Source organism: Delphinapterus leucas, chromosome 16, assembly GCF_059928025.1.
Source record: "Delphinapterus leucas isolate spDelLeu-1000000601 "Yukka" chromosome 16, BTC_Dleu_Yukka2, whole genome shotgun sequence".
In the NCBI taxonomy this organism is placed as follows: Eukaryota; Metazoa; Chordata; class Mammalia; order Artiodactyla; family Monodontidae; genus Delphinapterus; species Delphinapterus leucas.
This window is the reverse complement of record NC_143144.1, coordinates 40,434,867-41,011,582: the sequence shown is the minus strand read 5'-3', so window position 1 is coordinate 41,011,582 and position 576,716 is coordinate 40,434,867. Positions and strand designations below refer to the sequence as shown.

The 576,716-nt window shown below is 46.2% G+C and overlaps 5 protein-coding genes across 17 annotated transcripts; 4 read left to right on the top strand and 1 right to left on the bottom strand.

Moving 5' to 3' along the window:
• Window positions 1-129,924: 129,924 nt before the first annotated feature.
• TMEM273 (transmembrane protein 273) lies at window positions 129,925-133,277 on the top strand. Its single transcript, XM_089897350.1, is given in 5 exon segments — window positions 129,925-130,027; window positions 130,677-130,730; window positions 131,596-131,603; window positions 131,605-131,737; window positions 132,978-133,277. Coding segments are annotated over 5 exon segments (333 nt in total). The 3' UTR covers window positions 133,013-133,277.
• Window positions 133,278-158,517: 25,240 nt separating this feature from the next.
• On the top strand, window positions 158,518-162,701 carry FAM170B (family with sequence similarity 170 member B). The gene is made up of 2 exons (XM_022564485.2): window positions 158,518-160,096; window positions 161,440-162,701. Exons 1-2 carry the CDS (start codon window positions 159,880-159,882, stop codon window positions 162,195-162,197), a joined length of 975 nt encoding a protein of 324 aa, XP_022420193.2. The 5' UTR covers window positions 158,518-159,879; the 3' UTR covers window positions 162,198-162,701.
• A 13,574-nt stretch (window positions 162,702-176,275) lies between these two features.
• Window positions 176,276-263,803, top strand: VSTM4 (V-set and transmembrane domain containing 4). Of its 2 annotated transcripts, XM_022564492.3 has the most exons (8): window positions 176,276-176,367; window positions 184,243-184,641; window positions 198,875-198,943; window positions 206,320-206,427; window positions 216,412-216,445; window positions 236,501-236,607; window positions 237,996-238,057; window positions 261,208-263,803. In XM_022564492.3, the coding sequence occupies exons 1-8, from the start codon at window positions 176,313-176,315 to the stop codon at window positions 261,331-261,333; spliced, it is 960 nt and encodes a 319-aa protein (XP_022420200.1). In that variant the 5' UTR covers window positions 176,276-176,312; the 3' UTR covers window positions 261,334-263,803. The 2 variants fall into 2 exon arrangements, with proteins under 2 accessions (XP_022420200.1, XP_089753936.1); XM_089897810.1 differs by lacking the exon at window positions 176,276-176,367 and having other exon boundaries at window positions 182,342-184,641.
• An 18,129-nt stretch (window positions 263,804-281,932) lies between these two features.
• WDFY4 (WDFY family member 4) lies at window positions 281,933-560,432 on the bottom strand. 5 transcript variants are annotated; one of them, XM_089897805.1, is made up of 62 exons: window positions 560,307-560,431; window positions 540,952-541,202; window positions 532,013-532,127; window positions 531,122-531,234; window positions 528,860-528,994; window positions 527,072-527,261; window positions 524,978-525,167; window positions 523,884-524,041; window positions 521,826-522,278; window positions 520,816-520,920; window positions 518,968-519,158; window positions 511,715-512,295; window positions 489,281-489,374; window positions 475,509-475,723; window positions 474,239-474,333; window positions 473,070-473,295; window positions 472,571-472,647; window positions 471,297-471,518; window positions 470,477-470,655; window positions 465,289-465,520; window positions 464,084-464,229; window positions 462,925-463,036; window positions 462,024-462,214; window positions 455,440-455,592; window positions 451,247-451,320; window positions 449,067-449,228; window positions 448,364-448,455; window positions 446,467-446,566; window positions 444,343-444,548; window positions 443,367-443,536; window positions 441,104-441,229; window positions 428,601-428,765; window positions 425,722-425,925; window positions 424,900-425,014; window positions 423,480-423,637; window positions 420,377-420,615; window positions 418,384-418,502; window positions 416,669-416,854; window positions 415,803-415,939; window positions 387,740-387,817; window positions 381,666-381,872; window positions 380,208-380,259; window positions 377,122-377,285; window positions 365,243-365,391; window positions 359,425-359,545; window positions 356,242-356,327; window positions 354,709-354,771; window positions 319,945-319,987; window positions 318,458-318,577; window positions 316,410-316,527; window positions 314,196-314,305; window positions 305,462-305,615; window positions 302,991-303,082; window positions 300,681-300,893; window positions 298,217-298,364; window positions 296,938-297,101; window positions 296,007-296,165; window positions 291,847-292,026; window positions 289,737-289,919; window positions 287,638-287,722; window positions 283,885-283,996; window positions 281,933-282,662 (listed from the first exon to the last, which is right to left on the bottom strand). In XM_089897805.1, exons 2-62 carry the CDS (start codon window positions 541,183-541,185, stop codon window positions 282,596-282,598), a joined length of 9,528 nt encoding a protein of 3,175 aa, XP_089753931.1. In that variant the 5' UTR covers window positions 541,186-541,202; window positions 560,307-560,431; the 3' UTR covers window positions 281,933-282,595. The 5 variants fall into 5 exon arrangements, with proteins under 5 accessions (XP_089753931.1, XP_022420230.1, XP_089753932.1 ...); XM_022564522.3 differs by having other exon boundaries at window positions 281,934-282,662; window positions 296,938-297,122; XM_089897806.1 differs by lacking the exons at window positions 281,933-282,662; window positions 283,885-283,996; window positions 287,638-287,722; window positions 289,737-289,919 and adding an exon at window positions 289,926-291,483 and having other exon boundaries at window positions 296,938-297,122.
• On the top strand, window positions 311,280-354,474 carry LRRC18 (leucine rich repeat containing 18). Of its 8 annotated transcripts, XM_089897813.1 has the most exons (3): window positions 311,280-311,443; window positions 314,829-315,241; window positions 321,926-354,474. In XM_089897813.1, the coding sequence occupies exon 3, from the start codon at window positions 345,003-345,005 to the stop codon at window positions 345,768-345,770; it is 768 nt and encodes a 255-aa protein (XP_089753939.1). In that variant the 5' UTR covers window positions 311,280-311,443; window positions 314,829-315,241; window positions 321,926-345,002; the 3' UTR covers window positions 345,771-354,474. The 8 variants fall into 8 exon arrangements, with proteins under 8 accessions (XP_089753939.1, XP_089753943.1, XP_089753938.1 ...); XM_089897817.1 differs by lacking the exon at window positions 314,829-315,241; XM_089897812.1 differs by lacking the exon at window positions 311,280-311,443 and having other exon boundaries at window positions 314,104-315,241.
• Window positions 560,433-576,716: the final 16,284 nt, after the last annotated feature.

The following is a 576,716-nucleotide window of genomic DNA, read 5'->3' as shown; positions in this document are numbered from 1 at the left end:
TGGGCCTCATCCACAAGGCTGAGATCCCCCGAGCAAGAGGCAATTCTACCTCCAGTCTTTGTACTGGAGCTGCAACTTCAACTCCGCCTTGTGTGTCCAGCCTGCTGGCCTGCCCTGAAGATATTAGACTTGCCAGTCCCACTGTTACATGAGCCAGTTCCTTACAATAAATCTCCTTCTTCCTCCGTGTATATGTACATGCATCCTATTGGTTCTGTTCCTCTGGACAACCCTGACTAATACAGTGCCTAAGGTCCAGACGTGTCATTTTTGCAGAGTGAACTTCCCTGGCATTCCACAGGGTGTTCCCTCCTCACTCTCTCTCACAGGGCCTGGTTTATTTTCTTTGGGGTACTGAGCACAATCTAAAACTAAATGTACTTCTTTGTTGCTTATCCCCTCCTTAGGCTGTAAGAACCCGGAGCTCAGGAGCCACTAGGCTGTCTGCTTGCTGACTGCCCTTGTCCCAGAGCCACCCCAAGAGGGCACAGTCCCCCAGAGCCTGCCTCACCAGGGATCCTTCACTCTCTAACTTGCCCTTGGGTGTGGCCAGTGGGAGGTGCTGGTGGGAGCTTGGATCAAGGGGGAGCCAGCCTTCCTGGCATTTCTGTCCCCCCACTTCCCGCTTCTGGCTGTGGAGTGGGGTCCTGGCAACACTACAGCCCTCTCTAACTACAGCCCCTCCCCTGGGCTCTGACTCTCACTGGGCCCTGCAACACTGCTGCCCTTGTCCCCTGGGGCTGCCGGAAGAGTGGCTGTCACTTCCTCAGTGACTCCACATCCTGGGGTCTCCCTAATTCTGCCTACACCTCTGTGATAGTCCCTTCATTGCATTCTTTTCTTCTTCTTTTTTTAAATTGTGGTGAAATACACATGACATAAAATGTGCTATCTTAACCATTTTACGTGTACAGTTCAGTAGTATTAAGTGCATTCATCTTGCAAAACTGAACTCTGTATCCATTAAACAACAACTCCCCATTCTCTGCTCCTCAAGCCCCTAGAAATCACCATTCTACCTTCTGCCTCTATGAATTTGACTATTCTAGGTACCTCATATGAGGGGAATCAGTGTTTGTCTTTTTGTGGCTGGTTTATTCACTTAGCACCATGTCCTCAAGGATCATCCATGCTGCAACATGTGTCAGAATTTCCCTCCTTTTTAAGGCTAAACAGTATTGCATCGTATGTATAGACCATATTTTGTTTACTCATTCATCTGTCAGTGGACACTTCGGCTGCTTCTACCCTCTGGCTATTGTGAATAATGCTGCTGTGAGCATGGGTGTCCAAATATCTGTTCAAGACCCTGCTTTCAATTCTTTTGGGCACATACCCAGAGGTGGAAGTGCTGGATCATATGGTTCTGTTTTTAATTTTTTGAGGAGTTGCCACAGTGTTTTCTTCATTGCCTGTTCCATTTTACACACCTGCCAACCACGCACAGAATTCCAGTTTCTGCTTTTTTTGTTTTGTTAGTAGCCATCCTAATAGGTATGAGGTGGTTCATTGCATTCCCTTCTGGATTCTGTCTAAGGATGTTACTTCCTGCTGGGACCCTGATTACTACCACTGGGTACACGCCTCCAGTGCCTAGAACAGGCCTGGCCAGGGCAGGGGATGAACACATGAGTACATGAAAAGTTAGATAAAAGAGCAAGTATAGACCCTAGAGTGGGCTCAAGTTGGGGGCGTTTGGCACAGTGAACATTCTAGCAGCTGACAGATGCAACACTGTCACACAGTGGCCCCATTCAGGCACATCAGCTGAGGAAACTGGCAAGCCCGCACGCTCCCCTCCTTGCCTGGCTGGCCTGAGCAGTAAGCTTAGGGGCCTGAACAAGGCTGTAAGGGATGGAAGATGAAGACGTGCCACCAGCGTGGTAGGGCCTGCACGGCAGGGGTCCTGATCCTATCCTGGCTCCTCATAGAGGGTCGCCCACCAGGTGTCCCACAGGGCCTGATGCCACTGTGCTAGCACTGCTGTGTTTTGGTCCTGGAGGCCAGACTTCCTTGGGATTTTCTGTTTCCTGTCTCTTGACCACAGCACTCCGGTGGGTTTCTGATGCTGATTCATTGGGAGGCTGACTCATTTTTATGAATGAAAGGGCTGAGCTGGGGCTGCCAGAGAAAGTAAAGGACCCCAAGTTCTAATAAACTGGATGAGCTGCTGAGACACCACTGACGGCCCTGGGAAAGACTGTATTTACATACTCCTCAGCCCTGCCTTGAAAATCGGGCCACTTGCTCCCCAGAAAGCACAGTAGGTGCCTTTTAGAAGGCACCTGAAAGGGGAGAGCATCAGCCCTGCCTCTGCACCTGGCCAGCCTCTCCCCTGTCCCCACCCACTTCTCTCTCTTCTACTTCCTCTCAAAAAACTGCAGAAGCTAAATGCTCATGGTCTTAGACTCCCACACAGCTAGTTCTGGCCACAGGGGTGGAAGCATTCTGACGTCTGGGAAAACTCTTGCCTTTCTGATCAAGGGAATGATCCCCATTGTCTCCATTCTCTTGGTGCCCTTTTTCTCACTTTAGTACAGACCGTGGAGCCTGAAACTGTATTTGTTTGCTAGTGCTGTTGTAACAAAGTACCACAGACTGATGGCTTAAACTACAGAAATTCATTATCTTACAGTTCTGGAGGCTGGGGGGTCCCAGATCAAAGTGTGGGCAGGGTTGGTTCTTTCTGAGGACAGAGGCAGACCCTCCTCGGCTTGCAGGTGGCTGCCTTCTTCCCGTGTATCTTCATGTTGCCTTTCCTCTGTGTATTAGGACACCAGCCCTATTGGGTTAGAACTCACTCTAATGACTTTATCTTAACTACTTAAATCTGCAATGACTCTGTTTCCAAATAAATCACATTCTGAGGTCATGAGGGGTTAGGACTTCGATATATGAATTTGGATGGGATACAATTCAACTCATAACACTGAGGCATCCACTTTGCAACTCTGAGGGACAAACAATGATGACTCAAGGCCAATTTGCTGAGGATGGCCTGGTGGACAGAGGAACATTCCTGAGTCCTTGTGGCCGCGCTGGGCTGTGAGCCTGGGCCAGAATCATCCCCCGTCTGGAATCTGTGTTATTGGGCTGAATTGGGGGCCCTCCGTGACTCTGGACATTTTAAGTCAAGTTTTCTGTTCTTGAGGTCTTACCGATACAGTCAGGGAGTCTTCTGACTCCCTGGTGTCCCGAATGCTGGGGTTTTGACCTCGGCAACGACTGAACTCAGTAACACTGGGGTTTCTCTACTTCCACATTAAGATGGAAATAGCATCCTTAGAGAAATAATTAGAATCTTAGAGTTAAGTAAACATCCCCAGTCAATTAAATACCACCTACTATTAGCAGATGTTTGTTAGTTTTTAAACACTCTGCTTCCATCCCTTCCTTCAAGTAAGAACACTTGGTACCTTTTGGGGAATTTCCTCTCCCCTTGGCGTTCAGTCTTGGTGGGGCTGAAAGTCAAGGAGCCTGCATAGACCTCTCAGGGCCAAGTGCAGACGTGAGACCCAGGCCAGCCCACTGGACTGTTTCTCTTGGAGTGACGCAAGGAGGGAGTCTGCTTTCCAGCAGCAGGAGGCACCCTGTTTGTCCTTTCCCAGCCTGGAGCTTCAGCCCTCACCTTGAGTCCACGAAGGTTCCCCTTTCCTCGTAATACGTATCCTTTTCTGCTTCACTTGTCCAGTTTTTGTTTCTGTTGCGTGTGACCAAAAAACCCAACCTGATCTTGGGCTCGTGTCATACTTCCAAACAGTAACAAAAGATGGTCACTGATGTTTGGAGTATTCAGAAGATAGCCACATTGCTTCTGCCTCAGGAAAAAGAGAGACCTCCCTCTTGCTAACTTCATTCAGATAATTTCTTCCATTCTGACTTGATTTACCTGGGTTCAGATGGGACGATATAAAGTTGGCTTCATCCTCCCACTCCCATCCCTTAGTCTCCTGATACCCAATGGAAGCTTCAGCAGTGTAGTCCAAACCGAAGGTTTTTCCAGGGGCTGACTCTTGAGTTGATACATACCTGTTACAGGAGTGGGGGTAGTGGGTGCCTGCCTTCCTGGGTTTTAGGATCTGTAGTTTTAAAACTTCTTGTCATGATTACATTCGCTGTCATTGCTGCCCATCTAGAAAGAAGAAGAAAAATAATTTCATTAAAACCCTAAGGACCAAAAAGCCAAGCACGAGTTCAGTACAAAAGCTATCTTTAAATGTCAGGAATACAATTGGCTTTCAAATTTTCTTTTTTTTGGCTCTCATACTTGAACTCAACAAAATTCCAAATGCAGGCATTTTGGGGGAAACCAAGGTAGATTTATATCCCTTCCAATATTCATCAATTTTTCTCTGGTCCAAGAAATCTTTAGGAACCTGTTTTAAGCCTTTGGGATTTCTAATATGAATGGCCCAGCTGTGAATCATTTTTTGCTAGTCAAATTGGACCAAAGGCCCTTTTCCCATGTGAATTAATAATGCAGGTTTTGCAGCAAAGAGAACTAGAGTGGGCTGAACTTGAATCCACTCGGCAGGCAGTACTGTTCAATTTACTGTTGGCAGGAGGTTTGAGCATCTATTTTGACAGCTAAAAGAACCAAAAAGCTGCCCAAGAGAATTTTAAGAGTGCTCAGAATGAAATGTGAAGTAATTAAAATAAATCCACTATGCAAATTATAAATGCAGACCATTGGGGTTTCCCAAAGACTGTCCTCATGTTGTAACTCCTGGATATTAATCCAGTCCATGGTGGTTTATTAGTAATATTAACAATCATAATAACACAGATTTGTGGAGTGCAACTTTGTGTTGCTCGCTATCCGGTTAGCCCCGTCCCTGGCCCTCGAGTCTGTCCTTTGTGTCCCCACCGCACGCTGGGTTCACCTTTTCCATAGCTCATGCCGTATTGCCACACATTATAACCCATGTGTCTCAGGAATTGATGATTGCTTCATTCTCTCCTCAATTAGAAAGAAAATTCCATGAGTCCAGGAAGGGAGTCTTATTTGCCCTTGTGTACTGAACACAACAACACAGAAGCCAAATAAACGTTCGTGGCAATGCTCTGAATTGGGTGTCTTCATCCAGAATTTTAATGGAGGGCAGACAGGCACAGAAAAGAAGGAGCAAGAAAGATGGAGAAGTTCTACTGAGAAGGACCCCTGGTCTTGGGTTTTAAGACGATCTGGGAAATTCAGATTTGTGTCACCAACTAGAGAGCCCATTGCAGCACCACCGGGGTACCATTTAGGGATGAGGATGAAATCACTTCATGTCACACGTGGATGAGACAGAGATGCAGAAGGACATGGTGCATTTACTTCGTGGACATTTAGGGAGCCCATCAGTCTGTGCTGGGGGTCACAGACTCACTGTCATTGCTGCTGAAACACGTTCTCCAGAGGCCAGCACAAACCACCCTGCTCCCTCCCTGCTTTGGGCTGTTTGACGGAAGCCAACCCAAATTGCTGAAAAGTCTGGCTCACAAGAGCACTTTTCAGGTGAAAGGGTGCAGTTCCCCTCGGGTAACATGAGTGAGGGAGAATGGCATATCGTTGAATCGTGCTATAAAAAAGGTCTTGGAATCTGCCCTGATGAATATATAGAAATGAGAATGAATATTTATTCATGGCACGGTAAGATCCTATTTATGTCCATGGCCTTCAGAATCAGTTTGCTCTCTTAAATGCTTCCTGACTCCTCACGCCCATTATTTCCTTGACTCATTTACTCTGCCTTTAGTTTCCCCTCCCCCAGTGGATCGCCTAACGGGTAAGGTTGTTTCTCATCTGACTTAACTTCTAAGCTGCAATCAAGACCGTTTGACCACTGTCTTCCTGGGAAGCTCTCCCACCTTGATTTGTGGGACTCACACACCTTCCATCTCCCTGCCCGGCCTAACGGTTCATCTCTTATCTTCCTCTCCTGGATGGTTGGATTTCCTCTGCGCCAGGCCCTGGGGCTTCTTCTCTTCTCCCTTGTTAGTCTCGCTGGGCGATCTTACCCACACCCAGCGTCGCCAGGAGCAGACACACACTGACGGCATGTCCAGGCCAGGCAGCTTGTCTGGGCTCCAGCCTCTGTTTCCATCTGCCCCCGGACAGCTCCACAAAACCACACATTTAAAATGGAATCCGTGACCTTTCCACAAGCCAGTTCTTCCTCTGAGGATCCCAGAAATCTGAGTCACCTGTGACCGCTGCCTCTCCCTCCTCCATGCCTCCCCTAAACTGATCCATGTCCACGTCCCACGAGTCTCATCTTTGAAAGGTCTCTTGCCCCCCCGCACATTGATCTTAATCTCCACGGCCACTGCGTGGCCCCAGCCGCTGTCATGTCTACCTCCGGCTACCGCAGGAGCCCATAGTCATTCTCTGCACTATACCCAGAAGCAGCTTTTAAAAACCAAATCTGTTCATGTCAACCTCTTGCTTAGAATCCCTCAATGGCTTTCCAGTTTGAAAGAATGACAATCAATCTCTCTTAACAAAGCCTCCCTTTTCATCCTCATCTTGGACTATTTTTCCCCTCATGCTTGGCTTTCCAGCTACCCTGGACTTTTACCAGCTTCTTCAATATGCCGTGCTACCTTCTGCCTCAGGGCTTTTGCACATATTTTTCTCTCTGCCTGGAGTTCTTTAATTCTACCTTTCTCCTGTTACCTGCTTAACTCCTATGTATACTTCAGAACCCACTTCATATGCCCCTTCAATAAGGCGGCTTCCTCAGGTTGTTTTAAATCTCTCTGCTACCTGCTTTTACAGCCCACTATACTCCTCTCCTTTGAAGTACTTATTATAATTGTAATTAAGTATTTAACTGGGTGATTATTGTTGAATTCTTATCTCTCCTGACAGCCTGGGTGCTTCACTGTGGCAGGGTCCGTGTCTGTCTGGCTCTCCAGGCTATCTCCTCTTGTGGCATAGTGCACAGCACAAGAAATATCTGTTAAAAAGTGAGCAAATCCCTCCACCTCTGTCATGATATTATTCACACTATTGACTGGCTTAGTGGGACTGAACTGAAAGTCAGTTATAATCCAGTAGTTCCAGAATTATCATACATTTCAAATTAGTGAATTTGAATCCAGGTGGATTTAATTTCCTTTTTGATTCCTAGCCCTAAAACATATAAAATCTGCCTGTGATGGGAGGAGGAAGCAGGCAGAGCAGTTATCCTTAGAGCCAGCTCACAGGATGGCGGAAGGTGTTCACTCACACCATGGCGTGTGCCAGTTAAGTTAGGGTTGAGTTTCAGGGTGAATATAGGCTAGCATCTACATCAGGGAGAAATACGTGACTTCATGACTTTGCCATTTTCCTGTTTGTCTCTCTAATGGCACTCAGTGTTCCAAGCTGGGGAACGATTTTGAATCTCTCTGGAGGGCTAGCGTCCAGCAAATAATTGTTGTGTACGTTAACTGGGGTGTTGGTTACAGCCACATTGCAAATGGCCATTAACTGATACGATACCTAAATTATAGGTGTCAGCAGGTGAAGTGTTGGCACCTGCTCTGTGTTGTACAGGCAACCCTGGAGGCTCAACAGCCCCTCTGAGAACTGGTCTTTCAACACTCCATCCACAGATGCTGGATGCTGGGCACAGGTTCTGCAAAGCACCAGAGCGCACAAGGGGAATTGGGGTCCCCAACAGGAATGAATGGACAAGGTTTTCCAGTTCAGCCATCAGGGAGGGGCCAAAGGCTCTGGTGGCACAACCATAGTGAAGACATGCTCGGGGAAAACTGGGGGCGTGTATGTGCCCCAGTAGCCAGAGGCTGGGAGAATTACCCTTGAGGATGTGTTTTGCCTTCTCCTCATTGCCAGGGTCATCTTTTTGATTTAGAATATGTCAAACAAACCAAATCTCAGGGAGCATCCCCATGAGTCAGTCTTTTGTCACCATGAGAAATGAAATAGCCTTTGCACGGTCATTACTAGATTCGGACTCTTCCAAAACGTTTTCTCACATGGTGCTTTTTTCCATGTCATCCTGCACAATGCTGTTGAATTATCATGGACTGGAATAGGCTGCTTTGTGTAGATTCAGTTTTTTCTCTCTCTTCTGATCCCTTGCGTATGGCTGTGCATGACCCTCAAGGCTCTCTCGGCGGGGAAGCTGGAAGTCTCCCCATACCCCGCTCCCGCCAGGCGTGCGGTGCCCTGGATGAGGGACCTGCAGGCCAAGGCGGGCCCTGGCTTGCCTCCTTGGAGCGGCAGTCTCTCTGCGTGGAATGTTTCTCTTTGTTCCCAGGTCACCAGCTTCTGACCACTTCCTCCTCTGTTCTCCTATTCCTTATAGAGTTCTAAAAAAATCACTTGCGCTGCTTTATTCCACTTTATCTGCTATGAATCCATCTTTCCAAGAAGGCTTTGAGCTCCTTGGGGGTGAGGTTGCCGGCCTGGTTTGTCTCTGACTGACAGGATGCCTGGGGCATGGTGGCCACTGGTCAAAGCTTTCAGCTGCCATTGCTGAGTACTCTTCTTGGGCCACAGGGATGTGATGACAGAGGTTTGCTGCGAGTGTGTGGTGTGGGAATGCAGGACCAAAAGTTCTGCTGCCTCACGTTCTCCTTGTCTCCCACGGGACTCCTGGCTGGCAGCCAGCCCAGGCCCGACAGGTCAAGCAACACAACCTTTGCTGGCCTGCCCCAGGCTGTGAGGACCGGAAGTGGCCAGGGGACCCTGATCCAGATTGCCACACACAGCTACTCATCTGAGCCCCGGGGCTGAGGAAGTGTGATGGGCCCACAGAGCCAGAGCCCTGACTGGTGCCCCAGGCAGGCCCCAGCTCCTTATTCCTCTATGCAGCTGTGCACCATCAGCTTCGGTTCTGAGACAAGATAATGGAGCCTCAGAATGTTTCATGTCACACAGCTGCTGAGTGACAGAGCTGGGCTGGGGACCCCGGCCCGGGTGGTCCTGGAGTCAGGACGCAGTAAGGGACGTAGCAGTTGGTGGTCTGGCATGGCCGGGTTGCCAGATTGAGTAAATTAAAAAACAGGACACTTTGGGAAATATGAGTTTCAGATAGAACAATGAACATTGTTTTAGTATACGTATGTCCCATATTTGGGCTATACTTTGTATTAGTCAAATTTCTCTATCAAATTAATCATCCCATACTTATACTAAAAATAGGTACTCACTGTTTATCTGAACTTCAAATTGCACTGGAAATCTTGTTTTTCATCCGGCAAGCTGAGGTCCTCACCAAATTTTAGGACCCAAAGTGGATCACAGTCAGAGGAAGCCAATCCAGCAAGTCCATCCTGGGATGACTCATATCTGCATGTTACCCTGCGGTTCAAGACACACGCTGGGATCCATTATCTTGTTTGATTCTCATGACCCTTATGGGATGGGTTCAACAGGTCTTATTGTCACCATTTTCTAGGTGGAGAAAAAAAGGCACAGAGAGGCGCAGAACATTGCTCAGTGTCACACAGCATGTAGAAAAGAGAACTGGGGCTGGGATTCAGCTCGGGTTCACCGCTTGACCACCCCACACTCTCTCCAGGATGAAACCCTCACCCCTCTGGTCCTTGGGTTCAAGCACAGAAGGGTGTGTCCTGGGCTCCTGGGCTGGAGTTCAAGGGAGAATTGACGATTGACGGAGAAAAGGAGGGTTTATCATTCTATTCACCTCCCAAGAATCTTCTCAGCTCAGCTTTTTCATGACAACCAGAGGAGTAGAACTAACAATGCAACCGGGCAACACAGGGTCCCTCCCGTCTGGGGAGGCTCAGGTGGCCGGTCCTTGCTCAGCTGGGAGGGATGCTCTCCGGCTGCTAAGCAGGCCCCTCCTTTCTCCTCGCATCCCTGCCCGTCTTTGCACAGGAAGCTGTTGAGATTTGCTTTGTTGCCGGGTTTGACCACTTGCCTGTAGTGTGGTTTTTGAGCTCTAGCTCTTTGGGTAGATTTAATTACCTTAATTGAATGGTGTTTTCACTTTTCAGTAAAGGCTAAGCAGGAAGCTGGTGGAGATGACAGGGGTTGGCTTTATCACACCCAGAAGGCCCTGACAAATTGGAACTGATTCTTCCCCTCCTCTTTCTGGGTGTTTTTTTGAGACATTGACTTGAGGTTGCCTTGAGGAGCAGTTTGGTGCAGTGAAACCAAACACAGCCGGCTTGTTCCAGCCTGTGAACGCATACACGTTGTACGCACAGCTTCTGCCACCCACCCCACACCGGGCAGGTGCCTTGCTCTGGACGTGTGCCCTGCTGGTCCGTCTTGGGCCAAGCTCTTGAGCTCTTTGTGCAATTCCCAACAGCCTTCCCGCTTGCTGTTTCAGAGGGAACGTCTTTGTCTATGTCCTACATTTTACATGGCAAAATCAACTTCCTCAGTTGGAGACGGGCGCAGACTCGTGTCAAGTGTCCAGGGCCACTGCTGCATGTGCCTGTCCTCATTCATTCCTTGCTAACACTTAACACCTTATGGCTGGGAAACTGGAGCTACCTGGGCAGCTTGTCCCTTATAGAGTGCTGGAGCTGGGATCACACCTGCCCTTGGCCCCAGGACCCCACTGTCCGGCCCGTGATGATTCCTTCCCAGCTCTCTCCCAACGCGATGATCGCTCTGTCCTTGTAACTCCTTTGGACTTTTGGAAATCAGAAATTTCAAGTTCATTTATATTCTAATAGAGGTAAACATGGGCTCTCAGAAGCCACGCTTGAAGCTCTTTTATGCATCCATCCACTCAACAACTGTTCACTACTACGTGCCATCCCGTTCTAGTGCTGGAGATACAGCCGAGGCAGGGCTGACCTGGGCCTTCTCCCTGTGGAACTGGAATGAACTGAGGGATGGCATTGGGCCACACTCATATTGCCTTAGACAGGTTTCCACTGTCTAAGTGGTAGTGCCTCTTACACACGTAAAACGCACCTTTGTGCACAGGTCATCACACACCTGGTTTGGCCATTTTGGTTCCACGGGTCTGGTTCTTGGCACCCCAGGGTGGGGAGTTCTGCTTGCATCCTGGCTTGGTTTCCCTTAAATGGCCCCAACCTATGGGCTAGACTGGGCAAGGCAAGGGTTCTCAGATGGACCCCGAGGCTTCCATGCACTGGGAGAGCACAAGGCCGCCTTCATCCAACCCCAGGAACATGGTTGGTTAGCACTAGGGGCCCCAGCAGCAGCGCTGGCTTGGCATGTGTCTGAATCCCCCCTGAACCACATCATGTGTACAGGGGGCCTCAAAACCCTGCAGCGTGTAGGAGTCCAGGACATCCCAGGGATGTGGCTGAAGAAATCAGCTTGCCTGGGCTTGCCAGGCTCACAGAGCTGGCTGTGAGCTGTGGCTACAGCTGCTGTTGGTGTTCTGCTGCCCTTGGGAGAGAGCTCGGGGGCAGAGATGCTTTCTCTCTGGAGCTCAGCCCAGCCTGACTCCCACTTCCTGCCTGGGTCCCCAGTCCACTGTGTCTGGATGGGATGTTTCCTCACGAGCCTCTGAGCATTGCCCAGACCTGGGGCTGTGTCTGGAATTAGAGGCCAGGGAGCCTGGCACAAGGAAGGTTGGACCTAACCCAAGCAGCGCTCCCCAGGACAGGAAGATGCCAGCACCTGGCATCACATACTCGGGGGGGACCTAGTTGCGGGAGGAAAGCAGAGAAGCAAGGCATGGAGGCAAGGAGAGGAGGAGAGGGATGAAGAGATGGGCTGGGCTCCAGGACCCAGCAACCTGCTTCTTCTGGGTCCCATCCCTATTTCATAATTGTGTGACCAGGGGGCAGAACAGTGTTTTGCTCTCTGGGACCAAAGCCCTGCTTTGTAGCACTGACCGATTTCCATGGCTGATTTCTGTTATGACCCGGCGTCCGAAGCAGTGTTGGGATGAGGCATGTGCATGAGCTCCTGGAGCCTCAGAATCCTGCAGGCTCCCATCGAATTTGCAGTTGCTTCTCTAAGGATCCTTGGGCAAGGGTCTCACTCCACAAAAGCTAACAGCAGCACTGTTTCTGACCATTTCTGATGGCTGGGCATTGCTGAGGATCACTCCTTAAAGTCCTGGTGGCCAGACGGGCTGGACTTGGTCAATGCCGTCTCTGGACGCTCCTTCCACCGGAAGGAGCTCAGGCCCAACACTGCCCAGCTTCTTAGCACTGCTCCACTGGGAGCTCTCTGTAGATGCTGGGGGACCAGCCTCAGGGACCAGATGCCCCCCTGGACAAGGGGCACCGGATCCTCTTGTGGGCTTAGAGGTGCCCCGATTTACTTTTATAAGAGCATCTATGCTGCCATCAAAGGTAAAATTGGAGCAGAAGAGATCTGACCACCAACAGCTCTGCCCTCGCCTCCCTCGTGCCTTCCTGGAGCTGGGGTGAGTGCCGGTCATAGCGAAGTTGACGGAGAGGTGAAAGGCTGGGAAATGAGAAGGGGCCAAACTGGAAGAAATGGTTTCGATGCTCAGCCCTATGACCTTTCGGCCTCCTTGTTAGACACAACCCAAAGTCCACACCACTGCCAGGCCAGGCCAGGGCAGCCGCCAGAGGGGGACATGCAGCTCTTTCAGGAACACAGGGGCCATTGGAATGATGAGTGCGCTGGGATCTGGGCCAGGTCCCAGTGCTACACTGCATTCGCTGAGTACAGACTTGGCTAACTTACAGCAAGTCTGTGAGCCTCAGTTTTCTCATCTGTAAAATGGAGCTAAAGATCTGCTCCTGTGTATTAATGACAGGGCTTCTCAACCTCGGCACCGCTGACTTTGCCATGGCCCCCAGTGCAAAGTCACCCCTGGCTGAGAACTGCTTTACAGAAGCAAGGAGAGAGTCTCTGGAGCATCCTTTGTTTGTTCATTCACTCATTCATTCATCCCTTCCACCTTTCCCAGGAACATCCTGCCCTGGATTCTGGAAACAGTAGGAACTGACATGAGATAGGAACCAACCAGGGAGTTCTGGGCAGTAGAAAGAGCTGGAGACCTGGGTGAAGTCCTGTTCCAAGGCAGTGTCATTTTGGGCAAGTCGCTTCACCTCTACCTACACCTGTGAAACTGGGACAATAAAAATCAACTCCAGTTCTGCCACCCCAGCCACCTGGGGCTGCTCCCCATGCTGGAGCAGGCTAAGCAAAGGAATGGTCATGAAACTGGTCCCCGAGGCAGCCACTGCTTGAAAGTCTCCAGATGCTTGGAGCCATTGGACTCACCAGGTCCTGGGCTCTTCCCCAGCCAGGGGGCCACCTGCACCAGAAGGAGGCCCAGCGAGCCCAGCGAGCCCTGGCCATCCTGACCCTGAATTTTACCCACACGCAGGCCCCTGGGCAGCAAGGGAATTATGTGCACGCTCTTTCTCTACATATCTCACAGGAGCAGAGGTTCCACACTTGTTTTCCCCTCAACACACAGTAAGAAATACATCTACATCACAGCATACAACGAGCTCAGAGACATATATTTATATAAAACAAGGAAAATTCACGAAGCAAAACTTTGCTTAAATGTACCACTCTGATATTTTCATCTTATTCTGTTGTAGTCTTTCATTTAAAAAAAAAAAAGCATTTGCAATGTAGTAAGTGATTTCAGGACCCAATAATGAGTTGGGGTCTGCAGTGTGGTTCTTCTTCTTTTAAACTGTCCTAGACCAGAATCTCCAGGCATTCCTGACTAGGCTCTGTTTGCTGCTGCCCTATTTTTAGTGATACTGGGCTCTCATCTGGATGGAGAAATGGAGACCCAAGGCCCAAACGCAGTGGCTGGCGGGGTCTGACCAGATTCACGTTGTGGGGAAGGGAGGAGACCGCCCGGGTGGTGGGTCCATGGGCCAGGCCTTTCCTTTCTGCTTCAGTGCCGTGTCCCCAGTCCCCGTACAGTACCTGGGCCTCACAGAGGGCCATTCATTTGTTGAATGAATGAGTAAAAGAAATCCCTTTTTAGGAGCACCTGGCATAAGGGGCACTTTATAGACTCCAGTATTACTGATTCCTATGTTTTATTATGTAATCAGTACTCGAAACAACCTTGTGAGGTAGAAATCACTCTTGCTCTTTACAGAGGAAGACCTCGAGTCCAGAGGTGTTTAATTTAATACTTGGCGATGTAGGGCTTGAACCTGAGGCTGCTGCAGAGGGAGAGTGTCCCTGCGACCTGCATTTAAAGAGTTGCCTCCAGGAGCTTCTGAAATGCCTGCTGCAGGCTGAGAACCTCTGCTCGGCATCACCCCACCCCTGGGCGCCCTGGAGGCCCCCTCACTCCTGGCTCTCACCCTCAGGGCTCTCCGGCACTCATTTTAAGACCCATGGCTACAGGGGGTCTTCTATCCCATGCATCCCATTCCACCCGGGAGTCCACTTTTGATGGGCCAAGCCCTTGAAAGCCTGCCCTGCCCCTCACTGATGGACACCTGACTCTCCATTTAAGAGCTGTGGGATCAGTTGGACTTCGGGCAAATCACACAATCCATCTGAGCCTCAGTCTTGTTTTTGTAACCTGGGGCTGATAGGAAGGCATATCCAGCAGCCTGGTCCTCGAGGAAGCCCCTATGGATTATGAAGTGGGTGTTGCAGGGACAATTGTAACCGATGGCCCAGACACTGCTTTGGAGAGCCTTGTCCAGAGAGGATGCTTCAGAGGCTCCCAGAGGCACTTGGGTTTGCTGGGAGTGGGGTGTCCCTTAATAACCACCCTTTCTCTAGCCCCTGGGAGGAGAGCCAGGCCATATGGGAAGGGGCACCCCTGCAAAGCAGCCCTGGGGTGTCCCAGGCTTGGGCAGATAGAGGAGGTTCCAGGGAAGGCTCCCAGAACCACGAGAAGGCAGAGGGGCTGCAGAGCTCCCTCGCCATCTACGGACCCCATTTCCCCATCTGTAAACTGGCACCACAGGGCTGGTGGCAAAGGGGTAGAAGCAGAGCTGGAAGAGCCAGCACTGTTTACCCAGCTCCTGCTAACTGCCATGAACTTCACACGTGCGATCTCGCTCAGTGGTCACAACCACTGCGCAAGTTAGATAGGGCCCGTGCCAAAGGAATCTGAGGTGGAGAAATTGAGGGGCAGAGAGGCTGAGGAACTTGCTCAAGGTCACGCAGCCAGGGAGTGGCAGAGCCGGGATTCAGACCCAAATGTCTGTGCCAAACGGTTTTGCCCTCCTTGTGCAGCCAAAGTAGAGAGAGTTACGGGGCGGGCGTTTCCCTGTGCCATGGTGTCCCCGCAGGGTAAGCAGGGGTGGAGACCTCTCTCCTCGCACCTTCTCTTCCATCTCCCACACCCTCCTCTTCCCACCAAGGAGCATTTGCTTTAGTAAAGCTAGAGAAGGCAAACTGCTGGAAGTGGCCACGTCCCGTGGGAGCATCCAGCAGGGTGCCGTCTTCCCTGTCCCTGGACTACCAGGAAGGCATGTGTATCTGGGCTGGAGGAGGAGCCTCCCATGGAGCCACTGGGAATCTCTAACACCACCCCGAACCCACATACACAGCAGAGCACTGCTCTCCCTGGCCTTCTCCTCACTTCCTGCTGGAGGCTGGGACGTAGAAGGGAGACGGCTGGTTGGTAGATGACAGCTGCCCTTTCTCCAACCCATGTGGCAGCTGTGAGCCCAACTCTTCCAGGGAAGGAAAGAGAGAACTTCCCTGCTTTGGGGACACAGCCATGGAACTGACAAACACCCCTCGTTCTTCATGAATTCCTCATGGAGTGCTTACAGCAGCAAGAAAAAGAATTCAGACATGGCCATCCAGGCTATCCTTCTAAAAATTAAAACTGAAAAATGCTCTTTCAACAAGCAATGTTATTTAAAACAATGGCTTCAACAATGAGTTGAAGTGGAAAAATTATCAGCTTCTTGGAGCACCTTCTACTGTGTTTGAGGACAAGAAATCTTGTCTCCCCTTTCTTTCCTAAGTCAGTGGTCCTTGCTTCTCACAGTGCCTTGGAGGGCTTGTTAAACAGAGTTCTGGGCCACCCCAGAGGTGTTCACTCAGGAAATCGGGGCTGGGCCACAGCATCTTGGGATACAGGTGCTGCTGGTCTTGGGGCCACACACTTGGAGCACCGCTGCCCTAGGTTTTGAGCAATTGAAGGTTGGACCCCTTTCCGGGAGTTTGTACTGACAAGTCATAGGCACTTGGGCCACTTGGGGCTCATCGTTGTCAACGACGGTGGTTTGGGCTGTGCCTGCCTGGCTCTAGGCCTGGCTCTGGGCAGGACGTGCATGTGTGGGGTGCAGAGATCAATCAGGAATGTGCCCTCTCCAAGGGACAGTCATCTGTGAGGGGATAACAGGCAGAGGTCAGTGCGAGCTGCAGGGTCCAGGAGGCGAGAAGAGCGTGATCTCACCGGCAGGGCTTGCTTGAAGTCAGCTGGGAGGGAGTTTGCTGCCAGTCTGTGCACAGGCACCCAGCTGGCTCCAGCCTGGGCACCAAGCAGAGGGGAGTGGAAAGTTTAGAGTCAGACCATCCTCCCGTTTCCTAGCCCTGTGCAACCTGGGCAAGTTCCCTCACCTCTCTGAGCCTCCCTTCCCTCATCTGTAACTATCCCTACCTCTCTGGGTGGTTGTGAAGGGTAGAGGTAAAAAATATCAAGAGCCCAGAAGAGACACAGAGTAAGGACTCAATAAACAGAAGCGTCCACTGCTAGAGACCTTGAGTTTTTGAAACAGACCATGCTGGGAAGGAATTCCATATCTACCGCTGTGGTACTAACACCGGCCAACAGAATTGCAGAGCAAGCTCATGTATGTAAAGCATATAGTAGGTGCTCACTAAATGTCGCTTGCCTCATTTCTAATCCCCAGACGGGGGCGCTATAACATAGTGGGAAATGCCTGGACTGAGGCCAGACCTCCTTGGGTGTTGTTCTTTGCTGTACCGGCTGTGAGCGGGGCCCCGGCCAATTACAAAACCTCTCTGTGCTTCGGCTTCCTCACCTGTAAAATGAGGCTAAAGTAGTACCTGCCTCCTGGTGTCCTTGGGAGGACTCAGTGAATTCGTGTCTGTGAGGTGACTGACACCTAGCAACTGTCGACGTGTGGTTACCATCCCCACCACGCAACCTGCTCAAGCCAGGGCCAGGGCATGGGGTCACAAGGACGACTGCCTTTCCCCAACATAAAAGAGAGAGAGAGAAGCGAGGCAGCAGCTACCCAGAACCCCTGAGGCTTCCCTGTCCTCGGAACCACCTTGTACCTTTGCCCTCTCCGTCTGGTTTCTGTGCCTGAGCAAACCGCTCAGTCCCCTCATTCTGAATGGGTATCAGCTGACCTTTAGCAGCCTCGGTGTTTGTATGGCGGGCATTCCCCTCGAAAACCGTGCCTGCATCTCCTAGGCCATCACTGGAACTAATCTGGGGAAACCTTGCATGCTGGATGTGAGAATAAAACCAGAGATCTACGTAAGTGTTTTGTATACAGGAGTAACGCAGCCAGATTGCCGTGGTGAACTTGGTGGGACACTAAGGGTGAGAAATGGCTCTGAACCCATGGGTTTAGCCCAGTGGGTCTGAATTTTGACCTCTTGATTGCTGCAGCCTTTGGGGCTAACCTGCTTCAGAGAGGGGCAGACAGGGCCAGGGCAAGGGACGAGCTGGTGGTGCTACATGTGGCCAGGCTGCCCCAAGCCAGGGTAAGCCAAGGGGCAGCTCCAGTATGACTTGTCCATCGCAGGCAGGGCTCAGAGGCTTGAAACCAGCCTCTAGACTGGGCAGGGAGTAGGGAAAGCTCTGGGTAGCTCAAGCAAATCTCACTTTCCTCTCTCCCCTTGCCTTCCTTAAGCTTCAGGTGAAGGCTTTAAGATGGGACATGGCTGAAATGAAATCCCTCTCTTAGCTCAGCCTTGAAGTTCCTCAGCAGCTCGAGCCCACCTGGGAAGGGGCCATTCAGGGACAAAAGGGACCCACTGAGGCCAGGGAACAACATCCAGGGTGCAGAGGCCCAAAGGAACCAAGGACTCCCACTGACAGCTGGAGCTTGCATCTCCGTAGGCTCGGAAGCCCTTTGCTGTGCAGTCCTCAGGGAGGGCCAAGCCCGGAGCCTCCAGGGAGCGCCAAGCAGAGCATGGAGGACATAGGGAAGGCCTTCTCCCCACTTTCATGGGCTGTGGTCCAGAAGGGTCCCTTTCCCCTTCCTATGAGAAAGAGAGGTGTATCAAGTCCTGGGGAGAAAGCCATTCATGGTCCATTGACTCTTTGGCCCCTCTTGCACTCAGATTCCCAAACACTCTGACGTCCGAAGCTCGGAAGGGAAAACGCTTCGCACCAAGCCTCCTTCTGCCCTCAGCCTAGGGACCTAGGCCAGCTGTGAACACACTCTGTCTCAACCTTGACATCCGCTGTCACGTAGTACTCGCAGGTGCAGCCCCCTCCAGCGAATGTTCCAGAATGATAGCGATGACTTACGTTGGGGGTGACACATCTCAGCTGTGCTCCACATGTTCCATTTTGGGGCCTTGATGCAAGGCTTTGAATGATCCCTTGTCCTCCCCCTCCCCCTGCACCCCCAGCTCAGGTCCTGCAACCCCTGGGATCAAGTAGAAACTAAGAGGTGTTTTGGGTTTTCCCAACTAATGAAATGAGACATAAGATTGAGTTATAGGGCTCTGGATTGGCTGGATCTGGTGAAATGTGGTTTGAACCGTCAGATGGAGATAAAACCAAGACCACTGCAGCCTGTTGGGAAATGTCAGCACTGTGTGTCTCCACAAGGCAGCCTTCTCTGAAAGCCCTTTTCGTCTCTCCAGTAATCCCGGGCAGGCGGAGTGAAGGCCTGAAAGCCAAGGAGGACGATGGCCCAGGCCTGGCTCCACTGGCCAGCGGGTTTCAGTTACTGAGATTTCTGGCATAGCCTGGAGGAATAGGGCTAATTCTAGATGTGGAGCTTCCCCTTTCTGTAAGGGTCTCCGGGGCTTCCTTAGGGTCAGGAGCAAAAAGCAGAAAACACCAGGTCACTCTCTGGAGTCCCAGTGAAAAGACATCGGGGTGGACATACTCCTCCTAGGAGGACTCGGGGCCATCGGGCCTTCCCTACCTCCTCCACACACCTCTGTCTCCTGGGTTCCCAGGGGATCCAAGTCCCTCTGTTTCCAGGACACAGCATTCGGCTTTCCTCCCAGCGGGCACAGGTGCTCCCATCCCAACGAGCTTCTGGTCACCAGTGAGCAGGCACAATAATTCCCCTCCCGAAGACCAAGGGGCAGACGCATGCTGGACTTGGGTCACCCGGAGACATCTATTTATAAACCATCCCGATAAGCGCAATCTGCCCTGCTCAGCCCAGGCCACACTCCACAGCAAAGCTAATCCTCCCAGGGGCAAACTGAATATTTCCTGTACCAGCTAGACTGGAAAAACCGGCCCAGCGAAGGGGCAGGGAGCTCCAGAGCCAGCCACGGGTCCTGAAGGGTCCAGCTCACAGGCTGCTATACAAGCTAGAACGTTCATTGCTGTTTGTGTGTGCACCAAATTGACCCATCTCAAGGAGTGTTCGTGTACAACACGGGTCAGCAAACATTTTCTGTAAAGGGCTGCATAGTAAATGTTTTGCTTTTGCCGGCCACACAGCCTGGACAGTTGTGTGAAAGCCAGCATAGACATTATGTAAATGAACGAGCGTGGCCGTGTGCCAATAAAACTTTATTTACAAAACCAGGACCCCAGCCCACGGGCCTGGTTTACCAACAACTGTAGTAAAGGGAATGCAAATGCAGGAAAATCAGACTTCATTTAATGTGAACATTTGCTTAATCTACTCTCCAGGACTCCTATAATTTTGGGTTTTAAAAATATTACTTCAAATATTGTTTGTTATAATTGGGTTAGATATGTTCAAAGAAATGATCCATAAATTTAGGTTTTTTTTTTTTTTTTTAAAATAACCTTTATTTTCTAGAGCAGTTTTAGCTTTGCAGCGAAATTGGGCAATTGAGTAAAAGTTGCGGAGATTTCCCATATTGTCCCTGCCCCTGTCCCCCGAATGCATAGCCTCCTCCATTATCAATATCCATGAGGGTGTTATAAAGTCCTAAATAATAATTTTTTAAAGGCTATTTAGATTTCCACACATATTCAATATTGCTCTTCTCAATGACCAGTTCTCCTCCACGAGGAAAAGAAGACATGATTTTAGATTTGGCTAAGCCCACCCTGCAGGAGTCTGGTTGGGGACCCCCGGGATGTGGGAGAACACACAGTCTGTGGGCGGGTTCCCTGTTGAGGTCACATATGTTCTCAGAGTCCACGGGCCAGAATGTCCTGATGACCAATTGTCCTCTTTGTTACAGCTGGTAGGATCCTGCCTGGCGCAGCACTGGGGGACACAAGAGAGCCAGTCTCCTGCCGTAGGACCTGTGGGGTTGCCCCCATTTGACAACACGGTGCCCTGGGCACACCCAAGGCTTGTACCCACTCAGCCATGTGGGAGCAGAGCGCCCTGACAGATGCATGGAAGGACAAGGTCACACACGTCTATACCATGTACTCTGTTCCCACATAGTCCACACGGCAATCCAGCACCACGGCACACCCAGCACTGAAGAAACTCAGCCCCCGACATGCCCCTGGCCACTCACACCGCCCTGCACAGCGCCCTGGCACAGAGCAACATCCCAACCCCGCCGGTGCCGAGTGCACATCCCTGTGGGCCGGCCGGAGCTTGAGCCTCCCAGCCTGCACGAGGGAACCAGACAAGCATCTGACCCTACCTTCCGCTCTCCGCTAGTCCCGGCGGCTTGCTCTTCAGGCCTCCCAGGAACCGGACAGAACCCTAACTCTTCCAGCAGCCCGGCTCTGCCCAGCAGCCAAAATTTCTTCCCTTGTCAGCCAGACGGCCCAAAGATAGAGGGGAACGGATTCAAGACCCAGACCTCTTATTGTCCACAAACCTGCCCACCTGAGGAAAATCAGTGACCAGAAGCTGGCCAAACACTGGAAGTTCGGGAAGCGCACCTAAATAGAGACCCAGCCGGGGGAAACCAAATGGTGTTCTTGGTGGGGAAGAGGCAAACAATCCCCACTGCAACACCCGCGTGGTGTCAAGTAACAGTCAGATTAAACAAACAGCCTCAGCAGCTATTTTTACATCCAGATCGGCCACGGGTAATAGATAACTTGGGGAGTGCGAAATTGCTTGCCTCTTAGCCAGACCCTAACCACGATTCCAGCTTCAATCCAGAATGGTTTTTAAAACTATTCCAGCACTGAGATTCAAATAAAAATGTCCCGAGTTGCGAAGGAAAGCATTTGTTTAGGGAAACATTAAAAACATGAAATTGTGTGCATTGGAGCCAGCGCCTGGAGGCCTGCTGATGCCCCGGGGCAGAAATAGCCCGTTTCATCATTGGCTCGGAGGACCGCAGCCTGCATTCCTCGAGTAAGGAGCCGTACTGGGCTGTGCTTTTGGAGCAAAATAACACGCCCAGCTGCAGGCTGGGGGAAGGCCAGCCTGGGGTTTCAGGGTGACAGTTGCAGAAGCATATGAAATAATCAGAGAAGAGGCAAGGTAAGTGCCCACTTGATGAGCCTGGCCATGGCAGGTCTGGTTGTTTGCAAGGTCCAAGTGCCAGTGGACCCACCCCTTTCTGCCAGGTTAGAGTTCTCCTCTCCATCTCTGGGAGGGGCTGGTCCCTCCACAGCTTCAAGGTGGGCTTACATCGGCCTTCCCAATGGCCACTTCCTTTCTTGGCCTGGGGTCACCTGCTCTCCAAACTGCCTGCAGACCCCCAGACATTTGCCAACCCCTTTGCCTTTGCTCATGCCGGGCCAGCTCCTGGATGCCGTCTTTACCCTCTCCGAGTCGACCCCGGAAGAGTCCACTCATTACCAAGAGCACAAGAGTTTTAATGCAAGAGGTTTTGTTTGTTTGTTTTCTTTCTTTTCAAGATCCTTTCTCATGCTCCCCTGCCCCATGGCCTGGGAAGGCAGAGGTGCCCAGTCCCAGACAGGTGCTCCGCTCTTCGAGATGCCCAAAGCCCTTGGAAGTCTGTATCGCACTGAACCTCCATATCTATTTGTGGACTGCCCTGCCTACCCGCAGGGGCTCCTCACAGCCAGCAACCTCAGTTCTAGCCCCAACGCAAGGCCTGGCACCACCTCCAGCCTTGAACCCACCAGTGGCCAGGGTCCCAGGGAGCTGGGTCTATGCACTTCAGTTCAAACAAGTTAGAAAGAACAGCTCCTTGTTGCCCTGTAGATGGAGGGTTCAGACCTCCAACCAGCAAGAGCAGCCGGCCCCTCCTCCTCCTGGAAGCCTCAAAACTTACCTTTTGCCCTAAGAACTTAGGACCTGGCTGTGGGGACACCTGCTCACTGATCAGCACTCAGAGGTGGTTTGAGGGAGACCCAAAGTGAACCCCTTGATTCTACCCACCCCACCTACCCCCCCTGCTTGTCAAAATCAACACTAGCCAAACTGGTAGATCAATCTGAGAGATGAGCCAGCATTAAACAAAACAAACAAAACAAAAGCAAAACATAGAATTTGGAGCCCAGGCCCCTTGTATTTTCTAGCTATTTGACACCAGCCAAATCACTTAACCTCTCTGTGCCTCAGTTTACTCGTCTCTAAGATGGACAGATTGCCTGTGTTCTGTGGGGTTGAAGATCAAATGAGCTCATGTACACAGATATGCTTCTATATTGCAAAGCTTCTCAAATGGTAGTTATTTACTTGGTATTTTTTTCATGACTTTTGCCACATCTTCAACCATCTGTACTATTGTTTACTTATCTTTCTATAAAGAGAATTTAAATTGACTTACTTTTTAAAAAAACAGAGCTTTTCGGTCAACAGCAATACCTAAGAAATCATGGATTTAATGCTCTAATTTTTTTCCCGATTACATGTTGAAATAAATTTATAGCCAGTTCGTATGTTATCTGCTTTGACCCAAATCATTTTGTTCCAGATTTTAGGAACAGTTGCATTACTAGATCCCATTTTATGGAGGAGTTTGCCTTGGGGCACAGGTAACCTGAGCTGAAATGATTCAGCAGGGCCCCTGATTTTCCTCACTTCCTTTCCTCCCGCTCCTCACAGCATTTCTTCCCCAGCTTACTTTTAATTCTTCACAGGTGGAGAACATGACCTCATGTCTGGCTTAGGATCCTAGAAGCGGTGAGCTTTGCTGTGTGTCAGGCGCTGATGGTGTTTGCTTGAAGTGACTGATTGAGACAAGAAAACCGTAAGGATGGTCCAGAGAACGTTCAGGGGGCAGGGCTGCGGCTGGCAGCTTTGTCAACGACGTCAGCAGGAGGGGTCGGGAGAGAACAGTAAAACACAGTTGACCTGGCAAGAGGCTGTCCTGGGAGCAGCCTCAGAGCTTAGCCCAAGACTATCCACCTAGCCTGACCACAGCTGACCGTGGCAGAATCTGATTTCTCCCAGAATGTGCCTCCACCTGCCCCGTGCCACGGACACCCCGTGTGGCTCGCTCCTGGTGGGGCACTGGCATGGACCACCTCAGGCACAAAACACAGCCAGCGAACTCAGCCCAAACTCCACCAGGAGCTCAGGGTCTGCATGAGCCAGAGCTGGCATCTTTCCGGGGGATGGGCCCAGGCAAAGTGACCACTCTCTTCCAGTCCAGGAGCTGTGAGCTGCACGGAAAGAATGTGAATGAAGACACAATTCTAAATGTAGAATCACGAACGCTATGTGAGCCGGCTCCCTCACCGTCCAGAAAAACAAGACCCGCTTGTACATTCTGCAAGAGCATAAATAAAGCTGTCCTCAGGCGGCGTGCTACAGTGTCCCCGCCTTGCAGTGACTTCCCTGGTTCTGACTCTCCGCAGAACCTCTGGAGCATCGTGGGAGCTGCCCAGCTGCCTGACGGCGTGGGTGAAAATGGCCTCGCTCTCGCCTGGACATGCGTGATGGTGGCTAATTTAATTCTGTGGCAGATCTGCTCTGTTCTGCCTCTGTACTAATTAGAAACATTCAAAAGCTGGAAAGGAGGGCAAGGTAGAATGGGTCCTTCAGGCCAGTTTCTGGTGCTGGGTGTTTGAAGTTCACATCCCTGCAAATAACATGAGGCAACTCCTCTGATTCTTCCACGCTTGCAACGTGGTTTTGTTGAGCTGCTTCTCAGAGGTCTCTTCACCACTGCTCGGCCTTCTTTAGGAGTTGTTTCCATAAACGTCTTCAGGAGGTTGGTGCATTTCCCAGGCTTACTAATAATAATAACAACAAAATAGTCATGCCGGTAAACACATACAAAACCTTTACTCTGTGCCCTACTCTGTTCTGAGTCCTTACGTAAGTTAACCTACACACTGTACACTCTATCTTAGGGGCCAGTACCATTTTGCTCTAACCCCATGAATTGCTTCCCGTCGGGGAGCTAGGGAAAGATAAGATAGGGGAACCGATATTTCCTGAGCATATTTTATTATGTTGCCAGGCTCTGTCTGATTTCTTTTCTCGCTATCTGTGATGACTGTTCATGCCCCCTCTTTCCAGATGAGAAAACGGAGGTTTGCAGACGTTCTGGATGTCACGCAGCTCATGTTGGCACTGAGGATACAGATGAGGGTTTGCTCTCCAGCCTGTCTGGACTATACAACTCTGTTTCACCCTCCCTAACAAAACACTCTCCCACACTAGGTCCAAGGAACATGGCCTCTTTCCATCCACCTGTCCTCCTGTGTCTCTCTGGGGAGAGAGTAAAGTCTGGCCAGGGCACCTCTTTAGCTACTGCTTTGCTATGGGAACTGAGGAGATTCTGTACCTGTCAGCACAGTAAAAGGCTGTCCTCAGGGCTGATGGCAGAACGGGGTGTCACTGCAGGACAACACTTCTCACCTGCTGAGGGGCCTGATTAATCGGACCCCTCCTTCAGATGGATCCCCTTACCAGGAGCTCTGAGTTAGTGCCTTTGTGAAGGGATGTGCATGATAACGCACATCCAGTGCCTAGCTCAGAGGGGCTGGATTTATTTGGGGCGCCCTGTTTGCAACTCACAGCTAGAAAACAGCCCACTGGCCCAGGTCACTGAGGCCCCTTCCTTAGGGCTGCTGCTCAACCCATCTGACCAACCTGGTGCCAGATTGGTGGCTGTCAAAGTCAACTGAGGGCTACGCAGTCTGGAGGCTCTCCTTGAAGCCTTTCCTTCAGGACTCCTGGCTTAGGGCTTTATAATGACAGATTTAAATGAAAGAAACAGAACCTGTGCTGGGAAATGAAGTAAATCCACCTTATTAAAATACTCCCAAACACCAACAAAGTCACTGTGACCAGCTGGGACGATGGCCACCAGTGCATCTGGAGTGTCCGTGAGTCATCTCTTCCCACGGAGGGATCTGGAAATGAGTCAGGAGGGGCTGGGGGAGGTGTGTTCTACTCCCTGCAGCACGGGCCAGGAAACTTTTTCTGTAAAAGGCTAGAGAGTACATGTTTTTAGCTTCGTGGGTCAGATTGTCTTTGTCAGGACTGCTCCACTCAGCTGTGAAAAGCAGTCAGAGATGCTCTGTAGATGAAGAGGTGGGGCTGTGTTCCAATCAAACCTTACTTATGGACACAGAGATTTGAATATCGTATCATTTTCACATATCACAAAATGTTCTGGTTTTGATTCTCCCCCACCCCCAACTATTTAAATATGCAAAGACCATTCTTAGCTCCCATGGCTGTACAAAGTCAGGGGCGGGACGGATTTGGCTCAGGGACCTCGTGTGCAGACCCCTGAGCCACTCTGTCCACTTCCATCACCACCAACCACGTGTGGCTAATGAGCGCTGGAAACCTAGCTGGTCTGAACTGAGACGTGCTGTAAGTGTAAAATACACGCTGGATTTCAAAGACTTAGTAGAAAAAGAAAAAGAATATAAAATATTTTCTTCGTCATATTCTGTATTGAGTATTGTATTGAATCTGTGTTGAAATGGTAACACATTGAATATTTCGGCTTTAATAAAATATACTGTTAAGATCGTTTTCGCGAGTTGCTTGTTACATTTTTCATGTGGCTACCGGCAAATTTTAAATGACACATGTATTCCTCTAGGACAGTGCTGGGCTAGCTCTTCTCCTGGTCACGGGCCCTCTCCCTCACTGCCATGAGGCCTCAGTGCCCCGTGAGGCCAGTCCGTTCCTGGGGTCAGGGCTGATGTGCTCGTGGTGGAAACGTCTCAGCTTCTCCATTATCAACTGCTCTGAGTTCAGACAGGAACTTTGTATTCTTAGATCACTAGTATTGTCGTTCCTACTTGCTTCTACCATTATCTGTAAAATACTGGATCTGAAGAAATTAAACTTTCTGCTAATGAAGAAGAAAATGGTGTTAGCTTCTCTTTTTCAAGCACCCACTGGATTCTGGGCTAGCTGTCTTGTACACTGTGTGTATTTTGATCCCTACAACCATCCTGGGAGGAAGCCATGCCCATCTCTATTTCCAGATGCAGAACAAGGTCAAAGAGGTGAAATCCCTTGCCCAAAATTATGTAATTGGTTGCAGAGCTGGTCTCAAAGTCCGGTGTCCCAGTCTCCCCAGACTGCGTTTTTTCTTCCCCTGGTGCCATAATCATTAAAATGCCATGGAAACAGGGCCTTCCTGGAAGAACTGCTTCTCCCTACGGTGCAGAGAGGTAATGGAGGGATCACACAGAGCAGCCTGGCTCTGGGGGAGGAGGATCTTGAGGCAGCGCTGGGGTCCAAAGCCCACTCAAGTGAGCCCACTTGCTGTTCTGCACACCCAGGCATTGCCTGCTCCCTTCCCCCCAGCAGCACCTGGGGAAGAAGGTTCTTGTCTGTCCTGCCTTTGCTTCTGGCACAGGGGTAGTGTGACTGTTCTGACCTCAGAAAATGAACAAGGTAAGAATCACTACTTACACTGGCTCCAGCCACACTTGCCTCCTAGCTCCTCTTCATGTATGCAGCTCTGTCCTGCCCCAGGGCCTTTGCAGCTGCTGACCCTGTGTTTGGAGCGCTCTGCCCCTATCTTTACACGCTGCTTCCTTCTCCCCATTCAAACGGCAGCTCAGGGGTCACTTCCTCAGAGAGAGCTGACCATCCCATCTAAAGACCCTCAGCCTGTGTCATGCCACCTTGTTTATATCCTTCATGGCACTGATCATTAACAGAAACCATCTCAGTTCTTTGGTCCTGGGTTTATGCTCTGTCTACATCTTCCCCAGAATGCAAACTGCAGTAAGACTTCCAAACTTTACCTTCCTTGTTCTCCTCTGCACCCACTATGTGCTAGTGAATGAAGGGGGTAACTCTGGAGGTTAGGTTCCTTACTGCCTCACCCCTCTCCCTGTCATTATGGACTCAGGTTGCTGGGCCTTTCTCTGAGCGGTGGTCCTTGAATCACCTGGAGGTCTGGTGAAAACACAGATTGCTGGGGCCTTCCCTCAGAATGTGCATTTCTAGCAAGTTTCCAGATGATGCTTATGTTGCTGGTCCAAGGACCACACTTGGAGAAGAAAACACACCTGCTGTGGATGAGCTGGGTTGGCTCTGCCCTTCCAGTGTTGCTATAGATGATTCCCTGGGAGCGGCTGCTCAAGAGCTGCTTCCTATTCAAGTTGATTCAACAAATATCTACTGAGCGCTCACTGTGCCGCAGGCACTGCTGGGTGTCTTCTCACTCATCCTCCCCCTTCATCCTCATTGCATCTCTGAGTTAGCTTTACAGGTAAGAGAGCTGTGCCACAAGGAGGTAAATAAATGGCCCAAGGTCACGGAACCAGGAGAAGGTAAGGCTGGGGCTTGGATTCAGGGATTCGTTCAGCTCAAGCAGGCTCCCATCCTGTCCTTCTGCCTCTCTGAGGTCTTGCCTCCCAGAAGAGTTTGGTGTGGGTCACAGATGCCAGGTAGATCCATTTCTGCTCCTTCTCTGTTTGGTGCTTGGCAGAGCCACACAGAACTTCTGGAGGCACAGCCAGGAGGGTCTGAGAAGCGAAACAGCCAAGAATGTAGATTTTGGCCTCAGGGATGTAAGGGTTCTGTTCCCAGATCAGCAGCTGTGTGACCTTGGGCATGTGATTTGATTTCTTCTAACTTGCATTTGCTACTTACTTCAGATGACTGCTGCAAATGTTAAAGGGGATGAGGCAAGTGCCTAGCACAGGGAGCTACACATGAATGGGTACAACAGGCCGATGAAGCTATTCTGTTATAATTCTGATTGCCTTGCCTATATCAGGGTTGGTAGGTGGGCAAGAGCAGGTCCGCAGTGATTGTAAAATCTGGGAGCTTGGGGCTGAGGAGGTGGTGAGGGGAGACACCCCAGTGGAGTACTACGTGGCTGTAGAAAGGGACAAAGGGCATCTCTCCATGCTTGTAAGGAGCAATTCCCAGGGCAAGAGGGAGAAACATGGTATCTCATGTACGTTACCATTTACTCAAGCAGTAGAAGATACAAATGTGTGTGCATTTATGTGTATTTTCTTATATTAAAGGAAAACAATAAGAGAATAAACCCCAAACTGAAATAGTTACCTCTGGGGACAGGAGGGCACAGGTGTGGGAATGGGAGTAAGAGCTAGACTTCTCAGGGTCTGCCTTGTTTGGTAGATTTGACGTGGAGCCATGTCAGCCCCTTACCTAATTATCAAACTAAACCAAACCAAAAGTTAAAAAAAAGCAGGCCCTAAAAATTGACAGCGAAATGAGACAAGTGAACCTAATATGTAGGGGGCATAATTTCACAAAGGGGAATTATTTCAAATGATTTAAAAATACATTAGTTTGTCTTAACATTCATAAGTAGGATATACCTGAACATAAAATTAACTGTACAGTAAAATCTTAAGTCGTTCTCAGAAATGTAGATAGATATAGATAAAGTGAACTAGGAAGTATGTTAATGTCATAAGAAAGCAAGATTTTTTTTAGTGTTAGAGAAAAGAGCTGCAGATATAAAATCAAAATGGTAAGTAAAATTCAGTACCTGTATATTTGATATCAATATAAAGTAAAGAGATTGTATAAAATCAAATATACAAAAGTGTAAAATCAAATATACAAAATTGTAAAATCAAGACATACTTTCTTTTAAAAAAAGAAAAGTATTTCCTACTGAAAAGACCTAAAAAGAGTAACATCATAACGATGACTCTCCTTTGTACCAAGATTTTTGTCTCTGAATATGAACTCTCATTAAAAAGAACAAACATTCTCTTATCTGGAGCAGAAAATGTATAAGAAGAGTCTGAAACCTCTTGTCACACCAAAGGCAGGCAGCCTAAGTAAGATGGCTGGGTTGATATCAAAACAACTAAGGAGCTGACTTTGAAGAGTTTCCACCAGCAACAGATGGAGCAGTTTACATCAGTACAAATAAAATCCACAATAGATTGAAACACTGAATATATTTGAACTCATGAGTTCATAATGATTCTGAAACAAAACAAAACAAAACAACTTAAACAACCCTCTGTGGTCTCCTTGGAGGATGTAGGGAGCAGCTTCATCCTTCTGAAAAGTTGAACAGGGTCAAGTACTTCACCTGACTTTCCTGTATGAACTATACCAAATAGTCCAAAGAGCCAAGTGATGAACGAAGGAGAGTTTCTCTAATAAAAAGGAAGGGTAGAACTAGGACATTATCATTTTTCAAACCCCTGACAAATAATGACCAAGACAATGATCCCCAAGGGGCCTCCTGTAAAAACACACAACACCCATGAAGTGTTCTTACAGAAAACCAAACCTAAATCAGAACAAGCCTCTAACTCTGGATTTAACTACCAGATTATAGGAATAAAAGGGACAGAGGAAACTGTTAAATGACACCATGAGGAAGCAATCAGCAAAATTTGGGGTGTGGAAAACTCTATAGGACAAGTGACCAATCTCTTTAACAAATAAGCCATTGAAATCAAAGTAGGTGGGACCGATTGATTAAAAGACACTAAAGAGACACAGTGATTAAATGCCCTACACAGACCCTCATTCGATCTTAATTCCAGCAAACCATCCATAGCCAACATTTATAAGACAACTTGGCCAATATGAATGCTGCCTGGGTATTTGATGACATTCAGGGATTACTGCTAATGTTTTAGATGTGATAATGGTATTTGAAAAAAGCAGCTTTATTATTTAGCAAGACCTACACTAATATTTATGAATGAAATATGACATCTGGGACTTATTTCTGAGTAATGCAGTATATGGGGAAATGGATTGGAGTATATGAAACAAGATTTTTGAAGCTAGGCATTTGTTACACTATCTTCTGAACGTTTGTAGACATTTGAAATGTTCCATAATTTAAAAAAATAGAAAATTCCCTGCAGTAGGAAGGAGAGAATGAGGGTCAGAGCGAGCTGATGGGGATATGGGAGCTCCCGGGAAGGAGAGAGACTCAGCAGGGAGCCAGAGGACACTGGCAGGCTCTGCTGGAGCCAGGGCGAGACCTGAGACTGTCCCTAGGGACACATGGCCGAGGAGGTGGCACCTGGGCCTGCCTGGCCCATCCCTCAGACTCCAGTCTGTCTCGTAACCTGACTTAGGGTTATCTGATATAAAGTGGCTTCAGAGAGGCCAACAACTCCACAAATATTGGCAGGTACACAAAGCATCAGAAACAAACGTCCAATTTTAGAGTTTGGTTGACTAAGGCTACACTTAAAAATTAAGACATTAAAATAGAAGAAATATTGATGGAAGAGTGTTAAGTAACCAAGTAAAAAATGGAGTTTATATATTAATGTAAAAATGTGTACATAGTCATGGAAAAGTTTTTTTAAAACTGTAAAAATGTAGTGGTGGGAAAAAAAAGTTCTCAAATAATATATCACCAAGCATTAGGTAAAAGGATACCTAAAACCAACAAATATTGTTTCATAAGCAGAATACATGCATGTGTTGATTTTTTCTTTTTTTTTTTAATGATAGTGCATTTTTCATGGAGATGATTTGCATCAGGGTGAAGAAACCTGTTTCTACTTTTGACAAGAGATTATCGTTGGACCAACTTGCAGGGAAACCTGAGTCCAGAGTTTTAGTGAGACACTTTCCGTTCCCTCGCCCCACACACCCTGCTGGAGCCACCTTCACCTGGCCGAGGTGGGTGGTTAATTTCACCAGTGATGTTAACACCCCTGGAATGGATGTATGGGATAGGGGATGTATGGGATGGGGGCAGGGGAAGTTTCTCTAGAAAGCCTGGAGCTGTCTACTCTCTCCCAAGGGCTGGGGAGTCACTCTCCAGTGGCCACTGCTGTGACGTGATGACCGTGTCTGGGACAAAAGCTGCTTCTTGGACCCTTGCACGTGTGAAGGTCCCTTTATAGGCATTGATTTTGCTGCAGAGGGTCACCTCGGGCCTCCAGAGGGAGGGGGGAGGAGGGTGAACTCACAACCACGGGTAGGGGGTGCTGCCCAGCTCATGTACCTTCAATCCCATCAGAGCTCTGGCTTCCTTAGGGGGAATGGAGGGTGTCAAGACCCCTCCCCGCCCCTTGGCTCCATCAGAGGAGGTTCTTTTGCATTCTCCTGTCTGGTTTTAGAGCACAGAGCAGGAAGCAGATACCCACAGTGGGACCGGGACTGGCTCAGGAGGCTTGGGAGGCTGGGACAGAGCCAGACTGTACACTCTGAGATGAGCAGCTCTGCAAGTCACCATCTCCCCTCCAGGTTCACTATCTGACGTTTGGGTTCCAACTCCCCAAGACTAGCTCTGCTTCCAGAAGCTTCCAGAGGCTTCCAGAAACCCAGATGCATAGAGCTGTGAGGCTTTTGCACAACTTCATGGGCATCTACTAGTTGGAGTTCTGTTGGCATGAATGGTACCGCCTGGCATGCAGAGAGCTCGCCACCCCTTTATGGGGCGTTGGCTCTCCATGCAGCCCTCCGAGGAGGGTTCAGCAGGCTTGTCATCCTCCACTTTCCTGCAGAGGGAGTGGGGTCTTGGCGACTTATGGAAGGCACATGGTGAGTCCAGCAGATAACAGAGCTGGTGTCAGACCTGGGGTGCCCAACAATTCCACCAGGGGCTTTCTGGCTCTTCCCTGGCTTTCTTGGAGGAACCAGCACACTCCCTTCCTTGAACATCCCTTGCTCTCAGCTCCAGAGCCCAGTCACCTAGTGCCGTCTGTAGTCTGATGGGACCCAAAAGGCTGCAGGAGGCTTTTGCTCTAAAAGAATTTGGATTGGTTAGCAGGCTTTAAAATTTGGGAGATTTGGGGGTGACAATGGCATTTCTGGCTCTTTTTAATGGAAGGTCGGGCACCACTGGGTTGCAGGAGCTGGGGCCGAGCAGGGCTGCCCCTTCAGACAAGGGCACACGCCATCCTGCTGGCCACCAGCCAACTTTATCATTTACATAACCTGTCAGGACTGTTTGCAACTCCATTCTGAGCAGGGGATGGCTTAGGCTGTGTTGGAGAGGGATAGCTGACGCGTCTCAACATCTCCCCTAAAGCCAGCTGGGGTGCCGGACCCCAAACACTCTGGCCACCACCCTCCTTGCCACCAGACACCAGAACTGGGTGCCACGTTGAGTTGAATTAAACCTTGAAGAGCACATAAACTAGGAAACCAGGAAGTGTTCTGCCAGCATTAATACTAAATAAGGCTTATCTTCAGAAACATTTACCTGCTGTGAGCAGATATGTCTTCATGAAATATGAAATCCACCCAAATTTATTAAAACCGCCTGCATAGAAGTGGGAACTCAAACTGAGCAGCCCTCTGTTAGAGCCTCATTATATTATTATGGCATTATTTATTTATATCCTACCTTAAGACAGACATGATGTAATCCAGTAATTAAGGTTATTATGATTGAATATTTATTAAGCACCTACAGTAAGCCAGTCACTGATCCACATAAAATGAGTCTCTACCCTCCAGAGCTGCCATCTTGCTGCCATGGGGAGCTCAGTGCTTCTCATAGGGGAGCAGGCGGGAGTTGAACGGATTTTGTCTTCCCTGAGAGCAAGCCTGAGAGAAATGATGCTGATCAGAAATTGGGCTCAGTTTAGTCTCGCAGTTCAGTCAGAATGAAATGAAAGCCATCCATCGCTGGCTTAGAAGAGAGATGGGACTGCAGATGGGCTGTCCACCCCAAATGCCTCCTCCTAGGAGTGAGGCATCTCAGAACCCAGTGGTGGGCAGGGCTGTGGCCTCCTCTGGGCCCCCTAGGGCAGTAGGTGTGGACAGCTTCCTCTGCATTTGTAACTCACTCACATTTGTAACTCAAGCCCAGACTGTGCTGCTCTTTTGTACTTCCTGCAAAAGTAGCCCCTACTCTGACATGTCACAGGGCAACTTAGGCTGGGTCTCTGTGCCAGCGCAGGGGCTGCAGAGGGAAGCAGACACAGCCTCAGGCTTCCTGGAAGCCAGTCCCTAGACAAGGTCCCGCAGGGAGCTTCCTCCCTCTGCCCCATCCCAAAACAGCCTGTGGAAGGTCTGGGCCTCTCCTCTCCCTAGTTCCCCCTTCCCATCTTCTTCTGTCTTACCCCACACTGGGCTGCTTCTCCCTAAAAGGACCACCTGGGTTGGGAGCTTGCCAAGGTAGAGCCTGTAGGTTGGGCTCTCAGGTTTCTCCCTGCCCCCCCACCCCGTGGCTGGGTGCCATTTATACAGTGAAAGAGAAAATGAATGAATGAAAGCACTAAGGGGTCGATGAATGCGACACCACTGTAAACGTGTACCCAGCATTGATACATGAACTTCTGTGACCAACGTTCTTCACTTACATGTTCTCCCTAGCAGGTTATTTCTGTGTTTGGGAAGGGAGTGGTATGTTCCTTGGGTTCTCTGGTGCCTTTGGTAGGAGATGTTTTGAAAACTGACACATGCCTGTCCTGCTTCCCTTAGCAAGAGCCCTGACTCTTACCTTTGGTTCAGAAACAATCTACTTTATTGTGGAGGAGACCCTACTTGTTTCTACAAAATGGTGGTCGTTTTTTTTTAATGTTGTGATTTTTAAAAGTTGTAAGTGTATTGGTAAGTGTACAATTCTGTGGCATTAAGTACATTCGCATTGTTGTGTAACTGTCACCACTATCCATCTCCAGAACATTTTCAACATCCCAAACTGAAACTCTGTACTTATTAAATAATATCCCATTCCCTTTGCCCCAGCCCCTGGCAACCACCATTCTACTTTTTGTCTCTATGAATTTGTCCACTCTAGGTACCTCATGTAAGTGGAATCATCCAGTCTTTTTGTGATTGGCTTATTTCACTTAGCATCATGTCCTCGAGGTTCATCCATGTTGGAGCATGTATCAGAATTTCCTTCCTTTTTAAGGCTGAATATGATTCCATTTTATCACATTTTATTTATCCATTCATCCTTCAGCGTACACTTGGGTTGTTTCTACCTTTTGGCTATTGTGAATAGTGCTGCTGTAAACATGGATGTCCAACTACCTGTTCAAGATCCTGGGAAGGTGTGCAAACTGTGGTGGTGTCTTCCCTTTAATACAGTGGCAGCTGTGCACTGTGATAATCTGTGGAACATTAAACATAGCGAGGCTGCATCCTACCCCGCACACTTCTGAGTTAATTGGTCTGGGGCAAAGCTCAGCCATACATAGAGGAGGGTTACAAAGCTTCCCATGTAATTCTGATGTGCAACCAGGCTGGGAACCACTACTTCAAGTTGTGCTATTGTTTCCTTGGTACGGGATCCTTAGGGGCCAGAGATGGGACATAGCTGCCTGCATAGAAGTGGATGAGTGCCTTGCTTTGGGCAGGTTTCTCCTGGTGCTGGTGATGAGGACCACACTGAAGTCCACTTCAGGTCTTCTTTGTCACTTGCCCTGTTGCCATCAGAAACCCCTGAAGTTTGGTTTCCAGATAGTACAGCGTATTCATTGCTAGGCTCGGGGATACCTCTTCCTTGTGGAAAAGAACCTGTCACTGATTATCCACATCTCCATTTGGGGGGGACATGGGCCATTTGCCTTCACATAACATTTTTGCAATCTGGAACTAGCTGCAGTGTTTCCCAATCACCTCTGATGGTAAGACCAGCATGGAGGCTGGTTCCAACACAGATTACCAGGCCTCTCGCTTGGAACTTCTAATTCGGTAAGTCTGGGTTGGGGGCCAAAGCATCTGTTTTGTTTTGAAACAAGCAACCCCAGATGATCTTTATCTGGAGTTAGGAAAAACACTGCCATGTAGTGTAGCGTGCAGAGTGGTGGTGAGGGGAGCAGCTTCCCTCGGTTGTAGACCCCTGTCTGGCATCACGATAACGTGCTTCTCACTGCACACCCCTTTACTCTCAGCCAGACGTTCTCCAAGTGTGGACCCAGGGCCAGCAGCAGCGGCATCTCAGAGCTTGTGGGAAATGCAGATTTTCAGGCTATAATGAATCAGAGACTCTTAGAGGTGGGCCCAGATAGGTCTGTTTTTACAAGTCCTCTAAGGGATTCTCCTGCAACCGTGGGTCTTAACAAAGCATTTTTACACACTACCTCATTCAGCCCCATGTTTGACAGTTGGGAAGCCAGGGCCCAGAGGGACAGCATGACTTGTCCAATATCTGTCAGTGAAACGAGGGCTAGGACTGGAACTCAGGACCAGTGTTCCAGACTCTGGATCCAGGTACCCCTGTCTATAAACACGGACCCCAGAGTAGCGGGAGCTCAGAAGTTTCTTACGCTGGATTCTCACTTTACTGCAAGGGATGTTGAGAGCCAAGAATGGAAGGAGTGAAATATGTACCACCCAGACATGACTTTCATCTAAATTAGAGTATATTTGGCCAATAAACACACAAATCATCCCTCAACTAAAGATAGCCCTCCCCACTCCCTAAACAAAATGCTCCACCAATTAGATTCTAGGATTCTGAATTACACTGAAGAGGAAGAACTCTTTAAACAAAGGATTGCATAAGTAGGCAAGTCTGACATGAAAATGATGTCACCACCCAGGGCATCAGGGAGAACCATGGGCGCCATGAAGTGGGATTGCCACTAACCATAGATTTAATTTGGAGTGAGATCAAACCACCAGACGCAGGCCACGCCCTTCAGGAACCACTTTGAAAGAGATTGCTGTCGAAATGCCAGGTCAGCCCAGAATGGTGAGGAAACCTCCAGAGTGGCTGGTCTTGAAAGAGGAGCGAGACTTCAAGGCAGAGCTATGACCTCAGGGAATGTTTTCCACCTCCTCCAAGGAATGTTGGCCATCCCTGTACACCCCTCCCAACCTTCCACATGAAAGGGGACTGCGAGGCAGTCAAAGAAGGGAAAACACCTGGCATCTGGCTTTAGAGTCCAGCTGGGCCTCTTATGAGATCTGTGGGTGTGGGCATGTTATTGCTCCACCCTCTGCCTCAGTGTTCTTCTCTATAAAGTGGGTTTCATGATATTGACCTGGCAGTTTTTGTACAGATTAAGTGAAACAATACATACTCAATCCTTGGTTCCATACTTTTTTTTTTAAACGTCTTTATTGAAGTATAATTGCTTTACAATGGTGTGTTAGTTTCTGCCGTATAACAAAGTGAATCAGTTATATGTACACATATATCCCCATATCCCCTCCCTCTTGTGTCTCCCTGCTACACTCCCTATATCACCCCTCTAGGTGGTCACAGAATACCCAGCTGATCTCCCTGTGTTATGTGGCTGCTTCCCACTTGCGATCGATTTTACATTTCGTAGTGCATATAAGTCCATACCACTCTCTCACTTCGTCCCAGCTTACCCTTGCCACTCCCCGTGTCCTCAAGTCCATTCTCTACGTCTGCATCTTTATTCCTGTCCTGCCCCTAGGTTCTTCAGAACCATTATTTTTCCTTTAGATTCTTTTTTTTTTCTTTCTTTCTTTCTTTTCGCGTACGCGGGCCTCTCACTGTTGTGGCCTCTCCCATTGCGGAGCACAGGCTCCGGACGCGCAGGCTCAGCGGCCATGGCTCACGGGCCCAGCCACTCCACGGCATGTGGGATCTTCCTGGACCGGGGCACGAACTCGTGTCCCCTGCATCGGCAGGCGGACACTCAACCACTGCGCCACCAGGGAAGCCCTCCTTTAGATTCTTTAGCATACGGTATTTGCCCTTTCTCTTTCTGACTTATTTCACTCTGTATGACAGACTCTAGGTCCATTCACCTCACTATAAATAACTCAATTTTGTTTCTGTTTATGGCTGAGTAATATTCCATTGTATGTATGTGCCAGATCTTCTTTATCCATTCATCTGTTGATGGACACCTAGATTGCTTCCATGTCCTGGCTATTGTAAATAGGGCTGCAATGAACACTGTGGTACATGTCTCTTTTTTATTTTATTTTATTTTTTTTAACATCTTTATTGGGGTATAATTGCTTTACAATGGTGTGTTAGTTTCTGCTTTACAACAAAGTGAATCAGTTATATATATACATATGTTCCCATATCTCTTCCCTCTTGCATCTCCCTCCCTCCCACCCTCCCTATCCCACCCCTCCAGGCGGTCACAAAGCACCGAGCTGATATCCCTGTGCTATGCGGCTGCCTCCCACTAGCTGTCTAACTTACATTTGTTAGTGTGTATATGTCCATGCCTCTCTTGCGCTTTGTCACAGCTCACCCTTCCCCCTCCCCATATCCTCAAGTCCGTTCTCCAGTAGGTGTGTGTCTTCATTCCTGTCTTACCCCTAGGTTCTTCATGACATTATTTTTTCTTAAATTCCATATATATGTGTTAGCATACGGTATTTGTCTTTCTCTTTCTGACTTACTTCACTCTGCATGACAGACTCTAGGTCTATCCACCTCATTACAAATAGCTCAATTTCGTTTCTTTTTATGGCTGAGTAATATTCCATTGTATATATGTGCCACATCTTCTTTATCCATTCATCCGATGATGGGCTCTTAGGTTGTTTCCATCTCCGGGCTATTGTAAATAGAGCTGCAATGAATATTTTGGTACATGACTCTTTTTGAATTTTGGTTTTCTCAGGGTATATGCCCAGTAGTGGGATTGCTGGGTCATACGGTAGTTCTATTTGTAGTTTTTTAAGGAACCTCCATAGTGGCTGTATCAATTTACATTCCCATCAACAGTGTAAGAGGCTTCCCTTTTCTCCACACCCTCTCCAGCATTTATGGCTTGTAGATTTTTTGATGATGGCCATTCTGACTGGTGTGAGGTGATACCTCATTGTAGTTTTGATTTGCATTTCTCTAATGATTAGTGATGTTGAACATCCTTTCATGTGTTTGTAGGCAAACTGTATGTCTTCTTTGGAGAAATGTCTATTTAGATCTTCTGCCCATTTTTGGATTGGGTTGTTTGTTTTTTTGATATTGAGCTGCATGAGCTGCCTGTATATTTTGGAGATTAATCCTTTGTCAGTTGCTTCATTTGCAAACATTTTCTCCCATTCTGAGGGTGGTCTTTTCGTCTTGTTTATGGTTTCCTTTTCTGTGCACAAGCTTTTAAGTTTCATTAGGTCCCATTTGTTTATTTTTGTTTTTATTTCCATTTCTCTAGGGGAAAAAGGATCTTGCTGTGATTTATGTCAGAGTGTTCTTCCTATGTTTTCCTCAAAGAGTTTTATAGTGTCTGGCTTTACATTTAGGTCTTTAATCCATTTTGAGTTTATTTTTGTATATGGTGTTAGGAAGTGTTCTAATTTCACATGTAGCTGTCCAGTTTTCCCAGCATCACTTATTGAAGAGGCTGTCTTTTCTCCATTGTATATTCTTGCCTCCTTTATCAAAGATAATGTGACCATATGTGTGTGGGTTTATCTCTGGGCTTTCTATCCTGTTCCATTGATCTATGTTTCTGTTTTTGTTCCAGTATCATGCTGTCTTGATTACTGTAGCTTTGTAGTATAGTCTGAAATCAGGGAGCCTGATTCCTCCAGTTCCATTTTTCTTTCTCAAGATTGCTTTTGTTGTTCGGGGTTTTTTTTGTTTTTCCATACAAATTGTGAAATTTTTTGTTCTAGTTCTGTGAAAAATGCCATTGGTAGTTTGATAGGGATTGCATTGAATCTGTAGATTGCTTTGGGTAGTATAGTCATTTTCACAATGTTGATTCTTCCAACCCAAGAACATGGTATATCTCTCCATCTGTTTATACCATCTTTAATTTCTTTCATCAGCGTCTTATAGTTTTCTGCATACAGGTCTTTTGTCTCTTTTACCAAATTCATTGATTAGCTCTAGTAGTTTTCTGGTAGCATCTTTAGGATTCTCTATGTATAGCATCATGTTATCTGCAAACAGTGACAGCTCTACTTCTTCTTTTCTGATTTGGATTCCTTTTATTTCTTTTTCTTCTCTGATTGCTGTGGCTAAAACTTCCAAAACTATGTTGAATAATAGTGGTGAGAGTGGGCATCCTTGTCTTGTTACTGATTTTAGAGGAAATGGTTTCAGATTTTCACCATTAAGAATGATGTTGGCTGTGTGTTTGTCATATATAGCCTTTATTATTTTGAGGTAAGTTCTCTCTATGTCTACTTTCTGGAGAGCTGTTATCATAAATTGGTGTTGAATTATGTTGAAACCTTTTTTTTGCATCTATTGAGATTATCATATGGTTTTCATCCTTCAGTTTGTTAATATGTTGTATCACATTAATTGATTTGCATATATTGAAGTATCCTTGCATTCCTGGGATAAACCCCACTTGATCATGGTGTATGATCCTTTTAATGTGCTGTTGGATTCTGTTTGCTAGTATTTTGTTGAGGATTTTTGCATCTATGTTCATCAGTGATATTGGTCTGTAGTTTTCTTTTTTTGTGACATCTTTGCCTGGTTTTTGTGTCAGGGTGATGGTGACCTCACCCTGATACCAAGAATGAGAATGAGTAGAATGAGTTTGGGAGTGTTCCTCCTTCTGTTATATTTTGGAAGAGCTTGAGAAGGATAGGTGTTAGCTCTTCTCTAAATGTTTGATAGAATTCGCCTGTGAAGCCATCTGGTCCTGGGCTTTTGTTTGTTGGAAGATTTTTAATCACAATTTCGATTTCAGTGCTTGTGATTTGTCTGTTTATATTTTCTATTTCTTCCTGGTTTGGTCTTGGAAGGTTGTGCTTTTCTAAGAATTTGTCCATTTCTTCCAGGTTGTCCATTTTATTGGCATATAGTTGCTTATAGTAATCCCTTATGATTCTTTGTATTTCTGCAAGGTCAGTTGTTACTTCTCCTTTTTCATTTCTAATTCTGTTGATTTGAGTCTTCTCCCTTTTTTCTTGACTAGTCTGGCTAGTGGTTTATAAATTTTTTTTTATCTTCTTAAAGAACTAACTTTTAATTTTATTGATCTTTGTTATTGTTTCCTTCATTTCTTTTTCATTTATTTCTGATCTGATCATTTTGATTTGTTTCTTTCTGTTAACTCTGGGGTTTTTTTTGTTCTTCTTTGTCTAATTGCTTTAGGTGTAAGGTTAGGTTTTTCATTTGAGATTTTTATTGTTTCTTGCAGTAGGATTGTATTGCTATAAACTTCCCTCTTAGAACTGCTTTTGCTGTATCCCATAAGTTTTGGGTCATCGTGTTTTCATTGTCATTTGTTTCTAGGTATTTTTCGATTTCCTCTTTGATTTCTTTAGTGATCTCTTGGATATTTAGTAGCATATTGTTTAGCCTCCATGTGTTTGTATTTTTTACAGATCTTTTCCTGTAATTGATATCTAGTCTCATAGCGTTGTGGTCAGAAAAGATACTTGATATGATTTCAATTTTCTTAAATTTACCAAGGCTTGATTTGTGACCCAAGATATGATCTATCCTGGAGAATGTTCCATAAGCACTTGAGAAGAAAGTGTATTCTGTTGTTTTTGGATGGAATGTCCTATAAATATCAATTAAGTCCCTCTTGTTTAATGCATCATTTAAAGCTTCTGTTTCCTTATTTAGTTTCATTTTGGATGATCTGTCCATTGGTGAAAGTGGGGTGTTAAAGTCCCCTACTTTGATTGTGTTACTATTGATTTCCCCTTTTATGGCTGTTAGCATTTGCCTTATGTATTGAGGTGCTCCTATGTTGGGAGCACCAACACAGATGCACCTCAATACATAAGGTCCTCCTATATAACATTTATAATGTTATATCTTATTCTTGGATTGATTTCTTGATCATTATGTAGTGTCCTTCTTTGTCTTTTGTAACAGTCTTTATTTTAAAGTATATTTTGCCTGATAAGAGAATTGCTACTTCAGCTTTCTTTTGATTTCCATTTGCATGGAATATCTTTTTCCATCCCCTCACTTTCAGTCTGTATGTGTCCCTAGGTCTGAAGTGAGTCTCTTGTAGACAGCATATGTATGGGTCTTGGTTTTGTATCCATTCAGCAAGTCTATGTTATTTGGTTGGAGCATTTAATCCATTTACATTTAAGGTAATTATTGATTATGTTCCTATTAGCATTTTCTTAATTGTTTTGGGTTTGTTTTTGTGGGTCTTTTCCTTCTCTTGTGTTTCCTGCCTAGAGAAGTTTCTTTAGCATTTGTGGTAAAGCTGGTTTGGTGGTGCTGAACTCTCTCAGCTTTTGCTTGTCTGTAAAGGTTTTAATTTCTCCATTGAATCTGAATGAGATCCTTGCTGGGTAGAGTAATCTTGGTTGTAGGTTTTTCCCTTTCATCACTTTAAATATGTCCTGCCGCTCCCTTCTGGCTTGCAGAGTTTCTGCTGAAAGATCAGCTGTTAACCTTATGGGGATTCCCTTGTGTGTTATTTGTGCCTCTTCCCTTGATGCTTTTAATATTTTTTCTTTGTATTTAATTTTTGATAGTTTGATAAATATGTGTCTTGGCATGTTTCTCCTTGGATTTATCCTGTATGGGACTCTCTGCTCTTCCTGGACTTGATTGACTATTTCCTTTCCCATGTTAGGGAAGTTTTCAACTATAATCTCTTCAAATATTTTCTCAGACCCTTTCTTTTTCTCTTCTTCTTCTGGGACTCCTATAATTTGAATGTTGGTGCATTTAATATTGTCCCAGAGGTCTCTGAGACTGTCCTCAATTCTTTTCATTCTTTTTTCTTTATTCTGCTCTGCAGTAGTTATTTCCACTGTTTTATCTTCCAGGTCACTTATCCGTTTTTCTGCCTCAGTTATTATGCTATTGATTCCTTCTAGAGAATTTTTAATTTCATTTATTTTGTCGTTCATCATTGTTTGTTTTCTCTTTAGTTCTTCTAGGTCCTTGTTAAACGTTTTTGTATTTTCTCCATTCTATTTCCAAGATTTTGGATCATATTTACTACCATTATTCTGAACTCTTTTTCAGGTAGACTGCCTATTTCCTCTTCATTTGTTAGGTCTGGTGGGGTTTTATCTTGCTCCTTCATCTGCTGCATATTTCTCTGTCTTCTCTTTTTGCTTAACTTTCTGTGTTTGGGATCTCCTTTTCGCGGGCTGCATGTTAGTTGTTCCCGCTGTTTTTGGTGTCTGCCCCCAGTGGGTGAGGTTGGTTCAGTGGCTTGTGTAGGCTACCTGGTGGAGGGGACTGGTGCCTGTGTTTTGGTGGGTGGGGCTGGATCTTTGTTTGTTTGTTCTGGGGGCTGGATCTTGTCTTTGTGGTGGGTAGGGCTGCATCCAGTGGTGTGTTTTAGGGTGCCTGTGAACTTAGTATGATCTTAGGCAGCCTCTCTGCTAATGGGTGGGGTTGTGTTCCTGTCTTGCTAGTTGCTTGGCACGGGGCATCCAGCACTGGAGCTTGCTGGCCTTTGGATGGAGCTGGGTCTTAGAATTGAGATGGAGATCTCTGGGAGAGCTCCTGCCGATTGATATTACGTTGGGCCGGAAGGTCTCTGGAGGACCAATGTCCTGAACTCAGCTCTCCCACCTCAGAGGCTTAGGCCTGACACCAGGCCAGAGCACCAAGGCCCTGTCAGCCACACAGATGGGGCAGCTGTCCTGTCACAGAGTCACCTGAGGGCCGGGCATCCTGTTGGGGGTTCCTCTCCTTGAGTCCTGGAGATGCCTGAGGGGCGGCCTCCTGTCAGGGGCTTCCTGGTCAGGTGCAGTTACCTGAGGGCTGGGTGTAGGGTCTGAGTCATGCGGGGTGCTGGGCACTCGCCTTCTCTGCTCTGGAGCTCAGTGTCGGGGGGTTCGGCCGGCATCTGAGCTGGTTCCATACTTAATCCCAGGCTGGCACTCAGTGAGAAGCAGTTCAGACTCTGAGAGTGCTCTGTTATTTGCGGTCCTAGAAAGAGGCCGCCTGGGCAGACCTTGCCTCTTTTTTTGGCGAGGCCACCTGTTTAAGCAACAGAAAGCAGTGCCCAGATGCCTCGTTGCTGTTAGTAATTGTACTGGGGAAAAAGTCAATCCTCTCACCCCTCAGTTCTTCCCTCCCCAGAAAGACAACAATAGCCAGTCCTTCCTCTATTTTAAGTCCCAATCGAGAGCTTATTGCCTCCATTTCCCTGGTGTCATTTCCTCCTAATTCACATCCAGGTTGCATCCTTTGCTTTTGAAGTTCCATTGGGTGGTGCCATTCCTAGAAATTTTCTGTGTGTACTTACCACACAGTCATTTGGGGGCTGATGGTGATGATGGGAAATGTGTATGAGTGTGTGTGTGTATGTGTGAATATGTGTGTGTGAGTGCATGGCTAGGTGTGTGTGTGTGAGGTGGGTGCAGACAATTTTGTGGATCAGACTCTGTATTACCATCTTACCAAAAAGAGAACAAGAAACTGATTTCTATTGTTTTGGGGTCAAATTTTCTAAGAATCTCACCTTGAATTCTTTGTAGATGTTATTATGTATGACATAAAAAATAAAATATATCCCTGAAATGTCTCATGTTTTGGAAATGCTTCAATAGGAAGAATTTGTTATATAGTCAAGCAATCCTTAATGGGGTCATAGCACAGCATCATGGGAAGGCCCTGGAGGGCATCCCACCTCTTCATCCTATAACTGGGGAAACAAGGCCCCTAGGGGGAAAGGAGCCTTGTGGTGTGTGGATGGCAATCCCCAGTCCTGGCTTCTTTCCTCTGACACACAAGTGGGTGGAAATGGCCCTTAGTATGACCTATTAGAGACCAAAGCAGGCTAGATATTAACCATTCTTCCTGTGGGGTGATCTAATGCATGTAAACTCCACCATCACTGCCCAGAAAAACCCATTCCCAATTTAAAGTTCCAAAGAGTGCCAAAAAACGGGTTGCTGAAGCATCCACTCATTCATTCAACGTGCCTGTGCCTCTCTGGTTCTGGGTACTGGGGACCCTGAGGTGCACACGCAGTGCTGGCCCCCACCCACTCTGCCCCCTGCTGGCCGGAGGCCCGCATTGCAGGTCATATTTTCCCCATCACCACAGAGGCATGTGTGAGTGTGCGTGTGTGTTTGTGTGTGTGTGTGTGTGTGTGTGTGTGTGTGTGTGTGGTAAAGCCAGAGAATCTGCCCAGGCTCCAAGGCTGCAGGTTAGGGGGTGCTCAACATCGATAGGAAAACTTGTCTAAGGTACAGGGAGGCGCAGAGTGAGCTAAAGAGGCTTCCCTCAAAGGCCGGCTTGAATTTGGTGTTTGAGGGATGATTTTAGGGTTAAGAAAGCATTAAGATTGCCTTTCCTCCCTGAGAGAAAGTATGTGGACGTGGGAAATGATGTCACAAACTTTAAATTGTGAGGAATTCCAACAGCTGGTGAAATAAAAAGGTGTATCGGAAATTGAAAGGGCTAAGAACCTGTTTGTGTTCTCCCTTCGGGATGAGGGCTCCCTCTTCTTGCCTTTCCTCTTACCTTTCCTCCCCCTCCCCCACCCCACTTCCTCCCATCTTTCCTTCCTCCCTAAAAAAATTTATTTTTCTCATTATAGACAATTTGACAATTTGGGGAGGGTGAAAGAAAGTAGGAAAAAAAACCCGCCCAGGGAGGTTGACATGGAGGAGGCTATGCTTGTGTGGGGTAGGGGTATATAGGAGATCTCTGGACTTTCTACTCGATCTTGATGTGAACCTAAAACTGCTATAAAAAATAAAGTCTGTAAATTAAAAACAAAAACAAACCTCCACCCATAAGTCCCACGTGCAATTTATTCATTCACTCTTTTTTTTTTTAACATAGTTGTGTTCACACCATCTGGACAATTTCATAACTTTCTTTTGCCATTAACCTTTATAACGAAAGCATTTCCATGTTATTATGAATTTTTCTGAAACTTTTTTTTTATTGAAGTATAGTTGATTTACAATATTGTGTTCGATTCTGGTGTACAGCAAAGTGATTCAGTTATACATATATATTCTTTTTCATTGTAGTTTATTACAAGATATTGAATATAGTTCTCTGTGCTATACTGTAGGACCTTGTTGTTTATATATTTTACAAATAGTAGTTTGTATCTGCTAATCCCAAACTCCTAATTTATCCCTCTCCCCCTTTCCCCTTTGGTAACCATAAGTTTGTTTTCTATGTCTGTGAGTCTGTTTCTGTTTTGTAAATAACTCCATTTGTATCATATTTTAGATTCCACTTATAAGTGATGTCATATGGTATTTGTCTTTCAGTGTCTGTTTCACTTAGTATGATAATCTCTAGGTCCATCCATGTTGCTGCAAATGGCATTATTTCATTCTTTTTTATGGCTGAGTAGGATTCCATTGTATTATGTACCACATCTTCTTTATCCATTTATCTGTCGATGGACGTTTAGGTTGCTTACATGTCTTGGCTATTGTAAATAGTGCTACTATGAACAATGGGATGCATGTATCTTTTCAAATTAGTGTTTTCTCCAGATGTAAGCCCAGGAGTGGGATTGCTGGATCATATGGTAACTCTATTTTTAGTTTTTTAAGGAAACGTACCGTTTTCCATAGTGGCTGCACCAATTTACATTCCCACGAACAGTGTAGGGGAGGGGCTCCCTTTTCTCCACACCCTCTCCAGCATTTATTGTTTGTGGACTTTTTAATGATTGCCATTCTGACTGGTGTGAGGTGGTACCTCACTGTAGTTTTGATTTGCATTTTTCTAATAATTAGTGATGTTGAGCATCTTTTCATGTGCCTGTTTGCCATCTGTATGTCTTCTTTCGAGAAATGTCTATTTACGTCTTCTGCCCACTTTTTGATTTGGGTTGTTTTGTTTGTTTTTGTTTGTTATTGAGTTGTATGACTCTTTGTGTATTTTGGAAATTAAGCTCTTGCAGGTCACATCATTTGAAAATATTTTCTCTCAGTTCGTAGGTTGTCTTTTCATTTTGTTTATGGTTTCCTTTGCTGTGCAAAAGCTTATAAGTTTGATAAGGTCCCATTTGTTTATTTTTGCTTTTATTTCTATTGTCTTGGGAGACTGACGTAAGAAAGCATTGCTATGATTTATGTCAGAGATGTTTGCTTATGTTCCCTTCTAGGAGTTTTATGGTGTCCAGTCTTATCTTTGTCTTTAAGCGATTTTGAGTTTATTTTTGTGTTTGGTGTGAGGGTGTGTTCTAACTTCATTGATTTACATGCAGCTGTCCAGCATTCCCAACACCACTTGCTGAAGATACTGTCTTTTCTCCATTGTATATTCTTGCTTCCTTTGTTGAAGACTAATTTACCATAGGTGTGTGGGTTTATTTCTGGGCTCTCTATTCTGCTCCATTGAGCCATATGTCTGCTTTTGTGCTAATACCATGCTGTTTTGATTACTGTAGCTTTGTAGTATTGTCTGAAATCTGGGAGGATTATGCTTCCTGCTTTGTCCTTTTTCCTCAGGATTGCTTTGGCAATTCTGGGTCTTTTGTGACTCTATATACATTTTGTGATTATTTGTTCTAGTTATATGAAAAATGTAATGGGTAATTTGATAGGGATTGCATTAAATCTATAGATTGCTTTGGGTTCTATAGCCATTTTAACAATATTAATTCTTCCAATCCAAGATCAAACATTATTTTTAATGGCTTAATATTCCACATTATAGAATTTCAATGTATTTGGCTCCTTAGGAAATGCTACGATGAAGATGTTGATAGGTAAGATTTTTTTATTTGGACTTATTGCCTTAAGATATATTTGCAATGTTCTTGGATTGGAAGAATCAACATTGTGAAAATGACCTTACTACCCAAAGCAATCTACAGATTCAATGCAATCCCTATCAAACTACCATTGGCATTTTTCACAGAACTAGAGCAAAAAATTTCACAATTTGTATGGAAACACAAAAGACCCCAAATAGCCAAAGCAATCGTGAGAAAGAAAAATGGAGCTGGAGGAATCAGCCTCCCTGACTTCAGACCATACTACAAAGCTACAGTCAAGACAGCATGATACTGGAACAAAAACAGAAATGTAGATCAATGGAACAGGATAGAAAGCCCAGAGATAAACCCACGCACATATGATCACCTTATCTTTGATAAAGGAGGCAAGAATATAAAATGGAGAAAAGACAGCCTCTTCAATAAGTGGTGCTGGGAAAACTGGAAAGCTACATGTAAAATAATGAAGTTAGAACACTTCCTAACACCATATACAAAAATAAACTCAAAATGGATTAAAGACCTAAATGTAAAGCCAGACACTATAAAACTCTTTGAGGAAAACATAGGAAGAACACTCTTTGACATAAATCACAGCAAGATCCTTTTTGACCCACCTCCTAGAGAAATGGAAATAAAAACAAATATAAACGAATGAGACCTAATGAAGCTTAAAAGCTTGTGCACAGCAAAGGAAACCATAAAGAAGATGAAAAGACCACCCTCAGAATGGGAGAAAATATTTGCAAACGAAGCAACTGACAAAGGATTAATCTCCAAAATATACAGGCAGCTCATGCAGCTCAATATCAATAAAACAAACAACCCAATCCAAAAATGGGCAGAAGACCTAAATAGACATTTCTCCAAAGAAGATATACAGATTGCCTACAAACACAGGAAAGAATGCTCAACATCACTAATCATTAGAGAAATGCAAATCAAAACTACAATGAGGTATCACTTCACACCGGTCAGAATGGCCATCATCAAAAAATCTACAAGCAATAAATGCTGGAGCGGGTGTGGAGAAAAGGGAAGCCTCTTACACTGTTGATGGGAATGTAAATTGATACAGCCACTATGGAGAACAGTATGGAGGTTCCTTAAAAAACTAAAAATTGAACTACCATATGACCCAGCAATCCTTCTACTGGGCATATACCCTGAGAAAACCATAATTCAGAAAGAGTCAGATATCACAATGTTCACTTTAGCTCTATTTACAATAGCTAGGACATGGAAGCAACCTAAGTGTCCACTGACAGATGAATGGATAAAGAAGATGTGGCACATGTATACAATGGAATATTACTCAGCCATAAAAGAAATGAAATTGAGTTATTTGTAGTGAGGTGGTTGGACCTAGAGACTGTCATACAGAGTGAAGTAAGTCAGAAAGAGAAAAACAAATACCATATGCTAACACATATATATGGAATCTAAAAACAAAAAATGGATCTGATGAACCTAGAGGCAGGACAGGAATAAAGACGGAGACGTAGAGAATGGACTTGAGGACATGGGGAGGGGGACAGGTAAGCTGGGACAAAGTGAGAGTGTAGCATTGACATATATACACTACCAAATGTAAAATAGATAGCTAGCGGGAAGCAGGTGCATCACAGGGGGAGATCAGCTCAGTGCTTTGTGACCACCTAGAGGGGTGGGATAGGGAGGGTGGGAGGGAGATGCAAGAGGGAGGGAATATGGGGATATATGTATACATACAGCTGATTCACTTTGTTATACAGCAGAAACTAACACACTATTGTAAAGCAATTATACTCAAATAAAGATGTTAAAAAAAAGATATATTTGCATATGTGTGATTAGTGGATCAAAGAGATTCACATTATCAAGCCTTGTATGCATACATCTTGCCAAATTGCTTTCCACTGCCACCAGCAATGAGTAAGCCTGCCTGTTTGACCACATCTTTGGCAGCACTGGGTATTTCCTTTTTATGGCTCCTTGCTACTATGAGCTCTTAGAGACAGCCCTGGTTATGACTGAGACCAGGTGTGGAGTGCCCTTGGGGTGACACGGTTACAGGACAAATGGGGGCAGGAGTCTTCAGCCATGCCCAGGGTGGGGCACCGTTCCTGTCACCCACTGTGAGGCCAGAGGGAGCAAGCCCAGGTGAACACAAGCCCCTAGCTACTCATAAAGGCAGCCCAGGGATGCTACAGGGCAGCATGATGTAATGCAGTGTGCTGTTTAGGGCTCTGCCTGGGTTTGAGTCATTTTTTGCTAAACTCCTCGCTGTGTAGTTTGGGGCAGGAAGTTATCTCCCGAGGAGTCTCTGTTTCCTTTAATATACCTTGAGGCTAAAGTGCTCGCAGGAAGAGCTGTTCTGGGAAATGAAAGGGATGACCTCCCCACAGCAGGATTTCAAATCAGCCTAGTTCTTTTCTTCCTTTCGCTTCATTCCCAAATCCCCCAGGAGCCAGGTCACGGCCAGATGCAGGCCAGAGCAGCATCTCCATCGGAGCTGGAAAGGATATAGTCTACCTCCATGGCGAGCACTACTTGCTGCCCTACAGCTCTGGCCGCCGCAGCCCAAGCGTGCCTGGTACATCCCACACCCGAGTGAGGCCAGGCCATTCAGTGTTCTGCGGTGTGAGCATCTGGAGGCCAGCCTTCCATCATTTTTCTTCCTTGTCTTTGGGATGAGATCATGAGAGGCAGGCTGGTAATTGCTCAGGAAAATAAGGCTCCTTTTTGATCAGGTGCTAAAAGTGCTTTCAGCAGCCTAGTGCAGCGCTGCTGACGGGAGCAGTCTCCAGCCCATTTCGTGACACTTCAAAGAGCAGAGGTCAGATTGCTTCTGGGAAATTAGCACCATCACCCCTACCCCCAACCTTGATTTTCTTGGACCATTGAACACACATGTCAAACACAGAGATGGGAAATATTGATGTATCTGCAGCACAACCCCTGTTGAGAATTTACGGAAATCACCTTCTCTGAATGTTGCATTCAGTTTCTTGATCTGTAGAATGGGGATAAATTGGCTAAATCCTACCTCATCGGGTTATGAGGATCTAGGGAAGAGGAGAGAAAGGCACGGTGTTTATTGTGCTGCATACTTTTCATGTTATGCTTCATTAGATCTTTTCAAAAACTCCACGAGGTGGGGAGCATCATTACCTGGGATGTGGATCCACCTCTTTACAGCCCAGGTCCCCTCCCCAGCGCCCATGCGCTGCTTGCACAGACTCCCTCCTATCATTGCGAGCACCCAGGGGTGCGGAAGGAAAGCTTGGCTTTGTGACCCACAGCCAGCATGCTTCTTAACTCCCTTGTGCTGAAATTCTTCCTGCTGCAAACAGAGCTGGTTGGTTTTGTCCTCTACCTCCAGGTCGAAAGCACTGAAGCTCCCTAACATTGGGAAAAAAAGATGTGGTCAGAAAGTGGAAATTTTCCGGAGCAGTTCCTCAAGGCTGCACGGCTTGGGGGGCACAGGGTGGAGGTTCTCTCTGCCATCTCCCTTCAGCTCCCCAACCTTTTGGTTCTGCTCTCGATAACATGATAGGTCAAGCATGTTGCTAAATATAGCCGCCCTCCCAGATGGGCTGTCATCTGGATTGTCAGCAGTGTGTCCCAGGTTTTCAGACTGGGACTTGACAGTTAAGCTCAGTTATGGGACAAGGATTTTGTTTTCAGAAGTCCCACCTTCCTCCCCTCGAACTGTAGGCCCAGGGACAGACCCCACAGAGCCAGGTGGAAGGCAGGTGGGAAGTAGGGTGGGGCTGGAGAGAGCCTGGACCTGCAGACCTGAGCATGACAGTGAGCTGAGTCCTCAAGATCAAAGTCTCTGACTCCTATGCCCTATGGCCTTGGGAACACGGCTACCTCACAGGAGCTGTAGGGTCCATCCGTAGGGCCAGGGTAAGCCACTGTCTCACCACCAGCAGTGTGGGAACTCGGGCAACCATTGAAATTCTGAGCCACAGTGGCCCCATGTGCAAGAAGGCGTCATGGTAACTTCATGCTCACCATTACAGCGAATAAAGGAAAGCAAGGATGTGCTGACTTTGGGTCCTGTTGAAGCTCCTCACACTGGTGGAACTGGAGTCTGCCAGGTGGTATGGACTTTGCCATCTTTCCATCAGCCCTGCCATGCAGGTGTCTGGTTCAGCCCAGCCAAAATGTTCTGAACATCTCTGTGTGCTGGGAGCTTGAGGCTCAGAAAAACGATGAGTTCAAGGGCACGCAGACAGGAAGCAGAAGAGACAGGGTGATACCCATCTGATACTCCATCCTCCCTCTTCACCCAGTGGTGATCATTTGTATTGTTCTCTGGTTTATCGGTCTGAGAATTCTTAAGGAGGAAGCCAGTTGAGGACAGAGGGGCACAGCTGGGTCTGGGCATGGCTGAGGGAGGGGACTCAAGGGGGCTCACCCCCGATGGAGCAGGTTGGGGGTCCAAGGCTGCTGTACTGACCCATCTGAAAACTCTAGGGGCATTGTTCTATGTCAGTGTCATCCCTGGATTTGTGCAGCCCATAGTCTGTGCAGCTGAATGCAGTGGTCCCTCTAGGGCCACTTTCCCCCAAAGCCATCTTGGCACATTGGAGATACAGGCTGGGTACAAACTTTTTCCTCAGCCCTCTGAGCCCCACAGGCTCCCAGTTTAGGAGGAGGGATTGAAATTTGCTTAGCTGAAAGGATTTATTTTCCTTATTGTCTATTCCCCTGTCCAGTGGTACAATGCAGTATAATTAGTTTGTCTGGCTTTGAATCCTCTGTTGATTCTAGAAGCATTTGTTTTGTAAATACCACGGGCCAGGCAATGGAATACAGCCATGAACAAGACAGGCAGAGTCACTGCTTTCATGGAACTTTGGGGTTTGGGGGTGGGAGTTTCAAGATGAGAGCAGAGAGCAGACAGGACCAGGCCATGTAGCGCCTTGGTGGCCAGGCCATCGAGTTTACATTTTATTCAGTGTTATAGGAAGCCAATGGTGGGCTTAGTCACAGGGCCAATAGGATCTGATGAACATTTAAAAAAGATTTCATAGCAGCATATTTATAATTGCCAATATATGGAAGCAAGCTAAGTGCCCAACAAGAGATGAATGGATAAAGAAGATGTGGTATATATACTACAATGGAATATTACTCAGCCATAAAAAGAAAGACCTTTTGCCATTTGCAGCAATATGGATGCCGTATTATGCTAAGTGAAGTAAGTCAGACAGAGAAAGACAAATGCTGCATGGTATCACTTATATGTGGAATCTAAAAAATATAACAAACTAGTGAATATAACAAAATAAGAAGCAAACTCACAGATGTAGAGAATAAACTAGTGGTTACCAATGGGAAGAGGGAAGGGAGGAGGGGCAATATAGGGGTAGGGGATTAAGAGGTACAAACTGTTAGGTATAAAATATGCTACAATGGACCTCCCTGGTGGCGCAGTGGTTGAGAGTCCACCTGCCGATGCAGGGGACACGGGTTCGTGCCCCGGTCCGGGAAGATCCCACATGTGGCGGAGCGGCTGGGCCCGTGAGCCATGGCTGCTGAGGCTGCGCGTCCAGAGCCTGTGCTCCACAACGGGAGAGGCCACAACAGTGAGAGGCCCGCATACCGCAAAAAAAAAAAAAAAAAAAAAAAAAAAGCTACAAGGATATATTATACAACATGCGGAAATATAGCCAGTATTTTATAATAACTATAAATGGGGTATAACCTTTAAAAATTGTGAATTACTATATTGTACACCTGTAACGTATATAATGTTATATATCAACTATATTTCAATAAAAAAATAAAGATCTCTCTGGCTGCTGCATGGAAAATAGAATGTTGTAGGATGAGATGGGGGGCAGGGCCAGTCAGAAGGACTTTGTAGGGGTTCAGGGGAGACAGCCGGTGGCCCAGAGGCTCAGGGAGGGGAGGGGGAGGTCATCTGGGATTGAATTTGGCTCTGGAGGCTTGGGTGTGATGGACGAGGAAGAGGAGAGCCAAGCAGGACTCCCAGCACTGAGTACATGCTCACACTGTCTGCCACAAGCGGGTCGCTTCAGTTTTAGGAAACAACCGTGCAGTTGGCTGGTTTCCACAGCTAACAGGTAGCGAGTGCATCTGTGTGACTGATCGCCATTATTGATTCATTTTAATCATCACAACAGTCTTGCAAGAAAGCTGCTATTGTTCTCTAAATAATTTGCTCAAGTCACTTGTCTGGTTACCCAAGCATCCAGAAAGTTAGTCTCAGCAGTAGGTGTAGCCTCTCCCTCGGGCCACCAGCTCTGGGTATCAGAGGGAGCTTGGTTCATGCCCATTGCTAAGGGATCAGGTCCACATTTGAGAATTTCACGTTGGCCTTCCCTTCCAGACATAGGTTTGCAATTATTCTCCTTATAAGTTTGCTGAAAGCTAAATGAACTATCCCAGCTCTCTGTCCCTGAAACAGACGAGCCTTACCCTGTAGAGGACATAGGGCTGCCTTGAACCTCCCAGAGGGCTGGGCGCCCTGCTGAGGGCCCCATGGAAAGACCTGAAGTCCCTGACCCCAGAGACCCCAGCAGTGTCTTTGAGCCCATTTGGAAGTTCCTGCAGAACACGAGGGCTCTCATTCAAGTAGCCCCATCCAGATGCTCACATGAAGTGGCTGTTCCGAGTGCCAGCAGGGAGGACCCCTGAGGTCAGCTGACAGTAACACACAGTCTCCCTGTTGGCATCACATGGCCACGAGAGAGAAGAGAAGTGTACAAGATGATGAACACGGGCCTAGAAGCCCCCAGACCCCTGTCCTTTATCTTGCTTTGAAACTTTGCCCCAGTATATCTTTGCACGGATCATTGGGCAGTTCCCTGCTCATAAAGGGCTGCTCTTCAAAGTACAATGGGATGTGCCTGCCCAAAGGCTTAAGATAAATTGCCCCATGTGTGAGCCTGTGCACACATGCTAAGCACTGGTATGCGTGTGGAAGCATTCACAGCTCTCCTGTGGACCACGAGAGAATCAGAATAAAGAGAGTGGCATTTGGGGCATTCTTGGCAGAGAATGAGATGGTGGTGCAGCTGGAGGTCCAGGTACGGATCCGAACCTGGCACCTTGCACCTGTTAATGAGGTACCATAATCTCCACTTTCCAGAGGAAGAAACTGGGAATCTGGCTCACGGTAGCACTCCATGGCAGAGCCAGCTGTGCACCCCATCCTCGTGGCCTACCCCTCAATATGCCCCTCTGGCTCCCGCATTGCCATCCATTGTGTTAAATGAGCGCTTCGACAACATCTGAAGGCCAGGTTTGGTGCTTGAATGTATTGCCACATTAATAGCTTCAGAACATTTCAGGCAGCATCAAAATAGTAAATTAGGACATGACAGACCATATATTCAGGGCAGAGAGCTGAAGTACCATTTTATTACATGTGCCATGGAATTAAAGGCTTAATTTTCTTTTAAAAGATGGTGATGCGTCATTTCCTGCAGCCAGATAAAAACAGTTAGCAGAAATGATTTATTTTTCATTCCATTTAAAAATAGGAAACCAGAATCCCAGGATCTACCTCTCTGTTATTTATTTCTGCCTGGAGGGCACTTGAGGCTTTGATCAGTCATTCTGACTCGAAGGACAGGCCAAGTCCTGGGCGTGGTCAGGAGAGGGAGGTGAGGACAGAGCGGTGGCTGTGTCTCTATGGGTCAGGGGAGCGTGGCTTCCCACGCAAGGCTCAGAAGGCAGGCAGGCTGAGTTCCTTTCCCATCCTTGGCCACAGGCTGGCTCTGTGGTCACCATTTACCTCTTGAAGCATGATTTTCTCACCTACAAAATGGAATCACAGCTGAGCTTCTGGTGGGACTATTGTCAGGATATCATGAGATTATATGTGGAAAGAAAGTGGGCCCCCAGTGGCTCTTGCACAATTATGTGATACGGTAGGCTGAAAATTTTAGAACAGCTCTTTTATTTTCTGATAATAAAAGTTATACTCATTGAGAGGAAATTTGGAAAATATAGAAAATAGCAAAGAAGCAAATAAAGAACATGGTATCATATGGCCCGGAGATGGTCAAAGTTATTTTTTCCCTTTTTCTTGGCATACTTATAAAACCAAAATTAGATTCATATACATTTACAAATGAATATTCTGGTACTCTGTTTTTCCGGCTTGATATTATAATGTGAATACCTGCCTCATCATTAATGACTGTCCATGAACTTCTTTGCACGGCTGCGTACTATTCTTTTGTAGAAATGCAAGTGACCTGTAATGATCCCTTCTCGTTGGATCTTTATATTCTTTCTTTTATGAACGCTTCCTGTGGTTGCTATAACATGTTAGTGCTGACAGAGGGGTTTAAAACAACAGACATTTATTCTCTCACAGTTCTGGAGGCCAGGAATCTGAGATCAAGGTGTGGGCAGGGCCGAGCTGCCTTTGAGTGCTGGTCCAGCCTCTGGTGGCACCAGGTGCTTCTGGGCTTGTGGCCACATCACTCCAGTCTCTGCTTCCATTTTTTTTTTTTTTTTTTGCGGTACACGGGCCTCTCACTATTGTGGCCTCTCCCATTTGCGGAGCACAGACTCAGGACGCGCAGGCTCAGCAGCCATGGCTCACGGGCCCAGCCGCTCCGCGCCATGCGGGATCCTCCCAGACCAGGGCACGAACCCGTGTCCCCTGCATCGGCAGGCGGAGTCTCAACCACTGCGCCACCAGGGAAGCCCACATGGCCTTCTTTTTTTCTGTAAGTCTCTCTCCTCCAAGTGCTTCTAAAAGGAGACTTTGTCACTGGATTTAGGGCTCACCTGGATAATTAAGCTGATCTCCTCATCTCTAGATCCTTAATTATATTTGCAGAGACTCTTCCCAAATAAGGTCACATTCACAAGTTCTGGGGGTTAGGATGTTGACATATCTTTTGGGGGCCACCATTCAGCCCACTGCAACCAGGGAACCAGGGCTTAAAGAAGTCCAGCTCTTTGCCCAGTGTCACAAGCTTTCAGGTAGTAGAGCTGGGATTCTATCCCAGGCATCTGGCCTAAATACATTTAATTTGTCTGAACATCTTTTTATCTACATGGGAGTCATCTTTTAAACTTTTTGTTTTAATGACCTCTTTGTGTCTGATGACAATGGCACTCTCCTGTCTGTTCTTCCCAGGCCCAGTCACCCTCACAGACAGGCCCCCAAGACCCTATCCTCATATCTGTCCCTACCAGTTGGGTGAGAGGGAAGGGAGCCAACACTCACAGTATGGCAGGTGTGAGCCCTCTGCCCCCGGGGATTCCTGCTGTCTGAACCCACTGTCCCCTCCATCAGATGCCACAGGTATCAACAGCACCAGCTGAATCCAGACCACTGTCCCCAGCTTCTCTCCTTTCCCCAGGAGACCCCCGAGCAGGTCTGCCCTACCCCTTCACTGACGTCTGTGGGACAAAACCCTCTGCAGCACCCTTGACCTCTCCTTGTGGCCAGAGCCACAGTGAGGGTCCTGAGTGATGTTGCCCCATCCAGTGCTTTGTAAATCTGATTAATACATGAGAACAGTTTGTGGGTTTCCCGGGGATGGATGTGCACCATCTGAGGGATGTGCACCAGAGAAGGCACCTCTGAGGGGGGCCTGGCTAGCTGACTTGTCTCCATTTCCTGCTGTAAGCCTGAGTGTTCGCCCTTGTAACCGCCCTTTTGGGGGTGAGACCCCTCTGGTGAGCCCCTGCTGGGACTGTCAGCACCCAAGAAGGGGACGTAGCACCCCGCATGCTTCCTCAGGTCTCCTGGGTCTTGGGCCCGCCCTGAATCAGCTTGCTCCTGTGTCAGGGGCCTGAGCCACACCGCTGTATTCATGCAAAGTGGGGCTCGGGGCAAGACAAGGGGGAGCACCTAATACATGGCAGGGGCCAGGCCAGGTGATTAATGATCGACCTACAGTCACTCTAAGACTGAGATAAAATTATACCCATTTTAAAGGTGAAGAAACTAAACAGAAAAAATGACTTGCCCAAGGCCATATAAGCAGCAGGGAGCAGCGCCCCTTGGCTCCATAGCGGAGGTGCTAAGTCCTTTTCCATAGACGATCCCTACCATTGCAGATTCTGTTTCTACTTCAATATAGGCTTAACCCTGAGAAGGTCATAGCCAGGCTTCTCCAGGAAAGACAGGGCTTGACAAGTGAGTGATAAAGATACAGGTTTGCTTTCAGGCTTGGAATCTGGGTCTTCTGATCATGAGCAGCTGGGCCAGAGCCCAGAGTCAGGGGAGGAGGTTGGAGGAGGGGTCTGTGGGCTACAGGTACCTGAGCCCTGTAAGTCCCATGTGGATTGCATGAATGTCCCCATGACAGCACAGGGCTATGCTGAGCGTTCCATGTGACCAGGTGCCTGACCGGGATGGATGGGACCTCTGCAGCTCCAGCAGACTTTCTCAAGGAAAAAGGTTAAACAGAAAAGAAGTTGTCCAAAGACCAGGGAAATGAACCCAGGTTCTATGGATGGAGATTGGAGCTTTAGTTACACATACTGTCTCATCTAACCTCCCCAGCAGCTCAGCAAGTAGGCCGTATTATCCCCTATTACAGACTGGGAAATGAGGCTCAGAGAGGTTAAGTGACTTGTGCAGGGTCACACAGCAAGAAGGAGATGGAGCTGAGATTCAACGCTTACTGAAGCTTGTGCCTCTGAACCCAAGCAGGTGAAAAATTTGCCCCCATTCTTCTTCCTGCTGTAGCTACTCAGTCAGAAATTTACTCTTGCAGGGAGAAGTGCTTAAAGACATACAAGATTCAGAGACATGATATGGTCACAGATGTGACTGAGGTAGGCCTCTTAGCTGGGTCAGAAGCTGCTCCTGTGGTGGAGGACAGCCTTCTGCTAGCTCCTAAGACCCCTGGTGCAGGAGAGCCGGGCATCTCCCAGGCACAGGCCTGCTGGAAGGGCTGGGTAAGGCAGCCTGTATGCTGTGACTTCCTCTGAACAGCGGTGCCCAGCACCAGCCGTGCTGGGAGTAGACCCTGGTCTCCCTCAGCCACTAATCAGCGTCCCTTCCATCTACATCCTTGGCACTGCCGCCCAGCTTCCCGCCCTCCATGAGACAAGCTGGGGCTGAAATATCACCCAGCAAGTCCCTCCAACCTGGCCCTGCCGAGAAAGCGGTCTTTACAGTGAGAAATGAGGGGAGCACAGAGGCTCACTCACCATGGCAGTGTTCCCCTCGAGCAGCAGCAGCGTGAAGGGCACAAGATGGACACGGGCTGCATGCAGGGCTCCTGCCCTGGGCACTCACACTTCCTTTCTCGGAGAGACAATGAGGCAGTGGGAAAGAATCCGCTCCCACCCAGCTGGGCCTGCCCTTCGCCTGAGACACCAGATCTGACTTGGAAGCCAGCTGGACATTCCTGCGTTAGGCTGCTCAGAAATGGACCATGGCCCCACCGCTCAGAGAAGCCCAAGTGCTCTGGCTCCCTGCTTCCTTTGGAGCCTGGCCCTTCTCTGCAACGCCCCCATCGCAAGGGACTGGATCTCTGACCTTGGTGAAGCCCTCGGCCGACCCCGCACCCGCCCTCTGGCTCTGTTCGTTTATAAATAGGCCCATTTCTCATCCTGCTCCAGCCCAGAGCTCCACACCCAAGAAGCAGATGCAACCTCGGGATTCCCTTTCCAGCCAAGGGCAGAGCAGGACCCGACGGGCTCGTGGGCCTGAGGGATGAGATCACAAATTCTCCTGCAAATAGCAACTCATGCTGGACAGTCAGAAGCACAAGTCTGCCTGTGGGCTACTTTCCTGCGGCTTTCCTAACAAATGACCACACACAGCACGGCTTAAACAACAGACGTTTATTGTCTCACTGTTCTGGAGGCCAGAAGTCTGAAATCAAGGGGTCGACAGGGTTGCTCTAGGGGAGGTTCCTTCCTTGTCTCTTCCAGCTTCTTGAGGCCCCATTCATTCCTTGGTTTGTGGAAACATCACTCCAACCCATATGGTCACATGGCTTCCTTCTCTTCTCTTTGTCTCAAATGTTCTTATAACAGGCCACCTGCCATTGGATTTAAGGACACCAGGATAATCCAGGACTCATCACACCATCCTTAAGTCTATCTGCAGAGACCATTCTTTTCACATAAGGTCACATTCATAGGTCCCAGGAATTAAGACACAGACATATATTTCGGGGGCCAGCATTCAGCCACTGCAGCTCCTTGTTATGAATGAAATTTACTCAGGTGGCCATTGACAGGAGGGTCAAATGAGGAAGCCTGAGAAAAGGGATTTGTAACAGAGAGATGCAAGCATTTGGGGTGCCTGATGTTTGCGCTCCCGGGGCCAGGTAAATCCTGCTACTTCTGAAGGAGACTCTTTAATGGTGGACTGTCCCTGGCAAAGCCGAGGGCTCGGGAACAGGCTGTGTGTCATCTCCGGCTTGGCTGAGTTTGTGGGTCAGTGCCCAGCTATTGGATGGATTAGTGAATCGTCAATAGATCCGGCTGAGCTGAGACATCTGGAGTAAGCAGACCACAGATAGGCACTTGTGATTTTGGCTTTCGTGGTGATGTTTTGTGATTTGTAGCTTGGCTCACGGCCACTATGACACTCACAGAGCCTGGTCAGCTGTCACAGTGTCATGCTCTTTGCCGAGTGAAATGACCTGAGTGTAATTTCATGGCTCATGGAAAGAACATGGGCTCTGGAGTCACACAGACCCCGCGGGTCTGTCCCTGCCATCGCTCGCTGCCCACGGGAAATTCTCGAGGCTTCCTCTTAGTAAAATGAGGGGAGACAAACCCATCTGGAGGCATTGCTGTAATTACGAAGCTAGATTCTATCTCAAGGGCCTGGTCCAGGGCCTGGCAGGTAGTAGGCACTCATTAAATGGCTGTTTCGATTTGGGAGTGGGAAGGCCACCATCCACCATCCGCAGAAGCCTGGACCTTTCCACTGCCTCCTTCCTCCCCTCTCCCTCTCTCTGAGTCCTACCATGTCTTGAACTCTCCCTCGTGTCCCCTGGTTTGGGCCATGCATTTGCTCCCCCGGGTCCCTGCAGCAGTTTCCCGACCACTCTCACTGCCTCAGGCTCCCTGCTCTAGGCCTGCTTCACACAGCAGCCAACGCCAGGGACAGCTCTGGTTTTGTCACATTCTCTGCCTCTGTGTGTTGATGATTTCTCACCCCTGCTGGATCCTGGATCAGAGCCCCTCCGAATCAGCCCTGCCCACGTGGCAGCCGCAGGGATCGCTGCTCTTCTTTCACGCCCTGCGTTCCAGCGCCTGTGAGCCCTGCTCCAGCAGCTTCTCCTCCCGCCTGCTCTCACTCAGCCCTGCCTGCTTCCCTCATCCCTCCTCCTCCCACATCTCTCTCGTCTCTCTCTCCTTTCCTCTCCCTCCCTCCTCTTTTCTCTCCCTCTCTCCCTCTTCTCTTTTTCTCTCCCCTCCTTCCCGCTCTCCCCATGGCCCCCATTGCCCTTCTCTGTGTTCCTATAGCACCTTGAGCTTCCCATAAGCACACCACACTGCACTGAGCCTCTTCTGGAACCTTGCAGTGTACACAGCACCCCCAGACTGCTCTCGCAGGGGATGGGGAGGGTCATGGTCCAGAGCCCAAGCTCTGGAGCCAGGGTCTGGGACTGAGCTGCCTGTGTGCCCTTGGGCAAATCACTTCACTTCTCTGGGCCTTGTTTTCCTCAGCTGTGAAGCTTCTGTGAGTGACTCCTTGCCCTCACAGAAGGGCTCCCACTTAGACTAGCACACACTCACCACCGAGGATGGTGGTGTGTACTAGCCTAAGTGGGAGCCCTTTCTGTCATGGAGTTGACAGCCTGGGGGATATCAGAAAAGATAAGCAATCATGATGCCGTGTGATAGGGGAAGTGTGGTGTAATCAAAGGACAGGAGGGGTTCCTCACCCGCTAGAGACACAGATGTGGCTAGGGCCTCCCTCCAGAGGCCTCGAGGTGCGCAAGGACGGGGAGGACTATGTCATGGTTGTCGATACGTTCCAGGGCCTGGCACTTCCACCTTCCATGCTGTTACACACCTTCTGAGCACCATGCCAATCTGTCTGTCCACCACTCTCATTCTAGTTACTGCTGCCTCCACCTGCAACAAACGAGCCCGGCAGCAAACCCCCCACCCCGCCCCTTCTCCTGGACTCCACACCACGTGCCTCTCACTTCTTGTCTCAGACTTCCCGAGGCCAGGACATGTGGCAATGCCTGTGGGGACCCACTGAGCACTCACACAGGTATGGTCCCAAAGTGCAGGGCTCTGTGTACCGGGCCCACTCTTGACCTGTGGAGGTGGACAGCCAAATGATGAGCTGCTCTCCACCCAAGTCCCAGGAGGACAATTCTGAAAGGCATTTCAAAAAGTCCTTCAGAAGTTTCTGGTCAGGTGGAGTACTAGTCCCCCTTAGCAGTGGGTAGCCCATAATGCATCTTCCAGTTACCTCTCATGTTTTCTCTGCTCACTTCCCTGGTCCTACACTCCATATCCCTGGGATGCTTCCCAAATACAACTATCTACATCAGCCCTTCATCTTGGTCTCTATAGGGACTGCTTAACATAAGATCCCTAACAAGGGTTTAACTTGAGCTGACTGAATACCTCAGCCAGAGAAGGCTGCCACATCCTCCAATGCTTCTTAGTAGGTGAGTCCCCTTTACAGCAATGGTGCCAAAGTAAAGAAACAGGGATGGAGCAGATCAGGCAGTGAGAGAGAGAGAGACCAGGCACGGGGGCCAACTAAGGTGGATCTGAGGCTAGAATCCAGGTCACTGTGTTGAGCCTTCCAACCCATAAACATAGTATGTCACCCTTATTTAGGTCTTCTCTGATTTCTTCCCTCAGCAGTTTATAATTTTTGGTATACAGATCCTGTACATGCTTTGTCAAGTTTATACCTAAGTGTTTCATTTTCTTTGGAGCAATAATCAATGGTATTGCATTTTAAATTTTGGTTTCAAGGTGTTCATTTGTGCATGTAGAAATGCAGTGTACTTTTGTGTGTTGACCTTATATTCTTGCTGAACTCACTTATTAGTTCTAATTTATGTGTGTGTGTGTGTGTGTGTGTGTGTGTATTTCTTGGGATTTTCTATGTAGACAATCATGTCATATGCAAATAAGGACAGTTTTATTTCTTCACTTTCAATCTGTAGGCCTTTTGTTTCTTTTTCTTACCTTATTGCAGTGGCTAGAACTTCAATTATGTTGAAGAGGAGTGACGAGAGCAGATATTCTTCCCTTGTTCAATTTTTCACTATTAAGTATGTTGTAGTCATAGGCTTTTTGTAAATGCTCTTTATCGTGTGAAGTGGTTCCCCTCTATTCCTAGCTTGCTGGGAGGTTTTTCTTTTTTTAATTATCATACATGGGTGTTGGATTTTGTCAAATGTTTTTCCTGTGTCAATTGGTATGACCATATGATTTTTCTTCTTTAGCCTATTGATGGATTACATTGATTGATTTTCGAATGTTGAATAAGCATACTTGGAATAAATTCCACTTGGCTATGGTGTGTAATCCTATTTATATCATCACTGAATTAGATTTTCTAGCACTTTGCTGAGGGCTTTTACCTCTAAGTTCATGAAAGATATTGGTCTGTAGCTTTCTTTTCTTGTGATATCTTTGTCTGGTTTGGTATCAAGGTAATACTGGTCTCATAAAATGAGTTGAGAATTGTTCTTTCTTTTACTTTTTTGCTGACATTACATAAACTTCATGTAATTTTTAAGTATTTGGCAAAATTTTGTGGTAAATCTATTGGACCTGGAGATTTATTCTGAGGGAACTTTTTAATTGCACATTTTTATAGGACTATTCAGGCTATCTATTTCTTCTTGGTTGAGTTTTATAGTTGTAGTTTTTGAGGACTTGGTTCATTTCTTCTGTTATCAAATTCATGAGTGTAAAGTTGTTTGTAGCCTTCCCTTCTTATCTTTTTAATGGCTGCAAGGTAGGTCTGTGGTGAAATCTCCTGTTTCCTTCCTGATATTGGTGATTTGTGTCTTCTCTCTTTTTTATCTTTGTCAGTCTTGATAGAGGTTTACCAGTTTTATTGATTTTTTTAAGAAGTAGCTGTTTGATTTCATTGATTTTCTCTATTGATTTCCTGTTTCAAATTCTTTGATTCTCTTGTTTTTATAGTTCCTTGCTTCTACCTGCTTTGGATTTATTTTGTTTTTATTTTTCTAACTTCCTGAGATAGGACTTAGATTATTGATTTGAGACTGTTCCTCTTTTCTAATGTAAGTATTTAGTGCTATGAATTTTCCTGAAGGATAGTTTCATTGGATGTAGAATTCAAGGTTGACAGCCCTTTTCTTTAACTGCATGAAAAATGGCATGCCACTTCCTCCTGGACTCTATATCTTCATTAGAGAAATTGGCTGTCACTCGAATTGGTGTTTTGTTAAAAGAAAAGTATCACTTCTTTTGGGCTGCTTTTAAGATTTTTTCTTTGTCTTTAATTTTCAGAAGTTTACTTACAATGTATGTTGGTGTGGATCTCTTTTGGTTTTTCCTGTTTGGGACATGCTCAGCTATTTGAGTCTCTCAGTTTATGTTTTTCACTATATTTAAGAAGTTTTTAGCTATTATTTCTCTGAAAACTTTTCAGCCCACATTCTTTCTCTCCTTCTGAGACTATACTGATGCAAATGTTAGATCTTTTGTTGTTGTCCAACAGGTCCCTGAGGCCTGTTGGTTGATTCCCCTGTTTGGCTGGAGTGCATTCTCAAGTAACACATAAGAGTGTGAGGCAAATCTTGGCATCTGTAAAAAATGTCTTTATTCTCTCACACTTCACTGTTAGAATTTCAGGTTGAAAATTAATTTTCTATCAGAATTCTTGTTTTTTAAATAAATTTATTTATTTATTTTTATTTTTGGCTGTAATGGGTCTGTTGCTGCACGGGGGCTTTCTCTGGTTGCGGTGAGCAGGGGTTACTCTCTGTTGCGGTGTGTGGGCTCCTCATTGCGGTGGCTTCTCTTGTTGCAGAGCACAGGCTCTAGGCGCACGGGCTTCAGTAGTTGTGGCTCATGGGCTCCAGAGCGCAGGCTCAGTAGTTGTGACACATGGGCTCAGTTGCTCCGTGGCATGTGGGATCTTCCCAGACCAGGGCTCGAACCCGTGTCCCCTGCACTGGCAGGTGGATTCTTAACCACTGTGCCACCAGGGAAGCCCTCTATCAGAATTCTTAAGGCATTGCTTCATAATCTTTTAGCACCCAGTGTGGTTGATGCACAGTCAGAAGCATGGATGGTTTTCCTTCCTTTGTAGGCAACTCAATTTTATTTTTTCTTTCTGAAAACTTTAAGGTACTCTTATTTATCTTGATGCCAAAACCACACAGTATTGATTACTATAGCTTCATAATAAGTTTTGAAATCTGGTAGTGTAAGGCCTTAAACTTTGTTCTTTTTCTTCGAAGATTGACCTGGCTACTCCAGGTCTTTGCATTTCTATGTAAATTTAGAATCATTTGTCAATTTCCACAAAAATAAAACCTCCTGGGATTTTACCTGGGATTGAAATAAATATATAGATCAATTTGGAGAGAATTGATGTGTTAAAATGATTAAGACTTTCCTTCCAGTAAAAAGGTATATTCCTTTATTTCTCAGGTTGTTCTTTCTTCCTTCATTAATATTTAATAGTTTAAAAAAATAGAGATCTTACACATTTCATGTTCAGGTTATTTATAAACATTTTATAGCTGTGGTTGTGCATGGGGCTTTTTATCCTTTTCCATTTTCTGACTGGTTACTGAGATCTCACAAGGGCATTAGGGGCTCTGCGACCCCTTTGAAGTCCTGGACAGTGAAATAGACAGGTCTTATGAGGACCTCTGGGACCTGGGTTCCCTTCACTCAAAGTAGCTGACAGCACTTATGAATTTTGAGAGGTTGTGAGCAGGAAAGAGACATTGTCCAATCTAAGTTTAATGAAGGGTCTTCTGGATGTAGTGTGTGTGTGTGCAGGGACCTGGGGGAATGGGACCACGCCAGAGGCAAGGACACTGGTTTGGAGAGCGTTGTCACAGGAGGGGTTCCAGCCTGGCTGACTCTGTAGTGGGGGTAGGTGCCTCTCCCTAAGGGGGCTAGGCCAGTGACCCTGACTGAAGCTGTTCCCCCAGCTATGGGCACTAAAGGCCTTCACTGTCTAAGTGCTGGAAGAACAGGCAGAGCTCCTTCCCCACTAGAGAACAGAATATAGAATCCTTTGCTTTCTATCCCCAGTGTGAACTCCATGACTGTTGCCTTTTCTTGCTCCATCTCTCTGGCCAGTTTACCTCCCTGTTCCTGGTTCCTTCCCTGATGTCTGCTGCAACCAAGTCACACTGGCTGTATCTCTGAGCTTGGACCCTCACCACAAGCTCAGCACTGCTGCCCCGCATAGCATGGCCATTGGGTGCTGGTGCTGGCTGAGCTGAACTTGAGTTCATTGTGTGTCCTTGGACTTACAGCACAGGCTGCTGGCCTTTCTTTGGAGAAGCCCACTGGGGGACTTAACTCAGTTTCTATCAGTCATCACCCAGCAGTTCCACCCAAATCCAAGTCTCTGGCTGGAAGGACACTGTACAAAAAAATCCAGTGGATTCTCTTATAAATCCAGATCAGTTTCCATTAAGGCTGGGCTAGAGAATTTCTGGAAGCAGGCGGGACATAGTTCCATCACATGTCAGTTTGCTGTTGCTTCTCTCTTGCTTTGGAAAGGCAGAGAAAATAGAACCATTGGAATCCACCAGCAAATGTCTCATTGCTCAGCCATGCGGTCTCAGACCTGTCCTCAACACAAACCAATATGAACGGGTAGCAATGTTTAATCATTTTTCATAGTCACTAATGAAAACAGTGCTGCTTCTGGCTGGGTAGTTCAAAGTGCCCAACAAATGAATTCTGAGTCCCAGGCAAGAACTCCAGAACTAGAAGGTGTTGGATCAACTAATGACATACCTTGTGCAAATTTTAAACCTCCCAGTAATGTCCGTGACTGTGGCCTAATGGTACGATAGAGACTTTAGGATTTGTACATATATTCGTCACAGTAATTAAAATCCTGGAGTTCTATTATATGTTATTTGTATGGCAGTTTGCGATGTGTTTAATGCTCCCAGTTTCAAAATTATTAAAGCTACTGTCCCTGGACTGGTCAACGTGACAAGGAAAGTAAGATTGTGATCATATTCCTTCTTGATGGGGCAGGAGGGGAGGAGGATGCGTGTGGGATTTTCTTGTAAAGAGAACAAATGCCAAATAAAAGAATTCCAGCTGTGCAACAGGAAAGTTGAAATGGTTTGTTAGGATCGTTAATATTGCAATGAAAACTAATTAAACCTGGAGCTAGGAGGAGTTCATTAGTGGTTTGGAGCTGAGGATTCTGCTTCTACAGAGGCGGCTATAGCACTGGGGAACTTGGAAAATTGTCAGCTGGGCTTGGGGTCAGGCGGCTCTCTCCTCTGTGTGGCTTCTGGAATTGGGCTTCGCTAATGATAGGCACTTGGCAGACATGAATCAAGAGATCTCCTTGGAATACCTGAACTACCCCCAGTCCCTGCCTCCAGAGGGGACCTGGATGATGTCACACATGTCTGGGTGGGTGACCCCTTGCAGGCTACTGAGAATGAGCCTTTGAAGATGGGGAAGCGGGGTGGAATTGGCAGATTTTCTTTCCAATAAATGAGAGAGGTTTTCACACTGCAACTCAGCTCACTTCAAGCTACGGAAAAGAAAAGAAACCCACAGCTTCGACGGTAGTTTTGGGCTACTAAAGTGCTTTCACACACATCGCGTTTGCTTTTCTCAACAGTCCTCATAAAATCACTTTATCATTTCTTTCTCCAAGTTGGTTGCCTGAGAGAAGGGAAGTTGTTTTTTTGCAGGTTGGGTTTGCCGAGCTGCAGACTCTGAAATGGGGTTTAGCTGACAGGATGCCCATTAAAGGAGGGGTCTTGGGACCAACCCTGTTAGAGGGAAGGGCTAGCAGCAGATGTGGGTGGAGGGAGAATCAAGCTTTGATCTTGTCTGACACCTCTGGGAGTTTTGGGACTGGAGTGGCCCTTCAGAGGTGTCCCGAGGTGGGTTGAGATGGCCAGGTCTTCATCCTTTGGCTTCGGTCAGTCATTGGATGGCAGCCACCCTGGGAAAGGCGGGACCTAGTGCTGGCTGGCTCTGTGCTGACACGAAGGGACCCCTGCCCACAGCACTCCCAGCAGCTGGGGCAGCAAGTCTGCCTTCACTGGGGGTTCTGAGCAGCACATGGCAACATCCTCTGCTGTTTTGTTCATCATACTCTCCCCTGAACTGAGCACAGTTCCCAGCACGTGATAGGTTTAGTAATGTATTCAATAGGTCCCTTTCACACAGAAAAAACGAAGGCTTTGGAAAGTGAAATAAACGGTGTGACTAAAGTTAGAAGGAAGGTCCCTAACTCCAGAATCCCAGCCCTGGCCACCCTCTCTTACCTCTACTCGTGAACGATGGAGTACACGAAGGGGGGTCATCGGGAGATGGTCATCTGGCCCCAGGCACAAAAAATACAAGTTACTCTTTCAACATCCAAAGAAGATAGCTAGGTTTTCTCTCTTTTGAGGTCTTTTCCTAGGCCTGCCTTTGGGTGGAGGATTGCCACTGGTCTCAAGAGGAAGGACAAGGGCTCTTACAGCAGGCCAGACTAACTTGGCCTCGAGTCTGAGGACTGCCAGAATGAAAGGTGGGCCCTGCTGTCCACCCTATGACTTGGCAGCTTTGGCCAGCCCAAGGGGCTGCCTGGTTCTGGGGTCCAGGCAAAGAGAACAGAGCCTGTGGACACATAGGCTGAGAGTTCCAAGCAAACTGCCCTGAAATAGCCTTGGATATTTTGTTACAAGGTCTCAGCCCCTGTGTTTGCATTGTAGGCAAAACCAAAGCAAAACGTAAATCTCATAACCAGACAAATATGGCAAAAAGATTTACTTTTCTTGATTTTCTGGTTCTTGAGTTCAGCACTTCTAGTGTGCCATGAGTGGGTTACAGAAGTGCCAACGTTTTTTTCCCCTTGGCCCTGGGGGCAGCGGGCAGGCATGAGGAGGGGCAGCTGGTCACCTCCAACCACAAGCAGCCTCTTCTGTTTATTCACATGTGCCGTAATCTAGAGGAGGCTGAGACGTGCCATTGAAACCACTTTGCTATAGGGAGCTTGTTTTGAATGTTGGAAGCCAAAAGTGGTCTGCATGGTAGTAAAGACCTTTCGCAGTTTTCCAAGTCAAATCCCATGACCCAAAGGAAACGGCCTGCTCTCTCCCAGGGCCCAGGACAGTCACGCTTCAGCTGTCAGCTCCATGAGGTCCAAAGGCTCCTGAGAGCATCTCGTTCAGGCCCCTCGTCTCATAGATGAGGATACTGAGGTCCAGGAAGGTAAACGCCTGGGCAACGGGCATAGAAACGAGGTGGGTTTAATTTGACAAAATTATTAACCCTGCTCATTATCCTGGAATGAGAGCTCATGAAAAATGGTAATTATTTAATTGCATACTTTATCTACATAGTATATTTTATGCATTGTATAATTATCACCATCATAATGAATGGTGGTGAATTCTTCCGTAGCTGATAGCAGTCTGCTGAAGGGGGTATTTAAATATCTTTTTTTTTTTTTCATGTCAAGGTTAAGCCTAGGCAGACTTTTGCCTTTTGTTTAATCCCAGGCAGCAGAGAGAGGTGATGAAGAGACACGTTTGTGGGAGACCATGCACCAACCCCAACTCTTGATGGTCAGCCATCATTTCCCACAGTGCGGGGCAAGAGCACATCTCCAGGACACCCCACGGTATCCACAGTGCTGGAAAGTTTGACCTGACTTTACTAGAGGCCCCCAAATGCCCTGATTTCACAGGAGTAAAAATTTAGCAGTCAACTCTGAACCTTCCTAGTCTACCTTTCAGAATCATTCAGGTAATTCATAATGTTTTGGGTTAAGTTAAAATGCAATCGAGTAGAGAAATTAAAAATCTTGGTGGTTTACAAAAGCCTGGAGCCAGGCCACCCAGCGTTAGAAAGGCAATCCCATGACTACCCATGGTGGAGAAGGAAGCAGGATCCCCTCTTTCTTCTTCACACCCTGGTGTGTAGCTTTCATCCTCAAGGTCACCTCATGGTCCAGGCTGGTTGAAAAGTTCCAGCCATCATGTCAGTATTCCAGGCTGGCAGGCAGAAGGAAGGTGGCGACGGGGGGTGGGGGGAGGGAGACTTGAGACTGTTCCTCCCAGTTGAATAGATTTTCTAGCATTCCCATAGAGGAGCTCATTTCCATTCCGTTGGCCAGAATCAGTCAGACTACCTTTAACTGCAAGGGAGGAAGGTAAATAAAGATTTTAGCTGGTATATCTTCTCCTAGCTAAAAAAACAGGGCTCTTTAACTAGGGAAGAAAGGAGGATCATGGTTGGTGTAGACAATCACTCTCTCTGCCATGAGATTCCAGGAGATAACAGGGGCCAAGTCTTTAGCACAGCGCCTGGCACATGGTTCAGTTCTTGTTTATTTAGCAATCATTTATGCAGCGCCTCCACCTCTTAGGGCAGAGGCTGCCCCTACTCTCAGGGAATTCTCCATCTAGGGCTCGGCTAGCACACGGAGGCACGGGCATTCTCCAAGGAGACAAAGTCTCTTTGACTGATCTGCTCCACATTGATGGCTTCTTTGTGGTTTTCAAAGCAGGGGGCTGCAGAGTCATTCAGCCAGGGTTGGGGGGTGCCTATGGGTCCTATTGCCATAAGAATGTTTTGGGTGCTGCTTAAAGAGGCTGTTCATGCTGGGCAGCATGTTTTGCTGGGAATGGTACAGGTTGGGAGCCAGAGAGTCCCGGCCTCTTATCCCACAGTGATGCTGAGGCTAGCCCTCAGCGTGGCAAGCCTCAGGTTCCTGGTCTGCCAAATGAGTATACTGCCCCTTACTTGGCAGGGCCATCGTGAGAATAGCGCCCAGCCCAGCTCTTGTCAAGATGTGGCTGCTGCTATTATATATGTCCGGGCCACTCTGAGAGACCCTGGTTTAGGGAAAGTATGTAACTTCATAGTAAATCCCACTTTCCTCATCTATAAAGTGGGAACACAATCCCCACATTTTGGGTTGCTGTACAGATTGAATGAGACAATGTGTGAAGAGCGCCTTCATGTAACAGATGATCCATACTCAGTCCCCTATTCTAAGCTCCGACCTAATGCAAGGATGCATTATTTGACATCCCCAAAGCATGGCTTACATCCTCTGCTTAAACAATTCTTAGGTCACTGTCTCCAGGGACAGACCTTGAGGGTTTGTTAAGGAAGTGTTCCTAAGGAGAAACTGGTAAGGGGCGGGGGTGGGGGCTGGGGAAGGGCAGGGAAAGGGAGGAGGCCAGCCAGTGTGTGATTTCAAGCAAAATCCCGCAGAGGTGAGCCTCAGCCTGATTCCAGAGGGCTCTGGGGGTCAGTTCCATCTCAGAGTTGTTCCAACCCAAGGCCCTGGGGCTGGGCTTCCAGACTCTTGAACCCAGCTCTCAGCTGAGGGGCACTTCTGACACTCCGCGTGTGCTGGCAAAGGAGCTCCAGCAGCCTGAGGGCAGTCCTCCTTCAAAGAGGAGGGGAAAGCATGACTGAGCTGGGAGAGTGAGCAGAGATACAGTCAAAAATATCCCAGGGGATCTGGGCAGGGCCCCAACATGTCTACTACGGGAGTTAAATCCACTTTTCTGTTTGGGTCTCACACTAGACCACAAAGACAAAAACAGAGATGTGAAGTGCACACGTATCCTAAAATGAGATTCTAGACCTATCCTCACAGAATTTGCCCTGACCAGCCACAGTGAGTCCTGGTACCTTTAGCCAATTATCAACCTCTAGTGTATGTTCAGGCTGGGAATGGCTCAGTGTAAAGATATGGAGGGTTGTAAGGTTGCCCCTCCCAGAGTGGGGTATTTTCCTGGCTCAAGACAACTGAAGCGTGCTTGGGGAAATCTCTCATGCAGGGAGTGTGTGCTTGAAGGGAAACTGATGTCTCCTCCCCTCCCACTGATCTGAGTACTTCCTAACCTTAGAAACTCCTGTCCCTGCTATTGGGAAAGAGCTAGGGGAAGAGTTTTTAGAAGAGCTTGGCCTGAGCATCCTGAGGCCCTGGGGGTAGGCCACACAGAGAACAGCAGGAGGAGGAAGGGGGAGAGGAGTAGAAAGAGAAAGGGGTAGGAAAGGGGAGAGGGGGCCAGAGAGGTGGAGAATTCATCCTGCACAGCTGACAGGAGGGGAGGGTGTCAAGAGATTGCAGGGACCCCACAGTAGTGGGAGGGCACCCTGTTCTTCTCCAGCCGCCCACCCAGCCCTGAAGGATGCAGAAGTGGCAGAATGCAGAGGGAGTGGTGTGGGAGCTTGGGCAAGGAAGGCTGCATCATGCCCCACTTCCCACTGGGAAGAAGGGAGAAGATTTTAAATGGATGAGAAATGGAGCTTTTGATTTCAATTAGATGAGACTTTTTTTTTTTGCGGTACGCGGGCCTCTCACTGTTGTGGCCTCTCCCGTTGCGGAGCACAGGCTCCGGACGCGCAGGCTCAGCGGTCATGGCTCACGGGCCCAGCCGCTCCGCGGCATGTGGGATCTTCCCGGACTGGGGCACGAACCCGTGTCCCCTGCATCAGCAGGCGGACTCTCAACCACTGCGCCACCAGGGAAGCCCGAGACTTTTTAATACCCGAAAAACATTATTAAAAGCCGGCAAGTGACTGAAAGGCTAAGGGCTACACCCACTGTATCCTACACTTGCCCTACACTCCAGGGCAAGCTGGGGTGATCAGACATTCCCTTCCTAAACAGTGTTGAGGGAAAAAATCATTTTCTACTTGTACCTTTGAGTCTAGCTCGTTGAATATACTAATTATACATAATTTTTTATGACACTGGAATATTCAATTTGCCATTATTTATTTCCCTATTGTTGAACATTTCTCTAAGTTGTTTTTATTTTATATTTTCTTGTTTTAAGAATAATACTGCAAAACCTGTACATAAATGTTCATAGCAGCCAAAAGCTGGAAACAATTCAAATGTTCCATAGCAGGTGAACAGTTAAACAAAACTGCGGTCCATCTGTACCATGAATCCTACTCAGCGACAAAAAGGAACAAAATATTAACACATGCAATAACTTGGATGATAAGGGAATTATGCTGAGTGGAAAAAAAAGCCAATCCCTAAGCGTTTCATACTTTCTGATTCCATTTATATAACATTCTTGCAATGAAAAAAATGATAACAGTTGGAGGTCACTGTAGGGGTTAGGGGCTGTGAGGGTAAGGAGGTGGGTGTGGCTATAAAAACACAGGGGATCCTGGCGGTCACAGAACTGTTTATATCTTTGCTGTGGTCGTGGTCCCACTGGTCTACACATGTGATGAAATTGCATAGAATTATATACATGCAAATGAGCGAGTACAGCGGGGAAGTATGAATAGTGATGTTGTGTCTATGTCAGTTCCCTGGTTGTGATATTGGGCTAGAGTTATACAGTGTTTCTATTGGAGGAAGCTGGGTGAAGGGTGTGCTGGATCTCTCTGTATATCTTCTTTCTTATAACTGCATGTGAATCTCAATGATCTCAAAATAGAAATTTTTTAAAAAATAAAATTTTCTAATTAGAAAATGTGAATAAATGTAAATAATTAAAGGCAAAGGTATTTGGAAAAATGGTATTGATTATTCCTGTACTTATATCTTTTGGTGCCTCTCTGATTATTTTTTCCCAGGAAAGATTTGTAGAAATGGAATTATTGAATCAAAAGGTAAGACGTTTCTAAGGCTTCTTATACACGTTATCAAATTTTGTCCAGAAAATATGTACAATTTATGCACCCGCTGGAGTTAGTTTTATGCTGCCCACAGCAGTATTAATCATCTTTCAATGTTAAAAACAAGAACAAAATCAACTCCCTTCCTTGTTGCCATTTCTATATGCACTAGACAATATCTCATTGTCTTAATTCCCCTCCCATTGACTACTAGTGAGGCTGAACATGTTTTCATATGGTATATGTATTATTGGCCACTTGCCTTCATACTTAGCTCCTATTTCTATTGGGATATTGATAAGTTTTTAATTTCTGATTTGTAAGAGTTCCTTAAATTATAAGAATATTAACCCCTTGGTCATATTTGTTGAAAATACTTTTTTAGTTTGTCTTGTCCTTTTATTTTTTAAATATGGCATTTTTGACATAACCTGTATATGATATACATACATAGATTATGCAGCTTAATTGATCGATATTTTCCTCTGTGATATTTTTTTATTGCTGATCTTAGAAGTGCCTCCACCCTCCTGATGTCAGTAATTATTGACATATATTTACTTCTATTTTCTAAGGTTTCATTGTAAGTAAAAATTCCATTTGATGACTAATCCATTTCTTTCCTCTTGGGTGTGATGGTCCCTTTATCATCTTCTCATTTCTTATATATTTTGGAGATTTCTTTCTGTGCTTACTTAGTCTCTTCCATTGATCTGTTTGCAAATTCTTCTGCCAATAAAACACTTAATTGTTGGAACTTTAGTACACACTTTAAAATTTGGCAGAACAATTCCCCCTGCTTTTTAAAAATGCTTCCAACCTTTCTCACTTGTTTATTTTTTTAGATAATGTTTAGAATTATTTTGTAAATATTTGTTTCATTAAAAAATTCCACCACCATATTGATAGTAATTGTCGTAACTATTTAATTTGAAAGCAATTAACTTTATCTATTTATTTATTTATTCCTGCCTATTTACGGGACCCTATGGCAACTTTGCAATATACTTGCAATATTTTTCTCCATTTATTAAAATATTACTTTATATGTTTCAGTAAGCTCTCATGTTGACTACATATGTATTGTAATAATTGCTCGTGGTTATGTTACTCTTTACAAAATTGTTATGAAGTTAGGGTTAGGGTTAGTAATTATCACTGGTATTTAGTGATGATCTTGATTTAAGTTTATTTATCCTGCATCTGCCCAACAATCTAACTGATGTAAACAGATTTTTTGGTCAGTCCTCCTCAGCCTTCTTAGTTTTTAATCATATTGTCTGTAGATAATGTAACACTGCACTTTCCTTTCCTGGAGCCCTTCCACTTCTCAGTCTTCATGCCTATTGCACCTGCCAGAACGTTCCAATCAGGGTTCAGTAGTGCTGGGGTAGCAGGCTTCTTTTTATGGACTTCATTTCAAAGGTAATAAAACTGTGTATTAATGAATTAAGTATTACTTTGGCTTAAGGGTGGCTTTTACCATTCAAAAATATATCATTCAAGTTTTAAAATTATGAGTCATCTTCATGTTAGGTTTCATCAAATGTCTTTTCAGTATCTGTTAACACCATCATTTTATAATACATCTCATAGTATATTAGTAGACTTCCTAATATTTAATCTTCCTTGCATCCTCAGGTAAAATCACCTTGATCAAGGTAGAGGTTATTTTATTGTAGTGTCATATTTGATTTGCTGATATTTCTGTCAGGACTGGATACATAATTTGCAGGGCCCAGCGTAAAGAGCAAATGTAGGGTCCCTTGATGGAAAATTATTAAGAATTTCAAGCTTGTGACAGAGAGCATTAAACGAAGCATGGGGCTCTTCCGAGCACAAGGCCCTGTGTTGTACATAGGTCACAAGTCCATGAAGCTGGCCCTGATTTTTGCTTTTATATTTACACATGAAGTTGAAATTGGTCCATAGCTTTGTTTTTTCAGTCAAGTTTTGACATCAGGTTTGTATTAATTTCAGAAAACCAGTATGGTAGCTCACCATATTTTGTGCTCTCTGATAGAGTTTACATAGCACAGGGATTAACTGTTCCTCGAAAATGTGAAGGGGACACCTAGAAATGGTTATTTGGCCAGGGGGCATTCTTGAGGAGTTATTTTGAAATATTAAAAAACATTTCACCATGAATATATATATATATATATATATATATATTTTTTTTTTATTTGCAGTACGTGGGCCTCTCACTGTTGTGGCCTCTCCCGTTGTGGAGCACAGGCTCCGGACGCACGGGCTCAGCGGTCATGGCTCATGGGTCCAGCCGCTCCGCAGCATGTGGGATCTTCCCGGACCAAGGCACGAACCCGTGTCCCCTGCATCGGCAGGTGGACTCTCAACCACTGTGCCACCAGGGAAGCCCTCACCATGAATATTATTCCCCACAGGATTCCTAATTTTCTAAAGCCAATTTTAATCATTTGCTTGTTCCAGAAAATTGACTAACTTAATCTGGAAGTCCGTAATTTTTGGAGTAAATTTCAATGTAAGATTTCATAATAATTTTTGTAATTTCCTTACCTTTGTTACATCTCATTTCACATAACTGATTATATTTGTCTATCTCTCTTTTTGTGATTAGATATACCAGAGATTTCTCTATGTTATAGTGATTATCACCCCCCCCCCCAAAGACCCAGTTTGAGGAGGATTTATTAATTACCTCCTCTTAGGATGGGAGACTTTTCTGCTTATTTGTTTTCTTTGCTGCACTGATTTCTGCTTTTATCTCTATTGTTTCCATCTCCCTGTTCTACTGAGGGTTGTTTATTTTCTGCTAACTTCTCATGTTCTTGATTAATCTTCATTTATATATATATATATATATATATATATATATATATATATGAAATGAAAGCACTTAAGATTATAAACTTGTTTCTACTTCCACGTTGGGCCACACTCCATATTCTTTGAAATTCATTGTTTTGGTTTTTTTGTTTTTTTTTTTCTGCAAGAAACTGTAATTGCAAATGTAACTTCTTTGATTCAAGTTAGTTAAGTGGTCCCTCTCTCTCTTTTTAAAAAATTTCCATGGGGATAAATTTCATTTGTTTGTTTAAACTTTGTTATCAACTTCTAGTTTTGCTGTTTGTTTTAGATTGCTGTATGTATAATTTCTGCTGTTTAGGTTTTGTGTCTCCTTTTATAGATGTCCCAGGATACCTGATAAGTAGGTATATTCCCTGGAAGGCACAACATCTAAATTCTACTTGTTAATCCAATCTTATTCATTATAATTCTCATTTATACGTCCCTTGTTTTTAACTACTTGGTTTGTTGGAGGTTAAAAGATGTATGTTAAGATCTATCACAATGATTTTTCCTTCTAGTCTCTTATTTCCATAGTCCTTTCAGTGCTTCGTATCTACTGAAGCTGTATTATTCTGAAGGTGAAGTTCCATGGGTGTTACATATTTACTCTGAATGGTTTCTTTTGTTGCCTTCAACGTTCCCTTTGAAAGTGGCTTCCTCTGAGGTGTGCATCCCCTGTTGTCTGTGGAACACTCCTCACCGCTTATCATCCATTCACTGGTTCCTGGTTTCCTTCTTCCATGTCCATCACCCCCTTTGTTCCTCACAAGTCCTGAGATCTGGGCCTGCCCTGCAGTTTGCCACTTCCTCCCAGTGCCCACCACAGTCTCTGGCACATGCAAAACACTTGATAAACAGGTGGTCAAGGAATGGAAAACACGTGACCCTCTTTGACATATTAAACGGTTTTTTTAACCTTGATTTTTATTTTGTCTGAAAATAATCTGATTACTCCTGCTCTTCTTTCCTCTCTCTCCTTGGTTCCTGGCGGGAGAGTGGGCTCGTCTGGCTGCCCCTTGTGGCCGTGTCCTGCAGGAGAAGCCTGCTTTCCAGTCCCCCTTCCTCCTCCTGGCCTGTGTGCTCCATCGCTGCCTCGCAGGGCCCGGAGGGCAGAGGGCACAGCATAGCTCGGCTTGGAATCGGTGCTCAGGTCATAAACCTGGCCTGACCAGTGGAGAGACCTTGAGGACATGGTTTAACTCTTCCGGACCTCAGGTTGCTCATCTGCTGTGGGGATAAGTAAGATGATGTCGTAGGGCGCTGACCCCACACGATGTTGTAGCTCCGCTCGCCGCCTTCCAGTCCCACCCTGCAGGGGAAAACAACAATCAAAACGTCACATGCCAGAAGGTCGCTGCTAACTAACCTGTGGGTGGGCTGACGTCTTAGAACTGTTGACTGTTAGATGTGCCAAGTGCTGTCGCCGGACCTGGAGAAGAGGGACATTAATGCTGTCGTAGCACCAGGGAGCGACCCGATTAATAATGGAGCATCTGCTCTCCACATGAGAGGGCGGAGTGATCTGTGATGGTTATCCGCATTTTATCGTTGGGAATGGGGTTAAGCGGTTTGTCCTGTGTCACACAGCGAGAGGTAGGGAGCTGGGGTTATTAGTATCTTCAGTTAATTCAGGGCCGTACACTGGAGAAGCTCAGAGGCCTCTGGTCTTGCCTAAGAGTTCGTACTTGCATCTGCGGCATCCCCAGAGGTGCAGGGACCTTCGGTCGTGTCTGCCACTCACACTTCCTGGGGAGATGATGGTCAGGCCTTTCGATCTCCTTTCTAAGGGTGAAGAGACCCAGGCAGGGTCCTTGACCTCTCTGGGATCTCAGAGGAGGGAGACAGTGTCAGAACTGACATGCAGAGACTTGGGGTCTCAATTCCGGGGGCCCCTCCCCAGGCTCCCCTAGAGTAAGGAGTGTTCTAACACCTACCCTCTCCGGGCCTGACCACCCCTGTCCCGTTATCCCAACCTCAGGCCCCTGGACCTGAGCCCCATGCTGTAGCCCTCTGAACGGTGGGCTCCTGCCCTGATACCAGGGAAGTTAGGCCCCTCCTGTTTCTCCAAGTTCTGCCTTGCTGGCCAAGGTCAGGTTATGACTCCTGACTGAGGAGGACTCCGGACCGTCAGTGAGGTGGGGGAGTTCCTGGACCTTAAGTGGTGGCTGAATTCAATGTTCCCTTGCTCCAGTCACTCTGCACTGTACTGTCTCCTCCTTGGCTGCTTCCCTAGCCAAGGCCCGGGAAGTGTCCATCCTACTCAAAGGCCAAGTGCCTTATCAACAAGAAGCCGCTGTGTGTTTTCTACTTCCAGCTATGTTTATTCATCTTCCCGTGCCTCTCACCCTTCCAAGCCACGGCCTTGAGCTCCGGAACCTGACAGACAAAGGCCTGACCAGAGCCCTTGGGGGCACAGCTTGCTCTCAGCTCGGAGCAGCTGGGCCCAGCCTGGCCCGACGCAGAGGGCCACGGAGACCCAAACTTGGCTTTGCAAGGACTCCTGGCTGAGCAGCCCCAACAAATGTTGGATCTCAATTCCTCTAAAGTAAGAGGAATCCTTTCTCGCTTCCCTGGGGTGCCCTGAGAATGAATTATTTACTATTTGTAAAGCACTTTGTAGGGTTCAGTATCATTACACAGGGACCACAGGGCTCAAAAGCAACCCTGGATGCCTGACAGGGTGGTTGTTACTATTAAGCATTTATATAGCACTTTACATTGGCCAAGTGCTTCCCAATCATTTATTAGTTAATTCTCTCAGCACTCCAGAGCTGTCAGTGGACTCCGGTTGCCATGTTCTCCCACCTGGAGGTGAGGTTGCTGAGGTCAGGAGAGGTTGGCCACCTTGTCCAGGGTTACCCAGTGCGGGTGGCTTGAGTCACTGCCTTTGATCCTCGGGCTACCTGCAGGTTTCATTCTTACAACCTTGTCATCAATCCACCCCAATCCTCCAGTGAGGCATCCTGCAAAGAATGGCTGTAATTTATGACCTCGGTGACACTCTGGGGAATGCTCTCAGATTTACAACCTACTGTATCGTGAAGGAATGACCACTGGCTTTAGAGTCAAAATCTGGTGGTACAGTTTATAAGAAGTGCAACCTAGAACACATTTCTTAACGCTCCTGAAACTCGGGGGCCTTGATTATCACATAAGAATAGAAAAACCAAGGAGGCTGTTCTGAGGATCAGAAGTATTAAATAGAGAGAACACGGCATAAGACAAAGGCTTAATACTTGTTAGCTCTAAGCCTCTAATTACTGTCATGGCACAGCCTTCAGCTTCAAAGATGACACAGGCAAGCCTTTGGGAAATGTTATAAAGGAAAGCTTTGGATCCAAGAAACCCACTGGGACTCTATCAAATTCTTGCCTTTAGCTTGGGAACCTAAGAGTAGAAAGGTAAGAAAAAGGGGGAAAGCTGTAGCTACTACGCTTTCCATTATTCATTAATAAATCATGCTAGTTAGAAGCCACACTGCTTTTCAATACGTCTTTTTTTCATTAACTAACAAATATTTACTAAGCACCTACTCTAAGCCAGGCACAGTTTTAAGAGCGAAGCATTTGGTGGTGAACAAGGGAGACAAAGAATGAAGGAACACTGATCAGGGAGTGAGTAGGGGATTGTGTAGGAGAGGGAGGGGATGGTATGTGCAAATGTCCTGGGGAAGGGAAGACTTCAGAATGCCCAAGTAGCAGAGAGAAGAGCACTATGGCTGGGTAAGGGAGGGAATGTGAGGTGAGCTGAGTGAAGATAGCAGAAGCAGCTCCCGTGGAGCCCCGAACCCCAGGGTGAGGGGTGGGATTTTATTCCCCATGCAACACCTCCGAGAGGCTCCAAGCAAGAGGGTGATGCGATCCTTCAGGTTGCTGTGTACATCATCACATTTTCAGCAGACAGGAATCTGAGCACCCATCTCTGTCAGATTGTTAATCTCTCAGCTCCAGGAATTCCAAAGTGTGTTTTCCTAGTGACAGAGACTGAATGTTTGTGTACCCACCAAATTCATACATTGAAACGTCATCCCCATTGTGATGAAGTCTGAATGTGGGGCCTTTGGGAGTTGATTAGGTCATGAGGGTGAAGCCCTCATGAATGGGATTAGTGTCCTTATAAAAGAGACCCCAGGGGGCTTCCCTGGTGGCGCAGTGGTTGAGAGTCCGCCTGCCGATGCAGGGGATGTGGGTTCGTGCCCCGGTCCGGGAGGATCCCACATGCCGCGGAGCGGCTGGGCCCGTGAGCCATGGCCGCTGAGCCTGCGCGTCCGGAGCCTGTGCTCCGCAAACGGGAGAGGCCACAACAGTGAGAGGCCCGCATACCGCAAAAAAGGAAAAAAAAACAAAAAACAAAAGAGACCCCAGGGAACTCCCTCGCCCCTTCTGTCACGTGTGGACGCAGTGAGAACTCGACTGTGAACCAGGAAGCAGGCCTTCATCAGACATTAAATCTGTGGATGCCTTGATCTTGGACTTCCTAGCCTTCAGAACTGTGAGAAATACATGTTTGTTGTTTCTAAACCACGCAGTCTGAATGGACTGAGCCACTTAGAGCATGTCTGAAACACAGCCCGGTGAGGGAAGCCCAACAATAACCATCACTTCAGGGATGGCCTTTGCAAAGCCCTCACATGCGTGATCGCCTGTGAATTCTCACAAAAATCCGACAGGCTCGCTGAGATGAAGTAAGCCACATGGCTCCACAGTTCCCAAGCGCTGGTGCCAGGGCTGACTGAGATGCTTCTCCCCACTGTGCTCAGCGTCCTTTCCTGCCTCCCTTTGTGAGATTTGTCCACGGACTGGCTGTGGAGGGCTAGTCCATCATCTCTTCCTGGTGGTCTGGGGAAAACTGCTACCCACCAAAGTACTCCCTCATCTCACAGTTCAGACAGATGCCTGTGGGTCCCAAATCCCCTTCCTGGGGCGCTGGCATAGTCTCTGCTTGTCATGTAGGGCAATCTGTGTGGGAATCATGGAGCTTTCTAAGAAGGGTGTCCTGGCCAGCGAGAAGCTTGCAGTCTGTTGGAGAAACAAGATCTCAGTGCCTCAGAAATTGTATTTATGGAGTTGTAAAGTGCTGTGGCTGGAAAGAACCTGAACATCTGGTTGCTCAAGATAAAGGCTGTAATTACCAGGTCATACTTAATTAATTACTGAGTACATCATCCTGACAATGTGTGGCTAGGAATCTGTGCTCAGCCTAATGGTGAGTTTCCTTGAAACCTTAGTAGTAGGGGAACCCATAGTTGAGAAGCTTTTCAGAAAAATAGGGCTGAGGACTGAGGCCGTATACATCTATACATCTATATATTTTTTAACCTTCAGTACATAAAACAAAGGCAGCATAGTAAATAAAGGCAAAAGCATTGGCCTCTTACACATCATACGTTTGTAATAGCAGGAAGTTTATAATTAATTTCCATTTACCGTTCCTTCCTCCCTAGAATCTTTAGATATCTCTTCCTCACAATTTCAGCAAGATGCTTATAAATTCACTTGGCTTGCATTCAGAGAACGTGTTTAAAGGGGATAATATTTTTGAAGTATTTTCATATCCAGTAACTCTTCATGCCCTGGGCTCCCCACCTGTGTTGGACAGAGTTCTTACCAGGAGAAAACAATATCTGTACTAGTTAGTTTAATCAGAAAGGGGATTTAAAAATCATATTTGTTTGCTTACAGGATCTCCCGGGAAACCAGGGAATGATCTTGGCTACCACTCAGGCAGGAAAATTGCCCAAGCACACACAGGACTGTTCAAATAAAATACCACAGACCCTGCCACCCCCTGCCACCCCCTGCTTGACACCTATGACACCAGGCTCTCAAAATCTCATTTCAGCTGCTGAGAAGAGTCATTTGCTTCTGCAATCAGACTTCTGGAAGATTCCATGTCCTGCTGTGTGGCCAGAGTCACTGTTGCTCACTTCATTTTCCAAGTCGGTATGCCAGCTTGGCGGATGCTAGGTGGTACGTGGAGCTCTCTCTGGAAATGCAGTGTCTAGCCCCCAGTCTCTACATGTCTAGTGAGAAGGGAGTTAGCTTTCGGGGGGCCAGCTTACAGGATCGGCCAACCCCCTCCATGGTAGCAATAGTTTTCAGGCAGAAGGCAGATATTAGCTAGAACACCATGTCATTACTCAGCTCTGACTTTTCAAATTAAATGTTTTTTTGAGTCTCTAACAGGACAGTGGTCTTAAGAGCCAGGATTTGTAGGGAGAGAAAGCTTCTTACAAATTCTTGACGCTCCCATGAATATGTTCGGGGCCAACATGAACATCAATGCTACAATAACACATGGGGTAGAGAAACTCAGGGTATAATACAATCATAGACCCTGATACACAGGAAAAGGAAGCAAAAAGCTCACCCCTTCCACTCTGGTGGGCTGTAGAAGGAGAAGAGAGGAAGATCAGGACAAATTGGTCAAACGCAGAATCTTCATCTTGCCCACCTTGTTGATACAACTTGGTGGAGTTAGGGGTGCTAGAAACATTGCTATACTCCTCAAATATCAAAAATCTCTAGCTCACTTCCTGCATGTTTTCCTGGGAGACTATGGGCCTCGGGAGAAGACAGGTGACAATTCATCACCGTAACTGACCTGCGGTGGAAACAATCAGAGGGCGGGTGCCTGGGCAGGGGCCCAAGCTCTTCCATCTGGTGGCTCTGTTGCCCCCTTAGCTTTCAGTTCTCTGCTACATCCTCTCTATATGACCAGCCAAAACAAGCAAGTAAAAAGAGGAAGGGAAGTCCATGGAGGATGGCAAAGGAGACTACAGGGGTTTGGCCAGCAAGCAGTGTGTACCACTTCCATCCACATCTTTGACCAGAACTAAATCACATGACTCCCCTAACTGTAGGGGAGGCTGGACAATGTAGTTTGGCTGTGTACCTAGAAGGAAAAGGAATGCATAACAGGGTTTCTGTCCCATACTAGGGACATTGTGTGCTTGGTGAGAGGACACAGTTGTAGCACAGGCTGGAGGAGTTCTAAGAGATGTCACGTGCAGGCACTCCATGGCCAGGTGGAAATGGTGGAATCCAGAGCTCAGCCCTGGGTGCCACAGCATGTCTTGGGGTCAAGTGCAGTGAAAGGCTGTCTGATGGACAGCAGTCCCAGGTGGAAACCTGACCAGCAAGGCTGCGGCAGAGGGGGTTGAGGACGCAGCCTGCATCTGAGGGCCCCTCTCTCCTGCTGCCATGAGGCCGTGTGCGCCCACCACATGCCCAGGTTCCATCTTGGTGTGAGGGAATGGTCTGCTGTCTTTCACCCCTCCTCTCCCGCCCTCTTTTGGTTCTACTTCTTTTAGGACTCGGGCGAGGAGGGCTGCTTAGGAGAAATGGTAGAGCCTTTCTATGTAAGTGACAGGCAGTGTGCCCTCTGTTGGGCATTGCTCTTGCTTCTCTGGTTAGTGTTGAATCACCGTTGATGCAACTGGTGTGATAGATGTCCACACCCTGGCATGTGTGCGTGCTTTTGGGGGCCTCTCTGCAGGGCCTTTCCTGAGATGGGAAACCCGGCTCTGGCACAACCTCCTTCACTCCTCTCCTCCTTCAGCTCCCACAGCTATGCTTTCCTCCACTGCCCCCAATGGTCTCTGGCTGCTGGCATCCCACCTTGTGGGGGCCAGGCTCATGGGTGGGGTATCAGCAAGACAGCTCAAACTGAGCCAACTTTGGGGGCATGGCTTGACCACAGAACACTCATATGGTTTTGATACTCAGATGACAGTAGTGTGGGCTGTTTGGCTGTCACACTCTTCCTTCCTTTCCGTTTTCTCTGGCTCAGGGAGGTGTAAGGGAGGTGAACAAGCCTACGGAGATGTACAACCAAGAGATTAGAGGCCAATTTCCTCTTTTGTTGGCACCTAAATCCCTAGGGGAGCCCCTCACCCACTTGGTTTAGGGGACAGGGGAGGGAAACTCCCCCCAGGATGGGGGAGGGGGAGATTCCTCCAGAGACCAGTGGTACATGTCCACCTCCTCCCTAGTCCTGGTCTTGGGCTTATATAGACTTTACACACACACACACATGCACACACACACACACACACACATTTATTTATTGATTATAAGAGATTGGCTCATATGATTATAGAGGCTGGCAAGTCGAAAACCTACAGGAGTGGGCTGACAGGCTAGAGACCCAGGAAAGAGTTGATACTGCAGTTCAAGTCTGAAGGTCATCTGCTTCAGAATTCCCTCTTGCTCAGGGGACATCAGTCTTTTGTTCTATTCAGGCCTTCAACTGATTGGATGAGGCCCACCCACTTTATGGAGGGCAATCTGCCTTACTCAAAGTTCACTGATTTAAATGTAAATCTCATCCAAAACCACCTCACAGAAACATCCAGAATAATGTTTAACCAAATATCTGGGCACTGTGGCCCAGCCATATCGACATATAAAATTAACCATCACAGTTGGGGTAATTGGGTGTGTTTGCTCCATTTAAATACCTCTGAAGAAGCTGTCTGTTCCCAATTGCTAGCCACTCTTTTGAAAGTCCTTGGTGACTTTTCAGAATGTGGGACCCTTAACACCTCTCATCCCCAGCTTTTGCCCACAGTTACAAATTTGGGGGCAACAAAACAAGTTAAAGTGAAAATGAGACTAACACCCTTCCTATATGATTGACATATTCCCTCTTTCTCTGTCTCTCCCCTCCTGATAACATCTATATCTCTGTCTGTCTATATCTACTTTTTGTTTAACAGCTTTATTAAATATAATTCACATGCCATACAATTCACCCACTTAAAGTGTATATTCACAGTTATGTGCAACCATCACCACAGTCAATTTTAGAACACTTTCATTATCTCAAAAAGAAACCCACACTCTGTCATTCTCCTATTCCTCATCTCCATTATCTACCCTAAGCAAACACTAATCTACTTTATATCTTGATAGATTTCCCTATTCTGGACTTTCACATAAATGGTGTTTTGTGACTGGCTTCCTTCAGTTAGCATGATGTTTTCAAGGTTCATCCATGTTGTACCTTATGTCAATATTTCATTCAGTTTTATGGCTGAATAATATTCTGTTGTATGAATATACCATTTTTTATTCATTCATTTGTCAGCTGGTGGACATTTAAGTTGTTTCCATTTTTTGGGTGTCATGAATACTGCCACTATGAACATTTGTATGCAAATTTTTGTGTGGACATATGTTTTCTTTCTCTCGGATAAATACCTAGGAGTGGAATTGCTGTGTCCTATGGTAACTCTGTATTTAATCATCTGGGGAACTGCCTGTCTGTTTCTGAAGGGGTTGCATCATTTTACATTTCCCCCTAGCAGTGTACGAGGATTCAATTTCCTCTACATCCTTGACAATGATTGTTGTTATCTGACTTTTTGTTTCTAGCCATCCTAATGGGGATGAAGTGGTATCTCACTGTGGTTTTGATTTCCATGATGACTAATGATTATATTTTCATGTTTATTACTGATAAAATCTGGGTTGGGGTATTTGGCTGCAGCCAAATTCTACTCAGCTCTGGTAGAACAGTCAAGTGTACAGGTAGTGCCTGAGGTTGAAAGTCAGGTTCAAGTGTCAGAGACAACTTTTCCCTTCATTGTCTTTCCCATAGCCATAATTCGTCTAGAACCTTGACTGACCTGGCTAGGTGGAGCTGGAATCCCCCAAATTTGCCATGGGCCAGCCAACAAGCTCTCTCCTCTAGTTCACTCTTTCACCTGCTTTAGGCTTTTTCTTCTCCTGCACTCCAGCCTGGCCTCTCTAGACCTGCTTCGATGCCTCAGGATGGCCAGAGGCCACTGGCTGATGTCAGAATGGTTGAGAAGAGTTCAGTGATCTCATTCCACTGTGTTAGGCTATGAAGGTCATTCCAGCAAGGTCTGAGTGTGCCTGTAAACAGATTATATGTGATAATGTATGTTGCAGCAAATCTAAGGGTTCTTTTCTCATATACACCCCCTTACTGCCTTCTAAGAAACATGAGTGTGCTAACTGGAAGTTTTTTGTTTGCTGATTGCAAAGTTATCATGCTCTATGTAATGGCTTCCATAGGCTTGAATACAGTATTGATTTGGGTGTGTAAGTTTAAAGGCAGAAACCAGAAAATTGTAAATTGCCCTCCTTAATAAGAAAGGAGTGGCAAATTTAGTGGTCTCGGGAAAAATCTAGGACTGAGAGGGAGTAATAGAGGGGATTTAGAGCAGAGTTTCCCACACTTTTTCTTAAAGGCCAGGTAGTAAATATTTTACACTTTGTGGTCCATTCAGTTTGTCCTGGCTACTCAACTCTGTAGCTGTAGCACAACAGCAAGTCTTAGATGAAACCTAAATGGGTGGGCTGTTCCAATAAAGCAGGTGGCTGTAGTTTGGTAACCCCTGGGAAGGTTGAAGGGATAGGATGAGAGAGAGAGAGACGGAAACTGAGACATCGTGACTAGCAGCTGAAATGTGACACTTGGGAAACGAGACATAATTAACAGAAAATTTCCAACTGTGGCTCCACTCACCCCACCTTTGGTGTGGACAGATTCTTTACGATAAATGCAAGAAAGTGCTGAGCATTGCCTCATGGCTGGTGAGGGGTGAACACAGCTGTATCTGGGGCAGCCAACATAAGGGTCACCAGCAGAAAGGGGTGTCCAGCCCAGCTCCTGGTGCCCGGGAAACTCTTAGTATAATGTTCAGGTGACTCTAACCAGAACCAACACTGTGATCCAAATGGCAGAAGTCTGACGCTGTCTCTGGAAGACCCTGCTGTTGGTGGAGAAGTTGTTTGATTTACAAGCCCCCTCATCTGCCTGTTGCCAGACCCCATCAGGGACACCCTTTCAGATGAAAACTCTGCTTTCCCCATCAGCACTAACTCTGTCACACTTTAGTACACGATTGCTTAGTAAGTATTGGAGAGATGAGAAATGGGGAAGAAGAGGCAAGACCGAGGCAGATGGCCTCTGGAATGGGAGATCTAGGTGCCCGGGGAGGGAGGGCCACCCAATGAATGGCAGTGTGGCCTAACCACACCTCACCTTGTTGATGAGCATGGATTGCTTATTGGGACAATGTGGGTGTCAGACCCTGGCACACTTTTCTATCATAGTTTCAGGTTAATTTATTTAGAAATCTGTTCTTGGAGAAATAGATCTACATTTTTTTCCCCTGTGGAAATAGAAGTTATGTCACCTTTTTTCTATGGATTACCTTTATTTGGCTGCCATAATGTCCTACTTTTCTAGTCATGAGACTGTTGAGTTGGTTGTTAAGAAAACAGTACAAAGACCACATCAGTCTTTTTTTTTTTTTTTTTTTTGCTGTACACACGCCTGTCACTGTTGTGGCCTCTCCCGTTGCGGAGCACAGGCTCTGGACACGCAGGCTCAGTGGCCATGGCTCACGGGCCCAGCTGCTCCGCGGCATGTGGCTTCCTGGACCAGGGCACAAACCCGTGTCCCCTGCATCGGCAGGCGGACTCTCAACCACTGCACCACCAGGGAAACCCTCACATCAGTCATCTTTAAAGCTAGTTATTTTGGTCGTGAAGACATAGCCAGGATCTTTGGTCTATTTTGTAGTCTTTGGCAAATTATCCCGAGGCAATCTTTTCATAATATTTTATGTTTTAGATAAATATAAATATTTTGTTTTCTAAACAACTGATTGCATCACCAGGACATGGAGTTCTTCTTAGAATGTGAGAGGTAGCAGGTGTACTGGTTGTCTGGTTACTAAGACATTGCTACAGATTCTCCTTCATTTAAAGTGAGCTTTCCAGGAAAGACATTTGAGGCAAACATGATATGAAGGGTAATATCTTTATTACTCAAAGAGCTCATGCAAATTCTGAAGAACATTAAGACCCCAACAGAGGCATGGAGACAGAACGACTCACAAAAGAGAAATCAGAAAGATGCAATTAACACAACCCCAGCACCAGCTAAAAAATTAATGCTAACTCCCTACGGTTAGTCTCATATGGTGTAAACTGGTACTCCTTTTTGGAAAGCAATCTGCCAAACTGTTTCAAGATTCATAAACATGATCATGTCTATGACCCAGACATCTCACTTCTGGAAATCTTTCCTAAGGAAAGATCCCAGATAAGAAAAAACACTATGTATTTGAGTGCACTGTATAAGCAAACTACAAGTTCAACATTACTGAAATGATTTAGTATATTATCTGACTGATGAGCAAATATGCAAGCCATCCAAGAGTTAATTATGAACTTTGATAACGTGAAAAGTAAAATGGGTAGAATTTAAGTGGTATGTACCACAAAATACATGCATCACTCCAAAGACTAGAGAGAATATACAAAAATAGTATTCCTTTCCAGTCTTTGGAATGATGTGGAATTAAGAGTAACTTTTTTAAAAAAGAGCTTTTCATTATAAAAAATTTCAAACATACACGGAGGGAGAGAAGGTAAAAAACCTCTCATAAACCCATCACCTAGGATTCACAATTAGTACCCTTTTGCAATATTTCCTTCATATAAATTACAAAATCTCTAATAGATAATAATTTTAAAAAAATGCATAACCCACAAGTCATCATCACAACCAGAGAAGTAAATAATTTCTTTCATTGTGTGTGTCTTTTAAAAAAATTGGACATAAATTTAGACTTAAAGAAAAGTTGGAAGAATAGTAGAAAGAATTTCTGCATACTCTTATTCTAGAATCTCCAAATGTTAATGATATATCTCAGTTGCTCTATTCATCTTCCCCTCCCCATAACCACACACACATTATTATTTTTTTAAACAATTTGTCTTAGTCTGTTCCAGATGCTATACCTAAAATACCATACCGAGTAGCTTAAATAACAATTATTTATCATAGCTCTGGATGCTACGAAGTCCAAGAACAAGGCCCTGGCAAATTCAGTGTCTGGCAAGAGCCCACTTCCCGGTTCATAGGATGACATGTTCTTGCTGTGCCCTCACATGTGGAAGGGGCAAGGGCGCTCCCTGGAGTGTCTTTTATAAGAAAACTAATCTCATTCATGAGGGCTTCACTCTTATGACATAATCACACCCAAAGGCCTTACTTCTAAATACCATCACATTGGGAATGAGGTTTTAACATATGAATTTTGGGGGCACAAACATTCACTCCATAGCACCAGGTGAGAATAAGTTGCAGACATGATGCCCTTTTATCCCTAAATACCATAGACTGTACTTCCTAAAAACAAAGACAAGTTCATGCATAACTGGAATCCAATGATTACAACCAGGAAATAAACATACCGTTGTGGGCATGTGACCTTTGCAATGATTGTCATGTGATAACTTCTCTAATTTCAAAATTTCTTCTACATCTGTTAGTTGGCTTTCTGTTGTAAGGAAGAGCTTTTCCTTCCTGTTGACTGATTGTTTGATTGACAACAGCATGAACTCATAGATTCTTAATTTATTCGAGAGGTTATTTTCCATTATTTATTTTGATGCTCTAATTGTCCCAGATTTGGCCACTGAAAGCCCTTCATGCTGAATTCTGTGTCCTTTTGACATGTCTCCATAATATTTTGAGCCTTTCTAACTTTCCAGCACAATAAGATATTCCAGTTTCATCTTGTACTTTCTGTACTCCAGCCCTGGAATCAGCCATTTTACCAAGGAGAGCCAGCTTCTTTTATTAGAAATGGTATTTAGAAGCCAAGAGCTGAGAGCCAGGTGAGCTCAGTTTTTTGAGTGTATCATTGCTTCTTGGCTCTCCAGTACACCATGCTAAGAAATATATGTATGTACAGACACCCACATCCACAATACACCCCTCTGCCCCATGCATATCTATATATCTTCCTAGCTGTTGTACACACACACACACACACACACACACACACAAAGTATACATAAAATTTTCATAAATTTACACTGAAGCCTCTAATTCCAATCCCGCAACACAGATTTTACTTATCCTTTTCACTTCCCATATTTGTAACTCCTGTATTTAATAATAAATTTAGCTCTCATTATCCACAATATATTTGTTTATTTATCCAACCAAGTAATTTGAAGTTTGAACATTTTCTGTCCTCTAATTATGTGGAGAGTATGAGTTTTGTATAGTTTTATCCTTCCTTCCTCCCTCCCTCCCTTCCTTCCTCCCTTCCTTCCTTCCTTCCTCCCAGAGGTTATGTGGGAAGATTTGGGTTTAGTCATTACCATCATCTTGGTTACCAAGATGTATGATGAATTTAACATTATCTAATATCCTGTCTGTGTCCAATTCTTCCTGATTTTCTATAAAGTTTCTTTTTACAGTTAGTTTGTTCTAATCAGGATCCCAACAAATTTCACACTTTTCATTTGGTGATAAGTCTCTTAAAGCTATTTAATAGCTATAATAGCGCACCTTTTTCATGTCATTTATTTCTGGAAGAACTGATCATCGATCCTGTGGATCTTTCACACTTTGGGTTTGGCTGATTTTCTCCTAAAAGTGTCATTGATTGTGCCAGATTTCCTTTAACCAGCAATCAGACCCAGTTACTTGCTCATGTTCAGGTTCAGTTTTGTTTCATTCTGAAAGGAAACCTTACTAGAGGGTGTTGTGTTCTTCCTATTGCATCATATCATAAGGAGCATGGTGTCTGGTGAAACCACTCTGAGTGATTATTGATCAGTGTCCACTGACAGTTAATGTCAGTTGCTGTTATTGTGAAGTCCTTGTCTACATTTCACCTAATGGACCTTCAGCCATTGATGAATATTGTCTAGATTCATTGCCTTGAGATGGCAAAACTGTGATTTTCAAATTCCCTGGGAATGGCCTTTTATCCGCTCCCACATTTTATGTAATGTTATAAGATACTTGTAATTAAAAATATAAATACATAAGAATGAAAGTTTATGTCAGTATCAGTAGTAAGCTGAGGCCAAAAGGCATTATCCACATGAAAGATCTGCAGCCTAGTTTCCCAGATAGCCTCGTTACCATGCCTCTTGAGAGCGCACTGAAGTTTCCAAAGGCTGAGGGGTTTATTTTGGGAATACGTGTGCCCAGTTAAATCCCTTCATAGAAAAAGAGGGAATTAAAATATACACACTCTATCACTCAACAATTCTACGTTGGTATTAGCCCCAGTGAAATCATTATCTTTCTCAGGGTAGTGGCTTTTATAACCTTAAGACAGAAGTGATTTGGTGTGCCAGTTTAAAGGTAGAAACCAGGAAAGATGTACCAGGAATTTCATTATAGCAATATTTGCAATAATAACAAGAGTAACAACCTAAATGTGAATGGAGGAAGGAATAAATTAAAGGTAACCCATGCAAACATAAGAATAAAGTACACCAGGCAAAAGGCATTTGAGCTATCTAAATCAATAGGGATAAATCTCAAAAACTCAATGTCGAGTGAAAAAAACCAAGGTACAGAAAAATCCATATTTTGTCAGTTATGAAAATAGAAACACACCAAGTGATATTATTTATTTTTTTATGGATAGATATGTATCTATGTATATAAGACTATAAAACATGGGTTGAAGGTGATGTGAAACTCATAATAGAGGTAGCCACTGGGTTGAGGGGAGGGTAGAGGACCTTAAATTTAGCTGACATGTTCTAACACTGGTTAAAAAAAAGAATATAATACTTGTGTGATTTTTTATAAAGAGCATATAAGCACAGAAAAAGATGAAGAGGAAATATACCAAAATATCACAATGTTTAATTGTCTGAGATATGAGTCATTGGTTTTTATCCCCATTGTATTTTTCTGTAATTTTAATTTCCAAAAATTATAAAAGAAGGGCAGAACCTTGTTCAGCAGCAGCAATAACTCGTCCAAAAAGACACGCGTGGCAGGTCCCTGGAGGGACAACTCTCACTGCGGCGTGATGGCTCTGTCTGGACTGGCAGGTCTCAGTGGGGTGGGTACCAGTCCAGGAAGGTGGTGTCTCCCAGGGATCTGATAGGACCTTGCAAGGCCATCTGGAAGCCATGTCTCGTGATACAAACCTGTCTTCCTTTTCCCAGTGGCAAAACCCTGGGTCCTCTGGCTTCTTTCTTCTTCTCCCTCCCTCTCCACAGGCAGACAGTCCCCGGGTGCTGAGGTCGCACTTTGCTCACCGTTGCCCCCCACACCACTACCACTGTTTCTCTCTCTCTCCAGTCCCTCTTATGTAAGATTCCAGACTGGCCTTCTTAAATCCCGCAGCACATCTGTCTCTCCCAGGTGTAAAGATCCTCGGCATCCCCTTATTGAGGGTGGGACAAAATCTAAATAGCTTAGCCTAACATTTGTGGTCCTCTCTTCAATCTGAGTCTGGCTTTCATGCCTTTGCTGCCTCTGCATCCTTCTCCTTCCCTTCCTCTACCCCCTCCTTGACTCCATTCTGTGAACAAGAGCCTCTCACTAGAACTCCAAGAAGAGTTCAACACTCCAACAAGAACCACTAGAGTTTTAGCTCCACTAGAACTCCAACAAGAACCTCTCAAATAGTCCACACAGTGTTTCTCAAACCTATGACATACCTTCCCGTCGCTGGCCTGGAATGTCTTCCCCTCCTGCGTGTCTCTCATAGGCTCCTCTGTGAGCCTCCCCTGCTCTCAGTAATCTGTCTCCCCTCTTAGTTCCCTCATCATGTATTATCCATGCCCCACACATTTCTTCCATACCTATTATAAAATAATAATAAAGTAATAGCTATTGCTTATTGAGTACCTCCATGTCAGGTGCAGACAGAGTTATTAACCAGAGCCATTAGTTTGGTGGAGGGCCAGGGTGATGAGAGTCCAGGAAAGGGTTGGCAGCGTCCCAGCCCTCAGGCCGTGGCTGAAGATGGGCTTTCTCAGTCTAGAGAATTCCTTGGGCACAAGAGAGTCAAACACAAGAGGGCCTACTTGAGGTCATTTGGGGAGCTGAGATGGTCAATATGGGAAGGGGTCATTTTCCGATGTCTAGAAGGGGTCAGGTTTGGGATATGCCCAGAGGCTGTCATAACTACCCCCCTTGAGGACCACTTCCATGCTGACCCACAGAGGGTCTAGGACCCCAGCCACAGGGAGAAGGGAGCAGATGCCAGCAACACCCCAACTCTCTTCCCTTGGCTCCACTCCCCTGCCTGTAGGGCAGACTCTAAAAGGCAAAGAGCCCTGGAGCACGGCTGCCTCACTGTGGCCCCTCCTGCCCCAGCTCAGGCTCTGCCTATCCCTGCAGTTTCCTGTTCTGCAGGCACACTGCTCCTTAGCCTTTTGTTCCAAGCTAGGACGGTGAGTTCCCCAGCTGTCCAGGCTCCGAGATTCTCTTCCTACAGCCTGCAGCCCATGTTCTGCCTCCAGCCTCTAGTCATCTCTAGTCCTTTTCTCAAAATGGTCACTGTGTTTCTTGTCTCAGGGCCCCAGGTTCTCAGCAGCTTGAAGGGACAGGGTAGAGGCACGGGCCCTGGGCTGGAGACCTGAGCAAGCTCTCATTTAGGGCTTTGCCTATGTGTCCAGGTGGCCTATATGTCCCTCAAGACAGGCCCTGAGTCCTCATCCCCAAACATCCTCAGAGAACAAAGCAACAGCCTAATTCCCCGATAGAGCCAGAGGAAGTTTTCCATGCATAAGCCGAGGGCCAAAACCAGAGACGTTCAAGGAGGCTGTAGGGGCATGTCTTGGAGGCAGAGGACGCCTAAAGTTCAGGCTCCTGGCCTCAGTGTGGATGTGGCCCCTTTCAAATGCCCAGCCTCCTGCCAGCTGCCGGTGACATCTGCCACTTACCAGGAAGCTTTGGGAGAGGCAGTGCATTTGTGGGAGCGCACGGAATGCCATCAGCTTCCAGAATGGATAACGTGGATTTGCACATGGCCGTTTTATTTCTACTCCACGTTTCTGGAGAAAGCCTAAGCCTAATGGCTTCGAGCGCTCCTCTCTGCTCGTGAAATTTAAAAGGGGGAACAAGAGAGCACATAATTATAATCCCACAGCAGGGCAATTGGCTTGCCTCTGACTATTAGGTCCCATTAAAGATGTAATATCTGTGGTGTCTCAGGAGAAATTCCTACTTATTTATGCTTAGTATTAGGGCAAATATTAGTTAGCATCAAAACAGGATGCAGTTAAGTCTAATCTGATGTCACCAGCAGAGCTTGCCTTATAAACAAAAGAAGTGGCAGTTACTTTCAAGCTGAACTAATAATTTTTTCAAGTGATTCCATTTGGTGTTCATCAGAAATGTTCACCGAAGGAAGGTGTGTTCCAGGCAAATGTGCAGGGTGTGCTTTTTAATCTCACTTTATTTAAATGTACAAATGAAGGCGGCAGGGCTGGCTTCTCTCTCCTTCTCCCTAGGTTTTCCTTTGGGACAGTAATTAGGAAATATGACCCAATATAGGAAATGAGCATTGCTGCTTTTATGGGGATTTTAAACCAAGTGACTGCTCCTGTAACTGAAGGAGCTGCTCCCCCGGAAGCCTAGTAGGCTGTTCCAGGCTGCCTGTACTTCAGGCCTTTTGGAAGATTGTTCCTTAGCCTCCTGCAAAGGCCTTTTGTGTGAGAAAGGAGGGAAGGCCTGGGAGGGAGCCTGGGGGCGGGACCGTGGGTGAGGAGCGGGTCCAGCGCTCAGCCTGGCTGCACGTGACCAGACTGGCTCTCCAGGTGGCAGTTTAAGGGCAAATCCCCTCCCTTCGCTTCTGCAGTGTGGTCTTCCTGACAGCCAATGACTGCACTCTCTACTTTATTTCAGTCTTTAGCACCTGGACCGTCAGCACATTCTCCTGAAGCAGAGGGTCCTTAGCCCAGAACTTCCTCAGGTTGCTAATGCTGCCCCCACCCAGGACCCTCTGTGCCTTTTTTTTTTTTTTTTTTTTTTTTTTTGCGTTACGCGGGCCACCCACTGCTGTGGCCTCTCCCGCTGCAGAGCACAGGCTCCGGACGCGCAGGCCCAGCGGCCATGGCCCACAAGCCCAGCCGCTCCGCAGCACGTGGGATCCTCGCGGACCGGGGCACGAACCCGTGTCCCCCGCATCGGCAGGCAGACTCCCAACCACTGCACCACCAGGGAAGCCCCTCTGTGCCTTTTTGAATGTGCCCCTGTAGTCTGAGCACACAGCCCCCAGAGAGACGGGCCTGTGGGGCTCCCAGAGGGCTGCACCCAGGCCCCAGGTGGTAGATGGGACCATCCAACCCTCTGTCCTTCTGGAAGGGGCAGCTGCTCTGACTGTTGTCCCACTCATGGGCATTTTCTCTGCACTGGAGAGATGGCCCCAGCCCCTACACTGGCAGGCACTTGGGGGCCATGCACAGAGCCATGCGTCTAAGTCTATGTGAGTTGAGCACCCATCTCCCATGGGACCGTGGTTCCCAGCACCGGCCAGGGCTGGCCCAGGCCACGGGAAATTCTACAAGGACTTCAGATTCACTTCCCCTCCCAGGCCCCATCCTTTCTCCACGTACCTCTGTCCCAGTACGCAAACACTGGGCACTCTCTGTGGATCGGGCCTGGTGAGGCCCAGTGGCAGATTTAGAGAAGAATGAAGCCCAGATTCTGCCTACACAGAACCTGCACTTCTAGTTGAGAGAGATGGTAACAGATAATTAACCTAAATTCACCAGGCTGAGATGAGTGCTGCGTGGTAGGTAGAAGGTGGTGTAGGGAGGCATCATATCCATTTGGGAAGATGAGGAAAACCTTCAGGAAGGAGGCCGCATTTGAGACCTTAAAGGTCGGACACAATCCCCTACGAGGAGTTGGCTTCCGGGGATGATATTCCAAGCAGAGGGAGCTGCTGGAGGAAAGGCATGGAGCTGGGAAGTGAGGGGACTTGGACAAGGCCAGGTTGGTGGCTAAATTAGTTACATTTCTTTTATTCAAGCGACAGAGACCCAGTCCGGTTGTGGAGGTTAGTGACACAGATTAACATACCAGCCATCGTGGGCAAAGGGTTGGGGTAGAGTAACATAGGTGTCAGGGTAGGACGGAGGTCTGGGGCAGAGGTCAGACCCTCCGGGGCACTGCTGGGAGTGCCTCTGACCTGTCAGGTGACCAGTCGTGAGCACATTAGCATGTCAAGTCCCTCCCCTGCCAAACCCACCAATGGCTCCTCACTGTGCCCAGGAAAAGTCCAAATGCCTCTGCTTAGCATGCCCTGAAAGTCCCAGAGCCGCCCTTCTTCCCTTCCACTTGCTATTACCCTTTAGAAATTATTTCATCTGACTCTAGTAGACGCTTCTCGGGGGTTGAGGTAGACAGGCCGACTGAGCTCCCTACAACTGCCACCCCTCTCCAGGAGCACAGAGCTGATACCCCAGGGCAACCCTGCCTCCGAGGTCCGTGGGTAGGAACCTGACTGAATGTGCCCAACCACACCTGTTCTAGGAACTCGGAGAAGGGCAGAGGCTGGCGCTGGTCCCACCGCAGGGCTGGGCAGGGGCGGCAAGGTCTGGCTGAGGTCACAGATGCTGTCACTGTACAGTTTCCGGCTTCCTGCTTCTTGGTTGTTCACGTCTTTCTCAGATTCCCTGAGATATGTGCAGATACAGATATAGATTACTTGAAAATAAGTATTTAAATGCTAATCAGTTCACCCTAAATGCTCTGCAAGGTATCTTCTAAGAAGGAGCCTAGGACAGTCTCGGGGAGTGGAGAAGGCTGGGGCTGTTGTAACAGGCCTGAGCCACGGCTGGTCTGAGCCATGGCTGCCCTGAGCCATGGCTGCCCTGGGCCAGTCGCTGAGCCCCTGCTTACTTGCCTGGGAAGTGGGCTCCCTACGTCTCCCCTGACCCACAGAGTGCCACGGGACTCCATTGTTAATCTCACTCATCCACAGGAGCTGGCCACACCAGAGCCACTGGCTGCCTGGTCCAAGCCCCACCCAACTTTCTCCTGCAGCCCAGAGGTGGGAGGCAGAATGTCACCAAGAGGGCAAGGTCTAGTACTAACAGAGAAAGGGGGCAGCCTTGTCAGGTTAACAAACATGTGCAGAAAAAAACCTGGTAAGAAGTTCTATATATGGCACAAATGTTTGAAACATTTTGCATGCCACGCTGGGTTGGTAGAAATAGAATGTAACGAAAGAGCAGAAATCAATGGATCTTCACCAACACATCACAGTCAGCAGGAAGAATGTGTCTTGGTCAGCAAGACAGCAGGAGATGCGGGGCTGATAAAGATGAAGGGACTCTACAGAGCGGATGTTCTCCCAACCTCCAGAGGGAGGCCCTGGCTGCGCCTGGCCACCGCGTGTTTGTCAGTCGGCAGTGTGAGTGCACGCTGCCTGCACTGCATGGAGGGAGCAGTGGGCGGAGCTGGCAGCGTTCCTTTCCCGTGGCTGCTCTGAGCTGTCTGCCACGCCGGCGACAAGGGCAGCCTGCTGCCTCAACTGCTTCTCTCTGACCCTCACAGCGCAGAGCCTTTCCCCAGAAAGAGAGCAGGATACAGAAGAAGCCCCCCAGGGTCAGGTCACATCACTCTCTTTACCCTTTGCCTTAAAACATTTGAGGGTCCCACCATCCACCTGACAACTATTTTAAGAGCCATGGGGTGTTATCAGAGAGCAACAGTAACATAGCGGGCTGCCTGGAATTTTTCCCTGGCGTCTATCTGGGAGCCGACCTAGGAAGCATTCCAACGGGCTGCCTCCCTGGGAGAAGGTCATACCCCACAGGCAACAGCTTTAGGTCTGCTGGCAAAGCTCTTTGACTAGAAGAATGGAAGCATTACATTTTCAAAGTAATATTTCAGTGGTCACTTAATCTTATGACTGGAAGGGCCTCCTTTTAGAAATCACCTAATCATAAAGGGGCTCAGCGAGGGACATCAACCTGCCTGGAGCTGCTCAGCAGGCAGTGGGGACTGGGATTCTGATCTGTGGCTGCTGTGCCATGGAGGCAGGCATAAATGAAAAGAGATGGCCGGGTGTCTCAGGGGAGGGCTGAGGACCGATGACCTTATGGTTCACCCCAGGCTGCAGGATGCTGCTGAAGATTCTAGAAGCTAATGCTATGGGATAGGAAATCTTGACCCACTGAGCTTCTGGTTGCGGCCTCCTTACTCTGATGGGGATGGGTGAGTATATGGGAGCTGCAGCCCATCTGAACTGAACCCCTAGGCTGGCTGAACCCCTCTCCCATAATATTGGCCAGAGACGGTCTCATGCACCAGTCCCTCTGCCCGCCTGACACCACCCTTTCTTACTCCCAGGCAGCAAATCTTGTTGCTTTTCAGGTTCCAGAGCTGTGTGTGTGTATGGGGGCAGGATAATGGCATGACTCTTAGTGTGGGTTATAGCATCACATAGACCTGGGTTCAGATCCGGGCCCCACTGTGCAGCTCTGTTGGACTTAGACAACAACCAGAAGCCCTAACCCTTGGTACCCCTGTGTGGAAATGGTGATCGTTATAGTACGTTCCACACAGGGCTGTCATGGGGACTAAATGGGGTGATGAATGTGCAGCCTGGGGCACAGCGCCTGCTACACAGTATGGAGCCCCGTGACTGCAGCAGTTTCCACCACTGGCTTCAGACCCTCGCAGTCTTGTGGAGAAGGGCAAAGAGGCTTTAGGAGTCCAGAGGACCCGAGGTTGTGTCCCAGCTCTTCCAACATGTCCTTGGGCAAGTCACTTCCCCTCCCAGCCTCAACTTGCCAACGCGTACTGGCGTTTAATAGTTGCGCAACAGATACCTTCCCTGCTACTTAGGAGAAAATTTGAGGGTCAGCGTGAATATAGTTTAAAACACCTCTTTTATCTTTGATTTTGTGACACTTGATGCCAACGTTAGTATTCGGTAAGGTTTGGCTGACTGAAATCGACATGAAAAACTGACAGCATTTGCCCCGTGTATTTGAAGTTACTCATTCAGGCTCATCCATGAAGTTTTCTGAATTCAGATTCATTATGATATGTTCGGTGTATTTATTTGTTTGTTTGCTTATTTTTGGTTCCTGAGACACGCAATAAAGTAGGAGTTTACGTACCATAAAGAAGACTTGGCATAAGGTTGAGGTAATCTTTTTGCAATATATACGTGTGTCAAACTACCATGTTGTACACCTTAAACTTACACAATGTTATATGTCAAGTATATACCAGATAAAGCTGGAAAAATCAAGTATGAGTTTTATACTAAGAGTAGATACTGTTAAAGTGTTTTCCGTGGGAAGTAACATGGGCCATTTTATGTTTTTGGTGTGTTTTTATGTCACTGTGGTTGCTGGGTGGGGAAGAGATGGAGCTGGGAGGACAGTTGAGGGTATTGAAAGAGTCCCAGCAAGAGGCGGTGGTGACTTGGACCAGGTTGCTCACAGCGGGGGAGAGCAGTGATGGCTGCGGGATTTGCTGTGATGCTTGGACATGGTATGTCAAGGAGCGGGAATCAATATGTGCACCTCCCATGTTAAGCGATGGAGAAACTGAGCCGGTGAGCGAGACCAAGAGACAGTCTGTAGGGAAGGGCGAGCCAGGAGTTCTGTTTCCATCCTGGTGAATTTCAGATGCCAGCTGGAAATGCAAATGGAGAGGCCAGGAAGGCAGTTGGATAGGGGGAGTCTGCAGGTTGGGAGGGAGGTTTGGTTGGAGAGTAAACATGAGAAACATTAGCATTAGGAGGAGAGTGTAGATGAGGCCCAGAGAAGAAAGACAAGAAAGGTCCTAAGGGGTTAACGTCCATAGAGTTGGTATGACTAAAGGAGCAGTCAATGAGCCAGAGAAGGAGAGCTACCTGGGAGAGCAGGAGAGCAAGGAGAGTGTGGGCACAGGAGCCAAAAAAGGCACTGTGCCAAGAAAGAGGAGTGGCCCACTGTGCTGTTGAGAGGTCAGTAAGAGGAGGGGAAAGACGTCATCTTGGTATTCAACTCTGGGCGGATCTTTGGTAACCTTGACAAGAGCCAGTTCCAATAAAGCAATGAGGACGGATGCTTTGGAGTGAGTTGAAGAGTCCAGAGCAGGTGAGAAGAGTAGAGAGCTAGTGTCGATGGCCTTATGACTGTATGCTGGGAACGCTCCACCCTCTGCATCCTCCCGAGAAAGTTTGGGATCAGAGAATAGAGAGGATTTACATTGTACTTGCAATCTCCCAGGAGTGAGCTAGTGAAATCGCTGTCCTGGGGCAACAGAGGAAAAGCGTGGGTATGGCATATCAAATATAAGAGGGCCAGGGATAGTTCCCTTTTCCCCAGTATGTTCTCTGGCTTCCCAAGGCTCAGTATAGTGTCTCAGTTTTTTCCTGGTGGGACATGGGAGTTAAGCAGAGACATAGCCAGCCTGTGGTGGGTCTATACAGAATTTAATCACTGAGATGGGGGAATGCACATAGAATAATACAGCTGGGAAAATCCCCTCTGGGATACTGGCTGGAGATACGGCTATGTGTCAGCAGTCTGACAGCTCGAGGGAGCTGCATGGCCATTGAGTCAGTGCCCGGAGACCAGGCAAGCCATCACCGAGAGAGCATTATACACTGGTTATGCTGTGGACCAAGTGGGATGAGTCCTGTTGAAAGCAAGAGGCTGAGTAAGACCTAGTAGAAATTCACACCAAGAAGAGGTCACCTTCATCCCTTTTCCTCCTTTGCCTGGTAAACCCCAAAGTTCAGCATCAACCCCTGAAGCAATGACAAATCACGAAAGAGGGAGAAATCCTGAAAAAGGAAAAATCCCTATATGGCTGAATTTTAACCCTTAAGTGACGAGAAATTACATGTATTTTGAGTTTAAAGGAAAACAGATAGGTTGTCTGTAAAAGACAGAATAGGGGTAGGGAGACAAACATTAAATTGAGTTGTAGAAAGCAACTCATTTTTGCACATTTGTGCTGGGTATCTTTCTTTTGCCTCCATCCCCCAGATACACAGCCCATAATTCTCCACCCACTCTCTGTCCAGGAAGGCTGATCTGTAGGGACCACATCAATGGTTTTCAATTGTGCTTGGCCACTGGGGAATGCTGGAAGGAGATCAGAGGGGTCAGAGGGAAGAGGGTGAGATCAGGGTGTTTCTTACCCCAGATTCCTCCTTGCAGCTACCCTGGCCTTTGTTTCTTGATGAAGGTCACAGCTCCTCTGTCAAGGTGACCCTCTCTTAAGGTGACCCTCTCCACATGACTCTCTCCTTCTGAAGTCTATGGTGGTAACAGCCTAGAAATACTGGGTGCCATATTCTATATTAGCCAGTTGGGTCATACTTTTTATCTGCTGTTCAATATTCTTTTTCTGTTTATTTTGAGTTTTATTATCTGTTCGTTTTGTCAGTTGCTGAGGGAGATGTCTTAAAATCTCCCACTATGATTGTGGATTTGCCTATTTCCATTTTAGTTCTAGAGATTCTTCTTGTATATATTTTGAGGCTATGTTGTTAGATGCAAAATTTTACGATTATTATATCTTCCTGGTGAAGCTTTTTTATCATGAAGTGTTCTTTATTTCCAATAACAATTCTTGCCTCAAAAACTGGTATTAATATAGCTACCTCAGCTATCTTTTGGTTAGTGTTTGCATGACATATTATTTTCCATCCTTTTAACTGTTCTATATCATATAAAGTGTGTATTTTGTAGGCAGTGTAGTCTTTTTCTCCAGTCTGTGGTCTATGTCTTTTAATTGAAATACTTCTTCCATTTACACTTAATGTATTTACTGATATATTTAGGTTTATAACTACCTTTTCCACTCTCTTCTATTGGTCCTGCCTGGTCCATGTTCCTTTTCCTCTCCTTTCTTGCCTTCTTTTGGATTGAGAATTTTTTCATTATTCTATTCTTTCCCCTATATTAGAAAGTTTCTTAAATGCTAGTTTACTAATTTTGATGGTTACCTAGAGATTGCAACATGCATCACTGACTTACTAATGTCTAATATAGATTCATACCTTTACCATTTCCCATACAATGTAAGAATGTTATTCTTTAATTCCATGTATCCTTCCTACCTTATGTGCTTTGTTGTCATGCATTTCAATTCTATACCTTACTTAAATCCCACAAGACACTGTTATTATTGCTTTACACAGTCAAGAGTCATTTATGTTTACTCATATATGTTCTCTTTCTTTTGCTCTTCGTTTTTTGTTTTTTTTTTTTTCTCTTGCATCTCTTTGCTTCTGTTTAGAATCATTTCCTCTGGCAATAGGAAACCTTTCAGTATTTCATTTAGTGGCCAGTCTGCTGGTGGTATATTCTCTGTTTTTGTTTGCTTGAAAATATCTTTATTTTGCTTTTATTTTTGAAGGATATTTTTGCTGGCTATAGAATTCAAGGTCCACAGTTGATTTCAGAACTTTGAAGACAGAATTCCATTATCCTTTGTTTCCCATCATTCCTATTGAGAAATCAGTGTTTGGTCTTACTGTTGTACCCCTGAAGGTAATGTGTCTTTCTTCTCCCACTTGTTCTTTAAATATTTTCTATTTATTTTTGATTTACTGTTTACTTTGATATGTGTAAGTGTGGGTTTCTTGGTATTTATCCTACTTGAATTAACCCCCCTTTTGTATCCATCCTTATTGTTCTACTCTAAGTTTGGAAAATTGAGTCAGAGCAAGGATGAAGGATGGTTGATGGTAACCTAGATCTCTGGATCTTTTGGATCAGTATTAACCAGCCCCTCACTGGCAGCATCACACCCTTCTCCATGCCCCCTGATGAACTTCAATCTCACCTAACTCCACTATCTTCTCTCTTATTCCAGGGGTATTTTTAGTCAAAAATGTAAGCAATTTATCAGATCAGGAATAGTTTGAGCTGAGAAATATTCTTCCAGGTCATCACCATGCTCAGGTTGGTATGCTACATCAGACACCTCCAGCCATTTATTGATACCCCTTTTTAGAGATAGTCTAGAATAGCGGTAAAGATCCAGCTTCTAGATCAGATCTGCTGGGTTAACATCCCAGTTCTGCCACTCCTTCCCCCATCGTGTGACCTTAGGAAGGTAACCTCTCTATCCCTCAGTATCTAATGTGTGAAACAGAGGACAATAATAGTGGCAGCTCAGAGTGGCACTACATCATGTTTCTTTTCCCCTTGAAGAAGCAAGGTAGTTAATACCAAAAAAGTCATTAGGACAGTGTCTAGAATAAAACTTTACATAGTTGTTACTTATTGTGTTTATTATGTGCAAGAGCTCATCCCTGCCTTCAGGGTACACTGTTTTGGGGGCTGGTGACCACGTATAATGACAGACAATGCTACAATACAGGGAAACTGAATGACAAATGTTCAAGGTGAAGCATCCCTAGACTCACTGTAACCTGAGTCCAGCAGAGTGGTCTGTCCCGCCAGCATATGGGTGCGGTATGTGTGGAAAGCCAGGCCACTAAGCCAGCTTGTCAGGCATGTTGGTGACACACTTCCAAGGAAGGAGAATTCTGTTTTGTCCAAACGAGATCACGGGACCAGAGGTGTGAGCTGCTCAGTGTCTCTGTCCTAATAGAGTCTCAATAGCCATTTGGCTTCATTTCTCCATTTACCAGACACTACAACTCTCATTTTCCCTTCCAGCAATTAATAGAGGAGACATCTAGAGCTATTTTATGAGCATGAGGAGCCACTCAAAGTGGCCAAATTGTTAGCAGCTGTGCTTGGAAATACGACATAGACATAAGGCTTCATTCCAGGGCAGTACATCACGTGTGTGTGTATGTTTTTTCCCCCTTGAAGAAGCAAATCAGTTTTACCGAAAAAGTCATTAGAACAGTGTCTGGAATAAAGCCCTCTATAGTTGTTACATATTGTGCTTATCATGCGCAAGAGTTTGTCCCTGCCTTCAGGGTCACAGGGGCCAGTGAACACACAGGAAACAGACGCTATCCTCAGGTTAACCCTTTCGCTGACTTTATCAGCAATGCTTTTCCTTTGGCCCATCAGGTATTGTGAAAGGCACAGGTTTTGGAGACAGACATGCCCAGGTTTGGATTCTGGTTCCCCCCTGTGTTAACCTTGAAAAATGCCCCAGCTTTCTCCACCCCACCTGTGATATCTTCAATTTGTGCTTCCCAGCCCTATTGGAATGACTTCAGCTGGGCTGTGTGGGGGAAAAGGAGCTCATTGCCCCTCAAGCTCTGGGCAGGATGGCTCATCCCCCAATCCCACCTACCAAGAAAGCCTTGCACGATTCCGGATTCCACCTTCCCATGGCCTTGCATCTTCTTGACCACTTTGCCTGGAGACCTTGACCTCCTTGGGATGGGAGTCTTTCCAAGCCTAATACTGATGCAGGGGTGAGACTCATCCCTGAACTGAGCTCCAGAGAATCCACTCACACACACTGTTGAGACAGAACAGGGGAGACTCACACAGAACACCACTGTTTGCAAACATCTGAAATCACTTATTGATTCTTCTTTTTTCAGAAGTTCCCTCCAGATGCCTTCCACTCAGCCCATCTGTTGGCCTCTCCCTCAAGGGCCCCCACTGGCTTCTCATTCTTCCTTCGCTGCTGCACCTCCCTCCTCCCGTCTGCACCAGATAACACAGGAACACCAAATCCTCTCCCCAGAGTCACGTCTAAGTCACTTGAGTGCTCAGCAAGCAAAACGGCTTTTATTAAACAGCATTCACCTTTGCGAGAATAATTGCAAAGTTCTTCATTCCGTTTGTTTTTTTTTTTTTTTGAGATGCTTTTGTTTGTGTTTTTCCCCAAGCAGAACCTGAGACAAATCCTTGGGTGCAAAGAACCCATTTGGGAGGTGAAGCCAGAGAGCAGGAAGGAGGGAGTAAGGAGGATGAGACTGGGAAAAGCTCATAAAATGTGTATAGCAAGGTGATTTCTATAGACAGCAGAGGCTGAACTCTGCAGGAATCTCTGAGAAGCCTACCCCAGCCAGAATTGTCTGTTTAAAACCGAAGAGGCTGTAGCACGCGAGCTCCCATCCCCCATTATTTGAGTTGCCCAGGAAGCAGTAACTCCCCCGTATTTCCAGACTGCCTGTGAGCTGAGTAGGATGCCATGTCTTCAAAGAAAGCTCAGAAGCAGAGGCAAAGAGAAACAAGGCTCAGGCTGGAGTTGGGACGCGTGCTTGGAACTGTCCACTCGCTGTGGCTGAAAGTGGAGGTGGCCAAGTCGGCGTGGAGCAGGACACTGCCTCATACTGGAGCACGTGGAGGTGCCTAGCACAGTGCTGGTCCTCAGCAAGAGCTCAGCAGCCCTTCCTCTCCTCTCGCTCCCATCCTCTGACCCTTCCTACTGTTGGCTCGCCATGAGACGTAGACCATGCCTGGACTCCAGCCGGGTCTGTCTCTAATCCTGGGATTCCACCTCCCTTCCTGGCTGGGTGCCTGAATATACAGAACACGGTAGAGTGCCTGCGCGTGTGCCGTGGCCCCGGGTGTGCCCTGGGCTGACACCAGCAGTAAAGTTGGATGAGATGGAGGCGACCTTCAGATTTCGGGAGGGAGGAGAGGAAGGGCCAGTGAGGGACTGTGCGTCTGTGCAGCCTGGGGGTGGTTGGTAGCCAAGGAGAGCCAGCTGCAAGCCTCTTGTGCTGCTGAGACTTAAGGACCCCCAGGGTGCGAGGCGAGGTGAGCGAGAATGTGGAGTAGTTGGGCCTCAAGGTGTCTTTGTCACAAGCGTTGGCTGTCTCTGTCTGGAGAGAAGGCCGCTGGTGGCAAGGTTGAGCCAGCCCCGGTGCAGGGTGTCCGTGAACCCCTTGTTTCTGGCCATCGAGGGGTGTAGGTGGAGGGCAGATGAGGGCCAGGCCAGGGAGCTTCCCAGCTCGGAAAAGCAGGAGCACAACCCAGGCACAGATGGATGTGCGGCCAGAAGGAGCAAGGAAGACAGATGGACAGATGTGTTCTCCTTCTGAGGCAGCCGGGAAGTCGGTGAGGACTGAAGTCAGGTGGAATCAGCGTGAGGCGTTCCTTCTGTGTCAGACGCCACACTGAATCAGTGAGGGAGCATCAGTATGGGCAGGTGTGCTCCTCATGGCCTCAGTGCATCAGCTCTCTCAGTGCCAGGCAGGTCTTACTGTGATCATCTTCCTGATCTGACAGATGAAGAAACTGTGGTCCAGGGAGGTCATGTGACTTGCTTAGGTGACACTAAGCATAACTGGGGACGTGGACACTGGGACCCAGGCAGCCTGGGTCCAGGGTGGACCCCTAACCACACATGACCCTCCCTCCCTTCTTGGTCTGGTACTGCTGTATGACAACCCTGTGGGACAACTATGGCTCATCCTGCTTCCCTGTGAGCCCTGCTCCTAGATACAGCCGGTAAGGTACAGAGCCAGGACTCAAAGCCAGCACTTACTGCTCCAAAGCTCAGAATCTCTGTGTAGGCCTCAAGAATGCCTGGACCCCCAGGGTCTCCGCTCCAGATGCTTAGGACATGGCTCAGTTTTCTGTTTTTTGTTTTTTTTTTTCCAGAGAGCTGTTTCTCCAGCCCAACACTGCTCACGTCTTCCTGCCTGTCTGTTTTTGATCTTGGGCTCTGCATGCTCTCCTAGTATCCCCCCAAATCCCAACTTTAATTAGAGCGCACGATCGACTCACAATCTTGTTCCTTGCATTGGCTCCCCTGGCGCTGCCTGCACTTGTCTCTCGGCTCTTCCCGGAGAGAATGATCCGGGGAGCTGAGGGATGGCTTAGAGCTCAGGTAATCAGCGGGATGGACCCCCAAGGAGAGCAGGAGATAATGCTTCCCCCAGAACCACAAAATCTGCACTAGAAGATGACGTTTGACACTGGAGAAAGCTCTTCCCAACTGCTCCGAAGCAGGCAAGTCTCAGACCGGGACGTGATGAGATCACTAAATTCCAGTGGAAATGACAGAAGGATGCAGATAAACGGTAGATAATTGTCCCAGCTGAGACCTAAGGCAGAAGTTTGACACAGATGGTGCCTCGGTGACTTGCATAAAATAAAATGGAATGAAATCTTGAAAGCAAGGAAAAAATACATAAAGCTTAGCTCAGTTCCATGACTTAGAGCTGCTGTACATTTTCAGAAAGGTTGGATTTAGGGTCTTGTGAGCAGAAGTCACCAGGGGGTTGAACACAGGAGATGGTTTTCCCGTGAAAATCTCCCCAGAAAATCTCCTGGAAAAGATTCACCACAAAGCCCACTTGCCAGTCCGGCCGTGGTTGGCGGGCGTTTGGTGGTGACTCAGATGGTTTGGGCTGAGGGCTCTTTTAGAAGTGAGACCGCTGCTGTGGCATCAATAAAAGTTTGGAAAACACAGAAAAGTTGAATGGAGGAGACATTGATTTTCCCATAGGCTAATAGCCCAAACACAGCTATTTTTGTCATTTTGGTGTTTCGTTACCATTTTTTTCCCCATGCATTTTTGTGATCATGCTGTGTAAACAGATCTTGTATATAGTTTTCTCCTCAAATGGGCTTCTCCATGTTATCCCTTTGTAAAAATTATCGTTATTAGTTGCACTATATCACATCAAGTGTGTGCATCCTGATTTGGTGTGTTCCTCTTTGAACGTTTAGGTTATTTCTAATTTTTCATTGTTATAGGTATATTTGTGCATTGGGCTATTTTCCATCTTTGAGGTTATTTCCTTGGAAAAGATCCCCAGTAGTACAATTCACACGTTGAAGAGCACCAGCCATTTTGAAAGCTTTTGTTAAAAATTACCAACCGACCTTCTCAAGGAGGCCCTCGTTTAGTTACATCCCTGGGCAAACAGGAAGCCACTGTCAGGTCCCACCTTATGGCAGAGGCATTGGCTTCTCTTTGCTGTTTTCTGGCCCTATTCATTCATTCAACATTTATTGAACTCCTGCTGTATAACAGGAATTGCTGTGTGTGTAGTGGAAACGAAAATGAATCTGACACATCTGTGTTGCTCAGAGAACTCACAGTGTAGAAGAGAAGGCAGACAGTGGGCCAGCATGAATGGGTGGTCGGTGGCGGTGGAGCCAGGTGCCATGTTTCCTGTGTCTGCCACTGCCCAGCGTCCAGCACAGAGCTGGACAGCCCTTGTTGAGACATTTGCAGCTCTGCTCCCACCAGGCTCAGGGAGCTCTTCCCAGGCTCTTCCTTTCCCCAGATTCTCTCTCCTCCCACCTCCTTCCCAATGCCTCTTGGACACTTGTATTCAACTCTCAGACACTTGTATTGAACTCTCAGATCTCCTGAGTCCATAATGTGTTTTCAGCTTTCTACCCAAACCATCCTACCTTCTTCAGAATGACCAGGTAGTCAGATTGTCTAATTCATTTTATCTCCTGGGGCTTCTGAATTTTTCCTCTGCAGCCCAGGGACTTTTTCATGGGCTCCCAGAGCCTCTGGGCTGTTTTCTCTATACATCTTAGTCTGTCCTGATTTTCTCAGTCCCCAGCCTGGGATACAGAGAGGATATTTGGGTAGAGGCAGCAGCAGCGCTGCAGAGATATATGGAAACCCCTTAGAGCATTTCCACAAACACAATGCTTCCTGGATGGCCTCTGGGAAAAGACGTGGGCAATGGTCTTTCAGAGAATTAAACAAATCAGGGTATTTGGGGGAAAAGAAGATTGTTTCCTTGCAGCTTCGTTAAGTGCAAGCTGTTGGCCTGGAGTTTTAATGCTCTTTTCAGTTTTTCTGTGTCATAACCTGTTTTGAGGTAAGAACTGTTCATTTAATTTGATTCCTTTTTTTTTTTTTGCCAGCTCTTGCACAGAGGCAAAGTTGATAAGAAGGAAGTAGTTTCTCCCCAGTCCCGGAGGACTGTAACAGCAACACTTTAGCTTGTCTCTAATTATAGCCACCATGACAGTTCGTATGTTGTAGCAATAAAAATAACCATAAACCTTACATAATCATTAAAGTTAAGCAAACAGCCCCTCACTGCATCATAATGTACAGGTAGTTGCTAATAATCCAGGAACAGCATTGGGGCATTCAAGAAACATCTTTCCTATCTCCACAGTTTCTTAAACAACTTTAGAGATATATTTTTATTAAGTATATGCAAGGCAGATGATCTTAAACCTCAAGAAGGGTGTGCATAATAATTGTGTACCTTTCTAATGCTCTCCAAAGACCTATTCAGAGTCCATTCTGAAAGACAATAATATATCAAGAAGTTCTGCAAACTTCCTCCTAATGAAGACATGCCAATTTGAGACCAAGAATGTGGCCTCAAAGGACAAAATAACCACCGCTCCCAGTCTCTTGGTGTTTTGATACTTTATTTCAGAGTGATTCAAAATCTAATTAAATTTCTAGACTCTAATGAAATTACAAGAAAAATCATTTAGGGTTATATTATGTACAATTACTCATTACTGAAAATTACAGTTACTCTCTTTCACCAGGATGGAGTCTCCTGGGAAAACCCTTGTTATTTATCCACCATATAAATCTGACACTTCTCCCACTATTTACAGGTTGGAGGTAAAGCTGAATTAATTAAATGTATATATCCTGAGCTGAAACAGATAGGTGGGGAGGGGGTCAAGAAGAGGAAGATATGGGCTGAGATTTCCTTACATAAGAAAGGCTGGGATTGAGTGAGTAACGACTGACACTAGATTCTGTCTAAAAAGGAGGATGCTCAGAGTCTGGGATCTCTTGGGAGCAGAAGCATTGCAAAGATTTAGATGATGAGCTTAGGTTGTGGGATGTCATTCAAGTTACGTTTGGCTTTGAGAATATTAGCTTATTTTTTGTAGGTAAGTGAAGACCTTGCTACTAGAAGTTTGCTTAGGGATGGTGGCTTGAATTTCCATTTTAAAAGGGCTCAATAATGTTATCCATCCATGCTAATATCACTAACCAGATGCTTTTGAGTCTTTAGCAGCCGGTTAGCAATTTCGTGAAATTCATCTGCTCAAAGTCTTTAATTTCTGTGAATTGAGAGCTTTGAAGTTACCTCCATAGACACAAGTATTGTCTTGTATTGCAATGAGTTGGGCTATGGGGGACTTGGATTTCCAGGAATATAGACTAAATAATTTGGCTCTTTCCTCTTACTAAGAATGACTGGAAAGGCTAGACAAAATATATATTTTAAAACATCTGTTTACAATTGTCAGAGAGCTAACAGGCAATGAAGAAATATGAGAATAAAATCTGGGAGAAGAAACTCCAAATGAGCCTGGAACTTGAAAATTTTTTCTCCCAGAGGCATCTTTCAATCCTAGAAGAGGTAGCTGAGAGGCTGAGAATTGAAGAGAGCTGTCAATAGATTTGAGGGGATAGAACTCAGAATCTGCTAAGGAAGAGGAACGCTGGAAAGCCTCCCAGCTGGGGGTCAGGATGCTAAAGGGCTAATCCTTAGGAGAAATGGTGAACCAGAAATAAACTGGCCCTCAGAAGACGTGAAGTACAGCTTTTATTTATTTTAGTCTCTGGCATTGTATTTAGTGCTGCTGTTTTTGCCAGTGAAACCTAGGAGACTGTCAAAAGCAATATAAATCTATTTGGAGGAATATAACATCATCCTAGGCTTAAAATTATTTTATTTCTCTAGTTTTTCATATACAATATCAGGGATTTGATAATAAAACCAGGCATATGAAAAGATAATAAAGCATACTGGAAAGAAAAAAAACAAAAACAATAGACAAAAGAAACAGACACATAGTTGATCCAGGAAATGGAAGTATCAGAAAATACACTTTGAAAGAACTATACTTACCCTTTTCAAAGAAATAAAAGATGAGACTGTGAATTGGGCAGAGATTTGAAAAGAATAAAAAAGTATCAAATGAAAATTCTGGAACTGAAAGTTACAATAACCAAAATCAACTCAGTAGATGGTTAAACATCAGATTACATGCAGCTGAAGAGAGAATTAGTGAACTGGAAGATGGTTTCGAATAAAATACCTATGTTGACACATGGGAAGACAAAAAGATAAAAATGCAGAAGATATTATAACAGACATAGGGAATACAGTGAGAAAGTCTAAAGTATGTGTAATTAGAGTACCAGAAGGAGAGGATAGAGAGAATAAAACAAAAACAATATTTGAAGAGATAATGGCTGAGGATTTTCTAAAACTAATAAAATACATCAAGCCACATATTTAAGAAGTCCTAAAAACTCTAAACAGAATAAATCAAAAGAAAACCACACTTAGACACATCAGAGTAAAACTAACAGAAATGAAAGATAAAGGAAAATCTTATTAGCAGCAAGAAAAAGAAGAAAAATTATCTTTGAAAGAACAACAATAAGATAGATTGCCAGAGGGACTTCCCTGGTGGCACAGTGGTTAAGAATCCGCCTGCCAATGCAGGGGACACAGATTCGAGCCCTGGTCCGGAAAGATCCCACATGCCACGGTGCAACTAAGCCTGTGTGCCACAACTACTGAGCCTGCGCTCTAGAGCCCACGAGCCACAACTACTGAGCCCATGTGCCACAACTACTGAAGCTCGTGCACCTAGAGCCCATGCTCTGCAACAAGAGAAGCCACGGCAATGAGAAGCCCGCGCACAGCAACAAAGAGTAGCTCCCGCTCGCCGCAATAGAGAAAGCCTGCGTGCAGCAACAAAGACCCAATGCAGCCAAAAATAAATAAACAAATAAATATATATATGAAAAAAGATAGACTGCCAGAGATGGATTTCTGTGACACCAATGAAGCTTAAACTTCAGGGTCCCTCAATTACATGGTGTCCTTCTGAGGCATCTGTTTACATGGCCATAGTTTTTTTTAATATATAAAACATGCCATTAAGATATTTTAACTTTAATTGATTAAGACTACTCTTTTTCACTCTGATTTCCTTCTATACGCTAGCCACCATGATGGATGTGTTACAATATTTTCAGGATTTAGGGGGACCAGGCCAACAGGAAGTTGATTTAGGGATTCATCTAGTTTGGTTTAGTAGAATATAATTATGTGGCTCTTGGTTACTTTCACATATATTGGTATGGTATAGAAACAGTTTTCAGTAATACTCTTCTTTTGCCTAGCATGATGACTTACCATGACAAAGGTATAGTGTTAAGTGTTACACCTTAGTATGAGCATCCTTATGGTGACAGCACTAGAAGTATGTGTGTAGTGGAGAAAAACAAGCAAGTAAGCAAACAAACAAAAGATGGAAAATATACAGAAGCTAATCTATAGAAAATTCTTCCAAATTTTATAGTTTGCATATGAAATAAACTTGATATGGGTTTTCCCAATTTTGACAATAATCATTAACCTTTTTTACTGCATTACCAAAAGAGTGATGCTAAAGAAATTTTTATAATCAATCAGCAAGAAAAAATAAATTTCAAACATGCTAGGGGAGTCTTTCCCTATTTTCTTAAAAAATTGTCAAATGAAGTGACATCAAAGAATATACAGCAGAAAAATGGAGGAGAAAAGTATTATAGTTTTGTCAGGCAGTTAATTATTAAAAAATATTTTGTTTTTCTAGATTTTTGATGTTTATAGTATATTTAGCTTTTTATAAACTTATAATTTTCTGTGATTTCTTCTCTCTTACTAAATAAATATTCGCTATTGAACCTAATTTTGTATTTATAGTTTTGTATTCTCTTTTTTTTAAATAAGTGCTCCTGAATTTTATAAGCTTCAGACTACATAAAACCTGGATCTTCTGTTATTGATAGCTGACTTGTAAACAAAAATAATAAACGTCAATGGAATATTTTTAAGTAGTACAAAAAATTATTACTTACCTTAAACTCCAGAAATATCCAGAAAAATATCCTATATAAATGAATGTGAATATGACATTCTTCTTTTTAGTTGAATTTGACTTGCTAATACTTTATGTAGAATCCAGCTGTGACATCTGTCACCCTATTGATCACCAGGGTTGATTTGGCTGATCAGGCTCGCTAGGTGGGTGTCCCCTTCCTCCCTCACCACTCAATGCCTGTCCCTCCCAAAGCTGTGCACTCGGATGAAGGGAATGACCTTCCCTGTTAGAGGAGGACCATTCTTCGGCCAAGTGTATACCATTAGCTGCGCTTCCCTGCCAGAACCTCCAAACAAGCTCTCAAGGTCCACTGTAGGAGAACATAGGGTAGTCAAGCTTCCAAGACTCCAGATACATCCAAATGAGGCGTTGCATATGGCAGTCTGCCTTACTTAAAATAACTACTTTATGTAGAAATTTTACATCTATATTCATATGTGAATGTCTGTTTTTATACTGCCCTTATCAGGTTTTAGTATCATTAATATGAACTTTTATTAAAATGAGCAGGACAGATTTTACTCAATTTTTTCTGTAAAAGTTTCTGTAAGAATTATTTGCTCCTCTAGAATTTGGGAGAACTCACTTATAAGCTCATGTAAACATGGGCTTTTTAAAGGAAGAATGTCTTTGATTGCCTTTTTAATTATTTGGATGGTATTGGTATCTTTGTCTACTTTTTTCTTTTTCTTTTTTTTTAACATCTTTATTGGAGTATAATTGCTTTACAATGGTCTGTTAGTTTCTGCTTTATAACAAAGTGAATCAGTTATACATATACATATGTTCCCATATCTCTTCCCTCTTGCATCTCCCTCCCTCCCACCCTCCTTATCCCACCCCTCTAGGTGGTCACAAAGCACCGAGCTGATCTCCCTGTGCTATGCAGCTGCTTCCCACTAGCTATCTATTTTACGTTTGTTAGTGTATATATGTCCATGCCACTCTCTCACTTTGTCACAGCTTACCCTTCCCCGTCCCCGTATCCTCAAGTCCATTCTCTAGTAGGTCTGTGTCTTTATTCCCATCTTACCCCTAGGTTCTTCATGACCTTTTTTTTTTTTTCTTAGGTTCCATATATATGTGTGAACATACGGTATTTGTTTTCTCTCTCTGACTTACTTCACTCTGTATGACAGAATCTAGGTCCATCCACCTCACTACAAATAACTCAATTTCATTTCTTTTTATGGCTGCCACTATGGAGAACAGTATGGAGGTTCCTTAAAAAACTAAAAATAGAATTACCATTCGACCCAGCAATCCCACTACTGGGCATATACCCTAAGAAAACCATAATTCAAAAAGAGTCATGTACCAAAATGTTCATTGCAGCTCTATTTACAATAGTCAGGACATGGAAGCAACCCAAGTGTCCACCAACAGATGAATGGATAAAGAAGATGTGGCACATATACACAATGGAATATTACTCTACTTTTTTCTTGTGCTAATTTTGGCATTTTATATTTTTGCCAATTTTTGTCTGTTTTTTGAGGTTTTTAATTTGCTCATGTAGATCTTTATAAAAATTTTAAAAACTCTCAATTATGTCGTAGTATATTATTTTTTTAATGTTATCTCTCTTTTCCCCTCTGAACAGTCTTGCTAGAGGTCTATTGTATTAGTATTTGTAAAGAATCAGTGTTTTGTTACTCATTTGTATTGTGTGGGGCTTTTTCCTCCCGTTTTACCTTAGTAATAAATCCCTCAATTTTATGCAGGGCACATAGATGAAAAACTTTATTTCCCAGCCTCTTTGCAGTTAAGTCTGGTCAAATGAATAATTTCTTGCCAATGAGATGTAAGAGGAAATGTGCTACAAAATTTGTATTCCTTCTTTATTGAGTATAAATGTATTACTATGAGCTTATTTATATGTTATTCAAACAGTTTACTTCTTGCTTACTTTTGTCTACTTGAAATCTCAGTTTCTAAAATAGAGGTGACATTCTTCAACTATAATTGTTTATTTCTGCCTGTAATTCTTTCAGTTGTTTCTTTATTTATTTTGAGATTATATTTTTGGTGCCTACCTATGCGTGATTATTATCCTTCCTTCCTTCCTTCCTTCCTCTCTCTCTTTCTTTCTCTCTTTCTCCTTCCTTCTTTCCTCCCTCCCTCCCTTTCTTTCTTTCCCTTCCTTTCTTCCTTCATTTTTCTACCAGTATGTATATCTTTCTCCTCGTGTTAATTTGCACCTTAAATTCTGTTTTATTCAATATTAAAATCGCTACCCTGTTTTTTGTCTTTGCTCTATTTTTTGTTTATTTTCAACTTTTATGAATTTATTTCTAAAGTATGTATTTGTTCAACAACATATGGACAATGTATGGCAGAATTTTAAAATATTCAGTATTAGTTATTATCTTATATTAATTATCCCTATTACATATTTACATTTTTATTGAAGTTCAATATGCATACAGAAAATGTATATAAAATTTAGAGCTAAAAGGACTTTTAAAAAGCATGGCTCATCCCCAAAACTGTTTCTCCTTCTAAAAATCTTTGCCTTTTTCCCCATGTCAAGTCTTACTGTTTAGTAAGAAATATTCTGGCAGGAATATTACCTGTGTAGTTAGATCTTTGGGTTCGCGTAGGAAAGGAGATATTCCATTTATATGATGACATTTGTTAACACAAAGAAAATTGGTGTTTATCCTAAGCTCCTGTGATTCCAGGGCAGTATGTTAGCTGCAAATTGAGAATTTGTAGATAACTTGCAACTTACTTCCTAGGCAGAGAAGCCAAGAAAGATTTTAATTCCTCCTGAGAAAATAAGGTGGAATGTGAGACTCCCAATGTTTGCTAGTGTTCTCTAAGCTTCTTGCATCACCTAAGATGCCCGGATAGCAGACAATCTTTTACTCAAGATTGAAATAAAGAAACAGGCATCTGGGTTGTTTGCAGTTTTTCTGGTCTTCAAATTTAATAAATGCCAACTTCTGCAACCTTCTAAGATATACGGGCTGAGAATGAAGTTCTTTTTAATAGTGAGGGAAATACTGCATACACCATAGTTTCCTAATTCTCACACAGCATGCAGATGGCCAAGTATGGATGGAATTGGATGCCTAGCCTGAGAAAGATGCTCTGTCCCATGCCTCCCTTTGAACTGGGCTCTTAGCAAGCCAGGCCTAGGTTTCTTTGGCCAGGAGCCCCTGAGCCAAGGGGGCTTTGTGTTGTTGAACATGGCGTCCATGGCTTCTCCAAAGTCTCACCAGTGGCTGCCCAGTTCCTTGGCTTCCCTAGGGCACTGGAAAAAATTTGAGAGTGAACGTTGCTTTTCGGTTTTGGTGGTTTCATTATTTCAAGATTGATTACTTTAATAATGAATTTTGCATTAGTACCTTCAAGGTACTTTATCCTTTTTATCATGACCTGGCTATATTTGAGAAAATTTAGAATCACAGTATTATTCTTGGGTCATCAGCAGAACTGCCTACAGCCATATGTATGTTAAGGCATAAATATAATTTTTATAATCAGGAAATAGTATTGAAACAACACCACATATATATTTATTTATGGTAAGATTTATGGATCACATTTATGTATAAGATTCCCTGTGGCTCATCCCCAAATGCATACTTTACTCTACCTTATTACTTCTGCTTACCACAGTCCAAGGTTGCACCATTCTTTAATTGAAAAAGATTTTGGACCAGAAGACTATATCACTGACCATGTTTGCCTACAACTTTTACCTTTTTTCTTTTCCTGGAAACAGGTATCTCCACCAATTTCCTTGTTGAAACTCAAGTGAGATGATGAAAGTAAAGGCACACATTTACTGGTATACACCCTCCTGTCTGCTTACTATTTCATTAAAGACATGGGCCAACTTAGGTTGGTTCCTGTCTTTTGCTTGTCATTCTGATTTTTAATTTTCAATAATTGTGTGGTGAGCATCCTTATATACACATCCTTGTACCTTTGTTCAATTATTTCCTAAGAAACTATGTTTCTTAAAGTGGGATTAATGGGTCAAAGCTTGACCTTTTAAAGCTGTGAATACTTAGGACTAGAATGGTTGTAAGAATCTAAATTTCAATACAACCATGTTAGTATTCACATTTATTTAAATTACATTCTAATTATGTAGCCTTTAATAAATATCAAATTCTCCTTAACATATGTGGATTATGAATAAGGAGACTATATAATTATGATCCAGATCTTTTGGCCTCTGTCAAACTTTTGGGAGTGAAAGGGATGCTATTATAATTACACAAAGATAATGGAAATAAACCAGGACTTACCTTGGAAAAACTCAGACTATGATTTTCCTACAAATACCCATGTGCCCAACCGAAATTAAAGTGCTAGAACATTACCACTACTGCCTACCTGTGAATTCCTTCCCTTACGCCTCCCTCCTAAATTTCGTGTTTATCATTCTAATGATTTTTTAAAATATTATTCAGTGAAAAATATATGTGTTTTCTAGAATTTTTATTGTTTAGTTTTGCTTGTTTCTGTGCTTCATGAAAATAACATCATTCTGCTTGTCATCTTTTGCAATTTGACTTTTCACACACTATGTTTCTGAGGTTTATCCAAGTTGTCTCTGTTGCTGTAGTCCATTCATTAATAGTTATATAATATTCCATTGTAAAATTCATCATGAATTATTTATCCATTTTTCTGTTGATGGATTTTGTGGTTCTTTCAAGATCTTTTTTGCTACTACAAATCAGGCTCTATGAATATTTTTTCCTGTGTCTCTGTACAGGTGTAAGAGTGTCTCTGGTTATATCTCCAGGAGTAGAATTGTTGGATCACATGATAACCAAATCTTCAACTTTACCAGAGAACAAAAAATTGTTTTCAAAGATGTTATACCATATTTTTTCACAGTCTTAAATTAACTTTAGCATTACCCAAGATTTCCTCCCCCCATCTTCTTTGAGGTATTAATCGACAAATAAAAATTTGATACATTTAAGGTGTACAACCTGGTGTTCTGATATATGTATAAATTGTCCTTCATTGCTTTATCTGTGTCCTTCAAATTTTGACAGGCATGTTTTCATTTTCATTTCGTTAATAAAATTTTTAGCTCCCTTGGAACTTCCTTTTGGACCCATGAGTTATTTAGAAGTATTGTTAGTTTCCAAGTGTTTGGAAAATTTCCTGTTATCTTTCTATTATTGATTTTTAGTTGAGTCCATTGTGATCAGAGAACACACTCTGTATGATTTAAATTCTTCTAAATTTGTTGAGGTTTGACCCAGACTATAGTCCATCTTGGTACATTGTATATGAGTGCTTGAGAAAATGCATATTCTGCTGGTGTTGAGTCCTGTTCTTTACAGTATGATTGAATTTTTAAATATTATTACTGATTTTCTGTATAGTTGTTCTATCAATTGTTGAGAGAGGGTTGTTGAAGCCTTCAACTATAATTGTGCGTGTCTATTTTTCCTTTCAGTTTTATCTTTTCTTAAAATTATTATTTTGCAGCTGTTGTTTGACGTATAGGCATTTAGAATTACTCTGTCTATTTGGTAGATTGACTTTTTATCATTATGTAATGTAATATCTCTGGCCCTGATAATTTTCTTTGCTCTGAAATTTATCTGATATTAAAGTAACCTCTTCTTCCTTTTTATTAATGTTTGCATGGCATTTCTTTTTCTATCCTTTACTTTCAACCTACCTATATAGTATTTGGAGTAAGTGTCTTGTAGACAGCATATAGCTCAGTCATTTTTAAAACTGACTTTAAAAATCTGTTTTTTAATTGGCAAATTTAGGCAATTTACACTTAACGTTATTATTGATATATTAGAGCTTTCAGTCTGACATTTCATATTTTTATTTCTGATCGTTCTCTGTTTTTCATTTCTCTTTTTCCTACCTTCCAGTGTGTTACTAGAACTTTTTTTAGAATTCCATTTTGATTTGTCTGTAGTGTTTCTGAGTATATTGCTTTTCATAGCATTTTGAGTGGTTGCTCTCGGTATTACATTATAAACATAATGTATCACAATCTACTGGTGTTAACATTTAAGTTTACATGAAATGTAGAAATTGTGCCTCTGTGTCCCTTTACTCTCTTAAATATTTCTTCTACATATATTGAGAACTGTATCAGACATGTTATAATTTTTTAGCTTTAGCTGTTAAACAATTTAGAAATCTTAGAGGAGAATGAATATCTGTTTTATTGACACATATTTTTATGAGTTGTGACAGACACCAATGACTCAGCCACACCTGACCTCAGGCCACATGCTGCTTCCAGGGGGAACCCCAAGGCCCGCAGCCAGTTTGCTTTCCTCTCTCTACCTTTCAGGATCTTCTTATGTGAGTTTTTAATATAATATCTTGTGCGTTTTGCTATACTTAGTGAGCAATAGAGAAAAGTAAGCCTATCCCATCTTTCCAGAACGGAAGTCTGAAATGAGTTTTTAAGAGCCTGGGGGAATGGGTGACTTGGAGGAATGCTTTTTGGAGAGGGGCTCTGGGCTACCTAACATCTGTCAGACATACATCCCTGATCCTAGAGACTCCTGAAGGAGAGAAATGCCCTGTGAGGTGAAGGGAGGAGGTGCGACCTCAGCAGAGTGTCTGTCTGTGGGGAAATCCTCCTGGTCCTTGCACACTGGGTGGGAGCTACAGTCAAGCGGCTCAGAGCCGGAGATGACCTGGCTGAACCACGAATCAGCAGACTTCTTCTTCTTCTTTTTTTATTTTTTATTTTTTAACATCTTTATTGGAGTATAACTGCTTTACAATGGTGTGCTAGTTTCTGCTGTACAACAAAGTGAATCAGCTATATGTATACATATATCCCCATATCCCCTCCCTCTTGCATCTCCCTCCCACCCTCCCTATCCCACGCCTCTAGGTGGTCACAAAGCACCGAGCTGATCTCCCTGTGCTATGCGGCTGCTTCCCACTAGCTATTTATTTTACATTTGGTAACAGATATATGTCAGTGACACTCTCTCACTTCGTCCCAGCTTACCTGTCCCCCTCCCCATGTCCTCAAGTCCATTCTCTATGTCTGCATCTTTATTCCTGCCCTGCCCCTAGGTTCATCAGAACCATTTTTTTTTTTAGATTCCATATGTATGTGTTAGCATATTGTATTTGTGTTTCTCTTTCTGACTTACTTCACTCTGTATGACAGACTCTAGGTCCATCCACCTCACTACAAATAGCTCAATTTCGTTTCTTTTTATGGCTGAGTAATATTCCATTGTATATATGTGCCACATCTTCTTTATCCATTCATCTGTCTATGGACACTTAGGTTGCTTCCATGTCCTGGCTCTTGTAAATAGAGCTGCAGTGAACATTGTGGTACATGACTCTTTTTGAATTATGGTTTTCTCAGGGTATATGCCCAGTAGTGGGATTGCTGGGTCACTCACTCCTAAATTAAACCCCTCGTGCTTCCTCTTTAAAGTCACGTAAGCATCTCTGTCACACCCAGATCCTCATTTATCTGCCAGAATTGCTTGAACTGCTCCTTTTATTAAATTTGATTCCATTAAATAACCGGTTAATGGTTCTCAGTAAGATGAACTGGGCTCACCCTCTCCCTCTTGTCTGAATGAAACAGATGAGCAGCTGGGGAATTTCTGCCTGGAACCTGGCTGCACCCACCGCAGAGGCCTGTGCAAACCCTTGGGCCACATCATCAAAGAGTTGATGTCCAGGGATCGAGGTGAAGGACTGGAGCTGGGCCCATGGGCTATACCACATGGACATCAGGGCTTTCTCTTATGTTAAGGAAACAATGTTTCTCACCAGACTCTGCTGGGACACAAAATAAGTGAGTCAGGCCCCAACCTGAAGGCGTTGACAGTCTATGGAGAGGACAGTTGTAATGTGGTGGGTTAAGTGCTGAGATGAAGGAACATGGAGAGAAGAGAGGAAGAGCCCTTGATCCAAACTAGGGTATCCAGGAGGGCTTCCTGGAAGAGGAGTTTTTCTGAGAGCAAATTGCTTATGCCTCTGCCTGGCTGAAATCCTTCAGCAGCTTCCCACTGCTGCAAGGCCAGACAGGCGTTTATGTTGCCAAAGGGCATCCCTAGCCCTGTCATGTGGCCCATCCCAGGGCTCCTGCTCCCCAACCCCACGAATATCCATCAAGTTCCAGTCCAGTCTCCAGACCTCCTCAGGTACTGTCTCTGTTGTGTGGGGTGTGTGCCCTCCCCACCCCAGGACCCCAGAGATGCTCTCTCCCAGTTCTAACAGCATTCCTGTTTCCATGTGTGTCTGTCTGGGTCTCATTCCATCCTGCACTGTCACCTCGGTCAGGGCAGGGATCCAGTCTTGCAGGCCACCGCTCAGCTCAGGCCCAGTAACTGCACTTGTTTGAGTTGATTAGTGCATGAAGTAGAGGCTCAGATTCTAGGAGCCAGTCTGCAGGAACTGTGAGCAGGGAAGGGTCTGGCTGGCCCAGGAGGGCTGTGGGGAGGGCAGTGCGGGCTGGAGAGGGGTGTGAGGTGAGGCTGGGAGGTGAGCGGAGGAGGGCTGGGTGAGCCTCAGGAGGAAGCTGCTCTTACCCTGAGGGTGTTTTAAGCAGCCCTGGAGGGAGAGACCCCTGGCCGGTGTAGCAGGCAGGCTGGCGGTAGGGAGACTTCCTAGGAGAGAGAAGACAGGCTGGATGTGTCTAGGGCCTCACCAGCAGGGTCCACGCTGGCTTCTGAGGCCGTATTACAGACTCACGCCGGCTTCCCCACTGGAAGCAGCGTGTGGCCTGAGGTTGGGGAGTGGCCGAGGTGCCATGTCTGTCACAGCTTGTGCCACAGAAGACAGTGTTGGACGGGCAGGCCTGCGGCTGTGAGACAACAGCCCAGGACAGCTAAGCTGACCCAGGGAAAGCTCTGCAGAAGCTCAGAGAGGGTCCATGAGGCAAACCTGTGGTATGAAGAACAGAGCCCCTTCCTACAGAGCTGTAGATGAGCCCTAGTCACTGAGCCACAAGACACATTGTTAAGAAGCTTTAGTCAACCTGGAGCCACTGTGACCCTATGTGCTGGCCTGAGACTCTTCTGAGGAGCCTGGCCGGCCCAGGTTCAAACCCCAGAACACTGCTATTCAGGTGTGTGACCCAACAGGACACGTCACCTGCTGAGGCTTCCCTGTGAAAGGAGAACTGTGGTCCCCAAGAGAGGCCCCTGCCCCTACCCGGCTTTAGAGGGCCCCCATATCACACACCCATATCCAAATGCAAGAATTTTTTTTTTTTTTGAGTCTTGTCAGAAAGTCCTTGAAAGTTCTGGAACTGGGCCAGCACACGGATGTAAGGGAGAGGGACTTGTCCGTGTGCTGGGCAGCTGAGAATGAGGGGACAGCAACCGCAGCTTGGCGGGGGCTGGAAACTGGAGAGCAAGCCAGGGGCTGCTTTTAGTTCAATGACCAAGGGCATTCCTACGCAGACCCGGCTCCCAGATAGCTGCGCTTCCTCCGTCCACTTGGTGCTCTAGTTTGGGAAGATGTCTTAACACTGCCCAGGAGTTCAGTGGGGAAAGCAAAGTGTTGGTTAGTGGGAGGCCCCTTGGGGTGTCAGACTGAGCCAGGCTCCATCCCAAATCCTGGAGGGTCTGGTCTTTCCAGGAAGCCCAGGCCAAGCCCGACTTCTGCCTGCTCTGTTCAGAAGACCTTGGCAGCTCTTGGGGCCATAGGCAGGGCTGAGTTTCCCTCTCCAGGAGGTGACCCCTGGGGAGTGGACTGCAGGGCCTGCCAGGAGGTGGCAGGGGGAAGTGTGTTGGGCCCTGTGTGTAGCTTGATCTCTAACCTTTAAATATTTAGATTTGTGGCATGCCCTGGGTTCTGCAAATGTTGGAAGTGGCCTTTAAAAAGATAATTATGGTGGAGATGCCCAACACAGACCTTGGCATACAGGAGGGCCGGATGATGGCAGCAGATGGCTCGGTGTTGCCAAGCTCCCCCGGCTCTCATTGACTGGCTGTGGCTTTCCTCTGCAGCATCATGGCCCCTTCCCCGAGGGCCAGGCCACCTGTCATCCCACAGCCCCACCCCCTGGACACATACCCCCTCCGCCAAGTCCCCGAGGACTCCTGAGCGAAGCTTCCCAGAGGCTGAAGGGCACAGTACGAATACGCATGAATAATAATAACCCACCACTTAGCGGTTATGAAACACTTTCCTCTTCCACGATGCTTTACCATCATTAATTAGTTATTCTGCTCTGTTTCCAGCCTCCCCTGCTCTCTCTGCAAAGGTGGGCCCTGAGACTCGCTCCTGAAGACAGGCCTTCTCGGGTCCGAAGCGCCTATGTTGAGTGGGTGGGCTGTCCCCTAGATGGAATACCACAGCCTTCTAGAGGCAACAGCAGAGAGCTGGGACCATCTCCTTTCTGACCTGAGCGCCCCTCCAGAGCAGCCTCCTGGTATGCTCTGCCCCTGTCTGTCCCTGGTCCCCTGGAAAGCCGAAGACCCCGTGTCAATCGGTGGCTGAGTGCTCGTGGAAGACGGTTCCTGCCCTCACTTCAGTCTGTGCTCCCCCCAATCTGTGAGGGGATCCTCGCAGCCACGCTCCGTGTGTGGCCAGGCAGGCCTCCCATGGGCACCCCCGTTGCTGAGAGGCCAGCGAGCTGGGAGCCATGAGGGGTTCCAAGTATCATTCCTTCCCACCCACCATGGGGGCAGAGGTAAGTTTCATGCCCTCCCCAGAGACATTCAAAGATGGAGCGAATCCCTCCAATGGTGAGTGTAGAGTTGGCTGGGTGTTCCAGCTGTGGGACCTCTGACCCCAGCCTCCCTGGACATCACCGCCCACCCCACCAGGGCAGCCCCAAGCACCTCTGACTCCCTCGAGGCTTCAGCAGCTCGCCTGCCAGGTGTGATAGCATTTACATGTCACCCCTCCTGGCCAGCATGGACCTGGGGCTCCGTAGGGGCCCTGCCCCTTTGGGAGCACTCCCTAGGCCTAGAGCACCCTTGGTTCTACCTTGGGCCAGAGCTGGCTCCCTGCCTCCAGCCCCTCCATTAGCCTGGAAGGGTATTGCTCAGTTTGGCTTCTGTAGCTGAGTGTTTTAATCCCAGTGTGTGAATCTTTAAGAATTAATTAGCAAAGATTGCTCAGGAAAATCAAAGTGGGCATAAGTTTTGATACCGTCTGGTCACCCACCATTATTGTTTTCCTCTTAATTATGAGGTTATTTCTAGAAGCTGGAGTCATTTTCCCTTGTATTTTGTTGCCTTGAGTGGGCTCCTCCATCTTTCTGGTGGCCCTCTGTGGCCTCCTGCTTCCAGCTCCTGCCTAGGGCAGCCGTGTCCGGGCTGCCTGTCCCGTTCCCATCCTCTGGAAAACCTGGAGAGCCTCAGTTTACCTGTGCCCCCTCGCTGCTCTGACCCACTGAGCCAGCTTCTTTATTCCCAAGCCCCTGCACCCCCTTGGGCCTCCTGGCCTTCGCTGACACCTCTTTCTCTGCTGGGGCACCTTCCCTACCTGCCTCCATTCCCCTCTCCCCCACCATCTTCACTAGCTCCTACTTGTCCTTTTGTTTTTAACTTAAATAGTGCTCACTCCAGGGGACCTTCTTGACGCCCCCAGGCTGGGTTAGGTGCCCCTTTGGTCCCCCTGGACACTAACAGCTGTGTGCTTCCGTGTGTTAGCAGGGACCCCCTGCCTAGAATTCCTTACCCACTGCCCATCTTCCAGGAGCCAGGGCCCACTGCAGGCCGGGACCTGGGCCGTCCTGAGCTAGGTTTGGGAGCGAGTGCGCTGGCTGGCTCAGCGTGCTCTCTTGCCTGGATGGGGATCCATGGAAACCAAGGCGCTATTCCCAAGCTCCCAGGCCCATCGTGGAGCCGTCTTTGCTTTGTTCTCCTGGATCTTCTGATTTCCTTCTGCTTTCCATCTCTCAGACCCGTGCGGCTCTGCAAGTTTGGGTTCTGCCCCAAGTCTAGGTGCTTTCACAGGAAGAGAGGAACGCCAACAGCTGTGGGAGAGGAGTGGCAACGTCCTGTTTACTTCAAGTTTGGTAGTTGCAGCTTCTTTACTGAGACCGGAAGAGGGTATTGAGGAAACGCAATTTCAAGGTGGTTTCGAGGCTTGTGAGCAGGGAGCCTGATGTTCCTGCAAGTCACAGCCATGTCAGAGGAAGACTCTAGGCCCCAGCGCAAACCCAGCAGCTGCTGGGAGCAGGGCTGCTGCATAACCCAGGCCAACTCAGAGGCTGGCATCCTGCTCAGGATAGGACAGGAGCCTCCATTCTGTATTTGGGCCTAGTGTGCCTAATTTCCAGCACCAAACAGCCCCAGGGTGGGGCAAAAGGACCAGGTGCACCGACCTTGTTTTCCTGAGAAGCAGACCCATCGTGAGCTCTGAAGAGGGAAGGGGTGGCCAGCACCCACAGCCCCCAAACTAGCCCAATTAGAGAAGCGTGCCCTGGGTTCCACTGGGAACCCAAGATCAGCTTCCATTGCAAGGAGGCTTCGGGACAAACAGGCAAAAGAAAGAGCTGTCTGGGTGAGTCCCTTCTATGTGTCAGGGGCTGAAGGCCCCATTTTCAGGTGAGAAGAGTGAGGGCCAGGCTCAGACCACGGTGTGGAGCATAATTGGGCCAGGCCCTTTCGCTCTTCACTTCCAATCCCCTTTCTAATCCTCCCTCCCAGTGGGATCTGGCTGTGTGGTACTTGGACCCGGGGCCTCAGGTGCATCCACACAGATGGCAGCCCCATGTCCCATCTGTGTTGCACACGTGTTCCACGAGTGTTCCTGGTCTCAGAATCTTAGGAGCAATGCTGTCACTAGATTTGTGTCTCTGTGGCTGAACTTTACTTCCTCCTGAGCCCTGTTATCACTACAAAATTGATTTTATCACTGCAAACTACTTCTGGTTTAACAGTAATTTGGGGGTAACTTTCCCATCAGTTCACGATTCTCCCCTTTTACCTTCTGCTTGCATCTCCCAGGAGGAGAAACTAAGTTCCAAGGAGTCTCACATGTCATCCTGGTCCTGGGGAGAAACGGCTCACTTGGGCTATCTGAAGTGTGTCCTTCATGCCACAGAACACCCTTCGGGGGCAAGGGCAGGGGTGTGACAAGGTTGCAGGGGGATCCTGAGCTGACAGAGAGGAGGGGACCTCCAGAGGAAGTGGCTTTGTGCTATGTCTTGGAGGATAAGAGCTTTCCATAGGGACAAAAAAGGTATTGCATCAAAAAGCAGCATGTGCAAAGGCCCAGAGGCGCACAGCCTTGCTTAACTTGCAGATCCCAGTTGGGTTTATTTGAGGCTGTGCTGTAAGCTCCTCGTTCACAGCCAGCACCCTCTGCTCTGTGAAGGACCTGCTACCTAAGTCATTAGGATGTTTCTGATTGCAGGTGATATTTACGTAGCTCAGATAAGACTATAAGATAAAGAAGGTGTTTCCTTATTGAGGGGGCTGAGAATTCAAGAAGAGGTGCTTCAGGCACAGCTGGATCCAGGGGCTCAAAAGCCATCTTGAACTTGGTCTCAGCCTGACCCTTTTCTGTGGAGGCTTCAGTCTCAGCAGGTTCCCTCCACCCCATGGGCCTCCTTCCACCCCTCAGTTACCAATTCCAGAAGGCACTCCGCTTTCTTAATATTTTCCCCCAAAGTCCCAGAGTTGAGTCTCACTGGACTGAGTTGGATCACCCCTTGACCAGTCCCTGCTGACAAGAAGAAGTAATACCTGATTCATCAGGGATGGTTCACAGGTCCGTCCTGGAACTGGCCTCGAGGGAATCACAAAGAAGTGGTTCCCCACAGGAAAGCCAAGGTGCTGCCTGCAGCCGAGGGGCCAGGAAAGGTGGGCAGGCAAGTGTGGCAAGGTCAGCCCACACACCCCCGTTCAGACTTTCTCCAACTCCTGGAGGCTGAGGTTTGCAGGAAGATGCCGGACATCACCCACGACACTCTGATCCTTTCTTCAGTGTAAATCTTGTCTCCCCGTCACTCTGCAAGCTCCTTCATGGGGGACCGGGGTCTTGGGTTGCTCTTGGATCCCCCTGGTCACCAGGGCCACGTGGAGCACAGTGGCAGGTACTTCATTCCTATGTGTGGATTCTGTTAGGGGAGGACGGATGTCTTTTCTAGACATCTGAAACCCCTTCCTCGAGTTGAGGACATTGGAATTTATACGATCTAAACTTAGGAGCCATTCTGCAATATTTAAGTTTCAAGATGAAAATGGCCAGGCATCAATGGACAAACACTTAGGGCAGCCTCTCCCTATTTTTAGGTCGGATACTTATAGAACGACATCTGCGTGCATGCACGCCCACTGCCCCACAACTGGAAACACACAGCCTGGTTCTGCCCAAATAAGGGTGTCGAAGAGGGCCAGCTCCCATGGAGGGTGGACCCAACAGGTGTGGACAGCACGGGAGGTCTGAATGGCAGGGATGGGCTCTCAGCGGGTCAGATTCCAACTGAGATTGGGCAGGCCACCCTGCACCTTCCGCTCGCTCTCTGGAGCAGCGCTGCTGCTGTCTTCCTCTGAAGGCTGCCCCCCCAGTACTCGGGGGGAGGGGGACGGAGGGAGCCTCCAGGCCTCAGGACTGTTCAGCTTGCAGGAGATTCCTTCCTGTTGTGAAACCACTTGCAGAGAGCAGGCTGTGCTCTGCAGGACTGAGGTGGGAGGGGCTGTAGAGAGGGGGGTGGGACACTGTTTTGCAGGGAGGGGTGGAGTGTCAGGTCTCTGTCAGCAGCATGTCCAAACGGGGCCTGAGATGGAAGGTCGACTCTAGACTCAGAGCCGGAATAGTGGCTTTGTGCCTCTTAGCAAAAGGCACCATCCTCTGCTCTGGTCAGGGGTAGCCTCAGGTGTGTGGTTTGGTGAGAGCTCCTGGGTCCGATGTGGCACACATGGGGACAATGTGGGTGGAGGCCCTGGAACCTCAGCGGGCCCATCTAGAGGCAATCCCCCTGCTCTCTGCTCTAGGAAGCAGCAAAGGCCATGCCCTAAGACCGTGGCTTCTGCCACCTGGTTCAGTGTGGACGGTCCTAGCCAGGAGTGCCGGTGGTCAAGCCAGATTTGGGCAGCACTGTGCCTACCACAGCCCTGTGAATCTACCAGTCAGCGGGTCCCTGCCTGCCCCCCAGGAACCAGCCTTGGTACTGCCAGCCCCTGCTCAGCCCCCCTGGACTGTCCCTTGGGTTTGAGAGACTGTCTTCTGGATGCTAAGCTCCCAAATCATGTTTGCACGAGAGAACCCAGAGAATTTCAGCAAAGAAAGTGCGGCGTGGCTTCCTCATGGGTCTCTCACAGACCTGAACGCAGAAGCAGTCAGGAGGCTTCTGGCTGTGCTTGCAGACCAGCCCTGCTAGGGCCATCCATCCTCCAGCTACTTTGCGGTGCCAGGGGAAATCAGCGCTGGGGACTCGTATGGGTCTACAGCCCAGGAGGGACTCCCCCAGCTGATGACCCTGGCGGGAGGCAGGGGTGTGGGCAGCTGGACACAGTGTGCTTCTGAGAGATCCTCATCCAGGGGCTCTGAGAGCACAGGGCGGAGCTCGGGAGGAGGGCGGCATGGAGGATTTCCCTCCCCGAGGAGGGGAAAGGCTGCCGCCGAGTGGCTGTCTGGCTGGCTAGCAGGAATTACGGGGATGGGCTGTGGCTGGTGGAGTGCACAGTGTGGCCCACTGCAGCAGTCAGGGCAGCAGCCCCATGGAGGGCACTCACTCAGTCTCTGACCTTGGACCCGAGGCCCCGGAGCCTGTTTGGGACCAGGGACTAGGGGCAGCCTCCCACCTTGGGGCGGACCCAGGATGGAGCGTGGAGGGAGGTGTCTATGACCCTGTTGGGAGTGAGAGTGGGTGCTGAGCTGAGCCTAGGACCCCTGCCAGGGAGGGCCAGAAAGAGCAGGGCATTCAGGACGATGCATTCGGTCGGCAAGGTTGATGAAAGATGCTGGGCAGCTTGGTGAGGACTGGGGCCTGGCGCTGTCGCTGAGGCCGGGGCCACGCTTCTCTGGACGCCAGTTGTTCTTTCTCCCCTTTCCTTCTCAGCCCACCTGTCAGTGGTCTGGGCTTCTCCGGTAGAGCTTACGTGTGTGTCCCACTGTCCCCATGTCTCCTTGTATCTCTCTGGCTCTCTGACTCTTTCCATCTCGCTTTTTCTGATCTGTGTCCTTTCTTCTTTCTCTGTTCAAGTTTCATCTTGAACTTATACAAAGTTTTTATGCTGCATGATGGTCAGAGCGATGGTCACCAGGGGAAGACCCCCAAGGGAGGACCCAGGAGAGATGTCTGTGTGTGAGGTGGGCAGGGGAGAGGCTGTCCCTTAGTGGGCCTGGCCTCACGCACTTGCGCCTGCCCTGCCCCGTCCCCTGTCTTCTGCCCAGTAAACGCAGTGCAGAGCAGACTGGTGTCAGAAAGGCCCCAGCGTGAGCACACAGCACACACAGCTCTGTGTTCCTGGTATCAGGCCGGAAGTCGGTTCCATTTGGTGGTTTTAGCAGCCCAGCCCTACCATGTGTGAAACACAGGGCTTTGTCCCATCCCTGGAAATGTTTACAACGTGACTGGAGCGGCAGGATTAAGGTGAAGAATTAATGTAAAGAGACAATGAAGCTCAATGGGGGCTTCAAAGAACTGACGAAACCAGGGTCATATTGTGTTGCGAGGTGTGGGTGAGTGGATGGGCCCCACGTGGGCCCATCAATGACAGAAGTCACCAGATTTCCAAGAAAACTTGTGATTAGAGCAAGGCTGTGTATTTTTGCTTCAGAATCCTCCAGCTTTTTCACCACCAAGTGAGGCCACCAGAAAAACCCTAAACTCCATTACGATGGTCCCTTCCCCACCAATGCACTCAGAGTGAAGATGTCCTCTGTGGAGTGTCAACCCGACCCCTGGGCAGCACTGAACATGGTCAGCAGACGTGGCTGTGTGACATCTTGCTGCTTTGGTGAGCAAGTGCTCCAGTCACCATTGACCTCCAGGAGGTCAGGACTCAAGAGGCGGACCTCTCCTGGAGCTAAGCTGGGGGACATGTCATCCCTCTCAATGAAGTCACTTGTTCTCTTTTAGGAGAAACAGGGATGTTTTTGCTGCTTCTGCCTTTGCCTGGAAGCTTGAACCCGAGATTCAGGTTTGGGCCTCACCGTCTACCTGCCCCTGCCTCAGCCCTCCAGCCCTTGGCCTTGATGGTTTTTGCATCATTCTATTAGTTAGCCGCCTGGGATTTGAGTTTGCAGGGCGTCACGGGGCTCTGGGTACGGGTGGCAGGGCTGCCACTTTCCACTTCTCTTGACCCTTGGACGCATCATCAAGTCCTCAATGCCCGTGTTCCTCACTCATCGAACGGCAGTGATGACTATGCCTGTCTCACAGAGCTGTTGCTGTCAGTATTAAATGTATTAATGCAAGTTCTGCCCCCTCAGAGTAAGTGGCCAGTTAATGTACACTTCCCTCTCCAAAGCCCATGGCTCTGCCTTAGCTTTTCTAGGGCCCATCTTCAGGGATCAAGGTCCAGCTTGTGAGCCACGACTCCTGTCTTAAGCTTTCCAGCCCAGGCTAGAAGACTGAGACGCCCCTTGCAGCATGCTCTATTACCATCGTCCAGTCATTCGCCAAATGTCTATTAACACGTGCCACATCTTTTTTATCCATTCATCTGTCGATGGACATTTAGGTTGGTTCCATGTTCTAGAGGGGTGGGATAGGGAGGGTGGGAGGGAGGCTCAAGAGGGAGGGGATATGGGGTATATGTATGCATAGGGCTGATTCACTTTGCTGTACAGCAGAAACTAACATAGTATCGTGAAGCAATTATACTCCAGTAAAGAACTATCTTAAAAAATGTCTATTAATACCTCCTGTGTGCCAGGCACTGTGTCAAGTGCTGGAGGTAGAACATGCCACAGGGCACTATACAGCTCCGTGGGGAGACCAGCCAGGAGACGCATCAGTGGGCTAACAGCTGAGAAGCTCTGAGGACAGTGCCTGGCACACAGAAGTGCCCTGTAATGTTCTTAAATAAATGGTGTGGTCACTTACGATGGGTAAGTATAGCCGCTGTGGAGCACCCAGAGGGGCAGCTAAGCCAGGTGTGGGGCGTCAGGAGGAAGTGACACAGAACTAAGGTGAGATGGAGGATAAGAGGGGAGAAGACGGGGCTGGGCAGAGGGCGTGGCCCAAGGGCAGCCGGAACCGCCTGAGTGGGGAGCTGGAATCAGTGCAATCTGGCTGCAGTGAGAGGGTTCCTGGCAATGAGGAGGAGCTGGAAGAGGCAGGCAGCTCGGGGCTTTGTGACCACCTAGAGGGGTGGCCTAGGGAGGGTGGGACGGAGGGAGACGCAAGAGGAAGAGATGTGGGGATAGATATATACATATAGCTGATTCACTTTGTTATAAAGCAGAAACTAACACACCATTGTAAAGCAATTATACTCCAATAAAGATGTTAAAAAAAAAAAAAAGAGGCAGGCAGGGGTCACAGTGTGGGTCTTAGAAACCGTGTTAAAGAGCTGCTTTCACTTTAACTGCACCTCAAAAAAATTGTTAACCTAAAAAAAAAGTCACTTGTAAAACGAGTGAAATAAAAAGCAGTCTTCTAATAGGACAAAAAGAAGGATCGGGTTTAACTGAACTCAGCGGAACCTCACTCCTGGTTTTGCAGGGGACTCTAATGTCCCAGCAAGGCTCCCAGACACTCCATGGCGACCAGATGCCAATTCTGTGCTCCTCAGGGTGGTATCCCAGGGGGAGGGCTTCCTGTGCTAGGCTTTCCCAGACCTGCGGGCGTGGGTTGTTGGGGGCAGGGGTTGCACCCATACCTCTCTGGCCTGATCTTGGCCAGAAGTTCTGTTCTAACCAGACTATGGGTTTTCTGTCTTCACAGATGTTGGAGCAGCTCAAGTGTTAGCAACGGGCCAGCCTGCTGGGGCCGAAATTGGTAGGTGGCTGCCCAGCTGATTCTGGGTGCAGGGTGGAGGGGCAGGAGGAGGTACCCTGAAAGGCCCGGGCAGGTGGGGTGTCCTGGTAGGGTTTCCTGCCGGTCGTCATGGAACTGGGGCAGTGTTCACCCCCAAGCCTGCCTGAGTGGCTAACACAGCTTCATCCCGGGGGTGTGGTGCTGCAGGAGAGCCTGTCCTCGAAGGGGACGTGAGTCGTCAGGGTCACCTCCATCCACTCTCGGTGGCTGCGGCCACGAGCCCGGGACAGCAGGTGGCTTCCGTGGCCTGGCCGGTGTCTCTCTGCACACGCATGGTCCCAGCCTCTCTCCACCTCAGGGCCCCGCTCACCAGGCACAGTGCCGCTTGCATGTCACCTCCTCTGGAAAGGCTCTCGGCTCCCAAACTGGCCCGCCCCAGTCTCCTGGCATTCATGTGAGCTCTCGTCTTCCGCTGCTGACCACAGGCTCTTCAAGGTGGTGTCAGGGACTCATTCATTTGCCTTCAGCGCTCAGCAGAGCAGACAATCAGCACATACTCCACAAGTGAACTGATGAAAGAATAAGTGAGGAAGGCTACAGGAGGCCAGAGAAACGAGCCATCAGCCACTTGGGAATGATTTCCACAGCTGAAGGGACCATGGATGGAGTTCCAGGAAGAGGAGTTGGGGTGTGGGTGGAGGTTGAGGGAGGGGATGTGCTCCCAGGAGAGTGGAAAATCAGGCCGGCCTCAGTGAATTGGACTGTGGAACGTTAAGGACCAAGTGAATGACTTTGAACTTCATCCTGATGTAAAGGGAGCTGTGAAAGACCTTTGCCGTGTGGTGACTGATTGAAGCTCCTTGTTCAATTCCTCCCTGCCCTTCAGATATCAAATAACGCCATCATTGGGATTGCTGTGGGCTTCACCACATCGGCCAGCTTCCTGGCCCTGAAGATCTGCATGATCAGGAAGCACTTGTTTGATAATGACTCCTCCGAACAGAGAAGCACTAACGTGGGCTTCAATGGTAAGGAAATGATGCTCAGCCCCATCTCTGCCTTTGCCTGAGAGAAGACGTGACCTGGCCAGTCACCTGGCGTGAGGTTCTGAGGGCAACACTGGCTGGAGAGAGAATAAAAAACATGGGTTGAAAAGAAATGCAGCGACCTCTCTGTGTCTCTGTCTCTGTCTGTCTCTCTCTGCTTCTCTCTCTCTCTCTGTACTTTTCCATTTAGTCATTCTTGAGATTCCTAAGAATCAGCTTTCGTGCAGTAAAGGTGGGAAAGGGGGCTGACTGGCTTCAGACAGTAATTTCTGTTCTCTTACTCGATCACATAGTGCGATCACATAGTGCGATCAGATGAGACCGATCCCGGGAGGTGATGAGGCTGCTGCTGGCATGGGTGGGTGGTGGGAAGTGTGGCTGGCCCTGCCTACCTGGGCCAAGTTGCACTTTTTTTCATAAATTGGGCAAGTCCTGCACTGAGGAGCGCTGAGCGTATCCTCATGAGCCAAACAGAGCTGGGCTTACGTGAACGCAGCGTGGCTCCCCACAGGCCGTGGCAGAGGTGCATCCCATGCAGATGTTTTGACAGCAAAATGTAACATTGATTCGCACCCCTTTTCTCTCAGGGTGGGACCTGCAAACTCCATTCCCCGTAGAAGACTGCTTGATGGGATGGTGATGCGGTTTTTCAGAGGATGAGGAGGAAGGACCCTCACCATGTATCTGGAAAATATGATTATTACCTGTGAAGATGTGCAGAGGGGGGCAGAGGGAGGAGGAGGCAGCACTCAGGAGATTCCAGCGTGTCCAACTGCACAAGAAACTTCGTTGGTCATAGGACTTCACTTGCCGTTGATTTTGTATCACTAGGAATATGAGGGGAGATAAAAGGCTCTTCCTCACACAGCAGGAGATGTTCTAGATCTCCTAAGGGCAAGAGGGCCCAGGATCTGCAAGGAGGGGGGAGGAGAGAAGCCACTGGTGGGGGTGGGTGGGCGGTGTCTCTGGGGAAGCCTCAGTTTTACCCGTGTGCTGAGCTAGAGGGCTCAGTGAGGGACCAGATGGAGAGGCTACGACCGTGCCAAAGGGGAGGGGCAGAGCACTCAGCCCAAGACCACCTCCCCTCCAGTGACCCCAACCCAGGGAGCCTCTCAGCAGTGCCCAAGTCAGGTGGCTCCGACCCCTCCTGCTGGCCTGGCACTGAGTGAGCCGCATCACCATCGCAGGGCCCCCTTCCTAATGCCCTGCTTTCTCTGTTTAGACAGCATCGAGCTAAAGAAGAGAACTCCAAGGTAAGGTCGCTGCCAACTTGTGACTGGTATTTTCCCTCCTGTTTTATCCATCCTGCTCCATCGCCTGACATCTTAGCTCCTTTCTCCAGTTTGAAACTCTTCCTAGGGATCTAAGATGCACCACACAGCCCCCTCTTCTCGATCTCCCCTCCTTTGGGCAGTGGGCAGGTGTCATCTGAGTGGGGAGCCCACAGGGTATGGTAGCCAAAGGGAGCTTGGGCTCCCTTCTCCACACTGTGGGTTAGATTTTGCCCTACCTCTTGCTCAGAGTCATCCCAGTGTATCCCCCGCTCTCAGGATCATGTCCCGAGCTCCTGCCATGTCCCAGTTGGGAAACCACATGTGTTCTGCCCCCAGCTACCTGGCTTCCCTGCTACCACCCAGCCACATTACTCTTCTGCATAGAGCCTATGTGCTCCAAGGACAATCCTACCTCAGGACCTTTGCACTTGCTCTTTTGTATCATATGGAGTACTCTGCACCCAGAGAGCTGCAAGCTACTGCAAAGGCCTCTGGAGCAAGGATCTGAGTGATACCAATGAGGCAGCCAGCCCTGGGGGCTGAGTGAAGGTGCAGGTAAATCCAGAACAGCCGGCGTTTGTCGGGGTGGGGAGGTCCTAGCTGGGGGATGCCCTCTGGGAAGTAGGTGGTAGAGCAGGTGTGGGCAGTGGGCTGGGGGTGTGTGTCTTGGTGACTACCTTTTTTGAACATGGTAAGTCTGAGGCTTCTGGAGACTTCCAAGTAGAGGAGATGTTCAGTGAGTGTCTGGCATTCAGGACAGATGTCTGGGCTGAGACAGGGTGGTGGGCTTTTAGAGGGATGCAAAGCACGATCTCCCCCTCCAGTGCTTCCCTGGGACCTGGGGCTTGGTAAGTACAAAGTAGCATCTCTTGAAGAAATGGGTGGATCTGTGGATGGAGAAGAGATGGATGTGTGGTATGCGGCCGTCAGGGGGATGCCCTATGGATGAGCTGGAAATGGATTTTTTCAAGACTTTCACTTTCTGAAGGATCTGCCCTCCTTCAGACTTTCCAGTTTCTGGCACTGATTTCTGAGCGTGACGCCCTAAAGCATGTTTCATCAGCTCTATCTCCAAGCATTGCCTCTCTCTGTTTCTGATGCTCATTGTTTCTCTGTCTCTTTCTGTCCCGTCTCCAGTCTTCCCCCTCTACTGTCTGTTTGGCCACCCCACAGGGGGCTGGACTGGGGGCAACAGGTGTGATTAGGGTGACCATTTATCTCATCATCAAATCAGGACTTTTTGAGAGTGGAGAAGAGACATTACTGTACTAATAATAGTGTCAGGATGATAGGCGTAAACCCACGTTGTCCTAGGAAAATCAGCAAGTGGTTGTCCTAGGTTTGGGAGGCCTGGGAGGCATGGTCTCCAGGTCCTGGGGTGGCCACACAGCTGTCCTCTCACTGGCAGTGTTACCTCCTCTTGCACCCAGGGTTCTCACAGAGGGGTTAGGTACCCAGCTCCGGGGGATCTTGGAAATGTGTGGTGGAATTGGGGGCTTTTGGGGCTGGGGTAACCACAGATGCCATGTGTCCCATCTCATACGCACACATTCACACACACACCCAGACCCACACTGGCTAAGTTGTCCCATTTCTCTCTTTCCAGAAGAAACACGCTGAGCGGCTCCCAACTGTCACCAAATCCATGACCCACTCAGGCAGGAAAGTAGAATTCCAAGTCAGCCAATGCCCCTCCCTTGCCCCGCCCTAAGGGCCCTTCTCCCTGGGCAGCTCTACCTTCTTCCAGCCCTTGGGGGATTGGTGTAACGACAGGTTCCCCTGAGCGTGCAGCTGCCACCACTCGCCAGGAGGGCATCCTCGTTCCAGCTCACCCAGGGCAGCACTCGGACTGCTCTCCCACTATAGAATCAGGGCAGACCGGCCTTTACCAGGGGTTCTAACAGGGCTTTGGCAGTCTGGGTCAGGGGAGGCAATAGACTAAGTCTGCAAGGATGAGGAGGATTAGCTCTTGATGGTAGGGGTGAAGGGACCTGGGAATGCATAGATGAGCCCCAGGCTCAGGACCTGCATCACCTTTGGGGGTCTTTGGGGGTCTCTGGAGTGGGGAATGTAGGATAGGGGTCAGTTTGGGATGGATGTGGGCGGAGACTCTGCCCACAGCATGGTCTCAGGGGCCCTCTGCTGGGTGACTGAGGCACCCTGGCGTGCGGCTGCGGGCTACTGTGGCCAGCTCTGGTCCTGTGTCAGAACAATCGAGTGGACAGGCAGAGATTCTGGCAGAGTGATCTCACCACCCACGGTGAGCGATGCTGTCTTGACCCTCCAAGCCACCCACACGCATCAGAGGACACTTTGGGTTAAGGCATCGTGCTTTGGAAGCTCCAGTGCCCCTGATAGTTTCCAGAACTGTTGCAAACCCTGATTCAGGGACATCTTAGTCATGGAATTCACAAAATTGAAAGATTTCACAATGCCTAATGCTTAATCCTGGCCCATGCGTACATGCATATGTGCGTGCTAGTGGAGGCGATTATGTGATGACTCAAAATGAAGGCCTGACACGCACATGTCTGTGTGTGTGAAGATTCTGCTGTGAACAATACAAAGCAAACCAATTCAAAAGCATTGTTGAATGAACAGTCACTGTGCTTTTACGTTCCTACATATGATCGTGTTAGAGAGCAGCTCCGCTCTGTATGTTTGGATGTTCTGAATTATTTTGATACATTGGAGCTGTAGGAGATTTCCACAGTCTAGGCAAGGTGGCTGCCGTAGTCATTCAACAGTAAGCACTGCAAGAGTGAAGTACAGGAAAGGGAACGTGAAGGGTGCAGGGGGAAGGCAGGGTGAGGAGGAAGGGAAGGAACGGATGAAGGATGGGGAGAGGCGGGTGGCTGGGAGTTAATGGCTGGACGGGAGTCCCACCCCCATCTATTCCCCCACCATGTGCAGCGGACCGTTCTCAGCATGTATCACATCAGAGCTTCTCTGCACAGAAGGGAGCACAATTCAAGTTTCCAAAACTGACACTAGATGGAGTCAGGCTGAGTCGGGCAGAAGTTAGACCCGAAAGAAAAAGCAAAGGACAAGCAAGCCCTTCTCCTGTAGCAGAACTTTGCCGGTGCTTTCCGTCACCTAGGAATAATTTAGTGAACATGCTGCCCTTCTGTTTTGCATGTTAAACCTCGACTTCTCTGAAAGGTGAGTTGTAAGAGTGATGGACCGCTCTTACTGAAAGGAGGAAAGGCAGTCCCTCTCTTGTCCTGCGCTGGCTGGTGGCTCTCCTGCACGCCCCCCACAGGACGGGAGGGGGATTGCTAGCCATGGGCCAGAAGTCCTGTTGCCAGGGTGGCTGTGAGACCAGGAATCAGCGTCTCTTTGGGACAGCTAATATGGGGGTATTTTGGCAAGATTTTAAATGAAGCTGCGGGCTGTTTGCCTGATTAGATCTGAGAAAAGTGGGTTTTAACAGCAAGATAAATTTTATCTTATTTGATTTGATTTTCCAAGACCTTCTCTTTGACAGAGGCCAATCAACCGTTAGCCAGCTCAGTCCATTTGAAGACAAAAAAATTCCAAAACTTTTCTTTGTGTCATCAAGCTATCAGTTTGGCAGAAGTGTCTGCCTTTCAACGCAGCTGTGGGGTCTCAGAGTGGACAAGCCTGAGTGTGCAGGGCAGCCTTCATGAAGGGGAACAGGATCCTAGGCTGCTGGCTGAAGGAGCCCTGCCCCCAGGAAAGGAGGCACCTCCTCCAGGTTTATCTGAATGGTTGGTTCACAACTCACTTCCCCTAGTCCTGTTTTCCTGCACCTCATCACCACCCATGTGCTCTCACAGTCCTTCTTTCTGAAAAATCTTCAAAGCCACAGAAGAGTTGAAAGAAGAGTGCAATAAAAACATCTCACCTTTCACCTAGATCCATAAATTAACATTTTGCCCTACTTGCTTTATCTCTGTGTACATAACTGTTTTCTGATTCATTTAAATACTAATATAAATATCATGATATTTCACCCTTAAATACACCATGTATCTCCCACATAATCACAGTACAACAACATGAACAGTAAGAAATGAATGGAAATGGGTGGTAATTTGATAGCATCATCTATTACACAGCCTGTATTCAAATGTTTCCCAAGTATCTCTTATATTTCTATTTTTCCAAGCCAGGAGCCACTGTATTGGATTTTGTCCCTTTTTAGTCTCTCTCTCGATGTTGCCTTCTCTCTGCATGGCACTGTCAGTTTTGAAGTACGTAAGCCATTCGTCTTTCATGATGTCCCATTTTCTGGATTTATCTGACCGTTTCCTCTTGAGCAGATGCAAATTGAGAATTTTGTCAGGATTGCCTCAGAGGTAACGTTGCGTGTGTATCTTTCAGTGCAGTGCACCAGGAGGCACATGACCCCGGTCTCTCTCAAGGTTGGTGTCGCTGCTTTTGATCACTTGGTTAAGGAAGCAACAGCTAGATCTCTGCACTGTAGAGAGAAAGCCCTGCCTTTGTAATTAGTAAATAATAGAAGGGGTGGGACTTTGAGATGGTGGGAACACCCTGACCCCAATAATTCTTCACCCAGTGATTTTTCTTTTTTTTTTTTTTTTTTTGCGGTACGCGGGCCTCTCACTGTTGTGGCCTCTCCCGTTGCGGAGCACAGGCTCCGGACGCGCAGGCTCAGCGGCCATGGCTCACGGGCCTAGTCGCTCCGCGGCATGTGGGATCTGCCTGGACCGGGGCATGAACCTGTGTCCCCTGCATCGGCAGGCAGCCTCTCAACCACTGCGCCACCAGGGAAGCCCCATCCAATGATTTTATATTTGTTCATAATCCATGTTTGAATCAGTTATTGCATTGGGGGTTACAAAGTACTGAGTTTCTAGTTCCAGAATTCCTTCTACATTTAATAGCTGCATTCTTCTAGAAAAAGACTGTCTTCTTCCCCTTTTCTCTTTCTCTTTCTTTTTGAACATTATTCCTATGGACTTCAATGCACTATAATTCATCACCATCATGAATCTTTTTCATGCTCAAATTGTCACAAGTTATCAGTACAAGTCACTTCTTGGTGGGTTTAGACAGGACCCCAGTAGTCATTGAGCATTTCCTAGACTTCTGACACAACACAGTGTCCCAGGCTCACCTTGTACTGTTCCTGCTCAGACCTGGAATCACCCATTTCCCCTCGACCCATGTTTTTCTCCTTCTCCTCCTCCTCCTCTTTCTTTTTGATGTGGAATAGTTTTTGGAAACCAAGATCTGGGCACAATGTGTGCTCATGGCTGTTGAAGCACCATCGCTTGTAGGCCCTCTCAATGGACAGTCAGCAAATGTATATTTAAATCAAAAACTCAATACCATAAGGTTCTTCTTGAGATTTCCTCATTCCATATTTCTATTTTACCTCCTCTAAAGTGAAAATCTTGTTCCCCAACCATATAAATATTTTTACCCATTTGCTCTACCCTATAATACACACAAAATATGTACTTCCAGAATTACAACACTGTACAACTATAAATTCGCTTCAAAATTTCTTTGCAGGGGCTTCCCTGATGGCACAGTGGTTAAGAATCCACCTGCCAATGCAGGGGACACGGGTTCGAGCCCTGGTCTGGGAAGATCCCACATGCCGTGGAGCAACTAAGCTCGTGAGCCACAACTACTGAGCCTGCGCTCTAGAGCTCGAGAGCCACAACTGCTGAGCCCATGTGCCACAACTACTGAAGCCCGTATGCCTAGAGTCCATGCTCCACAACTAGAGAAGCCACTGCAATGAGAAGCCCAAGCACCTCAACAAAGAGTAGCCCCCTGCTTGCTGCAACTAGACAAAGCCTGCGTGCAGCAACGAAGACCCAACGCAGCCAAAAATAAATAAACAAATAAATTTATTAAAAAAAGAAAGAAATATGCAGGAAGGGCAAATGTCTAGATACAGAAAGGTAAGTGGTTTCCTGGGGCTATATGTGAGAAGTGGATTGAAAGCGAATGGACATGAGGGAATTTTTTGAGGTAACAGAAGTGTTCTAAAACAGGATTATGGGGATGGTTGTACAACTCTATAAACTGCGGAAAATCACTGAATTATAAATTTACAATGGATTAATTTATGGAATGTAAATTATGCCTCAATAAAGTTTTGAAAAACAAAAACAAAAGAAAGAATCTGCCTGCCAGTGCAGGGGACACGGATTTGATCCCTGGTCCAGGAAGATCCCACATGCCGCGGAGCAACCAAGCCCATGCACCACAACTACTAAGCCTGCACTCTAGAGCCCGTGAGCCACAACTACTGAAGCCTGTGCGCCTAGAGCCCATGCTCTGCAACAAGAGCAGCCACTGCAGTAAGAAGCCCATGCGCCGCAAGGAAGAGTAGCCCCCTCTCACCACAACTAGAGAAAGCCTGCACACAGCAACGAAGACCCAAAGCAGCCAAAAATAAATAAATAAATTTAAAAAAAAAAATTCTTTGCAGTTCTTTGTTCTTAAAATTTAGTCCTCCATGTGTACAGAGTATTGTGTTCAAAAAGAATTAACTATTTTCTCAATGTGGTTTCGCTATCAATTTGATACAGTGTTAGAGACATTTGTTTCAGTGTATATGCTGGTTTTAGTTTCCTATCTTAATCCTTTTAGTTTAATTTTATTTTTTGAGTATGTGAAACATGCGTATGGTTCAAAACTAAAAACATGTAAACAGGTAAACTCAGAGACGTCTTGCTCTCATCCTGTCCACTCCACCCTGTTCCCACCCACTGCTTTGAGGTAATCAATCTCAATAGTTCCCATTTTATTCCTCCTGTGTTCCTTTTACAAAAATGTATTTAATTAAAATTTTTTTACATATGTACAATGTTTATAAAATTAGATAAATGTTTATACATGTACATATATGTATGTATATATAAATATATATTATTCTGGTTCTTATATGGGTTTATTTTTATTTGGATCTCTGATTCATTTGGTATAGTATGTGGTATGAGATATAGTTCCAATTTTATCTTTTTCCCAAATAAAAATCCAGTTATTTCAATATCATTTTTCAAAACCACCCTATTTTCCCCAGTGTTTTACTTGCCACCTTTATAATGTTCTATGTTTCCGCATATGTTTGGATACTTCTAGACTTCATGGTATTCTCCAATGGTATTTGTGGTTATTCATGTGCTTTTACCACACTCTTTCTTTTGGTGGCTTCATGTATGCTCTATTACTTGGCGGGGCTGGTTCCTGCACACCCTGCTTTTCTGTTTTAGCTATTCCTGTGCATTTGTTTTTCCATATAAACTTTACAGTCAACTTCAGAATCTAGCTACAGAAGCAAACATCTTGGTATTTTTATTGGAGTTGCATTATGTTCACATATTAAATTGAAGACAATTGACTTCTTTATGATATTATCCTTCACTGACAAGAAATATATTTTTTACAAGTCTGTTTTTTTGCTTGTCTCAGGAGAGTTTTCAGATTTTACTCTTATGGATTTTTCACATTTCTTGTTAAGTTTACTTCTAAATATTTTATGTTTTTGTTGCTTTTGTAAATGGAATTTCCCATTATGTCTCCTACTTGTTCATTGATTGCTTATGGATTTTATTTTTTTTGGTGTGTTAACATGACAGCAGCTACCTTATTGAATGCTTTTATTGTTTTGTTCATTTTCTTCTTGATCTCCTTGAGTTTTCATCATATTATGTCATCTGCAAAATTGTAGATCTTCTCTCCCAATTCTTAAGCCTCTAATTGTTTTCTCTTCTCTGATTGCATTGGCTAAAACCACCAATGTTAAATAATAGTGGAAACAGTGAGTATACTTGTCTTGTGCCTGATCTTGGTGGAAAATCCTCTAGTGGTTTTCATTAAGTAAAGTGTTAGCTTTAGGGCAAAAGTACACATGTTTTATCATGTTACGGGAACACCCATCAATTCCGATTTTACTGAGTTTTTCAGAAATGTGTGTGGGATTTGGTCAAAAGGCTTTTCAGCATTAGCAGGCATTAACTTATCCTCAGCATTTATACCCTGGGATAGTTCCAGGCAAACCAGGACATATAGGCACCTTGTTACTAGTTTAGTTTTTTCCTTTTGTCCTTTTTGGTCTGCATGATTTTTGGAGGATGTGGTGGAAGATTTGTGTTTAGGCCGCCACTATGATCTTAGAGTCTCTAAAAGTCTCTTTCTCTTCCTCCTGATGCCCAGTCCATGTCTGCAGCCTGATTCACTTACTAGTCCAGCCAGCAGATGCTATCCCAGGCTCTGCCCAGCTTATCTTTTCCTGCAGGTTATGTCTGGATCTCTAGGGGCTGGTGGCACACCTGTTTGTAGAGGAATCCCTTTCTTGTCAGAGAAGAGTTCCTCAATGTGGTAACTCACGGTTGCCACTTCCCCAGCTCAGGGACATTGGGGGTGGGAGGAGACTGCTCTCCTGGTCTGCCCATCTTCTCTGGGCATCGGTATCTCAAGTGCAAATGATGACTAGGTCCAGCCACTTTTGATCCTCTCCTTAGCGACACCTGAAGGGGTCCTTTCAACTCAGGAATTCTTTAAGATAATAAGAGGGATAAACTTTCTGTTAAGCCCCTGGACCTCTAGACCAGACAAGTCAAACTCTTTGTTCCTCTGGACCCGCCATCCTTTAAAGGAGAAGCACAACAACCTGACAGCATTTGAGGCTTTCTCTTGGAATCCCTTCTTCCTCTTCTCTCTCTCACTATCCTTGCTTGTTTCCAACTTGCTTGTCTTCCATGTAGGCTCTGATGCCATCAAGCTTTGTAACCCTGACCTCGACCTGTGCCCTTGGTCCTCCACACATGGGGTAGTTAGGTATATGCTGTCTTTTTTACGGATGTGGACTTGGCTTGCCCCATTGAGGCTTCATTCTGCCCTGTCTTTCCGCTATTTCTGCCCCTTCTCTCATGGGCAGATGCTAGACTCAAGATATTAGGACTGAATATGCACAATGGAATGGAATAAACAAGTATACAATGTAAGCATAAGTATGTCATGCTGTTATAACTATGGGTAATGTTTATGTGAAACTACAGTGAAGTTTTGGTGGGAATTTGGCCTCAACGTGGAAGTGTGGGTGAGACCCTTAGCCAAGAGTGGCTGCAGCAGGGTCTCTGCCATACTTTCAGCCCAAGCTCTACCATATTGGGGTCTGGTTCAGTGACCATCTTTTCTTCCATGTTCCTAGCTTTTAATATATATCTTTACTGCCATTCCCTCATGCCAAAGCTGATACACTAAGTGTGGAGAAGTCTCACCGTCTGTAAGAGTGTATAGTTCAGACTCGAAGGTATCAGTTTCTAGTTACATTCCCATCGGCCTGTCTACCTTGCAGCACCTGCTCAGGTCATTGCAAACTCTTCGAATACAGAAAGTGGCACTTTCCCCTCGATATGCTTATTAACCTTGGGGAATGACTTCTTCCCTTTTTGTCACCAAAGTGGATGAGGTTTTGTGGCCTTGGTTTGGCAGGCAGAAAACAACCTCTAGGTTGAGCTCTATCTGAAAAACTCTCCCCTTTATCTAGAGCCACTGGTCTTCAGGTCCCTTTCTATGTCACACAAGGAAATGCCCCACCTTGCTAAGATTTGCTGATGAACTCTTTCACACCTGTTTAATTGTGTGGGGTGCATTAGCATATGCCATGATTAGTTAGAGCATAGTCACTCTTGTCAGTAAATCTTCCAGATGGTTCTTTTTCTTTCCAGAAATGCACTCTTGTCAGTAAATCTTCCAGATGGTTCTTTTTCTTTCCAGAAATGCACTCTTGTCAGTAAATCTTCCAGATGGTTCTTTTTCTTTCCAGAAATGCACAAGTGATTGAAAGCAGCCTCTTCAGAAGGGGTTTGGCACTCTGGACAGCTGCCCAAGGTTGCAGTCTTGTAGATAGCTTAAGTTTGAGCAAACAAAGCTGGTGATGGACCTTCACACAGAACTCAAAATCCAGGGCAAATAATAGAACTTAGAGAATCTAAAGTGCCTCTGTCCTGAAGGAAAATATTGCTTCTCTTCTGCAAGAAGCTGACTTCATAGAGGGAAGTATGAGCCCTCTTTCCAGTAGTGAGAAAGTTTGGAAGCCAATAAATGCTCACTGGCTATCCTGGTTCCCCAGTCGGAGCTGGTCATGCTTCAGGATGGCATTGTGTCCATGTCAGTGGATCTTACTGGCAGCAAATGGCTCATGGAATGAGACCCAGCCTCAAGACACAGCCTCTCCAGCACCACCATCTTACCAAGAGGTGAGCAGCATTTTCTAGACAGTAGGCCTCACCTCAGCTGCCAAAAGAAAACCCAAGAAAACCCTTGTCAACATTCAGGGGCCCTGAAACATGGAAACTATGGGGCAGTCTCCACTCCTATAAATGAGAGACAGACCTTCCAAAGGATGAAATGGCAGGCTGGGCTGGAGTGGGAGAAAGGGGTCTGATGGCCGTGGAATGGGCCTGCAGCTCTGTAGCTCTTCAAATGGTGGAGCCAACAAAGGATTAAATGAGAAAGCAGCTGCCATGCCTTGTAGAGAGCTATACAAATGCAAGCAACTATTGTTATGCTTATATAATTATTTTGTGGTGACTGTGACAATGTCCATACTTTATCATGGAGGACACAGCTGGCAGAGGCTTAGGAAACCCACGTCTTTGATTATTGCCGTAAACGTAAGCCTCCGTGGCACAGGCCCCATTCACATTTCTCTCCCCTGTAATGTTAATCCTTTATTTCCAGGCTGCATTAAGGAATACTCTTTGCCTTTTCATTCAACAGAAATCTCGGTGGCTCTATGGACTGGTTCACTCCTTAGATAAGGTTACCCTCCTTGTGTGTGATGAAAGATGAGCTATATTTCAAAACAAAGTGCTGTGTTGTAATAATTTGCCTGGATTCCCAGGGCATCTTTTATCTGACTTGATAACAATGTAGCTCGTTAGCAGACTTGGTAAACTGATAACCTAAAGCGGTAATGTGATATTCATAAGCAATTTTCTGTGTGTAAGATAGAATAAACCATCTTGTAAGGTATCTGTTAATTGATTTGCTTCTTTTAGCAGCATTTTAATTAAGACAGCTGGTTGTGAACTGAAGGGAATGCATCTGGATTCTCAGTAATCGTTTTAATTTCTGTAAACTCAATAGAATGTGGGATCCTCTCCACCATCCCACTTCATGACATATTTTCCCAGCACCACTCCCGGGTTCTGGTTTTGTTTGCGCCCTACACAAGGTCTCCTGTGTGAAGAACACAGAGTAGTATGCTGAAGACCAGTGCTTTCTCCTTGGCTTATAAAGGCAGACATGCACTGGGAGCAGCTCCTGGGGATAAAGGTGCCAATGGGCAGGAGCCCTCGGACATGTTTTTGAAGCAACTGCAAGAAGTCATTGTGTCTGTAGGTGCGATGTCTTGAGCGAGGGCCGTTCCTCCTGCCCCACCCTGTGGTTTGGGAGGATGCTAGCAGAGGCCTTCCCAGCCCAGGGGCCCCCAGAACACATGCAGATCCCAGACAGCCCATCTCAGCGGGCAGAACATCCTGCCCAAAGGGGAAGGGACGGATGGTACTCAAATACCAGGAGAAAGAGTTAGCCCTACACAGGGGGAGTGAGCCACAGATGGCAGCAGCCAGCCAGGATCTAAAGGCATGGCTGTGGTTTGCTGCCTCCAGGGCTCAGTACCTGGAGGAGAAGGTAAGATGGGATCGGGTTATCTGGCAAGATCAACAAATTACACATATTATCAATCTCTATGTCTTTAAGTTAAAAATATATTTGACATGGAATCTATAAATCAACACATAAAAATTAAATAAATATGTGTATATACTCTTCTATTTGTGTTAAAAGTATACATACTGTGGAATTCTAATATATTCCATCATAGACTATATGGGGGTTTGAATAAGTAGATGGATAACAGCTCTTTTTATCTTCCAGGTTTGGAAATAGCTGAGAGGCAGACAAACAACTTAGGCAGATGGAGATGAAAGTATCAGTTATTCTGATTTTTGAATGAGTCATGACATGTCAATATCACTCTGCAGGCCCTAGAGTCCAGATTGGTCCTTGCCCCAGTCCAAGCAAGAGGTGAGCATGGCTGGGGTTGGAGTGCCGGCAGCAAAGATGCAGAGGATGGATGGGTTTGGGATGGGGTTTAGAGGTGGAGATGCCAGGGCTTGCTGACATAGATTTGGGGGTGAGGGAAAGAGTGACTCAGCCTCAGTCCTAGGGTTTGGTGCCATTTATGAGGATGTGAAAGACCCGGAGAGTGCTAGTCTTGGGAAGGGTCTGCAGCTGATCTCAGGTCTCTTGAATCAGCTCTTAGGGAGCCAAAGGATGGGCTGCACTTGGAGAGAGAGCGAACCCCGCGTTCCTACAGGAGTTCAAGCTTGTGAACTGGGGTTAAAAACACACATGTCGGAGATTGTTCTAGAATGTGCTCTGAGATCCATGAAAAAAGCAGGGGAGAATCGGCCTGGAGGAGCCATAAGGCTCTTTTACGGTGAGATGGAGTGTGCAGAGGGGTTGCTTAGGCAGAGGGAAGCTGAGCTGAGCTGAAGATGCAAGCAAAGCGGGTGGTGCCTGTGACATGAAGCCTAGAAGGGCCAGGGCCAGGCTGCGCTCGGGGCTCCTCCCACTGACTGATTCTTTCTCTTCCGAGTCATTTGTCATAATCCCAGACTTGTCAGATAAATTAAGCATCCTTCAAAGAATATGATTTTTCACGTGGACATTATCATTGGATGACAAAGAAGTCTCCCAGGCTGTGTATGCAGACTGCGGCGATGTCATTCAGGCCTTGACGTGAGGAGTTTATGAGTCACGGAGGAAGGCAGAGCATTCTGGAACCTGGTGTGCCAATACCCAGGAGTATAAAAGACCACGGCAAAGCTAAGAAAGGGCAAAACAATCACCGTGCCCAGGCTTAGGCTGCGTGGGAGGAGGGTCAGGAAGTCTGTGATACACGGTGTCCTGCCATTCGGTTGTCTGGATTTGTGAAGTCTGTTTTCTCTTTCATGAAAGTAGTTGCAGAAAGACGGTAAGCGATTATGTGAAATAGAAGTTCAGAGTCATGAAGGAAAGATCCAGAAGTCCTACTCATTTACGAGGTGTTCTGGAAGGGAAGAGCAAACAGAACAAAAACAGGGACATATCAAAAGAGAGAGAATAAAATTGACCAAAGTTGCAGAAAGATACTAGAACACAGCTTAAAAGGAAGAATGCAGCGAGACAAATGCAAAACCAACTATATACAGCAAAATCAAAGTAAAATTTGAGAGTACCAAGAACAAAGAAAAGCAAATGACCTATGAAAAATGGGACTTTGACCAAAATTAGACTTCTCATTGGCAGAACTGAATGAAAGAAGATAAAGAAGCAATATTTTCAAAATTCTCAGGGGATATGATTATGCACCATAGTATTCTCTTCCCAAACAAACTATCATTCAAGTGAAAAGGAAAAAAAAACTCAAAAACTCAGAAAATTTACTACCCCAAAATTCTTTCTGAAAAAAATGACTGGAAGATGAACTTCAGCAAAATGAAAAATGAATTTAAGAGGAATGTGTGAGATAAAAGAAGTAGCAGTGAGTAAAGAAACCGGTAAAATTTATATATAAATTTAAATAAGTCAGGATTATTTTAAAAATTACTATACATTGCCATTCGTGTACATTGAAATCCCACACGATCTCAATATGGGAGGTTGTATGGGAGACAGATATAAAAGCATTATATTGTTCAGGGACATAATATATCAATAGAATATTGATTAATTCTCAGCAATGATAGAAAAGTATAGTACTGAATTTGTGTAATGTAAATTCAGGAAGAGCTCCTAGAATAAAAAACATGGTGGGGGGCTTCCCTGGTGGTGCAGTTGTTGAGAGTCCGCCTGCCGATGCAGGGGACACAGGTTCGTGCCCCGGTCCGGGAAGATCCCACATGCCGCGGAGCGGCTAGGCCCGTGAGCCATGGCTGCTGGGCCTGTGCGTCCAGAGCCTGTGCTCCGCAACGGGAGAGGCCACAACAGTGAGAGGTCCGCATACCGCAAAAAAAGAAAAAAAGGTGGGATGGAAAACGTCAAAGCAATTACAAGCATTTAGGGGAAAAGAAAAAGGAGAAAGAGAGGAAGAATTTGGAGGAGGAGGAGGAGGAGGGGAAGAGGAAGAATGAAAATTCTTGTGTATATTCTTTTGGCACAGACATGAGAATTTCTCTAGGGCAGATACAATTTTTATTCCTAAAAATGTAGCGTACGTGTGGCATGGCCAGTGTGAGATGATCTGAGCGGCAGTACTGTGTATAATGGTATCATCCCTTAGTATTTTGGGGAGCCTGGTCTCCAAGGCTGCTGGACCCAGATATCGCAATGGAAGCACATCCCTCTCTGACCTCTGTCCTCGTTTGCACCTCAGACTTGGCTCCAATGCCAGACTGCCCTGGGAGAGAGTAAGAGAAATAAATGCTGTTTCTGCCAGCCTGAGAGGGTGGCCTCCAGTGGCCTTGGCCAAGAGAGTCCTCGGGTAGGGGAGCAGACAGAATGAACTGTGAAACCACTTTGGCAGCAAGGGCAGCAACATGGTAAAAATAAGAGTAGGGGACAGGACAGCCCAGTGCCTGGTGAGGCTGGTGAGGCAGAGGGTGGGGATGCTGTGAGGACAGCTGTGGGTATGGGCTGAGTCAGGCTGAGGGGGACCTGTGGGTGTCAGGAGAGGTAGAATAAGCAGGAGGAGGGGCAGGGCTACACTGATGTCTCTTCTCCGGTTTGGGAGGAGTAGCTAGCGTAGAGATGATGGCTGTTATTTCCATCAGTTGGATGGACTCATATGGAACAGGCCTTCAGTATAGGAATCTCTGAAGTGACGGAAGGCACAGAACCCAGACCTTCTCAACTTGTCATGGTGGCCGTGCATTTATTAATGGCTCATCCCTAAAAGAACCATCAGTGTTGTAGAGGACCATGTGGAGGGTTTTTGTGCACCTGAATTGCGGGTGCCTCCCCTGGTCCCCAAGAAATTCCAGGCAGAGGGGTGGACTCCACTTCCCCAGAGAGGGAGGTGGGCAGATGAGAAGAATGGTGGGAAGGGAGTTTGCCCTCAAAGAAAGAGAGTTTTTTCCAAGCAAATGAAAGCTTTTCAGAGGAAATAATATCTAAAGAAGCTTTATCAGAAGTTGAGCCATGTAAAACCCTTGATGTACAGATAAAGAAAAATGAGTGCCAGCCAAGATGGGCACGACTTGGCCTCAAGCAGGCTAAAATCATCTCCTTTCATCAACTTCTTAAATGAGGATGGCAATGACTCACCCAGATGAGGCAAGAGGGGTGAGAAGGGGGACGAGGAATGGGCACAATCCCAGGGTGGTGACAGGAGCTGACTGAGCCCTGCAGCTGGGGGCCGGTCATGCTCTTAGACATCACCTGGTCCTGAGGGAGCCCCTCCACCTCCTCCCCCATTCTGAGTGGGGATCCTATGTCTGAGCTCTGAAAGCAATGAGTGGGAGGAACAAAAGGTCAGATTTAGGCCAAGGACAAGAGAAAACTTAAGTGTAGTGTAACTTCTAAGCTTCAGCTACTGTTCATGAAATCAGCTAGGCATTTTGTCTCTCAAAGGGAAACATCTCTTCAAATTAATGATAATTTACAACATGTCTTAGCATTTGCCTGGCACAATTGAAAATAAACATTGTAAAGCTGCCTTAGCCTTTGCAAGATGGAAATGATGCCAAGGCTGAGGCTCACACTAGCTCTTTAAGGGGCTCAGTTGCTCAGGACTGGTGGATGGCAGGTGGGTGGAGGAACTGTGGGCAGGGGCAGGTGTCCAGAGGGGGTGGGAAGGGAGATGGGGAAGGCACTGGCAGGACTCTGGTGGTCGCCAATGACAACCCGGCTTTCTGTGATAGGGCAAGCCTGTGCTCTGCCGATGTGCCCGGGTCCTAGTTTGGACACCTGGTTCACAGCTCAGCAGCTACTTGACCTTGGGCAAGTTAGACAGGCAAATTGTCAGGAGTGGAAGGGCCTGGGGGTTCTCCGGGACCATCATAAGGATTAAAAGACATGATGAAATGCCTTCCTCTGTGCCGGGCACATGGTTGGTGTAGATAGATGCTGATTCTTTTCTGTTTATGAACTTGGGGATGAGAAGACAGAATTTGGGTGATCCTTCCTCCCATCCAAGTGACTGGAACAGCTAATTCAGGTCTCAAAATGCCTGAAGCCCAGTCATACGCAATTTCCCCTCTCTCGCCCCCTCAGGCGATGCGTGGCTAGAGAGGCTGCCCGGCCCTGCTCCCAGGCCCGACCCCGCCCCGCCAGCCCCCAGCCCGCCTACAGCTGCCCTCTTCCCTGAAGTCGGGGCCTGCTTGCCCAGCTGGCTTTGATCAGTCTCTCACTGAGCCACTTTTCTGTTTTCATTCGTCCTTGTTTATGTTTCCTTGCAAACAAATGTCATGTCTTTCCCACGGGCTTCTCTGTAGCCAGTTTATTTTATCCTTGTGTAGATAGGGCCAGGTTTCTGCCCTTTGCCCCAGCCACATTTCCTGCGCCCAGTGAGCCAAACGCTGCTGCCTTCTGACACCTGTCCCGAGGTCCTGGAGTGAGGGACGTGCCCACGGGACCTGGTATGGAGCATCCTGGGGATGGATGGGCAGGAAGTGTGGAGTTTCGCAAAATCTTACTTGTGAGCATATGTGTGTGTATATATACATATATATATTATATATATATAAATATTTTTTTAATTTAGTATTTTTTAAAAAATCATTAATATTTAAATAAAACTAGAAGTAATTTATTGCTTATTTTCTTACATGTTTATTGTACAAAAATTAGAAAATAAGGGTAAGCAAAAGGATGGGAGAACCCCTTTTCCAAAGATAAATGTTCCTCACTTTTTGGTATGTATCATTTCAGACTTTACATATGTGAGCGTGCATATATATACATATACTAGGTTTCCATAACTGGGATCGTATGGTACATTGGACCCTTGAACAACACGGGTTTGAATCATGCAAGTCCACTTATACGTGGATTTTTTCCAATAGTAAGTACTGCAGTAGGTTGAATCCGTGGATGAGGAACCTCGGATATGGAGGGCTGACCTATTTTTAACTTGTGGAGGATGGGTGCCGCCAACCCCCCCCATGTGTTCAAGGGTCAATTGTATATGGTTGTACTTCCTATATTGGGAACATATTTTCCTGAGCTCTTCATGAACTGCATTGCATCCCTTTTTTGGTTGTCCCATATTTTATTCTCAAACTCTAGCAGGCATCTGAATCAATCACACAGAGGGCTTATTTAAACCCAAATGGCTGGAGGTACTGGGGCGGAACCCAAGAATCTGCATTTCTAACAAATTCCCAGGTGAGGCTGATGTAACCCAATCAATTGAACCTCCTTGCTTGAGACACTGGTTGCTTCTGAGTTTGTGCGTATAAATAACACCGTATTGAAAATAGGCCAGAGAAATCTTGGCATACTGTTAACTTCCTCAAAGATAAAGTTCTAGAAGTGAGATTGCTGAGACTGAGGGTATCACAGGTTTAAAGTTGTTGCTACATATTGGCAGAACATTTGTTTCAACTACTATTTCTAACCAGTATACCGGTTCTGGACCTTGTGTTTATTTAATTCTTTTTTTTAAAGCTAAAATGTGTCCATCTGATCTAGCTAATCTAGCTAAGGAAGCTGAATTCCCCTCCCACAGGCTGTGTGACCCCAGGAAACCGCACCCACTGCTCCACGGCTGTTTCTTCATGTTGATAGGGAAAGGATACTCCTTTGCCCACATGTCTAGGTTGCTGTGAGAATCATAAAATGATGGTGGGAGTAAGTTTTTTTCCTACACTGTGACCCACATGCAGGTGGGAGGGTCTGAGCACTTCCCTGAAGGATTAAGAAACAGCCTCTATTGTGGAAACTCCCAGAAAGTTAGAATTACTGGGGGAAATTTGCCTAAAGGGCTTGTTTTCCCAGCCAGAACTGTGGGCTCCACTAACTGAATGTAGGAGCCTCCAGTGGTGCAACGGTAAATGTTTAACAACCTGCTCCCTCCCTGGGGCGGTGGTGGGGTCCGGGGTGGGGGTAGGGGTGGTAGGAAAGGCCTTGACTGTAGCCTTTGCCAATTACCATGGTGTAAATCCACCCTCCAAGCCCTCTTACAAGCTGCCAGTGTGTCATGAAATGTAGTAAAATAGTTAGGAATTGATGAGTTCTGAATATTTATTACTTTTGTGTATAATATAATCTATTTAATTGGAAGTTTATAAAATTTTAATTGCGATAATGGCTATGTTTCACAATTGGCTTGCAAAAATTTTTGAAAGATTTATTAATTGGCTTTCCTTAGCCAGTCCTAGGTGGCCCCAGCACACCACTGGATGCCCCTCTTGGCTGGGAACTCATTAAAAATGCAAGTCACTTTTCCATCTTTCTGGAGGAATAATGCCTGGTTATGCTGACTTCAGTTTTTACATTTGGCTGTGGGCAACAAACTGGCAATCTGAATTATTTAAGGTTCCAAAGGTTTGGCATTTATATATTAAAATAGTCCAACATTAGGCTGTGCAAGGACTGAGGTCTGGGGTCCTGCTAAGACGTTTGGCTCTCATGCAGGGCTGCCAAGCTCCTCCGGCATACGTCTGGTGCAGAGAGAAACCCAGCAATGTGGGAGAAGCAGGCTTTGTTTCCAGAACCTCATCACTGATGTCTTGAGAGATCCGTTTTCAGTTGCTGCCATTCTTGCCTTTTAATTATCTTTGTTTGGGTTTATTGTGATCAATTTAATTTGTTGTGTGTTGGGTGGTGGATCCTACAGTGTGACTGCTTCTTCTCACATTACTAGTGTTCGTGGCCCGTCATTTTCCAAAAAGCCGACTTGAATTTGTGTATACATTGTGGTCCAAATACGAGCTAGTCATACTTCTTTCACAAAGGCAGGTAAATAATATGAAACGTTATTTTGGGGTCTCTACAACGCTATTTCACTGTCATGCAACACTGCCTGTGAATTTGTGCTATGTCAATAGTCTATTATGTGTTGTAGCTAACAAAGTAATAATATATTTGCTGGGTTATCTTCAAGTTTTAGGGAATCATTTAAAACTATAACTCAGGGCTTCCCTGGTGGCGCAGTGGTTGAGGGTCCGCCTGCTGATGCAGGGGACACGGGTTCGTGCCCCGGTCCGGGAAGATCCCACATGCCGTGGAGCGGCTGGGCCTGTGAGCCATGGCCGCTGAGCCTGCGCGTCCGGAGCCTGTGCTCCGCAACGGGAGAGGCCACAGCAGTGAGAGGCCCGCATACCACAAAAAAAACCCCCAAAAAACCTATAACTCAAAATTTAAATAATATGCAGATCCTTTTAGTCTTCTCTTGTAAATAATAAAAAATTCATGTATGCTCCCCTCCGATCTTTATCATATTTGTTGAATTTCTGACAGCCAGAGTGGACTTGGGATGGCATCTGAGGAGAGCTGTCTGTCCCCTTGTGAAGTGAATCAGCGCTGACCTCCTTCTCACCAACACTGGCGGGGCTTCTCTTTCCTCCCCAGGATTGGTGCTCATAGCGCCAAGGATGCTGGCTGGTTCAGGTGACAGGTAGGAGGCGCACTGATCTCGCTGTTTTCTGCCCATTCCCTGTGCACTTGTGGGCGTGCTAGAGCCCGGTCCTGCCTCCTTGACCCTGAGATCCTCCACTTCACCCACCTGGACATGCTGATCACATGAAGCAGCCTGCCTACCGCAGCAAAGCCAAATGGGATTTAACCTGGGAAGGCAAGGGTGGTTCAACATTTGAAAAATCAAGCAGTGTAATGCATCACATAAATAGAATGAAGGGACATAATCATGTCAATTGATGCAGAAAAAGCAATCCACAAAAATCAACATCCTTTCATGATAAAAGCACTCAGTAAACTAGGATTAGAAGGGAGCTTCCACAACATGAAAAAGGCCCTATACAAAGCCAGCGATGTTCTCGACGGTAAAAGGCTGAACGCTTTCCCCAAAGATAAGGAATAAGACAAGGATGCCAGCTTTCAATTCAACAGAATACTCAAGTTCTTGCTAGAGCAGTTAGGCAAGGAAAAGCAATAAAATGTGTCCAAATTGAAAAAGAAGAAGTAAAACTAGCTCTATTTGCAGATGACATGATCTTACGTATCAAAAACCCTAAAGAATCCACACACCCCAAAAAAACCTGTTTGAATTAATATGCAAATTCAACAAAATTGAATTTTAAAAAGTCATATTTCTGTACAACAGTAATGAACAATCTGAAAAAGACATTAAGAAAACATCCTTTTACACAGCATCCAAAAGAATAAAATACTTAGGAATCAATTTTAATCAAGGAAGGCAGGGTTTGTACACTGAAAACACACAGACACAAACCCCACTGTGGAGGGGGAGCTGGAACCAGTCTCACCACACTGCGGGGGTCAGCCAGCAGCAACGGGTGTGGCTCAATGGGCTGCCTCACGTGGCGGCCCCTAAGTCTCGGCCTTGGGTTCCTTTCTTGGGAACTTTCCTGTGGTAATTTCACGCAGCCTGATCCAGCCTTTCCAGAAATCCCCCACCTTACCGCCACTGCATTCCCGGAAGAAGGCATGGGATCAGCTGCAAGGCTTTGGGTGGTAGGTTGGGGAGAGACAGTGGCTGGTTTCCCCTGGGACACCTCTACCATCCAATAAGCAACTGTATCATCTTACAAAAGAGCCACTTTCTCTGAAGGACTGGGATAGGAAAAGCCAGTCTTAAGGCAAGAGTCTGCAATAGCCATTCTGATTATGGGGATAAAAATAAATCATCCTAGTTCTGCTCTGGTGATCCGTGAGCTGCTTTTCAGCAGGCGCGCAAATACCTTGGATGTTGGCTGAAGGCTGCATGGGGGTAAGCCCAGCACGTTTAGAAACTGTGCTGACTCACTGTTGGTCTTTAGGGTCCTGGGATCTCCCCCTCCAGGTGGGAGCCATGCTTCCAGAAGGTTCACTCAGTACGAGGTAGCAGCTCATGTCCTCAGAGCTGGGTCCAGGGTGACCTATGGCCAGCACATTTTGGACATAGAGAGAAGGAAGACTCAGCCCTTTCCCCAGAGCTCTCCGCGTGGCTCTCTAAGAACATTCAAGGGGGAGAGACCAGCAGCTGCGATCCTAGAGCTCCTGGGTCACATGCGTGGCCTTCAGCTGGGATGTCCTTCCTCTCAGCTGAGGTCACCTTTCCAAGGAAACACAAGTTGGAATAAGACACTTCTGAATCCAAAAATCTCCTTGAACCTTTGCAGTTCCATGGATAGCCAGAGCTGGGGTGGAGGGGCTCTGGGCCAGGTTGGGGCTCTGGGGCCTGGAGCACAGCCAAGGACATGCCTGAGGGCCCTGCACAGGTGTCCCTCACCCTGCTCCCTGATGACAGAGAAGTCCTAGGCTATTTGTGCGGGCGTCCTGAGGTTAAGGTCAAAACCCTGAGGCAGTTCCAAACAAACCACAGAGAAGCAGCAGCCTGTTATTAAGTCTGAAGGAAAACAAAAGCAAAACTCCCTTCCCCCTTTGCTTGGGGAGACTGAGGGAGAACTCTTCCTATTATATTTCTCTGTGGCTGGGTTTTCCCTCATGTGGTCCACTGACTCACTTCTTTTTAAATAGTGACAAGAAGCAACAGAAAATGAACTCGAAAGATGATACTTCCCTACTCTGATCCTCAACTTATCTTCTGGCACTTCCTCTGCAGAGTTAGCACAGGCTGAGGCCGTCAATAATTCCTGGGAATAGGCTTTCAGTGGGACGGACTCCCAGGCTGGAGGTCGCCCTATATCTGGCCCGCAGCATCTAAGGCAACTCACCACTTCCCCACCTCCCTCGGTGTTAAGTCTGATAATAGGAGTTTTTTGAGAGAGGCAGTGACAAGGTGGCTGGTGTCCCCTCAGGGGGCCCTATTTTCTAGTGTGAAGAGAGGAGTGCTGCCCACTTTAAACACTTTACACAGCGGCTCAGCCGTAGAAATGCTGCGACCGGTGCACCACCCCAGGTAACATCAGGCTCCTTGGCCAAGTGGACAGGCTATTTCTGGAGGCTCATCGGCTCTGGGATGAATGATCTGATTCTCCCTGTAGCCTAGATTGTGGCACAAGCCCATCTCTGCAGTTAGAAGTGAAGGGAAGCAAGAGGTGGCATCTCTGCTTCCTGCTGGGGCTGTGGCTGGTTCATTTCCTGTTAGCTTCTTCTCAGCTAAGAAAAAAATAAGTGGGGGGGTGGTGCTGAGAAGAGGAGGTTTTGGAAGAAAAGTGGAGACTGGAAAATCCTCCAGGCCTTCTTGATGAGGTTTAAGACTCACATGTGATGTGTGAGATGAGTTGGCCAGGAGTCAGAGCTCCGAGAAAGTGCTGCGTTGGTCCTTTTGGGGTTTTGCACACCAACCCTGCCGGCTTCAGCAGTGGAGCATGAAGTTCTTGGCGAGGCTGGAGACCCAGCTGGAAAACTGAGGGGGCTGGGACGTAGGGGGCTGGGTGGGTCTGGGCCATAACACCCCCACCCCTGCTCTTCCCCAGGGAGGGCAGAAACCCTGTATGGGTGGCCTTGGCTAAACGTCTGCTTGGAGCAGGAAGCAGGGCTGGGACAGAGGACCTTCTTGTGGCTGGAAGCAGCCCAGAGCCCACATGAAAGTGAAGGACAGTGGCACACTCCGGTGGGGCTTTGCTCTAAGCCGCCCCTGCGCAGCAGCCAGGGGGGGACAGCATCGGACAGTCTGACAAAGCAGCCCTGCCTCTGGGGTGAGGGGTCAGCACCCCACCCTCCTATCTCCCGCCTGTACTCCATCTAACCCCTTGGTGTCTCTACCTCCCTCTGAATATGTGGTTAATTGTGTCTCCCTGGTGGGATTGTTGAGAGGGTTAGAAGGAACATGTGCACATTCTGGGGCAAAAAGGAACTGACCCAAGTAACTTTGGAAAATGGTGTTTTCAACTAGAAACTGTAAGGCTAAAGGCAAAAGGAACTGTGTGTAAACACTGTACTCTAGTTGGTAAAGTAGTTTCCCAAGGGCTAACAACTTTGAAGCTGTTATACCTGCATACTGGGGTTGAACAAGTGGGTAAATGGACAGTGGGTGGTGGGAGCCTTCCTCCCAAGTAGTGCTGGGGGAGCCACAGCGCTCAGCTGGGCCAGGATGGTGCACTGCAGTCCAGACGCTGGTCGGTGAGCTGTCTCACTAGAACATACTTAAACATTGCATTGAAAATCAAAGTCTGCTGAATTACTATGGCTGAGTAACAGATTGCCCCCAAATCAGTGTGTGAATCTATGCTCACAGTTTCTGAGGGTCAGGAATTCAGGCAGGAGATGGCTGAATTCAGAGGTGGTGGCTTACCTCTGCCCTGAGATGCCTGGGGCCCCAGCTGGCAGATTCAAAGGCTGCAAGTTGGAATCATCTGAAGACTGGTTCATTCACATGTCTGATGGCTGGCTAGGACCTTTGCCGGAACTGTTGGCTGGAACACCTCTATGTGGCCTGGGCTTCCTTACAATGTGGTGGCTGAGTCCAAAGGAGAGTGGAGAGAGAGAGAGAGACAGAGAAGGAACCCAGAGGAAGTCATATTGTCTTTTATGACCTAGCATTGAAAGTCTCCAAGCCTCACTCCTCTACATTCTGTTGGGGGAGGTAGTTAAAAAGTCCACTCTGGTTCAGGAAGAGGGACCCTGTCTCTTGATGGAGGACTGTCAACTTCACACTGTAAGAAGATCACATGGGATGGGAGCATTGGTGTGGCCATTTTTGGAAAATACCTACAATCTCCCATAGCCCCTCCTAATTTTTTTCCCTTTCCCTGAGATCACCACTGTTCCCAGTGAGTTGTGATTATCTCCTCTGTGCCTTTGCATTCATAGACAGTATAGACTTGATTTAGGGCTTTTGGGGGAGGGGATACATATTTAGTTTTTATATAAGTGGAATTCCCTTACATCTTGTTTTTTTCACTTAACATGGATTTACTTATTAGTACACGTAGATCTCTTTGTTGCAGTATAGTATTCCACAGTTTGGTTATGTTGTAATTTATTTAACTACTTCTTTATTTTGATGGATCTTTGAAAAGTTTCCTTTTATTTTCTAGTATGGTTAATACTGTAATAAATATTTCTTGATGTGCTATTTCACCCACATACACAAAATGTGAACGTTTCCCAGGAAGGAGGTGTTAAGTAAATTGCTGAGTTGAAAGAGCCCACTTTTTTAAAAAAAATATTTATTTATTATCATTTTTATTTGGCTGAATTGGGCCTTCATTGCTGCACCGCAGGCTTTCTCTAGTTGCAGAAAGAAGAGGCTACTGTTCGTTGGTGCACGGGCTTCTCATTGCATTGGCTTCTCTTGTTGTGGAGCACGGGCTCTAGGCACACAGGCTCAGTAGTTGTGGCTCGTGGGCTCTAAAGCGCACGCTCAGTAGTAGTGGGGCATGAGCTTAGTTGCTTCGTGGCATGTGGCAACTTTCCAGACCACGGCTCGAACCTGTATCGCTTGCACTGGCAGGTGGATTCTTAACCACTACACCACCAGGGAAGCCCTAAAAGAGCCCATTTTGAATTATAATGGGTGCGACCAAATTTCCTTTGAGAGAGGCAAGTCATGCACTTACCAGTAGAGTGTAAATGTGTTCATTTCCTTTTGTTCTCACCAGCACTTAGCAACCGTCAATCTTTTAAATTCTTGCTTGCCTTGTGGGTGAAAACAATATACTATATAGCATGTGTTTTTAATTTGTAGTTTCCTTCCTAGAGTTAGGTTGAACATCTTCTCATATGCTTATCAGCCATCTGCCCTTGTTCTCCTGGGAATTGCCTGTTCATTTCCTTTACTGAACTGTTCATTTCAGTTTTACTGAAAAGCAGAGAAATGCAAATGTAAACAGTGAGATGTTTTTTTTTGGCAATGAAATTAAAAAACATTGACATGTATACGCTGATGTGTATAAAATTGATGACTAATAAGAACCTGCTGTATAAATAAATAAATAAAATAAAATTTAAAACATAATAAAAAAGATGACAAAGATTCTCAGTGCTTGTGATTGATACATTTAAGTTTAGAAAAGCCACCCTATAATTACAAATGTTAACTTATATTTTCTTTCTAAACATTTTAAATTAAAAAGCAACCCCAGAGCCATAAAAAATAGTCTTAGTTGTCTTATATGAGGTGATACCAAAGTTGATTTTTTTAAAAGTGAATAAAAGTTTTCAGCATCATTTTTTTTTTCTCCCAGACTTTTGTTATTTACTTTATCTCTTAAATTCAAATACGTCATGTGATCTTTTTCTGGACTATCTTTGTTTTCCATTGATTTAATTTTTGTGCTAGTACCCCTCGTGTAAAGGCAAGTCTCTTAATTTATTAGGCAAGAAAGAATACATTTGCAGTGTTTCCTCTTCCTGCCAGGGAACATTGTCTCTTTGTAGGTGCAAGTGTGACTTTCCATTGCTCAGTAAAGCTCTGTGGTATTTTGCTTTACATAGTGGCTTCTAGTTCTGGAGAGGAGTATATTCCTAGATGCTGGCTGTGCCGGTGGTGTTGGTGTTGCTTTCAGGATATTGGGATTGTTTTCAATCTATCACCTTTTGAGCTGTTGAGAATTTGAGATCCAGAGGAATCGAGTTGGTGAGACTGAGCAGGGGTTGGGGGAATATGGGGAGAAGTGTTTTGGAGGAAGTGTCTTCAAATCCTAAGACATCCTGGAGCAGAGAGAGACGGCAAGCTGGAAGATGTGCCAGAGTGATTGTGTGTGGAGTAAGGTTTGTGCAGGTGGAGAAGCAGGAGGGGACTCTGAGTTGTGGGGTAAGAACCAGCCTGCCTTGGGGCTACAGGGATCTGAGGGGTAGAAAGAAGGCAGCTCCCCTAGGCAGGCAGGCCCCTGTCAGCTCATCCAAATACTGTCCAACGTGTTCATCATTTATTTATTCATTAATCTGACAATTATCTCTAGAATGCTTGTTAATGTGTCAGTGTATTCCAGATGCTAGGGATATAGAGGAGGAAATGAATGACGTCTCTCTCCTCTGGAGCTGACATTTAGGAAGAAGCAGATGAATGCAGGGAAGTTGTTATGTATATACATGCATATGTTATAGAGTCTGAGGGTGATGGATGCTAGGTGGCTCTGATAGGTGCTGTTTCAGCAGAGATTGCAGTGACAGAGTGAGCCATGCGGGCCCTAGGGGAGGGCACCCCTGGCAGAAGGTAGGGCAAATGCAAAGCCCAGAGGCAGGAGCATCCCTGGTATGTTTGAGTCGCTGGAGCTGAGCGAGGGTGAGCACAGAGAGGGGAGACTTGAGGAGGTGCCTGGGGACGCAGGCCACGGAGCTCCAAGAGCCCTAATGAGGCAGCAGTGGCGACTCTGGAGTAGTGGGGGGGAGGCAAGATTTCAGGTCACCTGCTGCTGCCACAGTTCAAGGTAGGCCCACTTTGATGTTGGGCGATGATAGTATGTGTGTGAGCATGTATGTGGTTAAGTGAATATGGTCTGAATTTGTATGTGTGTGTATATGTTTCTGCATGTTTAAATGTGTGTTTATGTATGTTTGAGTGTATGTGTGCCTGAGTGATTATGTGTGTGTCGGTATGAGTATACATGTGTTCACATGTGTGTAAGTGTCTATGTGTGTGTGTTTAGGTGTTTGTGTCTATTTGTGTGTACATGTGTTTATACGTGTGTGTGTCTGTGCTTTATGTTTGAGTCCCTGACAATACACAAAGCAGGAAAGGTCCCGACAGGGAATGAGATCCTGGTGGGGAGCCTCTCTTGGCATCCTGGCTGGGTCTTCGTCCTTGCCATGGGTCACAGAACAGACCAGTGTCACTGATGAGGTCACAGAATAAAGCCAGGAGCCTAGTGACCATGGATGCCTAGAGGCCACTCGCCTGGGGCCAGCGGAGGGCTTCAGCACTGCCCGAGCCAACTCTCACCCAACAGCTGGAGCTCTGAGTCCCTGGGCGCTGGTGTCATCATGAAGCGTCACTTCACGGACCATAGGGGAGGACAGTCACCAACGGACGGGACCATCCTCAGCCTGGCCAGCCCAGGGTCCGTGGAGGAGAGCGTGGAAGTGCACTGGTCATGTAGGTCGAAAGAAGGGGTGTGGCTGATGTGTCCCTGAGAGGTGGTCCTGGAGGGGATGGGGAGGGGAGGGCACCAGATTGCCCCTTGGTGCTGTCACCAAAGTGCTTTGTTGACCATAAAAATGGACATGGGTCTGACTGAGGCCGCTGTTGTGAGCACATGAGGTGATTTCAGAAGGTATGAGGATGAAATCCTAAAATGTTAGTCATGTATTTTAATGTGCTTTGAAAAAAACAGAATTGACACGTCAGTTCTGTGATTTCAGCAGTGATGTAAAAAATTCCTTTATAATAAATAGATTAAAGTTAATCTAGAACATCAATTTGAAATGACCATGGGCAGCACCTAAGGGTCACACCGGCTCTTGGGACTGAGTGACTGGCACCAGCTCTGGCTCCATCAGTCATTTCAATGCTCTGTGCCTCAGTTTCTTAATTTGTCAAAAATCATAACAATGGAATTTCTTAGGTTTTTTTTTTTTAATATTAAATGAGTTAAAATGTGGCAAGCACTTAGCACTTATACGGTGACGGGATCCAATGGATGTTCAAGGAAAGGGTGAGATGCCCCTGGGGGAAGACGAGACATGTTACAAATGCCAAGGGGAAGGTTGGGCTGAGTGGCCTGGCCAAAGCACTTCCCAAGTCTGGCTTCCTAAACTGGCTTTATTGAGCTGTGATTTAAATACACAAACCTCACCGATTTTGTGTACAGTTTGAAGAATTCTGACTTGTACACATTTGTTTAACCACCACAAAGGTCATGATGCAGAATATTTTCATCACCCTCTAAAAGTTCTTAGTGACCCTTTGCAGTCAGTTCCCCTGCCGCCCTTAGCGTCAGGTAACCCCTGTTCTGTTCTCTCTCCCTACAGTTTTGCCTTTTCTAGAATGTCATCTAAATGGAATCAAATACTCTATGACCTTTTTACCCTGAGTTCTTTCATTTAGCAGAAGGCATTAGAGACTCATCCATGTTTTGCATGTAACAGTAGTCTATTCCTTCTTATCAACAAAGAGGATTGCCCTGTGTGGGGTGTCCCACAGTCTGTATTCAGCAGTTGATGGCCTTTTCGGGTTTAGTCAAGTGCTTGGATGTTACATTCATACATTATTTGATCCCCGTCATCACATCCATAACTTTAAGATATATCTGTTTATACATTTGATCTTTATCCTCGTCCCAAGAGAAAGGCATTTCATCCCCACTTTATGGGGAAACAGGCACAGGGAGCAGAAAGTACCTGCCCAGGGGCCCCTGGAGCCTGCATCCTTTCAGAGACCTGAGGTGGGTTGTGGCACGGATTCCTCAGCACCGATGCAAATGTCCTTCCACCTCCCAGGGACCTCTAAGAGAGAGGAGCCGTCTCCGCGGCCCGGCCTGGCCGTTCCCCACGAGGAGGACATCTACTTCTCAGGCAAGGGTCGGGGCATGCTGGGCTGGAGCAGCTCGCCATCGTCCCGGCCCTCCTCCGAGTACCAGTCCTACTCCCAGTACCAGTCATGCTCTTCCAGCACGTGTGGTGGCGAGGACACTGCCCGGCAAAGCATGTGCGCCTTCTACACCCATGTGAAGACGGTGCAGGGTGTGGCCGTGGCCTGGGAGACCGACTGTGGCTTTGAGCCGGTCAGTCGGCAGCCCCGCATCCATGAAGCAGAGTTCATCAAGAGGCAGAGGCGGAAAGGCTCCTCCTTTGAGATGGCTTCCAACACCGACCTGCGCTGGGAACTGGAAGATGGCAAGAACAACACCTGCACAGAGCCGGACGACACGGAGGTGCTGGTGCCCCTGGAGTGCTGCCTGCAGGAGCTGAGGGCCACCCCGGACTGGCTGGTCACCACCAACCACGGGCTGCGGTGTGTGGCCTGCTGCCGGGTCTTCCCCACGCTGGAGGTGCTGCTGGAGCACGCCCAGTATGGCATCCAAGAGGGCTTCAGCTGCCAGATCTTTTACGAGGAGTTGCTGGAGAGAAGGTGGGCCCGGGGCCAAGTGCAGGAGCAAGAGCCAGAGGAGGAGGGACAGAGCGCTTCGGACAGTAGTGAAAGTCCAAGACCCCATGTCAAGTTGCTTCCGCCACAGTCACGGTCAGAGAAGCAATGAGCTGGAGGTGATGTGCCCCGCCCTGCTCTCACCTCCGGCACCGCAGCTGCTCCTTTCCTGGCCATCAGGACCACAGCCACGGGTGCAAGGAGAGAGGATGAGGGCTGGGGAAGGAAGCGTGCCGAGATGGGAGGGCCGTGAGAAGGGACGGGGAACGCACCCTCCAAAGGGCACAGCGTTTCAGCTAGAGTCCATTTCAAAACCCGAATCAAGTGTTTCTGACTGTGGGTGCAAGACCTGAAGCCCGCAAGCGTGGGGCCAAGGCAATTCTTAATTTTTCTGGTGGGTCTAGCGGGTCGTGACTCATAGGAGAGCCAACTGCAAATGAAGCATCAGCCCTATTTTTTTCATTGTTAGGAACTCATCACAGGTCCTAGTTCTATGTCTTATTTTAATGGGATTAAGCTTGAATAACTCAAAGTTTAAGGCAATGACTAACTGAGTGACTCATGTTATTGGACCCACCGGAAATTGCCATTTCTGAAGGTTACACACTGGCACGGACATCCCGAGACAGCAGGTTCCCAGAGGTACAGATGGGGGCTGGGTAAGTCCTGCTCATGCATGAGTTCAGATATGTCAACTCTGTTTTAAAATGTTGCTACAGAATTTTTCTTTGCCCTTACAGGGGGCTGCATTCATTCAAGAAAATACATGGATGGCCCACTGTGTGTTAGGCATACTGATGAGACATGTACCCCAATCGTGCAGTGAGAGGCAGGTAGGACAGACAATTGCAAGCCAAGGGGATGAATCACCTAAAGGAGGTTTGGGGAGCCCAGCGGAGGGCCCCCAAACTCATGCTGATTGTGGAGGAAGGAAAACGTTCCAAAGAGGTAGGTGCTCACAAAGGCTGGGAGGACAGGTAGAGTCAGTGAGAACCAGGAGTTTTCTTCAGAGTCATTAAAACTAAGAAAGGTTGTTTCTAGGAGCGGGTGAGCCCTGTTAAAGTGAGTGAGTGGGAGTGAGCTGAGGGTAAAATGTTTCCTTTCGTTTGGCACATGGAGGCTGCTGATGGCTGTGATGAGAGCAGTGCCAGGGACTGAGGGTGGCAGAGGCCAGGCGGGCATGGGGCAGTAGTGGGCGCACAAAGAACCGCTGGACACAAACATTAGACAGCTCTGCTGGCAAGCTTGTCTGAAAAGGAAAGCAATGATGGCTTAGCTGGACAAAAGGAGACTACAAAAAGGCAAAGACGGGGAGAGAGCACGTTTATTTGTAGTGGGCATGATCCGAAAGAGAGAGGGAGGCAGAGAATGCAAGAAAAATGGGGAAAGAAGAGCCAACTAAGAGGAGGCTGGATCCTGACCAGATACGGAGAAACCAGCCCCTGACGAGAGAAACTTCATGTTCTCTGTCGTAGGCGGGTGGGCAGTTAGGTCAAGTAGGGTTTGGGATCCAAGAGGATGGAACTTGAATTTTTTTCCCCTGAAAACTGCAAGGAGCTCCTGAGGAATGTTCAGCAAATCAGGTTGGCCTTTGTGAAAGATCTCTGTGGTGAGCAGGGTCAAGAATGGATGAGAGAGCATCACTGGTGCCAAGGAGCGCAGTTGAAGAGCTGTATGCAGGGTGAATTCAAAGAGATTTAGGAGATGCGAATCACAGGTTTGGGCTAGTGTTTGATGAGGGTGGTAAGAGGAAGTTGTCCACAACAACTTCCAAGTTTTTTTTTTTTACCTGAGTGGTTGGTGAATGTGGGTTCCATTTTGGAGCACCAAAGGACAAGATTTGCCGGGATGCCCATGAGCCCACTTTTGAATAAGCTCAGTTCATGATAGAAACCTTTGGAAGGGAGCTAGTTAGAAGGATCTGGGGCTTTGAAGAGTGTTAAACGGGATGGAGATAGATTTGTGGTCATCTGTGTATGTGTGGTTACCATGGCCCTTTCCGTGGCCTTGTGTTAGATGCATTCCCTGTACCAGTCCCAGTGCAGCAGAAGCTATGGGATCATTTTGGAATGGATGTCAACCGTGGGGATGATATTGCAGCACCATTTTCAAGATGCAGCAGAGTCACAGACTTTCTCGATTCACTGTGAATAGGGCTGGAGGACCTTCAGGAAGAAAAGAAAGGATAGGACAATGGTCCAAACTTTGTCAAGCTCTTCTGAGAAGAGCTATGTGGTGTTGGAGGGAGCTCAGTAGGCAGGTAGAATCCAAGGACTATCTAAGGGGAGAGGAGGCAGCTGAACCAGAAATAGTGAGCACTGGTGAGGAGGAGAACATTTCTATTTAGAAATCAGGTGCAGAGGGAACAAAATAAGGCATGGCATCTAGGCTCTGGAATTTCAGCCTTTAAAAGACAAGTGCATTTATGTGTTAAACATGGATATTCTAAGGGCCAAGCATTGTTCTAAACACTTTATGAATAATAAGTCATGTAATGCTCTCCACAAACCAATGAGGTGGGTCCTAGGTGAGTCCTAGGTGTTTTATAGGTGAGTAAGCTAAGACCTTGTCAAGGTCATAGAGCTGGTGTGCAGCAGAATCAGGCTTCACACCCAGGCAGCCTGGTTCCAGAGCCTACGCTCTAACCATCACACGAAGAAGCAAAATTTTAACGTAAAGACAGATGCGAGATATTCAGAATAGCAAACATGTCAGCTCCACGGGTTGTATTTTCTTTAGATTAAGTAGTAGCAGCTGCAGACAGGGGGAAAGATGATGGGCATTAAGGACAAACGAAAGATGACAAGAACATTGGGGAAACAAATTTTTAATGTAGAGGATGACTTCAGCTGACATGGATGGAGGAAGGAGGGGATAAAATTGTTCTTCAGATAGTGACTTATTTTTAAAACATATCTCAAACTCAGCTGAGGTAAGTATTCATTCATGGTTTAAACTCATCACTTTGTAGAGACCTGGGACCTCCACCAAATAAGACAAGGATCAGGGTGAGTAAGGGGAACCTTTCCAAAGGATCAAGGGACCTCAAACATTTTAGATCTTGAACCACTTTACACCCTTTATTTTCCCAAACTACAGAAAGAGACGGAACTTATTTTATGAAATTTACAGAAATGTGACAACAAAGCCTGACAAAGATGGCACTAAAAGAGTAAACAATATATTGATCTCACTTATAAACACAAAACGATATCTAATCAAATTTATAGAGTGTGAAAATAACAATTCACCATGATTTGAGTTTGGGGCATCTCATGACTGTAAAGACAGAAATTGTTAAATCTAACAGTACTTCATATTGAAAGAAGGATCTTATGATAGTCTTAGTAGATATTAAAAAGAAAAATATTCAAAAATAACCCCATACATTTATGGTCAATTGTTTTTCACCTATGGTGCCCAGATAATTCTACGGGGGAAAGAATAATCTTTTCAGCAAATGGGCTGGGACAACTGGATATCTGTATGCAAAACAGTGAAGCTGGATTTCTACCTCATACCACATATACAAATTAAAATAAAAAAGATCTAAGTGTAAGAGTTAAAACTATAAAACTCTTAGAGGAAAACAGAGGTGTAAATCTTCATGACCTTGGATTAGGCAATGATTTCTCTTAGATATGACACCAAAAGCACAAGCACACAAAAATTATATAAATTGGGCTTCGTCAAAATGAAAAACTTTTGTGTTCAGAGGATACTATTAAGAAAGTGGAAAACAATCCACAAAATGGGAGAAATAGTTGCACATCGCATATCTGATAAAAGTCTGGTATCCAAAATATGTAAAGAACTCTTACAACTCAACAATAAAAAACAAGTATCCCAATTTAAAAACGAGCTAAAGATTTGAAAAATATTTCTTCAGAGGAGATATACAAATGACTAATAAGCATATGAAAATACACTCAACGTCATTTGTCTTTAGGGAAATGCAAATCAAAACTACGTGAGAAACCCACCAGGATGGCTATAATAAAAAAGAACATAAGAAGAAGAGTTGGTGAGGATGTGGAGAAATTGGAACCCTCGTACAATGCTGGTAGGAATGTAAAATGGTGTAGCCACTTTAGAAGACATTCTGGCAGTTCCGTAAAAAGTCAAAAATAGAGTTACTATACAGCTCAGCAATTCTGATAATTGAAAACAAATGTCCACACAAAAACTTGTACATGAATATTCATAGCAACATTATTTCTAATACAAAAAAGTGAAAACAACCTACATGCCCATCAAGTGATGAATGGATAAACAAAACTATTCAGCCATAAAAAGAATTCAGTACTGATCTATGCTATAACGCGAATGAACCTTGAAAATATTATTCTAAGTGAAAGAAGCCAGACACAAAAGGCTACAAAATGCATTATTCTATTTATATGAAATTTCCAAACAGGCAAATTTATAGAGACAGAAAGCAGATTGATGGTTGCCTGGGATTCAGGGAAAGGAGAGGAACGAGAAGTGACTGCTAATGGATATGGGGTTTCTTCTTGGGGTGATGAAAGCATTCTGAAATTAGATAGCAGTGATGATTACCCACTTTGTGAATAGCCTATAGACCACTGAATCGCATGCTTTAAAGAGCTGAATTTTATGGTATGCAAATTATATCACAATTAAAAATGTAGTAAATACAACAATAATTCCTATATTATTTTTAGAACTAAGGATAGAAATTTTCTTCAGATGATATATTTATCTTAAACCAAGTAGCAAAAAATCTACAAATGTTCCCATTGAAATCAGATAAAATATGTCATCTATTACAATTTTTTATTTAACATCATTCCGGAGGTTACAACCAATTCAATAAAACATGAAACAGAAATGTTATATATAATGGACAGAAAATTCTGTTCGTTTTTTTAGAAAAAGACAATATACTTACCTTGGAAACTCAAATGAATTTCCAAAAAAAAGAGGTAATCGAAGGATTGAGACAAAATATATATCGAAAGATTTCCTATGTACTAAATGTGACTGATTAGGAAATAACATGGAAAATATTCCATTCACTAGATACACAGATATTCTTGGAAATATTGCAAGTGCAATGAAACCTCACAGTGATTATCTCCAGTTGATAATTGTTGATAAATTTCGGTTTTCCTGTAACATGCATTATTCTTTGTTTTCCATTTGAGGAAGCATGGTTTTTATAATAAAAAGGCAATAAAACATTTAATCAAACATTACCTGAGGTTAGAAGTGACATTGGGGGCCTTCCGTGTCCACATTTGTGGTCTATTGACCACATTCTGAGAAGCCCAGCTCTTGACATCTTAATCCTTGGCTTTTCTGAATCAAATTAGCTTTGATTTTAAGAGGACTTTATAATGAATGAGGACTTAGCCAACTCAAGAGAGTTAAATTACAAAGCTCTTTTTGTGCTGTGTCCTCATTTCTTATAAAGGTTGAAAGCTGTGTGTGAGAGGGAGATCTCATGAGAAAACTGTGGTGGGAGCTCAACAGCAAGAAAGGGTAAAAGATAGTGAAAATGGGAAGAAAACAAGATCATGAAAACGGGGCTTTGCAGGGAGACAGAAGGGGAAAGAGAGAAATGGCAGATGTTAAGGAGGATACATCGACAGGGGAATGTGACGTCACAAAGGTGGTCCAGGTATGAGGCTTCGGTGGGGGAAGATGAGGGTCCATCAAAGATGTCAGAGTCCTGACTGACCTTTCCATGGGAGTCTCTGAGGTGCTCAGCTATGGATGCTGTCATGGGCTGAATTGTGTCCCCCTCCCCCAAATTTAAAGGTTGAAGTCCTAACCCCTAGTACCTCAGAATGTGACCTTATTTGGAGATCAGGTCTTTAAAGAAGTAAGTAAAGTAAAGTAAGGTCATTATTAGGCTGGGCTCTAATCCAATATGACTGATGTCTTTATAAGAAGAGGAGATTAGGACACAGACACACACAGAAGAAAGACCACAAAATGGAGACACAGGGAGAAGACAGCCATCTGCAAACCGAGGAGTGAGGCCTCACAAGACACTAACCCTGTCTTGATCTTGAACTTGTATGTCTTGATCTTGAACTTGTCCTCCAGAGCTGGGAGATAATACATGTCTGTGGTTTAAGCCCCCCTGTCTGCAGTGCCTTGTTATGGCAGCCCTAACAAATGAATACAGATGCTGGGGCGGCAGCCAGGAAGGCTTGAGGAGGTCCCTGTTTCTGGTGCGGAGGCTTCCGGGTCTCAGGCCCTCAGGAGAGCAAGCACACAGTGAGTGCTTAGTCAGTATTTTGTCGATTTATATGCCCAGAATGGCATGACTGAATTTGGGACCAAGAGGCTGACTTTTGGCAAATACGGAGTGGGATTACTGGCCCTGAGCACTCAGAGTGCTTTGGGCTCCCATCAGAGGGGATCTGGTGTGTGTGTGTGTGCGTGGTGGCATGTAGGTTGGTTAAGAGAATACAGTATGTTCCCTTCCATTCCCTTCTAAGTCTCTACTGCTTCCCCTGTCAGTGAGACTGACGGGAAGCCCCCACCTAGAAGTGAGCTGGGCCAAGGATGATGAGGACCAAGATGTGCTGAGCTGTAGGCAAGACGGAACAAGAGTTCACAAAAACAGTTCATGAAAATGCCATGTCTCGAGCTCAAAGCACGGCGCCAGGAGCCAGACCCTGTGTGTACACGTAAGCACGTGTGTGTGCATTTGTGTGTGAGTATGTGGTACGTGCTGCTGTGCACTGGGCCGTGCTGTGCCTGGCTGGGGTGCAGCACAAGGACCTGGAGAGAAGGTCCATGAATGATGCTCAAACCCCTGAGGGCTTTTTTTTTTTTTTTAACATCTTTATTGGGGTATAATTGCTTTACAATGGTGTGTTAGTTTCTGCTTTATAACAAAGTGAATCAGTTATACATATACATATGTTCCCATATCTCTTCCCTCTTGAGTCTCCCTCCCTCCCACCCTCCCTGTCCCACCTGCTCTGCTGCCGGACTTCCAGCAGCCCCTCCCAGGGCACACCCAGGAACTGCAGTGTGAGGTACCATCAATCTTAGGAGAAGAGAATGAGAATTCCCTACAGCGGTATTTTGCAAACTTGAATACTATCCTTTCAAAGGCCAAGAACAGGCCCGGGTTGACTTAGTTATTGCTGCTTACACAATGACTTAAACAACACAAATATTCAAGTTTATAAGTTCCTTGATAACCATAAAAATAAAAACACATTTACACATTAAATACAAACACAATTACAACAGCAATAAAACTCAAACTAACAACATTAATTTTATGTCACTGCTGAGCTTGGTGTTTGCAAAAACAAGTTGCTTCCTCAATGAATATGGGACTGAATACAAGGTAGATTCTTCTGGGGCTGATGGTTTCTCACTGCAGCATGCTAAGATGACACAATCTCCCAGTGTGGACAGTATGTAAAGCTATACCATTGGAGATCATCCCATGGCCAACCTACACGCAGGAAAGACACAGAGATGATTGATGCCCAGTGTCTTGTATTAGGTATCAGAGAGTCCGGCAGGGACATTTACGATGCTGTGTGTAGAGATTTGTATAGGAAACCGTGGGGGCTCTGAAGAGGGGACCTAACTCAGCCTTTGGGGGCTTGGAAGGCTTCCTGGAAGAGGTGATACCCCTTCAAGCAGAGTCTTGAAAGGACAGAAACCCAGCACCCCCCTGAGGGGGCAACTAGCCCAAACATCCCAAACTGAGCTAGGACTGGGGCTCTGCATTTCTAGAATAAAGGCTATCACTATAAAGAAGGAAAAGAGGGTTTCTTTTGCCCTCTAGAGAGCTCATCCCTTTGTCCCCATGATCTTCTCTTCAGGCAATTAACGGTTGAGCAATTTCATCATCAGAGAGCCATTCATTGACTTAAGACTTGTCCTCCTCTATTTTAATTACAATATCCTTGGAAAGCGAGCGCACTAAGACAATATCAGCCTTTTACATGAATTATTCCAGCAGTTAGCTAGAGGTTCAGAGAAAGTCCCTGAGGGAATGGGAACGGAGTTAGGGCAGGGCTGTGGAAGAGAAGCGGGACCAGATCTTGGAGCTCACCTGCGAGGGGTGGGTGCCAGGAAGAGGGAAATGTACCCTGAAGATGTCTTGTATCTCTCATCCGTCCGTGTGTGGAGTGGGGTGCATATGGGAGTGCCCTCAGGGGAGTAAAAGGGTAGGTAGGGTGGGATGTCTTCTCACTCACCTCTGAAGGAGGTTTACTCTAGATGCCGCGCAAAGCACTAGCTTCTTGCATCTTGTCCTCATCCAGACAGGAAGGCTGGGAGGTGCAACCTGGCCTGCCCGAGATAGAGGGTGGCTGAGCTATCATCCAGGCTTCCCTTTTGACCAGCCCTGGCTCGATTTGGGCCAGTGTTTTGGAGGAGCCTGAGCAGTCCTGACTCTGATTTTACTGGCCTGGCGGGGAGCTGAGAGCTGGACTCGGCACTCCTCTGCAGAGACAGAGAGGAAGCCAGGCTGGCCGTGAGAGACTGGGCTGAAAGATGCCTAGTCCAAGGATAGCATGGTGACCTGGAGCTGCTGGAAGACAACCAACAGCCAGTTTTTCTTGGACGTGACTCTGAATCTTGTGCACCCTCTTCTCACAAAACCCCAGGAGCCCTCGGTTGCCCCAGTAACTGCGTCAGTGACTTCCCATCGCTCTCTCTGTTTCTAAAGTGCGCGTGACGATTGGCATTTTGCGTGGACTGTTATTTCCCGTGCAGGACTGCCCACTGCAATGTAGGGCATTCATGTCATGGCCCCTGCCTCTGAATGACAGTAGTTCATCCACCCCTCAAATCATTGTGACAATCAAAAATGTCCCACACATTTCCAAAGACCCCCTAGGGGGTCCAAGCTGCCTATTGAAGGTTGTCTCTCCAAGGACAGCCTCTGCCAACCTCTAGCACTGACCTTTCCTTGTTTGATTAACCCAAAGTAATAAGTACCCACAGGGCACAGCGGATGGAGCAGGGAGACCAGGATGGGCTCATCCGTGCAGGGATGATGGGGTGCTGAGGGGGCGGGTGCTGGCATGAAAGCTGCTCCCAGCTCCAGATCTCTGTGGCCCAATAAAGGCTGCTATTAGGAACATCTGAAATGCGTGAGAGGAGAGAAGTATCTTCTCCCAGACTCCCAGGCTATGTTTTTCAATCCCAGGCTAGGGTGAGTGAATGAAGAATTTTCTTGGTTCTCTTGTTGCTTTTGTTTGGGGATCGGCTGTCCCTCTCCTTGATAGCTGACCTTGGTGGCTGAGTCTCCATTCTCCTGGCTCCGTATCCCCATCTCGATTTGTCAGCAGCCTTCATCAGCTCCCTCTTTGGCTGCCTCCTTCTTTCCTCCTCCTCCCTTCTTCCTTGCTGTTATGGGCTGGATTGAATCTCCCCCGGAATTCACATGCTGAAGTCCTAAACCCTAGCACCTCAGACAGTGACTGTACTTGGAGATAGGGAGGTAATTAAATTAAAATGAGGTCAGTAGGGTGGGCCCTAATCCGATATGACTGGTGTCCTCATAAGAGGAGGTTAGGACACAGACACACAAAGAAGAAAGACCAGGGAAGACACAGGGAGAAGATGGCCACCCACAAGCCAAGGAGAGAAGCCTCAGAGGAAAGCAAACCTGCTGGCACCTTGATCTCAGGCTTCTGCCTCCAGTACGGTGAGTACAATACATTTCTGTGGTTTAAGCCCCCCAGTTTGTGGCACTTTGTTATGGTAGCCCAAGAAACAGCTTCCTTTCTTTCTCCTTCACCCCTGAGATATATATTGATGGCCCACCATGCACTGGGCACTGTGCAGGAATGGGTTTTCTAGGGCTCAGTACTCAGCCCTTCTCTTGTCTCAGATCCTGGACAATGACACTTGTTTTCAAGGCATCTCACATTGGCTTGAGGATGAGTCAATTGTCTTTCCTTTTTCTCTACCCTCACTGTGAGTTATAGACTCTGAAATTCAACATTTCTCTTGGATTATTGTCAATAGCATTGGAGATATTAGACTCAACGTAGCCCCTGCCTCCAAACCTAGTGGTGCCTCCTCTGTGATGCCTGGGGGACCCTTGCAACATCTCCCCTCCTTCACTGATGGCAACCACCATCATTGGGATAAAGTACAAACTCCTGGATCTGCCATATGTGGGGCCGCTAGGGCTTTGTTCCTGCCTGTCTCTCCATCCACATCTCACTCCCCAGACTCAACTGGTCTTTTAGGCCCCCAGAAGCCACCTGCAGGACTTGAAAGTCCTGTGTCCTTTAGCCTCTGTGCTTTGGCACATGTTCCCTTGCCTGGAACAGTCCCTCACCCGCTGCTGGCGGGACTCTCCCAGCATCCTTTAATTTTCAGTTCAAGGGCTGCTTTCATGTTAGATGTTGCCAGCAGGACTATAGGAAGAGGAAACAGGCATAGGCTCTGTTGTAATCAGTGATATAGATGACCTGTGAGTTCCCAATCCCACCCTCTTTCCAGTCCCTCCCATCTGGAGACTTCTAGAATCTGGGGGCCGTTTCTTTCTGCATCCAGCCTGCAGAGCCTGACAACCAAGCTCACAATCACTGCTAAGGTCATGGAATGACCCAAACTTATATACTATAGCTTTGTTTGGAGAAGCTATTTCTATCTAGATGTACTGTCAGCCTCATAGCTTCATATTTCCTTACCTTTAGGGAAAAACCAGTGCACTCCACACCCCTTCCCTAGTTGTGCATGGGAAAGATGCTGCAGGTTTCATGAAAGTTCCACCATTGCTGGTTGATGGCTGCTTCTTCTGGTTGGATGGATGCGTCCTCTGTAACCATGATCTCTTCTTTCCTATCCTCCCTCCATCAGTCACAGCTGAAACACTTTCTGTCCGGAGTGTACTCTTTGTTCACTCCCTATTGGTGATAATTCAAGCATGCAACTAAGTGCTTTTGGCTCCAGAATGCCTGCGAGCATTAAGGAGGAGGAGATCTTAAAAATTACTTGTATAAATCCAGACTGAAAAAGCAACACAGAAACCCAACAAACACCTTAGAAGGGGGTGTTTACTTTTCTTTGGTGCTTTTAGTTTAGGAATATACTTGCTATACACAAAATCAAGCTGATTAAAAAACCACGCCCTCTTCTTTCATCTCAGACCAGGTTTTAGTAAACAACTGAATAATGGAAGAGGAAAAGGAGACCTCCACTCCCCAGCCTGCCATGTGATCGCATAACACATTTATTTTGAGGGAATTTGGATTTCTAAGATTCTTTCGGTGGTGACCGATAGAATCAGGATTAGTTGAGTAGGGCCTCCGCATAGCTTAGTGTCCACCGGGACCTGGATCAACTTCAAAACAGTCTGAATGCTCGTCTAGAAACTCCAGACAGGGGGGATTTTTAGAAGAGATAACTTAAAAAAATAATTGGGTTGTATTATTCTTCTAATTTAGAACATAGACCTGATGGAGCCAGGGGTTGGACAAATAAGTTGGTGGAGGATTTTCAAATTGTCCTAAGGTTGTAAGCGAGTGAGCAGGCAGCAGCGTGAAGGTCAGTATCTGGAAGGTCTTTGCTATTGTAGTCCAGAACAACTGAAATACTGCATCTCATCCGGGTCATTGGCGGTGTCTGCCCTGGAGACTGGGTGTGTTTCCCGGTTCCCGGGTCATGCAGCAAAGGTCTTATCAAGATGGTCTGGTAGATTATTTGGGAAGCTGAAAAGTACTGAGAGAGCACACAGCTGAAAAGAGAACAACGTTACGTTTCGCAGAACTGCAAGAAAAGCACTTTCCAGCCCCTAAATCTCCAGCACAGCATCAATTCTGGCAAAGAGGAACCGAGGCAAAGGGTGGGCATTTAAGACTAATGCTGAGTGGAATATCTGCTCAGTTCTGCGAGGAGAGAACGATATTCAGAAATGATACAATGGGGGACTTCCCTGGTTGTCCAGTGGTTAAGACTTCACCTTCCAATGCAAGGGGTGTGGGTTCAATCCCAGGTCGGGGAGCTAAGATCCCACGGGCGCCTCATGCGGCCAAAAAAACAAAACATAAAACAGAAGCAATATTGTAACAAATTCAATAAAGACTAAAAAAATGGTCCATATCCAAAAAACAAAAAAAAAAAACCTTAAAAAAAAAGTGATACAATGACCAAAGCAAAAATTGGCTCCTTTAAATGTGACTGACCTGTGTAAAGGGCCCTTTCTACTTTCCACCAATGGGGAGTAAATAGCAAGCACAAAGGTTGAGGTGGGAGGTCATGGAGGACACCAAACAGTCCTGCCGCTTCCTTAGCGCCCTACCCATGTGCAGTCATGCTGACATGCCATTTTACATGTGGACAATGAGGTTCAGAGAGGTTGTGTTGCCCAAGGACCCACAAGTGGTACCCAGGGTGGGATGTTGGTTGACTTTCAGAACCAGTGCTCCTCCTCTGGCATCCTCTCCCCTGTCTCACCAAGCGCTGTCTTCCATAGTCAGAATCCAAGTTCCCCGTCCAGATACTCTGTGGCCCAAGAGCCCTGGACTGGTCTCCAGTCCTCTTTGAGCCTGAGCTTACTAACCCATAAATTGGAGCCTGGGACCTCAAAGGGATGGGGTGTGAGGCTTAGTTGCTCACATTTGCAAAGTGGTTTCCAAGCTCTGGTCTGGAAGTCTCCCAGAAAAGTGTGCATTCCTGGGCTGTAGGATCCAGTTCGACATCCGTTCTTGCCCTCACTTCTTGTCCTTGGCATCAGACCCAGCAGCCTTGCAGCCAGTTCCCTGTTGGCTCCCCAGTTCCATCACCCACCTGGTGGCGAGAGCTGGGGCTGCTCCCTTCAGTCAGACTGTCTGGACAGTCAGCCCAGTCCCTGTAGGGCCCTGCTCCTTGTGAGGGTCTCCAGCTAGAAGAGCCCTAGGGAGACCCTGGCCCCCTGGGAGTTCCTGGCATTTGGAGAGATCACAAGGGCTGTATACCCACTGGCCTGGGCTGCAGGGCGGACGTCTCCTCTGGGACATGCCCTGGGGCTGAGCACCAGTGGGCAGCACCACCTCTGTCTCCATGCCTTCCCCACCCCCATTCACTGCTTTTAGAGAGAAGGAGAGGGTGCCATGTTCTCTTCCTCTTCCAGGGACCCCAGTCCCAATTAGGGCCCACCTTTTCTGGAACCCCACAAAGCCCTCCCCTGACAGACACGCACAAAACGTACCTAATATACACTTTCTTTGCTGTAGAGATGCTGGATTAGCACATCAGTCAGGCTCAAACTTAGAAGCATGGTGAAAAGAGCATTGGCTCAGAGTAATCTGGGCTGAATGGCCTTGTCATCACATCCTGGCAAGGATCAGCCCTTTCATCTCTCTGCCTCTGCTTCCTTATCTGTAATAATAAGAGTAAAGATAGGTGACATTCACAGGGCAGGGGCCAGGTGCAGTGCCGTAACTGGAAATGTCTTACTTGATCTTCAACACCCAATGAGGGGACATGCCAATTTTCCCACTGTACAGGTGGAGGAAACTGAGGCACACGGAGATTGAAAAGCTGTCCCAGGGTCTCACAGTGTCGGGATTTAGTGACATGGTGCAAAGTATCTAGCCCAGGTCTGTGGCTGAGGGCACCCTAAGCAGCCGTCACTGTTTATAGTGTCCACACACTCTGAACTTATCTGTGTGGACCTTCTCAATTTTCCAAGCGTCTCCGTCCCTGATACCCTCCCACCCGCATCTAAATTCAGCTGCTCCTCGGCTCCCAAAGGTCTCTGTGGAGCGACTGCAGGAGGTTCCCTGGGCAGCAGGTTAGCCTTAGGTCAGGGAAGCCCCAGAATTTGGGAGTCGCCCCCCACCCTCTTCCCAACCTCCAAGACACCCTCCCCTTAGCAATAACTGGCCTGTAATGCAAAGTGACCTCCAATGTCACTGCATCTAGTATGTCCTGTGTCTGAGCCAACGCCTCTCAGAACCTCAATTTTCACATCTGTGAAATGGGGGTGGTGAAATGAGCCGCCCACAGATCACAGAGAGGATCGCTGGCGGCGGCCCGCGCCTCCGCCGCTCGGGGCGCCCAGAAGCCCTGGCCCGGCGGGGGCAGGCGGCCCGAGGGGCGGGGGCGGGGGCGGGGGCCGGGGCCGAGCCGGGGGCGGGCGCGGGGCGGGCGCGGGGCGGGCGCGGGGCGGGCTGCGCGGCGGTGGGGTCGGTGTGTGGGGGGGCGGGTGGGGGTTGGTTGTGGTGGCGGGCGGGCGGCGGCGCTGCTCCCGCGTCACAGCGCTGGGCGCGGCGGGGAGATGCGGCTCCTGGCGCTGGCGGCGGTCGTGCTGCTGGCGCGGGCTCCGGCCCCGGGTAAGCGCGTTGGGACCGGGCGCCTCGGGGACCCCTCGGGTGGGGCGAGGGCGGCCGGTGCCGGGGAGCCCGGGGCTCGGGGCTTGGGCCTGGCCGGGAGGCCCTGCCGCCTCTGGGCTGTCTCCTCCCGGTCCCCGTCGGCGTCCGTGGGCCCGGGTCTGGTTGGCCAGGCGGCGGAGCACAGCGGCGCCTCCCAAGGGTCGGGGATGCTGCGCCCCTTCCTCGCTCCCCGCCCGGCCGGGACCCCAGCGCTCCGCGGAGACCCTCCGCAGCCAGGTTCCCTTCCAGGGGCCAGGCCTCCAAGTGGAAGATGCGAGCAGAACCGTGCGAGCCCTAGTTTTGGTTTGTTTTCTGTTTTCTTCCCAAGAGGCAGCACCGACAGCTGTTGGCAGGTTAGTGTGGGCAGAAACTTCCCTTTAACTCTCTTCGGAGAGTTCCTCGGAGGACCCGGTCCGAAGGGGCCGGATCTGCGCCGCTGGCAGTTGGGGTCTGAGGACTTGTTCGCGGGCGTTTCATGATGACCAGGCCTGGGGAGATAGGGGATCCGCGGCTGCCTGGAGCCGCGGGCCCTTTACCCTTTTCCAAACCACCGTGCTTTAGGGGCAGCCCCTACCCGCATTGCTAGCTTTCATTTGGGGTTTCTGCTCCCACTTCTAATTTGCCGAAGAATTTTCTCTCCTTATCTCTCAAGGCTGAAAGGGCTGTGCTGGCTAGAATAATAGTAATAATAAATATATCGATGGTACTCACATTTTCTGGGTGTCCATTGGGAGCTACAGTTATCTCATATAATCATGACAGTGCCTAAAAGTAATGATGACGAGAGTAAATATATATATCCAAGTGCTTTGCAAACATTAACTCAGTTAAGCTTGCCTCTGAGGGAGGTGCTATTATTATTACCCCATTTTATAGATGAGGAAACCGAGGCCAGGTCCACGCGTTGACTTGCTTTAAGTCACGAGGCTTATACGTGGTGGAGCTGGGATTTGAACGCAGGAGGCCTGGCTAGGCTGTGTTGCTGGTGTTTTGTAAGTAAGGGGGTTGATGCGTAGAGTTAAGTAATTTTCCAAGGGTGGCCCAGCTACCAAATGGTGGAGCTGGCATTTGAGCCAGCATAGACCAGAGTTTTAGGGGGGAGGAACTTGGATCACAGTGGGAAGAAATTTACCCATTGTCCCCTGGCTACCAGTGCAGTGGAGTTTCCAGTGAACTTGAAATCGGCCCTGTGGAAAATGTTCCTTTCACAGTTGTCACTGTCTTGGCTGACAGTTACTGGAGGTTTGACCGAGATGGTTGGGCCAGGGCAGCTCTAGTGGCCAGCAGCCAGTGAGATACAGGGGGCACAGGGATCTTTGTCGCCTGTGCTCCATGACCACCTTCTTAATTGCAGGTGCTGTCAGAGAGGGTGTCCCCAGAGAGGGGCTTTTTGGGGGTCAAAGACATTCTCATGTTTCCAGGAGACCTCAGGAGCCTAGAGAGCTGGAATTAGAGAACCGTTAGAGTCCACCCTGGCTGTGCCTAAGGCTGTGTAATGATGACAGCTAGTGCAGCACTCATGTGTGCCTGTCTCTCTTCTAAATTTTTCGCCCACAATCCCTCATCATGATCCCCCTCAAGAGAGAGCCTGGCAGAACCACTTTATACATAAGTCTGGACTCTTAACTGGTGCACTTTTCTGCCTCTCCATTGTGGGGAGAAGTGGGACCTTAGGGGTTACCTAGTCCCACCTATCATTTTACAGAAAAGCAAAGTGAGGGGCAAATATTTACTAAAAGCCGTGCTGTGGTCCAGATTGGTGAGTGAGTGTTGTCTCTGATGCCAGATGACCTAGGTGCTAATTCCAGCTCTGCCATGTTCTGTGTGAGCTCGAGTAAGTGGCTTAGCCTCTCTGGGCATCAGCCCTCTTGTCTGTAAAAATGGGGATAAACATACTATGAGGATAAATTGAGAAAATACATCTACAGTAGAGCAGTACTTGGTCTAGAGGTCACACCCAGCAAATGTTAGCGTTCATCTTTGGTCAAGGCCATGTGTTTGTCCTGGTTGAGAGCTATTTTAAGGTGACCGCCTTAATGTGAACACATTACCTTCTCTATAGACTGAGTCTCTGCTTGGTGCTCGGTAAATACTGGCTTCTAGGGCCATGGGTTTTTAAGTAATACAATTGTATTTCTTTCAGAGATTTATTTGTCATGAATTCAGACTGTCCTTTTAATAAGAATGAGATTTGCACTGCCAACTGGAACACACAATTCGCATTCAGGGAGCCAGGAGCTCCTGGCTCCCTGAAAGGATGGGGGGCAGTCTGTTCAGGACAGAGAAGAAGTGTGGAGCACAGAGCCACTAGCACATCTCTAGCCAGGTCGGAACAGAGGGGCCCCAGCCTTGCTACCTCTGTGTCCCAGGTGAGGCAGGTGCCTTGTTTTTGTTAGAAGTTCTATACTCCCCTGCACCTGTAAGTTGCTATTTCTCACTTCATGATGAGTGTGAGAGGAAGAGAGAGAGGGACGGAGGGAGAGGGGGAGGTTGAGTACTATATGAGTTGGTTGCGTACTGTTGGCCACACTGATGTCCTTTTAGGCTGTTTTGTGAGCTTTAGTCCTTTTCACAACATTATCCAAATGGGATCAAGAGGATTAGACCCCATAAATTTTATCCACAGGAACTTAATGTTCACTTACAGGCAGAACCAGCTACGTAATTTGTGGGATCCAGTGCAAAATGGAAATGCGGGGCCCCTCATTTAAAAATTCTTAAGCTTTTAAGACAGCAACAGCAGAGATTAAATCAAGTGGGGGCCCTCCAAGCATAGGGCCGTGTGTGACTGCAGATCATACCCACAAGAAGCCCATCCTGCTTACAGGTCACTGTGCGTGTCACTTTCTGTTATCCCCACCTGTTGCGCCCTCAGGGAGTGCAAATTTTATCGATATTTTCAAGGTGCTTTCTTGTTGGAGCCTTATACCCACCACGCAAGGCATCATCTTCCTGTTTTTGAGATGAGGAAACTGAGGCTCTGAGGGCCTCACTCCTAATAGAACCAGGGTTCCAGCCCGGCTTTGCTGGATTCCAACCCCTGGCTCTCTGCCTATAGCCCCGCTACACCACTGGGAAGGCTCTGGGCCTTGAGCATCCTAGCGCCCAGCCCACGGTGGGGCGGGCACACCCACCTACCAAGTCATGGAGCACGTACTTGTTGAAGGAATATGGTTCTCTGCAGCAGGAATCCCAACCCTCTGTTTTGGGTCAGTCTCTTTCCTGCCCATGTTGTTATATTCCTCCTTTAAGAACTGGTCTTGGGGGCCCTGACTGAGGTGCAACGGCCCCTCCTGAGGTCAGTCTGCAAACACAGGTGGCTGCCTGGGCGATGGTGTGGTGCACTTCACTGCAGGACACTGATCTTTCCATTTCCAGTCTGCACCATGTTCCTCCTGCCTCAGGGCCTTTGCACAGGTAGAATCGTCTTCCAGGAAGATCATTCTTCACTGCCGCCCTGAATTTATGTCATGAATTCTACCTCAGCCTTCAGCTCAGGGTCACCTCTCCAGGGTCTCTTTCCTCCCTGACACGCAGAGATCAGAATCTCACCCTGATTTTTTTTTTTTTTTAATAAATTTATTTATTTATTTTTTTGCTTCTTTGGGTCTTTGTTGCTGCACACTGGCTTTCTCTAGTTGCGGCCAGCAGGGGCTACTCTTCGTTGTGGTGTGCGGGCTTCTCACTGCGGTGGCTTCGCTTGTTGCGGAGCGCGGGCTCTAGGCACGTGGGCTTCAGTAGTTGTGGCACACGGGCTCAGTAGTTGTGGCTCGCGGGCTCTAGAGCACAGGCTCAGTAGTTGTGGCACACAGGCTTAGTTGCTCCGCGGCATGTGAGATCTTCCCCGACCAGGGCTCTAACCCGTGTTCCCTGCATTGACAGGCGGATTCTTAACCACTGCGCCACCAGGGAAGTCTCTCACCCTGATTTTCATAAGCCCCACACCTTTTCTCTGTAGCATGTGTTGCTGTTTGTAGTCACATTCTCCTGTGTCTTTTTCCTGATGACCAGTGCCTAGCCCACTGGACTCTCACCTCTGCGAGGTTAGGGAATGTGTCTTCTTCTCACAGTGTCTGGCACATGGCAGTTCTCAGCAACTATTTGTTGAGTGATTAAGTGAACAAAGCATAAGCTGGGGTGTAAGCTGGAGGAAGCGGAGCACTGAATGTGGAGGTGGCCAGGGGATGGGGGCGGGGGATCTACCTCCCACCTCCTTTCCCTGCAGTGCAGGGTCAGAAAGCAAGAAATTAAATTCTCCAGCCTAGAATGACTTCGATGCTTCTCCCTCCTTGGCCAGGAGAGAGAAGACTCTGCCCTGCCCCTGGCTGCTCCCTTACCTTACCTGGTGTCAGAGGGTCTAGTGACACCCCACCTCCCCTGTCTTGTAGTTTGCTTGCCTTGCCCCTCTGCCCTGCAAGGTGTGGAGACCCAGAAGGGAAAGGCCTGAACCCCCCCGGCCCCGGCCCCACACTCTAGTCAGCCTGCCTCCACTGCCTGCCTCTTGGCCCCTCTGCAGCCTGATGACTGCCATGGGGCAGAAGCTGTGTGATGCTCTCTCCTAGTATTTAAACATCCAGCTCAGCTAACATTGGCCAAGCACTGGGTCCTCTATCTGCATTTTCTCCCCTCCCTCAAGCAATGCCACTCCTCACAGCTGTGTGCCTGAGAGCTGAGTTGTGTTCCCTGGGCTTAGGGTAGTCATTTCTAGGGTAGTCATTTCCAGTGTCAAGGGGAGGGCATTAGCTGGGGCACCAGATTTCTGAGAAAGGTCGTTGCAGGCACAGGGATCCACACAACCTGAGAGCCTGTGTCTTCTAGCAAAGCTTAACGCTGCCGCGGAGACTGTGAGCATCATCGTTTCAGTCCCACCCCCATACGCTCTCATTGAAAGTGGGTGTAAATATTCGGGCTGGTGGTAGGACTAGGCCTGAAATGAACCTTCCTGAGAGCAAGGCTGCTATCACAAAGTGCCACAGACAGGGGGCTTCAACAACAGAATTTTGTTTCTCCCAGTTCTGGAGGCCAGAAGTCTGAGGTCAAGGTGTCTGCAGGGTTGGTGTCTTCTGAGGTCTCTTTACTTGGCCTATAGATGGCTGTCTTCTCCCTGTGTCTTCACATGGTCTTTCCTCTGTCTGTGCCTGCGTCCTAATCTCCCCTCATTATAAGGACACCAGTCATGTTGGATTGGGGTACACCCTATGGGCCTCATTTTAACTTAGTCATCTCTCTAAAGGCTTTCTCTCCAATACAGCCCCATTCAGAGGTCCTGGGGATTCGGGCTTCAGTACAGGAATTTGCAGGGGATGCCGTTCAGCCCGTAACAAGGGTCTTGCACTTCAGTGGGAGAAATGTGCCTGGGCCATTTGTAAGAGAGTATGGGGCTAACTGAAGGCAGAGAGGCACACCAGTAAAGCAAGAACGAGGGCTCCTCTGGGGAAGATAGTTCAGTCCGTCCCCTTTCCTGGGAGCTGCTGATGCGGCCTGAGCTGCAGAAGAGGAAGAGTTACTAGTTCGCCTGTAGGATGGAATCTGGCCTCTCATGGGGACTGGAGCACTTGGCACGTTCTCCTGGTTTCAGTCACTATAAATAATCCCTCCTTCATGCGGCATTGATAGGAGGAGACTAGGGTGTGGGGTCCTGGCTGTGCTCTCATCCCATCCATATTGTTTCAATTTCCTGCCTTCTCCTTGTCTCCAGTGGGGAGCCCTCGGGGGCGGGCAGAGCGGGACTTCAGTTCTGGAAGCCAGCTGCTCCATCTCTGCTGCTCTCGACCTGCCGAACCCCCGGGCAGCTAGTGGAGTGGGGTCAGCCTGGTGTTTCCGGCTGTGTGGCCACTCACCAGGGAACTCCTGCTGTGGGACCCGTGTGAACTTCAGCCTGGATCCTGGCATTCGGGGAAAATGCTTTTGGACTAATTTAACATGGTGTGTGGGCAGGGTGGGGGCCGGGTGGGTGAGGTGCAGGAAGACGGTAAGGGCAGTTCCTCCTCTTTTTGTCCTGCGTGAGTGACTTGTGTGGACAGTGAGATTGTTACTCGGGAGCGTGTGCCTTCCTTGGTTACCTGTTGATCTGCATTCCCCGAGTATCTCCCTGGGCGGCTTTGTCCTTTGTCACTGTAGACCTAGAAGACCTCGTTCTTGTCCACGAAGAGCTGAGTCCAGCCAAGCATCAACCTTTTTCTTCTGAATTCACTTCCATCATTTTTTTTTTTTTATGGTGACAAAAGACTATCACAGTGCAGTGAGTTGAATGATGACCCCCAAAGATGTCTGCGTCCTCATCCCTGGAACTATGAATGTCACCTTATATGGCAAAAGGTGCTTCATGGGTGTGATTAAGTTAAGGATCTTGGAGTATCCTGGAGTGTCCTGGTGGCCTGGCTTTTAAGAGATGAGAAAGAAAATGAAATGAAATTGACCCTAAGTCATATCTCTCAAGGTGTTTAGTTTATTAAATCAATAGTGGAAACCATACATAAGGATGAGCTTATTGCCTGGGTTTTTACAATGAAGGATACTTTGTAGGTCACACTCCCCCCCAGTAACCACCACCCCAACACACACAGGGCCTCACCTTGTTGACTCACAGCCTATTCACAGCAGAAGGTCCAAACCTTTGCTCTCTTTTTCATCCTTCCTCCTTGCTTACCTGCAGCACTGACCAGAGTTCCAAGCTTTGGGTGACTCTGCCATCAGGGCCCAAGTCCCTTCATGTGACCAGAAGGCGGTGTTTGGGGGCCATTTGTAATTTGGGATGACCTTGGGGGCACCTGCTCGAGCACTGGAGTGGGCAGGGAATGGTGCTTCCTGGAGTCATGTGCCGGGCAGCGCAGGGGTGACGATGTGGGACCTGGTGAGAAGACAACCCAGCTTGGACAGAAGGAAGCTCTGGACCTCCTGTCCCTTTCTGGGCTCTGCCTGCCAGGCGGAGGTTTCCCCGACCGTGAGCTCCGGAGCTGCGCCGCCGCACTGCACAATCCTTGCAGACGCCATGCAGCGCGTCTCCTGGGAGGAGGCCTCTGTGAGGGCAGCTAGGCTGGATGATCTTGGGTGGCCAGGGAGTGGCACTCTCAAAAGTCAGCTTGGGGCAGAATGGCGGCTAGGAGGGGCAGCCCTAACTAAGAAGCCAAAGGACAGGAAGTAGCGGCCTGGGCCTGGAATCCTGGAGCATCTTTTGGGTTGCTGGGAGAGTCTGGCACCCCTCCCTGCTCCTGGGCTCATTCATTCTTTATTCTTGCACTTCAACTCCTTGACCATGGATCCTGGTCCTAAGAGACTTGGAGCAAGAAACTGAGACACCCCTGTCATTCCAGCTCCCTGGTACAGGTTTAACACCCGCCTGACCGGTACTGATAATCTGCCTTGGTTACAGTTGAAATACCTGAGACAGGGAAAGGGGCTACAGCATTTTCCACTCAGGGAGGTGATGAAACTGATGGAAGCAGGCCTTGGGAGGCAGGTGGGGAGGGGGGATTGGATGTGAGCTGGAAATTTTTAAGAGCTTCCCCAAATCCAAATCTTTATATGATATGTCCTGAATTTTAGATGTCAGCAAGTAATTAAAATTAAAAAAAAATACATCTGGGCCAGGTGGTCCATGGCATCCCGCTTGGCTGGGATCATCTCATAGATGAGGACATGGGTGCCCACAGAGGCACACTCCACACCCCAAGGAGGGCTCTTTTGAGAAGGCAGAGTGAGCATAGAGGGGATGGGGGTGGCCCACCTCTCTGGCCATGCAGACCAACCTGGCTCCTGGAGAGAAGACGCCATGTGTGTTCACCTGGGGAAAGGCGGTGGCCTTCCTCATTTTCTTCTTTCCTTTTTTCTCTGCAGAGGTCTGTGGGGCCCTCAATGTCACCGTGTCCCCGGGGCCCGTGGTTGACTACCTGGAGGGGGAAAATGCTACTCTTCTCTGTCACGTCTCCCAGAAGAGGCGGAAGGACAGCTTGCTGGCCGTACGCTGGTTCTTCGCGCGCCCGGACTCCCAGGAGGCCCTGATGGTTAAGATGACCAAGCTCCGGGTGGTGCAGTACTATGGGAATTTCAGCCGCAGCGCCTACCGTCAGAGGCTGCGCCTCCTTGAGGAGCGGCGCGGGGTGCTCTACACCCTCTCTGTCTTGACCCTCCGGCCAGCCGATCAAGGGCATTACGTCTGCAAAGTCCAGGAAATCAGCAAGCACAGGAATAAGTGGACAGCTTGGTCCAACGGCTCCTCGGCGACAGAAATGAGAGGTAAGGGTGCATCCACTCTCTGGGGAGAGTGGGAGGGTGACAGGTCAGTGGGCCTCCCTCCAGCTGGCCAGGCAGTGGCCTCCAGGACGGCTCTGCTGAGCTAGAACACATCTTCTTGGCCTCTAAGGGCCAAGCCATATGAGGCAGGCCTGGGAATGAGGATAGATCTTTACATGGATGCTGTGGCTGACTTGTATTATAGGCGTGGAAGGCTGAACAGAAAGGGACAAGTGTCTGGCCCCATGCCACCCAACCCACCCCTGGCCAAAACCTGTTTTGCAGCTGAAAGATTGGTCTGGCTGTGTACTTTGCCTCCAGCTCAGGTCTGCACAGCCTTGATCGCTTTGCCTGGCAGGGTGCCGGGCACCTATAGGAGGAGGCCCGCATTGGGAGGTCGTGATGCCTGATGTGAGTTGCCAGGCCTCAGAGCAGGGCAGCCTCAGTGGTTCTGACCCATCGCCCAGAGGAACTGATCCAAGCCTCCGGCAACAGCTCACTGAGAAATTCATCCGAAAGTGGGCAAGGGACCAGAGGTGGCCCTCCCTTCCTGGAGACAGATAGGAGGCGTGGGCCGCGTTCCGGAACAACTTAGCTACCCAGTGCCATATTTGAGGGCTATCATTTTTTGCCACTGAAGTTCCATTCAAGAAGACACCTCTCACAATTTTAATAAGACTGGCTACTGTGTACTAAAATTACATCTTTGAGTGCTTGGAACCTGAATGTGGTCTGGTAGAAGATCAAGAGAATCACAGAGTAAAGCTGATGATCCCAAGTGTGAAAAAGAATCTAATTTTGTTGTATACATGTCATATAATATTAAAGGCATTAGTGATGTTGTCGAAGGGATAAAACTCAGTTGTGATATTCACAACTATTTTTAATATCCTATATGTTAAAGTAAATAATTTACATGGATAGTCCAACTTCATTTGTCTTTGGAGTTTGCTTATTTTAATGTTCTTAAGCACGGAATGATATATCATCTGAAATGTTGTGCGCTTTTTCTCCTTAAGCAAATTAATTCAGGAAAACAAATGACTATTAATATAAATACGTATTTTGGCACAGAAAATAGAAGAGTACATCGGATGACCACAGGCTAAGGAGGGAATCCACTCTGCATACTACTTGGCTCTGAAACATAAGATCTTATATATGCCCTTTTAATTTTTATGTCTGGGTGTATTCCGGAGCCGTGTAGTAAATCTCTCGGCAGTGACGACCGCTCTGCCAGTTAGAATAGGTAAAAGGATTTCCTACATTCAAGTGAGTGCCGTCATCAAGTCCGTTATTTCATGTGCATCTACTTTCAGTGAATGAAGCTGGGTTCCTTCTAGAACATTTATTTGGGTACGTGCTGCAAAAACCTGAGGTGGTTCTTAAGACTTCAGTGGAACTAATCTCTTTTCCCCACTTCTCGGTACTTTGATTTGCTCTTATGAGTGGAAGAGGAAGGGGTGGAGTTACAAGGCGTGTCCAGGGAATTGTGTGTAAACTGCAGCCTGTCGCATCCCTGCTGGTCCCTGAGATGCTGGCTCCTGACGAAGTCCAGCTCATTAGCCACGTGCTTGCAGAGTGCTTTACCAGTGTCATGCAAAATGAGAAACTGGAACAGAAATTTAAGAACAGACCAAATAACAGTTTGCCCCCATAATTGCAGTGTTACTTGCTTTATTTTACTCTGTGTGTTTTTGAGTTTCCCCCAGATCAGAGTAAGTCCTTGAACATGTGTGTGTGTGGTGAAAAAAAAAAAAAAGTAGCAATTATTGGGGAAAAAAACTATGTTAATAAATAAATTTGTCATGACTTTTTTCCTGAAGACACCTCTGAAAGTATGGGGCTAAAAAAATATTGGCTATATTAATTTGGGACAAAGCATAAGTTGCCATTTTATGTTTTAACTGTGCAAATTATTAAAATATGATGGAGAATTGGGGATTTTGAACAATGGGGAAGTAGTAAATTGGGGTTTGTCTGGAAACCGCATATGTATGAGATCGTGGGTGGGGAGAGCTCCTGACTTCAGTGTTGTTGGTACCAAACGATATGATAAATAATGAAGAATGAAAATGTGTGATCCTCTGGGTGACAGTGGAGTCACGCTTGGCTTATTTTAGAGAACCTGTCATACCACGTGAACTTAGTGTCATTTTTATCACACAGAGGTAGAAGGAAAGGCAAGGAATGTTACACAGTTTCTTCAGTTGCTTATGCCATGTGACCATTTCACTGAGCCAGAAGCCCTGCCCGCAGAGGACGTGGATCCAAAAGCCCTAAGTGACACATGGTGTTGGAACCCTCTGGAGCGGTTTCCAGGAGGGTTGATGTTAGGTTTGATTTCATTTAATTGTTTTATCAATGACATTGAAAAGGGGGCACACATCACCTTAATGAACTTTACAGAAAGTACAAAATTGGGAAGTTCTTAACATCAGCAAGGAGTAAAACATAATGAAAAGGGAATCCAGGGAGGTAAGAAATACGAGCAGGAAATACCAGAATGAGATTCAATTTGGAAAATGGCAGAGTGATACATTTGGGGAAAACGAATCACAGGCAGTGTTGGAGAGTCAACGGGAGGCTCTCTGTGAAGGGACTTTGGTGATGTCGGTGGTGAATTAGATGCGCATCTGCAGGGTGATATGGCAGCAGGAACAGCCTGTGTTATTTCCATCCGCATACAGTAAGTTGGCCTGGTGTCCCTGAGAAGGAAGTTGGTTGTGTCATGTGTACCGTGCTGGGGAGACACTAATGTGGACCACACCGTCCGTTTGGGGAACCTCACTTTCAGAAAGATAGATTCAGTCTAGAGAAGAGTAGCAAACATGATGAGGAAATGAGTGGCAGCCTTCAGAGAGATGATCAGTTCAGCTGAGGAAGCTTTGCTGGGCTCAGCGAAGACATTACATTGGAAAATAATATGGACTGCAGTGTCCTGCAGTGCTCGGTAGATTCATTTATCCCTCACTCAGTGGGCATTTATTTTATGGTACATCTGCTCTGCTGGAAACTTGGGGACACAGGGACGGATCTGTTTAGAGGGTGGCAGATACAGAAACAGATACGATGTCATGGAGTCAGGTGCAGTGATAAAGGTGTGCATGGAGCATTGTGCACACGCACAGGAGGGCCCCTAAGGATGAGGCAGGGGGCAGTGCTTGAGCGGACACTGGCTGTTTACGTGGGGCAGGGAGCCAGAGGGGACGGTAAATCAGTGGATGGAGGGCCCTACAGCCGTGGGTCAGGACTGCTGGAGCCTGAACTGGAATGTCAGGCCAGCAGTGGGTAACGAGGGGAGGCAGGCAGGGCTGATAGTGGAGGGGCCTGTACTGAATATTAAGGAATTTACACTTGATTTTGTAGGCCAGTATTCTCAACCTTGCCTAATGATAAGAATCTCCAGGGCCATTGTTAACATGCAGATTCCCAAGCATCTTCCCTGGAGATTCTAGTCTATTAGGTCTGGGTTGGAATTTTAATATTTAACATCCAGCCTAGATGATTTATCATCAGGCATTTTGGGGAATCTCTGCTTTAGTCCTTGGAAACCCCGAGAAGCGTTTAAAGTCTTGACAGACCCCTCTGTTGGCTGCTTGAGACATGGATTTGGGGGAATCAGACTACAGGGTGAAGAGGCAGAGTCTTTTGTATTTTCCCAGGCTTGAAATGTTGCGAAGTTTGGCAGTAGGAATGGAGAGACATTGGAGGTCAAATACGTTTTGAATAACTGGGTGCAAGTAAGGGAGAAAGCTTTGGGATGATACCCAGGAGTCTAACTCACTGTGTGCAGGATGGTGCCCACGGCTGACAAAGGGAACATAAGAGATGAAGCTGGCCACAGAGGAATTGAGAGTGAGGTTGGCTGGAGGCCATCCTGCACTGATGTCCAGTAAGCACGCAGAAATGTAGAGCTGAAGCGCCCATCTGATCTGGGCAGTGAGAACTGATTCTGAGTCAGGCAGGTGAAACCATGGGGGTGGGTAAGATCCCCAAGGGGATCCCCAAGGGGCAGGGGCCAAGGGTGAAGCCCTGGGAAACACCAATATTCGGGGCAGCAGACTTGGTGTTTGGAATGGGCTCCTCTGGGCCAGCCCTCTGGTGGTCTGGAAAAGGCAAGGTGTTTTCAGTAGGAGAGCAACACTGCAGAGCGAAGATGTAGCAGCTTCTTCCCAGGAGTGCAAAAAGTCAATCTTTGGGAAATCTAGAGGTGCACAGTGTTCCAGGCAGGAATGAGGTGCATTGACCTTGGCAGCCTGGCAGCCTGGTGAGCCCTGTGTCCTCCTTTCTGGTGACAACCATCTCTAGGTAACAGCTTCTGGCTCGTTTATCATGAGCAGGTGAGATGCAGGGTTGGGTCTCGCTGTAGGTGAGATAGGAGGAAGGGAACTGCGTGGGCCTGCCCTGCCCGAACCCAAGACTTTGGGGAGGTCAGGTCCTGAGTGCCCTGTCCCTAGCGCTGAGCAGGCTGAGCAAGGCTGGAGTTGGTGGAACAGGGAAGTCAGGATGGAAATAAAGGGCACGAACAGGGGTTCGGGGTAATTTCCAACAGGGAGACAAAGCTGCTCAGCGGGGTCTCTCTCTAAGGGGTGCCTTATTTATGCTTGGGTTGTTCAAGGTTTTCTGAGCTGGAGGCTTCACAGATAGACTAGTGCAGAGTTTTCCAAATGTTCTTGGTTCCTTTAGGCCAAAAGAAATAACTAACAGCTTTGCTTTTTAAGTAGTTGGGTCCAACAACGTAAAAAAGGATTTCTGTCCTGACACGTCCTGAGAGCATAACACGTCCCTAGACGTGAAGACAAGCTGTTCTCTTTGGGGTAAATTCCAGTATCACTTTCGAATCGAGTCGAAGCTTGCTATTTTAGGGGGCCAACATCTGTCCTATAGGTGCAAAAGCACTTTCATTATTTCAGAAGCAGTCCGATAGCTACTTGTGGTCAATTTTTTGGCAAATTGTGATACTTTCTGAAGTTTGCTTTACTCTGTCCCCGTAGACACAGAGGTAGTGTCTGACCCTGCGTTTGTTCTCTGCACTCAGCGCTGACTGGTACTTGCTACGCCTCAGGCGTGCAGTTTAAATTAAGCCCGCCGTCTTCCCTGAGCTGGTACGGGCAGGTCTTGTTGCCTCTCCACACGCCCTTCACCCTGTCTGCCCCACGTCCCCGTGTCCAGGCACTTGCCCATTGTGTTTTGTGCCCGCTTTCTTTAGTAATCCCTTGACCTCCCTTTGCTGTCTCTGCTCCCCAAGCTTTGGGGGTCTCCCTACCTTTGTGCCTTCTCCATCCTGCTTGATGTCCCTGTGACCCCCCCCCCCATACCTGTCCTCCTCAGGCACTGATGTGGCCTGGTCCCTCCCAGGACACGCAGACCCTGGAGAGTTCTAAGCGCACGGACGGCCCTGGCGTGGGTGTGGGAATGGGAGGTTGGACCAGTTCCTAAGCCTGGATTTTCTTCAGGAGGATTTCCGGGATGAAGCCTGAGAGTCCCTGGGGCTCCCGGTCAAGGGCAGGCTGCGGCACGGTCCTGGGTGCCACATGTCCCTAACAGTTGTTGAGCTCTGACATGGCCAGTTTGGTGCTTTGCTTGAGGGCACCACATGCGCCCTTGGCACCAGGGAGTGTGAGCCCCCCGGGGTTCTCAAGAGTGACATTGTCATTCATTTTAAGCTTCTTGTCTTAGGGGTACAACCGCTTGGATTCCCCATTCCCCAGGCCTCGTACAAAATTATCCTCAATGGCTTTTCAGCACAGTTCTGCCACCCAATGACTCAGAAGCAGTCTGATGTTCTGAGCAGAACCGAATCTCCATCTTTTCAGATGGAGATGTTTTCATCAACGGTGAAAATGCTAATAAGAGAAGCAATTTGCAAGGGCTGTCTGCTGCAATTTAAACAGTATTTCAGTCTGACCCCAAACAACATATTTTAACAAGCCAAATTGTTCTTTGACTTCAGATTATATAAGTGAGCTTTAAATGTTAGGAGTGGACAAAGCAAATAGAAAACTCTGTTTACCCTAAAAAGTATTTGGGGGCAAAGATGAAATTATAATATAATTTCTTATCTGTTTAACCCCAAATATTAGAGGGAATTTAATAATTGGATCTGAAAGTACCACCACAGGGAACCGATATTTCAAGTTTCAGTGGCAGAAATTAAAGAATTCCTTTTTCTCCAGAAACGTGGAACAGATAATTAGGAATGAGATTAACGAAACATTTAGTGCTACTGCTCAATTAAGCAAGCTCACAGCAAGTGTCAACAGGTCCTATACTCAAAAGGAACAAATTGACAACTGGAGTGTAATTTAAACACCACTTCAAACACTTCTTCATTGTATCTACGCTCCTTGCGGCTGCCATGTTCTTGGAAGAGTTTAAGAGATTGGAATTTAAGCTCAGCCCCATGAATGAAGCCCCAGTTTATGAGCCTGTGGTCCCTGTGCTTTGCCCAAAGAGAGTTATGCGTGGGGAGGTTTGATCCCCTCCCTCTGGGGTCCCCAGCCTCACAGTCTGGAGGAGGAGACATATGTCAATATGGGTATAGGTTTGGTAGACATTATCGACAAAGCTAATAGAGAGTATGAAAAGGCCATACAAGAGGGTGAAGCGGGTACGGGGGAGTCAGCGAAAGACAAGGTTACATTCTTTGGGGAATAGGAGAAGGCCACCTGGAGGATGTGGCGTTCCGCTGGGACCACAGGGTGTGGAGGGATGTGACGACTATGGGCCGTGCCATGTCAGGAGATGAAACAGCTGGAGCAAAGGTATGGATGAAGGAGAAGAGGGATTTGCAAATACCTTAGCGGAGTTGGATGCATGTTTGTGATTGGTAAGGGCTAAGGTGGGCAGTGATAAGAGGAAAGTTTGGCGTGGTGGCCCTGCCCGGGGACCTGGACTCCAGGGGCCCTGCCAGATTCTTCTTAAATGCAGCCACATGCCTGACATATGCGTGGTACACAGAAGGGCTCCGTCACGAAATTTTTAGGTGAAGGACTGATGAGTGATCCAAACTCTTTGGTATGATGCCATTTTAATTAATGGCAACAAGGAGTGGAAGATGGTAGCAAGAGAGTAATATACAGATCTACCCTGGGGTTGTGTCTGGAGAGGGCCCGTTACCAAGCCCTAAGGTTTAGTATTTCCTAACCGCTACGTGGGGACATACACATGGCCTTTGTACTCTGCAGCAGATTCCGTCTCAGAATGTGAAGTTCTTATCTAACTGCCTTGTCACAATGGGAAGTCCGTTTAACATGGTTTTTCGTTTGCTTTTTTGCTTTGTTTTCTAGAATTTGTCTTAGAGTGAAAGCAAAGGAAAGAGTGGCTTAAAATAGACAAAGCTGGAGCTTTTCCGTTTCTCACCAGCTGTTCCATCAGTGCAAGTTGCTCAGAGGTCCTAGTCACATATATGGCTTTGTCCAGGCCCCAAGAGAGACTGCCTTTGGCCTGAGTCTTGGAAGGGCAAGGGGAAAAGGAAGCAATAGGCAAACTTCTGAAAGCAGAAACAGAGCAGTTCTCTGTGTCTCTCTGGGCTGTAGTTGCCTTTCTTGAGAGCACTGACCCAGTTATAAATAGTGGGGACGCAGCTACATTCAGCTTCTTCCTTGGGAGACCATCTGATGATTGAATAAGAAGGGCCAGTGAACTGACTATATTAATTTTTGAATTTGGAGCAAAAGTGTTGACTCCTCTTTATTTTATTTAAGGGTCTCTTCTTGTGCATATTTCATATCCCCAGCCTCTTCTGGTCCTTGGAGATTTTCCTTTCCCATTGATGTGTGCAGAATGCTGCCTGAGGAAACTGAGGTAGGGTGTGTCCGCCTTCCAGCTTTCTACACCCCCTGGGTGCACATTAGCAAGGTCTACATGCAAGGTCCAGGCCCTTAAACTTCTGCCCCTCTCCTTTCAACTCAAAAGAGCTTAATTATCTTATGCTTAAGTTTTCTGGGCTTCCGGCTTCCATTCTGTTAGAAACTAAGAACTCAGAGGCTGTAAAGTAAATCACGACAGACCCAAAGCATGCAGCTCCAAAGTTAGAGCACTGCAGAGAAGTCGGCCCTGAAGGCCTGGTGAGCTAGTGTGTTCCCCCTGCTTCTGAGACAGGTCTTCCATGGGAAGGAAGGTGCTGGGTAGGCCAGGGTCCCCTGCCCTGGGCTTTCTTCCCAGCCTTCCACAATATAAGTTTGTCCCAGCACCAAGCTTTCTTTGGGAGACCTTGATCCACCAATACAGCATCGTATTCATTCCATTCATTTGTGCGCTCAACTTAACTAGGACCTGTTATGGGCCAAGAAGGATTCTGGGAAGTGAAAACAGATGCAATTCCAGCCCGCATGGAACTTCCCTTCTGCTGGGGGAGGCAGACAATGAACCGGAGAAGTGAGTAAAGCATAGTGATGCGTTCTAAGGCAATGTGTTCAGCAGGGACAGAGGGTGTGGAATATTAGAGAATCATTGGAGGAAGGTCTCTCTGACTCAAATTCTGTGTAGTTTCCAAGTTTGAGTCGGCCACTTGAGGAGACGCATCAGCCCTTATAGACAGTCTGCTTTTTTGAAAACAACTTTCTTGAAAGCTGTGTTCTTCACCTTGTATTCCTCTGCTCTGAGACATGTTATTAAGGGGCCCTTTGGGAGTCCTTTGTAAACAACACTTATGTTATAGGCTTATTCCTTAGGTTTTGCTGTTACTCTCCTTTTCCCTGGATTAAATTGAAGAGCATTGGTTGAGTTCTGAGTGCTGGACCCCAACCTAGACTGGATGGGAGATTGAGGCCCAGGATCTGGCTCCTCATGACCTGAATCCCCTCTCCCATGTCTCTTGGGACTTGGTGCCCACTGCTGTCTGTAGTAGGGGTATGTGAGACAGGGCTTCTCCACATGGGGTCCTGGGACCTCAAGCCTCAGAATTTCCATGACTGTGTGCTCCCTAATCATGCAGGTTCTCAGGCCCTCCCCAAATTCCTTGAACCAGAAGCTCAGGGGTCATGCCTGGGAATCCCCATTTTAACAAGAGGCCTAAGTAATTCTCCCCCACAGTAAAGTTTTAGAAATCTTGGTCTTCAGGTGCTCAGTGAAGGCAACACCCTCTACCATCAGAAGTTATAGAATCCTGGAGAATGCTTCAGCCTAGCCTGACTGGTAGTAGAAATAGGAAGGTGAAGGTGTGTCTCTCAAACTCAGGGCCAGTCTTTCTCGCATCCGTGCCGCTGCCCCGTGCGGCTTCCTCACTCCTCTGTCTGTTCCAGGGCCCTCCCTGCACTCCTCTCCAACACCCTCTGCCTTCCGGAAGGTGTTCTGTGTCAGAAAGGTGCACCCTACTTTGGGTGTAACCCATGGTTGCAATTTAAGCCCCTTTAATTATAGGATTCTTTGTTAAAGGAACTGGAGGCATAGGTGAGCAGGCAGGAAAGAATACTGGGAGAAGGGAAGCCTTCCCAGGGCCTCTAAAAATCATGAGCCATCTGTTCACTGGATGACGGGGGTCAGTCCTTCAGCGCAGGCTCAGGTAAATGCTCTGTATCATCAGTGAACAGGAGACCAGGAAGGAAACAGGAGGTCCCTCAGCCGGAGGGCATTGTCATAGGGTCTTTGGCGTGAACTCAGGGGACATGGTCTGCCACAGCCTATGAAACATGCCCTCCCCAGGGGAGTCAGTGGGATGGTCTGTCCAAGTCAGAAAACAAGGGTCTCAGTTTTCACACCTCTCTGAGTGATGGTTTCCCCTCAGGTCCCAGCAAAGGGGACTTGACTAAGATTCTTTCTTTCCAACCTGCTTCCTCCAGACATGAGGCTGATAGGATCGTTTTGTCTCGGTGCCTCTGGGCTGTGTTCTTCCAGACTGTTTGATCCTGCAGCACTTTCAACCGGTTCTTCCCAGAGGCCCGAGACGTGGTGGCTCTCACACCCCACCCCTTCTTAGATTTCATCGGATTCTGCTCTCTCGGGGAGGGACCCAGGACGGCCTGCTGCTCAGTTATCCGGGCCACCACCTCACAAGAAGGTCAGCCATGCTCTGCGCACTGGGCGCCGGGGTCCCCAGGAAATTACAAAGCAGTCAGTAGGTCAGTTGATGACTTAGCTTTTGCGCTCTCTTTACTCTCCTTTTATACTGTGGCCCAGACCGATTGATGAATGTGCACAGGAGTCAGAAATCAAAATGCCCACTTCCTGATAAAGCTGTATTGAGAAGAGTGGTTTGGTGCTGAGGCCAAACTGGGCTTCCTTCTGCTTCTCTGATCAGTTGCACTACCCTCCTCCCAGGCCCCACACCCTGTGGGAGGAGGTGGTCCCGGTACCGCCCTCCCTCACGGGACCTCTGGATGCAGGAAGGATGGAAGAGGCAAGGCTCCCCGGGAAGCAGGGCTGGCATCACTCCCAGCAGCTGGAGTAATGGACCTTCCCAAGGGGGTGCCCGCTGCCCACCCCCACATTAGCTCTTGGCTGAGAGGCTGGGCTCAGAGCATGCGGCAAGACAGAGGCCACCTTGAGCAGGGCATTGGCCATGGTCTGTGGACGCAGACGTGTGGCTTGACAATGTATCGCATTCATTTTGAGACAGCACGGGATTAGCAGCTGAAACAAGATAGCTACGTGGAACCTTGGGAAAATTTCAAAAGCTCTGGCAGAGTTCATGTAAAAATTTTTCTTGTAGGAACAGATAAGATTATGGCTGGTGTTGCTGATCATCGTATGCCAAACAGAGTTGCTGCACTTTCCCATAAAACAGCTGCACGGGAGAGAAATGAGGAACCTCCGTGAATTCCTTGCTTAGAGCCCCCTTAGCTTTGAATCCCAGCTTGTTGGCTCTTTCAACACCCATCTCCATAACTCCACTGGGGAGACCTTGTTACCTTCTATCCCACATAAGGCAAAGGGAATTGTAATTGAACTAAATCAAGGGCCCACAGCTTCTGAAATTAAAAAATGTAAGATGAATCAAAAGTGGTCCAAAGGCAGTGGCCTTTGCTGGAATGGTAGCAGCCCGACTGAGTTGCAGACGTTTAGCCACAGGGTCAGGGAACTCTTTCTTATGGACCATTTGGACAACTGGAGATTCACATTCTCAGGCAAAGGACTGATAGCAGAGGACCATGCTAGAATTTAGGTGTGGGAATTAGAGCAGTGAATAAAATAGACCAAATCCCTGTCTTATGGAGCTAAGGTCCTTGTGGATAAAAATGGCTCACTAGGTCTCAGGCACTGTTCTGAGTATTTCACATATATTAACCCATCTGGTTCTCACACTCACCCTGAACTTATTATCATCTCTGCATAACAAATGGGGAAACTCAGGCAGTGGGAAGTTAAGTGACTTGCCCAAGGTTACATAACCAGCAAATGGCAACTCAACCCGGTGTACATCAGTGCATCTCACACTTTAAAGTGCATATAATTCATCCAGGGAACCTGGGTTTAAAAGCAGATTCTGATCCAGTAGATCTGGGTTGGGTCCCCTACAATCCTGCACTTCTGACAAGCTCCCAGGTGACACTGATGCTGCTGGCCCATGGACCACACTTGGAGTAGTAAGGCTCTGGACCATGCTGGGCATCCCTGATCTCCTGAAAACTACAGTCCTCAGAGGTCCACTTCTTTCTCATTTCGATATTGTCTTCATTAGGACTCTGCGGTTATCGCAGCCTAGGCTTAATTGGTTGAAGATGAAAACCCATTCAAGCTAATTCAGAAGAGAGGTGGGGATGGTTGAAGGATATGGAGCTCATGCAATGCAAGGTCAGCAAATAACACGTCAGCCCCCTTGGTACCCAGAGTGCCATCAAGGTCAAATCCTCCCACCTCCACCTTTCTCCTGCAGGTTCTGCCCTCAGCTCCGTTTGCTTTCCTGTTTTCCAAACACGGCTGCCCACCCCAGAGTCCACAGGCTTTTTCAACCCCAGGGCCTACAACCACCATATGTACTCTGTTTCTTAGTTTAAATTCTTGATGGGGGAATCTGATCAGTTGCTCTGGCAGTGAGCAGATTACAGGAGCTGTGGGTGGGGCAAATTAAGCAGGAAAGGTGATGGATGAATTGTCTGACATGTCTAATATCACACACAAGACCAGCTGTCCAGTAAGAGTTCATTCCTGGATGTCCAGATTTCTTCCTTTGAGGGGCCGTCAGGAAGAAATAGATCATTCGTTTATTTACTGGGCACCTACCACCTACCGAGATGGTGATACTGAGGTAGAAGACCAGCTTCTGGTTTTGAGGAATTTAGGTTCTACTGGGAGAGGGGTTCTTTCCCACAGAACAGAGCCCTCCTTCTGAGAACAATTAGAAATGCTGAAAAAAGATCTGTATTTCAGCTTTTCTAATTATATATTTATATTTCTTAAGTATATTTGTATTACACAGTTGTCTGCGTGCATATGTGTCTCAGCTATCTGGATTGTCCTCTGAAGGACTGTGTAGATAGAGTGCAGACAAGAGCAGTGAATGAGATCAATTGTCAGAGCCGCTTAACTCTTTAAGAAATTTAGCTGTCTTTTCGCAGTGCTTGTTGAGAAAAGTTATGCAGAAAGTGACAATCAGGTTGTTTAGGAGGCAAGCAGAGCCTCTGATAGAGCAGAGTTCTATCAGTGAGAGGAAAATTGGAAGCGCTATAATAAATACTTGAGGCTTTCTACTGGGGATCCCTGAAGTTAGGGCAAACCAGAGAGAAACCATATCCTATAAAAACTGAAACCCAGCTTCTAAACAGTTCATATCCTCATTGGATTAGGTGATCATCCCCCTACTCTAATTTCCTACAAGGAAAATAAAATTTTATCTCGAATCTACATGATTTTCCATATATGACCTCTGGCATTCAATTAAAAAATTATCAGGCACATCAAGGGACAAGATCAAAATCAAAAATGGGTAATAAAAATAAGCTTATGGGCAATGCAGATGTGAAAGATATCATTCATGTACATTAAAATAATGTGATAAATATGGTTGCAAAATTAGATAACATGCTGGATAAATTCATCAGAGAGCTAGGATATATAAAAAGAATTAAGTGGATGATCTATAACTGAAAAAAATCCATAAATGAAATCTTAAATTTAAGAGATGGCTTTAACAGCAGGTTAGACACAGGTGAAGAGAAGATTAGTGATCTGTGTGGTAGATCAATGGAAATACCCAGTGCAAGGCCTGGAGAAAAATAAAGATGGAAAATTCAGAATTGGAATCCATGACAATAATAATATAAAAGTATGTGGGAGGGGCAGTAAATAAAGTTCCCGACCATCTTTGCCATACTCCTTACCTCTCATATTGATTCAATTTTTATTCTAGCCACCTTTGTCTTGTTATTTGGGTCTTAGAGATTCTCTTCTCTAGAGCTCTTCAGTGTGGTAGCCACTGGTCAAATGTAGCTATTTAAATTTAAATTAATTAAAATGAAATACAGTTACAAATTCAGTTTCTTAGTCCCATGTGGATAAGCCACGTTTCACATGCTCAATAAAAACGTGTGGCCAGTGGCAGCTGTATGTGCCTTGCAGACACAGAACATTTCCATCATCTCAGAAAGTTCTATTGGGCAATACTCTCATTCCCTGACATTTTACATTTTTCTGTCAGGTTAATTTTTTTGATTTTTGCCTATGATTATGTTAGCCCTGTATGTGGAACCTTCCCACGTTTCCAGACTCTTTAGTATGATGTTCAAGGTTTGACATAGTGTAACTCAATTCTGTTTCCCTGACAATCGAAAGCAGGCACAGTGAATTCAGTGCTCAACCACTGACTGAAAGCAGACAAAATAATCTCAAAATCAGATGCTTGCAGCTCTGTGACTGTCTTACATGGAGAATGTGCTCAGAGCACTGACCCTGAGTCATCAGATGACCTCAGGCTTCTCTATCTAGGGATACCCAGGCAAGTACACTACATTTTGGAAAGATGTCCACTAAAATGGTAAAATAAAAAATGTTTTGGTTCTTGGAATTCCCACTGGGGAACTCTTTATTTTGCAAATATATGGGGTGAGTGAGGCTTCTACTGGACTGAGTACCAGCAACTTAATTCCCCTCTCTGGTCTCTTACTTGTTATATGTAAGTCATTGCACCTTCCCCTGGCTTGTGGGTTGTGACAATTAAATGTGGTTTTTGCAAATATGAAAATTACTTTATAAATGTAAGTGCCATATATACCATATGATATTATTTTGGACTGAGGTGGGCTAGGTCCATAAGCTACTCCACTTCATGTTATGCCATTTCTTTTTTGTCTTACAGTAATTTCCCTGAAAGCGTCTGAAGATTCATCGTTTGAGAAAAAGAAAGAGACCTGGGCATTTTTTGAAGGTAATTGCTTATTTCTTTATTATAAGATGCAGCCTCACTTTTAGATAATAGGAAAGGAATAGACTTCTTAGTTTTCCCCTAATATCAAATGGTTTTCTTGCCCTAAACTTACTCAAGAGTAGGTTGGAAATCCCTGGTGGTATCAGCCCACAGATTTTGAAAAAGCAGACATGAAAGCTCCAGTCTGCATACTTTGGGGTTGTTTGTTTTGTGCCAGAATTTCTGCTCCGAGGTGATACGAGGGAGGGATCTTCAAGTAATATAAAAATGCAAATTACATCCACTGTGACTAATTTTATCTCAGGTTTCTTAAGGAGTTTGGGATTCTGGAAACATCTGTAAACCTTAAGCAATTGATTTTCAACCCATGTTAGCATCACTGGGGAGCTTTAAAAATGCTAACGCCTGCACCACATCTCTGGAGATTCTGATTAAGTTGTAACTTGTTAAAAGCTCTTCACGGGTTGCCAGCGTGCAGCCATGACCTTAGGGAGGTGTTTTCCAAAACTGGTTCCAGACCACCAGCATCAGCATCACATCAGCATTAGCACCACTTGGAAGGCTGTTACAAATGCACTGTGTTGAGTGTTACCCTTGCTTATGGAATCAGAATCTCAGGGGGTGGTACTCAGCAATCTGGGTTTTAACAAGACTCATGAGTGATTCTGAAGTACACTCAGAGTGGAGCCTTAGAGCAGTGATTCTCAACAGGAGGTGAGTTTATCCCTCTAGGGAACATTTGCCAATGACTGGATACATTTTTGGTTGCCACGACTAGCATTATGGTGCTACTGGCATCTATTGGGTAGAGGCCAAGGAAGCTGCTACACATCCTCCAATGCACAGGTCAGCCCTGACAACAAAGAATTAATTATCTGGCCCCAAAAGTCAAGAGTGTCGAGGCTGAGAAAGTATATGGCCTTAGTGTATGGGAAACTCACAGAAATTGTTATTGTAAAGTGGTTGAGGATTATGACCATAAGCAATGAAAGAATGTATTTTGTGAGTTCTCAGGGAGAACCTTTGATCAGTAAAAGAAAACAAAACACAACAGATTAATGTTAAGATGTGATCAAGAAACTGTGAAGGATTACATCTTGTGAAGGCATTGCATTTTTTGATGATGTATGGACCTAGCCAAAAGGATCTAAGGAGACGTGTGCCTTGGGCCTTCACCATCACCTTTTGTTAATTCAACAGGTGTAGGAACTTGCCCTTGGGGGAGAGCACTTGGATTCAAACCTATGTCTTCCAGTAGCTAGTTAAAAGCAGTGGATTGAGGAACTTTCTCTCTTAGAAAAATGTAACCATAATTATGAACACGGTTTGCAAACCATAAGATGTCGCTCAGGTAGGCCATTAGGATTGTTTCGTTTTGAAGTCATAAATATTGCATTTCTCGGGTTGCACTTTAACAGTGATTCTTTGTATTCCCTGCCTTTTCTTCTGCACATTTTGTAGATGGCTTTTTCTTTACTTGATGACCTCCAAGTAAAATAATCCCCAATTCCCTCCCTTAGTCTCTCATTCAGTGAATGCCTTTGTTAACAAAGAGATGTGTGACTTTCCTCCTCATAAAGTGAAGCAGTAGAAAAAGCAATTGATGTATCCATATTTCTGAGGCTGTCCTGTGACCCAGGCACTGGGAAGACGTGGGAGTCTGGAGATGTCCTGGGGGCTCCCTAAGGCAGGCCCCTGGCAGATGTGACAGCAGGAGCCCTGTTTATCATCAGATGCATAAGGGTATCATGTGGGGGTTGTTAGTAACCCAGACTCTGGGCTGCCCCCCCCCCGCCCCACCCCCTACCAAGAATCTGATTATTATATTTAGGAAGAGATAAAAGAATTTGCACTTCCTCAGGGCTTGAGGTGTTTCTGGTGCAAGTGATCCAAGAACTGTTTGAAAATACTATGGTACAAAACCCAAGACTTTATATATTTGGCAGGATTGTAGCATTTCAAAGCCCACACACGCCTTGTGGCACAATGAGCATCTCTAAAACGCTTTGTATAATTAATGATATTTTTAAATTCATGTGTAGCTACAGAATATCAGGGTCATTCTCCATCTAAGTCTACAAAAAATCTGTAGGCCAACATGCACTGTCTTCTCAACACAGAGAATTGGGCCCCTTTAGGAAGGCTGAATTGGAATTCTCACTGTGTATCCTGCCTCAGAGCAGCTGTGTCCAAAGTGCTCTTTCCCTGTGATTTCAGCAGCAGCAGCGGCAGCAGCATCTATGGGTTTTGCTTTTTTAACCCAGCCACAGCGTTGGCGAGGTCAGGGGTACAGTTGAAATTCCCCAGCGCCTGATCCCAGGCCTTTGCCCTTTTGTTCCTGGATGGGAGAGCTGCGGCAGGGCTTGAGGACGGATATCCATCCTCCTGGGGCTTAGCTCGGCCTGGCTGTTTGCCTGCAGCACACAAAAAAAAAGCATTGTCAGTCCTCTTGGTGAGACGCTGGAGTGAGTTAAAATCCTTCAAGGCTATTGCTCAGGTATTTCTCCCTGAGCAAGATGTTATCACCGGCTGGATAAAAAAATTAGTAGAAGTACGAGGTTTTCTCAACATAACTGTGATCTAGGTATTTGTCGTTGCCCTGGAAATGTAGAGGATGGACACTGACCTTCTGGGTTTAGTGGTCCGGGGGGAGTTGGGTTCCTTCCCTGTGCTGAGGAATGCTGGGGTCACTGGGTTTCAAAGCAGCTCTGAATACTCCAGCCGGCCTCAGGGTTGCCGGGCAAGAGGTGTGCAGAGCAGGGACCGCTCTGCCTGGCGTGGCCTGGCTTTCTGGGAGGGTGGGAGCTGGCATGCAGACGTTGTGCACCTTGTCTTGGGCTCCCTGCCACGTGCACATCACTCCAGCCTGCCGGCCCCACCATCTGCTTCAGGGAGGCCCTGGGCCGGGGGCAGCAGGGAGATAACTTTCTGCATGGCGGCTTGCAATTGAGTCCAACGAAGCAATGTCTTTGGAAGTCCAATGGCAGAAGACGGAACTGCAAGTGAATTTGGAGAATATAACAAGATTTTCAGAATTATTTTGAGTGCTCTGTGGTATTTTAAAAGCTAAGCCCAGATGTGGTTAAGTGCAGATGTTTTGTTCAATTTGAACCTGAAGGTTTGGATTCAGCCTCCAGGCAAGCATTGTTTGGCTGGGTCTGAGTTTGAAAACCTCTGGCCCACATTTATAATTAGAGAGGTGTTTACATAAAAGGTAAAGGAAAAGACAGAAGATAGGGCAACGTTGGGCCAGTATTCCAGCCTGAGAACGATGTCTGGAGCTGCACTGTGGCTGCCTGTGTCATCGGGGCAGAGCTTGGCTCTAGCCTGCTGGCAAAATGTATCCCTGGAGTGTTGGGAGTTTGTGACCCCGGCTCAAATGGCTCAGGGTTTAACCTTTGTTTTCAGAGAAAGGGGAGGTGGTTTTAGCATTCTGAGTAGATACAGCAGGGAGATTGCCTTTGTGCAGCAAAGGAATGATTGGAACAGAGGAAAAAGTCAGCACCTTGGGGTAGTGGCTGCTGCCCAATCCAGGGAAACTCAGGTGTTCTTCTTGAGTTTTTCCTCCTCCTACAAGGTGACACTTTTTAATGTTCTTGTGGCTTCAAGAATACAATAGAGCAGGCATGATCCATCCTAGGCCTGTGGGGACCCACGTGCGGGCGGCTGGTGCCTGCTGGCCGGTGTCCACAGCCTGGAGGGCCTGTGTGCTTGGCAGCGTAGCTGAACCTTCCAGACAGGCCAGATGTTTTATGACTGCAGCTGTGGCTCCCTGTGGCGAGCCCCCTCTGTGCGCGTTGAGGAGGCTGTGATCTGAAACCGTCATGTGGGCCTCCTGGTGCCCCTTGCCTCCTGCCTGAGAGTGGGCCACAGATGTCTGCAGCATGCTTCTGGGGACACTCGTGGGAGAGTCTCGCTGCGACCTTGTTCCCCCTTTGGTTCCTGCAGTCCCGAAACCAAAGAAAGAGTTCTGATGAAGAGGGGAGCTTGTGGGTTAGGTCGCTTCGCTCCAGCAGTGCAGAAACTTTAGGAAGGTAGTTCTTCTCTCCATCCCAAGACTGAAGCGAAATTGCTGTTGCCTTTTGGTCCCGGGGCCCGAATCTCTGGAATCCTTTTCAGGCAGATGCTGCGCCCACCAGCCCCCGTTCTGTCTGCCTGGCACTGTGACCACATTGTTTCCCAGCCTCTGGTGCCAGAAATGGCTCTGCAGCCCTGTTCCCAGAATAGTTTGCTCAACACTGTGTAAATCCAGGACTGGCCTTATGTCCTCCGTGTTCTGTCCTGTCCTGTATCCTGTCCTGAGTCCCAGTCTGTGACCTCTGCTCTGTCCCTTGGAATTTCATGTTGTTTAAATGGAGGCCCAAGCCTGTCTCCTAAGTGACCACTTGCAGAGTTCTCTGCTGTATTAAGTTGCAAGACCCACGCATCCGAGACACAGGCATCTATTTAGAAAGGCAGTTTTGAGCTCAGTTACAGGAGAGAGTTTTCTCTATTTCTATGTAGTCTCCTCATAGCCCATGGAGCTCCTCGACCCCTGCAACCTGGCTTTGTCCCTCCCATCACACTGAAAGGGCTTTCCTCCAGGACTTTTCCAGTAGCTTCCTAGTGGGAGATCCCAGTGGGGGTTTTCTAGTAGTACGTGATGCTGTTAGAGAATCTTTCTTAAAGCATTCTACTCTCTTGGCTTCTAGAACTCTCACTGGGTCCTCCTCGGCTCCTGTGACTGGCTCCTGGCTCCTGCTCTCTTTGTAGGACACTCTTTCTCGTTCCCACCCACCTGCCCTGTTCCCTAAATATTAGTGCAAGTGCTCCCTTCACCTGCAACCTCGTCCTATTGTGTTTTCTACTTAGTTTAACTAGCTTAAGTGAATATGCTGGCTGAACCTGAGACCAAGGGAGGCACTCCAGGGGCAGGGACATCCCCGGGCCTCCCAGGGGAACCCAAGATGTCTGATTCCATCCCATTCCCCCTCCTTCCCTCTCCTTGACCATATAGCCGTACCTGCTTCTCCAGGCTCGCCGCAGAAGGCAGCCACCCCAGTAGGCTTACTGCTTGCTTTTTCAGCTTAAGCACTTGATCAGCCACTTCTCTAGGTCCCGAGTGCATTCTTGCTGACTCAGCAATTCCACTTCTAGGAACTTTAATCTTGAGAACACAGTGTGAGAGACTCATTAAGGTTTAAGGTTGTGAATACTCATCAAAGAATCATTTATTATAGGGACGTTCGGAACACTTTGAGTAGCCAATGATAAGATGTTAAGTCTCTCATGATGATGTATTAATACCACAAACTTTTATCATAGTTTTCAAAATTAAAACCACTTTTTGAGGAGATCATAATGAGAAAATGAAATTTAAATAAAAAGAAAGATATAAAACAGTAGGATCTTAATTTAAAAATTATACGTATACATCATAAAGTACAGCAGTAGTTAACTCAAAGCGATGGATGGCTGATGACTTTTTCTCTCTCTCTATTCTCTCTCTGTATTTTTGCATTGTCTGTGTTATTTTAACTACGACTCACCACAGAGGTCCAGTCCTCTGGGAAGCCCCTCCCAACCGCCCCAACCGGGATGGGTCCCTCTTCTGCGTGTTTCTGGTTCTGGACACGTATTTCTATGGTTCAGGTACCATGCAGCCCTCTGATTTCTTGACGAGAAGACCTTTGGATGTTCATCATTATATTTCTTGTACCTAAGAGCAGACTGAATATGTCTGTTGGCTAAAGAAATTTGTCAGCAGAGAAACATTTTTGCTAAGTTCAAACGTTTTCTAAGTTCAAGTATCTGCAGCCTCTTGCTTCATAGAAGATTAAAATCATGACTCTAGCTTCCCTTTTGCTTTCTGAGCAGTTTGGGCATCGTATCAATCAGATCGGTGACAAAGTTGATCCCTGGAGTTTAAGAAGTGGATGTATATTGTTATGGTCTGAATGTTCGTGTCCCCTAAAATTCATATGTTGAAATCCTAACCCCTAATGTGATGGTATCAGGAGGTAGGGCCTTTGGGAGGTGATTAGGTAATGAGCGTGGAGCCCTCATGAATGGGATTAGTGTCCTTATAAGAAGGGATCCTTGAGAGCTTGCTTGCTTGCTCTCTGTTCTCCTCCACGTGAGGATACCAAGAGAAGACGTCTCCAAACCAGGAATAGAGTCCTTACCAGACACTGCACCTGCCAGTGCCTTGATCTTGGACTTTCTAGTCTCTAGAACTGTGAGATATAAATGTTTGTTGTCTAAGTCACCCAGTCTATGGTATTTTGTTATAGCAGCCTGAACTAAGATACACATGGACATGATTGAATCATTGGAACGTAAAACAAACTTATTTTGAGATAATTGTAGATTAACATATATTTCTAATAAGTAATGCAGAGAGATTCCTTGTACCAGTTGGTACCCTTTTATCCAATTTCTCCCAATGGTATCATCTTACAAAACTGTAGTATAACATTGCAACCAGGATATTGACGTTGATATAGCCGAGATACAGAACATTCCCATCACTACAAGGGTCCCTGATAGCAAGACTCATTTTTCTCCCATCTGTTCCCTCCTTAACCCCGGGCAACCACTAATCTGTTCTCCATTTCTATCATCTTGTCGTTCCAAAAACGTTGTATAAATAAAATCATACAGTATGTAATTTGGGGGAATTTTTTTTTCCACTCAATATAATGCTTTGTGCAATAGTTCATTCCCTTCTATTGCTGAGAAGTGTTTCATGGTGTGGATGGACCACAGTTTGTTTACCCATTCACACACCGAAGGACATCTGGGCTGTTTCCAGTTTTGGGTTATTATGAATAAAATTGCTGCAAACATACACGTACAGGTTTTCGTGTGAACTTAAGTTTTCATTTCTCTGGACAGATGCCCCAGAGAGCAGTTGGTGAGTTGCATGATAGTCGTAGGTGTATCTTTTAAGAAGCTGCCAAGCTGCTTTTCCAGAGTGGCCGCACCGTCTTACATTCTCACCAGCAATGTCTTATCTGTATCTTTGTCAGCATTTGGTATTGTCCTAGTTTTTATTTTGGCTGTTCTGATAGATATTATCCCAATATATGGGATATCTCATTCTTCATATGGGTATTTACAGAGCAAAGTTTTAAATTTTGAGGAAATCTAATTTTTCTAATTTTCCTCATATGGATGGTGCTTTTGGTGTCAAGGCTAAAAGTTCTCTGCTTAGTCCTAGATCTCAAAGATTTTTCTTCTATGTTTTTTCCAGAAGTTTTCTTGTTTCTCTTGTACATTTAGGCTTGTGGTTCATTTTGAGTTGAGTTTTGATAATGTGTGAAGTTTTTTTTATTTGGAGCATCTCCCGTGGTGTGGCCTGTCCCGACAATCACCTGCGTGTCCCTGCCTTTCAGACCTCTACGTGTATGCTGTGCTCGTGTGCTGTGTGGGGATTCTCAGCGTTCTGCTCTTCACTCTGACCATCATCTGGCAGTCTGTGTTTAGCAAGAGGAAATCCAGAGGTAAGAGAACAGATAAAAGTCATGTCTGGGGGCTTCCCTGGTGGCACAGTGGTTGAGAGTCCGCCTGCCGATGCAGGGGACACGGGTTCGTGCCCCGGTCCGGTAGGATCCCACATGCGGCGGAGCGGCTGGGCCCGTGAGCCATGGCCGCTGAGCCTGCGCGTCCAGAGCCTGTGCTCCGCAACGGGAGAGGCCACAACAGTGAGAGGCCCGCGTACCGCAAAAAAAAAAAAAAAAAAAAAAAAAAAGTCATGTCTGGAGTGGGAGCACAACCAAACCACAGACAGGTGGAAGATGTTGGGCAAAGTATCACTTTCGTTGAAAGATGCGCCCTGAGTCAGGGATTATTTACCTGTGACTGGTAAGCAGCGTGAGTGAGGAGCTGTGTCTACCTTAGACTCTGCTAAAATCAACTGTGGCCACTCTTGACATCATTTCAGTACCCCCTTTTCTCAAATCCCTTCCTTCGGTGGTTTCTGAGGGCCCTTACCTCTCTCTTCCTCCCAGAAGAGGCTGTGGAGTCAGATGACCCTGGGTTTGATTCTGGCTCTGCCACTTAAGACTGAGTTTTTGACACGTTCCTTAACCACTCTGAACTTTGGTTTCCTCATTTATTAAATGACATGGGATGGACACCACCTTCCTTAGATTGAATGTTGTGTGTTCATAATTTAATTGCAGTACCTGACACTGTGCCTGGCAGGCAGATGGGACTGGAAAGGCACCCCTTCCCTTCTCTTCCTGTCCAGTCTGAGTGTTCCCTTCCTTTCGTCTCCTTTCTTGTTGGTGTGCCTGTCCCCTGGGTTCTGTCCTTAGCCCCTTCTTGCTTTACTCTTCCTTCCTTAGTGATTACAGTTCTCATGACTCTGACTCTTATCTCCCTGTGAATGCTGCCTGCTTTCTCTCTCCAGTCCCCGCCTCTCACCAAACCTCCAGGTCGCGTTTCCACCAGCTCCTGTTTCCTCTGAAATACCCTCCCTGTGCACCCCGACTTCAGAATTTCTGAAACGGATGGGGCCCCTGCAGCTCCCAGAGATGATCTGGGTAAGAGCTGGGCTCTGGAATTAGAATAACTCTGGTTCAAATGGCGACTCTTCACCTACCAGCTGATGACTTACCTGCCGTGCCTCACCTTCTCCCTCTAAATAATGGGGAAAATACCAGTATACCAGTCTCACAGGGTTGTTGTGAGGATTAAGTTGAAAAAAAAAAAACCCCACAAATAAAACCCTTCCCCACAAATAAAACCCTTTACCCATTCCAGCTCCTTGTAAGTGTCCTGCATTTATGATGACTATGGTTATAGTTATATATAATAATTATTATTATTAGCCCAAGGTCATAAAGCTGGGAAGTATTAGATTTGGTGGTCATGGCTTAGGGGGACAATTAAACAGGGGAACTGAGCAGAGTTGCCAGAGGGGACTCTCCCCAGAGGTGCAGTCAGGGCTAAAGGAATCTGGGAGGGAGGGAGAGAAAGGCATTCAGGGACCAGCACCCGGGGGATGCTGTTTCCACCCTAGAGCTTAGGGGACAAGGGGAGAAGAGGTTTCTGGAACTTTTGAGAGCTGCAGCTGTGGGAGAATTGTCACCAATAAGAGCCTTAGAAGAGGGACTCGGGCAATGCCAAACCAGGCCGCAGCAGGGAGGGAGCCAGGAGCCTACCTTCCTCAGCCCCTCCCTGCCCCCTGCCCTCAGGTGTCCCATGGCTGCTTTCCTTTGGTCCTACCACCCAGACTGGAAGCCAGAGGACGTGCACAGAGGTCAGCCTCCAGGGCCCGAGCAGGGTGGAGAGAAGGGGTGGGGAGCTGGACGGGTGCGCAGAGCCATGCAGCACTGGAGGCAGAGCCAGAGCTCTAGCCAGGTCCTTCTTCCGCAGCCCGTGCCCTGCACACCGTGCTCTGTGTGTCTGTGCTGCAGTCTGAGAGCCTCCCTCCACGCCTGCACATACCTCATCCATGGTGGCCGAGCTTTTCTCCTGTTCCAAAGACTTGATGGCTTTGATGAGCTTGTGGCACATGTTGCACACGTGCAAATGTATTTGCCTCCCTCCAGGAGGATGGTGTGTAAGACAGGGACCATGCATCTGACCCATTCTCCTTGGAATTCGGCTCATGACAGCTGCTCAACAAATGGCGGGCAAATGGCTTTGTTTCCCAGCTGCTTTGTTCCCAGCTGTTGGAGTTTTCATGCCATATTGGCAGTCTTCAAGCCTGTTCTGCTCAAAAGGCACCTCTGCCTGGGCTCAGGGGCATGATAGAGAAATCTGCCTGGAGTGCAGGCCCTCTTAGACCGTGGGGAGGAGCAGGAAAACAAAGTAACGTAGGCAGTTCAGGAGAAATCCTTCTCCTCCAAAGCCAACAAGGCAGACTGGGACATAAGCTCCAGGATTCCCACAGAGCCACTGAGAACCCAGATCTTAGCTGTCCTCGTGCCCCCGGGAGTGGGCTCCAGATGGCCTCGTGTGTGCCTGTGCACAGCGTCTGAAGCCCTATGAGCTGTCAAGAGCTTTGCCTGAGCACCTGCTGTGGGCCAGACCCCTTGCTGGCCCCTCCACATTCTCATGAGTCCTCACCACCAGCCCGAATGACAGCCCATATTGCTCCCATTTGACAGAGGACACAGCTGGGGAGCTTGATCAAGTCCTGAAACAAGGGAGTGGCAGAGCCCAAGCCCAGCCCGATCCTCAGCCTCCGTGTTTCTGTTCAAGAAAACCTCAGCCATCTGGGGGCTGACGTTGCCGAGGAATTTTCCTTCAGCCTTCAATGCCGTTGTTGCTTAGGTCCTCCCCAGACAGCAGTTCACGGCTCCCGCAGCTCCTCGGGGGCTTGGCGTCCGTCTGCCCGCAGGCTGGCATCCTGTATCCCTGGCAGGACTGTGCATGTTAGGCCTGGCGTTAGCCCTCACCTGGACCTGAGAGGCTTAGAACAGCACTGCCCAAACCTTCAGGAACGGACTGCTCACCTGAGAACCCGCTCCAATGCAGATTCTGATTCAGAGCGTAAGGGCAGGCCTGACAGTCTGCATTTCTAATGAGAAGTGCAGGCAGTGCCACCCTGATGATGGGAGGCCTCACTCTGAGTAGCAAGGCCTTAGAACCAGTTCTTTTTCACTCTGGCCTACTCAGCGCTTCTCTTTACAATGAATATTTTGAAATGATCCCATTACTATCTTGAAATGAAACTCATAGATAAACTGTGCTCCCTGGATGCACAATAATCAAATCAGGCCCAGACCCCCTTGTTATATAGACAGTTTCTGGGTTTCCTATGCAAGTGTGTGTTTGTTGGTCCTTCTGCATCCTCCTGCCTGCGTGGGAGCCACAGAGCACGCAGGTTTGCAAGCTTCTCACACACACGTGGAAAGCAGAGGACAGCCTGGCACCCGCTCTCCCGCCTGCTCGGCAAGATCTGTCTGAAAAGAGGATGTCAGAGTAGCTGTCTGCTCCTGATGTGATCTCCCGCTGGGCCCCTGAGATACACACACTCCATCCTGGAAGCCAGGGGACCTGAGGGCCAGTCCCCTTCTCTCTCACCTTCCTGCTGCCCTGCCCTCACCCTGTCCTCCTAGGGCGCTCATTGTTCATAGAGCTGGAGTTAATTGCACCACGTGTGACTTACTTTCTACTTTCCTCTGAGCTGTGAGTCTCCATCCCTAATCTTTGTGAGTGCCGGGGTGCCCGGAACTTCATCCCAGGGCCTCTGCAGCTCTGAGTCACCCTGGAATGCACCAATCCTGGTGGCGTTACTCTAGTGGATTTTCAAGCACACTGGTTTCAAAGGCCTTTGCTTCTTCCGGAATGAGTCCATACCTGCTGCTTTGGTGTGGCCCCAACAATCCCTCAGCCTTCCATGTTTGAGCTTTTAAAAGGACGGCTTTGAAGGCACATGCAACCAGAGGGAGAGGGGTCTAGCCCCTTTGTCTCGGCTCTCATGTTTGTCATGACTGCGTTTAGCTTGCACTCGATGTGCTAAAACCCTGGCTCCAAAGCCAGGCTCCCCACGGCTTGCTAGGCACCTACATCTGCCTGCCACATACTGGCTCTCTGCTTGCTTACCCATGGTGATGGGATCGAAGGGCCTGTGATCTTTTCTCCCAGAAGTACAAGAAAGAGAGACCTGGGGCGCTGCCTCCCACTCACAGCCCCACTTAGTGGAGGGAGGAGGCTGCCAGGTACGGAATGGGGTGGCTGTGGACAAGGTATTCCTGGGACCTTGGGGAGGATGAAGGGCTCACCAGCCTGGCATCAGAGACGCTTGGACACTGGGACACCCCAGCATTAGCTCTCACCTCCAAACACTTCTGAGACACAGGCTTGGTCATCAGAGCATGTGGGAAGGCTCGGTGAGCTCTCCTGGGCCCACTGCCCCATCAGAAGGGAGCCCGTCTCCCCGAGTGGGTTCTCGGAAGCCTTCCCAGTAGCTTCGTGAATAGAGCGCTGGACCTAGGGCCTGGATTCAAGCTCCTTTACTTGTAAAGCAGGTCTTCTCAGGCCCCAAATAAATGTCCTGAGCCCCAGGTGTCCTCACTGTGAAATGGGGATAAAAGTTACTCTGCCAGTCCTGGGCCTGGGCAGCTCCAGGGGCCACCTTCTTCTGTGTGTGGTCCACCTCTCCGGGTGGCATCCCTCCATTGTAGTCATGGTGACGGTGGCTCAGCCCTCCCGACGAGTAGGGCAGATACAACCCCCCTGTGCACTGTCCCGAGTAGAAACACAAGGTGGGCTGTGCATTAGTTGGACAATTTTTTTTTTTTAGTAGTCACATTTAAAAAGTAAAAAGATAACAGGTGACATTAATTTTAATCCATTTTATTAAACCCAATATATCTGAAATACCATTTCAACAAGCATCATCATAAAGATTCTGAAAGAGATATTTTACATTCCTTTTTTCATATGATGGCTGAAATCCAGCAGGTCTTCTCAGGCCCCAAATAAACATCCTGAGCCCCTAAGATTTCACAGTTCCAGCACATCATATTCTGGACCAGTTACATTTCCCGTACTTGATAGCCACCCCAGCTCACGGCTTCCATACAGGACAGCATGACTCTAGATAGAGAGCTTTATGCGCTGGTGCTTTCACTGAACAGCTGTGGCCCTAAAATGCTCTTTGTACCAAGACAACAGGAGGTAGAAAACTTGGTTGTCCCCCTCCGCTTTCCACCTGGTGACTGAGGGAGACGGCTTTACCTGTCCTTGTAACCGTGCCGGCCTGGAAACGTGGTCAAGGCAGGGCTGCTTCCTGGAGGGGCTGGCCCTTGAGCTTGGCGTGGCGGGAGCACCCTGCTGCGCAGAGGAAACGGCTGGGGTAGGAAGAGGGCATCCCAGTCCTGACCCTCCCTCCAGAGAGACGCAGATGGTGCTTTTCCAGGCTGCAGGGCGCCTGCCTGTGCTGGGGCAGGAGGATGCTGGGAGAGCACCGTGCAAATGCACCGGGCCCTGTGCAGGGGATGCCACTGTGCTCACCGTGCGTGCAGAATGCTCTGTGAATGGAGCAGGAACGTCCACAGGACCTGTCTCAGAGTCTCTGCAAGGCCTGGGGTTCTGAAGAAGGTGCAGGCAAGTTGGGGGGCAATGAGGGGGAAGGTCAGCCGTACCTCAGAGGCCCTAACACTGCTACAGAGCGTGATAGGATGGGGGGCATGGCTGCCTCCACCCCAGATTAACCATAGTGGGGTAGGTAGTGGTGACAGGGACAGTCCCAGGTGGCAGTGATGGCCTCCAGCCTGGACATGTCATCTGGGAGGTTTGGCCATGCGGTGGCCTCTGGGTGCAGCGTGGCCCTAGGCTACAAGGCAGAGGAATGGTGGCTCAGGACCTCGTGCTCACAAATGTCTTCCTATCAGAAGAGGTGAGAAAAACAGCCCTTTCTTTTAGAGTCCTCAAAGTCCTGAAGATCACAAGTCACCACTTAAAAAACACCGTGTCCCGAGTTTTCATTTCTCTGCAGGTTCGTTGCCTTGTGTGTAGCCGGGAGCCTTTGGGTCAAGTGCCCTGGGTGCCAGGCTATGGCCTGTGGTGGAGACTGGCTCCAGAATTACCCTTCATTGCTTTTCTTCTCTTCCTGGTCTCACTTCCCCACTCTCCAGTGGGTTTCTTAGGGTCACCTCCCACATAGACTCTGCCCTTGAATCCCTGTCTTACAGGCTCTGCTTCCGGGAACCCCTAGCTAAGACAGGTGACACAGTTATGCAATCAGCAGTGATTATGCTGTGCGTATTTCAGGGAGGTTCCAGGCAAGGTCTATTTCTGAGATGCCCATAATTCTTCCCCTTGGTGCCCAGGATCACTTTTGGCCCCTGGGCCGTCCCTCTTCATTAAAGGGACATCAGCCCTGCATTCACTGGGCTGAGACCTCATAAGCTTCAGTTGGCAAGTGCTGGCCGAGGTGCACGGCCTGTGCCTGGCACCGACTCTCCTCGCCAGGCTCCTGGCCCTTCTGAGTTAGCCCCCCGCCCCCATGGCCAATTACTAAGGAGCCCCCCAGCTGCTCTCCTGCTCCCTGGCTTCCTGATCTGCAGGCTACCCGCCTTACTGCCTCTGGACCAGACTTTCCCAAACAGGTCAGAGCATGGGGTTCTCTAGGGCCCAGTCCCGGCTCTGCCCTGCTCCAGCCCTGGGATAGGAGACCAGCTGTTTATCCTGGACACTACTTCTTTCATCTGTAGGAGCCCTAATACCAGCCGCCCAGTTCCTCTGAGAATGGTGTGGAGTAGTTACAAGAGGGCTCTGGAGTCAGGCTGCCCAGTTTTGTCCCTTCACAGGTGTGTTAGTTTGCTCGGGCTGCCATAGCAAAGCTTATAGGTGGCCATTGTCTCCCTGTGTCTTCACATGGTTTTCCCTCTGTGCATGTCTGTATCCCTAATCTCTTCTTATAAGGACACCAGCCCACCCTAATGACCTCATTTTAACTTACTCACTCCTTTAAAGGCCCTATCTCCAAATGCAGTCATATTTTGAGGTATTGGCCTTTAGGGCTTCAACATATAAATTTGGGAGGGAGTACAGCTCAGCCCATAATATTAGCTGTGTGACCTTGGGCAAGGCCGTTAACCTCTCTGTGCCTCAGTGTCCTCCACTGTAAAATAGGTATGATGACAAAGTTATTGTGAAGATTGAATTAGAGTACAAAGTTGTAGTCTTCAAATATTTTTGTTTGCATAGCCCCTAAAATCATTTAAAAATTTTTGCATCATTGAACGTTTTTTATTTTTGACATCTAAACTTTTTCATCATAAATATAAATTGTTGTAAAGGATGTAATTTCCAAGGCAAATATTGACATCTTAAAAAGAAATGGTTGGGGCTTCCCTGGTGGCGCAGTGGTTGAGACTCCGCCTGCCAATGCAGGGGACATGGGTTCGTGCCCCGGTCCGGGAGGATCCCACATGCCGCAGAGCGGCTGGGTCCGTGAGCGGTGGCCGCTGAGCCTGCGCGTCCGGAGCCTGTGCTCCGCAACGGGAGAGGCCACGACAGTGAGAGGCCTGTGTACCGCAAAAAAAAAAAAAAAAAGAAATGATTAAATCTTTCCTTTACATCTAAGTATCATGAATTTAACTACATCTGTTGATTTAAAAAGACTCCAAAACAAATGTTAGCCGTTAGAAATTTTATATTGTCCCTTCTTCTCTTTGAATTTTTATCTTCAATCCACTTCCCCCACAAAATTTTATCCTATTTTCATACATTTTTGTTTTGAAAGTTCTTTGTTGATCACTGATTATATTTCTCTGTAAAATAGTATGTGTATAAAAATTTAAATTAAGATTTTAAAAATTTCCTTATTCCACAAGTCTCTAGGTGCTAAATTTTTTTTCCTGGATTGAGTTATCAGTAAATACTGCACAATTGGTAAAGATTTAGAAATGAATATAAAATTAATCAAAACCACATAAATACAAGTTTAGATAAATAATCATAAGAAGTAAAATTTTAATGGAAATGTATATTTATTGAAATGGATTTTTATTTTTACTTCCTATATTCTTGTATGAATTTGTAATAGAATTCAGCATCACTTCTATTCCTATATTTTTAAGAGATGTTAGCTCTGAAGTACCTCATTCAATATAAAAAGAGGCAGGAATGGATGAAGTTTCCTTATACCACTCAGTACTTTAAATTGCTTCTGAGTTTTATGTCAAAAGTCACAATGATCTATCATCGAAAATGATTTTAATACTCTACCAGCTGAGGACTGGATTCGGTCATATTTCAATCCTTGTTGAAAGCAAAATATTGGAACGCTTTCCTCTAGTGAAAAGTTTATTTGCCCAGTCATTGCTTTCTCAACACTGACACCAATATTTTAAATCATTTATTGATTCATTGGGGCCATTGATGTGCCCACTGGCTTTTACCCCTAGGACAGGTCTCTGTAGTACAAGTCAAGATGGGTAAGAGGTATGCCTTGATTTTATGAAGTAGAAAGGGTGATGTAACAGGGAGGGAGGGAAAGGAATACAGCCAGACCTCAGGCAAGTTCCAGGGGAATGAATTCTAAGTAAAGAATACCATGGAAGGTGAGGATCCAGAAACAGATGTCCTTAAAACTATTCTTCCTAAGGGTGCCCAGGGGTACGCAAACTCCAGACTAAAGACCACTGATCTATATAATAAGCTTAGAATAGTGCCAGGAACATATGAAGTGTTCAGGAAGTATGAACTATGGTTTTATTATTATTGCATCTATAAATGATCCAGCATATAGTAGGTATTAAGTAAATGGAATGCAGAAAGAGTTCAGATACTATTAGGGGGTTGGACAAGACAAACCAAAAAAACCCCTCTAAAGCTGATTCTGTCATTCTGGTTTGGAGCCTGCATTGGTCACTTGCATCACAGATCACTTCAAGTGTAGGAGCTTGAAACAACAACTGTTTTATTTGCTCACAATTCTGCAGATCAGCAAGTTGACCTGGGCTCAGCTGAGCAGTTCTTCTGGCCTCAGCTGGATCACTCATGCAGCTGCAGCCTGCTAGTGGGTCAGCTGGGGCCTGGCTCCTTCGGCGCCTCTGCTGGGATGACTTGTGTCTGTTTCATGTGGTCTCATCTTCCAGTAGGCTAGCCAGGCTTCTTCATGTGATAGCAGAAGAGTTCCCTGCAATGAGAGAGAGAGAGCGAGAGAGAGAGAGCGAGAGAGAGAGAGAGCTCACAAACCTCAGAGCACAGGGCCTTTTATGCTTCTGCTTGTGACTCATTGGCTAATATTTCACTGGCCAAAGCACATCATGTGGCCAAGCTCAGAGTCCGTGTGGAAGGGAGTTACACAAGGATGTGGATAGATATATTAATGTGTGATTCATTGGGGCCATTGATGTAACACTCTACTACACAACTCCAGGGCCCTGTGGCTGTTTCAGCTTTACTTCTATTTGAGGTGAACTCAACGATGAGCTTAGAGTGGACACTTTTTAGGATAACTGCCTAGGTATTCTTATTTTTCCTCTGTAGCTAGAACACGGTTTTTCTGAAGGAGACCTACTATGGAGGATGTCATTGCAAAAAAAAAAAGGCTGTTTTTTTCCCAGGACCTCCTCTTAGTCCTGGAAGAGCTTTGATCAGAGAATTAAAACCCATTTTATAGACAGGAGCGCCTAAGTGGAGAAAAGTTGCCCCAGGAAGGCTTTCTCATGGCTAAGGCAGAGCTCAGAAGTTGGGTGACTCTATAACTCTAGGTTAGAACCCAATTCAACCTGGCTTGGCAAAAAAAATGAATTTGGGGGGTTATGTAACCAGGAAGCCTGAGGTGTATGGCTTCATGCCTGGCTTGATCCAGGTATGGAACAATAACAAGTCACTGTGGCGTCCTTGCCATGACTCTGCTGTACTCATCCAGAGAGAAGTATAATAGCCCTGAGAGGTGGTTTGTGCCAACGTTTGGGCAATACCTGGCCACCTACATTTCCTAGGAATTCCTGGAGAATATATATCTAAAGTAGCATTTATTTACCATCTTCTATTTCTTTTTCCTTTCACAGTGAGACACTATTTGGTGAAATGCCCTCAGAACAGGTAGGAATATTTTCTTCTTGTTTTCAAGTAAAACTCTTTGCTATTTTACTTTCTTTTGATATTACCAAGAAATGGTTAAATTCATATGTTTACCTTAACGTCTGCATATTAGTTCAAAAATTGGCCTAAAATGTGTGTTCTGCATGCACTTGCATGTTTCCAGATTTCATGTTCTGACTGTCACCCTGAGAGGGGCCAGCAAACATGTGGCTCAGGCTGGCCCAACATACATGCTGGAGGAGGCTTGACACCTGCTCTTGAATGACTGTTCCCCTGTTTAGGAAGGAGCTGGCAGGTGGACTGAACCACTTTGATGCCTTTTGACCACAAACACTCCTGATCCCCTTCCACCAACGCCTGCTTGTCCTATGTCCTACTCTACAGAATGCGTCCATTAGTGATACATGTGCTAAGATGCTACCCTTTTAGCTGATGGGACACACCTCACAGGTAACAATAGTTATGGAGTTATGGTAGATATTGCAAACTCATAGTATTTAAAAATTTGAGACTTCTGGTCCAGACAGGATGGATTAGATCAATTTCTCTCTGCTCTTCCCTGCTAATAAGCACAACTATCAATTCTGGAAATAATATAAGAGACAGACAAAGGAGGACTCTGAAAGGTAGTAAGAAGAAAATGATGAAAGACAAAGGCAAAGAGAAATATGTTAAAAGCAACCAGAGAGAAACAATGCATTACCTACAGGGAAACACAAATTTGAATGACAGTGCATTTTTCATCTGAATCCGTGGAGGGCAGAAAGAAGCAGCCCATTTTTCAAATACTGCAAGAAAAGAAATGTCACCCACAAATTCTATATTCAGCAAAACTATCCTTTAGGAATGAAGGGGATATAAAGACATTCTCAGATGAAGGGAAACGAAAAGAATTTTTAGTTTCACTATCAGGCCTACTTTAAAAGAATGGCTAAAAGAAATTCTTGAAATAAAAGGAAATATCTTGATGCATTAGGAAAGAAGGAAGAATTGAAAGAGCAGAAATATGGGTGCATAAGTAGACTATTCTTTTCTTCATGAGTTTAAAAAGTAATATTTGATGATTGAAACAAAAAATTATAAAACCATCTGATACTCAAGAAGAGCATTATGATATGTAAAAATGAGGAGGGTAAGTGACCTAAATAGAAATGAGATTTCCACACTTTACTTCAAGTGATAGAACATTTTTACCAGTGGGCTGTGGTGTCACATGTGTGTATTGCAATGCTCAAAGCAATTATTAAAGGATTATGAAAAGTACATTCAAAAACAGTATAGAATAATAAAGATAGAATCCTAAAATATGTTCAAGTAACATAAAGAAACAGAGGGATGAGAACCGCAGAAATAATAAAATGGCAGACTTAATTGCTGACATACTATTTATCTTAAATGTAAGTGGTTTAAATACATCAGATGACAGAAGCTGACAGAGTGGATTAAAAAAAAAATGACCTAAATATATGCTCTTTACAAGGAACTCATTTCAAACACAATGACATAGGAAGATTGAGATAGAAGGATGGAAAAAGATATACCGTGCAAACATTACCAAAAAATTCAAGAGTGGGCATACTAATACATGATAAAATAGACTTCAGAGCAAAGAAACTTACTAGAGATAAAGAGGGACATTAAATAATGATAAAAGGGTCAATCCACCAGGAAGACAAAGATCCTAAATGTGTACATATCAAATAGCAGAACCACAAAATGCCTAAAGCAAAAACTGAAAGAGCTGAAAGAAGAAATAGATAAGTCCACAATGATAATTGGCAACTTCAACATCCCCTCTCAGCAGTAGATAGACCAACTAGATAGAGAATTAGCAAGGATTTTGAAGACCTAAACAACACAGTCACCCAAGAGGACCAAATTGATACGTATCAAACACACCAACCACCAACAGCAGAACACATGTTTTTCCATCCCCCATGCAACATTCACCATAAGATATGGCTTGTCTTAGACCAAATCCTGGGTTATAAAACAAATCCCAACAAATTTAAAATAATTAAAATCATATAAAATGTGTTCTCTGACTGCAGTGGAATCAAACCATAAAGCAGAAATAAAACAACAGCAAGAAAATCTCTAACCATGTGGAAATTAAACAACACACTTAAAAAAAAATCCATGGGTCAAAGAGGAAGTCTAGAAGGAAATAAAAAATACATAGGATTGACCAAAAATGAGAATAAACATAACAGAATATGTGGTACGCAGCTAAAGCTGTGCTAACAGTGAAATTTATAGTATTAAGCGCTTACATTAGAAGAGACGAAAGCCCTCCAATCAACATTCTGAGGTCTCACCTCAGGAAATTAGGAAAAGAGCAAAATATACCTGAAGCAAACAGAAGGAAGGAGATAATAAAGATCAAAGCAGGAACTGATGAAATTGAAAACAGCAATGTGATAGAGAAAATCAATGAAACAAAAAGCTGTTTCTTAGGAAACCTTCGGGAAAAAATGGGTAACGTGTACATAGGATCTCTCTGCTTTATTTCTTGAGACTGTATGTGAATGTCCAATTACCTCTGTTAAAGTTTCAATTAACAATTGTATTTGATATCTCTGGGGGATCCTGTTTACAGTCCCAACAGTCCCTACACTTGACTGCTTTGTGTTCCTGCTATTGAGTTTGGGATCCTCAGAAATCCTGTTACTCATATCAAAATGCAAAGTTATTTTATTGAGAGCTTACCGCCTACCACGTACTGTTCTAGGAGCTTGGGAAGCAGCAGTGAAGTAAAGAGACAGAAATCCCTGCCTTCGTGAGTGCAAATGTATGTGTATATGTCCCCAGGAGAGATGTCTGAGTATGGTTGAGTGAGGGGATTAGCAAGTCCTCTCCCCCAAAAAGCAACTATAAATCTTAACAAAATCGACAGAAGTAACCATTTTAGCACTTTGGAAAGACCAGAGGTATATATTAACCTGAGAGGCTTTTCTACTTGAAAAACTGCTGAACTGCTGAGAGGAGCAGTGGTACTCTGTGGGGTTTTGGCCTTGGGCTGCTCTGATATTCTCCCCTCCCAGCTTGGCTGATGAGGAGATTCTTTTATGGCAGGAAATGCTGGGAGGACCATCAGCCTCTCTCTTGTGGTAGAAGGGGGCTCACTTGACTTGGAGCAGTGTGCAAAGCCCACGTTCAGCAGTGTTGGCAGTGGGAATGGCAGTCTTAGCGGTATTGAGCAGGGAGGCCCAGTGGTTCTGCGAGCCTGAGGTTTGGGTCACAGTTGGGTCAAGCATATCTCTGGCTGAGACAACATGCGTGTGCAGAGGAGAGTGGAGGGCACCCAAAGGATAGAAAAAGATACACCATGCAAGTAGGAACAATAAGAGAGGTGGTAGCTAAGTTAATAAGACACACTTTAAGACAAGAAATATTACTAGAGACAAAGAAAGAAGTTTTATAATTCTAAAAGATCAACATATCAGGCTAATTTAACACATTGTATGGACCAAACAGCAGAGCCTCAACATACATGAAGCAAAAACAGAAAACTAAAAGATGAAATTTTTCAATTATTCTAGAGTAATAGCTGGAAATTTCAATGCTCCACTCTCAATAATTGATAGACTACTGAGAGAGAAAATCAACCAGGACACAGACGATGAAGCAGTTCTACCTGACAAGTAAGAATGCTTTACCCAGTGACTGCATAATGTATTCTTTTCAAGTTTATTTGGCACATTCTCCAGGATAGGCCATATGCTAGGCCATAAAACAAATCTTTATAAAATTAGTATTTTATTTATGTAAGAAATCATATGAAGTCTGTTCTCTGACCACAACAGAATTAAATAGAAATTAGTGACAGAAAGAAATCTGGGAAAGTCCTAAATGTTTTGAATTTCAAACAACATACTTTTAAATAATACGTGGGTCAAAGAAGAAATCAAAAGAAAAATTAGAAAATATTTTGAATTAAATAAAAATGAAAACACAGCATATCAAAACGTATAGGATGCAGCAAAAGTAGTGCTTAGAGAAAAATTTATGGCCTTTAAATGCCTATATCAGACAAGAAGAAGGGTCTAAAATCAATAGAAGCTTTCACCATAAGAAACTAGAAAAAGAAGGGTAAGTGAAATCCAAAGTAAGCAGAAGAAAGGTTATAATAGAGATTAGAACAGAAATCAATGGCATGGAAAACACACACACACACACACACACACACACACAAAGAAGTATCAATGAAACCAAAAGTTGGTTCTTTGAAAAGATCAATGGACTTGACAAACCTTAAGTTAGACTGTCCGTGAGAATAAAAAAGAGAGAGAGAAAATAACCAATTACCAAAATTAGGAAAGGAAAAAGGAATCACTACAAACCCTACAAAAATTAAAAGGTTATAATCCTGATAATCCAGGTTTATTCTAACAAATTAGACAACACAAATGAAATGGAAAAATTCCTAGAAAAACACAAATTTCCAAAACTGATTTTAAAAGAAAGCTATAGTCTGAATAAACCTATAATAAGTCCAGAAGTTAAATTGTTAGCTAAAAACTTTCCAGCCACGAAAAGCCTAGGCCCACCTTGCTTTACTGGTGAAGCATACCAAGTATTAAAATATGAATACCAACCCCTCACAAAGTCTTTCCAAAAAGTTGAGAAACCGTAGTCTTTTCAACAAATGATGCTAGGACAAAATATATAAAGAACACTTACAACTCAATAATAACATAATTAAAAATGGATAAAGAAGACATACAGATGGCCAACAGGCATATGAAAATATGCTCAGCATCATTAATCATCAGAGAAATGCAAATTAATCCACGATGAGATATCATCTCATACCTGTCAGAATGGCTAGAATCAAAAATAACACGAATAACAAATATCGGCAAGGATGTAGAGAGAAGGGAACCCTCATACACTGTTGGTGGGGAGGTAAGTCGGTATAGCTACTGTGGAAAACAGTGTGGAGGTTTCTCAAAAAACTAAAATAGAACTACCTCATGACCCAGCAATTACACTCCTGGGTATATATTCGAAAAAAACAAAAACACTAATTTGAAAAGATACATGCACCCCTATGTTCCTAACAGCACTATTTATGATTGCCAAGATATGGAAGCAACCTAAGTGTCCATCAACAGATGAGTGGATAAAGAAGATGTGGTATATATACTACTCAGCCATAAAAAGAATGAAATTTTGCCATTTGCAGCAACATGGATGGACTTGGAGGGTATTATGCTAAGTGAAACAAGCCAGACAGAGAAAGACAAATACTGTGTGATATCACTTATACGTGGAATCTAAAAAACCAGTAAATATAATAAAAAAGGAACAGACTCACAGATACAGAGAACAAACTGGTAGTTACCAGTGGGGAGAGGGAAGGGGATTAAGAGGTACAAATTGCTATGTATAAAATAAATAAGGTACAAGGATATATGGTGCAACACAGGGAATATAGCCAGTATTTTATAATAACTATAAATGGAGTATAACCTGAAAAAATTGTGAATCACTATGTTGTACACCTGAAACTTACATAATATTGTACAGCAGCTATACCTCAATTTAAAAAAATGGCCAAAAAAGGCTTGAATAGATATTTCCCTAAAGAAGATACATAAATGGCTCGCAAGTTCATGAAAATATGTTCAATATGATTAGTCATTAGAGAAGTGTGAATAATACCAAAACGTGGTGCCACTAAACACCCACTACAATGGCTATCGTAAAAAAGATAGACAATGTCAAGTGTTGGTCACGCTGTGGTGAAACTGGAACCCTGTACATTGCTGGTGGGAATGTAAAATGGTGTAGCCATTTTGGAGAAACAGTTTGGTGATTTCTTAAAACATTAGACATAGACTTAACCATATGACCCAGCAGTTTCACTGGTAGGAATCTACCCAGGAGAATGAAAACATATGTCCACACAAATACATGCATGCAGCTTTTCATAGCTGCTTTATTCATAATCACCAGAAGCTGGAAACAATCTAAATATATCCATCGACTGGTGAATGGATAAACAAAATTTAGTAATTCATTCACTGAAATACGATTTGATAATAAAAAGTAAGAAACTGCTGATCTATGCTACCGCAGCAGTGAACCTCAAAAACGTTGTACTAAGTCAGCTAAGCCAGATGCAAAAAATTACGTATTGTGTGATTCCACTTATTTGAAATGTCCCGAAAAGGGAAATTTATAGAGTCAGAAAGTAGATTAGTAGTTGCTTAGGGCTGAATAGGGATTAACTATAAATAACTATTTATTTATAGTTTTGGGGGGTGATAGGGATGTTCTAAAGCTGTATTGCGGTGATGGTTGCGCAACTTTATAAATCTACTAAAATTATTGAATTGTACACTTACGATCAGTGAATTTTATGGGGAGTAAATTATGCTTCAGTAAAGCAATTTGTTTCTTTTTTAAAGCATATGCCCCGAAAAGGCTCCAAGGGCCGGCATTTCAGGCGTGGGGGAAGGTTATGGCTCAGGTGATCAGAGGCTGTGGAGGGACCAGCCTGCCAGTTTCTCAGGATTTGCACACTGTGGTCTAGCATCTGGCCTTACGTTTTTAGCAAGCGGTGCGGGAGTTTGGGCTCCACTTCCTTCCATTCCCTGGCCTTCCCCTTCAGTTGCACCTATTCAGAGCTGGTGCTGAGGCTGGAAGTACAGCGAAGATGTCACCCCAGCCTGGTGGGCATTAGAGTTTGGTCTCCCCCAGCCCTGCGATGCCTGCCAGAGGTCAGAGATGACCACAGAGTCCCGCTTAAATGCTGCCCCATCTACCCGCTGGTGCTGTCAGTGAAACTGGTTGGGCGCCTGAGTTGAGCGCTCCCTGTTGGCGTATCTCCTGTTGTGCCAGCCCACAGATCTGCCTCTGGAAGAACCTGCCTCTTCTAGTCCACTGCACCCCAGGACCCTGCAGGGGCCAGGTCTGCCCCCATGAATCTGGTAGCGGGTGCCCTTCTGACTTGCATTCATCTTTCTATTAGAACCTCATGCTGACTTGACCTAGTGCAGCCCATTCCCCGCCACGGGGCCTCACTTGTGAACTGGTCAATCCTTGCCATTTTAACTGGCCTTGACCTGAATTGTTCTCTGCCTCTGCAGCCCAGGCATTTTTTTGTTTGTTCCGTCCCTGTTGTGCCAGAGGGCTCCCAGACCCCGACTCCTTCATCTGTGCTATGGCAGTGGGCAGCCGGGCCCTGGAGTCTCAAGCTGTGATCGGGACAAATGTCCTTCTCTGTCCTCTGACCACTTCCTCCTAAGGGAGAATGGGCAGAGAGCACAGGACCAGGGCAAGATGCCAGGAACAGAAACCCTCAGGCAGGGGAGGGACCCTCAGGAAGAGGCCACATGCTGGCGCTGAGGCTGTGGTCACTGAGACAGGGACCTTGCCAAGTGACTGGGGCAGAACCGGGGGACTCTAGGGACTTCCATGACTTATTGAGAGAAGCTCAAACAGAAGGAAAACAAGTCTCATCTCGAATGTGTGTCATCCTTGAAGTCGGAAGTTGCCATTTCCTTGGAGGGGCGGCCTTGACCTTTGGGGCTGGGGACAGTTCCTTTCTGACGGCAGAGTGCCCTCTCCCGGAGCAGAGACCCAGGCCTTAGTGAGCGTCTCAGGATTCTGCAAGATTTTAAGCGTGCCCTCCCTGGGGAAAGCAGCCCTGAGAGCAGCTCAACTGGTAGGTATGAAATTGTACCCCAGAGTCCCGGAAAACCACATTTTAGTTGAAATGCGACCAATTTCATAGAGTTATAATGTGTTTTCATACCATGATACCTCCTCAGTGCACTCAGGTGCCTTTCTTCAAGTTCAAGAAAATTGTCAAGAGGGTGGACGGGGGCACCTAAAAGGCGATTCGCCGCCAGTACGTTTCCTGACCTTTTGCTTGACCTCTTCTTATGGGTGTGAGATACTAAATTTTTGCAAATGGGAGCAATTAAAATGGACATTGTGTCACCTGTGCTGATGCAGTTACCGCTGAAGTTGTGTAAGCTTTCTTCATGTTTTCTGGCGCACACACTTTCTCAAGGATAAAGAGTCAGGGCCGTAGACTGTTTACATGTTGGATAAATTACAGGCACAGTTTTACTGTAGTTTGTGAGCTTAGTTTAAAGCATTTTTCAGTCTTTTCTGAACCATCAGAGATTTTTAAAGATACTCCCACAGTCGAAGTATGGGATTTAATAAGTGATTTGTTCAGGATTTAGAGTGAAGGCAGAGATGTGATTTCAAAGAGAATATGAAGATATATGCTCAAAACTAAGATATCTAACTACTTGCTTCTTTGTATAATATTGAATAGTAGCAGTGTTATAGAACATTTATTCCTTCTGTGAAAGGCAATCTGCTGTGATGGTTAAAGATTCTGTGGCCAGGCTGCCTCAGTTCACATCTGGGCTCTGCCACTGATTGCTGTGTGCCTTTAGCTAATTTTTCAACCTCTCTGATAAAATGAGGGCAATAATTGTCCTAGCATATAGTGTGTTGGGAGGATTTCATGAGTTAGTCTGTATAAAGTGCTTCCAACAGGTAAATGGTGAGCTCTATGCAAATGGATATGTTATTATTCAGTCAGTACTTACGATTGATTCTTCTGTAAGCTTGTAAGACCCATAGAACAAGGATGAAATGATACACATCCCACGCCCTGAGGTCTGCCTCTAGTAGGAGACCCAGAGAAACAAGACCGTGGCAGCACCCATGGGATGCCCACGGAGCTGTCACGGACACCCAGAGGAGGTGCTCCTAACCCTGTCCCAGGGGTCTGTGGGTGGTAGGGAAGGCTTCCTGGGGGTGAAATCTAGGCCAAGTCTTGAAGGGTGAGTTAGAGCATTACAGGAGAAGAGGGTTGGGGGAGGGCAGCACACAGAACTGGGGAGAGAAAAGCACAGCAGATGAAGGAATTTAGTCCATGGAGGTGAGGAACCCTGGAGATTCAGGGCAGAGCAGCAGGGAGGTGAGGCTGGAGTTGGTGGCAGGGCCAGATGCCAGGGGATGGCAGTAATCATAGTAATAACAGTAACGGAGCCACACTGTTATTAAATGCCGTGCCCTGGCACAGTGCTAAGCATGGGACACACACCATCTTCTTCCCGCCTCACAACAACCCTGTGAGTGGGTGCTGTGATTATCTCCATGCTACAGATGAGAAACCAATACAAAAAGTGTTGATGTTGGTGAGGTCTCCTGGCCAGTGAGAGGAAGAACAGCGAGGGCTGCCAGCCCAGGCCACCTGGCTCCAGGACTCACACATTAGCATAGGTGTGCTGGGAAGCTTGGATCTGACTGTGAGAGCTTTGGTGTTGGCATTCACACAAATGAACAGAAGTAGATGCTGCAGAAATGCTAAGGCAATGGAAGGAGAAGCGGGAAGGGTTTGGCTATCAATGCTGGGGGCGGCTGCAGCTTCCCTGCAGCCCTTGACTTTGAAAAGTGCATCCCTCTGGTCATAGGCATCAATTTGTGGGTGTCTGAGCCTCTGTCCGCATTCAGCTGAGCAAGCAAGGGGGCGAGGGCAGGGATGGCAGACTTGGGTGTGTGTCTCCTGACCTTCCTCCTGCATCCCTGACATCACTGCTGTGCAGTCTTATCCTCGCCCCACCCCAGGGCTCAGGCTCAGCTCCCTCCTTCCAGAGCCCTAGGCAGAGGCAGGCATGAGGAGGACAGGCCTGTGTGATGGGACCCGGTTGTTATTCCTGGAATAACATGACAAACATCTACCTGGTTTTAGTGTCAGTTTGAGCTGTGCCACTCAGCAGCTTGTGCCAGTCACTCAGCTTCTCTGGGAATATTTCACCCTCCACAAAATGGGCACAAACCTGCCTTTGTCCCTGTGGCTCAGGGTTGTTGTGAGGATTCAGTGAGATAATACCGGCTGTGGACTAATTCCTCATAGTTACTCAGGGAGCGCCCGTGTACCTCTGCAGCTGAACACTTTATGGGATTTACTTCTGATCCTCATAAAAACCCTGCAAGGTACAAATTAATCTCCCCAGATCAAGAACATGAATAAAACTGCCAACTCTTAGATGAAGAGCTAGCCCTCTCTACTATTTACGGACCTTTTGATTCCAGGTAACAGAAAAGCCAGCTCAGATGGTCTTACCCAGGAAGGGACTTGGCTGGCTCACCTGACCGGGGATGCTGCAGTGGGTGGGCTTTGCTCCGGGGGGGCACAGGGTCCTTAGGGCAGTGGCTTCTGCTCCCAGCCCTTCTCTGGGCAGTGCTGCCTCCAGGCTTTGATGTGTCCTCAGGCCAGGCCAGCTCCCCTTGGGAAGGGAACGGTGGCAGCACGTGCTTTCACCCCGGCCTCATGAAGGAGTCATCTTGCTCCCTAATGAGCAAACACAACTGAACTTACTGTTATGGGACCAACCTGAACCAAGCACTAAGGCCAGAGGATAAAATTGTGCCAAGCAGGGGGTGGGGGTCAGTGCCACCCAAACATGTATACCTTCAGCCCTAGGGGGCAGGGAGTGGATGCTGAGCAGGTAACCCCAGGGACCTCTCCTTGCTTTTATTCTTATGACCTAAGACCAACACTACATAGAACTGCTAAATTTTGGGTGGCCCAAAAGGTTCGTTCGGTTTTTTCCGTAAGCTGGCACTAGTAGCACTTAGTTGTCTTTAACTTCATTCGAGACAATTTTGTTAGATCGTATGTGACAGCTGTCATATCAGCGTGCATTTAAAAAAAGACATCAAAATTGGTGGATTTTTGTGTAGCCTTTTTAATATTGAAGTTGGAAGAAAAAAAGCAACATTTTTGGCATATTACACTTTATTATTTCAAGAAAGGTAAGAACGCAACCGAAACGCACAAAAAGATTTGTGCAGTGTATGGAGAAGGTGCTGTGACTGATCGAATGTGTCAAAAGTGGTTTGTGAAGTTTCGTGCTGGAGATTTCTCACTGGACGATGCTCCACTGTCAGGTAGACCAGCTGACGTTGATAGCGATCAAATCAAAACAATAATTAAGAACAATCAACATTATACCACGTGGGAGACAGCCGACGTACTCAACATATCCAAATCAAGGGTTGAAAATCATTTGCATCAGCTTGGTTATGTGAATCGCTTTGATGTTTGGGTTCCACGTAAGTTAAGGGAAAAAAACCTTCCTGACCATATTTCCACATTCGATTCTCCACTGAAACATCATGAAAACGTTCTGTTTTTAAAACACATTGTAACAGGCAATGAAAAGTGGATGCTGTACAACAAGGTGGAACCAATGAGATCATGGGGCAAGCGAAATGAACCACCGCCAACCACACCAAAGGCTGGTCTTCATCCAAAGAAGGTGATGTTGTGTATATGGTGGGATTGGAAGGGAGTCCTCTATTATGAGCTCCTTCCAGAAAACCAAACGATTATTTCCAACAAGTACTGCTCCCAATTAGACCAACTGAAAGCGGCACTCGACGAAAAGCAACCAGAATTATTCAACAGAAAACGCATAATCTTCCATCAGGATAATGCAAGACCGCATGTTTCTTTGGTGACCAGGTAAAAACTGTTACAGCTTGGCTGGGAAGTTCTGATTCATCTGCTGTATTCACCAGACATTGCACCTTCGGATTTCCATTTACTTTACAAAATTATCTTAATGGAAAAAATTTCAATTCCCTGGAAGACTGTAAAAGGCACCTGGGACATTTTTTTGCTCAGAAAGATAAAAAGTTTTGAGAAAACCATAATTCAAAAAGAGTCATGTACCACTATGTTCATTGCAGCACTATTTACAATAGCCAGGACATGGAAGCAACCTAAGTGTCCATCGACAGATGAATGGATAAAGAAGATGTGGCACATATATACAATGGAATATTACTCAGCCATAAAAAGAAATGAAATTGAGTTATTTGTAGTGAGGTGGATGGACCTAGAGTCTGTCATACAGAGTGAACTAAGTCAGAAAGAGAAAAACAAATACCGTATGCTAAAACACATATATGGAATCTAAGGAAAAAAAAAAGGTCATGAAGAACCTAGGGGTAAGACGGGAATAAAGACACAGACCTACTAGAGCATGGACTTGAGGATATGGGGAGGGGGAAGGTTAAGCTGTGACAAAGTGAGAGAGTGGCATGGACATATATACACTACCAAACGTAAAATAGATAGCTAGTGGGAAGCAGCCGCATAGCCCAGGGAGATCAGCTCGGTGCTTTGTGACCACCTAGAGGGGTGGGATAGGGAGGGTGGGAGGGACGCACAAGAGGGAGGGGATATGGGGATATATGTATACGTACAGCTGATTCACTCTGTTATACAGCAGAAATGAACACAACACTGTAAAGCAATTATACTCCAATAAGGATGTTAAGAAAAAAAAAGTTCTGGGAAGATGGAATCATGAAGTTGCCTGAAAAATGGCAGAAGGTAGTGGAACAAAAGGGTGAATACGTTTTTCACTAAAGTTCTTGGTGAAAGTGAAAAATGTGTCTTTTATTTTTACTTACAAAACTGAAGGCACTTTTTGGCCCACCAATATTAAGGAAGCACCTCCTGACCTTACCAGTTAGTGTTCAGAGATTTCAAACTTACAGACTAACCCACCTCCAAGCCTTTGTGCAGACTCTGTGAAACTGGCAGGGACCAGGAAGGACAAGCTCTCACGGTGAGGCCCGGCAGAACCTCTGAGGTGATGTAAACCGTTTATGATGAAAGGCCATGGGAGGCTGTGGACAGGGAGGTGCCTTGGCAACTGCCTCACGAAGGAGCGGCTTTTATCCTGGTGTTCTTCACGAAATGTGTGCAAAAATGTCATACGTAGGATGAAAGCAGCAGAAAGTAACGCATCAGGACCCCCGGGGTCTGCAGGTCCTTTCTAGGTGCGCCCGCTCTGGCCCAGGTTTCTGGGAACCCTGCCATGTCCGTCCAGTCCCCACTCAAGGACTCGGAGAGCAGATTCCATAATAATGATGATCATAATGCTGGTAAGATAGTCATGGGTGACACAACGTACCAGATGCAGTTCTACGTGCTTGACACGTGTTACTCATTTATGAGAAAGAGTCATCTCAAGGGAGGCACCATTCGTCTGCCTCGAAAGTGAAGTTCTGTAACTTGTACGCAGCTCCTCGGCACGTGCTGTTGATTGACCTCGTGTGGCAAGGAAAGCCCGTGGAGCACTTTCAAAAGCCTAGAGCGAGATGTCAGGAAATTCGCCCTATTTGCACTAGTCCTTGGCCTTTATCAGTGGCAGCTACCTGGGCCGGGGGACCTGTCATTGTAAACGACAGTGAGATGCTAACATAGTTGTTGAGACCTGCGTTCCTCCTGCAAGATTCCACACTTGACCTTGCAAGGTACAAGGTTATAGGGTGATGAGTGTGTTGCGGGCAGTCTTGGAAAGGCAGCCTGGAGCTGCTCGGAGAGGAACTGAGGAAGAAGCCCTCTGGGGGTCCTGGTGAGTTCTCACGGTCTGAACTGAGGTGTGCAGGCTGGAGGAAAGGAAGCACATGGACACTTCAGAAGGTAAAATGGATCAACGGAAACACTGACTTTCAAAGCTGGTGTGGGAGCGGGAAGGGTTCAGGGCGGGCAGGCCCAGAAGGATGCTGGCAAGGCCAGATTGGCACATCTTCCTCAGCCCTGCTCGTGGAGGGCTTTCTGGGTCGGAATCTTTTGCCCGACAGACCACACTTGGCATCCCAGCCATCCCAGTTCAGGCCACACTGAATCCCTCTGCAGTATGTGACGGACAGCTTTATGCCAGGATGAGGATCCTCTGCTCATTCAGCCGGAAACGGGATTGAACAGACCCCAAGGGGGCATAGTTCATATGTGGAGGCACAAAGCTTGTCCTGGATCCAGGGAAACACCAGGCACCTGGGGGATGAAGGTTGGGTGTCTGAATGCTCCTCGGTGGGAACAGTTAACTGCTCCTCTGGTGTATCCCAGTGAGGCAGGTATTTGATGGAGGGGTGGCACTCCTTATGCACAGGCGCTGTGGTTCGGTATGAGGGCGCTTTGAGCTCACGTTCACTTATGAAAGCAAGGTGTGCCTGGGTGTTTGGGTCTTCATTTTAAAAATGTTCCTTGGTGGGGTCACCTCAGTTTATACTATTGTTTTTTTCTTCTGCTCCCAGACACACTTAGTTGTAGAGGCACAGAATTTCCACATGGCTGGCCTGGCCACACCCACCTCCCTTTGGACAGCTGATACTGTTTATTTCAGACAATCCCAGGGACAGGCATGTGCTCCCCTCCTTCTCTGCCCAGTCTTGGGCCAGGATGGCCCTTGGTCTTGGGCACCAGTCACTGCTCCTGCCTCCGGGACCCTAGCACTCAGGCTGGCCCCTCTTCCTCCCACCGGGGCAGGGCTTTGAGCAGCTGTAACAGTCCTGGATTTAGTATAGACTAAAAGTGCAGTGGAATGCTGATATCGCCTTCCGGTACCTTTTTGGGGAGCTGGTTTAAGCCTAGAGTAGCCATTGTAGACCTGGCTTGATTGGCCTTCTTCCTTCCCTAGTTCTCTTGTTCTCTGTTGTCTGGGCTGGGCTCAGAGTCCTTGCTTCAGGGCCAAGGAGGCAGGTCCACCCGGATCAGATCCCAGATCTCCTGCCTGGACCTCTCTGAGGCTTAATTTTCCCATCTGGGCGGGTCAGAGATTATGGATATCAGGTACTTTTCACAGTGCTTTGCATAGGGTAGACAGACATAGCTCTTATTAACTTTAGCTTCTGCAAAATATGCTTTCTCACAATTTGTTCAGTGCCTGGTAAAATCCAGGTTGCCTGCTTTACCTAGTGTCCTGGAGTGGCCACCCATTGCTCAGGGGTTCAGCCTTTCTCTACGCCCTGCTCGCCTGCTCTGTCCTGCTTGGCACTTGTACAGCACTGCTACGTCTGTGGCTCTAGGAGGGTGCACTGTGCTCCCTCGGCAGAAAGATTTTCTGATCAAGGTTTAAGTTGAAGTTTGTGCTTCCCCTCAGGGCCAAGACATGGCATCATGAGATACCCAAGTAGCAAAATTGTTTTCCCTGGGTAACACCATGACATGCCCCTACCCTGCTACTGCATCTACACGCTGGAGATTAGGATCCATGCTGTTTAGCCATTTCATGCCCCATCTAATTTAGGCTGAGCTTTCTTATCTGACCCTAACTATGACCCTGTGAGATAGATAGCGAGGGTACATCTTCCCATCTTACAGGTTGGGGGATGCGGCCCAGGGAAGTGAGTGACTTGTCCTGTATCACCTCTCTAGTCAGAGTGGAAGCAAATTTAGTGCAGGCTTTCTGCCCCTGTCCAGTGCCCGTTTGCTAGATCCAGCCACTACGTGCCACGGAGCAGAAGTGCCTAGTCTTTGTGACACAGAGACTCCTATGAGAGGCGGCCAAGCCGGAACTTTGTACATGTCACAACAAGGGTCCCTCATGTGCGCCTCCTGCCCCACCCTTGTTGGAGCCAGAAAAACAGCCCTGTTCCCCACAAATAGCACTTCTTTCCGATCACACAGCTCTCTAATTTAGCTGGAGTTTCCGGCCTATTTTCTATCTTCCTTGGTTTGACTGGCTCCCGCAATGCCCACTCCCTTGTGTCAGACACAAAATACAGTCCTGTTGCAACCCAAGATGTAGAATAACTTTTCACGTAAGTGAATCATAAGACGGACTTTGTCAAAAATTCCTACCATCCCTGCTGGCTCAACGCGAGACGTAAGATTCTGAGGGAATCACTGTCTATCGTATGTCATTGTGGTGACTCATTGTATCTGAGTGCTCATGATTGAGGTATGAAGTAGAACTAAATTTAGTTTAGTGCAGTTTTACTGTTTTCAAGGAGAATGGTGATGACAAAGCAGATCTCTTTTCACCTTACTGAAAGCCCTGGGCATAATGGCCTACGTTTATGATGTCTCAAAATTTTCATTTTATATTAAAGAGCTAAAGAATTAAAGCCAAGAAAAGAGAAGAGGAAGGGGGAATATTATTTGATTTTGTGGGGTGTGAGGTGCAACTGGGGAAGATAATCCCAACTCAGAGGCAATAGACAAAAAGAAACTATCAAACGATTTTAGCAAAAACAAATGACCGTGCATTTAACAAAAAGGCAAAATTCAAAAGTAGGGAAATGTTTGCAATAAGCATGTCAGGTTGATGTCAAAGATGCAAACAAATCTATAAGAATGACTCACAATCCTAATAAATAACAGCAGAAGGTGTCCATACATCATTCATAAATAAGGAAACACAGACAAACACGGGACATGTTCCTCCTAGCAAGCAAAGAAATGCAAGTAAAAGGAGATATCACATTTTTCTTCATTAAGTGAGAAATTTTTTAAACTGATAAATCTGATGTTAAAAAGGATGAAAAGATAAATGCCCTCATCCACTGACCAAGAGGCTATAAAGTAGTACTAACTTGTCGGAAATCATTTTGACAGTGGGTATTTTTTTTTTTTTGACAGTGGGTATTGAATAACCTTTAAAATGATCCTCCTCTGTGAACTAGCATTTCCAGGTCTAAGAATCCAAAAACAAAAGTCTAAGAACGGAAAACCATTATGCACAAATATATTTATAGCAATGTTATTTGTATATCAAACTGGGAAACAAATTAGATGTTTAGATGTCAGGGGAAGGCTAAGTAAACTGTGGGCATGTCTTCTCACTGGAATGGTGGGAGGATGTGACAATATGGAAAGTGTAGATTAAGTAAAAAGAAGGATGCAAAATTGTAATACAATATTATTATTATTATTATTATTCTTTGCGGTACGCGGGCCTCTCACTGTTCTGGCCTCTCCCGTTGCGGAGCACAGGCTCTGGACGCGCAGGCTCAGCGGCCATGGCTCACGGGCCCAGCCGCTCCGCGGCATGTGGATCTTCCCAGACCGGAGCATGAACCCGTGTCCCCTGCATCGGCAGGTGGACTCTCAACCACTGCACCACCAGGGAAGCCCCAATATTATTTTTAAAAAGACAATGTATAAGAACCAAGGAAGAGTTGAAACTTATGTCCGCAAAAAGCCTGCACATGGATGTTGACAGCAGCTTTAGTCATAATCTCCAAAACTTGGGAGCAAAAAAGATGTCCTTCAGTAGATGAATGAATAAATAAACCCTGGTACATCCAGACAATGGAATATTATTCAACATTAAAAAGAAATGAGCTATCAAGCTATGAAAAGACATGGAGAAAACTTAACTGCATATTTCTAAGTTAATGAAGCCAATCTGAAAAGGCTCCATACTGTATGATTCAAACTATATCTGACATTCTGGAAAAGGCAAAGCTGTGGAGACAGTTAATAGATCAGTGGTTGCCAGAGGTGGGGGAGGGAGGGATGAACAGGAAGAGCACAGAGGAATTTTAGGGCATGGAAGCTATTCTGTATGATACTACAGTAATGGCTACATTATAAATTTGTCCAAACCCATAAAATGTACAACACCAAGAGTGAACCCTAATGTAAACTGTGGACTTTGGGTGATGATGTGTGTCAAGGTAGTTTCATCAATTAAAACAAATGTACCACTCTGGTGGGAATGTTCATAATGGGGGTGGTCAGGGGTCTATGGAAAATCTCTGTATCTTTTGCTCAATTTTGTTGTGAACATAGAACTGCTCTAAAAAATAAAGTCTTTTTAAAAAAATAAAACAAGGAAGAGGAAAAAGGCTGGAAATATTTATGAAGATCATGTTTTGGTTACGATAGACTTATTTTCTTTCGTCTCCATGCTTGTAATTACCATTTTAAAACATGAACGTGCATTAATTTATAATGGAAAGAAAAAATAAACATTTCAAGAGTTTAAAAAGCTAGGAAATGAAGCTGTATGTGTGGTTGTGTATTTAAACAGTTCTGAGGGTTTCTGATCCCTTGTTTTCTCTTTGTGGCCAGAGTTTTGTAAACACACATCCCTTTTGGCTATTTGTAAATTTACACAGTTGACCCTGTACTCTAAAGCCATGGCCAGTTAGAATTTCTGTTCCCAATAAAAATAAGCTGTCTTTGGGGACTCTCAGTGTGAACTGTATTCTTGGAAATTTCCCTACAACGTGACTCAGTCTTTGTTTATTTTTAAAACTCCAGGACTATATTAGAATAGTCTGTTTTCTTTTATTAAATATATGTAAATATTTATTAGTGTTTAATTTACTGTTTTTCAAAGATTATACAATCACATGATTTAATAATTAAAATTTAAAGTTAAATACTTAAATATATATGTAATAATAATTCATATTATTATATTATATAATAATATGTTATATTATATAATACAATTATTAATTATATTATTATTATTATGTTATGTAATATGTAATAATAATAAATAATTCTCCTTGTCCAATCTTCCTTTTGTTTATTTCCTCAGCACCCCCATTTTAAGGAACCACTATTTTTAAATTCTTGTGAATATTTCCAAAGTTTCTCTATTTGTGTACATAAATACTAATATATATTATTTTTATACAAAAGAAATGACACATTTTACACATTGTCCAACACCTAGCTTTTTCACTTAACAATGTGTCTTTTCTTATCCCTGTATAAATAGCTTCCCCATCCCTCATTACAGTTACAAAGGACCCCGTGTGTGGATTTGTGGATTCACCATAATTTCCTTAACCAGTCCCCCGCTGATGGACAGTTGGGTTGTTTCTAATCTATTGCTATTACCAACAGGACTATAATGACTTATATGTACATTTCATACCCATGCAAGGATATCTACAGAATAAATTCCCAGGAGTGAAATTGCTGGGTCACAGAGTATAAGCCTCTGTAATTCTGATAGCGCCTGTGATCCTGATTGCCGAATTACCCTCCATCAGGAAGGGTTTACACTTGTACCAGCAATACTTCTGAGTGCCTGATTCCTCACACCCTTGCCAAAAGAGTGCTTTGCCTTCAGTTTGGTTGTTGCCATTCTGATATGTGCAGAAAGAAAGTGCAGTACATTTTAATTTGGCTTTTTCTTGAGGAAGTTTTAGCATGTTTTCCTAGGTACGAGCCTTTCCTCTTGTGTGAAAACTGTTTACCACCTTCATTCATTTTGACTATTAGGTCATATCTTACGGATTTCTAGAAATCCTTTGTATTAGGGAGATCAAGGGAGTTACCAAGCCTCTCTTGGTAACTGTACCTACCTGGCTGGAATATGTGCCTGAGGACGAGAGATTCTAAAAGAGGCTGCCCTCTGAGTTGCTGGAGCCATAGGATGCATTTGAAATAAGACGATGCCCATTCAAGGAAGTGCTTGGACTCCACCCTACAGGTAGCAAGGAGAACAGGTTTCACATCAGGCCAGTCTGGGTTTGCAGCTTTCGTGTTGTCTGCTTACAAACAGTGTCACTTAGAGCAAGTCACTTAGCATCTTTGAATCTTGGTTTTGTTACCTGTGATGTAAGGCTCACCTATTACTTTGGGTTATAACGGTAACACATAGAATCTGATGCTACAGTGATTACACAGGTAACCACCCAGATAATTGAAAACAACACTCCTGAGGGCTAACTCAGTCTTTACCTTAAAGGTGAAGGTACATACAGCAGGAGGAGAAAGTGTGAACAATCATGGGGGGCCCTAGGGACTCCCAGCTGCAACTTCCCAGGGTCCCTTCTCACTTGCACAGGTGCTGCTCTGTCTCTGGATTGTGAGCCACAAAGATGTGTGCAAGGAACGTTGGTTTTAGGGGAGCTCAAGGAGAAGTTTTTAGTGATATCTTAATATCCTACTGGCGATGTAACCAAGCCAGACTGCGTAAACCCATTAACCAGGTGTAAACACTCCATACAAACAATCTAAACACCCCAAAACAATGTAGGCAAGCCGGCCCTGGGTCTCACCAGAGATTTTAGAACTTTACACAGCACGTTACAAATCCCTAACTAGCTCAACTCATCATCCTTAGCCAGGGGTCAGCACCAGACCTCCAGCCACCCCTGGAGACAGGTACAGAGTGATCCCAGTCCGGCCCTAAGAGTACCCTACCGAACACACAGGTACACGGGGTACCCGGAAACTATTGCTTCCTTTTCCTTTCCCCGGAACAAGCCTGCCTTTGCCTTCACCAGGACCTTTTTCTTCTCCAGCTCAGGGGAGACTGTCACCAGCGTGACCAGCTTGGTCCCACTGCAGCCCAAGAAGGGCAAGAGGCGGAAGGAAAAAGCTGACGTTCCTCCCGCAGTCCCTGCCAAAGGTAGGAAGCCAGCCAGCAGTCATCCATGTGGAGAGCACCTGGGGTCTGATGTGAGATCAGGACAGGAGAGTAGGCAGGTGGAGGATGTGACATCCCTGATTATGTGGTCTGGAGAACCCCACCTAGATTTTGGTCATAACTGAGCCCCGTCCCTGAGGTGGGCTGGGGGCATTGCCATTGGACGTGCATGGCTTTAGCGGGGGTCAACCTCTACAGACTATTCCACAGTGTATTTCCCTTTGAAGCACTAACATTCTCTGCACATAGCAGGGTGGACCAAGGGGGTGTCAGCATCCTCTTGGTTCATTCAAGGGAAAGAAGGCTCTATGATTTTCCTAAAGATAAAAACCAGGTGTGTAATTTATTTTGGATTTGTTCTGGGGATTAAAATGAGGGTTATTACTTGATTCCAGTTACGACTTAGAGTACCATAAATGAGGAAGATGGACATTTCCTGAGGTGAGAAGTAAAAACTGTTTATAAATTGTTCCTAAAATAACTGTGGCTAATTTAGAAGGTCATACATCAAAGGATTTGATATACAGTTGGGAATACAAGGGTTGCCCAGGTGAATAATTTAGGAAAAAGACAGGATCCATTTTATCCCTCAACTGGGGCTTCCCAGGATGGCCCCTTGGCACCCTTTGCGCCCTGTGGTGGAAGGCAGTGGTGCTGAGACTGAACGTATACTGGGTGGACAGAAGGGGCTGGGAGGCGTGAGCGTCCTGCGAGGCATGACACTTGTGGATCTGGGGAGGGAAGGGAGCTGTCCCTGCTCTGCGCCAGGCGTTGTACTGCTGTATCACCTCATTCAGTCAGCATAGATGGTGCCCTACTTTACGAAAGAAGAAAATGAGACTCAGAGACCCACGTGGTTGAGCCTGGCTTTGAGTTCAAGTCCCAATTCATCTAAATACTAGGTAGTTACATGATGTTAGAAGAAGAGCCTCGGTTTCCTCCTCTGTTAGATGGGGACAATAAGACCCTCCCTGCTGACCTCCCAGGGTGTCTGTGAGGGTCAAAGGTCACCGCTGTCAGCGTTAGCATGCAACTAGGAGGAAGCCCCAGGGAAGATCCCAGCCTCAGCCTTTACCAAGTGCACCGGGTTCTCACCTTCACATCTGACCTCTTTGTAGCTGGCGGTGTCTTATGCTGTGGTTTTGTTGACCTTGTTGAGAGGAGAGGATGACGTATCTAGAGGCTAGGAGAGGATCATCCTCCCCCGAGGGGCACCAGTCCAGCTGTTACCTGGATCAGAAACTAGAGTTCCTCCACGAGGACCGGAAGTGGCCCCATGTCCGAGGCTCTCTGTCCGTGGTGCTCGTGATATGTGGGTTTTAAGAGTCCTGGGAGGAATTGCAAACTAAACCTTTGATGTGCTTCCACAGCTCCCATCGCTGCCCCGTTCCATAAACCGAAGCTGCTGAAGCCACAAAGGAAAGTCGCCCTGGTGAGTAACCACATTCTCTGTGTGTCCCCTCAAGCCCTAAACACAACTCTGGTCCAAGGAGTACCTTTATTGACTGAAAACGTGCTCCACGTTCTTGGGGCTTTGTTCCTAAGCAAAGGCATTCTCTCTTCTTGGGTCAGCTTTTGAGTCAGCTTTTCTCCATAGCTAGTTCCCACAGAGTGGCTTTTTAAAAATCCAAATGGAATTACTTTTCATTATCAATCCTCCTTTTTTGAAAAGAAGGGAAAAAATCGCACTCAGAAAGGTATAAAATAGAAAGTGGACCAGCTTGTATAAACTTGTCTTGATAACCACTCTGAAGAGATTGCTGAAGAGCTTTCAAGAAAACATGTTACACTTTTAATTTTGAAACAACTTCAGTTTTACGGAAGAGTTAGAAAGATGGTACAGAGAGTTCCCGTCTACCCTTCGCTCAGCTTCTCCTAAGGTTAACTTCTCACATAGCCATGGTGTATTTGTCAAAACTAAGAAGTTACCATCAGCACATTACCATTAACTGCACTCCAGACTTGGATCAGATTTCAGCAGTTTTTCCACGAATGTTCTTTTTCTGGTGCAGGATCCCATCCAGGCTGTCACATCGCATTTCGTGGTCTTGTCTCCTTAGTCTCCTCCAATCAGGGCCAGCGCCTCCGTCTGTCTGCTTCTACAGCCTTGACACTTTTAAAGAGTAGTAGCTGCATTTTTTACAATGTCTCTTGATTTGGGTTTCTCTGAGGTTTTCTGATGATTAGAAATGAGGTTATGGATTTGAGGGAAGAACAACACAGAGGAGATATGCCTTTCTCGTAGCGTCCCGTGGAGCGGACGTGCTATGATGTTGACCGTGACCACTTGGTGAAGGTGGGTCTACCAGGTTCCTTCAGTATAAAGTCACTATTTTTCCCTTTCCATACTTTATTTGTTAGAAGCCAGTCATTAAGTCCAGGTCACACTCAAGGGGAGGAGAGTGAAGCTGAACCTCCTGAATTCAGGGAGGGGTCTCGGAGACTTTGTGGTCATATATGAAGACCACCACAGTAATTAATAGGTATTTTAGGGGAGACACATCAAGCCTGTGCAAATAGCCTGTTTTTCCTTGAACTTCCGTCTACTCACTTTAGCATTCATCCGTGGATTTTGCTTGCAGCACTTATTACTATGGTGAACCGATGGTGATTTTCTGTTTTCCTCAATCCATCTCCATTTACTACTTGAAATTCTTCTGTAAGGAAGAGCTGGATCCCTTTCCTCATTGACTTATTCACTAATTTCTTTATATCAGTATGGATGCATGAAGATTTAATTTCTTTTAAGTTTGTAATCGTATTTTTATTATTTTGTTGCCAATTTTGTTCAGCAGCTGTGTATTTGTGTGTGAAAGAGAGAAAGAGAGAAAGGGAGAGAGAGGCAGAGAAACTGGCAAACCAATCCTAAAATGTGTATGTAAGATAATAAGATTATCTTGACCTTGCAGAGGGCCAAGATAATCTTGAAGGAAAAGAACAAAGTGAAGAATTTATATACCAATTCACAAGATTTATATTAAAGCCATAGTAATTAAGCTGTATAGTAAGTAATGGTATTAGCACAAGAATAGACAAATAAACCAAAGGAACATAATAAAGAGCCCCAAACATACCTACATATGTATTGTCACTTGATTTTATGACAAACGTGACATTGCCGTGCAGTGAAGAAAGGATTATATTTTTAGTATACAGTGATGGGTCTGTAGGATCTCCACATGAAAAACAATGATCCATAACCTGGACTTCACACCACACACACACAAATTAATTAGAGAAGGTTCATACACTTAAGTAAGAAAGGTAAAAATAAAACTTCCTACAATTAGCTTATCTACATAAGGTCAGGGCAAGCAAAGATTTTTAAACAAGACGTGTAATGTACGAGCCATAAAGGAAAAGATTGAAAACTTCGGATTACATTAAAATTTAGAAGGTCTATTCTGATGAAAGATATCAGTACAAGATTGAAAAGGGAAGCCACCTATGGGGAGAGTGTACCTGCCACGTGTATATTTGGTGAAGGATTCTTACCTAGCATTTGTGAACACTTACAAATCAATAAAAAAGAAAAAGGCAACACTAGAAAAAAATAGGCAGAAGTCTTAAACGTGTGCTTCACCAGAGAAGACATACAGATAGCCAGTCAGCACATGAACAGTATTTAATCTCATTGGTGTCATGGAAATGGAGGTTAGAAGCAGAAACCCAGTTCACATCTACCAGGATGGCTACAGTGAAATACTTACATGGTTTACTTTTTTTTTTGCCTGTTTTTCTCTGATCCATTTGGAATTTAGGAATGGATCCAATTTTATCTGTCATTCTTTTTTGTCAGATTCTTTTTTATTTAACTTTACGTTTCATATTTCAATAATCGCTGCTTGCCAGTTTCATTATATGTCATCACTACATTCCAAACAATTATTTAAACTTAACTTTTATTCGTTCTGTTATTACTTTTTCTTGAATCCAGTGTCTTCCCCGCTAAATATATTTGCCTTTACATTTGAGTAGTTCGTCTGTGAATGGAATTCTAGTTTCCTAAACATTTTCTGCTCTGTTCTGGGAAATGTGCTAAACACTTTGTGTGCATTTCTGTTTACTTCCCATATTGCTCAGCATAAATGCCATGCTCATTACTGTGGCCTCTAGTGCCTTATATCATGCAAGCCACATGTAATTTAGATTTTCCAGTAACCACATTAAAAACAAACAGGTGAAACCAATTTTCATAGTATGGCTTATTTAACCCAATATATCAAAAGATTATCATTTAAACATATAACCAGTATAAAAGTTATTAATGAAATATTTTAATGCTTATTGTTCTGCTCAGCCTTCAAAATCCAGTGTGTATGTTATGCTTCCTGCACATCTCATTTCAGAACCACAGTTCAAGAGCTTAATAGTCACATTTGGCTATTGGTTACCATATTGGACAGCGCAGCCCTGTAATGATCTAGCCCCCATGACCTCTTTGACGTCATTTTTACCACAGTGCCCCTTTCTCGTTCCCCTCCCATCATTCTGTCTTCCTTGCTAGTCCTTAAACATACCAAGCATGTTCTGGTAGGGCTTTTGTTGTCTTATATGCCTGGACCGTCCTCCGCAGGCTATGTCTGTGGCTTATTACTCACCCCCTAGGGTCTCTATTCAAATATCAACTCGGTGGAGAAGCCTTCCTGAAACTCTATATAAAACACCACCCACCCTCTGAAGGAACTCCCCATGAGAGGCATCCTGACGTACTTCTACTTGTATCTATTACCTGTCTTTCTCTTCTCAGAATGCAAGGTCCATGAAGGCAGGGAGGTTGTCTGCTCTGGTCACTGCTGTGTTCTCCACACCAGAGCAGTGTCCAACAGGATGGGGATGTGTGATTTTGCACCCCAGCTTTGTGGAGTAGGTTCTGTCATTGTGCTTTTATAGATGGACACAGTGAGACTCGGAGTCGGTAAGGTGACAGATGGACAACTAACCCAAGGTCATGCAGCTTGTGGGCTGCAGTCAGGACTTGAACCTTTGTCCTTCTGAAGCCAGAGTGTAAGGTTTTAACCAGCTTAATTGAAGCCTTGTCTCAGAGTGGAACCTGGATCTCTGTGCATGATTCTGACATCCTCTCATGGCTCAGCCTTGCCCCTGACCTTCCTATTCTGTGCCCAGGTTTCTGCTGTTCTCCTAGACAGGATGCTTCCTCTGTTTTCCAAAGAAAGCCTCCTTTTGCCTGTAGTGAGTTGTGGGTCCTGAAGGGCTTTTCATACAGTGTGATTCCATCAGGTTCATATCATCAAAAATTCCTTATCAGTTCTGCTCTATTGACTACACTGTCTTGTCCTCAAATGTAGCAGCGGAGTTTTTGCTGATTTTAATAGATTTCTGGTCATTCAGTAGACTTTGGGAAACTCAACTGAACACAAAGGCTAAAACTATCAGCTTTCCTTGGAGCATCCTTCATCCCATCCGTTGAGGTCAGTTTCCCCAGATAGTCTGAGCTCACTCTCTCCCAGCTGTCCATATCACTGCACATCTGTGTGTGTATGTGTGTATCTTTTCCAGATCTTTTATTCTTAATCCTGATATTTATCAACAACCTCAAGAATGATTATACTTTGTAAATTTCCCCCATCTTACACTGTAAGTTGCTTAGGGCCTGTCGTTTCTAATCCAATCTTTTACCCCTGGTAACAACAGAAACCGCTCTTTATTGACATTCCATTGATATATCCCAGGGATATATAAGAAAAAGCACTTTTTGCATGTCATCATATTTGCATTTTGCGTGTCATGGACCACATGGACATATTTTGCATGTCATCTCACAATAAGTCCCCCCACTCCCAGATTTGCCTGTGAGGACACACAAACACTCTGTTTCAGAAAAGTGAGTTCCTACAACCCACAGGGGGTAGTGTTTCATCTCCCATGAAGACAGTGCTGCTGACCCAGTAGATGGGGCAGTGTCAGCAGCGTTGAATGGACAACTTTTTTGAGTCCACAGCTATAAAAGTAGTTTGCCTTAAGCAATTTGGGGCCACTTATAAACAAAGTAGATTCAACAGCATTTTCAAAAATAACTGGTCTTAATTGCAAGTTTTTACGGTTGAGTTTTTGTTTGTTTGTTTGAGCTGGTATGCCCCTCTGGATGGAGAGTCAACATAGGAAATTCTTAATTTTCACAGAAAGTAAGTTGGGGCACTTATCTGCACTTCAAAATGGATTCTTTGTTTTATGGAAATATCACCCATGACAGTTCTTAAGTACCAATTGTCCTTTGATCTTTTAAGATATGAAAAAGCTTGAAATTTTTATATCAAATTTTCCAGAAACGAGTCAATTTGGAGACCAGTTTGCACCTATAACAATACACAGTGAAGTAAAGAGCTGACTTTGAGTGGACCTCTGTCTGACCAGCAGTTAGAGTCAAAAATACCAGGCCTAGCGCCTGCAGTTTTTGGTTAATATTAAGATTTATTTTCCCAGGAGGCCAGCATTGACCTTGGTCTCAATTTGGTCAATATTTCTCTCTCAAATCAGTAAGTCTTGATGGTAGCTGAAACTAAAGTCAATAGCTACTTGTTGACTCACACAGGCCTTAGTGGGTAATTTAGAAAATAATTTGGCAACATCTTTTCTTTGGGGTCTGGTACCAGTTTAGGTGTTTAATTCTGTAATTGTTGCATTTTGCCACAAAATCCATAAAAGCGTGCTTCCTGGAGTGGTCACAGGCCACAGAGCCCCTCAGTCACCCAGCCGCTCTTTCCAGAGTGATACTGACACACGCTCACCCCAAGGAAACAACCTGCCTGCCACCTCCACTGACTCATTGGCAAAAAGCGAGAACCCTCATTTACTGAGCACCTACTGTGCGCCAACCCCTCTGCTAGGTGCTTTGTAGGCTCCATCTCCCTCATCTCAACCGCACATGCCAACTCCCTGCAGACCCTCAGACTCCAGGTGAAAATGACAAGCCAATGAATAATACTGCTATGAATATGGATGTACAAATATCTCTTTGAGTCCCTGCGTTCAAATATTTTGGATATGTACCTAGAAGTGGAATCCCTGGATCACATGGTAGTTCTCTGTTTAATTTTTTGAGGAACTGCTATACTCTTTTCCATAGTGGCTGCATGATTTTACATTCCCACCAACAGTGCACAAGGGTTCTGTTTCTCTATATCCTTACCGACACTTGTTATTTCCTGTTTTGTTTTTTAATATAGTAGCCAGCCGAATGGGTGTGAGATGGTATCTCATTGTGGTTTTGATTTGCATTTCCATAATGATTAGTGATGTTGAGCATCTTTTCATGTGCCTGTTGGCCATTTGTATATCTTATTTGGAGAAATGTCTATTCAAGTCTTTCCCCCATTTTAAAATCAGATTGCTCGTTTTTTGTTGTTGTGTTTATAGAAGTTCTGTATATATTCCGGATATTAACCCCTTTTGGATATACAATTTGCAAGTATTTTCATCCATTCTGTAGGTTGCCTTTGCACTTTGTTGCTATGTCCTTTGATGCCCAGAAGTTTTAAATTTTGATTAGCATTAGTTTTAAAATCATCGACAACCTGACCATCACTCTGTCCCCAGTGGGTGACCTGGGATCTGCAGACTATGTGTGGAATGAATGAACAATTGAGGGCAGAGATCTGAGATTGGAGCTCTAAGTCCTCACTGCTCAACGTGAGGTCCACGGACCAGCAGCCTGGGCATTGCCTGGGAGCTTGTTGGAAACATGGAAGCTCAGGCCCCACCCTAGACTTACTGAATTAGAATCTGCAATTCAGTAAGGTTCCAGATGAATCTGGTGAACATTAAAGTTTAAGAAGTGCAGCTCTAAGTAACTTAAAAAACAGTAGCCAGCTCTGGTTAGGTCATGGCTGGCGGGACAGAGTCATCCCCGGCCACCTCCGGAGACAGTTGTATTTACATTTTAGTGAGACTGTTCAGCCCACTTGGGAGAATGGTGGGTTTTCTTATTTATCCACAAAGAGAGAATTAAACATGAGAATCTGCTTCTAAAGGGTATTGTGACTCTCTTTCATTCCTGTAAACCTTTCCTGGGTAGCTCATCCCCGTCTCAGCTGTGTGTAGCCCTGTCCTATGATCTCCTAGGACCTCTCACAGTCACAGGTAGAGAATTCTGACACGTAGGGAATGTGTGACCAAGACCTGCTTGTCTGGGATTCCCTTGAGCTTAAAGTCTGCAGTAAGCCTGCCTCCTCTCATGGAATCTGAAAGATCAGAGCACTTAAAACAGAGGGATGAGGTTCATTCCATCATAGTTGAAGGGAACCTGTCTTAGGAGTGGGCCTTGCACCCAGTGGTCAGCCCAGGACTGAGATGCCAGCCCTATTGAGTGTTTGCCTGGTGTCAGGAAAGAAGCCCCCTCTTCCAGTTCAGTTTTCACTATCGACAGTGTACTTGCAAGACCAAAAAGGGTTTTTCTCTGATCAGTAGCAGAAAAGGGCTTTGAGGCACATTAGACACCAGTGATAGAATTCTGAGAGGATTTTAATAATAACCCAAATCCCAGCAAAATTATTTCCAGAGGACACGCATTTCAAGTTTCTTGAAGGATGTTTATAATAAGCTGAAGAATTTCTCTTGTTGTTGTTAAGTGTACTAGCACTGGTTTCAGTTAAATTTTGCATGAAAAGAATATATTAACCTGCATAAAATATGTTCATAATCTCGATTTGAAATTAAAAAGAAGGAAAAACCCACAAGCACATGAACAATATATCTCCCCAAGTAAAAGCCTTGGGAAGAAAACAAAAACTTTGCTTGTACCACGCTAGTACCATTTTTACAGAGATAAAAATTCTATGCCCCCCTCGGTACCCATGCACATCCCATTATTGTCACGGGGAGTTATGTATGTCGACTGGAGGGAAGAATAGATGCCCGGGCTTCGGAAGGGATGAGAGTGGGGGAAACAGAAGTCATTTCGTTTCAGGGGCTCCCTTCAGTCGGGGGAGGGCAGGTGGCTGGGCCTTTCGTAAGTGGGATGTGATCACCAAGGAGGCGAGATCAGGCCTCCCCAAAGTGGCAGTGGGAACATCTCATATTAGAGACTCAGCCCTGATGCAGGGCTGTCACTTCCCCGCAGGCCACGAGGTCCGTGCCGAGGCCCCCCTGTGCTTCGCACTGTCTAAAAACAGCTACGGGGCTGGATGCTTCTCAGCTTCATCACAGGCCAGTGGAGGTTGGTCGAGGCTCTGATGTTATTAACGAAGGGCCAGGTGAAGCCGTTACTTTCAGGAGTCTTTTAAGACTGGTAGCACCTTAAGCACTCCTTGGGAACCCCCTTTTGGGAGATGACAGGAATCCTCTAGAAGTGATGCAGAGGGAGTCTGCCTTGCCCTGTTCTAGAAGGGTAGTGTGGCTTTGTGCTCTCAGGAGGGAGGTGATTTCGGAATTGACCACCTTGGAGCTGTGTTCCTCCAACTTGCTGCATCACAGATTCCTTTGGATCATTTTGCAGTCTCCCACTCAGTGTTGACAGGCAGTGTACGAGGTGCTATGGGGACAGGAGCCTTGGAGCCCCCTGACAAAGGTGAACAGGCAGCAGAGAGGTGAGCTGGGCCCGAGGATGGTCCAGGCTGGAGGCAGGCCTGGAAGCCCAGCAGGTCCAGTCCCCTGAGTGACCCTGCCTGGTTGCACAGGCCCACGCTGCTCCCGGGGGTCCTGGGCCCACTCTGGGGCAGGGCCATCTCTGTGTGTCTGCAGGGAATGTCCCTTCAGAGTGGTAGCTTGTTTTGCATCTCGGCTCAGCTGATTTGCTGCCTTTATTGGGCACTTCATTGCTGGGATCATTGCACTGCTGGGAAATTTTTTTTTTAACTTTTTCACTCTATTTTATTTTTGTAATCTCCTGGAACAATATCATTTGTGCTCACATTTGATATTTTTTTAAAAAAAGCCTATTTCATTTAAAACTTCAGGTTTTTTTGGTTTTTTTTAGTTTGTTTGTTTGTTTTTTGCGGTACGCGGGCCTCTCACTGTTGTGGCCTCTCCCGTTGCGGAGCACAGGCTCCGGACGCGCAGGCTCAGCGGCCATGGTTCACGGGCCTAGCCGCTCCGCGGCATGTGGGATCTTCCCAGACCGGGGCACGAACCCGCGTCCCCTGCATCGGCAGGCGGACTCTCAACCACTGCGCCACCAGGGAAGCCCCGGAGTTGTTTTTAAAAGACTTTTTCAGTCTCAAATAGAGAATACTAGAAATGAAGTGCCATTTTGGAATAAAAGAAAAGAAAGAAAAACATCATCAACCTATCTGTAGCATCAAGGTAGGCATCCAGAATATCAGGAAGAAAATTTCTGTGTGAAACTCTGAGTTCATGACAAACTAATGGTACATTTAGGGGATTTTGTTTCCCTAGCCAGCTTCAATTCTCATTTATTATTATAAGTTCCTAAAGCTGAATTTATAAATTCCAACAAGTACATGTGATGCAATGAGACACAGTCTTGTGAATTAAGATTACAGTGTGCATGAAAAGATGATGACTACGAACTATGAATTCAGTCATATGTGCCCATTGCCCACATTACATATGAATCCAACGAATAAGCTAGTATACCTCCTCCTATTTTGTATTTGCTCCTAATGCTTGCCTGTACATTGTGTCTAGAACATAATGCTGGTGGTGATGATGGTGATTGTGACGGCGATGATGGTGGTGGTGGTGATGGTGATGACGGTGATGATACACACACTTCACTTTGACGGCACTTGCCCATGCAGGCACTATCCCAGTGTTTACCAACATGGACATTGGGATGACTCTGACCTATGCATTGTAATGTGTCCATCTCATAGATGAGGCAGGGGAGGCATAGGGAAGGAGGACCAGCACAAACTCCCCCTCCAGGAAGTGGCAGAGCTGGATCTGACCAGGCACTTGGCCCCCAGTCCCTTTTCTTCCTCGCTGGACTCTGGGGTCTGCTGCCTTTCATCAAAAGCACTCAGTAAAGTCCTAGGCCACTGGGTCGAGGGTGTTTTCTGTCCTGACTTTACTGGATGGGTTTTCATGATGAAAGCTGTAATGGTAATACTGCGTGGGGTGCAGGAGTAAGGCTGGCAATTCAGGATCTCTGTTTGTTAAAACAGAAAGTAAAATTCTTCCTTGGGCCTCCTAATAGGTGGCTTCTGTTAGGAGATTGGCTTATATTCTTCTAAGTATTTTTCTATGTACATATAAACTTAAATCCATATATATGTGTATATTCCCAAAGCGTATGTACAGTTGACCCACAGTCATTGTAGGTCCTGTCCACGGATTATGACAAATCCATTTCTGTGTGTGCCCTAAAAACAATCCTAAACAAAATATTCACACGTTGAATTGTCTTCTCATTAACAATATATCAGGCTCTTATTTCTATATCAGTACATATAGATCTACCCCATTCTTCTCATGACTGCAAAGTGTTATGGCATCATTGTTTCTTTAATCAGTCCCAACTCTAATTTCTAACTCTTTGGATCAATGCTCTAGTGAACATCCTTTCAAATACAAATTTGCTTAATGGTGTTTCTATAGGAGAGATTTTTAGAAATGGGATTACGATGGGAAAGTATATCTGCATTTTCAATTTTGATAGATTCTGCCCAATTACCTTCCAAAAGTATTTTCTTATTTTATTCTCCCACCAACAAAGGATGAGAGTGAACATTTCCTCATACCCTCCCCAGTGTAGAATATCTTTCTATCTATCTATCTATCATCTATCTATCTATATCTATCTATCATCTATCTTTAAAACCATATAGTTGAAAGCCATATGCAAATTTTATATGATTCCAAGTAGTAGAACCCAGGCATCCTACTTCTCAGTAGACTGTCCTCATGGAAACCCTAGATAGGCTGAAAGAGAAATGAGTCCCATGGTTCTGCCCATGATTTCTGAGAGCATCCCCTCCCTACATTCCTGGGACCAAGGATATCCACAGAACAGTTTTTAATGAGTGTCAGACTGGTTTTCTTTCATTTTGTCTTATTCATTCATTCACTCATTCATTTAAAAATGAGCATTGAGTAACTCCTGTGTGCCAGGTAGCACCTGGGTCAGGTATCTTCCTAGGAGCTAAGTTATAAACAATGGCGTGCCCCAGCCCACTCCTATCCACTAGAGAAAACAGATCTCTTCGGCATCTTGAAATCAGCCATTGCGGGAGGGTTTACACATGTAAATCAGCAAATGCTACAAAAGAGAGTTTTCTTCTTGGAGGGCCAGTTGCTCAGCAATTTCCCTGCACACCACTGGGTGCAGCAATGGATAAGTTTGACAAAGTCACCACTCGCATGGACCTGAGTGGTGTGGTTATAGGCCAGCTCTTGCGCTGGCTCTGTCGCTTGCTAGCTATTGAGCCCAAGCCTCCCATTTCTTTGCCTTGGTTTCTGAGGTCCAGTGGCATCCAGCAGCATCTGGTACATGATGTTTTCCAAATGACCTCTGAATATCTTCAGTTCTCTGCCTCTAAATATTTCAAAGGGAAATTGTTAAAGCAACACTTGTTCGTTTCTATGATAAAAGTTGTAGTCATAGTTGAGCCCTTGTGTAGCATTTACTGTTGAGCTACCACGCAATTTTCTAAGTACATTACATATATTAATGCATTTAATCCTCAAAATAACCCCATGGGATAGGTACTATTATTAATCCCACTTTATGAATCCTGTGCCTCTGATGAGGAAACAGAGGCACAGAGTGGTTAAGTAACTTACCTAAGGTCACACAGCCAGTAAATAGCAGTCTTTCAGTCTCCGAGAGTCCATGCTCTTAAGTACCCCTAGACAGACCCTTGCCCAATCTGATGAATCTAGAAAAGTGTTAAAGATTGCAGCTGATTAGAAGCTCAAGAGTGTTCAAGATTGAAGACTCTCAGAGTGGACTCCTATGTTGTAGGTAACCAAACACTTTCTTTTTCGAAGCATAAGCATTCTCTTGAATAATACTGCCAGGAAAAGTAATTTTGGAAGGCAGCTGGGAAAACATACATCTGTGGTCCACGGGGAAGAGAAAATATGTGACTGTATTAGATCATGGAGCTCTCACTGTGCCACTGTGAAAAGTTTCATGTATCAGGACCCTCCCCAAGAGCGTTATCTATAATCACATTTTAGCTTCCAAAACATATGTTGGTGAAATCTAGAGATATCCATCTGTCTGATGACTTGTAATGCCTCAGGCCTTTCAGTGCAAAGCTTCAGCACTTTCTAAAGCTGGTCACTTCTGTCTGTCCTCAGAGCAATTAGCCAGGGGCATGTGACTTCCTGTCATGTCAAATTCATTCTGGTAACGCACTTTGCTAAACAGCCTTTGAATTCTCCAGATTCAGGAGCATGATGTGAATTTGCTCAGCTCATGATTTCCGAATGACTTCATCCAACCCAAGGTGCCAACACGCCTGGATAAGACTTTAAAATCTTCATCTCCATCCAAGGCTTCTCTGCTGAGTTACAGAGCCTTTCTAAGCCTTCCAAAGTCCTAGAGAACACTGGGTTATTGACCATTAGTCACCGAGTAACCGTGTGGAAGGGAAGCTGGGTGTGAGGTAGGCAGATATAATTGCAAGGCTTATAGGTGGCTGAAACAACAAAGGAAGTGGGCCTCAGAGAGTGCCTCTATCTCCGTGCACAGCAATGAAGGGTCCTGATCTCTGGGTCCTGGCTCAGATTGTCAAGCTGCATCTAAGTCGGCAGTCACAGCTGCCTGCTGGATGTGAGAACGCAGCTGGATTCCAGCTCCCAGCTCTGAGGGAGAGGTCCCATTGGATCACTGACCTCAGCCCCAAGGAGACAGTGAGAGCAGACCTGGCATGTGGCTCCAGCGGGTACCTCGGAAAATTCCCCTGGATTTTCCAGTCCTACCCCATTGACACTTGGCTTCATATTTCTACCTGTTCAATGGGCACCTCTAATCAAGAGTCTGTTGCCACCTCACACGCAGCCTGGCCAAAGCAGAGCCTGCACCCTTGTCACTTCCATCCCATGCTGGTAAGAGGCACACTTGCTCCGTCCTTGGAGGTTAAGAGACCTTTGTGGGTGAGACTGTGGAGCGAGACAAGTGATCACCTGAAGGGATTCCCTCCTCCTTCATCATCCTCTCATCAGTGTCAGCACCACGTGTCTGCTCTTGGAGCCACACCCTCAAGTACTCTGTCCCTCCACACCAAGCCAGGCCTCTGATGAGCATGGGGCAGCTCTCCTTGCCCCACTTCCCCTTTAGCTGGAGCTCACCTGCCCACTGAGCAGTACAGACCTGTTCTGAAAACACACTCTCCTGAGATTTGTGCCAGTGAAGCTTTCCCCTTGTCTTTGGAAGGTTACTCTTTTCCCCCTTGGGATTTCAAGGTCTGCTGTCTGCCTGGTTGGCTCACCTGGGTACCAGGCGTCCACACCAGAGCCTTAGTCACTGCGGCTGGCCCTGTACTTTTAAGTGTGGGGCACTGCCCATGAGCAGAGGGTGGATTCTGGGCAGGCCTGCCTGGCTCTGAGTCCAGACCCCATCCAGCAATGGCTGCAGGACTGTGAGTGATGTTCCTGCCTTTTAAAGCCTGTTTGCCCCTCTGTAAAGTGGGCATGGCCGTTGGCTCCACCTCGCATACCTCAGGGCTGGTATGTGAGGATTGACTGAGTTGGTGAAGATTAGTTGACATTTCCTGAGTTCTGTCTCGGAAGGACCACTTCTCAACCCCCATCCTCTGTCGCCTCCCAAAGTCACTTCTGGATTGTGTCCTTCATACCACAGTTTAACATCTCTGTCTTGGAAAGGTGTCTCGTTTGTTCAGTTTGATTCTTTATTTTAATTTAACGTGCATACCAGGGAACTCTACTTTTTCTTTCTATAATATGTTTAAATATAAATAAACATATAAACATAAACAGTCAGCAGGCCTTTGGAACTCAAAATTAAGTCAAGTTCCTTTCCAAGGCATGTTGATTCTTACAGGACATATAAGGACCACAACAGAGTTTTCTTTCCTGAGTTGGGACCTACAGGTATTCATTGAGGGCCCTCCATCAGATAGAGCTTCACTGAATGCACAGCATCCCTCACCCCAGTGGCCATAGTTGCATGTGTACGGATATTGGGAGGCGAGAGTTTGTTTTAGCAGGTACTCCTCTGTTGAATAAAAAATGAGCACTTATCTCAAAGGGGGAAGAGGAAGTCTGCCCTTGATAATATGGGTAATATGTAATTCTCTCTTGGGTAAATAGATTCCTGATCGTGCAACTCAGTAGAACTGCAATCACATTTTTAAACTCTAAGGTGACGTTAGCATAAACATCCCATGTCCTAGTTATTGATCTGTTGCTGCGGTAATGGTATTACCCAATTGAACTTCTGACATTGGAGAACTTGCAGTGGCTGCAATTGCATTTTTCTTTTATTCCTGCAATTTAATTCAACTCGCACGTCCAACTGTGATCTCTGTGAAAAAGTGTTGTTTCGCAGGAGTCTGCATAGAATGTTAAATCTCTCTCTGTCCTAGTAGGAAAGTTCATTCTTGGCTTGAATCCCAGAAACACACCTACAAAATGAAACACTCAAGAAACTTCCAGTTAGGAGCTCGAAGTAAGGTGTGTTCCCAAGAGTTACACAACTTCTGCCTTTTGGGGGTCGACTTTTCTGGTGCTAGTTTTATCCAGTAAATCCTTCCCCATAGATATATGTCCCATAATCATCACCCTAAAACTGGGGGTAAGTGGGGCTTAAATGAGAAGTGGGAGGTGCAGCCTGGAGGCCGTCGTCTGCTGTAGCAGCGTCTCCTCACTGGCAGAACAGAAGGATAGGGGATGGGAGACATGGTGCTTCAGACTTTGAAACTTGCATACTCACTTTGTTATGGCTGGAGTCCAGAAGATTCCATCACTGCATCAGAAAACTGGTCTGTGTGATAATCCTTTCCCAGTTCTTCTGAAGGGATGTCGTGCTGTGTGGGAATTTAATCTGGCTCAGTGGCCGTCAGTGAGAACTTGAGTTCAAGTCTAGAATTGGTGAGTCCCTCGGGGACAGTGAAATAGTAATTACTGGATCACTAGCACCTACTCGAATGGCTAAAGTAAAAAATACGGGCAACACCAAGTGCCATCCTGTATGCAGAGCAATTAAAACTCAGATATTGCTGGAGGGAGGGAAGAATGGTGTAGACGCTTTGGACAGATAGTATGGCAGTTTCTTTTGAAGTTCAACCTACTTTTCATGCAACCCAGCAACCCCATTCCTGGGTGTTTACCCTGGAGTAATGACACATGACACACAAGCCTGCAAAGAATATTTATAGCAGCTCGATTCATAACCACCAAAAACTTAAAACGACCCAAATGTTCTTCGGCAGGTGAATGTATAAGCAAAGTGTGGCATGTGACACACCATGGAATACTCCTTACAATCGAAAGGAGCAAACTGTTGATACATGCAGCAACTTGGATGAAATGTGAGGGAATTATGCTGAGAGAAAAAAAGCTGATCCCACAAGGTTACGTACCGTATGATGCCTTTCATATGACATTCTCTAAGAGAGAAAACCATAGTGACAGAACACAGATCAGGTTGCCCCCCATGGTCAGGTTGGAGGGAGGACATGACCTCAGAGGAAAGCGTGAGGGCATGTGATGGGACCGTCCTGTGTCCTGGGCCCAGAAACCTGTACTTGTGTTCAGATGCATACAACGATCCCCCTAAAAAGTCACTTTTACTGCATGTCTTTTAAGAAAATTCAATTAAAAAGTGAAATAAAAATCTCCTTGGTGTCCCTGGAAGGCATAGTGAGAGGTGTGAGCAGATCTGTAATCCTAGGGCTGGGGGTGCACGGTGCGTGCGTGAACCTGTGGGCTGGGGGGTTATGGGGTGTTGCCTGTGTTGGAGAACATAGCTCAGGAGCATGCTTAGAAAGGTTTAAATATTTATTTATGTAAATAAATAAACAAGAATTTATTATAAAATCTCTTCATTCTTTGGCCAGTGATCAGTTTGATGATTACTATTATTAGAGGGGGGGGCGGAATATGTCATGGTGGATCCCACTGCAATCTCAGAAGACCTCACAAGGTTGGGCAGTGGTATGGAGGAAGATGTGGCCAAAGATAGTGTCCGGGAGGCCTCACCGAGGGCTTGGTTGGGTTTTGAAGAAGGAGGGGTCCACCTTGTGTATGAGGGGAGAGGGAATTCCATGCCGAGGGATCCAGCATAAATTGAAACCTGAGCTCCCCTCGCCTGCTTGGGACGTTACAGGAGGGGAACCTGGGAGGAAGATTGAAAGCAAGTCACGTGGGATAGTTTGCATCTAGAGCATAAGCCTTGGCACTCTTAGCAGTGGCAGGATGTCCAAAGTATATCAGTGCCTTCCCTTGGGGGCTTGCAACCTACAACACGTATTGCTAAAGAACTTCTTTGATATTCCAAACAACACACCAGAAAGATCCGAGAGGAAGGTACTGTGAAAGAATAAATCTAGCCCTGCTTCTGGCTCGTGTTGACACCCATATCCTGAGCCCCACCCAATCCTACACCCACAGTGGGCTGGGTCCTCTTTCTCCGTACCAGAGGCAGCAGACTCCAGGCTGCCATGATTGCTGAGAGCTACCGGAGATCACAGGTCACTGCCCCACACCATCTGGCCACTTCCACTTAGCCCTGGGAGTAGGAATTTCCAAAATCATGGTTTATTTTATGTATTTCATTTTATTTTGAAACATTGTCATTTATTTGTCTGTTACAACAAGATGTCTGGGCACAGGCTAGGGCCACCGCTAGTGCATATGGCGCTTTCATGTAGGTTATAGAAGAGTGCCCCTTCTGAACACACATTGCAGAAGGGCTCCCCAGTGCTGTTGGAACAGCCCTGCACCCTCTTGGGAAAGCTGAGCATGGAGTGAATTTCAACCCTCAGTTAACCTAAACCTCAGGGCCTTGGTTTCCTGAGACCAAGAGGCTCCACATCTTGAGCATGTGGAACCTGGTTTCCATTCTTTTTGCCACAAGTCTCAAAATTAATTCCATTTATGTTTCACTGGGAAGAGACAAGACACCTTGCCCAAGAAGGTCTGAGCGCACAGATGTATTATCACTTCCCTGGATCAAGGAGCCCTTTTCTGTGGGATTTCAATCTGTCTTCTACTCAACACTTGCTAAACCTCGCCCAAGTCTTTTCCTGAGGTTTGCTTCTCCTTATATCAGCTGCAGGAGAAATGGCAACAAAAGCAGTGGCTTCAGGGAGAGCTGGGGAGGGGCAGGTGGGTGCACGGGGATTCGGGCAAAAGCAACCTGATTCGATAAAGCTGACTGCTGCACGCTCAGAGCTCTGTTTGCTCAGTTGTAAAGATGAGGGTAAGCGTGGGCTCTGTCTGTGCCCTGGATTCAGTTCAGAGGGCAAGACTGTCTTGCAACCCATTATTCACATGGAGGCAGCCGTGCCTGGGCCTCGGTTGCTGCCTGCAGTAGCCTCCTTCTCGTGGCTGGAGCCAAGGGCCCTTCTTAGCAGGATATAAATGCCAGCATCCCCATCCCATGTTTCCTAAAAGCTAATAGGTATATGGCCCAGCAATGCAGCTAGGTCTGTTGCAGCCCAGGGTCCAGCTACGCCGTGGGGGGCAGGACTGCGGGGGTGGGAGGTGTGTGTGTGTGTGTCTTGGGGGGTGGGAGTTGTGCCATATGAGAGAGTCCTAGAGCCTCTTTATTCCAATGTTGTTCCTCACCGAATAGGAGGAGAGGATGGCTCTCCTCCCATGCTGACATAAAATGCAGTGACTTATTACATGCACCCACCCCAGTCCTCTCCCACTAAGGCAGCCCATTCCCTCTTCTCTTCTCTTCTGTCTCACCATCCTGACTAATCTATCGGTCTGCTCAGCTGTCAGACAAAGTACCATAGATTGGGTGGCTTAAACAAATATTTCTCACAGTTCTGGAGGCTAGAAGTCTGAGATCAAGTTGTCTGCAGGGCTAGTTTCTTCTGAGACCTCTTGCCTTGACTGATAAATGGCCATCTTCTCCCTGTGTCTTTACATGGTCTTCTCTCTATATGTATATGAGTCCTAATGTCCTCTTCTTATAAGGACACAAGTCATCTCGGATTAGGGCCCGCTCTAATGACCTCATTTTACCTGAATGACCTCTTTAAAAACCCTGATTCCAGATATAGTCACATTCTGGGGTATTGCAGGTAAGGGCTTCAACATATGAATTTTGCAGGGACACAATTCAGCCCATAACAACTAATTTTCTAGAATCTCTTCCTTATGTGTCAGAAGATATCCAGGACTACTTAGTTCACATAGTTGTTGGTAACTCATGAAGATCTCAGAAGGCACACAAATGGATATTTGAGCTGACACTCTAGAGAAAAATGATGACACCAGAACATTTATTCATTCAACAGGCACGCGTTTAGCGTCTTCTGTGGGGTAGGCCCAGTGGTGCCAGAATCATTCCATACATCATCTCATTTAAATCTTCATTTACATCGGCAAGGTAGGTCCTTGAGTGCCAGTGATGGAACTGGCCCAAGGTCCCACAGCTGGCATTTGACCCAATTCCTCCTGCACCCACGCTCTGCAGGCAGCCACCGGGTGACGGCCTGTCTCCTCACCTCCTTGCCGTGAACACTTTCACTGAACTGGGAGAATTTCCTTTTATTCTCACCTTCCTTGGGTGCAGTGACACGTGTCTACCTCCGAACCTCCACCCCCCCTTGCTCATAGAATCCCATTCCAGACTAGGGAGTGGATTCTTCATGACTAGGAGGAAATGTATGAAAAGTGAGATTAAAGGCACATAAAACAAAGGGGTTTAGAACCTACGAGACTCCAAGCAGTTGACACTAAATACCAGGCCTCTGTTGGAGGAGTAGAAAGAGAAATGGACCAGGAGTCTCTTCAGGCTGGGTGAAAGGGAAAAGAAAGTAAAACCAAACAGTCCTGGGAAAGAGGAAATGGCACTATTGCTTCTCACATGTTTAGAAAGTTCTGGAGCCTCTTCTAAAGGACCCTACCAGAACTTCCAGCTATTGGTCCCCAGCCCCCTTCTGTTTCCGGGAACACAGCAACAGCAGATCTAAGTGTAGAGCTCATGTCTGAGGCCTGGAAGCCGTACCTTCCACAGTTTCCTTTGTGTTTTCCAGTGCAATCGAGAGCTGCTGCAGGTGTGTTTGTGAAAAGCCAGTTCAAGAGTATTAAATTTGGTCTTCTTGAGTGCTGATGCCCCATGTACTTCCTGCACCACCAGGAACGGGACGGGGGCTTGAAGAGAGGGTCATTTGAGGGCCAGAAGCTGTCAGGGAACTAACAGAAGTATGTCTTGATTCACCTTCGGAGATACATTCACTGTACTCCAGTTCTTGAATTGCCATACACATTAGGAGTGATTCCTTATCTTAAATCCAAACAGGTTTGTGTTGGCAAGATGGCGGACATCACCTGACATACGGGTGGGACCCTGCAGCAGGTCCCCTCACCCTGCCTCTGCCTCATTGCAATTGCCCACTTTAACCTTTACATTCTGCTCCTGGCTCCCAGTTTTACTACCAGTTCTACAGTCTTACCTGGTCTCACTGATAACGCCATTAATTTTCTCTAAGCTACTTCTTAATGCACCTAAACCTTCCACTAAAGCGTCAGTGCAAAGAAAGGTAGCTGGGTGAAAACTGGTGAGGAGTCTACATTTTGCCCATTTCAGTGGCTGTTAGGAATTTATTTCTAGTTAAACAAGCTGGGAAATGTAATTAAGAACATGGTTGATGGGGATAGCCAAGGATGCATGCCAGAAAAACAATACGTTCTTTAAAGGTGCCAAGGGCTAATATTATGCATCTCCTGTTGGAAACTGTATACACTTCACAATTCAGAGCCTCCTGTGTGCTGCCTCATATCTTCAATCAAATTATTATATTCCAGAAATATGCATAAGGGAAATGATTCTACACATTTTATGGTGGGTTGTTGCTTGTAGCAGTAATTGAAGTACCTTTCCACTTATGAAAGTACTAATTTTATTTGTTTTTATTGCTTTTCTAGATGCAATTATTTATTTAGTGTGCTTTGGCTTTATTAAATTATGTTTACTATAGGAACATCATAAAAATGTATGAAAACAACACATCAGCCAAGCCAGCCTGGTGACCTGTATTGAGAAAGCTAGTGTTATTTTTCATATCCAAACGTAATGGAATAACTTAAGAATAAACAGTTAAAAAAAAAAAAAGAATAAACAGATAATCTACACTAGAAAACAATGCAATTTCAAAGTAATGTAATAAAACACCTGGACAATATGATTTCATAAATCTTGGTTCTAAAATTTACATGAGTTGGCTTTTGTGTGCTTATTTGAGGACACATGGCATTTCTAAATGGAATCATTATAATGTGAAATGTAATTAAACCGAAAGGCAAGATGTAAATGGTGTTTTTGTTGGCTGGTAAGATATGGATGACTAAGAAACAACGTAAAGATTTTTGGTATCAAAAGACAAGCAGGAGGCTCTGATCCCTATAATTGTCCTTAACGTTGAAATTTAAAAAGGGCCAGACAATTTTGAAGGTCGCTCAGCGGTCGCCCCTGACCAGTCAGTACTGGCCGTAAGGAGTTCTTTACATTCTCTCTGTCTCTTGCTCCCTGTCCTCTAGTGTGATGCTTTATCTCAAAAGAAAAGAGGCTTTTTGCTTTTGGCATACTTTTTAAGAAACTTAAATCGAATGTGTACGATTTATTTGTCCTGAATTCTGGTGAGTTAACCAAGGTATAGCCCCCAAAATAAAAATAAAACAATGACAACACAGCCAAAGCAGCCAAAAAACAAAAGCAGGGCTGCTTAAATGAAAGTGATGTGTCTTTTACGACTATAAATTAGTGACCAGCTTTTATTTTTCTAATTGTGAATTAAAATTAATTAATGTGCTGTTTAAATAATGTACCATCTAGAAAATTGGAAAGGTACCAACAAATGTCTACAATAAAGGTTGAGCCTCTCTCCAGCCACCCCATTTACTTCCCCAGAGGGAACCTTGGAGACCAGGTTCTTGACTTCCAGGCGAGTTCCAAGGGTTTTCTGAGTATATAACATATATACATGTATATATACTCCCATACACTACACAAATGATAGGAAAACATACAGTATACATATACAGCTCCATCATTCTTTTTAAAGACTGTACCGGATACTCCATTATGAATGCATCAGGCTCCTATTGATGTCCACTGAAGTGTTTGCAGTTTTTTGCTTGTACCAATAAACACTTCCACCAACAATATACAAGAGGACCTGTTTCTTTCTGTTTCTTTTGGAAAACTTTTAGTTTGTTTGTCAACTTGAAAGACAAAAACTGATGTCTAAGTGATTTTAAATCTCTCTTGTCTTATTTTGAGAGAGGTTGAGTCACAATATGTGTAAGAGTCTTTGTGTTTCTCTTCCTGTGCACTCTCTGGTCCTGTCTCTTGTTCTTTGCTTAATTTTCTAATGGACTGTTGGCCATTATCTTTGTTAAATTGTAAGGCCCTTTCATGTGAGTTGCAAATATTTTGCTCATGTTTTCAATTGTCCTTTGACTTTATTTAGAGAATATTCTGCAATATACAGCATGAAAATTTACATATCATTTTTCTGTTGCTCCTGGATTTTGTGTTAGACTTTGAAACACCTTCCAAATGCTGAGATTATTTTTTTGAAAATTTCCCCACACGTATTCTTCTAACACTTTTATGAGTTCAGTTTCCATATTAAAATTTTAATTCATCTGGAATTTATCTAATGTAAAGAATGACATAAAGGATATGATTTTTTTCAAATGGCTACCCGAGTATCCCAACACCGTTTATTGAAAAATAATATTTGGGTTAATTACTGAATGTTTTCATCAGTCCCACGGAGGTCTATTCATTTGTTGATACCACAGCGTTTTAATTATAGCAGCTTTATTTTTAATATGACTGAAGTTGGATCACCAATTATTCTTTATTTTAATAATGTTTCTTAATCATGGTAAGAAAAAAATCTATGACTACATTATCAAGAATTTTTTTTTTTTTTTTTTTTTTTTTTTGCGGTACGCGTGCCTCTCACTGTTGTGGTCTCTCCCGTTGCGGAGCACAGGCTCTGGACGCGCAGGCTCAGCGGCCATGGCTCACGGGCCCAGTCGCTCCGTGGCATGTGGGATCTTCCCGGACCGGGGCACGAACCCGTGTCCCCTGCATCGGCAGGCGGACTCTCAACCACTGCGCCACCAGGGAAGCCCATCAAGAATTATTTTTAACAAAAATTTTAAAATTTTTATTAAATGCCTCTCCAGCATCTATAGAGATAACCATATGGTTTTTCTCTCTGTTACTACTGTGAATTATATTAATAGATTTTTCTAATATTGAACCATCTTTGCATTCCTGGAAAAAAGTCAACTTGAACATGATTATCTATCTTTAGTGTGCCTTTTCATAGTCTCTGAGTAAATCTGATTTATGCTAATTTATACTAATACATGAAATTGTTCTAAAATATGTGAAGTTTTTCCTTTTCTGTAATGCTCTGGATCAGTTTAATTATATTGGAATTGTCTGTTCCTTAAGGGAATCTCTCTTAGAAATTCTCTTATCAAACTGCCTGTGCCTGGTGCTTTTGGCAATATTGTCTTGCCTGCCTTCTGGCCTTCCTTCCTCTGGTCCTTTCTTTTCATTCTTTGTTTTTGATGGTAGTACATTGACATTTTCTGGAGTTAATGTGCATAATTTATATTTTTCTGGACTAGTACTCATTTTACCCTGTATTTCAAGGTTTTTGCAATATGTTGAACAAAGTTGAAGCTTTAAAACTTCTTTCATTTTATTATACGTCCTTTCTCATTTCCTATTTGATTCATTTTTGCTTTTTCCCTTTTTATCTTGATTAATTTTCTTGTTTGTTTCATTGGTGTTTTTCAAGCACAAGCTTTTGGGTATTTTTGTTTATTCTACTGTTTTCTATTTTCTGACTTATACAGTCTAGTGTTTATTTTTTTCATTCTTCCTTCTGCTTTTCTTTATTTTGTTCCTTTTTTTTACTGACTTCAGTTGGATGCTTGGTCCACTTAATTCATGTTGTTTAATATAGATATTTAAGGTTATGATTTTTCTCTGAGTACTACATTCTTTAGGTTCTGGCATGTAATATCTTCATCATTATTTTCAAGATATGCAGAAATGTCAGTTTTATACAGGTTAAGTCACTTATATTTTCTAGATGGTAGCATTCTAGTTTTGTTGTCAGTTTTGGGGACTTTTTGTTTCTGTCTCTACCTCTAGTTTATCCTTTTGATGAGAGACTGTAGTTACATTATTTTTACTTTTCAGAATTAAAGTTTACTTTGTGGCCTCATGTTTAATCAATTTTTTGTTAGTATTCTGTGACAACTTAAAAATAAATCATAGTGTTTTTTGCAAGACATAGTGTTCTGTATAAGATAACAAGATCTATCTTATGTTATTTAGGTTTTACATTTCCTTTTAAATTTTTTGTCCATTTGTTTCCCTTTGAATCCCCAAAGTGCTATGAAAATACATGCCTGATGAATGTATGTGTGATGTTGAACTCCCGGCAGTCAGCTCAAATTGTGTTGTGTTTTGTCTTATAGCCAAAGATTGCCGAAGAGAACTTGACCTATGCTGAGCTGGAGCTGATCAAGCCCCACCAGGCTGCCAAAGGCATTCCCACCAGCACCGTCTATGCCCAGATCCTCTTTGAGGAGAACAAACTGTAACTCTGCATCGTATTTAATATCCGCCACCCCAGTTATTTATGAAACCTTGGATACAAAGTCCTTATTTTTGTATTTTCACTTGTGCCTTCTGTGTGGTGGGAGCCCCATTCCAACGGCATCCCAGGTGCCTTCAGAGAGGTACAAGGCTCCTCTCTGCAAAAGAGCAGGGGCTGCAGCCCTTGGACAAATCTCCCAGAACAAGATTTTCTGGGTCTGAGTGCTGAGCGGTGAGGACTCTTGATTCTGAGACCATCCAAGGAGATTTTCTGCTGAGCCAAACCCCTTCATGTTTCTTCTTGTTTCTCTGGGTTTTATAATTTTTAATCTGAATTTTAATCTTCTACCCTTCCTGTATCTGTGATATCAAGCTCATAATATATAGCTAGAGGAAATGCCATTATAGGCCCAAGTGTGAGATGGTAGATATGTACTAATTGGTTTTCAAAGGATCAGATAACATTGCCAGGGCACCCAGAGCGGTGCAAAGTGCTTATTGCAAGCGGTCACTCAAGATAGCATCTCTTGTTTTAAATAGATGCTCTGGCTCTGGTGATTCAAGGGCAGAGAGACAGACTGTGAGGCAGTCTGACATCTAAGCTGACAGTGAACTATCTAGATACCCCAGTGCCCGTTTCTCTACCCACTATCACCCACGGCCACTGGACAAGTAGAACATATTTCATTCTGAAGGGCTTCCACCCCTTTGGCAGGGGGGGCTTATCCTGGCATAGAGACTTATATTCTCCAAGAAGTTCTCACTCACCCTTTTCCAAAGGAGCCGGGGGTTTGCCATCGATTGACAGATGGAAGAAGGGGACCTCTTGGAAGTGTGCCGAGGTTACCAACTCTAATTGAATGTCCACTCGTGTGAGAGCATAGTCTTTTGCCTGGTTCCCCAATGGTAGGAGAATAGGAAGTATAAGCAGGGCTGGAAAACTGTGTCCTGAACACGCTTCTGTTATAAAGTGCCTTGCCCGACTCAACTTTGCATGTGAATTCTAATTAGCTTGGCTGGGAGGCAGTGATGCATATGGCAAATAGATCCATGGGGAAGTGGCTCTGTGGGCCTATATGACATCCAGGATCTCACTGAAGGCGGATCCGCTCTGGTACAGAGTCATCCTATCAGCTGTGTTGTTAAGGACACACTTCTTGATGTGTGAGTGTGGTCTGGGTGGATTTCTAGTGCACACTACAGAAGTTGTTTGGCTTTGTAATGGACCATGTATATATGGTAAATTGTATATTTTAAACACAACCTTGAGTGTGAGTTGTGCCCCTCTGTACAGCCATGTGAACTTGGTTGAGTTTCTCATCCCCTAATTGTCTCAGACTCTATGTTTATACAAAGGTGAGTTAACCTCTCATAGAATTCTTGTAATGGGATAATGACTATTGGAAGATTCTGGACACTATAAATAGCTACACAAGTACACTAACATACATGCTAAAACCAGTCCATATTTTCAAAATGAAAATGTCTCTACTATTTAAGGCTCTCATTGCAATAACTTTAAAAAGTAAATATTTGTCCGTAAACTTAGCTCTACAGTAACTTTCCCAAAGACCCATGATAGCTTACTGGAAAGGGACCAATCGGGAGCAGGTAATGATTTTCCAGAAGCAAAAATAACCTGACTTTACAAAGAGGAAGTCATTCTCTCTAGCCTGTACCTGCATCTCATTCCCTCCCTCTCTGCCAGATTTCCAAGGTAGTGAATAAACTGCGCAGTTTTTGAGGAGGAACTTCCCAGAGCATCTCTTTAGGACAGGAGGATATAAGGTTAGCACACCATTCATATCATAATTATCCTAGGCATCCTATCATATTTTTATCATGGCAGTCTTCCAGCAGAACATGGTTATATGGTGTTTTGGGGAAGGAGGATGATTCCCTAATTTGCACAAGGACCTATTTGGACAGGTGGGGCCCTGGGAGTGCCAGTTGGGAGTGGAGAGTTGGGGTGTGTGAAGAGGCGATGGTGGGGAGAGGGCCATGGAGTAGGAGATCTCCAGGCCTCTGCAGAGCTGAACTTCAGTCACCCCCAAACCCACCCCCTTAAATTCAGTGGGAGCTCCGTGCCATCACATATGGAAGAGCACAAGCTTGGAAGAGCTGGTAACTGTAGGTTAAGTCCAACAAGTCATTGCTATTCAGTGATTCAATTCAGACTCTCCTAAACTCTGGTCATAGCTGCATAAATCCACACTGAGGTGCGTGAGTGGGAGACCTGCTGACATAGGGTATAAAAGGAAGCGGCAAGACCATCACTGTCTACTGATAATGCTTCCCAAGGGAATCATGGAAGCTCTTGACAACATCTAAGCAGAGCTTGTCCCACTATTATTTTTAGAAGCAAACTGTCCAAGCTCTGCTCAGAACTGGGAGCAATGGATGATTTGCACCTGACGCTTCTTCGGGATGATAAACCTTGATATTATTGTCATAATAAACTTAAAAATGGGTCTACTTATTTGTTTTCTATCAAGTACACCACTAAGTCTGTATTGACATTTCTGAAGATAAGTAAAGGAATACACATCATTCAAATAGAAATTAGGAAAAGTTCTTCAATTTGTTTTGCCATAAAGCATCTGTGGGAACAACTATAGACAAGCTGTTTTCAACATGGAAAATGGCCTGTGCATTTAAATAAAGTTAGAACAAAGAACCCATTGCGCAGAATGGAACGCAGTGGTACTTGCAGGCAGAGTGCACATACTCTCAGATTTGGTGGTGGATTTCGGCCTAGGCCATGCATGGCAGAATCCTCACAGGAGGAAAGGAGAGGGAAAGGGGTATTCCCCGAATGCAACCGTCTCGCCAAGTCAAAGCCCCAGGCCCTGAACTAAAGCAGCTGTGCTAGGAGGACAGGGCTGGGATTTCTTTAAGATCACCTCTTCATTAAATCATCATGTCTCTGTTAACTCACAGGGCATAGAAGAAAAAGCCAAGCCTAACCCTCCCCCTCAAATTTGTTGGTGTGAAAATGACATGGGGCACTTCATATTTTTTAGTGCATAGTCATCATCCCACACATTGATGTGCCCAAAGACTCACTTGGGATAAGAACGCTAAACCAGTTGATGCTTTTAGGGACTACTCATGGCCTTGTTCATCACTCAGCCCCTGATACGCATGACTACAACCTAGGCTGGGCCAAGAATGGGACTCATGCCCTAGGCCACAAAAAAATAGGCCAAAGCGTGCATGAGGCCGGGGTCTAGGCGGATCAGAATTCTTAGGAAAAAGAAAGCATCTTTCCCTTGGGCAGCTAAGCTGGGATGCCGCCTATCAGAACCACCTACAGCGACGTCTCCTGCCAAGTGGAGAAGGCTTGGCGAATGAAGGAGATGCTGAGAAAGCAGCAGGGAGGACAGGGTCCTGGGAGCACGGAATCCCAGCTCCCAGCCCCTAAGATCCCCCAGACTCTTCTTTTTCCTTTAGATCTTCTTTCGATTCAATAAACCACCCACTTCTCCTACTATCTAAATCCTGGTTTGGCTCAAGCTAGTCAGATTGCAGTGGAGAGAATTCTGACTAATACAGTATGCATCAAAGCTGTTTCCCAGCCCAGGAAGCAAAGAATTTTACTGAGGGTACCGCCCAAGGAGCCCACTTCCGTCACATCCAGCAGCTGAACTGGCAGCCACGAGCTCCTGCTGCCCTCTGTTTCTCACTCAGTGGGGCCCTCACAGGGCTCCGAAGACGCCCTTCTCCATGGAGAGGGACCATCAGGGTTCAGGCCTGATGCTCTCCTAAGAGAGGGACTCTCAGTTTTGGAGTAGGGACCCTGGCAGTACTGAGCCATGCTGGTGGCAACAGGGGAAGGGCACACAGGGTAGAGACTTGACAGGGCGAGCCCTGTCATGTGGACCTTGGAGGGAGCCTTTTTGTGTTGGCTGGCCCTGAAGTTTAGGCTGGCTTCCACATAGAACATGCTGTCTTTCCAGTATCCCTGGGCAGGAGGGAGCCTGTTATAAGATGAGGCAGCCACTTGCTGGGAATGTTGACCTTCCCCCCAACCCAGCATAACACACCCCACCCCCGCCCCATACACCAGATAGAAGCTATTCGCTGGGTTGGAAAACAAAGAAGGACTTCATGTTTTGGAGGAAGGATCTGCCTTCAGCCTGGAGCTGCTGAATTTGGACTCTGGGAAGTGTCCAGATGGATAGGATAGACTAGTTCTCCCTAAGCTTTAACGTGTGCGTGAATCACCTGGGTCTCTGTTAAACTGTGGCTCGCGGTTCAGGAAGTCTGGGTGGGCCCTGGGAGTCTGTGTTTCTAACAACCTCCCAGGGGTTGCCCATGCTTCTGGTCCCCAGAGCACACTTGGAGTAGCAAGGATGTAAACTGTTGGGAAATGCGGATCTGGAACCCCAGGGGGGATGGGGGTGTCCTCAGAATATAGGTCACAGCTGAAGCTCTGCCAGTGAGCAAATTCCTCCAGAGAGAGGCAGTTCAGCCAGGAGGGAAGGTACCAGGCCTGAGCGGTGGGTACTCCCCTGCCCGCAGGTCTGGTCTGGAGAGCAGGCGAGGAGCCTGACGGGGACCAGAGCAGAGCAAGCTCAGAGGGGTCGGAGATGGTCGGAGAAAGCTGTGTCTGGGAGTTTCTGAAAGGAGGTGGGGCTCAGCAGTGTGAACTCTTCAGCGGTCAAGTAGAATGGAGTTTAAACCGCTGCTCGTTCTGAATTAATTGTTCATTTCACATTTTTTAAAAAGATTTGTTTTGCTGGGGCAAACAATTCCCCGAGTGCACAAGCCTAACATACTTTGGTGCTGAGCCATGTCTGCCCTGCTCAGGGGAATTTTTTCCAAAGCTATCGGTGTGTTTCCACAGGGTGGAAGACTTGGAGAAGACTTAATTAATGCATAGGGCGGGGCGGGAGGCTTGTCACGGAGGGTTTCTGCTTCTGTTGTCATTGATAAAAGATGACCTGGAGCCTGCTTTCTAATAAACACAGCTCAACCAACTTCACGCCGATTGAGTGTCCGGTTGTTAAATGTTAATGTACTGCACCCTATAGTTTTAAATTGAATTAGAGATGTTTACAGCTTTGGTTAAATGCACCTTGTTCTTCCACATTAAACTCTATTACAAGTGTCCTCCATCAGCAAACAGGAGGACTCATTAGGAGCTGGTCTGTGTGCGGGCTGTGGCTGCTGCCGAAAGAGCTAGCGTTCTGTTTCCCTTTATTACAGGTTTCTAGCTGGTGGGGCATCGGGTGTGATTGCTTCCTGTTTATGAGTATGATTAGAACCTCAGGTTCCTGGGTGTATGGGTGGATCTTAGGGAATCCACAAACACCCAGGGATTTTTTTTTTAATTTTTATTTTTTGCGGTACGCGGGCCTCTCACTGTTGTGGCCTCTCCCATTGTGGAGCACAGGCTCCAGACGCGCAGGCTCAGTGGCCATGGCTCACAGGCCCAGCTGCTCCGCGGCATGTGGGATCTTCCCGGACCGGGGCACGAACCCGTGTCCCCTGCATCGGCAGGCGGACTCTCAACCACTGCGCCACCAGGGAAGCCCCACACCCAGGGACTTTTATGCAGAAGTTTGCACTGCGTATCTGAGAGTCTGATGCTCTCTTCGGTTTTCTAAAGGGGTCCACGAGCCACTAAAGATGGACCGTTTAGAGACTCTCTGCCACGGTCCTAACTGCCAGGTCCCCCAGAGCATCATGATGAAGCTGGTCCCTTTGCAGCTGGGGAAACGAAGGAGACAGTAAAGGACCTGCTAGTTGGTGGCAGAGCCAGTGACTTCCGGCCCAGGGACATCCATGAAGCCCACCCATAAGCCCCACGCCCACCGTCAAGCTCTGTCTCCAGGAAGCCTACCTGTTTCCACCCTGGCCTGCTGCAGGGCTGGTTTTTGGCCTAGCTAAGGATCAGGGCTGCCCAGCCTCCCCTTTCAGGATCCCCCCCGTCCCTATCCTTCCTCAGCCCCCGTGCGCATCCCCAGTTCTCAGGGAGCCCCAGTTGGGGGCCCCATGACTGCACCTGGCCCAGCCTGTGGCCAACTTGGAGTCGTTTAAAATGTCTTGCTCCCCTCGTCCTCCCACGTCTTCTGGATTCTGTTTCCTGGCTTTTCAGGGGTCTCCTTCACTAGGTATCCCTGCTCTTGTTTCATACCTTCAGCTGCTCCCTCAGTCTCCAGAGTGACAGGCATTTCTCAGGCTGAGTGGCCCACCTCCCATGCGGTCTTCTCCGCTCTTTCCCTCCATAACCCAGAGTCTACGCTTCCTCCTCTGCCCCTCTCGCCTCTCAGCCTCCACTGGCTGCCTTCACCCCCATCCCTGAACACAGCTCTGCCCCAGGCCTTCGGGGATCGTGGCTGAGCACGGGCTGTACTGTGGAGCGTGTGTTCTAGCATTTGACACAGGCGTCCTTTCCCTGACTTACCCGGTTGCGCCCCCTAGGCCACCCCGTAATCACCTCTCCTCCACTCAGCCCTTCAGGGATGGCTTTCTCTAAGGTGCCGTCCTCTCTCTCTCTTTGCATGCACACCTGTGTCTCTGACCACTCTTTAGCTGCAGCCTGAGGACCCCGCATCCACGGCTCCAACTGGACCCCTCTCCCGAGCTCCATGTCTACCCACCAGCCGTCCCCCCCAAGCATCCTTCTCACTTCGCAGAAGCCAATGTCCCATCCTGACCACCATCATGAACATCCCACCCCGTCATGCCCTCCCTCACAACCAGCACTTGAGATCACCTTGTTTTATCATGAGGAACTGAGGCCATTCTGAAGTGAGGAAAAACTACAATAAAAGGGGTCGTTTGGGATGCCCAAGGGATGGCAGAGAGAGCAAAAGGATACTCTGCAGGGAGAAGTTCTCCACCTTCAAGTCCCTAATTGAGGAACTCTTCTCCACTCTCATCCCCGATGAAGGGGGCTTGGTGGCCTGGTTACTTTTGTCTCGGATTTGTTCTCTTGATTTTGACAGATCGGGAATTTATGCAAACAACTGTCCACATGGTTTATGGCTATGTGAATACAGAGACCTTTGCTGATTTACAAACTCTTCTGTTTATGGCCAGCTTGACTGTTGACGGCATATGACTGTCAAGAGGGGATGTTGTGAGGGATTCATTCCGGGTTAGGGACTTCCTGAGTTAACAGACGCGGCTGTGGTGGTGACAGTTTCCTTGCCCCTTCCGTGGCCGCCCCCAGGCTTCTTCTCCCACCTCCGTCTCTCTTGAGGCCAGCCCTGGACCGTAGCCCTGCTACTCGGGGTGGACAGTGCCACCTGGTGGCCATCGCTGAGAACTTGAGGACCTTCGGCCTCCATCTCTCCTTCTTCACAGGGACCTCCCCTCCCCTCTCCGTCTCTGTCAGCTTCTCTGCCTCTCCTCTCCATGCCCACACAGGCCCTTCCCCATCCAACCTTGGCCCAAATCTCTCTCCATCTCTTCTTATCATCATCTCCCTCTTTTCGTCTCTCCCTGCCCCTTCATTCCATTTACAGGTAAAGTCATCATTTGCGTCGTGTACCATAAGCAGGCTATGAACCAAGCAAATACGTCCAAGCCATCTCTCTGACTTGGGCGCCAGAGTCAGGATCAGAGTCCCCAGATGAGTTCCGTGTCTGGTGTTCTTTCTCTTCCCACACAGTTTTTTTTTTTTTTCTTTTGCTGGAATCCTGGCTTTTCTCACTCAGTAGCGTGAGTATAGGATTTAGAGGCAGATCTGGTCCAAATCCCGGGCCTGCCTTTTAATTGCTGTGTGTCTTTGAGAAGCCATCTGAGCCCTCTGACCTGCAGTGTCTTCGTGTGAAAAAGAGCCAGGGCCAACAGGATTTAAAGAGCTATCTTCCCGTGTGGCATAAGTTCTCTGGGAGAGAGGGCAGGGATGGGCTCACAGTCACCTCGGATGACAGCAGGGGAGGGATAGGCATGTGGAGGGTACAGAGAGGCGGCTGCCCCCCAGCGAGAGCCACCCAGCAGGCCGAGGACTGAGAGTGTTCGTGCTCATGCTGAGCTGGGAGGGTCTAGACCCCCACCCCCCACCCCCGGCTGGCTCTCCCATCAGCTTGTTCTCAGCTTAGCTGGGGATAACAACATCTGCCAGTATTTATATGACCCGTGTGAACGCCAGGCCTCGTGCAGAGAGAGCTCTCCAGAGCCTTCCCTGAGCCCTGAGATCGGTCTCTGGCTGCCAGTTGTACTTCCTCGGGCTGCTGCGCCTTGGTGAGCAGAGCAATTAAATAACGCCACTAAGCGCAGGCCCCTGTGTGCCTTGTCACCACACTGTCCCCGCAGCCTGTCACAGGGCCTGGTACCCACCTGCTTCTCAGTACTTAGAAAGGGTATCAACAGCCAAGGACTGGGGAGGCTCTTTGAAAACTAAAAAACAACCCATGTGGAACGGATTTTTTTTCCTATAAATTTTGTTCCTCCCTAAAGGCATCCAGATGCTGTGCCTCAGACCACACCATCCAGAGCTTCTACAGCTCAGCAGAAAGGCACTGCTATATTTATCCTGTTGGCAGCCCCCTCCGCTAATTTCCGTCAAAGAACAGCATGAAATAACACACTTGTCTTGGGGGGGGGGGGTGACAAGGCCACAGTGGCTGCCAGCACCCTCTGGCTGTGGTCTGGCCCAGCAGGGGGAGGGAGGACGCTTGACGGGAATCCTGGGGTGTCTACCACCTCGGGGACCTGCAGAGGTGCCTCTTCTGTGGGACCAGAAGGAGCTGGTGTATTTTCCCAGAGAAGCACTGGACCAGGATGGACCAGGAGGCAGTCTCAGGACCCTCCAGCAGCCTCTGAAACTACTGCCATCAGAAGACCACAGCAGAGGTCTTGGGCCCAGGGGAAAAGTCCTCGACTTCCTAGGAAGATACCTGGCCTCCGTATGAGACCATTTCAGGCTAATGCATAGAGGCTTCAGCAATATTTTATTTCCCCAGATGAAATCCCAGCTCTGGAGCAAGGTTGTGAGAGTAGGTTATCTTTGTTAAGTTGCTTACATTTTTACAAAGGGTGTTCCTGGTGTATTGTGTTTCTCCCCCAAATTCAACACGTATTTTTTTTTAGTACCCTCTCTGAGGAAAGCCCAGGGGTTGGTCTAATTTCCAACCACTCTAGCCCTTCCCTGCTACTTAGCAGAAGAAGGGCTATCTCCTGCTGCTTCCCTGTACCCCCTGCCCACTCGTCCTTCTCCTGTTCCTTGCCCTGTTAAGTTGCCTCTCATACCCCAGTGACGCCACGTCACCACCTGCCCTGCCGCTTGCAGCGTCCAGCCCGGCTCAGTTTTCCTCTGAGTAATTCAGTGGGACTCCGCAGCTCATAAAAATCTTGCAACAGAGAAAAACGGAACTTTTAATGAACCCAAGTAAGGCAAACGTAAAATGGATTACAGTCATCCCCCCTCTTATCCGCAGTTTTACTTTCTGCAGTTTCAGTTACCCGTGGTCAACAGCGGTCCTGAAATACCGAATGGAAAATTCCAGAGATAAACAATTCATAAGTTTGAAATTGCAGGCTGTTCTGAGTAGTGTGATAAAACATCACACCGTCCTGCTCTGTCCCACCCAGGATGTGAATCATCCTTTTGTCCAGAGTATCCTGCCTGTAAGTCACTTAGTAGCCGTCTCGGTTGTCAGATCACCTGTTGCAATGTCAGTATCGCCGTGCTTGTGTTCAAGTAACCCTTATTGCACTTAATAATGGCCTCAAAGTGCAGGAGTAGTGATGCTGGCGATTTGGAGAGTCCAGGATATTGCGACGGGCTCACTTCTCTCATCATCATGTCCTCGAGGTTCATCCATATCATGGCGTATGTCAGAACTTCCTTCCTTTTTAAGGCTGAATAATAGCCCGTAGTATGTATAGATCAGTTTGTTTATCCATTCGTCCATCGATGGACATTTGGGTTGTCTCCACCTTTGGGCTACTGTGAATGATGCTGCTATGAATTTGAGTGTACAAGTATCTGTTTGAGACCATGCTTTCAAAGGATGCGTTTTTTTAAGAGGCTGATCGCCACTGCTCAGGACAGGGCTTCACACAGAGGGAGTGCCCTGTAAGTGCTGACTTACTGCCGTTTATCCATTCCCTGGAGCAGTGAGTCCCCTGCTATTGAGACGAAGATGCCTTTGGAAGTCAAGGATCTCTTTGAGAGACATTTAGAAATTGTGGTATGTTCAATCAACGATAACCAAGGGTATAATTGAGTACTAACTTAGATATCTAATTTGTAGTTAAGAACATTCTGTTTATTTACCTTAACAATTGGGGGAGGGGGGGGAAGTGTCTTGAGTGAGAATTGGAGAAAAGCTCCCATCTTTGTTTTTTATGGTGGAACCTTCTAACAGTCATGTTTGCTGAGCGTAGTTTGATGTCTGCACCTAATTTGGATCCTCCCAGGAACACCACGTGGCTGATGAGGACGGACAGACTCAGGGGCCTGGTGAAGGTCTCAGGCCTGTGGCATGCTCCCCATAGGCCAGCACCCTCATTCAGCAGAGCCTCCATCCCAGGAACTGTTGGTCTGAATCCATCCATGTAACTAGTTCAGCTGGGCCCCCTCTTATTTCTGTTCTTTGAGAGGAACCTTAAAGGCACGCGGTCCAACAGGCTGGGGGAGGGGCAGGACATGACAGAAGGAGGGTCAGGACACGTCTGAGCCATGGGGGGCTGGAGTGTAGAAGGGTTAGGCACTGGGTGACATTATTATTATTTTTCTTTCTGGCTGCACCGCACAGCATGCAGAGCTTCCCCGACCGGGGATCAAACCTGTGTCCCCTGCAGTGGAAGCGTGGAGTCCTAACCACTGGACCACCAGGGAAGTCCAACATTCTTAAAATTCTTGAGCCTTGAAGCATTTTCCAGCCACTTTCTTGCTGTTTCATTTCTTAACCTCTCCAAGTCTCAGTTTTCTCATCTGTGAAATGGAGACGGTTCGTCCTGAGATGGTTACGAGGCTAAAAGAAGCCAGGACAGGAAAGGGCTAGCAGCCTCCCAGAGCATGCTAAGTGCTCAGTGAATGGGGGACAGTGCTAGCCTCCTGCCCGGCCCACCATTCTGTCCCTTCCCTTCAGATGGCCTCAAGTCTTCACCTGCAATGTTCTGACACTAAGGGCGTCCTTGAGGCCCTTTTGTGAGGATGAGACAAAACTGCACAGAAAGCATCCATGCAGAGACCAGTACACAGTAGGTGCTGAGTCGACGGTGATGGCGCTCCCTGGGCCGGTGGTGATTCTGGGTGACGGAGGCTTTCCTTTGCTTTCCTCTGCTTTCCTCGTGCTCCATGTGTCTTAACAGCTACCTTGGGCCTCTGGCGGGGGCTGCGGGTGGGAGTCCCCCAGCGGCCTCTGCTCAAGCGATACTAATTGTGCCAGGGAGAACGGCTCACTGGAGTGGAAAATAGTCCTCATATATCTAGCTGCAGACGATAATGACCTTTTAAATAACAGAAGCAATTTTATTTCAATACCTCAATTACTCTGAACTCTCAAATGTCAAAGTGCTCAGCACTTTCAAAATAGCTTAATATAGACATTTATAGCACTTAGACACAGCTAGTTTCTTATCTAACCTAATTATGTGTTGTACAGGAAATGGCCAAGCTCACCATCTCTGTTATTTTTCACAGCGATCCCCGTGCGGCGGCCCCGGGCTCGGCCTGGAGTCTGGCAGCTGGAATTTCTCCCCGGCCGAGGTTGCGTGTTCTGGAGTACACAGGACTGGTCCCTGCCGGGGGCCTGGCCTCAGCCAAGTGCGGGGAGGAGGCTTGACGTGGGCCTCCCAGTTGGTTAATGGGCACAGCCCTGTGCCTAGACTCCAAGGCACAGCTGCCAGGAATGTGAGATGCCGGGGCTACTGGGAGTTGGGGGCGGGCACTCTGCCTCGTAGGGCAAAGGCAGGAGGTACCTTCCCAGGATGTGGGTGGTGTGAGGCCAGCATCACCTGGCCACACCTGGCCAGACTGGTACTTTCTGTGGCCATTTTTTTAGAGGCTTCCCTCCACTCTCCAGAGCAGAGGCAGCCTGAAAGCCCCTGGCCCCAGGGTGACAGGCTCCTATGACCGTCCCTTCATCTCCACTCTGACCCTGTCCCTGACACTCTCCATCGCTGTGCCCCAAATCACAGTCACCTCCCTGCTGTTTCTCAGAGCAGCACGCTTCTTCTTCAGGGATGCGCCCGTGCTCATCCATGTGCTGGAATATCCTCCCCCCACCGTCTCCCACCGACACCCAGTGCTCACTCCCCTGCTGCTGCAGCTCTCAGGTGTCATCTTATTGGGGAGGCTGTCTTGGTCACCCTGGTTCATGTTTCTCTTCCCATGCTCCCTGGCCCCTTCCTCACTTGGTGGTTGCTGTTGGTTTTTTTTTTTTTCTCCTTAGAGAGATACCTTATTTAACTGGTATTTTTCTTACGTGACTATTGTTTGTGTCCCAAAGTAGAAGGCAAGCTCCTTGCAGGCTGGGGGTTTTAGGAGTCACTGCTCCATCTCAGTGTGCCTTGATAGCACCAGACACACAGTAATGGATTCAAAACAAGTATTCAGTATATAGTGAATGAGTGAGTGGATGGAAGGCCAGGAGAGCAGGCCAGCTCCAGGCTGGAAGGTCCATGGAGAGAGCAACCCATGGCTCTAGGCTGGTTGACAAGCAGGCTCTGAGGCCAGCCTTACCCCTTACCGGCTATGCCAGGAAATTGGCTCAGGGAATGCATTCATTGTACATGAAGCATTTTATCACAACTTTTTTAAAATTGAAGCATGGTTGATTTACAATGTTGTATTAATTACTGCTGTACATTATACATTTTAACCCTCCGCCAGGATTGGGTGTTGTGGACATTTTACACATTTGGAAACTGAGGCTCAGAGAGTTGTGCAATGTTCCTCGAGTTCCTCAGCTGGGCTTGGGCAGACCTGGGCTATGGGCTCCAGTCTGTCTTACTCCAAAGCCACATCTTGACCAGGGCTCATTGTCCCCGGCTGATGGCAGCTGCACTGAGCCCGCCAATCTTGGGAAGGTCCAGCTGTGTTTAGCTGTTGAACAGACCTCCTGCCCCTTGCCCAGGCCCTGTCCTGAGAGGGCCCCATGCAAGTGGCCAGTCGGCAGCCCCTGCTCCCATCACATTGCCCACTCTTTCTCTTTGTATCTCTCATTCCCTTTTAGCCTCTGTTTTCCCATCTCCAACCCTCGCTCTTTTAGCTCGAGGCCAAGCGTCTGCTGGTGCCCAGGCGGAGGCGGTTCTCCTGCCCAAGCTCAGCTCCCGCCCTCCCAGCTGCAGTGGTGCTCAATGCTCCTTTTATCATGCCCTTGGCAAGACACTGAGAAAACACGTTTGCAGAGCTTTTGAGAGCTCCTTTCCATTCATCATTCATTCATTCATCCATTCACTCATTCATTCATTCATTTCCATATTTATGGAGCATCCATGTGGGAGCAGCCCTCCTGGCCCTGTGGGCAGTATAGAGACAAATAAATAGGACATTATCTCTGATCTTGAGGACCTCACAGATGCTTGGAGGTTGGCTGGAAAATGGGACATTTCGATCCAGAGCATTGGGCTGGGATAGAGGCAGCATGGAGTAAAAGGGACAAGGGAAGAGTACAGCTGTGGGTGGCTTGGTGTGTTGAGTCCCTGCTCCCCTGCAGCAGGGCCTGGGCTTTGCACTGGCGCTCAGAGGAAGGAGTCAGGGGCCCCTGTCTTGGTGATAGGACTGCGCAGGGGGAGGCAGACAGCAAATAGAAAAGTGCTTCCCAGGCGGCCTGTGTGAGGGCAGCGAGAGCACAGGAGAGAGACAGCCGTGATGTGTCCTGGAAGGACAGGGGAGGGACAGGGTGGCCGCATCCTAGAGCCAAGGAAAGGAGGTTGGGGAGAGCTGGCAGGGCTCAGTGCTGTTAGAGGTTCCCCGACAAGCCTCTCCTGCAGTGGGGGGTGGGAGGATGGGGGTGTGTGTGTGAGAGATAGACTTATTCCCACAGAGGATGCTTCAGCTGGGACGGGGCGCTCAGCTTCCTGAGCCTCAGTTTCCCTAAGTGTGAGCTGTGAGCATTACATGCAGACAGGATCTGGATCCTTTACCCTTCAGCTCCCAGGTCCCTGGAGGATGTCCCTCACCGCTCCGCCCCCTGAGTCCCCTGATGTCCCATCTCACAGGACGGCACTCCTCCACAGCCTTCCTCAGCAGCTGTGATCTTCTCGATTTTGTCCTTGTCTGCCTCCCTGGGTGGACTGTAAACTCCCTGAGGGCAGGGACCTTATCCGTCTCGTTCAACATCGTACCCTGGCACTGAGGAGCATAGGAGCTTGATAAATAATTATGAATAAATATGGAATGAATTGGAGAGTGCCTGGCAGAGGGTGTCACCCCAGTGAATTGTTTGGAAATTCTTACAAACCTCTGAGTGCCTCCAAGGCGCTGGGCTCTGTGGGGTAGTGTGGGGGTGCTCTTTTGCCCTGCGTGCAGTGAGACGGGGTGTCTGTACATTTCCCGCTCCGTGAATCTACCCCCAAGTGCTGGCCCAGTGGTGGTAAAGTAAAACAGGTTCTGGGGCCCATCTAATAATGTGACTGCCAGAAGCAGCCTGCACAAACAAAGCAATAGGAAGAGGAAGGGTCTGTTGCAAACTGGAAATGCTAAACCAGCCTCTTCAAGGCGTTTGAACTCAAAATAACGATTAGCACTGCATGGCTCAAACTGAAGGCACCTACAGACTCTACCTGGTCCCCCAAACCACCAGTTTGTGACCTTGCTATGGTCTCAAAACTTCAGAGGTCACCAGTATAGAGACTGGGAGTCTGAGTGCCCTCTTCCCTAGGCTGCTGGGGGTATCACTATTGGCTGCCCTGAGGACTAAAGGGGCCAGATGCACAACTGGCCAATCCCCCGGTCATTGCAGACTCCTGAAGAACCAAGACCCCTCACACTGGTGAGGGTGATGCTCACACATGTACCATGGGACCCCAAGATCCCCAGGCTTCTTCAGCCTGTTGTTCAAGAGGAGTGGGAATGCCCCGCTTTCATGGGCTGTGTTCCCCATTGCACAGTGGCGGGTCATCCATATGGGACCCCTCAGTTATTTTAAGAAGTTGCCCGGGGAGCGTCTCGTGCCCTCAAGGTCTGATCCCCATGGACTCCGCTGCTGCAGCTTCTCTGTGAGGGTCGCTTCCAGCCCCGCGAGGCCCCCCACCACTGGCCCTGCTGCTTGCACCCCATACTTGTGCCTCTCAGCTTCGCTGAGCACCAGTCACACTGGGGGCATGGACCACTTCCAAGTCATTGCGCAGTGGTGTTTCTCTAATGATGCGCTCCTGGCAAATGGCGGTAAAGGGTCTTGCTCAAGGGCTGTGTCTGTATTAACCAGTTTAGGGGCAGAGATCTCAGCCAGGGCAACACAGTATTCCCTGAGCTTTCAGAAATCTGGAGGAAGGAGACAATTGGGAGAATCCTTCTACTTACTAAGAAGCTATGAAGGTGCTGCAAGCAGCAGCCCGCAAGAGGGCAATGGAAGCAACACACACACACACACACACACACACCGTCCAATCGGGGCATGTGATGTGTACCCAAGAACTTACTGAAGCAAAACTGATTTTGGTTTGAGAGATTTGATTTTATGTTGAACAAATTTCATCAGGATTTTCATATGAAGAGTCTTTTCCTGCCCAAATGTGCCCTTCTGGGCTGCATGTTAACGTGGTCAAATCCAATCTCCAAGTCCTCTGTAGGTCCCAGGACTGGGTTCTCATGACTTGGCTTCTGGCTGCTGGCTGGGCTTGGGGGAGGCAGTTGCTGTCACAAGTGGCTTCCAGAGCCCTGGGCTGCTCTCCTTGGAGGCCAGGGCACAAAGGAATGAGAACAGAGGGCCAGCATGGGGCAGGAGGCTCTATCCCCCAGAAGTGAGGGCCAGAGGGACCCAGAGGCCCTGGAAACTTGATTGGTGGCACGAAGAGTGAGCTCCATGTGAGCCCTCCACCTGCTTCCACTGTTGAATTTCAGTCTGCTCAGGAGAAGGGATTCACCCGTCACACACCGAGTACCAGCAGGTTGTGTTGGGCCCTTGGGCAGGGCACCATCCTTCCTGGCCTCTAAGGGGTCCAGGGAGCAGGGTGACCAGACTTAACAAATACAAATACAAGACTCCCAGTTACATGTGAACTTCCAATAAACAACGAATACTTTTTTCTTGCAACTATGTCGAGGTGAGCCCAGGCCTGTCGAGATGGTGAGGTGGGCACGTCCTGAGCCTTCCTAGGGGCCACAGTATGTAGAACCATCTCCCTGAGGGTGGACTTGGGTGCACATCCTGATCTGGTGCTTTCACAGCCCCACTGGAAAGCCCTGCTTTCCTCTCTGCAATTAGAGGGATGTCGGTTGCACTGGGTCCTCTTCCCTGCCTCTCAGAGGATGTGGAGTGTTGCCATGATGAATGGCTCAGAGAGCAGCTTTTATTGGGAATGGTGACAGAGTTGAGACTTTCCCAGGGCGGGAGCAGTGGCTACAGCATTGCTTGTGGAGGTGGGCTGGGGGCTGGTCTCACAGTTATTAAGAAGTTGTCACGGGAGTTATTAGGAAGTTGTCACAGTTATTAAGAAGTTATTAAGAAGGCTCAGCTGGGTGAGAGCTGGGCACGGCTGCTGTCTCAGGCTGAGGTGGTGAATGTGAGTAGAATACGGGAGTCCCTGACCCCAGAGGCCCCTCACAAGCCACCTGTTCTTGGTGGGTGGGTAGCAGAGGGCAAACGCCTCCATCCTCACCCTGTCCTGTCTCTGTCTACTCCAGAATATCTCCTCCAAGTGGGGACTCTGCAGCCCGCATCAGCGTCATCCAAGCGATTATTTTTTTAACACGAAAACTGTGGCTTCTGCTCTAACTGAGCCCCAGAGCCTGAGAGTCGGACTTGCCTTCCAGGATGTTCCAGAAGAAATGCCATTCCTGTGTGAGCACCTGGCTTCAGCCTGATAAACCTCTGGGAGTGAGAGCGAACGTGCTTCCTGTCATGTTTTCTCTGTCCTCTGCCCAGCCTGGGCAGGGGACTCCTTGGGGAAGGGCAGAATGGCTCTCTGTCCCCAGGGCCCTGGCACAAGGCCTGGCTCAGCAAGAAAAGATACTGGTAAGTGAATGAACAAGTGATGTGTTGAAAGATTACATCATGTCGGGGACTGGCGGCCTGTCGTTTGCTTCATCCCTCCATCAAATAAACAGGTAGGATTTCAATCTCACGACAAGCCATCGTGTAGACACTGGAATCTGATTTTCCAGATACAGAAACTGAGGCTGAAGTTGGCAGGAAGTGGGGACACTGGGAACGGGTCTCAGGCTGCCTGGCACCCGAGCACAGCTCTTATCTGTGACCTCCACTGTGTGTGCCCGTCCTCAGATTCTGGTCTCCAGATACGGAGCGGTCGCTGCACAGCTTGGCACAGCTCCTGCACTGGGGGCCCCTTGTCCCTGCTGGATTTGGGGTGCTGGCAGGCCTGCATCTGCGTGGCCCTCTCACTTCAGCCCGGTTGGCCAGTGTGCCTGGCCTCTGCCCTGCCTGCCCCTCTGTTGGGGGCCCTGGTGCCCGGCCCGCTCTCCCTCCCCACTCCTCGGGCCTCTGTCCTGGACTTCCCTCCATCACTGACAACCGTCAGGGACCCCAGGCTGGCTGGCTTCTGGAATACTGAGGCCAACAGGAGTCTCCTGTCACCCAGGTTGCCGAGGACCTTCGGACCCTGGACCCCCGCTGTGCCTGGGGCTTCTCTCCCTGCCCCCCATCCCGGGCCCACTCTGTTTGTTACCCCAGCAGACTCTGCTTCTGACCCCGCTGGAGCCCACGGGGGGCCAGGTCTGCAGCGAGGGTCGGGGTGTCCCTGCTCCCCTCTGGATCTGCGCGCCCAGCTTCCCTCCTCTAGGTAACAGGGAGCTGGTCTTGGTGGAACGTAGGCTCTCAGTTCAGTGCCACTAGGAAGGAGCTGCCACCAGGTAGTCCCCCGAACCTACCCTGACACAGCGCCCTGACGGTGACCCTGCCTCCCTGGCTCCTTCTTTGCCGCCTCCTCGGGGTTCGTTCTGCCCGCAGCCTCTCCTGCTCCCATGGATGCTCCACGGCTGCCAGCTCTGTGGAGGGCATCGACCTTTTCACCCCAGGATGCTGGCACCGTCCCCAGCCACATCCAGGGTCCTCGCTCCCTGTTGCTTCACCCCGCCGGTGAAGGGGCCACTGCCTGGACCTGCCGTCACTCAGAGCTGTTTTTTTCACTCCCAGAACCACCAACTCTGAAACGCCCGCCACCACGGCTCAGTCACTCATCCGCACATGCGCGGACGGAAGCAGCGCTTGAGGAGCGCCCCCGTGAGCTGGGCACTGGGATGCAGCTCTCGGGGTGGGGGTGAGGGTGGGGGTGGGGGCGTCCGTCTCTGCCTCCTCACTCCCGCTCGCCCTGCCCCAGCCCCTGCCTGCAGCCTCACAGCCCCGGAGCGGCGGCCGCCCCTCCCTCCAGCCTCCACCTTGCCTTCTATCTTCACCTGCTCGTTCTTTCTGCCGCCAGCCCGACGCACCCTGTCCCTTCGCCCACGCTGTCCCCTGTCCCTATGAAACACTGCTCTCCACCTCCACAAGGCCAAGACCCACCTGCCCTTCCAAATCTTGCTCCAGGGCCACTTCCTCCAGCCAGTGTCGTGGGCTGAACTGCGTCTTCCCCCAAATCCAAGTCCTCATCCCCAGGCCCTCAGAATTAGCCATATGTGGAGATAACATCTTTAAAGTGGTAATCAAGGTAAAATGAGGCCATATAGATAAGCCGTAATCCAATATGACTTATGTTCTTTGAAGAAGAGGAAATTTGGACATAAACAGGTACAAAGGGAAAACCACGTGAAGACACAGGGAGAAGGCGACCATCTGTGAGCCACGGAGGGAGGACTCGGAATAAACCAACTCTGCAGACACGGTCCTCTCAGACTTCTGGCCTCCGGAACTGTGAGAAAACTTCTGTTGTGTAAACTGCTCCTCCCCCCCCTCCCACCCACCCCCCAACCCCTGGCCTGTGGTACTTTGTTACAGCAGCCCTAGCTAATGACTACAGCCAGAATGACGTTCCCCCTAGGGCACGAGAGGTCTCCCTTCCACTTCAGGTCACATTTGTTTGCACAAACATCTTAGCTCCAAGACCCCAGCAACAAGACCCATCTCCATCCCCCCCCCTCCATTTTTCCTGTGATTTGGGGAACCAAAAGCCGGTGCTCAGGAAACGTTGAACGAATGAGCCCAAGAGAGCCTTTTGGCCAGCAGACCTTTCAGCTCTGGGTGAACGCTGTGAGCTGCGTCTTGAAACATGACAGCAGGCTCGTGATATTTATGACCCAGCTTGTTGGCCTTCCGGGGGAGGCGTGCACTCTGCTCTTCAATTTATGGTCCTCTGGTGCAGCCCCAGACTGACTAGGGGATTGCAAATGGGCTGTCTGCTAACAGCACATGCAGACAATGCAGGAGGTGACATGATCCTTGGCCCCAGGGTCAGACACCTGCCCTTCTCACCCAGGGAGGAGTGCTCGGGACTTGAGACAAGTCTCCTCCTCCTTCTTTCCCTTTGCAAAGACCTCGAAGTTGACAGATAGATTACTATTTCCTAACTATCTCTCACTCACTCACGATTTTTGACATAGTTCATACCGCCTCTACTTTTTTTTTTTAAAGAAGATGTTGGGGGGTAGGAGTTTATTAATTTTTATTTTATTTTTGCTGTGTTGGGTCTTCGTTTCTGTGCCAGGGGGTTTCTCTAGTTGTGGCAAGCGGGGTCCACTCTTCATCACGTTGCGCGGGCCCCTCACTATCGCGGCCTCTCTTGTTGCGGAGCACAGGCTCCAGACGCGCAGGCTCAGTAGTTGTGACTCACGGGCCCAGTTGCTCTGCAGCATGGGGGATCCTCCCAGACCAGGGCTCGAACCCGTGTCCCCTGCACCAGCGGGCAGATTCTCAACCACTGCGCCACCATGGAAGCCCCCGCCTCTACTTTCTTAATATTTATCTTTACATTGACTCACTACCCCCCTGGAGACCAGAGGACCTGGGCCATAAGACACTGAGTCCATTTATCTGCCATCCCCAGGCCTGAGCTAAATTGGGATGGGCCACCCAACAGGGCCTCTGCAGGGCGTGGAGAAATATGGGAAAGACTGATATTCTCTAGAAGGAAAATCTCAGGGAGGGAGTTAAAGCTAAGGAGTGTTGCCTCCCCAAATCTCTGTATGCCCACCTTAGCTGGATTTCATTGAAGAGGCAGGTGAATTTCCTTTCAAGGCTTCCAGAAGGCTGGGGGTGAGGAGAAGACGTGAGAATGAGGGTGATGCCTTCAGTATCCAATGCCTGAACCTTAAGGTACTGGAATTCCTCAGAGGGGCTAACTAGCCACCTGCCATGTACTTTCAGATGGAGAACCAAAGTCACATGGCAGTCCAGATTCTCGCAAGATGAGCTGCAACTCAAAACCAGCATGTGGACTGGGGCCCTTGACCATGTATGGACAGGTCCCTGGAAAAACCTGCCAAGACCGAGCCCAGCTGGGACCCACCACCTGCTTGTGGGGTGCAGAGTGGGAGCAGGCACCCCAGGCAGGGTGTGTCCTCCCAGCTGACTGGCCTATGCCTGCGGTGGGCAGCCATTGCGTCCGTGGCCTGAGCCCAGCCACGGCCGCTGGGCCTCGAGTGTGGGCCCCTGCTCCCGACGCTAAGGTCCCCCGCACAGCAAGCAAGACCACGGGAGGAGCCAGATTCCACCGGGGGAGCTGGAGGGGCGGAGAAACACTCTGAAAGGGGGCTGTGCGTCCCTGAGGCCTTTCTAAGCGTGGAGCTACAAATACTTCAGTGGGAAAGGGTGGAAATTTTAAACTCAAGAGCCCTCTTGTGTTTGGAAAGTAGTTGTTTTAGTAAAATAACAACAATACAGTCTTTCCCATTAGTTTCCAGTAAGTGGCCCAGTGTTTTTCCAGTGCAGTAAGCCCTCTGAAAAGTGAGTCACGTGTGATTTCGTGCGCCGGTTGGCACCCTCGTGCCACGCTTTCCAGTGCTCTGCTCACGGGCCCCGATGGGCGCGTGTATCTGTTTTGTAGAAGTGCATCTCTGTGCAATCCAAGGCCAAAGTTCAGGGTGTGTAGCTCTAGCGGCCAGCAGCCACATCCTTGGGGACCTTTCGGAAGGGAGGCTGGGGGTTTCCTTGGCGCCCCTGGCACTGAGTCTGCGCCTTCTGCTTGGTGTTGCTGCCCCTCAGGGCACACGGCTGCCATGCCAGCGCCTCCACCAGCTCTCGCCTCCTAACCCTCTGCGGACCAGCAGAATATTCTCCCCTTCTCATCGCCGACCAGGAGTTTGGTCTGGTTTCTTGGGAAGAGAAAGAACAGACAAGCGTGTTAGAGCAAAGCCGGTGCATCCTGCTTATCCCAGCCTGCGCGCATGGCATTACAACGTGGGGCTTCAGTCCAGGACCCCAGGAGCCTGTACCTGGCGGCCACCTGAAGCGGGGGGAGCTGACCCACCGGAGAGTCTTTTGAACTGGGGACAGCTTTGAACTAGGAGGCTTGTGGCTCCCAAAGCACTGAGGGGACGCTCCCAGAGAGCAGGGCTCCAGGGGGCAGGGCGAGGCCCTGAACTTCTCCCTCGAGCTGATCTGCAGCCAGGCTGGTGGGCAGAAGGAAGGACAAGTTCTCCAGCAAAGAATTAGGGCTCAGGGCCTTCTATCCCTACCCACAGACTCCAGCCTGAGCCACCCCGCCTCAGCCCAGCATTCCTACCACCACGGACCCCAAATGGCCCCCTCCAGGGCAGGGAGGGAAGGACAGTGGCTCCTGAAGGTCTGGCCCCCCGAGACTACGCTCCTAGTGAGTAGAATGGGCTAAGGACAGTAAGCACCGCCCCTGGGTAATTGTGAAGAATAAAATAATGTAGCCAAACGTAGTATCTGACACTTGTCTATTCCACATTGGCTTAGAGCCCTTGAAAGGCAATTTCTGTAATGTAGGATAATCATTATACCAAATGTTAACAACTGGCAGTGGACCTCAGGAAAAAAGTCCCTCTTTAGGATAAAATCACAAAACAATATACTTTTATCTCCTGGATTTCTTTTTTTTTTTTTTTTTTTTTGTGGTATGCGGGCCTCTCACTGTTGTGGCCTCTCCCGTTGCGGAGCACAGGCTCCGGACACGCAGGCTCAGCGGCCATGGCTCACGGGCCCAGCCGCTCCACGGCATGTGGGATCTTCCCGAACCGGGGCACGAACCCGTGTCTCCTGCATCGGCAGGCGGACTCTCAACCACTGCGCCACCAGGGAAGCCCTACCTCCTGGATTTCTTTATGAATTCATAGATATTCAAGAGAGTGAGAGAGAGAAAGAGCAAGAATGTGTGTGTCAAAAACCATTTCCTAGGGCCCTGCACGGCCGCCTCGCCCTTATGCTGTATATGCTGGGCCCCTCTGGGTCCCTGGGTCCCTGTAGTGAGGCCACCTCCCAGGGCCAGGGAGGCCTGAGCAGAACAGCCAGGGCTTTCCTAGGGGTGGCACAGCGCCCTCTGCTGGAGGCCGGGAGCAGCCAGTCCGTCGTTACCTGGACACAGCCAGAGCTGTCACTGCAGAGCTGGCCTTGCTGGGCTTCCCTGTCAAGGCAACGCTGACATCCAGCTCTCTGCAGAGGGCAAGATTCTTCTCCCACCTGTGACCTGTGAGGAGTGGGCGAGGGGAGTTAGAAAACCCAAGCGTTTTCACACACGTGCATGTGTACGTCTACACGCAGGGCCACAAACACATACACATATATTTATATTTGTGGTCAGCAACTTGTTAAATTGAGGGGGAAAATATATTTAATCTTGGTCTGTGCTGTTGCAAAAAGGGCCGTCCCAATTTAATTTGCAGGCTGTGATAGTTACATGTGCTGACGTGCTGCGGTATCCATTGTGCACCAAATTGGATTTGTGTATTATTGCTTTCTAAATTGCATGCCTAGTTCAGCAAAATTGTTCATCAGTGTTTACTGGCTTTATGCTTAATAAGATGCCCCACAATACCTTGCTGCCAGGAATGTAATGCAGCCCATAATTGCCTAGTAAAAATAAATTACATAAAGTCGGCATTATCAACTTATCTAAATCCTCTCACGCCACAACCAATAATTAAATGCAGAGAACGTTTTTTCAAAAAATATAACTCAATGATTGTTACTTCAGTCATTTTAATGACTGTATTTGGGGACATACAGTAATTGCTTCTTGGAGGGTGAGGTGGAGAGACGTCAGCTGGGTCTGTCTCTGCAAAGTCACTTGGTCGGAGTCAGGGCAGGAGTGGTGCAGCTGCCCCAGCTGTCCCAGGGTGGCAGGCAGCTCTGTGCATTTTGTGTTTGTGCAAAAATCCAAAAAGCCAAGCTTTTCCCAAGCATTTTTTATGTACCAGATTGAGCCCAAATCTATGGAGCGATTCCAAAAATAAATTGGACTCAATTGGGTTGGTCCTTGCTGCAAATGACAAATAAATGAATTCCAGGCAGAAATCAGATTACATCTGCACACAAATGCAGTAACCTTAATATCCTCAATACCCTCAAAGAACTCCTTTCTTGCCCCTTAAGGTATTTGAGGAATGCAGTAATAGACACACCAAGAGACGTGCAAATATCTGTGTGTCAGGCCCAGTACTGGTCCCCTTCCAACAAAACAGTTATAAGCAACATTATGAGAACAACAAGCCCTCCAGTGGCTGAGGCTTGTAAATCTGCACATGGATTTGCTAACTCTAAGTGGTGGCCCAGCCTGAGTTTTACGAATATGTCTGTGCCCTTGTGTCATTTCATCCAAATCCTCCCTTGAACTGTAACTGCAACCCTGGCAGTTAATTCTACTTGACAGTTGTGACCTCAGGCAGGTCAGGACAAACAGCATGGGAAGGATGTGGGCCTGGGGCTCCTGTCCACCTGACACCATCTTGTAAGTCCCCTAACGTCATCAGCTGGTGTGTTAGGGGAGAAGTCTCTTAGTAGTCCAAGAAAATGATAATGATGGACCACATTTTGTTGAGTAGATCTTGGACTACGTCTATTATCTTTCTGTCATGTGCTTCCTACAAGTTAGGATGTACAGGAAGTACCTCTACTGATGAAGACAGAGGGTGAAACTGAGGGCCTAAGAGGTCGCTGGAGACACAGCTGGGTCTAGAGCCTTGTTTCCTGATTTTCATCTTCTCATTTCACGAAACCCCATTCCCAATGAGCACAACCTTGTCCATCCTGAGTAGAAACCCGTGAATCCATTGGCACTTCCAGAACCAACGGAACGGCTCTGAGGTGCCCTTTGTCTGTCTGTCCCACCATTCATCCACCCACCCACGCAACCAGCATTCCTGCTCAGACATCCATTTATCAACCAGGGGCTGAGCTAATACCTTTAGCTTATGGGAGCTTGGAAACTTCAGAAGTGGGCAGCTGAGCCCAAGACTGAAATGGTGTGCTCTCAAGCAGGTGTGCCACAGAATCTCTTCATGAACAGGCAGAGGATAAGAACCTCGTACTTGCTCTCTGAGTGGGTGGAGGCAGGGGAGAGAGTTTGGTCCCTGTTCTCCAAAGAAGTGCTGTGAGTTCCTTAGAATGCGCGATCCTCACGCGTCTCTTTTTACACTAAGATGGGCTGATTCTTTGTGGTCCCAAAGGACCCTAGAGATCTTAGGACCAGTGAACTGAATCCACAGTGGTTGTAGATTCTTGTAGGGTCACCACTCTGGTCGGCCCAGATTGTGGACAAGGGCTTCCAGATGGTGTTATCTTGAAGGAAGGGATTCCCATGTAGATCTTAGGACCTAGTAGGGGCTGAGCAAATGCCCCTACTATGTGAATAAAGAATCCATGAATCAGTGACTAAATGAATCAAGGACGTGCAGAGCACATTTCAGAAATGAACTAACTAAAAATGGCTACTCCCTTTAGAAGGCAACCCTCCACAACCTGGAAAATTCTCTCTAGTGGATGGTCATGGGTCCTGAAATGCAGAGCAAAGCAGAAGGACTCATGATGACAGGAGAGTTCTCATATCATGGTAACGTGCTTTCTTGAATCGTGGGCACGAAGAAGGATGTCTCAGTTCTGGGCCAGAACATTTGACGAAGACAGAACTGAGAAAGCTTGGCTGCACTGGAGGAGGTGATGGCGGGGCCCCAGGGAGGTGAGAAGAGGAGGTGACGGCCTTGGTGGTGAGGTTTGTGCCTGCGCTCATCCTGGAGGCAACGGGCTGGTGCCAGTGGCCGAGCTCATTCTGGCAGTGGGCGTGTCTACTCTGGCGGCAGAAATGAGAACGATAGTAGTAATGCGCTTCTGGGTCACTTTGGGCAAGTTGCTGGACTGCTCCCTGCCTCAGTTTCCTTATTTCTCACACAGGTGTCATCGTAGTATCTTCCTCGTGGGGTTGCCGTGAGAAATAAGAGAATGCACGGGAAGCGTGCACAGTGGACACTGCTCACGGTCAGCTCTCTCCCTCACAGCTCTGCGACGGTGGCCAGGGTGGTGCTGGTGCCAGAGGCCATGATGGCAGAGGGGAGAACAGATTTTCTTGCTTCAGGCCCAGCTGCCACAACCAAAGAGGGCTCTGCTGCAGGACGGTGGTCCTCTTACTTCGGCGACACCACCACTCACCTGGGGACTTGTTAGACATGGGAACTCTAACCACCTCCAACCTTATCCCTGAGGTTGGGTTGAGAACAGGTCCCGGATCTCAATGTTCCATGAGCCTCCTGGGCGATGCTGACGCAGATGACCCTCAGACCCACTTTGAGGAACTTGCCATGGAGAGTAGCGGGGTTGAGTCAGGATCAGCAGGGCAGACTGGGGCCTATGGAACCACTTCCTCTCCCCGGGACACAGCAAAGCCGTCCCTGCTCCTGTCTGCAGCCTGGCAGTCCAGGCCAACAGCCAGCGGGATCCAAGTCCTGGGCTGGGGAGTTTGGCATTTAAGAGTCACCCAGGAAGACGGAGAGCATCAAACCAAGCCCTGCTGGGTGTGTCCCCCTCCTGGGGCTCCGGAGCCCCACAACCACCGTCACCAGTGTTCACACGCCCGAGAAGCATCCCAGAGCTCGCTGATCCCTGCAGCATGAGTCTGGTACTCAGGGAGGCTTTGAAACACCACTTCACACTCCACCAGCAGCTCTCAGGAAACGTGCTCCTCACCTGCAAACTTGGCAACATCCCAAGAGACTTGATGGCTTCCCTGGGTTCTGCAGGCCTGGATGGAGCTGCAGCCCTCGGGCCAAGGAGAGGAGAGGGGAGGGAGGGCTGAGCAAGCCAAGGGCACCCCACAGGCATCACTAGCACAGCAGTTACCTCTGGGGCTTGGAGGTGGAGCCCAGGGCCCCTCTGGCGCTGCCTGCCCGGGAACAGACATCTTCAGCTCCTCGGTCTTCCAGATCTGTCCAGAACAGAGAACATGCCATGGGCTGGGGCAGTGAACCTGTCTGCAGGCTCGGGGCCCATCCACTCCTCCACACCTGGGGGACCCTGAGGGAAGGGGGGCATGGCGCCCTTTCACTTTTGACGTTGCCATATTCTCGGGAGAAAAGCCCGCTTAGGCTTCAGTTTCCCTGTGCGGAGGTTTGGCCGAGCACAGCTGTAGCTTGGGCGAGTTCCCTCCCCACCTCTGGGTCATGGGGCATCTCCCCCAACCCCTTACCTACAGGGACGAGACTCAGCAGCCAGCTTACTATCATTTTACTCAGCTAGTGCCTTCTTGTCTGTCTGCCACCATCCCTGGAAGCCTCCCTCACCACTCGGCAGCAGGGCCTCCCGTCCTCTGTGTCTGGTCCTTGGTCCCAGGCCTGAAGTGGGCGCCCTCAGGCTGAGCAGAGACGGCGTCTCACTTGCCGAGCCTGGACTTTCTGTCCCCACAGGACAACGAGCAGCCTCCACTTACATGCTGCTGTGAGCGCCATGCCGGGTCTAGCCCAGTGCCAAGCCGTCCCGGGAGTCACTGCGCTGAGTGGACGAGGGCTGAGCCCCTGGAAGACTCACGCTCCTGCGCTGGGGGCCCCACGAAGGTAAGGCAGCTGCTGCTCAGCCGCCCAGGCTCCTCTGACTGACCCACAGTGCCGACCACGACCCACCCAGCCCGGACTTTCGTTGCCTCCTCATGTTTTGGCCAACCCAGGACACCCTGCTCTCTGCAGCGACCCTGGCCCTCCCGGCCGACGGATGGGGCCCTGTTAGGAGATTTCTCGGGGGGTTCCCCTCAGTCAACTCTCCTGTGCATGCACGCTGGTGCACCAGCCTGCATGGCCTTCTCCATATGCCCCGACCTCTCCTCATCCTCAGGGCTCCGCTGAAATGCCAACTCTCTCTGCTGGAAAGAAATCCATGCTCCCCTTGGACCCCCACCACGCTACTCATTCTGCTTCCTGAAGCATCACCTCCATGATTATTCTGAGACTTTGGGCGTGGAGGCTCTGGGAGGACAGGGCTGCGTTTTAGCCATGCTGGCACACAGTGAGCTTTCACAAATGCGTGGAGGATTCAAAGGGCATTTTCTTGAATACCTAGTGGCATTCAATTGACATTTCCTCTCACAAACTGTGGATTTCAAGTGCCAGTTTCTTGAGTAGGGCTCTTAATTACTCCTTATCTTATTCATTCCTTCCTCCTCCCTGTCAGTCTCGGAAAAATTACCTGTATTTTGTTCTCCCTGCTACACCTCCCACCTCAGTGTTTCTCCTTCGTTGTCTTCTTGGTTTCTTGATGATCTCTCTGTCCATGGCCCTCCTCAGAGGATCCATGGCACTCTTTGATTATCCCAGTCATAGCATGAACCACATTCACGTGTTTTCTGTTTGTCTTCTCTTCTAGAATGTGAGCATCTTGAGGACAAGGCCCTGTTTATTATTAATCTCTGTGTCCCCTATGGCTTGTAGGAACTTGGTACAGAGCCAGAGTTCAATGAATGTTAGGTGGATAGATGGATGGATAGTTGGAGGGGCATGTGAGTGGGTAGATGGGTAGGTGGAAGGATGGATGGAAGAATGAAAGGATGGATGAATGAATGGAATAGTGAATGGATGGATGAGTAGGTAGAGAGATAAATAGTTGGATGGGTGGGTGGATTAGTGGATAGATGGTTGGATGAATGGATGGCCCAAATGTCTCTTTTCAGTAATGGCCTATGTTCTTATGCATTTGACCATTCAGCTTTTATATCTTGTGACAGTAAGTATTTATTTCATTGTATGAGTATATGTATGTATAAAATTTTATATAATTTTATGTATTTACTTTTTGCCTGGAAAGAGCCTTGCCTTTGCCCTCACTTGCTGTGTGGGGACGTGGTCTGGGATGGTCTTAAATGCAGCCTGCAGATCTGACCCTTAGAGGAAGTGGGTAGAATGGAGATGAACACATTTCTTGTACCATGCCCTCATTCTGCCCAACACACCTACCCGGACCATGCCATCCTGACTCCCTGTGATGATGACATGGCTCGTGTCCCATGCTGGCCCCTCCATCACGCAGCAGCAGGTTATGACTCCTCCTGGGCCCCAGGCCGTGGTAATGCTGGCCAAGGGTTGTCCGTTGACACTCCACAGGGACAAGTGGGCTCCCGCACAGGAGACGATGGTGCCCTGCAGCAGTGAGAGTGGGCTTCACTTCAGGCAGGAGTCACTGCCTCCCCATCTGCCCAGCCACTCAGTTTGTACACATAAGCACCCTCAACCTGTCATCTTCTGAGGACTAACCAAGGTACTCCCAGACCTCCTAAGACACCCACTTCTTCCCAGCAGACTCATAGGTCTGCTGTGTTTTGGCACAAGTGTACATTTCTGGTTCTCTTCATACTGCAATCAAGTGTTTGGATACTGCTTTCCCCAGCACAGACCGGCCGGCTCACCCTTTGGGCTCCTCCCACAGCCCCTCTCCCTGGCAGCGTACTGACTGGCACCGAGGACCCATCCCGGACGCCACCCCTGGCCTGGACACGGGGTCTACACCTGGCTGGCCAGCCCTGTCCCCATGAGGCAGCTTTGGATGACACCTGGTGGAGGGCAGGGCACAGAGGTTTGAATGACTGCATGTGGCTCATAAAATGGGGCAAACTTCCCCCCACCCGCCCCAGGGGGAATTCCTGAGGAGAAATCTGCCCATTGCATCTTCCAAAATGTTTATGTCCAGAGTGTTTTCTTCTCAAGTCCTTGTCTATTTTGTGCCCAATAGAGTAGCGGTCACTGTCACCAAGGACCCACCAAGGACCCCAAGAGCCATCTGGGGCCATGCCTTTGAACCCTGCCCTGACCACAGAAGGGATGTAGGGAGCTCCATGCCCCTCTGCAGCCCTCTGGGCTGGGCTCCATCATGTCCTTTCCTGAATTGTTTGGTGGAGTCTGCCTGAGGCCGGGGACCATGTCTGATACATCTCTGCCAAGCACCCAGGGCGGGGCCCAGCAGGCACTCAGTGAACTCAACCAGCTCCAGGACAAGTTGAGTTAAACAAGTTGTTGTCCTGATATCAGTCTTCTCTGAGGTCTGGGGACATAATTCCTTATGAATTTATTTTCTCCCAGACCAGGGCTTGGTGGTTTCCCCAGTATATGCACCCATTCATCCGTTCACCCACCATCTATCCATCCATCCATCATCCATCCACCATCATCCATATGCCCAGCTAACATTCATCCTGAATTCAAGCCTATCTGGATCACCACTTTCAGCCAAAGTTAGCACCAGGAGGCTCCTTCATCATCTCTTCCTCCTCCTGTGGTACCCCTGCTCAGTCTGTCCAGGCTCCAGGCCCCTAGGTTTTTCTATTAGCAGATGCAGAGTCTCTGGATCCTCAGAAAACCCCATACCCTATGATGGGGATTCCAGTGTAGAAGAAGCTCCACACTGAGATAGATATATATATATCACTGATATATGTATACACTGATATATATATATATCACTGATATATGTATACACTGATATATGTATATATCACTGATATATGTATACACTGATATATAAAACTGATATATGTATACACTGATATATATATATATATATATTAATATATATATTAGTCTATCTCACACACACACACACACACACACACACACACACACACACACACATGTTCCTGGCAGGCTTATCTTTGGTAGCCAGCATGGAGGGACAAGCAGAGGCACTTCCTGCCTTGGAGACCAGAGGCACCTGCCGAGTCAACACAGATTTGCAGTCAGCTAGCTGAATTAGTCAGGCAACCCAGAAGATCTCTCACCAAAGCCAACTTCCTGCCCCAACTCCCTGACGCCTGTGTTAGAACAGACACCTCCTACTACCCCAGCCCTTGAGGGAAAAAAATAAAGAAGCAAAAAATTAAAATCAAGACCCAAATTGAGACTTGTTGATGGCTCTACTCTGCCTGTGTAGAGAATGCTCCACACATCTGGGGTCTCTCAATACTCTGGGGTGGTCTTTGCCCGTAGGTTTCCTCTCGGGGCACTGTCCACCATGCCACCGTGCAGAAGCATGGACATGTTGAGGACACAGACATTTGAGAAAGAGGGGCCTCACCGACACATCGCTGATGGCAACGGCAGATATGCTCTCCCTGTGGGTGGGCAGGCAGGCTACACGGCTGAGGTGGTCCAGGTCCCACAGGATACATGAGCAGTCTTGGGAGCCACTCACCAGGAGGCTGAAGGTTACCGATGCTGCCAGGCATGTGACAGCCTGTGTGTGTCCATACAAGGCCTAGGGACAGGGGATGGAGCCACAGGTTATGCGAGGGACCCTTAACCCAGCTACTTGGGGAGATGTTCCACTCTCCCTTTTACTGTTGGGCCCCAGATGAGGAAACAGAGACTCAGAGTGACTCAGTGATTCCAAAGTCTGTGGGGTGTGTGTGTGTGTGTGTGTGTGTGTGTGTGTGTGTATTCATGGGTCAATGGCTGGCTTCTCAGTACCATCACTTTCCAGGGTTGAGACTCAGCTGGGGAGAGTCCTTTTATCATAACCCAAACAGAGACACCAGTAGCATCCTCATGCTCTGTGCTCTCCTATACTGTCTTGCATCCAGAAGCAACACACACCGCTATTAATATGCAAAGGGCACTGACTTGTAATGTGTGGGGTCCCAGCCAGCAGCACAAGCATCATCTGGGAACTTGTCAGAAATGTGAATTCTTGGCCCCACCCAGATCTACTGAATCAGAAACTCTGGGAGTGGGGCCCCGAAACCTGGGTTTTCACAAGCCGTCCAGGGATTTTTCAGGCATGCTCAAGTTTGAGCATCACACTAAGGGAATCTCAGAAACACATGTGCCCCTGGAAACTAAACTGGGAAGAAGGCAGGGAGGTCAGGTCATAGTTTAAAAGGTGTGACTTTTCAAGTCCAAAGGATCCGCTTCCTAGCAGCCGGTGACTCAGGGCCTCAGTCTTGGCCCTCAGGTTGGCCTGTGCAGGGTCTGGCTTGGCTTATGGATGGTTACGTGTCCAGACCTGGCCAGAGGCCTTGCTCCCTGGGGACACGTTCCTGAGGCACTGGGGAGGCCTGCCAGGCACACTGGTACCCCCTGGCCCACTGCTGCTGGCAGCGGTACAGTTTCCATCACAGCTGTCCCAGAGGCTGCCAGCTAAGCCTGGTCTGAGAGCTGTCATGAGCACACATGCCTGCTGTCCTCTGGAATTAGCCTGAGAAGTGCGGAGGTGGTGTTCTAAAACGTGACTACCCTGCCTCACCTAGCGGTGAATCTCCACCCCCAGGACCGTCCACCACTCACTCATTTGGGTCAATGAGGCTGAGCGTCATTTTTCAAAGCTGTCACTTTGCCTGGTCATAGCAATTAAAAGTTCTGCCACAGATTCCCATTTGTGCTCCATGGATCCTAACACGGCATCAACCAGATGGTGCTGGCAAGGTTCTGGATGTGACCCACGGAAGAAGGCTGGGTTCATATTAGGGAAGTGGAAACTGTCTAAATGAATAGAGGAAAGCAGAGGGTTTGACAGGAGCTTCCTGGTGGTCCTCCCAGAACGAACTATGTCTGATGGCTAAGTTCTGACTGCAGGGGATAGGACCACTCCAGAGAGTGCACGCCAGGGGACCCAGGTGTATGTGCTGCGGATTCAGAGACAGAGGCTGTGAGCCCAGAGCCTGTGTGAGCTGTCCGTTACTGGAGCCAGGGCTGCCGGCTTTCTGCAGGGGAGGCGCTGGAGAGTGAGGGACCACTGCACGCACAGGCACCGTCCACCTACGTAAGGCTGTTGCCTCCCACCAGCCAGGAAGCTAGAGCACCTGGAGGCAGCCAGCACCACTCCCCATCTGGAAAGGCCTGGGAAAAAATGATGGAGGACAGCAATTTTAAATGTTCTCCATTGTCTCTTCTGTTTTCTCAGAATAATACCTTTCTCCATGGCCAATTAAAATAACTCCACTATATCACCTTATACCTAACTCAAGTAGCAAAAAATAAATAAAATAAAGTAAAATAAAACCCTCTGAAAATAATTCCCCACGCTGGATATGTTGTGGTGAGGTGGGTATTCCTAATTGATTGTGGTGGCACTGTAAAGCTACAGAACCATTATAGAAAGCATTATGTCACCGCGCTGAAATTCTACTTCTTGAAATCTACTATAAGGAAACCATTAATCAGAAGCAAACAGCAATCTATATAAGATGTTTTCTGAAGCACTATTTAAAATAGTTAAAATTGGAAGCTATGTAACTGTCTAGTTTTAGAAGAAATGGTTTATTAAACTGTGGTGCCTTGACATAAAACAATTGAAATATAATTTTATGGAGATGGAATAATATGGAACAATTGAAATGTAAATTACAGAGACTGTAGAAAGGCGGAAACAATTTGATACACTGGGTGAAAATAGAATCAACATATCTACACAATGATCAGAATGGTATAAATATGTATATCTGGGGGTGGCAGTATGCAACAATGAGAACTTTTATAGGGATTATAGAAAATTGTTTAACTTTGAAATTTGTCTTAAATGTTGTAATATTTTTAGAAATGAAACACTTAAACTGTTAATGAAGCTATTTAATGATGACTTCTCTGCCTACAAGTCAGGGACAGACCTCCCTCTCTGAGCAGCTTCCCATCTGGGGGATCCCCAAGGCCAGGTCAGCCTCTGTAGGTAAATGATAAAGTGTTTTATTTTGCTTAGGAAACAAGAGCTTGTGGGATACCCTTTTTCTCTTGATTTATAACTAGGAGAGGATGATAAATTACGCTTTATGCTGTCAGTACCGGGGTTTTTACGCTGCATCTTCGCCACTAAACAGGACCTTGGAGCGGCAATGGGGGGTGGGTCACTTCCCCGGCTCCCCAAGGTGGCTTTGGGGTTGGGCTGGATCTCCTGCTGTCCCCGGAGTGAGGCCTGGGAGAGGGGGATGCTCCACACCCGTAATGGTAGTGCACAGTCTCTTCACATAGGTCAGGAAGGTGAAGATGTGAAAAGACAGGGGGCTCCAAGGCTGGCTTGGGAGGACTTCCCGTGAGAGTCTGGGTGAAGGCAGCCTGCACTTGACCTACACAGTTGCCTCTCAGCAGATGCCACCACCTCTGCAGGATTAACCAGCTCCCTCAGCACTGACACATTCATTCCTTCACCTCACATTTACTGAGTGCCTGTCGCTGTGCACCACGCGAGTGCTGCGGGTGGTGCCGGGGGACAAGGGCAGGCTCTGGGGAGACTTGAGTGACTAGAAAAGCATCCAGAGAAACCCAGAATCAGTTCCAGTGAAACATGTTGAGTTTAGGAAATCTGGTCAGTGGTGAGCCTTGTATGGTTAACGTTTTTTTGTTACTTTGGGGCTATACGGTTCACTAAAACACAGATGTAAACGTGAATTGCATTTTGGAGGTGGAAATGTCCCCTAGCGATATTCTCCAGCAAGTTCAAGCATACACAGGGGAAAGCACTAGACTTAGAGTTAGACACACCTAGATTAAAAGGCAACCCTGACCTTTCTGAGCCTCAGTTTCCTTATCTAAAAGTGGGACTAACAATACCTGCTTTCCAAGATTATGGTTAATGTGCAGAGTTAAGTAAGCAGTCGGTTCCACTCTCCGTTTATTATTCTGAGCAGCCGTGGTTTGCGAGGTAAGACCAGACGACTTGTCTGCCTCCAGGTCTCTTCCCTCTGCTTCCGCCACAACCACCCCTGTTCTGAGATAGTCTTTCATTTTCTGGCTCTATGATCTTGGACATGTCACTTAACTTCCTTGCACCTGGTTTTCCACCAGTGAAGTAGGGATGATAATGATTCCTATATTATCCCACAGGCTATGGGGACACAGGGTTGTTGAGGAGGTAAAATGAGGCCATTCACATAAAGGTGCCCATGACAAATGTTCAAACATGACCCTTAGTGCAAAAAAACCCACAACAACCCCAGTTTCACTGGCCCTCACGTGTAAGCAGCATCTCTCACCGAGGTGTGGGTCTCCAGGGAGGCACCGGTCCTGTGAGCTTGTTAAATCCATCCAAGGGCATGAAACCGTGCCCCTGAATGACACAGAGCCATGTGCTGCCCTCAGTGTCTCACTGTGCTCTCTGCTCCCAAGGGCGACAGGGCTCTCAGTGCTCGGGAGCTGGAGCACGCTAGGGCACCGTACCTGCCTGAGGCACCCTACCTGCCCAAGGTACTACACCTGCCCTGAGCCACCACACCTGCCCAAGGCGCCCCACCTGCAGAGGCACTGTACCTGCTTGAGGTGCAGGCCTGTGGTGCGACCTTTGGCCATGCTGAGTTCCCACACACACACCACGGCGCTGGTCCCAGAAGTGACGATGGTCGTGGGGGACGGGCACACGGCACACAGACAGCGGCCCCAGGCGGCCAAGTTCTCGAACGTCATCAGGATCTGCGGGAGATTAGACGAGTGGGATGAGCACTGGTGCCAGAGCCGGCACAGGGCAGGGAGCTGGGACAGGGCGACGGAGGGGTGCAGGCAGGGCTGGATGGTGCCGCTAGCCTGCCTGCCTGCGTGCTGTGGGAGCCGAGGGACGTGACAAGCCCTGGTGACGAAATCCAGGCCGTCCAGGTCTGTCCCCAAAGAGCTCACGCCACACAAGGAGCAGGTGGGGAGAGGCAAGGGAGCAGGAGGCTATGGGGACACAGCAAAAACGCCCCGTGAGCCTGGGAAAGTCGGAGTCAGCTTTCAGGAAGGGGTGACATCTCGGACCAGTTTCACAGGCTGCCTCGTGAAGGAGGTGGGGGAAGGCTAGGGAGGGGCGAGGAAGCTTGGTGGGTAGGGAATTCATGCCACGTGATAGGGTGGGAGAGGAGCGAGGGTAGCAAAGGAGGCCAGAGGTAGCCAGGGCCACATCAAGAAGGTAGACATAAGTGGATGGCCTAAAGCAGGGGTAGAGGACGAGCAACTGGGTGGCTCGCTTCTGGCGGCAGCCGAATACTCAGTATGTCCCTTCTGAGTTTAAGCTGTGACCTGGGCCGGAGGAGCCCCCAGGACTTTCTGCCCACACTGGGTGACAGTCCCAGGCTGGGGGCACAGCCACGTGGAGGAAGGGGTGTGGGTGACTGTGGCTGCTTGGGGCTCGCCCGTCTCCTTACCACCTCTGCCCCAACCGGAAGGAGGCTGCGGCCCTGGGGCTGCCCTGCGCCCTGGCACCACTCACCTTGTCAGAGCCGTAGCTGCCCAGGCAGCAGCTGAAGTCGTCAAAGCCCCAGCTGAAGGTCCTGCTCCAGTGAGGAGGCAGCAGCATCTTGTTCGTCTCCACGGCCAGGATGGTCTTCTCCGTAGGAACAATGTGGCCGATGGCTCCTTTGGGGGATTCCGAGCCTAGAGAGAAAAGGTACATATCTGCCCCCCAGTCAGTACGGCGGAGCCGACTTGTCAAAGGGCAACACCCGCTTTAGCTGGGCCCAGAGAGGAGCCATGCGCAGCCAACCCCGACTTGGCAAAGTGCCTGCCCAGGCGCGAGCCGCTCCTCATCAAGGTACCTCCCTCCTGGGCCTCCCTCCGGGGGCCACGTTACACACTGGCCCCGGGTCCCTCCCCAGACTTAGCACATACAAGATGCATGTGGCCATGCAGGTCTTGAGTGTCTCTTTCTGGCTGATGCCAAGGGAGGAGGAGCCCAGGCTTCTGGGGAAGACAGCACACAGCCAGAGGAGCCTGGGGGCTCTGCTCTTCCTGACCCTTCCACGCACCAACTCTAGCAGGTCTGGAGGTGGAGGTCCAGTCATGCAATCGGTTAGTGCGCAGTATTTGTATGGAGATGCCAAGGACACTGTTCTTGGATTTCAAAAGAAAAACCCCCCAAAACCTGACCTTATACTCCTTGGGACCAGAAAATTATTCCAGGTGGTGAGACATCCCCAAAGCAGTGCAGGCCCCAGGGTGGCACAGACATGAGACTTCACACACACTCAGCTCCTCTAGGAAGCAGGGCTGGGACTCATAGCCGGGCCAGCTGCCCCAGGGCACATGCTCCTGGCTAGTGGCTGCAGGTCCACCTGGATGCTCAGGAGCAACAGTGAATGGGGGTGCCGAGAGTGGGGGCTGTAACCCTCCCTTGGGAAAGCTGGGACCTCCCACTTGGCTCTGGAGGTGAGGAGGGGTGTGTGTGTGTGCACGCACGTGCGTGTGTGTGTGTGTTTGCATGTGTGTGTTCATATATGTGTCTGTACGTGAAAGAGAGGGGGGTGCATGTCTCAGAGAGACAGACAGACAGACTGGTGGGTCTTCAGAAGTCAGGGTGTAACAGAGGCGGTCCCAGACACTTCCAGAGCAGAGGTCTCCCCAGATTCCCGTTACGCCTGGAGACACAGCCATGCAGAATCAGCCCCCAAGCCCCTGCCTGGGCCTGTGCCTCTGAACCTCCAGAGGAACACCGGTCACTGAAGGGACAGCTGTGGGACAGGGCACCAAACGAAGCAGGGCCAGGTATTCACCTTTGACTGTGACCTGGGAGGGTCTCAGCGACGGCAGGCTGTAGAGAAAGGGCTGTGGGTGACCGGGCACGCTCACAGGTGTGGAGGCGTCCTTTCCAGGGGAAGCCTTCCCTGCAGTGGTCCTGGCCGGGTGGGGTTTAGTAAAGAGCTGCAGAGGCAAGGAGACAGACACGCACCGCACGGGTCATTAGGACAGATGGACAGAAGGGGAGTCGTCCTCGGGCAAGTCGCAGCTGCTCCTCTGCCCTGGGAGCTGCCTGGGCTGAGGTGAGCTGAAACAGAACCATCTGGTTCGACCTTCGGATGTTGCCGGTGAGGGGCCTGGGGCTCTACTTTCTCAAGGTCAGGACGCAGGGCTGGCAGAGAGCCCTCCTGGTTGCCAAATCTGTCTTCTTCTCCAAGTTGGAGCCCCTGATCCCCGGGAGAGCTGCCTCTCATGTCATAGGGTCAGAATGATCCCCTTTCCTCCGTAGATCACGTCTCTCTTCATTTGCTTGAGCTTTTTCTCATATTTTCCCCTTTTCCTTACAAACTCTCTGCAGGCCCATCCATCTGGGCATCAACACAGAATTCTTTAATAGCATCCTCTCAACTATTCCAAAGAGCACAGGCAAACCCCATTAGCAGCCTTTCTTGTTTTCATTTTTCTTAGATCTCTGCTGTCAAATTGTCCCTAATGCCAAACTCGACAAAGCATGAAGTGCTGCTGGGCCAGCGAGTGCAGCTGAGGCCAGCTCCAGCTCCCCGCCCTCCCCTCCCAGACTGGGCTTGTGCCGGGCTGCTTTCTCCAGCCATCAGCACAGTCCTCTGCTCGCAGATGGAAACATCCATGGGGCGCCATGATATGCGGGGGGCTGGCCTCGGCCGGGTGCACAGGCAGAGGTGGGGCTCAGCAGGCAGCCCGGGGGTCTCGGAGCAGCCTTGGTTCAGCTGTAACCCTCGATCAGATGCTAGACTGTCTAGAAAAGCTGGGTGGGTGATCAATACAAACAGAAATCAGAACGATGATTTTTAAATGAGCATTAAAGAATGTTCTCCTTTCACAGCAGAATCACGAAAGCACCACAGGCTGGGTCCCTGTAATAGTTTTTGCAGGCACAGCCCCTTGATAGAACAGTGCGTGGTCCTGAAGCATTTTAATCTTGTCTTCAGTCTGGGACCACTTGTGGAATTCTAATTCTAATTCTGATGATTTTTTAGAAATATTTTTGACAAGCTCATATAATATCTCATTAAGCAAAACCAGAATTTAAATTGTGTGATTTCCATGATCCATGCTTGTGGACTGCTACTTTGAATTACTTGTTTTATCTGTATTATAATATTTTTAAGATTAAAAAAATGAAACCATTTGGCTACCCAACCTTCATTCCTGAAATTCTCTCCTTTCTACAAAGCCTTCCTTGGCCAAACCCGTATTTGGATATGCGGTCTGTTCTCCAAGTCACCCTCAGGCCCTTCCACGTTTCCCTTACCTAGGAGCTGCGCAAACCTGGGCATGTCACAGTAAGGCCAGACAGAAGAGATGTTATTAGATGAGCCCGTCCAAGCCCCATGGTTCCATGTGGGGAAAGCTGATGCCCAGGATGGTTCTGGAGTTGACTGGGTCTACGTACTCATTTCCTAGTGTGGTTCCTGACTGCCCAGGCTGGGACCCCACAGTCCATGGGGCTGTGCTTCTGAACCCAGATGGCTGTGCTCAGGGATAAAACATCACTACACCAAATGGGAGTTTGAAGTTGAAGAGGGCTGAGATCAGTTAAATAAGCATCAGGATGTCATTGTAAAGGTGCAGCCTCACATCACTACGGGACCATCCTGATGCGGATGGAGGTGATGGAGCGAAAGGCCCATGTAAGACCCCTACCATTTCACCAGGGGCCCTGGGGCAGAATTTGGATGCTCTCACAACGGGGCCAATATGGCACAGGCTTTGGAGCCAGACAGATGGGGTGAGATCTCCCCGCTGCCACCTGCTAACGGTGCAGCTGTAGGCAAGTTATTTATTTAGCCTCTCCGAGCCTCAGTTTCCTGATCTGTATAACCCCCATACCCAGAGCTTACGAGAGGATTCAGTGAGGTAATCACACGGATAACTAACATTTGTTGAAGGCTTATCATATTTCAGGCACTTTCAAGCACTTGGTATCTTAACTCTTTGGATCTTCACAACAACTCTACAGGGTAGCTACACATATAAAGAATTATATCCTGTGTATTTATCATAGAGTCTGTTACATGGGTCACAGATGGATGTCGCCTTCATCATTATTAACGATATAATCACCTCCATCGACATCAGATGGTAATGGAGGGTTAAGCCGTGACATCAAAGGCGTAGGGAGATGACTGAGGACCGTTTTGCCTCTCCAGTCCTTGCTTACTCCTCACTCTCCCTCCCATCCAAGCTCACCCTGCACACATTCTTTTGAGAAAGCAAGACGAAGGCCACGGCATGCTGTACCTGTTTGGGCACTTGTCCAAAGTTGCTGACGAACCCCAGGATGGTGCTTCTGATCAGGGGGTCACTGATGCTGCTGAGGTCCATTTTGTCACCGTAGAAGTAGGGGTGGAAGATATTAACAGCCTCCACTGCGGCTGACCCTTGCTGCTTGTACCCAAAGATGAGGTCTATCCAGTGGTGCAGGTTGGCACTGACAAAGTCACTTTCCAAAGCCTGGAACCAAAACCCAAAGAGCATGAAAAACACAGGTGTCTCATGGACTCATGGGCCCTCTGCCCAGATCAGGACGGGTCATGTGGTTCAGGACGCCAGGTCAGCACAGGAAAGATGAGTGATGCCTCCCTGGGTTGCATGAGCACCAAGCAGCAGACACGCAGTCCATCTGAGGACCACCTAATTCCTGCCTCCAGCTAGTGTGGCACAACAGGTCTGACTAGCCTATCCAGTCCATAAAGTAACCTTGAGCAAGAAGAAATGTGGGGGCCTCCCTGGTGGCGCAGTGGTTGAGAGTCCGCCTGCCGATGCAGGGGACACGGGTTCGTGCCCCGGTCCGGGAAGATCCCACATGCCGCGGAGCGGCTGGGCCCGTGAGCCATGGCCGCTGAGCCTGCGCGTCCGGAGCCTGTGCTCCGCAACGGGAGAGGCCACAGCAGTGAGAGGCCCGCGTACCGCAAAAAAAAGAAGAAATGTGGGCCAGTGTTTTGATGTCCCAGAGTTCACCTGGGAGATGGCACCCGTTTCTGCTGAGTAGAGCCCAGCTCCAAAGCTTGGTCCCCAGAACCCAAAGATGCTCATTTGGAATTGTCTGGGCTCCCCTTATCGATCCTCTGGGAGGACATGCACACTTACACTTGGGCTTGGGAAAATCAGGTCACCTGGGCCAGGTTAATTTTCTGAGGCACATGGCCAAAGTGGTTTTGAGAAGGCCACACGTGGGTAATGCCGCAGGAGGTGTGACGACTGCCATTACCGAACTCCCAGAGGCAAGGATAAACCAGGGAAGAACTTTCTCCTCACCAAGGGAGAAGGACAGAGGAAAAGACACAGCTTTGCTATTACTAGTCAGGCCTGCTGCCAATAAAATTTGCCCTAAATGTACAGTTTAATGTGTCCTAAAAAAATGCATGTGGTCATGTAACCAACACCATAATCAAGATATAGAATATTTACATCAACTCAAAAAGTTCTCTTCTACTCCTTTTTGCTCATCTCCTACTCCAGACTAACCCCTGACCTGCTTTCCGCTTCCACAGTTTACCTTTTCAAACAAGTCACAAAAATAGAATCCCACAGTATATGGAGCTTTGGGTTGGGGCCACTTTTGCTCAGGACAATGCTTTCGAGATTCATCCTGTTGATTCATGTACCCATAATCTGTTCCTTTTTGTTGCTAAGTAATATTCCATTGTATGGATGTATCACTTGTTTAGCCATTTACCAGTGACAGACGTTTGGGTTGTCTTTTCTTTTTGACTAGTATAAGTACAACTGATGAATATTTATGTACACATCTTTCTGTGGACAAGTTTCCGTTTCTCTTGGGTGAACACCTACAAGTGGAATTGCTGGGCAATACGGCAAAAGCATCTTCAACTTCATAAGAAATGACCAAGCTCTTTTCCAAAGTGGCTATACCATTTTTTCCCCACCAGCTACGCATGATGAATTCTGCTTGCTCCACATCCTTGCTTAACTCATGGTTTTGGCAGTACTTTAAATTTTAGCCATTCTTGTGAATGTGTAGTAGCATCTCGTGGTTTTAGTGTATGTTTCCCTGATGACTAATGATGTTGATGTTGAACAGACTGTCATGTGTTTATGCTAACTCAGGTATTTGATCCAGGATACGTGACCCCAAATGGCCTCTGGCCTCTACCCACATCAGCCTTTCTGCATAATAAGTCAAGTCCTCCCCAGTCCTGGCAAATCTTTTGGCCAGTGGGAGCCCCTTGGAGCCTCCAGCCCCCTGACCTATACTGGGCAACATGGCCCTGTGTGTAGAGTTGGCTAAGGGCACTGACTTGCCCTCCATCCAACAAGAATCTGAATTTGCTTCCCCCATGAGTCCCACAACAAATTGGCACAAGGGCAAAGCCTAATGGAGCTCTTAAAAGAGCCCAGAACCCAAGCCTTCTTCTGCCAATCTGGGGCACGGGACCCAGCTGCTTCTCTGGGCCCTCCAGACATAAGAGCCTCAGAAGTGCTTATCACAGCCATCCACTCGGGCAGAAAGTCTCAATGAACACTGAGGGCACCCTGAGGTCCTCATTCAGGATACCAGGGACTCTGCCATGACCCCACTCAACTCACTTGTCTATGCAGGCTGATGAATTTCCGTGGGTCCCCATCAGCCCAGGGAGGGAGTTGCACGTCCCCCAGTGCTGTCCCGTCCTGCATGCAGCCTGAATGGGGTGAGAAAGAGCAAGGCTTTGGATAAATGGGAGCCCAAACTGGGCTGGGAACCAAGGGGTGTAAACACTGAGCTGTCTAGTACTACGATTCTTGCATAGACCACACTGCTTCCTGCCTCCTCTGTGGGGAGTGACCCCACCCTTTCTGCCTGGAATATTCCTACTGGGGTTCTAAGCCTTTCGCCCCTTCAGGCTTCCGTAAGACCCTACTTGCTTCCAGGTAGTGCCCGTGCATAAAATGATAATTGTGTCATCATCGTCTGTGCGTCTTCCTCCCCTCTGCGCCAGGCCTTTTCATCCGGGTGCTTTTTATACAGTGCTAAATAAGGAGGCACTAGCAGCAACAATGAAAGCTATCGTATTCTGAGCACCTACCGCTATGCTAGGGCACTATGCTAGGTGCTTGGCATGCATTGTCTTATTGACTCTTCATTCAACTCTATAATTTATGCATTTTCTCTCCACTTTAAAGTTAAGATAGGAGGTTTTCGGAGGGACCTTCCCCAGACACCAAGAAGAGGAGCCTGGCTTCAAGCCCGAGTCTCTCTCCTCCCCCTTAGCCACACAACCTCGAGCAAGTTGCTTAACCTCCTGGGGAGTCACTTTCCTACCCAGTACCTCCCAGGCTGGTACAAGGATTAGAAGAGAAAATACACAGAACATGTTTAGAATAGTTCCACGCATATGATGATTCTCAGTAAACACAAGCTATAGCCTTGCTGAAACCCTCCAGAGCCCTCATGGTGCAACCGGGGTGAAAACGTCCTCTCTCTCTGGCCTGCAGCACTGGCCTGGCCTGGCCCTTCTCATCATTCAGTCTCAGCTCACCTGTCACCTCCTCAGGCAGCTCCTTCCTGGGTACCACAGTAACACAGGGTCTCTAAGTCACCTCAAACCATTTTCCTACCTTCTTTCCTTATAGGACTTCTCAGCATTGAAGAGTATTTAGCTTATTTCTTTGTCTATACTTTCTATCTCCTACCCCTGTCCCCACAAAGAATATAAACACCTTCAGGGCAATCCGCCCCAGGACACCCACTAAATCCTCAGTGTCTAAAAAGTGCCTGAATGCAGTAGGTGCTTAATAGCCACTTGGTTTCCTGACTTCCCTGAGGACACACGGTCCCTGTTGTGCAGGTCATTTCTGCTGCTGAGCACCTCCCTTTCGGCAGAGAGCCAGCCTCCACCTCCAAGGAGGGCTGGTGCCTCCCACCAGCGGCCCCCTCACCTCAGGTCGGCTGGGACCCCTCCTCTCAGCTTCCACCGTCCCTGATTTACTCCTTTCATGGACCTCATCACATCTTGTGGGAACTGCCCTTTACACTTGTCAGGTTCTCATCCCTGACGCACGTGAAGCATCTGAGAATCTGAACACTGCCGAGGCCACCAAGTTCCACAGGCTCACACTCGACAGGCCTGGGCCTGGGCATGTTCTGAATGCTCCACTGGTATTCAGTCTGCAGACCACTGCACAAGAGGTGGGTGCTTGAGTCAGGGGTTGGATCTCCTCGCTTGTGCTCCCCTGGGCCCGCACCTGGTCTGGCTCAAGGTGCAGGCCCGCATGTGCTGTTTGGAGGAAGAAGGAGGGCCCTGAGGAAGGGGAGCTCTGGGGCACCAGGTGTCTGCTGGCACTGGTTCACAAGTGCCCTCCTCAGGGTGGGTGAGTCCATCCCGCACCTCTGGGTGGGGAGGGCCACGCCCTGCTGGGGGTTCTGACCACACACCCCCTCCACAAGCCACCCTGATGTTTATAGTGGAGGCCCCCAAGGTACATGTAGTCACCAGGGGACCTGCCCACGGGGGCTTCCTGAAATTTTTGTCCCTCCTCTAAAGCAACAGGTAAAAAAGCATGGCTCACCCTGGAGTGGGGCCTGGAGCGCAGGAAAGAGAAGGAACCACCAAGGGTGCCCATTACCACTGCCCATGGACACCCTAGCAGTCTGTGCTGGGAGGTGCAGGATCTCTGGGTCCTGTTTACAGGGCCCAGGCTAACCCATTTGTGGGACTTGGAGGAAAATGGGGCGGAGAGGGGCTGGGGCTCGCCTGAGGTACACAGCAGGGCAGGCCAGGCCTGGCTATCAGCAAGGGCTCCTGCCCCCTGCTCGCTGCCTCACTGCAAACTGAGGCCTGGGGACTCTCGGCAGGAGGTCGTGGGTAGGCCCGTGGCTTGGTGGTCCTGCAGCCCTGGGGCTGTGTCCTTCCTCAGCTCCCACCTCCTTGTCAGGTGCCGCCACCCAGTGGACGCCTCACGGCAATCTGCCCACCGTATCGGCCTGGCGAGGGCCTGTGTGTTTAGCTGCTCGGCAAAGACACTGATGTCATGACCCACAAGCTGCCCGGCCCCTGCAGCCTCTCTCCGGCTCCACTCACCAAACTCCACGGCGTTGCAGTTGGTCAGAAACTCGGGCAGGTAGAAGAACTCCGGGGTCAGCTCCCTGACGTCACTCATGTTCTCTCTGGAGGCTGACTCCCATGCTTTCTTCATGCTGTGGAACATTCTATCCGCCACATCAAAGCTTCCACCCTAAGCAGAAAAGGGGGCGACATGATCAGCCGCATGTGGTGAGAACTCGGGGTGCACAGGCGTCACTAGTGTGGGCCCCCTTCGTCCACTCTGTCCCCAAGGCACGGGTTTCGCCGTTAGAACCTTTCGTTCACCCACACACACACGTGCGTGAGTCAGTCCATGCATGCGTGTGATGGTTTCTTCAGGCATCTATTCCCTCAACCACTCTCTGGAACCCTACAACAGGAGCTTCCACGGAGGATGCATGATCCACTGTGATAAAGGGAGCAATGTTTTCCCAGTTTGAAAATTGGAGTTCAGATCAGAGACAGGAAACCACAGTCATGCATCTGATCATCTCCCATATTTGCCGAGGGTCAGCTCTGAATCAGGCATAAAGACAGGATACAAAGGACCAGCTACAGGATGAGGAGTCGGTCAGACATCCTACGTGTGGGAAAATTTCCTGGAGAAGTCGACCCCTGGTGAATCTGCGAGCCGAGTGACAGAGAAAACGTCAATGTTCTGAGCAAAGACCTTGCGAGGAAAGCAGGTCAGGCCAGGGCCCTGGTGGCACAGAACATAGCAGCCTTGACAAGCAAGAACAGGTCTGAGGATGGAGAACTGGAGGCATATGGTGCTGCCTGCAGCACCCAGCAAGGCCAGCCTTGTTCCCAAGGCCCATTTCCACAGGTGGCTCGATGCAGTCCCGAGCTTGGCAGCTGGGATTGGACCAGTTTAGACTTAAGGCAAATTCTTTCTTTGGATTCTCTGCTCCTCTCATCTGAATTGTCAAATCTCTTCAGTTGACGCTACCCTTATTCTTCAGGTGATCTTGAGGGTTGGGAGGAGGCAGAGAGGTGCCCGTTGGAGAACTGAAGACGCTATAGGCAGAGGGACTTCAGAAAAGAGTTTCTGAAACTGGGATATGGGTCTGTCTGCTTAGGTTTAGGGACGCCCAAGGGACACCTCTTCCCTGGAATTCAGTAGTTCACCTGTCCCCATAGAAACCGGGCCTTTTTTGTACAGCCGGAACTTGCCTTCTTTCTGCCACCCTCTGCAGAATGCACATGTGGCCCCAAGAACAAAGGCGGAGAACCCAGAATGCCAGCACCCTCCTCCGCCCCACCAGCTCCCTTCAGTCTTCAGGGGCCCGAGATTTCCCATCGGCGGCAGCGGATGAAGGGTAAAGAATACGCTAGCACTTTACACACGCAGAGATACTCTCTCTTTGTCCTCACAGAAGGTGTATCAGGAAGGAATTGGTATTTCCGTTTTGCGGGCCAGAAAACTGAGGCTTCTCCAAGTTTATTAATTTTTCCAAAAGAAAGGGATGGCAGAGCTGGGGTCAAAACCCATGGATGCAACTCCAAAGGGCATGCTTTGCCCTCATGCCGGTTACGGGGGGGAATCCTGGACCTGGGGCATATGATCTATTATGTGTGGCCAAGGGGACTCAGCTCTTTCTGAGAAGGAAGAACCTGCCACACACCTGAGGGAGGCCACACCGGGGCATCCTGGCAGGCTGGTCAATTTTCTGAGTCAGATGTGAGGATCCAGTGAAACCCACGAGTCATTCTCTGCACAGGGTCAGGGACACCAAGAAACCCAGTAACCCCTGGGTTTGCAACCAAACACAGTTCTTGCTCAGCTTAAAGATGTGGCTTTTCTCCAAGATGGCTTTGCTCTTGGTTAAAATTAGGGGATGACGCCCACCATCAGATTCAAATTGAAATGGAAACAAAATGAGGGGGGAGTGATTCTAAATAAATCTGCCCCTAACAAGTCGCTCATTGAAATGTATTAGGAGCTTTGCATGTTTAATCTGCAGCCCACGCCTTCCGTCTGCGGGAGATTGATGCCTTCTCGTCGTCCTGCTTTCCTTTAGCAGCTTTTATGAGTGCTGATGGTAATCTCCTGAGAAACAATATGATTTGGTAATAAAAAGATTACCTGTATTAAATAAAAATAATATATACATAGGAAATATTGTTAGTGCTACAAATCTGGTTAAAGATATTACCGCAAAGAAAAACGTTATTTTTTTCACAGCTGTCTAATACATTTTAGCAAAAAGTAATATCTTTAAAACTTAAGCCTGTATTATTTATAAAGGAAGCAATAACTGATTTTCCTATTTCCTATATTAATAAATGTATTTGCATACATTTGTTTCAAAATTAATGGGTTTGCTCACTTCTGCAATACAAAAGAAATGCCAAATTCCCTGGAAGGAAAAGTGGAGCTGCTTTGTAACTCGTACTGTAAGTCTGTGCGCTGACACAAACTCTGGTGGCTGCCAGCGAGAAATCCCACCAGGACTTGATTCTCAGGAAAGGAAGGAAGGAGGAAAAGAAGAGATGATAGAAGAAAGAAAGGGAGAGAAGGAGTGAGGCAGAGAAGCACAATCAGGGTTTACAGAGTATCTCCATAAGGAAAGTCTGAAACAAAATAAAGCAGCAACAAAACTAGGTCTAGAGGTTGGATGGAAACGAAGTGACCAGAGAGAATTACTGGGCCAAGATCTGCTCCTAAATCGATTCCGCCGATACTCCTGAATATCAAGAATAATGAATCCTACATGTATCCAAACAGACCGAAAAAAGTAATAGCAAGGCCACTATTATCAACAAAGGAGCTACCTCTTACTGGCAGAAGACTTTTCCCAGGTGACATTAAAGTCAAAAGGCAAGGCAGCTAAGTCTGGAGGTTTCTGAAGCAAAAGGTAACAGTCTTCAGATTTTAGGCCCAGCTGACATCACTCGTATGTAAAGACACCAGAAAGATATTCTGAATATTGAAGGGCTCATAAGTAATATAATCCTAGATATCTTTCCTCAAAATCCTTTAAGAGGTGCTCAATGTTACTAAGAGGTGAATCAAAATTAAAAGCAAAATAATGAGGGAAGAAGTGGCCAACAAGGACTCTTGCTGAAGATTGACAGGAGTTAAAATCAGAGTAAAGTTCATGGATTATGGTGCATTGATTAAAACTGGTAACACCTTAAAAGGAGTTTCTATATCTAAGGTGTTATTCCTTTTGCACAAGGACACGGAGTCTATGCGCACCTGTGTCCCTGGATAGGCATTTCGGTGGTAACACTCTTAAACCCCTCTCCAACAGGGGAGGGAAACTATGTTGAAGAAAAATTCAGTTCTTGACCCACACCCACAGGAAGTCCAGCAACTGCATGTGCTCCAGGACACTTAACACAGATGTTTTGATAACATGTGCTGGAAAGTCTATTCTTCCTCCAGTGGGACTGACCCAAATCAACCCACCACCACACCTAAATAACGCGACTGGTTTTATGAGCAGCCTGATGACCCCTTCTCATATCCTTTCCAGTAATTTAAAAGTATCCCACGTAAATAATTCACTGACAGGACCCTGTCAGTACATCAGTTGACCTAAGCGGCTGTCGCTTGTCCATCAAAGAGGCAGTGTGCAGGGCGAGCAGAGAGCATCGTAGCTTTAAAACCAAGAGGACTTGGGAGGGCATTTCAGCGCCACTTGCAGCGTGGACTCCGGGAAGTCTCTTAGTCCCTTTAATGTCCCATGCCCTCCTCTGCAAACTTTGGATGACTGCTGTGGGTGTGAACAATGTAATGTGTGTGAGTGTGCGCGCATGTGAGAGAGTGTGGGTGAGCGTGCGTGTGTGTGATGTCTCAGCTGGAGCCAGGCACACGGGAAGAGGTACTGAATGAGCCCAGCTGCTGCCTCCCTCCCCTTCGCAGACCAGGACCTCGGGAGCGACCCTAGGCTTGGGCCCTGATCTCAGCGTGCATGGGGAAGGTAACTATGGGCTCAAAAGAAGAAGAAGAAGGATGTGGAAGTTATTAGAAGTAGAAGGGAGGTACGAGGGGAAGTGAGGAGGGTCAGGGTCCTGGGATGGGGCAGGAGGGAAGTAGCGTGTGGGTGGTCAGGGCAGTTTTTTTTTTTTTAACATCTTTATTGGAGTATAATTGCTTTACAATGGTCTGTTAGTTTCTGCTTTATAACAAAGTGAATCAGTTATACATATACATATGTTCCCATATCCCCTCTCTCTTGCGTCTCCCTCCCTCCCACCCTCCCTATCCCACCCCTCGAGGTGGTCACAAAGCACCAAGCTGATCTCCCTGTGCTATGTGGCTGCTTCCCACTAGCTATCTATTTTACGTTTGGTAGTGTATATATGTCCATGCCACTCTCTCACTTTTTCCCAGCTTACCCTTCCCCCTCCCCATATCCTCAAGTCCATGCTCTAGTAGGTCTGTGTCTTTATTCCCATCTTACCCCTAGGTTCTTCAGGGCAGTTTTGAGGCAACACCACCACCAAGAAAGTAAAGGGGCCAGTGCGGGCTTCCTCGGGCTTGGGCGTCCCCCTCAGCGAGCTGCCGGTCCGACGTGGATTTGGGAAGCTGATGCACCGGTTCAGCTGCCTTGTCTGTCTTGCTCTCTCTCCACTGAGGGCGGGCTGACCCCAAGCAGCCGTTAGCTTTCCTTCCTGTAGGATGTGGCCTTTTGAAAAAGGCACTGCCTACGCTGAAGGGAGGAGTGTGCACACCTATGGCGCGCACGGCAACAGCAAATAGTTCTCATGCTGGATCTCAGCGCTGAGTCTCACTTAGCTCTCATCACCCACTGAGTCAGGGGTCAAAGGAGGAGGAACGGAGGCTCGGGTACTCAACACCACCAGTGAGAAAGTTCTAGCGCCAGGACTTTGTGCCAGGTCTGCCAACTCTGTCATGTGCCTTTTCGAACACTCCCTCCCTTGAGTCAGTGTAATAACAGTTACACCTTTATTATGGACACAACTTCACGCGGGGCTGGCACCCACGGAGTCCCTAAGTGGATGGCCTGTGGTGGGCCAAGTGCTGCCCATGGCCCTTGCTTCTCTCTGCAGTTGGCATATATGTCTTACACAAAACCAGCTGTCTCACCTCAAGTGGCGCAGAAAACCCTTCCCCACTGCTGGTAACAGCTGACTTCACACGGGCTGTGACTTAACACAGCACTTGATTTCAGTTTCTTATTCAATACAGCAGCAGCGGAACTGTGCCCTCGCTGGGGCGCTGGCTGCCTTGCTCTGCCCCGCCTAGGCTGGGTCCCAGCTCAGGCCTGAGAGCAACTGGTGCTCTTGCCAGGGTGGAAACAGGGGCCTGGGCCGTGGCCCCAGCCTGGTGTGGCCTCCGGTTGCTCAACTGACTGAAGGCTCATAGGCACTGGCTCCCAGTAGGCGAGATTCCTGACAATCACAGCATCCTGGGAGGCAAGCCCCCAGCTCGGCAGACAGTGGTCTCACACCCCAAGGGATGGGGATAACAGAGCACATAACCGACCTGTGCCCGGGTCACACTGCCGGCATGTCCACCTGCTCAGGTCACACTGTCTGTATACCACACTTTCTGGACTGTAAGAGGCTATCATTGTAGTAACAGATTTGAGGCAGAAAAACAAACACAGCAACAGTAGAGGTAGACATCAATGCTGAGACCAGCCTTATAAGATTTAAACGTGAAGAGGATAAAGGAAACCTTATACCTAGGAACTGGAACGTGTCACACTGCAATTCTTAGGCTGTCCACGCCCCTCTGCACCGTGCCCTGTGGACAGGCCACAGCCCAAAGAAGGCTGTACCCGCGTTCAGACCACAAGGGGTGAACTCACAGGCACCATCTCTCCACACCAAGGCCATCCCAGCTGAGCCGTGGAGTGAGCACGTCACTCTGGATTAGTCACGTAATAGCCAAGAGGCAGAGTTTGTTTAATACAGAACGGAAGAGCACGCACTTCCTTATGCTGGCTCTTATAGGTACACCAGCTCTGGAAACACTGGCCATTCGCACGTCCCTGCTCTCAGGTAAGTGAGAAAGGCCTCGCTGCCTGGCTTCTGCTCCTCTCCACCTTTCCTATTCTTCTCCACTCCATGATCCAGGCGGGGGTTGGCGGCTGGAAGTCTCGGGCTGCTGAGAATGTAGTGAGGCTCCTTTCCTTGTCGCCACACAGGGTGTGAAGCAAAGGTCTCTTGAGCAGAAATGAGTCTGCCTCCGAGGAGGCAGAGTGGGATGGAGGGAAAAGCCTGACTCCAGGAAGATGCCAGAATGTTCCTAAGGAGGTCTGCACAGGCCCCAGGACTCCCAAAGGGGAGGCAAGCACATTCCCCCCAGATGTAACTGTTGTACACATTCCGCTGAGGCTAAAATTCATCTTTTATGCTAAGGGAAAAGCAGAAGATGGTTGGTTCTTCTGCTCGTTCCAAAGGCTTGGACCAGTTGTGACCCACTAGAAGAGGCAGCTAAAAGTAGGAAGGCAAAACCAATTCAGAAGCACCGTGGAGATTTCAACTCGGATGAGCCAATGTGCCACTGATAGATTTGAACCCAGAAAAACCAGGAGTCGCATCAGACTTCAGCAAGGGAGTCAAAAGAACTCAAGCTAATATGACTGCATTTGTGACACATAAAAGAAGATAAAAGTGCCTTTGACCATCTCACACTGGTTTAAACTATCTCAAACCAGTTTGGGCTGGTCACCATTGGACCAACCTGGCTAAGAAAAGCTCCGACTCATTGTGACTAGCTTCAAAGTGGCCTTAACCCAATAGGTTTGCAGCACACCTGTTTCATCTGGCTCATGCCATTTGGAATGCTTTGAGGCAGTCCAGACTGTCTTGAATTACTTTAAACCAAAGAGGAGCAGCTTGTACCAGTTCAAGCCTGCTCAGAAGAGATCTGGCTGATGGCGGGAGGAAGGAGGGAAGAACAATGACTGATCACCTTCGCAGCATCAGCCCTGAGCTAGGGGCTTTACCCACATTTCCTCCTTTAATTTCAACGGCCCGGTGAGATATGTATAATTAACCCTCATTTCCAGAGTACGATAACGTGCAGAACATTTTGTGTCTATCAAGTGGTGGAGCTGGGATGTAAATCTCACAGTTTGCAGTTTCTATTTCAGTCTGCCTCCTCGTTCGTAACAGAGAGGACCCTTAGTAACAGGTAGAGATGGGGCTATAATTCGTGAGACTGAAGGGGCAAGGGAAAACTTTTCAAGATCCCAGAACTCCCTGGATGGGAAGCCGTCACGGGAGGCATCACCATCACCGTCAGCGGGACTGTCACGCCTTGTGGGCTGATGCGGACAGCTGGACGGGATTCCTGGCATGGGGCACAGCTCAGGGGCCGTTTGTTCTCCAAACCAAACTCACTTAAAATGCTTGTTGCCTGAGAAAGGCTCCGGGGAGGCACACTTGTTATTTTTGAGTGAATTTCCAGCGACAGGGGTTATAGGATGTCTAGATGATCCACGCCTTCAAGGAGAGAGAGGACTGCGCCAAGAATCAGAAAACGGGAGGGATTTTGCTCCTAACTGGAGACAGCACCTTGACCTTGCCTACCCGTTCCTGCCCAGGGCTCAGGAGATGGCTTCAGTGCTGACCCAGAATGGCTTTTGGTGTTGGGGTCAAGGTCATCTGAGTGACCATAAGGAGCGACCTTGCTGGTGAAGTCAGACCAAAACACACAATTCCTGGGACACTCATGTTCTTCCTTTGGTGACGCTTGGCTGTCAGAGTGAGTCCCTGCAAGTTCAGCAGCCTGTTAGCCCACTGTGGTCATGCCTTCCTCTCCGTAGGAACCTTGCAAGGCCTCAATCAAGACAGGCCCTAAACTTGGGCCCCGTGCTGTGCTCGCTTTGGAGTTGGCTGAGCCAGCTGTCTGCAGCTGGGCTACCCAACGGCTCTCCCTAGTCAAAACCTGTGCCCCTGAATAACCCTGAAGCAAGATTACAGTGATACAGTCAGGGCAGAAGAGAGAAAACAACTTATCAGCCGCCCAGGAGGGACTCTGTCCCAGCAACCCCATGTGCCTTGGACACCACCATCCACTGAGGGTCAGGCTCGCCTACTTTCACCTTGTATTGGGCTGCCAGACAAAACACAGGATGCCCAGGTAAATCTGAATTTCAGAGAAACAACAAATAACTTTTTAGTATAAATCATTGTTTATCTGAAATTCAAATCTACCTGGGCATCCTGTATTTTTCTTTGTGGAATCTGGCAACCCTAAGCCGGCATGATGGTCAGTTAGTTCATGGGTAGGCAAATTGGTTAGTTTCTTTCTCTAGTGTAGCTGTTCACTTCAGTATTAAAATATTTTGTTTGTACTTTTAAGCCTTCAGGCTTGTACTTAGCATAGCTTTATGCATGCTGATGTCACAAGTGATATTCTTTTCATTCTTCCTTCGTGTTTATTTTTCTAGGCTTTGACCACCTACCTTCAAGGAAGTCATCAAGCTTCCTGTTTCTCCTTTTCCACTAAAACCTATTTATGTTAAGTATTTTTTTCTTCATATCTCATTCCTTAGTTTTTAGAGCCTTTTTGCAAGGCTGTTGGGCAGACACGCAGGTATAGCTGTGAAGTGCAGCTTGCCTCGGCTGGATGGCCCGGAATCCTGGAGCCACAGGGTCAAGTGGGGATCGCTGGCTCAAGACTGGATTTCTAGCGGGGGGGGGGGGGGGTCCCTGCCTCGTCCAAGCCTAGCTCTTAATCTTTGGGAGGTAGCTGTGCGTGCGCGTGCGCGCGCGCGCGCGCGTAGGGGAGCGGGAAGCTCACCTGCAGAGAGCAGAAGGCCTGGGTGAAGGGAGGCATCCGGACCAGGAAGGAGGCAACAATGATGGCCGAGGAGTAATGAGTGCAGTAGTGGCACTGGACGGTCATGTCTCCTGCAACGGAAAGGGCATGCCTGGGGTGGCGTCCCCACCCGTGGGGCGGGCGGGAGGCACGCAGGCTATCTCGAGAACAGCCAACATGAGCCCTGCTTAAGAGAGCTCCCGCGGGCACTGTGAGCCTAGGTGTTCTGCACACAAAACTCAGTATAATTTGGCCAACAGCCAAATTTTCACCGGGGGTGAGAGGCACATTCAAGACCCTCAGTTGCACTGGCCAAGCCCCCAGGGGTCTGCCCTCAGGAAGGTGGCAGAGCCAGGCTATGAGGAGGCTGTGCTGAGGATCCACGGAGAGGCAGAGCTCTGCTCTTCTGACTCAGGGCACCGAGAGAGCCCTCAGGTGCCTACAGGCCCTTCAGCAGCACTCTCTCCTGGCCTCTTTTAGAATAAAAGTCCCCGTGTGAGAAAGGGGGGCTTGTTAATGCAGGGACACCCCTGGATGGGTGAGAACTCAGGTATCCTCATTCCCAGAGGGGCGTGGATGGCAGAGGCATAAACTTCCCCGTTTTGCTCCATCCAGGGTATGACGGAGCTGGAATGCTGAGGCAGAGACAGTGCTCTGGCCGGGCCATTCCAGCAGAGAATAATCGCCATGATGCTACTCGTGGACCTCGTGCGTGCTGTGTGTCCTCCGTCACACCCTCCCTGAGTCCGCACAGCCACCCTATGAGTCAGAGCTATTCATTATCCCCGTTTCACCAGTGAAGAAGCCAGAGCAAGTTGGAGACTCGCTTCCATCGCCAGCGAGTGGCAGAGCTGGCTGGCGGCACGGGCTCCTCCAAACGTCGGCTCTGCCATCTCGCCGCAGTGCCACACCCGGCCCTCAGCCCTCCCGGTGCTGTGCGAGTTCTCTAAATCAGAGGTGTTTGGGAGGTTGCTGGATGTACTTGTGCAAGGGCCCAAACTCAACGTGTGACTCCAGTGCACACCCAGGTTAGTATGGGAGAGAATGGTACCAAAGTGGGCCCTGCCTGGGACACAGCTGGGGAGAGCTGATGCTCCTCTGGCCTGCCTCTCTGGGAGGGTTCCAGCAGTGCCTGGTGGAGCCAGAGGAACAGCACTTGGGGGCAGGTGGGGGGGACTGAGATGGGTCATATAGGTTGAATTTTAGCCTCAGGAGGAGATAAGCAGGGCAAGGAGGGCCTGCCCACCCCTCCCATCTCCTCCCATCTCCCCCAACAAGTCTGAGTGCCAGCCCTGCACACAGTGGGGATCCTGGGCAGAGGCCAGGGGCCTCCACGGTGGTGTGGGGTGCAGAGGAGCTCCTCAGCCTGCTGAGAACCTGCTCACCAAAGGCAGGGCCTCGGGGCCGAGACAGCCTTCCGAAATGTGCCGCCTCTGGTTCTTGAGGTAAGCTTACATGGTTCGTGGCTGGATGTTCCTTACTGTAGTAGTGCTATGTTTATTTCAAAGTGTTTGAGAAAACCAATACAGCGGACATCAAATATATGATAGAAAATTTTCTCTTTAAAATACATCCATTGAAGTTTAAGAAGGGAATAGACCTAAAGAAAAACAGTAAGGCACTAAGAGGACAGCTGGCATGTGGAGGTGGCAAAAAATTGTAAAGGGGATGTGCAGACGAACAGCATTTGGGAGCTAGGTTCTAGAGCCAGACAAATGCAGGATCTGCCATTTAGAGGCTATAACCTTGAGTGAGCTGCTTAAACTGAGTTCCAATTTCCTTCTCTTTAAAAAGGACCATTGTGTGTGTATGAACGCAGGCTGGCCTGCACCTGGCATACAGAAGTGCTGAACGGATGTCACTTCCTTGCCTTTGCCTGCCTCTGGGAATGGAGGTGTTAACTCTTAGCACCATAGTTCTCAGTCCTGATTTCATGTGGGAATCACTCAGGCTGCACCCCACCGTGGACTTATTCAAATCAGAATTTTTAGAGGTGAGGCCTAGACATCAGTATTTTTAACAAGCTCCCCAGGTGATTCTCACATGCAGCCAGGGTGCAGACCACTGAATTCGAGGGCTCTCTATCCAAATGTAATTGTCTGTAGGCTAGATGACACCCAAATCGTTATAAACTCTCACTGCAAGGCATTCAGATGAAGAGCACTGCAGAAAAAAATCAAGCTGGGATCTACCCACCTTCAGTCTTCTCAACTTCTTTAAACCTCTGGATGAATTTCAGCTTCCTTTCCTTGGTCTGAGCCCCCATGGGCTTCGAAAGATCCCGGAAAGTCTTGGGATTCATCAAGTTCAATGTCTAGAAGGCAGATGTGCAACTGGAGTTAACTCCCCTGGACCCTCTTGTGCCCCAGCGAGACTGCCGGAGCCACGCTCTTTAGTTTTATGGTTCTCTTTATTGGTTCATTGCCGTTTGGTCTGACCCCCTCCTCTGGTGATTAGCAGGCCTGGTAGGGTTTTATGGCCCCACAACCAGTGATCCACGAAGATTTAATAAGGGAGAGATAGAAAATGAGAGGAGGGGAAGATTGAGTTCACACTGAACTGTTCCAAGTTGACCCAAATCAGAACATAGCCACCAGTTACCCAAGAGACTTTCAAAAGAATTCCTGTTGTCAATGGACACTTGGCTCCTGCCCTCACAGAGCAGTTTGCTTCCATAGTTCAGGGTTCTTGCTTAGAATCACACTAATTTTCTAGGAATTTAGAAGTCATCCGTTTGGGGAGGAAATGAGAGCAAGGGCCTCGTGTTTCTGAAGGCGCACTCCCTTCCGGGTGATGAAAGCAGTAATGGTGACCCTTCCCCTACCCTTGGAATACACAACGGTGGAGCCCTGAAGAGTTTTCAGGGCTGGGTGTCCTTGGGGTTTGCATGTCCTTATAGATGGAGGTGTTTCTTTACACCCTTCCTCCTTTCCACTAGCAGTGAATCACCACAGTTCTCCTGGGGAGGCAGGGTCTGCCACCATCCCTCACCTGTCACAGCCAGGTGCGGGCGGCAGTGAAGCGGGCACTCCTGAGACCCCCGTGAGTCATGGCACTGTGGAGACCCCACACTCAGCTACAGCTGACTTTGCCAGGGCAGAATGGGGCTTCATAGTTGCCAGATCTCTGGATTCGCCAAAAGATGTTGGAAAACCAGCTTTTTAGGAGAAATCTCCCAATTTTTGAACACTGTTAAGTAATCAAAATTTTAATACAGGGTATGGGTTAAATAAAAGGGGCTGGCGACCCACAACTTAGCAACATGTGAGTTGAAGCTGGGATTGGCAAGTTTCGGTTTTGAAATACCTGGGCCTCAGGCGATCATAGTGCGATAAGAAGCAACGTGTGGCTGGTGAGAAAAGGTTTGCTGTGTTAAGTGTCTCACGTGCGGATGGGAGCTCACAAAAAACTGAGGTCCCATTTCCAAATTCTGGGGGTCAGCCATCTAAACAGCTCGAGGCAGGACTGGCTAGGCTGATCTGGACCAGGACCCAGACACCTTCTGCCCTGTACATACACAGCCCAACACGCCTCCTGATGTCCAGATCCTAGGTGGTCAGGACACTGCTCCATAGCCTGCTCGTCCCCCACTGACGTCACCTCGGTCCAGCCGTGTCAGCTTTCCTGCTCCTCCCTCCCCTGCCTGCTGAGGTCCTGGGACAGAGGTCAGGACAGCATATGATCTGGTGTTGCCACTGACCTCCCTTATGGCTACATGTCCCGGTCTAGATCCGGGGTGATGTCCACACACCATCATCTCAGTTACTGAAGTCAGGTTACGGGGGAGGAGTTTGTTCTCGCTGGGTCTGTGTATCTCTGTCTCTCTCTTGCTCTCTCCTCTTCTCTCTCACCCTCCCTCCCTCTCTCTCTCTCTCTCTCTACATGTTGGTTCTAGGAACACATTTCATGGCCCTCTTCACTTGATGGACCAGTGTTGGTCCATGGCAGTATCTCAGCAGATGAATATCTCTTGCCTTCACGGTAGCGAGTGAGCCAGGAAGTCCTTGGAGGCGTATGTTAACTACTGTCCTAGTCATGTGGGTCATCCCCCAAGTGGGGCTGGGACAGGGAACCAGGCAGCCAGACTCCAGAGGCCTCTTCCCAGGTGAGGGGCTGAGACCAGAGCAGCCCTCAGACCCAAGTGGACTGAACAGTGTCTCAGAGGCTCCGCGTGACCTCGGGTGCTCTGGTCGTCAGGGTCAGAAAGCCACGGGACACTGCAGAGCATCCACGTGAACACGTACCTGCGAGCTATAGTCAGCCAGGACCCAGGGAAACACTGGATACTGCATGTAGTCGTTGTAGGTCCTCCCGGCCAGCGTGTTGAGGTGCATGAGATACTCGAAATTGCTCATGTCCCTTTTCTGCAGAAGAGTCAAAGAGGGGATAAACCCAACACAGTTGGCCTCCTCCTGAGGCCCATGCGGGTCTAACTCCCAGGCTTGCACAGGAAACCTCATCGTGTAGGTGGGAGCAGGCAGCGTGCACCTGCGCCATTCCCCGTGCACCTTGTGCTTGGAACTGGCCCAACTTGGGGAGGCCACGCTAATTCCAATATGAGCTGAAGCAAGTTTAGTCAGGAAGCAAAGTCAGCCAGAAAAAAAAAAAAAAAAAAAAAATACAACTCAGCAGTCCAAGCCAAGGCTAAAGCATTCTTTTGTGTCACTGTTGGGTGATACTCAAAAGCTGATTAAAATAATAGCACAAATGCTGGATAAACTTACTGCTGACCTCTTTATGATTGAAAACATAAGCTGGGGGGAATTTGCAGTCACCGGGAAAGAGGCCCTCACCAGCAGGCTGAATGGTCTGTCTTCCTCTGGGACTTCAGGAACTCTCTTTCCCCTGACTGTGCGTGTTTGGAAAACACTCACTCTTAGGGCCCTCTGCTTAAAGATGTCACAGGTGGAGACAGGGACTGCATTTTGGAAAAATTCATCAAGGCCAACTGGTGAACGAGTAGCCAGTGCAGCCATCATCTCTGATGGGACCTGCATGCTGCAGTCTCTCCTTTCCTTGGCCTGATCCTTGGGAAAGGATTTTGGACCTGAGTGACCAAGAGTTACTTTCCTGTTGCTTTGTGATCTGTAAGGCTAGCTCTCTTGGGGTCCTTTCCTTCCACTGAGAACCCAAGGCTGAATGTCAGCTCATCCAGTCTGGGAGCCATGTGTGACTTCCCAGGACAAGAAGTGAATGCTGTGCCTTCCTGAGCTGTGTGTTCATTTATACACATACACCTTCACTGAAGGAGCGTGTGTGTGTGTGTGTGTGTGTGTGTGTGTGTGTATACAGGGTTTGTGTACACACACACACACACACACACACACACACACACTCTCTCTCTCTCTCACTCCCCAGCTCTGACTCAAGAATCGCCTTTAATCAGTGAGATCTTTTCAGGGAAATATATGGAACATTTTAACAAATTAAAAAAACAAGATCCTGGGACCTCCCTGGCGGTCCAGTGGTTAAGACTCCACCTTCCAATGCTGGGGGTGCTGGTTTGACGCCTGGTCAGGGAACTAAGATCCCACACACCACGTGGTGTGGCCGAGAAAAATAAAGAATAAAATAAAGAGCAATAAAATGAAAACAAAACAAAAAACAAAAACAAGATCCCTCCTGATCCATCCACATGCTTTCTCTCTTCATCTCGGGGGCCTGAGCTATTTGCTGATTTGCATTCCCAGAGGGTTTCCTCGGACCCAGAGTCCTCTGAGGGGTCACTTACCTGCCATTTCTGCAGCATGGTCCTGTCGGAGCCGGGGTATCTCCTGTGGGACAGAAAATGATGGGGGTGACCAAATATCTCAAGGCACGAACGAGGGAAGAGGTGGAACTTTCTGGGGCATCGTGGCACCAGGGCACCCAGGAGAATCACAGACTTCCCAGGGCAGCAAGATTATTTCCCAAGCTCTCCCTGCCCCCTCGCTGCCCTACTGAAGGCTGGGTTCTTGCCATCCCTGTTGCTCTTATGCAATGGCAGAATGCGCTGCTGCCTGAGGCGTGGCCCCGAGGAGTCCCAGGGCCGTGCAGAAGCAGGCTCGGGGGCCTCACACCCCACACTGGGCTTTCACAGCCGCATCTTGGCCTTCTTTGCCCATGTGCACAACACGCATGTGAATACATGTCACATGTGAATATATGTGTGTGGTTAAGAAAGGCAAACAATATGGAAGGTCATGAAATATAAAAATAATAGTCTACCAACCACTGCTCCCACTCACGAAGTATCCACAGTTAATCTCCAGGAGAGTTTTAGCCATATACCAGCCTATATGCTCAAGTAGTTTTTAAACAAATGTTTTTGGTATGTGGGATCATCTTATCTGCGCGAGTCTCCTCCCTGCTTCCCTGGCCTGACGGCACGGTGGAGGCGGCCCACATTGCCCTGTGGCCACAACAGCAGGACACCCTCGTACAGATGGATGGGAACTCGTGGCAGCCTCCCCCGTGCTGGGCTTTGTCCTAACAAATGATGTTTCTGTGATCATCTTCGGACATAAATCTCTGTGACTTATGAGACTTACATCTCATGATGATTTCATGCCTTGAATCTTTGCGAGTGTAACCATGAGATACATTTCTGGCAATGGTACTACTAGGTTAAAAACTATGAGAATTTTCAAGTGTGCTACATATTGCCAAATTGTCCTCTTCAGAGGCTGTACCGATTTATGTTTCCACAAATACAATTAAGAAACACAATTCAAACCAAAGAAACACCATTTTTGACCCATGTGGTAGGGGAGAATGTAAAAGTGTAACAAGATGCAGTGCTGGGGAGGGCGTGGGAAGGAACCTTCTCCATGTGAAATGCCCCTTCCGCTCAGCAGGAATTTGTAGGGCCCAGTTCCTCGGCCTCTGAGGTCACTTGGCTCCTTTTCTAGCGGTGTTTTCTTTCCCCCCCTGTCTCCCTGAGACTCCCCTTCTACTCCCCAAACCAGGTTCTTGTTCAGGCTGTTCCACTGAACCAAACCAAGTCCTGCCTCTCTCCAGCCATGCCCTCTGCCTCAGTCCTGCTCAGGAACCCACAGACCCCGCCCCCACATGCATCCCACGGGGACGTTCCACCCACGGGGACTGCACCAGGGTGCTTCAGGCATTCGTGTGGACGAGGCCTGGCTGCCCGGGAGCCCCAGCAGGGGCAGCGACTCTTCATCTTCCCATCACAGCAGTGCTGTTACATCATCTGTTCCGGGCTCCCCACCCTTCCTCATTCGGTACTTTCCTTGGCAGGCTCCCCATAAGCAGAAAGCAACTCCCTGGCTGGGGTTCACCTCTTCCCACCAGTAGAGAAATCATCCTTTTGGGCCATTTTATTCAGGCAGACAGTAACAACAACAAACAGGCAGAAACATGGTCCCATTTATTGCATTAGCTTGCAAAGGCTCAGGTGAAGATTTGGCTTTCCCGCCCTGACTGTGAGCCCGCCACCACCCCAGTTCCAGAAGGCAGACTGCTTTGAAGGTTGTGAATGAGGACGGAGCCCAGGCTGGAGACAGCCAAGTGGACCACCTCGGAAAAGAATGTGTTCTGAGCCTTTCTGAGGATGTGAGGCTGAGCTACAAGGATGTGGGGTTGGTATGGCAAAGCCTGCGAAACTTGCTACTTTATTTTAGAAATCTGACAGTGGAAGGGGAATAGGGGAGCAAGATGTGCCCGTTAAGATCCAGGAAACGAGACAGCCTCTGTTTTTCTTTTTCATAAAGAGTTCTAGAATTTTATCCGTTGTCTTTTGTGACACTGCCATCCGGCGGAATGGTGTGCGGAAGATAAAGGCCATTTACCATCCCACTGCTCATTCCATCAGCCATGAGCTCCAAGGAAGATCTATCATTTCATTACCATCAGAAAAAAAACGCCATTACCAGCATCCAGACACCTCACCAAAGGTGAGTTCTCTTTGAAAAAATTTTTTTTAAAAATTCATGTTCATCTGAAGGCAATTACAGAACTCTTGGAATGGTTTATGTGAATTTTGTAAATATCTGGTGATTAAAGTATTTCTTTAAGAGTTGATACACTGCACTATCCCATTATTACAGTGTAAATTTTATATTAAACAAGGTGTCAGAGATGGCTCTTGGCTTTCTAAAGCCCTTCCAAGGTCCAAGGGAGGCAGCATGGGAAAGAGCACTGGTTTGGAGTCACTAGAACCTGGGTTCAAATCCTGCCCCCACCACCTGACTGCTCTGAACTACTGTTACCTCATCCTTCAAACATGGCTGACCCAGGAGTGCTGGGGAGCAAGTGTAACCACGGGTCTGGAACAGGCTAGCACAGGTGTGGACACAGGGCTCCCTCAATGGGCACAGTTCTAGTTGACGCTGACGCTATCCTAGAGCAGGGCTGATTTTCTTTTTACTCTGGGAGGAAGAAGAGTGTGGTGTAAAAGTGAAGGCTTGCTTCTGGTCAAGACCTGCTTTGTTCTGCCAGTACTACTCTGTAAGATCTTAGAATAACTGTGCCACCTGTGAATCAGATCTCCTGCTCTGTCAGCTCAGGGTTTGCCATGGAGTCTATGGGGCAAGAGTCCAGGCCCTTGGGCAACCAGGGATGGTGTGGAGAAGAATGGATGAGTTCAAAGTCACTGAGGACTAGGTAGGTCACTCTGTCTAACCTGAAGGTGGCCTAGCACGGTGGGCCCACAAAGGACATCTTACCAACCTCACTCCCATCCCAAGACAGGTATCTAAACTCCTCTGGATGACTTCCAAAGATGGGGCACTATCTTCAAGCTGAACTTTGTGTGTGGTCAACCGCTAGGCTGGGTTCAAATTCTTCCCTATTTTGAGAGGTGATTTTTATCTGCGCTGCTTCACTTTAAATCACATCTATGTCCTTGAACTCCTAGAAGTGGTCTGAAGCGTGAGTGCTGCCGTCACGTGGCCTTGGGGCATTTCCTACTCCTACTTCAGTGCCCATGGCTTGCCTCAGCGTCTTGCCTTTGACTCCGCCCCTTTGGTCCAGCTCCACCTGACTGATACCTCCACTCTACCCTGAGTCTGTCTCCCAGAGTGAGCCAGGGCATAGCCCAGGAACTCACATCTTCCCTAGGGAGCCTGGCAGAGAAGCCTACCAGGGGCCTTCAGAGGGTGGGCTAGTCCAGGCCAAAAGGGTCTCTGCCAAGGAACTCATCTGGCTGGAGGCTATACCCTCTCAGCCCAGGAAAGGGTGGGAGATCTGCCCATCCTCCTCCTCCTCACCTCTGGGACTAGCAGGCTATGGCTAGTCCTTAGGCACTAAGACAGTAACCTCGCAGACATCCAGGGAGGGCCCACAGGGAAACTGGGCCTCCTGAACTAAAGTGGACATGTTTAAAAAGCCTGATGCCTCTCTAAATTCTCCTGTGTCTTTTCTATTTGCAAAACAGTTATGAGGCCATGGTGAAATGGTTAGTGAGTAACCCATGGGTGTCAAGAAAACACAGACCACAAGGAGAAGAAAATTCACTCATCCTGGCAAACTAGAAACGTGTCTACTAATGGTTTGTGCTGTGCCTCAAGACAGGGCAAGTACTGGCCAGCATCTTGTCCTGCCTCTTGCCTGGGTGCGGCTCTGGAGGAGCATGCTAGGGAAGCAGTCTGTGGGGTGGGCAGAGTTTTCCACGAGGAGCCAAGAGGCTGGTAATAGAAACACACTCCTGCTCCTTTTTCCCTCCTCAGAAGCAAATTTGGGTTTAGCCTAGTTTTCAGACCTAGACTGTAGGTCAACAGAAATCCATTAATAGACAGGCGTTCTTGCAGTTCAGAGATTTCCTCCTGAATTAACAGTATATTGACCTTCTATAATATTTCTATTATAACTTCCTGTCTTTATTTCTTTAACATGTAGAAATTTTGCATACAAACAATAATAATAATTGTCTAATGCACTGGAAACTGCAAAGACTTTGTCAATTGTCTAATTTTCACAACGACTCGATGAGATAGTCGTGATCTCCATCTTCAGATGTGGAAATGGAGGTGGGGTAAGAGGTGGAGTGCAGACTAGGGAAGCTCATGAGGGTTTGCTGAAGCCTGGTGCAGGCACCCATGAAAGCCCAGCACACCGGGCTGTGCAGAGCGCTTGCCGGACCACTCCTTGACCCCAGGCCCTGACTCTGAAGACAAGCGCACACAAGCAAATTAATAAAAAGACAACAAAAATCTTTGTTCTGGCTGGATTAGAGGGCAGTTACCTGACAAATTGGTAACTTGTGTATATTTGGAGTTAGAAATGAACATGAGCAAAATTACCAAATTATTATTGCACAACCATGCCATAAACCTGATGCTGCCGATGCATGAAAAGTCTGGAAGTTTATATAACATAAAGTTACCTCTAGATGCTGAAACTGAGTGGCTTTAATTTTTATAAGGTTTTATATATCTGTATTTTAAAATGTATTTATCTAAACAAGTGGGACCTAATCAAACTTACAAGCTTTTGCACAGCAAAGGAAACCATGAACAAAACGAAAAGACAACCTACGGAATGGGAGAAAGTATTTGCAAACGATACAATCAAGGGCTTAATATCCAAAATAAACAAGCAGCTCGTACAACTCAACAACAAAAAAACAAACAACCCAATGGAAAAATGGACAGAAGACCTAGATAGACATTTCTCCAAAAAAGAAATACGGATGGCCAATAGGCACATGAAGAGATGCTCAACATTGCTAATTATTAGAGAAATGCAAATCAAAACTACAGTGAGGACCCACCTCACACCAGTCAGAATGGCCATCATTAAAAGGTCTACAAATAACAAATGCTGGAGAGGGTGTGGAGAAAAGGGAATCCTCTTACACTGTTGATGGGAATGTAAATTGGTCCAGCCACTATGGAAAATAGTATGGAGGTTCCTCAAAAAACTAAAAATAGAGTTGCCATATGATCCAGCAATCCCACTCCTGGGCATATACCCAGACAAAATCATAATTCCAAAAGATACATGTACCCCTATGCTCACAGCAGCACTATTTACAATAGCCAAGACAGGGAAACAAAATGTCTACTGACAGATGAATGGATAAAGAAGATGTAGTGTATACATACAATGGAATATTACTCAGCCATCAAAAAGGATGAAATAATGCCATTTGAAGCAACATGGATGGACCTACAGATTATCATACTAAGCGAAGTTAGTCAGAAAGAGAAAGACAAATACCATATGATATCACTTATATGGGGAATCTAAAATATGATCCAAATCAACATATCTACAAAACAGAAACAGATTCACAGATATAGCGAGCAGAGTTGTGGCTGCCAAGGTGGAGGGGGGTAGGGAAGGGAAGGACTGGGAGTTTGGGGTTAGCAGAGGCAAACTATTATATATAGGATGGATAAACAACCAAGTCATACTGTATAGCACAGGAAACTATATTCAATAGTCTGTGACAAACCATAATGGAAAAAATATGAAAAAGAATATATATAACTGAATCACTTTGCTGTACAGAAGAAATTAACACAACATTGTAAATCAACTATACTTCAATAAAATTTTTAAAACTTAAAAAAAATTTTAAAGGTATTTTTCTTGTGTATTTTCTCCCTTAATGTACTGATTTTTGCTTATTTGTGTTTTATGACTTTCAGATTACTTATTTTCTAATTTAAATTACGTGCTTTTTGAATATTCTAATTAGAAATGCACTAAGTTGTAGGAGTTCAGGTAACTTTTAATTTTCTAGTTATCTTCATTTGCTCATTACGTTAAATCCATTTATTGTCTAAATTAAATGATCTATTTTCTTTCATTTTGGATTAAATAGGATGGTGGTGGTGTTCATGTATTTAAAAAATTTTATAGTTAATTATATTTCTAATTTAATGATTTATTATATTTTTTAATTTAAACTTTTTCATTTTGCTTTTTTGTACTTGCCAAAATTTTCATTGCTTGGGTTAACTTTGCATTTCAAAATATTTATTTGCTAATTATTTAATTTATTTTTAAAATTCAACCTGGGTAATACAATTTAGAGTGTTTTTATATTTTTGTTTCTATATATGCATTTTCTAATTGTTCTACAATGTTATTTTATTATTTGCAAAATAATTTTAACATTTATCCTTTTTGCCAAATTTCTCAATTTCTGGGAATTTAATTTAAAGGAAAAGAAACTGAACAAAAAGACTATAAATGCCCAGATATCTTCCTTGCAGCCTTATTCATGATAGTGCCAAATTGGAAACAACAGGAAAAGCAAAGTCCACCAGAATCAGTATTGCACGTTCATTCAAAATGTCGAGTTTAGAAACTACATACTAGCATTGAATGGCATAATATTAATTAAGAAAAAATCATTATTGAATGTCTGATTTTTATGAGCATTATAGTCACTCTAATCATGGGAAAAGGGTGTAAAGAAAACTGCAAGAAATAATTAAATCCAAATAAATAGATAAAAGACAGCCCTCTCAAAAACCAAAGAGCAGAAAGGAATACTGGGGCAAATTACAAGGAAGTCGAATGATATTTCATGGGACTCAATGCTGCAGAAGTAAGACATTTGTCCCTTCAAAGAGGCAAACATGGTTCTTTCCCCTCTGTTAGCAACGTCTCCTTCTGGAGGTCACCATGGAAAGCAGCCGTCCTGGTACTGTAATCCCCAGGGCACTGCTTGGGGAAGCCAGGAAGAAGCCCAGTGCAAGCCCCAGGGACCCCAGACCCTGTCCTGCAGACCCTTTCGGCACTGTGTTCTCTCACCTTGCAGGCTGGCGTCAAGATTATGCTAATTAAGGCCAGGTCCCAGGTCTCTTGTTGCCTGGTGACAAAGTTTCACAGTTGAGGAGGAAGAACCGGCGGAACAGGGTAAGTTTTCCTCTGGTTGCATTTATTTTACTTTAACTCTGCCAAACTACAACCTCTTCAAACTCTTTTTCTCTCCTCTTTTTGAGTAAGCAACTTTGGAAATGCCTGTTCTCCTGGTGTGCTTTATTTACAAACCCCAGACACCAGCTAATTCATTATGTAGGAGAGGAGGAAGCTGGCCCCGAGCCCCAGGCAGGAAGGGCAGCTAGCTGGGGACCCAGCTGGGCGTTCTCCGGCGCCTGGGCCATGGACAAACTTGGGAGGTTAGTGTGGGAATCTGTGGGGCTTTGGGGTCATGCTTTATGATCTTTCCAAAGTCTCAGTCTCTTTGAACGTTGTTTCCTGCTCCACAAGCAGGTGGAGACTAGTGTTTGAACTGCTTCCTCACCCACCCAGTTATCCCTTTAAGGAAACTGCAGTGCTCGTTCAGTTAGGAGGCTGCAGCCTGTGAAGGCAACCTCAGCAGACCTCACTTGATTTCTGCTGACTGTGCTGGGGTTTGGAGCACAGTCTGTCTTTTGAGAAGTCTGGAGGCAAACCATTTCTACGAGTGATCCTGAACACTGGAACTCAGGAACAAATGGTTGAGTCCTAGGCTGGGCTGGGCCTTGTAAGGAGGGATTCTTCATGGAACACACTAGAATCACGCCTCACGTCTCTATTTCCACAACAGGCAAAGGTAGGTGCCCCTACTTTGAGTCTTTGTGACTTTGGACAAGCTACTTGGCCTCTCTGAGCCTCAGGCACCATGTCTGTCCAGTGGAGATGAAAAACAATAAATAGATCAGGCAGGTTTAAGAATTATTCACAGTGTCTTTAAAATGCCTGGCCCAGAGCAGGTGGTCAGTATAATCCATACACGCAGTCTGAAGGCAGGAACCTAATTTGAATGTGTTAAATTGATTTGCAAATGGTCTGGCACATAGTAGGTTCTCAATACATTTACAAACCGTATGGCTGTTATATGAACCAGGTGCTGATGACCAGCTCTCCTATGAAGAAATGGGGAGTCAGAAAGGTCAGGAAACGTGTGCTAAGTCATACAACTAGGGAGGGACACAGCTCTGACTGGTCTTCAAGCTGGGGTGACTCTGGGCTTGAGCCTCAGCCTGGAGGGGGAAGGGAGGAGCTGAGGCTGCCCCTGTCCACTCTTCAGTGTGCCTGAGCCCTACTGTTGTCTAGAGACTGACCTTTAAGGCCTGGTGCTTGGCGGTGCCAGCTTCCTCTTGGGGCTCCAAGGGTCTCCCACTGTTGCCCACCGCTCTTCGCTTGGCAATGCTGATGAAAGGGGAGGACTTCATGCTCTTTCCCTCTACCCATCATCTGGGTGGGTCTTCGTCAAAGCTAGGTGATATTTCCTGGTCCCTGGTACTCTTAGAACATGAGGCGTGCAGCTGAACCACGCCCCTCCAAGTGGGCATGATGGGCTACCCAGCTGCACCAACCATCACCAGCTTTCAGCTCATGGCCAGTTGGATTCATTGCCAATTTTCAATTTTCAAGCTCTCTACCTGTCTCACATAATAGAACTCATCTCAACCCCCAGAGCCGGGTGAGATAACACACGCGTGCCTTCTTTTCAGTGAGGGATGAGCCTTAAGGATGGGGCTTGACCTGGGCTGCTATGAACGTTCCCACAGGATCTAGCTCAGTTTAGGGTAGCGTCTGGAAAACATGATGAGTCAGGAGCTTCCTTGTCGGCCCATAGAGCCAAAGTTTGACGTTGTCAAGTCAAACTTTCATGGATAAGCCAAGTGGCAATGAAGCCCACAGACAAGGGCTGGCTCTGCTTGACTAGCATGTGACTTTGGCAAGGGATGTGCTCTGGGGCTCGGTGCGTTACCTGTTAAGTGGGCTGGATGAATTAAATGAGATAATGCACGCAACGTATTGTACCTTCCATAAAGTCCTCTGTTTTCATCTTCGACCCTCTCCTTGCTGTCCCTGCTCCAGCCACCCCCGCATCTCTTTTTTCTCCCCACTGTTAGGACTTTGCACTTGGTATGCCCCTTTCTAGGTGTGTTCTTCCCCAAATCCTCCCACATGGCCTCTTAGTGTTCAAGTCTCAGCACAAACGTCACCTGGGAGAGGACTTCCCCATCTATCTCAGTCTAAATTAGTCCCCCCAGCCCCCATCAACATTCTCTCCTGACCCTGGGTGTTCCCTTTCACATGATCAGGTTTTATTCTTTGCAGAGCATTTAAACCACCTGACATAATCTTGGCTCTTTTTGTTTGTTTTGTTTTTCTTGCTTGATTTGCTTCCTCCTAAAATAGGAGTTTCACGAGAAACATGTCTGTCATGCTCACTGCATATCTTCTCATCTGACCTGACCTGTAGAATGGCTCGAGTACAAATTGTTGAACAAATGAATGAATGAATGAGCAAGTGAGTTGCCTGGGCTCTAGCAAGCTCTAGAGGTTAAAGGTGGACAAAGGTATTATCATATCTACAAGTTGCTGTTACATTTCTTTTCTTTTGTTATTATCACTATTATTACTAATAATTTGTGTTTAAAAGGTTGCAAAGACTTTTGTGCTTGGGAATCAGCAAAGATTGTTCCATAAATCCTACATCTGGGATTAATGATCAGTGGGGAGTGTCTTGGGGCTACTAATTTGAGGGAGGCAATCAATACGGTGCGGTTTGGTGACTCTATCAGCATTATTTACCATCATAAAGGTGCCAGGAACCAGATTACCATTCACTGAGTACCCAGTGCACACTAGTCACTTAACATACAGTCATCACTTCATCTACTCTTCACAACAACTTGCAATTTTCTAAACCATTTTGCAGATCAGTAAACTGAGCTCATGATTAAAACCAGGTTGGCAGTGAAGGTGGGGATGGAGCCCAGTTCTATTGGCCTCAAAGCCTCCACATTCCCTGCTGTCCGAGTGCCTGTCTTCTATTGAGTTACTTTACACATAGCAGGAAGGGAACAGGCAGAATGGCTAATACATGGGTAATATCCCTATCTGTAAAATGCTGAAGAGCTTCCCTGTCCTAAACAAAGTGTGGGCCGCTATGTTGCCTTTGTTCACATCATTCCTAGCAAGTTGTATCTATCTGTCCAAAGTCGCCCGAAAAGGGTTCTCTCTTCTTAACGATAGTCCTGAATGTTTTAGTAATAACTTCAAATAAGCCTGATAAAGACTCAAGGAGGAAAGGGAAACGTGAATTCAGAAAATATTTCTACAGAAAAAGGATTAGAAGTCACAGCATTTTTGAAAGACAGGTGCCTTACATACAAAGAACCCCAAACCATCCTTTTGCACCCTTTTTCTTTAACCTAAAGTATCCCTTTGAAAATGAGACCATGGTCCTTCCAATGCCCTTCACCTCTGGATGGGGGGGAAAGTTCAGCTGAGGTTTAAATAAACAAACACACACATTGCACCATACTGCTGTCACCCATATGTAAGAGGCTATGTGGTTTTTATATCACAGTCATCTGTGCTTGACCGAGAGGTTTCAGTGCAGTGGTGGGCTTGCTGGTTCTGAGAGAACATCTCTAGAGGGAAACAAGAGTGGCTGCGTACCACGCCCCCCTCCCCTGACTCTCTAGCATGGCCAAGCTTGTCGGAGACTCAGGAGAGCATGGGGCTGTCCCGGGGCTGGGTTTCCTCCTGGCTCAGGTAGAAATTAGAGAGGAGAGGGCACGGCCCTGTCTATGGTCACTCTGGGGGAAGTGTAGGGACTGACCTTCTCTCCTTGGTTTGACACGCCCTGGAGATTCTTCTCACAACAGCTGAAGTATCATTTGAAAAATATGCCAGATCATGTCTGCCCTGGGTTTTGTTTTTTTAAAATCATGTCTTTGGCCTCCCTTCCTTCCTTCTCTCCCTCCCTCCTTCCTTCTCCCACCCTCATGCTGTCCCTCCCCATCCCTCTGTCACAGAGCCTTTCCATCTGGAGCATCCTCTATCTGAAATCCCCTCCCTGCCTCCCTGCATCCTCACTTCCTTCCATCTCTGCTCAGATGTCTTCTGTTCAAAGATGCCCTTCCTGGTCACCTCTTCAAAAGACCACATCTCCCAACACCTCTCTCTTATTTCTTTTGCCCCTGCTCTTTCTGTTCTTGGCGCTCTTTGCCACCTGGTGTTGTTTGTCTGCTTTGGTTCATCTCCCTTTTAGGATGTGAGCAGAGCCTTCATTTAGTTTGCTGCATAAATCAGCGCCTCGTTGATAGTAGTTATCCAATGTGAACTACTGATGAAGAAATGAATTCCAAAGGGCCAGGGAAGGTTTGGCTGTTCCCTTACAGTTGATCCTCAGGGCTCCCCTTCAAGGTATCTCACAACTTCACTGGTAGGCGGGTTTACAGCAAAGCTTTCCTCAGAGCTAGGGACTGTTGTACAGCAAATGGGGGTACCGCACCACGGGGCTGGCCAGTGCACACAGCTGGGTACACCTGGGTCTGCACCATGTCCACCCCTCAGCAAGTTCTCACTGGGGCCAGATGGGGTCGTGGTGCAGAAAGAATGCACACATCACTGGGCACTTGAGAAATGCCCCCCACTCTGCGATCCTGGGTGCGTGGGTGGCTCTGTGCCTCAAAGGAGCTATATCTCTTTGTCCTCCAAATAAAGTAATTTGACGTCTGCACCTGGGAGGTGGGAATGCCCCAGCAAGTAAGTACGCTGCGCTGTGGTGTCTGAATCAGGGTTCTACCCAGTTGGAATCCTGGAGTGCTGGCTCCACTGTCACCAGTTGTGCTGTCCTGTCCAGCTGTGGCTCCTCCCTGCACTCCATCCCCCACCGTCACAGCAAAGTCCTCCGAGGCCCTCACTCACCCACACGCCACCCTTCAGAAGCAGCCACTTTTGTTATTCCATTTACGGAAGTCGGGGCTGAAGCTCAGTGCGGCTCCACAGACTGTTCAGGGTCACCTGACAGTAAATGGGGAGCTGGGTGGCGACCCACGTGGGTCCAAAGCCGCTGCGCTTTTCGCCCTGCCAAGCCACTTCTCTGAGCCCAGCTTCCTTATCTGCACTGGAAGCCACGGCTGTGAGGAGAGAATGCAATCGGGTCCGTCTGGCAATAGCAGTGTTTAAACCACGGTGACTGAAATTGAATTAATGCTCACCTCTTGGGGTTTAAAGGTGCCAGCACTGACTCTGGTGCTTTGTTTTCTGGGTGTCAAGGTTGCTTTGTGTGCTTTGAATGTGTTGGTTGATGAACAAGGCATTTCTAGTCTGTTAAACTAATAATCTTAACATTTTATTTTAATTGTAAGGCACCTATTCCCTTCTGTTCCTTTAACAAATCCAATTAAAACAGAGTACGTTCAGAATTACAAAACAGATGCTATTAAACCAATAAGAAACCATCATCTTTTGTTATTGGGCCATGTGACCCCCTGGGAACTTTTGCTCCAAATAAAAGTTGAATTCTTATTACCGGCCAGGGGGAAGAGGGCAGTTTGACAGATAACGGCTTCCCAGGCAGCACATGTGCAGACCCACACTGGTGCTGAGGATGCAGAAGTACACAATATTAGGGGTAGAGGAAGGTACACATGCATAACATAAGATCCTGAGCACTGCGTTGATCAAATTAACCAGATAATTGCCAAATGAAGTGAACCTGATAATTTCCACGCAGACACTCTGTGTGCTGTAGCTCTGATGTCATGGAAAGAACATCCCACCCAGAAGCCCTGGAGTAAGGCGAGCGGTGTGAGCTTGGATAAATCACTTTACACCCACGCCACCCCCAGGTCCTTATCTTTGGGTGGGAGGAATATTCCTACCCCAGAGGAGAGCTGTGAGGACTGAATGAAATGGTGAACTGGAGGGCGCCTGCTGTGTGAAGGAGGCATGAAGGGCCTCTAAGGGCTGGCGGAGAGAATGTGTGTGCTGGGGGCTGTAGGGGGTGGAGCGCATCGTAGGACCCACACTCGGAGAAGGCCTGCTGTTTGGGAACCGCGGAAGTGCATCTTACAAGTGTTAGGTGTCCAAGGGAGCCCACGCTGTGAAAATCACACTTCTGGTGGCTGCACACAGCCTCTCAGGGCCCTGCACAGCCGGCAGCCCTCCCCCCGCCTCCCCACACCGGCCCAGGGCAGCAGAGGGCCAGCTTCTCTGGCGGGCACGTGGGAACGCTGTGGGCCAGGGCTCTGGGGCCATGCTGGGCGAAAACCTGCATCTTTACAGGAAGCTCACACCATGGGGGCTCGTGGGGACTGGAGGGGCCGAGGAACAACAGATTCCTGTCTCTATCACCGCCCACTTGGGGCACAGGCCCATTAAATGAACTGGCTGGTGGCATTACATGTACCCTTTAAACTGTTCCTCTCTCTCTACCTCCTTCTCTCCTTGTCAATCTCCACGCTCTTACACTTAAATGACTCCACTAATGCTAGTAAAATACGTTTAAAATCCGTATTATTCAGCTACATTCAGATATATACACATATATACATCTGTGAAAACAAGCACCCCACACGTTGGTCCCTGGACAGTGGGATAACAGGCAACAAGCCTAAAGAAAAGGCAACAGAAGGAAAAGAGAGGCAGGATAGTGTAGTGGGATGATCACAAACTTTGGTATTACACACCTAGGCTTGTAGGTGTGTAATAGCTAGGTAGCCTAGGTTTGGCTGAGCTGTGTTGTCTTGTGAACTTGGGGAAGGCACTTGACTTCTTTGAGCCCCAATTCTCCCATATTAAAAATAGGACTGACACTTTGCATAATTACTATGGAGATTAGAGATACAGAAATGGTCCAGCAGCATGCTTGCAAAAGTTACTTTGGTACATATCACCTGAATGAAGAGTAGTAAGTGGCTCTTGACATTGTGAAGCATTTCCAAAATTGATGTCGGAAAACCCCCATAACTGTGGGGTCCCTGTAAGACTCCACCCCCACTGTCCACATCTCTCTCCTGCTGTCATTCTCTCCATCATCTCTGCCAGGTGTCTGGTGGCAGTGTTGCTGTTAGCTGCACAGAAATCTTTCTGCCTCTAGTCTGTCCCCTTCCTAGCAATCTGTCCTTCTGCTCACAGGAAAGCAGGGCTTGATATAATGTAGCTGGGGGCAGAGGTGGAAAAAATAAAACCACTTAGTGGTTATACCTCCAGTGAGTCTATACTCCAAAAAGCACACAAAATGGTAAAGCAAGTAGTAAAGCACACAGTTCCTGGCCCAGAGTGGGTGCTGGACAAACAGTAATTCTTTCCTCCAGTTCAGACGATGCCTGAGTTGAACATTCGTGCCTGTTTTAGAGGTCTGGCAGAGCTTCTAGACACACCCACTCAACAGAGAGCCCCGCAGTGACCACTCACGTCTCCACCTGCCACAGGGCTTTTCACATGAACGAACAGCTCATTCTGGGAAGGGGTGGAGGGCACAGGGAGTGATCTGAAGGCTCATGGGAAGTCACAGCAGAGGCGAGGCTCTCCCCTTACATATCTAGTGAATGGGTCTTATGAGAGTTGGGAGAAAGAATAATGACGTTTGAATGAGTGACTTCACTGAGGGAAGTTTGCATTACTTCCCCTTAAGAGATGTCCCACAAGCAAAAGACATTTCTCATCCACATGGCAGAAAGCCTGTTATGAAGTTAGTCCCAAATATTGACGGTGACTTTGGGGGTTTCAGTTGTACAATATGTCTATCCTGGTCTCAATGCATCAGTGAAAAGGGTGAAGTAATTATTGTGAGATTGTGTTAGCAAGATGTTTAAAGATATCAGATATATATAAACAAAGTCAGTCTTAAAAATATACATGAGGGCTTCCCTGGTGGCACAGTGGTTGAGAGTCCACCTGACGATGCAGGGGACGCGGGTTCGTGCCCCGGTCCGGGAAGATCCCACATGCCGCGGAGCGGCTGGGCCCGTGAGCCATGGCCGCTGAGCCTGCGCGTCCGGAGCCTGTGCTCCGCAACGGGAGAGGTCACAACAGTGAGAGGCCACAACAGTGAGAGGCCTGCGTACCACACACACACACACACACACACAAATATATATATATATATACACGAGTGTGAAGCATCAGATAAATTCTAGTATCATAGTGCAGATAATGATCTTACAGCTGAAAATGCTTTTGCAAATATTCTGAAGGCATTAAAATATAAGTTGCCGTTACATTTTTAATTTAGATATCCAGGGGGTGTCCCACCATGCTGTTTGATTCACAATGACTAGACAGAAAAAGTAATTAGAAATTAAAGTCAAACCAACTGGTCCCGTTTTCCTAAAGTATAAAAACCAATTGTACAAGACAAAAAGTACATTTAGAAACTTCTCATATTTGGGTTTCCAAGCTGTTCATATGAAATGAAACCTATTATTTGACTACCCATCTATCTGTCTGTTCATCCACCTGTCTGTTCATTTATCTACCTATCCATCTATCTGATTATCTGCTGACATTTCTTTCTCTCTATAGTTGCCAGCTTCCCTGGTGTGGACTGATCCCACGCTGATATTTGAGGATGCTATGAATTGATAATAACAGTCCATCTAATCAGGTTTAGTTGTACTGAAAGATCATCAGTTTCACACTTCTTTTGCCAATACTTACTCTCCTACCCAATGGGCAGACCTGGGCAGGATGCTGACCATTCAGAGTTGTATAAGAAAAGGGGTGTCCCTGGGCTTTGGGGGCTCCCGGCACTGGTCTGCTTCTAGTGGTTCTCACAGCTTAGAGGGGTCAGAATGGACCCTGAGCAACACACCCTGCCCTCCACAACCAAAAGCAAGGGTCCCAGCCAGGTAAAGCGGCCCTGAGGAGAAGCATGAAGAGGGTGGGGGCTGAGCATGCTTCATCTGGCCTGGGGCTGTCTGGGGGCCCAGATGCACTGAGGAGGAGGTGAGCTGCTTATCCCGGCCAGCCCCTACTTTGCCTGCAGGTGATGAATGAATGAGCAGGCTCTGAGCCAAAGGACCTGGTGGGGAGAAGCTCCTTAATGGAGAAGTCCCTGTGGACAGCCCCATGCTGCTTCCTCCCCATCAGTCATCAGAGAGGGGAGGGCTTCTTACCATGGGAGGGCTGTGGGGGACCAGTCACAGCTGGGCTCACCTGGCTGGATCTCCAGTCTACTGGAAGCATCCTTCCCATCTAGGCCCTTCTGCCCATACTTGATGTGTTTGTCCTCCCTCAGCTGAACTTTACCTTAAATACAAGAAATACAAAAGACAGCCTAGGCTTTTTGGGACTCAGAATTTGGCCGCCAGAATCAGTAACAACCTAGATTTTAGCTCTTTGAGCTTAGAGACTGGCCCCATTTACTGTTCACCTGTGTAAATAACACACAGGCTTGGTACCTAGTAGGCTCTCGATATACTTACTGAATTGAGTGTACAAATGAATGAATGAATGCAGGAATAAGCACATGGAGTTGGCTTAAATTAGTCCCAAAGAACTAACAAGGATCATGGACAAAGGAAACTTTACTACTTTTTCAGATCCATGGGATAGAGTTGTCAAATAAAATACAGAACTATGCAATATTTGGGATATACGTATACTCAAAACTACCCACTGTTTATCTGAAGCTCAAATTTAACTGGGCATCTTGCAATTTTATTTGCTAAGTCTGGCAACCTTACCATGAGAAATCATTGATAAACATGATCAGAACTCAGGCTCCCCTGATCTCAGTCCACATTTTTTAAAATTAAGATTCTAACTCAAGTGCAGTAGGACAGTTTTTCTGATATGTCACCTTGTGTATAGCTGTTCCCCGCAGTGTGCGTGTGCATACACATGGTAGACACGCATACATACCCAGCAGTGCCCACATGATACACGTGTGGATGCCCTTCACAGGGCAAAACAAGCCTGAGTGGGGGCATGAAAAAGTCACAGACTTCCAAGCCAGGCTGAGAACGACAGAAATAGACTATGGAGTCCCAAATATTTTTGAGTTTTTTAAAAAATTTAAATTTACCTACAGCAAAGTTGTTTCTTTTGTATACAGTTCTCTGAGCTCTAACATGTACAGCTTCACGTAACCACCACCACAGTCAAGGTATAGGCAGTTCCAACACCCCAGAAAACTCACTTGTGCTGCTCTGTTGTTGTCAAACCTTCCCCAGCCCTATTCCCTGGCAACCACTGATCTAGATTCTATACCTATGGTTGTGACTTTTCCAGAATGTTGTATAAACGGAATCATTCATGATGCAGACTTTTAAGACTGTCTTCTTTTACTCAGCAAGATGCTTTTGAGAGTCATCCAAGTTGTTGCATGTATCAATAGATTTGTTCTCTTTATGTTTAATAGTATCCATTATAAGGATAAGCCACAATTTCTTATCCATCCACTGAAAGACCTTCAGGTTTTTTATTTCTGTTTTTGGCAATTATGAAGAGAGCAGCTATAAACACAAGTTTTTGTGTGAACATGAGGTTTTAGTTTTTTTGGAGGGTAAATACCTAGTTGGGGGAATGCTGGGTCATATGATAAGTATACAGTTAATTTTATCAGAAATTGCCAAACTTTTTCACAGTGATTGTACCATTCTGAACCCCCAGTAACAATATATGAGCATTCTAGTTGCTCCACACCCTTGCCAAATCTTTGTATTATTGGTTTTTATGTTTTGTTTTGTTTTAGGCATTTTAGTAACTGTGCAGTGGTATCTGTGATTTTCATTTGCATTTCCCTAGTGACTAATGATAACTGAGCAATGCTTTGTGGTTTTGTGGGCTTACTGGCCACTCATATAACTTCTATGGTGAAATGTCTCATTAAATTCCTTGGGCATTTTTTTTTTTATTGTATTGTCTTCTTTCTTACTGTTGACCTTGAGTTCTTTATAGATTCTGAATACTAGTCCTTTGTTGGATATGAATTTTTGTTTGTTTTACAGAGCAAAAATTTCAAATTTTGTTGAAGTTCAATTTGTCAATATTTTCTCTTACGGGTTGTACTTTTGCCAAATTCAAGGTCATGAAAACCTTCTCCGTTTTCTTTTAAAAGTTTTATGGTTTTACATTTTACATACCTATGATCCATTTTGAGTTAGAGTTAATTTCATTAGTTCGAGATTCAATTTTTTTGCATATTGGATAATCAATTGTTTCAACACAATTTGTTGAAAAGTCTGTTGTTTCTCCATTGAATTTCTCTTGAACTTTTGTCAAAAAACAATTGACCATTTTGAACATATTTATATGGATCTAGTTCTGGACTCTGTTTTCTATTCCACTGATCAATATACTATCCCTTCATCAACACCACATTTTGTAATTACATGATAAGTTTTAAAATCAGGAAGCATGAATCCTCCAACTTTGTTTCTTTTTCAAAATTGTTCTGAATTTCTAGCTCCTTTTCCTTTCAATATAAATTTTAGAATCTGTTTATTCATACATACAAATAATCCTGCTGGAATCTTTATTGGAATCACATTGATCTTTAGACCAATCTGGGATGAGTTTACAACTTAACTACATTAAGTTTTTCAGCTCATGAATGGTATGTTTCTCCATTTGTTTAGATCTTCTTTGCTTTGTTTCATCAGTGTTTTGCAATTTTCATCACAGAAATCCTGCACTTTTTTTTTTTTACTTACGTGAAATATACAAGTATTTAAATTTCTTTGGAGCATTATTATTTTTCAAATTTCAGTTTCCAATAGCTCATTGCTAGTATACAGAAATTCAGTGGAGTTTTTTTTGTGTAAACGTGTATCCTACAACCTTGCTAAACTCACTAGTTAGTTCCAAGAATGTCTTCTAAACTCTGTAGGATTCTCTACCTGGACAAGCAGCTCATCTGTGAGAAGGACAGTTTTATTTCATTCTTTCCTATCTCTATGCCTTTCATTTATTTATTTATTTGCATTATTACACTGGCTAGAATTTCCAATATAGTGTTAATAGGAATAGTGAGAGTTTACCTTCTTGCCTTGTTCTCAAACTTAGCGGAGAAAGCATTCAGTCTGTCACCGATTATATTAACTATAGGGTTTTTCTTTTTTTGGGGGGTCCTCTATCAGGTTAAGGAAGATAAACTGGATTACTTGTTTGCTGAGAGTTTTTTCATGAATAAATGTTAAGTTTTGTTACGTTTTTTCAGCATAGATATGATAATGTATGTTTTTCTTTTTAGTCTGTTAACGTGCTATATTACTTTGCTTTCTGAATATTGAATCAACCTTGCATTTCTACTTGGATGTCATGTATTATTCTTTTTATATATTGGTGGATTCAATTTGCTAATTTTTTTTTTTTTTTTTTTTTTTTTTTTGCGGTACGTGGGCCTCTCACTGTTGTGGCCTCTCCCGTTGCAGAGCACAGGCTCCGGACACGCAGGCTCAGCGGCCATGGCTCACGGCCCCAGCCACTCCGCAGCATGTGGGATCTTCCCAGACCGGGGCACGAACCCGTGTCCCCTGCATCAGCAGGCGGACTCTCAACCACTGCGCCACCAGGGAAGCCCAATTTGCTAATATTTTGTTGAGAATTTTTATGTTCATGTTCATGAGGGATATTGGTCTGTCGTTTTCTTTCTCTGTATTGTCTCTGTGTGATTTTAGTATCAGGGTAATGCCGGCCTCAGAAAACAAGTTAGGAATTGCTCCCTCTTCTATTTCTGAAAAAGTTGGTGTAAAATTGGTGTTGCTATCTTTAAATGTTTGGTGGAATTTGCCAATAAAACCATCTGAGCCTGGAGGGTTTTTTTGGAAGCTTTTCAACTGTGAATTCAGTCTCTTTAATAACTATAGGTCTTTAAGGGTTGTCTATTTCTTCATGGGTGAGATTTTATAGTTTACAGTCGATTTCATCTAAGTTTTTTTCTAAAGTTGTTTGTACTATTCCTTTATTATCCTTTTAATGTCTATGGGTTTTTAGTCCTATCCTCTCTTTAATTATTGATATTCATAATTTGTGTCTCCTCTTTTTTTTTTAAATCGTACACACAGCAGCACTATTTTAAAAAATTAATTAATTAACTTATTTTTGGCTGTGTTGGGTCTTTGTTGCTGCACGTGGGCTTTCTCTAGTTTCGGCGAGCGGGGGCTACTCTTCGTTGCAGTGCACGGGCTTCTCATTGCGATGGCTTTTCTTGTTGCAGAGCACGGGCTCTAGGTGCATGGGCTTCAGAAGGTGTGGCATGTGGGCTCAGTAGTTGTGGCTCACGGGCTCTAGAGCGCAGGCTCAGTATTTGTGGCGCACAGGCTTAGTTGCTCCGCAGCATGTGGGATCTTCCCGGACCAGGGCTCAAACCCGTGTTCCCTGCATTGGCAAGTGGATTCTTAACCACTGCGCTACCAGGGAAATCCCTCTTTTTTTTTTTTTATTTCATTGTCAGTCTGGCTAGATATTTATCAATTTTATTAAACCTTTCAGTGAACAAGCTTTTAATATCACTGATTTTCTCTATTGTCTTTATCCTTTTAATTTTATTGATTTCTGCTCATCTTTACTATTTCCTTTTTGTGCATCCTTTAGGTTTATTTTACTCTTCTTTACTACTTTATTTAATGTAAAAGTCTGTTATTGATTTGAGACCTTTCTTATTTTTTTAAATATTCCTAGTATGAATGTTTAACGCTATAAATTTTCCTCTAATCACTGCGTTAGTTGCATACCATAAGTTTTAATATGTTCTATTTTTATATTCAGTTCAAAATATTTTCTAATTTCCCTTGAGATTTCTTTCACTCATGGAGTATTTATGAATATGCTGTTTAATTGTTAACTATTTGGAGATTTTCTAGTTATTCTGATATTGACTTCTAACTTAATTCCATTATTTTTAGAGAACATTCTTTATATGATTTCAATTCATTTATATTTGTTAAGATTTGTTTCATGACCACGAATGTAGTCTATATTTGTGAATGCTCCATGTGCACTTGAAAAGAATGTGTATTCTGTTGCTGGGTAGAGTGTTTTATAAATGTCGATTAGATCCCACTGGTTGGTGGTAACGTCCAGTTCTTTATCAATGGTTCTCATCTGGCAATTTTGCCCCTCAGTGGACAGTTGGCAATGTTTAGAAACATTACTGGTTTTTCAACTAGTGGAGAGCTACTGGCATTTAGTGGGTAGAATATTCTTACTTTCCGCTGCTAAACATCCTGCAATGCACAGGACAGGCCTTTCCCCCATCACCACCCCATCCCTGCCAACAGCAAAGAATTATCTAGCCCAAAATATCAACAGAGCCAAGGTTGAGAAACCCCATTCCTTGCTGATTTTCTCTCTAGTCCTATTGATTACTGAGAGAGAAGTATTGATAGCTCCAACTCTAATTGTATATTTGCCCATTTTTTCTTTCAATGTTATCATTTTTTGCTTCATCTATATTAAAGCTCTCCTGTTAAGTACATCTTTTTCCATTCTTTTAGTTTAACTTACTTTTGTTTATTTAAAGTGTTTTTCTTATAGATGGCATATAATTGGTTATTTTTCTTTTATAATCCATTCTGAAAACTATCCATTCCGATTGCTCTGGAGACTAAAATATACATACTTATCTTTCTACAGCCTACTTAGAATTAACATTTTACCACTTCCAAAGCAATGTAAAAATCTTACCTACCTTACAGGTGTCATTAACTTCCCCCATTATGCTGTAGTTGTCATATGTATTCCATCTACATACATTGACAGGTATAATTTTTGCTTTCAACCATCATTCCTATTTTAAAGATTGTAAGAGGAGAAAAACAGCCTATTATATCTACCACATATTTACATTTCCATTGCTCTTCCCTTATTCTCAAGGTCCAAGCTTCTCTCTAGTATTGTTTCCCTTTCATCTAAAGACTTCTTTTATCATTTCTTCGATAGCAGCTCAACTAGTGGCAAATCTTTTTATTTTTCATTTATCTAAGAATGTCTATTTTGCCTTCATTCATAAAGGATGTTTTTATGTACTGTCTGGCTGACAGTTCTTTTTTTTCAGCATTATTTTAAAAATATTTTTCCAGTACCTCTGGCCTTCACAGTTTCTAGTGAGAAACCTGTAATAATTTGTATGCTGTTCCCCTGTAGGCAACGTGCTGTTTTTTTCTTTAATTTTTGCTTTTATTATGAGCAGTTTGATAACGTCTGAATGTGGATTTCTTTGAGTTTATTTATCCTGTTTGCAGTTCACTGAGCTTCTTGAATCTGTAGTTTTTATGTCTCTCACCAACTTTTGGAAGTTTTTACCCATTTTTCCTTCAAATATTTTTCTGCACCACAAGCCTTTATCCTCTTCTTCTTCTAGGATGTATCTTTATATCTATATTGATATATACATGTATATTTTGAGCAGGTAGTCACAGGCTACAAGTTCTGGCAAACCTTCTGTAGATTCTGCAGACTACGTTTATAATGTCCATTCAGTTTGCAAAGAATTTACAGTACTATTCGAATCAGCCCTTCATGTTTCTATCCAGGCACCAGTCTGAAACCTGCACAGTGCTCAATTCACAAAGCCTTTGGGTTCAGGGTTTGGGAGTAGGTACTCAAGACCCTGTTCAGGGTTTGGTCTATTCGTGGGCAGCTCAGGGTGTATATCCTGGAGTTCATATACAACTTTATTAAACTCTCTCCTCTTTGCAATCTCCCCAACACTTTGTGGTTCCCAGGAGTTGCCCTCCCCTCCTTGGTCTTCTGGCTAGAAATCCAGGGAACTTGTTTTCTAAATCTGTTGTGTACTTCCTGTCACAATTTCTCTCTCCAGGGCCAAGTAGCAGTGGGATAGAGAGGAAAAAAAGCAAACTTCCAAACACTTGGGACAACAGTTTGGTCAAAGACAATGGTTCTCCCTGTTTAGAGTTTTAAGTGCCTGCATGCCTGACTCGAGTGATACAGGATTGCCTGGGGCTGAGGCAGAAGAGAATGGAAAAGATGAATAGAAAAAAACGGGATCTCCCTCTCCCTCACCCTGACCCTAAAAGGCCCCGTCTCCCTGTCCTTGGCCAATGAGGGAGGTTTTTGTTGGAAATCTGTCATCACTGGTGCAAAGTTGGTCTTACTTTGAGTTACTTCTCCAATCTGCCTTATACCATTTATCTTCAGAGTCCTTGGGCCTTTTGCTGCATTCAGTGGGTGAGACGGGCAGAGCGCACTTACTCCATCTTAACTGTGACTGGAACCCCAGCTTTCATTTTTAAACAGCTTTGCCCCATCTGGTTCCACACAGCTGTGTAATACAGATATTTTGATACTGGTGAACACAGTACTGTCTTTGGTAACCAGCCAATCATGCCTGAATGTGGTCGGTTCACTGTTTCTAAAGAATAGGTTCAGCTTACAAGGCCCGCTCCAAAGAACATCAATGCGGCTGAGAGCTGAGAATACTCTCATCGGGCTATTGTGGAGGGCTACATCCATCTCAGGAGGCTCTGACCCAGTAGGACTTGCATAGGGTGGAATCCTCAAACCTTCAGCCAGGAGTGGCAAGAGCAGGATTTATAATAAGCATGTGGGAGGCATTTCTACCTACTTGCCTTTGGCACTGAGGATTACTGTACAAGGAAAACATGTGACACTAGGCTCACACAGCCTGACTGCTGGTGCTCCATGTGTTACACAAACATGGTTCCTGATAAAGGGCCTGGATGATGAAGTAGAGAAAGCGCAGAGCACCTCTCCCACCCATCCCTACTGGGAGATGGAGGACGCAGTGCGAGCATTTATCTCCTGACAGCACGCTTCTGTCCAGAGTGGGAGCTTGGTCCAAAATAGCATATCAGCAAGCAAGAGACACCAAGCTGTAGAAAAGAAAAGAGCCTCTAGAACAGGCAGGCCGGTTGCATCCTCCTCTTGACTGTAGACCTTCCTCACTCCTGAGCCTCGGTCTTCTTCTCTTTATAGTGGGGATAAGCCTGTGGATCTTGCTGGATTGTTGAAGATTAAAATCAATACGTGCAAATTTCCTGATAGTAATGTTTAATAGTTAACATTATCCAGCATTTACTATGTGCCAGACACTGCTGTAAGCGCTTTATAGTTTAGGTAATTTACACTCCCTTAGAGTCCTAAATGGGAGCTGTTTTCACAAATAAGGAAATCGAGGCACTGAAAATTTAAGCAAATTATTTATGGTAGAACTGGACTTCTACGCAAGCACTGCGAGGCCAGAAACTACCCGTCACTCTGTACGTTCTACTTCTCCGATGGCAGAAATCTGTTATCACACCTATCGGTGCAGAGGTGTCTACAGCTGGATCTCAGTGTGAAGAGTGTGAGGGGAGGAAGACAAGGTGGGTAGGAGGTGGGAGAAGGCAGCATTCTCTTCAATTCTGCCAGGCTCCACCCCGGCCCCCTCTTCCGTGCTCATGGGCATGGTGTAGGCACGTTTTCCTACCTGGGGGCTAAGCAAAGACTTCTCTGTGCTGCTTTTATTTGCACTGCAGTTACAGTAGCCAAGGCCTGACTAGTTCCTCTGGGTCCAGAAGGAGAGGAGGGATGTAATACACAAGTCATTCTTAACTCCCACCTTTATTCCCTTATATCCAGGCTATGTTGCTTCTGAGAACTCAGCAGTCCCACCCTAGGAACTTGTGGGATAACTCTAAGAAAAGGCTAGATTTAAGTGAGGGTCTGGGAAATGGCAGATATCCAAGACATTATCCCCCAACCCTCCCCACACACACCCAGGAGGGGGAATATGTGAAAGTCCAGGACAATGGAGAGATTCCTAAGTCGGGGAATGGCACAGCCAGAGGGGTGTTGAGCATCCTTCAGGCCAACCCTGAACCTCCCATTTTACATCTGGGAGCACTGAGGTCTGAAGAGGGCATTCAACTGCTGAAGATCTTCGGCTAGGATATTTCTGCTGATGACCTAATTCCTCTCCACTCCCCTCTTTCTCTCCTTTCAAACCATTAGAAAGTGAAGCATTATGATGTGGGGGGAGTCCAGTACCCTTATGTCATCTCCTAACTGAATATCTTTTCTCTTCTTACCAGAGTCTATCTTCTAGCAGTTTCATGTGACTTTTTTCTCTAACTGATCACCAGTCAATCAGAACAACATACTTCAAACATACCCCCTTACTAAAAGAACATGGCCAAGGGCGGGAAACGCCCCAAGGGTAAAAAGATCACCCTCAGCGTGGCCAAGAATTGTATCAAGATCACATTTGATGGGAAGAAACGCCTTGACTTGAGCAAGATGGGAATTACCACCTTTCCCAAGTGTATTCTGCGACTCAGTGATGTAGATGAGCTCAACCTTAGCCGGAATATGATCAGGAAGATTCCTGACTCAATCTCCAAGTTCCAGAACCTGCGGTGGCTGGACTTGCACAGCAACTACATTGACAAGCTCCCTAAGTCCATCGGCCAGATGACCTCTCTGATCTACCTCAATGTCAGCAACAACAGGCTGACCACCGATGGGCTGCCTGTGGAGCTCAATCAGCTCAAGAATATCCGCACTGTGAACTTCGGTCTGAACCACCTGGACCGCGTGCCCACCACGCTAGGCGCTCTGAAGGAGCTTCAGGAGGTGGGGCTCCATGACAACCTGCTGAGCACCATCCCCAACAGCATCTCCAAGCTCCCCAAGCTGAAAAAGCTCAACACAGAGCGAAACCCCTTTCCCAAAGCAGAGGAGTCAGATACGTTCATAGATTCCATCAAGAGGCCGGACAACCTATATCTGGTGGAGGAGAAGGATCTATGTGGGCCTTGCCTGAGAAAATGCCAACAGGCCCAGGACAAGCTGAACAAAATCAAAAGCATGGCCACGGTGGAACCGAGAAGGGCCATCTTTTCCAGTTTGGTCTCACCCAACGCCATGGCCAAGGAATCCCAGGAAGATTGGAGGTGACCTGGGACCCTGACCCTAAGGCAGGAAGGGAAAAGGGAGGGAGGCAAGATGACAATGGGCTACATCCTCACAAAACTGAGGGATTCTTCCGTTACTGCGATTAGCTCCTCCAGCCAAGCCCATAAAATACCTTTCCCTACCTCCTTGGCTTGTGATTTTGTTGACTGAAGGGCTTTTAGTTCTTTGCCATTCCGTACACTTCTGTCTTCTCTGCATGCACACACCCGCACATACAAGCACAATGAGTCAGGAAAGGGACATCTGTCTTACTTCTGCCCCAGAACTCTCCTGCCTACAGCCCGTGGCCTGGGCAGCTGATACAGCCAGCACACTCTTAGTCTCATTATCACACATTTCTGGACCAACTACCAGCTCCCCAGTGTGGAGCCTGTTCTACTGGAATGCTTTGGGCCAGGCTTCAAAAGTCAGGCATCTCTAAGCATGGGCTGGTAGGCGGGCAGATGGACATATAGTCTTGGGAAGGGGACAAAACTGGACCACAGAGATGGGCAGATATTATCATTAAGTATTGGCTTAACATCTTGGGCTCTAAGCAGTCCTATCCCTTTCTCTTTTCTGCACTTGCATAGTTTGCTCTAGGAGCTTTCTAGACTACACCTGCAAGCCCTTGACTGGCTGTGAATGAATGAGGTTCACTCCCATCTTATTATGTCCGATGTTTTTCCAGACCTTTGTGGAATAAGGAAAGAATGGGTGCAGATAGGGGTTGGTGTAGTCAATAGATAAACACCTTACTAGGCACTGTGCTAGGTGCAGGGACTGTGTCCAATGGGGGAAAGCTTGTCTTGCCCTTTGAAACCTGTAGGGAAGACAAGTTGAAAGAAGACTTTGTTCCTTATAATGCCATTGGTTTGAGGAGGTTAGGAGATCAGAGCCTAGTGGTGTGCAGGGCCAGCCTGGCATAGAGAAAAAGCCAAAGGCTCTGCAGTTGGACAGATCTGAGCCCAGAGCAGCTCTGCTTCTTACTTGCCATCTCCCTGGGCATTTTACTTAGCTTTGGTCCTTTCATCTGTAAAGTGGGAGTAATACCAGCCCAACTCCAAGCGTTGTCATGCGTCTCAAGCAGACAGCACACAGACTGAGTACTCAGTAGAAGTCAGTTCTCTCCAAGAACTAGAGCTCGGTGCATCTTAAAGCTGAAATACTACTTTGAACAGTGTCTTCAGTCACTCTAGATCTGTTGGTAGAACTCACACTAGCTGAGAACCTTCCCTGTACCACTCACTCATACCTTTATACTGCCTAAAAGAAAGGGATCAAGGAAGATATCCTTAGGAAAGTTTTTCGTTGTTGTTTGTTTTAAATCAAAGCTTTCCTGTGTTGGCGGCAAGTTTTGTAGTGGTCAGCGGAAAAGCCCTGAGAGATAAATATCCATTAGTTCAGCGTGACTAACGTATTTCTTTTTCATGTTATAAACCACAGCAGACAGCGTACTTCATTTCTTCACTCCTCACTGCTTATTTTCCTTTGAAATGCTTAGCTGTGACAACTCTATCATATTTCTAAAATCTCTGAAGATATAGATTCAAAATTCCCTTTTCAGTTTTTCTCTTTCTTAAATGTTTTCTATTATAAAAGTAACAATACCACAACATAGTTTTAAATATAGCAGCTTAAAGTATCCACAATTCTACAGTGTAAGCCAGCTGTAATACTGACAGATTTCCTTACCAGTTATTTTTCTGTGTATATTTTATACATAGTTAAAATAATAGCATTCACATCATTTTTATCCTGCTTTGAAACCCATGTGGTTACATGGTCTTAATAACCATAATTTAAAACATCTATACGATAGTCAAACATGGATATACATAACTAAGTTATTGTTGGACATTTAAGTTGTTTCCTGTTTTTCACTAATAGAAATCATTTTGTGATGAGGCCTGTATGATTAAGATTTTTTTAATGTTGTATTAAAGGGTGTGGCTTTTAAATAATTTTTGATACATGCTAGTAAGTAGCTTATAAAAAGTTTACACCCATTTATATATCTACCAGTAATATATTAGGGAACTCATTTCACTGCACCCTTGTAAGCACTGAATGTCATTCTTTATATTTTTCCCTTCATTTAATGTCCTCAATGATTTCTTAGAAGCCCTTCTACAGATGAGAGGAGGACACATGTCTGTAAAGTGCATGATGAGATGTCATGCCTTAGGCCCGAGAGACCCCACTAGACTGTTGGGCCTTGAACATGTCCCTAAGTAGCCATCCTGCTATTTTATATAATTCATCTCTGACCCAAGAAGCACAGAATCCATGCAGGGGCATTTGAGCCAAACAGAAAGTGATGGCTAGTTATCTAGATACTGAGCATTTCTATTCCTCCCACTCGACACACTTTTTCTTCAGAATTAATGAGTTAAGGATAAAGATCTCCCTGTGCCCCTACAAAGGGTCTTGGTCTGGACCCCAGGTTTGCCCCTCTACCCCCTCTCATGACCATTGCAGCAACTTCCTCCACTGTGCTTGGTTTCCAAAATCTCTCTCCAGCACCTCTCCTGGATTTACCTCCAACTGAGTGGCTGGCATGCAAGATGACATTTTTTGCCATCCTTGATCTCTAGGTGCTTTATGCTGCTTTCATTCTTACAGCTGTGTCTTAGGAAGGGGTTTTAAGTGCATTGAACTGCACCAGGATTGAGGAATAAACAAGCAGGGGGCTTTGATTTGCCCCAGGATACATTCACCTTAGACCCCTGGTTCATCAGAAAACCCGGGCAGTAAGATGAATTGAAGATGGGAGATAGAACTCAGTTAGGAAACATCTTCTATATTTTATTTCTTTTTCTGTCAAGGAAGGGTTTAATGTTAATGTTCCCTCATGCCCTAAAATACTGCAGTCATCTTTACTTTCTGGAGAGTATATTAGGCCCCAAAATACTTGACAGGAAAGTCACAGGGTTTTCTCTTTCTTCAAATAGAACAAAACCCCTATTCACATGTTATAACCCAGTCACCGCCCTCTCTGAAAGCCAGGCGTGACCTAGGTGACCCCCGTGCGACCTCTGCCCTTGCCGTGTTTTGCCTCCATGACCTGGAGTAATTGCCTTGGCCTCTTCATCCCTAGGATACGCTCAACATCTCCCTAGAGTAGCTTATGACAAAAACTTGAAGGCTAATCAGCTCTGAAGAAGAAAAGCCCTCAGTTAGGAGAAGAGAGTGGCAAGGGGAACGTTCCGGAAGCCAGGCTCTCCAGTGCCGGCCAAACCACTGACTTGCTTCTTAAATTCATTTTGCCTCTCTTGCTTTAGACTATCTGTGTGTGAAAATGACTTTGGGAAATATTTTGTGTGTGTTTTTTAAATTTATATAGAGGAAATGTTTAAGAAAATGATAGACATAAATTATAGACAGTTAAAAATTGAAAAGAAGACTTGAAGACTTAAAAGACTTATGGTCTCTACACTTCACTTGAACTGGTGAAATCCCAACACCAGTTGCCTCTTATAAGTTATGTATGTAAAATGCAATACCTCAAGCAACTAAAATCTATACAAAGAATTTATACCAAAAAAACCCAAAATACTATAGACAAATCAAAGTAGAATTTTAACAAATCTTTCAGTAATGCAAAGGTAGGCAGGAAAAAGAGACAGAAATGAACAACAGAGGAAAAAACAGGAAATGAGAAATGAAATGGCAGACTTATGTCCTAACATCTTGATAATGACATTAAATGTGGATTGTCTTCTTTACTTGTAATAGCCCCAAACTAGAAACAAGCAAATTTCCCTCAAGAGGCAAGTGGTTAAACCAATTCTGGTATATCCATATCATGGAATACTATTCAGCAATAAAAAGGAGCATATGATATACACAACAACTTGGATGGATCTCAAGGGCATCATTCTGAGTAAAAAAAGGCCTATCTCCAAAGGTCACAGACTCTACGATTCCATTTATAGAAAATTCTCTGAACGATAAAATGGTAGAGATGAAAAACAGATCAGTGGTTGCCATGGGTTAAGGATGATGAGCTGTGTTAGAGGGTGGGCATAACCAGGAAGTGGTAGCATAAGAGGTATCTTTGTTGTGATAAAAGTAATTGCGTATGTTGATAGTGGTGGTGGTTTCAAGAATCTACACATATGATAAAAAGGACAAAGAACTATGCATACATATCATACCAATGTCAATTTCCTGGTTTTGAAACTGTACTATAGTAACATAAGATGTAACCATTGGTGGAATTTAAGTGAAGGCTGCATGGGGCCTCTCTGTATTATTTTTGCAATTTCCTGTGCATCTATAGTTATGTTAAAATTTAAAAAAATCTTACAGACTATATGCAGTAATAAACAGATCTTTCTGTATCTGCCAAGCGCTAATTTATTAGTAACTATGGCAAGCTTAAAGTTCCTCAATCATTCTGAAGAGTTAAGGCATTTCAGGAGAAAGAGCACCTTAACTTCAGATCACTGGCCTAACTTAAAATTATCCATGTTGATCTTACCCTTGAAGATTCCTGAGAAAGATGTTAAAATAATAAAAAGACAATGCATGGCTTCTCAACCCATGTCCCACGTTTTCTGGTGGTGGCTGGGTACAAGTAGCAAGTGGGGTGGGGGGACCGTGAGCCTGCAAGTTGCTCCTTTCACAGTTCTGGACTTTAACGCACCTGCCCACTGCCCTATGGAAGCACCTTGAATGGGTGGACAAAGGGGCCAGGCCTGGTGCAGAGATCAGGGCTTAAGTTAGGCTTCTGCCTAGAAACAGGTCTGAGGTCATGGCTAAGGATAGAGCTAAGAGGAGACATGAACAAGTAAGACAAGGAACAACACGAATGGGAGCCAAAACAAGGTCTGAGCAGGACCCAGGCAGAGCTCACCGCAGGTCACTGAACTCCACTACCCATTGCCTGTTGAGCCAGACATGTGAGAAGCTCCACAATGCCAGGGCATTGGTTATCCCACCAGGGTGTTTAGTTCACCTCTGGTTCCAGTGATTCTGCTCTAACCCGAGGGTCTGAGCTGTATAGCCCCTGCAATTGCCCTCCCAAGGTGTGCTTTACCAAGAAGCCCAAGGAGCATGTTTCCCCATTCAGTGATGGACCTGAAAGTTCTCTTTATCAAAGTAACCATGCACATTACAGATTCTCAGCCTCCCAACTGGTCATCAGTGATGATCTCTGGAAGAGTAGGGCTGAAAAGGCAGAAGTGGGGAGGTAGAGTACTTGAAATTTAGCCTCCAGGCTGCTAGCAGTGGTGCCGTGATTATCGTGGAAGAATCATCTTCTTATGGGAATTTACAGCTTCTTATGGTTGGTTTTCTAAGTTCTTTGTTTTTCATTATTTTTCAAAGATAATCTGTAAAGGAAACTCATTCTTTAAAGGAAAGCTATAAAGGACAGTACATACTCAACTGCAGAACTTCGTGCCAAAAAATGAATTTCATCCTAACCATTACATTTAAGTTAGCTATACAACTGAGAGAACATTTCAGAAATTACAGACATGCAGATACAGTAAGGCCCCAAATATAAGCACTGCCTCACAACCAACAGCTTCTTCCAGCCCAGGGACACTTGTCTTGATGGCACAGCAAGTGAGTATTTCAGAACTTGTCAGGGACCATGGCTGTGGAAGGATGCCTTTAGCCCATTCAAAGGTGTGTACTGTGTGCAACAGAGATTTGAGAGAGGAAAGGCCAGATAGGCAACCAGGCCTTGTATTTCCCTGAGTTTTCTAAACTCTGGGCTCAATAGGAGCTGAGATCACTGGGAAGCAATGGAACTGAGCCAGATCATGCTAGCGTCCCAAAGAAATGTCTGTACAGAAATAAGCCCAAATATTAGGGCTCTATTTTTTCAGAGAATCAATATAGAAAATTATATTCTATAGTGCTTTTTTTCATTTTTTATAGAAAGGGAATTGCCTTCTTTGTTACCCACTACCCTATTTACTCAGTGCCAAGAGAAAGTATGTTCCAGAACAAAAAAGTCCCCCAAACTGTCTGTTTCTTGTGATCTGTCGCTGGAAAATGGTGCAACCTAGCACAATTGTGTGGTTTTTCTTAGTTTCAGGACAATTACAGTGACTAGATCATTCCAGGTACCTGATACCACATCTATGTTTTTGTCCTTTAAAGGAGTTTGGGAGGAATTTTTAAAGGATCATTATACCCTGTATTTAGTTTTGAAACTGTTTCCAGCCCTTTGTGGAAGGGTACAGATAACTTTAAGTATAAAGATGTGTGTTTCTTCACATATTCATTTTCAACTAGCTTCCCTTTCCCTGTAACTTCAGCTATTCTCACGTCTCTGCAGAGCCTACCTATGTCTAACGTCATGGAGTTTTCTGGCCATCAGACACGTATCCAGGGGCATCTAGCTGGCTTTACATTAGAAGCCCCGATATGCTTGCAGAGCCTTGCACCTCACAGATGTCCGATTATGCCACCATGCTGGCTTCAGAATGGTCTAGTCTTGTACCATGGGGAGACAGAGGAGGATTATGGATCCCAGGCTGACCTCAGCTTTGCAAGTATTTTCTACTTGGGATTCAGGCCCACAGAACATCCTTGGAATTCAGTTATGGAGGCAGCCATTGTCACCGAAATTCTAGGCAAAACTCTGGTATCCAAAAGCTCTGGTTTCCTGTACATGGGAGATGGCCTCTAGAGGGGCCAGATCAGTCGTGAAGAGCTGGGGGTTGAAGATATGAAAACCTGTAGCACAGGCCAAGCATCTTGGGCCAGGTGAAAACCTGCAGAATGGATCATGCACTCCTTCAGAGAAGAGAAGCTCATGTTTGCTAGAGTGTGCAAAGTGCAGGCAGGCATTTTGAAAGACTCGGTGTATGAATTGGGCTTTGTCCTTGGTAATCCAAACACAAAATGGCCAAGTTCATTCCAGGCATGGGGCAATGGCCAGCCAAGCCTTTCTAAGGCTGGGAGCCACTACTGCCTTCCCCTCTGAAACTCCCGTAGGCACACTGTGGCTGGTAGGAGAAGGGCTGGGAGAAACTCAAAGAGCTGAGAACACAAACGCCTGTATTTAATCAACTGCTCCATAAACATGCCCAAAATACACAGCAGTTGATTCTAAAACTAAGCAAAGGAGTTACATTTATTGAGCACCTACTATGAGCCCAAATCAGGTTGATCCCAAAGTCCATGGCTGACCGCAGCAGCACAGCCTCACCACACGCCCTGGCTGCTTGGGTGGTCTCAGAGCCTAGAACCAGCTCTTTGGCTTCCTCATTTTGTCAAAGCTCTTCTTCCATGAGCTTAGATATGTATTTCTCTGGAGCACCTCTCCCTTGACTTTTGAAACATATATCCAATGACCTACATGACATCTCCACCTGGATATCTGAGAGGCATCTCAAAATTAACACGTCCAAAATCGAGCCCCTGATATCCGCTGCGCCACCAAAGTAGTTCCTCGTGTGGTCTTCCCCATTTCATCTTCCAGTTGCTCAAGCCCAAATGCTTGGTCTTATCCTTAAGTCCTTTCTCTCACGCACACATTCCCCACCCACACTTGATTTGTCAACAAATCCCACCAGATGTACCTTCAATCATGTACAAATATGTCCACAATCTGAGCACTTCACGCCATCTTTACTGCCACCACCACCCCCAATCCAGGCCAGCATCATCTCTCACCTGCATTACTGCAAAAACCTCCTAACCAGTATCCTAGCTTCTGCCTTTGACCTACTATGTTCTACTCTCAACACAGAAGCCAGAGTAAGTCTTTTAAAATATAAGTTAGGTCACAAGATCCCTCCAATGTTTCCCATTTATTCAGAGTAAAAGGCGACCCCATTAGCATGAGCCCCCAAGGCTTACATGAACCCTGCTCCCTCTCTCATCTCTGCTCCCACTGACTCACTGCGCCCAATCACTATGGCCCCAGCCAAGCCCATCACACTTCCCCTCGGGGCCCTTGCACTCCTCTTCCCTTGGCCTGAAATGTTCTTTCTTCAGTTATCTGAATAACTTGTTTCCCCACTTTGTTCCAGTCTTAATTCAAATATTAACTTTCTGGGTGAGGTCTTCCCCTACCAACCTAAGATTTCAAACCCTACCTCGACGGACTTTGGTTGTTGTCATTATCTAATATGCTTTCTATTTCATTCATTTTGCTTTCTGTGTTTCTCACAAGAATGTAAACTCAATAAATGGGGAGATTTTCAGTATCTTGCTTGTTTCTGTGAAGCAGCGGACACTACACATAACGAGCTATGGGTAAATCCTTTTAAATAAACTGGTGACACCCACTCCATAGTCATTATAAATACTTTGCACGTATCTCCTCCCTGCCCTAGCCCCACATACTCCTGGAGCAAAACAGCAACCGCTGTCCTCTTCCTGTTCCCCTTCCTAACTGAAATAAAAGCACCTACCAATCCGGAACTGGCCTTCCAGAGAACTGGGTACTTGTAAAGGGGGGGGGGGCACTTAGGAAGGGGCCGTAAGCAACTTGTTTCCTGGGAAAGATGCTCCATATCACAGACTCATAAATTAGCATATGCTTTGCACATCACTGTACATTTATTTATTTAGCTTCTGAGTTTTCAGAGCCTCGAATAGCAAGGACAGACCTGGGACTGCGCACACCTCAACCTGAGGGCCTGACACCAAGCTGGGCCTGGGCTGCCCCCTCTACGGGCAACCTGCCCCCACCCACCACAGGCAGAGGCGGCTTCCTGCCATTTTGGTCTGAACAAGCCTCAGAGCACTTGGGACTTCAAGTCTGTTGTAGAGGTTTAATTGGCAGAAGGAACTAGGGGAGTAGGATGAGGGTTGTACGAGGATGGGAGAGAGAAAAATTAAGCAGAAGGCAGACTGACACGCTCTTTGCATGCCTTCTTAGCAGCAGGGTCAGGCCAATGAAGAAAGTCAAAGCAAGGCCAACACCTTGCCCAGAGAGCATGGCTGGCCTCCTCCCTGCACCTGTTACCTTAGGTTGAGCGGGTCCTCTGTGAAGCCTTTTCCTTTCAAGCCGGGTTGGAAAGAGCAGAAGCTAGACAAAAAGGGAAAGGATTATTCTATCAGCAGAGTCAAGACTCTTCCACCACCATGGGAACATTTTCAGAGGCAGGCTAGAGGTTGGTTTATTCTTGCCCTTCCAGTGGGCCCCATTTGCCCCTAGATCAGGGTGTACCTCTGAGGCATCCCATCAGCACCCTCTGCCATTATATGCTCTAGCCTTAATAATAGCAATGATAACAATAAAACAATAGTTACAATAAAAATTACATGTTTTAGAGACCTCCTCTGGGCCAGCACTGGCATTTCCATTGCTGATTTTAGCAGCCACTGTAGTACTCTAGGGACAAGTGCCATCTTACTTTCATGCTCTTTGAACAAGGGTGGGGTGTGGTTGGCACTATTCATTGTCTGAGTTATGGATGTATAAGACTTCTAGCTCGACTGTGAAAAAAACGTTGTTTAATGCACAGAAATCGCAAGGGAACATGAACCTGAGGTTCAGAACTGCATGTCTACTTCTTCGGTTTGGTCTAAAACGGAACCTGAAGACATTTTAGGAGGCGATATAACAGCAGTCCTTCGAAGAACCTCAAACGGAGAATCACAGTCAATGGAGACGCACCCAGAGCTGGCTCAGACAGCCTCTCTGCGAGAGCTGTTTTTCTCCACTCTGGCCCTGCCCTTGGGACCCAGCAGCTGGTCCTGGTGCCAGTGACTGGCCAGGGCCGACAGGAAGGTAAGGCTAGAACCTCTGAGCACAAAATGGCCTGGGACATGCAGGCCAGGGATGTCAAATCTCACCTTAGCACTTTCAACCCTAAGTGGAGCTAAATGTGACCACTTCTCTATTAATCCAGCTTCTGTGTGGTCTGCTTATGGCTAGGAGCCTGCCTTTCCTTTGGCCTCTTCTAGATTCTCTGCAAATCTACATATCTCTAACTTTAATAATATAAATTTAAAATTTAAACTCTAGCTTAAACTCCTTAGATTGATGAATCTCTTTGGATAAAGAGAAGTTAAACTAAAACAGCATGCTTCTCTCTTTAAGAAAAAAGATGTTCCGTGCAGAAGTGGGAAATCAGTTGGTAGGAATACTTTCCAATAAAATATGAAGTCAGAACAAATAAAATTGGCAACTGGGATCTAAAAGGAAGATTAAGCCAAAATAATTACTTGGATAATTTTAAAATAAAGCCGGAAAATTCTGGAAGGCCCATTAAATATGTTGTGTCTGCACATTTTTTTCTCCCTTCAGTTATTATTGTCTCAAACTACTTCAGTTCATGAAACAGAGCCAGTTTCCCAGGATTTAGGGAAGGAGCTTTTATAGTTTTCTCTATACTTTTTTCCATCACTCAGCAGTTCTGTGGGTAAGTTCTTTCTCGTGTCTAACCTAAATCCTGCTCACTGTGGCTTGGGAACAATTCTCCTGAGAACAGAGCTATTCCTCTCCTATTGGGTCATGATCAGTCTCCTCAGCGGAGGATTTTCAAACCCTTACCTTTTGAAGACCTTACTCCGATCACTGTTGTGGAAGACAAGAAACTTGGAATATCCGTTTCGGAAAAAGATCTCCAGGGCAATGTCCTGTAAAGAGAACCCCTTTTACTGCTCTGCAGTTTCCTGGAATGGAGAACCAACCCCCCCACCCCCTCACCAGGGCAACAGGGCCATGGCTGTGGGTCATTTGGGACTCTGTGTCAGGTGTGAAAGGATTTCAATCTAAAATGGAACCAAAAGATATGAAAGGGCGAACCTCAGGCATGCACCCTCAGAAAAACGAAACTTAAGAACTCAGAGACTGATTTCCCACAAATGCCTGTTTTACAGAAGATCGAGACTTACCTCGTGAGCAATGAACATCCACCAAGAACCCCTCCCATCCTCAAGCCAGTGAACTTACAGCTTGGACTCTGGCTGGACGCCCCCACTTGTGCTCCTTGCCCATAGATACAGCTGACCCTCAACGGATTCGCCTGTAGCTCCCGACAGCCTGTGTTTCATGAATGGCTATTCCTGAATTAACTCAATTTCTGGTAATTCAGGCTTGCCTCAGTTTACCTCTTTATCTAGGTCGACACAGGCCTTGCAACCTCCTGCAGGGGATATGAAGACCTTGGTGACAGTGACGAATGGGGTCTCCACAGAATGAGTAGGAGGGCAGGAGAACTAAGGGCTCCTTTGGCTGAAGCAGGAAACAAGAGCCCCACTCCCAGGGCAAGCGAGGAGGGGACAAAGAGAGGAAAGTGCCCAGTAACACCTCCAGACACTTTTACTTCCCGGTCAAGGGTTTCATTTCCTGAACCAAAGGGTCATCTTACCAAAAACACTAGGGGAGTGGGTGCCAGTCCCAATCTGGGCAGCATCTTACGCCAACCCACAGACTTGAAGGCACAGGGTGCTTTGCCAAACCACTTTGCTGAGCCATTCTGACGTGGCCACACTGACATAACAATGTTGTTTCAAGGGTATTTTGTTAATGCCTAAATGAACTCTACCTGCTTTCCTTTCCTCCTCCCTCCCCTTCCAATCTATAAATAACAGACTTGGAATAGTGATAGAGTCAGTCCACATATAGGATCAGATGGGGTCAGCCAAAGAATACCCAGCATTTGAGGGAGGGCCTGGGAGAGGTGAGGCCTGGGCATGGAAGGAGAGACGGGGAGGGAGAGGGTCAGACTCAAAGATGGGGTCCTGCATCCAACAGCAGTCAGGTCCTGCTCCTGCCTGGCTGGAAGTGAGTTCTCAAAGTCCAGTTCATTAGATTCCTGAGCAGAGGGGAAGTATCTGTAATGATAATGAAACACCCCTCTCCTCTGTGGGTATACATAAGGCCACAGATTTGTTTTCTACAAATAGAAATATAAACACTGTACAAAGAGATGATGAATGTAGAATTTATGAAGGCTACAGCTTGTCCCAGCAACCTTAAGTGCCCAGGCTCTGACTTTCCTCTGGGAGAATCTAGGGCTGGACAAATGGTGGCCTTGCTCATGAAGCTCTCCCAGCCCCACTTGGCCATCACACATGCTCTCCCACTTCTGGTTTCCACCACGGTCAGGCTAACCAACCATCTGGAAACAATCCCCTTTTACTGGGGAGAAAGACACTCACTTACTGATATCTATTTGCTACTATATATAACCTGTAAGTAGACATACAATTATTTTAAAAAAAAGTGTTTTTTTGAGTACTTGCTGTGTGCCTAAAATGTGCTAAGTGCTGCTATATATGTAATGGTGGAAAAGACAAGACATGGTCACCTGTTCCCTGGAGGGAAATGGAAGCCCAGAGAGGTGCCTGACTGTGCCAAAGCTGCAGGGCCGTGCTCAGGACTGGGCCCATGCTGGCTGTGGTCAGAACTATCAGGGCAGGGCCTCCTCCACCCGCCCCTTTCTAGTTCACTCTCCTTTCAGAGAAGAGCACTAAGGGCAGGCAAAATGAGAAACAGATCTTTGTGGGCAAAAGCGGCGGAGAGGGCGGGAGAGGGAGAGAGCTGGGTCAGATGTCAGCAGCTTGCTGGACCCTTGTCTGCAGGGCAGCTGATCCTCCCTAGAATGAGCCCCCCCCCCGCACCCCCGCACCTTCCACACACACACACACACACACACACACACACACACACACACACACCCCGGCAAAGGCTCCCTGGAGCTTTAGTTTCAGATAATAATAATGAGGCCTCCAGCAGGAGGATCAAGGGACAAAGAAATTTACAAATGAAAGGCACACTTATTCTGTTCCTGAGGGCCTAGCACTGTCCCTGTTGGCCTTTGCAGAACTGAGACCCTGCAGCAAGGGTGAGCGGGGAGGGATCTAGGCTCCTCCCCACCCCCAAGGGTGGTCCCTCATCTCTTCCTCCGCCAGCTGCCTGGGAGGCCCCCGGGCACGGATGCAGCTTTGCTATTGCTGAGGTTGGGCTGGTGAAGGCAAGATGTGTTTGAGGCCAGTGGGAGCCCCAGAGTTCTTCCTCCTTTTGCCACTGAAGTGATGCTCCTAAACCACGTGATGTTTCTCCAAGGTGGGGTATGAGAAGCATGTGGTTGTGACTAGCTGACAGCAGGGCTCTGCCTCTGGAAGGAATCAGCTCTGTTTAGTACCTGGATGAGCCCTTGAATGCACTGGACAAGGCTCTGGGATCCTGGTTGGAGGGGACAGTCAGGAGATCTCTAAAACACCTGGCCCAGGAAATGACCAGGAGCTTGAAGGTAGGTGAAGCTGTGAGGAGGGCAGAGGGTAGGGGCTGTGGCCTGAGGAGGTGTCCACGTGCTCAGAACAGAGGGCAGACTGGCACTCAACTCTCAGTCACTGGCTCTGCCACGAGGCAATGGAGCTGCCCTGTCCTGTATTTCTGAATCTCCAAGGCAGCTCTGGGGCATGTCAAGGGGAAAATAAAGCAAAGAGGCTGGGTCCTAAATGACACGGTAAGAGAGAGAAGGACCCAGTGGCCAAATGGCAGGGACTGTGGAGAGAGTGAAACAGAAGGCAGAACTCCATCCCAGCCAGGGGACCAGCCCAACATAGGCCACAGGGATTCACAGGTGTCTCAAAGGGCCCTGGGCTGTGCACAGGTGAAGGGGGTCAGGGAGGTGTGTCCCTCACATTCAGATGGGGCCTCAGTGGCACCTGGACCACCTGTGCCCGGAAGAGATGGTCCTCTCTCTGGCCCCCTCCCGGGACACACCTGCAGGAGGAAGCGCGCCTGCCGGAGCTCCCTGAGGTCACCGTAGCTGTGGCGCTGGCACGAGTAATGGTCGGAGGACCTGTCTTTGCTGCACATGTTGAAGATGAACGGATCGCTAATGCTGAAAAGGAAGCAAGACACGCAGTGAGAGGGTGTCTGGTAGGCTTGTTCCCCTGCAGGCACCGTGCGTGGCCCACCTGAGTTTCTGGACACATTGGAGGACGTGTCAGCCCCCACTGACCTAATAAACCCTGTCTGAGCGCCTGTCTGTGTCAGCCGTGCCCTGAGGAGTAAGGCGGATCACTGCCCTCACCAGGGGAGGGACAGCAAGACAAAGGGCCCACCTCCAGGACGGATAATGACACAGGGTGTAAGTGTGAGAAGACTCTCTGAGTACAGGGGTCAGAAATGGGCTGGGGGTTTATGGGGGAAGAATGATTAGGTCTGGAGAAATTTCAAGCTCCTGGAACATGAGGCAGAAAGACAAGCCCTGTCCAGCATGGTGTCAGGCAACGCGGAGCCCTGGGGGGAACAGCCGTGTCAGTCGGGCTAGCACCTAGTGTAAAATGGGACAAAGGGGCAGAAAACTCTGAGTCTTCAAAGAGGCAGGTGGCAGGGCTGACAGCACTGATGGGCTGGAAGACGATGACCCCAGCGTTAGCAGTGGACCCCAGAGCACCGTGCCTGGACCAGGGACTAGCGGCATTGTAGAGAGCAGAGGATGGGCCGGCCAGGCCGGATGCTGGATGCCCGCTCCTGGAGGTCAGAATGACTCCCCTTGGGAAGAAAGGGAGAAGGGAGGAAGGAGGAGTCATGAATTTGACTAAGTATTTATCCCCAAAAGAACAATTTTTTCACTGGAAGTAACTGAAATACCTTCACATAGCCAACCAGATGAAGCTTTCTACCACCAATACAAACGGGGACTTGAGAAATAAATTTGATTTCAGCATGGACAGTTACATTTCTGATCATCTGAGTTACATAGCAATTTTGCATTGTGTACATTACCACAAAGCGCTGATAAAACACCCTTTCAGTATTGGAGAAAGGAAGGGCCTTCCAGGCACCTCAGCCCTCCGTAAGACTGTGTGCCCACCGCAGAGCCGAGGAGCCCCGCACCAGCACTAGGTGGCAGTAATGTGTTTTACCTCCTCCCACCCCAGCTCCAGGGGCGGCCCTCACCGCCCAGCCTCCAGGGCAGGCCACGCTTCCAGGGGAAATGGAGAGAGATCAGGCCATCACACAGGCCCGCAGGACTTCTCTGGGCTGCGGTCGGAGCTGGTCCAGCATCTGCAGTGCTGAGAGCTCAGACTTGCACACTCTGCAGAATGGTTACTGCCAGGTAGAGGGGAAGGCTACCCGCGTGGGACCCAGCCCGAGCCGGCTGTTCAGCACCCACATGGCCAGACCGCACCCTTGCGGACTCCTGCCCCTTCTCAGAACAACGCTCTCAGGGCCCCTGTTCTGAGCCACACTGCTGAAGGATTGTTGAAACACAAATGTGGCTGGATGCTTCTGGATGCTTCTGCTTGGATGTTTTAATTCAAACCTACTGCTGGCTGAGACCCTTTGTCCATTATTAATGCTTCCCTCTGGGGCTAAGCTGAGCTTGCCCTAAACTTCCCTGACTCCCAGAGAGGTCGTGGAGGTAATTCTGGTTCCTACCCTTGACTTAGGCCAAACAGCGTTCCAGGTAAAGGCACTTGTGACAGTGACAATGATGTGATCTGTGGCCTGTGGTCCTGTGGCCCCGTTCTTGTGGGAGCACAGCAAACATTCTCTGTACCTTAGCTGCACCTTTGGTTGGTTTCCTCTCCCCAGCTGACTATGAGTGAGTTCATGGGGGCACAGACCTGTGCCCATGGATTTCATCCTCCACATCTTTCCTGGAGCTCTGGGCATGTTTGCTGAGTGGACTGACCACCGTCATGCTCTACAGCCTGCTCAGTACTTCCCTGTCCTTGATTAATCTGATCCACGTGATGAACCCTTACTGAGCATGTGTTATTATGATTCCCATATCAGAAGTGAGGAAACTACATTCCAAAGAGAAGAGGTGACTTTTCCAAGGTCACATGGAACTGGATTCAGACCAGGTCCTCTGAATCTAAAACCCAAGCTCACGCAGCCGCACCTTTTCTCCCCTGAGGCAGACAGGCTGGCTGGCAATTACAGAGCTTCCCCCACCAGCTCCCTCCTTCCAGTTTACTCTGTGCAGACTGATTCTCAACCTAGGACTCTAAAACACTGGTGACATGAGGAAGAATGCTCTGGAGAATGCTTTTAGGAAGGAGCTTTTAGGAGGAAAGATGGTCATTCTTCTCCTGCTTGTAGGGGCTGAATAATCCATAACGCAGGAGTGCTTAGACAGACTCAGTTTCTCAGGAAGACTAAATTGTGAATGACATTATTGAGTTCACTGATGCAGGGTCCAGACTGGAGTTCCATCGTACAACGCATTAGTCACACAGCTAGGACTGCGTCTCTTTGCCAACACTATATTCTACATGTGCGTTAAATCAGAGTTCAGGCCCCCAAGGTCAATGAGTAGAAAGGAGTCGCTGATCCATGTTCTTCTTTAGATGGAGCTGTGGCTACAGTTCAAAGGATGCTGTTCACAGCTCTTGCATGACACCTATAACGATATATGCAAATCGCCCAGGGTGGTCATAGTAAAACTTTTAATATTCTTAACTAGGGAAATCACAGTAAACTAAATGATAATCAAGATATTGATTGACTGGGTCTTTGGTAATAGAAGTGGATTTCAAACTAAAACATACTTTGATTTGCCCCACATTTGTATGTATCCAATTGTTGTCAGGAATTTATAGCTGGAATTTATACCCAGATAACTTGCTAGATCCCAAACTCTTTACCAGACTCAGCCCACATCTGACTGATCTATGTATCTGTGGAGTCTACCACAGTGCTGGTACAAGACAGGCTTTCAATAAGTATTTGTTGAATTAAACAGAGAGATGATGCCTTAAAACTGCTGACTGATGTGAAGGAGATATCTGACTAAAAGCACCCCGTCACAAAGAGCCGGCTGGATGGTCTGGATCCCCACCAAATGAATCAAACGCTATACACTGTGAGCGTGGCTGCTACTGTTGTGGGTTGAATTGTGTCCCCTAAAAGATATATGTTGAAGTTCCTAATCCCCAGTACCTCAGAATTTAACTTTATTTAGAAACAGGTAAATAACAGAGGTAATAAAGGGAGGTCATTGAGATAGGCCCTAATCCAGTATGACTAGTCTCCTCATATAAAGGGGAAACTTGGACACAGAGACAGACACACACGGGGAGAAGATGGCCATGTGACCGAGCGACGTATATACAAGCTACGGACCACCAAGGATTGCCAGGAAACACTAGCAGCTAGAAGAGGCGAGGAAGGATCCTCCCCTAAAGCTGTAGAGGGAGCATGACCCTGCCGACACTTTGATTTCAGACTTCTAGCCTCCAGGACTGTGAGACAATAAATTATTTTTTTTTAAAGCCACCCAGTTTTTGATACTTTGTTACAGGAGCCCTGGACAGCTATTGGGTTGGCCAAAAGGTTCGTTCGGGCTTTCCATAGGATGCTATGGAAAAACTCTAACGAACTTTTTGGCCAACCCAGTTAGTACAGTCACCCTATTCTGCCAAGAAGAGATCCCACTGAAAGCAAAATATAGCCGTCTAGAAAGGGTCTTACTTTCTAAGGAGAGTTCCAAAGTACACAAGCCAATCCCTGCTGGAGGACTGGCAGTGCTCTTGAGTTTTGTTTGGGATATTTTCATGGCACACTGGGGAGTCTCTTTCAAGGTCTAATGCTCAACTGTAGTCAAATTGATGGCAGCCTTTTAGAGAAACATTCCGGAGTTGACTTAGCTTTATGTTGAACTGGCTTATTTATGTATCTTCCTTAGTCTCCATGGTCAAAATAAGGCTTAATCCCCATTGATCTGACATGATCTAATGGCCCATCTCTGAGAACCACAACTCCACGAGTGCCAGCATTTTCTTAGGGCAGTAGACAGGAGATCAGAGAGAAAGCACTGTCTGGTTAACAAACACTTCTTTGAGGTACGGTGTCTAAAGTTACCTATGGCAATTCCCAAACGATATTCCAAGGTAGTAATTTATTCTCACTACTCTCCTATTTGCATTCTAGAAAAGTACCTTTCCAGACTTGAGTACGTCCAACCTGACAACTGGGCCTCTGTTGGAAGTGCAGATATAGTCAATTTGACCATGATTACATACACCTCATAAACACAATTTACCTCATCAATAAGGTCTTATCTAACACCAACTCAATTTAAACCAGAGGTGGAGAGGGAAGCAATGGTTTATGCAAGTCATTTCATGGGCACGCCATGCATATACGTAGAGGAGAAAGCTTTCATCAGCTCTCAGAAAGGCGAGTCAGCAGACCCATTGTCCATATTGATCAGTATCAATAAAACATGAGCAATAAGATGGGATGAGTGTGCCAAGTATTAATTATGCTCCTGCCTTGGAAAAGAACAGAAGACTCACTGCAATTGGTGAACGTTTGGTATGAATAAAAGATGGAAATTAGCAGAGAGAAAAAGGCCAAGCATTTTAAAACAAACCTAAATCAAAGGAGGGTGGGCTGACATCTATCCTTCTGTGCTCCTTAAACTCTTGCTTCCTGACATAGGCTGGAAATGATATGACACCTGGGAGTTAAAATTCTTAGTTATTGGCAGGTAAGGCTCTGGTTCCTCTGTCAATAGTCTTAAAGAGTGGTTCTCAAAGTGTAGTCCCAGACCAGTAGCATCAACATTAGCTGAGAACTTGTTAAAAATCTTCAGCCCTAACTCAGACCTACCACATTAGAAACTGGGCTGATGAGGGGTCCCAGAGGTCTGTTTTAACAAGCCTTCCAGGTGATTCGATGTAGTTTAGTTTGAGAGCCACTGGGCTAAGAGGTCATTTTGTCATTACTTGAGCCTTAGCTGACCAGAAAAGAAATCTACACCTAAATTTCTCCAAAAGTGATGAAAACATACAACTTGAGAACTGAACCTTTAGCAAAAGGGCAAACACAATCAATTTGGTTTTGAATGGCAGTACTTTATAAACACCAGAGAATTAATCAATAAGAACCGAATGAACCCAAGTAGACCGACTGCATTGGATCCTAAAGAAGAACCTCGGAATTTCCTGCCAAAGACCTCTGGTGTTAGTTGGTGTAAAAATGACTCTTCAGATTTCTACCCAAGTCTCACCCATCCTTCAAGACCCAGATCTTAGCCTACTTCCTCAAGTACCTGTCCCTCACCACACAAGCCCCATGCCATCTCTCCAAGCATGAACCGCGAAGAGTCCTCAAATAACATGTATTTTGTCCCTTGATGACAGTGTGTTCCAAACTCTTTCCAAAAGAACCTGTTTATGCTGCTGATTGCGCTCATGTGCCTTGCGGGCATGAAGGGACAGGGCCTGATGTCTTGCATAAGGATGAACAATCAAAGAAGTTGTTGAATGAGTAAGCTGATGGGACTGGATTCTATTACCCAAACAACCTAAGGACCTATGCCCTTTGTCCTGTGGTGCATTCCATAGCAGGAAAGCCCCAGGAGCTGCTGCATTGTTAACCGCTCCAGATTTTAGCTTTGGGGAACCACAGTCATGATGCCTATGCCTTAAGGTTCCTCTGTTTTATCTCGTGGCTCAGTTTCAGGCCCAAACTTGAGCCCATAGAAAGAACAAGGTGGGAGGCATAGGCATGGGGGTGGCTGAGAAGGCAGCTTGGGGCTTAGGGCAGAATCTGCTGGGAGGGGAGGGACACTCACTTGGATAAGCAGTGGCGGGTGCAGTAGACATCACCCACGGGAGAGAGTGTGAAGTTCTCGCAGATGTAGAAGTGCTGCTGGCCAAAGAGCAGGAGCCCTTCGCAGACCAGGTGACCCTGCACGATGACCAGGGAGTACTTCTGTGTCACCTGCAGGGAGAAAGTGCCAGAGTCAGGCCACGTGCAAAGGAAGCATGCCCATCTCCTTTTGGAGGGCAGGAGGGCAGTGGCCGGTCGCCCACCAGGCCCTTGGAGGTGAGAGTATCACCCTGTAAATGACAGAGCCACTGCCCCAGAGCTGCACTGCTCTTCACAGTCTAAGTTTCATTTCTATACCCAACACCCTGTTTCATTATTTCATCTACCCAAGGCCACCCCACCCCCACCGAGGCATGTGGATGAGTGTTTATTGCTGTGTTGAGCACGCTGGACTTTTTTTCCTCTCACTTTAAGCTCCTCTACAACTGTGCAAAACATTCCTCTGTAAACAAGGAGGAAAGTTTTCAAGGTCTAAGGCATCCCTCAGTTACAAAGGCGAAGGAGCTTGTCCAGAGGCCAGCTGGAAACTGGCTGAGCCAGGACTGGAACCGGGTCTGCCTAGAACCACAAGTGCAAGACTGGTACTGCTGTCTACAAGGCCAAGGCTGGTCCAAGGTGTGTGCAGAGGTGGCACGAGCTCCGCCCAGGTCTCGTCTTTCAGGCTCAAGCACGTTCTCTCAGCAGCTGAAGATGTTGACAGCTTTCCAGAATCCCTCAGCTAAAGAGAGTACCTGGCCAAAGGTCATGTCCTCATCCCAGTGGCCGTCCGTACCCAACGACTGGTCAGAGAAGGAAGGGCCAGACCTTTTGCCTCCACTCAGGTCAACTCTGAGCTCCCGTGCGATCAGCTGAGGCCTTGCTGAGTCTGCACTTCTCGCTGGGCCCAGTCCAATGACCCGCACTCCCAATGAACTTGCTGCACGCACATCTCTGCCTCAACGTTGGCTTTCTGGGGAGCCTGACCTGAGAGGGTGTCTTATGACCCAGAGTCTCGCATGAAGTAAGGACTAGGTGGGTCCTTACGTGGAAAAAAAATCTCCAAAGGAACGAGTGAGAGAATACATGAATTTTTAGATGTCGGGAGCCCAAATGGACCAGAGTAAGACCAAGACCAACATTTTCTCAGCGTAATTCTGTGCTGATTCCAGTTATCCAAAAGAGGACCTGATTTTTTTTTTTTACTACCTACTTTTTTTTTATAACCATTGTAAACATTTTACACATATTAACCAGTATAATCCTTACAGTTGGGCAAGGGTAGTTGTACTACTCTAATTTAGAGATGGAAAAAAAAGGGGTCCCAGAGATAAGAATCTCATCAAAGATGGGTAAGTGGCAGAGCCCAGCACTGAAGTTAAGCTCTGTGCTCACCTTTGGGAGCAATGATGATAGGGCTGCAGTGGTGAAGCCTGGAAAGCAGCCCTGGATACCACTTCTCACACTGCTGCATCAAACAGGATTAGTCAAAGTCAGGAACAAACAAGATAAACAAGAACCCTACAACCGTGGGACTTAAAATCCAGTGGGGGAAGACACATCAACTAATAAACTATCACAGACTGTGATATGTGTTGAGAGAAAAAAAAACAGGTTGATGATAATAAGGCAGAGAGAAACTTGGAGGGGACACTATTTTAGACAGACCCTGAGACTTGAAGGACGGAAATGGGCAGTCATGCAGAAGCTGGGAGAAGAAATTTCAGGGAACGGGAACATCCAGCTCAGAGCCTAGAGGCAGGAAGGGCAGGTTTGGGGAGTAGAAGAGAGGTCAGTGTGGCTGGTGAAGCTGCAAAGTAGGTGTGCTCAGATCCTGGGGGCCTTAGATGTCTTCATTTTCCTGTGAAGCCTCCCGTGTACATGTAAAAATAAAATCTGTACACATTTCTCCTGTCAATCTGTCTTCTGTCCACTGAATTCTCAGGCCTAGCTGGAGACTCTAAGAGGGTAGAGGAAAAGTTTTGCTTCTCCTGCGGTATGTTATACTGAAGAGACTCGGTGAATACACAGCATGTTTTGTACATATTCTCTTTTTTTACACAAGCCGCATATTCGTATAGTTACTGGTCTGTATCTAGTTTTCTCCCTTAATAGGCCATCTAGCAGACCCTTCCAAATCACTTCTTATAGAGTTGTCTCACTTTTATTAAACGGTGCAGGCCATTCCCTTGCATGGATGTACCACAACTTATTAGACCGACCCCCTATTGACTCAGGTTGTTTTCAAATGTTTTGACATCACAAGTGATGCTACAGTGACCAGCCTTATACACATGTCACTTGGGACACATGAGTAAATCTTTAGGTTGAATTCCTAGAAGTAGAACTGCAGGTCAAGGATGTGGACATTTTAAATTGTGATCTAGTGCCAGCCTGCCCTCCTGCAAGGTGACACTAATTTACACTCCCAGCAGCATTGCTGCAGGGTGTTTATGTCCCCTACGCCAAGCCATTGAAACGTTTTTCTTATGCCTTTGTATGGAGGATGCTTCGTCCTCACATTCACATGCTCACATGCGGGGCCCAAGCACAGTCCAGGCCTATGTACCTCCCAAACCTCTCCCCTCCCCGTGATGCCGCCCCCTCACCCAAACTCTGTGGTGCCAAGAGCAGGGGCTGCAGCATCTTTCCATGATCTCCTGATGTTTTCCCTTGGGGAGAATTAAGTAGCAACCAGAATAAACGAAACCACAAGAAAAATGTCTGGTGAGAGCTGGGTTTATAGCTTAAAAATGGATTCTGCTAGGAAAGAGTGGCATTCTAAAAACTGGAAAATGAATCCAAGTGAACTATTCCCTGCTCTTCCATTTAAATTAGCCCTGAGAGGGCTCCGCCCCCAAGTTTAATCATGATTAAGAATTCCCTCCTGCCATGATTCTATCACTTTAAAAAGAGTGGAACTTCAGCTTGATAAGTAGAATTTTTTAGGATCAGCTAGATGATATATTATCATTCCTGATGGGTGAATAACCAAGTACATGGCCACACCTGGTTCTGCGTATGATAAGGAACAGGTTGTCTGGAAATCCAAAACTGCCAGAGCTCAAGTTAGAGGGACAAGAGTTGGCTGGGACATTCTATGGAAGCCCACGCGGGCACATTCTCCTAGAGGCAGCCCTCAGTGTGCAAAAGGGGGAGGCCAACTGGAGGCTCCCTGAAGATTTTTTCCAGCATTGCTAGTCTGCAATTGAGTACAATGCTCTAATTTTATAGGTAGAAGAAGTGAGATTCAGAGCTGCCATGTGAAGTGCCCAGTAAGAGAGCTAACGTGTACATTCTCTTATACTTGTGCGAAAAATCTACTGCAAAGAAAGCTTCAACCGTGCTCACATGTGTCACGCTTCCCTTTCCATACGTCTGCTCACCTAGACTTCGTTATCAGTACATTCTGTTACAGTGGTGTATGGAATAAGTATTCTCTTATCTCAAAAAACAGTACAGATCGCTGAGAAAAAGTTAAGTATCAAAAAGGAGAGAGACTTTCAATTCCATTTGTGCTGGCTACCTATGAATTCGGGCATCTACTTTTTCTCTATTGATCACTTTTAGATGGAGCATTCAGTCACACTAGTAAGCAAAGAAGTGTATATTAAAATAAGGAGATATTATTTTTATATGTCAGTTTGGCAGATCTGAGAAGAAATATAACACTTGGATCTCTTGATGGCAGCTCGTATTTTCAGGTGGAGACAAGGAGCAGGGATGCCCCCTGCCTGCCTGCGTGTGCCACTTGCACAGCAAGTCTGCCAACAGCCAAGCCTCCACCCTTTCTCTGCTGGCTCAGGGGAGACCAAACGGAAAAGGACTGAAACTGCACCAGTATAATGTGAAAAGGATTACAAGTCCTGAAGTGTTCAAAGCGCAGTGTGTAGCATTAGCTGCATTTAGAATCTGCACTCAGTGACTGAAGTTGAAGCATGTTTCTAGCCGGGGCAGCTCCGTATATCGTAAAACCCAGACTTGTGGATCTCAGCGTTTATTTGAAAAGTGAGTATGTATGAGAATCACCCAGGCAGCTTGTTAAAGTTCATCTTCCCAGGTTACAGTCCCAGTTGTTCTGATTCAGCAAGTGCAGAATGGGCCCTGGAATTTGCATTTTAATAGGCAGCCCAGATGATTCTGATGCAGACAATCTGAAAACCATACTTAGACACTGATCCGTGGACACCAGCGAGGCTATGAAAGATGAGGTCCCATCACATGCAGGCACATTGCTATAACTCATCCATTTGCTCATGCTTTCATTTAATAGATACATATTGAATGTTTGGCCTGTGCCTCCACACAAACATAAAGGGAGGGAAAACACATCTTGTGGTGCGCATGGTCTAACAGGAAGGAGAGAAGCATACCAACTGTCCTGGGACAGCATGGGGTTGGGGGGAAACACAAGCATTCTCAGGGCACAGAGGAGAGTGCCTGGCCCAGACAGCATCTGGGGAGGGGCGGGCAGGTGACATCAGAGAAGTGGGTCCCAAGGAGATGACCCCAAGGCTGAGGCTGGGTGTTGAGATGATGAAAACAGAGGAGAAACTTGGCAAGGTACAAAGTCTTGAGCCAGTTGGACATGTTGAGAGATTATAAGTCGTTCTGTATAATTAGAGTAAAAAGGCAGGTGTGTGTGTGTGCGCACACTCGCGCACTCATGTAAGGGTAAGGGAAGCAAGTCCAGGGAAGCACAGGGCCAGCTCAGAGTGGCCCTGTGCACAAAGTATGCCAAAGAGAGTCTCAGAAGGTGTTCAGTAGGGATGACATGTGCAGCTCTGCATTCTAGAAAGTTACTCGTGGCGACTCACCCGGGGGGGAAGTTACTACGTGCAAAGGTTAACACAGTTCTTTGCCTTCTACAAATGACTTCAGCTAAAAATACCTAGGAAGGGCTTGATGCTGCTCCCTGCTGTTCAGAGCAAAATTATCTCCTTGTGAGCTGATTTCATTTCTAACAAGGTCAAACTAATATTTTACATTGAGTTTGTATAAAAAAGAATGTTTAGTTTTTCATGTAATTAAAAAGAACAGCAACAGTAAAAAAAACAACTCCCATGTGAGTTCTAACTCTGGACTGGGTCTGGAAGCACATTTTTTTAAGTGGAGACTCACTTCACTTCTGTGAGCAGCTCTGTGGAGGGGGGACACGGGACCGTCCCCAACCACGCAGTGGCTGACACAAGCCCACAGTTAACATACATTAAATAAACCACTCCTCATGTCAAATGGAGCTGTTTGCAGAGAAATGTGTTCATGGTTCTGGGAATCATTAATCAATGACGCAAAAGTAGCACAGAATAATTACCATCCCAGGTATCGCTAGAGGCGATCAGAGCTCCAATGTTCTCGCAAAGAAATGAGTTAAGCTGCTGCCATTCCGAGCTCCAGGTCTGCCTGCTTCCCCCAGAGGCCTCTGTGGGGACAAGCCATCCAGAAGTCTGGAAGGAGATGTGCCCCGGAGTCTCCTGGGCTGCATCGGCAAAGACCATGAAAGCAAGCGCTTCTGAGACGGCAGGGGAGGAGGAGCCAGGGCTCGCCACGGGCTGCCTGCCCACTTTACGTGATGGCCACTTGAAGGCAGGAGCTCCGGGCTTTCTGAGCCTGGGCGCACACCCATCACGTACACCCTGCTGTGGGTGTGCTTTCACTTAGAAAAAGCACAAGACCTAAAAGGTCTTATGGAGACTTCTTAATTAGGGGAATTCTCAGCTTACAACAATGCTTGCCTCAAAATGTTTCAACACAAGCAGAAAATATTAGTCTGGGGAAATGCAGAAAATAACCACCTACTCGCACACGCGCACACACACACACACACACACACACACACACACACACACACACCCCTGCCGTGGTCAAACCCTCTATATGTTTGCTTCAACACGTTCATGGTTCTAGGGTCAGTGCAACAATCCTCCCTTCCTCGACTTTCAGTTCCTGTCCTTGACAGTAAGTAGAATGACCAAGGATTAAGGAGCTGGGGCTAAGTCATGTGCAGGCAGGCAGGCAGGCAGGCTGGCACGTGCGTGTCACGCTATGTCCTGGCGGAGACGCCGTGCACGGTGAAGAACCTGGAGGCCTGCCTGCCTGAGACGGCATTAACCAGAACCTTTGCAGAGGAAGCAGAGGGGTCCTGGAGCCAACATGTCCAAGGCCAATACAGGAAGGTTGCTGAAGAATAGGGTGGTGGAGAGTTTATGTAACTTGCCCGACACAGTAGGCTAGGAGCTAGGAAAAAGAGGGAAAAACACACGAACTTGGAGTAAGACAGAGCTGAGATGAAATACGAGCAATTCCAGTTAGCAGCCTCTCTAGGCTTGGTTTTGCCATCTTTAAGTTGAAAATGATAAAGCCTCCTTCACAGGGCCCATGGTGAGACTCGATGAGATGTATGAAAAGCACCCAAAGCAAGTGCTCCAGACGTCCAGCTATTGACACTTCTGCCAATAATAGTGATAAACAAAGAGCAGAATGAGGCTCTCCATACAGCCTGAGCACTTGCCCTGTGCCAAGCTGCCCTCCTGGGCATGAATTGTTGGCATCTTCTTCCTTGGTGGTGGTGGATTTTCAAGGCAGCCAGGCCTGCTCTGCCACGCCTTACCTGCTCCCAGAGGGGCTCCCCCAATGAACAAGGTATGCCCAAGGCATGCCACCCCTCAGGCCAGTTCCCGAGGTTCTCGAGAGCAGACCCATGTCACTGCGGTGGGCAGGCTGCCCACGCCTGGAGCCCCTACATTGCGGCAAGGCACACTGGAGCGGCGGGCTCCCCATGGACGGTCCGTTGATAAAGCTGTGTTCTCCAGTTCAGCAGATCTTTCCAGAGCACAGATACTACGAGTCAGGGAAGGGAGAGACAAGAATAAATTCCAGCCTGTCCCTGCCTTTAAAGGCATCACAGGAAGACTCAAGAATAATTACAGAGCCGTGTGACGAGGAAGATGCTAGCAGCAGAGTGAGCAGAGGGCTGTGGGCGGCCCGTCGCTATGAGTGCTCTGGGGACGGACACATCAGCACAGGCTCACCCAGGAGGGGGCCTCTGGTCGCAGGGGAGTGGTGAGTGGGTGGGCATGAGGCTGCAATGATCTGGCTAGTAGAGGTGTGGGCAGTGGAGGGGGCCAGGTCACAGGGCCCGCTCCACAATGAGCTCTGCAGCCCAGACCCGACTCAGCCCACTCTTCCAGCCCGTGGATGTCCCTGAGTTCCCAGGCCTGCTTCCCTATGCTCCTCTCTGCCTCAGGCTTTAAATTCAGGGGACTCACCACACATCAGTCAAGGCCCCAAACCCAGCAACTTCCCTCTTTCCCACAAAATGCTGTATTTTGTAGTGGACATAGAACCCTAGATGGGCCCCATCCCAGCTGGTCAGGTTTCTCGTGGGCTCTACTCTGACCCTCTGTCACATCCTCCACCATCTCAGCAGGAAACAGACCCACTCAGACCTGGATTCTCCCATTTTGTCCAAGCTCAACACTTGCCCAACCTCCACAGTTCCTGGCTTCACAGGCTCCCAGGTGCATCCTGGAAGCCCTGGAAGCCGGCTGGGGCTGGGTTTAAACAGGAGCGTTTCCTCATTTGCACTGACAGACCCTTTCCCACTTCCTCAGGGCTATGGCTTAGGTACCAGGGTTCATACCCCACTCCTCCCTCCTTCTTGGAGAGAACAAATGCTAAGGTACCATTAAAAGAGCCACAATCACAGTGATAAGAGCAGATACAAGCCACCGAGAGCTCCTCTGTGCCGATTTGGGGCAAAGACACGCAGTGTAGGTGGGATTGGGACCAAGCTAGAGCCTCTGTCCACCTAGCCTCCTGTGAGCCTGTCCCCATGTGACCCTGGCCAGTCTCCTAGACCTGCTTCTTCAGGGAGCAGGTGTGTCTTGTTCCAGTGACCTTGTAGGAACTCAGGCTGAATTGGAAAAGAATCTCTCCCACAGTTTACCGTGAAGTCAGAGGCAACAAGCACAACCCAACGAAATGGATCAAAACAACTCATGCAAAGAACCAATGTCTTGATAATGTCAAGAATCGCCTGGCCTTGCCCTGCCCAGTCCCTTTGTGCCCCTCCCCCCAACCTCGTGTGGCCCCTCCCGGCAGGTAAGGGGACACCAAGCACTAAGATCCTGTCTCAGACCCTGCTGCGTTTCACATGCTCCTGTCTGCACAGCCTGGAGTCCCTGCCACCACAGTGAGCCACATGTGGCATTCTGACAGCTTCCTGCTGTGTGACATGGAGATCCAGAAGGACTGAAGTTTAAGTGCAAGGCAGGGGAAAACGAGAGAACAGCCGCTCTCTGCTCCTGACCTGCCTCTCAGAGGCTGGGAAAGTCAGTCACCTGTGGGCTTCAGGCTCTGGCTCCCCCAACAAGACCCCGGAGTGAAGTGTTGCTGGGTGGGACAGTTAGCAAAAATAAGACTCTCAGAGACCAGGACAAGTACCAAAGGCAAGAACCTGCTGCACAGGCCATGCTGGGACTAGCTCTGGCTGTGACTGTAAACTCCAGACCTTGCCCTCAGCCCAGCCCAGCGAGGACTGGAGCCACCTGGCTGGTCTTGGCAAACACATGGGAGTCAGGCCATCTGCAGAAGCCCTTCTTGGAAGGCGGGGCACGGATTAGGTGACATGTGGACCCTCAGTGATACCAGATGTGGCAGGCAGTATTTGGGTACAAAGATGTCCCCCAAGAGCCTCATCCCTGGTTATCCCATCATATACTAACCTAGGTGCTGCTTGAAGGGCTTGAAATTATTTTTCATTCCAGATGAAATTAAGGTTGCAAATCAGTGGACCTTAAAATAGGGAGATTATCCTGGGTTATCTGGTGGGTCCAGTTCCCATGAGACCTTAGCAGCAGAAGAGTTGGTGGGAGAGATTCAATGGAAGAGGGAGGCAGAGGGGAGATGAGGGGGAGGGATGAGGCAGAAGCAGCTCAGAGAGATCTGTAGTGTGAGAAGGCTACTGCAGCTGGCCTTGAAGATGCAGGAAGAGAGCCACAGGCAAGGCATGTGGGTGGCCTCTAGAAGCAGAGAACGACCTCTGGCTGACAGCCAGCCAAGAACCGGGAACTCAGTCCTACGGAAGCGTGGAACTGAATTCTGCCAACACCTGAATGAGCTTGGAAATGGCTTCATCCCTAGAGCCTCTAGAAAGAAATGCAGCCCTGCCAACACCTCGGTTTCAGCCCTGTGAGACTCTAAGCAGAGAACCAGCTGAGCCATGTTGTGCTCAGACTTTTGAGATAATAAATGCGTGCTGCTTTAAGTCACCAAGGTTTTGGTAATTTGTTATGGCAGCAGTATAAAATTAATACACCAAATAAAACCAAAGCATTGCCATTGCTCTCTTCTTATCAAAAGGATGAAAAGAGCCAATATGGAGACAATATATAACCCAGTATTTCTTTACCCTATCAGGAAAGTAGGAAGGGATGGCTGGGATTTGGCTTTAATCTGTTTAATATGCATCCATCATATCAGGATTTCTCACCTTGACACTATAGGCGTTTGGGACTGAACAATTATTTTCTGCTCTTCTGAGCATTGTAGGGTGTGAAGTAGCATCCCTGGCCTCTGCCCACTAGTTGCCAGTAGCAACCCCTCCCCATCAAGTCATGACAACTAAAAATGTCTCCAGGCATTGGCAAATGTCCCGGGGGGGGGGGGGGGCGCGCAGGGTAAAGCTGCCCCCTGCTGAGAATCACTGCTTTACATGATCCTTTAAGGGCATAAGGCAAAGAAACGTTTTAAGAGTAAGAAAGCATTGATCTCTTAGCTGTTTTCAATGGACTAGGCATTTACTAAATATCCATTTACCTATATGAACATATATGATATGTTCAGGCTGTTATCAGCTGTTAGTACTTGGCAGCTGGACGCTGTGGCTGTGTATACACACATACATAAATACATATGCTTATGTTACATATGTCATGTTTTATATCCATTTTTTAAACTTTCACACATTAGACTACACTACTTCCATAATCAAAATAAAATGAACGTGAATATAATAAATCTTCATTCATCGGTGTTTACTGAAAGGCTTCTCCAGGCATGCCTGAGGTTAGGCGCCTGGGGGTCCCTCCATGAAGGAGCATCAGCAGAGTGAGAGAGGCAGAAGGAGAAGTGGTGAAGGTTAGCCTGTATGTCAGGAGCAAGGGCAGGTGGCGATGCAGTGGGCAGTAGAGACAGGGATGAGGGAGAGACCAGCTCTCCAGGTTTCAGATTGGGGACCAGTCATGATGGGCTTTGGAGAGTCAGCTGCTAGGAGTCTAGCGTGCAGAGCACCACAGACAGACAAACCAGCATGAGCAAAGGCATGGTGGTGAGGTGTGATGGGGACTTGCAAATGTGCTCTCTGGCTGAAAGCTGTGGGTTCAGCATGTACAAGGACCTTGTTGTTCCAGAATTGTTTTGATTGAACTGCTAACCAAATCTGAAAGCAGCTAAACACTCGGCAGAAATTCTAGTCACCCATTTGGCCAATGCACTTCAAGCCAGCCCTTTTACCCAACCCCTGGAAGGAGTAAATCCCAGTTTGACACCTTCCAGGAGTCTCTGCAAAGAATCTTCCCCTGGAAAGGACATGCTTCGGTTTCTGCACGTTGCTCACACCCATCACAAGCTCTCGGAGCTTGTCACTTGCTCCTGGATACCCAGGCTGCTTACTCAGTGGCCCGTAGTTCAGCTCCACTCTCCTCCACCCTGCAGCCAGACTAGCCCTCAGCTCTCATGCATTCATCTCTGGGTAGCCCCTGCATGTCTTGCCAGCCCCGCCCTGCCTGCTCCTCTGTTTTGCTGGGGCATCTTCTTCACTTACATCCCATACAGAAGTTGATGGAAGAGACAGATGGAAGTCTACCCAGCCCTTAAACCACTCAACCTTTGGAAAGGGAAGAGAATTAGTCTTTAATGAGCCACCTCATGTGTGCTGGGCGCTATGCTAGTCACTTTGCTTCCATTATCCCATTTAAGCCTTATGAGAATTTTGTGAAATGGTTGCCGTGCACTCCATATTAAAGATGAGAATAACTAACTGAGGCTCACGAAGGTTAGGTAGCAGGCCATTTAATATGTGGCCAAGTTGGGGGTTTTAGCTCAGGTCCGTTTTACTTTAAGACATGTGCTTCATCTTCCATACTTTCTTAGACTTGTGTAAGAGGGCCCTTCCCTGTTCCTGTACTTCAGGGGGACCCTCTGACCCTCTTCCAGTCATACCCAGGGGACATGCATGCACGCCAAGAGCCTGGGCTCCCACAATCCAGCTCCAGGCATCCGCAACAATGGATTTCCCTGCTAACTGGTCCAGCCTGCCTCCTGGCTGTGCATACTGTATCTCCAGGTCCACCCTTCTGAGGGCTGAAGGTGCCACAAGTGTGCTTCCTCTAGGCCTGAGTGGTGGCCAAGGGGAGCTGGTTTCAAGGTGAGGAGTGTGGGGACATCTGGGACATATGGGTCAGGTGTCCAAACACATCCACCAGGGCCCCTCACTCAGGCATGGGATGGATCCCTCAAGTGGTCAGGCTGTGAGCAGGGGGCCAAGGTGCTGAACTACCAGAAGGTCAAGAATTCTAAATTTGAAACTGGCCCCCCAGGTTATTATAAAGGTCAATATAGGACATTAGAACATATTTCATTTAACACTTTATTAGCTTGATTTATATTTTCTAAACATTTTCATGCAAGATGTGTGGGCATTTGCACCCTTGCTCTGGGCCCATAAATTTAGGAGCATGCCGTCGCTTTTGCTCATTGATTTTTTTATGGTGAATGGAGATATCACCTCCCATGTGAGTGCAGAAAGCTTAGTTCTCTCATGTCTGATAATCTTTAAAGAATAATCATGATGGGCTGTGTTACCTTTTCATGATCAAGAAGCTCTTGTAAAATGACTTGTCTCTCCCGACACAGTTCCAAGAAATCTTCAGAGTGCAGGCTTTCATGTAAGGCGGGGAAGAAGGTCAGCCGGGTGCAGTCTACTGCCTCATCTCTCTCGCTCTCAGCTTCCTTTGGTGTCACTTCATCTGCAGCAGCAAAAAGGGACATGTGGTTCGTGCAGGAGCCACCTGGAGTCACGAGGGACAGTGCACAGCCTGGGCTCGAGTCCCTGGGAGGAACTGCAAGGTTTCAGGGCAGCCGTGAATGATGTGGATCCCAGCGTGTCCCTCACTGTTTCTGAAAGTGGACACACCCCTCTGACCCTATCATGTGGTGAACACACCTGCAGGTTGATTCACTCGGGAAGATGTACCCGGGCCTGGCTGCTCTGCAGCTCTCCAGTGACCACAGGGGATGTTTCAAATTCACCTTCGTTAATCAGTAAAGCAATTTCCTAGAGGGTCCCAGAGGGTCACCCAAGATTTGCTTTTTCTGAACTTCACTTTATTCACTTTTTGTTTTCTTTTTTTTTTTTTGGCCACACCAGGCGGCATGCCGGGATCTTAGTTCCCTGAGCAGGGATCAAACCCACGACCCCTGCAGTGCAAGTGCAGAGTCTTAACCTCTGGACCGCCAGGGAGGTCCCCTGTTCACTCTTTCAAGGGTGGGTGTTTTTTTCCCTAATTATGGAAATACTATCTTCTTAATGTAAAAAACTTGGAAAACCCATGAAATTGTGAGAAATTGAAAATGAGAAATAAAACAAGTATCACCCGTGCGCCCAGAGAGAGTGCTAATAACAACAGCTCTGTTTAGTGAGCACCTTCTCTGTGCTGGATATTTGAATGACATTTTTCATCCAGTCCTACCCAGGTTGTAGAGTCCATTCCATCCTCACTTTGCAAATGAAGAAACTGACAAAGGCTAATTATTTTGCTCAAGGTCATACGGCTACCAAGAGCTAGAGGCCGAATCTGAACCAAGTCCCTCTGAGTCCAGAGGCTGATCTTTTTATCTCTAGGCTGTTTGTCCTCCCTGGCCACGTCCTCTTTGTACATACACGTATAGGGACACACATGGCGTAATTTCTGGCATGGTAAGAATTACACTGAATTTACAGTTTTTCTTTTCTAACTGTTTTGCTCAAGATTACACCATGAGCACTTCCCATTCCATTAAAAGTTCTTAGAAAGCAACTTAAGGGGCTGTAATAATCTATTGTGTGACTCTTCCATAATTACCCAACTCACCTCTTCTTCTTTTTTTTTTTTTTTTTTTTGCGGTGCGCGGGCCCCACTGCTGTGGCCTCTCCCGTCGCGGAGCACAGGCTCCGGATGCGCAGGCCCAGCGACCATGGCCCACGGGCCCAGCCGCTCCGCGGCACGCGGGATCCTCCCAGACCGGGGCACGAACCCGTGTCCCCTGCATCGGCAGGCGGACTCTCATCCACTGCGCCACCAGGGAAGCCCCACCTCTTATTTTTTAGAGATACAACTAGTTTCTATTTCTACACTACCAAAATCCACTGTGCTGCAATCATTTGTGTGTACATCTAGACTTATTTCCAAAGGATGCGCCCCTGTGCATGTGCCTTTGGGTGCCAGCTAAGTACATACCTGTGTGGATCTCTAGATTTTTCTCCTCCACCCTGTCCTGGGTGTCCACCTGCGTGGAGCAGCACATGGCTGGAAGGTCAGGGTGCTACTGGACATCTTCTTTGTGGCAAGATGCTCATCTCTTTGACCTCCTCCCCACCTGGGAACCTCACACTTGGATGAATGTAAGTGCCTGCTGCTCACAGCAACATCCATCAGAGGCTTTTCCTCAGGCAGAGAAAACACTGTGTAGATATAGGCACCCAGGAAGGCATGGTGAAGAATCACAGCCCTTTCTTCTTTGACTGAGCTCCCTACTGGGAGTTGGGGGTCCATGCTGGAAACATGGAGGAGGCCTGGGATCATAGGTGACCAGAGGCCCTGCATATAGGGGACGAGGTGACTTTGCAGCCCATGGCCCTAGTCCACATAAAATCAAACACCTGCTTTCTGCCACTGTACCCTCTGCAGCCACCCATTTTGAGAGGGAGAGCAGGCAGATTCTCCTTCTGATCTTAGGGTTATGGGGCTTGGGATGGAAAGAAGAGAAGCCAAAATATGAGTGTTACACTGTCATCCCAAGTCCCAAGTGGGACTCCCCAAATCAACCTGGGGTCAGAGCTCAAGATCCTCACTTCTGGGCTTTGTTACTGCAGACTGACAAGACAGCAAGCTCCACGCAAAATCCGGTGCTAAGGCGCTAAATGAGACAAGTCTGATCAGCTCTAGGAAGTGGTCGCTTGGTTAAGGATATGATTGATATAAGCTGCAGCCTAGGATACAGTGAAACTCACAGACAGAGAGTGTCTGAAACAAAAGGCAGAGTCTTTGGTAGAAACACAAAATCTGAAATATAGTGTATGTGTCTGTGTGTGTGTTTGGTATGTATTTGATGTGTTTGGGCCAAAATGACCTCCGAAAATAAACTAGATTTTTAGCATATCAACTCAACCAAATTCCTCCATGAGTATTACACAAAGGGTAAGCATAAACATCAACAATGATTCAAAGGGCTTTTTTAAATTGGAGAAATAACAATGACCATCATATCTGTTATCTTCACAATCAGAGAATTCAGTGTTAAGTATTAAATATCTATCCCATCCAATTTTGCTCTAAAATATTTTCCTATTTTCCTCCTAGGTGTTTTGGGTCACATACTGAGCATGTATTAGTATTTGGGGGGGCACTTTTGAGGTTTCCCTCATATAGCAAACTGACAGGATAGTTTCCCTGAAAAAAATTATTACTGTTGCAACCTAAATACAAAATTCTTCCCCCAGTGGAGTGTTCAGGTCTGGAATGGGTCCCTCTTCATTCTGGAGAGCAGAGTGATGAAAGGCCTTGCACTCCCTACTCTAGACGTGCAGCATTTTCTTCCCACAATATATCAACTTCATATCTTTAAGGAGATGTTAAATAAAACCAAGAATTGGTTTAACTGTTAAATAAAAATACAGATAAATTGAATACCTTGGTTTTCAGCATTTAACTGACAAATATCACCATTTCTGTCCTGACTCTCCTGAAATAAAACCAGAGGAAAGAGAAATTAAATCCTGGATACCTATGGGCCCCACCCCCCCATTCCACAGATTCACAAACACATACACACACATGCATATGGCTCCTTCAAATCACTCATACACTCAAGACTTAAAGGCAAGGGGAGCAAAATGCCAAATCCTAAAGGACCACAATAAAATGCAAGTATTAATGTTCCTGAGTCAAAGGGGAAAAAACCCACAATCTTCCATTAAGTAGGATTTACAGTAATTACCAAAGATTATGCCAAATGGGAGTAGAGAGTATCCTGGCTGTCTGTGGTATGGGCCACCCTGGAGAGGGGACCAGGGACAGGGTCTGGGGCTGGACAGCCCAAGAGACCAGAGTCTAGGTTCCACAGCCAGCCTTCGGCCTTGACATCAGCACCATGGGCAGGCTTATTTTTCCTGCCTCCATTTCCTAAGAAATGTATTGAGGGAAAAATACTATATATCACCAGATGTTTACAGACAATACACTCAAAACTAAAACGTCTACTGAATAAATGAAATATAATTTTTTCATTAGGTTTTATAAAGGATTTAATGTGGGTAAAAGATTCTGAGGTTACAGACTAGAGAAGAAGCCCAACATTGTAACTCAGGATGAATGCAGAAGGAAATGTCTTGCGTTCCAGGGTCTGGGAAGGCTGCTTTTCAGAACATCTTAAAGCAGAATTGTTCAATGAGGACATGAAATGCTATTAACAGATTCTTCTGTATCCACTACCAAGCCAAGGACGGTTCCTCATCATTTAAAAGGCAAAAATGTAAGTCTGACAGAGAGTTCAAGCTTCATTACAGCAAACACCTGGGGACTGTCCAGATTCCGTTGCCTGGGAATCCAACGCTGCTTCAGTGTCATTTGGACGAAGCGGGTCACTGGCTCAAGCTTGCAGAAATAGCTGAGTTCAAGATATTTCCATTGTAAGACTTGATATGGGATTTGCTTGCACAGTAATACCCATAGAAGGGCTGGCTATGACTGCTCTATGACACATAACTTGTACAAGAGACAGTGCCCATCACGTGGCTCTTTTCAAACGCTGGCATCCAGACCATTCTAATGGACTTTTATGGATGTCAGCGTGGTACTGGGTCAGTGGTGTATATATGAACCACTCACTCACTTATTTTTTGCATTCATTCAGGCTGTAGTTATAGCATCCCTTCTATGTACCTGGGGAGTTACTGATTCTTTCCTTCTGTTAAACAGCACCAAGAACGCATTACAGCACTCTTACAGTGAACTGCACGCATTATCTCTCCTATCTGTCCACGCCAAAGCACTCCTGGTGGAAACAACATCAGATGGAAAAGCTAAGGAGACACCTCCCTATACACTGCCTGTCTGGAAGCATCCTGTCTTGTTGCATCTAATTCTTACCTTGAGCCTTTCTCGACTCAGGGCCTCCAGCGGAGACAAGCGTCTGATACGTTTCCTCATGCGAGCTGGTCCTTCTCTCCAGTCCAGTTCCCACCGGGAGCAGGGTGTGGCTTCTGCCATCTGACGCCACAAGCCCAGCTCCCCAAAAAGCTGCTCCTGGATCCTGGCCCAGGCGTTGGCTGCCTTGATTCTGCCACATCTCCGCCTCTGAGAAGCAGAAGTACAGCGTCACCTCTGGACACATCTCCTCACCAGCCTGGCCCCAAACCTCCTGGGGTGAACAGACCAAGCCCCCCATAATTGCCTGAGGAAAATCACCTCTATAGGCAGCTCCAAGCACCTTCAGGGTGTACTCTCTGGAGCCAGGACCAGGCCAGGAGAAGAAATCAGTTTTTCAGCTTTGAGACCATTTAATTCAGCTTCGAGGAGAAAAAAAACCCTCTGCCCTTTGGCCCACAGAGCCTCGTGACTGCTGGGTGCTGTGCAGAAAGTAGCAGGTCCCAAAGGTCCCCATGCTATTCATCAGAGAATAGGACGGCTATTTGGTAGAATGGACACAGAACCTCACCACAGCCCCTACCCTTCAAAATGATGCTGAAAGCCCTCCTTCCAGTGTCTGGACTGGAAGTGTGGTGAGAATGTTCAAAGAAGCTAAAACCTTTGATGCTAATGAAAATTATCCTTCCTAATATCTATGAAATCCTCATAGTTTGCATACATAGCACTTGACTGTTATACCTTCTGCTAGAGTATAACTCAAACCTTTTACGAAATACATCGACACCCCTAAATTGCTTTTGTGTGCCACATTGAAGTTTCCTACATCATCTATCAAGGAAACATTTCAATTCAGTTTGGACAGCAGAATCAACTTTGTCTGCAGGGTGAACTTTTCCAACTATTCAAATATTTGATGGTATGTGCCCTACATTTTAATTTTTCAGAAAACTGAAAGGTGAAAGTGCTAAGGACAAGAAGCACAGACCTCACAAAAGTAACATAAAGAGAAAAGAAACTCATCGTCATGTACGAGGCTGAGCCTCTCACCTGCTCTATCTCATTTCCTCTACACAATGACACCATAAGTGAGTCTTGGAACTTGTAAGTACTTTCTATTATCCTCATGAAGGAACCAAGTCTAGGAGAGGAGAAGTGACTTCCCCAAGGACCAACAGGTGACCAAGCTAAGACTGAAACCCAGCCTGTCTAATTCCAGAGCCTTCACTTCAGCCTGCGTGCTTGATTCCTTTCCTAGGGCCCTGGTATCACTTCATTAAGTCGTGATTTCTGCCAGTATTACTTCAAAGACTGGCAGACTTAGATCTAGACCATTTTGAATGGGAAAAGCGTTCTCAGAACTTGAAAAGTCTCACGAAAACATGAGAGATGGTATAGTTCTAAGTACTTGGTCTTTGGTGTCAGATGAACCTGGGCTGCCACAATGTTTCTGCTCTTCACTGGCAGTTTAATCTGAAGGAGACTTAACATCCTCACCAGTCAAATTCAGTTAGTAATATTACCACCGTAATAAAACCATGGGTTTATGTAAGGATCAAATGAGACAATATTTTCCAGAGTTTAATACGGTGCCTTACCCAGCTTAAGCAGTTAGTATTATTATTGTGAATAAAGCAAATTCTATTTCAAAACAAGATAATTTTGTTTCTCCACAGTTCTTAAATTCATATCCTAAATAGTTATAGCATTTTACAAGTACGCCAATTATTTAATAAAAAACTCCAGAAAAATAATGACTATCCAAAGCCTTTTATAGGGATTTGGTTATATGGAATGAACACGTGTTTGGGGACAATATTTCAGCTCCTGGGAGGTTGCTGCTGCATCTGTAGTTCCACATTGAGCTTCACAGAGGACGGACAATCCCAAGCTACTGGGTTGTTCATCCGGGGTTTCAAATTAGTCTTTTAAGAGCATCCCTTCCACCCTAAGGCTCCACCTATGCAAGCTGGAGGTTCACAGCTGCCTGAGTCTTCATCACAGGGCAAACGTGTTGCCTGCATATCTGCAGCTAGACAGATGTGTGTCAGGGATAAGATCCCTCATTCATCCCTCAGAGATGAATGATTGTTTAGTCCATGATGGAAGGCTGTATGTGGTCCCAAGACAAAGGACATGAGATGACTGAATAAGCGAAAGTCCTGAGCTCCTGCACCCGCAAGGTGTCCTGTAATGCCCATGCTTCTGCACAAGGTAAGGTCCCCATTCAGTCCAAACCTCGAGTGGGCCAAATGCCACACCAGACACAGGGGCAGGGATGCTGGTGTATTAGAGGCAGCTATGATTCTCGGCTGAATAGAAGCTCTTGGGTAGCATCACTGAGACTTTCCTCTTGGCAACCAGACCGTCCCTACTTTCAGTTCCCGGTGCTGGGGTGCAGCTGACTCCAGCCCTGGCTTCAGTGGGTGATGAATGGTTGTAGGATGGGCTACTGAGCATCATTCTCTGGGATTGGAACTGGTTGTCTCTAGAGCCCGTATAGAGCAGACTGCAGAGAGGCGGATGTGTACACGATCAGGGCTGCTTACCTTGCGCTGGCCAACCTTATGTGCATCAGGAAAAGGCACCTGGTGTATCTGCATTGAGGCATACCCAGCCTACAGGCAGGCCTCTCAGCGATGAGACAGTCCCTTTGTGCAAGTTACATAATTTCCCACCCTTTATATGAGCCCTGCCTGGTTCCAGGATGTACAGACTGGGGAGCAGAGCATGAGTTCATGCCAGCCTCAAATGCTCTCTCCTCCATGTGCCTCGTTGCCTAAAACATATTAGTAATCTCATACACTTGTGTGTTTAATGTTTGTGTGAACATGTGTTTGTGTGTGTGTATGAAAAAGAGAGAAAGAAAAGAGAGAGAGGGAGAGAGGAGGCAGATTCCTTAAAGCAGAGTTTGAATACTTGGATCCAGCTCTTCTTGAACTGTGATGTTCTCCTGGATTTTTCAAAATATTTCGTGTGTTGCCTAAGCCAGTTTGAGTTGAGTTTCCGATACTTACATCTGAAAGAGCTGTTACCAAAATGTAATGGATATACAGAGACTGAGCAAGAAATGGAAACAGCCTGTTGGCCCCCAGAGAGCCCAAAAGAGAGGGGACAGAGCAATGCCCCTCACACACTAAAAGAAAGGCCATTTCTGGGGTGGAAGGCATCTTGCATAGAACTTTAAACAGTAAAAGCTGTAATTTTTTTAAAAAATACAGACAAAATGAGGCGTGTCTGTAAGGTATGATGAGGACCCAGTATAAGAACAGGTGGCCTGGATATATCACAGAGCAGAGCCAGAGCAGCCGGACCACAGAGAAGAGAACAAATGTAACTGGAAATGGCAAAGGGGCATCTGGGCAGGGCCAGAGCAGAGGCACCTGTTTTCGTCGGCACTTCTGGAGTGATGGGAAATTGGGGAGATTAAATATCAGAACTGCACGATTTGCTGGTGATGGGACGATGAGGCATACTGATGATGCCTGGGTTAGCTTCCAGGGCACTGGGTGACGCTATCTTGTCATGCTGTGAGCACCTGCATCGCCAGTGACCTCTCAGGTTAAGTAAAATGCCCAGTTGGAAAAGTCTTACGCAACCTGTTACTGAGAGCCGTGTGGGCGGGGGCCCTTGAACCTCATTATCTCCACCCTCTTGGAAGGACCTCGCGGAGTGTAATTAGGAGAAGCTGTCCTTGAAGAACATGGCATATTTCACAAGGCTGATTTCTTTCCAGAACTTGGACTTCACTTCTCTGGAAGCGGAGTGGGGCCTTCGTCGGGAAAGCCTACTACACCCCTTAAAAGAAAGCGGGGTGAACACTCCAGACCCCATTGTCTCTGGCAGACGGTGATAACACCTGCATTCTTTTAAACATCGAAACGATCTGTCTAAAATATTTAAACACTTGGAAAGTATCCTCATGGATTAGCCTCAAAATGCTGATTTTCTCAAAAATACTTCAATCAACAGTAAAACTCTGTCCCACTTTCTCAAGTACTCTCTGAGCCCCAGTCAGGCCCGCTGCTGAAAATAAGCCAGACTGATGTTCCAGAAGGCTGGACCCTTGCCTTATGGGCTCAGAGCCTCTGCCGAGGTTCTTCTGTCCTTCCCCATTAACCTTCAGTTTTTCAAATTTCAGCAGAAATCCACCAGTTACCACAGAGCACATTTCTCCTAGCCATGACCAAATCTTCCAGGCTTTTCCAACCATAAGAAGAGAAATGGTCAAACTCTTGACTAGATGCTGATTTGATAGTTTAGATAAACAACACCCTCTGTCTTGAAATGGAACAAGCGTGATGGGGATATCCCTAAATAAAGGATGCAATCCTAAATGATTCATCTTACTTTTCCCCCAATGGCAGCTGAATTTATTAGCCATATTGCTAGTCCTGAATGAAGTTGGTGAATTCAAGTAGTAAGGCACTCACACGCGAGGTCCTGTCCAAGGGGCGCAGATAACACGCAAATGTAAGCCAGCAGGACACCTATCCCCAAACTGCCTCTCCCCCCCGGCATGTCTGATAAACTGCCCACCTCCTTATGTAGCACAGCCTGGGAGGCTGTGTCGCTAGTCTGTATGTTTCTGGGGTGCACGCTGGGCATCTCACAAATCCCTATTCGTGGGGGCACGTTGTGGGCTCCCAAACAAGCACATATGGAGGGAACTGGATCAGGTTACTTGGCTTAAGCTGATCAGAGCCTATTCTGTTTCCCTTGAACTTGGGGACTACTGTTTCACCATTCCTTCACACCTCGCCTTACCCCAGGCACACCCAATGGTTCCTTATACCCCACTGCTCCTCTCTTTGTAGTACAACATCCTAGTATTGGCCTTATCACCCTGCTTTAATTTCTTTACTCTTGGTCCCTCTACGGAGTGTTAAGAACCTTCAACCAGAGGAGTACCATTATCATCTCTGCCTTTCCTACACCTAGCAAGGCTTTGGCACAGAGAAACTGTAAAGTAAAAATATAATTTGTGAAGTTTTAATTCTATTGTTGTGTTCTATTACTAGCAATCATTTTAGAAAATTTTTGTTAACATCAATAATACCACCTAAAAATGAACTTCTTAGCCATTCATTAACCACATATGGGACATCTATTCCCTGCCAGCCACTGTCTAGGTGTTCCATACTCACTCTTTAATCTTTACGGGTAGGCAGTATTATCCTGTCTTAAAGATGGGGACCCTGAGGCTCAGACTAGGCTCAGTCCTAGGAAGGGGCAGACCTGAGATTCAAATAGAGATGTCCCTGGCATGACAGCCAGTGCTCTTTACCTAGACTGTACAGAAATCACTCCTAGAGAGAGGTTTTCAACATCTAAATCTACCCTCATCAGTGGCAACCCACTGTCCTTGGGAGAACAAGCCAAACCCCTACGGTGGCAGCAAGCCACTCTGCTTGCTCTGGCCCTGCCTCATCTTCATTCACCCTTGTCCCTTCCCAGCTCAGATCATCCCAGTCACTTCCTCTTCTTCCAGTTAACTGATGACATCCAGTGCTTTCCCGACTCAGGAGCTTCACACATTCCCTCCCCTTAGTCAAAACCACTTCCTTAAAATACTTTAGCCCATATTCCTCCTTCTTCAGATTTCAACTTAAAGATCAATTCCTTGGAGAGGGCCTCTGATCTGCCCAAATTAAAGTCTTCCCCTTGTTATAATCTCCCATTATACTTGTATTTTCCCTGTCTATTGCTCTTTCCAAGTTATAATGATCTATTTATCTGTGCACTTATTTAACTCTCCTTTAGAGTAAGCTACCCGAGAGTGAGGCCCACGTCTGCTGTGTTTACAATCGTGCCCCTAGCTCCTAGCACAGGATCTGAGGTGCCCACTGGATGAATGAGTAGATAAGTGGATGGAAACACTGCCTATCTCCTCAGCTGCTGACAGTGTGGGTCCAAATCCCATGGCACAGGTCATGAAGGTAGGACTGACTCACTGATGACCAATTATTGGCTTAGCCAATTTAGAATTTAAACCAAACGCTCTTATGATTCTTTATTTCAGGTTCAAGGTAGGTTCTGGTCTACTGTGCAGAGAAGGGAATGGCCTTGTTTCTTACCTGTACATGATCTTTGTATAGAGATGCATATAGCTCCTGTCCTTTTCGTCTGTAGTTCTCGATACATGACATGAAGTCCTGGAGAAGAGACAAAACAAGTCACAACTAATAACAGCTGTGATTTTAGGTGAGAACTTCTCTACTCTGACCAGTTGTCGGGGGCAGTAAGAGTTACAGGATTTGTTGGTCAAATCAATCACAACCTCATGAATACATGTACCACCTATGCTGTTACATTCACATACACACTCGCATACATGCTTATGGGTTACTTCCACTTCCAGCTACGACGAACTAGCTTGTAGCAGATAAATCTTCCTCCCAGGAAAAACTAGAAAAGCTAGAATATAATAGATAAATTAAAGTGGAATTCTAAAAAATGTTCAAGTAACTCACATTTATGGAACAGTGCACCCAACAATAGTAAAATACACATTTTTCAAGCCCCCACAAAACATATACCAAGACAAACTACATGTTGGACCATAAAATAAATCTCAACAAATTTTTAAAAAATTAAAACCTGCAAAATATGTTCTCTGACCCATAAAAGAATCAAACTGAAATCAATAACAGGAAATCTCCAAACGCTTGGGAACTAAACAATATACTTCTAAATAATCCATGGATCAAAAAGTAAGTCTCAAGGGAAATTTTAAAAAATACATAGTACAGTATGTTTCAAAATTTGTCTCATAGCTAAAACAATACTGAGAGAGAAATATATGTCACCGAATGCATGCATTAGAAAAGAGTTAAATTTTAGAAAATCTGAACAGATCAATAACAAATAGGGAGATTAAATTAGTGATCCAATACTTCTCAAAAAAGAAAAGCCCAGGACCAGATGGCTTCACAGGAGAATTCTATCAAATATTCAAAGAAGAATTAATACCAAACCTTCTTACATTTCCAAAAAATAGAAGAAGAGGGAATACTTCCCAACTCATCATATGAGGCCAGCATCACTCTAATACCAAAGTTAGGCAAAGACACCACAATAAAAGAAATTTAAGAGCAATATCCCTGATGAACACAGATGCCAAAATCCTCCATAAAATACTGGCAAACAGAATTCAACAGCACATTACAAGAATCATATACCGTGATCAAGTAGGATTTATCCGTGGGATGCAAGGATAGTTCAATGTATGCAAATCAATCAAGGTGATACATCACATTAACAGAACAAAAGAAGAAAAATCATCACAAAGTTCATTATATATATGTTTTATGTATGTATAAAATTCAGCCTTTAAAAAGAAGGAAATTGTGCTGTTTGCAACAACACAGATGAACCTGAAAGACACTATGCTAAGTGAAATAAGCCAGAACATTGCATCTCACTTATATATGGACTCTAAAATAGTCAAATTCATAGAAGTAGAGAGTAGAATGGTGGCTTCCAGGAGCTGGGGAGAGGCAGAAATGGGGATATGTTGATTACAGGATACAGAGCTTCAGTCACGCAAAATAGTGAGTTCTGAAAACCTGACGTACAGCACTGTGACTCTAGTTAACAATATTGTACTATGTATTCGAAATTTGTTAAGAAGTTAGAGCTTAAGTGGCCTCATCAGAAAACAGAAGGTAACTGTGTGAATTACCTTGACTGTGGTGATGATTTCACAACGTCTGTGTGCATCAAAACATCAAGTTGTGCATCTTAAATATATACAATTTTACCCTAATATAGATGAAAAGATTTTAAATTAAAATATTTTTAAATGATGTAATTTTAAAATGTTTTGCATCATAGAGCCTATCTGAAAAAAAAAAAAAAAGAGTACAATTTTTAAGTCAATCTAAGATCCCACTCAAGGAACTAGAATAAAAGAGAAAAATAACCCAAAGCAAGCAGAAGGAAGGAAATAATAAAGGTAAGAGCAGAAATCAATGCAATTAAAAACAGAAAAACATGGGGAAAATCATTGAAACAAAACTGGTTCTTTGAAAAGATCGATAAAACTTACAAACCTGTAGAAATACTGACAAAGATAAAAAGAAGACACATATTGCCAATATAAAGAATGAAAGAGAGGCTATCCCTACAGACCCTGCAGACATCAAAAAGATAGCAAGGGAATATTACAAATAACTACATACACATAAATGTGACAACTCAGATTAAATGGACAAATCCTTTCCAAAAACATAAATTACTGTATCTCAACCAATATAAAATATATCATTGGAATAGACTATAACAGTTAAGGAAACTGAATTCATAATTTAAATACTCCCCCCAAATAAATTTCCAGGTCCATATGATTTTGCTTGAGGATTTTACAAAATATTTAAGCAAGAATTAACATAAATTTTACAAAATATCTTCCAGAAAATAGAAAAAATTGGTACACTTCCCAATTTGTTTTATGAAGCTAGCAATACCCTTATACTTTTACACCACAACCAGACAAACAGAGTACAGGGAAATAAACCTATCTTTCATGAATAGAGATGCAAAAATTCTTTTTTTTTCTTAACATCTTAATTGGAGTATAATTGCTTTACAATGTTGTGTTAGTTTCTGCTGTATAACAAAGTGAATCAGCTATACATATACATATATCCCCATATCTCCCTCTTGGGTCTCCCTCCCACCCTCCCTATCCCACCCCTCTAGGTGGTCACAAAGCACCAAGCTGATCTCCCTATGCTATGTGGCTGCTTCCCACTAGCTATCTACTTTACATTTGGTAGTGTATATATGTTCATGCCACTCTCTCACTTCGTCCCAGCTTACCCTTCTCTCTCCCGGTGTCCTCAAGTCCATTCTCTATGTCTGCGTCTTTACTCCTGTCTTGCCCCTAGGTTCTTCAGAATGAGTATGTGTTTTGCTTTTTTTTTTTAAGATTCTATAAATATGTATTAGTATACGGTATTTGTTTTTCTCTTTCTGACTTACTTCACTCTGTATGACACTCTCTAGGTCCATCCACCTCACTACAAATAACTCAATTTCATTTCTTTTTATGGCTGAGTAATATTCCATTGTATATATGTGCCACATCTTCTTTATCCATTCATCTGTCAATGGACACTTAGGTTGCTTCCATGTCCTGGCTGTTGTAATAGAGATACAAAAATTCTTAACAAAATATTAGCAAATAGAACCTAGCAATGCATAAAAAGAATTACACACAATGACCAAGTGGGTTTATTCCAGGAACACAAAGCTCGTAAATACCCAAAAAGCAATCAAGATAATCTACCATATTAGTAGGTTAAAGAAGAAAATGACATGATTATATCAATTGATGCAGAATAGCATCTGACAAAATTCCACACTCATTCATAATAAAACTCTCAGAAAACCAGGAATAGAGGGGAACTACCTTAACATAATAAAGATCATCTACAAAACCCCACAGCTAACATTATATTTAATGTGAAACAATAAATGCTTTCTCTCTAAGACTGTAAACAAAGCAAAGATGTCTGCTTTTACTGCTCTCATTCAACAAATCGCTGAAGTTCTTAGATTTTACACCAAAAGCATAAAAGAAAAAAAATGAATTGGATCTCATCAGCATTAAAAACTTTTGTTCCACAAAAACCCACATAAAAATGATGCAATAGGGCTTCCCTGGTGGCGCAGTGGTTGGGAGTCTGCCTGCCGATGCAGGGGACGTGGGTTCGTGACCCGGTCCGGGAGGATCCCACATGCTGTGGAGCGGCTGGGTCCGTGAGCCATGGCCGCTGAGCCTGTGCGTCCAGAGCCTGCGCTCCGCAACGGGAGAGGCCACAACAGTGAGAGGCCCGCGTACCACAAAAAAAAAAAAAAATTAAAAAATGATGTAATAATAAGCTACAATCTAGGAGAAAGTATTTGCAAGTCACATCAATCAAAGGACTGGTATGAAGAGCTCTTAAAACTCAACAGCAAAAAAAAAAAAAAATCCCATTAGAATATGCACAAAAGACATGAATAGACATAAAGAGGACATGCATATCACAATGAAGCACATGAGCACTATGTTCTACATCATTAACCATTAAGAAAATGAAAATAAAAACCACAAAGAGAAATCACTACACACCTATCTGAATGGTTAAAATTAAGAGGTGACAACACCAAATGCTGGTGATGATACAGAGCAACTTGATCACTTATACATTGCTGGTGGAATGTATGGTACAGCCACTCCAGAAAATAGGTCAGTAGATTTTTTTTTATATCTAGGCAACTACCACAGTATCCAGCAGTTGTAACCCCTGGGGATTTATCACAGTGAAATGAAAACTTATACTCACACAACAACCTGTATGTGAATGTTTACAGAAGCTTTATTCATAATAGACAAAAACTGGAAACAACCCAGATGACCTTCAATAGGTGAATGATTAAAGAAACTATGAAACATCCATACCATGGAGTACCGCTCAGCAATAAAAAAGAATGAACTGGGCTTCCCTGGTGGTGCAGAGGTTGGGAGTCTGCCTGCCAATGCAGGGGACGCGGGTTCGTGCCCCGGTCCGGGAAGATCCCACGTGCCGCGGAGCAGCTGGGCCTGTGAGCCGTGGCCGCTGAGCCTGCGCGTCCGGAGCCTGTGCTCCACAATGGGAGAGGCCACAGCGGTGAGAGGCCCGCGTAACACACACACAAAAAAAAAGAATGAACTGTTGATACATGCAACAACCTGGATGAATCTGAACAGAATTATGCTGAGTAAGAAAAGACAATCCCAAGAGGGCAATATGAGAACTTCTTGTAGTGATGGAAATGTTCCTTGTTGTGATACTGTATTACAGTTTTGCAGGATGATACCATTGTGGGAAACTGGATAAAGGGTACATGGGGTCTCTCTGTATTATTTCTTGCCATTGCATGTGAATCTACAATTTCCAAAATAATCATTATATGTAGTCCTCACCACTAGGAACTCATAGGAGAAAAAAAATCTTCACTTAAGAATGTCATTGATGAGGCTCCCCTGGTGGTGCAGTGGTTGAGAATCCACCTGCCAATGCAAGGAACATGGGTTCGATCCCTGGTATGGGGAGATCCCACATGCCGTGGAGCAAGTAAGCCCATGTGCCACAACCGGTGAGCCTGTGCTCTAGAGCCCGCGAGCAACAACTACTGAACCCGCGTGCTGCAACTACTGAAGCCTGTGCACCTACAGCCCGGGCTCAACAGGAGAGGCCACCGCAATGAGAAGCCCGTACACCACAATGAAGAGTAGCCCCCGGTCACTGCAACTAGAGAAAGGCTGCGTGCAGCAATGAAGATGCAACGCAGCCAAAAATAAATAAATAAAATAAATAAATTTATTTAAAAAATAAATAAAATGGAAAAGTAAAAGGGTCCTGCTACATAGAAGTAAAACTTTGATAAAACAAAAAAAACGAATGTCACTGATGAAACAGCACAAATGATTAATTTAATGAAATCTCAGTCTTTGAATACAGTCGTTTTTAATAGTCTGTGTGATAAATGGGAAATCTGCGTAAAGCACTTCTGAACACCAAAAACCATGATGGTCATTTCAAGGAAAAGCACTCATATGATTGTCAGAGTTGTGAGCTGAACTAGTTGCTTTTGATCACTTTAATTTGAAAGGAAGACTGACAGACAAAACTAGTTATGAAGACTTGGATATCTGGCAGATCTTTTCTTGAAAATGAACAAAGTGAACCTGTCATATCAAATAAAACCACTGACAGTATTTTCTGCCTATGATGAAATTTGGGCTTTCAAATTTCGAATATCAGAATGTTGAAAAGCTTGTACCTGCCTCTGTGAGCCTGACAGTTTCTCAGTAGATAAATATTTTTCTGATAAAATTGGTGGTATATGAATATGATCTTTCCATATTGCATAATGAAACATGTCAACATTTGGGAGATCTCGTAACTCAGGGAACCAATATTCTCGTTGTATGTTACTTGCATGCTCCAATGCATGTTACAAATCATGTATGGGTTACAATATCCATTCAAAGTACAAGATAATCAATACATTTTACTGTAACAGAGTACAAAAATTTCACTGATAAAAGTTTCAAGTAACCTTTCAGAAACTACTACTTGTTGAATTTTGGTGTAGTATCAAAGAAGAATGTCTATAATTTTCTGAAAATTCTATTAAAATACTCCTTTCTTTTCTAACTACATATCTGTGAAAGACCAGATTTTCTTCATGTATTTCAACCAAAAGATAAATAAAAAGGTATTACAACTGATTGAATAAAGAAGCAGATATGAGAATCCAGCTGTCTTCTAAGCCAGATAGATATTAAAGAGTTTGCAAAAATATAAAACAGCACTACTCTTTTCAAAATTTTTTGTTTTGAAAAATCTAGTTATTTATCAAAAATGCTATTTATGCTTATATATAATGGATTTATTACAGCTATCTTAAAATGAATTAATAAATGTCTTATTTTTAAAATTCTGTTTTAATTTCTAACATGATAAATATCAATAGATACAATCGATATAAACAACAGCTCTTTGAAGTCTCAATAATTTTTAAGAGGGTAAACAGGTCTTGAGACCAAAAAGTCTGAGAACTCTATGAAAATGTTGGTCAACTGCTATGAAAGTGAATGAACTACTACTTCATGAAAAGACACGGATAAATTTCACACAGTTTGGAATGAAATAAGCCAGAAAGAAGAGCATATGATATGTTATTTCACGCACATAAAAGTAAAAAGTGGAAAACTGATGTATGATATTAGCTGCCAGGAAACTGGCTACTTTGGGGGTGCTAGAGACTAGAATCGGGCATGGAGTGGGGGGTGCTTCTGGGGAGCCGTGAATGTTGTCTTTTTTAATCTGGGTAGGGGTCACATGTTCACGCCACTAAAATTCTTAAATTTGTATATTTATGACTGGAACACTTTTATTCTATGTGTGCTAATACTTCAATAAAATAAAAAAAGTATTTACCAGCAAAGACTCAAAACTATGGAAACAATATAATTTTTAAAACCCCAGTTACTGTTTTGGAGTAGTGGGAATAGGGTGATTTCTTTCTTTCTTCTTCTTTTTTTTGTTTACAAAATTTTCCTTAATATTGCTGTTACACGTTTATACACATTTACAAGTAAAAATCATTATGAGCAGTGCAAGTGACATAAAATGCTGACAAACTTGACTAATTTTACATCTAATTTTACATCTAAGGCAAAAGCCCAGTCTTTTTTCTAATATGATGCTTTGGAGATGTGCGGCAGGAGAAGAGAACTCGTGGGGGAACTTGGACACAAAGCAGCCCCTGTCAAACAACGAATGTGCTACCTCACCGAAGAACAGGCCTGGTATGGATCATCCCGGGGGTTAAGTGGGGGGAGTTTCAGGCAGGGACACTCCGGCAAGATATATGAAAAGATATTCAAACTTTCATGCTGTTCTGAGCGCTGCTAAATCAGAGTGTTTCACGTGGAATCAAAGTCCAGACAGCTTGGTTCCCGGCCCTTACCAGCCACATTCCATGGGCAAATCACTTAATATTTCCAATTTGATTTATCATCTATAAAATGAAGGTAATAGTACGTCCTCTGTCTAGTCCAAAGAGATATTATAGAGATAAGATGAGACAGTAAAATGAAACTTCATAAAAGGGTCACCCAGAGACTATTTGGGTGTAAGTCATGGGTAAGATCAGTTGAAAAATTTGACCTAGATGGTCTCTTCTGAATTAAGTTATAGAAAATGCTATATGATTTCAGTTATATATCATATTTACTCTTCAAATAAATACCCTATCGACAATAGCTGCAGCCCAGTGTTGTTTACACCCTTGCTCAGATATTCCATGTCTACCCTCAAATTTTCCCTCTGTTGTTAAGTTCAACCAACAGTCATTGTCCACCTACCATTTTCCAGGCCCTGCAGTACAAAGACGAGCCCCATATCTGCTTTTGTGGCGTCCAGTGGAAGAGCATATAATTATGTGTTGACATGGCCAATGTTGAGACAGAGCTATGTTTGGGACATGGTGACAAAGGTCACAGTCAGCACAAAGAAGAGGAGACCATGGTGTCCAGTGAAGGCTCCCTGGTTGAGATGCTGCTTTAGCTGAATCTCGAATGAGAGGTTTTAACTAGAAGCCTGATGTGGTCCCATTAGCATTTTTGCTAACTGGCTCTGGTAGCAATTTGAAGGATGGATTTAATGAAGACAAGACTAAAAGTAGGGAGCTCCCTTAGGACACTATCATGACAGCACAAGTGAGGGCTCACAGGGTGGAATGGGTGAAATAGAGGAGTCAAATTCAAGAACAACATGGAAAATAAAATTGGGATAAACTGGTGACTGTATGAGAGGGTAAGAGTTCCTCTAAAATTTCTAGTTTGCCTAATGGAACAAATTAAATTAGATAAACTGAGAAAAATTAATAGATATCACAAAAACAAGAGAAAGAGCAAGTTTGAGCGATATGAGGACATGTTCAATTTGAAGCATCAGTGGTACAGCTGGACATTCCTAGAAGAAAGCTCAAGTGAGAGTTCCAAGTTCTATATAGATCTGTGAGCCACCAGCAATCAAATGATAAATAAACCCTGAGAGATGATAAGATGCCTCATGGAGAGTACGTGCAGAGAGGAGCTTGATGAGTCAAGGTCAGAAACCGGAGAACACTTGCAAAGTTTAGGATAGGAGAAGAAAGGTTAGAAAAGTTTAAGGAAAATCAGAAAGAGAAATGTCATAGAGACCCAGGGCTGTTTAACCACAGTGAGTGCATCAGAGAAGTCCTGTAGGATGAAGACTGAAAATGTCTTGGATTTGTCTACAGAAATTGGTCTTTGGTAATTTCTACAAGTTATTTCAGAGGAATGATTAGACGGCAGCGAGTCAACCAGAAATCTGGAGATAAGGAAATGGGGACGATGAATACTGCCAACTCATTTAAGAAACCTGAATCTGAAGAAGAGAAAAAAAGAGGTGGGAGTAGGGCCATGCAATGTAAGAGGAAGGATACAACCCAAGTGTATTGCTAGGCTGTGGGGAGCTTGGCAGTAGATGGGAGAAGGTTGAAAAGCAAAGGGAAGAGGAAGGTGGCGCAGGTTCCACGGGATAAGAGAAGAGAGGATGGAATCAGCAGCCCATGTAGAGGCTGTCCTGAGCCATGAGGAAGGGCTCATGCTTGGAAGCTGGATGGAAGGACTTGAGGATGGGTGCAGATGTGGATGAGTGTGTGAGCGGAACACTAGAGAGTGAGGTGCTTCACACCTGATGGCTTCCAGTTCCAGGGTAGAGTAAAGGGGAAGATGGCTCTGCTTCCCCTGATCGCTGAGCAGGGGTGAAGGCCTGGAATAGTGGATTAGGAGGATGGGAGAGGGACCTGACCAGGGACCTAACCTGATGAGTTATATAAAAGTGTTGATAGTCTAAGTATTTGTTATCCCTTGGTCCGTTCTCTCAACATTACATCCAGTTAACTAATTTGCACATAGCACTTTACAGCTGACAAAGGAGTTTCCATTTGCATTATCACATTTACTATTTAGCCACCTGACAGACCTGTATTATTATTATCCCCATTTTACGGAAGAGGAAGCTGAGGACAAGTGAGATGAGTGACTCCAACAATACGGGAGCTGGCAGTGCTGGAAGATGACTTCTTGGATTCTGCCATCACGTGAGTCTCTCCCACATGGTTTCCACCCTGTGTGTTGCCACAGTGCTAAGCAAACATTACTTTGCAATTGCTCTTGAGACCTTTCATGCCCTGAAAAGTTGTCACACTCTGGATGTGGAGGCAAGAGGAGGGCGGTTCAAGGGCAGAGGCCCATCTGCCTGGGAAGCAGTGAATATGGCACATCGATGGGAGACAAATTCAGAGCAAAGCTCTGCATTGATTATTGGAGCAAAATAGCCTTTGCTTAGCAACTGCCTGTGTGTTAAAGAGTTTGAGAACCTCTGAAGTAGGACCAAGGGCCTCAGAAGGCCGTGTGGAGATTTGAGAGGGAAAGCAGATCTGGTTTAAAGAGCCTCTGCCTTGCTGTCTCAGTGCCTCCTTAAGGAAGGATTTGGCTACAGAACACAGATCAGATCTTGGAATGGGGAACAAGGCACAGCCTACCTGGAGGGTCACCTTTAAGTGAGCTGACCTCAGCTTGATGGTGCCCAGCTTTGCCAGGGGCACCCCTGGGGCTGGCCAGCTGCTGGTGACCCTCCTGCCCAAGCTCTCCCACAGGAAGCTCCTGCTGTCACTGATGACAGTCATTACGTTGTTGGTTTAAAGCATCATTAGTCCTGTAATTACAGTTGTATGGCCTAGCCAGAAGGAGAAAGACCAATATCTAAACACAGCCTCTCAGGTCCTGCTTGGAAACTTAGTACCAACATTACAGTTGTAGGTCCTGGACTCTCCAGCCAAGCACGGCATGTGTCGGGTCTGGAACTAAACTCAGTAGTAAGAAATGCCACTGTATCTGCCATGTGCTGACACATATGCATGTCATTTTAATCCTCTGTCTCACAATTTTCACTGCCAGTCACTTACACTAAGGAAATCATAAGATATATGCACAAATATTCACTGGACAGTATTTTCCACCATCTTATTTATAGCAGCATAAAATGAAACAATGTAAATATCAACACGTGGAGGGATGGTTCATCCTTACTGTAGAGCATTATGCAGTCACCACAAATTATGCTCACAAAGGGCCACCACTAGCCCATACAGCACCTTTGTGTCCCCTTTGGGCAGATGCCATCCTGGACCTGCTTGGATAACTTGAATAGTGGGACAAAGGCTGGATTTCAGCTTCTTTTTGCCACGCTGGCCAGATGCCCTCGTGCATAACCTACACAACTGTTCACGGCAGTCCTGGTGTCAAAAAAGTTTTGATGATATGGAACCAGGTTTTTGATGTACTGAGATTTTTTTTAAAGGAGGTTAGAAAATAATATGCTACCAATAACAACAATTAAATGTGCATCGATTTTGCATGGAAAAGAAAAACTGAAAAAAAATATAGGGCTTTGGTCGTTAGTGCTGTTTGCCAAATATTTCCAGTTCTCTCCTCCTGTAGCTACATGGCATGACTCACCCTTCCTGGCACCTTTGAGCCATAGGTGAGGCCAGGGAGAGGTGTGCCGAAACTTTAAGGGCTCATGCTCTGTTTGCTAAGCTCTTTTTTAATTGCCATGGCAGTGCTCAAAGTTCTAGACAACGGCTACTCCATGAGCCGGTATCACTGGGCGAGGTTAAGGCACAGAAGACTCCCAACCAACTCACAATGCACGTGTAGCACAGGTGAGAAATAAACCTTTGCTATTTTAGGGCAATTAGTTTTGGGGGTGTTTGTTACTGTAACATAACTTTTCCTGAATAACACACACACCAAAAATGTCAGGAAGGGTTATAGTGAAATTGCATTAAAATACATAAAATTCATTTGGATTCATATTTGTGATCTGTGAAAAAAGATCAACAGAGCTAAGTGAAAGCAAGTGTGAGATCAATTAAATATTATGAGCAAAAAGCTCAAACAATTTGAGCAACAAGATAAATAACAGGCTTAATGGATTATAGCCCAAATTATAAAATAAATACACTGCTCACCTCTCCTCCACCAGTGCAGGCTGAGAGGATGAGGGATTGGATTAACAGTGTCATGCAGTTGGCTGGCAGTGAGCAACTGAGGAAACCACGTCTGTGCGAGCCCTTTGTCATGATCATGTAACTGGTAATTATCAAAAATACTCTTCTCTTTCCCAGCACGCCTCCTCGGGGCCCCAGGGCAGAGCACAAAGCCTGCAGAGGCAGTGCTCCACATTACAGCGGCTGGGTTCCCCGCCTGAAGCCCCCCCTAGAATAAGCTCCTCAAGGACAATGTCCATCCCTGTTCCCAAGGGTCTGGCAAATGGAGACAACAATAGACGAAAGTTTGAGAGACTGAAATGAAGCTCATAGATTTTGGCACTCCTCTGAGCTAAATTCTCTGCAGTTGGTCACTTCCTGCCCAGAGTAAAACACTGCTGATGGTCAGATATAAGGCCGGGTGATAAGATTTCTGGGTCTGCAAAGAACAAAGGTCAGGAGCTGGGCAGTTCTGGCCTTCACTTCCACTGCCACGTTTAAACCCGTCTGAAATTCAATGTTTTCCTGGTTGTGAAACATTCAATAAACAGATCACATACGCAATTTTTCTATTATGCCTTCTCTACATAAGGTTGATATATCTGCCTTCAAATATAAGTTCTTACTGGAGACCTGGCTTTAGTTAAAGGACAGAAGCAGTTAATGAGAAAACAATGAAATGCTTTCCCTGTTTGTTGGTAAATCTTGTATAATACCTACACATGCACCCGTAAAAGGTTAGCAGTTCGTTATGAAGGTAAACAGGAACTAAGGGACAGAACGGCCTGGGTCTGCATCAAGCCATAGTCAAGGTGTCTTTGGAACATATCTGTTTGGACGACTCAGGCCAGGAAATGCTCTTTTCTCCAAGTGCCCAGATAATTGCACTTTTCTCTACTGTGGAGACATAGCCCCTGGATTCTTAATAAATGTCAAGCAATACCAGAGTAATAATCATATTTCCAGCAATAATGACAAACAACTGGTGCTTGGAGTGGGTGAAGAGGGACCAGATCACCACAGTGCAATTCATCTCTTATTAAATTCACTCACATATTAATTTCTAAGATGAACAGTGGTTTCTAATTTGTCTTTTTTGAACTGTGCTGTTTTTATTAAATTCAATTGTCATGAGACTGACTACTTTTAAAAAAAAGACACTCCCATGTAGCAAAGGACAAAAGCTTTGGAACTGCAGGTGCCAGGCCTCCTCAAAGAAGCCAGCTTCCCTCCTCTTTTTCTCCTTCTTGGGCATCAGAGCCTCTGTGAGACTCAGACAGATGGGAAGCATCACCACACTGACCTTTCCTGAACTCAGCCACGTCTCCTCAAGTTTCCGTTATCGTCTTCCTTAGAGGTGAGGCTCATGGAGACACAGACCTCCTCGGGCAGGAGCAGAAGTTTAGGAATCACTTACGAGAGGGGGTCTGGATGAGAGATGAATGTGAGGATCTACGATGGAGGACTGCAACGCATGGAAACATTTTCCCCTGAACACATTTTGAGACTTGAGGTTACTGTTACCGACTGACTCGTGTTCCCCGCAAATTCATATGTTGAAGCCCCAACTCCTAGTACCCCAGAGTCTGACTGTATTTTAGAGATAGGGCCTTTAAAAAGGTAATTAAACTAAACAAGGCTGTTAGAGTGTGCACTAACCGAATCTAGTCAGTGTTCTCATGGGAAGAGGAAAGATCCTAGGGATGCTCTCGCGGAGAAGATGGCCATTGACAAGCCACGGAGAAACCAAACCTGCAGACACCTTGATCTCAGGTTTCCAGCCTCCAGAACTGTGAGAAAATAAGTATCTGTTGGTGAAGCCCCTAGCCTGTGGTATTTTGCTAAGGCAACGCTGGCAAACTAACTCAGCCTCCTTGACTCCAAATGATGTCTAGCACTGAGAAAGCCTGGACACTGAAACTGGCATTTCAAGTAGAGATAACAAACGGAGGCTGGAGCTTATGGGGAGGGTTCCTTCCTTAGGCTGTAAGGAGAGAGACAAGGCCACTTTGGCCAGGAGCAGCACGTCGCTGTCCACGACTGGAGCAGAACCCTTGGCTTGAGTCACCGGGTGCTATCTGGGCCCACACTGGGATCTTCCGGAGGGCAACCGTGACCACATCCCTGTGCTCCGGGATGCTGCACACACCTGCTCACCTCGGCTCCCTTGGGAGTCACACTGGGACTTGTCAGTAGGTGCCCACTGTTGGGCTGAATGTGACTCACAGGTAACATAATCAACACCAGCCCTTCCCTCTCCCTTAGGCTTGTCCTGCATAGATATGGCCACTGTGAATTAAAAAGTTAACTGTAGCCACAGGGGCCACGGCCAGGCAGGAAAGGGCTTTCAGAAGGGGCAGTGTTTTTAAAGTACAGGAGAAGCAGTTGGTCTGATGGGAGGGGGAGGCTCTTCCAAGCAGATGGGACCACATTTGCCCAAGGGTAGAGATGGGAGAAGACAGGGTACGTTACGATAAAATATGGAAGTGGGCCCATTTGGAGCAAACACTGTGCAAGATTGTCACAGGAGAGAAACTAAGAAAAACAGTGAGAGTCAGGCTCCCTGCACTGTGGTTGTGGGTCTGAGTCTTCTTCTGGACAGTGTAGGAACAAATAATGGTTTTTAATCAGGGACATGACATGATCGGATCTGATCTTTAAAAACTCACAATGGGGGTGGCTTGAAGGGGTGATGAGGCAGAGTAAGCTTCTGGGAGGGACCATCTGCTTTTGTTCTCCCTATGTCCCTGCTCTCAAGCACTTCTGCTCCCTGGCAGAAGCATAATTGATGGCTGAGGAATAAATACATGAACTCTCTTACCTACCACTCCACAATGGCAGCCAAGAAGCTCACGCGTGGTGTAGATGTTTGACTGTAAGTCTTTATGGACTGCATATTTATGATCTTAATTCCCCAGGAATTGACTTTCTTCTTTTAATTTTATTTTTCTTGATCTCATTTCTTTATTTTATTGCATGCATCTCATCTGGATATCATAAATCCTCTGGGGATTGAGTCAGACTATAAATAAATACATGGGATTAACATAAACTGGATATAATACTCCAGTAATACCAAGGCAGCAGCTGACCCACAAGGCTGTCCCTTTACACCTGGAGGGGCCCCTCCCTCACCACCAATCTTCCTTCACATCCTTCCTGCTCCTCCTCCTCCTCCTCCTCCTCCTCCAAGTCTCAGCTCAAGCTCAGCTTGTTAACATTTTAATTACTTCACCTACCTAGAAGGTGGGGGTCGCAGGTCAGGGGCTTGTGCCTTTTTCTGTCAGTATCCCCTGGCCTTAAGCCAAGGGCCTGGGATGTGGTAGGAAGTCAATGAGTGTGCACGGAATGTCCAGAGCGGGACTGGGTGTTTAGTAGATGAGAGCGGGGTGGGGGTCGAGATACGTATGCAGATGGAGTCACAGACATGGATGTATTTTCTGATGCCCTAGGCAGTGGTCCCCAACCTTTTTGGCACCAGGGACCGGTTTTGTGGAAGACAGTTTTTCCACGGACCGGGGTGGTGGGGGATGGTTCAGGCCGTAATGCGAACGATGGGCAGCCGCCCACCACTCACCTCCTGCCGTGCAGCCCGCAGGCCTCGGGGTTGGGGACCCCTGCCCTAGAGAACTGGAATGGCTCTTGACAACTGACCCCTGCTGCTCTCCTCCTGGACCACTCCGTGTTTGATCTCTGTGCTCCAATTATAAGGATATCCCTCTGTTCTCAAATATACGAACTCCCTCCCACCATTGATCCCTGGCCCTAGCCGAGTCCTTTTCGGGAGTTTTCATTCCCCAGGTGCCCAATGGCTACTCTTCCCTCTCAGCTTTATTATCACTTCCAACCTATGGCAATCACAAGTCAGTCTCCAGCGTATCATCTATTGCCTTCAGATTACGTCACAGTAGCTAATATTTTCTCATCTATTCCCTTTGGCTTACAGTCTATTTCCCTAAACTGAGAGCAGATGCCTCATCTGTCCCCCAACCCATACAGCAGATCCCAGACGTAGAAGTCCATGAGTCAGGAACCATTTACAAGAAACTGAGTTATTTGTAGTGAGGTGGATGGACCTAGAGACTGTCATACAGAGTGAAGTAAGTCAGAAAGAGAAAAACAAATACCGTATACTAACACATATATATGGAATCTAAAAAAAAAAGGTCAGAAGAACCTAGGGGCAAGACGGGAATAAAGATGCAGACCTACTAGAGAATGGACTTGAGGATACGGGGAGGAGGAAGGGTAAGTTGGGACAAAGTGAGAGAGTGGCATGGACATATACACACTACCAAACGTAAAATAGATAGCTAGTGGGAAGCAGCCGCATAGCATAGGGAGTTCAGCTTGGTGCTTTACGACCACCTAGAGGGGTGGGATAGGGAGGGTGGGAGGGAGGGAGATGCAAGAGGGAAGAGATATGAGGACATATGTATATGTATAACTGATTTACTTTGTTATAAAGCAGAAACTAACACACCATTGTAAAGCAATTAAACTCCAATAAAGATGTTTAAAAAAAAAAAAAGAATTGATTGGACACTCAAGGCTCAGCTACTCCTTCTATCACTCCTAATTGTACTAGTAGATACACTAGCACCCAAGGACCCATAAGCGGCCTCCCAGGCCCCCAGGCCTGGACTGCCACACTCTCTTTGGCTGTCTTCACTCTTTCCTCCAGGTTCAGGCCCTCCTCCCTTCTGTGCCAGGCGTAGAGCCAAGTTTGCACCAACCCCCACTGACAACAGTGCAGAGAAGAAAATTTCAGAACTTCCTGTTCTGAGACTTTGAAAGACTTTTTTAATTAACCAAAATGGTTTCTCATAATAGATGGGTCCCAGGGCGAGAACACGACTGTAACTTACGCGGCAGGCGCCTCGCGGCGGATCTGGGAGTGAGGACCTAGTGGCTGTGAATGGCGGCAGTGCCTTGGGAGGGCCCCAGACTGATTCTCCACTCCAGGACCATGTGCCATTTTATCATTTATATAGCTTGGGACATCTCTGTCTTGTGAACTCTAAAGCGTTTTTCCATCGATGGATACGTTTAAGTTTTAAATATTCAAATTTAGAGAAATAAACAATCAAAAAATGTGTTTTCCCTAGCCATAAGTCACAATTTTTAAAAACTGAAAGCCTTTCCTGGAACGATGATACCGTACCCAACCACAACATTAGTTTTTGGAATGCGGGTATACCTCACATTAGGAAATCTAATCTATAAAAACCTGAACCTCAAAATAGATACCTGGACATAATAGGCCTTCAAAGTAAAGTACTGTATTCAGTTTTCAAAAGGATTCAGCCCAGGATTTCTTTAAGTTGCCAAGTTCCTAAATTAATTTCAAATCAGTTTTAATTTACAAAATATTGACCTATATACTTTTTTTTTTTTTTTTTCAGAAACCCAGCTACTGTAATTCTTCTTAGATACAATATAATCTAGCTAGGGAGATAAATAACCAGACTACAAGGATTCTTTAAATATAAGGTCATGTGCTACTCATCTCTATATTCTTAGGACTGCTATTTCTTCAATGAATTCATATGTTGTTGAATTGCATATGATGAAGTATTTATGTAGCTTAAAACGCTGTGGGTTGAGCTGAAGACTTGGACCTGGAGTTACTTTGAAATATTCCTCAGTGACAGCCATCATATATGGTATATAAACACAGCCTGATTTTGTAATAAAATAAAATACTATAGAAGAGAAAGGAAAGAAAATCAGTAAATAACTAGCAGAAGGAGGTGAGAAGATCTAGTTAAACTTTTCTAACCTTTTCAGACTGGATGTTTCTGTCTTTGGAGAAGAAACTGAACATTCAGCCCTAACAACTTTTCAAAAGATGATTTAGATTTGATGTGCCTTTCAATGGGCAGTGGTCGTGACCTTATGCTGAGAATATTCCACTGACCTGTGGAACTTCCACAACCCCAGTGCCTGCTCTCTTGGAGAGGTTTCAAGCTATCATCTTGCTTCCAAAAACAAAACAACTTTAACCCTACTTCTTGTGAGGCTGAATGACCAAAAGTTCACTCAGAGAGGTGGCTTTGGGCTGCTCCAAGGTGGCCGAGCGGCACCTGTGCTTTTGTGGAGCACTGTGATGGAGCCATCCCTTAGTGTCAGTTACGGCGACCAGCAGGAGGCAGGGCCATGAGCCAGCCATGGAATGAACTGAGTTACTGTCAGTATTAAATATGCGTTTATTGTGTGGACTTTGCATCCTTAATAAGTCATGATAGTGTAGACCACGTTAAGTTTTAAGAGTAAACAGTTGACATATATAAAATGGAATGTTACTTAGCCATAAAAAAGAACGGAGTAATGCCATTTGCAGCAACATATAGAGATTGTCATACTGAGTGAAGGAAGTCAGACAGAGAAAGACAAATATCATATGATATCGCTTATATGTGGAATCTAAAAAGAAATGGTACAAATGAACCTATTTACAAAACAGAAATACAGTCACAGATGTAGAAAACAAACTTATAGTTACCAAGGGGGAAAGGGGGGGAGGGATGAACTGTGAGATTGGGATTGACATATACACACTACTATACATAAAATAAATAATCAACAGGACCTACTGTAGAGAACCGGGAACTCTACTCAATACTCTATAATGATCGATATGGGAACAGGATCTAAAAAAGAGTGGATATATGTATATGTATAACTGAATCACTTTGCTGCACACCTGAAACTAACACAACATTGTAAATCAACTATACTCCAATAAAATTTTTTTTAAAAAAAGAGTAAACAGTTGAGATGAAAATTCTGGTAGAGAAATTCTATGTGCTAGTTGAGGTAGGTACTTGCTGCACATTACGAGAGGGTCGCTGTTATGCAATTTTAGCAGAAGGATCCCCTGGTCAGGTCAGGGTCTCTGCTAGCCTAGCCACTGTCCTTTGCATGAACTGAAAAAAGGAGTCCCCTCTGGACAGATGGTGCCCTTCTCCCAGATCAATGCAGACCACACCAGAGCTCACAGCTTGCCTGCAGAGCTTGGACAAAAGTCAGGGTCCACCTTAAACTGCGCTTCTCTATGCAGAGCCCTGGTCCCGTGCAGGTGAGATTTTCGGAGTGGTGCCACTGCTCACCACAGTCCAGCTGGCCTCAATCCACCACCAGTCATTGTGCAATGATGTCTGCCCCCACCCACCCCAGGACACAAGCCTCTCCTCTGCTTGGACTACAGGGATGTCTGCACCCACGGTGATGAGTAGCTAGTGGTTCTGCAGACTCTACTCATGCCCAAGCCCTGACACTGATCCTCTCAAGAGGACAAGAGACAGTCTCTCTTAGGCCACTGTATCTCTCTCTGCATTTATCTGAAATCTTGTCCCCACATAGATTAGGTGCCTGGATCCGGCACCAGCTAAATCCATCCCTGAAAAATATCATCCAAGAAGTGGTTCAATATCACGAGCAGAACTTTTTCCTCCTCACTGAACAAGTGACATCAGCTAGATGCTCAAATGGCCCAGCGTCTTCAAGGGAGAAGATGGCAGAGGTGGCATCACAAGCATTGAGACCCTGCAGTAAACTGTAAGCTTTAGTAAAGGATGGGCATTCCAGGGTTCCATTAGGATTGTTTGAAGAAGGAAAGCTTTGGGGCTTTGGGCGTGGTGGCTTGTCTTGGGAGCCTCTTTTCCAGAAAATGTCTAGAGACTGTGATGTTTCAGGAAGGGTTCTAACCCGATGAAGTTACCGTATCTAGAACTACAACACGCCCATTCCAGTTACAATCATTCATCAGAAACCAGGGGGCTGCCCTAAGAAAGCAGAAACATGTGAACTTGCAACCAAGGACGGCTGGACCACAAGTCTGATCTGGGCAGCTTCCGTCTTTCCTGTGTGTGTAGGGACACCTGCTCTGAGCGAGTCCCTGATGATATTCCCTGAGCCTAACCTGATGGAACGAATACACTGAAAGGTTTGACCTCAAATGCCTTTAAAGGGCAAGCTCAGCTAGAGAATTTAAGTTACAGAGAGTTTTCAGAAAAAAAAATTGGTTGTGATATTGTTAAACACAAAGGACACAAACACACATGCTAAATAAGATGATCAAATAAGCCCAAAAGCACAAAGTACGATGGCAAATGTATCAACTAAAAGCTCTGTCATACGGCACCATAACCTCGCAATGATTCAAACGCTGAACAACAAATGACAACTTTAATAGATACCGTTAATAGCAAAATGTATGCTTTACTGAAGAAAAAAAAAAAACTATCTTGCTCTAAGCAGTTTTGAAATGAATATTTGATTCAAAACTTCCCCTGTGCACAATCGCATGCTAATTTACATTTTAATTACTTCCTAAGAAATCAAAAGCATTTGTTGACAGTAGAACATAATGTCAGCTTCACGGTAAGCTGTTGGTGGATGCTTAATGAACTTAATTAGACAATTAGTGATGTTAATTATCCTTCTATTATGAAGATAAAGCTGTCTCACTAATGATGCACTTGGTAAAGAAACATCATTAAAGGTATCAGTGTTTGCTTTGTTCATTTACTTCTATTTTTCAGACTCCTGTAACAAGGACTTGTGATAGCCTAGTAACGTTTAAGACTCTTAAAATGGAAAAAGAAAAGCCACTGTTTCCACCAGCCCGATACTGTCCTTCCCCCTCATTTTGGATACTAATACTGTGTTGGTGACGGGGCTGCTCTTTCAAATCCCCTGCTGTAGGGGCCTCCAGTCTATAGTCAGTTGTGGTATGGAGTTTCTGGTTCAAACCATGTCCTTCCTTTGGGCTCTAATATAAATTGTTTTAAGAATGGGATGTGTGGGTGTGTGCGTAAAGAAGAGAGATAATGAGAGGGAGTCTCCTGGTTGAGTGGCCAGAACACTGGAAGAAAACCTAAGGGGCTAATTCACACACACACACACACACAACCGTTGCCCTGGCCTCGGCTGCATTTCTACGACCCTACAGTGCTGTGCTCTCACCTCCACCACCAGGATGCTTTGCTGCCCTGGGAAGCTCCATTCTGCATATGGTGTTGGAACACAGCTGCCTGCATGACCAAAGGGCTACAACACATAATATACACACTTTACTTTCAGCTGAAGTGAAGAAGGAAACTTCAGAGGTTTAAGAAATAAGATGCTGGACTTCACCATTTTTCTCTTTCTTGCATTCGAATACCACCACAACCAGAGCGTAATGGAAGTCCCTTCTGGAAGTAATCCTAGTTTAGACACACCATGAAGAGCTCTAAGGCCAGGTTGGGGACAGTGGCATTATTTTTAGGGTCAGTAATCTCGGGAAAAGCATCAAGAGAAAGTGTCATTGGCAGCCTCGCCCGCCCACCACAATTAAGAAAACCAAGATTCCATTTAGTAGAAGATCTCAGTAACAATGCTCACGTCAGTAGAGGGATTTATACTTTACAAAGTCTTTTTTAAAAATTATACTTTCATTCGTTTCTGAGTGGTTTTACTCCTCTAACAGAGAGTCTCATTTAATTACTGGCTCACAAGACGTTTAGCCCCACAGAGCACTACTGGGTTTTCCAACAATTCAGCACTGCGATTTCTCACAAAGTCCGTGTTTGCAGGTTTTCTGAATCACTCTTCTCTTCTCCATGGTTTCCAGTGGTTTGTCCCTCCAGCCCCGCTCCTCCCTTGATTTGCTGACACAAGCTGTCTTTCTGCCCTCCCGCCCTACAGCGAGGACGTATTATCAAGACCTCACCAATCTCTGGGTCCTCTCACCCCTTCAATTTTAGAAGTTCTCATGCATCTTCATTTTCCCCCAAATTTAGGCTACCTGCTTCCAAACATCTCTCTTAAAGGCACATTCATCTCCTGGGAAAGTCTTTTTTTTTCCTTGCCCAACATCATGTTGAATTTACAACAAGTTTAAGTAAAAATAGTCCCTGTGATGACCTTCTAAATTTCAGATTTTTAAAATTTCCTACACCTTCTTAAAGATTTTTGATTATAACTCTTTTACAGTAGAACATCTCTGGGAATTCTAACTTCTGTTTTCATAGTTGCTTTTTGACTTCCTTGGCTGGTCCCCTCAACTCCACCACTTACTTCCCCTTCATTTCAAAGCCCATTCATTTCTATTTTCAAAAAACTCTTCTTAGCCCTGGGGTGCTCCTGACTCATGAGCCTTTTGCCCAGGTGAGTGAAATCTGAGGCTTCCACCTCAAGGGCTGTTCACCCCTGGACACAGAGGTGCCAAAACACTGAACTGGAAAGCATTGTGTCCCATCAGACCTCAACCTCCTTCCTGAAACAGGGGAGTGGGATTCTCGGGGACTCACTGCACCTTCAGCCTCAGCAAGACCAAAATCTCTCAGCAGCAGGAGACCAATGCAAACACGCCAGAAAGCAAGACCAAGAGCAGCTTGATCACTCCCACAGCGACTGCTCAAGCCTTCCAATGCTGCATGCTTGCTTCCCCTGCAATTTTTATTTGGGTTCCATGACTTCCTTAAAGAGAAAATAAGAATACAGGAACATTTACACATGTAATGATACGATGTCTGGGATACTGCTTCATAATTATTCTGTGCACAGGGAGAAAGCGGGTAGGGATAGAGAAGAGACAAGATTGGCCAAGAACTGAAATTTGTGGAAGTGATGGATAGATACACGGGGATTCATTTTTTATTTTCCCTACTTCTATATCTGTTTGAAAATTTCCACAATGATTTTTCAAAGGGATAATGGGTGAAGTTCTCAGAGTAGATGGTCAAAAATGTCATTTTCCTCGCCAGGGACCTGAGCCAAGGCTGCTTTTAGTATAGCTGTCACCCCATGGCTGGTCTCAGCCAGCATCTCATCCTCCACCAGGGGCAGTGCTGCTCCGTGGCTGCGGGTGAGTGATAGTGGGCCTGGGCACTGCTGGTTTTGCAGGAGGCTCTTGTGCGTCTGGGTGGGTGGAGGCCTCGCCCACAGGGCAGCCCTTAGAGGACCTCATGGGGCCTTGGAGTAAATGTTTAGTGCTTTCGTATTCTTGCCAGGGCAGACATAAAATTCTTGCAGAAACCTGTCTTTGGTATTTTAGCAACTGCAGTGTGCGACCCTCTGGCTTTGGGTGCCTTCTCATCCCCTTCTGTTAATTCTCACCTGGCCCTGGCTTCCCTACGTGGGCCATGTCAACATTCTAATATATGGCTTTGAAGACAGCAACTGGAAGCCTGCTCAGTTATCTCCAAAGGCCATGGAAACGTGGCAGACACAGAACCTGGCCCTGCTCCACCGGCTCTTGCTCCTCTCTAAACCCTCTAAGTTTGCTCAGGTGAGGCACACATGGCCCCTGCATGAACAGCTGTCCACACAGAAGGAAGGTGGGGTGAAACCTAGCTCATACTTTGCAGAACAAGACCTGGGTCAGGTGGCTGTGTGCCCCCCGCCCCAGAGGGGGTCCCACCTCCTTACAGGGTAGAGGTGGCCCTGTACTCTCAGCGTCCACCCTCTGGTCCCCATTCTCTGCAGAGCCCCACAGAACCATCTGAATCACACACCTCCCACACCTCCTACACCTGGGCACACTCTCTTCTCGTGGCCTGATTTAAGAGCCCCGGAGCTAGGGCCTCTGTCTTTGGTGGCCCTCTTTTCTTTTTGTTCACACCAGCCTCGATTAAACAATTTCTCTTGTGTATTCTTTGGTTTCCACTGCTCCAACCACTGCCTTGCCTCCATCACCTCCCACCTGAATGATGCTACAGCCCCCAGCTTGTCCACTCCCCCAAGAGTCCTAAACTCCAATCTAACCTGTACAAACAGAAATGTGCCGTTCCCCTGCTTAACCCCCAACCTATGGGCCCCAGTGCCGCCCTCACCTGCCTCCATGCCCATCCTGCCACCTGCAGCCGCTTTGCCCATCCCCCTGCTCACAGGCCTCACAACCCCTTCCCACCGGACCTCTAGCTCCTGTGTCCCATGTGCCCATTTTCTGTTTGCTGATGTTTAAAAAAAAAACAGAGGATGACACACTTTATGTTCTGGAATAATTTTGGATCCACAGAAAAATAATAAAGATAGTACACAGAACTCCTGCTCCTGTCAGCCCTCACCTGGTTTCCCATAACGTTAACATCATACATTGCCAAGGTGTGTCTGCTAAAACTAGGAAACAAACACTGGTTGCTGATGTTTTTTCAACTTGTTTTTAAACAAGAAAGTTTGAAGCTGAGCAGATGAGCAAAGCCGCTCCTACTGCTGTGAAGAGGGATGGCTGGCAAGAGTGTGTGCTCTGGATCCCTCCAAGCTGAAGGGGGCATGATGAAGTGGCTTCCTGGACACCCTGAGTTGTCCTTTGGTAACCTCAAGGGAGCCCAAGGTCCCAACCTCTGTCCCACAGGCCGACAGCCACAGCCTTTATACCCTGGTAGAGACGATGACTTCACGCTTTGATCCCAGAAGGGACTGTGATGGGAGTCAGGGGGAGAAAAGGAAGAAATAACATCTATATATCAGCCTTGCCTCAAAGTTCAGCTCACCTGCCAAGAAGAAAACATTTTCTACTGAAAATGAAGATAGGTAAAAGGCATGAGGAATCGTACATCGCGTGTCTCACTCCAAGGAACAATTTATCAGTGCTACAGATCTGTCAGCCACTGACATGATAAGGAATAACACCAAATGAATAATGTTTCCTCTAAAACCAACTCCTTTAATTACAAGCCCCTTCTTTCCAGAAGAGAGACAGAAGATGCAGAAACGCCAATTTCATGCACTTGTGCCTGAATAACGCCTCCATGCTGCTTTTTCCAGATGGCGACCTTCTCACTGGAGGGACTAATGATGTGGGCATATTTAGGGGAAAACCAATAACAGAGTCTTTAACCTTCAACAACAAAAAGCGTGTTATACGAAATGTTCCTTGGGATACGTTAGAAAATATCAATTACATTGCCCGCCGAGGTGTGATCAGCTGTAATAATCAAAATTAACTTTCGGAAATAATTAAACAGGCCCCAGGGCAAGTAGCTGATGCTCTCATCCTATGGCATCACAGTGTACACATGTACCTGAGAAGTTGTGCCTTCTGTTAGCAACAAAGGCATCTCGCGTGGATGAGTGATGGATGCGGGCTCTGAAGGCTAGTGAGGTCCATCCCACAGAAAGCGAGGGAGGGGGCTCCGTGCAGCTCCCTACACATTCAGAACCTTCTATGCACCGGGCACTGTGCCCAGCCCAGGCTGAGTTACTGGTAGGAGATGCTGCTCAGTGAAGACGCAGATAATTTTTGTTTAATTAAAGCATAGTCCACGTTGTTTCAAAAATAATTTGACTTTTAAAATTCCACAAGACAGTATAAGCTGTAGAAAAGATACATAAATCAGGCTGGAGGTAAAATGGGGCTCAATGAGGAAGGAAGAGGCCAGGGAGAGATATGTGTGGGTGTGTATACGTGTTTTGCAGAAATTTATCCCACTGGGCATGTGCGGTTACACCACTTGGGCCACGCTTATCTCTCTGGCTTCCAAGTGCCTAAATGAAAGAGGAAAACATAATGGTGTCAGAAGTTCTGCTGTCTGAGTTGCTGTGGAAAAGCACAGTCCTTCCTGGTGTTAACAGCTGAGGGAGACATCCCCCAAGGCTGTCCTCTCCCCGCTGCAGTCCAACCACACTGGCCCGTGCTGCCCTACAACCCCCAGCGCACTCCTGACTCTGTACCTTTGCCCGGTGGTCCTCCCTGCCTGATCACTTTTTCCTGGAGAGCCACGAGGCTCCTGTCCTTCCTTCTCTGCTCTCACACCTCCCTGCCAGGGAGGGCTTCTGCCACCTCCATCTAAGTGGCCCAGAACCTCTCTCATCACACTCTCCCACTTATCCTGCTCCACTTTTCCTTATTGCAATTAGCACCTCAACATTTACAAATGTATTTATCTTTTCATTGTCTATCTTCACCTCCTAGAATGCAGTCTCCATGAAAGCAGAAAATATGTCAGTTTTTCTCTCTTCTGTAACCTCAGTACTTAGAGCAGGGTACAGAATAAGCACTTAATAAAATTTGTTGAATGAATGAATAAATGGATGGATGGATGAGACCTCAACTGATGTAGAAGACAGCATCTTCAGCAGCTCGCCTTCACCAAAGACAGACAACTTCAAGTATTCCTTCTTCCAGGTCTCTCAATGTGAGCCAAGAGGAAACTGTTATAAGCCATTTGTAAACCTACATGGCCCCAAACATTGCTGTTTACTCAAGCTTCTTTCAGATGGGCTGTTTCTCGACAAATCTCCCCAGGACTCGGAGGCACTGAACTGTACCAGTGACAGCGGCCTGGTGGGGGGTGCCACTGGCAAGACACAGCATCAATAGCCACAGGGGTTCCCATAAAATGCATGTCCATGCCCAGCGTCTCAGCTGTCCCTTCCGCAGCTGCCCAGCCAGACTGACCTGACCTCCTGGGGACAACGCTAACTTGGTCAAGGAGTAGATGCTCCAGGGAAGCCCAGGGAAGAGGGGCTGGACCCCTCCTGCCACAAATGGCATTGGTCAGGAGCAAGTGCTTGGGCACAAGTGGGGATGCTCCTGCTTCCAGTGCTAGGTGCAACTGTACCAAGTGTGAGATGGTCTTGTCTTGCCCTTGGCAGAGAGAGCTATATTGGAATTTTGTAAAGCACTTGCACTTTCCAAGTGCTTCCACATAGTCTAGTGTAAACAGAGTACATTCCCAGCTGTAAACTCAGGAATTGAGGCTTCCAGAGGTTTTGGAGTTGCCTAAGGGTGTGCTCAGAAGTGCAGAGACTATGAATGAAGATCCTGTCTCCACTCTGCCACTTCCTGGCTTCAAAGACCTTGACTTTTTCTTTCAGACTCTATTTCACATCTATAAAATGGGACTAATAATAGCTGTGTGATGTCGCTGGCCCGAGATCTCAGTTATTCACTCAGTCAGCCAGTAAGTCTGTGGACAAATTTAATGAGTAGTGTCTTCCACGAGCCAGTGCACTGAAGACGCAGCCTGCTCTCAGCTCTGAACACCAGGGGGCCGGCCAGCCTAGTCAGTTTCATTTCCTGTCTTTCATTCTATCTTCAGGTTCTTTCTCCATTTGTCCTAAAGCCTGTTGCTCCTGAACCTTGGAAAGAAGAAAGCCCCCTTCTCCTGGCAGTCTGCGCACTTACAGGCAGCCCTTCACTCCTCTCTTCTCCCAGTATCCTCCCTTCTCCCCATCAGACACTGACCACAGTGGACAACAGACCTATGGTGACAGCAGGGCCCAGATTCTGAGCACATGGGATTTGGAGTTAACCTCAATCTCCAAAGTTACATGGGCAGAGTTCGAATTGTGTAATGTGTCTGTCAACCGGCTACCCCACTCCCTGGGGAATCCCTTCCCACAGTTTCCCAGTTATTTGTCCCATTGTGCAAGTCAGGAAATAAAGACTCAGGGGTGTTAAGTGAATCACAAACCAAGGTCTCCTGGGCCTAAGGCCATGCCTATTGGATGACCACCTTCTGCCTCTGAAGGTAAGTCGGTGAGCCTATCATTAGAATATATGAAAGACTGTATTTTCCAAGGAGAGGCTCAGCAATATTGCCAGTACTATGGGCTCTTGAAGAACCTCGTCACTTCCCTACCAGGATGTAGAGTCTATTGCCCTCCCCGTGAGCCTGGGCAGAACTCTGTGCCTTTCGAGACCAAAAAGGACTGCAGCGGAGGTGACGCTGCATGGTTTCCAAAGCTGGGTCATGCAAGGCAATGTGGCCTCCACCTCTCTCTCTTTCTCTCTCTCTCTCTCGCTCTCCATTTCTCTCTCTCTCCTTCTCCCTCCCTATGGAAATTTATCCCTTAAAACCCAGACATCAGGTTGTAAGGAAGCTCAAGACACATGGAAAAGCCATGTGTAGATGTTCCAGCCAACATCCCCAGCTAAGGTCTCAGACTAGAGCCAGCAGCAACCCCCAGATGTGTGAGTAAGTGAGCTTTCCAATCATCCCAGCCGAGGCCCCACACATCAGGTAACACAGACACCCCCAACCCCTGCTGTGCTCCAGATTCCTCACCACAGCATCCACAATCACAAAAACATCGTTGTCGGTGTTACCGAGTTTTAGGATGGTTTGATATGCAGCTTTGGAGACATGGACTAGAAAACGCTAACAGCTCAACCCCACATGGCCAAGAGGATCCACCACCATGTCTCCCAACAACGGCACCAACACTTCTGTCCCCCTTTGTTGTGCCCACACACCCAGCTCCTGCTGAGCTGTGGGGTATGGCCGAGTACACCTGACTCAAAAAGAGAACGGGAACAAGGATTGGTTTGGGTTTTAATGCCAAAAGGAACAGCTGCTCTTGGCACTCAAGTGGAGCCCATATTCCCTTCTGGTTAAAGCTAACCTAAGACCTGACTCCCACAGATGTAGCCTCAACTGGGAAGCCATATGCATTACCCGTAAATGCTCAGAAGAACATGGAGTTAGATCACATCCAGTGACAACAGAGAGAGAGGACATGATACATGGGGGTTTGAAGCGAATGCCTGATGTTCTCTAAGGAAAAGGGGTCTGGGCTCACCTCTGCTTTGCACTCAGGGTTCTTGGTCTGCCGCCCGGGCATCAGCCTCATGGCTGAGGACAAGCTTCCACTCCACGAAGGGACTTTGCTGTGGTGTCCGACACTTGAGCGACTGGCCAGTGACTTCTTTTCAGATGCTGGCGACAGAGAGGCAAAGACCATCAGAGGTGAAGTTAAGAGGGAAACAAACACACACTATTTCTACAGCTGGCTTGGCTTTCAAAGGGCAAGCCGGGGGCCACAAGCCCAGTGTGTCTGCCTCCAGTAAGGAAAACAGCCCAGGCTACAGGTTTGAATTACTGTGAACTTTGTGATGCTGAAAGACTTAAAACAACATATGAGCCATAACTTGAGAGTAATGACCTCCTTAAAAAGAAACTTAACCATTATTCCTACAACTGCATTGGCTAACAGAGTAGAAACGTTGAGTCACGGGTAGAATGCAAGGGAGGTTAATATCTTTGGGATGAAGAGTTTTACTTGGAACATGAAGAACCTGAGGCTCCAGGTCACTGCATGACTTGGCGCAAGGTTTCAAACCTGGTAGGTGAATATCAGGGCAGGACCTAGCACCCTAAGTTCCAGAGCCCAGGCTAGAGCTCTGACGTGGTGGCCCTTCCCTCTGAGAGATGACTAGAATCTGCTGCTTGGTTGGCACCTCTGGCCTTCCTTTCACCAAGATGCAAAGCAGCATTCATTCTTTGTGAGCAAAGATTCATGAGGCTTCAGCGATATAAATCCCACCCACCAGAGGGATGAGACAGAAGGTCTGGTGTAAAAGGCTTTGGGCCCTGAGTGAAACCCTGGGGGAGCCTGGTTCTATGAGGCTCAGAAGTTCCATTCCCTGAAGCCAAGTGGACAGAGACCTAGGTAATGCTGCCAGGCCTTGAGCATCATCTCTTCCCAGAGTGGGGTGACCTCCTCAATCTTCACTTCACTCTCTCCAGGTTTCACAGAAAGATCAATCTTGAAGTTATCCTCCAGCTCCTGCCGTCTCTGTGCCACGAGCTGCTGCCAGAGAGCCTGAACAGTCTTTTGGATGTTGTGCTGGACTAATGGAGAGAGTACATCACACAATCAGGACAGCCTCAGTGCTTCTCCCAGAGACAGCCAGGAGATGGCATATCATGGTTGTTTTTATGTGCATCATTCTTGAACATCACCCCAGCTTTGCAAGCTCCAGCCAGACAGCAGTCAGTATGTAGAGAATCAGGACTGATAACAATGCTACCAACATCCTTGTGAGCTGGCCTCTCCCCGACCTCTACCACCAAGTCCTGCCTGCTTCACATGTCCAGAGCTGGGAAACATGATTGATGGGCTCAGTGAGCCTCTTTCTCCCACCCCCAACTCTGTTAGATACCAAACAGAGAGATACCTTGTGTAAGCTCTAGGTAACAAAACAGTTCTCCCCAAAACAGCTCCTTCCAACCTTGACTTTTATGTTGGCCCCTCAGGGGAACAGACACTGAACCCAAGACTGTGCCCAGGGGCCCAGGAACCAAGCCAGTCCTCTCTCCTGGCACTGAATCATGCTTCCAACTACCTACCCACCTCACTGCCCTGGATTTGCAGAGAGACAGACGAATTTACCAAGCCAGTTCTACCTGCTATACCCCATAAACATAATCCCCTGAATTGTGCCTAACTTCCCTCTGATCTTGGGTCACTGGGTCTGCCCTTTGGTACCAGCCTCTACAGTTTGTTTTTCTCACCCTAGGGGGATGGACATTGCTCAGTCCACTCTACTAGTTAAATCCCAAAACGCAAATGCTCATGTTGTAATTAACACTGCAAGACAGTAAACTCTAAACACACAAGAGTTTTGAGCACTGGCTTTGGGCACCTATCTGACCAGAAAATAAGGATCCTTGTGCCTACCACCTGGCATCACAAGATATCACAAGATTAAGTGGCACAGTTGGCAAACTAAAGTGGTGGAAGAAGGTCTGCTGAGGCTTCCTGCACCAAGAGGGAGAAATCTCTCAGACACATGGATCTGGTTGCCTTTTTTTTTTTTTTCCCCACAAACTGCCATCCTTTTAACTTGACTTGATATTATCGAATCCAAGAATAAACTCCATTAAGCCAGAAATCTCATAAAGTAACGAGCTTCTTTACGCCATTCCCATTTTCTAGAGAAGAAAGCTGAGACATAGATAGGTAATGGCTTGAACTGAGTGATATGGCACACCAGTTTCCACATCTAGTGGTCCAAAGGAAAAGTCAAGAGACCAGCTGAGAAGTGAAATCAACTTATAGTGAGGTTCTCTGGTATTTTAGTACACAAGTTCTTAGCCTCACCAAGTCTCACAGAGCTCCCTCCTCATCTATCCATCCATCCATCCACACACCCATCCAGTCTATTTCTTGTATACAAAGATCATTCCAACTTTATTCTCTATCAGGTTACCTTGCTGTATTACTACATTGTTCTAGGATTTCCTAGGACGTCTTCTGTCTTTTAAGAATCTTAGTAATATCTGCTTCCTTATCTTAGGAAGAAAAAACTGAAGAATGCAACCCTAGCAGTTCCCGCTATCTTCTACTCCCCCCAAAATAAACGACAAATAAAATGTACCATTGCTCAAGCTTGGGAAGTCTTCTCTTTTTTCTCTCACTTCTTCATTTGGAGAAAGAAAGACTTGATGATAAGGAGTCATTCTATGCTTGGGTTCCAATCCAAATCCTTCTGGATAACTAGTAGACAAGAGATTGTTCACTATGAACTCCAGTTTCTTTGGGATCATTCCATTGTTCTTTATTACAAATAATAATCTTGCAAACTCGGTACACATCAATATGAAAAAAAACTTGTCTAATCAAGTTAAAGCAAACACCTATGACAACTTCCATGACAGGTATTATACAAAAGCATTCTAGAAAAAAAGAACACCTTCTCTTTGTCCCTATCTTATTAAATCCAATCTATGCTCCCAAACAGACCTCCTCAACCTCTCCTGCTTTATACATCATGAGAACTGGTCATTTCTTTCTGCATTAAACTCTGCCTTTGCCTGGCGCTAATCTCATCCCTCATGGAATGGGGCCGGGGCCAGCTTCATGGCCCTGTGACCTGTGCAGCTGTGTATGGTCTGAACTCAGAAGGGTCCCATATTTGGGCTCTGCTGTCACCATCTTGAAATTCTTAGTAATTTTTGAATAAGAGCCCCGCATTTATACTCTGCAGGAACCCTGCACATCATACAGCTGGTTTGAAGTGGGGCGAAGTGGTTTACATATTAAGTTCCCCATGGACCATGTGCTCCAGAACTCCTGGCCGTGTTCATGTCCAAGTACCCTCTTCTCTGGGCCCCTCACCCAACCTTGCAGAACAGACACTCAGTACAAGTTTGTGGATTGAACCAAAAATGACAAACAAGGAAATGAAAAATAACCAGCATATAAGGATGTCCATTCTTGAAATTTCTAGAATAAAGTCCCTTTGGACTTGGGAGGCCGCTTTGCCATCCAGAGGGATTTGAGGAGGGCAGAACTTCAAGCACACAAGTCGGCTGGCATTCTGCTCCTCTTACCCATGCTTCCAGTACGGATAGGGCCTAATTCTTGAAATACAGAAAAGAAAGAAGCACTTCCCCAGTTTAATCCATACACTGAAAATGGATTATTTTATTTCAAACAAATAAAAAGGCAAATACCTCCTCTGGGCTAGGAGTGTTTTCCAGTGCTTCCCAGAGTGTTTTTAGACAAGTCAACTCGTGGTTTGTAACGTTCAATAGTCAACTCGACAGGATTTGGGGTTTTTTTTTTTTTCAAATAATCAAATTTGTACTGGGATAAACACAACTGAGAAAAGGACAAGAGTAAAGTGTAATATCTCACAGTCCTCTCTTCCTCAACATGGTTCTATTAATAAGAGATAATATTCTTAGGCAGTATAATGCCAAGGCACACATGATGTATGATATATACCTACTACCACACAGAGGGAGAGAGAAAGTGCACATACACAGAAAAATCTAACGTTTTCAAACTTTGAACTTCAGGAAAGGGATTTAAATAGCTTAATTTAATAATTTAATGTATTTGTACTAGTATTTCTTATACAAGGATGTTTATGGATGTCATTTTATATCACAAATTGTGTGTGTATGTCTGTGTATGTGTGGTTTTTTGGGTTTTTTTTTCCTGCAAGCAAAATTATTCCTGGCTTGCATGATTTAATTTATTATATATTTTCCCATTCTAAGATTTCATTTATCAAAAGTGAGTATTTCTGAAACCTGGCTGCATCATAAAATCAATTTATGTATTTAATGTTGGAGTTTTCTGCCTGCCCCTCCCCACCCAAATTAAATCAATGAAGTATCTTACAGCCTGAGAATTATGGAAATATGGTAAATTATTATCTCATGATGCTCCTAGCTGCTCAGTCACATGGACAGGTTTGAGGACTACTTACCGTATTATCAAATATTGCACATAATTTGGACAACCAGATAAACAAAAGGATTGTATCATCTATAATTGATCGACTTCAATCAAGTGTCCTCTAAAGCTTTCTTTCCTGCATTGACCACTGGCAAGCAAGGAGACAAGTGGGCAGCTCTAACCTTCTTGCACTGAGCAGCAGAAGACAATGCATGAGACACATGAGGAAGCTGGCGTTAGAATTATAGGTGGCAAAGATAATGTCCCAGTGTTCCTGAAGAAATCCCAGGATGTTGAGAAGGCTGAGGCATTCGGAGAGGGACTGCTGGGGCTTGGAGAGGCAATAAAGAATGACTTTATTTAAACTGCTGTATAGAGCACCGATGACAGCGTCTCTCTGAGAAGAGGCGTTCTCGATGACCTGTGTCATAAAATAAACACACACAGACACATACGTGTGAACACTTTGAAGTTTAGATACCAACCCAGTTAACTGTGAAAATGATACAATCCCAGATTCTTTTCTGCTTTTCAAAAAGTGACATTTCTAAAATCAAAAAGGACTAAACTTCCTCAACCTTGGAGCTCCTATTTAAGTGGATGATCAATAAAGGGAATTCAAACGTTTAAATTTACCAAAAATTGGTGTTAAAAAATTAAAAGTTTACCACAGTCATATTATGTAAAGTAGACATGGGACCACAGATTTCTGAAATACTGGTAACATGGTTGACATTCAGTATATAAGAACATGCTATTAATAGGGTCTTGTTTTAAAAAATGTTATTAATACTAGTTATCAGGTACAGATTGTTACGATATTCCAGTTATCATGCTAAGCATTTTTGCATTTGTGTGTGTATGTTTACATATATTGCCTCATTTAAACATAACAACATCGTGAAGTAGACACTAAGATTATCCCCCCTTAGGGGTAAGAAGGCTGAGAGTCTGAGAGGTAGGAGAGGTAGGTGGTCAGCAAGAGTCAAACCCACACCAGACACTTGAGCCATGCTCTTAACCACTATATCTTCTAAAGGAGATGTGCATCCAATGGATTTTAGTTCATGAGAGATTTAGAGGGGGAAGGCAGAAGGTCCTGATTTGTGGCCTTAACACTGAAGCCATCCATCTGTTTGGCTTCATTGAAAAGAATCCATAGAACAAAAATTATGTGCAAAATGTTTCAGTCTATTAGAAAGCTCATTTGTTAGTTATAGATTGCTCTCTTCAAATCTCATAGGTAATGCAAGTGTTTATACTAATTAAATTTTATTTAAATCTTCTGGAATTTAGGGTTCATGTTTTTATCATCATCCTCTCCTACTCTACAGATGGGTCACATCTTTCAAACTGAGGTTAAGAGGTGTGCGGGTCACAGGCAGCGAGCAGGAGAGAAGAATGGTAGATGTGGGCAGTGAGAGTTCTTGAGCCTGGCACCCTGCTGAAGACATATCAGCCCCAGGAGGCACCAGCTCTTTGATATTAGCTCTGAGTATTTGCTTAGACCACTGGGGAGCTGCTATAGATTGAATGTTAGTGTCATCACCCTAAAATTCATATGTTGAAACCCTAGCCCCCCAGTGTGATATATTTGGAGATGGGGTCTCTTGGAGGTAATTAGGTCATGGGGATGGAGCCCTCATGATGGGATTAGTGCCCTTATAGGAAGAGATAAGTGAGAGCTTGCTTCCTCACTCTCTCCATCATGTTGAAGGTACAATGAAAAGATGACCCTCTCTAAAACCAGAAAGAGAGCCTCACTGGACAACAGATCTGCTGGCACCTTGATCTTGGACTTCCTAGCCTCTAGAACCCCGAGAAGTAAATGTTTGCTGCTAAGTCACCCAGTCTATGGTACTCTATAATAGAAGCCCAAACTCGCTAAGACAGGAGCTCAGTGGCTACTCTCATTTTCAACACGACCTCCCAAGAATCTGATTTTACTCCCCTCAGAGCTGACAAGGGATATTTCTCCCTTCTAGGAGTTTTTTTTTTTTTTTTTTTTGGCGATACACGGGCCTCTCACTGTTGTGGCCTCTCCCGTTGCGGAGCACAGGCTCCAGACGTGCAGGCCCAGTGGCCATGGCTCATGGGCCCAGCCGCTCTGCGGCATGTGGGATCTTCCTGGACCGGGGCACGAACCCGTGTCCCCTGCATCGGCAGGCGGACTCAACCACTGTGCCACCAGGGAAGCCCTAGGAGTTATTCTTGAAGAAACCTCTGAATACATTCTTTTCAGGTTGCCTAGAACTGGGCATCAGCAGACTGACTATCACTCTAGGAACTGTGCCAAGGCCCAGTCCTGGGGTCTGCATGGGACTCCACAGACAGAAGGGGGCTGGGGGCACTGATGTCATTGTCTCTACGAGGCATGAAGAGGAAGGAGAGGGGCTCTCCTGGATTCTGCCACAGAGAATGCACCGAGAGCTGCAGGCAGGAGCTGCTGGAGATAGATTTCCGCTTGGTAAGAGAAAGTGCTTCCCAACAATCACAGGTGTCCTGGTGACTGGAACCCCCTTGTACCATAGAGAGCTCCTCACACAAGGATGGTTCAAGGAAACAGTGAATGGCCACTTGTCAGGAAAAGTTTCCAGAATGAAATGAGAAGGACCAAAAAAAGGGTTCAACTCTAGAATTTTGAGATTGTTTGAGTCTTTGCGTATGCGTGTGTACACATATACAATGAAGAATGTGTACACATGTGCACACACATACTTACATCTAGGTGTATCTACAGGCATGCACTGGCATGCACAGGTATGTATGGAGATGGAGAAAGAGAGAGAGAGAGAGGGAAAGCACATGCAAGAAAAACAGGACCAGGTAAAAATAGACTCTTTCTTCAAATTCAGGAAGGCCCAAATATGACAAATGGAGGTGGATTTTATAGAAGAAAATGAAATAGAACTTTTGGAGATAAAGACCTTTTTCACCCTTTGTTGATGAGGAATAACAATAATTAAGATTAAACCAACATTCACAGTAAAAACCCAAAGGGGGGTGTGCAGAGTTTAGGAGGTGCCTGTGCAGGGGGCTGCGGCCCCTAATCACCGAGATGGATCTCAGGTGGCCCAAGGTGAGAACACTGCAGGGTGCTCAACATCTACTAGGTATTAACCTGGGCGGTAACGGTCCTCCTCCTTCCTCCCACCCATCTCAGATTCTATTTCCAGGAAGGACAGCAGGTCAATATGAACCAAGTGGACAGCAGCCAGCAGTGTCATACAGATACCTGGTGGGTCAGCAGAAGCCTTACCACCACGGCCAACCTGAGGTTCTTACCAACATTATGTGCTCCGTGATGAAGAGAAGGATGTGCCTGGGGTCTGCTGAGAATATTCCACTGTACAGCTTCTCCACCAGCTTCTGGACGAACTGGGAGATGCTGGCAAGTGAAGGAGCAGCAGCAGCTTCTGCATTTGGCTGAGGCTCTCTACTGCCTGGGGGTTGGGGGAGGGTGACAGACCAAGGCTGAGAAATCATCAGTCTAAACTGCCTTCTCTCCACAACAATCTCCAAGCCCCTCTTGGTAACCAACCACATCTTACTCACCTCTGTACAGCTCACTGTAACCCTCTGCGTACTCTGTTGCTCCAAAAATGGGGTCTTATATACAACAGGTGCCCAATGAACACACATTTATTCAAAGTAAATCAATCCTGAACAATCAGTGATATAAACCAAATGGGGAGAAGGCAAGTACAGAGCAGCATTTCTTCCAGTGGCCATTTGGAAGAAGAGTGGGTGAGAATTTAAGGCATACGGTAATGGGAAGGCTGTCATGGTGACCCAAGGCCCTGCTGTTATTTGGACAGAGGATGAAGCTGTAAGGTCAGGTCATCTACCTGTGCTCACCAACACAGCAGGCATTGTGCTCAGACATGGATGCAATGATCTCAGTTAATCTTTAAAGCAACCCTGTAAGTTAGCCACGATTATCCTCCTCACTCACAGGGTCAGGCACCTGCCCGGAGTAATACCACCGTCCAGTGACAGAACCGTGCCCAGAAATGGGCTACCAAGCTCACGCTTTTCACCACTCCACTAGCCTACCACACTTCAGATACCCCAGAAAACCAAAAGTCAGGGCTTCTGCACTGTGGAGCAAGAGGAGTCCAGAAGATGAGCTGCATCACTAAGGATTCCACGACTCAAGAACCACAGAAAGAGCTTTTGTTTAATCTTGTCGGGAAGGTACAGCTGCCTCGGAACCAAATGTTCTGAATGAAGTTTCAGTTTGAACTTCTTAGGGGCAATGGCAGCGTCTTCATCCGGGTTCATTCATTTAAGAAACATTTGCTGTGCCCAGGCGTAGGTGAGCAGAAGAATGTTAAATTCAGGTTGACATCTTGACTCCCCTCATAGGAAGAAGAAAATTCTACTGAAGCTAGAGGCGAACTGATTTTGGCTCAGAGAACAGGACTTCCCATCTCTGACTGACCCAACAATGGCAGGGGTGACATGGAAAGTAGTAAGTATGCCATCCCTGGGGTCTCCGAGCGAGGTCACTGAGCTCTTGTTGTGAACAACAAGAACAGGTGGAGGGCATCTTCCTGTGGCTCCTAAAGCGCCCTACAGTCCTGCAGCCTAGACTTCCTCTAGAGTCCTGGGGTCAGTGGCTGGCAGGATTGTGGCTGCCCTGCTCAGCTGTCAGCAGCTTTATGTCATGAACAGGAGGAGCAAGTCATCCACCCCCACTCACCTCTAAGCACTGGTGCCTGGCCTCCACTCATCATGTGAAATATTTCCATGGTGGAAAGCAAGACCTCAGATTGAAAGTCTCGCTTCTGTTGGCCGGTGGCATTGTCTGGAGAAGCCTGGAAGTAAACCCTGGATTAAGACAGCAGCCACATGGCCACGATGTTCACTCAGTGCCCACCAGGTCCCTCTGCCTGGCCCATATGCTAATACTGCCAGGGCTGGGAGTTTGGGCTGCCAACAGCTCACAACTGCCCCTTCTCTGGGGCACTGTCCTCTGCTGACCAAACTGCCTCAACTGGGAAGCAATGCCTACTTCCTAGGGCAAGGAGGCAAGGGGTGGGGGGCCCACAGCCAATAACCACCTGTCAGGTGCCTTAACGTGGGGCCAACTCTGGGATGCAGATAGCACACTACTGCTCTGGCCCAGGCTACTTCTGAGACCACTTCCTGGCTAGGTCCTCCCTTGTTCTCCTCTGCATCCCTTCTCTGCTTTCCTGAGAGCATCGCCCCCCAAAGTACTCCCACGGAATCCCTGTCTCAGGCTCTGCTTCTAGAAACCTGGCTAAGACCTGCCCTCATTCATCTATTGACTTGCTGCTTGGTGAGCTCCCTGCTCTGCCGGGGCCTGTGGTTTCCAGAGGATGTCCTCCCACCAATCACTGCAGTGCCAGGAGAGGTTCCTGACCACAAGCCAACTGGCATGGACAGGCCTGGATGAGCTCTCTCAAGAGATCAGCCCTCAGGTCTCCCTGGGCACACCCCGCCCTCCCGGTGCCCACGCCCTCCCACAGCACAGAGCCCAACGACACCCTTTCCAACCCACCTCCAGGAGCACCTCCAGCGGCAGCCACTGCTTGGGGTTGGGAGCCCCAAGCAAGAGCTCCCTCAAGAGTAGCTGCATGAATTCCCTCAGCTGCTTCCGGGTGGGATGTGACTCAGCAGGAGCCTGCAGACCCTCCTCAGTGCTGTTGCCTTCAGGCTCGGCCTCAGGACTGCTGGTGTCCTGGGTAGCCTCTGTCACGGCCCCCTCAAAGACAAGAGAACCCCAGCATGAGCGGCCTACCCTGCCTCAAGGCACTCTCACATCCACCTCTGAGGTGTGCACGGTGGGATTCTCATCAAACCCATTAACATGTAAGGAAATTGAGGCTCCGAGGAGGTAGGCAGCTCGCCCAGAGTCCCAGGGCTCAAAGATGGCCTGCTGTGGCCTCCGAACTCCAGATGGGTGGGAGTGATGGACAGAAGCTGGGCACAGAGCAAGAGAGACCTGCAGTGCTCAGCGAGGAAGCCCAGGATGTATCCCGTGCAAGGCACTTCCCTCCTCGGTGCCACAGCTCCCCATCAGTCAAATAGTAATGATGGAAAGGAACACACAAAGATGTGTGAGATGCAGTGAGAAATAGTGCATGTAGCAATGCCTGGCCCTGATGTACGGTCAAGATAGCCGGTTCCCACCTTCCTGTGGGGCCCTCACCTTTACTGCCTGTCAGGCTCTGCTGATGTTGACAGGTAGGACCCTCAGGTGGAAAGAGAAGTAGGACTTCAGCCAGTCCTGGCGTCCAAGTCCCTGAAGTGCCTTGGCCTTCACTTTCTCAGTTTTACATTTATAAAAAGATTGGGAGATAAATGAGATGGGGGTCATTAGCCCAGATACATCCTGGAAGACATGGAGATGCTGGGAGGCCAAATGACACGCCCAAGGACATGCGGCCAGGGATGCCTGACTCCTGGCCCATGAACTTTTCATGCAAGTTTATCTGTTGGTTTCTCCCTTGGCTCATTCATAAAATTAACGCAGCAATTCTTAATTAAGCCATAAAATGAACTTAACAGCACCTAGGGAGGTGATGACTGCATTAATTAGCGCCACGCGGCCTTGACTGGAAAGATGCCATATAAAATCATAGCAAATCAAAACCCTTTTGGCCACCAGCGTTCTGCACGCAGAAAGTCTGTCATGCGTTCTGTGCAACAAAGGCCTTTTGGAGCCGACTTGGAGCTGAAGCAAGGCAAGGAGCTATGGGGATAAGAGCTCTGGAACTGGCGCCTGTCTCATCCACAGTAGGCTGGGAGGTGACTTTGGGCCAGGCCCTCCCTCAGGCAGGAACTATTGAGCGAGGGGAGGCAGAGCCCTGGGTCAGAGTGTGCTTTGTGGCTGCTGGTGGGCAGCCGGCTGGAACCCTAACTTAGCAGATGGCGAGCCTAGCCTGTGGGCGAGGGGCTGAGGTGGGGATCTGGGCTGGGAAGTTCAGGCCGTTGACTCCAGGGCCCAGCCCACTCCAGGTGGGGGGAGTGGTGAGAGGCAGTCTGTAGGGCTGCCTGCCTGGCTTCTGGGCGGGGGTCCCATTCCCCACCCCCTTCAGTGCTGCTCACAGTGCCTTCCTTTGCTCTTTATTGCATCTTTTTTTACTTACTTTTCTAGTATGTTGCTTTAGTTGATATTAACCCATCAAACTATTTTATCTTTTTGCAAACCTTCTACTCCTTACATTTTGTCTTTTTATTAAAACTAAATACTCAAATTCTATTAGGTCATTTAATGTTATTTTAAACTGACTGATGGAAAGGACATGGGCTTTGGGGTGAGAGACTGAGGTGTAAATCTTGGTTCTGTCACTTATTAATCACATAAGCTGTGTCATGTTTCATCTCCTCAACCCTTTTGTGAGATGGGTCTCATCGTCCCACTAAACCGGGAGGAAACGAGTCTGTGCCGCTTCACCTCCCTGAATCTCCCCTCCCCCTTTAACACCTCCTGCATCAGGGCATGTTAGGGGATGTGAAGCACCAGGCTCAGGACTGTTGTAGGTGCTCAGGCTGGCACCATGAATACACTTCTAGAAAAGAATAGCTAAAAGAGCAGGTTCATTCACTTGGTCATTTAGCAAATAATTACAGAGCAAATATTACCTGACCTCACTGTGCTTCACATGGCTTCCAGACCCTCTACTTACCAACATGCCTAGCGTGTTCCTTTGGCTACAGTTACTGATTTGTAGACAGGCGTCGCTAATTCACTCTCCCTGGCTGGGTCTCACCTCCTATTCAGATTTCTGCTCTTCCTCCTCCTGCACCTGCCTTCACGCCTGTCCTCGCCCGCTCCTCTCAGATGCTCTTAGCCCACTGAGTCCCCTGATCGGCTGGGACTGGCTCTTGCTCTCAAACTCACTCACATCTCTTCCTGTAGCGCCCTCTCTACCCCCACACCCACACTTTGTCCTCAAGACCCAGTTGGTCCCCCTGCGCTCCCAGCTGGGCCTTGGCAAACCCTCTGATTGAAAGATGCCGTGGCCTGCAAACAGGACAAGTGTGCTGCAAAGAAGATGGGACACTGTGACAGTTCCACCCCTCCCCCGGCTGGGGCACCGGCCGCAGGTTTCCTGGGATGGAATCTGTTCTTTCATACGATCATCAATGTGTGGGTATTCCATATAAAATTGGACTTGATCTACCATCAAATTTCTCATTACTGAGATTCCTGACGAATCAAAAACTTATTCACTCTGAGAACCAAAAATGACCTGAAGCATCATCTCATAAAGAGAAGGAAAATTACCCGAGTTGTTTACTGAAGGTTTCAGCTAAGTTGCCTTAAATGTATTTTAATTTGGGGAGGGGTGGGGAGGAATTCTGTCCTTTGCCCGTGAAGGGTGATGACGCTCACCCCTGCTCTCACCGGGGTAGGGCAGAGGCATGTCCTACCTGATGGGTTCCCAGGGGGAAGGTGACTGCAGCCAAGGTCTGGAGGAACTCTGGGGCCCGCCAGGCCGGATCCTGGGGGTAGGTGCTGTGCACGATGCCAAGGAACTGCAGCACGCTGGCTGGGAATGTCTGTTCCCAGGCGCTGTCTCCAGAACCTGTCAAGGGCTGATCAGGGACACACTTCATGAGAGGCGGTGCATGGGAGCATGACTTGGGGCTGCATAGGAACCAGAAGATTTGAAATCTAGGGAGATGACCTCCTTTCTGAGACTCTCAACAAGACACCTTACTGCAAGACACCTAAAACTGTGGATTAGAACAGGATACTTGTCATCAATTGAGGAAGGGTTTAATATGCTCAGGCTTGCTCTAAGGGCTTCACACAAATTCCTCTTCTCACCTCACAACAACCCTCTGAGGCACGTTTTATATTTACCCCTATTTTACAGATGGGAAGACAAAGACACAGAGAGGTTAAGCAGTATGTTAACGTTCAACCAGCATATAAGGGGCAGAGCCAGGAGTTGAACCCAGGCAACCTGGTTATAACGTCTGACTGCCTTCCCCATACTGCCTCTATGTGGTGTGACATGGCCTCTGTGCTCAAGGAACTTGCCAGTTAGGGTTGACGCCAGCCTTCCCCAGCTCAGTGCTAATACTCCCAGTTACAGAGCCTGGACAAACCCTGTCCAAGGCTGCCAGGGCTTGAGGAGCCCCTTCCCCACCAGCCAGGGCTCTGGAATAGATCATGTTGCACTGAAGTGATACCCAGTACCCTGAGGGGACCCAGGCACCCGTTTGCCTCAAACCATAACCTGGTCTTGGCCACATGGCTGAGCCTCCATCGTGGCTGCACACTAGCGTCTTGCTGGAGCCCAGCTCCCTTAACCAGCTGTGGCCAGTCACTCTTTCTGGACACTAACTCTAGCCTCCGTGTGTCCAGCTGCTGCCTGAGGTCCTTCTCTGTCCTGGATGGACAGCCTGGAACTTGAAAATTGAGCAACCTTAATATCAGGGTCATTCCCTACACAGCCACGCCAACAACTAGACTGAATGACCCTCAGCCTCTACTCCTGTGGACGTTACAGGTGGACGTCGGGTCTTCCTCTTGCCAGTTCCTCATCCCCAGCCCCTCCCACCACAGCTTCCTCATTTCCCAACCAGCCTGCCTCGAGTCCTGGCCCTGTGTGCATGAGGTCGCATGTCCTGTTTACCAATTAGGTACCAAATGTCTGGAACTAAGCCTCATTCTAGAAAACTCAAACCTAATTGAAGAAAGAAAGGCAATACGTATGGGACAACTAGAGAGAGGTGTAAAATCTCATTTCCGAGATCTTGTGAGGGTTTGGTATGAGCTGAGCAGGCAGGCAGAGGAAACCTCCTTCTGAAGTCACCTGCACCTGGCTTTTCCACCAGGTTCATACAGCACGATGTTAGACTTAGCGGGAGGACCAGAAGTCAGAGTTCAGAGAGATTTTCTGGAGCTAGTAGGCCTGGTTTGAATACTGCCTCTGCTGCTTACTAACAGTGTGGTTTTGCACCACTTTCTTAATCCCCCTACACCTCCAGTCCCAACTCTGCAAAACAAGGATCATAATATGACCTATTTCATAAGACTGTCATAAGGATTAAGTGAGACATTTTAGTGCTTCAGGCCTATTTTCACAGTGATTAGCGCACGGTAAATACAGAGGATGCTGGGAGATGAGGTCAGATATAGAGGACTTGGACTTTTGGAAGAATTTGGATTTGATATACTAAGAAACAGACATCCCCTGAAGGTCCTTAGGCAAGGTAGTGCCCTGGAATGAAATGCTAATGCTGGACACACGTGCCTCCACCGTGCCCTCGCTCTGTGACCCTGCCTGAGTGAGTTAACCTCCACAGCTTCAATGTCTACATTTGCACAAGGGAGAGAATGCTGTCTGCTCCCAAGGATAGGTGCACATAGCAGAATCGCTAACAACTACAAGACGACAATGTTAAATATTGACAAGGACCAGGAGCAACTAGAACCTTCCCAGAATAAGAGCTGGTGAGTGTAAATTGGCACTTCACTTTGGAGAACTATTTGGCAATATCTACTAAAACAAATCATGTGTAAAGATTATAACCCTCAACTTCACCCTGCGTATATTTCCTACAGAAAGATGTATGTCCACCAGAAGATATGTACGTAGCAGCTTTATTCATAATATTTCCAAATGGAAACAACCCAGAATGAATATATAAATAGTGATCCATTATCACAATAAAATACTACTGAACAATAAAAAAGAATGAACCAAGATGGTGGGGGAGTAAGACATGGAGATCACCTTCCTCACCACAAATACATCAAAAATACATATATATGTGGAACAACTCCTACAAAACACCAACTGAACGCTGGCAGAAGACCTCAGACTTCCCAAAAGGCAAGAAACTCCCCACATACCTGGGTAGGACAAAAGAAAAAAGAAAAAACAGAGGCAAAAGAATAGGTGCAGGAGGGGACCTGCACCTCTGGGAGGGAGCTGTGAAGGAGGAAAAGCTTCCACACACTAGGAAGCCCCTTTACTGGTGGAAACGGGGAGTGGGTGGAGGGGAAGCTTCGGAGTCACAGAGAGCGCAGCAACAGGGGTGCAGAGGGCAAAGCAGAGATATTCCCGCATGGAGGATTGGTGCTGACCAGCACTCACCAGCCTGAGAGGCTTGTCTGCTCACCCGCTGGGGCAGGTGGGAGCTGGGAGCTGAGGCTTCGGCTTCGGAGGTCAGATCCCAGGGAGAGGACTGGGGTTGGCTCTGTGAACACAGCCTGAAGGGGGCTAGTGTGCCACAGCTAGCCGGGAGGGGGTCTGGGAAAAAGTCTGGAACTGCCTAAGAATCAAGAGACCATTGTTTCGGGGCGTGCGAGGAGAGGGGATTCAGAGCTCCACCTAAACAAGCTCCAGAGATAGGAGCAAGCCGTGGCTAACAGCGCGGACCCCAGAGACGGGCATGAGACGCTAAGACTGCTGCTGCAGCCACCAAGAAGGCTGTGTGAGAGCACAGATCACGCTCGACACCTCTCCTCCCAGGAGGCTGTGCAGCCCACCACTACCAGGGTCCTGTGATCCAGGGACAACTTCCCCGGGAGAACACGCAGTGCGCCTCGGGCTGTTTTGCAACATCACTCCGGCCTGTGCCGCCGCAGGCTCACCCCGCATTCCGTGCCCCTCCCTCCCCCCAGCCTGAGTGAGCCAGAGCCCCCTAATCAGCGGCTCCTTTAACCCCCTCCTGTCTGAGCGAAGAACAGACGCCCTCAGGCGACCTACATGCAGAGGCGGGGCCAAATCCAAAGCTGAACCCCAGGAGCTGTGCGAGCAAAGAAGAGAAAGGGGAATCTCCTCCAGCAGCCTCAGGAGCAGCGGATTAAATCTCCACAATCAACTTGATGTACCCTGCATCTGTGGAATGCCTGAATAGACAATGAATCACCCCGAAACGAGGAGGTGGACTTTGGGAGCAACTGTAGACTTGGGGTTTGCTGTATGTGACAGACTAGTTACTGATTTTTATGTTTATCTTAGTATAGTTTTATTGCTTGTTATCCTTGGTGGATTTGTTTATTGGTTTGGTTGCTCTGCTTTTTTTAAATTACTTTTTAATTCTTTTTATTTTAGTAATATTTTTTTATTTTTTATTTTAATAACTTTATTTTATTTATTTATTTATTTATTTATCTTTCTTTTTTTTTCTCCTTTCTCTTCTGAGTCATGTGGCTGACAGGGTCTTGGTGCTCCAGCCAGGTGTCAGGCCTGAGCCTCTGAGGCGGGAGAGCCGAGTTCAGGACACAGGACCACAGGAGACCTCCCGGCCCCATGTAATATCAATCGGCGAGCGCTCTCCCAGAGATCTCCGTCTCAATGCTAAGACCCAGCTGCACTCAACAACCAGCAAGCTCCAGTGCTGGACACCCCATGCCAAACAACTAGCAAGACAGGAACACAACCCCACCCATTAGCAGAAAGCCTGCCTAAAATCATAATAAGTTCACAGACACCCCAAAACACACCACTGGACACGGTCCTGCCCACCAGAAAGACAAGATCCAGCCTCATCCACCAGAACACAGGCACCAGTCCCCGCCACCAGGAAGCCTACACAGCCCACTGAACCAACATAACCCACTGGGGGCAGACACCAAAAACAATGGGAACTACAAACCTGCAGCCTGTGAAAAGGAGACCCCAAACACAGTAAGTTAAGCAAAATGAGAAGACAGAGAAATATGCAACAGAAGAAGGAGCAAGATAAAAACCCACCAGACCTAACAAATGAAGAGGAAATAGGCAGTCTACCTGAAAAAGAATTCAGAGTAATGACAGTAAAGATGATCCAAAATCTTGGAAATAGAATAGACAGAATGCAAGAAACGTTTAATAAGGACCTGCAAGAAACGTTTAATAAGGACCTACAAGAACTAAAGAGCAAACAATGATAAACAACACAATAAATAAAATTTAAAATTCTCTAGAAGGAATCAATAGCAGAATAACTGAGGCAGAAGAACGGATAAGTGACCTGGAAGATAAAATAGTGGAAATAACTACCACAGAACAGAATAAAGAAAAAAGAGTGAAAAGAATTAAGGATAGTCTCAGAGACCTCTGGGACATTAAATGCACCAACATTCGAATTATAGGGGTCCCAGAAGAAGAAGAGAAAAAGAAAGGGACTGAGAAAATATTTGAAGAGATTATAGTTGAAAACTTCCCTAATGTGGGAAAGGAAATAGTCAATCAAGTCCAGGAAGCATAGAGAGTCCCATACAGGATAAATCCAAGGAGAAACATGCCAAGACACATATTAATCTATCAAAAATTAAATACAAAGGAAAAAATACTAAAAGCAGCAAGGGAAAAGCCACAAATAACATACAAGGGAATCTCCATAAGGTTAACAGCTGATCTTTCAGCAGAAACTCTGCAAGCCAGAACGGAGTGGCAGGACATATTTAAAGTAATGAAAGGGAAAAACCTACAACCAAGATTACTCTACCCAGCAAGGATCTCATTCAGATTCGACAGAGAAATTAAAAACTTTACAGACAAGAAAAAGCTAAGAGAATTCAGCACCACCAAACCAGATTTACAACAAATGCTAAAGGAACTTCTCTAGGCAGGAAAAACAAGTGAAGGAAAAGAGCTACAATAACAAACCCAAAACAATTAACAAAATGGTAATAGGAACATACATATCGATAACTACCTTAAATGTAAATGGATTAAATGCTCCAACCAAGAGACATAGGCTGGCTGAATGGATACAAAAACAAGACCCGTATATACGCTATCTGCAAGAGACCCACTTCAGACCTAGGGACACACACAGACTGAAAGTGAGGGGATGGAAAAAGATATTCCATACAAATGGAAATCAAAAGAAAGCTGGAGTAGCAATTCTCCTATCAGACAAAATAGACTTTACAATAAAGACTATTACAAGAGACAAAAAAGGACACTACATAATGATCAAGGGATCAATCCAAGAAGAAGATATAACAATTGTAAATATTTATGCACCCAACATAGGAGCACCTCAATACATAAGGCAAAGGCTAATAGCCATAAAAGGGGAAATCCACAGTAACACAATCATAGTAGCGGACTTTAACACCCTACTTGCACCAATGGAAAAATCATCCAAAATGAAAATAATAAGGAAACACAAGCTTTAAATACGCATTAAACAAGATGGACTTAATTGATATTTATAGGACATTCAATCCAAAAACAACAGAATACACTTTCTTCTCAAGTGCTCATGCAGCATTCTCCAGGATAGATCATATCTTTGGTCACAAATCAAGCCTTGGTAAATTTAAGAAAATTGAAATCGTATCAAGTATCTTTTCTGACCACAACGCTATGAGACTAGATACCAATTACAGAAACAAAGCTGTAAAAAATACAAACACATGGAAGCTAAACAATACGCTACTAAATATCCAAGAGATCACTGAAGAAATCAAAGAGGAAATCAAAAAATACCTAGAAACAAATGACAATGAAAACACGATGACCCAAAACCTCTGGGATGAAGCAAAAGCAGTTCTAAGAGGGAAGTGTATAGCAATACAATCCTACCGCAAGAAACAATAAAAATCTCAGATAAACAACGTAAACTTACACCTAAAGCAATTAGAGAAAGAAGAAAAAAAAAACCCAAAGTGAGCAGAAAGAAATCATAAAAATCAGATCAGAAATAAATGAAAAAGAAATGAAGGACACAACAGCAAAGATCAATAAAACTAAAAGTTCGTTCTTTGAGAAGATAAAAAAATTGATAAACCATTAGCCAGACTCATCAAAAAAAAAAAGGGAAAAGACTCAAATCAACAGAATTAGAAATGAAAAACGAGAAGTAACAACTGACACTGCAGAAATACAAAAGATCATGAGAGACTACTACAAGCAACTCCATGCCAATAAAATGGACAACCTGGAAGAAATGGACAAATTCTTAGAAAAGCACAACCTTCTGAGATTGAACCAAGGAGAAATAGAAATTATAAACAGACCAATCACAAGCACTGAAATTGAAACTGTGATTAAAAATCTTCCAACAAACAAAAGCCCAGGACCAGATGGCTTCACAGGCCAATTCTATCAAACATTTAGAGAAGAGCTAACACCTATCCTTCTCAAACTCTTCCAAAATATAGCAGAGGGAAGAACACTTTCCAAGCTCATTCTACGAGGCCACCATCACCTTGATACCAAAACCAGATAAAGATGTCACAAAAAAAGAAAACTACTGGCCAATATCACTGATGAACATAGATGCAAAAATCCGCAACAAAACACTAGCAAACTGAATCCAACAGCACATTAAAAGGATCATACACCATGATCAAGTGGGGTTTATCCCAGGAATGCAAGGATTCTTCAATATGCACAAATCAATCAATGTGATACACCATATTAACAAATTGAAGGATTAAAACCATATGATCAGGCTTCCCTCGTGGCACAGTGGTTGAGAGTCCGCCTGCCGATGCAGGGGACACGGGTTTGTGCCCCGGTCCAGGGAAGATCCCACATGCCACGGAGCAGCTAGGCCCATGAGCCATGGCTGCTGAGCCTGCACATCCAGAGCCTGTACTCCGCAATGGGAGAGGCCACAACAGTGAGAGGCCCGCGTACCACAAAAAAAAAACAAACAAAAACCCATATGATCATCTCAATAGATGCAGAAAAAGCTTTCGACAAAATTCAACACCCATTTATGATAAAAACCCTCCAGAAAGTAGGCATAGAGGGAACTTACCTCAACATAATAATGGCCATATATGACAAACCCACAGCCAACATTGTTCTCAATGGTGAAAAACTGAAACCATTTCCACTAAGATCAGGAACAAGACAAGGCTGCCCACTCTCACCATTATTATTCAACATAGTTTTGGAAGTTTTAGCCACGGCAATCAGAGAAGAAAAAGAAACAAAAGGAATCCAAAACGGCAAAGAAGAAGTAAAACTGTCACTGTTTGCAGATGACATGATACTATACATAGAGAATCCTAAAGATGCCACCAGAAAACTACGAGAGGTAATCAATGAATTTGGTAAAGTAGCAGGATACAAAATTAATGCACAGAAATCTCTTGCATTTCTATACACTAATGATGAAAAATCTGAAAGAGAAATTAAGGAAACACTCCCATTTACCAGTGCAACAAAAAGAATAAAATAGCTAGGAATAAACCTACCTAAGGAGACAAAAGACCTGTATGCAGAAAACTATAAGACACTGATGAAAGAAATTAAAGATGATACAAACAGATGGAGAGATATACCATGTTCTTGGATTGGAAGAATCAACATTGTGAAAATGACTATACTACCCAAAGCAATCTACATATTCAATGCAATCCCTATCAAAATACCAATGGCATTTTTCACAGAACCAGAATAAAAATTTCACAGTTTGTATGGAAACAAAAAAGACCCCAAATAGCCAAAGCAATCTTGAGAAAGAAAAACGGAGCTGGAGGAATCAGGCGCTCTGACTTCAGACTATACCACAAAGCCACAGTAATCAAGGCAGTATGGTAGTGGCACAAAAACAGAAATATAGACCAATGGAACAGGCTAGAAAGCCCAGAGATAAAGCCATGCACATATGGTCACCTTATCTTTGATAGAGGAGGCAAGAATATACGATGGAGAAAAGACAGCCTCTTCAATAAGTGGTGCTGGGAAAACTGGACAGTTATATGTAAAAGAATGAAACTAGAACACTCCCTAACACCATACACAAAAATAAGCTCAAAATGGATTAAAGACCTAAATGTAAGGCCAGACACTATAAAACCCTTAGAGGAAACATAGGCAGAACGCTCCATGACATAAATCACAGCAAGATCCTTTTTGACTCACCTCCTAGAGAAATGGAAATAAAAACAAAAATAAAACAAATGGGACCTACTGAAACTTAAAAGCTTGTGCACAGCAAAGGAAACCATAAAGAAGATGAAAAGACAACCCTCAGAATGGGAGAAAATATTTGCAAATGAAGAAACTGACAAAGGATTCATCTCCAAAATATACAAGCAGCTCATGCGGCTCAATATCAAAAAAACAAAGAACCCAATCCAAAAATGGGCAGAAGACCTGAATAGACATTTTTCCAACAAAGATATACAGATTGCCAAAAAACACACGAAAGGATGCTCAACATCACTAATCATTAGAGAAATGCAAATCAAAACTACAATGAGGTATCATCTCACACCGGTCAGAATGGCCATCATCAAAAAATCTACAAATAGTCAATGCTGGAGAGGGTGTGGAGAAAAGGGAACCTTCTTGCACTGCTGGTGGGAATGTAAATTGATACAGCCACTATGGAGAACAGTATGGAGGTTCCTTAAAAAACAAAAAATAGAATTACCATATGACCCAGCAATCCCACTACTGGGCATACACCCTGAGTAAACCATCATTCAAAAAGAGTCATGTACCACAATGTTCATTGCAGCACTATTTACAATAGCCAGGACATGGAAGCAAGCTAGGTGTCCATTGACAGATGAATGGATAAAGAAGAGGCACATATATACAATGGAATATTACTCAGCCATAAAAAGAAACGAAACTGAGTTATTTGTAGTGAGGTGGATGGACCTAGAGTCTGTCATACAGAGTGAACTAAGTCAGAAAGAGAAAAACAAATACAATATGCTAACCCATATATATGGAATCTAAAAAAAAAGGTTCTGAAGAACCTAGGGGCAGGACAGAAATAAAGACCCAAGTGTAGAGAATGGACTTGAGGACACGGGGAAGGGAAAGGGGAAGCTGGGACAAAGTGAGAGAGTGGCATGGACATATATACACTACCAAAAGTAGAATAGATAGCTAGTGGGAAGCAGTCGCATAGCACAGGGAGATCAGCTCGGTGCTTTGTGACCACCTAGAGGGGTGGGATAGGGAGGGTGGGAGGGAGACACAAGAGGGAGGGGATATAGGATATGTGTATATATATATAGATGATTCACTTTGTTATACAGCAGAAACTAACACAACATTGTAAAGCAATTATATTCCGATAAAGATGTTTAAAAAAAAAAAAAAAAAGAATGAACTACCAGCATACATAATGATGAGTGAAAGAAGCCAGAAGCAAGAGTACATACTGTAGGATTCCATTGATATTAAGTTCAAGAACAGGCAAACAAATCTACGGTTACACTGTGCAAGGGAATAATAGCAAACGAAGTGAAGTTCCAAGCAAAATAAAATAAACTGTTTGAGAAAGATATGTTAGCATTATTCACTACAATTATATTTCTGACCTTTTTCTCTTATCCTTCCGGTTTTTGCCTTTTAGATTTTGATGCTTGTCTACCATATTTGGTAAATGATGCTTTCAAGGCAGATATCTTCACTGAACCAAAATAATATTCCAGTGACTTTGCTTTTGTTATATGTTTGTTAGATTTCACAAGACTGGGTCTTGTTTTTTGACCCAGTTTAAGGGTCACGTCTGTTATATGACAGTTAACCATTTTATGTTTGCTATTATAAAGTAAATGTTTGGCCTTATCTTCTTACTTCCCTCAGCATACTATGTATTTTCTTTACTTTAAATGCTTTCATGTTATTCCCTTGGTTTGCTCTTTCTAAATAACATTGATTTAAAAAGGTAACAAACTCTCTATGGTGCAAACAGAAAATATGCATTTTTTTCAGGCATCCCCACATCAGTTGCACATTAGGTCTACAAGGGAGCCATGAATAAGTTTCCCAAAGATGGAAAGTGTAAAGATCACATGTCCTGACTAGGACAAAACTAAACTGGAAATGAATAACGACAATAAAAGAAAACAAAAAATTCAGCTACATGGCACTGAAAAAGATGAATCAAAAAGGTCTTTAAATCTGCAATCACAGAAACTCTAGAAAACAACAAAAAATTAAGATGTCAAATATCAAAATTTTAGAACTAGCCAGAAAAAAAAGAGGGGAATGATAAATATATCCAAAGTTGGTTCTTTACAAATCCACAAGTCCTCAGCTCCTTAAGTAATGGGAGAAGTGAAGAGAGAGCATGGACTTACAAATTAAGAAGAAGAAGGGGGAAATAATCACACAGAAAATTAAATGAATTAAAGGAGACCATTCGTGCAAACTGAATAAATGGGAAGATTTTTAAAACTACCAATTACCTAAACTAGGTGAAGGAGACATTTAAAAGCCTAAGCAAGGCAATAATGGGAAAAATTCAGGCCCAAGAAGTTTCATAGGAACAATTTAAATAGTATGAGTCATGGATTTAACATCACCTTGAATAAAAAGAAAGGAGAGCAGTCTTTTTTTAGTAAAGCTAGCATAATGCTGATATCAAAACTTGACAACATATAACATAAAGAAAACCACAACATAATATCACTTATAAATATGAATGCAAAATCATAAATTAAATATTTACAAGCAGAATAAGGAAGTATGCTAAATGAATAAGAACAGAGTGATAAAGTGAGATCTTTGCAAGAATGCAAGGAAATCTATTGATATAATTCATCAGAGGTAAATGTTTAAAAGAAAAACCCATCTGATCATCTAATTATATGCTAAAAGAGTATTTAATAAAAATTAAGTGCATTCCTGTTTTTAAAAAGAGCAAAAAGTTTGATCTATACTTTCCAAGCATTATCAACACACACACAGAAAAGTTGGCAAAAGGTGAAACATCCAATTCACAGTAAAATAAATAGATATGGTTAATAAGCATATGAAAATGCTATCAATTTCAGTGATAATAAATGCAAAAGAACTCAACTATGAAATCTTCATCAGTTTGGCCATGTCATTGAGTCTGTGTGGACTGGGCCAAGCCCATCTATAGAGGACGGTGGGATGTGTGTTAGGAGGAATGTCCACATATAATGTCTACTGCAACCTTCCTGAGAAAAAGAATGCATGAAGTACACCTTGACCCACTATTCCACATCCTGGAATTTACACTAAGGAGGTCATCAAACTAGAGGGAAAAGATGTCTGCTCGAGAAAGTTCATTACAGTCTTTTGATAACAATGAACATTCCAAGAAACAACAAAACTTTCCATCTTCAAATATAGATGATTCCCAACAAAATGTTGAGAAAAAAAGGCAAAGGGAATTTATCTGGTCTGATCCTCTAAGGATATGGTATACTCTTAGAGAGGTGTCTGCAAGGATATTCCACTAAAGTTCAGAGTGGTTACCTCTGGATGGGAGTGATTTCAGGTCATTTTTACTTTCTACTCTTTTTCTTACTTAAATTTTAAAGGTAGTCATGCATCATTTTACAGAAGCAATTAGGTTTCCCCACATATCTCAAACCTCCAGTTGCCTTTAGAGTCTATAGAATGAAGCCAGAACTTTTCAGCCTCTCATGGGTGTTCTTGTTACCTGGCTCTCAATTACTCCTGCTCACAGGCCACGTGGCCTTTGCCTCCAGGTCTAAAATAACCTCTCCACCCACCTTCAAGGTGGACCTTGAAGGCCTGAATCAAAGGCTCTCCATGTCATGTCTGTAGCAGGCGGGCATCTGTCTTCTCTAAGACAGGTCTCTCTACCTCATGGGTCCCTCACTCGAGAGGCCCACCTGTCCTGGTAGAGGTGAGCTCCTTGAGGGCAGAGACCCCTTTTCCCCCTCCACAGGGTCCCTGAAGCTCCCGATTTAAAGCAGTTGCTCAGAAATGTTCCCTTTGACTGGAGTCGTTAAATCTCCCAGTGAAGAAAGTCAAATGTTTAAACAAATGGAAAACAGATGTCTTCTGGCAAGAGCCCATAAACTCCACTGGGGACAATTAGGTTGGGCTTCCCGTTGAGCACCTAAGTTATCACCTTGCCTCTTCTATCAAGATTTCTGAATAATACCTGCAAATTATCAGCACTACTGGGAAGCTGCTGGGAAAAATCAAGGTTGACTTTTCTGAGCTTGTCTTCCCGTCAGAACCCCCTCTCGGCGTGTGGGGAATGGGTCTCACCTGGCTCATGGTGGCTTTCAGCATCTCCAGGAGCAGCAGGGCACCTTCAGTGCACAGCCCAGCCCGGAGGACTTCTTCCCTGTGGTGCTTACGCAAGAGCCACTGAAGCATGGCATCCAGGCTGTCCTGAAAAAGGAGGCAAGCGATGTAAAGAGACCTGTGGCTACACAGCAAGGGGATCGGCTTTCCAGCCAGCACACGGCATTTCCCAGGGGCCCCAGTGGGAAAGGCAAAACAGCGCAGTAACAGCCCAGGTGGCTGGCCCGTTCAGGGAGCTTCAGCCCACTAGCGGGGTAACAAGGGAAATGCACACTTCCAAGATGGTGCCGAAGACCCACCAGCAACTTGTATCGAAATTTAGTTCTTTTGGTCTGACATCACAAATACTCAATCTCCCGATCAATTTTAATGAACTTTTATAAATGAGATTACGGAAAGTGTGACAGATTCAAAGGCTTTAGGGCAACTGCAGAGTGCAACAGAGAGAACATGGGGTTGACAAGCACGACGATCTGACTTTGCCTCTTTAAAAACTGGGCTTACACAAGCTATTCAGCCTCTTGGCAGTTCAGTTTCCTTCTCTGTGTAATGAAAATTACATTATCTGCCCCATGGGATTGTTATAAATATCAAGGAAAATAAAATACGTAAAACATCTATCACGGGTCCTGACATTCAGCAAATGTTTGTTTCCTGCAATACAGTCTTGGAAAAATAAAAATATAGGGTTTTGATTAACTTAGCACAGCATATTAAGAACTTTATTTTGAAGTGTGATCTCTAATACTATTAGCATATATCAAGATTGAGACAGGTCAAATATAAGGGTGTACGAGAGGTGAATTTTTTAGCCCTCTGTTTGCAAAGAGGTGCCCCTCCACCCATGTCAATTCAGTGCAGTTTAACTCAACTCTATCAAGACCAAAAAACAATTTCTGAGTCTGTCTGTCAGGTGCCCAGGAAGGTGAGTAAGAGGTGGGGTCTATTTTTGAGGTGCTCAGTATCTAAGAAGAGAAGCAGATGTAAATGTGCTGGTACCATATAAGGCAAAGGTGAATGCATGATGAGGCCCAAAGAGGAATGGTTCCTGTTGTCTAGGGAGTCTAAGCAGGAGGTGGCATCTGAGCTGAGAATTGAGGGAAGACACCTTTCCAGGCAGGTGATGGCGGGAGAAAGGGCTCATTAAAGGCCCAGGGCAGGCAAGGACAAAGCAGCTGGTCTTACTGGGGAGGTGACTCAGGAGGATCACAGCACAAAGGGCCATCGAGAAACAAAGCTGGGCTGGGGAGACAAGTGAGACATCCAATCAGGAAGGGTCTTGATGCTGGCTGGGGGACTCTGAACGTGATCCCACAGGAACAGGAGCCAGTGAAGCCTTGGATTTGGTTCAGGTCGGTGAGTTAGTGAACGAGAGGCTGGTGAGAAGGTATATACAGTGAGTGTAGACTCCTCTTTGGAGAAAATTGGCCAAGGAAAAATAGGAGAGTGATAAACAGGACAGGAGCTGGTCAAGAGTGTGAGTCAAGGGGGCAGCTTCTGGTTTTAGGTGGGACATAATTTATCATACTTATGGTCTATCAGGCAAGAGTCAGTAGAAAGAGATGCCGAAAATATAGAAGAAGGGATAATAAGGGGTGAGGTCACTCGGGAAAGGAGTGGAAGGAATCCAGACCAGCCCTGAAAAGCTGCTCTTCCAGCAACAGTGGAGAGAAGGTGATAAAGAGGGTCATGGAATATACAAGTGGTGGAGGGTGGGGTCCTGAGGCAGTGCCCCCTTCACGGGGGCCTCTACTCCTACCATGACATAAGTCATCTGAGCAAAGGGCGTCTGCGGGCCAGAAGGCTCGGGCATGTAAGGGTCACGCTAGAGCGCAGGGGAATAGCAGGGGTATTACTAAGGTAAAGGGACATGTTTCTTTGGAGGACATAAACTGAGGCTCTATGTCTGTTATGGGAGAAATTCACCTCCTCGTGTTGCCCCCGCCTTCTAGCTGATTTCTCTAGCTGTGCCTGGAAGGAGAAAGACTTCAAAGAGGAACTGATAAAAACAGAGACCTGCTGGGAGGGACATGAGAGGCAGAGGCTGAAGAAGTGAAGGGTATTTGAAAAGCTAGCCAGGGGCGGGGACTGCTAGGGAAGGAAGTGGGTCAGGACGAAATCTGGAAAACATGGAGGAAGGCGGGGAGTCTTAGGGACCTGCCTTGGTCATACAGAATCAGAAAGCCAAGTGTGTCACTCCATCCCAAGAACCCCAAGAACCTACTTTGGGCCCGTCCATCAGCTCTGTAAGTGGTGTTTGTAGGAAGAAGGTGGACACGATGAGGTAGACTTCCGGAATATGAACATGGTGGGCCAGAAAGTCACTCAAGACTTGGAACCCAGGAAGCAGGCAGGGGCTCTGGTCAGGCGTGGGAGGGTGGCTCTTCAGGTTATCTATCATCAGGGAGAGGGGCACAAAATCCAATTGAGAAAAACTGCTGTTGCTTCTGGTCCAGGTGAGAACTGGACGCAGAAAGGAATCCCCTACCACCCACCCATCCCACAGAGATGCCAGATGGAAATATATGTCATACATACTGGAGCACAAGAAAGTGCTCAACAAGAATTTTTCCTATTCCTGACATGCTCATTCATTCGTTCAAAACCAGATGCTTATTTGGTGCCTACCACCTTAGAGGCAATAAGACCTCTTTGCATTATGCAATAAGAACATAGTGTTTTGACAAAATATACAGAACCCCAGGCCTTTATCAACTACTTACAATGTGGTGGGAGGGACAGACTTTACAGAATTAAATACCTAAATAAATATGTATAAACGATGATAAGCACTATAAAAAAAAAAAAAAAGAGAGAGTGTAACAGAGGTGCCCTAATCCATACGGGACTCTCCTCCTCTCCTAGAGGAAGTAACATTTGAATCAAGAGCTGAAGGATGAATCCCCATCAAACAGGAGAGCCATGCTGGTACTGAGGGTGGGGGAAGCATCCCAGGAAGAGGGAAAGAGCTAAGGAGGCTTTGAGGAATGGGAAGAAATCCCTAGCATCTGAAGAGCAGTGAGGCCATGGTGGGATCCTAAAAAGGAAGTCAGAGGGGGCTGGGGCTGATGGGAGGGAAGGGGTCAGGGTCAAGGTGATCCTACAGCACAGAGCTGTGAAAGCCCCAAGCAAGTCCTGGCAGGTCCTCACTCACAGACCACAAGAGGCACCCTGCCTCCTGGAGATGACCACACACTCACCCATCATGATGTCCACGCCCTCGGAGCTGCGTTCCACCCAGGACCCCGCAGACAGGCCATCTTTAAATCGCCCACGGAGGGAGGGGTTTGACAAAAAGTGCAGCAGCAGCTTCAATCCCAGCACCACTGTGCTGGGGTGCACATGGCCCTGCACGAATAGCAGGAACCAATCGGGCCCCAGGTTCAGAAACATCTCTTCCTTTGCCCTGCGGGGGGAAGGGGGTCAATAAATGCTAAAATTACCTCTCAGCCCATAAGCAAAGGACATGTCCAGAAAATTCAAATAACGTTCAGCTTCACTAGTCACCTAGAAAAGGCGAGTTAAGTTTAATATCTGGATATCACTTAGCAAAGTACATGCTACATTTTAAAAGATCGGTAAAATTAAATGCTGGCAAGGTTGCTGTGAAATAGATGAATTTGCCTATCAATGGCTGAAGTGTAAGTTGGCCAAAGCTTCTGAAAGCAGTTGGAAACTATGTACCAATAGATGTAAAAATATGCAGGCCCTTTGATAGCCCTACTCACTAATATTCCTGCCTACACAGTGTCTGAATGGCCACCCATCTAATTACATCAATGCAGTCACATAAAACACATAATGGTTACTGAACTCCCTTTTTAAACACACTGTTCAAAACTAATCTAAATGGAATAGTCCAATATTTATGCACCTTTATTGGCTTAGACAAAACAATACATGTTTAACTGTCACTTTCAAAACTGAATTTTAAAACGATGAGTCTAGAGAGTACAGACTTGCTAGAGGGAAAGGGAGGGCAGGGAGATGGGAAGCCAATCCTCAGGGGCAGTGGTTCAGCAAAGGCCTCAGCCCCGTGCGAGCCAGGGAGGGATCCATCCTGGCTGGGCAGTGCTCTCGGCACGTGCTGCCGGATGAGGCATGGTGAGGGCGTGGCCACCAGGACTAGGAGTCAAGAGGCCATCTTCTCTTCTAGTCATGTCTCCGTTTGCTAACTGGATGGCTTTGGCAGAGCTCTTGATGAGCTCTGGTCATCTTCCTTCATTATGAGGAGGAGGAGGAGGAGGATGCTGGTGGTAGCGATGATGATGGTAATGAGAGCGGTGGCGGCGATGGTGATGGTGGTTAGCCGATGGAGTATTTATAGTATCCCAAGCACCATGTTCAGAGCTATCCACATATTAATTTCCATCTATGGCGGCTACTATCTTAATCCTCATAAAGATGAGTAGAAGAGAGGCATAGAGGGCAGGCTCAGGTAACCTCCCCGAGGTGCCTGGGGGACAGAGCTGGGATTTGAACCCAGGAGGTCTAGCTGTCAGAGCCCAGGTGCTTAAGCACTACACTACATTCCTTTTCAAAAAAGTGAAAAGGCATCTTCCAGTTCTACCACGCTTTGATTCTAGACACGTAAAGACTTTTTAAGCACTATGTGAAAGGCCGTTTTACTGAGGGGTAACTCCCCACCCTGATTCTTCCCTGCCCCAAACACACATACACACTAAAATGTCAACTCAGTGAGAGTAATAAGGATCCAGACTTTCCTACTCAGCACTGCGTTTTCAGAGGGAGGAATGGCGTCTGGCACACAGGAGGTACTCAACAAACAGTTCTTGAATTAATGACTCCAGAGCTCAGACAAAGCAGGCAGTCGGAGAGAGTTAACGGAATTTTATGATTACACTTTGTTTTTGAAAGTTAACTGAAGGCAGATACTTCTTTTTCCAACTTGGAAAAATAACTAAATGACAGTAAATAGCAGAAGAATTTGGCAAACCTTTTCCTTGGATAGATGTTATTTAGGCTAACCGTTTCTCCATTCTATTGTCTGCCAAGTATAGGACATCAAAATCGGTAATTATCACAACTGCCAAAACAATAACAATGACACTATAGCAATGGTGACAAAAAGCGTTTACTGTAATTACACCAAATCTGTTTTGAGTTACTCATGCCCATTTAACATTTGCATCAGAGTATCTTAGGGCAAGGTCTGCTTTATTGGGTGGAGAAAATATAATTTTCTTTCTGACTAGTGCAGAAAACCAACTCAGAGATGCTAAACGTTTCATTAAGAAAAGGTTTTAATACGCACTCTGTATGAAGCAGCCTCATGCCAAATCACTCTTTCTGGAGCTACTTACTCAGAGGACAGATGAAGTCGGGAAGAAGATATTACACTGAGCAGCATCTCCAGCAACTGGTTTCTGAGCCAGATTGTCTTTCCAGATGTTTGACTTCCAGCTACAAAAAAGAAAATTCAGATTTGAGAAAAAACAGATGTAAAGAGACACAGTATTTGCTGCAGTAAGCAATCGTATTCACCAAATGCTTAGTTCTCCCAGGAGTTGAGACATGGATGGGACTTGAAATTTTGGCTTTCAGTTCTAGACTTCCATGCAATGCTTAAAAAGAATTTCAGGAAATGTTCCTAAAGTTCCCTTTAACTAGAGATGTTTTTGATGCTCCCCAATCACCACCCCTCACCAAAAAAAAAAATCCTAAAAATGATAAGGTCAAATTCTCCTTCCAGTAGAGGAATTTTTTAAATTATCAGAGGCTGCAACACTTCCTGAGCACCTACTACATGCTGGGCATTATGCAAGGCACTGGGGGCAAAGAAGTGAAGACTGTGATCCTTGATCTGAGTTCCTGCTCTCAATCTGTTTTCTAGGCTAGACCTTTGGCATGTCTATGTTGCACTAAAATTAGAGCTTGAATTGTAGCAAGAGGTATATGGTTCCAACGGAAGAAGAAACTTTACTTCTGAAGTGTTATTATAACCCTGAAGGCCATGTAAATATTGTCTTAATAGAAGATGTTTAGTGAGATGAAAGTTTTAGCATGGAGTCCCTATGAGAAGAAGGGTTGACGAAACAGTACACTGTGGTCTCATTATCCATTCATTTTACCCCTTGGTTAGCCAGTTATTTTACCACCAGTTTGGGGCACACCCGCCATGCTGTAGAAATAGGACTGAGGAGGCAGCTTGGAGAACCGGAGTCAGAGTCCCCTCTATTTGGATTCTGGCCCCATCTCTCATTAAGGTCCTAATCTCTCTGAGCCTCCGTTTTCTCATCTGTAAAATGGGAATAATAATTCCTACTTTTCAGGCTTGATCTAAGGATAAGAGATAATTTATCTGGATTGAGTAACACTATCTAAGAGAATCTTTTGCGGTAAAAGTGTTCTCTATCTGTCCTGTCCAATGCAGTAACCACTGGCCTCACGTGGTTATCAAGCACTTGGGACAAGGCTAGTGTGACTGATGAACTGAATTTTTAATTGCATTTCATTTCGGTTAATTAGAATTTAAATTTAAATGGCCATGTGCAGCTAGAGGCTCCCATCTTGGACACAGCAGATCCAGAGGGCCCAGGGCAAAGCAGTCAGTAGTTGTCCCCCTCACATTTGCCCTAGCAGAGGGAATTTGGAACACGATGTAGCTGCGGTTCTGAGTCTGGTTAGGGAGAGAGAGACTCAAAGAAACAAATCACAGACCTTTGCATGAGATTAAACGCAAGGGCTCTAGAAGCAAAGAAGAGATGACTTAACCTGGCTTGTAGGACTGGGAACGGCTGGTCTAGCAGGGTGAGATGGGGTGGGGGCGGGGCAAGGGAGGCATTCCTGCAGAGCGAACAGCACCTGCAGAGCATGGATGGACGGGCGGACCGTCACACATTAGGACGTGTACGTGCTTCAGAGTGTTGAAGCTGAGGCTCATCAGGGGAGCAAGGCAAGGGCTGGGGCATGAAGGCTCCCACCTGCTGGTCTACAGGGAACTGAGCATTATCCTGGAGGCCCTGGAAGCCATTCCAGGTTGTGAAGGAAGCACATACAATTTGCGTTTATTCGTGACCACAATCATAGAGCTGTGACCCCATAAGCCACCGTGTGGGAACAACAGCTCGGCTGTGGATGCCTTCCCCCTCCACCCCCTCAGCCTTGCATGCACAATGGCCCCACAGCATGTTCCTCTCAGGGCCGTCATGGGGGTTGTCTTGCTGCCTTCAGGCTGGCGTCTGGGAAAGGTCTTCTCACCAGGCACGGAGGGGTCCGGGGCTCCATCCACGCAGATCTGCCTCTCGTTCACCGATGAAGGCTTGAGGGTGTACACAACAAACAGCCCGATTCTTAAGACAGAAAGAGAAGGACACGCTCAAATGTGGGCTCAGCCCCTGTCTCCTAAACACACGTGAAGGTTTTCTACAGTGATCCACCTAAATGTGGCTTCAAGGGAGGGTTTGAGGGGAATCGTGTTATTCTGTGATCAATGTGATATTTCCAAAGACTTCTCAGATCTGTCAGGATTCATCAGAGCAGCTAGCTCTGGCTCTGCCAGCTCAACAGAACGAACAGTGATGAGGGCAAAAAAGGTGAAATGTCCTGCCAGAGGGCACTATCCTTTGGGAAGTCTGCAAAAGGCAGGCATGTTGGGTTGTTGGTCGGTGAGGATGCCTGTGCTCACGGAATTTCTGGAGTTCTTGGCACACGAGGTGTGTCCGAGCACCAGGGAGCAGTGAACACACAGCCCTGCTGGGGAGTCTAGCAGACCCACCCCTTTTTTCAGCTCTCCGCCCTGAACAGAGAAACTCCTAGGAGGTTCCAAGGAAATAGAACCTGCTGCTGCATTGAAGGGGCAGTGCTGCTGGGCTGAGCATGGTCAGGGGAGAGCTGGCGCCTACGTTCCCTCATTAAACAGCCCCGAGGCTCTGCCCTTCCCCCTGGGGACCTGGCGCAGTACCTGTGCAAGTCCTGGAGGCTGAAGTGGCCCCTCAGCTGACAGCCCAGGATGGCAATGATGGTGGGTATCTTGGAGGGGGCGAGGCCTGGCTCATTGAAGAGGAAGACGAGGTTGGGAATAAGCCGCGCCTGGTGAGCAACTTCAGCATTCCGGGGTCCTTCCCTGGCGAGCCCAGGAGAGAGGCAGTAAAAGCTTTTACTGGAATGAACCAAATTTGCTATGCTTCTGCTAAAAAGGTTCCACAGGCTGGGCTTGCTCCGTGGCCCTCTGACTCCGATGCGCTCTTGGCAACTCGTCAAAACGCTATCAGACACCCATCGAATACGTGTCTGCCCAGTGCCAGAGTCGCTCGGAGATGAGCCTCCCGGTGCCCTTCCACCCCTCCACCCCCTCACGCCCCCACCCCTGAAAACTGCCTTCAAAGACAACCCCAGCTATTGACTTTTAAATTCCAAGCCTCAGGGAAAACTAATGCTGGTCTCAGAAAACTCAGAACAAAGAGAGCAGACTGGAGTGTGACCGCCGGGGCACTTCCCAATAGCCGGAGCGTGGGCCTCCGCGAGCCCGTCTGGGTGTGCGTCTTCCTGCCCACCCCAAACCACAGAGTGGATGAACACGCCGTTGAGAGTCAAAGGGGGAGAGAGACAGAATTCAAGCCTCCGCACTCCCTCCTTAGGATAATCGCGAATACAATTTCCAGTAAATTCTACTCCCCCAAAGAAAACAGCTTCCAGGGTGAGTGTCCGTCTCTTAGAAAACAACAGGTACAGAAAGAAAGTGGAAAGTGAGAAAGAAAATAAAGGTGGAGGAGAATGAATCTGGGTGGACTGCTCCTTCTTGAACTGTCTTTTCAGTACTACTGTGTTGAATTCTGCCGAGTGCCACATCTCTGATACACAAAAGAGGCAGAACCAGCGTAGTCCTGCGTGTGACTTGCTCTCATGGGCTCAATGGGAAGATGTGCATTCATCACCTATGAGACCCCACTGACCTTTGTGCTCTTTCGAATCACAGCACTGAGCAGCCTGCTCTTCTGTATTCCTCCACCACAGGGCTATGTCTTGTCCTTCTCTGAACTTCTAGCACTAAGAACTGGTATGGAATGGAGTGGGTTTATAATAGATAGGCCATCATGAGCGGCTGCATGAAAAGATGGCTGCAAATACATTCAAAACACCGAGGTCCTAATGATCTCCAGAAGAGCTGACACATGAGGAGGCAGGTGGGGGTGTGTGTGAACAGCTTTATTTGTGAGGAAGGAGGTGGATTGATAGGCTGGCACCCCTGCCTCCCTTCTCCCATATTCTCATCCCTGGTTTTCCTTGGGAATTACCTCTTCCTAACTCCCCTCCATCCGCTCCAGAGGGGAAGTCATGCTGCCTGGCCACATGACCCGAGATGGCCCCGTGAGACTCCATCCTATTGCTGGGACTATCGAGTGAAAAAGAAGCCCTGTCTGCCGACTGTGCTGGGCAGAGGACATGCTGTGAGGATGCCCAGCCAGACCGAAGTTAGCACAGAAGAAAGCAGAGATGAGACTAGGGACAGATCTCAGCTAAAGTAATCTGAGCATCACGCAGACAACATGTGAAGCTCTGCCTCGGTCAATTGTATGAGCCAATAAATTTCCCCTTTCTCCACCTTCCTTTTTTCCCTCCCTTTCGTTGGTCTGAGTTGTATTTCTGCCACTTGCAATCGAAAGAGCCCTGACTAATTCAAAAAGTGACACTCAGTGTGATGGTATTTGGAGGTGGGGCTTTTGAGAGATGCTTAGGTTATGAGAGTGGAGCCCTCATGAACGGGACTAGCACCCTTATAAAAGAGACCCCAGAGAGTTCCCTCACCCCTTCTGCCATGTGAGGTTGTAGTGAGAAGACAGCAACTATGAACCAGGAAGTAGGTCCCCACCAGACACTCAATCTGCCAGAGCCTTGACCTTAGACTTCCAGCCTTCAGAACTGCGAGAAATAAATTTCTGTGATTTGTAAGCCACCCAGTCTACGGTATTCTCATTACAGCAGCTGTGCAGACTAAGACAGACATGTTACCACCTGGGGACCCAGTGCTCTGGGAGGGGAGAAGGCCGTGGTTGCTGAACCACCGGCTGTCCTGTCCTCTCAGTCCCTGTTCTTGGCATGAAGCCTTTGACTGTACCCCCAGGCTGCCAAAGCCCAGCTTACCTTGGTGATTGAAGGATTTCCACAAGATGGGAAAAGAGGGAGAGCTCCAAGTTGTCCGCAGCATTCATCCAGAGCTAGAAGACAGAACAAACACAGTGAAACCAAGGTGTGTGGAGAGAAGGGTTTCCAGGCAGCGTGAGCAGGTACGGTGCTGGGCGTGGTCTCCTCTGACTTGGAATCACTAACACAGCTTACCAGCTCTGGAATCAGACTAGCTCTCCTGACAGCTAGAAGGTAGAGGGCACCTGCCCCCGGGGCAAGTGCAAACACCATTCCTATCGTCCCCATCTCTGCTGCTCTCTGGAGCTTCACTGTGGGTCTAGATTCTAACCAAGGACACCTGCACTAACCATCTCCTACGTGTGTCCCACCCTGGGCCCTGCAACCTGTTGTGTCCACACACCAAACAACATCTCATTTTCATTGGATCCTACAAGGCAAATACCAGTGCTCCCAATTCAGAGATGTGAGAAGACAGGCTGAGACAGACCACTGAGTGACAGGTACCTCACCACCCGCAAGCGATAGGACTGGAATTAGAAGCTGAGTCCCACCTCTCAGGTTTTATGCTGTAGCAACTTGTGCATGCAGTTTCTTCAGTTCCCCTATCTACAGAACCTGCAGCACAGCCCATGTTCCCATCTCCTGTAAACAGAATTGTGAGTGACATGTAGGTGTGAAATGCACTGAGATTCTGAGAGTGAACTTTATCACTGGGGTTGCTTTCTTCATTGTAAACAAAATGCAGCTGCTCCCCATCCTTCTGGGGCAGAGGTGATGGTGTGCCTTCATGCCTCATTTCTACTTCCCTTTAGAGAGCTCTACTATTTCTCATCTAAATGCTGACATTTCCTAAGGCCCAGAATCTATAAGGTTCAGATGTAGGATTATAAGAGTGCACTCATATAGCAGCAAAAAGAGCTCACACTTACAAATGATACCATTTGCTTGAGGCAAGAAGCATCATACAAAGTCCTAAAACGATATCATTATCTGCGTTTAGTAGGTAAGAACAGTGAGGCTCAGAGAGACTGAGTAACTTGTCTGGCGCCCCACGGTTTTTAATTGGCAGAGATGGCTTCAAAGCCTGGTCAGTCTGACCATGAAGCCCACTCTCTTGCCTCCTCTCTGTGTTCCCCTACAGGCATCTCCTGCAGACAGTGACCCAGAGGGTCAATAATCAACCTCACTTGAACCAAGCAGGTGGCCATGGCTCCATCCTTTTACTTATTGGGGAAAACAGAAGAGTCTCGGTGGACATAAGTTTATCAGGAAGGCAGAGACTGTCCCTCCCCAATCCCCAGGGCCCAGCATTACATATGCCATGTAGTGGGCACTTAATAAGGATCCATTACATTTTTTAAAAGAGTGAATGCAAAGTAAACCAAAGTAAGATAAGTGGATTACTCTTAAGCCAGAAACAGGCTGACAGATTTCCAGCTCCTATAAGCACAGCCACTGCCGACTACACACAGAGGTGGGGCAGCTGCCATTTAAGAGAGCTGGTGTGGATCGATGTGGCTCCCAGGGAGGTAGGGGTAGCCAGACATGGCATCCCAGCATACTCGAGAGAGTGCCAAGAGCTTTGCATACTTGGAATTCATTCATTCATTCACGAAGGCAATCATGAGCAAATGATACAGCAGGCTCTGTGTCGGGAGCTGGAAGAGCTGAGAAAGTAAGACAGGAACCCTGTGGTACCACTTACCCTTCCCACAAAACAATACCCCTCCCCCCGTTCCCTTTTCCAGAGCTTTAGAACAATAAGAAGTTGCCACAGCACATTTGAGGCTGCCTAGCTGTTTTAGAAATTATTTTATATAATACCAACTGTCTGAATTTTGGGAAACATGCATAATTGAATCCTGCGGTTGTCATCCTGTGTCACATAACCCCTGTACGAAAGACTGCACTGAGATGTCTGGCTTAAGTTTGTTCGAATATCAAATTCTGTTCTCTCCCCACTCCTGGGACCACCTCACTCTCAGAAAGAGGTGGCCTTTTCTGAGACCACAAGCCTAAGACATGCGTGACTTCGACTTCCTGTCCCTTCCAGATTCTCAACTTCCTGTCCCTCCCTGCTGCACACCCGGCATCAAGGATCACGCGCCTTCTCCTGTAACCCACTCTCTGGTCTCCAAACCCTCCCTTTCCTTGAAGGACTTGTCCTGTCAGTTTGATTCTCACACTGGTATTTTAACCACCCCCTTTTCACTGCTCAAGTCTCCCATCTAAGTTCTGAAACGCTTCTCCTTCTATTTTCTTCTCTCTCTTTTTCTTCTTCAAAAGCCCAGTGACTGTCTCCTTCCTGCCTCCTCCCCGCTCTTCACCTCATGTCTGACCCCACCATTTACTCTTCACTGGGCCCGTCAGTGACCTCTAAACACAACCGACACAGCCCTGCCCTTACTTCACCTGATGTAGGCAGACACTGGGGAAACTCTTCTTCTTTTTGAAATTCTCTCCTCCCAATCTTTTAAAAATTTTATTTCATTTCATTTTGTTTTAGTGTGGGTTTTTAGCATCTTTTTGCTTGTTTTTATTGGTTGCCTATTTTCTTAACCCCAGTGAAAAAGCACTGGCTCAGCTGAGGGGTAAGTTTATTCAGGGAGGGGACGGATGGTGCCCATGGCGGTTCCAGGAACAGGCAGTGGGAGCATGGTGGGTTCCTGCATGGGTCATTCCTGGGCTGGGCTGATGGCAACGATGTCATGGAACCAAGCTGCCTGAGCACGGCCGCAGCATTTTGGAAGGGGCAGCAGTGCTGCCAAGGCATGCTGTCTTGTTTACCAGGGTGGTAAAGCCATTTGTGCATATCTGCTTCCCCGTTGTGCACAGGAAGCCCGTATCGCAGGCCTTGCTGGATTCCCCCACAAGCCTTGCATCTATCTGCAGATCCAGGTCTGGATGTTCATCCTGGCCTGGTCCAATTAGATAGTATTTCATTTAGGTTTTTTGTAGCTTTTATTTATGAGTAAGATTGACCTGTACTTCTTCATTTCCCATACTATCCTTTTTTGGTTCTGGTATCAAGATTAGCTCATAAAAGAAGCTGGGAGAAATAATACCTACACTATGATCATGACTATGATTTTTAAAAAGTACATATATTATGCATAGAAAGTACAAAAAAAGGGATGCATTCAAAGTTAACAACAGTCATCTGGGTCTCAGAAAGAGGAGTTTTTCTTCCATTTTTCTGTAATTTAAAATATTCTATAACAAGCACATATTATTTTTTAATTAAAATAAACAGTTTTTAAAATACTTCCATGGACTGCAGTGTGTACCGGCTAAAGTGTGCGCCCTGCAGCTTACCATCCCCCGCTGTCTTCTCTCCCTCCCCCTCCAGCCTCACCTCTACCTGCAACATCCCCACAGGTGCCCCAAGCCCCTTGCTCTCAAATCCCCATGGTTGCTCTCATTCCCACATGTGAGCAAATAGCATCCACTCCACCTGAAATATTCCCCCATTGAACACATTCTGTCAAACGCAGCCCCAGAGCCTGGGATCTGCTGAGCTGACTGTCCTCTCCTTCCACTCCCCAGATGCCCTGTGCCTCCCTCACTGGCACCCAGCACACTGTAGCACCACCTCTGTCGTGTCCTGGGCCCCACTGTTGCGTGCAGGGGCTGCATTCTGGTTATCACCAGTCTCCAGAACACACCAGTGCCCGACCCTAGTGGGCACTCAGTAAACGATGCTTCGTGAATGGATCTATCCACCCAAAGGTCTGTGCAGTACTCCTCACTCAGCCTCAGGTGTGCCCTCAGCATCTCTCACTCATCCCTTTAAAGGAACATTTATAAACAGCAAAGCACCATCCAAAGGAATTGGTATGTTTTAAAATCCTTCTTATATATGGAAGCTTACACTTTTAAAATCCTTTTCCAGATACTATCTGATTTGGCTCCCACACCAGCCTGTGAGGGAGAGGAGATGGTCTCCCTTTCACACATGAGAAGACTGAAACTCAGAGAAGTCAAGAGACATGCCCGAGGCTACACAGCCCATTGGTGGTAGGAGTTAATTATTAAACAAGGCCTTTGAACCCCAAAGTCTTGTCAGTTTTCTCTCTCACTATCATCTTGACCATCGAGGAAGCTGACATGCTGGGTTTAGAGAAAGCTCCAGGCTTTCTGTTCCATCACACACCTGTTCCTTTAGGGCTAGTGACCAGTCTCCAGTTTACCTCGAAATTGCAGAGGATGTGCTGGAATACACCAACGTTGGTGATAGTAGAGGACCCAAAGCCCAGTTCTGCGGTGCCAGCAATAGACAGGATCAGCTGAAAAATGCGATGGTTTAGGAAAGAGGTCTTTTTCCTCAGGAGAAACGCCATTATCTGCAAAGGTTAAAACACAAAGCAGTTTACTCATGAATGCATCATCACCGCTCTTTCTCCCCCACCCACTTGTTCCCACCAGCACCTTTGGTCAGCCCAGTCTGAAAACGTTCCGCTGTCTGGTGCTACCTCTTCCATTCCCTTATTATCAGAAGGAAAACATATACCAACTTCTGTGGCTGCTTCCCCACCAGTGTCTGCTTTTCTGTACTTGAGGCTTCACCTCTCACTGTGGGCCCCCGGCTCCTTCCTGAATTTTACACGTTTCCAGAATGCCACCTTCTCCTGGTTTCTTTCTACATTTCTGAGTATTTTTCTCATTTTCCTTTACCGAATCCTACATTCATACCCATCCTACAGATGTTGCTATATCACTAGGAAGCCACCACCGGCCCACGAACCCAGTTACAGCAGCTTCACTTCAGGCTGCTGCCAACAGATGTGCCATTCTGCTGTGCCAGGCCCTGGGAAACTGGCAACACGCAAGCATCCATACCGAGTTGGAGGCACTGGGATCCCAGTGGCCCACACTCATCTCAGATACTGATAAGATGGACCTCACCTAGCCTCATGTCTCTGTTGACCTCAGTCACACAAAAGTCAGGCTGACCCACCATCCACTTGCATCAACTCCATCTGGATTCTCAGCTCAGCTCATCCACAGCTCAATTCCCTACGCCTGTATCTGACACGGTCCACCCTCCTCCCTGTCCTCTCAGACACGCTCTTCCAGTGTGTCATTAGGAAGTCTCACTTGTTGTTATGAATTGAATGTCTGTTCCTCCCCAAATTCACATGTTGAAACCCTATTCCCCAATATGATGGTATTTGGAGACAGGTCTTTTGGGATATAATTAGGATTAGATGAGGTCATGAGGGTGGAGCCCTCACAGATGGGATTAGTGCCCTTATAAGAGTCACAAGGGAGCTTTCTTCCTCTCTCTGCTCTGCCATGTGAGGATACAATGAGAAGTTAGCCATCTGCAACCCAGAAGGGAGTCCTCACTCAACCTGACCATGCTGGCACCCTGATCTTGGACCTCCCAGTCTCCAGAACTGTGAGAAAATTAATTTCTGTTGTTTATAAGCCACCCAGTCTATAGTATTCTGTTATAGCAGCCCAAACTGACTGAGACAATTGTAATCAGAAAATAATATCTTTTCAGACTGTTCCAGTCACTTCTCCAGCATATCCCCACTCCCCAACCAGGACATAATTAGGATGGCTGAAAGCTGCTTGAGAAAAATCACTCAGGCTGAGTGGTTTCACTTTACATTAACAGTGTCAAATGTCAAATTGGTACTCAATTTGGCCTGGCAGTCCAACTCTTTTTTTAGTAAGCTGTCTTTCCTCATCCTAAAGATGATGATCTCATCTCTTCTCTCTCCTTCAGCCTCCCTCCCCTCCACCACCTGACTCAGTACACAGCTGAGAATTTAGAACCCATCAGACGTGAACACTCTCACGTCCCCACCATCAGATCCACAAATGCCTGCACTGCATTCCTTCCTGTCACAAGCAGGGTTTCTATTCACCTGGCCTCTGGGACCCACCCCTCACCTGCTCCTTGGGATAGCTCTTCTCTCCTAGCTTCATCCATCCTTCTCTCTTCTGTCACCTTCTTCCCGACAAATATGCCCTAGTAGTTCTCCTTTTAAAGATAACCTTCCCTTGAACCCTAATCCCTCTAGTTTGGGCCCCATTTCTCTACTCTTCTTTGTAGGTAAACTTCTTGAAAGCACTATCGGACTTCCCTGGTGGTGCAGCGGTTAAGAATCTGCCTACCATTGCAGGGGACACGGGTTCGAGCTCTGGTCTGGGAAGATCCCACAGGCCGTGGAGCAACTAAGCCTGCAAGCCACAACTGCTGAAGCCTGAACACCCTAGAGCCTGAGCGCCACAACTACTGAGCCCTCGTGGTGTGCTGCAACTACTGAAGCTCGTGTGCCTAGAGCTCGTGCTCCGCAACAAGAGAAGCCACCACACTGAGAAGCCCTCGCACTGCTACAAAGAGTAGCCCCCGCCCACCACAACTAGAGAAACCCCGTTGCGCAGCAACGAGGACCCAACACAGCCAAAGATTTTTAAAAAATTAAAAAATAGAAAGCACTATCAACACACTCAGGCTCCACATCCTCACTTCACATCCTCTTCTCAATCCCCTTCCGCTGGTTGCTGCCTCTTCCTGCCCACCTGCCTTAGAAAGGTCACTAGTGACTCCCAGGTGCCAAGTCCAACAGGGACTTCTCTGTCCTTAGTTTGCTGCATTATTTATCAGCATCTAGCATTGTTTGACTATGCCCACCTTCTCAAAACACTTCATTTTTCAAATTCTTTGACAAAGCATTTCTTTGTTTTCCCTTCCTTATTCCCTCTCAACCTCCCTTGTTGGGTTTTCATCATATTTCCAAGCTCTACCTGGTTAGTTCCTCACTGCTTCCTCCTTTGTCCTCTTCACTACTCCTTTTCTTTGGCTATTTCATCAATTTCCTTAGATTAAATACCATCATGGTGCTATTGATGACTCTCACATCTATACCTCCCACCAAGCACGCCCTTCTGAACTCCAGAGCTGGGTATCCCACCTGATATTTTACCTTTGATGTCTCACAGTCACTTCACACTTAGCATGTCCCAAATGTCTTATACCTTCCTGTCGGCAGCACTCTGGGTGCACAGCACTGGCTGTTTTCATATGCTACGTGCCAAGACTGCTCACAAAGACTCCAAGTCTCCCCAGATCCGGGATGCAGTCTCACATCATGTTGGATTCTATCCAGTCTCCGATCTTGACCCTTCAAACCATCTTCCACACAGGTGTCAAATGTCATTCTAAAGCATCATTCATTCCACTTCCCTGTTCTAAGCCTATGAATGGTTACTCATCACCTCTGAGATAAGATCCATGCTCCTTGGGGTGGCAGGGCTCTGACCCTTCCCTCCGTCTCCATCTAGGCTGTGCACCTGCCTGCAATTGTACTTTCCCCCCGGCCATGTCGAGGAACCCATCTTGGATCCCTTAAGTGTTCATAATGTTAATCTAGAACACCATCCTCCATCTTTACCATGTTATGAAAATCCATCTTATAAAACTTGGTTGGATGTCACCTAGTCTGACAAGAGGATGATAAATAAGTTTGATAGAAATAACAGATAGGAAGGGTTATGCTCTCCAATCAGCAAACCAACAGATGAATACAGAGTAAACGTCTAAAAAATGATTAAATCCACTCCTGAGCCAGCCAGTTAATTGAAGACCCTTGTTTTCATTCACTGATTCATTCCAAAAATCATTCCTAAACACTTACTGTCTACCATGTGCTCTTAGGATGCAACAATGAACAAGCAAACCAAGTCCTGTCCTCATGGGGCTTGTGTCTAGGGGCAAAACAGACCACAAACATGGCAACAAGTACATATTCAACATGCCAAACAGGCATGCACATTGGGAAGAAACAAAGCCAAGAAAATGTGTCTAGAAAGAGATAAGGGTTCTGTTTTATAAGGAGTAGTCACGGAAGGCAAAAAAAAATAATAAAAATCTTGTTTCTTTACTCAAACCTGTCATTTCCCACCTGTCTACCACTACCTCTCTCCCTGAATACATAAATTTTTGAAATATTTCTATTGTAAGCCATAAGAGTTTTAAAATTTTTTCTTCTGCCTTCACATGTAAAGGTACAACGAATCTCTGAATCTGATGGGTCCTTTACTCAAACTATTTGGGAGTCCTTGTCTCGTGATAATATTTTTCTCTCTACCTCATTAGACAGTGTTGTAGGCTGACTGTATCTCCTCAAAATTTATATATTGAAATCTAATTGCCAGTATGATGGTATTAGGAGGCAGGGCCTTTGGGAGATGATTAGGTCATAAGGATGGAGCTCTCGTGAGTGGGATTAGTATCCTTATAAAATAGACCCCTGAGAGCTCCTTCATCTTTTCTGCCATGTGAGGACACAGCAGAAAGATGGTTGTCTATGAAACAGGAAGTAGGTCCTCACCAGGCACCGAATCTGCCAGCACCGTGGTCTTGGATTTCTCACTCTATAGCACTCTGAGAAATAAATTTCTGTGGCTGTTAAGCCACCCCATCTATGGTATCTTTTATAGCAGCCTACACAGACTGAGTCAGACAGAAATTTCCATGGAGGGAGGGACTAAACCCATTTATTCATCTGTATCCCTAGCCTGACACTGTGCCTGGCTCTTAGGAGGTGCTCAGTCACTATGAGTTGAGTAAATAGATTCCATTCAAGGGCCACGTTTTTGCCTCTACCATCTCTTTCTGAAAAACTCAGCCAATCCAGTCCTCTAGGCCTTCTCCGATCCCCTTTCTTTTTAAAGAAGCTCTTTGTGACTCCTCTACCAAGTGTGATGCGGCCACCTCGGCAGCTCTGGAGCACATTAACGCTCCCAAGGCACTGCATTCATACGACAAGCACTCACTGAGAACTCACGACGTGCTGGGCCCTGCAGTGGGCAGCGAGGAGACAACGGCGAACACAACAGGGCCCAGCTCTTAGGAGCTCCAGGGTTCTGGGAAGATGGAGGGTAACCACTGGGTCACAGAGAGAGACTGTGGTAGCTCTGGAAGAGAATCTCGGACACTTGTTGCATTTGATTTGTACTAAAATTATTCTGGTATTCGTCTTATTTTATCCTTCTAGGTGTACCCACGAGAGCAGGAACTGCTTTGGACCTTTTTAGAAATGCTCACGGTAATTATTAAAATTCCTAGCCAGAGCGGACATCCATGTGCTGAACTGGGACAAATCCCACTACTACTGCCTTTAACAATATAATCAGAGAAAACTGTTATATACCAGGAGCCTCAATACTTGCATTTTGATATAAATCTGGCCACACACATTCATTTATCCCCCAGATATTTACTGAGTCTTTCTGGTCTCAGTAATACACTGGCAAAGAACAAGAAAAGCCCAGGGCTTTAGACCATTACAGTCTGATGGAGATGAGCAGAGCGATCATCACAGCACTGCATGAGAGCAGTTAGACCTGGGCATACACAGAGTGCCACAGAGGCCGGGAGACGACCACACGGGCAGTGCAGGGGTCAGGGGAGATGTCTCCCTTGCCACTGGAGCTCGACCTGAGAAAACAAGAAGGAATGTGCCTGGGAAGAATGATCAGCAAACCGTGGGCACAGGAACACAGGGTCACACTACGTGTTCAGTGATCCATGACCACACGGGATTTGAGGACACAGGAGTGTAGGGTATGAAACGTTGGCCGGGTGGGGGGTGGGGCTGGAAGGACAGGTTGGTATCCAGTTAGAAAGGCCTTGAGGAGTTGGGATATTGTATCAACGACCGGACGTGTCTGAAGGGTTTGCACGAGGCAGAGGTGTCATCAGGTCTATAATGTAGAACTGTGACTGGCATCAGTGGGCCTTGAGGGAGAGGCAGGAGGAAGGGGCTGCTGTCTGGCTGTGGCAGCAGTCCAGGTGAGAGGGGGTGTGCCTGACGTGACACCATACAGCTTTCTTCTCAGACCCTGACTCGGGGGCCGAAGAGACAGGGAGGCCCTCCCCCTGCCCCCACTGTGCCCAGGAGGAAACTGCAGCCTTTGTACCCCAGTGACCTTGTCTAGGCTTTGACCCTGTTCCTGCCCTGCATTAGTCCTTTCTAGGCTGCTTCCCAGCCAGGCAGGGCATTCCTGAAGGACAGTGTCTACAACTCATCTGACATTACGAACAGTACATAGCAATAACAATCACAGTGCACACACACGGCAGTTACTCTGAGCAGGCACATGTCTAAGCACTCAGCATATATTAACTCAGTTATCACAATCCTACAAAATAGGCGTTGCTATTATTCCCATTTTACACAGAGGAGAACTGAAGCACACAGAGATTAAGAACTAAAGATGGCCAACATTTCTAGGGCCCTTACTCTGGGCCAGACATAATTCTAAGCCCTTCACTTGTATTAAATCATCTAGTCCTCACTGCAACCCCATGATACAGGAGATATGATAGATCATATCGTGCAGGTAGAGAAACCGAGACAGAGAGGGTTAATAACTCAGGACTCAGGCAAGGTTAAGTAGTAAGTTAGGCAGAGGCTCAATTCAAACGCAGCATTCTAGTTCTATGGTCTAGGCTCTTAGCCATCATGCTAGATGCAAAGTGGGGGGACCACAAGTGATTCCTGAATTCATCAGTGAAAGGTGCCGGCAGCTGCAGACAGGTGAGCATCCCCATCCTGATCAGAGCCCCTCTCTGGCTGGCTGTCACCTGGCCCTCTGCTCTGGTGACACTGGTCTCAGGACCCAGGGACCTTCAGTTTCCCTTCTCCAAAAGTCATACTAGTGGGAATGTCCACTTGGGCCAGCAAGCCTCCTCCCTGTTCCTCGGGGATGCCGAGGGGGGGCACTGCAGGCTCAGATGTGAGGGTGGGATTACCTGGTACCCACAGATGAGCTGCATCAAGCGATCACACATGACATTGCTGGTCAGGACCGAGTGCAGGACTTTCACAGCTGCGTACAAGGTGTGGTCATCCGTTGCTAAGGAAATGAGGCCCAGGAGGATGGCGGGGCCACCGATGAAGTCCAGGCTGCTGGCAGCAGGGATGGAGTGGAACACCCTTACCCCTGTGTGGGACAAAGGGCATTCCTGAGTATACTACAGCTTCACCGCAGTGGAAGTTCCCGTGGCACCATGCAAGAGCTGTCAGGAACATCCTCCACTCACAGCGGGGGGGCCTGTGCACAGGACAGGCTGGGAGGAAAAGTAGGGGCTTTGAAACTTTCAGGTCAATGAGAAATCCTGTGCTGAGTCCTTTCTGGGTCACAGAAGGCTGAAACAGCCCAAGGGATTTCAGACCTCCACCCTCCATCTCAGTCCAGAGTGCCGGATGAGCCAGCTGCCCTCTGAGCCTCAGATTGCTGGCTGCTCTGACAACTTCTGGCTCTTGTCTGCCCTCTAGATCTGCAACGTTGGACCCTTGCATCAGTTCATGGCTTTGCTCCTGCCTGATTGCAAGGCAACCAACAGTCGCTGGCTGTTGTTTTCACCCAAACAACCGCAACCATTGCCTCTGCTCAGAGGCCCCACTGTACGCACTCCATTGTGCATAGACGCCAGCCCGGTCAGTAGCGAGTTCACGACCAGTTGTCAGATGCAGCAAAGTGAACTGACCTCTGCAGGGAGGCTAACTCTCTGGTGAGATTAACTCCCAACTCTCGCCCTCACTGTTCCAGCTCCTCAGCCCTCTCAGTCCTGCCTGCCGCTCCAGAATTCCAGGCTGCACAAGCGATGACGGCCACAACCCTTCTTCCCAAATAGCAGTAAAGGTTCATACCTAATTGGCCTATGGCCACGGCTCCAATGGTTCGAAGAGAACCCGAGAGGTGACTCGCGCAATTTCTTAGCAAGAACACAGGTATGGCATTGTTGCGGGATGAAATGTTCATCTAGAGAAATTGGTAACAATTAATCCAAGAAACCTTCCTGGGAAGGAGGAGGTCTTGTTCATGAGCTCCTGGGGGGCAGGCACCCCCAAGCCTGGCACTCCGTAAGTGTAAGTCCGTGAATGAATAATAACTGAACCAACGTCAGAGGGACTGAAGCCAAAATTCAGGTTCCCCTGTCCTGCCTCCCAGGCTCTGGCTTAACCATAAGGGAGCAACTTCGGTTATACAACTGCGCCGCCAGTGTCCCGCATGCTCACGAGTGCAAACAAATGCTCACAGTGAGGAGCTGATGAGAGCAGGAAGGACCTGAGGACACTGGAGGTGGAACGGTGCTGTGAAGGCCAGAGCTGCCTCCTTCCCGATCTAGGGTCATCCAGCTCTGCAAGCCCTGGCATCACCGGTCTCAGATGGCCAGGCAGACAGGGACCCTGGTCTCCTCCAGCAGAAGGTTCTGTGCTGGTAAGGCACAGCTTTGGTGCTCAACAGGACTTAACCCCTGATCCTGCCGTCTCAGTAAAGGGATAGGGGCCTTCTGTCTGTGAGGGTGGAGAGAATGTAAACAGATCAGCCCAAATTCATCAGCAGCAAGCGAAAGAGCTCTTTATGCAGGAATTCGGAAATAGGAAGTCTAATGGCATCTTCGTCCAGAGACATGTCTGCTTGCTGTTCTGCAAGTTTGTTGTTTGCATAAACACAGTGATTCAAAGAATATTCTGCAATGTTGGGGGGTCAATAGCACCCAGAAAAGGGAAGCTCAGTAGTGTTCCCAGTGTCACAGAGGTTTTTTAAATATTCCATTTGTTCTTGCTCTACCAAGGAAAATGAAGAGCACCTACTTTCTTCTCAGAAATAAGAGGTTTAGTCTTGAGGGATGCGAATGGGCGGGCGTCATGAAATATTTTAACAAATGAAGTGGGAAGCACGCCTGTGTGTAACTGTCTACACATGCACAACCGTGAATTAGTATTCACTTAATCACTGAAAGCTGAAGGAAGCCATGAGATCATGATTCCAAAACGGAGCAGCAAGTGAAGTTAGAGGGCATACCTCTTTGGCAATCAGGCGGCTGTCCACCTCATTGTATGCGTTTCTGATGTCTGCAACGCTGGTGACGGAGGAGCTGGCTATATGAAGGCCAAAGGAAACCCTTTCATCTGCAACCAGGGGCATCACTTCCATACAAGGGTCCTCTCCTAAAATAACACATCTTCAGTTATTTCTATTCTCACTTTACTGAGTAGGAAATTAAGCCTCAGAAGAGTAAGTACCTACTGCTACATGGCGAAGTCATCACTGAGGAATGTTTGTAGCTGCTATATGTTGTTACATTGTATGTCATATATTACATGTTTTGCCCCTACCTGTGATTTCTGACACATAGAAAACTGTAGAGAAATCTCACAATATTAACCCTACTATAAAAATAGAGGCATTCCAGGTATGAGATTACTAAAGCTTGAGACACCTATCGAGAATGTAACCTCGCTCCCAAAATGCTGGGCCGAAAGCCCTAAGGTTTTCAATGAGCTGCATGTACATGGTAAACACATCCTTTGGCATGAGTGCCCAGGTCGCTGAGTCAAGGAGAGCCACATGTGGCACTTGAGAAGGAAGCATGGTGTGAATAGAGAGTTGATGAAACTTCGGCTCTGGACCTGACCTCCTCACATTGTTCTGGCCAGTGCCCTTTGCCAGAGGAAATGAAGATCAAAGAAGACATGGAGCCTGGAGACAGAAACACTACAGAGCACTCAATCGCCCTTCACCAGGCACGAAGGCTTCCATACATAGATTCATTTATCATTCTTCCCAGATGGGCACTGACCCCGTTGACTTGACAGAGCACAGAGAGCTGTGCTCCCTGCTTGAACAGCCAACAATCAATAATGAAAATGTGGACGTTTTGTCTGCCTGTTTAATAATTGAAGACAACAGTGTACTTTAGTTAAAAAGCTTCTTCATTAAAAGGAATGTAACTTATTTATCTCATTCACTTCCCCCTTTCTTTGCTGATGGTATTACCCACCCACTTTCCTCCATTATGTGTGTTGGAACTGAAATCTAAAGGAGATTGTCATTTCCTTTTCTGACATTTTCTATTGGATTGTAAATATGTAATGATCCAATTACAGAGGTTTTCCCTAATGACCGGCCTGTGCTGAGTTTATTCTTTATAAATAAGCTATAAATAACTGAATGTCCATTTAAAAAATAGTATCGGCAAGATCATTATAAATCAAAACACCCCATACCTTGGGCATGCACAGCTTGGAAGTTACCACAGTATCTTGGGCCAAGTTTGTTAATAACTTCCAGAGTTTCCATTGAGATGGCTTCTTCGAAGAGGTACGCAGGGCCCAGACGCCATATTAATAATGACTTTTGTTTCCAAACTTGAGGGGTAGCAATATATCCATAAACATCCACAAATGAAGATGGATCCATTGAAAAGAATGGTCCTGGTAAGGCCTGAATGTACAACATCTGTTAACATAAAAAGGTTGGGAGGGGGATGATGTAGATGGGAAGTGTTTAACCTCAGAATTAATCAAACAAACACATAAAATATAAAATGATGTACCTTCTTCTTCTCTCAAAGTGACTACTTGTTTTATCTAAAAACATTACAAAGATAACTCTCAAAGCTGAGAAACAGTGCACAAAACAGTTTATAAAATGCTGGTGGGAGTAAAAAACTGACACTGTGCCTTTGGAAACAAATTTGATAAGAAATATAAAGTGCCACTAAAAGGTTCATCTTTTTCTTCCCAGTCATTTCACAAAGAACTTAAATGTCCAATATTGGTACCTTAATTAAGTTTTACATACTAGAAATAATTACAGACTGGAAAGGAAGAAATAAAACTGTCTCTATTTGCAGATGGTATGTCCATGTAGAAAATTCCAAAGAATCTACCAAAAAAAAAGATACTTCCTAGAACTAATACCTGAATTCAGCAAGGTCACAGGATACATGATCAACACACAAAGACTGATTGCATTCTATACACTAACAAAGAACACGCAGAAACTGTAACTGCTCACAAGAAAATTAAATACTTTTTTGCTCTGCAAAATCCCATATGAAAGAGGATGAAAAGCAAGCTATAGATTAGGAGAAATTATTTACAAATTACATATCTAACAAAGGACGGGTATCTAAAATATTTAGATAAACTCTTAAAATTCAACAGTAAAAAACCAACAATCCAATTAGAAGATGAGTGAAACACGTGCATAAGACATCACTAAAGAGGATACACAAGTTGCAAATAAGCACATGAGAGGATGTTCAATCTCATTAGCCATTAAGGAAATGCAAACTAAAACCAAGAGATGTCATCACTACACACCTATCAGAATGGCTAACTAAAAAAGAGTGACATCACCAGATGCAGAGAAACGGGACGACTCAATCCATTGCTAGTGGGAATGGAAAACGGCACAGTCACTATGCAAAAATAAAACTTCTTATAAAAAACTTCTTATAAAAAAAAAACTTCTTATAAAACTAAACATGCATTTACCATAGGACCCAGCAATTAGACTCTTAGATATTTAACCCAGAGAAATGAAGACTTAAGCTCACACAAAAACCTGTACATAAATGTACATAGCAGCTTTATTTGTAACATCCCAAAACTGGGAACACCTCAGATGTCCTTCAATGGGTGAATGGTTATGTATCCATATCTGAGTAGTACGGAATACTATTCAGCAATAAAAAAGGGATGAACTACTGACACATACAACAACTAAGATAAATTTCCAGAGAATTATGCTGAATAAAAATCTAATCCTAAATATCACATACTGTATGATTCCACAGATATAACCACATCTTTTAAATGACAACATTTTAGCTTACTGGTTGCCAAGTTTAGGGACAGGGATTGGGAGGGGGTGTGGGTGGGTGGTGGTGGTAGTTATAAAAATACAACAAAAGAGATCCTTGTGGTGATGGAAATGTTCTGTATCTTGGTGGGAGCAGTGGATGCAAGAACATACAAATGTGATAAAATTGTATGGAACTAAATACACACACACGAGTACAAGTAAAACTGGGGAAATCTGAATGAATTAGCAGATTGTATCAATGTCAATATCTTGGCTGTGATATTCTATAGTTTTGCAAGATATTACCATTGGAGTAAACTGGATGAAAGGTACACAAGATCTCTTTCTTTTTTTTTTTTTTTTTTTTTTGCGGTACGTGGGCCTCTCACTGTTGTGGCCTCTCCCGTTGCGGAGCACAGGCTCCGCGGCCATGGCTCACGGGCCTAGCTGCTCCGCGGCATGTGGGATCTTCCTGGACCGGGGCACGAACCCGTGTCCCCTGCATCGGCAGGCGGACTCTCAACCACTGCGCCACCAGTGGTACTTGGTCAATCTCTTTCTTACCACTAAATGTTAGCCTACAATTTTCTCAAAAATTTTCTCAAAAATTTCGATAAAAGAAATAGTTAACAGATTATCAGAAATTCAAAAACAATAGTTTCATAGCCCACGTAGATAAAACATTTTAAAACGATAGTGTTAACTAAGTAGTATATAAAACGTTTTATACAATAAAGTCACAACTATTTTACTAAAGGAATAAAAACTGAAAGAAACTATAAATGATGGTAAGGTAGAAGGAATGTAGGTAATCTTTCTTCTTTATTTTTCAGTTATTTCAAAATGTGTTTATATTATTTTTATAACAACTACAAAATTATACATGAATATGTATATAAATACATATTTTTTAAATAAGAGGTTATATAATTTCAGAAATATTCTTTTTATCCCTACTAATTAAATAAATTTTCAAATTAAAAACAAACCAAGTTTTTCCAAGCTGTCAAGCCTACCTAGAGTGAGGTCTACTGTGCTCTCTCTCCCCTTTCCCATCCTTGTAGGCAGAGACTTTTTCTCCCACCTGACAAAGGTGCCCCACCCCTCCAATCCACCTTGTCCCCTTCTTCTCAGATTCCTACAGTGTATACTCACTGCGCTATTCAGATTGATTTATAGACGTAAGATGTCTCAGATTGCTCCCAAATCATTTTGCTCAATTCAAGCTGTTAACACACTCCCCACCTTTCACAGTTGAACTTGACTTCCCTTGGAAATAAAAGCAAAGGCTCTAACATTTGAGAACAGCTCTTTCACTAGGTTATCCCCAACCAAAGCCCGTTTTGTTCTTGCCCAACTGTCACCTGCGTCTAAACACAGGCCTTTATGTTTATCCCGATTAAATTTCACTTGCTGATTCTGACCAGACTTGTCGAAATCATCTTGGAAAGTCAACTCTGTCAGACTTGGCCCTTGGCCATTCTCCATGGCATATTTTGGCATATTCCCATAGCATCATACCACTTCCAACCTCCCTGCTGACTGAATCTGGTTTAGCTGGTCCCACGGGGTTGGATGTTCATCCATGTACCAATTCACTAAACAATACCATCAGCCAGTCCATGTTACTCCTTGCGGCTATAAATTCAGTGCAATTCATCAAGTGTTTATTGCATGCTTTCTGCATGCCAGTCCTGTGCTAGGTGCAAGCAAGTTCCAAATATCAATAGGACAAGCCTCTTAGCCTCAAGGTACATGATCTATTTCACAGAACACAACCTATTCTATGAAACAAGACAGAATGCCAACATATTCTGTGAAAGAGGACCAAAACTAGTCCACTCTGTAATTATGCCTAAACAGATGAAAAACAAAGACACTGGGAAACCACAAATGTGACCACACTTTCCATCCTGGCTAACGTTGAGTGACCACTGCTCCTTCTCCACTGACAGCTCAAGCCCTGCCCCATTCCTCCTACCTCCTGAAAAAAAGTTCTGAACATACACAGACACCAAATTGCCTTTCTGACAGCACCGAAGTCAGAACAGACTGACCTCCACTTCTTCGAACCCTCCCAAAAACTCACCTAAAATGAGCCCAAATCCTATTAGCTCCTCCTAAGTCCTTATTACCCAATGGGGTAAGGAGTCTCTTGCTACAGCAGGCTTAATAAATGTAACTCTTGTTTTGTACAAGAGTACAAAACAAGAGTTGCATGCTCCTGGAGGTATCTGGCTGGTAGGCATGGACAATTCCTAACATCTAGTAGGTGTTCAATAAATATTTAATGAGGGAAGGAAGGGAGGGAGGGAAGGAATTGTTAATGATTTAAGAAAAAAGTTAACTTTATGTTTTGAAGGACTTTGTCATGCTCCTGGTCAATCTTTCTGGTTACCACTGCTTTTTTTGATAAGACCTTTACCAGAAGATAGCATCAAATTCATCTTCAGGTGTTCCACAGAATTTAGGTTGTTCTAACCTAATGATTCTCAACCTGGGCGATTTTGCCCTCCCCCACCAAGGCATTTGGAAATGTCTAGAGACATTTTTGGTGGTCACAGCTGGGCAGAAGGAGATGCTATAGCATCTTTGGTGGGGGCACAGATGCTGCTAAGTGTTCTAATATACACAGAATAGGACCCCACAGCAAAGAATGATCGGGCCCCAAATGTCAAACTATTGAAATGGGAAACCCTATTAATCTCAAGTTCTCCATTCTGGCTTAATATTGGAATCACTTGGGAAACTTTGAAAACATCACCAAATTACCCCACTCACAGACATTCTGCTGTATTTAATCTGGGGTATAGCCTATGCAAGAGAACTTTTAAAAGACTTCCCCAAACATTCAAGAACGTAGCCTAGGGTTGAGATGCTGTCTCTGGAACCTGGGTGAAAATCTGGCTGCACCTGCCCTCTGTGGTCTTCTGGGTCCTTCTGTCTCTGGCTTCTTTGGGGACCTCTGACAGTGGTCGCTGGAGCACGCCTGCCAGGTCTTCATCTCCCAGCTTCCTCTCCCTTATGCCCTAGGACCTCAGGTGTCTCTAAATGACAGTGATGAGACGCTTCCTCCAGCTATGTGTTCACATTCTATTACCTTCTCTAAGCAGGGGACCGTCCTTTCCTCATCATTCCTGCTCTAAATCTGGCAAGACATCTTGGTGTCTTTGCAACGCCTTGTGTCTTGCTGCTAAGTGCAGCATGTAGACTGGCTGCATTAGATTCACCAAAGAGCCTCTTAGAAAGGTAGAACCTTGGGTCCTGCTCAGACCTCCCTGGGGAATTCACACCTTAAAATGTGAGAAGCCTTGTTTTGTTCATTCTGGAGATTTATATTCTCTTATGATTATTCTTATAATCGTAACTGTCATGACTATTCTTACTTCCATGCTTTAGTTTCTGCCCTGGTTGTGTGACCATCATCTAAAGATGTTCTTTTTATGCCTGAGCTCAGCCAGGTGTTCTGAACAGCAAGGGGGTTTCATTAGATACCAACGCTGCTGCCAAAAAAAAGCAAAGAACTGAACTGAGGCCACTCTAGGGTGGTGTGGCGGGGAGGCATGGCCATGGGGCAAGTACAACTGAGGAAAACCATCTTACCTTGGCTGAGCCGATGACCTGTCCATCCAGATAGGTGGAAACAGTACAATTTCTTTTCATCTCCTTGGTGACAACCACAGCCAGGTGGTGCCACTGACCACAGGCCAGCATCTGGCCACACCTGACCCGAAGCTGGCGTCCCGCAGAAGGCTCAGGGTCATCCTCGGGTTCCATGACATCTGGAAGAGAACACAAACACCAGACCACGCCTGCAATGTCAGAGGGCAGCAACCCAGCAGAAGCGGGCCTTGTGCCCATGGAGCCAACGCCGAGTCCCCCCGCCACAGAATACTGACAACAGCAGCTGTCATTGCTGGAGCTCTTGCTCTGTGCCAGGCACTGAGGTAGGCACTATCGTGATTTCCATGTTACCATTCTGAGGCACAAAGAGGTTAGGTAACTTGCCTAAGGTTGCAGAGCCAGAGTTCAAGCCCAGGAGTCAGGCTGCAGGGTCTACCCCTCACTAGACTGCTGCCTCCACAGTGATGCACATAGGGTGGCAAATACCTGCGAGGGAAGGAGCCTAGGCGGCTATGCTGTGTGTAAAGGATGCCAAGCCAAACCCTGGGCCTTCCAGTGTCAATGTCTCACTATGAAATGGGGCACACAAGAACAGGCGTAGCCATAATACCCTGGCCTTGGCCATCTCAGGCCAGTTCAGGCCATCGCTGGCAGGTGAGCTTGGAGAGCCGAGCTGAGCTCTTTGAGGCAGAGCCAGGACCAGCCACCTGTACAACTGAGGGAGGGCCGGTCCCCCTGGCTCTTGGGCCAAGAGCTGCTGACTCAGCCCCACTTCTCCCAAGGGTGGGTGAAACCTTACCCAGGGGCTGAAGCTCTTTCTCTTCTGTAGACACAACCAAGGAGAGGTCTTCCGGGCAGAGGCTGACGGAGAAGCAGACGAAGGGCTGCTCGGTCCTGGCCAGGTGGCGTACCACGGTCAGGAAGCGCAGTGGGTGGCCCTCCGTGACTGAGCTGTGCCTGCTGATCAGGAACCAGCAGGAAAAGGTCAGGCCCCCTGGCGGAGGGAAGGACCTGGCAGCGCCTGGGGTCAGAACACAAGCACGCCCTTAGGCTTTGTCCTGCTGCGGAAGCCTGTCTAGACTCACTGTGGCTCTGACTCAGCAAAGGGGTGGCCCTACTGTGTGCTAGCACTGCACCCCACCCAACTCACACCTATTTTACAATGACCCCACGCAGGAGGATGCTCTGGTCTCCTTATTCATACTTGCAGCAATAAGTCATATTCCCTCCAGGACTTGAACCTAGATCCTCGAAGCCTCTCTCCAATGCTGGCCCACCTATTATTCCATTCTGCCTTGCCAAGGGAGCGGAGACGTGGCACACCCCTGAGATCCGTCATCATGTGGCCCACAGGTCAGCTGGTCTAAAGCCAGGCCATGTGCTACGTGGGGCAGAGGACCCCGGCCTAGCTTGGCTAAGCCTTGCCTGGGGAATATTCCACTCTAGGGAAACCCATGCCCTCCCACCTTGTAACAGGGTTGGTGGAACAGGCAGGGCCCACTGCCCTCACTGAATGGGCAGAATCAGGCTTGGAACCCTGCGCCGATGGGCCGTAAATGTAATGGCTCCTGAGCACCTACCCTCCCATAGAAACCCAGACCCTGGCTCTCCTAACAAGGGGTGCCTGGTTTTCAGCCGAGTGCAGCGCTGTACAAAGCATGCCGAGGCCCAGTCGATCCCCACGTGAGCCAAAGACTGGACGGCCATCAACAAAGAACTCATGTTCTTCTCTAGAGAGCGCCGTAAGGTGGGGTGAGGTGTCCATTTCAGCCTCTGTCAATCACTGACAAAATGCATCAAAGCCAGGCTCAGCCACCAACTCACCCACCGAGCCCATCAGTGCTAAAAGAGCCCCCACTCTGTGCAGAGCCATGGGCTGGGCCCTTGGGATGCACAGTGAACAGGACATCCCTGCCCCAAGGCAGGCATGACCAACGGGACAAGTGGGACCAAGAGGAAGACTCACACTTTCTGGAAGTGCCAAGTGGAAATCTGAAATCAAGGCTCCCTGAGGACTTACTCCCAGGTCGGGGAGGGGACCTCAGCAAGCTAAACCCCCAGGGAAGCACCTACCTGTCCCAATCCCTCCAGAGACCGAGTATTCAGTGCTGGTTCCCATCACCGTAGACAGGGTTGGAATAAACAAACAGCTGGAACAGGAAAGTGTCTCAGATCATTGAACCGCAAGCCAACCTCTGGTGTGAGGTTTCCCCCTCTGTCCTTCTGCAGGGGCCTCACTCCCTCCTAGACCATGAGGCCCCAAGGACAGAAAGTACCTGATGCTGGCGCCATGACCCTAAGAAAGGAATCTGCTCTGGAGGCTAGAGGGGAGGGCAGTGCACACTGCACGTGAATGCAGACACACCAGGGGAATGAGAGGGTCCTGGCCCAAGACAGCTGGGGACACTGCCTCTAAGAAGCCACTGAGAAGACAGGGTGTCCATGACCCAGATATTTTCCACAGCTGAGTGTGAGAGACGATGGGAACTACACTTTTGTAATCAATATTACAATTCACCCAAGGCACTGGGAAATTAATAGTGTATTTCAAGTACATGAAAGCCTGTCATACCCATAACCTTCCACAGACATGTCAAATTCCACAAAGGATGGAGCCAGGGCTGCCCTCTGAGGCTGCAGGTTGCGTGGGGAGGTCATGGAGATGAGGCTCAGTGCTGTCTGAAGGGCGGTGGTTGAGCCCTGGGATGGCCCTGAGGGCCTGCGGGCCTGTGTGACTGCTGAGCGAGGGCTGGTGTCCAGGGGATCCTCAGCAGGCACTGGTGTCACTGGCTGTGACCCTAGGGCAGCAAGCAGGAGAAGAGCTGTGTCTTTGCTCAAACCATTCCTGCCCCTCTTCTGACAACAGCCCCCACATTTCTGCCACAGCCCTGAAGGAGGGCTCTGCAGAGTACCATGCCGTTCCTAACCCTGAGGGTGTCCTCCTGGGCCCTCCACTGGCCCTCCCACCTGGGCTCTCTGCTGATTGTCATAGCACAGAACTATTGTGACAACCTGCTCCTCCTAGAAACTTCTTCTCACTTTAATTCTATCGTGGCCCCCATCCCTTTCCAATACAGGTTTTCTGTTGCTGTCACTGGCTTGCCCCATTGGCCGTCGCTCACTGCGGCTTTGTCTTGGTTCTCTGGCCTCCACACTCTCTTTCACAATAGGCTGTCTCCTCGAAAGCTCTGGCTCCCACCTCTGGCTGCCGGCTCAAGCTTGACTCTCCATCCTGGCTTTTCAATTGGGGCTCCTTGCCTCAATGTCCTATGCAATCTTATATTCAGCATGTCCATGTCCTTCTTTTCTCCAAGAGGGTTCCCTGGACCAGCATCCTTCCAGGTACCAGGCCACTGCTTTGTCCTCCTGACCTCCTAACTCCCCCCTGAGCTGTGAGCTGTGCAGAAAGCTGACACTGTTCCTCTGCCCAGGGGCAGCGCTGGGTACTCCTGCACGCGCTGTGACATGAAGGTTTCCGTGCTCCAGGCCCAAAGGGGTCAAGTACACACTCATCATCACCTCTTGTATGGAGGTAGGGGTCTCCCTCCTTCCATATCTGGTCTTTGTCTGGGGACCATTGATCTGATCCTTCTGCTTTTTCCTCATTTGCTCCATTGAGCAGCAGGCAAAATCATTTTTAAATCTGTCTGCTTCCCATATGTTGTAAAGGATCCCTTACAACAAATGCATATTCTCTTTTAAATCCCATTATCCTGCCCCTACTCCTTCCTCTGTCCTCACCTGGGCATCCAGAGTCCCCTCCATGTATGTGAGATGAACTGAGGATTTTCGCTGCAGCCGATGGAGGTGGAGCAATTCCAAAACCTAGAAACTGTCTGAACATCATAACAAACAAGAGAACCAAATGAAGACATTTTGCAAGCAGAAATTTTCTCCAGCTTCATCTGAGCACTGTCTTAGGTCCCAGAGCTCGCTGGCTCCCCCTCCAGGCCTTCCTCTCTCTGCCTGGAAACCCTTTTCTCAGGCCATACAGAAACAGGGCATCCCTGACCTGGCACTCAGACCAGAGAGCTGGTGAATTTAAGTGCTTTTGACTTAACCAGTGAGGACCTTGAGAGGAAAAGGGTTTTGTTGGAAAATAACTTTGTCATACTTTGTTTTGAAGTTTCTAACGGAATTGAAACTTCCTCGTCTGACAGCCCCACAGCTAGAGGCGGAAAGAGGCTGGCCTGGCCCCTGGGTCCCATGCCTGCTGGCTGGAGGGGCTGCCTTCCGTCCCCCTGCACTTGGTCCTGTGTGTCAGCAGGGGTCCAGCTGGCCTGTGGCCCTGGGCACCACCCTCCCTACACCTACATTGTCTAGGGCAGGGTGGCCTGGCCACAAGTACTTAAGAGACCCCTGACCTCCCTCCTAGAGCGTTTCTTTCCTCTGCTCTTCTGTCTTCTGTGTCTGCTCCTCCTTGCGCATCTTCTCTCCCTGCTGTGGCTCTCCAGGAAACATGTGGCTTCATGGAGGGGCTGCAGTGCGAAGGCCCCACAGGACACAGTGGTGCTGCCTCTGTCCCCGTCCTTGTAGGGAGCCCAGTCGTGGCCTGTCACACCAGCTAAGTTCCCTGTGGTCTAGCCTCGTGGCAGTCAGGCCCCTACATCCTCCACCCTTCTCAGCAGGGCATCTTCACCTGGTCTGGTGAACTGCACAGGCCACAGGCCTCAGCCACTGCCACTCCCTTGAAGTCCCCCTCTTTATACCCAATCTCCCGACTTTGGTCCTCCCAGCTCCTCAGAGCTCCCACTCTGAACTGAGCATCCCATCCAGCGCTATTCTGTATTGTCTGCAGGACCCTTTGCTTATTATCCCTCTCCCCGAGAACATCAGCTCCATGGGAGGGGCTACGTCCGCTCTGCGGGCCTCACACTGTTGCAGACCCAAGGCTCCTCCCTGGACTTGCAGTGTCCATCGCTGGGGAGGGGGAGGGGGCACTCTTACTGCCCACTGTGCACTCGCATGGCTGCCAGGGGCTTGGCAGCATTTAACGTGCAGCACACGGTACCTTAACACGTCTGGTTCGATGGCTTGGGAAGCAAGCTTTTCAAAAATCCTGATGAGCCCCGAGTGCAAGGGGCTGCTGCTGGTGGTCAGAGCCTGGTGGCAGTAGGTCATAAGGGTCCTGAGCATCCCCGCCTCACACATGACCTGACGGTTCTTCTCCGACTTCACCAGGGACTGGATGTGACTGGTCACGGAGCACTGGATCTCCTTGGAAAGCTAAGAGTAACCAAAGCAAGCAGTGAGCCCTGGAGGTCGGCATGTTTCGTGGGCCACTTTGGTAAGCTCCCCACTAGGCCTTGAGTTGGTGGTGGGGCGAGGAGACTAGCCCTCACAGCCTGTTCTTACTGCACCCCATCTGTCCTGGGCCTCTCAGATGTGGCCTCCTCACAGGAGCTGCCAAACAGGTAGACAGCTTAAAAGAGACTGCAAACTGGCAAGCGAGAGGCTGCACCAGCCTGAGACATGTGCTTGACCCACACAATGTTTAAACCGTTTCTGAATTGCTAACATTTAAAAGCCTGGAGATTCCACGTAAAAGTCCAGACTTGTGGCCTCTCTCAAAAGGTGGAAAGATCTGGTCATGCTGCTTTGCCATCCTGTGTCTGTCAAGAAGCAGTGGGAGCTGGGCAGCGGCTATGCCCTCTAGCGGGTCCCACAACTCACCCCCTACCCACTGGCATCGCTCACTCAACAGTTCTGTGTTTGAGTTTGCGCCCCCAGTCTAGAAGGTGGAATCCTCCTGGGAGTGCCAGCCTGCAGCAGGTGCCCCACCCAGGTTGTTGGCTGTGGCAGCTGCAGCCCGCTCCGTCTTCACGTGCCAAACCACACCTGCTCATACAAGCCCCTGAAGTCACGGCTCCAGTGGGGAAGCCTTCCCTGCACCCCTCATCCTTTGTCCATCTCTCTGTGCTAAGCACTTTCAGACACACAGACAGCTGGCCTCTTATCTTCCTCCTACTAGATTTCAGCTCACTTCACTATCTTTATGTCCTTGAAGCCCACAGGACAGAGTGCACAGAGTCAGCTCAGTCAGTATTGAGCCAAATACAATACATTGTTTTCACAATCTTCCTTGCTTCATAAAAGGGTAAACCCCTGGAATTCCCAGCCTCCATGGATATATAAATTGGGGGGTGGAATTTTCTTCATAAAAACTCTTAAGACTGCCCACATTTTCTTTTACTTTGTATAAGACTCTCTGAAATGACCAGGATACCAGTTAGATCTTAATGGAGTTTTCCTGCAGTGGAGGCTATGTGGGCTCCACCCAGATGTCCTTCTCCAGGTTAGTGTACCCATCACAGCTGCCCCTCCTGCGGAGGTCAACCTCCCCTAAGTTGTAGCTGCCCTGCTATGTAACCCCCATATATATGTTCATGCATGCATACATGTGTGTACATGTACACATACATGCACGTACACACATACATAAAAGTGTGCACACATAAATACAAACATATATACATCGCCCCCAGGCTACAGCCAATGAAGCCATGCCCTTCAGCCTCTGTGGTGCAATTCATGCTGAGAGCCCCACCCTGTAGGCTCAGGCTGAAGCTAGACTTCAGCTGATAGCATGTCCTCACTCAGCTCCTTCCTCTGCACCACTCTGCTTCCCTCACCTCCCTTCTTCTGAGTCCCTCCCTCCACAAATCCCATGCACCTGTAGCCCTGTCTCGGTATCCACTTTGAGGAACCCAAGCGGAGACCCTAGCCTGCTTTTCATATTGCACACATTTGCCCTAGTCTCTGGTTTCAAGAAAAGGGATCTATGGTGATGTAGATTATGTCTGGCTTAGCCTACCAACGTAAAGCCAGGAGTCACCATAAAGGCACTTACTCTGGGACTCTGGACCCAACACTCAGAATCACCTCTCTCTACCATCACCTACCTCCCTGTGCATGTAGTTATTCAAGGCCACCCTGCCCAGAGATGGTCAAGAGTATGTCTGTATCACTAAGGGATAGAAATTTGTAAGATGGCGTTCTTCTTCAGGCTGTGAACACAGTTTTGTAGCACATGTGTTTCAAGGACTACAATGTGTGGTGAAACATATTTACAGTGTTTGTCATCAGTTTCTAGATTTTTTTAAAAAGGAAGGGGTGGGACTTCCCTGGTGGTGCAGTGGTTAAGAATCCGCCTGCCAATGCAGGGTACACGGGTTCGATCCCCGGTGTGGGAAGATCCCACATGCCGCGGAGCAATGAAGCCCGTGTGCCACAACTGCTGAGCCTGCGCTCTAGAGCCCATGAGCCACAACCACAACTCCTGAAGCCCACATGCCTAGAGCCTGTGCTCTGCAACAAGAGAAGCCACGGCAATGAGAAGCCCGTGCACAGCAACGAAGAGTAGCCCCCGCTCGCCACAACTAGAGAAAGCCCGCATGGAGCAACAAAGACCCAACGCAGCCAAAAATAAATAAATAATTTTTTTTAAAAAAAGGAAGGGGTCACACAGCTCACCCTCCCATCCTCCCACGCCTTCCAAAAGCATGACGCCTATAGCTCCTGCCTCAAACTGATGGTATTCAGTGAAATTCCCATCATTACAATATCTTCGGTAATATTTTCGACTTAAGATTTTAGACTATTCAATTTTAGTTTAAAATATAAACTACATTAGAATGGTTTTCAGGGGGACTGCTCCCAGGTAGGATTTTGTCACTCTGTCAACATCACTGATGTCAAGGAGAGATCTCATCACTCAAAGAACGCGGTCCCTGCAATGGACTGTTTGTGTCCCCCCCCCACCAAATTCATACGTTGAAACCTAACCCCCAGTGTGGTGGTATTTGGAGGAGGGGCCTTTGAGAGATGCTTAGGTCTTGAGGGCAGAGCCATCATGAATGGGATTAGTGGCCTTAGGAAAGAGACCCCAGACAGTTCCCTCCTCCCTTGCACCACGTGAGGACACAGCGAGAAGAGTGCCATGAGTGTGGAAGTGGGTCCTCACCAAACACCGAATCTGCCAGCACCATGATCTTGGACTTGCCAGCCTCCAGAACTGTGAGAAATAAATTTCTGTTATTTGTAAGCCACCTGGTCTATGGTATTTTGTTATAGTGGCCCGAATGGATGAAGACAATCCCCTTCCCTGTCACTGTGGTATCTGCACAGCCAGCCTGAGATGCTAGAGGGACATGTATAACCCAACAGGGACCAGAAACAGAAGAAAGAAATGTCAGATCTAATTTGCACTAAACAGTTCCATGTCTTTTACTTTAAGACGCTCTTCCATGTAGAAACCTCCCCAACCTCCTGACTCCCTTCCCCAAATCTTTCTTCCAATGCTCTAAGTGTCCCTTCCTACATCCAAAGAGACCGCACCTCTGCCTTCCTTCTTCACTCTTTTCAAAACAGAAAAGCTGCTTCTACCCTCTTGCCCAGAACTCTCCCTCTCCCAGAACTTGGAATATTTGGTAACTGCAGTCTTTTAATTTGGGGTGAGAGTTGGGGAGACAGTCTGCATGAAATAAGATGCAAAAATAACAACACAATGTATTATTAATAAGAATTAAAAACAAATGTCTACAACCTCCAATTTTTATTACCAGCACTTCACTTATTGCTTTGGGGACTTTTGGCTTTCCTTTTTGTTGTTGTTTTTGCTTTTTTTTTTTTCCTCACCAGAGCAGGAATACTTAAAATCTAAATATGCAAAAAAGAAAGAAAAAAAGAAAAAATTTTCAAAAGGGAGAAATAGAAATGCTGATCTTATCTAATGATGCCACAAGTTTACTCCAGAATTGCTCAATACCCCATAATGGAGGAGGGAAAATTGATCGCCCTCATTATCGCTGCAGCTCTGTCAATACCAATATTGCCTTGTTTTGAATAAAATGTGCTGTTTTTTTCAATGCTGGTTCCAGTAAAATGGGGTTTTAGTGAAAATATGAGCAGTAGCAGGAAACCAGTCTGGTTTCTCCCCCTACAAATGGATTGATTTTCCTAACGCACATTACTTCCAATGCAGGAAGGGGATAGTGGTTCAATTAGGACTCAGTGGTAAGCGCTCAGGGTCATCAGCAGGCTGGACCCACAAGGCAAATTATCACAGAGAGATGTGCGGGGCTGCCTGTAGGAGTTTTCTGCCTTCTCCACTTAGCAGCTGAGTCTTCAAGTCTGTCCTTGTCCAGCTGTGGATGTTTAATCTTCTTTATCTCTCTCCCACCCCCCACTTTCTCTCCTGGTCCAGGTTAATATGGTGGTCCCAGAGCCCAATGAGGGCTGGGTCCTGGTGGGGTGGGTCCCTCCAAGGAGGCGTGGGCTATGAGTACATCAGTCCAGAGTGTGTCTTCTAGACATTAATCATGTAGTCCTAACCAAAAACCATCAGATGGCCAGCATATGCTTCCCCCAGACACTTAGAAAGAACTAGGGACTTCCACTGAGCTACTCAAATTTGGACTAGTCACTTATTCCAATTTGGGTGAAATGTTCTTTATTTGATGATTTTGGAAGAGAGATGATACATTTTAAGTGACCTCTGCTCTTCTGGGATGTCACAGGTAAATATGTGTTTTATTTGTAAAGATGTGTTTTATTTGACAAGTCGTTGTGGTTTTTATCTTTGCTTACTTAGAATTAGCTCTCTCTTTATATGGGCATAAACTTTCCATTATGCACAGCCCCCACCAGCCTAATACACTCGTTTGCATTGCCCACATGGCCTTATAGGCGTGGGAGTCTGTGATCTTGGTTTAGGTGTAAGAGGGTCCAAATCCCATTGAATCAGTAGAATCCATGTCCAAAGGCATGGCTTCCTGGATGTACTTGTACAGATTTGCAATGAAGACCAAGATGCATGTGGGTGCCTGCTTTAAATCTTCTGCTTCTTTTACAAATTACATACATATTTTGGCCAATACTTCCTGGTTACAGAAGCCTAGGATCTTATATTAATAAAATAGTTGTCTCCTTCCAGCTTTACTTCCCAACCTCCCCTTTGGTCCACCGTGTACTCTACCCCAGTAACATCATCACCCTTTGCTGAATACGCCATAACCTTTTTGACTGATGCCCAAAGTTGAGAATGTCCTTTCTAAGCTCATCCCTTTGCTGAGGTCCTACTTATTAAAGAGACAATTCACACGTTCTCTCATCTAAGAAAACTTTTCTGATCTTCCTAACTAGCACTGTGTCCACACCTGAATCATTATAAACACCACACTATGACAAGCTATCTATCTGTTTACCAAGAACTGTGAACTGCTACCAGAGACAATGGCTCCTCATCCTTGTTTCCCCAGCACATATCCCTGTGCCTCCAACACAACAGCTGCCCAGCGAGTGCAAGCACAAGGGCACAAGGTGTTCTAGGAAACAGCAGGTGCACTGGACCAGAGAAGGTGGTCAGAAAAGGTGATGTGCCAAGTGAGTGTTGAAGAATAATGAAAACAGTGCCAGGTCAGCAGGGGAAATGATCTTTCCTGAGCCTGTGGTCAGCCCTGAGATGGAGCATGAGGACATCACTAGGGAAATCCGCTTGTAAACATCCATCCAGGAGGATGCCTGCACAGCCTGGAACCTGAAACATCTGTGAAGAGTTTCCATCACCTTGGACACACCCCCCCTCACTCCACGACAGCTAGGTCAGGTGAGCAGTGGGCTCCGTGAGACCCAACATCAGCTTCCAGACAGAACCCTTCCCCGCTGTGGCTTGGGCATCCTTGGTTAGCTCAGAGAAGGAGGGATTAACTTGCCCTGAGTATCTCTATTGCTTGGGCCAAAGTAAACTGCTGACACAACTCTTTTAAGATATACTTTTTAAACAGATGTGTTGTTGTTGCTGTTGTTAGCAGGTCTCCACACACGACTGTCTGGAGAAGATTCCTCAAACAAGACTACAGAGTCCACAGTCTCTTGTAGAGATAAGAGATCCATTTCCAAGCATTCTGTGACTCCAGTCCCGGTGTGTTGCTTCTGAGCTTCCAAATAGACATTTACCCTCCCTTCATCTTCTGGGTACAGGGCACACGAATATCTACCCAGAAGTAGGTACTCATGTTGATTTGACACTAACTAACGGGAAACTTGGGCTAGTTATTTACTTTCTCTGGGCCTCAGTTTCCTTAGCTTTAAAATGAGAATAATGAAAATACCTACCTCACTGGTATGTTTTTGAAACAGCATTTGTGAAAGTGCTTTTCCTTAAAGGATGCACGTGTTTTCAGAATATTAATCCCTTTTAGTTGCAGTCTTCTTTTCTTACCTTGTATCAGTAAGGTTCCTGATTAATTATCATTTGTATTTATCAATTAATTTATCAATTGTATAATGCCAGCTGGAAATATACCTAAAATGTATTACCTTCCATTTTGTATTTCTAAAATCTTATATACTGTGACTCAGAGTCCTAGGAACATCGAGTACCAAAGCCAGAAGAGAAAGGTAGGGGGTATGAGAGCACATACTGCATGCCAGGTAGTCCTAAGGACACTCGAACTATACTTCCCACTACTCTTCTCAATGGGAAAATATTATTATGAGAATACTGAGACTGAAGAGGTTACATCAATTTCCTAAGGTGACATAGCCAGTGAGTGGTAGAACTGGCACCCCAACCCGGGTCTTACTTCAAAGCCCATGTTTTTAAGACTGAGTCATGCACTCATTATAAGGAAGGGAACTCAGTATCTCATAAGGGGCATAAACTGATGGCCTACAGAAGTGTTTTATTTGGTGGGGGTAGTTTGGCTTTGCTTTTGTCTTGTTTCCCCCTAGCTAGATGTGAGTAGCTCTAGGCAGGGCAAGTACACTTCCCTATGACCACAGGTCTCACCATTCCTTATTGTTTACACCTACACATTTACTTTACGACTCTGGCCCCAGGACACTGTGTCTGCAACCCCTGTGATCTAGGCCAAATCTGAGTAGCTGAAATTGAGGTGCAGAGAAAGGAAGTGGCCCATGTTAAGTCATAGAAATAACGATGGTAAAGGACTGGAGGAAAGGTCGCCAGATAATTGGACCAGAGCTCACCCTATCAACTTTAACTTCCACTCCATCATTCTATGTCCACTGTAGCTTCCTTTTGATGCTCTTCATCTCCATGCAAGATTATGTCCATTTGTTCTATTTAAGAGGCTACCCTAAGAAGTCACTTGGATTTTGACCAGGATCTGAGACTTTTCCACCCAGGGACAATAAAAATATTTGGGGAAGAATGGGGTCAGAATGAAAGAGCAGAAGAAACATAGAAATTCAACATATTTGAAATCTCTAATGTGTTGTAATTTAATAAAGCAAGACTCCTACTTTGCCAATTTCCTTGTTGAAGGAAATGGCTCTTTTCAAATAGCTTGCCCTTACACAATGCTATCCAGGGCTATTAATGCTGTCGATACTTGAGCTATTTGAAACCCACATGATTAGTTCAATGTGTTTGAAATACAGGCTAATTCCAGAAAATGGCACCCTTTCCAAATTGAGGTGCAAATCAGTTGACAGATACAGCCCGAGCCTGATCTTCTTTCTGTCCCATCATACTGTGTGGGAGGCTTCCATTGCAGTAGAATCTGGAACACACCCAACAGTGAGGGGAGGTGCACACTGACTATAGACAACAGTCTCTCTAATGCCCAGGTCTGATCATGTCCTTGCTTTCCAACTGCCTCCCACCCACGGCTACCACCTCCCTACAGGGAAGGCAACTTGGTGCAGCGGCAGGAGGTCCTGGAGCCTCCCATCAGGCACATCCACCACCTAGCTATGATGTTAACTCTGTCACTTAAGTGCTACAAGTTTCAAGTCCTCATCTGTGAAGTGGGAATACTGATGTCTACCTTGCAGGGTTATTACGAAGATCAAATGATAAAATGCTTGTAAAGTTTCGGCAACTAATAGCAGTAGCTACACCAGTCGGCAAGTGTTTCCCATGGTGCCTTGTACGTTCTGCTTGCCACGTTAAGTGCTCCTGCATTGCTTCAGCTGATCCTCACAATAATGCCATGAGGAAGATGATATTCTCCCCATACTACAGCAAAGAAAATTAAGGGTCGTGGAGGTTAGATAATTTCCCACGGTTCTGTGACTGTTAAGTGGCAGAGAGATTTGACCAAAATCTGTCATCTTCAGAGCCTCATAGAGTGGGTGCTCATTAACCACAGCAGTGATGATGATAACGACAAAGGATGGTAATCCAATAAAATCCAACTGCCTGTGTATGGTACTCAAGGCCCTCATGATGTGGCTTCAACCTACTTCTCCTGCCCCATTTACTGCCTTTCTACCCGCATGGTCTATCCTCACCCAACTGAACTATTTGAAGTCCCCGCATGGGCATCTTCACGTGTGCCTCTCTCTGTTGTCTTGTCCCACCCTCCTCTACCTGATCTGGCATAGACAGGTCTCTTCTTTAAAGTCTGGCTCCAGTGTCCCCATCTCTGTGTGGCTTTCTCTCCCCTCTGCCCCAAGGCCCTGTGGGCAAACCTTTGTTACAGTTAGAATATCTAACTATCTTCTCCACTCATCTGAGTACCCACCCTCAAACTCAGACTGCGTGTTACTGTGACATTGGTCTCTGAATCCCCAGTGGTACCTAGTAGGTGCTGCGTAATTATTCATAAAAGTAAATACATCACACTGGTGGCCCCAAAACAGGCTGAGTTCCACCTCTGTGAAACTGGATCTGACTTCCCACCCTCTGAGTTCCCATTGTCATGCACAGAGCAAATAACCTTCTGCTAAGACGTGAACGGAAGTGCAGTGGTGCTGGGACAAGAGAGCTCTCCACTACTGGTCAGAGTTCTAGCCCAGAGCCACGTCCCTACAGCAAGCCCCTCATGGCTGCTGAGCATGCCAGAAAGAAAGGGAAAAGGCCTTTCTTCTCAGTTACTTCTTCCAGCGGCCAACTCAGCTCCAACAGAACTCAGCTGGACTCCACGTTTGCCTTGTGCCTAGTACAGCAACATTCACAATAAAATTCCTACAGTCCAATTTTAATACTGGCGATGATACAAGAGGAAAAAGAACTCAGCTGGATTATTTGTTTCCAAGAGCAGCTCGCACTGCTAGCATTTTGCAGAGGGAAAAACCCCCTCTTGGTCATGAACAGAACAAATTTAACTTGGCCACAATTAGAAATAAACCAGACAACCCATGTAAGTAGTTAAGTTGTTGCTTCTAAAATGATATCTGTACCTTGGAAAGCTATCAATTTCTCATCCATAAGGCAGGAAGAGCATTTGAGGGATGTAAAGTGGGTAAGAGTATAGGGATGCTGGGAATCACCAGGCCCACCTAAAGGGAGACGAGTGGGAACTCACAGTCCATCTTTTTTTTTTTTTTTTTTTCCTTTTGCGGTACATGGGCCTCTCACTGTTGTGGCCTCTCCCGTTGCGGAGCACAGGCTCCGGACGCACAGGCTCAGCGGCCATGGCTCATGGAACCAGTCGCTCCGCGGCATGTGGGATCTTCCCGGACCGGGGCACGAACCCGTGTCCCCTGCATCGGCAGGCGGACTCTCAACCACTGCGCCACCAGGGAAGCCCCTCCATCTTTTTAGTAATACTGCCATCTACTGAAACTTCCAGCTGCTGTCTCTGCCCCAAAACCTGCAGTCCTTCTGTCAGTTTCATTTCAGCATTTTCTTGCGTGTGTCTCATTTCTCATTTGATTTACTATTCTGTTTGTTGTTACGAGGTTTCCCCCCGCCCCCCCTTTCAGAAGTTAATTACTGTAATTACCCAACTTTTAATAGCTGCTGATTTGGCATCTGCAGAAGATTTCTGAGAAAATGTACCACTACATTTCATCTGCACATTTGAGAGAGAGTGCGTGAGAGTTAGACTTTTCCTAAATTACTTATTGTGACCTGAATAGAGGAAAAAGTATCCTGCCAAGTGGAAGCCTCATTTGCATACTTAATTTGTCCAATTACCATCACAGGATGAGGGAAAGTTCCTCCCCACACCCTGATGTGACAACTCATGGTGTTTATCTGAAACTGGGGCTCATCCACAGAGCCTTCATGCACCAGGAAGCGGAAGGACAGGCCACTGTCTGCTCTGCATCACTTCGTCAGTCATCCTCATGGTGGAGTTCTGCACAACGTGTTTATCAGCAACCGTCTGACTGCTAAGACCACCCAAACCACTGGCTTGGCTGTTCGCATTGGAAGTGCACTGCAGGGTATGAAATACAGCTAAGGAAGCCCAGATGCATGACCCTGCATTCTGCAAGAGCTGCAGAGATGAGAGATCTATTCATCAAACACGTCTTGACCTTGAGCCTAGAAGTGACTTTTAGATCTCCCCTCAACACCTCCATGATTTTAGGAAGTTACACAACTCTCCTGAGCTTCAAGCACCTGCAAAATGGGGGAGATTCTCATTTTAATGAGCTGTTATGAACACTGATTAATGTTCCTGGAATAGAAGTAACACTCAATGTGTATTAGTTTCCAATATGCTCCAGGCAGAACCTGTCGTGAATACTAAGGTAAAGAAAGTAAGGTCCCAGGCTTTAGATAACCAAATGACTCGAAGACATTTGATTTAGGGGTCAAATAATTTTATCCATCAGTTAGATGCCTAAGGCAAGTGTGGTGGCTGGTCTTTAAAGATGGCCCCCAACAATTCCCCCTGTCCTGTACACGCAAGCCACCCCTCACGTCAGTAAAGGAGACATAGGTCCCTTCTCGCTGAGTCTAAGCTGAACCTGTGACTCACTTTGACCAACAGAATGCCATGGAAGTAATGCCATGGAAGTAATGGCTTGTTCCAGGCAAAAGCCTCCAGAAGGCTCGGCATCTTCTGTTTTTGTGCTTTTGGGAACCCTGAGCTGCTATGTGGCCTGCTAGAGAATCCAGGTGGAGGTATACAGGTAGAAGCCAGATGGTGAGGGCTACATGGAGGAGAAGCCAGACCCTACCAAGGCCCCAGACATCTGACCCAGTTGGGCCAGCCTAGGAGCCTCTCTCCATTTGAGCCAGCTTGTGAAGTGCCAGCTCTGTGAGTGGAGAACCCATCTTGGTGCCCAGCTGATACCATGTGGACCAGACAGAAGCTGTCCCTGCGGTGCCTGTCTAAACTCCTGACCCACAGAACCACGAGGAAGAACGAGACCATTATTGCTAACTTGGCAGCCCTTTGTAATACAGCGATAGATAACTAAAGGAGCAATCAAACCCGTTTTAGCCCAGGCTACTGCTGTTCCATAAATGTTGAAAGATATAAAGTGCATTCCATTTCACTATTAGATGCATCCCTACTCATTGGTTTGATAATCACTTTATCGTCACTTTCCAGCAGAGGATCATGAACCACATAAAGGATTCCAGTTACAAAGAGACATGTAGACATGGAATTGAGTTAGTCCTTTTTTAACTCCTGTACCTAGTTTACAGAATTTCCTAAGTAAAACAGTCCCTTCCTTCCACATCAAGGCTTTTGCTCCTCCACTCCACTTCTCACCAATTTCGGAGGATTTGCAATATTTTTACTAAGCCATTGTCATTTTCAATGATTAATAACACCCCTATAGTTGACCCTTGAACAACACAGGTTTAAACTGCACAGGTCCACTTATGCATGGATTTTTTAAAATAAATATAAGACCTGTATTTTCATTTTACAGATCTTTACCTGAGTGTAGGGAAAAGTTTATGTTCAATTAGAGATCACAATATGTGGAATCAAAACTAGCATTTGAGTCCTGATTCTATCCAAACTTTTTCACCTTCCTGTCCTTGGGTGAGTCATTTATCAACTCCTTTGTTTTTGAGGCAGAGATAGTAGTACACTGTGTGAGGGTCAGCACCCTTAACCCCCATGTTGTTCAAGGGTCAATTGTAGTCACCATTTCTTCTTAAAACATATCACCTCCTTTTTTTTTTTTTTAGGAGTTTATTAATTAATTAATTAATTTTTGGCTGTGTTGGGTCTTCGTTTCTGTGCGAGGGCTTTCTCTAGTTGTGGTGAGCGGGGGCCACTCTTCATTGCGGTGCGCAGGCCTCTCACTATCGCGGCCTCTCTTGTTGCGGAGCACAGGCTCCAGACGTGCAGGTTCAGTAGTTGTGGCTCACGGGCCTAGTTGCTCCGCGGCATGGAGGATCCTCCCAGACCAGGGCTCGAACCCGTGTCCCCTGCATCGGCAGGCAGATTCTCAACCACTGCGCCACCAGGGAAGCCCTATCACCTCCTTTTTAACTCCAGGACAAAACAAAGCTGGACCCGCACCCCCGTGAGCCCCCATTCTCCTATAGACGCCACTGCTGTGCAGGAGAAAGACCATAAGAACTGCCACCAGGTAGGACCACATTTAATACCAGGTCCACCAACTCAGAATCCTTAAAAGGCACGTACATTGTCTGAGACTCGGTTTCCCCACTGGCTAAAATGGAAACAATGATACTCCCCACCAAACATCTATGAGGGTAAATAATCAGTGAAAGGGTGTGGCACCGTGCCTGGTACATGGTAGCTGCTCAGGTCAAGTAATTTCCTTTCGTCTGCTGCTAATTCAAGAGCGTATTTTCCAGGGCTTCCTCAACTTCGAGTTTCTTTCTCAGAACCTCTAGAGAACATATTCTCTAAATTGAGAGCACTTCCTGAGAATCTGCCTCGTTCTGTTGCTTTCACCGGTACGAGCGCGCCTCGCTGCAGTGGGGCCGTCAGTGCTGCCAGGACAGGAGCTAAGAGCCACCTTGACTCCCCCCCCCTTCCTGCTTCCTGCGCCCCGTTCATCTCAGGGCCTTGATTCTATCTCCCAATAGGTCTCTTGACTCCTTGCTCTACACACTTTCCCACAGACGCCACCGTAATCAAGCTACCACCATGTGTTACCAGTCTGTGGACATGGCTTCCTAACTGCTGTCCCCATTCTCTTCCACACAGCCCCATTCCCAGGCCACTCTCCATGCAACAAGAGAGATTTTTAATACAAAAACCTGATTGTGTCCCCCTCCATTCACTTGAGAGAGACTTCGTGCTGCCCTTGGGATAAAACCCCACAGCTTGTCAGGGCGGCAGCCTTCCTCCGCCTGCCCCATCGGGCACATTTCCAGCTCTCCCGCTTTGCTCCCACCCCAGACACCTGCAGCAGGCTCCTTCCCACCTGCTTAATTGCTACTCATCTTTCAGGGCTCTGCTTAAATGTTACCATCAAAGAGATGGCTTCCCTGACATCCACACCTTCATCTAAATTAGATTTAATTAGGTCTTCCCCCTCCACTTCCATTCCCATTATTCTCTGTCAGCACCCATTTTTTCCCCTTAATATCACATGTGACAATTTGTAATAGTAGATTCATTTGTGAGCTTATTTACTTAGTCTGTCTGCCCCACCACCACCTCCCGGTCCCCACCACAGATGTGGGCTCCTTGGACAGTGCTCAGTTCTCATCCTGTTAGCCCTGCATGTCCTACATAGAGCGCCGAGCCAGGGTCACAGCCAATATCCAAGCAATGGATAAATTAATGGGGAGCAGAGGACTTCTGGTCCCACCAATGCCCAGCACTATATGTAGCACTTATATGGGACTTGCCTCATGAAGGTAAATCATTTCATTCAGTTTTTGTTTGGCTGTTGTTTTTAGAAGATCACATCACCAACAGGAACAATCTGTTTTGAGTGGCCATGGAAGGGTGGGCAGAACTCAATCAAGGGTCTCAGACCCACTGATACTCCCCTGCAGGAGGCACTTCACGAAGGAGGCTCTGTTCATACAGGGGACTGGAGGCAAAGGCAAAAAGGGAAAGGGAGTCTCTGGCCAGAGGAGCTTAAAAGATCAGTCTCGTGAAAAAGACAAACTCATGTGTTCACAACAAGTACCTGAGGGTGATCTTCATGGTACAACTGAGGCAGCAGCCTCACCATGATGCACAGGATCCCAGGGTGCATGATCACAGCATCACCTTCATCCGTCCTGCAGAGAGAGGGAAGCAGGACATCAGACTTAAGCCTTCTCTTCTGCTTTCCACAGAACTTTCTGAATCTTTCTAACACAGGCCACGATACATAACCACAGCCTACCACTTAATTATATGACTTTGACCTAATTAATCTGACCCTAACTTCCCCCAACTGCACAATGGAGCTAACAATGCCATACTTTCCGCGTAGAGTCACAGAATAATGCCGCTGTGCACTAAGGCACAGTGTCCGGCACAGAGCAGATGCTCAACGAAGTTAGTTCCCTGGGCCGCTACCCTCTCTCCAGATATGTGGGAGGTGGAGAAGCTCTCATTTTATATCAAACAAACACACAAAGGACCGTGTCTGGATCCCTTCAAGATGGTGTAAGAACACTCTACTCTGTCCTACCCACTGAATTAAACTAAAACCCCAGATAGAACGCATGAGCAGCTCTCTGAGGACTCTGAAAAGTAAACGGTAGCAAAGCAGGAAACCAAACCCAAAGCACCATGCAACTGGTAACGTGTTTCCTGGGGCTTCCCCGTCCAGCATCTCCCAGAATGGGCTTACAAGGAGTAAGAACCGTGCACCACGTGTGGACAGAACAGACACAGCCTCCAAGAGGAGGCTCTATTTCTAGTCTAAGGAGTGGGGAAAGAGGCTCCAACAGGGCCCAGAGCATGGAGGAAAATCCCTGGAATTTTCTTTGTTGAGTTTCTCCATTCTTTCTCACTTCAGCTGTCAAGAAACCGCACAGCAGCAGCAGTGACCAGGCAGGCATCTGGAATTCTCAGGGAGGGGAACCCTTCTCTCTGACCAGAGGAACTCTGGTCCCAAGAGTCAGGCAAAATCCCCAATGTTTTTGCCTCTCTTTTTCGTCTCCCTGCTTGGCCCCAGAGACAGATGCAATTGTGGGAAGTGCATGGCAGAGCAGAGCAGAGAAACTAAAGCTCCAGCTTTCTAGACAGAGGAGAAGGAAGGGACCCCAGAGAGCCAGAAAGTGTCAGGAAGATGATGAAGAGGAGGAGACTCAAGAGTGAAACCACTAAGTTGTGTATCAACCTCTGAGCTCAATTCTGAGCTGCACATGTGTGGATCTGACCCTAAACCACATTCCAAAGGCTTTGAGAACTGCTCAGGAAGAGGTTTGAAAAAGTTTTAAAAATTGAAAAACCACTCGCTAAGCTAGCAAAGACAGAAAAAGACACAAATTACCAACATCAGAAATGAAAGAGAGAATACCACTACACACCCCACAGAAAGGATAAGAAAATACTACAAATAACTCTGTGCACACCAATCTGACAACCTAGATAAAATGGACCAGTTCCCTCAAAGCCACAAACTACCAAAAGTAAGCAAGAAGAAATAAATAACCAGGACAGTTTATAGCTATCACAAAGACTGAATATGTAGTTTAAAACCTTTCCACAAAGAAAACTCCAGCCCCAGATGTTTCCACTGGTGAATTCTACCATACATTTAAAAGATAAATAACACCAATTCTATACAACTTCTTTCAAAATATACAAGAGAACACTTCCCAGTGCATTTTATGAGACCAGAATTACTCTGATATCAAAAGCAGACAAAAACAGTATAAGAAAAGAAAACTACCTGCCAACATCTCTTAGAAAAATAGGTGCAAAAATCCTCAGTAAACTACTGGAAATCAAGTATAACTATATATAAAATAAATAAGGCACTATGGCCAATTTGTCTTATCCCACAAATGCAAGGCTGGTTCACTATTCAAATATCAGCCAATGCAGGGACTTCTGGGGTGGCACAGTGGTTAAAAATCCGCCTGCCAATGCAGGGGACTCAGGTTCGAGCCCTGGTCTGGGAAGAGCCCACATGCTGCGGAGCAACTAAGCCCGTGTGCCACAACTACTGAGCCTGCACTCTAGAGCCTGTGAGCCAAAACTACTGAGGCCCACATACCTAGAGCCTGTGCTCCACAACAAAGAGAAGCCACCACAATGAGAAGCCTGTGCACCGCAATGAAGAGTAGCCCCTACTTGCCACAACTAGAGAAAGCCTGTGCGCAGCAACGAAGACCCAATGCAGCCAAAAAATAAATAAATAAATAAATAATAAAATTAAGGACTAGAAAATTGGTTCAAGATGGCAGAGTAGAAGGACGTGTGCTCACTCCCTCTTGTGAGAGCAACGGAATCACAACTAACTGTTGAACAATCATCGACAGGAAGACACTGGAACTCACCAAAAAAGATACCCCACATCCAGAGTCAAAGAAGAAGCTGCAGTGAGATGGCAGGAGGGGCGCAATCACAATACAATCAAATCCCGTAACTGCTGGGTGGCTGACTCACAAACTGGAGAACAGTTATAACACAGAAGTCCACCCACCGGAGTGAAGGTTCTGAGCTCCACGTCAGCCTTCCCAACCTGGGGGTCTGGCAACAGGAGGAGGAATTCCCAGAGAATCAGACTTTGAAGGCTAGCAGGGTTTGACTGCAGGACTTGAACAGGACTGGCGGAAACAGAGACTCCACTCTTGGGGGGCACACACAAAGTAGTGTGTGCATCAGGACCTAGGGGGAAGGAGCAGTGACCCCATTGGAGACTGAACCAGACCTACCAGCTAGTGTTGGAGGGTCTCCTGCAGAGGCGGGAGGTGGCTGTGGCTCACCATGGGGACAAGGACACTGGCAGCAGAAGCTCTGGGAACTACTCCATGAGCCCTCCCAGAGTCTGCCATTAGCCCCCCCAAAGAGCCTGTAGCCTCCAGTGTTGGGTTGCCTCAGGCCAAACAACCAACAGGGAGGGAACTCAGCCCCACCCATCATCAAACAAGCAGATTAAACTTTTACTGAGCTCTGCCCACCAGAGCAACACCCAGCTCTACCCACCACCAGTCCCTCTCATCAGGACTTGCACAAGCCTCTTAGATAGCCTCATCCATCAGAGGGCAGATAGCAGAAGCAAGAAAAATTACAATCCTGCAGCCTGTGGAAGGAAAACCACAGTCACAGAAAGACAAAATTAAAGGGCAGAGGACTATGTACAAGATGAAGGAACACAATAAAACGCCAGAAAAACAACTAAATGAAGTGGAGATAGGCAACCTTCCAGCAAAAGAATTCAGAATAATGATAGTGAAGATGATCCAGGACCTCGGAAACAGAATGGAGGCACAGATAGAGAAGATGCAAGAAATGTTTAACAGAGACCTAGAAGAATTAAAGGACAAACACCTAGAAGAATTAAAGAATAAACAAACAGAGATGAACAATACAATAACTGAAATGAAAAATACACTAGAAGGAATCAGTAGCAGAATAACTGAGACAGAAGAACGCATAAGTGACCTGGATGACAGAATTGTGGAATTCACTGCCACAGAGCAGATAAAGAAAAAAAAAGTGAAAAGAAATGAAGACAGCCTAAGAGACCTCTGGGACAACATTAAACACAACAACATTTGCATTATAGGGGTCTCAGGAGGAGAAGAGAGAGAGAAAGGACCCAGGGAAATTTCTGAATAGTTGAAAACTTCCCTAACGTAGGAAAAGAAATAGCCACCCAAGTCCAGGAATCACAGAGAGTCCCAGGCAGGATAAACCCAAGGAGAAACACCCCAAGAAACATAGTAATCAAATTGACAAAAATTAAACAGAAAGAAAATTATTAAAAGCAACAAGGGAAAAATGACAAATAACATACAAGGGAACTCCCATAAGGTTAACAGCTGATTTCTCAGCAGAAACTCTACAAGCCAGAAGGGAGTGGCATGATATATTTAAAGTGATGAAAGGGAAGAACCTACAATCAAAATTACTCTACCCGCAAGGATCTCTTTCAGATTCAATGGATAAATCAAAAACATTACAGAAAAAAAAAAAACAAAAGCTAAGAGAATTCAGAACTACCAAACCAGCTCTACAACAAATGCTAAAGGAATTTCTCTAAGTGGGAAGTACAAGAGAAGTAAAGGACCTACAAAAACAAACCCATAACAATTAAGAAAATGGTAACAGGAACATACATATCGATAATTACCTTAAATGTGAATGGGTTAAATGCTCCAACCAAAAGACACAGGCTCACTGAATGGATACAAAAACAAGACCCATATATATACACATGTTGTTTAGAAGAGACCCACTTCAGACCTAGGAACACATACACACTGAAAGTGAGGGGATGGAAAAAGATATTCCATGAAAATGGAAATCAAAAGAAAGCTGGAGTAGCAATACTCATATCAGATAAAATAGGCTTTAAAATAAAGAATGTTACAAGAGTCAAGGAAGGACCCTACATAATGATCAAGGGATCAATCCAAGAAGAAGACATAACACTTATATATGCACCCAACACAGGAGCACCTCAATACATAAGGCAAACGCTAACAGCTATAAAAGAGGAAATGGACAGTAACACAATAAGAGCGGGGGACTTTAACACCTCACTTACACCAATGGACAGATCATCCAGACAGAAAATTAATGAGGAAACACAAGCTTTAAATGACACAATAGACCAGATAGACTTAATTGATATTTATAGGACATTCCATCCAAAAACAGCAGATTACACTTTCTTCTCAAGTGCGCACAGAACATTCTCCAGGACAGATCACATCTTAGGTCACAAATCAAGCCTTGGTAAATTTAAGAAAATTGAAATCATAGCAAGCTTCTTTTCTGACCACAACGCTATGAGATTAGAAATAAATTACAGGGAAAAAATGTAAAAACCACAAACACATGGAGGCTAAACAATACGTTACTAAATAACCAAGAGATCACTGAAGAAATCAAAAATACCTAGAGACAAATGACAATGAAAACACAATGATCCAAAACCTATGGGATGCATTAAAAGCAGTTCTAAGAGGGAAGTTTATAGCAATACAATCCTACCTCAAGAAACAAGAAAAATCTCAAATAAACAATCTAACCTTACACCTGAAGGAAATAGAGAAAGAAGAAGAAACAAAACCCAAAGTTAGTAGAAGGAAAGAAATCATAAAGGTCAGAGCAGAAATAAATGAAACAGAAACAAAGAAAACAAGAGCAAAGATTAATAAAAGTAAAAGCTAGTTCTTTGAGAAGATAAACAAAACTGATAAACCTTTAGCCAGACTCATCAAGAAAAAGAGGGAGAGGACTCAAATCAATAAAATTAGATATGAAAAAGGAAAAGTTACAACAGACACCACAAAAATATAAAGCATCATTAAGAGACTACTACAAGCAACTCTATGCCAATAAAATAGACAACCTGGAATAAATGGACAAATTCTTAGAAAGGTATAACCTTCCAAGACTGAACCAGGAAGAAATAGGAAATATGAACAGACCAATTACAAGTAATGAAATTGAAACTGTGATTAAAAATCTCTCAACAAACAAAAGCCCAGCACCAGGTGGCTTTGAATTCTATCAAACATTTAGAGAAGAGCTAACACCCAACCTTCTCAAACTCATCCAAAAAATTGCAGAGGAAGGAACACTCCCAAGCTCATTCTATGAGGCCACCATCACTCTGATACCAAAACCAGACAAAGATACTACAAAAAAAGAAAATTACAGACCAGTTTCACTGATGAATATAGTGGCAAAAACCCTCAACAAAATACTAGCAAACAGAACCCAACAGCACATTAAAAGGGTCATACAGTATGATCAAGTGGGATTTATCCCAGGGATGCAAGAATTCTTCAATATACGCAAATCAATCAATGTGATACACCATATTAACAAACTGAAGAATAAAAACCATATGATCATCTGAATAGATGCATAAAAAGCTTTTGACAAAATTCAACATCCATTTACGATAAAAAAACTCTCCAGAAAGTGGGCATAGAGGGAAACTACCTCAACATAATATAGGCCACATATGACAAACACACAGCAAACATCATTCTCAATGGTGAAAAACTGAAAGCATTTCCTCTAAGATCAGGAACAAGACAAGGATGTCCACTCTCACCACTATTATTCAACATAGTTCTGGAAGTCCTAGCCATGGCAATCAGAGAAGAAAAAGAAATAAAAGGAATCCAAATTGGAAAAGAAGAAGTTAAACTGTCACTGTTTGCAGATGACGTGATACTATACATACAGAATCCTAAAGATGCCACCAGAAAACTATTAGAACTAATCAATGAATTTGGTAAAGCTGCAGGATACAAAATTAATGCACAGACATCTCTTGCATTCCTATATATTACCAATAAAAGATCAGAAAGAGAAATTAAGGAAACAATCCCATTCACCATTGCAACAAAAAGAATAAACTACCTAGGAATAAAGCTACCTAAGGAAATAAAAGACCTGTACTCAGAAAACTGTAAGACACTGATGAAAGAAATCAAAGATGACACAAACAGGTGGAGCAATATACCATGTTCTTGGATTAGAAGAATCAATATTGTCAAAATGACTATATTACCCAAAGCAATCTACAGATTCAATGCAATCCCTATCAAATTACCGATGGCATTTTTTACAGAACTAGAACAAAAAAATCTTAAAATTTGTATGGAGACAAAAAAGACCCTGAATAGCCAAAGCAATCTTGAGGGAAAAAACTGGAGCTGGAGAAATCAGGCTCCCTGACTTCAGACTATACTACAAAGCTACAGTAATCAAGACAATATGGTACTGGTACAAAAACAGAAATACAGATCAATGGAACAGGATAGAAAGCCCAGAGATAAACTCACGCACCTATGGTCAACTAATCTATGACAAAGGAGGCAAGGATATACAATGGAGAAAAAACAGTCTCTTCAATAAGTGGTGCTGGGAAAACTGGACAGCTACATGTAAAATAAGGAAATTAGAACACTCCCTAACACCATACACAATAATAAACTCAAAATGGATTAAAGACCTTAATGTAAGGCCAGACACTATAAAACTCTTAGAGGAAAACATAGGCAGAATACTCTATGACATAAATCACAGCAAGATCCTTTTTGACCCACCTCCTAGAGAAATGGAAATAAAAACAAAAATAAAACAAATGGGACCTAATGAAACTTAAAAGCTTTTGCACAGCAAAGGAAACCACAAACCAGATGAAAAGACAACCCTCAGAATGGGAGAAAATATTTGCAAACAAAGCAACTGACAAAGGATTAATCTCCAAAATATACAAGCAGCTCATGCAGCTCAATATCAAAAAAAAAACAACCCAATCAAAAAATGGGCAGAAGGCCTAAACAGACATTTCTCCAAAGAAGATATACAGATTGCCAACAAACACATGAAAGGATGCTCAACATCACTCATCATTAGAGAAATGCAAATCAAAACTGCAATGAGGTATCACCTCATACCAGTCAAAATGGCCATCATCAAAAAATCTACAAACAACAAATGCTGGAGAGGGTGTGGAGAAAAGGGAACCCTTTTGTACTGCTGGTGGGAATGTAAATTGATACAGCCACTATGGAGAACAGTATGGAGGTTCCTTAAAAAACTAAAAATAGAATTACCATATGACCCAGCAATCCCACTAATGGGCACATACCCAGAGAAGACCATAATTCAAAAAGACACATGCACCCCAATGTTCACTGCAGCACTATTTACAATACCCAGGTCATGGAAGCAACCTAAATAAATGCCCATCAACAGACGAATGGATAAAGAAGATACAGTACATATATACAATGGAATATTCTCAGCCATAAAAAGGAATGAAATTGGGTCCTTTGTAAAGACGTGGATGGACCTAGAGACTGTCATACAGAGTGAAGTAAGTCAGAAGAGAAAAACAAATACCGTATATTAACGCATATATGTGGAATCTCGAAAAATGGTACAGATGAACTGGTCTGCAAGGCAGAAATAGAGACACAGATGTAGAGAACAAACTTATGGACACCAAGGAGGGAAAGCGGTGGCGGGGGGGTGGAGGGTGGGATGAATTGAGACATTGGGATTGACATATATACACTAATATGTATAAAATAGATAATAAGAACCCCTTGTTTAAAAATAAAATAAAGTTCAAGAAAAAAGAAGAAAAAGATATTTCAGATATGGAAAACACAATTTAAAAAATTAAGGGCTAAAAAAACAAAACGAAAATCAGCCAATGTAACCCATCATATTATTAAACTAAAAAAAGAAGGAAAAAAACATGATCATATGCAGATAAAGCATTTTAAAAATTCCACATCTGCTCATGATAAAAAACTCTCAGGAAAATAGACACAGAAGTAATCATCCATAACCTGATAATGGACATCTACCAAAAAAAACCCCATAGCTAATATAATATTTGATGGCGAAAGAGTGAAGAGTTTTTCTTCAAGATCAAAACAAGGCAAGGATGTCCCCTCTCACCATTCCTATTCAACATCACGCTGGAACAACAGACTGGAAAGGAATGTATAAAACTGTCACTATTCACAGACAACATGATTGTCTACATAGAAATCCCAAGCAATCTATTAAAAAAAAAAACAACCTCCTAGAACTAACACGTGAATTAGCATGATCTCTGGATACACAGTTACATATAGAAATTAATCATATTCCTATATGCTAGAAGTAAACAATTGGGAAATGAAACATTTAAAATACCTTTTAAAATAGTGCTCCAGAAAAGATTAAACACATAAGTATAAATCTAATAAAAAATGTGCTGGCTCTGTATGTTGAATACTATAGACCTTGATTTTTTTTAAAAAATCATACATCTACTGAATATACAAATGGAAAAACATTCTATGTTTATGGATTGGAAGACTCAATAAAGTTAAGGTTTCAATTCTCCCCAAATTCATCTATAGATACAATGCAATTCCAATCAAAATCCCAGCAGGATTTTTTGTAAATATAGGCAAACTTATCATTAAATTTCAAACTGTGAACGACACTTTAAAAGTAAAAAGACAAACCATAGACTGGGAGAAAATATTTGCATCTGTACAATGGAATACTACTCAGCAATAAAAATGTATGAACTATTGATACAACAAATTGGATGGATTTCAAAGGCCTTATGCTGAGTTGAAAAAGCTAGCCTCAAAAGACTAAACATTTGTACTTGCATTTATATGTTATTCTGACAAAGACAAAACTATAGGTATAGAGCAGTGGTTGCCTGGGTTTAGGAATTGAGAAAGGGTTTCATTATGAAGGGACAACATTCAGGAACTATTTGAGGGGGTGTTTGTCCTGTATCCTCATTGTGGTGATGGTCACATGACTCTGCACATGAATTAAAACCCAAAGAACTCTGCGCCAAGAAAGGGACTTTTACTGTATGTTAATTGGAAAAATAATAATAAGAAAGAAAGAAAAAGTCACGAGATTAATCCCAAATCACAAACACTTGATTTTCAAACATCCTGCCTCTAGCACTGAATTTCCCACCCACAGTGAGACTGTTCTTGGCACCACCAGCCCTGAAGAATGGCTAAGGTGCCAGGAGTGCTTCTAACATTTGGTGTTAATTTATCCAATTGAACTGAACAAATATTTATTGACTTAAGTGTTTTCCTGGCATTTTGGATACATCTATAAACTAAACAAAGTAAAACCCATACCTGATATGTGAGAAGAAGGGTAGAGACAGTAAAGGTAAACATAATAAATAGGTAAATTATAAATAATAAAAATTATTGTTGTTATATAATTTATACTATACTATTATAGTATTGTATGGTATATATCATATATTATAACATAGTATATTAATGTAATAGAATAATGAATACACAAATTATATATTATGAAGAGAGGTGATAAATATTACTGCAAAAAAAAAATTAAAGTGGAGAAAGAACCAAGAGCGCTAGGGTGTAAGAAGGAAACAATTTACAATTTTAATTTGGGGGGCAGGGTTGGCTTGTTTGAAAAGGTAACATTTGGGTGGACTTGAAAAAAGGGATGCAGATATCCAGGGGAAAAGCATTTTAAGCAAAGGGAATAGCCAGTGCAAAAGCCCCAGAGTGGGAGTATGTCTGGCATGTTCAGGGAACAGCAAGGAAGCCTGTATTATTACTCTGATACTAAAGCCACACAAAGAAAAGAAGAGACCAATATCCCTCATTGGTATATATGCAAAAATCCTCGACAAAAAACTAGCAAATCAATTCCAACAGCATATTTAAAGGATTATATACCATGATTAAGATCCCAGGAATGCAAGAGTGGTTCAACATAAAAAAAAACAATCAATGCAATACACCACATTAATAAACAAAGGGAAGAAACCAAACAATCACCTCAACTGATATAGAAAAAAACATTTGACAATATTCAGTACCCTTCCATGATTAAAAAAATTGCTTGAGGGACTTCCCTGGTGGCGCAGTGGTTAAGAATCTGCCTGCCAATGCAGGGAACATGGGTTCGAGCCCTGGTCTGGGAAGATCCCACATAACTTAGGAATAACTAAGCCCACGTACCACTACTACTGAGCCTGCGCTCTAGAGCCTGCAAGCCACAACTACTGGGCCTGAGAGCCACAAGTACTGAAGCCTGCGCACCTAGAGCCCATGCTCTGCAACATGAGAAGCCACCGCAATGAGAAGCCCACGCACCGCAGTGAAGAGTAGCCCCTGCTCGCCACAACTAGAGAAAGCCCGTGAGCAGCAATGAAGAGCCAACACAGCCAAAAATAAATACATTAATTAATTAATTTTTAAAAAATGCTTGACCCGCTGCCCTCTCCACCTTCTCCAGACCCACACTGTGGATTGGCTGGCCTAGAAGGATGACATCCTTCCCAGGTAGCAGGATCTGGTAAATACCAGAGAAGGTCTGCATGATTAATCACAACCACAGCTGCCCTTTATTGAGCTCCACTGTAGAGAGTGTGTGTGTGCACATGTGTGCGTGTGTGTATGCTGTGTGTGTGGGGTGTGTGTGTGTCACACGTGCTGTGAAGGAGGTGGTGTGTGTGTTATGGTTCACAGAGATTAAATATTCTGTATCTTGGGAATCTCATTATATATTTTGGGATTTATATAATATATATCTTCTATTTTGTGAAAAATGTTACTTAATCGTAGTTACATAGATTACCTAATGCTTGTGAAAGCGAAGCACAGCATCTGGCACACAAGTGCTCAGTAAACGGCAGCTGTGACCATTATCTAACTAACTAACACCATTATCATCTCCAGTCCTCACCTCACAACACCCCTCAATGTGGATACTCTTATCCCCACATTTGAATTGGGAAATCAAAGCTCAGTAAGATAAAGTAAAAGGTACAAGGAACACTAAGGTGTAGAGCACATAGGCCTGAGTCTAAGGCCCACAGCCTCTGTCTTCCTTCTGGAGACCACAGCCCACTGTGTATGGATAGGTCTAAGCCAAGTTGCTTGCCCAAGGGGATGCCAAGTGTCAATGGTGGGCATGGATGAGCACCCTGTCCACCATGCCCAGCCCACTGCCTTGTCCTTTACCCCACAGACTCTCTCAGGAGAGGCTGGGGTTTCACTTCCCCTTTTCTAACCATTAGGGAATGTCAAGGGTGATGTATTTCTTTTAAAGACCAAAAAATTGCTCTATTTATGAAATCTGATTCTTGTACATTTAAAAATTCCTCATTGTGAAACCAGGATGACATTTGACACAGGAGTTATCTGTAAAGAATCAGGCCTGATGCCATCTACAAGTTAGAGCCCAAGCCTTAAACTTCAGTCTATTGTGGCAGAACAAGCAAGTCATCACTATTACTGTGGAAGCATCCAGAAAAAAGCAGGACAAATACACACACACACACACACACACACACACACACTCAGAAGCACACACAGAGGCTTTGGAGGTAGACCTGAGTTCAAAGTCTTGCTGCATCACTTACTAGGTATTAACTTTCAACCATGTTTCTTATCCTTTCTCAGCCTCCATTTCTTTATTGGTAAAATGCTAAAATTTGAGAGGGAATTAAATGAAAATAAGTCATTGGTGCTCAGTCCCAAGAGACATTCAACAAATGACTATTGCTTTTCATCACCTAATACCACTTACTAAATGTTTTTGATGCTGACAAATACTTCCCTGCCCTCTAAAAGCTGGTAGGATAAGTAGAACAAGGTTCAGCACTGAGATCCTTAGTTAAGCTGCATGCTGTCCAGATGGCCAAGACAAAGGCCTCCTCAGAGAACCCTCTGCCCCTGGAATAGAGAGATGAGGGGACCTCAGAAAGAGAATTCTCCCAAGACAAAGCAAGAAGAGAAGGGCCTGGAATCTGACCAAGGCCTAGCTACAAAGGGCAGCTGCAGCCTCACTGAGGCATTGCTGTGTCTGCAGAAAGGCAGGATGGCCAGAATAAGGATGGGCTGCATGGAGTCTGGGAAAAGGAAAATCTCGGAGCAAGACTCACAATTAAAAATCATCAAACACACAAAGAAACAAGGAAACTTCAGTTTAAAATACACATTAAAAAAAATAGCTCTTTACTGTTTACAGGAAAAATACCTAAAGCGTGATGACACAGAAAGCTTAAAGAATAAAAAATAATTCAGGCACATACTAACCAAAAGAACACTGGTGGAGCCTTATTATCATTAGGTAAAGTTGTTATGTCCTAATGGAGATTAAGATGGTCATCATATAATGATAAAAACTTTGATATCTCTAGATGATGGAAAAATTATAAATGTGTGTGATTCTAATAGCCTCAGATATATGTAAGGCAAAAGTTAACAGATATTGGGACTTCCCTGGTGCTGCAGTGGTTAAGAATCCGCCTGCCAATGCAGGGGACATGGATTCAATCCCTGCTCCGGGAAGATCCCACATGCTGCAGAGCAACTAAGCCCATGCGCCCCAACTACTGAGCCTGTGCTCTAGAGCCTGCAAGCCACAACTAATGAGCCCATGCGCCACAACTACTGAAGTCTGCACGCCTAGAGCCCATGCTCCACAATAAGAGAAGCCACCGCAATGAGAAGCCTGCGCAATGCAATGAAGAGTAGCCCCTGCTCTCCGCAACTAGAGAAAGCCGAGGCACAGCAATGAAGACCCAACGCAGCCAAAAATAAATAAATAAATAAATTTATTTATTTTAAAAAAAATAACAGATATTGACAAAGCTACCATTATAATGAAAGATATTTAACATATCTTAATAGCTGATATGCCAACAATCTTAAAATTTGAACAACTGACAAATTTCATCCAGAGGACATAAATAGAGCATTGAACCTAACAATTGGAAAATGTGCATTATTTTCAAGCACCCAGGAATATTTATGAAAATTTACCACATTGGGGACACAAAGTCAAGCTCAACTAATTTCAAAGGATTAGCATCATACAGTCCACTTTGTTTCAAGATGACAAAGTTAGAAGTCAATAACAAAAAGATGATCAAAAATACTCTAACTTTGGAAATTTATAATTCAAATAAGATTCAAGAGTAAACCTGTAAGTCATAAGGGAAATTAGAAAATATTTAGCAGTAAATTATATTGAAAATTTGATATAATAAAACTTGTGTGATGGAACTAAAATAATAGTTACAAGGAAATTTATATTTAAAAAGAGGACTTAAAATTGGTCTCGTAACAATTAAATTAAGAAAAAGAATACTAGAATAAACCCAAAGAAAGTGGAAGGAAATAATAAGAACAAAAAAAGAAACAGAAAATCGATGTATGAGACAGGAAAAGCTGAATGCTGGTTCACAGACACATTAATAAATTAACCTCTGCTAAGAACGCTGGGGTGCTGCAGGCAAAAGAGAAAGAATACACAAATGATAGTGTTAGGAATAAAAAGTTAAAAGGATATTGTGAATGGCCTTATGCCAATAAATTAAAACAGGTGAAATGAGAACAATAAACTTGAAAAATAACTTACTATGAATCATGCAAGAATAAATTGAAATTTATTCTCACAAAAATATATCTTTGCAGAGGTGACATCAACACCATTATGGTGTGAAAAGCTCCCTTTGTCTCTCCCCTTCAGTCTACAACTAGTGAAACATTCCTAACTCCAGAAAGCTTCCTCTGCCCAACACAGCAGGATGCTGGAGAGATCCAGACATCTGTACATCTGAAGGTGGGTGAATTGGGACACACAGAGGAGGCAGAACCAGGGACTAGCAGCAGAGGCAGTGCTGGGATCCTGGCCCCTGGCCACAGCGGCTGAGTCTGCAGCCCCAGCGAACCTGGTAGCAGCAACAGAGGTGGCACATGAGACCTAGGCCTCCCAGCCACAATGGCACCCATAGCCACAGGGAGCCGGACAGCAGCGGTGGCAGGACCCATGACCCTGGTCCCTCCAGCCAAAGCAGCACCCGCAACTCCAGCCTCCCCCACTCCTACCAATGACAGCAGCACCCACCAACCCAACAACCCTGGAGGCGGCAAAGGTGCCCATGACTCTGGCTTCTCCCCTTCCCCACTGTGGCAGCAGTGTCCGTGACCCAGGTGTCCCCAGACATGGTGGAGGTGCCTGCCATCCCAGTGTCCCAGGCGGCAATGCCAGTGACAGTAGCAACACTGGCAGCAGCAAGGCACAAGCAGTGGCAATGAGGACACCAGAGACACCTCTGGCAGAGGTGCTGGAGGGTGGAAAATGCCGGTTCTCAAATATAGCCGGAGGCCACTCAAGAGAAACAAAAACTTGGGCTATAGCACCACCTACTGAAAAACAAAAAGAAAGGCCTTTAATTAAGAACTCGAACTGTTAAAAAACTTTATCTAAATAAGAAAGGAGTTTGCTCCTTCAAATGCACCGGCAGAGGAACAAAACTCATCAAGGACCATGAAAACACAGTATCACAAAAAGAAAATAACAATTCTGTAAAACTTAAAGTCACAGAAGATTGTGATCTAACTGATAGAGAATTCAAAATAGCTGTCATGAATAAATTCAGTTAGCTACAAGAAAATTCAGAAAAGCAGTTCAATGAGCTAAAGAGTAAAATTAATAAACAGAGGAATACTTTACCAAAGAGACTGAAACTCCAAAAAAGAACTAAATGGAAATTCTGGAGCTGGAGAACTCAATAAATGAGATAAAGAATGGATTAGAAAGCACTGGAAATAGAGCAGACCATATGGAAGAGAGAATGAGTGAGCTTGAAGTTAGAAATCTAGAAATGATTCAGGTAGAAGAAGAGAGAGAAATAAGATTTTTTAATAAAGAAACTCTACAAGAACTATCCAACTTGATTAGAAAAGGCAACATAAGGATAACGGGTATCCCAGAAGGAGAAGAGATCTTATTTAAAGAAACAACAGCTGAGAACTTTCCAAACCTGGGAAGAAACTGGATATACAAGTCCACAAAACTAACAGAACACCCAATTATCTCAACACAAAAAGATCTTCTCCAAGACACATTATATTAAAACTGTCAAAAGTCAATGATAAAGAATTTTAAAGACAATCAGACAAAAAAAAAAAAAGAGACAGTAACCTACAAGTTACCCTATTAGGCTATCAGCAGATTCCTCAGCAGAAACTCTATAGACCAGGAGAGAGTGGAATGACATACTCAAAATATTGAAAGATAAAAACTGTCAACCAAGAACACTCTACCCAGCAAAGTTATCCTTCATATATGAAGAAGAAATAAAGTCTTTGCCAGACAAACAAAAGCTGAGGGAGTTCATCACTACTAGACCTGCCTTACAAGAAATGTTGAAAGGAGCTCTTCTACCTGAAACAAAACGGCGAAAGTACAAAAAACTTTGCGTAGGTAATAAACAGACAGAATCAGAAAATTGTAACTCTTCACCAGAGTTAGTTGTTAAACAATTATAGCATAAAGGTTAAAGGGGGGGGGAAAGCATTAAAAGCAACTATAGCTACTTCAATTTGGTAATAAACTCACAACATAAAAAGGGATAATTTGTGGCAACAAACATAAAAGGGGAAGAAGACAAGGACAAAATCTGTATAGGCAAATGAAGATGAGACGCTTTCAGCAGAAAAAGAACTACGTAATCTATGAGACAGTTTATACAAACCTCATGGTAACCACAAAACTAAAATCTAGAGCAGAGAAATGAAACATAAAAAAGAGGAAACTTAGAAAAATATCATATAAAACCACCAAATTAAAATGACAGAAAATCAAGGAAAAAGAAACAATGAAAATACAGAGCAACCAGAAAACAAAAGATTAAATGGCAGTACTGAGTCTTCATATATCAATAATCACCCTAAATGTAAATGGACTGAATTCACCAATCAAAAGACACAGAGTGGCTGAACAGATTAAAAAACAAGACCCAACTATATGCTGTCTCCAGGAGACTCGTCTCAGCTCTAAAGACAAATATAGGCTCGAAGTAAAGATATGGAAAATGATACTCTAAGCAAATAGCAGCCAAAAAAAAAAAAACAAAAAACAGGTGCAGCCATACTCATATCAGACAAAATAGACTTCAAGCAAAAAAAGATTACAAGAGACAAAGATGGACATTATATAAAGGGGATAATCCATCAGGCAGACATAACAACTATTAATGTATTTGCACCTAATGTAGGAGCACCAAAATATATAAAGCAATTTTAACAAGCCTAAAGGGAGAAATTGACAGCAACACAATAATAGTAGGGGACTTTAATACCCCACTTACATCAATAGATAGATTACTAAGACAGAAATTCAACAAGGAAACACGGGCCTTAAGTGAAACATTAGAGCAGATGGACTTAAATGAATACAGAACATTCCATCCCAAATCAGAAGAATATACATTCTTTTCAGGTGCACATAGAAATTCTCAAGGGTAGACCATATGTTGGGACACAGATCTCAATAAATTTAAGAAGAATGAAATCATATCAAGCATCTTTTCCAATCACACCTGTATGAAACTAGAAATCGACTACAAGAAGAAAGCTGGAAAAACCACAAATATGCGGTATCAAAATCTGTGTGATGCAGTAAAAGCAGTTCTAAGAGGGAAGTTTATAGCAACACAGTCCTACCTCAAGAAATAAGAAAAATCTCAAAAAAGCATCTAAACTTACACCTAAATGAACTAGAAAAAGAAAAACAAACAAAGCCCGAAGTCAGTAGAAGGAAGGAAATAATAACAACCATAATGGAAATAAATGAAATAGAGACTAAAAAGACAATAGTATGAAACTAAGACATGGTTCTTAGAAAAGATAAACAAAATTAACAAACTTTTAGCTAGACTCACCAAGATAAAGAGAGAGAAGGCTCAAATAAATAAAATCAGAAACAAAAAAGAAGTTACAACAGATATCACAGAAATACAAAGGATTTTAAGAGAGTACTCTGAACTGCTATACACCAGCAAATTGGACAACCTACAAGAAATGGATAAAATCTTAGAATCACACAACTTTCCAAGGCTGATTCATGAAGAAACAGAAAATCTGAATAAACTGATCACTAGTAAGGAGACTGAAACAGTAATAAAAAATATCACAAAAAACAGAAGTCCAGGACCAGACAAATTCAGTGGTGAATTCTACCATTCAAAGAAGAATCTCAAACTCTTCCAAAAAATCGAAGACAAGGGAATGCTTCCTAACACACTTTATGAGGCCAGCACTACCCTGATACCAAAACCAGACAAGAACAACACAAAAAAAGAAAATTATAGGCCAATGTCTCTGATGAACATAGATGCAAAAATTCTCAACAAAATATTAGCAAACCAAATACAACAATACATTAAAAGGATCATACACCATGATCAAGTGGGATTTATTCTAAGGATGCAAGGGTGAGTCAACATTCGCAAATCAATCAATATGATACATCACATAAACAAAAAAAGGATACAAATCATATGAGCATCTCAATAGAGGCAGAAAAAGCATTTGACAAGATTCAACATCCATTTATGATAAAACTCTGAATAAAATGAATAATGGCCATAAATGACATATATGTCAAACCCAGCTAACATCATACTGAACAGTGAGAAACAAAGCTTTTTCTCTTAGATTAGGAACAAGAAAAGGATGCCACTCTCACCACTCTTACTTAACATAGTAGTGCAAGAATTAACATTGTTAAAATGTCCATAATTACCTAAAGCAATCTACAGATTCAATGCAATCCCTATCAAAATCCCAACATTTTTCACAGAAATAGAATTTTAAAGTCCTAAAATTTGTATGGAACCACAGAAGGGCTTGAATAGCCAAAGCAATTCTGAGAAAAAAGAACAAAGCTGGAGGTGTCACACTCCCTAATTTCAAATTATACTACAAAGCTACAGTAATCAAAACATATATAAAGAAGTCAAACAGGGACTTCCCTGTGGCACAGTGGTTAAGAATCCACCTGCCAATGAAGGGGACACAAGTTTGATCCCTGGTCTGGGAAGATCCCACATGCCGCGGAGCAACTAAGCCCATGTGCCACAACTACGGAAGCCCGCGCGCCCAGAGCCCATGCTCCGCAACAAGAGAAGCCACCACAATGAGAAGCCCACACACCGCAACGAGTAGCCCCCACTCACCTCAACTAGAGAAAGCCTGCGTGCAGCAACGAAGACCCAACGCAGCCAAAAATAAATTAATTAATTTAAAAAAAAATTCACACAACTCAACAACAAAAATTTTCTAAATGGACAGAGAGCTAAGTAGAAATTCCAGAAATGACATACATATGGCCAACAGGCACATGAAAAGATGTTCAACATTACTAATTATTAGGGAAATGTAAAGCAAAACCACAATAAGATATCACCTCATGCCTGTTAGAATAACTATTATAAAAAAGACAGGCAACAACAAGTACTGGTGAGGGTGCAGAGGAAAGGAACCCTCATATGCTGTTGGTGGGAATGTAAATAAAAAGTATGGAGATTCCTCAAAAATTAATAATAGAACTACCATATGATCCAACTATTCCGCTTCTGGGTATTTATCCAAAGGTTATGAAAACACTAATTCAAAAAGATATATGCACCCCTATGTTCATTGCAACATTATTTACAATAGCCAAGATATGGAAACAATCTAAGTGCACATTAACAGATGAATGGATAAGATGTCTCACACACACACACACACACACACACACACACACACACACAGTGGAATACTACTCAGCCATAAAAAATATGAAATCTTGACATTTGCAAAAATATGAATGGACCTTGAGGGTATTATGCTAAGTGAAATAAGTCAGATGGAGAAAGATAAATACAGTATGATTTCACTCATATATGCAATATAAAAAATACAAAATAAATGAACAAACAGAACAAAACAAAAATAAACACAGATAACAGAGAGCCAACAGATTAGTGGTTATCAGAGGGGAAGGAGGGATGGGGCAGGGAAGAACGGGTAAGGAGAATCAACTGTATGGTGATGAATGGAAACAAGATTTTTGGTGGTGAGAACACTATGGTATACACAGAAGTCGAATTATAATGTTGTACACATGAAACTTATATAGTTATAAACCAATGTTACATCAATTTAAAAAATGTGCAAAGACTCTAACAGACATTTGTCCAAAGAAGATACACAAATAACCAACAGGCACATGGAAAGCTTCTCAATATCATTAACCTTCAAGGAAATGCAAAGCAAAACCACAATAAGATACCACATCACCCCCACTAGGAGGGCTATAATCAAAAAGATAGTAACAAGTGTTGGCAAGAAGGTATTCAAACTGAAACCCTCACACACTGCTAGTGAGAATGTAAAATGGTGCAGTCACTTTGCATAATGTTTGGTAATTCCTCAAAATGGTAAACGTAGAATTACCATAAGATTTAGCAGTTCCACTCCTAGGTATCTAGCTAAGAGATATGTAAACATGTATCTACACAAAAACTTGTACATGAATGTTCATAGCAGCACTATTCATAATAACCCCAAAGTGAAAACAATCCAAATGTCCATCAGCTGATAAACGTATAATTGTGGTATACACACTGGAAAATTATTTGTCAATAAAAAGAATGAAGTATTGATACATGCTACAACATGGATGAACCTTGAAAACATTACGCTAAAGAATCCAGAAACAAAAAAAATCACATACTGTATGATTCTATTTATATGATATATCCAGAATAGGTAAGTCCCTAAATACAGAAAGTAAATTAGTGGTTGCCTGGGACTGGAGGTAGGGGCAGGGGAAATGGAAAGTAATGGCTAATGGGTATGGAGTTTCTTTTGGTGTGATAAAAATGTTCTAATCAATTGTGGTAATGATTGTGTATTTCTGTGAATATACAAAAAAATTTATTGTACATTTTAAATGGGTGAATTTTATGGTGTGTGAATTATGTAAAAGTAAAACTGTTTTTTAAAAAGGTAAAAAAACAAAAAAAAAAGAATAAATCTTCTCTCAAGAAAACGTCAGGCTCCTGAGATTTTACTGGCAAGTTCTATCAAATAGCTAAGGAACAGAAATAGTAGGACTTCCCTGATGGCACAGTGATTAAGAATCCACCTGCCAATGCAGGGGACACAGGTTCGAGCCTGGTCCGGGAAGATCCCGCATGCCACAGAGCAACTAAGCCCGTGTGCCGCAACTACTGAGTCCGCAAGCCACAACCACTGAAGCTCGCATGCCTAGAGCCCGTGCTCCGCAATAAGAGAAGCCACTGCAATGAGAAGCCTGCACACCACAACGAAGAGTAGCCCTGCTCGCCACAACCAGAGAAAGCAACGAAGACCCAATGCAGCCAATTAATTAATTAATTAATTTTTAAAAGAAAGGAATAGAAATAGTAATCTTTCCATAAACTCTTCCAGAGAATAGAAGAGGGAACACTGCCCAATTTATGAGGGTAACACAAATTTCATAGTGAAAATAGTCAAGAAAGGAGTGTGAAAGGCTGAACTTTCTCAAGAGCAGAAATTCTTTTCAAAAATTAGCAAATCAAATCTAGCAATAATTATATCATGAGCAAATTGTGAAGGAATGCAAGGTGAGAAAACTAATTGATTTACCAGATTAACCAGCTGAGGAACAATTGATAGGAACAATCTCATGATTATTATGGTAGCTGGAGAATTGACATCCATCCCCCTCACCACCAACCCCCGACACGTCTGGCCAAAGGGGGCTCTCTTTGAGAAACACGTGCAATGTCTTTCAGAAGAGTGTCCTGTGGTGTTAAAGGCAAGATGACCTGGAGAGGTGGCAGGCAGGATAGTTTACTGAAATATTTGTGTTTTGTCATTGCTTCTTCAGAGGAATGAAAAAAAGACACCAACTATTTTGTTGCCTTGTTCTTTTGTTTTTCCCCTCTCGCTCCAAGGGGGTGGGGGGTTCTTTGTGCTCCCCTGCTTTAGTGGAATTCTGTGTTACAGGGATGAAAGCAAAAGGTTATCAAAGTATGAGGTCCTTGAGGAGATGAGGCTGCAGAAGTAAGAGAAATTGTCCTTGTTAGGGGAAATGGAAGCAGCAAGAAGAACAGGAAGAGTCCCATAATTGGGAAGGATGCTGTTGTGTCTTACAAGTCAAGGACCACACCCACACCCTCGCAGTGCCCAGGCAGGTGTTGGGGGGGAGGGGGGAGATAAGACCTAGGAAGGCAAAGGCTGCCGGGCATACCAGGGAGGCTGGGCCCAGGCATCAAAGCTCCCAGGAGCAGCAAAGATGCCAAAGAAGAAAGTGAGCCTATGGGCAGCAGAGCTCTGCCCTCAGTTTCCAAGATCGGGTAAACTTCCCTGGTTCTCCTGCGACCCGACAGCATCCCCCAGCCCTGTATTGAGTTGGATTGGTTTTCTGCCAGCTCTCAGGGTGGGGGTGGGTGAACGGGGAGAGGGGCTTGAAAACAAAGTTAACTTGATTTAAAGAAAAGACAGTCCTGCTTTCACCAGCAAAGCCCTCTGGGGTCCCTAGGAAAAACAAAATGGAATCTAGGTGATAAAATAAGGTCTCACCTCCTCTCCTGTGTCCTCTCCTCTAGTTTCACTTGCTCATAGGGTACTGCACACAGAGGCCCACACCACGCACCTCAGACCAGAGCTCCTAGTGCGAAACGGCTGCACGGGACACTGCAGCCCGTGGATCGTGCGCAGAAGCGCTGCATACGATATTCAATTAAAGATGGCGGCGGTGAGCTGTGTGCAGAGACGCTGCACCCGGCACTGCGATCTCCGCCCCCTCCCCCTCCACTCTAGATCCCTAAACGGCAGCCCCACCCCTGGCCTGTCAGGAGAGCAAGTGAGTTGGCACCTCTCCATTCTCTGATAAAAGAAGAAAGCTTTCCTTTGCTTCTGAATCCAACTCCGTCTCGTTCTATTTGCTGGAACAACGCCGGGCGGGGACACCTACTCTGAAGAATAAGTAACAACGTGACGGTTCCTCACACCCAGTTTGTACTACGCATGCGCGGGGTGCTTACGTAGGACTCGGGAGACAGAGATACACTGATTACAGATTAGGGAAGCAGGCAGCAAAGCTCTACCTGTCCTCCAGGTCTGGCCACTGCTTGAAGTTTCCCTGGGGGTCACTGCCGGCTTCTCCCTTCTGAGCGTCCACAACCGCCTCCTGCCTCGCCCTCGGGGAGTCCTTCAGGTCCTTGCACAGGTGGAGGGTGCCTCGGGCCATGCTGTCCAGGAAGCTGAGGATCTGGAGGCAGCTCTGTATCTTGGGTGGGAGTGGGCTGGCAGAGGAAAAAGCCGCACTCATCAAATCGGCAAATGGCCTGGCCTTTGTGTCCTCCCAGGAGTGCGGAGGAGCGCCCTCTTCCTCCAGGGCCCCGAAACAGCCCAGCAAGCAGAGGTCCTCTGCCAGCTTCTCAAACAGCCCGGTCCTCCTAAAGAAGTCACCGTTGACGGGGTCCAGGTACAGTGCTGCAGACACAGCACAGAGGGTGTGCAGGACCAGGTCCAGGGTCTGGCTGGGGGACACTGCCCCCCAGGTCTGCAGTGGGGGCTCCCGGAGAGACCCCTCCAGGTCAGAGAGCAGGGACAGCAGCCCATTGAACCCACTGGAGACTCTGAAAGCAGCACGGCCTTTGGGGGTCTCCAGGATCCGGAGCAAAGACTGAAACCAATGAGATACAAGTGAGTGAAATGGAGGAGGCAGATCTTTAACGCTGAGCTCCCCACCCATCCCTGCCAAAGCGTTCCGGGTGCTCTTCTGCGCTCCACTCCGTAGGAACAGCGAGCTACCGATGCGCGCCTTTGAAACACTGGGAGGTCAGTACCATTCCTCTTACTTTTCGTTTTGGGTTGTGCCTCAGTGTTTTCATTCAAATGGCTGCTCTTAAAGGCTATGCTGCTTTATAGGGTTGACTTACAGTCCTGTATCTTGACTTAAATGCATCTCCCTCCACAAAGCTTTCCCTGACCCTTAGCTTGTTCTCATCCCAGGCTGAGTGCTCACACCTCTAAATCCCCAGTCAAAACTCTCACCACACTGTGTTGAAGCTACTTGAAAATTGTCTCAGCCTTCCGCTGCATTGAAGCCCCATGAAATCAGGCTTGCTCACTGCTGTGGAACATAGCACCTACTTAATAAATATTTGCTAAACTTATGGAATGAACCATTTCCTGTATTGCAAAAGGAGACTCAGTGAAATCTATATAAAGCAACTTATTACTATTTACCTCCCTCTCTGTGCAAGCACAGATACTTCTAATAAATGAAAGATAGTCAAACAAATCTACTTAAAACCTGGTGTGAAAATATGAGGAGATTAAGGTGGAGAAGAGAAATCCTAATGGAAGGAAACATGTAGATATAGCATATAATATAGACCGTGTGTGGAGTTTAGGCTATTACAACACACATATGCAATCTACCTTCTACAGATTGCTGAGATTTTTACTGGACAGCCAAACTTTTAATTCCTTCTAAAATCAAATATTTACTAAGCACTTCCAATGTACTATTCATTGAGCCCTGTGCATGATATACAGTAGGTATTCAATAAATGTTTCGGAAGGAAAGAAGGACTACATTTAAGAAGTTATCATTCTGTGCTAAAGTTTCACACCTAAAAGTGAGGAATGCATGGATGATCTTAGATAAATATCAAAAGCCTCTAACTTTTGGTATTTAGTTATTTACTATTCATGAAAATAGCATGAGACTGCATCGAAGACCCAGGCTTCTTAGGCATGTTTCCCAGAGAATGGCCAGTCCCTGTAGTTTTGCTCTGGAGGAAGATTTGAATTGTTTTGTCCTTTCAAATGTTTAGTGTTCAGTGACACAAGAAAGAGGATTGTCCGGGCAGGCACAACTTAAAGTCAATTTCAGGATGCTTGAAACAAGTTTCAAAACATAAAAAGAAATTCCCAATTTGAGAGAGAGGGGGTGATGCTGTGTCTTAAATGCATGGTTTAGGGTGACAGTCTATAGCATAATGCATGAAAGTCCATTGACAAAGAGAAAACTGGTGGGTCAGAAAAAAGGAGGGAAGGGATTAGATTTTTAAATTCTCATATAGATAAAGTCAAATAGAAATTCAGTAAAGTTACAGGTAGCTATGAAATATGAAGTCATGCACTTTGCGGGACAAAGGTAATTTTCTACCTCTAGCTCTAAAATGCTGGTAACCCTAACCTAACACTAGAGTTTATCTGAAACAGTATAATGTGTACCCCTAACACCCAAATTCTGTTATCTAATATTATATTCTGCTACACGAAGCCTGAGCTGCTTGGCAGGCAGTCAACCCAAGCTTGGGGTAAGAAAGCACAAAATGAGCCAGGACTAAGTAAATGCATACAGGCAAGGCTCTTTCAAAGACGGAGAGAAATGATGACCAAGGCGCTGCTTAACGTGCTCCCACGGCCCCATCCATGACATTTCAAGAAATTAAAAACAAAGATTGTAGAAACTAGGAGAATCTGTAAAAGGCCAAAGGCCACGATTATGTTCAAAGTGGACAAATTATATAGAGTGATGTAGAAAGATTCATCCTTACCAGTGTGGGTCAGTTGATCTTTTCCCAGTTATAGGAGAAAACAATGCATGACTTATGGTGGTTAATAGATCAAAGACTACCCACCACAGCTCAGGGGGTGACTGTGGGGAAATTGAATTGTCATTTTGTTCTTTAAAAGAAACAGCATCAGGGCCGTGCACTAACGGGGGATCAAATGAGAGTGGTGGGATAGACTTCAGGGAAATGGGCTTTCCAGACTGCCTGAAAGCTAGAAGCAAAAGTGAAAACATTAAGGACCAGGCAGTGACAACTGCTTTCTCCTCCTGGGTGAGGATATGACTCAACTACTTCTGAATTTGGCTCAAAACCCAGAAAAGTTTGATATTTGTAGACAGGTCCTTAAAGAGAAGATTGTATATAGACTGTTAGAGCAGATTCTTCAGAATAGTGACATTTGGTGAATGTAAAACCTTACGGTTTAGCAACACAGAGCTTTCTAGACTAGGCACGGCCTTTCTCTTTATAGACTGCATCACCACAGCTGCCTTCCCCAAACCCCACCCCCAACCCCAGGACACTGGGGCCAGTCCTCTGTGCCTGCCTTGTGTGAGCAACTCACTCCGCACAGAATATTGTTTCTTTGGTCAAGTTGGAAATGAACTCTAACCTTGAAGTGCGTGTGGTGGTGGTAGTTTCTTCCTGCCAACTGATAATCCACACAAAAGGCTGAACATTAATGTGTGGTACAGCGTGCATTGCATTGTGTGTCTCGACCTGTCTCAATGTGACTCGTGCCGTGGAAAATAAATACATCACCGAGACATCAGGAAGTCTTAAGCTGTGAAACTGTAGACTGTCTAGATTTATGTGAGTGTTTTCAGTGGCTCCTAAAACTACGATGAGGTTGTCCAAGGCAAATGGAATGAATGGAGCTCTTCTGTTTATCACATGACGTGTGACAAAACAAACACCCAAAAGAGAGAATAATTAAAAAATAAAACTAATCAGATTAGAGCAATTGTCTAAGTGCTGGATGACCACTAAAACCCCCCTCTTTCCTTAAGAAACAATCTTCCAGTTGTCCAAGTTGACACCAGACGTTGCTCAGAAGGTCTCCATCATTCAAGGAATGTTGAGAGCAGATATTTTAAAAAGAAAGCAAACCAGTAATAGTGTCTGTGTCTCTCAGAGGGCCTATCCTCTGTAATTCCTAGACGGTTCTTTTCTCCTCCTGTTGGGAGGGGTGGAGAAAAAAGCAATGGCTGACCTTAATTGTTGCTTTGTTTGATTTATTAAATTCAAAGTCATTATCTAAAATGGGGGTAATCTCATTAGAACTTAGACTGCTCTATTATTTCTTGGGATGGGGTTAATTTCATATTTGCAGAGTCATAAAGTAAAGAGCCCCAAATCCAATTACAAAGGCTTAATTTCATAGCAACTAAAGAGAAACATTTCTATCATAAAGGAAAATAAATACTGCACTACTTCGGGAAACGATTTGTCAGGAACTGGGGACCTGGGAGGAGGGTCTCCATTACTGTCATTCAACTTTGCATGTTAATGCATCACCTAGGCTTGAGAGTCTACGGAAGGGAGTAAATTTAATCAGCTGAAGTCAAAGTAATCAGGCTAGGGTTGACACATTTCAAGAAAGGTCAGCGTTAAGCACATTTTCTCCTCCTTAACTCAGTTACCATGTCATCCTCTCTGAGTTAGTATTCCTCAAGCTTGAATCTATAAAATGGATGTCTGCTGCAAAGCGCTAACTACGTTAGGACTAACAGGATTTATTTCACATTCTATTATTTGTTATTCCTCATAATTTTCCATGTGTCATGCTGGAGGACCGGTGAGGTAATGCGATTAAGCTCAGAGTTGAACAGCTAAATGTATATTAGCAAATCAATCTGAATTTGTGCATAACCCAATCACAGTCCCACTGGCCATGGAGAGGAAATTCATTTGCTTACATTATTCTTTAACTCGGTTATCATTTGCCAGAATTAGGTGGTGAAGTCACATGTGCCTCTGTATTGGTATGGAAGCACCACTGGATTTTGGGAGCAACTGCCTTAAGTCACATGTTTCTGGAGGATTTTTCTCCTCCAGAGCAGCTGGCTGATTCTCAGGGAAGGGAAATCAGGGTGGCACCATGATGTGAATACACTTCAGAGATGACAAACCTTTATTGGGTGGTGAGGCAGGGAGTCCTGCCTTTGAAGTCCCCTCCCTCCACCACTTTCACCTCATCCTACATCTGACCCACTTTGCAGGCACAGCGCTTTGGGCAGAGTCCACTGTCAACTGCCAAAAAAAGGAAATCTAGCCAGAAAGAACTAATTTTACATCTTTGTTTCCCAAGGGGTTCCCAAAGTGATGTAGAGCAAAGGCAGATCCCACATCAGATTCCAGCAAACGTTGGCTAGTTGCTCACACGACTCAGTGGTGGGCAAGGCTGGAACAGGCTCTGGGGCCCAATCCTTCCCCACCACCCACGGGAGCTACAACGTGTTATCACCCTAGTCCTGGAAGAACAATGGCGGCTCTGGGCACCCTCCCAACTGCCCAGCAGTGACTTGGTACCCAGGGAGAAGACAGCACATTGAATGCGGGGTATGGCTCTGTTAAATAAGCTTACACAGTGTTCATCCCTGATGTGCTCTGCTGATAGTGTGATTCTGAAATGATATTGAATCTTGTAAAACACCATAATGGCTTTACATTGCTAATTCTAGAAATTCAGTCCTATTACCCAAGGACTGTCACTCCAATAAGGTGCTTCTGGGCTATAGAATAAGCAAGATGAACTTTTCAAGAGCAAAGCAGAGAGCTTTTCTATAATGGACACAAAAACACTTGTGCTCTCCAAAACTTTTCTCTCCATGAATCTGTTTGACTTTCAATATGAGAATGTCAGAAATAGATAGGGCTTCCAATTATTCACCCAATAGAAAACCAAAGTCCTAACTGCCTTGCTCTCTGCCTTCCCTGTTCATTATTAGAATAAGGCTCTTGTGAATTAAGCTGAACACAGACATATGAGAAAAAATGCAACAAACAGCAAAATGAAGAGGAAAAATCACCAGATTTTAAATCACTAGTCTTAGATCCAAACTCAACTTCACCATTCAGTATTAGAATCTCTCGGGGCCTATCTCTGCCCAATATTAAGATAGGACCACATGAAGCTAAGGTGCACTCCAGCTGTAAACTGTCATTAATTCTTGATATCTCTCTCCCTTACTCTCCCGTTTACATGCTCCCCTCAATCCTGTTACTTCACATAATCATGGGACTCCAGTGTCTTTCAAAAGACCTTTAACTTTCCTTTTTTGTTTCTTCACCTTCACTGATTCTTTGACCCTGTGATTAAATCGCTGTTTTGGTTCTTGTCATCTGCGAAATACATGATAACTATGGTCATAATGCCACTTCTGGATGGGATTCTCATGACACATTGGCCATGCTGAACTCCACAGGATTAGGTCATGAGAAGACATGAATACAGTTGCATCAGTGCCTGACATTGGCTCTGCTGAGAAATAAAGTAGGTAAAATAAACTGAATGCCATTCTCTAACTGGTAAAATGGTTTTGTACAGAGATAGTCATAGCTAAATAAGGTTGAGGGTTTAATTTTGGAAATCAGAGCAACTTCGTATTGTATAAAATTCACCAGTGATCCAGAGTGGCATGATAATGAAACATGAGTGTGTATTGCATAGGGGGTTCTTTTGCACATAGACATGACAGGTCCCCAAGTCAGTTCCTTGGGAGATATTTGCATTTACATCTGCTCTTCTCTTAAACAGCATAAACAAAAGAAAGGGGATTTTTTTTTTCTTTTAAGGCATAAGCCCGCAAAGACAAAAGAAATGGAAAAGCAGGAACAGCAACAAAATTGTGAGAGCTGTAAGGCTGATGTTTATTATCATCTTTAACTGTTTTAAGATAACTTGATGATTATTAACAATATTACAAAAACAAAAATATATGCTTCTCTTTGTCGTCCAAAGGTGACAGCCTAGTTTTACTTCTCCCTTTGTAACCACTGTTCCTGTGCCTTTGACTGCCTTTTGCTTCCTCTTCCCAGTTCAGGTGTTCCCTCCTCTGTGAGCCTTCCTCAAACACGTAAGGCAGCATTGGTCTCTCCTACTTCTCTGTTCCCATGGCAGCCTGCCTTCAACCTCTGGGGCATTACCGTGCTGCATCACCATGACTGCTTACTTACTATTAGCCCTAGTCTACGAGCTACCAGTTGGCAAGGGCTGAATCTCATACGACAGTGTGTCCTGAGCACTCTGCATCAGACCTGGTAACTGGTAGATGCTCACTAAATGCTGGGCAAGTAAACAAGGCTGCTGTTTGGCCACCACCAATTTGGGCTCCACTTCCATAGTTTACAGTGTGGCTGGGAAGTAGCTGCCCAGCTAGGGACTACATTTCCTGGCATGTCTTGCATCCAGATGAGTCCTGCCCAGATAAACTCGGACAGAAGTTAGCACGCACCAGTTTTAGGCCTGAAAAAGAACGTGTGCCATTTTCTCTGCTCTCCCTTCCTTTGTCTGATGGCTGGATTAGATGCCCAGGTGACTGCTGTCCCTGAATGACACTCCTCCCAATCACTGATTGGACAGTACGTAAGAAAGAAACCTCTAATGTGCCAGGCTATTGAGGATGGGGGATTGATTTGCCACAGCAGCCAGTAGTACTCTACCTGTGTGATGCAGTGACCAACTAAATGAATGAATGCGTGGGCAAATGCCGATCACCTGCTGCATGTCCATGGGAAACCCATCACAAAGGAGGACTTGACATCACCTTCAGGAGATCCAGTTTCAGCTGCAGTTCCCCTTGAGTGGACGAGCACAAAGCGCCCACGATGATGCTCATGTACTCCTCGGCGTTGATGACTGAGAGCTGCTCCAAGATGCTGAGTGAGGCTCCCCGGTAGCACTCATCGTCCAGGAAGATCTTGATGAAGGGCACCATGCCGTGGTCTTTCAGGACAACTGGGGACCAGACAGAGAGTATGGGGCTAGAGCGATGGGGGCCTTGGCACCTTAGCTTCAATTACAAGGAAAGCTTTTCCTCACAATTTCCAAGTTTGTTTGACTACATGTGTATGTGTTTTTTCCACGCATTAGAAAATTTTTTTTCAAAATCCATACCTACTGTTAAAATAAGAAGAGGAAGAGAGAAACTATGGAGCTGAGAATTAGAAAGAAAAACCGGTTTCTTCTCCAGTGAGAATTCTGTTTTTGAAAAAAAGTTTCCCCCTTTTCTATTTTTAGAGACGTAAGTAATACAAACTTTAATTGGATGTAGCTCTGGTATTTATTTCCACATAATCCCCTAATCCAGGGCCAATGGCAATTCTCTCTTATCTCTGCCCAAATTCTTATTGAAAGCAAACCAGAATTTAAGAGTATGTTTAACTCGTAGGTAGTTTCTTGTGGCAAGGTAGGCAGCAGGCAGGATTTAAGAAATTTGGCTAACGGTATGTTTTTGTTTAAAAGTAATCCTAAGAATTTCTTCCCCAGGATTGATCTTTGAAGTAATCACATGTAGAATAAGAACTAGGAATTCACTGGATCGTTCAAATGGTATGACATGGACTTGAGCTGGTCAACTCCATAAGGCAGGATTTCCCCAGTTATGGGCCAGGTACCCCTTACATGGAAATCACCTTGGAAGCCTGTTTACAAGTAGATTACTAGGCTCTACCTTGACCTGATAATTAGATCTCTGGGAGGGAGCTTAGGAATATGCACCTCCCTATTAACCAGAACCTCCAGGGAATCTCTTATAGTCTAACATTAGAGATGCTCTACCATAATGAAATAATCATTCACATTCGGTATAGTTGACCTGTGAGGGCCTCAGATAAATATGCACCAAATCACCAAACCCACTGATGTCACTTTGCTGACGCCTCTGCTTCATAGTATAATATACATGCATTTATATTTTAGGCACGTATTTTTTAAGCATGAGAGCCACATGATCTTAGGAAGCTAAAATTTTTTTGAATGGATGAAGGTACTAAATCCATCATGGGCTGAAAGCACATCAAATTATGTCTCTTAAAAATGATGAGCTTTTGGGCTTCCCTGGTGGCGCAGTGGTTGAGAGTCCGCCTGCCGATGCAGGGGACACGGGTTCATGCCCTGGTCCGGTAGGATCCCACATGCCGTGGAGCGGCTGGGCCCATGAGCCATGGCCGCTGAGCCTGCGCGTCCGGAGCCTGTGCTCCGCAACGGGAGAGGCCACAACAGTGAGAGGCCCGCATACCGAAAAAAAAAAAAAAAATGATGAGTTTTCTTTGCCTGTATTTTACAATTTGAATCTTTTTTAAAAAGTATCTATAGTCAGTGCAGCAGTATATTAAAAGATTTTACTTGAGAGAGATGGGGTTTCTGTGGTCTCATAAATTTAAGATAACTCTTTGATTCCCAGCCTTATTTAGCAACTAAACAGTAAAAAGTGTCAACTGATGTGTCTACCAATTTACTGTTGATCCCTGAACATCAACCAGTGAATGGACATCAGCCACAGCGATAGTGTTGGTTATTCCTTGGATATAGCCTTTGAACAATGACATAAATCACCAGGAAATAGTTAATGTTTTCCCAACCAGTGACGAGGTGAATTTGATACCATCCTTACCTGCATTCCGAACTGATCCTTTCAGAAGCGTGACCACAGTTCTCAGCATCACACAAGTCAGTTCTCTTTCTATATCCTGAACTCCAGGATTGGACTCTTTGTTTCCTGCCATATTTAAGAAGCAATGAAGAAACATTTTTAAGTACATGTGATATGGCCCCAACTCTCCAATTCCATGAGTTTCCTATCCTCTTAAAGAAAGATGAGTATCATGCTTCCATTATAAAGGAGTGTGCATCCCAATTTGTAAGATGTGACCCTACAACCCTTACATCAGAGGTTCTCCAACTTGAGTGCATCAAAATCCCCTGGAAGACTTGCTGTAAAATCCAGGGTATGTACATGGGGCATGGTTAGGCAGGGAAATCCCAGGCCCACGCTCCTGAGGCAGGGTGAGGGAGTGCTGCCAAGGAGCCATGGGTGTACAGCCCAGCAGGGCATGCAAAAGTGTGGCCAAGGTTTAGAGGGGCAAGCTGGCCAGCAAGGCCCTGGTGACTGACCTCTGCTCCAGGTGGGAGGCCATTGGGCCCGACAGCACCATGTGAGCAAGGTGGCCGTATCCTAGCTGACCCCGGACGTGTCCCGCACACCCTTCCATCCTGGACTTTCCAGCCTCTCTGAGCCTCCTTTCCCCGTTGCATTGCTGAGGACCTGCCCTTCTGCTGTTTCCCTACCTACACACTCAGACAGTATCTACTGCAGGAGGTATCTGAAAACTAAGAGCTCACCAGGCCTGAGTCAGTCCCATGAGTTGGCTTCTACTTACACCCATCCCTCCCACCTCTTCATGGGGAAGATCAGGCAAGTTACAGAAAATAGGGAGGCTGCCTGTGCTGTGAAGCCATGTAGCCCAGGGGTACCCTCTCTGACTCTCAGGGCACCAGGTGACATGGGCACACTCACTTTCTCTGTTATGTTAATGGGTGGTGGGGCTGGTACACAGACCAGGCCCAGCTAACACTGGCCCCCACCCATTCCCCACTTCCCCTCCTAAAGCTCCTGGAAGGCACCTGACTTCCTCAGGATCTTGGCCTGCTTCCGTAGCTGGGCTAGCAGCAGGCCCAGGAGCCCCGAGTCCCGGAAGATGTCAGTGAAGAGCGGGTCCCCACCGGCGATCCTGAGGACAGTTTTCAAGGCCACGAGGGCGACGAGCGGCTCTGGGCTCTCCTGGATCAGGCGCTGCACCTTCCGCAGGATCTCATGGGGCACGTAATGCAGCTCAAACACCAGGACCTCCAGCAGCTGGAAGAAGTGCATCTGCACCAGGGTCGGCTTCAGGGGCACGATCTCCACGAACTGCGAGATGGGCTGCAGGGTCCACTCCAGCAGGAAGAAGTTGCGGGCGTTCCAGGCCCACATGGTCCTGATGGATGACAGGACTTTGGTGCAGAGGACAGGGTCACTGGCTTTGTGGAAAACATTCTGCAGGACTTGGAAGGCCTGAAGATTCTTCACGGTCACCCCTGAAGATGCAAAAAAGAAATAATCCTGCAAATCATTTCTCCTGCCTATGCCTAGAAATACATGCTTGCATTATCACAAGGAAATACCATTTAAAGTTTCTATTTTCTAGCTCCTGTGGGTACATGTCTATCAGAAGTCCAGAAAAGCCATATGCCCAGAATGTGAATAAGGCTGGAGTTGCATTGTCCAAGACATGCTGGGTAATTAAGCATTTGAAATGTGGCCACTGTGAACTGAGGCGTGCCCTGAGTGTAAAAATACTCATCAGATTTTCAAGATGGAACACTGAGAAGAGAAGGCAAAAAAAAGTCATTAACAATTATTTGTACGATCACATTTTTTGATGGTAATATTTTGGATATATTGGGTTAAATAAAATATATTATTATTAAAAATAATTTAACCTGTTTCTTCTTAATTTTTAAAATTTTGCTGCTAGAACATTTAAAATTACGTAACATGGCTCGCATTATATTCCCATCGGGCAGCACAGAACTGGAGGATTGGTTTCAATGAATTAAAATCAAATGATGTTAAAGATTACTAAGCAAAGTCAGTTTCATTTCTAGGCAAGCTGTTAAATAAAGACACCTTCCAAACCCACTCCCTCCTTTCTCTCCAGCTAGAAGGTTAAGTCTCATTCTCTCTTACCCAGGAGATACTTCCTCAGAGAACTCCCTGCCTCCAGCCCTCTGTGCTTCAGACGCTCGCTCGAGATGTTTCTGAAACTCCTCTCTAATCCAGCCACTCCCCTGTGTGTCTGCTGCAGTCACATCCAGTGGCTTTTCCTAAACTGGTCTCACAGCTTTGCAGCCTCCACCCTCTGGTCTGCGCAGGTCTCTCTGCCCATCTCCCCAGACTCACCCAGATGTTTCTGGTCACCATTTCTCTCCCCAGGCTGTACCTTCTGTCTTTATATTTCTTCCCCCTCTTTTCTACCTGGATGACCCATCCTTTGCCTTGAAACTTGTCTTGAATGGGACCCTCTGTGCAGGGTTTCCTGACTGACCCAGGCAGAGCTCATTCTCTGCACTGGTGTCGCCACTGTGCCTGTTTATCAGCCAGTTATTGAGTAGATTATGTCTCAAGTTTTGTGTGATGGTCTCTATAGAGAATTTTTAAGGAGCAGACACCTGGCCTCTTCACGGTGGTACCCAGCATGGGGCGGAGTGGCTGCTGGACAGAAATTATCAGTACATGTTGATTGAGTTCATCAATCAATCAGTCAGTATCTTGTAGCGCTAAGGAGGCACTGACTCTGAGCCTGGATGGCTGTTTCAGGGCCATCAGTCCCTGTTAGATAAGCAGATGTTACCAAGTAAGTCACACCTGTGATGGAGATCACAGGCTCCCTCCATTATCTGAGAGAGCCTTTGCCTTTTTAAAGCAAACATTTCGTCTCAGTCCCACCCAGGTCATCTGGAAAAATCTATAAAGGAGAGATTTTAAATCTCCCCAAAGGCATGACAGAATCAGCCCCTACTGTATCACTGACAGTTGCCACATGTTTGTTTCTGCACAGGGAATCAGGGAATGACCTGCACTGCCTTGTCAGGGCACAGTGCCAAGTGCTGTCAGGCACCCAGAGACACCCAATGACCCACCAGAAGCCTCGTGATGGAACTTGAAGCCTTCCAGCTGCGGGTAAGTGATGCTGTCGAACACCTTCAGCTCTGACCTCCCACAGGTTGTCAGCCACACCACCAGCCCAAGGAGCTCCTCTAGGTGGGGGTCCACTTCACTCTGGGTCAGCCCGTCATACCTGTGGGGACAGATGAGGCCAGCTCCCTGGACGTCTTGGACGGAGCAGCCAGGTTTGCTCATGGTGCTCCTTGCAGGGATACAGAGGCAATGGAAATCGCAGTGCTGGGCAAGACCCAAAAGGTCTCCACCAGTTCAGCACCAAAAGATACAGGGAGGGATAAAAGTCACTCTGTTTGCAAGCCTCAGCCCTTGATCTGAGGACGTGCAATTAGAATAAAGAGAAACCTGTGAAGAGCCACAGCATCGGCTCACCGGAAGGCTGCTTTCCGTGGCCAGACCCCCAGAAGTCATGAGCTTAGGGCACCAGCAGGGCAGAAGCACCCCCAAAATGAGGGATTTGATATTTCAGAATGGCAACAATACAGACATCATGGAAAGTAATTGGACTTTATTAGACTTCCTCATGCTTATTTCAAGAGTGAGTATTGTTTTTGTTTCTAATCCTCCCAGGGACTCTGGAAGGCAGGGTAGAGCTATCCCACCCAAGGGGCAAATTTGCTGGGTATGGATCCATCAGCTTCTACCAGTCATTGGTAGAGGGCTGGTCCTGGAGTTGTTGATCTATGGGCACTTCCAACCCCCAAGCATATAGGCAGAGCTGGTCACAGCCATCCCAGAAAGCCCTCCAACACAAGATGTGGATTCTGACAGGTGGCTGTTAGGCCAGCAAGCATGCAGGTGGTACATGCCACCAAATGGACTTGGTAAAAATATTATTGCAATCACCCATTGGTTTCCTAAAGAAGTAGCTCGAAACCTGGCTGTACGTTGATTTACTTTTGCAATAAAAGTCTCTCTGGCCATGCTCTATGGAGATTTGTATTTCAGAAGACATTCTGAGAAGCCCCAATATCTGTCTTTCTCCAAAGCACTGCAAATGATTGTGAGGACCTTGGCTTCCACCGTTTCTTCCCCACCAAGCACAGCCACTTACCGAAGTAACACTTTGAGTAGCAGAGGGTAGCCCTCCCCATTCTCAAACTCCAGGAACAGAGCAGAGGAGACGGGGTAGGAGTCCTTCACAAAGCCCAAGACGAGGCTCACTGCCTCGCTCAACTCGGGAGCAGGGAGAGTGTCTGCAAGCCTGGAGAGGTTCTGGAGGGAGATCTTGATGCAATCCATGGCTGCAGGAAGGAAACACACCCCTGCTGAATTCAAAGGCAATAGCTTTTCTTCAGTGGTCATTCCCTCCCCACCTGCCTTTACACTGTATATCAAGATGTGAATGAGAATTCATTCAAAACACTTTTCTGCTGGCTCTTGGATCAAGAAGAAGCCTCCTCCATGAGAAGTGTCATCCTGAGAGCCACACTCGAGGGCCCAGATGGAGAGCAGGTGAAACAGGAAGTGGAAGGGAGCCTCTAAGCCCTCTGCTCTTAATTCCCAGCACACAGGACAGTCCAGGCCCATTAATAACAAGATGCAAGACACCAGACCTGAGTGTCACAGAAGACCCTAAGGAAGCAATGCTGAGCAGAAACGAGCTTGATGAAAAGTGTAGGGAAGGATATATGAACATGTGGGAAGATGAAGGGCAAAAAGATGTTGTGTATCAGCTACTAAAGAATCCAGGGGGTTGGAGCCGGGAAGTGTGGTCCACAAGGGAGGGGGAGGAAGACAGGCCCCACTGGTATGTGGCCTGCTGTGGAACACACTGGTTACCCCAGAGCTGTGAGAAGCCAGGGAAAGAATGGAGTCAGCAGAGAGATGTCACTGGGTTTGCATTTGGGTGGATCACTGTTTTTAGGGCTCTTTCATTGGGGGAAGCCTCTTCTCAGTGCCAGGAAAGTCACACCAGTGGATCAGGAAAAGTGTCTACCAGAATTTGAGATAAGGCATTCTCAGTCCCTCACCTGCGAGGCCAAGGACAAGTTCCAAACTCTGCATGCCAGACAGGGCAGCACTGAGAGTTGTGGACACCAGGCTAGTCCTTACTCCCTGACCTTCTCCTCAGCCTATACGCCCATGGAAACTACTCATTCCCCTATGGCACAGTGCTTTTGTGGCCAGCTCCTCACTGCGGTGGCATTTTTCTTTTCCAGCTGAGAATAATGACCGCAGTGAGAGACCCCCGCCACCAAGGCAGGCAGCCTTTTCTCAGGGGTCTCTGACTCTAGTCTCTGAGGGGTGCCTGGGATGCTGAGCACCTCAGGCCCAGCTCAGCCCTGCACCATTACCACTGGGCCCTGGCTTCACTGGGAAATTTCAATCTTGAAACTGGGGATGAAGTTTCGTCCCAGGGTTCAATTACAGTAAGAGGGTGGGCTTGTACTTTCCCAGCTCTCACCAGCTGAGACTGTCTATTATAGGAGGCCCCAGAAAGAAGACAGGTCACAGGGCGAGTGTTTGTGGACAAGCAGGTCTAAGCACTTCAAATATGCCAACTCATCGAAGTGTCACAACAATCCATTGAGATCAACGGGATTATGATCTCCATTTTACAGATGAAAAAACTGAAGCACCCAAGCAGTTAAGTGCCCAAGGTCACTCAGCTAGGAGGACAGAGCTGGAGCCCACACCCCAGGCCATCTGGTTCCAGAATCTAAGTCCTTAACCCTTACACATGCTGCCCAGAGCAGAACCTAAGGCACTGGAATCAGGCATCTCCAGGGTTAATATTTGATTCTCTTCTTCACTAGCTGGGGAGCCTTGGCAAATTCTTCTATCACTCAATCTGTTTCCTCTGCTGGAAAATGGCATTAATTATCAACATGTATCTCAAAGAAGCAAATGAGGTAACATACAAATGAGCCCAGCACAGTGTCTGTTCAACAGCATGTGTGTAGTAAATGAGTTCCCCTTTCCCTCTCTCCTCCAGTAGAGCATCAAAATGAACAATAAAGACACTTTCATGAATGGACCCAAGCAATGTAGGGTCACCTACTAGGCATAGTTGGGCATCGGTGAAAATCCTGTTTGTTCATCACTATTTTGGTCCCTGGAATCTATACTGATGCTGCAAGGGCATCCCAAGGTCTTATTCTAGAAAGTGTGCCCACAGCCCAGCCCTGGTCTCCCAGGGTCATACCCTGCAGGTATTGGATGATGCTAAGGTTTTGGGCCTTGGAGATTGCCTTCAGCACACAGAAGGTGGGCTCCTTCCAAAAGGAGCAGCTGTGCTCCCGAAGACACGTCGTGGCAATCACAAGAGACTGGAGCTCGTTTCCAGAGAGAAGTCCCTCCAGACCCTGAGCCTCACCGCAAATGTTGAGCAACATCTGGAAAAAAAAAAGCCAAAGAGACTCTGGTTAGGAAGCCTCCTTCCTGTGATGAATTTGTTCCCCAATTTTCCATGTCTCAGCGGGAAGGATGGGGTCATATGTGGTCACCCTCTGCCCCAAACCAGGGAGATTCAATGCCATTTCCTCAGAAGGGCCTCCATTTATACTCTTGTCCTCATTTCCCAGCACATCTCTCACTTTTCCATCAGAGCACTTAAAAAATTGGACGCTGATCATTTATTCGCACGACTGATCTCCCCGTTTAACTTCTCTGTCTCTCTGTCATCTCTGTGAGAGACCGTGGGTCCGGCATAGTGACGAGCCCAAGAGGAGTTCTCTATATTTTGTGGAATGAAATAAGGAAACCCTGAGGAACTCTGATGTGGTATCACTGTGGCTCACATTGTCCATACATGGAGAGGACCAGGAAGACAGGGCTGTACTACTTCCCTGCAGAGCACATAGAAGCCACACAGTAAAGACTTAAGTACCCAGTACTGTGTCCTGGTCACCACTTAAAATATGATTTATGTGTGGGCAAATGACACCTAAATTTCTAACAGATGCAGCTTATGGACAACCCACCATAAGTGGAACCTGCCAGAACTTATGAGATACCCTCTGGTAAAGATGATTCTGGCCTGAAAATTGGTCTAAAATGGATGGGGATGTGGACGTGCATGTTCAGTGGACAGCTGCATCGGCAATCCCCAAATGGTCCGAAGTACCTGCTCTGTGCGAGACCCTGGCCAAGGCACAGAGATGAGTAAGCTACACAGTCCCCCCACCAGAGAGGCAGGAGGAGTCTTCTGGAGAATGCAGCATCCCAAAAGCTGAGAAAGCAGAACTTGTCAGTAAGGGCGCAGGGGAGAGAGGTGAGAAGTTATGTTAAAAGTCGCTGCTGGTCAGAGAGGATAGGAAAGATGGGTAATGACATGAGGACATAGCATGTGATGCTTAGTGGCCTGAGATGGCCTCTGAGAGGAGAGACGGAGGTGACCGCACAGAGAGGTTAAATGCCTTTCTGTGAGCAGACTCAGGAGCCAGGTTCCCAGGGTTCCAATCCCAGCCCCGACCCACCACCTCTGTGACCCTGGACTCATGTTTACTCACCGTACCTTAGATCACAAAACCACACACATCCTGTGGTGGAAGAGAGGGCTCGGGGAGGTGACAGATGTGAGGTTATGGCATAAGGGTGGGTACATAGCAAGTACTTAGAAAATGTTGGCTACAGTTCTGCAAGGGGGCTTAGCATGTTTGTTCTCAGAGGTGCAGGGGCCAGAGACAGGAGGTTCCAGATGTCCGGGAGGGTCGGCGGGACCTTAGAACACAGACTGGAGGACAAGGAGCTGGTGTGGCCAAGCGGGGGAGGAGGAGCACACCGTCCTGGGAGAGAACAAGGGCAATACAAGGATACAGCGAGATGGAGAGAAACTCCATCTTCCAAATGCGTGGGGTTCCCTGGCATTTGCAGAGCCTGGGGGAAAAAGGTGATCTGGACCCTCCAGGAGAATAGAGGAGAGAGATGAAAGGGGGTTGGAGAAGCAGAGCTCGGTCTCGGCCCAAGGGAGTCCAGCCCTCCTCCCACTCACCTGCACAAACATCCTCTGAACTTGAACATCACTCTCAAAAAGCTCATTCTTTCCCAGAGGAAAGACAAAGAAGAGGTAAAGGCACTGGAGGAGCAGGGCTGGGAGCCCCGATTCGGCAACTCTGCCCAGCGTCTCCTGCAAGCGAAGAGCAGACGTGACCCAGGGCCGCAGAGCCAGGCAGAGCACGGCTCCAGACCCAGACCAGAGAGGTCAGCCAGTGCGGCTGTTTTAGCCACGAACGCGGGGAAGTCACTTCCTCTCTCTGGGCGACGCATTCTCAGTTAAGAATGGAGGCAATCATAGGGCCCACTGGGTTGGCTGTGAAGATTAAGTTGATATAAAGTGTGTATTATGTGCTCGATAAACATTATATCTTTTACACAGTAGACAGATGATAGGAAGGAAGGAAAGGAGGGAGGGCAGGAGGGTGGAACTGGTGCAGAGCAGAAATCAAGGGCTTTCCTGGCAATCATACCTCTGATTTTGGTAGGTTTCCTCCTGATGAGGGAACTGGAAACTCAGTAGGGAAGAGGTGGTTGAGAACAAGTACAAGCAACTGAATTAAGGACATGCTCAGGGCCCTGTCCATCCCTTCGTCCAGATTTAAGACCTCATCATGACCAAAACAGCCCTATAGGTGAGGACCAATAATCCAGAGAGCCACACCACAGCTAAACAGCCCCAGGGCTGCCAGACAGAGAGGAGACAGGGAGTTGGCAGAGAGGGACCAGCCTGAGTGTGAAGCTTCCCAGGGCCTTTCTTCACAGGCTGTGCCTGCAGCTGCACCAGGATTACTGTGGCTGTAGCCTCTACATGCGTGTGTGCACACATACATGACCGTGAGACAGCGCATGCGTGGTTATTAAAAAGTATATTGTCCATGCAATTTCCCACCCGACTGACTAATCTCACAGACATGGTGGGTAAATTAGAAAAGAGAAAAGAAGAATGTACAGCCTGGACCAGCAGCAGGAGTGTAATGCAGGCCACTAGTCCCTAAAAGCTTCCACTGCAGGTAATGTCTGCCCCCATACTGGACATGTGGCCCTGCATGACTGCACTCAGGGTGGCTCTCCCTGTCCTCCAAACTGCACTGCCTCCCCAGAAAGCCAACTGCTTACTCTCTCACTACTTTGGGGGCAGACTCCTCGCAGCAGAAAACAAGGCTTTAGGTTACTTTTTACTCTTCAGACTGAAAACAGTTCTTCTCCAGGGGCTGAAAAGCCCCCACCCTGTGCTCCGGGCCACTGTCCCTGATGGTGGTCCAGGCAGTTTACATGGAAGAAAAGTCAGATGGTCCTCCCACTGGTGAACAACTGTTTGCTGTGCTCCTCTCTCACCTCCTGGCACTGTCTTCAAATGCCTGTCTGATGCCTCTGTTCACCATTAGACAGAGGGCAGCCACCACCCCAGCCTGGTTCCCTGCTGTTCCTAGTCTGGGCACCAGGAGGCTCACAGTGGGCAGCCTCGCTAGATGGAGGAGCCTCTGGGCCTGCCCTGCACAGGGCCTCGGCCACTGCTGCTGATGGCCACAGCTCCCAGGGACTGCTTCTGCCTGAGAGGACACCAGTCATTGGCAAACCACTCAAGGTCCCTGCTTCATGGTGGGAGGCCGTGACTGCAGCCTGCAGGATGGGGCCTGCAGGATGGGAAGGGAAGGAGGAGCGGTCGCTTTCGTCTCTGGGGAGACACGGGGCAGGTGCCTACAGGCCTTGCTCCTTTAGTGTGAATTTAGCCGGAGGTAGTAAAGAGCAGTGGCTCAGAGCACAGAGTCAGACAGACTGCAGCTACATATCACGGGCGAACCTGATTTCTAGTCACCAGCGCAGCATCGCTGTAATCTGACTCGTAGGGTTTGGGGAGGATTAATTAGTACAATGCGTGGGATGCACCCAGCCTCACCCTGACACGCAGGAAATATAGTCCATACACGTCCGTCATTTTTGATCCTCACACTGACCCTAGAATGGAGGCATTATTATCCCCAATTTTAGAATTAACAACACAACAGAGATGCAAAGAGGTCAAGTTATTTGCTCAAGGTTACACACAGCTTGTCAACTGAAAAGGCGGGATGTGAATATGAATTTCAGACTCTGAAGTCCACGTTCTATATCCGAGGGGAAGTAGGGAAGGAAAAATGATAAATCAGTTTCATGAAAATAAAGACACCCTTGAGACATGCCACTGCCCTGAGCTGGGACGTCCCTCTGTACACAGGTGAGAAGCACCCAGGCTGGGCCACTGGGGCCTGGAACTTACCGAATCTGTCCCCGTGAGCACGTACACTGACTTCAGGAGCAGGTAGCCATCCTGCTCTGCATCGGCATCTCCCTTCCACCACAGCAACTGCCCAGCTGCCACCCGTGCTTGCTCTGGCGAGAGTGTGGGGGAGGGGAGAAAGGGTCACCAGCAGGGCAGTGTGGTGGCCTGGTCACCCAGCTTCCCTCCACGTGGGCCCCTCTCTCCATGAGATGTGCCTTAGCGTCTTTAGGGAACTTCTGCCTCTTGCCCTCCCAACAATGACACCTGCATCTGTACCAAACATTTCACTCTCTGCCACATGAATCTCCTTGGAGGATAGCCTTTATCATACCACCCTCCCTGTTCAACAACCATCAATGGCTCCCTATTGCTAAATAATAACAACAAGCTCCTCGGCAATTGGACTTGCCACAATCCAGTGTCTTTTCCCCACTTCCTGTATCACACTGCCCCTTTTGTCACAGGGATTCCTGCAATCTACACCATGCTCAAGCCGTTCCTTCCCCCTGGAATTCCCTCCTGCCCTCAGTCTCATAGCCCAGCCTCTGGGGTCCAGCTCCCTGAGTGGAAGGATGCAAGTCAGGAGACCTGCAGCAGGAAACATGCTTGGCTTTGGTTTCTGTGTGTCTGTGTGTGTATGTATGTGTGTGTGTGTGTGTGTCCCTCCCAGGAGCAGCAGAGTTTCCCAAGTCCCTCTTCTCTTCCCTCTTTTAGCCTTTTCCTTTGTTCTCCAGGGTATTCAGTGGCAGAACCTGGCCTTCCGTGTGCTTTCGAAGTCACTACTCTAACTCCTCTAGAAAGCAGAGAGGGGCTTAGCCGGAGGCCTGGGAGGGGTCTACAGAGCTGTTTCGCTTACGGTGAAGCTCTCCAGGACCTCTCTTCTCTCACCTGCAGGCTTTCCCACCAGTGCCTTCTGTATCTCCTGGGCAAGTTGGTTGGAAACGTCTTCAGCCAGCCTTTGGAGACTGGGAAAGCAGATGATCCCCACGGAGTGTTCCCAGGCCTGAAGCGCAACATGCAGGATTCGCTCAGAGATGTCAAAGCTACAAAGCAAGGCATCAGAATCACCTCCTTCCCTCCCTGCCAGCCCAAACCAGTGGCTCAACTCGCTTGAGCCAGGTGCAACCAAAGGCCACTGAATCACCTACCCTCCAGCTTCCACTGTCTCCCTACCCTAGTGCCTATGAATTCTTCAACTTCCTGCTGAGCTCCAGACACCTCCAACTGGCCCCTGGACGTCTCCCCTGAACTCGTGCTCCTGAAACATCAAACACACATAACTGAATCCACTGCCTTCCCCCCAGACCTGCTGCCTCCTGCCTCAGTGAATGTCCCTACCAGGCACCCACCTGCCCTAGTGGGAAATTCCAAGAGTGATTCTCTACATCCCGCGTCCCTCCCCTTCCTCACCATCAGTTGCTGTGTCTCACTGATTCTCCTCTTACACACTTGTCAAACCTCATGCAGATATCTTAGTTTTAGTCATGCAAGTATTTCCTTCAGATAAATTCTAAAAAGGATTAATTTAATCCTACAATTAATTTAATTGTAGGATTAAAAATGTGGGATTTTCAATTAAAAGAGTGGGTTTTTTTTCTCTTTTTAGTGATTTGGTACCTATTACTAACTACTAACTCACTCTCCAGAAACAATTTACCAGATTAGCCTCCAAGGGCTCCATGGAAAAGGGCTGATTTCTCTCCACCCATGCCAACGTCAAGCACTATGGTCTATGGTGCTTTTTCATCTTAAATGAGAAAACTTGTAGAAGAAAAAATATCTCATTTCAATTGCAATCTTTGGATAACTAGAGTGGATGAATGCTTTTCATGCCTCTTGAATTGTCCATTTTTACTCTTGGCCTATTATCCTATTGGAGTTTTCACTATTTTCTTATTTATTTCAAAAATCTCTTTATATATAAAAATCGTTAACCATTGGTCTATAATACTATCTCGATTTTTTCGAATTTGTCATTTCATCTTTAAATTTGGTATTGTTTGGTTTTGCTGTACAGAAATCTGAAATTCCTATGAAATGAAATTTCTCAGTCCATTCCTTTGCTTTCTGGATTTAGTTACAAGCTTAGGAAATCCTTTCCGAGTCCAAGTTGCTGTCATTGTTTTTAATCTCCTATTTCTTTTTAATTTCCTTAAAATCCTTTCTTATCTGTCCCTTTAATCTCTATCCCATCTGCTCATCATTTTCCTCAGACTTTTTCCCCTTATTGTTTAGGATACTGTTTAATAGAAGTCTTTTACAGTTCTGCTTGGGATGCCAGACTCTTTTCAAAATTTCCTCCCAGTCTCCGTAGTAATCCTATCCCTAGATCTGCTTCTCACGCAGAGCCTTTTCCCTCTGTTCTCCCTTCTTGTCACAGGCTGAGTACAGAGTGGAGTGACTGTCCTCGGCCCCAGACTTGAGTTCCTGGCAATTCCTGATCCCAGGTTCCCACCAGGAAGGTAAGCTGCTGTGCCAATTAGTGGCCTCTATGAAATGTAATTTTGCTGCACTCCTGACTCCTGCTCCCACTCACCAGCCTTATTAAATTATGTTCCTGCCCAGAGGCCTGGCCAAGTTTTTTTAAGCTGAGATCCTCCTTTAGAAGGGGTGAGAAACACATAAAATTTCCAAAGGGAAATCATTTTCAATATGTTTCCTTGCAATAGATACTACCTACATTGTTTAAAAGTAAAAACCTTTAAAACTCTTCTCTATGTGAAAAGACACCATACACAAAATGAGGAGGCAAACCACAGATGGGGAGAAAATATCTGCGATGCATATAACTGACAAAGGACTGGTATTTAGACTCCTATAAATTAATAAGAAAAAAATCTGATTTTTAAAAAATGGGCAAATGAAACAAGTAACTTATTGAAAGATAAATGGCAAATTACTAATAATCAGGAAAATGCAAACTATAACTGCAAGGAGATATTTTATACTTTTCTGCTTAGTAAAAATGAAAAATCTGCCAATATCAAATGTGGGTGAAGGTGAGGAACGATGAAACCCCCATACTCTATGATGGAGTGTCACTTAGAAGAACCTCTTTGAAGAAGCATTTAACGTAATCCAATAAAGTTAAAGGGGCACACATCCAAAAACCCACCAATTCCAATCTTTGGTTTAGTCCCTAGAGAAATGCACACATGCACAAGGTGACGTTAACAAGAAATATTCATGTAGCGTTATTTTTGATTGGGAAAAACAACGTTCATCAATAGGATAATGAATGAATAATTTGTGACATATCTATATAAAGATATCATATAGAACTGAAAAAGAAAAATAGAGCTGTATCAATATGGATAAATCCCCAAAATAGAATGTTGTGGAAAAAGCAAATTGTAACAGCATATTACAGTATGAGTCTACAAAAACCTGTGAGACTATACATAAATTACACAATAATATTACTTATGGTTATAAAAATACACCCATATTACTGTATAATTTACATATAGTCTCACAGGTATTTTAGAATGATACTGTAATATACTTCTGTAACTTGCTGTCTCTCTATATATCATTTCCCACAGGGCATGATAATTCAGCAGGTTGGGAGTTACCATTGGAGGAGGGTGGAAGTGGAATGAGTTCTAGAATTCATGCACAGGTGGCTTTAGTTTATCTGAAATGCTTCATTTCTTTTATATGGGTGGTGAGTACTTGGGTATTTTGATTTGAACAAAACCTTGTATCTGAAACACTTAAACATTTTCTGCCCTATAAACGAACATAGTCGCACCTTTCCTTTGTAAATAAAAAAGCAGTACATCAGAACTTTGCTAGAACTACAAAAATACTAGGTGAATGTTAAATACTATTATACATGGTAGACCTTCACCAAATATTTGATAAGCAAACACATGACTATGAGACCCACAGTGTGCAGAACGATGGCCGAATGTGTTGCGGAGCGCTGGTTTTGTGCCAAATGCTGGGCCAAGCACTGACATGCATTGTTTCCACTAATCTGCATAGGGATTGGGATTATTATTATTCCCACTTTACAGAAGCAGAGGCTGAGCCATAGGGTAATCCTAGAGAACCAGTTAAACAGCAGAGTAAAGAGCTGAGTTATCTCACACATACACAAGTAGCATATGCATGTCTAAGAAATGTATGGCTACCACCTGGAAACCAGCTATCACCTGGAAAGGTTAATCTCTGGAGAGATAAAGTCAGTCCTTCTGGCTGGGAATTTCAGTGGTAACATTATTTCCCTCCCCAGGACTGATATCATATCTGCTATGATATCTTCCTAACAAATTCCTGTGCCTCCTCCCTGCAGTGGCAAACCCCTCAAAGACCAATTTGCAGGGAGTTGACTCAGAGGCATGGAGATCATCTTTGAGCAGTGGGACTCCAGTAGGCATTCTGCAATAAAGCAAATCGGGCCACTGTGAGTTGAACAGTAATTGTACGCTCAGCCAGATTCTCCCAAGGCTCACACTCCTTCCTGGGACCAAGATGGCTACTTCTGGAGGCCCCATTAACTCTTTCAGGCCACTGGGGTGCTGTTTGATGCACAGAGGCAATCATTTACTGAATGCTACCGTGGAGACCCCAAAGAGTTACGGCAGCTTTTGAAAGGAACTAATTTTTTTCCCAAACTGGGATTTTCACGCTGGGAGAATATTGTTCAATATTTTTAAAAACTTTTATTTACTTTTATTCTCTAAACTGCACCATCATGCCTCGTGGCTGTCCCCTCACATGGAAGAAAGAGAAAGAAAATGATGCTCTGGTCTCCAGAGCATAAGGAAGACAGAAGCTCTAGAGGAGATGGGAGAAAACCCCAGCTTTGAATGACAGAGAATCTGGTTAGTTTTCAAGTGTGACTGCAGTATTACTATTTCTTCATTGCCTCAGAGTTTGGTGGTTTGACCTTTAAGTGAACTCAAAACATTTCAGAGACTTTACATGAGTTTCCCCTGATAATGTGACACAATTGATTCTCTCCTTTGTAAACAGAAAAAAAAAAAAAAGTGATGCATCAAAACTTTACTAACATAACACAAATATTGTTCCCCTGAGGAGGGAATAAACCATACTGCAGGCCCCACTCTGAAGTGGGTTAGAGTCAGGGATGGACAAGAAGGGGTATTTACCATCACCATCCCCTCTGGATACCACACTTGGAAATAACTGTTGGTCATCCCTATTATTATATTTAATGTTACTTCTCTCTCTTCCATAGTCAGTTGGGTCCATGCTGGGTTTGTATGAGAATAATTGACCACACCCAATGGTATAAACTCTGTACCACTGGCCAGGCAGTTAGCCTACGAGTAGCTATACACACCTGTGTACATGCACATGTACACACACACACACACACAAATACACTCATCTCCAAGTACAACTGATTTAGTGTTAATTCTAATCCCTCCACACTAGGAAATAAATGGATTCCTGTCCATGTTACCTACTGTTCTGATTATCTATTGCTGTATAACAAACTGGACCCAAATTGAGTGGCTTAAAATAACAGCAATCATTTATTTTTCTCACGGATCTGCAATTTGGGCAGGGCTCAGCAGGAACAGCTTTCCTCTGCTTCACCTGGGGCAGCGGACAGGGGCTAAGAGATCCATTTGCAACATGGCACACTCACATGGCTGGCCAGTTGTGCTGACTTTCAGCAGCAAGTGCAGCTGCAAGGTCAGTGGGTTTGGTTTCTCTCCACATAGGCTTTTACTCGGGGCTGCTTGGGCTTCCTCACAACATGGAAGCAGGGTTCTAAGTATGAGTATTTCAAGTGACAGAGAGAGGCTACAAGTCTCTTGAGGCCTGAGCCCAGAAATATCATTTTTGCCCTATTCCATTAGTCAAGCCATCACAAACCCATCCAGATTCAAGGGGAGGGGACATAGATGTCACCTCTTGAAGGGAGCAGTGTGAACCCATCCGCAGTATCTCTAACCTACCACATCCACAGATTCCCTTTTTTTCCCATGTAGCCCCACCCCCCAGGTTGTCTGTCCCAGACAGTGAGGAATTTTACACTAATTTCTAAGGATTCCCTGTCTCGCTGCCTGCTTTCTCTCAAAGTACATATTCTAAGAACAATCTTCAACCGCTACATCTGTAGCTCTAGTTTTCTCCGTCTATTATTACCCAATATCTCTATGCAACGAGAGGACCCAAGTGGTCCCCTTTCCCCCAAAGCAAACTCAGCTGAAGGCCAACAGGACCTACCCATGCTTGCTAGCAGAATGCCTTCTTCTCTTGGTGTAAGATCTTATGATAGGGAAGGGTTCTAGAAAGACCAAAGCCCAAGGCTCTTGGCAGAGAAAGAGTAGCAGTCAATTGAATCCTTCCTGCAAGCACTGCTCTGCACTCTGGTTACTTCAGAGTGGTTACTCTGAAGTCATTGGCTTTGTGCTGCTTCCTGTGTGATGCAATAAAACCTCCTCCTTGTCTGCAACATCCTGGAGTCAGCTAAACAAACAGCACATGTGCAGGGGGTGGCATCCTTTTTGTATGAAAGGGGACATAGGTACGAGCCAGGCAGAGCCATCGCACAGTGAGTCATGAGATAGGGAAAGAAACCAGATGTGCTCCGTCCTATGGACCTCAGCACTGCCCGAGGGAACGCAATGGTTAACAACATGAGCCTGGGTGGACTGCCCAGGTTAAGTTCTGCTCCCCACTAACAGCTGGCTGACCTTGGCCAAGTTATGCAACATCTCTAAACCTCCCTTTCCTCATTTATAAAGCTGGGATAAAAATAGCACCTACTTCACAGGGTTATTATAAGGGCTTGTAAGCATGGAACAAAATGCCTGGCTTAGTTAATTAGAGCTTGGTGAATATTACTACCTATCATCAGTGAAAGTAACCACTTGCCCTGGCTTTGGCCTAGGAAAGGGAGTGATGGAGCTTGGTAGAGGAGGAGAGCCTGCAGATCCCAGTGAGAACTTCATTTCTGACTCATCCCCTCAGGGCAGCTCCCTGCTGGGATACCAGTGCCCTGAGACTTCTTATCACCAAGACAGTCACCAAAATGTTGAGTGGGTTTACTCCTTAACAACTGCAGTGTTTCTTCAACTTGGGAGGCAGTGGGGCTAGAATTTACTATAGAACCAACCAAGCCCCTCTTTGTATTTGCCTCATAGTAGATGCAGATTTATGTATAAACAATGACAGGATAAGGGAGAAGTTCATCCCCTGCTGTGTGTTTGGAGGTATCAGACATTAATCGGCCACATGCCATGGGAGACGGCATGACTTTTTTTAAAGCCCTGATATTTCTAAGGGGTTCTCTGCAGACAACCTTGAAGAGTTCTGTTTCATGGGTATAAAATTCAGAACAGAGTGGTTACAAGCTTGACTTCCAACACAGGGACTTGTATTCCAATGGCTGTCCTCAGTCTTCATCTACAGCTCAGATTTTATCTGCACTACAACCCCCCAAAACCTCCCACCTTCCCCATGTTCCTTTCTGCTACCAGCTCTTAATTAAGAAGCCTGAGGGCTGTGGTTCTGGCAGGGCTTATTAGTCAGAACTTAATAAGAACAACAGGTTTGTAAACGTATAGGACTTAATAAAAGATATAGATTTTAAGAAAATGATGAAAAGCCTGTAATAATCTGCCTCTACAGGGTTCATCAGAGGTGGGCTCCAGGGATCCAAAACATAGCAGATTTTGTCAGCAGTTTGGGGAATCGTGGTGACAGGATCTCAAACTGCACATGTGCAGTCAGTTTCCAGGAGGTTGGTGGAAAGGTGATGGGGATCATGTCTGCTTTCCATGTGCTGTGGACTTTACAATCCTCATCTGATCTCACCCTCACAGTCTCCCAGCAAATTGGTATTGATTCCACTTTACAGATGAGGAAACTGAGGCTCAGTAACATTTAGTAGCTTGCTCAAGGATGCACAGCTAATAAGCAATGGAGCTGGGACTGGAGCCCTACTGTTTGACTCTAAAGCCCATGTATTCAGCAATAGGGCTGTTGTTCCTCCTTTTACCAGGACAGGGTTTGGGAAACATGGACCAATACCAAGGTTCAGTTATAATAGGAACAGCTTGCTATCCATGAGGTCAATGCCTACAGGGTCAGATAACATAAATGAGTGATATGGGTTGGGTGAAAGATATTAGGGAGTGGGGGACTAGGGTAAACTGAGAGACCAAGACCATCTTCTGTTTAAAAGAGGTGCCCCCAACCATCTCCATCCAATTATCAGTATTACAGCTACAAATATTTTCAAGAGAAATCTGAAGTCTAAGTCTCACCTGAAAAGTTTCCACTTTGAAAAAATGGCACTAATTCATTTTTAACCCCTACAAGCCAAACAGAACACATTCTGGGTGCTAGTCAGTTATCCTCTGCTCTGGACAGATGCAGGTAAAACCTCTATCTGTCGTCCTTACTTTCATAGCACCAGGCCCTAGAACAGAGTATAGGAGCTCAATAAATATTTGTACAACAAATGAATGAATTCTCAAATCAACAATCTGTAGAGAGGCAAGGAAATATCAAGCCCTGGCTCTCAGATGCAGAGTCCTTTCATCAGAGCTAGGGCTGCCCAGAGGGGTGGAAAAGATACAGTGCAGTGGCTGGACCCCATATGCCTTCCCAGTGATTTGGGGGGGAGGGGGCAATGCTCACATTTTTCCTTTTATAAGGCAGATTTGATCTGAGAACTGGGTGAGACAAAGCTACCTCCCAGAAGCTGGGGTCATTAGAGCAGGGATGGCTGGGAAGGAGAAACCTGGCCCTCTCTCCTTATCTAGTTCCTCTTTTCCAGTATGTTCCCCATGCCCCAGTTATCCAATCTGTGAAATGGGTTGGATGGAGTATCCGAATCTGAAACATGGAGAAAATCAATGAATTCACGGACAATAAGTTACTTGGCAATTTTTTACAGAAAGGCATGCTTAAGTATTCCATGCATCCTATAAATATGATCCCAAGAAAATTCTGAGTCATCTTTGGAAATCTTTAAGTATTCCTGGTTAATAAGTGAGATGAAACATATTAACAAAGGGGTTTCCCAATAAAAACCTGCAAAGCCTCCATCTGTTCTAGTTTACTTTCCAATGTGAAAAGTATCTCATATTCTCTGTACTTTGAATGTAGGTACATGGTTTTTGTACTAATAACCCAAAATCAATAGTCAAGCAAAAACTAAGTCTTCATAAAAAGACGCATTTCCAGCTCTACAATTAGACTTCAATATTTTCAGCTATAAGGCAGACCTCACTGGCAGGAGCTTTATTCCAAGACAATAAAGGAAATCCCTTGTACCCAAACTGTCACCAGCTGCCACTAGTCAGAGTGCCAGCCCAGTGGACAGGCTGGACTTCTCTTGTGTGTCTGCAACCAGGGGAGGGAGCACTGCTTTGCTGCTCCCATGGATTACACCTCAGTTTGCATTCTTGGCACAATTTATGTTCCGGCTCTCCCAGGCCCTGGTGTTGGCATTACTGGTGTTTGAGGTTACCAGCCACCCTGCCACTCACATGTCAGGACACAGATGCCCTTCTAGCTCCCGAAGGTGCAGGTTTCTCCTCTGGCTCCCAAGCTGGGATTGAAAATATCATTGTTAAACAATATCATTTTTTTAAACTAAAGAGACAATGGTACTCAAGAGCCAACTGTCCATCATTTCCAAGCCCATCCTCACCCTGGAGATGAGTCTTGCTTGCTATCTTTATTAAATAGCACAACACTCTCCTCTAAGCAACCAGTCAGAGACTACTTGTGATGATATTAAAACTACTGACTCCAGCTTCCAATCATCCCAGAAGTGTCCCCAGAGTGCTGTATCATCTTTTTACAGTTTCAAAAATGAGAACACCAACCTTTAGGAATAGTGGGAGAAGATTCAACAGGCTCTTCTGATGTTCAGCTGGGCTCCTGGGAGCCAACTGCTGGTATTCCAGAAACTTCCTTTCTAGCATCTCCCAGAGGGCAGTGGGGCCAGGGGTCTGCCCTCCTGGTGGGAAATCAGGCTGAGCAGCATCAGGCTGGCCTTTATTTTCAGAACCTGGATCCTCAGCTCTGTCTTCAGCCTCTGAGACCTCTTTTGCCTCCATGCCTCAGCAAAGCAGATCTGAATTCAGAGCAAAAAAGAAAAATGAACAGTCCTGTCACAACACTTTCTGATGAAACTGATTGTGGGACAAGGTACCATCCTCATTCAGTCCAGTTCCTGTTGCAGATGGTTCCTCTAAGAATCTGAAACTGACTAAAATAAGGAACGCTTCTGAAAAAAGAGATTCCAATTTAGATGTGACTCATATTGACAATCTAACGTTTGCCAGGCACCGTCCTGGGCTCTCTACACAGACTCTCTCACGAAAGAGATGGGTTTTCCTATTTTTTCTATGTAAGTAAGGAAACTGACTGAACCAACAGGCACCAGGGTAGTGAGACATGCAGTTGCAATGCAAGCCTTTAACACCAAAGCCTGTTTTTTGATTACTTGACACTGCTTCTCTTTAAAAAGGCTGAGTAAATAGAACAGACGTGTAAATGTCCCACCAATATTTGTAGAGGCATGTAATTCTGTATCTTCTATTTTAACTTCCTTCTACCACATGAGATGAAAAGGATGTAAGTTCATTCTCAGCAACATTTGCTTCACACTCAATATTTTTAGAGGAATTTGTCCTCAAAATGACTCTTTAAACCCCCAAGTTAACTTAAAAGGACTTCTCTGTTAGTGCACACAAAAGTAATGTGTACGAGCCGGGGACCCAGGGTCAGTAGGCGTGAGGATAGGGACATACACCATGAAACTGGCCAAAGCCTGATTTACCAGATAGGTAACCTTGAGAAGGTACCTTTATTTGTGTCCTTGACTTTTCAATTGTCATACTCTGTAGCCACGTCAGGACTGACTCACAGAACAGCAAAGGTTTGCCTGTTGTTTTTTTGTCAGGAGTGCAAGAAACTCCCAGCAGGGACCAGAGTGTCCAGGTTCCCTGAAAGAAGCCTTCCCAGGCCACGATGTCACCACATAGGTGTCCATCCCGGCATGCTGCCAGCAACCGAGAGCCACCAGTCAAGGGACAGCAAACAGACAGATCGACACGGAGGTGGGTCTCCCGGTGTTTTGCCCTGCGCTAAGCAGCTGTGGAGGTGTGTCATGCTTTATTTTTAGCCCAAACACACTCCCCTTGCAGGCTAGAATGGGAGTTAACTAAGGGTCACGTGGCCAGATGAGTCCTCCCTCTTTGGAACATTCTCACCCTTTAGGTACAAAACTCCATGAGTCCCTGGCTCTTCTTCTATCACACATGCTTATTGCTCTCAGACTTCATTTGCAGAAGTCACTTTCTTATACAAAAGCCATGTATGTTCAGCATTGAAAATTGGGAAGAAAAGAAAATATCAGGAAGAATATCAAGGCCTATATCCAGAAAAATGACTGTTGATATTCAGGCTTTTATCTACGAATAGACTGTTCAATAATATTGTTGAAGCAAACTTTTTATCTGTACTTTTGATTTTTTTGGTTGGTTGTCTGGGACTTGGTGCGGGTTTATTTGTTTCCGTTTTGAGGTTGACCCTCAGGGACAGGTGGCGGGGTGCCTCACATCTCTCAGTCTCAGCATGGTCTCTTTCCTGACCAGGACCAGGTTCTTCTCTGGCGCTGATGGTTTATTCATTCTTCCCTTGGCTTTTCATCCCCCAGCCCCGTCTTCCCCACCCCACCCAGCCCCCCTGCTTGATAGCACGAGTCCTCATAAAACATGGCACGGGAACATGATTTCTGGATGCACCATTTTAAGTTCCCCGAACGGCCTTCTGCATCTTTTCTCAGCTTTACTGTCTCACTCAACATTACGACCTCAGACCCAAGCACGTGGCTCTGTATTCGTCAACCTCATTTCTTCTGACCGCTGCTCCGTGTTACACAGTGGGCATCACGTGCCTATTTGATTTGTTTGCTCCGCAGTAGATGGTCAGATTGCCTGAGACTCCTCAGACTGCCCTCCATCCTGTCCTGGACATTCCCACGAGACTCCCCTCATGGGGCTGCATGTGACTGACTCTGGCTATAAACACCAGAGCGGGAGTGCTGAGTCAAGGGTGTATGTCTCTCAGTTCAACCAAGTACCATCAACTCAGATGCCTCCAGAAAGCTGGCACCAGGCCACACTCCCCCCACAGGCTCCTCTACCATCTTCTCTATACCCCTGCTTAACATCACATTGCTTTCTAATGTTTGCTGATCTGATTGAAGTAAAGTGATCCCTCATTTTTTTTTTTTTTTTGGCTGCATTGGGTCTTCGTTGCTGTGTGCAGGCTTTCTCTAGTTGCAGTGAGCAGGGGCTGCTCTTCGTTGTGGTGCATGGGCTTCTCACTGCAGTGGCTTCTCTTGTTGCAGAGCGCGGGCTGTAGGCACGCGGGCTTCAGTAGTTGTGGCACATGAGCTCAGTAGTTGTGGCTCACGGGCTCTAGAGTGCAGGCTCAGTAGTTGTGGCGCACGAGCTTAGTTGCTCCGCGGCATGTGGGATCTTCCCGGACCAGGGCTCAAACCCGTGTCCCCTGCATTGGCAGGCGGATTCTTAACCACTGCACCACCAGGGAAGTCCTGATCCCTCATTTTAATTTGCTTCTCTCTCACTTACTAATGAGTCTGAGCCTCTCTTCATATGACTCATACATAGCCTTTTGGATTTCCTCTTCTGAAAAATGATTACTCATAACCTTTGCTTATTTGTCCTTGCCTATCTTTTTCCTGTTGCTTTGAGCGAGTATATTTTAGAAACTGACCCCTTGTTGCATTTAAAATCGCTAATACCTTCTCTCAATCCATTGTTTCCCTCATAAATTAGTTCATAACTTTTTTTATGTCACAGAAAAGTATTGTGAATATTTTCCATGTTGTTAAAGATCCTCTGCATCTTCATTTTTAATGGTGTGTGGTGGCTGTAGAACCATGCTGATCCTTTATTTAAGTAATCCCCTACATTTAGGCATTTAAGTCATTTCCAATGCTTCACTACTATAAACAACACTGTGACGATAGACCTCGTGTCTAAGCCTTTCCATATATTCATGATTAAATACCAGATTGCAATACATTCCTAAAAGGAAATTAGCTTGGTCTAAAGAGAGGTAAAAATGTTAGGCTCTGGACACGTATTTCCAAACAGCTTCTCCCGAAACACCTCATCAATGTACAGTCTTCTTTCAAGCATGTACCGGAGTCCATACTTCCTTCGTTACCATTTTTTAATTCTTGCTGATTTAATGGGTAAAAAGCAATGGCATCTAACAGGCACATGAGAAGATGCTCACCATCGCTAATCATCATGGAAATGCAAATCAAATCCACAAATGAGGTATCACCTCACACCTGTCAGAATGGCTGTCATCAAAAAGAAGCCAATAACAAGTGTTGGCCTGGATGTGGAGAAAAGTGAACCTCGTAGACTGTTGGTGGAAATGTAAATTGGTGCAGCCACTGTGGAAAACAGTATGGCGGTTTCTCAAAAAACTAAAAATAGAACTGCCTTATGACCCAGCAATTCCACTCCTGGGTATATATATCCAAAAAAAAAAAACCCACTAATTCAAAAAGATACATGCACCCCAATGTTCATAGCAGCATCATTTACAGTTGCCAAGATATGGAAGCAACCTAAGTGTCCATCAACGGATGAATGGATAAAGAAGATATATATATACACAATGGAATACTACTCAGCCATAAATAAAGAATGAAAATTTGGCATTTGCAGCAACATGGATGGACTTGGAGGGAATTGTGCTAAGTGAAGTAAGTCAGACAGAAAAAGACAAATCCTGTATGATATCACTTATATGTAGAATCTAAAAAATAAAACAAATTAGTGAATGTAACAAAAAAGAAGCAGACTCACAGATACGGAGAACAAACTAGTGGTTACCAGTGGGGACAGGAAAGAGGGAAGGGCAATATAGGGGTAGGGGAGTAAGAGGTACAAACTATTAGGTATAAAATAAGCTACAAGGATATATTGTACAAGACGGGGAAAATAGCCAATATTTTGTAAGAACTATAAATGGAGTATGACCTTTAAAAATTGTGAATCACTCTATTGTACACCCGTAACATATAATTTTTAAAATTTTTTACTTAGAAAAAAAAACAATGGCCTCTTTGTTGTATCTCACTACGTATTTTGTTGGATGCGTTTCTGTCTGTCTGCTGCTCAGTGTCCTTCCAGACTCCCCACAACAGTTTTCTCGTTTCAGACAGATGCCACATGTCCTCATTTCAAAAGTTTACTGTAGAAGACCTCAGCTATTCCCCAGCATTAATTACTCCCGAGAGCCACATATCCACTAAATGTTAGTTCTGTGCAAGAAGACCACTGTACCTTTATCAGGGGTTGGCACAGAGTAGATGCTCAATAAACTGTTACCATATACATGAATAAATGAATGAATGAACCTATATGCTGATGGCACCCAAATCTCTCACTATATATAGCCCAGACTCCTCTTCTCAATAAGTTCTTTTTCTACTTGGATTCTCCCCAGACTCTGAAAGTCATTATGTCTCAGCCAGACCGACATTCCCATCATCAATAGAGCCAGCCCAAGTCCAGCACGGACATCCCAACACACAGGATGGTGGCTGGAGCCAAGCTAAGCTTGTTTCTATCACATAAAAGTCATTTTGGGGCTATCCCAGCAGGTGCTACTAACCGATTCATTCAATAAAATGAATCAGAGGGCCTGCTAACACACCACGTTTCTAGGAGAAGCAGGTGAGAAGACAAAGTGAGTGTTGGGACACAAGATGCGAAAATGTGTTCCTAGGGAACACAGCTGGACGCTCAGGGGAAATATCAGAGCCCCTCAGATCTCCTCTGAAGTTAAGAAGCCATGTTTACTGAAGTGAGACGCTTGAATCATGTTCCCTTGAAAAGACAGATTTTTGAAAAACAAGAATTTCTAACAAAATGGGATCTGTGCATCCCGTGGAGAAGTTGTATGTCTCAGATGTCAAGCTGTGGCCATCCCCTCTCCTGTCCTGTAGGCCTGCTTCGGTTTTGTTTGTAAAAGGAAGGACGTGGGGAGTAGCCTCTCAGGGCTGCATAAAGAATGGCAAGAAGAAACCATTCTAATTCACTCGTTATCAAAAGTGTCTTCTTACCTCTGTAAACAGGTGCAGGCACCAGCACAGACTCTGGAGCCAGGCTGTTCCAGTTTGAATCCAACGGGCTTAGACCAAGTGACAAAACCTGTCCCAGCCTCAGTGTCCTCCTTTGTGAAATGGGCTAATAATGGGACCCCTCAGGGAATAAAGTCAGTGCTCTGGGACGGCATTTATTGGAGCCTCCTTTGTACGGGCATTTACCTGCATCCCTTCACTTAATCTTCCTTCCATCCAACAATGTCAAATCTATCAGCCTTTGTCTGCAGATGGTACTAAGGCTCGGAGCAGAGAAGTGACCTGCCCAGGGTACCATTGTGAGGCGGTAGCCAAAGTAGAGTCTACCCTGGGTCTGTAGACAGCACTGCACACCGGAGGCTGAACTCAAAAAAGGGCTTGCTTGGTGCCCAGGCAAGAAGGAGGGGCTTAGCCAGGTACCACACTAAAAGTGTTTTGGATAAGTAGAAGTTTGGGGAGGGGTGAAGGGAAAGATGGCCTTGGCAGGATGAGAGGTCTGGAGGCTGCTAGGGGTTCCAGGGGTGTCCAGGGGAAGACAAGGCCCTGCTCTGTGCCGGCAAGCTGTTTCCCAGTTTGGGTCAGGCTCAGGGCATGTGGCACGTAGCCCAGTTTAGTCATGGCTCCTCCGCATGCCCAACCAGGCCGACTAGAGGCCCTGCCTTTCTGCAGCCTGGACACAGGAGCGAGAGACTGGCAGCTGTGCAGGTACCTGCCCACTCACTCAGCCCCCGGGCAGAGGGGAGCTGCAGGCCAGAATGGGAGTCACAGGACTGGAGTCCAGTCCCAGCTTGGCTGCTGTACTGCCTTAACCAAGTTACTTCCCCTCTCTGAGTCTAACTTTCTTCTCATTGAAACGGCCCTGGTGATCTCAGTTCCACCCTCTGGGCTTTACACACTGACCACAGAAGAGATGCAGGCCAGTGAGTCAGTGCAGAATGGCTGGAGAGGTGCCTGAGTGGACTGAGAGCCTGTGGGTTGTGTGTGGTGAGGGGTGCGGACCAGGTGCTCCCCTGTCTGTGCACTGTGCGCTGGGAGCCAGGTGACAAGTCTGCAGGGACCTGAGAAGGGGGATTCCCTATGACCTCTGGGGCACTAGGGTTGGAAGTGGCTATGCGGGCCCCCGGGGTTGGGGATCACTGCCCATCCTCTCTCCCCCAACCCACCTATCCTGCACAGATCCATAGCATCGTCCAAACTCTGCTTTGTAATATCTCAGAAGCAAAACATCCAGGCCATCCCGCTCACAGCTGCTGCACTGGAGGGCGACATCTGGAGCCTGAAGAATCAGCTGGGTTACAGATGTTCGGGCGCTAAACCCACATTTGATTGACCGTCTCATCCCTGACTTCCTGTGGGGTGATCTGCCAATGGGTAAGAGTCTCAGGATATGAGATGTGATTTAGCAGCCCTTGGGGCTAAGATGCAAGGAAGCTATTCTGGAGGAAACGGAGCAAGAAGTTATGTGGAGCCACCCTCCAACGGGGCAGGTCAGAGGAAACCTGGGACTCAGTGCATTCTGTGGGGAAGCTCAGACCTAGTGACAAAGAGTTGCTATGATAAAATTCAAGATTGAAGTCCCCCCGTTTTCTTGTCTGCGTATATGACTGTCACCCTTTCTGGATTGTACACACCCAGTGCAGAGGCATACCTATTTGCCATCTGTATCACAGGCATGGTCCCCAGGCCCAGGAGCTGGTGGAGCCTCTAAACCAGATGATACAGAACAGAAGAGCAACTTCCCATGTATGGCTGTAAATGACCTGTTTTCCTTTCCATTCAAAAGTCAGTTCCTCGCTGTATGTCAGCAGATCCAAATGCTCTTCTCCTGTGTCAGTTCTCTCAGAAAAAAAATAACAAACCGATCTTCTTCCAAAAACATGTGCAAGGTGGGGCTCGGCCTTGCTTCCTTCTTCCGCACCATTACACACTAACAAGAGAGCTTACAAGTTAAAAGTTTAAAAAAAGCAAGTGAAAAGGGGGAGGGGTGGGCGGAAGTTGCAATAATGTGGATGCTCTGTTCACTCCACAGCCTACTGTAGTTAATCAGAAGCACGGAGGGGACAAGAACATTAGCAGTAGAGAAATGTAGATTAAAGCCACACTGAGATACCAGGACACACCTATTAGAGTGTCTTTTAAAAACAAACAAAATCCAGGGCTTCCCTGGTGGCGCAGTGGTTGAGAGTCCGCCTGCCAATGCAGGGGACACGGGTTCGTGCCCCGGTCCAGGTGGATCCCACATGCCGCAGAGCGGCTGGGCCCGTGAGCCATGGCCGCTGAGCCTGCGCGTCTGGAGCCTGTGCTCCGCAACGGGAGAGGCCACAGCAGTGAGAGGCCCACGTACCGCAAAAAAAAAAAAAAAAAAAAATCCATTAGTGCTAACAAGGATGCATAGCAACCACACTGTCACTCTCGCTGCTATGAATGCAAGTGGTGCGGCCACTTTGGAGGACGGTTTGGCAACTTCTGAGGAAGTTAAACGTATACCCAACCATTACCTTCCAGGGTATTTACCCTAGAGAAGTAAAAACTTAATGTTCATATAAAAACCTATACATGAACGTTTATAGTAGATCTATTCATAGCTGCCCAAACCTGGAAACAACCCAAATATTTGTCAAGGCGTGAATGAAACAACAAACAGGTATCTCCATACACTGGGATGCTTCTCTGCAGTAAAAAGGAACACACTGCTGACCCACGGCAACCCGGATGGGTCTCGAAGCCCTTATGCCGAGTGACAGGAGCCAATCTCAGAAGGCTACGTACTGCCTTACCCCATTTACATGACATTCTGGAAAAGGCAAAATTATAGGGACAGAAAATAGATTGGTGGTTGCCAGGGACTTCAGGTAGGAGGGTGGCTCCAAAGGGCAAAGGGGTGGTAGAAATGTTGTGTATCTGGACCGTGGTGGTGGTCACACAACTGTGTACGTGTGCCCAAAGGGCACACTAAGAAGGGTAAAATATTCTGCCTGTAAATCACATGTCAATCAACCTGACAGAAAAAACCAAACTTACCGAGGCGCAGAGAGCGCCAATGGAGAAGCTAGAGGCTAAGGGTTTAGTCCCTTCACCTGTTTCTGCCCAGCACCAAAGGGTTACACCCACGCGTTTAATTGTATAATAACTCCACTTGCTGAAAGCTTACTTTACTATGGCTCTGCATCCTAATCTCTGTATCGTCTCTCCTTATCTTCACACAACACCCCGTGAGGGTGCAAACAAACAGGGGCAGTATTTTACAGGTGCTGAAAGCTAGGCTCAGAGAGGGTCAGTCACTTCCGCAGATGGCCACGTTGCACGTTCTGTGTCTGACTGCAAAGCCAACGTGCTCCTCCTTAAGCTCACCCCCTCCTTCCTCGGAAGGTCACTGGTTGGGGCCAGGATCAAATCTCCTGTGAACAGAAGCCACACTCAGATAGGGGCTCACTTGGAGGCCCTCCCAGGCCTCAGTCTCCATGTTGGTCAAGGGTGGAGGCTGCACCCCAAGCTCCCATCCACTTTTCCATCCAATTAAAAATACTATACAGTTGACCCCTGAATAACGTGGGGAAAATCCCCGTGTAACTTATAGTCGGCCCTCCATATCCGTGGTTCAGCATTGTGGATCCAACTAACCATAGATGGTGTAGTATTTACACTGAAAAAATCCACATATAAGTGGACCCACACAGTTCAAACCCATGTTTTTCAAGCATCGACTGTATTTATTAAATGATCATTTGGTCAAATTGGCTGAAATAATAGACAAGATGGCTCAATTATAAAAAGTAAAAGGATACCCCTCACAAAAGAGTCAAAAAATGCTTGTATGCCCATGTTTATAAGCATGATTATTTACAATAGCAAAAAGGTGGAAACGACCCTTGCTGTCTGTGGAGGGGCAAGAGGAGAAACAGCAGAGCTTGGGTCAGAACCGCAGGAGGAGCTCTCTGCAGCCTTGGTGTGCCTGCTGGGTCTGCATCTCGCTCCTGAACAGCCGATGCACAGGAGAGACCTCTGCCCCACTTCTGAGCTTAGCAGCATGGCAATGTTGGAAAAAGCCCGGCAGAGCCCTCCACCAGCCAGCCTTTCCCACGTACTTTGAATTCCACCCTCATTGCTTGAGTGGCTCTGTGCAGCAGGCACACGTTAGCCTGCACCTTCTTAGGAGCACATGGCACGGGAGTAGCCGTACCTGGGGTTGTGGATAAAAGATGCACCCTCCTATCTGTCTCTGCATCTGAGAACACATTGAAGAAAAAGTGGGCGTGAAACTGTGGACGATGGGTCCCGAGACAAAGAAGTCGTCAGTAACATGCTGGTATGAAGCGTCCCCCTGCCTCCCCTGCTCCTTCTACTGGGGCTGCTGCTCAAAGGGGGTTTCACTAACATCCCAACCTGATCTGCACAAACCAGACTAAAGAGCTAGATGAGGACCCTGAGCAGCACCCAGCTCAGTGAGAGCAGACAGACTCTCCAGACAGGGGAGGGCTGAGTGCAGGCATGATGAGAAATCACACTATAGCCGAGTCACGTAGGCCGACACAGCTAGACGTGGGGCTCTAGATAATGGCAAGATCTTGAAAGTCTGGAAAAGGAGAACAATGTGATAAGCACAGATCTAGAAAGGTTATTCCTGGCTGGCATAAGCCAGGCCTAGAACAGGGAGAGACAAGCCGGGGGCCTGACGCACACCCCACACGTAGGTGATGAGCACTCCAGTTAGAAGGATCACCTTGGAAACAAGGAGGCAAAGGGACCTCTGAGATAATCCAAAGAGATGAAGAATCCACTTGATGAGTTTAGATATAGAGCCATCATCACCAGCCCTGGCTGCACACCTTGGTCCCCAGAGATTACCACTTAATTGGTCTGGGTGGGCCCCAAGCAGGCATGTTTTCTACAAGGTCCCAGGTGATGCCTGTGTGTCCCCAGGAGACATGGGGGCCTGGGAAGATGTTGGAAGTCCCCGGAAGGGTGCCTTGCTAAAGAATCCCAGAGTGTGCAATGCCTAGAGAACTGAGGCCCAGAGAGGTGGGTGGCTCATCCAGCGTCACAGTGCTGGTTAGGGAGAGAGTGAGGGACTAATTTTAGGTCTCTCCTGCTTCCCAGGAAACCCTGTTGTCTGAAGGCCAGGCAGCAGGCCCTGGGTTAACTGTGAGCTGGGCAGGTCCCAAGAGTGCCAAGTTCACCAGCAGGCCAGCTCAGCGCATCTGGAAATGGGCCCTATGAGTCTAGGATGTGTGGCAGCCTCTGGCCTTGATTCCATAGTAAGATAACACCACAACCCTGAGCCTAGACTACTTGGCTAGACCTGTCTCAACCCCTCCCCACCCAGGGCAGGCTGACCCAGAGCAGCATCAGACAGATCTGTTTCAAATCCTAGCTCTCTTTCTAACCTGCAGTCTTATTGACTTAGGCTCTCAGAGCCTCAGTGTCTGCAGCTGTAAAATGGGAACAAAATCTTCCTCGCAAGGTTGTGGGAAGAATTAAGCATGTGAATGTATGTGAGGCCATGTCCAGGGTCTCACAGTGGCACCTTCATCCATCCTACATGCGGCCCCCCACCCTACCCCATTGTGCATATTGCTGCCTCGAGGCTCTTGAAATCTACCTGCACTTCCTGAGGGAATGTCAGCCTACAAGGCCCTCTGTGGATGTGTTCTGGAGTCCTTGGCTTCTCTTCTGCATCACCTCCCTGCTGGCCTGTCCACTGAGTCTGTCCAATCTCGGGTTTTTTCACAAGGAGCTGGTTTGAAAGGACAATAGGACACTGAGTGGACCAAATTGAGGCCTTAAGAGGTGTGGGGCCAGGAGTGCATGGAGACAGGACTGGAAGTGAGGATTTGGTCATCTCAAATATAAAGAGTAGAAACCAGGAGCAGGAATGCTGTCCCCAGGAGCGAGGCTCCAGGGCGAAAACAAGAGCATGTGCAGCGGGAAGCCGCAGGAGGGGCAGGTGGGAAAATAGAAGCTCTGCAGGCAATGGCTGGGAGGGTGGAGGTGTGAGCAGAGCCAGAGGTGCCCTGAGAGCCTTGACACCCAGCTCTAGGGCAAGGACCAGTGATCACCTTGGTGCAGTCCCAAGCCCCTCCAGTTAGCAAGTGACACCACCTCTTACATCAGCCGAGGGCTCAGAGTGCCCGCAGGCAGAGAACGGCAGAGGCCAGGGCCCTACATCCTGCCTCGAATGACCCAAGAGGAAAAGGAGGCAGCTCAGGTTGTTTCCAGAAGTTCAGGAATTCCCCTGAAGACTAAGATGGGGACTTGACTGGCAGGAACCAGGCAGGTGGGGCAACACCTCCCACGGTCCTCCTCACTTCCTTTTTCTGATTTCAGTCTGTGCACTCCCGGCTGGCACACACCTCTGTGGTTTTTGCAACAGCAACAAAATATAGGAACTCACGGTGTCCTGGGGAAGGGACCCAGTTTTATATCTCGGTATGTGTACCGACTTCCACATTGCCAAAAATGGCCAGGGAGCAGTTCCCCTGGCCAGACCCTCAAAGCTTAGCTGCAACTGAGCTACCACTGTCACACAAAGACATGGGCTGGTGACAGCACAGGTAACATGCAGCGCAGCTCCCATAATCAGGAGCCTCCCAGCGAGGGAGTTAATCCGTGGCTTGGCCTCCACTGGAACATAAAGAAATGATTCCTAAGTAAGAATGGCCGTAATGGAACGAGCATCACTAACAGGCCATCGGTGTTCTCTAATCTTAGAAAACTTGTAACGTAGGTATTATTATGCCCATTATACAGACGGGGAAAGCAAGACTCAGAGAAATTGAGATTCAGAGAAAATAGGTAACTTATCTGAAATCAAACTGCTGCTAAGTGTCAGAATCAAGGTCAGATGCAGACTTTTCTGACTCCAAAGCCCCCCACCCCCTTTTACTACTCCAGGCTGGCTTGACACAGTGGTCAACTGTGGTAAAAACAGACCTCAGGGGCACCTCAGGTACTAGCTGGAAACTCTTACTGCCAACAGCTCTACAGGGGTTCCCTGGCTGGCCTTGCAGAGTTGTTGCTGACCCCTGGCTGTGAGCTGTTTAGCACAAGGCCTGCCATGGCCCCCTCACATTGCAGGCAAGCAGGCCCAGAGCAGGACCCTGTGGTTTCGCCATCCCGCCAGGAAAGAGCTGCTCTCTGGGAGCCACAGGGTCCAGGGTTCATTAGCCCCGGCACAAGGTGGGCACTAGTTGGCCAGTCACTCCTGGGCTGACACCAGCAGCACACCCAGCGTTAATCACTCACCCTCCAGGCTAGCCACCAGAGCTGCGGCTTTACTCAGCTTTCTCTGTGTTGTGGCCATTTGATTATTAAACATGTAAGGAGCAGAATTGCCCCTGACCCACACCCTGGACTTAAGGAAACAGACACAGTGGAGTAGGTGCTGGGCATGGAGGTGCCTGGCTGTGGGGCACAGAGAAGGCTCATGGCCCAGCCCAGAAAGGGGAGTGGTGGTCTGGAAGGGCTTCTCAGAAAAGACTGCACCCAGGATGGGCACTGGGGGATGAGGAGGAGGTGTCCCCAAAGCAAAGCGGACAAACACTCCAGGTAGCATGTGTGTTCAGAGACAAAGGTGGGGTTCAAGGCTGGAGCACAGGGAGCAGGGATGGGGTGAGGATGTGTGTTGGGAAAGGACCATGAATGCCAGTAATGGACATGGCCCTCATCCCATGCAGTGTCCTGGGAGTCCCTGTGGGGCTCTCAGCAGGGAGTGTCACAGATGGCATACAGAGACCCTCTGGTAGATGCTGAGCCTGCCCAGAGGGCCCAGCCCCTGCCCTCAGGCACTCACAGCCTGCAGCGGACAGGAGGCAGGAAAAAGGATGCTGTAATACAATGCCTGAAATACAACCTTTGGAGCAGGAATCCAGCACTAAGGGGAAGGAGCAGAGGGAAGAGGGAGGAAGGAGCTGGTAATTGGGGATGAGGTGGGGTGGGGTGAGGGTGGAAGATAGTAAGAGAGGGTTCACAGAAGCAGGGACTTTGGAGAGGGAGCCTGAGGGGAGGTGAAGAAAGATTGTGGATGGGCTAGAGAGAATTGCTCCAGGGGAAGGGCATGCAAAGGGACGAGAGAGGCGAGGCTGAACCGCAGATGGTTTTGTGCCACTGTGAGGGATGCAGAGTGGAAGTAGGGTGGAGAGTGTGGGCAGAGGCTAGGTCTCTGTATGAAGGTCTCCAGATGCTGAGATTCCCCCATCCTATTCCTCACCCTCCAAATTCCTGGGAGGAGTGAAATCTCTGGGGGCTCACTGTAGGTTTCAACATCATTAACTCCCGATATGCTCTGACCACTCTATGACACAATTTCTTCATGTGTGCATATCTTTTTTCATCTTTGACTGTATAACTCTTTATATTTTGTGTATATCTTTTAAAAATCTGATACTGGAGTGCTGCTTGGCAATTTTCTTATTATTGAAAATACAAAAATCAACAAGTGTTTCCTGCCCTCTTTTTTTTTTTTTTTTTTTGCGTACTACTTTTCACATCCAAGTATATTTTACTTGTAATTGATGTACAAGGTTTTGATGCATTAAGCATCCATGATCATACCATAAGCGCATTCTACGTTGCTCTTTTCCTTAAATTATCAGATTTAATGACCAAGAAGAATCCTCTTGGTCGAATCCCCATAATTGACTCTCTTACTCCCTATTAATGGGATGCTTTGGGCATCTCCACTGCTGTTATGGGCAATGCTGGGAGAAAGGATCCCCATGCAATCTTTTTGTTTGCTGTGAATTATCTATGAAGATGAATTCTCAAAAAAAGGATTAACCATTGGCCAAAAGGGAAGAGCAGTTTTCACACTCCTGCCAAATGTTGACTACATCTCTCCAGAAGTGTTCCGTCAGCTTTTCAGTGGTAGTGTTCCTAATGCAAAGCATGCAGACTTATCAGGTGGAACCAGGCTCAAATCCCAGACGAAGCACTTACTGTCTGAGGGCAAAGGACCTTACCTCTCTGAGCCTCCATTTTCTCATCTGTAAAGTGGGAGTGATGAAACTGATCTCACTGTGGGGATCAAATGAGATTGCAAATACCAGTGCCCTATCTAGTGTACAGCTTGTTGTAAGCACTATTTCCATTCTTCTTATCCTCCATCCTTTCTTTCTTCTTGGAATTATGTAGGACAAGTGACTTTTCACTTCTCTAACTTCCCATCCTTCTTGAACCATGTTCCTCACAAAAGCCTTAGCCATGGAACAAGAAGCATCATTTCTCTGAAGGGTGCTTCTCAGCAGAAATAGAAAACTAGCCACAAATTCAAGCCACATGTGTAATTTTAAATTTGGGGGCAGCCACATTTAGAAAGTAAGAATAAATAGGTTAAATTAGGTAAATCTATCTGTTTAAATATATTTAAAAATATATTTTATTTAAGCCAATGTATCAAAATATTATTTTAATATGTAATCAATATTTTCAAGTATTAATGAGATAAGATAGTTTATATTTCTTTTGTTGTTTGTTTGTAATATCTTTGAAATCCGAGGTGCATTTTACAACTTACAGCACATCTCAGTTCAGACTGGCCACTTTTCAGGGATGGCTATAAGCTATTGTATTGGATAACGCAGATCTGGACTTTGAGACTTAAGTGTTTAACAGGTGTGCAGAGGGCTTAGAAATGTTGCCTGGAGACATCATTTCCCATGCAAAATGCAGGTGCATTTTGATGGTTTGAAGCCCTTGGAGGGAGACAACCAAAGCAAGGCCCTAGTTGTAAATAAAATGGGTGTGAGCTCTACAGTGTGGCTCAAGGACCTCTGAGGAGCTCATCTTCCTGCTTCCCCTTCTGCACAAAATATCTCCACTCCTGAAACCAAGTCCCAGTAAAATCGAGTTCCTCTGCTGAATTTTAACCCCTCTATCCAAAACTTCATTCGAAAGAGAATAAGAAAGATCTTGTCCAGCACCTGTTCCCCTCAGGATTGAAGAGTAACAAATGAAAGGGGGAACTGAAACTGAGCACGACCCTATGGGGCCCTCCCGGGTGAAAAAGACCCTCCATGCCCCCCATTTCTTACTTATAGGGGGGAAAAAAAGCTTTAGTCTCCTAAGCCTTCTTCGTGTTCCAAAGAGCAGACTCTAGCAGTTAATGATTAGGACAGGAGAGTCACAGGACTCCTAGTTCCTCCTGAAGGGAAATAGATAACCATCTGATGCTTATCTTTGAGTTGTTCTGTAGAAACTAAGATCCCCACCCAGGTAGAGGATGGTGACTACACGCTGAGCACAAGCACTTAGACCCCAGACTGGTTGGAACCAGAAGGTTGATGATTGAGATTCCCAAAACATCACCGTTACCGTACCACCAACTGATCAGAAGAAGGTCCATGAACTGATCACATATGCTACGACCCTATCCCTTTTACCGTTTTCGCCTTTAAAAGCCTTGTGCCCCAGCCAAGTTAGCGAGATAGATTTGAGACGAGCTTAGGCCTCCTATCTTCTGAGTCGGCGCCTCCTCGATTGATAAACCTTTCTCTGCGCCAAACTCGATGTTTCGGTTTGTTTTGTGTAACAACACCCCCTCCCCCAAGTGGCCACGCTGCCTTGCTTTTCTATCATGAAGGCCACCTGGGGGGGCGTGCCAAGAATTCATTCCTCCACTTGATGTCTAATAGGCATCTCCACCTTTACATATGTCCACATCGATATTCTGGAATAATCACCACCTTGCAAATAAGTTCCTTCCACCCTTGACCCAGCTGAGTAAATGACAGTTCCAGTCTCTGTGTTGCTCTGGAATCATCTTAAATTTCTCTCTCCCACACCCAACGCTTGCAACACTGTCAAATCCCTCTCAAAAATATCTAGAATCTCACCACTCTGACCACCTCTCATTATTTCTGTTACTATCAGTTTGGGGCCAGCCACCATCACCTCCAGCCTGGATTATTACAACAGCCTCTTAACTGCTAGTCTTTCTTCTCCCTTTGATACCCATAGAAAGTGATTTTTCTTTAAAATGGGAGCATATGTCAGCAAGAGTCAAAAAAACATATTTTTAAAGACCATGGCAATGATATAAAAATAAACCGTTTAAGAATAAATCTAGGCAAAGTGTGCACTAATTTTATAAAGAAAATTATAAAATTTTATTTAGATATTTTAATGAAGACCTAAATAAATAAGGAAATAAACCATGTTCATGAATTGGCGGAGTCATGTTCATAAAGATATCACTTCTCTTCAAATTATATTTCTAATAAAATCTGAACATAACTTTTTTGTTGAACCTGATAAGCTGATTCTAAAATCCATATTAAGTAAGAAGGAACCAAGAATGTCAAGCCAGAATGAAAGAAGAAAAAAATGAGGAGACTCTTTCCAGATACCAAAATTTATTATAAGCCTCTAGTTAATAATATTATTTAGTGTTGGCAAAGGGAGAAACACATTGACAGAAGACAGCCAAGGAACAGACCCACTACACAGATTTACAACAGAGTTGTAGATTAGTGGCTAAAGAATGGCCTTTTTGATTTGTGGAGCTAAGACTCTTGGTTATCCATATGGAAAGAACAAAATAAAATAAAACATTACCTGCTACCTCACACCATATAGGAAAATCATTACTAAGTAGGATTAAAGACTAAATATGAAGGGCAAAATTATTTTTTAAAATTTAATAATGTAAGAGAATAATTTTATGACTTTAAAGTGGAGGAGAATCTCTTAGACAATACACAAGTTTATATCATAAGAGAACATATGGGTAAATTAAGCTTGTTTGAAACTGAGAAATTCAATCATTAATAGAAATCACAAATAACATAAGGAGACAAGGCACAAATAAGAGAAAAGTATTTAAAACATACATAAAATACAAAGAATTAACATCTGAATATGTACCGAATTACAGAAAACCAATAGGATGAAAGACAGATGGCCCATAGAGAAAAAGACTTGAAGAGGAAAAAGAATTTAGAGTGAGTGATAAGCATATAAACAGATGCCCAACCTTAGTAATTCAAAAACTACAAATTCAAAACATAGATGGCTTTTCATCTGCACTGAATTGGAATAAAACTCTAACAAGATCAAATGGTGGTGAAGATGTAGAGCAACGGAAGCTTTTACATCTTGCTGATGAGTGGGTAACGTGGTACCATTGGCTTGGAAAAAGTTTTGATATCATCCAATAAGGCTGAAGATTTATATACCCTACTACCTACCAATTCTACTTCTAGGATATACACACCCTAGGGAATTCTTGCACACACGCCCCAGGATATATGTGCAAGGAGAGCCCCACTAGCACTTACAAGTGCTAACAGCACCTAGCAGCTCATAAGAGGAAAACAAAACAAAACAAAACCTAGAAATATCCCAAGTGCCCACTGGCAGTATATTGGGAGAGTATACTGAGGTATATTCATGTATAACAGGTTACTATCCTGCAATAAACATGAATGAATTAGAGGCACATGCAACAATATGAAGGAATATCAGAAACAATTTTGAGGCAATTCAGCAAGTCTTAAAAGACTATTTAATTGCTATTTACGAAGGTCAAAACCATGCAAAACCAAATAACATATTTAGCAATTTAAATATACAAGGTTGAACTATAAGGAAAGGCAAAAGAACAATAAACCCAAAATTCATAACAGCTCTGAAGAGACAGAGAAGGATGAGCACACAGATGACTTCAAAGATGCTCATGATCTTTAAAACAACACTGAGGTGACAGCACACAGGGCTTATGCAATTTTTATTCCTTATACCCTATACGCTTTTTCTAAATTTTCTTCTCTGTCTACTCAATATTTCAAAACTTCCCAAGTCTGGGGGACTACAGCCCAGGTCCTCACACTGGACAGGAAGGCCCTCCCTGACCTGACTCAACCCCAGCCCTCTCTGGCCAGGTCACCTGGCACACTCCTTGGCCTTCACTGCCACCCTGGTCTCCACCAGGCCTCCTCCTCTGCACCTTGAACCTCTCGGTTCCCCCTGCCAAGAAAGCTTCTCAGAAACGCACATGGCTCAGGCCCTCCCTTCCTTCAGGCCTCCACTCAGAAGACATGTGCTCTCCCGGGCTTCCTGACCCCTACTCCTTACCCTCTGCTCTCCAGCCCACTGGAGCCTGTGGCACTGGGCACCACCCTCCCCTGACCACTGACCCGGCCGTCTTTAGCAGTGCCTGGCAGGAAGTGGCTCTCAATAAATGTTTGTTGAACAATTAAATGGATGACTATGCAGAAAATCATATTAAGATTGAAACTTTCCATGGAAAAGGTAACACACGAACTCCTTAGTTACCAGATTAGCTCCTCATGCTTCAGAGAGGTTGGGACGAAGGATTGGTTCTTTGTTCTATAAGGTGCAATTTTAGGTGGTGAGAAAAGAGCTAATTCTTGAAACCAGTGGGCCTGCTGATTCAAAAATATTGATGTTGCTAAGGTTTGACGTGGTAATTCGGACGAGGAAAGGATGGCCCCAAGGGGTACCTACTTACGAGATGCCCAGCAGTGACCACAGGGCCAGGAAGGAGCCAGATCTCTTGGTGACCAGCCTGAAGTGTCCCCCTCTGTTTGGGACCCTTCAGAGGCCCACATGGGGGGTGGGCAGGGGAGTCTCACGGCCAGCCCCTCTCTCCACCCCTGCACAGTTGGCAGACACGGGCCCGTGTCCAGCCTCTCCTAGGTGTGGCAGGTCACCTTCCTTAACAGAACCATGAGAAAGGGCTTGACCTGAAGTAGGAGGATGAGGAACAGTGCCAGAGCCTGGCCTGGCTCAGCAAAGCCCAACAGTGACAAACACCCCAACACTGAGACACCCCAAGAGTGGGATACCCCAGCAGACCCAGACATCGGAGTGGCCCTGAGCACATGTGCCACCTGCCCTGCACATACTTCCTGCTCCTCAGCTTACCTCCTCTCCCACACGCACAAACCCAGATCAGGCACTGGTGGTCACATGTGCTCCCATGCTCAGCTTTCCAGGAGGCGGCCAATCAGCCTGCCCTGGAAGACAGGACCCCCATGCCCACCTCTGGGCTGACCTAGCGTGGCCAAGAGCAAGGTGACCTACCTGGAGTATGTCCGTCAGGGCCTAGAGACGTCAGATGGCATGGGCGCCCGCATAACCAGCCACAGCCCCTCAGGCTTAGGAGAAGAGGACCGAGCCCAGAATCTTCAGTCTTTAACGATGTTTCACTATGAATCACTTGAGCTGGGTTTCTGCTCATTTCCTGGAGAAAGCAGAAGTGGAGAGTCGACAGATGCCTGATTCTGCCCACTTCCCAGCCATCAGCAGAGCTGCCTGAGTTCTGGTGGGTGACCCGGGCCCGGTAGAAAAGCCGCTTAGGGGAGTATGGTCAAGCAGTGCTGGGTGGGGCTAAGGGCAAAGAGGGAAAACTAGTAAGAGTGGACGCAGAGTTCACTCAGCCCTGGACTATCTGGCTGGACTTTTCTCCTTTCCTTGGCCTCACCTCTCCTCTCTGAGCTTCTGGTAAAGCACAGGGAACTATACTCGGTACTTTGTAATAAGCTATAAGGGAAAAGAATCTGAAAAAGAAGATATATATCTCTATATATGTGTATACATATATGTGTATATATATAAATGAATTGCTGTGCTGTACACCTGAAACTAACACAATAATACTTCAATTTAAAAAAGGGAAAAAAATACAATAACAACAAAAAAAAGAGAAGGGAGTCCCTTAAGATCAGTGGGTAACATTAAAGTGATGATGAAAGAAAAGTTGAAGTAATAGAATGAAGTTCTCTGGAATTCAGCATCAAGATTCTTGCTCCTTTGGGCTTATTAGGTTGAATCATTTCATATCATCTCTCCATAGCATCATCCATGTAGGACCAGCCAGCATGTCCATTCAAACACAATATCTCCCTGTGCCACGTGAGCAAGAGCAGTGGTTAGCACAAATGCCTGATCCTTAAAGCCAGCTCATCACCTGTTTCTAGCGTGCAATCAACTGACTGTTTATGAGTAACTATAAGTGAGAAGCAACATCATCTTTTATGGGAGGCAAAAGGCTCTGAGACTGATTCAAAGGATGAAAACATTTGTAGTAATAACTCTTGCCAGTGCAAACTTGCCAGTAGATAGCAGTCAACCTAGGAGACCTGTCCAGCTTAAGACCTCGTCACATGCCCATGTTGACCCCACACCCACTCCCCAACAGTAGTCAGAGGTACCAACATCCCTGATCAAATTCTCATTTCTCATTCGACAGTTCATGAGTAGAAAAGAAGCTAGAATGGAAACTGGAAGGGCTCTGCACACAGATCACCTTGAGACATGCAAGAGGTGTATGCAAGTGTCACCTTGTCAAGCCAGAATGGGCTCCAATTTTTTTAGAGCAACAAATTAAGCTCCTGGTTATACTATATTCCAGAACCATTGTACTATAGTGTGTACCATTATGGAGAAATATGTTAATTTTCTCAGCATATGGTGCAAGACTCGTCCTAGGGAGGTACCTGATTTGTTGACTAAAATGATAGGTTAGCGGAGTCTGCACTCCTGGGTGGAAAATCTGGGTTGCAATTCTCATTACTGCCCAAAAGGAATTAACATCTTTAAGTCTGGTTCTTATTTGTAGAATGAGACAAATGCAATGTTGTAAGGAACAAATCAATATTTGCAAGAGGATTTTTAAATGCTAAAAATGTCTGTACAAATGTGATTTATTATTATTGAGAGAGTTGACCATGCTAAGACACTGAAGCTGCCAGGAAAACTATGAACTGCTCATGTAAATATATATTTTTGTTGAGGGGAAATGTGAGATTCTGTAATTTTTTTTAAATATCTAAAAATAGCAATTATACTTCTGCTTCCAGTTATGACAGGAGATAACCTCCCACTGAAGGAAACTCTAAAAAAGACAAATATGTGAGACAATTGTTTTCAGGCATTGAGTAGCAGGCATCATAAGACTGAACCTTGAGATAAGAAAAACACACAAGGTGAGCCCCACAGCTGCCCTGGCTTTCTTCTTATAGGTGTTTTCCTGCCATGGTACAGGGAGGTGGAGCCCCAGGGGCAGTAATATCCTTGAACTAAAAAGGTGTAAGTCAGAGAGTTCCAAGTTTCTTAAGAGGCCAGAATTTTCGGGGCAGGGACCTGAGAAGGGTGTGTTTTGTGGGAATTCATTGTGTGTGTCCTTGGCCAAGGGTTGCCTATACATGCATGGGGTAAGACCCCAAGAAACCTAGCAGAGATCACCTGCTCCAAAGCTGAGAACTGAGGTAATAGAGATTGGGCACTGTTCACAGTGTTAGAGTTCCATACCATCCAGAGTGGAGAGACCTCCCTGAGCATCTTGGGATTTCATCTTACACTCCAGAAAAGCCAAACCTGAGAAATAAGAACTATAGCCTAGAGTAGGAGCCATGAACTAGAACAAGTTCGAACTTGAAACAAAACAGCCCTAACAAAGAATAAAAGCCTGGCAGAACCAAAAGGATATTCCAGTAATGTAACTGTCAACCAGGAAAAAACACATCATCCTTTAAAGGAAGAAAACATAATGCAGCATCCCTTCAGTGTGGCATCCACGCTGTCCAGCATACAACTAAAATTAGTAGAAATCTGAAAGAACAGAAAAATTTGACTCATAAGAAGAAAAATAACTATCCAAAAGAATATATCCCAAGATGAACCAGATGTTGGAATTATCACACAAGGACTGTAAAGCAGCTATTGGAAATATATTCAAGGACCTAAAAGAAGAGATAGCCATTATAATTGAAAGGTGGGAAATTTCAGGAAGTAAATGGAAAGTATAAGAAGATTTGGATGTAAATTCTGGAAGTGAAAGGGATATCTGCAATGAAAATTTTACTAATAGCCAAACAGCAGATCAGTGAGTGCAAATTAAAAAAGAAAAAAGTTAATGAACTTGAAGATTGATGAACAGAAATTATTCAGTCTGAAGGACAGAGAGGAAAAAGATTGAAGAAAAACAAACACACACTCAGTTGCCTTTGGGACAATATCAAATGGTATAATATATGTGTCTCTGGAGTCCCAGAGAGAAGAGAACAGAAAAAAAATATTTGAAGAAAAATATTTGAAAATTTCAAAGTTTGTTGAGAAACAGCAAATTGCAGATAAAATAAGCTTAGTAAACCCCAGGAAGAACAAAATGGATAGAAAACCACACTTAGGCAGATCATGGTCAAGCTCCTGAAAATCAGAAATAAAAAATTATCTTAACAGTAAGAGAAAAGAAATTACATATTGGGGAACAAAAACAAAATTAGGCAGATGTTTTCTCAGAAACAATGGAAATCATAAGACAATGGAAAGATATCTCTAGCATACTAGAAGAAAAAGAATTGTTAACCCAATTATCCTTGAAAAACTGAGGATGAAACAAAGTTATTTGCAGATTGCTGACATCATTCATCTCCAGAAGACTTGCACTACAAGAAATTCTAAAGGAAGTTTTTGAGGCTAGACTCCAGATGGTAACATGAATCTACAGAAAGGAAAGAAGAACGCTATTAATGGCTAATATGTGAGCAAATATAAACAAACTTTGTACTTTTTCTTATCTTAATTTCTTCAAAAAACTATAACTACTTAAAGCAAAAAGTGTAACACTGTACTTTGGAGTTTATACCATCCCCAGTTCATATACGTTGTAGATGAAACATATATGACAACAATTGCACGAAAGATGAAGGAGTGAATGGAAACATGCTGTTGCAAGCTTTTCACATTTTATATGAAATCATACTTTATTAACTAAGTAATAACAAAATTGTGGTATTTTACTTATAGCTTTGTGACGAAGATGTCAGGAAAGTCAGAGTTCAGTTCTAATTAACAAACTCACACTGAGCATCTATTCTGGGCCAGATCCCAGCTAGATCCTAGAGAAACAGAGATGAATAAGGCAAACTTGTGTTAGGATGATTTCCTACAATTGTTCAAGTAGGCAGGTGATTCGCCCAATATAATAATTTAGGAACACAAACTCCTTTGTCCCTTAGAGTGTTGTTGTCATCTGCATCCAATCAGCAAAAGGAGAAAGGGAGAGCACAAAGCACATCTCCACACATAAAAGCCCACCCTCTAGGTGGCACGTATCTCTGGCTCACATTCCATTTTAAGTGCATGGCCATATCTAATGTCAAGAAAGGCTGGGACATGCAGTCCAGTCATGTGTCAGCCTTAACCTATTATTAGGGAAAATGCATTTTGGGAGGCAGTCTCTGCCATACTCTCTTCAGAGACATAATCTATACTCCAAACAATGCACAAAAAAAGTTAATGCTATTTTTCTGACTTTTAAAATAATCCATGTTAATTTTATGCATGATAAAAAAGTATAAGAAATAGAGAATAAAATAAAAATTATTAATACTCTAAGTACCCTAAACAGCTAAGCAATAGCCATGCTGAGAACAGCATTACATTCTTTTTTTCCATGTTTACCAAAGTATATTTCTTTGATCTTAATTTTTTCTTAATAAATTTAAAATCATGCCACAAATTCTACTTCATAACCTGTTCTTTTTTTTTCATTTAATTCATCCTAAACACTCTCCTATTTCATTATTACAATGTATTTTTTACACCAAGTTTGGGCTCAAGAAGAAGGAAGACTGTTTACATAGCAGGGGGATTTTTTTTTTTTTTAACCTGGAGAGAAAGCAACTTCCTTGGAACTAGCTGTATTTACACATTCCCTGTGAGGATTATGATGAACTCCAGAAAAACAGAGGGAATCCAACCAGCAAATTGTATTTCCTCAGAGATGAAGGGTATGAGTCCTGGAGCAACCGGAAAATACTTCCACAGGACACCTGGAGCCCACAGGAACAATGCTAGCTATGGCTGGTGACAAGGGGAGACTTGGAGAAGGGAGAGAGGATTGGAAAACTACAAGTGGGCAAATACTTTCCTAATTTTCAAAAATACCTGGAGGTTGGAATCCACAACTCCAGTTGGTAGGACTGACATAAAACTCAAAAGGAGCCCATCAAAAAAAATAAAGAAGAGTCATAAGCTACCATTTAGTTAAATGCAGGCTGTTCAACCCACTTCAATCAGCATAATGATTTGCCAGGACCAAGTCCTAAGCTGGGTTCTGCAAGCACAAATAATAGGTAAGAATGCCTTCCCCAAGGAGCTTTCAAACCTTTCAACAACTTTTAGGCTAAGCTTACTTATCTTTCTTTTCCAAAAAATTTTTTTCATTGAAGAATAGTTGATTAATACAACAATACAATGTTGTATTAATTTCTGCTGTACAGCAAGGCGATTTAGTTGTACATATATATATACATTTTTTAATATTCTTTTCCGTTATGGTTTATCACAGGATATTGAATATAGTTCCCTGTGCTATACAGTAGGATCTTGTTTATCCATACCTTATATCATAGTTTGCATTTGCCAATTCCAAACTCCCAATCCATCCCAGCCCCACTCCCCTCCCCCTTGGCAATCACAAGTCTGTTCTCTGTGTCTGTAAATCTGTTTCTGTTTCATAAGTAGGTTCATTTGTGTCATATTTTAGATTCCACATATAAGTGATATCATATGGTATTTGTCTTTCTCTTTCTGACTTACTTCACTTAGTATGGTAATCTCTAGTTCCATCCACGTCGCTGCAAATGTAAGCTTACTTATCCTTGGTGGATGAGAAGATACTGCATTACTGTGGATGTGAGCTTCTGTAAGACAATGGTTAAGGCCTCTCACGATCGACACTTCCATTTATTCCACTTCCATCTCCTCAGCACTATCATAGGACTGACGCTGTGCAAGATGCCTGGGGTGATAAGATCCAGTCTGTCTTTGGGGAGGTCACAGACATCACACACACCCCATACAGATCTCAGCTACCATGCACAGCCACACACCTGTCATGCCAAAACGGTTTTATTTTGGGGAAGTAGGAATAGACAGCTGAAACTTCAGTTTAATTCCGAGCGCCTTTATGACTTCACACCATTGGCGTGGCACTGATAGAAATTAGATCCTCCCTAAAGATTTTTGACGTGGGGGGAGATCTCATGGGACCAGAGTGAGAATATCAGGGAGAAGCAGGCTTGGAAGTGGAGTGGATTGCAGCTTCTGGTGATAAGGAAGGTGAAGAAATGATTTTTTGAAAAGATTCATGAGACACAAAGCCTTTTCAAGGAATGATACTGAAACAACATGGATCTCCATGATGAAAATAAATCAGTCTCCATTCCTACCTCACACCACACACACAAAATCAAGGTGTTTCTTAGATTGAAATGAAAAAGCTAAAACTGTAATGCTCCTAGGAGAAAACATGGGAGAGTATCTAGGCAACCTGAGAGTAAAGCACTAAGCACCTTGAAGTAGTCAGCAACACCTCCCCCATCACCGAGAGGACAGAGAGTGCCGGGACATGGCGCTGGAGGGGGGCCAAGAAGCAGATGGGCAGGAAGGGGGAGACACCCTGAGGGAAGGGTGGTGGAAGCCCACCGGGAATGTGCAGGAGGCCAGCGTTCCCAGCGCAGGTTTCATGGGAAGCGCTGGATGCAGTTGTGTTCAGCATTCCCGGGTGGTGACCAGGAGAATGAAGTAGACACAGTAGCACCCAAGGCTCTGATATGCACCCTCAGGCTGAGAACTAGGACTGACTCCCTGAGCAAATGCTAAATGAGGACAGCGCACACTGGCACTGATGTCTGGGCACCGTGGCTTCGACATCTTGGAGGGAGGCTGGGGCAGAGGATGAAGATAGTTTCTGGACACAAGCCTGTTCTTTGCTGTCCTTAGCGAAGACTCAGGAAGGGTCTGGACAGGAGATGTGTCCTCAACACCCCATCTCCCCTCTCCCAGCTAGCTGGACTCTTGGTGCTTCTCCTACATGCCTTACTGGGTAGGTTTTTGGTGGGAGGCACAGAAAACAAGTGACTGGCTTGGCCTACGTGAGCAGGAGGTGCTGGCCCCTTGCTCCCTGCTCTCTGCATCTTTCCACATCTCGGACTCTGGCCAGCTCCCTCCCAGGCTCACAGCACTCACAGCAGAACACGGTCCCGCACGGCTCCAGAGTGTCCTCCCTCGTGTGAGGTCCAGCCTCACAGACAGAGATGCTCTCTACTCTCCGTCTCCATTTGGATCAGTGAACACTTGGACCAACCAAATGTGGACTGGATGGGACGTGGGAAGTGACTGTGATTAGGTCACTGTGGGTCACTGGGTCAGTCCCCCAGTCAGAACGATCACTGGTGGCAGGAATGCCCGCCCGGCTCACATTGAGCAAACTGCCTGCCTGGCTGCAGCCACATGGGGGCTGGGTAGGGAAGGCTGTCTCATCAGTGAGCCTTACCACCCCCAGCCTGGCCAGATGCTCGTGCCCCAAAGAGGTCGCCCTGCAGCCAGTCACTGCCAGACAGCTATGCGCGTCCTCTTCTTGAGCTGGAGGAGATGCTGAGTGAGATGTTGCCATGCGTGACTCTGGAGGAGGGGAGAGGGACCCCGAGGCCTGGGAGGCTGAGGTTGGTGGGTTCAGAAGGGCTGGGTGAGGTTAGCAGTGCTCCTGCTGAGGACAGCACCGAGGGCCAAGGTGGTGGAGCAGAAAGAGCAGGGTGGCCAAGCTTCCGTTCTTGGAGGTGTGAACTTGGTCAAGGTCAGATGACTCCCTGCGGAGGAGCCTCCCTCCCACCAAGCTCCTGCCAAGATGGATGAGATGATGTATAGGAAGGGAAGCACCCTCTTCCACGTCCCAGGGCCATTCCTCGGGTCCCGGGTCCTCTGCCACAGGGTGCAGAGCCCAACGCTTCCACAGCCGTCCTGGGGGCCCCTTTGCTCTGGCACACCCCCCTCCAGACAGCAGCTTTCAGTTACAGTGGAAGCAGGTGGGTGGGGGGGGGACTGCAGGTGGGGCTGGCTCCACACTTCAGCAGCCACCTTGCCAGCTGGCATGTGGCCCCTGTGGGCCTCCGCTCAGGCGCAGCTCCCGGATGTGCCCTGCAGAAAAAGATGGTGCGGAAGAGATCAACGTGAGCTCCGCACATCAGCAGGAACAGGGAGGCCACATTTCCCACCAGAGGCTCTGAGCTCATGTGGACCCTGTCCTCTCCCTCCCGGGAGCATCATTCCCAGCAGCCAGGAGGCCTGACAGAGGAAGGAACAGCTCAAGGACTGGCCACACCTTGCTGGGGGCCGGGTCAGGGAGAGCAGGAGGGAAAAGGTGATCTCTGGCATATTCCTTAACTGCACTGAGACTGCTTCCTCATCTGAAAATGAAGACAGTTACAGCTGTTTCATACCGATTGTGTGTTAATGAGAATTAAATAGAATACGTGTGTAAAGCTGGCAGGTCAGGCCACCGTCCCCTTCCCGCCAGGGCCCTACTTGGGGGCACATCCTTTACTCTCTGCAGAGCACAGTTCGAGGGACCTCAAGGGACAGATAAGAGAGGGGGTTTCCTTCCCCACACCGCCCTGCCCCTGAATTGCTGGGAAGAAAACCCCCCTCTCCAGGCTGCATGCTGCCCCCTGATGAGGGGACCGTGAGCCCTGAGGTTCTCTAAGGTGGGAGCCTGAGGCATCGACTTCTTATTTGGGGAAGCACTGCGTTTCCTGGAAGGGGAGGAGGGATGATGCCCTGGACGATATTATCTTACCTTAACTGTCTTAATCCTTCACTGTGGAGAAAAGGAACCTGCCAAATTAAGCCACTAAACTGTAGGACTCTGATTAAGGCATCTAACTGCCTTGGGCCTTCCTTTCCATTCACATAAATTTAGGGTAATGAGGAATAGATAGCGAGAATGCACCATATGGCCAAGTGCAATGTTTAGCCCATTATGAATAGGTGTGGTGTAGACAAGCACAAAACGTGGGCACTCCCCTGTGTAACTAGCAAATCCCCCTGGCTGGAGGGCGAAGGTGGAGGCCATGGGAACTGGAAAGAGGGATTAAATGTGACTGCAGGACTTTCAGGATGTTTGCACATGTGGTTGAAAGCAAACTATACTGTAAAAGGGATTACGGCAAAGTGTATGCGGTCTAGACCAGAGGAAGCAGAAGTTGCTTTTTTAACAGTACTTATGTTTTCTTTTTTTACTTATAAAATTATACCTACACATGGAAATAAAATTCAGCTTATAAGAACATAAAAAGTAGTTTCCCTTTGTCCACGATCATTCTCCCCTCTGCCCAAATAATCACTAAAAGCGATTGCTTTTAGATCTTCCGATGGTTACCATTACAACTTTAAGACTTCTACTTTAGGATTAATTTTAGATGGTACCTTTAGACCTACAGACATGAAACATAAGAAAATTAGCATGCTTACACTATTTTCTTCTTCCTCTCCCACACTCCTTCCTGATTTGTAATTATATTTTTATTTTATTCCTCCAAATGTTGCCTTCCCAGCTTTGTTCATTGTATTTTTATAATTCTTTCTAGTAATTGCCTTTCTGACTTTAAACATTATATTTACTTTTCTATGTACTAAGTTAAGACAGTATTTGCTACTCTGCAAGACAAGGATACTAGCTTAGTTTATTCTTCCTTATTCTCTCCTCCACCTATCTTTGTTTCTTATATTATTGTATTCCTGTCATCGTGGTTTAAAATGTTTGTGTTAACTAAAAGTCTCTTCCTTGCTTTGTCAATATGTTGACTCTAAAAACTAGAAAACAAATAAACAACATTGATGATATGGTGGTTTCCATCATAATATTCACTGTAGAACCAAGAAACAGGATTGACTCAGAGAGAAGAAAAATACTCCTGTGTCATTAAACTTTCAAGTTAAATTATATGTTATATAAACTTATCAATAAACAAATCATATTTAAAACAAAGGTAATAAGTACTTAAAATCAACTCATTTTGTTACCTTTTGCTCTTGTGCTGTTGAGGTCACCAGCACCTAATGCATCTGTGTGGCAGACAAGCCCTATAATGGTGCCCTGATGCACAGCTCCCAACTCTGCATTTAGTGACGTCATGCCAGTACTTTGAAATTGACCATGGTGGGAGAATTTACATCATGGAAACTGGAAAATGCTACAAACAAGTGCTTAAATTATTGTTTTGTTGACTAGACTTAACTAGTGGAGAAAGTGTTATTAATGCAGATTAAATTTAAATTGTGCTGGGTCTATACCCATCACGTTGTGAATAGCACCAAAAAAATTGAGGAAATATTTTTCCAGTGTCTGAAAATGATTATCCAATTCAGCAAAGTCACTCAGAACACTGACAATGGAGTCAAGTTCTCACATACATAGTGCTAAAGCTGAAAATTGTCTCAGTTTAAGGAATATAATCTGTATGAGGGTGAGAAACAGTTTAACAGTCGGTTACATATTAGATTTAATGACTATAAATGATGGGGTAGAGCCTTGTGGATTAGGATGCAGCTCCATCTGTCAAATCATGGCTAAATTGAGACTATATAGGTTGGCTACAGAGTCAAGAGTTTGGCAAAAATTAATAAAAGTATTCTATAAGAATCAATTGGCTGTATGGAATTTGCAACAGAAAATTGTATGTTTTTCTTATTATTTGTGAATTATGTGCTACACATACTTTACATCCATAAAATTTATAATAAACTTAGGCAGATGGATACATGGATGCATCTGTTGAGAACCGACTGTTAAGCATTTACCAGCACACCTCTGTCTCAGAGGCTTGCTGATCCTACCATTACATCACATAAGAAACTAGGAGGAAATGGAAAGAAACGCCTCCTCCTCCCATGCTCCAGGGCCAGTGTGGTCCCAGGGGCTATAGGACTCATTAGAAGGACAGCCAGGGCTCTTCATGGAGGACAGGGGAAAAGAGCTGGGAAACAGCAGTGCTGACAGGGCGGGTCACGCCTCTCTGAGCCTTCGCCTTCACATCTCTAAAAAGGGGCTGCTGATCCCTGCCCCTCAGCCTCTTGGGGCATCCGTGAGGATGTGCAGGCACAGTGGCAGTGCTTGCTCCTGAAGAGAGGTGTCCCCATCCCCACCATCAGTTACCAATAGAACCTGTGGCCCAAACAACCCATGGTCACCCACTGCCAGGCTCCCCCAGAGACCCTGGGAAGCTGCCAGCACCAGAGCCATTGCAGAGACTGGCCTGATTCTGAAGTATGCGGAAGAGGTGGAGAGGCAGACCACTTCTGCTTTCCGCTCACACACAGAGGTACCAGCCCAGAGAGCACATTTGAATTCTCAAACCTCAGCCACAGGTTCACTTCAAGTTCTGAGGGAACACTGACAAGCAGTTTCATTACAGCTCATTATGGCTGGGTCCTCTGCAGAAGCACCCCTCTGTGCTTCTAGAGAGCCATGAAATGTGGGAATGATTGCTCCAAATATGGGTGGGTGTGACTATGACCCACAGAGATTGCCCTTTCCTTCCAGACATTCCTTTCAGGAAACCCCAAACTTAAAGTATTTTATTTACCCTTCTGTGAATCTATCCTAAGGAAATGACCCACTATTCAGAAAAGGCTTGTTTCACATTGGCCTCAAATCTTTTTTAAAATAATGGAATGATAGGGGGACATAAATGCAAAAGCAAATCTTTGTGTGAAAATGCACTCTCTGCATGTTGGAAATAATGTGAAATGTTCAATTTCAGAAGACTTTAAAATAACCTGTTATACAGTCCATAATATGCCATTTCAGATGTTATTTTTAACACCATGAAGATGCTTGATTTATAATCAATTAAAAAGCAGATTAGCAGCATCATGGCTGTGAGCACCTGCTCTGGGATCAGAGCACCTGGGTTTGAGTCCTGCCTCTGTCCCTTGTTAGCTGCCTTGGGCAACTAACTTCAGTTCTTTAAGCCTCAGCTTTCTCATTGGTACAGGGACCCTAGCAAGACCCTTCTTTGTGGGTGGTTGTGAGGACAACAATGGCGATTCACAGCACCTGGCACATGGTAAGTCTTTGACGTTATCTATAATCAGCATCGTTACTGCATCTATGGCAAAATCCGCCCACATAAGATACCAGAGGGAAATATCACAAAGTGCCCCTGGTAGTTATTGCTGGATGAAGCAACAGGAAGAGACATCTCATCCCCGTTCCTGCCTTTCTGGGATAGAATGCTTTCTCCTCCTCTGCCCCCTGCAACGCCCTACACTTGCCCCCCTGCTCATCCATTCTGCAAATCACTGTTAGAGTTGCCTCCTTGCTTTTCCAGTCTGTGAGCTCTTGAGTCAGGGACTCTTTCTTATTCATTCTGTAGCCCCTGCCCCAAGCACAGAAACTGACAAACAGTAGGTGCTCAATCAAACATTTAATTGTCAAATTTCTCCAAGTTTTATCGAAGAGTGTCTCAGATATCTACTGGTGTGTGACAAAATATAATGGCTTAAAATAACAGCTGTGTACTGCATCTCACGATGCTGTGGGACCGGAAGCAGGCAGGGCTCAGCTGGGCAGCTCTTCTGCTCCACTTAGTGTGGGCTGGGAGCCGCCACCTGCATTCACTTGGTGGCTGGGAGGGGCTGGAATATCCAGGAAGCTTTACACGACTGGTGCCTCAGTGCTCCTGGCAGCCTCTCTTTTCCCACATGGCCTCTCATCACTCTTGGACTTCAACACATGCCTTTTACAACAGAGCAGCTGACTTCCTGGGAGAGAAAGTGAAGCTGACAGGCTTCTTAGGGGCTACGTGCAGAAATGTCTCAGCATCACGTCCTGCCTCTTGATGGGAGAAGGGGAATTATATTCACTAATTATCATATATGTTTTGCTTTTGATCTTTAGAGAAATCTTTAAAAGTATGATAAATAATATATATTAGCAAAGTTTTAACATCCTAAGAAGACCTTTCTATGTGCATACATAATAAATTAGGAATGTATATAGGTGCTCTTAGTGAGTATTCACTATTTTGTATTCTATGTTTTAAACTTTTTATTTTGAAATGATAATAGATTCGCAGGAAGTTGCAAAAATGATCCAGAGAGGTCCCACATGCCCTTTCCCCAGTTTCCCCCAATGACTACATCTCAAGTAAATATAGTGCAGTATCAAAACCAGGAAACTGGTGTTTGTACAAGGGATATCATTCTCTGATGTTTTATCACATGTGTTGATTTCTGTAACCACCAAGATACAGAATTATTTCATCACACCCACCTCCTGCCCTCTTGATTCCCTAACCCCTGGCAACCACTAACCTGCTTTCCATGTACACAATCTTGTCATTTTGAGAATGTTATATAAATAGAATCATATAGTATATGACCTTTTGAGATCGGCTTTTTTCTCTCAGCATAATACCCTTGAGATCCTTCTGTGTTGTTGTGTGAATCAATTGTTCTTCCTTTTTTATTGCTGAGTAGGATTCCATGGCATGGATGGACCACAGTTTAACTATTTGCCTGCTTACCTTGAATGTTTTCTGTTTGGGGCTATTACAAATATAGCTGTTTAGGGAGCCTCTCTTCATGCATTCTCACTCCATGGGTTTGGTTGGAGCTGATCTCACCTCTTGGCAGTGGATGGACACGTGACCAAGGCCCATTAGATAAAATTATTCTCTGCCCTGGACACAGTGATGCATGCAGGACCATGTGTGTAGCCCACACTGGTCCAGCCAGAGCTCATCTCTGGTGATTTGCTGGAACCACTAGGTTTATATCCCTATAGCCAAATATGCTATATTGAAAAATACACTGTCTTTCTGGGCCTCAGCTATTAAATAAGGACTTTTAAAATCCCTATGTTAACAGGTTAGTATGTATTTGTTCATTCAACAAACTGAAAGTGTTTATTGAGAGACTATGTGTGGAGAATTTCAAAAAGGGGGAGAAGCAGATGCAAAGGGCCTGGGGCAGAAAAGGAGTTAAGTGGCCAGTACACCCAGAGCATAATGCTGGCAAGGTGTGTGGGGAGTGGAGGGTGTGGGGACAAGTGGAAGAAACAGGCAAGGAGCCCTCTGGGGGGCCCTTCTAAGATCTGGAGGGGAGTTTGGACTTGAGACTTGCATGATGGGAAGCATGTTAATAGTAAAATATTTTTCGAATTTACTTTTTACTGCTGTATGAAGAACAGCCTGGGGATAACAGGGCACGTGTGGAAGCCAGTGAGGAAGTTCCTGTATAAGGACAGACAAGAAATGGTGGTGGCCTGGGACTTCCCTGTCTGTCCAGTGGTTAAGACTCCGCACTGCCACTGCACGGGGCACGGGTTTGATCCCTGGTCTGGGAACTAAGATCCCACATGCCACACGGTGCAACCAAAAAAAAAAAGAAAAAAGAAAAAAAGAAATGGTGGTGGCCTGCCTAGGGGGATAATAGTGGGGATGGAGGGAAAAGGATGGATTTTCATGTACCTTGGAAGTAGAAGTAATTGTAAGGCTTACTCATGGAGTGGTTCAGAATGACCTCTAGGTTTTCCACTAAGGTTGTGAATTTGTCAAATTCTCCTCATTATGTCATAAGTTTGTGTTTGCTTGTTTTCTAACTTTCAAGCTTTATCGTTAGGTGTTTATAGATTCAAGACCTTCGCATCTCTGTGACTTGTTTCTTTTATCATCTTATATTGACAATCTTTATCCTCAATAAACCCTTTTCCTTAATCTGTCAATGTCTTATCTCATATTAATATTACTACAAAGTTTTCTTTTAGCTGTTCTTTGGCTGATGTATCCAATTCATGTATTTTCAATATTTCTCTGTTCTTGTGTTTTAGGTATATCTTGGCATACAGCTATAATCTTTTTAAAATCAAACAAGTATCTCTACCTTTTAATATGTAAGCTTAATCTGTTTACATTTACTATGATTACTGATAGATTTATACGTATTTTTTACCTTCTTCTTTAGGGTTTCCATTTGCCATGATTTTCCTTTTAAGTTTTTTTTCTCCCTTTCTTCCTCCTGCTGAATTTATTAAATTGTTTTGTTTTGTTTTGTTTTGTTGTCTTTATCTCCCTCTACTGGTTTGGAAGTTATACGTTCTACCTCTGTTCTTTACTTGTTACTCTTAAAATTTTAGCATGCATACTTGACTTTAAGATGTCTAGTGCTGCATCGTGAAATACAGTAGGGCTACTAGCCTCCTGTGGCTATTGAGCGCTTGAAATGGGATCAACCAAACAATTAAATTTTTATTGTAATTAATTAAAAAATTGATACACAGTACAGTTACTGAAAAGCTTTTACAGATGTCTGGAGCAATTTGGATAGGTGAATCATCTCTTTCAACTCTAAATTTTATGAAATCTAAATATAGATGAACTATTTCCAATGGAAATTTAGCATCCAAATTGAGATGCACTATAAATGTAAACTACACACCAGATTTTGGAAGACCTAGTATAAAAAGAATATAAAATCTTTCAATAATAATATTTATATTGATTACATGTTGAAATTATAAAACTTTGCATATATTGCATTAAATAAAATATGAAACTAATTTTTTAGTTTCTTTCTGCTTCTTTCTTGAAGGTGGCTGCTAGAAAAGTTTTAATTACATGTGTGGCCTACAGTATATCTGTATTGGACAGTGCTCATCCGGAGCTAAAGCCCCAAGTACCCAGGAGTCGGAATGCTCTGATTCTCCCCGCTCTTGTTGCACATGTTACTGTGTTCAGTATTGGCTATTGTGTCGTATGTGATTTTAGTTCCACCCTGTTCTTCACACCCCACCTTAACTCATTATGCTCATTTCTTTTATACATAATGATGATTTAGACTTACCAACATGTTTGCTGATTTCTACATCCACCTGTATACCTGGCATCCCATGCTTTCTTCACAAATCAGCTCTCCTCATCCAGCTTCCAGGGGCCACACTGCCCACTGCATTGTTTTTCTCAGTGTCACCAGTGATATCGAGGGCCTAGACCCTGGGCAGAGACCCACCTGCCACAGGTGCCAGGGTCTCGTGCCTCTGTTGGAGCACAGCTGTTCCTCCTCTATCCAGTGGGAGCCATGAAAGGCTGGGGCAAGCCTGAGCTGCAGGCGGGATAGGGGCCTCCAGGCCATCGCTCTGCTCAGCTGCCACACCCTGCTGGCCTCTCTGCTCGCCACACACACTTGCCTCTGACTCGAGTGGGATCCGGGATGGGGAGCACCTTGTCCATTTCTCTTAATTCCCTCCCAGAAAGTACATCTGATTTCCCTGGCCATACCATCTTGGGGAGACAAGGGACCTTAGTGCCCCAGCTAGGAGGGCCCCACCTGACCAGAGCTGTAGCAAAAGCATCTTCCTCTCTCCTAAGGTCTTGGGGACCGTTCTCCAGTGCCCATATCACTACTTGCACACACATCCCAGCTCAGTAGACCCAGGGCCTGGACGAGGGTGAGGCACTCACTGCCTCCTTAAAGTTTGCACCATAGATGCCTCACTTGCCTTACCCTAGTCCCAGCCCTGAACCCCCCCAGAAGTATGTGTTTCCCTTGTGTGCTATGCAGGTGACTCCCCTGAGCCCCCTGAGGCAGATACCTCCTGTCCTCCGAGGAAGGGCCTCCTCAGACTGGTGGCCATGCGCAGCTGGA

What these genes read in the sequence shown, in the direction of transcription:
- FAM170B (XM_022564485.2), top strand. Translation starts at nt 159,880, where the DNA reads ATGCCTAGAGGCCACTCGCCTGGGGCCAGCGGAGGGCTTCAGCACTGC. An exon ending in CGTGGAAGTGCACTGGTCAT is followed by an intron (nt 160,097 to 161,439) that starts GTAGGTCGAAAG and finishes TCCACCTCCCAG; the next exon opens with GGACCTCTAAGAGAGAGGAG.
- VSTM4 (XM_089897810.1), top strand. Translation starts at nt 184,143, where the DNA reads ATGCAGACCAACCTGGCTCCTGGAGAGAAGACGCCATGTGTGTTCACC. An exon ending in CTCGGCGACAGAAATGAGAG is followed by an intron (nt 184,642 to 198,874) that starts GTAAGGGTGCAT and finishes TTTGTCTTACAG; the next exon opens with TAATTTCCCTGAAAGCGTCT. An exon ending in CACAAAGGAAAGTCGCCCTG is followed by an intron (nt 238,058 to 261,207) that starts GTGAGTAACCAC and finishes TTTGTCTTATAG; the next exon opens with CCAAAGATTGCCGAAGAGAA.
- LRRC18 (XM_089897817.1), top strand. Translation starts at nt 345,003, where the DNA reads ATGGCCAAGGGCGGGAAACGCCCCAAGGGTAAAAAGATCACCCTCAGC.
- WDFY4 (XM_022564522.3), bottom strand. Translation starts at nt 541,185, where the DNA reads ATGGAGGCAAAAGAGGTCTCAGAGGCTGAAGACAGAGCTGAGGATCCA. An exon ending in AGCTCATCTGTGGGTACCAG is followed by an intron (nt 455,593 to 462,023) that starts GTAATCCCACCC and finishes TAACCTTTGCAG; the next exon opens with ATAATGGCGTTTCTCCTGAG. An exon ending in TGAGTCGAGAAAGGCTCAAG is followed by an intron (nt 380,260 to 381,665) that starts GTAAGAATTAGA and finishes GTTTTATTTCAG; the next exon opens with GAGAGTCAGGACAGAAATGG.